Raw genomic sequence first — 576,716 nt, forward strand, 5'->3', positions numbered from 1 at the left:
CAGTTGAATGACTGGACATAACCTAATGGATAATGAGCAACATGATTGGCTTATGGTCAGTCCCTGCCTTCTAGGGAGAATGGAATTGGTTTCATTTCATATACATTTATGTAACACACACACACACACACACACACACACACACACACACACATTCACAAATAAAATATATGCATATAGGATCAAAGAAAACACTGTCATCAGAAACTTAATTCTCCCTATGTCCTGACACACAGTTCAAAAAGTTAAAGAGAACTATTTAAAATTACATAGTTTCTTGATGATGAATCTGGAATTAAGACTAATGTCTTCAGGGGCACCTGAGTGGCTCGTTTAGGCATCTGCCTTCAGCTCAGGTCACGATCCCAGGCCATTGAGCCCCGTGTTGGGCTCCCTACTCAGTGGGGAGTCTGCTTCTCCCTCTCCCTCTGCCTGCCGCTCCCCCTGCTCATGGTCTCTCTCTCTCTCTGTCAAATAGATAAATAAAATCTTCAAAAAAAAAAGAAGACTAATGCCTTAGGACTTTAAACTGATGCTATGCAAAACCTTCAAATCAATGTTCTGGTGATATAAAGTACAATAAGCCCGGTTAGTTTTTAGAAATAAGTAGTCACTTCTCGGTCTTTTGGCTAAGATCAAGTGTAGAAATGAATAAATCAAGCAATGCCAAATTAAATAGCAAAAATAAAAGAAAAACATGTATCATGTATCATTCCTAGTGTATCACTAGTGTATCCTGATATTCTCACTACTGCTTGGCTTACATATGGCTGTTGGAAATACTGCATTTATAATTATGGGTTAATTATGGCTATTTTACCCACTAATTTGGCTGATGGTTCTAATTTCAGGATTATTACCAGTGTGATACAATTTCTTTATGAAGCAAATCTTTTTCTCTGGTGTTTCCCTTCCCCATGTAGCAGCCTCAAAGGGTGCTTTCCTTCTTCTCTTGCTAATTATGGCTCTGCTCCAGCTTTCCTGTTTGAATTGTTTGAGCTTCTCTTTTTCATATTAAATCCCTGTGATCATATCTTTGCCTCAACTAGTCCCAAGTACTTACTCTAAGTGAGTAAATATACTTCTCAAGCATCATGCTTTAAATTACCATGCTTGTTTTGACAAATCATACAATATTTTATCAACTACTTTATAATTGCTAAACATATTTATGACTTTTTGGTACATATGACCCTTTTTTTGGTGAAACTGTTACCACTCATTCAAGAACTCTGGAAATCTTCAAAAGAGATTGCATTACATAGAAAATTTCCTAGGAAAAGTATTTTCCTATCTGGTGGGATTTGGTAATTTTTTCAAACCTTGAAAAGAAATGGGCCATAACCTAAAAAGTCAAGTAAGTTTAGTGGAAAACAGAGATTTAAGCAAAGGAAGAATAACCTCTTTTGAAGGTTTTCAGATTTCTTTAGTGGGTAGTAACAATTTCGCCCAAAAAAAGGATATTTACCAAAAAATCATAAATATGTTAAATTGTGTTTAACAATTATAAAGTGGTTGACATCCCATTGTATGATTTCCTGTGTCAAAACAAGCATGGTATTCAACATGATGTTTGAAAGGCATTTTTTCACTTAGAGTATTTAGGACAAGTTGAGGCAAGTTGCTTAACGTTTATAATACCTTATATCTTTGGAAAGGGAATGATAAAACCTAAGCAGCAGGTCTGTTGAATTCTATGAGGTAATAAATGCAAAATGCCAGCATATATCTTACGTATGATAGGTGCTCAATAAATAAACATTAGTCATAGAGATCAGCACGAGGACTACAGATCCAGGGAGAGATTCCCCAAAACATTCTTTTGGTTACTTGTAGAAACATGGTTACAACTTTTCCCATTCTCTTTTATCCCCTATAGTTTATACGAAAGGCGATGCTAGTCTTATATTTTTAATCTTCACAAAGCTGTGCTAACAGATTTTCTACACATCACATTTTGCTCTGATTTTTTTAATTCTTTGAAAATAGGATGAAAATATTGAATGAAAATTTCCATGATGCCATATTAAAAGCTTTAAGGGTTTTTAAATAAACATACCCCCCCTCCCCCCCAGTGATTACAAGGCTGCTACATGGATCTACTAAAAAGAAATCTATCCGGGGCACCTGGGTGGCTCAGTCAGTTGAGTGGCTGACTCTTGATTTCGGCTCAGGTCACAATCTCAGGGTACTGGGATCAAGCCCCAGGTTGGGCTCTGTGCTCAGCATGGAGTCTGCTTCTCTCCCTCTCTCATATAAATAAATAAACAAACAAACAAACAAATAAATCCTAAAAAAAGAAATCTGACGTTTTCTTCTTGGACAGGATTACTAGATGAGGTCTGGAAAGTATGACAGTTATGGCATAAAGGAACTTTTGCTGGACAGAGTGCTGGGTCTTTCTTGATGCTTTTGTGATGTGAAGCAGCAGCAAACGGGCCAGATTAAAAACGGGCTGAAATGACCAGGCCCCATGGATCCTGATTATCCATTATGGGAGCTGGTGGTTGGTGTGTTCTAAGAGACCAAGTGTACTCACATCTGTCTAGTTCTCATCTTTTTCATGATTATCATGAACATATGTGTAGTATGTTTACCAAATCGATAGATGACATTGCTATAAATAAAAAGTTGTCAATGGTACAATAAACACGGCACTAAAACAAAATAAAACAGACATGGTCCCTATGCTTATAAGTAACAAACTGGATGACAGAATTGGAGCTAAAAGGACCTCAGCACCCTGTAATGACATAATAAAATTTAAAAGGGATGAATGACCAGTCTGGCTTCTGGGGCAAAGATGTGGCTTAGCAACAAAACCTCTGGAAAAGACTCTATTTATTTATTTAAAAAAATTTTTAAAAAGATTTTATTTATTTGACAGAGAGGCAGTGAGAGAGGGAACACAAGCAGGGGGAATGAGAGAGGGAGAAGAAGGCTTCCCGCTGAGCAGGGAGCTCGATGCAGGGCTAGATCCCAGAACGCTGGGATCATAACCTGAGCCGAAGGCAGACGCTTAATGACTGAGCCACCCAAGCGCCCCTGGAAAAGACTTTAAGAATTGAGTCAACAATATGCTCAGTATATCCAACAGTGAAATTCAAATTCCAAAAAAGTGAAAATGATTTTAAGCTGCATTAATGGAGTACACACTCTAGAATAGTAACTTTTTTTCTCATCCCTAAATACTAATGAGAAATTATATGTACATTTCCACGAATCACTAACTATAGTAACTCCCAAAGCATGCTTCCCTAAGAGACGATGTCAGACTGTTCTTGGGGTTGGGAAAAGGGGAAGTATGTAGTTTGAACCATATCCTTGCCCTGGGGATTCTAATACATTGTCTTCCCTACATGTAGGTGGCTACCACTTACCCTCTCCCCACCCCTCTGTCATGATCTAGAGAAAGGGAATAGTTTTTTTATACCCTGAATATAATTTTTGGTTCTGGGCATAAGACTGATGCATCCCAAACATATCTGGTGTAAAGTAGGTGCTCAATAAATACTGAATGAATGGTGAAGGATATATGAAAATTGGAGCACTTTCAGAGGCCAGTGCCTGGCTGGCAAAAGTACTCAAAACCAAGTCCTCTGAGGAAATGTAGATGTCTATTAAGTGCAGGGAGAATGTGATGATTATTTTCAAAAGGCCAAAGACCTGCCACATGTAAGATGGCTTAGACTTACTCTGTTGCACAAAGCAGAACTAAGGCAGGAAGACAGATCTCAGTTCGATGTAAGGAAGAACTTTCTAATGGTCAGAACTGTTGGAAAGTGGATTGGGGCATCTCTAGGGGGAGTACCCTCATCCCCGCCACCGCAGTGAATTTTAACAGCGGTGCCCAATAACAGCAGTAATTTGTTTTCTAAAAAGAGTGAACTTTAAGAATGTATATTTAGAAAGAAATAAACTAGAGAAGACTCAAAGTTAGCTCCATAATGTTATTCTCACATGCTTACATTCCAGTCTACTTTTTGAGTGGAGGAAACCAGAGTAGTGTTGAAGCTAGTACATGGGAGTGTCTACAGGAAAGTGGGGCACGTGAGCACGTTCTGTGGTGAACCCTTGGGCTACAAGACCACTTCCTTAGTGTAGATTGTTTCCTTGGTAGCTGGGTGAGTGCCAGTGTTATAAAAAATTACTGTAAAGATGCCTTCGTACCCGTCCTATGATTTTTGTTATTTAAGTATATACATATTTATTTAGTTTCTGTATAAATACTAAGATAAGTTAACACTGCCCCAAAGGCACACATTTGAACAAGTCTGAAGGGCTGGTAAGGGACAGATTTCATACATAACACTGGGGTGCTGACTGCCGTGTCTGTCTCCTCTCTGTGCACATATCTCTATGTATATATACATTTTTAAATAAACTAAAAAAAACCTAATTATTTTTGATTAAAATGTTTGTAAAAAAGCCCATTACAGATTTGCTATTTTGGAAAAATTGATAAAATACATTATGGTTAAAGAACAGAATTTATACCAAAATGTTTAAAGTATTTTTTCATTCTTCCTTGATTTGTCTGGGAGTTGGCTTGGCAGACTGTGCAGCTATGAAATATTCATATTTGCTGAATAAACGAATGACTGAATTGTTGCTAATGTTCTCCCATATTTGGGGTAGTTACAGTGATCACAGCAGAGGAGAAATTAGAAGATTGTTGGCTGCCCCAATTTGCATATTTGTATACAAAGGGAAGAAGAGGTAATCATATCTCTTTTCTTCCTCAGGGAGACACAAATAAAGAAACATGAATAAATAAAATGAACTGGCTGTGTTGTCCTCAATTTCAGATTTACATCATTTCTTTTCTCTCTTTCCTATTCATTTCCCCTGTCTCCTAAAATACAGTTCACAGAAAAATGATACTTACTCTCTTTGTAAATGAAGGCAAGACTGACCAATATGAGAAAAGTCAAAAACTCCACTACATTTTTACATTGGAAATCATTAGCTAACAAACTTCTCTGAAACAAAAATAACCATGTATGTTCAGTTCTGTTGGTAAACACAGTTTAAGTCTGTTCAAATTCAGCAGAGGTAAGAAAGGCCTATCCTCTGCCTGTTAGTAGCCTATCCCTCACTTGGAAACTATCTAAGTATTCAAGAAGGAGGTCCGACTGGAGAGAGGGTTATCAATATTCACAAGTAAAGAGTAGGTGCCTATGGCCAAAGTTTGGAGAAAGTGCTTATGCAGAGAGATTTACCTTGAAGAAATGAGCCTGGGAAGTTAGATTTTCTTCTTGAAAAAGGACAATCACACTTATATTTGTCTACAACGTTAGTTTCTGAAGAGCTTCCTCCTACAGTCTCATTTTTTTTTTGTATGATATAATTCTAACATCTTTTCTAATTAAAAGTTTTTAAAAATAAATTTTATGTTCTATAAAGATGAATATGAACATAACTCTTATTACATGGAAATTAGTCTGTGAATGACATGGGAAGAAATTTACATTAGAGAATCAAATGGAAAATTCTTAGGAAATGAAAGTAAGCTAAGTGCCTAATTATCATTTAACTATCATATTTGTATTATTTCGTCTCATCACTGCATTTGACACTAGCAACCATTTGTCCCCTCCTACACATAGGACCAGAATCCCTGCCTCCTTTAGTTTTTGTCATATTGGATTCTCTTGGCTACAGCCTTCTCACTGCTCCTGTTCAGCCTTCTTCAATGACTCTTCTCCCTGAAATCATTCAACAAAATAAAGACATTTTCTAAGGTCCTGTCCTTAAAAATCCTTTTTCAGTTTTTGAACAAAACAGTTATTGAATATACCCTCTGTGTGCCAGAAACTATGTTGAGCTGCTAAGAATACAAAGAAGGAGAGCAGACATGGGTCTTGTTCTTAAGGAGTCTACAGACTGACGACATTGAAGAAAAAATTCAAAAAGAGTTAATTACTGGGGCGCCTGGGTGGCACAGCAGTTAAGCGTCTGCCTTCGGCTCAGGGCGTGATCCCGGCGTTATGGGATCGGGCCCCACATCAGGCTCCTCCACTATGAGCCTGCTTCTTCCTCTCCCACTCCCCCTGCTTGTGTTCCCTCTCTCGCTGGCTGTCTCTATCTCTGTCAAATAAATAAATAAACTCTTTAAAAAAAAAAGTGTTAATTACAAATTTTCCCAAGTGCTATGAATAAAAAATCCAGCACACTGTTATGAGAAATACAAGGGGACCTAACCTAGTGTGGAGGATGGAAGGCTCTCTGAGGCAGGGCTGTCTGCGCAGTGGTGAGCTGAAGAACATGCAGATGGCAAGGGAGGCACGGAGATCCTGCGGGGAAGAAGGTTGATATACCGATGGAAGCAGAAGGCCACCATTAGAGCTACAGCATAAGAAATGAGGGGAAGAGGAAGTCAGCCACATCAGATAAAGCCTCCAGGCAAGCTCCTATACTCCATGGCTTCAATTCTCAGTCCTGTGCCAAAGACTCCCTAGCACCAGTCCTAAGCTTCTGACGGTTGCTTGAATATTTACAAATGAATGTTTTCATGTCACTTCAAACTCAATTCATTATCTTTTATCTGGACCACTGCAATAGTTTCCTAACTTGTTAGCCAGATGCAAACTTATCTGCACTCATCACCGGAAAGCAGGGTGTCCTAAGTTCAAACCAGGAGCAGAGAAGCTAACTATGTGGATCTGTAAAAATCAGCTAGACTGCAATAGTTCAGTGCCCATGCGTTCTCAGACTTGAAGATTCCATTTGATTAGTACTGCTTTGAGTAACAGAGCAAAACAAAAAACAAAACCTCCCATATTCTTAAATATCAATATTTGATAAATACTGGAAATCGTGTAAATTAAAAATGAATCACTACAGTTATACATTAAAATACATGACAGCATCATTTTAGAAAGTGCATAATTTATTACATTTATGAGTTTATAATAAAATGGATACTTGGGAACTTAAAAAAATGGGTTAGGAGTAACAATTAGATGTAAAATTCTCAAATCATGGAACCTGAAATATTAAAATTCTAGCATTGTCTTAAAAATCTCTTTCTCATGATTAGGATAGTTTGAAAATTATTATGCTCTTCCAAGGGAAGAAAGGGGAATTGAAAAATAGACACGTTGATGAAGGCAATGAATTCTTCTCAGCTGGCTTTATTCTCCACTGAAGCTCAATATATGGTTATATTTTCTTTACTTACAGGAAGCTGCCACTGTTCTGGTTTCCAATAACCCTCATAACAGAATGGAAAATGCTTATGCAAAATGACACAAGCCTTAACCATTCTCTGCAGTTTTTCACCATTTCAATACACTTCTAGTCCAACAGCTTTCCCAATTCTAAAGGTCTGTGAGTGAACTATGAATATTTTTAAATATTTTCCAAATTCATCATGGAGGCTGCTTTTCTTCTCTGCACTGTAATCACACTGAGCTGCAATTAAAATAGACAATCAGTAAGTAGTTACTTTTTCTATGGACAATCTTACATTAATACAAAGTAATAATGCATCACAACTTAAAATTATTGAAAATAATCTTACTGGAGGGGTTCCTGTAAGAGGTCATTTTTGGTGTTCATGTCTGTTTTACTCGAGACTTTAAAATACCTGTATTGCGCTAGAGATATGCATGTCAAATATGACATTCCATAGCTCAGAGTGATATACAGTAAGTACTTAGAATGCCAAAACATATTTCACAGATGGATGAAAAACATCTAGATAAAAAGTTAACTAGAAAAGTGAGTAAAATACAAACTAAGCACAACACAAGGTTGGTAATAAGATGATGATAAATCATAGTAAGAAAGCTCTAATAGGTAAATAGTCTTCAAATTTCAATTGGAGTTGATATTATATATACAAAGTAAAAAAAACCCTAATAGTACAATAGAGTATACATTATAAAGAAGGCTTCTCACCACTTCCTTCATTCTATAGCCCTCTTTCTAGATATAACCACTATTTCCATTTTCTAAGTATATTTCTAGAAATAAATTCTAAATGAGAATAGATGCATACATTTCATCACCTCTTTTTATTTAAAAAATGATAAAGCATTATACACACTTTTCATCTTGTTTTTTTCCTTCTAAATGATCCACTTTACAAATGACTCCATGTGAGACCTACTTTATTCTCCTTAACAGCAGCAAACTTTCCCTGTATTGATACTCTATAATTTAACTGGTTTCCTATTGATGGGCATTTAGATGGCTTTTAATCTTTTAAGATTATAGACAATGCTGCAATTAGTATTTTGACATGCTTCCCTACACAGACTTGCCCAGGTGCAAGTATACCACCTGCAGAATAAATTCTTAGAATGACTGGGTCAAAGGTGATGTACATCACAATATTTTAAGAGATACTGCCACACTGGGCTCCAAAGAGACTGCACCAACAGACATTTATATCAGTGATGTGCGGAAGTGCCAGCATAATGTATTATCAAACTTACGATCTGACATGATCGTGAAATGGTGAAAAATGATATGTGATTGTGGTTTAAGCTTGTATTTGTCTTATGGGTGAGGATGAGCATCTTTTCAAATGTTTAAAAGTCATTTGTCTTTACTTTTCTGTAAATATTTTTTATTCTTTGTCTTTTGTACTGTTGCACTTTATTTGTTGACTTAGCCATTCTTTACATATATGTTAAGGATATTACTTTTGTCACATGTATTGCAGATATTTTTCTCAGATCGTCATTGACTATGACTTTAAAATACAGACATCTGAAATTTTACATGTTCACATTTATTAATTTCTTTTCATAGTTCCTAGGTTTTGTGTTCTTGCATAGGAAGGCTTCACCACACTGATTTTAGTGTCAAAAGAATACAGTATGGCTTTCAGTAGTTTAGGCTAATACACTTAGAACATACAACCATAGTCCAAAGATGGATGAAGAATGTACAGAAAAAGGTGATCAGAATAGCACATTCAGAGCACAGAGGACTCAGTATAATGCAGGCCTTGCATGTGATGCTGGACTGTACTGGACGTCTGATGTGCACAATAGAGGAAATCATAATCTTCTAACTCCACTCCTTTGTTTCATTAAGTATCAGGCCCTTAGTGAGATAGTCTTTCTAATAGCAGTTTCCAGTTTTTAGAGGAAGATGGGAAAATTAGAAAAAATTCAGAGAAAGCAAAGATAAAAAATTTTAAAAAACAGAATATATGTCTAATAAAGAAAGTTTATAACTTGGATTCATTTAAGATAGAAAAAAAAATTAACTCCAGGGAATAATTCCTTTTGTGGATGGGGAGAATGCTGAATGATTACTTTTCATCTTCAAATGAAAACAGGATGGAAGGAGAAAAGCTTAAGGAAAAAACGTAAAGTGGTTACTGACATAACATTAAACAAAAAAAGCTCACAAAGAGAAGAGTGAAATCCTTGTCATTAGAGAGTTTAAGAAACAGGAGAAAAACATCAGGGTTGGGCTGTTTAGGTCTAATTCTGTCAGGAAGGAGACTAAACGAGATGCCAACTGGATTATCTAAATAAGGTTCTGTAACTGTACTCTTTTTACTATAGAACTCAAGGTAGTTGATTTTAAGTAGGCATTTTCTTTACCATATTCCTTAAAAAAGGTACTTGAAGCTCTAAGGATTGTGATGTAGAGATTTAACTTCTTATATAACTAAGTATTTACTAACCACTTAATGATTACACTAAGTGCTTATATGTGTTAATTCCTCTGATTTCTTAGTAACTCTATAAGGGAAGTGTTGTTATTCTACATTAAACATGAAGACACTGAGGCTTAGAAAAGTTGAAACTGCCCCAGATCACATGGCTGCTGAATGGCACCAGGCTATGTGCCAGGTACCAAAACCTACACTTTTAAGATCCTGCCCAGTACACCTTGGCTCCTGTTAACTTATAATCTAAATGAATGAATGCTTTCTTGAATGATAAACTACTAAATCCATTAATTCATAATTTAATAAGAAATTAAATTTATTTGATAAAGCTATAATTACTTTCAAGAGGGAGGGGAATAGAAGGGCAAATTACTGGATTTTCTTTAAGTGCCATGCATTGTTCATATCAGAAGATTTCAAAAAAATCTGTAAATGTCACATACATAAACTGAATTCAGTGAGTATTTAGAGCTGTTGTACTATGTATGAAATACTATAATATCTATGCATAATATTAATTTTGATTGAAACAGTACATTTATAACCAAACATATTTAATAAGGTAGTAACATGGTTTCTTTGCCTGCCTATCTGTATCTGTTTCCAGCCTATCTTTATAATCGCTAGACGATCTCACATTGCTCCTAATAGGAGGGAGGGACTATTGCTCCCACTGTAGAATAAATTGCCCATTTCCTTTATGTGATCTGTGTATATTATGAGTAATTACCCCTTACTATTTTATTGATGTTCTGCATTTTCTACTCTATTTCCCATTGGACAACTTTTATACAGTATTTTAGAGTCATATGGTTATATACAAATGTGCATTAAATGAACTTAACCTATAAGCCATCTTTTTCCATTTAAAAACTACAATAAAAACAAAGTTAGTGCAATTTAAAATATTACATTCAAAGCAATGTTTTCTACTTCCTAATCTGTCAGTGATCATGCCTAAACAGAACAAAATTCTAGAGCAGTGCTGTCCAAAAGAACTTTTTGTGATCATAGAGTTCTATTTATGATGTCCAATATGAGGACCATAGTTACATATGGCTACTGAGCACTTGACAGCCAGCCAGTGTGGGGCACCTGGGTTGCTCATTCAGTTGGGCATCTGACTCTTGGTTTCGGCTCAGGTTATGATCTTGGGGTTGTGGGATCCAGCCCTGCACTGGGCTCTGCACTCAGCATGGAGTCTGCTTGAGATTCTCTCCTCCTCTGTATGCCCCTTCCCCTACTTGCATGTGCACTCTCTCTCTCTCAAATAAATAAATCTTTAAAAAAAAAAAAAAGAAATCCAGCTAGTGTAATGAGGATTTCAAATTTTAATTTACTTAATTTTAATAATTAATTTAAATTTACACTGATACTTATGGCCAGTGCTATCGTATTGGACAGCACAGTTGTAGATTTAGGTGTCAATTTAGAAGACTCGTGTTTATTTCTGTTTTTAAAGTTTACTTGTTCAACCTCAAATATTAAAGAGACTAATTTTAAATAGTTTAATCAAGTAAAAATAAAACTACTAGGTCTCTGGGAACTTTTGAGGAACTTTTCTTGTCTTTGATCTACTCAGACTATTCACTCTCTAGGGATCATGAGGAAGCTCCCTCCTACCTGCTGGGAAGCTGCAGCCGCTCTCTGCTCTGCCTGACTTAGGCGCCTTTGAAGCCTGTTGGCTTTTTCTTGATGCTCTAGAATTAGTTTTTCATTCTGTTATGGGGAAATATAAAACAAACAAGTTAGAAATCCACATGTGACACAGAAAGTTTTTGTGGAATAATCAATGAAAAATCTGAATATCACTTTACTCCTTATAAAAGGCAAAGATAATAAATCTCCAAATTAACATTTTTCCAAATTATGAACTTCAAAGTTCAAAACTGGTTTCATACTTTGACTACACTGTTTTCTTTCCTCCCTACATGTTACCAAAGAAAGTGATTTAAATCTAAAATCAAAGTGAATCAGAAGACCAAGATTTTAAATATTTGATATTAACCTTGAGATGCCAGAACACCACTTCAGAATCACCTGGAATATGACAACACAGACTGCTGGGCCTCCTGACCACAGCTTCAGTAGGATGGCATGAATTTTGAGAATCTGCACTCCTACCGAGTTCTTCAGTGGTGGTGATGTTGTTTGCTAGTGATTCAGAACTACTATGTGAGAGCAAGCTTCTAGGGAAATTTTGACATTGCCACTATTAAAGTGCAAAGAACAGAAAATATTCATTCTAGAAGTCTTGATCTTTAAGGGATAGACTTGTCTTAAATGATTTGTATGTTAAAGGTATTACTTAAAAGGGGGAAGAACTCTGTTTCCACATGTTCCCCAATGCATTTGTATACGTTAGAGGATATTAGGATCATCAACAGAGTTATTAGGCATTGGTATGAACTGAATTATGTCCCTAGAAAAGGATGTTGAAGTCTTAATCCCCAGTTCTTATGAATGTGACCTTATTTGGAAACAGGGTCTTTGCTATTAATTAAGGTAAGATGAGGTTTTAGGGTGGATCCTAATCCAAAATGCCTAGTACCTTCATAAAAAGGGGAAATTAGGACATAGAGACTGACATGGACAAAGGGAAAACCACATGAAGACACAGGGAAACCACCATCTACAAGCCAAGGAACACATGAGGCCACCAGAAGCTAGGAAAGAGGCATGGAACGGATTCTCCCTCAGAGGGAACCAATCTTGCTGACTTCTCGATTTGAACTTCTGGCCTCCAGAATTGTGAGACAAAAATTTCTGTTGTTTAAATCACCAAGTTTGTAATATTTTGTTAGACAAGCCCCAGGAAACTACACAGACATAATGAATATAAATCTGTCACAACATGCTGTCATGCAGACAAGTTCAAAGAAACTATCAATTATAAAATGTATTCGTCCTCTCCATACTTATTAGCCTGAAAAAAAAGTTTTTGTAAAACTAGAATTAGTATGTGGGTTTCTGGCACTTGTCTGAATTGAGAGAATAACACCAGTCTAATCAGGAATAGTAAGAAAAACACACTTTCTATGAAGAACTAGAGAGAGTTCTCAGGTCCTAACATGTAAGTGGTAACAGTGAATGTCAGCCTAGTAATATAAAATACTGAAATAACAATATACTGCTAAAATGAGCTGCTTGTATTTCCTATTGTGCCCAAAAGCAAAATTAAATTTTATGAAGAGAACTATACTGGCTGTTGCAATTTACCAAGATATTTAAATATGTAGTCTTAAATTTAAAAGGCACATCATTAACACTAGAAAAAACTTGGGAGGAAAATCCCATCATCTGTAATAATCACTTTCATAGGTACCATTAGACTACATACAATACGTATTTTTCTGTGTCACTATCATAATGGTTAAGGAACAGTTCTAGTTAGGTAAATCATAATATATGCAACAGTTCTTTTTCAATTGATCATTTTGGCTGCTCTTGATCTTCCCATATTACTAACATTATTGTGTTGAATATCTGCCTTTAAATTTTTTCATGTTTTAAATTATTTCCTTAAGTACAGATTCCTGGAAGTTTTGAAAACTACAATGAGTATTTTAATGGCTATTGTTTGTTTTCTAAATGGCTCATATCAATTTATAATGCTTTGAAACTTAAGAGTAATGATTTCATTATGGTTCTATAGATGGCCACAAAAATATAGCAGACCATATAGCCAATTAATGAAATTCCAACAAATACATTCAAAGTTAGAACATCAAATGAAGAACAGAGTTCTAGAAAGCTCTAATCATAATCTAGAAAATGTTAACGTTTTTTAAAGATTCAAAGAGAAAAATGATGAGCTCTTGCTGCATTTAGTTCTAAAGCATTAATCTGAAGGAGTATTTTAATATATTCCAGGAGGCAAAAGTAATTTCTACATATCTTATGTGTTGAATTAAAACAAAATAAGAGGAATGGGCTAAAAAATATAATCTTAGACATGCTTAGAAATGAAGGGGATTTTAACACATTTTCTGCAACATGGCACAAGTTATATTGGTGAAACTGAAATAAGAGCTCTACCTTTTGTCATTTACATATGATGAATCACTGACTTTCAAAGCTTTTATTCACATTATAAAATGTGGATTTTTAGGGTTATGGATGATTTCTCTGCAAGGAGTACTCACCTCTGTATGGTCATTTCCAAGTAGAGAATTAATTTGGAGTTGGCTCAGGTAAAATTCTATAACATGTGTATCAAGCTGCAGCAGAAAGTACTTCCCGGGAGAGTCATTATCTTACCTCAACTACCTTTTCATTTGCCATTTCCAGCTGAGAAAGCAGCTCTTGGGTATGAAGTTTCTGTCGACTCAGCTCACTCCTATTAATCAAGAGAGAGTCCCCCCCCAACACCAAGCCATTAATATCATTGTTCAAAAATCTAACAAAACAGAATCTTTTTTAGTAAGATATATGTTCATGTTTTAAACAAAAATACCTTCTTATGTGCAAAATAAAGTTTTTTTTAAATAGACCATATTTTAAAGGACTCATTTATTTATTCATAAAATGCACATGTATTCTGGAGATTAGCTGCACAACAATGTGAATACACTAGACACTACTGAACTGTACACTTAAAAATGATTAAGATGGTAAATCTCATGTGTATTTTATCACAACTATAAAAATGTTAAATTTTATGTATATTTTACCACACAGAAAAAGCAAAAAAATCCCACACACATATATTCTAAAAGCACTTAAGTGTTTTCAATATTATTATCTTGAGGAATTATTTGGCATTAAAATGAACATACATTCATATTAAACAGAAGTATTTGTTATTATAAAATCTCATAAGCTATTGTGATTCTTAGCTATAGTATACAGTTTTAAGATTCATATATAGTGCTTCTTAGAGGAACTCAATTTTTGGAAATTTAAGGTAATATTAATCACTCCAACATCATTTCAGTGTAGTATATTCAGAATTGGTATTTATGTTTTGGTTGTATATACACTATATTTTATACATTCATATCCTTTATACTTTAATAGCTGGATTTATCTTATGCAGAGAGCTGGTTGTCATCGTCTTCTTCTTTTCTTCTTCTTCCTCTCCTTCCTCTCCTTCTTCTTCTTTTTTCCCAACATAAGATTATCTTGCTTTTGGCCAAAGATAATTTAAAGAGTCTCAGATACAGAAAAAATATAGTCTTTTTTTTTTAAGATTTTACTTATTAATTTCTCAGCGAGAGAGCAAGAGAGAGAGCACAAGCAGGGGGAGCAGCAGGCAGAGGGAGAAGCAGACTTTCTGCTGAGGAGGAGCCCAAAGTGGGCCTCAATCTCAGGACCCTGGGATCATGACCTGAGCCGAAGGCAAACAATTAATCGACTGAGCCACCTGGGCATCCCAGAAACAATGCAGTCTTAAAAATAATTTTTAAAAAGATCAAATTTCTGGGGCACCTGGGTGGCTCAGTCGTTGAGCATCTGCCTTCGGCTCAGGTCATGATCCCGGAGTCCTGGGATCAAGCCCTGCATCAGGCTCCCTGCTCAGCAGGGAGTCTGCTTCTCCCTCTCCCCCTGCTTATGTTCCCTCTCCCGCTGTGTCTCTGTCAAATAAATAAAATCTTAAAAAAAATAAAATAAGATCAAATTTCTGAGTATTAAAATACTCAGTTAATTCAGGATTGGTTTTTGACTTTTGACTTTCTGCTTTTTTTTTTTTTTAGATTTTATTTATTTATTTGACAGAGAGAGACAGCCAGTGAGAGAGGGAACACAAGCAGGGGGAGTGGGAGAGGAAAAAACAGGCTCCTAGTGGAGAAGCCTGATGTGGGGGTTGATCCCAGAACGCTGGGATCACGCCCTGAGCCGAAGGCAGATGCTTAACGACTGCGCTACCCAGGTGCCCCTGACTTTCTGCTTCTTAAAGAAATCAACAGATTAACACTTCTAAAATAACTTCGGCTTTGAATTTTTTCCAGGTGAGCTGCACAGCCTAAAAACTTGGTAAGTCCCTTATGTGACCAATATGTGTATGAATAATTGTAAAATCAGCAAGCAATTTGTTATACACAGGAGAGAATATAAAATGTCATCCACAAATCAATTCCATAAATATTTACTGAACACTAGGTGCCAAGTACAAGGTATATGGTAGTAAACACGTAATTGTTGCCATGACAGAACGAAGAGGGAAATGGCTTCATCCACTGAGGACACTCTATGAGGACACTGAGTATCTATCACTGATTCTGTGACAGACAAACCCAAATGTTTTATATTCGCTTTCTTTTGGTGGTAATAATAATGTAGAATAAATTACTGTGCTTACTTTCAAGTACCTTGTGTAGCTTAAAATTACTGCTGCTCCTCAACATAACAAAACGAAGAAAGGCAAACTGGTGGAAGTGGCCAGTCTTCTAGACCAAATGTAATTAAAGGTAAAGTTATGTACATTAGTGCTAATGAGAAATAACCTTTGAGTACTACTGAAATTAAGATGATACAGTGATCGGGGCGTCTGGGTGGCCCAGTCGTTAAGCGTCTGCCTTTGGCTCAGGGCGTGATCCCAGGTTCCTGGGATCGAGCCCCGGGTCGGGCTCCCTGCTCCACTGGGAGCCTGCTTCTTCCTCTCTCACTCCCTCTGCTTGTGTTCCCTCTCTCGCTGGCTGTCTCTCTCTCTGTCAAATAAATAAATAAAAATCCTGAAAAAAAAAAAGATGATACAATGATCCTACTAATAAAGTTAGCCAACATTGAGTTTATGTAAGACCTTCTCAGAAAACACCTACTGCATAATTTGATACCTAAACTATTCACTTAGCCATGGCATTTTACATGATAGTAATAATTTCTGACAAGTACTATTAGATAGTAATAATTTTCCACAAAATTTAAGATCACAAAGATTCAAATGATTAACTTTCAGTTATTTTTAATCTGTGTAAATATGCTGTTGGGTATCAAGCTCCGTAACCCCCACTGGATGATGAGAAAGTTTGTTATTCATTTTTGTATCCTTAGGATCTAGTACTCAATAGAGCTTGGCAAGTAATAGCAAAGATGATGATGATGGTGATAATAACAGCAAGCACTTTCATAGTGCTTACTATGTGCCAGGCACTTCTGGGTGTTTTATTTAAATTATTTAGTTTTCATGATAACCCTCTGAGATCCCCAGTTTTACATATGAGAACATTTAAAAACAGAGAAATTTAAAAATAAAGTTAGGTCATGTAGCTAGTCCAGTTGTAGAGTCAGAATTCAAAAACTGAGACCTTTTGTTTCAAGACCTGTGCTCTTAACCACTCCCCTACATTGCAACATGGCAGGTGATAGCTAAATGTTAGTTGAATGAATAAGTGAAGAGTATATACGTGTGAGTTTGTGTATTAGATATTCTAGGAATATAAAAATTTACACATTCACTTAAAAACCTAACAAATTATATCTTTATTTTTGACTTCTTCCCTAAAGTTTCAGTCTTTTATTCAAAGTCAACATGCCTAATACTAAACTTTTTGCATTTCCTTGAAAACCTACTTCTCATCTTGCTACTCAATTTTTATATCAACAACATCTCTGCCCTCACTGCCTAGGTTAAACACCTCAAATCTATTTCTCACTTTCTCTTAAATGCAACATGTAGACTCTAAATAGACTCTTCCTTTGCAATGTCTCTTGCATCTGTTCTTCACTTCTATACAGTGTTACCACCAAAACTGAAGTTCTTTTTTTTAAAAAAGATTTTATTTATTCATTTATTTGAGAGAGAGAGAGGAGAGAGAATGCACAACAGTGGGGAGGGGGAGGCAGAGAGAATCTGGAGTGGGGCTCGATCTCATGGCTGCGAGATCATGACTTGAGCTGAAACCAAGAGTTGGACGCTTAGCTGACTGAGCCACTCAGGGGCCCCCCTCACAACTCAAGTTATTATAACTTAATTTTGAGATTTATTTCATTTTTTTAAAAGATTTTATTTATTTATTTTACAGAGACAGCCAGCAAGAGAGGGAACACAAGTAGGGGGAGTGGGAGAGGAAGAAGCAGGCTCCTAGCTGAGGAGCCTGACATGGGGCTCGATCCCAGAGCGCTGGGATCACGCCCTGAGCCGAAGGCAGACGCTTAACGACTGCGCCACCCAGGCGCCCCTTGAGATTTATTTCAAAAGCCAAATGCTCAGCTTTTCAATATCAAGTGAAAAAATTATGTAAAGTGTATCACAATGCACATAGAAATGCTCAATTAATACAGTGGTTTTCCATCTCTAACCCATACATCATGAATGTACTTCTCTAAGTCACTTTAATAATTTGCTTTGTTTATTAAACAATAACTTCCAGTGGCTTTCTGCCAATGGACAAAAGAATCCAAATTCCTGAGACTGGCATTCAACATCCTCCAAAATTTTGTGTAATATTTCTTTCCAACCTTATCTCCAATAGGAGCCTTCCACTTCGGTTAGGTTCTCACTATATCACACATTAACCATATATGTAACACCTTTAGGCTCATGTTTATGTCATTTTCTGTATCCTCGTTTTTAGATTTCCCTTTGAAATCCTGCCCACTCTTTAAGATTCCACCTTTGCCCCCCCCTTTTTTTTTAAAGATTTCATTCATTCACTCACTTATTCATTCATTTGAGAGAGAGAGAGAGAGAGGGCACACGTGCTAGTGTGCACCAGCATGGAAAGGGGCAGAGGGAGGGAGAGAGAGAGAACCTCAAGCAGACCTGGTGCAGAGCCTGATGCGGCTTGACTTCACGACCCTTATTGTGACCTGAGCCAAAACCAAGAATCGAATGCTCAACCAACTGAGACACCCAGGCACCCTCTTCCTCCTATACCTCCTTTCCAGTTCATTTTAACCCAGACAGTTCTCTTCTCAAATCAAAGTTTTGGTACCTATTTTATGTTCATTTAAGACATTTAAGCAATTCTCTATTATAATGCTAATCAGTCATTTATATGTGTGTGTAAGCATACCTAACATATATGTACACACACACTTCCTCAAGTATAGTGGAAACTTTTAAAAAGGGGATTGCTTTTAATTTCTATAGTATTTACCACAGTGCTTTACATATAGGGTATCAATAAACATTTGCTGATTTATGGTAAATTTCTACAGAAAACCTGGCAGTTAGAAAATTTTATTTCTTATTTGCTCAACAAACATTTACTGAGGAATATACCACAAAAGATATTTTAGATAAAGGTTATTTTTATTTATTTAGATTTATTTATATTCTAGTTCTTTCCACAAAGGATTTGAAGTGGCTAAGAAAAGGATATTTTTCAGTTAGGCATTTCCTTCAATCTCACTTCTGAATGAAATTTTAGAAGGTATTAAAGGGTGGAGAGAAAAGTGATTTTGCCAACTCTATCCCCTGAGACCTTCCTAGAGCCTGCCTGTCAGTCCTCTGCAACTCCTTATTTCTCTGTCAGGATATTTCCCATCAGGAATAAAGGAAAGATGCAGGAAGATGATCCAACTCTGTATTATCTATGAGAATTTTTCTCTTCATTACAGAACATGTATGAGTTCCCTGTATGAGTCCCTAAATCATTAGTGATTTAGGATAAACATAAAATAAGACTTTTCAGAGACTTTCACAGTGGTATTACACTTGAAACAATTGCTAACTAAAGCTATATAATCTCTTCACTGGAAGTCTTTAAAAACAGAAACATTCTTACTTATCAGGGATGATTTAAGTGTAGCCTGCCAGAAAGTAAAGAGATAGATGACATTTCGTTTCTCTATGACTTTATGGCACTTAAAGAATATTTTATTCTAATTAAAGAACTTAAAGGAAGCTGTGCTCATTTTCTCTATATAATTTCTAGCATGTTATACAATGTTATAAAGTTTAAGGTAAAATTATTATCTTCTACCAATTTTAATGTTAAGTGTATAGGAACGAGGAATTCCTTAAAATATCACCAGCGAATTGCTTAGCCCATCAGTGTCCTAAATATTTTTAGTTCAGTTATATAGTTCATGTTCACGTGACATAAAATTCCTAGTCATGCCTGCAAAATGTAATTTACAAATACAGTTGTAAAATATAATTGATTTACTGCTTTCCCTGTAAGCAAAATTTTACAAAATAATTTAGCAACAAAGTCATATATGCTATATCCGTTAAGAAAACATTAAATGCTTTAGTAAACAAAATATTACCATCAACACTGATAAGTCATCGAATTCATCAATCTGAGATGAAAGTAGGTCAAGAGTGAGAACCTAAGGCAAAGCTTCCTCGTCTGTGGTCAACAGATAGGCTTTAGGTATGCTCCTAAGCACCCTGAAATTATCTGCAAGATCTGGTGTGTTTGTCTTTTCCAGGAAGACAGTCCATAGATTTCCTGAGATTTTTAAGAGGTCTGAGGCCTAAGGAAGGACAAGGATTTTGTCTGGACTTTTCATCTGGAATATACAAAGTTTTTTTTAGATTTTTATTTTAAAGTATGAGCACACTGATTGGAGTGTTTCAATGTTGAATGTCTTTCTTACACAAACCACATCCATAATGTATCATCTACAATTTCCACTTTTGGCTTCATTAATGTGGTTCAAGCATTTAAAGGCACTTGGCAAGCAATCCAAATACAGAGTTTTCTAGATTTTTATAGTATTCCCTCTATTATTTCAGGGTTGTCTGTCCAAATGTACTTCAATAGCAAATTCTCCAAAGTATCCAATTCAGTTTTGAAAGAAATCATAACTTTCTCTGTCTGTACTCATATATCACTGGTATATTTATTTATGTATTTCCAAAACAAGTGTAACTGGCATAACCTAGTTTGGGAGCAAACATAGTGACACTTGTAAAGCAAGTGACAGACGACAATATTAGAATGGAGTAGACTAAGACATGGGCATGTAGAATGCTTTGGACACTGGTGAGTAGTCTTCGAACAGCAATTTAGTTCACTAGTTAATGTTGTTACATATATGATGAAGTGGATATCAGCCAAGAGAGTTTTCTACTGTACCTTAACTTTACCACTGTACCTTATTATTAGTTTGAGCTTGCAAAGTAGTTATTATTCTCATCTTCTAAGTAAAGGAGTCAAGACTCAGAAAAGTTATTCAATGTTCCTAAGGTCATGCAGTGATTGAGTGAAAAAATGGGGTTCATACCCAGGCTTTAATCAAAATCTTCTCTCAATTAAATCACACTGCCTCATAATTACAAAAGATATTAGTAAAGCATATCTGTGGCATCATATAATATCAAAATGAAGATTCTCTTAAAAAAATTAATTCTAAGTATGTGGCAAAATGGTCAGTAATTGCAAAGATTGTGATCTCAACTTTTTGTACAGCTTCAAAAGACTTGACTACTGAAAAAGGAAATTCATCCTAAGGTTTCAAATCTCATTCAGTTAACTAAAAATACCACAGGTTAAAGCAGACAGGTCAGCTTTAGATATATTAGAGCACTCTTCTTCATAGTACCAGGTTTTTTCCTTCCCTATCTGCACATTCCCCCTAGCGATCTCATCTATTCCATGACTGTAAAGGAACACTAATGAGCACCTCAAATCTAACCTGTCCAAAATGGAAACTACTTCTTATCTAGACCACCCCAAGTTTCCTCCTTTCCTGTACAAGGCCTCACCATCTACCCAGATGTTCAAGTCTAAGCTAAGGCATCATCTTTGACTCCTCCCTTGACTCATTCCCTGTATTTGACATCAAATAAATTTTGTCTTACCTCCCTAATAGATTTCATAACTGCCTACTTCTCTCCATTTCCACTGACCACACTCTGCTCTGAGCTACTATCATCTATTGCCTGGAATACTATAATAATCTAATATCTGGTCTCCCTGACTCCATTTTTGCCCCTTCTCTAAGTCCATTTTCCATACAATAGCTAAAGTGATCTTTTAAAGATCTAAAGATGTTTAAAATCCTTCAATGATTTCCCACTACTGTACACTGGTCTTTAGCTTAAAATAGTCTTACTTAAATATTTTACTTACAGTAAGTAAAAATATTTTACTTAAAATGCCCTATAAGATTCTCATGATCTGATCTATGCCTAGTTCCTTAACCTTATACCTTCTCTCTCTTCACTCACTATACTTTAATTACATGGGTTTACTTCTTCTTAATACTGGAGCTTTGTACTTGCTATTCTTCCATCTGCCTGGAATATTTTCCTGGCTTTCTTGTATAGTTGATTTATTTCTATCATTCAGGCCTCAGTTTAAATGCTAGCTTTTCTGGCCACTTTTTAAAAAATTGTGCAGCCCTTTCAGCTCCCACCCCTGTCACAGTTATTATAGCAACTCATTTGTTTTCTTCATACCATTTAAAACATCTAAAATTATCTTGTTTATGTTGGTTTACTTTTTTACTATTTGTCTCTCCCTATTAGAATGAAAGCTCTGAAAGAGGAGGGACTATGTTCACAAGGCTTAGAAAAGTGCCTGGAACACAGAGGGTGGTTTTTAGCTGAGGACAGTTTTAGCTAACTCCCCAGAATCAGTTAACTAGTACATTTTAATAACAACATTTCTAATATGCTATATTTTGCCTTTTCAAAGTTTTCACCACATATGTGCTCTCACAAGAAAACATATTAGATAATTCAGTGATTACATTTTCAAAGTAGCTACCAAGTGGTACCACAAATTTGGGAGATTCATACTAGGAAAATGAATGTGAGAAGGAGCCTTATGTACAAAAATCATGCATGGGAAGCTTATTAATAAGTTATTTGAAGAATAAACTCAAAGTTACAAAGTAATACGTGAATTTTCTTCACAACATCTAATTTTAAGTGCTGATCTTAGGATAAGATTGAGGAAATATAAAGTGCATTCATTCAACAAATACTGAAATGAATGCCTGTCACATTTGACATATTATGCTAGATGTTAGGGAGACAAGGAGGACCAAGACCTAGTTACTGCCACAGTGAAACTTATAAGGTACTATGAAAAGCTCCTACTTTATAATATAGGTTGTAAATGCTATAAAAAGTGCTATGGGAATGTAGAGGGATGATTAGGGATTAGAGCTGTCTCTCCAGAGCAAGTAAGCTTTTAAGCTGATATATGAAAGAGAAACAGAAGAGTAAGCAGGGTAAGGAAAAGAAGAGTGTTACAATCAAATCCATGGGTGGAGGCCAGGCAATAAGAAAGGGTAATAAATTTAGGGAACTGAAAGGAGTTCAGTATGTACACGGCACAGAGTGTTACTAGGAGCTGGTAGAGGGAGTAAAAGAGGAGAAGCTGGAAATACATATTGCAAAGCATCTTCTATGTCTTTACAGAAAGTTGAAACAGCCATCAACACTGGGGAGGCACTGAAGTATTTTTTTTTTAAGTAGTCTCTACACCCAGCGTGGAGCCCAATGCAGGGGTTGAAGTCATGACCCTGAGATCAATAGCTGAGCCGAAATCTAGTCAGACGCTTAACCGACTGAACAACCCAGGCATCCTGGCACTCAGTATTTTAAGAAGAGAAGTGACATGGTTAGACCTGAATATCAGAAAATCCTGCTGATTACAGCAAGAAAAAGTAGTAAGGAAATATGACTGTGGTAAATTTGAGGGTTACAGTAGTAATCCAGGTAAGCAGTGTTGATAGCCTGAACTACTGGAGGGAAATGGATAGATTCAAGAGATATTTAGGAGGTAGAATTAGTAGTAATTGGTTTAGGGGTGTGAGGAGAAGTTTAGGATGACATCTGCAGTTTTGTTTGAGCAACTGGGTAGATATTACCACTCATGGAATAGGAAATACAGGATAAAATAAAAAGTTGGGTTAGGGGTGAAATAATGGGTTTAGTTTTGAATATATTGATTTTGAGGTACCTATGGACATGCTCAGTAGAGAGTTGGAAATATACATTATTTAAAAAATGTCAGCACTAGAAGCTGTTTTATAATAATACTTAACCCTTTTAGAAATGGATACCTAACCCATGCTGAAAGGAAGAATTTCCACTCAAAATGTGCTTCAATTCTTAGCATCACTGGCATATATAACTGAAAAGCATGGTTATGAGTATAAAACAAAGTTTTCCCTACAATGCATGAGTTTCTCGGAACATCACAAAAACTTCAAATAAAAAAAGAGAAGTTATGGTTCTTTAAGGAATGGGAGCTTGAAATTTGGGCCAATATCTTAGGTGTTATCATCAATTACTGTAATTGCTCAGATCACTCTGTTATTATTGAGGCACAGTTTAAGATAAGAATAAGCCATGTATATTTTGGTTGGTGCAGCATAGGGGAAATTTCCTCAATGCCTGAAATCCTTTAGTGATGACTAAAGATTAAATCACATAAGGCTCTATTCTATATTATACAAGAGAATTAAAAACAAAAGGTGTACTATTCGTTTCTGGAAAATGATGGATCTGCCAGCTGCAGCAAGTGCTTTCTTTGAAACTCTCTTATGACAAATTAACATAGCATGTGCCAGATGTTTTTTTTCTGTTGAATTATACTGTAATATGCTTCAGTTACTTTTAGTAATTACGCATTTTGTAATCTGCCAGTACCTGCAGCTGCCTCTCATTCAATTAAAAAAAAAAAGTAGTTATGGCAGCCAAACATTACAGATATATAGCCAAGAATAATGTTTTAGAGACTGAAGAAAATTCCTTAGGCTCAAATCCTGTGTATTTGTGTGTATATATATATATGTGTGTGTATATATGTGTGTATACACACACACACACACACATACACACACATCAATAAAATTGTAGTGAATGAATATACAATATGTGGTATTTTCATAGAAAAACATTTTCTTCAGAAAATACCACATATTGTAAATTCATTCATTCGATATAATTTTATTGGTCAACTATATGCCAGGCAAGATGTTAACTCACATGTAAATGGAAGTTCAGTAAGTATCATAAAGAAGAATGAGCAGAACGGTATGGGAGTGTAGAAAAAGGAAAGACTTGGTCTGTCGGGGGAATTAAAAAATATCCCACAGAAAAAAATGATACTTGAGTTGGGTCTGAAAGGAAGAAAATTTTTTTCAGGTGGGAAAGGACATCGCTACAAAGAAATTGCATGTACAGACTACCTCTAGAATCATCTTTGATTCTTACCTTTTCCTTTTCCTTCATATTTCACATTCAATCCATCAGCACCTTCTATTACCTCTAAAAAAAATCTCCCAATGAATTCACCTTTCTCTTTCTTCTTAGTCTAAGCCACCATTATCTCTTAATAAGAACCTTGTGGTAGCCTTCTAAGTTTTCCCCCCAGCTTTATTACCCACTTTCATTTTCCACATAATAGCCTGAGTGATCTTTAAAAAAAAAAAAAATCAGATCAGGCAACGTTTTTCAAAACTGACCATTGGCCTTCATTCACATTTAAAACCCCTCAACGTGGCTAATAAAAACCTACAAGATCAGGTCCCTGTCTGCAGCAGAGACAATGTTCACCAAACATTCTGTTTGTTCCATATACATTTCCTAGACTCTTACAGATTGGGTCCATATGACTAGTTTGGCCAATGAAGGTAAAAGGAAATGATGTGTATTACTTCAGAGCTGAACTAATTAAGAGCCAGTGTTCTCCCATCCCTCTCTTTCCCTATTTCAGTGATTTCAGGAAACCACATGTTCAAGACGGTAGAATCTCTAACAGCAGAGTCTTTCTGCAAAACTGCCTGATATGTACAGTATGAGCAAGAAATAAAACCTCTGTTGTGTTAAGTCTATGAGATGTCAGTTTATTTGCTGTGGTGGCTGGAAATACTTAATATAATACATTTCCCAAATCTCTAACTATCGCCTTTATTTTGCATGCTGTTTCTTTTACTTCAAACATACCAAGTGTACTCCTATGTTGGGGGTCTTTGCACTAACTTCTCTCGCTTGGAATGCTCTTTCTCCTGATGTTTAAATGACAGGATCCTTTTTGTCATTAGATTATCTTAAGATTTATTTTCTCACAGGATCTTCCTTGTCTACCATTCTCAGCATCATCACATTAACTTATTTTAATTTTCTACATAGTACTTATCTGATTTTAAGCACACACACACTCAATAATTCCACTTTCCCATCAATAATCTACTATCTTCAAACAAAACAAAACAAAAAAACAGGGGGACCCTGGGCTTTGCTGTATCATCAGTACTTAAAGAACAATGCCATTCAGTAAATATACCACGAATGAGTGGAGTGTGGATGAGGAGCTGTAAAAGGGCTGGCTGAGCACACTGGGTTTACTGAAGTGGGAGTTCAGCGTGGCTGGAACACAAAGAACATGAAGGACAGAGGTAGACAGGCAGATTGCTGATAAGAAGGTGGAGAAAAGACTACAAAAAACCTATAGGCAGGGGCGCCTGGGTGGCACAGCGGTTAAGCGTCTGCCTTCGACTCAGGGCGTGATCCCGGCGTTATGGGATCGAGCCCCACATCAGGCTCCTCCCCTGTGAGCCTGCTTCTTCCTCTCCCACTCCCCCTGCTTGTGTTCCCTCTCTCGCTGGCTGTCTATCTCTGTCAAATAAAAACTTAAAAAAAAAAAAAAACCTATAGGCAACAGTAAAGCAGAAGTCTTTAAGTAGGCAGGGCCAGAATCATAACTGCTTTCAGGAAAATAATTCTGACAGCAGTATGAAGACTGAATAGAGCAGAATAAAACTGTTGGCGGAGAAACCAGAGTGAAGGAGGCTGCTTTAACAGTCATGATTAAAGATGTGAAAGATCCGACAGGTGGCAAGGACAAATATGTTACCACATGTTTACATATCTGGAAGTATTTCTTTGGACAGATTCCAGTACCTGGAATTGCCAAAGGGTATGTACAGTTGAAATCTGTTAGATACTGCCACATTACTTTATAAAAAGGATCTGCCAGTTTACACTCCCACCAATACTGTACACCTATTCCTGTTTCTTCATGTATTTGCAGACACTGAATAATCATATCTTACATATTTGTCAATTTGCTGGGTAAAATTATTGTTTAAATTTGCATTTCTTCAGTGAATAGTGTGGCTGAACCTTATTTGCTAAATTTAAAGGAGCTTTCTATTTCTGCTTTTGTTAAGCTGCCAGTTTACATACTTTGTCCATCTTTCTATTAGGTTGTTAATCTTTCTTCTTAATTATGGAATTCTTCATGAATTCTGCTTATTAGTCCTTTATTTTTTGTCATTTGTCTTTTATCTTTGTTTAGTACCTTTCTTCATGTAGAATTTTAATTTTTATGGTTAAATCAATTAATCAATATTTTCCTTTTTTGCATTCTGGGTTTTGTGTTTTAACTAGAAAGACCTTTCCTTTCCAAGATAATAAAAATAAACTTATTTCTTCTAATACCTTTTTTATTTAGCTTGTTAATCCACTTGGAATTTACCTTATATAAGGAATATAGAATATTCTAAATGATTTAAAATTTTTCCAACAGCAATTTTCACCATTGATTTGAAATGGCATATTATCATGAACAAAATTTCTAATTTTACATGGTTTTTGTTTTACTGTATTCTGTTCAAATTATCTATCCCTGTGTAAATACTACCAAAGAGCTCTACATATTTTGATATCTGGTAGGGTAACTCTCATCTCACTTTTTTCCTATAGAAGTTTTTGATTTAGGGGCACCTGGGTGGCTCAGTCAGTTAAGCATCTGCCTTTGGCTCAGCTCATGATCCCAGGGTCCAGGGATCGAGTCCCACATCAGGCTCCTGGGATCGAGTCCCACATCAGGCTCCCTGCTCAGCAGGAAGCCTACTTCTCCCTCTCCCTGCAGATCCCCCTGCTTGTGCTTTTTCTCTCTGTCAAATAATAAATAAAATCTAAAAAAAAAAAAGTTTTTTATTTAATCTATAAAAATAATAAGGTCTCATTCAAGTAAGATTACTACAGATATAGGACAGTTACAAATGTTATACATTAATAATAACTATTAAAATTATTTCCTTTTGTAAGCTCAAAATTCCATATTACATATATATCAAGATAAAAAAGAAACTAAGAGGGAATAATTATAGATGAATCAATAAAATTTTACAAATTAAAGCAAACTTCAAACTGAAAGAAGATACCACAGAGGAGCTCAGATTTTTAAAAAGCTTTTATACTGGTTTTTTGAGACTAAGATGAAAAACTTCCTTCTATGGGAAAATTATTTAATTATTTTCTGTTATATCCGTTACATTTAATTATGGCTATACTTACTTATGGTAAGATCTTAAGAAATCATAGGTACCTGGTAATTATATTTAATTGTCAGTCATCAGAAGGAACAAAGGTTTCCAAAGGCAGCACAATTAGTCTAGAGAGGACTCTAGGATCCTAAAGGTTTTGTGGCTATGCTGGTATTTGGTTTTGTCTCTCATACTTTTCTAACTGTAGTAAATAGGTGGACACATAATAAGCAAGAAAAATAGCCAACTTATAAGAATTTAATTGTTATGAAGTGGGAGGATAGAGGCAAACAGCCAAGTATTTTCAAGATTTGTTGAGTACAGACTAGCACCAAGTTTTTAAGGGGCACATTTTTAGGGAGAAAGCTTTGATCCTTAACATGGCACAATAATGACACACCAGAAAGCAGGATGCTGGGATCTAATCTCCAGAGCTCATTTTTGATAGCTAGTAATAAACACTTTTTATATGAATGGTAGAATGTATAAATTCATGGTATATACAGAGAAACTCTTACAAGGAGGGTCAGATGCATCAAATGAGCCATTTGCTTTTTAAGTACTGCTCTGTAGTTTATTTTGTAATTTATTATTAGTGAAAGACCTAATAGGTTGAAGACTTGGATTGTACCATTGGATCACTCTGAAAACAAAACCATTTCTAAGGGTAGCAAATGAATCCTTCCCCAAAGATACAGAAATACCATCTAGGAGTTAGACGTGTGCACTACTGGTACAACATAACACACATCAAATTGCTAATGCCCAATATGGATGCTACCGTAAACATGTCCAGTATAGATCACATTCATAACATATTTTTTTCATTAGAATAAGCATAAATTTTAATTTTCTACTTCAAAAATTATAAATTTATTGTGGTGTCCATATAATTCTCTATTACGATCAATAGGTTAGATGTGTCAGTGAAAATATTTTAGTAGCTACATTTCTATTGCAAAAAGATTGACTTGATTTCATATATACTCCTCAGTGTTATTTTTATCTCCAAAGAGGAGAGATACAATTTATATATATAAATCTTGCCTAAAATCTAGTGCTTTCTAAAACTAGTAATGTTTTCATAAATTATAAGTCTCATGCATTCTATCATGGTTTACTTTGAATACAATGATCTCTTAGCATTTATAAAGGCTATTCCCTAAGCCCAGTGTTCACTGTTTGCTTCCTAAACATTTTACATGCTAGGCATGGAGTCAACATCTTATATTTGTTATCATACGAATAGAGCCTTATAATAACGTATGGGGTTTATAGGTAAGTGGAAAGGATTGGGGCTGTGTGGGATTCAAATTCAGATTTGACTGACTCTTGAGTTAGTGCTCTTATCTCTAATGCTGTGCTGCCTCCTTATGCGCTAAAAACATATTGTTTCTCAACATTCTTAAATATATACTCCTTTTGTGAAAAGAAATAATCTTAATGCAAAATCTTGTGAAATTATTCCTATGTTGAAAATTAACATTTTAGTTTTGACATGTCTGAGCATACTAATACAATTTTAGTGACACAGTTTGAGACATGGAGAAAGTTTTTCTTAGTATATTCCAATGTAATTCTATTTCCAACTGTGTGGTTTAAACAATCAATACAGGAATATCAAGCAAAGGTTAACTATAACTATGAAAGCTAGATTTTCCTATGCAAAACCTTAAATATATGCAATGAAAACTTGTTAGGATATAATGCTTTCTCACATTTTTATAATTTTATAAAAATTATATAACCAGAAAGTTAACCATAATTATTCCTTTTTAAAAAGATGTTTAAAGAAATATGACTAATCTAAAAATTCAAAGCATGTAAAAAATGTAACCTATTTAGTTTTGATAATCGATTTACTTTTGAGCAATCTTTTTCAATCTATTCAACCTACCCCAAATGCCACAGAACAGGGGCTTTTAAAATTTATTACAAAACAGTGCTCTGTCACAAAAGCAGGAGAGGTGATGGCTAGAAGAATCTGTGGATTTTGTTTGTTTTTTGTTTTTTTTCTCCTGTCCTTAATAAGAGCATTCAAAGGATTCTTTCCATATATATTTATTTTGAGTTTATTAAAAACTGTTACACTGAACTAGAATGGCAGAATGAAAAGTAGTGATAATAACTAATATCCACTTGAACTTGAAAGGATAAGATCATGATAAGAATTGAAAAGGATGTTGAAAATATCTCAAGGACAGTCAAGAACTAGTAATTCAGGGACAGTAAGGAAATTAAAGAACAAAATCTGAGTATATTTCTAATTTTACAGTTTATGAGACACTTTGATATTTACACTTTTTCATAAATAACCCTAGAAACCTAACGTAGCTTTCATTCTTGTTGATAAAACTGAAGCTTGGAAAAATTGATTTATTCATAATCACACATTTGTGGGGCAGACCTTGGATCTGAATTTAGTATGTTAGCTTTTTACATACCCTAAGATCTTATGTCAGTCACTTACGTTTAGGAGAAAATTTTTTAGGTCTCTAAAAATGTATTTCGGTAGCTCATTGTTTAAGGACACTGATAAATATACAAGTCTAAGCTTATATTTTTCAAGATCTAAAAGGCTGTCGAATTAAAGAGTTATGCATAAAAGATGGAGACCACTCTAGGAGGCCATACATAGTCCTCTAAGATTCTACGTAAACCGGAAATAAAATGAACATAATGCCTTCAGTTATGTGCTGAACGGATGATTTGAAAAGTTCATATTCTGAAACATTACTTAAGAAGCTTTGAGAACAATTTAAGTTCTTAGTGATGCCATACAAATTGAGTTTGATATAAATTCAAATTCATAGAAATGGTAAAAGAAATAAAGAATTAATTCACTAAAAGTAGAGATCAAATTGCTAAAAACATGGTAGCAGAGTAAACTTCCATTAGTATAGATCTTTATAATCTGACTCCCCAAGTAGAACATAATGTCTCTGATGGCAGGGCAATATTTGCTCACTTTTTTTTACTGATGCTAAAAGCTATTTTAAAAAATATTGCATAATATAAGAAAAATAATCTTACCCATTTTCGGTGTCAAGTGATGGTATTATTCTCTTGATTTTGAAGGAAATAATTCTATTTCCTTTCTTTCCTTTTATCTAAGAGGTAAGAAAAAATCACTAAATTACTGGAAATTTGGTAGCTTTAACTTATTTAGGGTTTGGAAGGTTGTTTATCAAAACCTAGTTTTTGAGGCTGGACAGAGAAGAGGGTAAGGTGTGAAACTGAAAAAAATCCTAGTTATATTGACTGGATTCAAGGTACAACTGGCGTCAAGATACAAACTTTCTTGACTGGGTTAGGCAGGGCTCTGTGACCTAACTGAGCATATCTACTGAGCGTAACTGACCACGGCGCACTGGCACGGTGTGTGTGTGGGGGGGGAGTCTAAACAAATTTACAACCCAAAGTTTCATTTAGGCAGGAATGTTCCTTAGAAGATTGGTTGGTTAGTTTTAAATTGCTTATTCCATGAATTATTTCCATTTATTTCTCTCTTGAAGGCCACTTCATGTTACTATATTAAGCATTCCATTTTTTATGGAAAATTGTTTTAAAAAATTGTTTTTAACTGAGAATTCAACAGGAGGCAATACAGCAAATGGAGATGCAATCTACGGGACAAATGAAGAGTCTGGCTTTATATTGGCACAGGGACAGTTTATCTCATTACAGCATGGTATATGGGAAAAGATGCACACAGAAACATAAATGCAGGAGAAGTTCTCTTCTGATTGCTTCACTTTTCTCGGTGAAAGAGGAATTGAGGTTACCAAAAGAAAGTGATGGTAGGGTGGAGATGTAAAAGATCTGAAGAAGGACAAGAGGGTATGAAATAGTCGCCAAGGAGAATAGAATCTACAGCCTGACCGCCAGGCAGCATAAAGACCCTTTTTGTGATTGTGAATTTAGAGGGAGACCATGAGCATGACTATATGTTTTTGTCCAGACACTTTAAGCTGAATGGGTGAAGGTACAGGGAGGACAACAAACTGGATGTAACCAGAGCTTACTCGACAAAAGGAAGAAGAGGGAGTGTCAGGAGAGTTCAGGACGATTATCCCTGCTGACTCTAAAACTACACTCCCTTCTAAAATACAAATACTACCTATTCCCCTTTTCTGCCTTATCTTTTTCTTCAGCCCTTATTATCTACCACATTTTATATTTAATTTCTCTTGTTTACTGTCTCTATTAGAATAAAAACTCCATGAGGGCAAGGATTTTTGTCTGCTATTGTCTTATTTTAAAAGGTACGATTCCTTGCTGGATAATGGCAAAGCAGTTCCACTACCTACGAATGCCCTGTGGTTTAACGAAGAGAAATGACTGGCTGGTTTATTAGCTAGCAGCTATTTTGAAAGGACTCGGTGCTTTGGATATAATTTTGATCTTTAAAATTGGTAATATTAATTTCTTATTATAATAAAAGGACCTTAAGGTGATGGTGGTTTCTCTAAAATTTTTTTTCTTAAAATTTAATACTTTTTATTTTTTAAAGCATACGTAGTATGATTCCAATCTTATTAGATTCCCTCTCTACATACATTTATTCATTCACCCTTTCTTCTTCACCCTGCACCTAGGGACAGCCTTGAGAATATCAAGCAATATGGAATATCACCAATACCAAACATGATTATTTTTTTCTCCCTGAGATGTGAGTAGATTTGTTCTTTCTGCTTTGGATTTCTAGTAATTCCTTGAATTTTCATAATGCCAATGATCACTTATGACTAAAAGTATTATACTCTAAAATTTTTTCTTAAGCAGAAGAGAGTAATAAAAAGTGGGAAGTGATAAGAAATGCTACTGGGATACATGTAAGGGCCAGATGAGAAAATCCCTGTGGCCACCTTCTTCCTAATTGGGGGTAGTAGGGGGTGAGAGAGTAAAATGAATTAACAACATTTATAAGAGGCATCTCTGGCATAGAGTGTGGAAAATGGACTAGAGGGAAGACAAATTTAGGGTTCCAGAAATCAACTAGAAAGCTGTTGCAGGAATCCAGGTAAGAAATGAGGGTGGCCTGAACGAAGGTGCAGGTAGTGAGGATAAAGGCAAATGTCTTTGAAAAACATTAACGAGGCAGGACCAGCCACACTCAGCAACTGAAGGTGAAGGTACAGGAAAGGAGGTACAAGGAGAGGAGCCAGTGTGATCTCTGCTTGCCATTATTCTGTGGACCATATCCATGTTGTTTTCAAGATTCTGACTATTGGGAAGGCATAGGACTACTTCCCACAGTATCTGAATTTTAGCTAAAACACCATCAAAAGTCTATGAAAAAGAAATAATTTTCAGTGTTCAAAAGAATTAAGTTATGGTGGTGTGATGATAGGCAGCAGGACTGAGATTTTTTTGACACCAGACTAATTCCAGGAAGCTCATTTGAATCAGTCATACATGGAGCTACCTACTCTGCTTGCTCATAAAGCTGGCCTTACCTCCCAGAATTCAGGCTGAAGGGATTCTTCTTTGGTCTTGCACTACTGGCTAGCAGAAACTTCTTTAAAAAATTACATTTCAATAATTCAACTGAATCACCTACAGACATTTTACAGAATACTTATCAAGTGCCCAACACCTTGCTATGGATTTTATATTCACATAAACAGCTATGCTCATATATACATTCAACAAATATTATGTGACAATAACTACTGATGTATTGGTACCTGTGGATATACATGCAGAGTTCACAGAGATTTGTAATATATAACCAATGTGTACTTGAAATTTTAGAACAGGAGTTCAAACACGAGGTTAAATGTAAATAATCCTAGACATATTGTTTTGTGTAATGTTTTATTCTCTGAGAGTATGATCTTGATTATGAGCAGTACTAATTTTAAAAAACTTATTTCACTTGATCCTGGTGCCTATGTCTTGGACTATGTATTCCTTTATCATCAATAGTTTTTGTAATAATTATTAGAATGGGTAGCATTTTCAAAAGTTTATGAGATAAGAAAAAAGTTTCACTATAAGGCAGTGGTATAATTATGGGAATTTATGTTTCTTAGTCTCTTGAATAGTGGGGACACATACTTTATCTAGTGTTCCACAAAGTTCAAATGAATTTCAAAAACTAAAATTATGCATAAAGGATAAAAATTGGAAGGAGAATTTGTCCTAGAAAAGAAACAATTGAAAAAATCAATTAGCTTTCATTCATATATTCAATGCATATTTTCTGAGTATCTACTAGGGCTGGACACCCTTTTATGGTCTAGGGATATTGTGGGGAACACACGAGACAAGTTCCTTTATAGAGCTGATATTATTGTTAAGGGAGAAAGAAGATAAAAAGTGTAAAGAAATAAATATAAAACACAATTACTGTTAATGATGAATGCTATAAGGAGAAACAAAAGTGGGTAATGGGATGTAATAATTTAAGGGCAGGGCCTTGTCACTGAGTGGTCACTCAGATATTTTTTATACAAATTAAAGTGAGTTTTTAGGTATCTGCTTTTGTTTCTGGAAGTACCTGTATAAATCTGCAGACTGAAGTATTAGATACTTTAAGTTGCAATTCTGAACTTAGTTCTGAACTTCATGGAGTCATGAGATAGCCAAGATGCAAATAATCTTGCTGAACACTTTTGAAGGTGTACTAAAACCCCAAATCAGAGCAAATTTGGATATTTTCAGGTAAGTTTACTAATACAATAAAGTATATAAAATTTTAATGTGCTTATATTCTTGCGGAGTTTATATCATTTTAATAAATCTACATGTAATTTTTAATACAAAGATAATATTAAACCAAATTGACTTATTCATTACTTTTTTCCCCCCTGAGCACTATGGAAAAATCAAGTGTAATGAAACCCACAAAGAAGTGGCACTGCCTTTTTCTTAAGCCTGATGCAAAATATCTGCCAAGTGACAAAAGCTTTCTCTGAGTAGATTTACAGTTTCTAATCATCAAAGCATACTAACTGAAGAAAAAGCTATTATGTTAGAAAATGGGATGTTAAATCTTTACAGGACATCCTCAGTATGGGAAGTCTCTCCCTAAGCAGTTACAAATTGTGCTACATTTTTCAAGATGTTTTTAAGATCTCAGCTAACATGACAGGCGCTTTTTCATCTCTCATTTCAACACTGTGATATAAATAAATCATAGTTAGGCACTTCTGTCCTATTAAAATAATGTGTCCTTATATCCTAGGCTTATGATTCCATACTATTAGTTGCTTCAAGGTATAATATAGTTGTTTTTAAATGTCGTCTTGACTCAGTTTTGAGGCCCTAGCTAGAGGCCCATCAGTTTCCCTTCTTGTGCAGCTGATTAAATTCACACTCCCAACCACTTTGCTTATTGGGTTCTCATAATTGGGGCCACTATGCAGCTGCCTTAACTGACCCAGGGCCAGATATCAGACAACCAGAGCCCACTGAAATCATTCAAATTAGCCATTCCTAAAACTATTTACTCTGCCTCATTCCTTCCATGGAAATTACAAAAAAGGGACTTGGCCACTGTTCCCCCTACTTTCTCTGCCTTGTGACCAACCCTGGCGCTTGCCCTGAGTGGCCCTGTGTTTGCTCCCAGGGAACTGTGAATATAAGAAATTAGAGAACACTTTCCCGTGTCTCTCTCTTGATCTGTGGCTGGCCTCACTATATCTCAAAGTAATACAATTAAAACACAAAGGTACACAACATATTTTAGTTAAGAAATAGTATTAACATCAATTGCCAATGTTTTTAATTAGAGGTATTATGTTGTAAAAATGCAACATTGGTTCTCATGACCCTGATGCTAACTAATTCCCTGTAACAGTTCTAACTGATCTGCTTTGCAGCTACGGTCCATTTCAACTTCCAGGATAATATAACTGACCAGAGACACATGTAAACTCTGTATAAGACAAAAATTATCTAAAGATTTTCACCAGGTTTTCACCAAGACACATCAATCACTGTGCTAAATGAGGTGGATATTTTAAAGAGTATATGCTTGGATCCAGTAAAAGCACATGAAGCCATGCAGGTTAATCAATTCATAAAATACTCTACAACACTTTAAAAGCATTAAAGAAATGAAATATAGCAAAAAGTCCCAAGACAATTACTGAGTGGAAGTTTGTAATGAGAAAAATAAGCAGAACATTGGAACACCAAAGCTTCTTATGCCCTGGAAGGCATTTACAATACCCCACATTTAGGATCTGGTTCTGTTATCACTCAGATAAGGGGGTGTGGGACCACACCCAACATTTATCTGGGACTCCAAGGGGGTACTCCTTCAGGATAAAGGTGAACCATATCTTAATCCACATCCCTCCTTGCAAAGTCATAGGACTATAGTGAAACTACTTTGGTCATAAGCAAAATAGGAGAAGAAAAAACAAACAAACAAACAAACAAACAAACAAACAAACAAACATTCCTGTGAAGTTGTGGCCATAGACCAGCTATCTTACAGATTTACCTCAAGAACAAATACCTAGGGAAGGCCAGAAAGCCTACCTTCCATCATGTGCTCAAAACCAGAAGTGCTCTACGGCACCCAGAAGTAGCAAAGGCAAAGCCTCCCTATGTAAACCCCATAACAAAAATTTTCTAGGGCAATTACTAGCAAGTAGATAGAGAAACCAGACAACATGCATAGAACCAGCAGAAACAAACCTATTTGATACTGAATTTATCAGATGTAGACTTTCAAATAATGTTTACTATTTTAACAGAAAAGCAAGGCAAACTTGGAAATGTTAGCAAGAAACAGGAGGCTCTAAGAATGTAAAATGGCAGATATGACAAAGTTAAATAGAACTTCTAGTAACAAAAAAAACCTTAAGATAAAAACTCAGTGGACACATATAGCAGATTGAACACAAAAAGAGAACTTATAAAATATTAGATTTGAAGAAACTGTCAGAATACAGCACAGTGAAAAGAAAAAGATGGAAATAAAGAAAGACATAGGAAGGTAATATAAAAATCTAACATACCTTTGAGCAGAGTCCCAGAAGGATGGGAGAGAGGGACTTGTGCAGGGGCAACATTTGTTTTGTTTTTAAAATCAACCTTATTGAGGTACAATTATGGAAATAAAATGTAGTCATTTTGTGTATAGAGCTTGGTAAGGTTTGGCAAATGCATATACCCACATAACTACAATCACAGTTAATATACAGAATATGTCCCTCACCCCAAAATATTCCCTCATGACCCCATGCAGTCATTGTCCCACCCCCAGCCCTAGGCATTCACCATACTGTTGTCATTAGATTAGAAATGCCTTTTTTAGAATTTCATGTAAGTGTGATTGTACAGGGTGTGCACTCTTCTTTGGCTTTTCTTTCATCTCATTTTTGACAATCATTCATGTTGCATTTAACAGTGGTTTGTCCCTTTTATTGCTATGTGTTTAACCACACAACTCTTGATGGACATTTGGGTTGTTTGTCATTTATGGCTATTACAAATAAAGCACCTACAAATATTTGTACACAAGGTTTTTTTGTCTATGAATCTGTTTTCACTTCTCTTGGGTAAATATCTATGGGTACAACTGCATGGTCATATAGTAATACATACTTAACTATGTAGTAAACTGCCAAACTGTTACTATCATTATTGAAAGGTAAGATTTGTTTTTAATAATCTGAATACAAGTTCTTTGTCAGTTATACTAAATCTTTTAGTATAAATCTTTTCTCACAGTCTTGTTTTCATTTTCTTAAATGGTAACTTTTGAAGAATACAGGTTTTTAATACAATGTAGTCTATCAATTTTTTAAATGATTTGTTCTTCTTGTGTCCTATGTAAGAAATTTTGCTTACCACAGATTTTCTTCATGTTTCTTCTAGAAATTTTGTTGTCTTCCTTTTATATTTAGGACAATGATTCATTTCAAGTTACTTTTGTATATATATTGTATATAATGGTGTTGTAGGTAGCCTCTAAAATGGCCCCCCCCATTTCCCTACCTCCTGGTATTCAGAACCCCACACTCAAGTGGGGGGAAGGGGCCTATACTCGATGACTTGATTCTAATAATGGAAAAAGGTAAAAGTGATGGGGTGTCACTTTAAGATTAGGTTAAAAAAAGACCACAACCTTTGTCTTCCTTCTCTCCTTCCCTCCCTTTCTTTACTTCTTTCTTTCCCAGCTCTCACTTTGAGGGAAACGAGCTGCTATGCTGTGAGTACACATGTAGAGAGGCTCAGGAGGCAAGGAACTGACATCTGCCAACACCTCAGTTAACACCTGAGGCCTGCCATAGCTTTATCCTGAACTCAAGAGTGAATCCTCCCCTTTAAAGCCTTGAGATGACCGCAGTTTAATGACCGATCCTGAGTCAGAGGCATTCTGGTTCAGACATGCCTGGATTCCTGACCCACAGAAACTGTGAAATAATAAATGTTGTTCTAAGCCACTAAGTTTTGGAGTAATTTGTTATATAATAATCAATAATATAAAGACTTTTCATCAAATATAGAAAACTTTGGGCCATTATTTCTTAAAATACTCCTAAGTCCCACCCCCACCCTTCTTTATACTGCTTGACATTGTCCCTCTGATCACTGAGGCTCTCTGCTTATTTTTTTTTTCCTGCCTTTTTTTCTCACTATACTTCATTTTTGGATAGTTTTTTTTTCTTTTCTGTCTTCAAGTTCTTTGATCTGTTCTTCCGCAGTGTATAATTTGTTAACCACATTCAGTAAATTAAAAAATTACCAGTATTATAATTTACATGCCCAAATTTTCATTTGGTTCCTTTTTGTATACTCCATTTCTTCTCTCATCTTCTTCATGTGTTCCTTTAAATCATTGAGCATATTTATAATCATTAAAGTTCTTGTCCATTAATTGTGCCACCTCTGTCACTTCTGAATGTGTTTCTCTATGCACTGCTTTTTCTTCCTGGCTGTGGGTACCATTTTTGCTTATCTAGTAATAAAAGTGTTGGATTTGTTCTTGCAGGCAGTTACATTACTTGGGAACATGCTAGATGATTTTGAGGCTTGGTTTTAAGTCTTGTCAAGGTGAATTTAGAATACCTTTTTTTTCTGGGCTGGTTTAATTCTATTAATAAGGTGAAGTGATTCTTTACTGCATGCACTATGTATTAACAAGGATTCTCCACTCCAGCTGGGCAGAACTCTAATATCTCCCAGTCCTATATGAGCTCTTGATGTTTTTCAGCTTACAGCTCCCCTGTCACTGTCTGCCTGGCTTTTTTGAGTTTTATTCTATGTATGAGTGAGAAACACATTCAAAAGAACTACGCAGATTTCTGAAGCTCTTTCTCTGTGTAGTTCTATCTCCTCTGGTTCTCTGCCTTGCAAATTTCAGTTACTCAGGCATCAGACCTGGCAGTGGCTGAGATTATCTTCTCTGGACCATGGTTCTGAAAGGACCCTTAGGCAGAAAACCAAGATGATTCTACATTTTATCTTGTTTCTTGTCTCTCATGGATCAGAAAAACAATTGTTTCACACATTTTGTCCAGTTTTCTAGTTGTTTCTGGTGGGAAGTTAAGTCTGGCACCAGTTTCTCCATCATAGCAGGAAGTAGGAATTCCCAGAGGCCATACCTAAAGAGTTGATACCCGGCAATTTCCTGAACCAATACTACACTATACTATCAAAAGGCACAAAATATAACAAATGAAATGAAACCCATACTTAGATATATTACAGTGAAATTACAGAAAAACAAAACATTTTAATGGCCACAGGAAAAGAGATTACTTTCAAAGGAGTGACAAGTGAGATGGACAGATGATTTCTATATAGAAAAAACAGCAGTCAGAGGTTAACAGATTGTTGTTTTTAATTTTCTGCAAGAAAATACCTTCAACTTGGAATTCTGTCAGCAAGCAAAATATTGTTCAAATATGGACATAAAATAAATATATTTTACAAAAAGAATTGAGAATTCATCACCAGCCATATCCTCACTAAAGCAACTTCCAAAAGATATAATTTAGATATGAGGAAAGTAGTCCTACCTGGAATATTTGAGATATAAGAAGATATAAGAAGAAATGCATAACAAAGATGAAGGTAAACTATATGGGCTGATATAAATGAACTCTAAATATATAAAACAATTAGTAGGGTGAAATAAAACACTACAAAGCAGAATTTAAAATCTGGCAACAATAATATGTAAGTTGGGCAAAGGAAATAAATGGTGTTAATATGTTCCGAAGTTCTTGTATTATCTGGCAGGAGGATAAAGACTTTGATTAACTTTAGACTTTCCTATGGTAAATAATACTGCATAACTTCTAGGGTAACAACCAAAAGAATACAGAGTTATTTAATTTCCAAAGCTTAGGAGGAGAAGTGGAATGATTTAAAAAAAAAAAAAAAAACAACAACATCACCAAGTCAATAAAAAAGATGAGAAAGGAAAGAAAAAGAAAGCAAAGATGACAAAAATAGGAAGTACTAAAATAAAATACAGATAACAAATCTCAATATACTTTGGATTACACTGAATATAAATGAACTAAACGGTCTAAAACAGAACCATATACTGTTTCTAAGAGACAGATCTATGGAAAACAGAAGTAATTAACAAAAAGATAACTAAAATATCCCCATATGTTTAGAAATTTAAAAATTTCTAGAAGAGGGGCGCCTGGGTGGCACAGCGGTTAAGCGTCTGCCTTCGGCTCAGGGCGTGATCCCGGCGTTGTGGGATCGAGCCCCACATCAGGCTCCTCTGCTGTGAGCCTGCTTCTTCCTCTCCCACTCCCCCTGCTTGTGTTCCCTCTCTCGCTGGCTGTCTCTATCTCTGTTGAATAAATAAATAAAATCTTTAAAAAAAAAAAAAATTTCTAGAAGAAACATGAAGAAAATCTGTGGTAAGCAAAATTTCTTACATAGGACACAAGAACAAATCATGAAAAAATTGATAGACTGCATTGTATTAAAACCTATACTCTTCAGGGGCGCCTGGGTGGCACAGTCATTAAGTGTCTGCCTTCAGCTCAGGGCGTGATCCCAGAGTCCTGGGATCGAGCCCCACATCAGGCTACTCCACTGGGAGCCTGCTTCTTCCTCTCCCACTCCCCCTGCCTGTGTTCCCTCTTTCGCTGGCTGTCTCTCTGTCAAATAAATAAATAAAATCTTAAAAAAAAAAAAATAAAACCTATACTCTTCAAAAGTCACCATTTAAGAAAATGAAAGGTACAAATAATACCAGCATGAGTAATGCAAAAAGGGTTATTATTACAGATACTTCAGACGTCATATATTATGAACACATTGTGTCTAAAATACTTGAAAATTTAGAAGACATGGATATATTTAGAGAAAAATATAATTTACCAAAACTGTTTCAAAGAAGAAATAGAAAATTTGAAGAGTTCTATAACTGTTCAATGGAATCAACGATCAAAGATATTACCATAGAAATCCCAGAACACCATCACCACCACCACTACTCCAGGCCAAGAGAACTTCATTGGTGAGATCTACCAAATATTCAAAGAATAAACATTTCTAAAATACAAAGTTTATGAGAAAACAGAAAAAGCACCAGTTTCCAATTTCTTGAGGCTGGCGTAACTTAGATACTACAACTTAACAATGCAAATTCAAGAATGGAAAGTTTCAGGTCAATCTCTCTAGTGAACATAGATGAAAAAAATACTAAACAAAATACTAGCAAGCCAAATCCAGCAATACATAAGGAGAATGCATTCCAACTCTGTTGGTTTTATTACAGGAATGCAAACTTGGTATACTAGCAAAACTGATCTATAAAATTTATCCCACTAACAGATTAAAAAGAAAAAATAAAATGATTACCTCAAATAATACAGGAAAAGCTTTTATAAAATTCAATATTTATGATAAAAACTAAGTAAAATGAGAAGGAAACTTTCTGAATCTAACAGAAATTATCCCTCAACACAGAAAACATCATACACAAAGATGAAGATTGAAATCTGTTCCTTCTGAGATTGAAAAAAAGGAAAGAGTCCTTGACTATCACTCTGATTCTGCACTGTACTGGAGGTCTCGTCAACGTAATAGGTGAGAAAGGGAAATAAAATATATGATGACTGGAAATAAATAAAATTGTTAAATTCAGAGACAATATAATTATATATAACAAAATCCAACACATGCATTAATTTCTTAAATTATAGAAAACAAAATGTGCAGTTATGAACCAAAGTTGTAATAATACTGGCTTTTAGACTAATTGCTTTTTAAAAAATATATTAGTCTTTTAAATCAGGTAAAAAATAAAAAGTAGAGTTATATTTTGTTTCCTATATAATGTAGGAGACCAATGCATTTTGAAAAATTGTTTATGTTTTTGGACACAATGCATAAAGGCATAATTTTGTGATATCAACAACTGAAAGGAGTAGGGATAGAGCTATAAAGGATCAGAGTTTTTGTATGTTACTAAAGTTAAACTGGTATAAACCCAAATTAGAGTGTTATAACTTTAGGATGTTACATGTAATCCCCATAGTAATCACAAAGAAAACAGCTATAAAATATACACAAAAAGAAATGAGAAAGGAACTCAAAGGTTTCATTAAAGAAAATCAACTAAACATAAAAAGACAGTAATGCAAGAAATGAGAGACAAAAAAGCTGTGAAGTATACAGAAACAAAAAGGAAGTCCCTCCTTATCATCCTTAAAAGAGGAGATTCTGGAAGACACTACAACATGGATGAGCCTGGGGACTTTGTGTTGGATGAAATAAGGCAATCACAGGGGGACAAATACCATGTGGTTCTACCTACATGAGGTACTTGGAGTAGTCAAGGTCATGGAGACAAAGGTGAAGTGACGGTTTCCAGGGGCTAGGGGAGGGGGAAGAGGGCACTAGGGAGTTTAGTTTAATAGGTATGGAGTTTCCAATTTTCAAGATGAAAAAAAGTTCCAGAGAAGGATGAGTTGTGATGGTAACAAAGTGAATATACTTAACACCACTGAAATGTATACTTAGAAATGGCTAAGATGGTAAATGTTATATATATATTTTACCACAATTAAAAGAAAAAGTGGAATCAATCCAAAGGTCCATCAATTGGTGAGTGGATAAACAAAATGTGGTTTATATCCATTCCACAGACTCATCAATAAAAATATACTCAATACTGATCTATGATGCAATATGGATGAATTTTAAAAACATTATACTAAAGGCAAGAATCCAGATGTAAAAGAATACATAATGCATGATTCCATGTATAGGAAATGTCCAGAACAGGCAAATCTATAGAGTCAGCAAGTAGATTATTGACTGCCAGAAATAGGATGTTGGTACTGCCTGCAAATAAGCATGGGGGATTTTGTGGTTTGATGGAAATGTGCTGAAACCTGGTTGAAGTGATGTTTGCACAACTCTGTAAAATTACTATAAATCAGTGAATTGTATGCTTAACGGAGTGAGTTACACAGTATGCAAATTATACCACAATAGAGATGTTGAAAGGAAAAATCCAAAAAAATCTACAGCTTTTTGTACTGAGCAAGGTTAGTGGTTAAAAAAATCAGTATCAAAAAGCATTTCCATTTCTTTACACAAGCAAAGGTCAGTAAATAAAATCAGAGATATATTATTTATAATATCAAAAAAATATTGATTACTAAAAAATACCAACTAAATCTAACAAAGATGTGTAAGACTTGTACAAAGAAATTAATAAACCTTATTGAGAGATGTTAAAAAAGATGTAAACAAGTAGAGAGATTCATGTCCAAGAGATTGGAATCTTTAAAATTTTAAATTATGTTAACTTGCTTCAAATTTTCTTATAGATTCAATGTAATCCTAATCAAAATCTCATATTTCTTTATGGAACTTAAGAACACAATTTTATGAATATGAATTTATATAAATATGGAAATGTCCATGGCTAACTACAGATATTTTTGAAAAACTGAATAACAGGAGTGTTTTTATCAGATATCAAGTCACTTTTCTAATCTTGTATTTGTTTTCGAAAGTGTCTTCTAAAGTTATAATGAACACAGCACTATGGAACTGACACAGGATAGGCTGACAAACAAGTGAAACATAAGAAGCTCAGAAACACACACATATGGACACAAATTATGACAAAGGGGATACTGCAAAGTAGTGAAGAAATGACAATTTTGTCATTAAATGTTCCAGGGATGAATGGCTACCACTTGGAAAAAATAGACTTCTACCTTACCCTATACACAAAATCAATTCTGAATTAAATAAAGACTTAAAGAGAATATCTTTAGAGCTCAGGATAGAAAGGGCGTTCTTTTTTTTTTTTTTAATTTTTTTTAATTTTTACTTTTTAAAGATTTTATTTCTTTATTTGACGGAGAGAGAGACCGCCAGCGGGAGAGGGAACACAAGCAGGGGGAGTGGGAGAGGAAGAAGCAGGCTCCCAGTGGAGCAGGGAGCCCGACCTGGGGCTCGATCCCAGGACCCTGGGATCACACCCTGAGCCCAAGGCAGACGCTTAATGACTGAGCCACCCAGGCGCCCCAGAAAGGGAGTTCTTAAAATAAGACACACAAAGCAGTCATCATAAAACCAAAGAGATAAACATGACTCCATTAAAATTAAGAACTTCTGTTTATCGAAATAGAGGAGCAGGGGAGGAGAGAATGAGAGGAGATATTTGCAACACCTCAAAAAAACGTAAACAACTCAAAAGAGAAATGGTTAAAAGGCCTGAAGAAACACTTCACAAAATAAAAGTTCACAAGGCCAATAAACATATAAAAAGATGCTCAACTGTGATAGAAATAAGAGAGGTGCAAGTTAAAACTACAATCAGAAACCAGTAGTTATTAGAGTACTACAATTTAACACATCTGACTTCATTCACTGAGTAAAGATGAGGATTATCAAAAATTCTCATATACCCTACTACTTGCAAGACTGTAAATAGCTACAATTATTTTGGGAAACAGTGAGGCATTTTCTACTAAGGTTGAAAATATGCATGCATTACGACTTGACAATTCCAGTTTTAGGAATATGCTAGAAAAAGAAATGTCTAGGTGTATCAGGATAATATAGAGTAATAAAAATGAATTCCATTATCCAGAGTACTGCTAATGGGCATTTGCATTTCCATTTGGGGACAATTAGGAAAAATGCTGGTATGAGCATTCTTGCAGCAGCTATATGTATGATCTTAAAGCTGTAGTTTATTTTTGCCTGGTTTCTTTCCTTTCTTTCTTTCTTTCTTTCTTTCTTTCTTTCTTTCTTTCTTTCTTTCTTTCTTTTTCTTTCTTTCTTTCTTTCTTTCTTTCTTTCTTTCTTTCTTTCTTTCTTTCTTTCTTCCTTCCTTCCTTCTTTCTTTTCTTTCTTTCTTTCTTTCTTTCTTTCTTTCTTTCTTTCTTTCTTTCTTTCTTTTTCTTTCTTTCTTTCTTTCTTTCTTTCTTTCTTTCTTTCTTCCTTCCTTCTTTCTTTTCTTTCTTTCTTTCTTCCTTCCTTCCTTCCTTCCTTCCTTCCTTCCTTCCTTCCTTCCTTTCTTTCTTTCTTCCTCTTTCTTTCTTTTCCTCTTTTTCTCTCCCTCCCCTCCCTCCCTCCCTCCCTCCCTTCCTTCCTTCCTTCCTTCCTTCCTTCCTTCTTCCTTTCCCCCCTCCCCCAAATGGGCCACATTGAAAGCTTGAAGAGAAAGAGATTAGTAATTCAGCAATGAAGTGCATAATGAAACTCTTAAACAGATCAAGTGAAAAATCAACTCTGTGGAAATAGTATTCCATACATGCTTAAACAAGAACTCTCTTCTGTGGTATTTCTTTCTTAGATATCTGTATTCATTATTTTTTAATGTCAAGATTTGCTGCATCTTAAAAAAAGGAGATATAATTCATTATATAAACATTTGCTATTATAGAATTTATAAATTAGGAATTATTAAATATGTCATTTACTATTAATTTTTGGTTATATATCTTTATGTTCCAGCAAACATGTTCCTCCAAAATTGTTATTCACTGCCGAGCTTTGGATATTTTCTTCTGCAGGGTATTTCCCACCTTCAACTCTCACGCCAGATCAATGTTTATTCCTAAAATCTGGTATGTTTCTCAATAATTGAAAACTATGTTTTGGTTAATCAAAGAAGTCTTTCATTATCCTGAATTAGCTCACTGGGGAGAGTTTTACCAAAAGATAGATGACTTTCCAATCCAGTATCACCTTGTTAATATTATCAGTAGGTATTAAAGGAATTGAGTGATTATATCAAATAACCACAGCTACCCCTCACACCTGTCAGAATGGCTAAAATCAACAACACAAGAAACTGTAGGTGTTGACGAGAATGTGGAGAATAAAGAACACTCATGCACTGTTGGTGGAAAAGTAAACTAATGCAGTCGCCCTGGAAAACAGTTTGGAGGTTCCTCAGGAAGTAAAAAAAATAGAACTACCCTACAAATATGCATTTGCACTACTGGTCTTCCCCAAAGAATACAAAAACACTAATTCAAAGGGATACATGCACCCCTATGTTTATAGCAGCATCATTTATAATAGCCAAGATACAGAAGGAGCCCAAGTGTCCATCAGTTGATGAATGGATAAAGAAGATGTGGTATGTATGTGTACATATACATATACAATGGAATATTAATCAGCCATAAAAAAGAATGAAATCTTGCCATTTACAATGTCATGGATGGAGCTGGAGAGTATAATGCTAAGTGAAATAAGTCAGTCACAGAAAAACCATATGATTTCACTCATATGTGGAATTTAAGAAACAAACAAACAAGCAAAGGGAAAAAAGAGAGACAAACCAAGAAACAGACTTAATTATAGAGAACAAACTGATGGTTACCAGAGGGGAGTGGGGCATTGGGTTAAATAGGTGATGGCGATTAAGGAATGCACTTGTGATGAGCACTGGGTGATGTAAGGAATTGCTGAGTCACTATACTGTACACCTGAAACTAATATAATGCGGTATGTTAATGAACAGGAATTAAAATATAAACTTAAATAAAGTGCTAATTGACAGCTGCAAAAAACCCCACACCACAGCTACCAAAGTTTCATGTTTTCAGATTTATTTTGCATATTTTCACTAAAAAAGTATTTCACTCAATTTCTTTTTATGATTATAGCCCATCTGGTTTAATGTCACCAGTGTGTTCTCCATCTTCCTCTAAGGTGATTCAAGTCTACTCTTTTCTTTTTCATCTTCACTCTGTTTTGATCTTTTGTGTGTACCACATGTGGGGACATCTCTATTTTGTACTCTGCCTCAGTTTATATTTTGGAGGAAAAATAATTTTTGAGAATCACTGATTTGTCTATAATTGAAAACAACTATACAAATTTTCCTTCCCAGAGCACTTACTTTACAGGTTATTTTAAAAGCATGAATCAGAGCATTTAAGATGATTTCAGATGTAAGAATTTGATTTATAGGACATTTGTTGCATAAATTAAGGTGTTTTATTGGTCAAAAATATTTAATCCTATATATTAAAATATCAATGTACAGAATCTAAGATCTATAAAACTTAAAGTCTAGGATATCTATAATTTTTTAAGATGTTCTTTGATCTTCCTGAACTAATAAAATATCCTACCAAAAAATATGGATGATCTTACAACTCACACTTCTATGTAATAGTGGCACAACTCCGGGGAATCACGTAAAAATTCCTTGATAATAAAATGAGTATATAACTTGGGTGAATTATTTTTCAAAAAATCAAGTACTATTCCTGAAGTCACAAGTTGTAAAGGGCCTTAACAAGCTTTCTAGTCCAGATGAAGGCGATAGATAGGGTTGTGTAAAAACTATTTTGACAGACTCCAGGCAATTACATTCTACATTCTGTATACTTCCTTTTGGCAAAGTACTTTGCTTGATAATTCAGAGAATACAAACTAAAATAAAACACATTCACTATCAATAATCTACTGGGAGTAATTAGTTGGTGTGTGCAAATTACATATACAATATAGCAAAGCCTAAGACATCCAAGAAAATATTTTAGAGGTTTAGAGGTTTAGAGGATAGAGATTACAACAGTCAGAAATGAATAGGCACAATAAATGAAATGTTTGTGTGTATGTGTATATATGTGTATATGGGTATGTGTGCACACATAGATAACTTATACCATAAACAGCCTCCTGTCAGTTCAAGTCAGGTTTGCCACCAAAGTGTAGGCAGCTAACTTAGGAAAATTCTATTGTCAGAGTTTTTTCAAATCCAAAATTGCTGATAATGGATTACGGATCTTTATAAATTTTTTAAAGTCTAGAGTTTCCTCATGTGTAAAATGGAGAGTGTGATGGTTAATTTTATGTGTCAACTTGTCTGGGCCATGGTGCCCAGATGTTTAATCAAGCATTACTCTGGATGTTTCTGTAAGAATGTTTTAGATGAGATTTACATTTAAATCACTGGACTTTGAGTAAAGCAGAATGCCTTCCATAATGTGGGTGGACCTCATACAATTAGTTGATGGCCTAACAGAACAAAAAGCTTACTTCTCCCAAGCAAGAGGGAATTCTGCAAGAGACGGCCTTTGAACTTGAACAGTAACTATGGCTCTTCAGGTCTCCAGCCTGAATGTCTTTGGACTCAAACTGCAACTCCTTCTTGAGTCTCTAGCTTGTCAGTTTTCTCCCTCAGAAAAACTTTAAACTTGCTAAGCTCCACAAGCACATGAGCCAATTCCTTAAAATAAACCTTTTTACACTCACATACACACAGACACACACACACACAGACACACACACACACATACACACATCCTATTAGTTCTGTTTCTCTGGAGAACCCTAATACAGGGAATATTACAGCATTTACTTCATAAAGTTTTTGTGATCATTACATGAGTTTGTAAAGTGGCAAATAGTATATATTCAACAAGTTATAGCTATCATAAATGAAATCTTTAGACTGATGTTCATTTAAGTCTATTTTATATTGTATGGTTTCCTATTTCCTTATGTAAACATTGTGAACTGCTCAACATCATTTAATTAAGTTATGACAAACAGATGGTGGCAGCTTTGGACTACATCAACTTAGCTAAGCTGGAACTACATTTCCCAGCATTCCCTTCCCTGCCTGGTCCTGGGTCGGTGTTGATCATAAAACAAATTTGTGCAGCAGGCTCTGAAGGCTGGCAGGTCCCCTGGCACTGCGGCAACTCATACACACTGTTGCTAATATGTTAGGTCACTATGTTGGTGTGCAGCTCTACTTGGGTCCACAGCAATTCCATCTTCTGCCCCTTGGCAGATGTCCTCTTTCAGCCTCTTGAGTCATGTGCAGATGCAATGGTAAAGGGCATCAGCTTTCCCTGCAGGTCATCTATGGCAGTGTTGGAGATGATGAGATATAAATGAAAACAGAGTTCCAGTTTGTCTTTAGAGTTGCTTTCATTCATATCCAGGTTTTCTTCATGACTTCAAGCTAAGGTGGCCCATAGTGACTTTAGGCTTAATACCAGATGCAGAGACAACTGCACTGCACTGACTTCTCTACCAGTTCCTACAACTGTGTCAGACCTAATTCCCAAAATAAATCCCATATTCTATATGACTCAGAGTAGCTCTGTTTTTCTGAATAAACCAATACACATAGAAATTGGTTTCAATTCCATAAGTAGTCCCAGAGGAATATAACCTCAGGAATGAGTACTCTAAGTGGTTCTGGATTATCCGGAATTAGTTCTCTGCTTTGATTAGATTTAAAGGCCACTGGAAAAGGGTACACTCGTAATCCATGCTATGCAATGGCAAAACAGTTACTTAAATTATCAGCTATATATATGCCTATAAAGGATAAGTTTTTGAATGACCAAGTAGTTAAGGACACAAAACACTAGTGAATGAGGAGCATAATGGGACTTCTAGGTACACTGGACAACTTTGAAGATCACAATAAATAGCTCAGAGTTTTAAATTCTGAGCTCAGTGTCCAGGTTAGGGACTTGAAAGCTATCATGACCACCTTAAAAGAAACCCTATCTCCTCTGGTTGCAAAGCCAAGATTTCTGATAATCAAATGCAAAGTCTAATCCTGTATATGGCTAAATTATAACACAAACTGAATTCCTAAACTTGCAGGGTCTCTCCTTCCCTGAAAATTGAGATGGGAACACGTGTTCAGACAGACTTCAATGAAGCTGGGGCCTTGAATCCCTAAATTCCACCATGCCTCCTTTGCCAGTAGAAGCAGTCCTTCCACACTATTTGAAAAGCTAAGTATTCTCTGCCTAAAGAGTTTGTAACAGTCTCCTCTGAGGGAGTTGCTTTACAAGGAATAGGTGATTCCCTTCAGGATTTACCTCAGCATCATTCATTCATTCATTCACTACTTCTATATCTACAGCCTGAGTCAAGTCTGATAGGCTCTACGGAATGACCTACAAAACAAGACCTATAAGGAGGCAGAATACCCTAAAATCATTACACGATTCTGCCAATTGTATGTAGACAGAACCTGGGCACTATGTGAGAGAATGGATCCTAAGGGGCTGTATTACAGTGGAAGAAATAACAGATTGGGCCAAATTTTTCAATGTGGGCTTACAAAGCAGATATTCTGGATTCAGTGTGTTAGCTCAAGTATCTTGATTTGTTTGGTCAGTTGAACAAAATCTGGGTTCAAGGGTAACCTATACTGAATGATATTGAAATGTAAGAAAATACTTGTTATGGTATAAAGCAAGGTTTGTCACCTTTGGCACTTCTGACATCTTTGGCTGCAAAATCCTTTGTTGTGAGGGGCTATGCTGTGCATTACAGGATGTTTAGCAGCATCCCTGGCCTCTGTACACTAGATCCAGAATCATCCCTACATGTCTTTGGATATTTTCAAGACAAATGTTCCAGGGAGGGGAGAAGCACAAAGTAATCCCCATTTGAGAATCAGTAGTGTAGAGGAAGTTACCAAAGGCTGGGGGGAGATGGGAAGACAACGGTGAGGTTTTTTTATTTTTATTATTTTTATGTAAAAGCAGCTCATGCATCCTTCAACTCTGACCCTCAGGAGGATCCAGAGGATATTTTCTCCAGAAAGACTGTGAAATACAGTCATGAGAGTTGCTCCAGTATCCCTGCAGAGCTCTGTAGTGGTTATTCACTGTGGAACAGAAATGACAACTGCTACCATGGAACTGGGCTTCCTGAATTCAATGCTGATGATAGGATTCTTGATGACAAGGGTGCTGTAGCAGCCTTAAATCTCCAAAGAAAATGTGGTCATCATTACTAGAATGGGCAGCAGAGTTGAAGTAGTTGTCAGGAGAGTATGATCTGCAGAGATCTTTGGGATTTGCTAGTTTGATCACTGTGACCCTAGAACTGAAATAGATGTGTGTTCTATTACTTGATTTGGAGAAGTAGAAAAGCAAGCCTGACTTGAATCACTACAAGAAAGTGTCACAGCCCTATAACCGTTTCTCAAACTTGAGTCAGGTCACAGACTCAAAGCCTTTTAAATAAAGAAAGGAGCTGCAGGTTCCTTTAAAAGGAATCTGTTCTACATCCATATATACTTCCTCCTGGCCTTCCCCTAAGGGATCTGTGAAGAGTTAGCAGGGTGACCATGCAGTGGGGAACGAGAAATCCTGACATTTTCAGGATTACTGGACACTGTTGTTGAAAAAAATTCCTAGAGACCCCAAATAGCACTGTGGTCCACCAACCAGGAGAGGTTTATGCAGATCAGGTCATCAATGAAATCTTGGCTTAAGTCTCACAACAAGTGTGTCTATATTCCTATTCTGTGTTTATTTCCCTGGTTCTGGGATGCATAATCAGAACAGACACATTGAGCAACTAACGGGCAAAATCCCTACACTGGTTCCCTAACCAGTGAAGCAAGGCTATTATAGTAGTAAAGGCCACGTAGCATTTCATGAAGTATAGTGAGTAAAGGAAAAGCTTGATTTTCCCCTTTATCTTTTTTCAGAAAGATCTGGTTCCACAGCATCTTCCAAAGGTGACCAAAGGCTTTTTTTCTTTATTTAATATCACTCCGAAGTCATGGATTTTTAATATATTTGACATGTTTCAATTTACTGCAGATATTCTTTTTGATGTTCAAATTGTTCCCACATCAGCCAGAAGGGGCCTACTTAAGTTGGCTCCTGGGTCCTTTTGCCAATGACCCAAATAATCTTGATACCTTCCTCCCCTTTTGCTATATTAAAGTGTTTTCTAGGCTCACACTGTACTTTCCTATTCTAGATCTGTAATCAATCATTTCTCTAAAAAATCCTGGTTTCTTTTAGGAAAGAAACCATTGCAACCGAATACTAGTCACTCCCTCTAAAATCCCTTAAGTGAACAGAGCCAGGAAATACATGTTTTTAAGAGTGTAACACATCATGAGTTCCCATGATAATATTCCCAATTTCAATGTAGAAATACAAGTTTTTTTAAATTTGAGTTTCTTCCCTCTTATTATAAAAATCTTATTTAAAAATCTTATTATAAAAAATCCCTCTTAAAATAAAAAGTTTCAGAATAATAATAACACCAATATTATTTTTAATGATATAACTACTAAAAGCAGTTTATGGTTTTTTTACACTTTCTTTTATCCTTAGGATTTATCTCACTAGGGATATACAATCTAATTACTGTGTTTAATGTCACTTGAAATAATTTATCTGTGTAGTTAAGCCATCAACTTGTACACAATTAAGTTCATTTGTTTAATTTTACTTTCGATTTTTAGGTTTTTAAAAAAATTTTGATTTAATTTAAAAGATAATTATATGAACATTTATATAGTTTCAAACCCAAGCCTTGTCTGTAAGACAAGGTTCATTTATATAGTTTCAAACCCAAGCCTTGTCTGTAAGACAAGGTTCATTTATATAGTTTCAAACCCAAGCCTTGTCTGTAAGACAAGGTTCATTCAAAGAAGTCTAGCCTTTATCCTTTACTCCTTTCTCTCTCCTCATAGATAAAAATTTTAATTATTGTTTTGGTCACCTTTCTATTTTTAAGAAGAGAGTATGCACATATGTGTATGAATGTAGTATATGTATAGCATGCTTGTATATATATGTACACACACACACACACACACACACACACACACGTACACTTTCCCCTCTTTAAGGGCGTACCTACTGTAAAAAAATTTTTTTCACCTAATATATTTTGGATACTGCTCCATGTCCTAGGATTTTGTCTGGGATTACACTGAGTCTACAGATGGTTGGGGGGGGGGGGGAGGCGTTGTAAACAAATTTATAATATTGAGTATTCTGATCAATTAACCGGATCTCTATTTAGTTACGCCTCCTTAATCTTCCTGATATCATAGTTCTCATGTAGAAGTCTCACACATTGTTAGGTTTATTCCTGAGCATCTGATGCTTTTTGATGCATTGTAAATTTTACTAAAGTTTTGTTTTGAAATATTTGTTGTAGGTATGTAAAAATACAATTGATTTTTGTATATTTGCATATTATCTATTAATTATTTTGGACTTACTACATATACAGTCATGTTGTCTGTGAAGAATGACTGTTTTCTTCCTTCCTTTTTCGTCTGTATACCTCTTATTTCATTTTCCTGCTCAATGCATTGATAAGGACTTCTGATATAAATATTAATAAGAGTGGTAATAATGAACTTCTTTGTTATCTTCCCAATCTTCAAAGGAAAATTACTAACATTTTTTTTTGCCATTAAAAATGTTTGCTTTAGAATAGATACCTTTACAAAATAAGAGAAATTCTTTTTTTTTTTTAAGATTATTTATTTATTTGACAGAGAGACAGCCAGTGAGAGAGGGAACATAAGCAGGGGGAGTGGAAGAGGAAGAAGCAGGCTCCCAGAGAAGCAGGGAGCCCGATGTGGGGCTCGATCCCAGGACTCTGGGATCACGCCCTGAGCCGAAGGCAGACGCTTAACAACTGAGCCACCCAGGCACCCCAAAATAAAAGAAATTCTATTCCTTGTTTGTTAAGTTATTTTGAAATATAAGTGGATATCAAATTTTATCAAATGCCTTTTCTGTATCTATTGAGAAGATCTTATGATTTTTCTCTTTTAAAAAAGTTAATGTGATAAATTACATTAACTTATTTTCAATGGTTTTAATACTTTTGCATTCCTGGGATAAGGCCAAATTGGTAATAATTAATTTTGTTAGTTCTTTAATGTTCTTAGTAGATACTTTTTATAATTCATCTAACTTTTTTAGTTGTGGTGGAGGTTCAAATTACCTAGCTCACCATAAAACTGGAAACAGAAATTCTCTTCTTCTCTTGAATTCATTCTAAATACATTTTTACTCCAGCATTCTAACAAAACTGCTCTTATCATGGTTAACAAAGACCATCAAAGGGTGGCAAACTGAAAGGTCCATTCTCCGTTTTCACTTTACTCAACCAATCAGTAGCATTTTATAAAACAATGGTTAAGAGCATATTGTCTTTACTGGTCATTTGTTAGTTATGTGACTTTGAACAAGTTCCTTAACTCCCTCAGCCTCAGTTTCTCTATCTGTAAAATGTAAATGATAATGTTATCCACTTTGTAGGGTTGTTGTCAAGATTAATTAAGTACACATAAGTTGTTTAGAGCAACAAACATGTTATGTGCTAATAAGTAAATATCACCTATTATTATCACTTATACTTCTGAAAAAAATTTTTTTTAACCATTCTATCATGATTCTTATTTCTCTGGATATTCTTTCTCATTCTCTTTCAGTGGAATTTTCATCTCTCTGGACTTTAACTTTTGGAACTCAGTCCTCAGACAGCTTAATGTATTTGGACTTCCTTTCTACAAGTTCTTATCCCAGGACTTTAAAAATCACGTGTATGTTAATGATTGCCACATTTATGGCTACTGCTGAAATCTCTTCCCTGAACTCCAAACTTACAGACTCAGCTGACTAGTTGATATCCTGATTTAAATGTTTTCCAGGCAGCTCATATTTAACATAGCTCAAACTTTTTTTTTTAATGATCTCCAACCCTTTAAAACCTAATCTAAGTTACATTTTATATATCGATTATACAGTACTTGCCTACCTTCTCCCTTCTACCCTTGCCCCTCTACAGTCTATTCTTCAAACTGCAATCAAACTGATTTGTTGAACATTTAAGCCTGATCATATCACTTTGCTCAAAGCCTTCCACAGAATCCCATTGCATTCAGCATAAAAGCTCAAGTACTTTCTGGGCAGGGGTCAGCAAACCTTTTCTTCAAGGGCCACAGAGCAAATACTTAGGCTTTGCAAATCAATCAGATTCTGCTGCAACCACAAAACATGCTATGCCTACATGCAATGAGTATTAAGATTCTAAACTGCTGTGTCCAACAAAAATCAGTATATTTTTGGAATATGCATAAAATTTACAAAAATATACAGTATGAGTTTTGGTTTATAATGCTTAATATTTTTCATAGCAGTTCAATAAATATTTGCTTAATAAAAATATAAGATTTTTACAAGAAGATTATGGCAAGGACATTAAATGTTAAATAATTTATTCTAAAATAACTTAGAATACTAATAATTGGCTAGAATAACTAGAATACTAATAGTTTCATTGATAAAGAAAATCTAATCTTCTCATTAAGAAAGGAGTGAAAGCAAATTAACTGCCGAATAATAAATATAATCTTAGAGTTAAAAAAATAATTTATTCTGTAAAATGTATCAAACAATTAATAGTGGACTTACTTTAAATTACTGATTCTTATTTCTGCACTTTCAGTAAGTTTCTTTGTTTCTTCTTTCCACCTATTGGCTGCCTTCTGTTGAGTCACTAAGAGATGCCTCAGTTCAACAGTGGAATTTCGATTACTGTCTTCCAGCTCTCTCAGTTGAACTTCAAATCCATGTTTCCTTATTGAAAATTCATGTTCCATTGTACTGATCTGAGGAATAAAATGAACACAGTATCTGCTTTTTCTTTTCTGTTATTGTAGGAGATATACTGATCAATGATAATACACAAAAGAAATAATTGATTTTGTTGTTTGTGGCACAGAAATGTTTGGATGAGAAATTTACATAAAAATTAAGTTTACAATGTCTTCATCACAAATGAAGACTTATACTACATTAATTAAATACATGTAATTGTATATATTATATATAAATTTATAGTACAATATAAATTTAGCGAACCAGAATTATGATGGACAAATTTTTTGCAATACTTTCCTCAACACCTTAAAATGCCAGTAGAAAAAAAGTATACTATCCAATAGAAACTGCTCTTATTATCTACTTTAACTTCTGTTGCCAGAATCCATGGAAAATATTCATGCTTGCAGTAACTGAGAGTTTTTTACTCAAGCCATTAAAAAAAAGTTTACAGAGCTTCTACGACTTCTCCAAAGGCACCACCCTCTCGGACCTTGAGGTGTTCAACAACTCAAAATCTCAAGTCACTTCATACTAAATTTCAAATTGTTTTTCAAAGGGTTTTGTAAAATAAATCACACACAAGAAGCCCTTTACCTCTTCAGTTATGATATAAACAATTTTTTTTTTTTCAGGAAAAAAAGACTCTACTGATTTTCAGAATCTCATATGGAAATATCTTTCATTATTTCTAAGTAATTTATGTCATTATAGTAAAAATAATGCAGAATAAACATATAAGTAAATGCTCTTCAGATACTCTAGAAGCTTTCTTGACTGGGGATCAAGGAGAAAATGAAGCCCTAATGCTCTCTGGCATTCAATGTATGTAATGAATTGCATTCTCTTGCATGCATCTAGAATGAAACTACCTATTACCACCCTTGAGGCAATTGAGAAAAGAGTCACTAGAACAATTTCTTTGGTGTACTCTAGGGCCATCTTTATCTTACTAAAGAAATATTATAAAGAATGTCTTGTGGTATTTTAAAGTAATGTGTTTTAAAAATCATCACAGCTGGTATAACTTCTAATAATTTATTAAATATGGCTACTTTCAACCAGAAAGAATGAATCAGGGACTCAACTTTCTCAACACTAAGGAAAACCCAACAACAGCAAAATCCATGGTTTGTGGGTAAACTGCAAACACGCTGTTCTTACTACTTCTGCTTACATGCAATGTGTTTCCTAATTGCTTAAATTTTCTCAAATAGTACACAAGTAGAAATTTAAGACTTTATAAATACTGGCCCTGGGAAAACCACCTTGGATTTATTAATTCTGTATTGTATTAAAGCCTCCTGAGGCTCCTTGACTCCTGCTACTTTACTAATTTTTGTATTATTGGATTCTGCAAATTTAGATTTGAATATACTCCTTCTCCTTCTCTGCCTCAATCTCAACTTGGTCTGGAGGAGCCACAGTTGATATGTTAGGCGGAATTGTGTGTTTCTGTCTTTGTCTCTCTCGCATATATATTAAAAACTGCTATACGCATCTATACAGTTTTAGAAGTCAGCCTGCCTAGTTAACTCCCCATTTCCTCTTGGAAAATCTATTTGTAATTTGACAAGCCTTGTTCTGAGGTCCTTCATGATAACCTGGTCTCTGCCTACTTCTACAAGCTTGTGTTGTGCCACTATTCCCTTTTCTTTCTTTGTTTCTGTCACAGTGCCTTTTCATTCTTGGCTCATTTTCACATGTTGTTCCCTTTGCCTGGAATAGTCTTACCCCTCTTACTTATCTTAGTTATTTGTATTCAACTTTTAAAACTTAGCTCAATTACTGCTTCTATCTAGACAAAATCTGTATTTGTATTCAACTTTTAAAACTTAGCTCAATTACTGCTTCTATCTAGACAAAATCAGGGCTCTTACAGTGCCCTAAGTTCTTCCTAAAGTGCATTTATTAGTTTCTAAATATATGTTTGAAGTTTGCCCATCTCCATGCAAAAGTTATGTTTTTAGGGAGGGGGTTGGGTCAGGGGGACCATGTCTTCATTACATCTTCAGCACCTGAAACATAGTAAAGTTATAAAAACACTTGTGTAGACAGAGTGAATGATGGCTTTTTGGTATCAAAATTTGGTCTTTAAAAACACTCCAGATCCTTTAGCTGATAAAATTCCAATTGTTAAACTAGACAGGCCGGCAGTGATGTTGGAAGACTCTGGGCTACAACCAGGTCTCCTATAACAAAAATCCCACTGATGATTAAATTCAGTATATTGGTAGGAAGAAAGGATTTATGGTCTCCCTCCCTTTTTCCTTTGTGTTCTTCCTCTGCATAGAACCACTCACACAAATAGACTGAAATGCTAAAACTATCCATTTCCTAATTTTGTGTACTTATGAGGAGCATTTAGACACAAAGAAATGGAGAGCCCTGGCAGAAAGAACAGAGAAGTTAGAAAAGGGGAAAGCTAGGCCTGAAAGGAATGCAGTGGCCTTAAGATCAAATGAAAGTTTCCTATAATAAGTTGTAAGTTTCTCAGCCAACTGACCTCTCAATATCCAACTGTCTTGATCTTTTTGGCTCCTTTCAGTTTGTCTATGGAGGATCACACTCTTTTTCAAGGGGAAGAAAAGCAGTGAAGTGTAGCACTAGGTTCTTATGTTGGCAAAGAAGGAATCAGCTACAAAGCAGCAGTTATCTGACAGTGATCCTCCTTTATAAAATAGAATTTATAGCTATCTAGTTAGTTAAGAGGTTTTGCCCTTTATTTACCAATAATTCTTAAGCTAGATGCAGACTTGGCAACAGGGAGCAGTTTTGGTAGGATACGTGGGCTAGAAAAGCTTTCATTCATTCTTTTGTTCTCCAAAACATCAATTACTATCCTGAACTTATGTTAAAGACAGATAAAATGTAGTACCAGGTAGGGGGAAGTCATTGATTCCTCTCTTCCCCACTATAAAAACAAAACCCAAAAGCAGATGTATATTGGAAAATAATGGAAAATAAAAAAATTAAAAACAAATATAAGTTCTCTGTAATCTACAACTCAGAGATAACTACCCTCTACTTCTAGATAATTGTTTTTATTTATGAATTTTAGAATTTAGATTAGTGTATATAGAATTGCAATATATATATATAAATATATATTCTGACATTTTTCCTATTTTTTTAAAACTTAGAACACAGCAATATAAGAGCATTATAAATTATTTGGAAATAATTTTTAATCATGACTCAATAAAGTATTTTATAGATGTATGATTTCACTGTTCCTTTATTTCTAGATAGATTGTTTCTAATTTGTTATTATGAAAAACACTGCAATGAAATTTTAAAATTATGAAATATCCTAATTATTTTCTTATGAACAAATTTTAGACTCTATACCATTTTAAACTCTCAGCTGCACATTCACTCACACTGGTAACTATGCAGCTAATCAATAGTGAGTTTAAACTTTTAAAAAGTTGTATATTAGCAATTTGTTTCCTTAGTTTGTGAATTCTGTTCATGTCTCATGCATGTTTTTCTAATAGGTTACAAATATTCTTCTTTAATATCTTTCAAATATTATATATGAATGATTTTTTGTCTTTTGTCATATTTACTACAATTATTTCCCCCAGTTATTTCTTTTCTAAACACTTAAAAAATGGTTCTAAATATTTAAAAACTTTATATACTTAAATTTAATAATATATTCATTTGCAATTTCTTCTTTTTTGGTTTTGTTAGGAAAGTTCTTTTCCATCTATCAGTTATACATTTGCCTATATTTCCTAGTAATGTTTTATGCTGTCACTAGTAGCTTTTAGTTATTAATCCATATGAAATTTATACTATGAAATTTAAAATATAAGAGGAAGATATAACATTTTTTCACCAAAGTACACAGACTTATTTTATTATAGAAATGTTTTAGTACGAGAACTTTCAAGCATACACAAAATAGAATATTACAACGAATCCCTATATGCCTATCACCCAGCTTCCATAAGCATCAAAGTCAAAACTACTCTTGTTTTATTTACAATCCTGCTGACCTTCCTTTGCCAAGATTTATCTTTTGCTTACAATGAGCTACATAAGTCTTAGGGGTACAACCTCAAGTTTTACACATATACTGACATACCAGAGTCACCACCCTGATTTAGATACCTCCGGAGGCTCCCTCATATGCCCTTTTAATCATTACTCACCCTTTGAAAATGTAACTGCTATTCTGATCTCATCCTCATAGGTAATTATGCCTATTCTTCACTTTCATATAGTGAAATTAATAGACTATGAGCTTTTTTATCTGTGGCTTCTTTGTTCAACATTGGGTCTGTGAAACTCATCCATTATTACTTATAGACATAGTTCATTCTTTTTTATTCCTGTATCTATTTCATGATATGAATACACCACCATTTATTTATGTAATCTCATGTGGATGGACATTTGAGTTATTTTCAGTTTTTGACAGGATTAAAACTTCAATGAATATTCTTATGTGCATGTTTTCATGAATATAAGCACTCATATCTGTGGGTATGAAGCCACTATTACTTGGCATCATATGTAATATATGTCCAACTTTAAGACACTGCCAACTGGTTGCTTTACATCTTTGTCAACACTTGATGCTCTTAATTTTAGCCATTCTGGTAAGTATGCAGTGGTACCTCATTGTAATTTTAATTATATTTTGTTGATAAACAATGCAGTTGGACATTTTTTCATACATTCTCTTTTGTGAAATGCATATTTCAATTTTTTGCCCATTTTTGGAAATAGGGTGCTTGTTTTTTCCTTATTAATTGCTGTTTTATCATTATTAATTAGTAACAGTTTTTATATTCTAGATACTAGTCCTTGTTTGTGTTATATTACATTATGTATATACAAATGTATATTTATATATTATTGTATTATAAATGTGTATTATACATATATTATCTATCTTTTATGCATTACAAGTACTTCGTGTATTATAAATACTTTCTTTCACTTTCACTCTCTGAATGGTATCTTTTTTTTTTTGACAATTTAGATTGTGATTTTTAATAGGCAAAACTGGCAAACCGAGCCAGCATTGTACTTAATGGTGCCTTTTAACAGACTCAATAATATTAATTTAATGAAATCCAATTAGTCTTTATGTTATGATTATTTTTTTGTGTTCTCATTAAGAAATTCTTTCTTACCCAAGATCATGAAGATTTTCTCTTTGAAGCTCCATTGTTTTATATGTTGCATTTAGGTCTACCAGGCAGCTCAAATTAATTTAAATGTATGGTATGATATGGGGGTCAAGGCTTATTTTTAAAATATGGACCCAACTGATCTAGCATCATTTATTATAAAGATAATTCTTTCCATATGGAACTACAGTGGTGCTTTTTTATAAATGAAGTGATTATGAAAAACGGGTTTGTTCCTGGACTCTGTTTTGTTCCATTGATCATAATTATTATTATATTGATAGCACACTGTCTTAATTACTGTAGCTTTATATCAAGTCTTGAATCCCCACAGACTAAAGCATAAAGCAGAAACTTCTCTGTATGATATAAGGCTCTCTTTCAGAGTTCAAGTTTTTATAAATAACTACAGTGTTTGATGCTTGTAGTAGGAGGCATTCAGTAAATATGTGCTGATATGAATTAGATTGGAATGTGACTTCTTATAAGTATACAGCAACAAAAAACAAAGTGAAACATGAATACTGCCACCTCATATCCTTTCTATGAAACTGGAAGATATAGGTCTTTATCATAAAGAGTTAATGACAACTTTTATAAAAGTTGCATGGAATGGGGTAAGGGAAGCAACATGTTGAAGGTGATACCGGGGCTTCTTGAAACTCCCTTAAACAGCTTATCTTATTCTTATTGTCAAAGCATGTTAAACGTTAGAATGAGGAAGGGGGGAAGGAGAGTGAAAATAAAGGAGAAATTTTTTTTTCTTAAGGAGACTTTTATCCCTTGCCTTCCTCCTAGCATGGAAATTTTAGACTACCTATGAGAGGTTCTCAGAGCATACTGATGTAGCATCCTCTATAAAGCTAGTTTTAGAGTTCAACTTTTAAGAGGCTATTACAGAAGAGAGGGTGGCAGTCTATAAAGTTATCTAATCTATAGTTTTGCTAGCACTGCTTAAATTGCTTTGGCAGGAATATCAGTGTATTTCATGGTTGGACAGAATTTTGTGTGTGTGTGGATAGTGAAAGCAATCATTTTCAAATACGCTTGCCAGATTCTACACTACAAAAAAGACTGGTTAATACTCTGCATTATGATTTAGTGCTATTTGATGAAAAGGCCAAAAAAAAAAAAAGGTCTTAAAATGTTTTACTGGGTCTCTCTAAATATTTTTTTAGATACGCATTTAACTCTAACTACTCTTGCAAATACCTTTAATTTGGCTTTTTTTTGAGCCTCGAGAGCAATCTTTCTTAAATCCTCAGTCTCCTTCTGTAACTGTTCATTTTCTTGCTGAAGTTTCAGCCTTTGTTCACTGACAAATCCACAGTTCTCTCTCTCAGACTCCAATACGTTCTGAAGTTTCTGAATCATTTCTTGGCAACGTGATATCTCTTCTGAGGAACTGATTAAAAAAACAAAAGGAACCTTTAAACTTAATGATCTGTAATGAAAGTCGAGAAGTTATGTTTTATAGTACAGACTTTTGTCTTCTTTGTTCTGACCCATTTCTCTTCACTGTAGACTTAAACTATGTAGTTTCACAACATTGTATTATCCCAGGCAAATATAACCAATTTAACAATCTCAACTAATAAACTGAGCTGTTACCACTCACCTAGAAAATCTATTTTTTTTTTAAGATTTTATTTATTTATTTGACAGAGATAGAGACAGCCAGTGAGAGAGGGAACACAAGCAGGGGGAGTGGGAGAGGAAGAAGCAGGCTTCCAGCGGAGGAGCCTGACGTGGGGCTCGATCCCAGAACGCCGGGATCACGCCCTGAGCCGAAGGCAGACGCTTGACGACTGAGCCACCCAGGTGCCCCTCACCTAGAAAATCTATGTCAAACTTTTTTTTTTTTTTTCAAATTTTTGCTAACAGTGAGAATCACTGTGTAACAAGGACTTCGAGGGGATACACTGGTAAGGTAATAGTAAGGTAATGGTAAGGAAGGTGAAATAGGTAATGATCAAAATTCAATCAACTCCATAGGAAGACACATTAGTTGTCTATATTACTAAATTACAATAAGACCTATTTCATATTTTCCTGTTATATGACTTAAAAATTGGTTTTTAACAATAAACTTCCAGCTCCTGTTTTATCAGTTTAAATAGGTTATATTTCTTGAACTTTCTCAACAATGGATTACTGGGTGACAGAACCTTCAAACATGTATATTTGCTTCAATATATTGCTAATTTTTATTCCTATCTTTAAAAATTTCCATCTTTTCAATCCAGCTAATCAAATATTGTGAACATTATCTGGTCAACAGGTGTCAGAGGGAATACATAAGGTCCTTTATTTCCATAATACTTTGGCTCTTTTTTCCTATTTCAACTTTGGCTGATAAAGTTCCTAAAGAAATGATAGATCTAGGCAATGATCATCCAAGGATGATAAAATCAGAAAGATGCTAACATCAGAAATAATCGCATATTATGTGCCTCTAAACTGAAGTCCAAAATATTAACATTTATGAAGAATTCTTACAAAAAAATGTCAACTGGATCGGGTCAAGCCTCTTGATTTGATTACTAGTTTTTAGGAATTACATGGGAGAGAGAAACAAGGTAAATGGCATCACATATATGCATGCAGGCAGAGGAAACTAGAATACAAACAACCTTGGTTTCAACAAATTGTTAGAAAAAAATAGAGAATGGGGGCCTAACTAGAAATAAATATCTATTTACTCTCCCTTCTACATCCATTCATCTGTTGATTGACACTTAGGTTGCTTCTATATCTTGGCTACTGTGAATAATACTGCAATGAACATAGGAGTGTAGATATCTTTTTGAGACAGAGATTTTCCAGAAATGGATCACATGGTAGTTTTTAAAATCTTTTGAGGAACCTCCGTATACTGTTTTCCATAGTGGCTGTACCAATTTACATTCCCACCAATAATGTACAAGGGTTTCCTTTTCTCCATATCCTCACCAACACTGGTTATCTTTTGTCTTTTTTTGTTTGTGTGTTTGGATTTAACAGTTTATTATGATTTATGAGTGTCATTAAAAAAAAAACATCAGTACATTAAACCATGTAGAAATAAGTATGCAAAAAGCCTGCAAAACAAAATATACTTTAAACATGGTAAAGTAGAGGAATTATTTAAAATTTTGGATTTTCCAATCACTTGTTATTATGCTAATGGTAGTTTAGTAATCCTTAACTTCAGTTGAAGTAAACCTCCTAAATCTGGCTTCACTGCAGTTTCCAACTTCTATGTTATCTACTGTCATCTGCTCTTCAAAGTTTTCCTTTAGGGTTAATATGGCTGTGTGAATGGCATCTTCAAGTTCCAGGTCTTTGTTATTTTTCTGGAGGAGGCAAAGTGAGCTTCAGATGGATTGAACTGAAATAAATACAGTTGTCCCTCATTCCAACCACAAATTAGTAAAGAAACTCCAAATGGATGAACACCACCTGACTGAGCGTATTCTTGCATCACAGAAGCTACTCCCTATACCAGCTGAGCTGCTAGAATGGATCCTTGGTAAATGAGACAGTACCGCTGAGCTAGTTTTTGAGCTGTGTGCACAAGCACTCTGTAATCTGGGCCCATGCCAGTGTACACCAAGCCTGCATGCTCAGTAATTGCTTCCACTTTGTTGACACCTTGCTCATCATACAGAATGGAATTGTTTCTTCTCAGTTGCTAACATCACACTATTTGCAGCTTAAATTCCCACTGGAGGGGCTCTTCCAACTACAACAGTGAAAGCATATTCAATCTGGATAAGTTTACATTTGCTGAATGTAGTCAGCCAAAAGCTGTAACCGTGCTCTGCCATCTTTACCTGGAGTCTATCTTTTGTCTTTTTGAAAATAGCCATTCCAACAGGTGTGAGGTGAGACCTCAATGTGATTTTGATTTGCATTTCCCTGATGATCAGTGATGACGAGCACCTTTCGATATACCTGTTGGCCATTTGTATGTCTTCTGAGAAAAGTCTCTTCAGGTCCTTTTCCCATTTCTAAAGCAGTTTATCTATTTTGCTATTGAATTGCTCAGCTTCCTTATATATTCTGGATATTAACTCCTTATCAGATGTATCGTTTGCAAATATTTTCTTCTATGCTGTAGATGGTCTTTTCACTCTCTTTGCTATGCCGAAACTTCTTAGTTTGATGTAATTACACTTGTCTATTTTTACTTTAGTTACTTGTACTCATAGGGTCAGATCTGAAAATCACTGCCAAGACCAATGTCAAGAAGCTTTCCCCGTTTTCTTGCAGTAGTTTCACAGTTTCAGGATTTACATTTCAGTCTTGAATCCACTTTGAGTTGATTTTTGTATATGGTGTGAGATAAAGGTTCGATTTCAGTCTTCTGCATGTGGACATCCAGTTTTCCCAATACTATTTATTGAAAAGACTATCCTTTCCCCATTGTGTGTTCTTGGCACTCTTGTCAAAGATCAGCTGACCATAAATGCATGCATTTGTTTCTGGGCTCTCTATTCTGTTCCACTAATCTATATGTCTACTTTTATGCCTGTTGGACCATACTGTTTTGATTACTGAAGACTTGTAATATATTTTGAAATCCGGAATTGTGATGCATTCAGCTTGTTCTTAAGATTGCTTTGTCTATTCAAAGTCTTCTGAGGTTCATTATGAATTTTTTTTTAAAGATTTATTTATTTGACAGAAAGAGAGAGAGCACAAGCAGGGGGAGTGGCAGGAGAAGGAGAAGCAGGCTCCCTGCTGAGCAGGGAGCCAGACACAGGGCTCCTCGATCCCAGGACCCCAGGATCATGACCTCAGCTGAAGGCAGATGCTTAACTGACTGAGCCACCCAGGAACCCCCATTATGAATTTTAGGATTGATTTTTCTATTTTTGTGAAAAATGCCATTGGAAATTTGATAGGAACTTTATCGAATCTGAAGACTGCTTTGGGTAGTGTGGACATTTTAACAATATTATTTCATCCAATTCATTAAGATGATACCTTTACAATTATGTGACTTTCTTAATTTCTTTCACCACTGATTTTTAGCTTTCAGTGTAAAGTTTTTTTTTTCACTTCCTTGATTAAATTTATTCTAAGTATTTTATTCATTTTGAAATTACTGTGAATGGGATTGTTCATTTCTTTCTCAAAGTTTGTTAGTGTATAGAAATGCAACTGATTTTGGTATGTTGATTTTGCATCCTACAGCTTTACTGAATTTATGTATTAGATCTAATGACTTTTTTGGTGGGGTCTTCAGGGTTTTTTCAATGTATAGGATCATGTTGTCTGTAAACAGAGTCAATTTTACTTTTAATTTGGATGCATTTTCTTTCTTTTTCTTGTAACTGCTCTGACTAGCACTTCCATTACTATTTTGAAAGAAGTGGCAAGAGTGGGCACCACTGTCTTGTTCCTGATCTTTTTTTTTTTTTAAACAGTATATTCTTTTTTTTTTTTTAATATTTTATCTATTTATTTGACAGAGATAGAGACAGCCAGCGAGAGAGAGAACACAAGCAGGGGGAGTGGGAGAGGAAGAAGCAGGCTCATAGCGGAGGAGCCTGATGTGGGGCTCGATCCCAGAACGCTGGGATCAGGCCCTGAGCCGAAGGCAGATGCTTAACCGCTGTGCCACCCAGGTGCCCCTCTTGTTCCTGATCTTAAAGGAAAAGATTTTAGCTTTTCAACATTCAGTATGATGTTAATAGTGGGGCTTGCCATATATGGCCTTTAATATGTTGAGGTACATTTCTTCTCTAATTTGTTGAGAGTTGTTTTTATCATGAATAGATATTATATATTGTGAAATGCTTTTTCTGTATCTCTTGAGATGATCACGAGTTTTATCCTTCATTCTTCAATGTGGTATAGCCCATTTACTGATCTGCATATCTTGAACCATCCTTGTCTCCCAGGTATTAATTACACTTGACAACTGTGTATGATCCTTTTAATTTGGTCTGCTAGTATGTTTTTTGGAGTATTTTTGCATCTGTGTTCATCATGGATATTAGCCTGGAATTCTATTTTCTGATAGTGTCTTTGTCTTGTTTTGTTATCAGAGTAATGCTGGCCTCATAAAATGAATTTGGAAATGTTCTCTCTAATTTTTTGGAAGAGTTTGAGAAGGACTGGCATTTAAGTCTCCTTTAAATGTTTAGCAGAATTCACCACTGAAGCCATCTGGTTCTGGGCTTTTCCAAAACCCAAAGAGGTTTTTGATTATTGATTCAATCTCTTTACTAGTTTTCAGATTCAGTCTTGGAAGGTTGTATGTTTCCAGGAATTTATCCATTTCTTCAAGTTTATCCAATTTGTTGGTATGTAATTGTTCACAGTAGTCTCTTATGATTCCTTGTATTCATGTGGTATCAGTTGTAATGTCTCCCTTTTTTTATTTCTGATTTTGAGTCTTGAAACACACTTGAGAATGTGTATTATGCTGTGTTGGACAGAATGTCTATTAAGCCAATTTGGTATAAGCATTGTTCAAGGGTGCTGTTTTCTTACTGATTTTCTGTTCTGGATGACCTCTTGTTGAAAGTGAGCTACTAGTTTCCTACTATTACTGTATTGCTCTCTATTTTCCCCTTCAGCTCTGTTAATATTTGCTTTATATATTTAGGTGCTCTGATATTGAGTGCATATAGTTTTATGATTGTTATTTTCTTTTGATGAATTAATCCCTTTTTATCATTATATAATGATCATTTTTGTCTCATGACAATTTTTGACCTAAGTCTATTTGTCTGATATAAGATACCCCTGCTGTCTTTGGGTACCATTTGCATGGACTATCTTTTGCCATCTCTTCACTTTTAGCCAATGTGCTTCCTCAAATGTAAAGTGACTTTCTAGTAAGCACCATATGGCTGGATCTTATTTTCTAATCCATTTAGTCTATGTCTTTTGATCAGATAATTTTTTTTACCCAGTTACATTTTATTTTTTTATATAATAACTTTTTATTATGTTATGTTAGTCACCATACAATATGTCCTTAGTTTTTAATGTAGTGTTCCACGATTCGCTATTTGCGTATAACACCCAGTGCTCATTGCAATATGTGCCCTCCTTTATACCCATCACTGGCCTATCCCAATCCCCCACGCACCTCCCCTCTGAAATCCTCAGTTTGTTTTCCAGATTCCATTGTCTCTCATGCTTCATTCCCCCTTCTGTATACCCCCCTTCATTCTTCCCTTCCTTCTCCTACTGATCTTCCTGCTATTTCTTATGTTCCATAAATGAATGAAACCATATGATAATTGTCTTTCTCTGCTTGACTTATTTCACTTAGCATAACCTCCTCCAGTCCCATCCATGTTGCTGCAAATGATGGGTAATTGTTCTTTCTGATGGCTGAGTAATATTCCATTGTATATATGGACCACATCTTCTTAATCCAGTCATCTGTTGAGGGGCACTCAGCTCCTTCCACAATTAGCTATTGTGGACAATGCTGCTATGAACATTGGGGTGCATATGGTCCTTCTCTTCACTACATCTGCAGCTTTGGGGTAAATACCCAGTAGTGTAATTGCTGGATAATAGCGTAGCTCTATTTTTAACTTTTTAAGTGACCTCCACACTGTTTTCCAAAGTGGCTGTACCAACTTGCATTCCCACCAAGAGTGTAAGAGGGATCCCCTTTCTCCACATCCTCTCTGACATTTGTTGTTTCTTGCCTTGTCAATTTTTACCATTCTAATTGGTGTAAGGTGGTATCTCAATGTGGTTTTGATTTGAATTTCCCTGATGACTAATGATTTTGAACATTTTTTCATGTGTCTGTTAGCCAGTTGTATGTCTTCATTGGAAAAGTGTCTGTTCATAGCTTCTGCCCATTTTTTGATTTATTTGTTTCTCGTGTATTGAGTTTGAGAAGTTCTTTGTAGATCTTGGACACCAGTCTTTTATCTGTAGTGTTATTTGCAAATATCTTCTCCCATTCTGTGGGCTGCCTCTTAGTTTTTTTGACTGTTTCCTTGGCTGTGCAGAAGCTTTTTATCTTCATGAAGTCCCACAAGTTCATTTTATCTTTTGTTTCTCTTGCCTTTGGAGATGTGTCATGAAAAAAGTTGCTGTGGCCGATGTCAAAGAGGTTGTAGCCTATGTTCTCCTCTACGATTTTGGTAGATTCCTGTCTCACATTGAGGTCTTTCATCCATTTGGAGTTTATCTTTGCGTGTGGTGTGAGAGAGTGATCAAGTTTCATTCTTTTGTATATAGCTGTCTAATTTTCCCAGCACCATTTATTGAAGAGACTGTCTTTCTTCCACTGGATGTTTTTTCCTGCTTTGTCAAAGATTAGTTGCCCATAGAGCCAAGGGTCCATTTCTGGGTTCTCTATTCTGTTCCATTGGTCTATGTGTCTGTTTTTGTGCCAGTACCATGCTGTCTTAGTGATCACAGCTTTGTAGTATAGCTTGAAATCCGGCAACGTGATGCCCCTAGCTTTGTTTTTCCTTTTCAACAATTCCTTGGCGATTCAGGGCCTTTCCTGGTTCCACACAAGTTTAAGGGCTGTTTGTTCCAGTTCTTTGAAAAATGTTGTTGGTATTTTGATTGGGATGGCAATGAAAGTGTAGATTGCTCTGGGTAGCATAGACATTTTAACTATGTTTATTCTTCCAATCCATGAGCATGGGATATTTTTCCATCCTTTTGTGTCTTCTTCAATGTCTTTCAAGAGTGATTTGTAGTTTCTAGAATATAGGTCCTTTACGTCTCTGGTTAAGTTAATTCCGAGATAACGTATGATTTTTGGCACTATTGTAAGTGGAATGGATTCCCTAATTTCTCTTTCTTCAGTCTCATTGTTCATGTATAGAAATGCAACTGATTTCTGAGCATTGATTTTGTATCCCGCCACATTACTGAATTGTTCTATAAGTTCTAGTAGTTTGGGGGTGGAGTCTTTTGGGTTTTCTATATAGAGTATCATGTCATCTGTGGAGAGAGACAGTTTGACTTCTTCTTTGCCAATTTGGATACCTTTTATCCCTTTTTGTTGTCTGATTGCTGTTGCAAGGACTTCTAGTACTATGTTGAATAATAATGGCGAGAGTGGGCATCCTTGTCATGTTCCTGGTCTTAAGGGAAAGGCTTCCAGCTTTTCCCCATTGAGAATGATATTCGCTGTAGGCTTTTCATAGATGGTTTTTATGAAATTGAGGAATGTACCCTCTATCCCTACACTCTGAAGGGTTTTAATCAGGAAAGGATGCTGTATTTTGTCAAATGCTTTTTCTGCATCAATTGAGAGGCTCATATGGTTCTGGAGTCTTTTCTTGTTGATGTGATCTATCACACTGATCAATTTGCGAATGTTGAACCACCCTTGCATCCCAGGGATGAATCCCACTTGGTCTTGATGAATAATCCTTTTAATGTACTGTGGGATCCTATTAGCTAGGATCTTGTTGAGAATTTTGGCGTCCGTATTCATCAGGGAAATCGGTCTGTAATTCTTCTTTTTGATGGGGTCTTTGCCTGGTTTGGGGATCAAGGGAATACTGGCCTCATAGAATGAGTTTGGTAGTTTTCCTTCTGTTTCTATTTTCTGAAACAACTTCAGGAGAATAGGTATTATTTCTCCTTTGAATGTTTGGTAGAATTCCCCGGGGAATCCATCAGGCCCTGGACTCTTGTTTTTGGGGAGGTTTTGATCACTGCTTCAATCTCTTCATAATTAACCGGTCTGTTTAAATAATCAATTTCTTCCTGTTTCAGTCTTGGTAGTTTATAGGTTTCCAGGAAGGCATCCATTTCTTCCAGGTTGTTTAATTTATTGGCATAAAGCTGTTGATACAAGTTTCCAATGATCCTTCCTATTTCATTGGTGTTGGTCATGATCTCTCCCCTTTCGTTCATAATTTTATTAATTTGGGTCCTTTCTCTATTCTTTTGAATAAGTCTGGCCAGTGGCTTATCGATCTTATTTATTCTTCCAAAGAACAAGCTTCTAGTTTTGTTGATCTGCTCTACTGTGCTCCTGGTTTCTAATTCATTGATCTCTGCTCTAATCTTGATCAACTGCCTTCTGGTGCGTGGGTTAGGCTTGTTCTTCTGTTCCAGCTCCAGCTTCTTGAGGTAAGAATATAAAAACTGCATTTTAGATTCTTCTGTTCTTTTGAGCAAGGCTTGGATGGCTATGTATTTTCCCCTTAGGACTGCCTTTGCAGTGTCCCATAGGTTTTGGACCGATGTGTTTTCATTTTCTTTGGTCTCCAAAAATTGTTTAAACTGATTTTTAATTTCCTGGTTTACCCAGGCTTTCTTGAGCAGGATGGTTCTTAGTTTCCAAGTGTTTGAGTTTCTTCCAAATTTTTCCTTGTGATTGAGTTCCACTTTCAAAGCACTGTGGTCTAAGAATATGCAGGGAATAAACTCAGTCTTTTGGTATCAGTTGAGACCTGTTTTGTGACCCAGTATATGGTCTATTCTGGAGAAAGTTCCATGTGCATTCGAAAAGAATGAGTATTCTGTTGTTCTGGGGTGTAGTGTTCTATATATATCTATGAGGTCTATCTGGTCCAGTATGTCGTTCAAAGCTCTTGTTTCTTTGTTGATTTTCTGCTTAGGTGATTTGTCTATTGTTGAGAGTGGAGTGTTGGGGTACCCTACTATTAACATATTATTATCTATATGTCTCTTTATTCCGGTTAAGAGTTGGCTTGTGTATCTAGCTGCTCCCCTGTTGGGGGCATAGATATTTATAATTGTCATATCCATATGTTGGATACATCCTTTAAGAATAATATGGTGTCCTTCTGTATCTCTAACTACAGTCTTTAAAATCTAATCTGTCTGATATGAGAACTGCTACCCCAGCTTTCTTTTATGTCCATTGGCATGAAAAATGGTTTTCCATCCTTTCACTTTCAGTCTGGATGTATCTTTAGGTTCAAAATGAGTCTCTTGTAGACAGCAAATGGATGGGTCATGTCTTTTTATCCAAGCTGCAACCCTGTGGCATTTTATGGGAGCATTTAGATCATTCACATTGAGAGTGATTATTGAGAGATATGATTTTAATGATGTCATGTTGCCTGTGAAGTCTCTGTTTCTATAGATTGTAATATTTCTGTTGTGTATCCCTCTTGGGGTCTTTTTACTTTTATAGAACCCCCCCCCCTAATATTTCTTGTAGGGCTGGCTTGGTAGTCACATATTCTTTCAGTTTCTGCCAGTCTTAGAAGGTCTTTGTCTGTCCATCAATTCTGAATGACAGCCTTGCTGAACAAAGGATCCTCGGCTGCATGTTCTTCTCAGTTAGAGCTCTGAAAATACCTTGCCAACCTCTCCTGGCTTGCCAGGTTTCTGTAGACAGGTCTGACGTTATTCTGAAGTTCCTCCCTCTGTACGTAAGGATTTTCTTCCCCCTGACCGCTTTCAAGACTGTATCCTTGGATCTAATATTCGTGAATTGCACTATGATGTGGCGTGGTGTAGGTCTATTCTCATTGGTCTTGGGAGGGGTCCTGCCTCTTGGACACAAATGCTTGTTTCCTTTGCTAGATTAGGGAAGTTCTCAGCTACAATTTGTTCAAATATCTCTTCTAGACCTCTCTCTTTCTCCACCCCCTTGGGGATGCCGATGATTCTGACATTGGAAAGTTTCATTGAGTTAGTAATCTCCCGTAATCTACATTCTTGAGATTGGATTTTTTTGAGCCAAGTTTCTGTTTTTTCCTTCTCTTCCACCATCCCATCTTCCAATTCACTAATTCGTTCTTCTGCCTCATTTACCCTGGCCGTCAGAGCTTCTAGTTTAGACTGCATTCATAGCATTTTTAATTTCTGCCAGATTCACTCTCATTTCCGCCCTTAGAGATTCTATATTCTTGTTAATATTTTCGTTTATATTTTTTTCAAGGCTACACATCATCTTGACCATTGTTACTCTGAACTACATTTCTGACAATTTGGTTATATCCATATCCATTAGTTCTGTGGCAGAGGCTGCCGACTCTGTATCTTTTCTCTGTTGGGGGAGATTTCTCTTCCTCGTCATTCTGATGAGGAGAGGTTGCGGGGATGTACAGAGTCCAAATTATTGACCAGGACCTAGGCAATGTGCACTTGTTTCATAATGACCTTAGGGATGTGGGCTTCTTGATTTTTCAGCCTGCCTTCTGGGGGGAGGGGCCTGCCGCACTGATACTCAGGCAACCCTCTTTGGGTAGAGTTGCTGCGTCCCCTGAGAGGGGGGATGGGGATGGGCACAATGTGAACTGGTATTTCCGGGCTTTTGTTCTCTGGCAGCTTTCCCTGGCGGTTTTCTGTGACTCTTCTGAGAGTCAGAGCAGCATTGGCCGAATCTCAGCCTCTGTCTCAGAACAGAGAGATTGCAGTCCGCTCTCCACTGAGCTCTCCTGGCCACTTTTAACTCTGTTTCTATTGGTGCTGCTAAAAACCCCGCAGCGTTCGGGGTTATGTGTCCCATAGCCACTCTCCCAGCCCTCGCTTCCAGGGTTGGCACGTCTCTGTCCTTTGCGCTTCTAACACTGCAAGCTACCCCCGGTCTCGCGCGTGCGCTCCCAAGCTCCCTGTTTCAGTGTGGTTCGCGTGCACTCCGGAGAACCGGTTTTCAGTCTGGTTGTGCGCACGCTCCCTCCCAAGCTCCCGGATACAGTCTAGTTCAAGTGTGTGCTCTGGAGCTCTGGTTTTCAGTTTGGACATGCGTGTGCTCCTGAGCTCCCGGTTTCAGTCCAGTTTGAGTGTGTGCTCCGGAGCTCCGGTTTTCAGTCTGGTTGTGTGCATGTTCCTGGGCTCACAGTCTCAGTCTGCTTTCCTGTGGGTTCTGGTCCACAAGTCCGGCCCGCTCCCCAGTGCAGGTGGCTACTGCTTCCCAGCGCCTGTGCTTGGCAGCTCCTTCCCCCTTCTGTTTATCTTCCGATATCTGTGCGGGGATTCACGGCTCCCCGCTTCGCACCTCAATACTTAGCACTGGGGATGTTCGTTTGTAGAGATCCTGATGTATCTTCCTACGTCTCGGGCTGATTTCATGGGTGTTTAGAATGATCTAGTAGATGTCCAGCTCGATTCAGGGGACCAGCTGAAAAAAGGTCCCCTACTCTTCTGCCATCTTTTTCCGACCCCTCTGATTAGGTAATTTAATCCACTTAAAAGTAATTTTTTTTTTTTAAAGATTTTATTTATTTATTTGACAGAGATAGAGACAGCCAGTGAGAGAGGGAACACAAGCAGGGGGAGTGGGAGAGGAAGAAGCAGGCTCATAGCGGAGGAGCCTGATGTGGGGCTCGATCCCGTAACGCCGGGATCACGCCCTGAGCCGAAGGCAGATGCTTAACCGCTGTGCCACCCAGGCGCCCCCACTTAAAAGTAATTATTAACAGATAATAACTACTGTGATTTTGTTAACTGTTTTCTGTTTTGCAGAAACAGTTTATTCCTTTATTCCTATTTTAGTTGTGTTTTTTTGTGATTTGTTGAATTTTTATAGTAGTTGCTTTCATTCCTTTCTCTTTATCTTTTGTGTGTCTACATTGTTTTCTGATTAGCATGAGGCTCACATTTTTGTTACTGATGTTATACATATTTTTATATTGTATATCAATTAACACATTATTGTGCCTCTATTATTTTTAATACTCTTATCTTTTAACTTCTATATTAGAGTTAAAAGTGATTTATATACTACTACTATATTCAGAGTATTCTGAGTTTGACCATTACCTACTTTTACCAGTGAGTTTTACACTTTCATATATTTTTATGCTGCTAATTAGTATCCTTTCATTTCCACTAGAAAAACGCTTTAGCATTTCTTTTTTTTTTTTTTAAGATTTTATTTATTTATTTGACAGAGATAGAGACAGCCAGCGAGAGAGGGAACACAAGCAGGGGGAGTGGGAGAGGAAGAAGCAGGCTCATAGCGGAGGAGCCTGATGTGGGGCTCGATCCCGTAACGCCAGGATCACGCCCTGAGCCGAAGGCAGACGCTTAACCGCTGTGCCACCCAGGCGCCCCTAGCATTTCTTTTTTTTTTTTTTTTTTTAAAGATTTTATTTATTTATTCGACAGAGACAGAGACAGCCAGCGAGAGAGGGAACACAAGCAGGGGGAGTGGGAGAGGAAGAAGCAGGCTCATAGCGGAGGAGCCCGATGTGGGGCTCGATCCCATAATGCCAGGATCACGCCCTGAGCTGAAGGCAGACGCTTAACCGCTGTGCCACCCAGGCGCCCCGCCCCTAGCATTTCTTATACAGCAACTCTAATGGCGATGCACCAGCTTTTGAGCTTTGTCTTAGAAAATTCTTAATCTCTCCTTCATTTCTGATGAACAACCTTGCTGGGTATAGTATTCCTGGTTTGCAGTTTTTTTTCTTTCAGTACTTTGAATATATTATACCACTCTCTCTCTGCTACAAGGTTTCTTCTAAGAAATCCATTGATAGTTTTATAGGGGTTGTGGGGGAGTCCCTTGTAGGTGATGAATCACTTCCTGTTTTCAAAATTCTTTTATTTTTGGCAATTTGATTAGAATGTGTCTAAGTGAAGACCTCTTGATGTTGAGCTTATTTGTGATTCTTTGGGTGTCATGGATCTGGATGTCAACTCCCTCCCCAGATTTTGGAAGTATTCTATTATTATTTCTTTATAAACTTTCTGTTCCTTTTTCATTCTGTGCTCCTTCTATTTTCATAATGTGTATATTGGTTTACTTTAAGATGTTCTATAACTCCTGTAGGTTTTCTTCACTCTTTCATTCTTTCTTCTTCTAACTGGATGATTTCAAACCAGCTACCTTCAAGTTTGCTGATTTTCTTCTGCGTGATCAAGTCTGCTGCTGAAACTCTACAGAATTTTTCAGTTCAGTTCTTCAGCTCCAGGATTTCTGTTTGCTTCTTTTTAATGGTTTCTATTTCTTTGTTAAACTTCTCATTTTGTTCATGTATCATTTTTCTGATTTTATTTAGCTGAATAATGTTCTTTCATAGTCCACTGATTTTAAGACAACACTTAAAATTTTTGTCAAGCAGTTCATGGATCTCCATTTCTTTTGGGTCAGTTAGATAGCTTTATTAGTTTCCTTTGTTGTTGACATATTTGCCTGATTCTTTCTTGGTATCTGTGTATTTGAAGAAGCAGATTCCTCTTCCAGTCTTTACAGACTGATTTTGGCAGGTAGACTTTCTCCCACCAAGTCCTACAACTGATGGGGCTGCTTCTGGGATTGTGGTTGAGCAAGACTGAAACCATGTCATGTGTCTATTGCTAGGTTCATGGCTGGCAAGCATGTAATCAGGGGCACAGTCAGGTGCTGTGTCCCATGGGTTCCTAAGGGTCCTTCCTGTGATGTCACTGGGCTGGTCCATGGGTGGGTAGGACTGCTTTTGGACTGTGGTAGAGTGGGACTAAAGCTGGGTCACAAGACTGCCTCAGGGATTGCAGTCAGGTCTGAGGTCACTGGGTGTGTAACTAGAAGCATCTACAAGTGTGGCTTCTGCTGGGTCTTTTGGGTGGCTCCCTGGCCATGAAAGACTACCTCAAACTGTGGTAGAGAAGTGCTGGATCCATGTCTTGTGGTTTTTGTTACGTCTGCAGACAGGTGTGACTTCTGCTGGGCAACTATTAGTAAGTACTCCCATCAGTTCACTGGGCTGGTTCCTGAGGGGACAGAACCGCCTCCAGACCATAGGAGAGTGGAACTAGAGCCTAGATGCTGGGACGACAGTCAGCTCTGAGGCTGGCGGACCTGTTACCTGAAGTACCCACAGGGATGGCTTCTGCTGAGTCCCTTAGTGGAGGGGGCCAGGTATAGGACTGTGGACAAGTAGGGCTAGAGCCAAGACTATAGGGACATGGGGCTGCTCTGGTCCATAGACAGGACCATAGAGTGCACTGCCACTGGTGTGCAAGCTTCCCTCCCTGTTTTTGGGCTTCAACAGTGTTTTGTAATCTCCCACCTGGATCCCAAAGCTCTCACAAAGGCACTTTTGTCTAGGGATGCCTTTCATATATTTTTCTGTGGAGGGACATGGGCTGGGTACCTCCAATTCATTCCACTGTATTGCTGACATTATTAGTCTTTATTTTTAAAATATCTATTAAACATATTCTGTAACAGATTGAGATTTCATGCAATTCAAATTAAGTTTTACCGTATTAAGTAACACTCTGGGGGGAAAAGGTAGAAAATTATTCAGAAGGGATATGCCAGACTATAAATTTACCATTTTAATAGACAATGTAATAAATAAACATGATGGATTATTATAAAATATTCAGTAACAAAAAAAATGTTAAGAATAAACTGAGTATAAAAGCAATAATTATAAGGAAGCTACTGTAAAACCTGCATAGTTAGTATGAAAAAACCCAATCTTATGAGCATTCTTTTTTTTTTTTTTTTAAAAGATTTTATTTATTTATTCGACAGAGATAGAGACAGCCAGCGAGAGAGGGAACACAAGCAGGGGGAGTGGGAGAGGAAGAAGCAGGCTCATAGCGGAAGAGCCTGATGTGGGGCTCGATCCCAGATCGCCGGGATCACGCCCTGAGCTGAAGGCAGACGCTTAACCGCTGTACCACCCAGGCTCCCCGAGCATTCTATTTAACTGCCAGAATGGAGAAATCTAAAATAAAATGGTGTAATACTGTTAAATCTTTTCTTCCTGAGGAAATTAGTTTTCAGAAATAAGCTTAAAGGGCGCCTGGGTGGCTCAGTTGGTTAAGCGTCTGCCTTTGGCTCAGATCATGATCCCAGGGTCCTGGGATTGAGCCCGCATCGGGCTCCTTGCTCAGCAGGGGGCCTGATTATCCCTCTCTCTCTGACTGGTGCTCTCCCTGTTTGTACTCTCTCTCTGTAAAATAAATAAATAAAATCTTAAAAAAAAAAAAAAAGAAGCTTAAAAAAATCCTATTTGGTGCTAAAAAGTTTTTTTTTCAACATATATGAAAGTCCTATTTAAAAAAAGTAAAGAGTCTATCAGAAAGCATATGAATTCTGAAAACGTTAACAGAAAACAGAAAAGAATAACTTACTTTATTTCAAGTTGCTTTATTTTATTTTCTGTTGCCTTAAGTCTTAGTTGAAGATCATCTTTTGAACGCTCTGCAACCAGGCATCTTTGGTGCATTTCTTCCAGTTTTCTGTAATCACTTTCATTTACTCTGCCTTCACGGTAAATCTGTAAAAGATGATTATATGTATATTACCTTACAGAAGAAAACTGTCTTAAGAAATTACACAGTTTAGAAACTGAAATCAATGATAAATAAAACTTCATAATCATGTGTTCATCTGTTCCCATTGCCACATAGTAAGACATCAGTAATTTTGGTTATTTCATATTTATAAAATAAAATGCTGAAAACTGACATATAAAAATTGCTTATTTTTTGAAAGTATTCATGCTCACTGTAAACTATTTAAATAGTTTTAATATCTTATTTTTTAAATTTTTATTTATTTTATCCTTTCTTTTATTAACATGATGTATCATGTTGATTGATTTGCAAATATTGAACCACCAGGAATAAATCTCACTTGATCATGGTGAATGATTTTTTTAATGTATTGCTGGATTCAGTTTGCTAGTATTTTTATTGAGAATTTTTACACCCATGTTCAACAGGGATATGGGCCTGCAGTTCTTTTTAGTAGTATCTTTATGCTGGCCTCAGAGAGTGAATTTGGAAGGTTTCCTTCCTTCTCTGTTTTTTGGAATAGTTTGAGAATAGGTATTAACTCTTTAACTGTCTGGTAGAATATGTTTGTGAAGCCATTTGGTCCTGGGGATGGTTTTAATATTTTAAAAAGAAATGTAAGATAGCCGAAATAAAAAATACTCTAAATGTCACCAATTGGAGAAAGCTGTTTTGATTAAATTGTCTTGAACACCCTTCAAGACAATTCTATATTCAGGCATGCCTGGGTGGCTCAGTTGGTTAAGTGTCTGCCTTTGGCTCAGGTAATGATCTTGGCATCCTGGGATTGAGTCCCACTTTCGGCTCTCTGCTCAGCAGCAAGTCTGCTCATGCATGTTCTCTCTCTCAAATAAATAAAATCTTAAAAAAAAAAGACAATTCTGTATTCTGATATTAAAAAATACAGATATACGCTATGGTGCAATAAACAGAACTATCTGAAAGTGATTCTATAATCTTACTCTGGGTTAACTAGACCATAATCTAACTGAAATGGGGGTGCCTCTTTTCCCAAAAGGAGTGGGTGTACCCAAGCTCAGTTTCTTATGAGACTAGGCTTCCTACCACAACACAGGGGCTGTAACATCACAAGAACTGTAAAGTATCCAGGTGCTAAGCAGCTCACATTTTCAGACAAATTCTACCCATAGCTACCCTCTAAATCCAGACTGCCTGGCCAAGCAACCTGTATCTTCTCCCACTGAAGAGACTGTTTTGTCACTTCTGTTCTATAAAAAGGTAGAATATCAGCAAGTTAATGTCCCACTCTAAAATACAGACATATCTATATCTATATTATCTATATCTCTATATAGCAGTGCTTTGACTTCAGCACACTTGTCTGTGTGGGAGACAGTGGGACAGTGGGAGAATGAGGGACCTGTGCCTTTTTTTTACCTGTTGTCTTTAGTCTTGTTTTACATTTCCTCAATTAAGCCTATTATTTAATCTATGCCATATGATTTTAAAAATTCATCCCAGCCATGATGTACAACAGGTAGCAATCCAAATGGGATCGATCCCTATTCCATAACAGAAGGAACTCAGAAGGAACCAACCTCACAGGAGACTGGTGACCATAAAGGTTCTAGCTGGAACAAGACATACATACTTTTGCTATGTGCTGCTTTGTAAGTGACTCTTACTATCTGATGTCATGATCTTTTTATGTCAATAATACAGATACATCACATGCTTTTAATACTACATAGTTCTTCTTTGAAAATCAAATTCTGACTCTACCATTTAGTATTTGTTAGTGTGGGTAAGTTACTTAACCTCTATGAAAGTTTCTAATGCAACACTTAAAACACAGTATTATGCTGCATCAAGTTTCATTTCCCTTTTTCCCCCAAGGCATTTTAAAAGAGTGGGATATTTCCTGACTTTTCACATTATTTTTTCTCAAATATCATTGGGGTAATGTTTTCCTACTTAAGAAATAAAAATCTATACTTTTAAAAGGTTAAAATCAGAGTAATGTTACAATTTTCTGGTTATATATACTTGTTTTTATAGATGGCTTAAACCCAATAAAAGTTGTCATTAAATTTAAAAACAGAAGGGAGACCAAGTAAAATTTATTATTGGGATGAAGTTTAAACAAGAAAAATAGCTACTTCATAAAATTCATACTTTCAAGTAAAAAGTACAAATACTGTGGCCACTCTTATAAAGAAATGTATTCAGGCAATACTACTATTTAAGTGCGACTGTGAATATATTCCAAGTAAAAACACTTACAATGTAGGGGTTGCTAGTAGATAGTGTGATGAAAGCGAAGAGTAATAGTAAGGATTTGCAGTTGAGTTTTAGGTAGGTATTTTTTCTTTTTTACCTTTTCTAGTTCTTCTTCCATTGCTTTTTTCTCCCTAATGGCTCGTTCAATTTGGCTTTGCTTTTCAGCACACTCCTACAAATTCAATTCATATTGTAAATAAATATATTTGTAAAATCTTAAGAAAAAATGGATAAGTAAAATGATTTGCTCAAAACAATACTGTACTTACCCTATCAATACAGCAGGACCATACTGATTATTAAACAAAAACAAAAAACCTCCATCTTCAAAGAGCTACCTATCTCAGGAGTTCTAAGTAAACATGCTAAATTGGTGACAGAGGTTCAGGGATTCCAGAGAGAAAAAAATGAGACCCTTTTCTCATTTTGTTTTATTCATACACTCTTATCATGTAATTTAAAAGGTAACACAGAACTGGACAGTGACACAACACCCTGAGGATAACCTGTGGCCTAACATGCACACAGGTATATAAATTCTAAATCTTTTTTTTTTTTTTTTTTGCAAAACTTATAAAGAGCCAAGGAGTGCCTCGGTGGCTCAGCTGGTAAGCTTGTGACTCTTGATTTTGCCCTAGGTCATGATCTCAGGGTTGTGAGATCAAGTCCTGCATTGGGCTCTGTGTTCAGTGGGGAGTCTGCTCAAGATTCTCTCTCTCCCTCTCCCTCTGCCCTCTCCCCTCCTCCTTCCCCCCCGCTCACATTTTCTCTTGAAAAAAAAAAAGGAAAAAAGAAAAAAGAGCCAATGGACACAAGATCATAAAACATTTCTGCTCAAAAGGTTTTAATCAGTAAAACTGAGCAAGCGTATCAATCAGTTGTTAAAATTTAGTATTTTGCAACTAACAGTAAAACTGAAAACAACCATTATGATGACTGGTTCCTCATAGCTATTTGTTTTTATCTATTTATTTTTGAGAATGGGTGTGATTATTTTCTACTAATTGTAAATTATGCTTTGGATGAACCTCCTTACAGGCAGTACAGTATTCAATTATCTTTAGTGTAACTTTACAGAAGTATTCAATTATCTTTAGTGTAACTTTACAGAAGAACTGTATATCAGTATTTTTAAATTTTAAAATGAGCTTCTAAATTGTGAACCCAAATGAATTCTGATTATAATGAAGACCCTATGTTACTAATCAGATGTAATGAAGACCCTTAACCCTATGTTACTAATGAAGACCCTTAACCCTATGTTACTAATGAAGACCCTTAACCCTATGTTACTAATGAAGACCCTTAACTCTATGTTACTAATCAGATGCTTAATCTAAATTTATTATCTTTCATTAAAGCAGAATTGTTAGTATACAAAAAATGAAACCTTAATGTTCCATATAGGTTCATACAGTAAATTGCTAATCTATGAAAAGGCGGTTTTATGGTGTGAAATCTGGGATTTCTCCTATGTTCATAACTCATCTTGTGTGATTGTTAAAAGACTATTTTTAGAGGAGTTTTAGGTTAACAGCAAATTGAGAAGTTAGAGATTTCCGCTATTGCCCCCATATATGCAGAGCCCTCCCCCATTTTCAACATCCCCCACTGTAGTGGTACATTTATTAATACTAAGGAACCTACACTGATACATTATCACTCAAAGCCCATAGTTTACATTAGAGTTCACTCCTGGTGCTGTACATTTTATGGGTTTGGACAAATTTATAAAGACATATACTCACCGTTACAGTACCATACAGAGTAGTTTCACTGTTCTAAAAATCCTCTGTGCTTCACCTATGCTTATTCATCCCTCTCTCCTCCTAAACCCCTGATAATGTCTTTTTACTGTCTCCATAGTTTTGCCTTTCCCAGAATGTTAGTTGGAGTCAAACAGTATGTAGCCGCTTTAGACTAGCTTCTTCCACTTAGTAATATGCATTTTAGTTTCCTCCATCTCTTCTCATGGCTTGATAGTTCATTTGTTTTTAGTGCTGGATAATACTCCATTGTCTAGATGTACCAGTTTATCTGTCCATCCGCCTAACTAACGGACATCTTAGTTACTTCCAAGTTTTGGCAACTGTGAAGAAAGCTCCTATAAACATCCATGTTCAGGTTTTTGTGTGGATATAAGTTTTCAACTCCTTTGGGTAAATACAAAAGAGTGCACTTGTTGGACCATATGATAAAAGTATATTTAGTTATGTAAGAAACCATCAAAAGGCTTTCAAAAGTGACTATACCATTTTGCATTCCCACCAGCAATGAATGAGAATTCCTGTTGCTCCACATCTTTCCCAGAATTTGGTGGTGTCAGCGTTCTGGATTTTGGCCATTGTAATAGGTATATCTGGTACATATTTGGTGTAATGAGTAGCAGTTCATTATTGTTTTAGTTTGCATTTCCCTGGTGAAATATGATGTGTAGCATTTTTCATATGCTTATATGCCATCTGTATACCTTCTTTGGTGGGGTGTCTGTTAAGATCTCTGGTCCACTTTTTAATTGAGTTGCTTTCTTACTGTTGAGTTTTAGGAGTTCTTTGTATATTTTGTATAACAGTCCTTTATCAGCTGTGCCTTTTGCAAATATTTTCTCCCAGTCTGTGGTTTGAATTTTCATTCTCTTGACAGTGTCTTTCACAGAGAAATTTTTCATTTTAATGAAGTCCAACTCAATTGCTTCTTTCATGGGTCATGCCTTTGACGTTGTATCCAAAAATTCATTGCCTAACCCAAGATCATCCAGATTTTCTTCTACTTACCTTCTAAGAATTTTATAGTTTGGGGTTTTACATTTAGGTCTGTGACCCATTTTGAATTAATTTTTCTGGAGGGTGTAAGGTCTGTGTCTATATTCATTCTTTTACATGTGAATGTCTAATTTTCCTATCACCATTTGTTAAAAAGACTGTCTTTGCACCGTTGTATTGCCTTTGCATCTCTGTCAATGATCAGCTGACTGCATTTATGTGGGTCTATATTTTATTCCATTCTAGATTCTGTATTTTATTCCATTGATGTATTTGTCTATTTTTTCACCAGTATCACAGTAGCTTGATTATTATAGCTTTATAGTAATTCTTGAAATCTGGTAGTGTCAGTCCTCTGATTTTGTTCTTCTTCAATATTGTGTTGGCTATTTTGGGTCTTTTGTTTCTCCAGATAAGCTTTATTTACTTATTTTAAAATTATCATTATTTTTTGAATTTTTATTTAAATTCTAATTAGTAACATACAGTGCAATATTGGATTCAGGAGAATTCAGTGATTTATCACTTACATACAACACCCAGTGCTCAACATAACAAGCACCTTCCTTAATCCCCATCACCCATTTAGCCCATTCTTCACCCACCTCCCTCCATTGGCCCTCAGTTTGTTCTCTATTGGTTTTTTTTTCAAGATTTTATTTATTTGAGGGGCGCCTGGGTAGCGCAGTCGTTAAAGCGTCGGCCTTCGGCTCAGGGCGTGATCCCGGCGTACCGGGATCGAGTCCCACATCGGGCTCCTCCGCTATGAGCCTGCTTCTTCCTCTCCCACTCCCCCTGCTGTGTTCCCTCTCTCACTGGCTGTCTCTCTGTTAAATAAATAAATAAAATCTTTAAAAAAAAAAAAAAGATTTTATTTATTTGAAAAAGAGTCTGCATGCGTGTGCTCATGAGCGGGGGAGGGGGAGGCAGAGGGAGAAGCAGACTCCCCACCGAGTGGGAAGCCTGACCCAGGACTCAATTGCAGGACCCTGGGATCATGACCTGAGCTGAAAGCAGACGCTTAACCAACTAAGCCACCCAGGTGCCCTGTTCCCTACTGTTAAGAGTCTCTTATGGCTTGTTTTCCTCTCTCTCTTTTTCCTCCCTTCCCATATGTTCATTTGTTTTGTTTCTTAAATTCCACATATGAGTGAGATCACATGGTATTTGTCTTTCTCTGACTTATTTTGCTTAGTATAATACACTCTACCTTCATCCACGTTGTTGCAAAAGGCATGATTTCATTCTTTTTGATGGCTGAGTAATATTCCAGTGTGTGTGTGTGTGTGTGTGTGTGTGTGTGTGTGTACATATCTATATACACACACACAACCACCTCTTCCTTATCCATTCATTAGTAAAAGGACATTTGAACTCTTTCCATAGTTTGGCTATTATTGATAATGCTGCTATAAACATTGAGGTGTATGTACCCATTCAAATTTGTATTTTTCTATCCTTTGAGTAAATACCTAGTAGTGCAACTGCTGGATCATAGCATAGTTCTATTTTTAACATTTTGAGCAACCTCCATATTGTTTTCCACAGCGGCTGCACCAGTTTGCATTCCCACCAACAATGCAAGAGTGTTCTCCTTTCTCTGCATCCTCACCAACACTTGCCGTTTCTTGTGCTGTTAATTTTAGGCATTATGACAGGTGTGAGGTGGGATCTCATCATGGTTTTGATTTGTATTTCCCCGAAAATGAGTGATGCTGAGCATCTTTTCATGTGTCTGTTAGCCATCTGGATGTCTTCTTTGGAAAAGTGTCTATTCATATCTTCTGCCCATTTCTTAACTGGATTATTTGTTTTTTGGGTGTTGAGTTTGGTTAAGTTCTTTATAGATTTTGGATACTATCCTTTTTCTCCAGATAAACTTTAGAATCAGTCTGTCAATATCCACAAAATAACTTGCTGGGATTTTGACTAGGATTGCACTCAAATCTGTAGATTAGGCTGGGAAGAACTGACATTTTGATTTTGAGTCTTTTATCCATGAACATGGACTATCTCTTCATTTATTTACTTCTTTGATATCTTCCATCAGAGTTTTCCTGATATAGATTTTGTTAGATATATAACTAATTTTTTTGTGTACTAAGGTAAATAGCATTGTGTTTTTAATATAAAATTCCATTTGTTTATTGCTGGTATATGGGAAAACAATCGACTTTTGTAAATTAACCCTGTATCCTGCAACCTTGTATGCTATAATTGCTTCTTTGTTCCACGGTTTGTTTTGTTCCTTTTTTGGCTTGTTTTCTACATAGACAATCATGTCATCTGCAAAAGAATTTCTTCCTTCCCAATCTGTACTACTTTTATTTCCTTTTTTAGTCAAATTGCATTAGCTAGTACTTCCAGCTTGATGTCGAAAAGCAGTCATGAGAGGGCACATGATTGCCTTGTTCCTGATCCTACCGGGAAAGCATTTGGTTTCACAGCTGTAGGCTTTTTGCAGATAGATATTCTTTATCAAGTTGAGGAAGTTCCCCTCTGTGTCTAGTTTACTGGGAGTTTTTATCATGAATGGGGGTTGGATTTTGTCAAATGCTTTTTCTGCAGCTACTGATATGATTCCCATGATTTTTAATGTAGATATTAATAAAAAGTTTGGATCACACTTCTGAATCTGGTGAATGCTTATAAAGAAAAGTACATGATAAATACACTATGCATCTCTCTCCACCCAATCCACCATTTCACTGATAAATGATGACTGAAAGAGTATTGGCTTAACCTCAGATAACAAAGTCAAAATGAGACAGAAAAGTTGAAATCTTTATAGAGAAATATATTAATTCTATTAAAAATTCACTGTAATATTAAAGCAAACATTCAAAATTACTATTATTAAAAAGCTTTCATGGATATTTGCTACTAATCACCACCAATATTCCTACCTTTTGGGAAAGATAGGACCAAATGCTCCTAAATATTTTTTCAAGTATTCATGGAGTATATTCAAAATCATACCCTACAGTCCACCATAAAGAAAATCATAACAAAATTAAGAATCAATATCCTATAAATTATAGTCTGTGGCATCTATTTAACTGGATTAGAAAACAATTATAAAAAGATATCTAAATACCTATGGACGTGGAGATACAAAACTAAAAAAAATTTTTTTTTAAATTCACTGATCTAAAAAAGATCATAATGAACTTTTCATTTAACTTGTATAAAATTAATAACCAATCTTCTTACTCATTTGCTGTAGATTAACAGCAATCTCTGCTAGTTGGCAGAATTAAAACCTTGAATATTCCTTGGAAAACAGTGTGGAGGTCCCTTAAAAAGTTAAAAATTGAGCCACCTTATGATCCAGCAATTGCACTACTGGGTATTTACCCCAAAGATACAGACGTAGTGAAGAGAAGGGCCATATGCACCCCAATGTTCATAGCAGCATTGTCCACAATAGCTAAATTGTGGAAGGAGCCGAGATGCCCTTCAACAGATGACTGGATTAAGAAGATGTGGTCCATATATACAATGGAATATTACTCAGTCATCAGAAAGAACGATTACCCAACATTTGCAGCAACATGGACGGGACTGGAGGAGATTATGCTAAGTGAAATAAGTCAAGCAGAGAAAGACAATTATCATATAGTTTCATTCATTTATGGAACATAAGAAATAGCAGGAAGATCGGTAGGAGAAGGAAGGGAAGAATGAAGGGGGGTAAACAGAAGGAGGAATGAACCATAAGAGACTATGAACTCTGGGAAACAAACTGAGGGCTTCAGAGGGGAGAGGGCTGGGGGATGGGGATAGGCTGGTGATGGGTATTAAGGAGGGCACACACTGCATGGTGCGCTGGGTTTTATACGCAAATAGTGAATCATGGAACACTACATCAAAAACTAAGGATATACTGTATGGTGACTAACATAACATAATAAAAAATTATTTAAAAAACAAAACAAAACAAAAAACCTTGAGTATTCTTAAAAGAAACCATACCCTGTAGGAGAAAGTAAAAGCTGTGCTGCTTTCCAAAGGGAGATATGTAGCTAGACTGGTTCTGGCCTTTTCTTAAACCTATCAAGAACTCTGCACACTAACCTAAAACACAAGTTTTTCTCCTTCCTACAAGCATAACTTAGCTTTGGGTTAGCTAAAGTGTGTTTAACTTTTCTCCTTGACTTCATCTTTATAGTATACGTGGTAAAATTGGTACTTAAGAATATAAATCAATACCTGATGTCAGGTTATTATGTCTCAAACCATAATCTGAGTTTTTGAGTTCCCTGAGAAAATCTGCTTTTTAAAGTATTTGAACATGTCTTCCTTTCAGACATATTTCTCAATGCCAAATATTTAAAACACTTTTCAATTAATCAGTACAGTTTTCCCCATGGAATCAACATGACATAAGATAGTATTTAATATCTTTAGAAAAATCCACTTAGCTATGGATTACAATTGTTTTATTATAAATCGTAAGAAATACCTTTTGTAATAAACTGAAATAAATTTTTTTTGCTCTAAAGTGAGTTTATATAACTCTGGTTGTGGTTGTTAAGAGTTATTATTTTTAAAATCTCTGCAGATCTTATCCAACACACATTCTTTTGGGAAAAGAGAGAAATAATGTTCTCATCCTTCCAGAGTTTACAAGCCATTAAATGATGCTGGACTAGGGTAGGACCTTCATTTTCTAGCTGTGAATCTGTTGATGGTTAAATCAGTCCATGTAAGAGAACAAGCAAAACAGTAAGGTGACAGAAGAGGAAGAAAAACTGAAAAACAACAAATAATTAGACATGACTAATTGGCCACACGGCATCCCATTGATTTTACTTAATGTTCCTTCATCCTTAAAACAGATGACATTAAACAAACAAAAAGTAACACTGTTTCTTGTTCTATTATTCTCAGGATGTATACACAAAGACAAAAGTCTCAACATGTACATTACAGAGTTTGCAGAATGTGGAAAATGTTCTCCTTTCAGAGTTGTTTAAATACCAGTCAATAAATATTTATTAAAAAACATACTGTGAAAACACTGTGGTAGGCAATGGGGAAAATAAAAAGATGCATAAGACTCTTCTACTTTGAGGTATTTACAATCCAATTGGAAAGGTAAGATTCTCATAAAGAAAGAGAAAGGGAGAAGGAAGGAGGGAGATAGGAGACAGGGAGAGACAACTAATATAACGCAATATATTTATTACAAGACCTAGTTCATTGCTAAGTTTTGTAGTCAAGATTAAAAGCGATACAGAGATTCAGAAAATATAAGAGTTTGTAAAGTGGAAAATATCTTTCTAATGTCTGAAAATTCTTCTTTTATTCCCCTGTAAGCAAGGCTATTAAATTCCATTTCTTATGGAATTTACATATTGTTAAATTTACATATTTAATTTACCTCTAGACACACAAGTACTCTTTTCCTTTCTCCTCTATTTATCCTTCAGTACTCATTTCTTTTGGGAAGCTTCTCTTTTTTCTTTCCCATTATCATATACACTTTTTCTTTCTCCCTTGTCTCCCAGATGAACCCTGCATATGGTAGCAGCTGCATATGGGTGCTTCAATAGCACCCTGTGCGTTCTTTGTCAAAAAAAGTAATTGTAGCAAAATGTGATAAATGCCATCCATCTTTCCTGCTAGACCATAAGTTTCAAGATTGCAGGTAACACATTTATTTTTATTTTTATTCTTCTCTAAGCATCTAGCATAATTCCTGGCTTAATAAGTATCTTCTGAATGAACAAGAATACCCATTACAAGATATATTAAAATGTATCCTGGCCTTTAAAATAATCAATATGCAGAAGAAAATATTAATACTATCTTCCAACATACCATTTGAAGGGCTGAAAGTTCTTCTGTTAGTCGAGAAATCTGTATATTACACTGTTTTCTTGTGCTTGCAACCTGTAAATTAAGACATTTATAAATTGTTTAGGTTCTCAAAACATGATTAATGCCCAATAAAAATGTTTAGGATAATAATTTTGATAAAAAATAAAATTGTAACTTTTAGGTCATAAAAAATAAATAAGCACATGGTATATTAAAGAGTCAAGACTTAACCATGATAGTGGAGGGAGAGTGAATTTCTATTAAAATTTACCATATTAGGAGTGAAAACTGGGAAAATTTCAAAATATTTACTAATCTCCTCAAAAGAAAATAACTAAAGTCATTACGGGTTAACATAAATAACATTTTTTTAATGAAAAGTAATTGTATTTTCCAAAATTGAAAATTTTTTAGAATGGTATTATTTTACATTTTTGCAAATTTCCTTAATGTCTGGCTCATTAGAAGACAGCTAAGATTCTCATATCTATTTCTATGTTCAACCTATTCTGTTGTTGCATATCATCAGCCTCTGGCAAACAACACTGTACACTCATGAGAGAATGAGAATGAAAAAAGCAAACAATAAACTATAAGTATGAAAGTTAGGTTTGACCTTGCAGACCCTCTGAACAACACTTTTTGAGAACTCCTGCCATAGAGCAAGTCAAGAGAAAAACTGAATTACACACTAAAAACGTAACTAATAACTTTTAAGGCACTTTTGTTTTATAAACAGAAGAATATTTTTATATGGCACATATTTCAGTACTAAGTACATTACTTTGTGGGGAAAACTCATTTCAATTAACATTTAAATTACATCAGAAACAGTATGGTTTATGTATACAGAATATTTTGAAGAATTAGTTACATCTAATCGGGATGGCTCCTATGACAACGTATTTTTCTAACAACTCCTCATGCTTTTTAAAAAGACCACAAGGAATACTGATACTGATGCTATGTCACCAGTAAACACTCATGAGCCAAAGATTTTTGGAAATTTTCTAGGATCTTATAAAATAGATTATTTCTAAAACACGAGGTAAGCCTTCTTAAGAACATTTATAACATTGACATTTTATTACTTGACATATATTTTATTTGGTTAATTAATATCAGTTACCTTTCTGAAGACCCGACAAATATTTGTGGGTCCCTCTGAGCTCTATTTTAGATTTTAATTTGGTGAAAACTTTGCCTATGAATAATTATATGAAGAATCAATCCATCCTATTTATGGGTCAGTGATACTCACACTTAGCCTTTACTAAGGTCTGATGTGTGAGGAACTGTTTAGAGTGCTTATTTAAGTGTTATTATCTCATTAATTCTCACCAAGAATCTGATTAAGTAGTTATTACCCTCATTATAGATGAGGAAGATTAAGGCACAGAGAAATTACGTCATGAAGGTTTTCAAAATATAAAAATTTTAGTTCCTATGAGTGCAGTCATGTCTGTCTGTCTCTCACATAATTTTTTAAAAGTGTTCTGAAAGTATCTAGAAATTGGGGTGCCTGAGTGGCTCAGTTGTTAAGTGTCTGCCTTCAGCTCAGGGTGTGATCCCAGGGTCCTGGGATCAAGCCCCGCATCAGGCCCCCTGCTCCGCTGGGAGCCTGCTTTTTCCTCTCCCATTCCCACTGCTTGTGTTCCCTCTCTCGCTGGCTGTCTTTCTCTCTCTGTCAAATAAATAAAATCTTAAAAAAAAAAGGTTCTAGAAATGACGCAGTTAGCATAAGGGTTTATGACCACAGTAGTAAATATATTTTGAAATATTTTTACACTGATGCTGATAATTCAGTAAATTGAACTATTCATACTTACTAAAAAGACTGTGTAGGACTACTGAAACTGACGGTATATCATCAGTAAAATCCTATGCTGCAAAGGTCATAGAAAATATTTTGAGGTTAGTATCTGATAAAACAATGTAAATCTTGTTATGTGAGCAAATACACATATTTGAGAGGCAGTTTAACGTCGCTGGGGTTCAGAAGCCTGTATGGCAACTAAAATCACCTCTCTTAACCTAACCTCACTTTCTTTATGTAAACATTTTCTTCGATAATTTATGGATAGTAAGGGTATTTATAAACCAAATAGTAAGGTAAATTAACAAGAGACAGAAAGAGAAAAGGCCAATAATAGTGCAAATAGTGCCTAACTGGATGAATATAATATTGATTACAAATTTTCAGTCATGATTTAAAATCAAAAGAAAATCAAAATCAAAATATAATGTTATTTTCACAAATTAAGTTTTACTTTTGAAAGAGATCTGAGAAAAAGCTATTTCTTTATTTTAAAGAAATAAGCTACTATCATATTTTGTTTAGTTTTACAGCCAGAACATAAATATGTGACGATTCATTACATTTACTCTGTTAATAAAAAGATACTTCTAAAGTCATCAGACATAAGTAACCCCCAATTCAACAGATTAATTCTACGTATTTGGAGAACATGTCAAATTATGATAAGTGGGGCAACTATCACCAATATGGGTGAAAAATTTCATATAAAAACATTAAAAATATATTTAAAAATAAAAATGTATATAAGGAGGATATACTACATGCTCTATAAGATATTATATATATAATTTATATATATACTTAATGAAAATAATTCCTACTCTTTGAAATTCCACACATTGCAGAATTATAATATGTAGAAAGAGAAACATTTCTCATTATTCTATCTTCTAGGCTTAGCACTATTTGAAGGTTGATGTATATACCTCCAGAATTTTTTGTTTCACAGATAGCTACACCACATCATTAATAATTTGCAATTAAATGAAAATTCAGAGGACAATGCTAAAAATAGTACTTATCTCTAGGTAGTGGAATTGTAAGTGATTTGTAAGGTATTTGTTTTTTGGGTGTTGAGTCTGGTATGTTCTTTATAGGTTTTTTTTTTTTTAAAGATTTTATTTATTTATTTGACAGAGAGAGAGAGACAGCCAGCGAGAGAGGGAACACAAGCAGGGGGAGTGGGAGAGGAAGAAGCAGGCTTCCAGCAGAGGAGCCTGATGTGGGGCTCGATCCCATAACACCGGGATCACGCCCTGAGCCGAAGGCAGACGCTTAACAACTGAGCCACCCAGGCGCCCCTGTTCTTTATAGGTTTTGGATACTAGCTCTTTATCTGATATGTCACTTGCAAATATCTTATCCCATGCCATAGGTTGCCTTTTAGTTTTGTTGATTGTTTCCCTTGCTGTGCAAAAGCTTTTTCTCCTGGCGAAGTCCCAATAGTTCATTTTTGCTTTTCTTTCCCTTGCCTTTGGAAACATGTCTAGTAAGAAGTTGCTGCAGCTGAGGTTAAAGAGGTTGCTGCCTGCGTTCTCATCTAGGATTTTGATGGATTCCTGTCTCACGTTTAGGTCTTTCATCCATTTTGAGTTTATTTTTTGCATATGGTATAAGAAAGTGGTCTAGTTTCATTCTTCTGCATGTGACTGTCCAGTTTTCCCAATACCATTTGTTGAAGAGACTGTCTTTTTTCTATTGGATATTCTTTCCTGCTTTGTCGATTAGCTGACCACAGAGTTGAGGGTCCATTTCTGGGGTCTCTATTGATCTATGTATCTGTTTTTTACCCGTACCATACAATCTTGATGATTATAGACATGTAATACAGCTTGAAGTATGGAATTGTGACACCTCCAGCTTTGTTTTTCTTTTTCAACATGATCTTGGCTATTCGGGGTCTTTTCTAGTTCCATACAAATTTTAGGATTGTGTTCCAGCTCTGAAAAATGATGATGGTATTTTGATAGGGATTGCATTGAATGTGCAGAGTGCTTTGGGTAGCACACACATTTTAACAATATTTGTTCTTCCAATTCAGGAGCATGGGATGTTATTCCATTTCTTTGTGTCTTCCTCAATTTATTTCGTAAGTGTTCTACAGTTTTCGATTACAGGTCCTTTACCTCTTTGGTTAGGTTTATTCCTAGGTATTTTATGGCTTTTGGTGCAATTGTAAATGGGATCGCTTGCTTGATTTCTGCTTCCTTGTTAGTGTACTGAAATGCAACTGACTTCTCTGCATTGATTTTATATCCCGTGACTTTGCTGAATTCCTGTACCAGTTCTAGCAATTTTTTGGTGGAGTCTTGGGTTTTCTACATAGAGAATCACGTAATCTGCGATGAATTAGAGTTTGACTTCTTTGCTGATTTGGATGCTTTTTATTTCTTTTTGTTGTCTGATTGCTGAGGCTAGGACTTCCAGTACTATGTTGAACAACAGTGGTGAGAGTAGACATCCCTGTCATGTTCCTGATCTTAGGGGAAAAGTTCTCAGTTTTCTCTGTTGAGGATATTTGCTGTGGGTCTTTCATACATGGCAGAGGGTTTTTATCAAGAAAAGATGCTGTATTTTGTTAAATGCTTTTTCTGCATCTATTGAGAGGATCATATGGTTCTTGTCCTTTCTTTTATTAATGTGGTGTATCATACTGATTGATTTGTGGATGTTGAACTATCCCTGCAGTCCATGAATAAATCTCACTTGGTCATTGTGAATAATCTTTTCAATGTACTGTTGGATCCTATTAGCTAGTGTCTTGGTGAGAATTTTTGCATCCCAGTCATCAGGGATATCAGTGTGTAACTATCCTTTTTAGTGGGGTCTCTGTCTGGTTTTGGGATCAAGGTAATGGTGGCCTCATAGAAGGAGTTTGGAAGTTTTCTTTTCATTTCTATTTTTTGAAACAGCTTCAAAAGAATAGATATTAAATCTTATTTAAATGTTTGGTAGAATTCCTCTTGGAAGCCCTCTGGCCCTGGACTTTTGTTTTTTGGGAGATTTTTGACTACTGCTTCAATTTCTTTGCTGGTTATGTGTTCAGGTTTTCTATTTCTTCCTGTTTCAGTTTTGGTAGTTTACATGTTTCTAGGAATGCATCCACTTCTTCCACATTGCCTAAGTTGTTGCCATATAATTGCTCATAATAACTTCTTCAGTGTTGGTTGTGATCTCTCCTCTTTCATTCGTGATTTCATTTATTTAGGTCCTTTCTCTTTTCTTTTTGATAAGTCTGGCTAGGGGGTTATCAATCTTATTAATTCTTTCAAAGAACCAGCTCCTAGTTTTGGCGATCTGTTCTACAGGTTTTTTTTTTTTTTTTTAATTTCTGTATCATTGGTTTCTGTTCTAATCTTTATTATTTCTCTTCTTCTGCTGAATTTGGTCTTTATTTCCTATTCTTTCTAGCTCTTTTAGGTATAAGGTTAGGTTTTATATCTGAGACTTATCTTGTTTTTTGAGGAAGGCCTGTATTGCTATATACTTTTCTCTTAGGAGTGCCTTTGCTGCATCCTAAAGCTTCTGGACTGTTATGTTTTCATTTTCATTTGCTTCCATGTATTTAATCATTCTTTAACTTCCTAGTTGACCCATTCATTCCATAGTAGGATGTTCTTTAACCTCCATGTCTTTGTGGTCCTTCCAAGTTTTTTCTTGTGGTTGACTTCAAGTTTTATAGCATTGTGGTCTGAAAACATGCATTGTATCATTTCAGTCTTTTTGTACTGGTTGAGACCAGATTTGTGGCCCAATATGATCTTTTCTGGAGAATGTTCCAAGTGCACTTGAGAATACTGTGTATTCTGCTGCTTTAGGATGAAATGCTCTGAATGTATCTGATCCAGTGTGTCATTCAGAGCCTTTTCCTTGTTGATATTTAGATGATCTGTCCATTGCTGTAAGTGGGGTGTTAAAGTCCCCCATTATTATTGTATTATTATCAATGAGTTTCTTTAATTTGGTTATTAATTGGTTTATATATTTGGCTGCACCCACGTTAGGGGCATAAATATTTACAATTGTAGATATTCTTGTTGGATAGACCCTTTTATTATGATATAGTGTCTTCCTACATCTCTTATTATAGCCTTTGGTTTAAAATCCAGTTTTTCTGATATAAGGATGGCTACTCCAGCTTTTGATATTCATTAGCATGATAAATGGTTCTTCACCCCTTCACTTTCAATCTGGAGGTGTCTGAGTCTCTTGTAAGCAGCATATGGATGGGTCTTGATTTTTAATCCATTCTGATACCCTATGTCTTTTGATTGGAGCATTTAGTCCATTTAAATTCAGAGTAATTATTGAAAGATATGAATTTAGTGCCATTGTAGTACTTGCAAATTTGCTATTCCTGTAGATTGTCTCTGTTCCTTTCTGGTCTTTGTTACTTTTGGGCTTTCTGCTCAAAGGATCCCTTTTAATATTTCTTGCAGGGCTGGTTTAGTGTTCACAGATTCTTTCAGTTGTTGTTTATCCTGAAAACTCTTTATCTCTCCTCCTAATCTCAACGACAGCTTTGCTGGATAAAGTATTCTTGGCTGCATAATTTTCTCATTTAGCACACTGAATATATCATGCCGGTCCTTTCTGGCCAGCCAGGTCTCCGCGGACACATCTGCTGCCAGCCTTATGTATCTACCCTTGTAGGTTAAGAACCTCTTGTCCTGAACTGCTTTCAGGATTTTCTCTTTATCTTTGAAATTTGCAAGCTTCGCTATAGTATGTCCAGCTGTTGACTTATTTTTGTTGATTTTGAGGGCAGTTCTCTGTGCCTCCTGAACTTGAATGCCTGTTTTCTTCCCCAGATTAGGGGTGTTCTCAGCTATAATTTGTTCAAATAAGCTTTCTGCCCCCTTCTCCTGCTCATCTTCTGGGACCCCTATAATATGGAAATTATTTCACTTTATGGAATTGTCAAGTTCCCTAAGTCTCCCTTCGTGATCTAGTAGTTTTTTCTCTCTTTTCAGCTTCCTTATTTTCCATCATTTTATCTTCTATATCAATGATTTGCTCTTCTGCTTTGTTCATCCTCATTTTTATGGCCTCTACTTAGGACTTCATCTTGCTAATAGCATTTTTAATTTTGGCCAGGCTGGATTTTAGTTCTTTTATCTCTACAGTAAGGGATTCTGTAGTGTGCTCTATGCCTTCTTCAAGCCCAGCTAGTATCTTTATAATCATTGTTTTAAATTCTAGTTCAGATATCTTACTTATATCCATATTGATTACATCTCTGGCAGTGAGTACTACACCTCCTGTTCTTTATTTTGGGGTGAATTTCCATCTTGTCATTTTATTCAGGAAGGAAAAGAAAGAGAAAAAGCAGTAACAACAACAATAGAACAAAACAAAGCCAAAAACTAGATCCTGGGTGTGTTCTGGTTTGCTTGTTAAAAGAAACTAGATCCCAAAACAAGAACAAAAAACTTAGATATATAAAAAAATAAAATACAATGAAAGGAAACAAAAGATTTTATATATATATATTATATATATATGAATGAAATGTATATATAAATAAAAATTAAAAAATAACTTAAAAAATTGAAAAAATAAGTAACTGAGAAAAACAATACTGAACAACTAAAGAATAAAAATAGAAAGAATGCTATATACTGTTTTTCCCAAGAGCTGAAGCTTTGCAGCCCTCTAGGATTAGTAAACTTGGTGAGAGCCAACTGTTTGTGCTGGTCTTCTGGGGCAGGGGCCTATTGCACTGATTCTCAGGTGGACATGCCCTATTGCAAATGTGCGTCCCATGCACAGAGGCAGGGCTCAGTGTAAGGCTCCACTAGGTGGAGCTATTTTGTTCCCTGAAGGCTTAGAGCAACCATGGATGGGATGCGTGCCTCACTATCTAGCCCTGGAGGTGAAAGTTTGCACCCCCACCCTTCAGTGAGCCCTCAAAGAAAAGCAATCAATCCCTCTTCATCTTCCCAGTTTCTGTCAGACCTCTGTGTTCACCTGGCCTGTAACTGAGCATTTTTATCTCGGGCACGCGGCTGAATTCCAAAACTCCAAATTTTATGCACTCCTGGGGCATGAACCCACGCTGTTCCTCCTGGGGGGGAGGGTGGGTCTTGCCACGCTTCTGTCTTTTGCTGGACCCTTCCCAGGAAAGTGGTCGCAAGACCGTGCAGCAGTTCACAGTTTATGGAAACACAGAGCAGAAAGCAAACACCTATACTCGCTGTTTTGCAGCCAGTTTCCCCACTCCTATGCCTGGGAACTCTGCCCCACTCACGTTATCACCTGTTCTTCCTGTGACCCCAGGGATCCTGAGAGCATGCTGTTATCCCTGGGATTCTGTGCTGCTTCACCACCTGAGTACCTTTAAGCCAGGGACAACGCCCACTTTAGCAGACTTCTAAAATTCTGATTTTGCTTTCCTCTGCTTATAATACTTTGCAGTAGCCTCCTTAAGCAGGTTGCCTTCCCTCCCCCATATCCTCAGCTACATAACCCTGGATTCAAATCTCCGCACCTCCTACCTTCCAAACAGTGGTGGTTTTTCTACTTGTAGACTTCCAGCATTTCTTCTCTCAGATCTCCGATTGATTTCTTAGGTATTCAGAATGATTTGATAACTATCTAGCTGTATTCAAGGGATGAGACAAACTGAAGGTCCCCCTACTCCTCCTCTGAGAGAAAGAATCTTAACCAGGCTTCACTCCCAAGGCACAGCCTGTCACAGGGATTGATTTAACAAACCCGAGATCACAACTTGAGCTGAAATCAAGAGTTTGACGTTTAACCAACCAAGCCACCAGGCGCCCCAACGTGAATTTATTTTAGGATCAGAAAATCAGAGGGTTTCTTTCTTTCTTTCTTTCTTTCTTTCTTTCTTTCTTTCTTTCTTTCTTTCCTTCTTTCTTTTTTTTTAAAGATTTTATTTATTTATTTGACAGAGAGAGACAGCCAGCTAGAGAGGGAACACAAGCAGGGGGAGTGGGAGAGGAAGAAGCGGCTCCTAGCAGAGAAGCCTGATGTAGGGCTCGATCCCAGAATGCTGGGATCACGCCCTGAGCCGAAAGCAGATGCTTAACGACTGCGCCACCCAGGCGCCCCAGTTAGAGGGTTTCTTATATCGTGAATACCTTCATAAAACATTTTTATCACTAAAAGTCACAAAATTTATTAAAGATTTTAAAGATATGCCATCAAAAATATTTCAAATTACAGCCAAAGATAACAGTATTCTTAATCCTAAGAATAGGATAAGGATTCCTACAGAAATGATATACAAATTAATAATTAAAAAAAAAAAAACCAAGGTTTTAGTTTGAATTCTGCTTCAAATTAGAAATTTTATCTTAGGAAATCACCTAATTTCAGCCTGTGACAAAGTAACAGATTTCAAAGGAACACTTTTTTTTTTTTTAAAGATTTATTTATTTGACAGGGACAGCCAGCAGAGAGGGAACACAAGCAGGGGGAGTGGGAGAGGAAGAAGCAGGCTCCTAGCGGAGGAGCCTGATGTGGGGCTCGATCCCAGAACGCTGGGATCACACCCTGAGCCGAAGGCAGATGTTTAACGACTGCGCCACCCAGGCGCCCCCTAAGGAACACTTTTGCATCAAGAAACATCATACAGAGAACTTGTACGAATGAAAACTCTACCACTTAGTTGCTTGGGAGGAAAGCAAGCACATTATCTTTACTTTTTTAACTGATGAAACTTTTTAAAACAAGTTTACTTCAATCTAACTAGGAGAGAAATAATACTGCCCATAGAAAAAATACAGGTTAAGAAAAGAATTAATACCTTTATTTTATCCAGTAATGGAATATATAGTGTATCCAACTATCTTATAGGAACTCATTTTAAAGGAAAGGATTATTAGTTTTCAATCCTTTGTGTTAACCATTTCATAGATAGTCTTTATGAATATATAGGAAAGCACTTTAATGTAAATATTACAGTAAAAATGGAAACAGTAGTTTTGCAAATTCATGTCTCTGACACAAATATTAAATAAAAATATTATTGGAAAAGTGGCTGATTCCATATCTGAGGCAGGGAAACTACAAGATGAGAGAGGAACATCATTTATGCAAAAAAGCTACAGAGACAATATGAGAAGAAAAAAATATGGTAATGGATTATAACAGAAGAATAAAGATGAATGAAACCATCATGATATTAAAAAAGAGGGGGAAGCGCTTCTTTACTGAGAAATGACAGCTAATAAATGTATAAAAAGGATAGAATATGATCATTTGTAATCACTCCTTGTAATATTTATCTCAGGCAAGGATTATCAATGGATGCTAAGACCACTAGATGAAATTTTTGGTAGAAAGTATACCTGTACAGTCTTCAAGTATTTTCCTCAGTGATTTCTAAAGTATACAAATGGAGAGTTCTGGTCTTACCACATTAACCATGTGGTCAAGCTGAGTTTCAACCAATGCACAACCTTATATTATAGCTTCCTGATGTGATCAAGTGGGGGATATACATATCACTCTACCAGAAATGACCTAAATCTAATCAAGAAGAAATGGTCACATGAATCCAGATATGGAATATTCTGGATTGTACAAAGGATTCTTTGTCATACACAGAGGAAAGCAGAGGGCTGGGTTAAATTGAGGGAAACTACAGAGACATAGCAGTCAAACTCAATGATACATAAATTTGGATTGGATCCTGGATTTAAAAAACCAAAAAGCTAATAAAGATATTTTAGGGAAATTAAAGTGTAGATTAAAATAATTTTGATTTTTTTTTAAGGTATGGTAATAGTGGTGTGGTTGTGTAGTAAAATGTCCTTTCTCAGGAGGAAAACATGCCAAAATATTTAGGAGTGAAGTGTCATAATGCCTGCAGTCAATGTCCAAATGTTTGGCAAAAGAGTGCGTGTATGTATTTAAAGAGATGGAATGGGTGTGGCAAGACATTAAGAATTATCTGGGTAAGGGGAAAACAGGTGTTCACTGTACAGCTTTTAACCTTTTTATGGGTTTGAAAATTTCTAAAAACAAAAGAATACAAAATTAATGGGAAACAATTTCTTACAGTGCTTGAAAGGAGAGCTCAAGAATCAACAGACTTGTATTTACATCTAGTTCTGCTACTTCCTAGAGGTAGAACCCTAAAGCAAGTTACTTATTTTAGTTTACTTAATCTTTAAAATGGGTTTTTGTTTTTTTCCTCCACAATTCACTTTACGCTTTCAAACTTTACCACACCACTTATGAACTGATTCATATCCATACCAGAAGAAAAGGCAAATAGATGTTATGTCTTGTCCCTTTATATGAAAGTAAACTTACATTTCCCAGTTTTAATTTGCATAAGCCTCACAATTCAAACCAAAAATCAATTCATTAGTTTAACACAAAAATCAGATTTAGTCTTGATAACAAAATTGAAAATACCACCACAATTCACAAACTGTGCAAGTGCCAGCATGATGTGATCAAAACAATGCTGGACTCAGTATAGCAGGAGAAGGTACGAGTCTAAATTCTGGCTTTAACTGGGTGGCTCAGTCGGTTAAGCATCTGCCTTCGGCTCAGGTCATGATCCTGGAGTCCTGGGATCGAGCCTCACGTTGGGCTCCATGCTCAGTGGGGAGTCTGCTTCTTCCCTTTCCCTTTGCCCCTCCCCCTGCTCTTTCTCTCTCTCTCTGTCTCCCTCACTCTCTATCTCTCTCAAATAAATAAATAAGATCTTTAAAAAAATAAACTCTGGCCTTAATTGGTATATAACTTTGAGTGAGTCAACAACCGCTTATGGTTTCAGTCTCTTTACCAATAAAAAAAGAGGTTAAACCAGCTTTCTCCTGTCCTAAGCTCCTCTAAGATTCTGCAAGCCAACAGTAGGTTTTCTTCTCTTGCATCTTATGCATTCTAAGTTTTTTTTTTGAGGATTCTTAAAAATTTTACACTTCAGGTGTGTTAATCTTCATTATATTCCTAGCCTAAACCCTTCTCCTCCTCCCCAACTTCCTCTGTCTCCACCTCAGCCCCACTCTAGCTCAAATGGTAGGGGTATCCTGAGATGATTTTTATTTGAAATTTAGCACAATTGGTTCAGTTAGCTGATAGTTAATTAGCTAGTTCCATTAGGTAAAAGCTTAGGTAGTATTTAGTCTTAGGTTGTGAAATTCTGTGAACTTTTGAATTTTAAATAATTTTAAAGTTTAAAGACTCCTTACTTCCTTCCTGGTTCTTATGGCAGCATCTTGCAGAAGCCGAGAGATCGTTTCTTTCATTTTTTCTATATCTTTTTCTTTTTGCTTCTCCTCAAGTAGAGCCTTCAGAAAAATAATCATTTGATGTTATTATAAATCACATCATTATTAATAAAGTAACAGTAAATGGTTAAAAACCTCTCTACTAATCACTTTGTTGAAAACAAAATCTTATTCTAAACTTCTGGGACATCTCCACTTGGAATCTTGCCTAAGTTATGAATGATACTTATTTTCCCTAACCTTCTCACCTGACCTTGTCCTAAAAATTTATTATTTTACTCTGGTATTTATTTCGGCCAGGCACATCACTCTTCTAACCTCCCAGCTAGAAATCTTAAGAGTTATTTTTCTTTTTTCCTTTACTCTCTATACAAAATAAGTCATCAAATCTAGGTATTAAAGTCTTGGAAAAAAAAACTCTTGGACTTCCCTTTCTTTCCATTATTTGGTATTATTCAAATTACATCCCTTGCCACCTAACTCCTTGATGTTTCTATTTATCCAATCATTTTCATCTCCCAACTAAAAAATACTCCTATAATCCTAGTTCTGTTGTCAGTCATACCCCATTTCTCTGCTTCCCTCTGGAGTAAAACTCCTGTAAAGTCTGTGCTTGCTCATCTCCAATACTTTTTCTCTCTTACACCAACTCCAATCAGGCTTTCACCATCTAGAGTCTCCATTAATAACCAACCCATGAGTCAATTTTGAATAACTATCTTATTTGATTTGTCAGCAGCACTTGAGATGACTGATTACTCTCTTTTCCCGTTTTACTTTGCTTATTTGGCTTTTAGCACACCACAGTATTGGTTTTCCTCCTAATTCACCGATCATTCCTTTTTAGTCTACATTGCTGTTTCTTCCTCTTCTCCTGAACCTCTTTAAAAATTGCACTACCTGGGGAGCCTGGGTGACTCAGTCAGTTAAGCGTCTGCCTTCAGCTCAGGTCATGATCCCACGTCCTAGGATCGAGCCCTGCAGCCCTGCGTTGCCTTGTTGCTCGGGCTCCCTGCTCAGTGGGGAGTCTGCTTCTCACTCTTCCTCTCCCTCTGTCCCTCCGCACTGCTCGTGTTCTCTCATCCTGTCTCAAATAAATAAATAAAATCTTAAAAAAAAACCCTGCACTACCCTTCAGAGGGGAGATGGGGGGGGGGTGGATGAAACAGGTGATGGGATTAAGAAGTGCATGTGACATGATGAGCACTGGTGATGTATGGAATTGCTGAATCACTGTACTACACACCTGAAACGAATATAATGCTGTATGTTAACTATACTGGAATTAAAATAAAAGCTGAATTAAAAAAATAAAAATTGTACTACCCAAGACTTAAGCCCTTAGTCCTTTATCTCCATCTGTCCTTTGAGGTTCTAATCCGGTTTCATGGTTTTAAATATCATTTATATGCTGACGACTCCCAAATTTACATTTCTAGACCAACTATCCTTCTGAATTGGGTGTTATATGCAACTGATAAATTACTGAACACTACATTGGAAACTAATGATGTACGACACTATATGTTGGTTAACTGAATTTAAATAAAAAATTAAAAAAACCACACACAAATTATCTTTCTGAGCCTGGAACTGCTCCAATTTTAGGCCTTACTGAATCTCTTTTTTTATCATTACATAATAAGTGGCCCTGTGTTCTGATTCCACTACCTTCTAAAGATACCACATTCCCATCTGTCTTTTTTAAATTGTTTAACAAATTTCCTCCTGCTTAAATAGGTAAGCTAGTGAGAATTAACAGCTGGTTTTTTTTTTATTCAAGTAGAATTATTAGCGTGTTACATTAATTTCAGGTGTATAATATAATGATTCAACAGTTCTTTTTTTAAAATTATTTTTTATGTATTTATTTTAAGTAGGCTCCATGCCCAACGTGGGGCTTGAAGTCATGACCCTGTCACATGCTCTACCGACTGAGCCAGCCAGGCACCCATGATTCAACAGTTCTATACATTACTCAGTGCTCATCCTAAGTGTACTCTTAACCCCTTCACCTATTTCACCCATCTCCCCATCCACCTGCCCTCCCTCGACTATCAGTTTGTTCTCCATATTAAGAATCTGTCTCTTTTTGTTCTTTTCTTCAGTTTCTTAAATTCTACATGAGTAAAATCACATGGTATCTGATTTATTTCACTTGGTATTATACCCTCTAGGTCATCCACGTTGTTGCAAATGGCAAGACTTCATTCTTTTTACGACTGAGTAATGTTCCATTGTGTATATATATACACCACATCTTTCATATATGGATAGGCACTGGTTGCCTCCATATCCTGGCTATTGTAAATTATACACTAACAGCTGTTTTGATGTAACAATGTTGTGGGAGAGAATGGGACAATGAGGAAATAGGGAAGCAACATAAAAGAACCTTAATAGGCTGTGTTTCATGTCTGTTTGTACGATTAGTGGAGAGAATCTTTGACTTTTTGGAACTAGCAACTGAAGGTGGGACTCCTGTAACAATTAAAGAATGGGTCAGGAGGGAGCTTAATACTGTAGCCACAAACAGCCTCTTTAAGGGTCCATTGACTTGGTACCTGAGTGAGAAGATTTAAGGGATAGGCAATGAATATCATTACTTCTCTGTCCATTGTGCTTACACAAAATGTTCATCTTTAGTGACCTGATATTAACAATGCTCATGTGACTAGGCTTCAAAGGGGAAAGATAAACAATTTTGTCTTGCTCTGAACTGTTCTTGGAGTAAACTCTAAGGAAAAAAGGAAACATAAATAAAGCAAGTATTTCCTTTCTACTCCAATATATTTCCCAGTAATTATGCATAGGTTAGGTATTTGATAAATATTGTTTAAATGAAGTAATGATTTAATGATCTCTAAAGGAAGCAACAACATTAAAAACAAATCTATCCACTTGGTGACTTCTATGAACTATATACCATTTATATGGAAGTAATAAAAGAAAAAAACTATAATATGTGATAGCATAGGAATCACAATTGTTAGAGGGTTAGAAAAAGAACAGTGACATGAAGGTTCCAGTTAATAAATCTTTACAGCTAAATTTAATTCCTGTCAATTAAGCTTCTACTCCATTAGAGCAATTATGTAGGTGATGAAGGGGAAAAAAAGATGAGAAAGATTAATCTGATTCAAACTGAATAAAATAGAGGGTATACTGCAGTAAAGTGCCACAGGAGATTTTTTAAAGTATGAGACTATAGAGGATGAAGATTACTTACATAAGGATTGGAGACATAAAATCTGATATGAAAGCTTTGGGAAAGGGTCGACATTTTATCATATTTTGTTTTATTTTATTTTTTAGTAATCTCTACATCCAGTGTGGGGTTTAAACTCATGACCCAGAGATCTAGGGTCGCATGCTCTTCCCAACTGAGTCATCCAGGTCCCCCTATTTTATCATGTTTTATGATTAAGTCTTACCATGAAGAATATAGTATGTCTGTTAATGGAGAGCACAGCAGTTATCATTTTCTTGTGTTCATTCTGTAATTACTGACTCCCTTATTATTAGGTCATAAGGGGGAATGTTCAGTATTATATTATTTGTAAACATGTTTACTAGTTTTCTTACCTGATTTTTTTGAAGGTTAGCTTCTTCTAAGAGCTGCATGCTATTTCTGGCTCTTACAATAGCTTCATATTGTTCATTTTCTAATTCATTGCACTTTGCTTGTAATTCTCTGGTCTGTTTTTCCAAATGTGTTTTTTGTGCTCTTAATTGGGTGGTTTCTTGGATTGCTACACAGAGTCTAAAAGTAAATAATTACATTGCAAAAGTTAAATATTTTTACAGGGAAGAAGGAAAATAGGAGATTTACTGAGCATCTATTATAGAACAAACACTATTCTGGTTACTTTCACATGTATTTTCTATTTTCTCATTTGATCTGCACAAAAGTTTTATAAAGTAGGTTTCATTATTTCCATTTTAAAGAACAACAGACCCAGAGAGGTGAAGCATTTGATTAAGGCCATATGGCTAATGAGCTGTGGGGCTGAGGCTGAGCCTAGATATTCTGACTCTAATTATATTACACTTTCTACAGTATCACAGTGTATTAGTTACATAATAATGTTTTAAAGCAACTCCTTAAAGAATGAGTTATTCTATTTATATAGTCTTTTAAAAATTTTCCTTTTTTGATTAGCTTCCTTTACCCACTCTCTACCCAGGTAACCCATGTTAATTTGCTAACGTGTATCTTTGAATATTTTTCTCTATGTTCATAAAATCGTATACACATATATACACATGTACATACATAAGTATACAAAGTATATATACATTGGTCCATAGGTTTTGTGTTTTTTTTAAGATTTTATTTATTTATTTGACAGAGAGAGAAAGCCAGCGAGAGAGGGAACACAAGCAGGGGGAGTGGGAGAGGAAGAAGCAGGCTCCCAGCGGAAGAGCCTGACGTGGGGCTCAATCCCAGAACGCTGGGATCGCCCTGAGCTGAAGGCAGACGCTTAACGACTGCGCCACCCAGGAGCCCCTGGTCCATAGTTTTTAAACATAATTTGTGTTATAAAAATGAAAATCATAATATATACCCTTTTCTACACTTGCTTTTCTCCTTCAATATATAAATCCCCTCAAGGAATACATCCAAAAGCACTTTCTTTTCCTAGTCTGATGGATGGAACTTCATTTCATTGTTAAGTTGTATTTCCCTGATTACTGGAGAGTTTAAGCATATTTTTAGTTTGTTAGCCATGTGAACTGTCCTCTTTGAATTTCCTTTTCATATCCTCTGCCAATTTTTTTTTTTAAGATTTTATTTATTTATTTGACAGAGATAGAGACAGCCAGCGAGAGAGGGAACACAAGCAGGGGGAGTGGGAGAGGAAGAAGCAGGCTCACAGCAGAGGAGCCTGATGTGGGGCTCGATCCCATAACGCCGGGATCACGCCCTGAGCCGAAGGCAGAAGCCCAACGACTGCGCCACCCAGGCGCCCCTCTGCCAATTTTTCTGACGGGTTATTTGCTTGTTCCTTTATATGAACTCTTTGAATATTAAGATATAAGGCCTCGGGCTGTTCTATATGCTACAAATATTTTCCCCAAATCTATTGTTTTGGTTGTTGTTGCCTCCTGACTCTGTTTAGGAAATCTTTACTACACTAAAAATGTTCAATTTAATAATAGCTAAATTTGACATTTAATACAGCTAAATTTTTCAGCGTGTAGGACTGCATTTTTTATAAAGACTATTTCCCTCTTCCATAGATTGTTAATGTAATTTCTTAGATTTCCTCAAAAGATTGCTATGCTTTTAATATTTTTACTGGTAAATCTTAAATGCATCTGGAGTTTACTTCTGAATATGCTATAAGAGAGAAGTCCAATTTAACTTTCTTCCAGATTGATGGTCAGTTGTATGAATACTATTAGTAACTGATGAATTGAAATAATCCCTTTAACATACCTAAAATATGCAAATATAACGATTTACTTATGGATTATCATGTTTCATTGACCTATGCATCTATTCTATACTCAAATCACATCAATATGGCTTTATAATAGGTTCTGATACACTATAGTAAGACAACTCTTCTCTTACATTTCATATGTTTCTTTGTTATTTTCAGGCATTTCTTTTTTCTAAGTGGTGGCAGGAGAAGCATTCTCTATTCTCTCCCCACTCCCACTACCCACACAGAAGAACTGGGAGGAAACTTGCCTGCTCCAGCACACCTCATACTCTCCCAGTTTTGGGAAATGAGAGAACTCAGCCTACCTTTTATGTCTCTATTTTTAAAATATTTTTGTTGTTGCTGTTGTTTGGTATATCTGCTTCAACCTGAATGAAGTGAGTTAAGGTCTGCCACCATTTTAGTCAGGGTTCTTAGTTGCCAGTAGTAGAAGCCAACTCTAATTTAGGTGGAAAAAGGGTTTATCAAAAGGATATTGGTAAGTTCACAGACTTACTGGGAGAGCTGGAAAATCAAGTTTGAATCTTTGTAGCAAGGGACATGCTCAAAACTTCACCACAGAATTAGCTGATTCTCTCATGAAGAGCTCTAATCTGGGGAATGCCCCAAACATAGAAGGGAGATGAGATACAGATGGCCCAAAATAATGACCATAACTATATTTTTATCAAAACCACCTTTTCATCAAATTTCCTAGCTTTTGCATCACATATTTAACTATCCCATTACTTGCTGTACTTAGGTTTATTAATGTTGTATCTTTTTCAAAATGGTGCCATTTTTCATTACATAAGGTCCCTCTTTATTCTGTTTACTGCTTTTTACCATGAAACCAGACCTTGTGTAATACTGACTGTCACTCCTTCTTTTTGTTTATAGGTGCTAATGTGCTCCACTAAAACCTTTATTTTAAATTTAAAACTAATTCTCTTCATCTTCCCTTCCTTGAGATCTATGTTCTAGTTCATCTACTCTGTTTTAGGTGTTTTCTAATATAACACATTATTGGGCCTTACTTTATACTTTTTTAGACTTATTTATTTATTTTTAGAGAGAGAAAGAGAGACAGAAAGGGAGGGAGGGAGGGAGGGAGGGAGAGAGAGAGAGAGAGAATCTCAAGCAGACTCCCTGCTGAGCACAGAGCCTGACTTGGGGCTCAGTCTCATGACCTATGAGATCATGACCTGAGCCAAAATATATGACATTATTCAATCTATTTTACTATAGTTAAAGCATTTGTGGAAGAAAATGAAGCAGTCTTTACCTCTCTCAAAGAAGCACAGGACATACTGCACTTTATTAGTATTAGTTTGCCATTTGTTTTACCATGGCCTCTTTGGGGCCAGGCAGAGCAGGTGACTCATGAAGGGCATGTACTAACTTCATCTCTCAAGAACAAGCTTTGTTTAGGACTGTGTGAATTCCAATCCTCAGTCAAGGTTCCTTGACACTCACATCCAGGCTTCATACCCACGCATGTCAGAAAAAGCCTTGCAACTAAATGTTTCACATGCATTCAACAGTCTAGCAGTCCCACCAACCACTTGGCTCAGAAAAGTCAAGACTGATGTTAGAAGTGGAGTGGAGTTACAGTAAAGCAGATTCAGATCATCAGCTTCATAATTTTATAACATAAAAGGCATATTACTACTATTCTTATTCTCATAAAGGCACTTCTACATGCCCTATAGCCAAATCTTATAAGAATCCTGTCAACTTGCTAAATTGGGTCAAGTTCTCTCTCTGTAATAATGGCAACAACAAGGATAACAGCAAAAACTTGTAATAACATTCTTTGTGCTAGGTGCTTTATGTTAAAGAAAACATAATCCTCAATATCTTCAGCAATGCTGTGAGATAGGTTATATCATTAATCTATGAGGTAGGATATAAACTTATAGAAGATAAGAAATAGGTTATATCATTAGATGGAGAAAGAGAAGTACAGAGAGGGTAAGCAACATGCCCAAGGTTATTTATCTAGCTACTGGTGAAGCCAGAGTTTGAACTCAGTCTGGGTCCAGAGTCCATGTTCCTAATAAATATACTATACTGCCAAACACAAACTTCCACTTAAATGATACAGATTCAGCCCACAGATCTATGTAACTATAACTACACAGCAAGGGGCTGTCATTTCAAGTAAAGTTGGGGGTAAGAAGGCATACTAAAACCCAGGGTTATGAATGAAAGTCTGAATATTGAACGTCATTGCTCCCGGACTCTTTCTTCAACTTTGGAATACACTCAGGCTTGTGCACTTTTACTCCTACGCCACAGCAGAAGACTGATGAATCCTACCCTGGGGAAACTAGCCCAAGAAAGATTCTGATATATGGGGACTGCCCAAGGAAAATGCTAACTTACTGCCTAAACATAATACAGTAAAGTCTGCCAGACCACAATCCGCCTATGCACACTTAGCCTCCTATCTGCTTTTTGGTGTCTTACTCTTTTTTTTTTTTTTAACTGAGATATATTTGACATATAACATATATTAGTTTCAAGTGTACAACATAATGATTTGGTATTTGTATACGATGTAAAATGGTCATCACAATAAATCTAGTTACTATACATCACCACATACAGCTACAATTCTTTTTCTTATGATAAGAATGTTTAAGATCTATTCTCTTAGCAACTTTCAAATATACAGTACAGTACTGTAAACTATAGTCACCATTTAATACATTACATCCTATGACTTACGTCTTTTATAACTGGAAATTCATAACTTTTGACCACCTTCACCCATTTCACCCACCTCCCCCCCCCCCCCAATCCACCAGTCTGTTCTCTACTTACGAGCTCGTTTTTAAGATATGGAATAATTCATGAATTTGCCTGTGGGCCATGCTAATTTTCTCTGCGTTCCAATTTTTTTTTTTTAAAGATTTTATTTATTTATTCGACAGAGATAGAGAAAGCCAGCGAGAGAGGGTACACAAGCAGGGGGAGTGGGAGAGGAAGAAGCAGGCTCATAGCAGAAGAGCCTGATGTGGGGCTCGATCCTATAACGCCAGGATCACGCCCTGAGCCGAAGGCAGACGCTTAACCACTGTGCCACCCAGGCGCCCCTCTGCGTTCCAATTTTTAGTATATGTGCTGCTGAAATAAGTACTTTGTTGTCTTACTCTTAAATATCAATGGATAGAAAGGATCACCAAACACCAAGAAAGACAGATGGGCACATAGAAAAAAAAGGAATGTAGAGAGAGCAAAGACAATGATAGCAGAAGAAAGCCTTATAAAATATATATTTCATATAATGAACCAAGATACAACATCTATTAAATAAGAATAAGCTACTACAGAAAAAGAAACAGAATTAAGAAATGGCTCTTTAAAATAAAATTAGGATAGCTAAAATAAAATATTCAATAGATGGTTAATTAGAAGAAAATTTAAGGAAACCTCCAAGAAAGGAGAAAATAAATGAAGGAATGAAAAACAAGAAAGAAAAGATAGGAAAATTAGGGAATTGATCCGTAAGGTCCAATACCTAACTAATATTAAGTTCAAGAAAAAAGAACAGAGAAAAAAATGAAGAAAACTATCAAATGAAAAAGATCTATAAAAAATTCCTTGAACTGAAGGACATGAGTTTCTAGACTGAAATGTCCCCAGTAAGATGAATGAAAAAGGATTCTCACTGCATGTACACACTGTGCAATTTTAGAACACTGATTGTGGTGGTGGTGGGTGGATGACCCTAAAAGTCTCCAGAGGGAAAAGAGGAGTCACATATAAACAATTGTAATTTTGAATGACATAAATTTTTCCTATAGCTAGAGGCTAGACAATTTGAGGAAAATATCAACATTCTAAGGAAAAATGATTTAAAACCTTGGATTTCCAAACTATGATTCATTATTGAACAGAACTATTAAACATCTTTGAAAGTAGGATAAAGATATTTCTAAATAAGCAACATCTTAAAAAATGTGTCCCATGTGTCCTCAGAAAGCTGACGGAGAATGGTATCCATTAAAATGAGAGGATCAACAAAGAAAGCAGCAGCCATGGGGATGCAAAAGACACAGGCTCCAATACAGAATGGCAAGAAGGAAATCCCAGGACCACAGTGAATTCAAGTTTTAAAATGAGAGCCTGCATCAGTCCTAGCGAATGGTTTGAGGCAGGGGATGGAGGACACCAATGGATTTCTTCAAGAAAAGGATGTAATTACAATGACCTCATGTGGTTGACCAGATTGAGAGGCATTTTAGAGGTTCGATAGAGTACTTAGCTATGAATTAGTATGAAGTACACAGAAAACTTGCTATGTGAAGAAATGAGGTAATCAACAAAAACCTATTGTTCATTACAGTGCTTGTGGTACTATTGATTTTGAAACAATGCTTATATATTTTTCCTTTGATATAAAGTAAAAATGGATAAAGCCAATTTATCCAATTTATAACTATTTAACAAACAAAACTTGCCTTATAGACCTGATACAATAATTAAATAATTTTATTTGGTCAACAGCAATATTAAAAAATATTCAGATTAATTTGCAAACATTTCATAATAAATCAAGGAGCTATAACTGTGGAAAAGATTTAAGACTTTTAGTCATTGTAACACTGAAGACTGTTTTATTTGTGACAGTTTATTATAGACCTTTGTTTCTACCTTTTTCTATTTCGTTAAGACCTTTAAAACAATTAAAATCCAAAACCATAAATTATCATTTATTATTGTAAGTAGACTAGTTTTAAAATAATAAACTTGGCGCTGGGTCCCCTACATATTCTTCTCTCATTTAATCCTAAAAAAACTGCAACTAAGTGAGATTGTTTAACTTCTTTAAGATATAAAGACAGAATCTACTAGAACCAGAAATCAAAGCAATTCTTCCTCTAAATCTCAAAATCTTTCTACTCCAATTTATAGTTCTGTGTCTAGATAGCCTCACCTTGAGAATATCAAATTAATCTTCACAAAATATTAATTTCATCATGCAGTCTTGGATAAAGAATTTGTAATACATCACATGAAATCCAAATTTGACTAATTTTATTTCCAAGGTCCTCCATATTTTATCCAACCATATTCACCAATTTCCAATGCATGACTTTCCAAAAGACCATATTTCAACATCTTTAATTAAAAAATTTATGTATTCTATTATGCTTAGGAGTACGGACAGCAAACAAAAAGCTGAACAATGATTAGAATGAAATTCACTTTTTACCAGTCACCTAAGACTTCTTAGTCCTATTTGCATATTCTTATTTTAAAAGAAACACCAAATTTTAAAATATGAAGAGGTAGTTTAAACCAATTCCACTCATTTAACTTCTGCCTTATTTAGCTGAGCATATACAAACCAGCAGAATTTTTCCCAGAAAGAACTGTCATTCTCTGGAGGAAATTCTCAGGATCCATGAATCATCTAAAAAGGGGGAGAGGGGTACCCTTTCTTTGAAAGACAGCAGGAAATAACTTATACATCTTAGGTGTTTATGACATTTGAAAGGATCACGAATAATAATTTTAAAAATAATAATAATTTTAATAATGGCAATAACGAGCATTTTTATTGAGGCCACAATGTCTCTGATTTTGTGGAACAGAGATGACCATTAAAAACAAAACTTTTCTGACAGTTCCATTAAATAGGATACATTTACACCTAAAACAGAGTGGCTGAATGTTGCTTAGAAACAGATCTCAAGTACATTAATAACTCTTTCTCTTTTATAAAAATACAAGACTTTTTAAACTTTAAAGTATATAACCCTTTTTTAAATCAAGATAGTAACAATATTAGTTTAATAGCTCTAAAAGGCAGCCAATGTAAAAATTTTCTTTTCGGAGGTGGCTAGTTGCATACTGGACATTAAAAAATATCCTTAGATTTTCTTATACATGCAGTGATCTCTTCTTAGAGAGCTATTTGTTTAGGTTGTATTATAGCCTCATACTAAAAGCAAAAATAATTAAAACAACAATAACAAAAATCCCCAAACTCTCAATACTAAAAGGACAAAAAGCACTGCTGAATGAAAAAAACGACTTGATTCTTTATGATTCAGTACTATTAGAATCAAAAGGAATTAAAATTCACTATTCAAAAGTTTACTGATTTAAGTCTCTAGCATTTATTTTCATAGCATAGAATAGCTACTAAGATAATAGAAATGAAAATCTACAACCACAGACTTTTTCTCTAAGGTTAACTCAAAGAAGTTCAGGAAAGCAGTAGTACAATCAAATCAATCAATAAACTACTGAAAAGTTTAGAAAAATGAAAAACAAACGCCTAAAACCCTAGCACTTAAAAATCACAACTCTTTTCATCGGAATTTCAAGTTAGTAGTTAAAATCAATTAGTTCTCAACTGCCATGAGGAAAGAAATTATTTTTATTAATACTTGGAAACAGAAGGTCAAACATACTAATTTTTTTTTCTCAACAAACAATAAATTACCTTTGGATCTATGACTAGAAGTGAGATACCAATTTTTAATGTGCTCAGATCAGCAGACTATTTCTGAGTGTAAGAGATTCCAATCACACAGAGTAGATTTCTTGGCTATCAATCACGAAATGAATTTATGGGCTATGGTCACTGTATCTTTAATAGATTACAAATGACAATTTTCAAGTCTTTTAAGGGAACATTCAACAAGGACTAGGGAATAACAAAAACAACAAAAGATTTTATAGTGCACATTTACATTAAGATAGCAATTAAAGACAACCTACAGAATATATTTAAAAAGTAGTCCAGACCTTCAAAGATAACTGAAAATTATTGCTCCAGAAGACTCCAGAGAAAAGACCTATAATGATTTCTTGAGTATTTTTTTCTCTTGTGTACCTACTTAGTAAGATAGTTTCTCTGTTTAATTTTTAACCAACTTTTTTTTTTTTTTTTTGTTCTGCGTCATTTTTTATTTTAATATATCTTGGAGAATGTATATCATTGTTTCCTTTATTTTTTTATTTTTATTTTTTTTAATGATTTTTTATTATATTATGTTAGTCACCATACAGTACATCGTTTTTCTGCTTTAAGATGGAAAGAACATTTCTGATTTGGGGATTGACTAAACGTGACTATGATTGCTTTGGGGAAAAGGTAGACAGAAATGATCTTTGAATACAGACGTAGTGAAGAGAAGGGCCATATGCACCCCAATGTTCATAGCAGCAATGTCCACAATAGCTAAATCGTGGAAGGAGCCGAGATGCCCTTCAACAGATGACTGGATCAAGAAGTTGTGGTCCATATATACAATGGAATATTACTCAGCTATCAGAAAGAACGAGTTCTCAACATTTGCTACAACATGGACGGCACTGGAGGAGATAACGCTAAGGGAAATAAGTCAGGCAGAGAAAGACAACTATCATATGATTTCTCTCATCTATGGAACATAAGAACTAGGATGATCGGTAGGGGAAGAAAGGGATAAAGAAAGGGGGGGTAATCAGAAGGGGGAATGAAACATGAGAGACTATGGACTATGAGAAACAAACTGAGGGCCTCAGAGGGGAGGGGGGGTGGGGGAATGGGATAGGCCGGTGATGGGTAGTAAGGAGGGCACGTATTGCATGGTGCACTGGGTGTTATACACAACTAATGAATCATTGAGCCTTACATTGGAAACCGGGGATGTACTGTATGGTGACTAACATAATATAATAAAAAAATCAAAAAAAAAAAAAAAAAAGAAATGATCTTTGAATATACATTCAAAATATATCAATGTTTTGAATATGACTTTTTAAATAAATAATCTCCAATAAATCAGATTTAAAACCTATGATTATAGTTTGTTTAGCAGTTATAAAATGCACATTCTAGAAAATATCATAAACTGAAACTCCAATGTGGAAAACCTTTTGAAGCTTATAGAGAAAGATAGATATATTTACAATTTACCTTGTTTCTAATTGTTTTATACTAGATTGTAACTGCTGTAAACGCCTATCTGATGCTTCCTCTCTTCCTTGGGCAGACAACATATCCTCCTCCTAGAAAATAAAGAAACTGAAAGCTTGAGTATGTGAAAATACAATACATCATTATACAACATAGAGAAAAGAATTCACTCTATAAAGTTATTATACTTCTAGAATTTAATGTTAAGTTTAAAGGAGGGATACCAATAGAGCGTTATCTAATCATGTCCTTAAAAATTGATCTAGATGTCTGAAAGCTGTCCATGAAATCTGTTTCACTAAAAAAAATTCTGTAGCACAGTATTTATGGTATGACTCATTTTACATTAAAAAATTTAAAAGTATATGCATATATATACATAGAAAAAAGGTCTTTTAAGCTATAAACAATCTGTTAACAGTGATTATTTTTTAGGGATTGGACTGCAAGGTAATCTTGCATTATCTCTATTATATATTTTGTATATACGTTGTGCTTCTCTTTATATTTTTCTATATTATTTGCATTTTTATAAATAGCATGCACTACTTTTATAACTAGAAAAGTAATAAAGTTGAATTTTCAAACAACTAAAAAGGAAAATAAACAAGCAATAACAGTTTGGAAATAAATCATGCATATATTAAAAAAGGGGAAGAGAACCTCATTATAATTTTGTATTAGAAAAACAATAATCAAAAGTCATTGTATATAAATTTCTACCAGTATTTCGAACTATTTCTGTAGTGCAAATCTAACAAAACAAAGCAGGGATTTGTATGCAGATAATCTGCTTTAGAATATGCTCTTTTAACTTGGTAATACAGCATCCCATTATAATCATAGGATATTTCTTTTCTGACCTAGCAATGCTTTGAAATAAATAGGTCTGATTTGTACCATCTTTAGAAAAAATCCTTTCTATCCTTTCTTGCCTTCTGTTATGTTAAATATTTTTTACATACCATTTTAATTCTATTGACTTTTAGCTATATCTCTTTGAATTATTTTTTAGTAGTTGCTCTAGAGATTATAATATGTATCTTTAACTCATCCCAATTTATTTAGAGTTAATACTTAGTTCAGAGGAAACATTGGAACCTTGCAGCAATGTATTTATCTCCATGTACCATCCTAGTCTTGAGTGCCATTGTTATATTACATCTGCATACTTTATAAATCCAACACATAGGTAGAGATCACTGAACTCTACCTCTGAAACTAATAATACGTGATATGTTAACTAATTGAATTTGAATTAAAAAAAAAATAAATCCATCACATACACTGCTCAATTCTGCTTTAAAGCAGTTGTATATTTTAAGGTATTAGAGAAAAAAATGTATAAAAGTTATTTCATTTACAATTATTGTTGCTCTTAATTCCTTCCAATATCTGAGTCACCATCTGGTGTCCTTTCCTTTTAGCCACTTAAAGTATTTCTTTTGGCATTCTTTGAAGAACAGCTCTGCTAGTAACAAATTCAGTTTTGTTTATCTGAAAAAGCCTTTATTTTACCTTCATTTTTGAAGTACAGTTTCACTGGACATAGAATTCTTAGTAAGCATTTTTTCCCTTCAGCACTTCAGGTATACTATTTCAATGTTTTCTGCTTCCACGTTTCTTGTAAGAAGTCAGCCATTACTCTTATCACTGTTCCCCTTTTCATGCCATTTTCCTGTTGCTGCATTCAAGTTTTCACTTTATAACTGGCTGTCAGTATTGTCATGATGTGTAGAAGTAATTTTCTTTGTGTTTATCCTACCTGTTTTCCACCACATTTTGGAAGTTTCCAGCCATTATTTCTTTAAACATCTTTTCTGTCCCTCTCCCTTCTGCAATTCCAGTTACACTCCTGTTGGCTTGCTTCGTATTTTCCCACAGATCTCTGAAGTCTTGTTCATTTTTCTTCCATCTTTTATTCTAAAGATTTTTATTTACTTATTTGACGAGAGAGAGAGAGAAAGAGGGAGAGGGAGAGACAGCACAAGCTGGGGGAGTGGCAGGCAGAGGGACAGGGAGAAACAGACTCCCTGCTGAGCAAGAAGCCTGATGCAGAGCAAGGTCCCAGGACCCTAGGATCATGACCTGAGCTGAAATCAAGAGCCAGCCGCTTAACCGACTGAGCCACCCAGGTGCCCCACATTTTTCTTCCATCTTTTAAACTCTGTTTTTTGGATAGGAAAATTTCTGTTGATCTGTCTTCAAGTTCATTGCTTATTTCTTCTGCTTTTTCCGATCTATTATTGAACCCATCTAGTTAAATTTTTATTTTGGTTGCTGTACTTTTAAATTCCAGAATTTCTATTTTTAAAACTATTTTCTATTTCTCAGTTAAAATTCTCTATCTGCTCCATCACTGAAGCCTTATTTTACTCTAACTTAAATACACATTTTCTTTAATTCCTTGAACATATTTATAACCGCTTATTTGAAGCCTTTGCCTCTTAAATCCAAGAGCTGGGTCTGCTGACAGTGAATTTCTATGGACTGCTTCCCCTACCCCAGCCCCATAAGTCACACTTTCCTGTCTAGAAAGCTTTGGTTGAAAACTGGATAATATAGGTAATGCATTGCAGTTACTTTGGATTCTGTTTTGTTTTTGAGGATTATTGGCTTTTCTGTTCAAGGAGGCAATTATCTTGCCTCAATTCAAACTCTGGAATGTTTCTCCTATAGTATGCAGCAGCTGTCATCTATAATCAGTTCTTATTTCTTTCCACGGTTGCTTTTTTAGCTAGGCTTCCTGGAAATCCTCCTGTGCCTATATACTTCAAGGATCAGTCAAGTTTGGGCAGGGGTAGGGCTCATCCTCTTCATGATTTTGTTGCTCTTAGAGAGTCCCCTGTAATTTCAAGCTGCTCTGCCTGCTTTGGGCTCTGTCCTCTGATACTTCAAACATTAAGGCTTCAGCTTTCTGTTGCTTGAACAGCACACATTTCAGGAATGCAATCAATTATAAGAAGCAGTAAACTCAAATATATAATATAGCTCTATCTTTCAAGAGTAGTTTTCTTTCAGGTCCTTGCCTACTTTTTTACTGAACTCCCTCTCCTACCCCCATATGCATACTTTGGCTGTCCATCATGGATCTGGTCAGAGTTTATACTCAGAATTTAGGTTTCTTTCTGTTTTTTTTTTTTTGTTGTTGTTGTTCTCTTGCTGCCAATATTTCTTTAAATTTTCAACTGCTTTTCCGACGTTAAACTTTGATCTTGGCCATTTAAGTCCATGTAAAGCTGCTGTTTTCTGAAGCCACAGCTACGGCAGCTGGCGAGAACTCTCAAGTCAGAAATTCAAAAACTTACAATTCTTACCTCTTTCAGTGTCTTCCTGTTTTCGGGTGTGTCCCAGTGTTTTAAAGAATGTATCCAAGTTTTATAACTGCTATCTATGGGAAGTTTTATATAAGCCTTTCAGGAATCCAACATTATTAGAAATCTATAATCAACTTTCACATATTAGGAAATAAGGCTTAGAAAACACAGCTAGTAAGTACCACAGGTAGAATTTTTAATAATTACATCCACCTAAATCTGAAGCCTGACCTTTCCTTGACACCTTCCTGAAATGTCCCTATTACACATAAAAACCAGAGTCTCTTATGCCAATAAGTATTTCCATAAATAACACAAAATATAGTATTAAATGCTTCTTTTCATCTGTGTATTACCAATTAAACTTGGTCTTGCCTTAATATGTCTTCCAGTAATGATGTATTTAGGAATGATTACAATGTTTTACTGACTCAGGATAAAATGAATGGAAGTAAAGTTATTTCCAAAACTATAATTTAGCTTCCTAACTTCATATTTTATATTGAGAGAGCAATACAATGATTTTTAATTTGTTTTCCAGCAACCCTCTTTAACACCTAATCCAAAATAGTTTAATAAGAAGACTCCAGTTGTCTTAGAAATAGGAAAATACCTTCTTTCGCATTTGTCCTTGAAGATCTTCAGTCGCATTAGTTAACTCTTCCACTTTTGCTGCTGCAACTCTCAGATCTAACTTGGCTTGCCTAAAATAGAAAGTAAATTAATAAACACTTTTCGTAGACCATAAAGAATTTAAAAAGCTAGAAAACAAATATAAATTTGGTAAAATCAGTAGTAACTCTTATGTACCTAAAAATGGATCTAAGGGGTAGATACTGAAAGATTGCTTTATTACTGATAAAACGCACGTGGAAGAGAGTAAAGAGGAAAAATATAGGTGAAGGCCAGGGGTATAAAGTGGGAGTCATTAATACTTTATTTGGACGAATTACTATCATACTCAGATGATTCATATTTCATGAAAAAGCATTTTATCATCTTAGTAAATTACCTAACAAGAATGGCAGTGCTAAGTAGAATATAGTTATGTTTATAACTTCCTGAATTTATAGAGTTAAAGAAGTATTACTGATTGGCTTTTCTATGAAAATGAACCAAAGCTTCAATGCCTTGATCATTCCTTAAACACCAGAAGTATGTATTATATAACCACTTAACATAATGAATTCAAACTTTTTCTCAAGGATAGTAGTTACTTTTTTAGAAATTGTAGTTGCAAAGGACAAAAATAACAAGTTTTTAAATGTTCCATTAGTATCAAATAAGTTTCAATATCTTCTTGACTCCCCATAGAAAAAGATTTTAGAATAGTAAGACTTTCTGAAACAGAAAAAAAGATTTTTAATATCCTACCAATTAAGAATTAAGTATGAATACAAAACACTTGGATTATGTATAAAACATACACTTTTAGGAGCAAAGCTACTTTAGTGGAAGGACTGCCCATATTTATTTCTTAATTATATTTTATGTAGGTATTATAAATCAATCGCTTTACTGTTGTTGGACTTAAAAAATTATTTGATGAGAAATTCACAATACATGTTAACTGATTTACTTTTGGCTCTCTAACAATATTTATAAATTGTATTACTGATTAGCATAAAACAATAGGAAATAAAAATCTAACCGTAACTAAAATGTATCCGATAATTATTAGGTAACAGAAACTGTCCTAAATGCTTTGCAGTCATCTCACTTATACAATCAACTTTCTCTGTGAATTAAGTACTATTAAGACTATTCCACCAAACTGAAGTCAAGAGAGTGAGGTTGACAGAGATTTACCAACTTGCCCAAGGATTCACAAATTAAGTGAAGAAATTGGTATTTAAACAGAGTCTTCTATGATACCGTCTAAAAAAAAAAAAGTTCCAATAATATAAAATTAAGCACTTTAGGAAAATCCTTTATTTTGAATAAATCCAATTTATAAAAATCTGAATTTATCAGACATAAAGTAGACTTTTTTCTACTTGCAAAATGGTTCACCAAACAAAACTAAAACCAAAACCCACCTTATACCAACGTATTAAAATCTCCTTCAAGGTTAGAGATAATTTCAGGACTGCAATTACTATATGAATCAAATAAATGAACCTACCATGTATAACATTCTGTATGTTTTAAAGGGAAAAACTTAAGGAGTAAGATATTTAAGTAGTAATAATAAAATTGAGTAAACTATAAAGAAGCATAAACCCACACTGATTTTGTTTTCTTGCCTTCAGATAGGGGCAATAATGCTTGTTCTACTTATCTCATGGGGTTGCCGAACAAGTAAAAATACATACTGTATATTAAAGTGCACTATAAGCTGCAAACAAATGTAAGGCCACAGCATGATTAAGCAAAAAAATTTTCAGTCAGAGACACAATCAGAATAGGGTACAATATGGAAAACCCCGGAGTCAGGAACCTAGTTCTGTCACTAACCACTAATGTGGCCTACTTCAATTCACATGACCACAAGTGTCTCAGCTATCTTATGTCCAACAACAGGGAGGTGGATTAGACAACCTGCAAACACCAAAACCCTACAACAGATGGTCCCCTGATTTCTGATTTTCCTAATGAGTCTACTTTTAAATAGTCTTTCAATTGTGTATTCCATTTCCACTTCACAGCCCAACCTTTGGTCTCATCATTACTTCCCAGGACTATTCTAATAGTTTCCAAACTGAAGTCTTCACTGTGGGTCTCTTCCTTAATTCAATTTCTATAATGCTTCTTATCTGCAAATGAGGGTCATCTACTGGTAAAAATTCTTGTTTAATAACATTTTCTGGGTTCTCTACTTCTTTGGGAACACAATCAACATTCCTCTGCATGGCATGTAAGGCTAGTCCTCATCTGGCCTCAAGGAGTCTCATCTCTTACAAATTCCCTTCATGTTAATTTATGTTCAAGTATAACAGCACTAAAACTCACTGTCTCTTAAAACAGATCCTTGTCTATTTTTTCACATGTCTGACTGGACTAAACTTCTTCCTTTTTGTTCTGATATATTCCTCAAAAATCTTCAAGACTTAGCTCAAAAGACTCCTCATCTCCAGTCTTCCCTAACTTCTCTTAGACCTTATAATGCCAGTCTGTATAATATATAATACTTTGTACATTAACACATACTCCCTTGTGGAATTGTGGGTTTATAAAAAAAATTATGGACTATAAGATCATTAAAGGCAAGAATCACACTTTATTAATTTTAAATCTTCAGGTGATAACACAGTACTTGGCATATGGTAGACATGTAAATATGTCATGAATCAATGAAAAGCATAAAAGGAAAGGAGATAAAGAGTAACAGGTACAACCTATATCTTGATATTTTACTTTAGATCCTGCATATCCAATCTGATATTCATGTGTGTATGTGTGTGTGTGTGTGTGTATAACAAATATATAAACATATAAACTATATATAAAAATATATATTGAATATATATATGTTTATTCTTACCTTGTTCCACAATACAGAAATGAACTAGGTACTTCTTTCTACTTCTGGCAGGAAACACTAAAAAATATTCTAGAATAAAAGTTGTAAGGTCTGTCTTTTGGACCTTACTCCACCACCACAAAAGCCATGTGAACTGGGCCAATCACATAACCTTTCTGAATCTCAGAACTGTAGCTGTAAAATAGAGATTAAGAACAATTTTCCTGCATAGCTCACAAAATTAACATAAAGTTTAAATAAGTTAATGCATATTAAAGCACTTTTATAAATTTTATTGTATTTTATACAAATGCAAACTATTATCATAATTTTAGCCTTTTTAAGAATTTAAATTCTCAAGAACTGTGTGGTAGAGCTAGATTACAGCTAAGAAAGCTTGGGATGTTTGAATTTCTAGCCTTAACTCTTCGCCAAAAAATGAAAAGTAGTATTTATGATGTGCTGCTTAAAGTCTGAATCTCACCTGGTAACCCCCAAACAGTATTTGTCTCCTGATGGTTTTCACCTGGTACTTGTTAGACAACAGGGATGGACTATGTGAGCAGAGGGGCAAAAAAAGACACCTCTTGGTAACTGAATCTGGAGACAAAGCATGTCTTTATCTAAAGACCCTAGGGGTGCTTGTGGCTGAAAGTCACCTGCACCCCCATACCTGTTTATGCTCTTTTTTTAAAACTGCATTAAATTAAAAATTAAATAAATAAATAAAATAAAAGCCTTATGTGAATGTGCTCTGCAGAAACTTGTCAGTCCTTCCAAATATTCAAACTTGTGAAACCTTTAAAGAAATCAACAAAAACAATACTAATTTTACTTTCTGAAGGAAGTTTAATAATTATATGTTTATACTATTTTACATGCAAATGTCTTAGATATATGTCTGCTTATGGACATAATTTTATAAAAGTCAAAAATAGTTCTGTTTTCAAAAAAACACATTTGATAAAAATAAGAATAACTAAATATTAACTTTAATGTTATAACTACTCATATATTTATTTTTTGCTCCAAAGGAATATTTTTTAAATGCGCAATATTTCATTTTCACCTTGTCAAACAATTTAAAATTTCTGGGATCTGATTAGCAGAGAGGAACACAGCTGTGGAGTAAGACCCTAGGCTTGTCTCGTCCCACAAACACAACTAGATAACTATCAAATCATCCTAAATACCCCAGAAATTGACCTGAAGACTGACAGAAGAAACTTCACAACTAAAGGGAGAGAAGAGGCCACAATGAAAAAGGTAGGAAGGTGCAGAGACGAGGTTTAGAGGAGAAATGGATCATGGGTGCTGTAGAGGGGAAGGGGCTGTGACCAAGGAGAAGGACAAGAGAGTGGGGAGTACGCGGAGGAACACAAAAGGAGAACATTTCTCCAAAGCTATTGGCTTAGAAAATGAAAGGGGCTGAATTTTGTGTGTTCTTGGAACCAGCAGGGCTTAAAGCACTGGAGTTTTAGAGGTCAGGGGGCTTGACTGGGATAGAGCCTAGAGGGCACCGTGCTGTTCCTAGAGAGAAGGCAGGCAAACAACTGGGAGCAGACAGCATGGAAACAGTGATCTGCAGAATGCATGGGGCACACATTGGGGAGATTATTTGCTCTTCTCAGAGTGTGTCCCTGAGAGTCAGCATTCACCAAGACACCTCTCTGAAAACACAGGAGTTGGCTGATGCCATTTCCCTCCCCCACCCTTCAACATAAATACAGTGTCACCTGTGGGGAGCAGCACAGTGTGAATATTGGCTGCCTAAGTTGCTTACACCAAACCCCACCCCTCTGAGCTCTGGTGGGACTGCCCTTATTAGTCAAGCTTGTCTCTGTTTCAGCGTAGTGAGCCCCTACTCCAAAAGACCAGCACAGACCCCTGCCCACATCACATCTCCAGACCGGAAGGTTCTATAGGGCCTCAGTTCTGGTGAAGGTGGTGTCAGGTCTCATTTCACAGGAAGACCACAGCACACCTCATTAAAACTCGCTACATTCAGTCATGGACCAAATACTTCCCACAGTAGGCTAGGAGAGCATCTGCAGATGACTGGCCTGAAGGACAGTGCAGCCAAAACACAACAGCAGAGCATACTCAGTACACACTGGAGACATTCCCTGAAGTGCCAGACCCTGGGTATTACATGATCTCTTCTTCATAAGGCCAGGATTTTCAGAAGAAGGAGACATAATTGGCTTTTCTAACACAAATAAGAAGGCAGAGATTAGATAAAATGCTAAGATGGAGGAATTTATCCCAAATGAAAGGAAAGGATAAGACCATGGGCAGATATCTAAGCAAAACAGATATAAGTAACATGTCTGATAAAGAATTTAAAGCAACAATCCTAAGGATACATAGCAGGCTTGAGAAAAATAGAAGATATCAATGAGACACTTACCTCAGAGATAAAAGAGTTAAAAAAGAATACATCAGAGATGAAGAATACAATAAATGAGATTGGAAACAGGTGATGCAATGAACATCAGGTTGGAAGACACAGAGTAATGAATTGGTGATCTAGAAGACAAAGTAATGGAAAATAATGAAGCTGAATAAAAGAGAGGAAGAATTCTGCAACACGAGAACAGACTTAGAGGACTCAGCAACTCCATCAAATGTAATAACATTCATATTATAGGAGTCCAAGAAGAAGAGAGAGAGAGAAGGTGGCAGAAAATTTATTTCAAGAATAGCAGAAAACTTCCCTAATTGAGGGAAGGAAACAGACATCCAGATATAGGAGGCAGAGAGAACTCTCATAAAAATCAACAAAAGCAGGCCAACACCAAGACATACTGTTATTAAATTTGCAAAATATAGTGATAAAGGAAAAAAAAATCTTAAAAGCAAAAAGACAAAAGAAGTCCTTAGCTTGTAAGAGAAAACTCGTAAGGCTAGTGGGAGGTTTCTCAACAGAAACAGCAAACCAGAAGAGAGTGGCATGATATAGTCAGAGCGCTGAATGGGAAAAAACTGCAGCCAGGAATACTCTATCCAGCAAGGCTAACATTCAGAATAGGAGAGAGAGAGTTTCCCAGACAAATAAAAACTAAAGGAATTCATGACCACTAAACCAGCCATGCAAGAAATATCAAAGGGGACTGTTGGAGTGCAAAGGAGAGACAAAAGTGACAAAGACAAGAAAGGATCAGAGGAAATCATCAGAATAGTGACAAAACAAGTGATAAAATGGCAATAAATACATATCTATCAGTAATCGCTTTGAATGTAAATGGACTAAATGCTCCAATCAAAAGACAGAGGGTGTCAAATGGGGAAAAAAAAAAACAAAACACCCTTCTACATGTTGCCCACAAGAGACTCATTTTAGACATAAAGATACCTGCAGATTGAAAGTGCGGGGGTGGAAAACCAACTATCATCCAAATGGATGTCAAAAGAAAGCCAGAGTAGCAATACTTATATTGCATAAACTAGTCTTTAAAACAAACATAAAGGAACTACTTGATAGTAACACAATAATAGTAGGGGACTTTAATACCCCACTTACATTAATGGACAAATCATCTAAACAGAAAATAAACAATAGCTTTGAATGACACACTGGACGAGATGGGCTTAACAGATACATTCAGAACATTCCATCCTAAAACAGCAGAATACACATTCTTTTCAAGTGCACATGGAACAATCTCCAGAATAGATCACATATTAGGTCACAAAACAGGCCTCAACAAGTACTTGATTGAAATATTTGAAAATTATTTAAAGACTGAAATAATACCATGCACCTTTTCTGACCACAACACTATGAAATGAGAAATCAAACACAAGAAAAAATCTGGAAAGACCACATACTTGGAGGTTAAATAACATGCTACTAAACAATGAATGGGTCAACCAGAAAGTCAAAGGAGAAATAAAAAAAATAAATGGGAACAAATGAAAATGGAAACGCAATGGTCCAAAACTTTTGGATGAAACAAATGCAGTCCTAAAAGGGAAATATGTAGCACTAGAGGCCTACCTCAAGAAGCAAGAAATATCTTGCTTCTTAAATAAATCTCAAATAAATAATCCAACCTTACACCTGAAGGAGATAGAAAAAGAACAACAAATGAAGCCTAAAGTCAGCAGAAGGAAGTAATTAAGATGAAAGCAGAAATACATGGTATAGAAACTGAAAAAACAATAGAACAGATCAATGAAACCGAGAGTTGGTTTTTGAAAAAAATGAATAAATTGGTGAACCTCTAGCCAGACTTACCAAAAGAGAACCCAAATAAATAAAATCACAAATGAGAGAGGAGAATTAACTACCAACACCACAGAAATCCAAACAATTATAAGAGAATATTATAAAAAAGTATATGCCAACAAATTGGACAATGGATAAATTTCTAGGGACACACAAACTACCAAAACTGAAACAGGAAGAAATAGAAAACCTGAAAACTGAAAACCAGCAAAGAAATTCAATCAGTAATCAAAAACTCCCAAAAAACAAAAGCCCAGGACCAGATGGCTTCACAGGGGAATTCTATCAAACATTCAAAGAAAAATTAATACCTATACTTCTGAAATTGTCACAAAAAATAGAAAAGGAAGGAAACCTTCCAAATTCATTCTATGAGGCCAGAATTACCCTGGTACCAAACCCAAATAAAGACTCCACTAAAAAAAGAACTACCAGCCAATAAGCCTTGTGAACATGGATGCAAGAATTCTCAATAAAATACAACAACCTGAATCTGACAATACATTAAAAAAATCATTCACCATGATCAAGTGGGATTTACTCCTGTGTGGCAAGAATGGTTCAATATTTGCAATATCAATCAATGTGATACATCACATCAACAAGAGAAAAGATAAGAGCCACATGATCCTTTCAATAGATTCAGAAAAAACATCTGACAAAGGACAACATCCATTCATTACAAAAACTCTCAACAAAATAGGTTTAGAGGGAACATACCTCAACATAATAAAGGCCATCTATGAAAAACCCACAGCTATTATCATCCTCAATGGGGAAAAACTAAGAGCTTTTCCTCTATGGTTAGGAATAAGACAGGGATGTCTACTCTCACCACTGTTATTTAACATAGTACTGGAAGTCCTAGCCTCAGCAATCAGACGACACGAAGAAATAAACAGCATCCAAATTGGCAAGGAAGAAGTCAAACTTTCACTATTCACAGACAACATTTTATGTAAAAAACCTGGAAGACTCCACCAAAAAATTGCTAGAACTGATACATGAATTCCAAAAAGTTGCAGGATACAAATGAACATACAGAAATCTATTGGATTTCTATACACCAATAATGGAGAAAGAGAAAGAGAAATTAAGGAGCCAATCCCATTCATAATTCCATCAAAAACAGTAAGATGCCTAGGAATAAACCTAACCAAAGAGGTGAAAGACCTGTACTCTGAAAACTATAAAACACCAATTGATGAAAGAAAGTGAAGAGAACACAAAGAAAAGGAAAGACATTCCATGCTCATGGACTGGAAGAACAAATATTGTTAAAATGTCTGTATTACCCAAAGCAATCTACACATGTGATACAATCCCTATCAAAATACCACTAGCATTTTTCACAGAGCTAGAACAAACGATCCTAAAATTCATACAGAACCGCAAAAGACCTTGAATAGGCAAAGAAACCTCAGAAAAGTAGAGCAAAGCTGGAGGCATCACAATTCTGGACTTCAAATTACATTATAAAGCTGTAGTGATCCAAACAGTATGGTACTAACACAAAAATAGACACAGATCAATAGAACAGAAAACTGAGAAATGAACCCACAAGTATATGGTCAATTAATCTTTGACAAAGCAGGAAAGAATGGAAAAAAGACAAATGGTGTTGGGAAAACTGGACAGCAACATGCAAAAGAATGAAACTGGATCACTTTCTCACACCAAACACAAAAATAAATAAAATTTCTAGGATTTTTCATTAATGTAATTTTTGTTATTTGTAATAGTAAAGAGATTTGAATTAAACCTGTAAAAAATATCTTTGCTCTGTTAAGCAAAATATAACCAAGTATAAAAGATACAATATAGTACTATACTTAAATTATAGCATCAACTTGGACAGAAATCAAAATGTCTTAATTATTAATACATATTTTTTGAGATTTAACATCATACACAGTAAGTCTATTTTGAGATAAATTTTTATACATTTCTTTTGTAGTCTTATATCAACAGAGTTCTAGAAATGTTTATATTTCTTTCACACAATGAAAAATGGTACAGTTCTGAAAGAAATAAAACCCAGTTTTTACTGATATGATACATATTCTAAATTTTTACTTTTTATTTCAAGTTTTTATTTAAATTCAGTTAACATATAGTGTAATATTACTCTCAGTAGTAGAAGTTAGTGATTCATCACTTACATATTACACCCAGTGTTATCACAAGTGCCCTCCTTAATACCTGTCACCCATTTAGCCCATCCCCTTGCCCACCTCCGCTCTAGAGAAATACTCAGTTTGTTCTCTATAATGAAGAGTCTGTTTTATGGTTTCTCTCTTTTTTTTCTCCCCATGTTCATCTGTTTTGTTTCTTAAACTCCACATGAGTGAAATCATATGGTATTTGTCTTTGCTTATTTTGCTTAGCGTAGTACATCCTAGCTCCACTGACATGATTGCAAATGACAAGACTTTCATTTTTTTTCATGGCTAACATATTCCTGTGTGTGTGTAGGTGTGTGTGTGTGTGTGTGTGTGTGCGTGTGTGTGTACATCACAAATTCTTTATCCATTCATCAGCTGATGGACATTTGGGCTCCTTCCATAATGTGGCTATTGCTGAACATTCTAATTTTTTCTTTTATTTTAAAGATTTTATTTATTTGAGAGAAAGAGAGAGCACAAAGGGAGAGGGAGAAGCAGACTCCCCACAGAGCAGGGAGCCTGATGCGGAGCTCAATCCCAGGACCCTGAGACCATGATAAGCCACTGGCCAGACTTATTCAAAAGAATAGAGAAAGGACCCAAATTAATAAAATTATGAACGAAAGGGGAGAGATCACGACCAACACCAATGAAATAGGAAGGATCATTGGAAACTTGTATCAACAGCTTTATGCCAATAAATTAAACAACCTGGAAGAAATGGATGCCTTCCTGGAAACCTATAAACTACCAAGACTGAAACAGGAAGAAATTGATTATTTAAACAGACCGGTTAATTATGAAGAGATTGAAGCAGTGATCAAAACCTCCCCAAAAACAAGAGTCCAGGGCCTGATGGATTCCCCGGGGAATTCTACCAAACATTCAAAGGAGAAATAATACCTATTCTCCTGAAGTTGTTTCAGAAAATAGAAACAGAAGGAAAACTACCAAACTCATTCTATGAGGCCAGTATTCCCTTGATCCCCAAACCAGGCAAAGACCCCATCAAAAAGGAGAATTACAGACCGATTTCCCTGATGAATACGGACGCCAAAATTCCCAACAAGATCCTAGCTAATAGGATCCCACAGTACATTAAAAGGATTATTCATCAAGACCAAGTGGGATTCATCCCTGGGATGCAAGGTGGTTCAACATTCGCAAATTGATCAGTGTGATAGATCACATCAACAAGAAAAGACTCCAGAACCATATGAGCCTCTCAATTGATGCAGAAAAAGCATTTGACAAAATACAGCATCCTTTCCTGATTAAAACCCTTCAGAGTGTAGGGATAGAGGGTACATTCCTCAATTTCATAAAAACCATCTATGAAAGGCCTACAGCGAATATCATTCTCAATGGGGAAAAGCTGGAAGCCTTTCTCTTAGGACCAGGAACACGACAAGGATGCCCACTCTCGCCATTATTATTCAACATAGTACTAGAAGTCCTTGCAACAGCAATCAGACAACAAAAAGGGATAAAAGGTATCCAAATTGGCATAGAAGAAGTCAAACTGTCTCTCTCCGCAGATGACATGATACTCTATATAGAAAACCCGAAAGACTCCACCCCCAAACTACTAGAACTTATAGAACAATTCAGTAATGTGGCGGGATACAAAATCAATGCTCAGAAATCAGTTGCATTTCTATACATGAACAATGAGACTGAAGAAAGAGAAATTAGGGAATCCATTCCACTTACAATAGTGCCAAAAATCATACGTTATCTCGGAATTAACTTAACCGGAGACATAAAGGACCTATATTCTAGAAACTACAAATCACTCTTGAAAGACATTGAAGAAGACACAAAAGGATGGAAAAATATCCCATGCTCATGGATTGGAAGAATAAACATAGTTAAAATGTCTATGCTACCCAGAGCAATCTACACTTTCAGTGCCATCCCAATCAGAATACCAACGACATTTTTCAAAGAACTGGAATAAACAGCCCTTAAACTTGTGTGGAACCAGGAAAGGCCCTGAATTGCCAAGGAATTGTTGAAAAGGAAAAACAAAGCTAGGGGCATCACGTTGCCGGATTTCAAGCTATACTACAAAGCTGTGATCACTAAGACAGCATGGTACTGGCACAAAAACAGACACATAGACCAATGGAACAGAAGAGAGAACCCAGAAATGGACCCTTGGCTCTATGGGCAACTAATCTTTGACAAAGCAGGAAAAAACATCCAGTGGAAGAAAGACAGTCTCTTCAATAAATGGTGCTGGGAAAATTGGACAGCTATATGCAAAAGAATGAAACTTGATCACTCTCTCACACCACACACAAAGATAAACTCCAAATGGATGAAAGACCTCAATGTGAGACAGGAATCCATCAAAACCCTAGAGGAGAACATAGGCTGCAACCTCTTTGACATCGGCCACAGCAACTTTTTTCATGACACATCTCCAAAGGCAAGAGAAACAAAAGATAAAATGAACTTGTGGGACTTCATGAAGATAAAAAGCTTCTGCACAGCCAAGGAAACAGTCAAAAAAACTAAGAGGCAGCCCACAGAATGGGAGAAGATATTTGCAAATAACACTACAGATAAAAGACTGGTGTCCAAGATCTACAAAGAACTTCTCAAACTCAATACACGAGAAACAAATAATCAAATCAAAAAATGGGCAGAAGCTATGAACAGACACTCTTCCAATGACGACATACAACTGGCTAACAGACACATGAAAAAATGTTCAAAATCATTAGTCATCAGGGAAATTCAAATCAAAACCACATTGAGATACCACCTTACACCAATTAGAATGGCAAAAATTGACAAGGCAAGAAACAACAAATGTTGGAGAGGATGTGGAGAAAGGGGATCCCTCTTACACTCTTGGTGGGAATGCAAGTTGGTACAGCCACCTTGGAAAACAGCGTGGAGGTCCCTTAAAAAGTTAAAAATAGAGCTACCCTATGATCCAGCGATTGCACTACTGGGTATTTACCCGAAAGATACAGATTTAGTGAAGAGAAGGGCCATATGCACCCCAATGTTCATAGCAGCATTGTCCTCAATAGCTAAATTGTGGAAGGAGCCGAGATGTCCTTCAACAGACGAATGGATTAAGAAGATGTGGTCCATATATACAATGGAATATTACTCAGCCATCAGAAAGAATGATTACCCAACATTTGCAGCAACATGGACGGGACTGGAGGAGATTATGCTAAGTGAAATAAGTCAAGCAGAGGAAGACTATTATCATATGGTTTTACTCATTTATGGAACATAAGAAATAGGAAGATCAGTAGGAGAAGGAAGGGAAGAATGAAGAGGGGGTAAACAGAAGGGGGAATGAACCATGAGAGACTGTGGACTCTGGGAAACAAACTGAGGGCTTCAGAGGGAAGGTGGGTGGGGGATTGGGATAGGCTGGTGATGGGTATTAAGGAGGGCACATATCGCATGGTGCACTGGGTGTTATACGCTAATAATGAATCATAGAACATTGCATTAAAAAATGGGGGTGTACTGTATGGTGACTAATATAACAAAATAAAAATTATTAAAAAAAAGAATTCATGTACTGAGCTATTAAAGTTTTAAAAGAGGTTCTACAGTCTAAAAATAGTTCATTTGTGTATAATTTTTACACAACTGCTGAATTTTACGTTAGAATATAATTTTCTATCCTACCGGTTGTTATCTATATTTCCTGTGTATAAAAGTGAGCTTTTTGCAACCATATGTGCATAGTCTGTATCTGAGTCTTATTTCAGAATGTTGGGGGAGAAGGGGGTAGGGAGGGTAGTACCTGGCATCTCTCTTTTTCAGAATCACTATAGCTGATTCTGATATACAGCCATTGTCTTAGATTTTACAGAATAACGACATAATCAACATGTTTATTTTGCAAAAAATATTGTAAACAATGATTACAAATATAGTTTTAGATTCTTACAACTTTAAATATGATAATCTGGATTATCTGATAATTTGAAAACTGATAATCTGGAGAATATCTTAATTTTCTGTTATTATATAGGTTTATGCAATGGACATGTTCAAAAATTCTTACCACACCCCTGTCACGTATCAGACACAAAGGATGTGTTGCAAGGTGGTACAAAGCACAGTAAAATAGGTGAGATACATTAATTTTTAGAAGGGCCGCAAAGCACAGTTCTTCAAGCATCACCAAAGATTAAAAGAAAGTATTATTATTCAGAGTAGGTAGTATATATGCATTTAGTTCAAAAAATACTGAAGCAGGAGGTATTTAAAATGAGAATTGGCAGAGAAATGGTGAATCTCACAAGCAGAGACAAAGGGAAAGCTTCAAGAAGGAATAAAATAAGTACAAGCATGAAGGTAGGAAAGTGTAGGATTTGCTTAGAAAAGATGGGAAATAAGACTGGAAAGGTGATGGGAGGTTACAGTGTGGCTCAATTAACAAGTGATCTGTATTAATTTAAATCAATGGGGGAGTTGCTCAAATAATGGGATCAGAGCTGTACTTTTGGAATTTAAATCTGGCATTTGTACATCAAAAACTAATGATATACTATATGCTGGCTAATTGAACATAAAAAAAAAATCTGGCATTTGTGAAACAGGATGGACTAGAATGATGGTTTTGTGTGTTTCTTTAACCAATAGATCATAATAAATGAGCCAGAGGCAGGAAAGATCTAAACTAGAGTGATGGAGACAATAAGCAAGCAGTTTCACTGGGTAAGATGGCATAGATTTTACCAAGATAGACTCTAAGAGATTCCATCCATTCATTCTTTGAGCAAATATTTATTGAATGCTTACAATATGCCAGACACTGTGAATACAGTCAGGACATGTTGAGCTTCAAGTGTTGGTGACTTTTTCAGTTTTTTTTTTTTTTTTTAAACTGTATTCCTGGAGCCCTAGACTTATTTCATTGAGCACCTAATGTAGACTGTACTAAGCACTATTGTCAGCACTGGTGATGCAGTAGTAAGCAATGGAGATAAAACCCCTGTCCTCATAAAGTTTACATTTAGTAGAAGGAGACAAGACAACATATATGCAAAAAAATAAATGACGTAATTTCAGAAAGTGATAATGCTATGAAGCACATGGTATAGAACAATGAGAGAAAGACCTGGATCATCAGGGACAGCCTATCTAAGCAAGGATATTTGACCTAAGATCTTAAGGACAATGAGGTCAACTTAGGAATATCCAGGGAGAGTTAAAAAACAGAGAGAATTAACAATAAATGCAAATAGTATAAAAAAGGTACTTTAAGAAATTACAATTAGTTGGGATGTAATACAGAAAAAAAAGTGGGGGATGAAATCAGGGAGGAAGGCAGAGAGGTCAGATCATTTAAGTACCTTTGGACATAGTAAGAATTTTGGAATTCGTTCCAACTGCAATGAAAATCCACTGAGTGTTAAAACAGGTTAGTGATGTGATTCGTTTTATGCTTTAAGGAGACTACTTGGGCTGGTGGTGTGTAGCAAATGATTTTACAGTGGGATAAGAGTGAAAGCAGAGAGACCAGATAGAAGACAAATACAAGCAAGAGACAGTGACGGCTTGAACAGATAGGAGAGAGGTAATGATTGGATTTGTGATAATCTTGATATACAGCCAACAAGATTTGAATGTGGGGGGGTAAAGCAAAAGAGAAGTATCAAGCAAAATTCCTAGGTTTGATGACTGTATTAATTAGAAGATGGGGAAGATCTGCATTCCTGACCTCAATCATAGCAGTTCCACGGTTATCAGTTTTATATATTGGGGTTCTATTTATAAGATTTTTTAAAGGGTTCTACTGCTAAAAAAAAAAAAAAAAAAAGTCTGAAAACCCTTGCTCTAGCAATTCAAGTACAGAGCTCAACAAAGTAATCACAGCCAGAGGCACATAGTTGGGAAACGGTATTATTGAGATTAAAGTTTAAGTTGGGTAGGATAAATGTGATCATCTAAGGAGGGGGGAAAAGTGCATAATATAGCTAGAAATTTAAGAAATGTGTACTTTCAGTAGGTAGACTAAAGAAGTGTAAAAAGCTAAGGAATAAAAGAAATGGCCACAAAGGTCAGAGAGTAAATCAGGCCACAAACACAAAAGGCAGTAGAGAAATGTTCGAGAAGGACAGGAAAATCATCAACCAAAGAGAATGGAAGATTTTGTTTTCAGGCAAAAAAGGTAAAAAGGTACCAGTAAACTTGAGGAAAAGAAAAGAGAGGTGGGACTAAATCCAAGTTGAAAGAAATTCCAAAGAATGGCTATAGGAGATACAGATTCTTCTTCCAAGCAATTTCAAAAAAGGGAAAGGAGAAAATATAGTAATCTGAAGAAACATCAGGTGACATCTATATACTGGAGGTCTTGGAAGAACCCCACAAGAGAGAGACTAAGAGATACTGCTTTGTATATATTATACAAGCTACTTACATAGGTTGGATAGTAGAGTAGAATGGAGGAGAACATAGATAGTAAAAGTATAGTACATTGCAAAACTGCACAGAAGCTCATTTTATTTCTATTATAAAGATGGGGAAACTAAAGTTCATTCAGTTAAACAACCTGCCCAAGTCAACAGAAAATAAAAAATAAGAATACAAATGTAGAGCTGTTTGACTTCAAAGCCTACGCTCTTTAAACTTTACACCACACAGAAGCACATTCTTAGTTTAGGTGTGCAAATGTAGTGTATTTGCAAAATATAAAATACCAATAAGACACATATTTTGAAGTAAAACAGTAATCCCCTATTAGAGGTAAAAGTTCCAAACAATGAAGTTCTGAATTTGTTTCTACTCTTGACCAATATGTTCTAGAAGTAAATCTAATATTCTTTATGCTCCTTAAAGATGAAGAGGAAAAGACAGAAACATTTTTGAGTAGGGGGTAACCGTAAGTACCCCCACTTTTTTTTAGAGGGGGGAGGGCCTGGGGGAGAGGGAGAGAGCAGGCTTAAGCAGGCTTCACACCCAGCACAGAACCCAGCTTGGGTCTTGATCTCACAACCCTGAGATCATGACCTGAGCCAAAACTGAGTTGGGAGCTTAACTGACTGAGCCACCCAGGCGCCCCTGTAAGTAACCCCTTAAGTAACATTGAAGCAAAACAGTATGATGGGATAGGAAAATGCCAACAAAGCCCTTTTCTTAATACATGCTTTCTATGCTCAGAAAACTAGCTGCCAACACGTGGCAATTCTTACGACCTAAGCACATCTGCGCAGGGCCATTTCTCACATGGGATAGTTTCCAAGAAACACTATGAATCAAAAGTGGAGATCAATGAATTCCAGATTTCCACAGCATTTTTATAATAAAAGATACAATATTATTCAAATTTGAACATGAAACATCTGAGATAAATCTGTTATCTCAGCTAAAATAAAACTATTACCTGGCAAAGGTACATATGTATATGTCTAAAATATATAAAAACTATTGGCACATTTTTGAAGAAAAAAGTACGCATCTGTAAAAAAAATAATGATGAACACAATGAATATACACAGTGATTTATGTAACTTAAACTTTGTTGCACTAAACATAATAAAATTGTATCAAAAATTACATTCCTATCACATCAGCTCTTATGCTTTTCAATAAAACCATTTAATTATAAGTCATTTTACCATCACATTTTAAAGATTTCCTGGATTTTATGTCATCTTTAAATAGAACATTAAACATAAAAAGATACTTAAATGTGTCTATCATGCATTTAAACTTAGAGATGATTAGCAACAAAAACAGATTTAAAAGTCAATACAGCTTAAAGCCTGGATCCACGATGGGAAACACTGAAAAATCTCTTCATTTAGTCTGCAAAGCTACTATTAGTTATATTAAAAATTTTTTTTTCAGTTGTGCTTTAGAAATCAAAGCAGAGACATACATTATTCCACAACTGAAGAATTTAACATACAGTTTTCTAAATAATTAGTCTAAGAAAACAGTTGTGCCTCCAAAAGACCAAGGGTAAACTACACGAATAAAAAACCCACAGAAATTTAGTTTTGCCCCTCCAATGGGATGCAACTTACTTAATTAACTGACTCAAAAAATATTTTTTAAGCACTTGCCATGTGTCTAGTGTTAGATAAAGATAAAAATGGCTAAATTAGGAGCTTATAAACTAGCAAAGAGAGATCAATTTGTAAAGAATTATGTACACTAAAGTGTGAAAAATGTTGTGACAGGTATGTGCAGTCTATAGCTGAAGCACAAAGGTAAGCATGCTTGGTTCCTACCCAAGGAGGAAGAAACCATAAAGATTTGGAAAAAGATTTTTAGAAAATGTGACACTTGAGTCAAACCTCAAAAACTGAGAGGACATTTATCAGCAAAGGGCATTTCAGGCACCCTGAACAATGTGAGCAAAAGTAGGGAGTTATGAGATAGCATGACTTACTTGGGAAACTGAAAATAGTTCAGGAAATTGAGGTGAGGACTGACAAAATATAGAGTTAAGTCGCCAGGGGTCAAGTCATAGAAGGCTTTAATATCATTTTGAGTAATATGAATTAAATCCTATAGGCATTTAGTAGCCATCAAAGAAGAAAGACATGATCAGATTTTCTTTTAGAAAGATAATTTTGATGACTATGAAAAAAAGATTGGGAGGGGTAAGTTAATTTGGAGGTTACTGCAGCATTGATGGACTGAGTAAAACAGTAACAACATAGTGATACAAAAGTGGAGGATCTGAGAAGCATTTAGAGGGTAGAGCTAGGACAGCAAAGGATTTCGGATGCTTCCTGGTTTTCTGAAGCAGGAACTGGATGGTATCATCCACAAACATAAAAATATTTAGGATATATGGTAAGAAGCTCAGTTTAGTACCTCTGACTTAAGTGAGTGAAATAACAAAAAGAACTTCAAGCTAGAATATTTGAATGGGATCTCATCCTTAGAAATTGTTGAATCCACAAAAGATGTATGAAATGAGTCCAATTACAACAATTGAGGCTATATCATTCAGAAACTTACTAAGGACTGTTTCTACACTCTGAGCAGACATGTATATGTTTAAATTTTCAATAAATATAAAATAAGGTGATTGAAAAGTTACAGATTCTTTATATGAAGATAATATCTGTATCTGCTAATGAGATAATTCCTTAGTGGCTAAATTTTTTTTTCATAAATATTCTGATGATGCCAATCTGATGAAAGGTTAATATGGATCCCTAAGCAAGTGCTTTAGTCAATCTTTACAGTTGTGTCCTTTTATAAGTTATTCCTGAGGCATGCCTGGGTGGCTCAGTTGGTTAAGCAGCTGGCTCTTGATTCCAGTTCAAGTCATGATCTCAGGGTCCTGGGATATAGCACCCTGCATCGGGCTCCACACTCAGTGGGAAGTCTGCTTCTCTTTTTCTCCCAACTCTGCTCCCTCTGCTCCTAACCCTGCTCGCACTCTCTCTCTCTCAAATAATCTTTAAAACAAAAAACAAAATGAAACAAAAATAAGTTATTCCTGAGCTACAAATGACAATCCTTTCCTTCAAAGACATTATAAGGCAGGGGCGTCTGGGTGGCTCAGCTGGTTGAGCCTCTGACTCTTGGTTTTGGCTCAGGTCATGATCTCAGGATTGTGAGGTCGAGCCCTCAGTGCAGAGTCTGCTTGAGATTCTTTCCACCTCCCTCTTGCTCCCCTCTCTGCTCCTTCCCCAGCTCATGCTCACTTGCTCTCTCTCTAAAGTAAAAAAAAAAAATTTGTAAGGCAGATGTACAATCTGAGCACATGACTTGAAAAATAATCATTTCCATAAGTCAGCTAAATATACATTATAGACAAATATATATGGCAAAAAAACAATGAAAGAGAAATAGCATAAAATCTCATCTTGACGTGAATAAATGCTGAGTATACCCACATGAAAAGATAAAAATCTGGTGTAATGAATTGAGAGAAGTCTTCTTGGAGAAGGCAGGTTTTAACCAGATTTTCAAAGTTATAAGTTTTCTAAGAAACAGAATAATGATCAAAGGCAAAAGGAAGAAACCAAAGTTTTTCTATGAGGAACAGTAAAATGACTATTTTGAGCAGTTTGTACTAACTGGAAGGTTGGGGCGGGGGCAGGTGAATGAAGGTTCTTAAAAACTAGGCTAAAGAGAGATGCCCTTCAATAGATGACTGGATTAAGAAGATATGGTCCATATATACAATGGAATATTACTCAGCCATCACAAAGAATGATTTCTCAACATTTGCTGCAACATGGATGGGACTGGAGGAGATAATGCTAAGTGAAATAAGTCAAGCAGAGAAAGACTATTATCATATGGTTTCACTCATTTATGGAACATAAGCAGGAAGATCGGTAGGAGAAGAAAGGGAAGAAGAAAGGAGGAGTAAACAGAAGGGGGAATGAACCATGAGAGACTATGGACTCTGGGAAACAAACTGAGGGCTTCAGAGGGGAGGAGGGTGGGGGAATGGGATAGGCTGGTGATGCATAGTAAGGAGGGCACGTATTCCATGGTGCACTGGGTGTTATACGCAAGTAATGAATCATGGAACTTTACATCAAAAACTAGGGATGTACTGTATGGTGAGTAACATAATAAAAAATAGTTATATATAAAAAAAAAGAAACTAGGCTAAAGAGTTTTATCTGCTATGACACAGCATCACCAGAAACTCCTGAAAATGAAAATGATAAAAGCTTTCATTGTAAGTTCCCATGATTCTAATTTTTTTTTTGTACTATAAAACCAGGCAGCAAATGAAACTAATTGTTTTTAGTACAAGTATAAACTTAAACAAATCTAGTATTTAAAGAGTTTTCAATTTAGTTATTCTTGGCATAGTTATAGGGGCATCTCAAAACCTAAATTCTGGTAATGTCAATATACCCCATCATTCAGAATCTGTCAAGCTTGAAAGCAACACCCTCTTCTCTAAAAGAAGCATCTGCTTATCCTTATGTTTCCTCAAATCTGTGGCAGGAAAAGCAAGCATAGTTTTATGTATACAACCATGAACTGCTTAATGTTAAGCTACAGAATACTGTCAGTAAATATTATGGCAAAATTGCTCATGGACAATTAAACACTTAAAACCTTTCAGGCTTTAGAAAACCACAACTAGCTTTACTGATCTCTAACCTTAATTAAAAATCATTAGGCCCAAATGTCCAAAAACCAAATGAAACTTCCATGCAGATGTTAAAACTCAATGTAACCACTCATGATCCTTTAATAATTAATTCTCATTCTTGACTTTCTTACTGCTGTGAATACTGTCAGAAAGCCAGGTTTAGAAACTCACCAGATTAGCAATTACAAGATATGAGTTCTAATTTCATGAATTTGTTGTGCAACTTCAGACAAGACAATTTCTGAGACTTTTGTTCAGCTTGTTTTCTTCTATAAAATTGGGCAGTTAAACTAAGATGATCATGAAGATAGCTTTAGCAATAAAATTCTGAAATTCTTCCCCTGTCCTTTAGCCTGATATCACCAAGTTCTGCCCATTTTTCTTTTTTTTTTTGTTTTTTTAAAGATTTTATTTATTTATTTGACAGAGGTAGAAACAGCCAGAGAGAGAGGGAACACAAGCAGGGGGAGTGGGAGAAGAAGAAGCAGGCTCATAGTGGAGGAGCCTGATGTGGGGCTCGATCCCATAACACCGGGATCACGCCCTGAGCCGAAGGCAGACGCTTAACCGCTGTACCACCCAGGCGCCCCTGCCCATTTTTCTTATACGGAATCTTTTACATGCATTTTAAATTTCTATTTCTATTATCATCATATGACTGTAGGTCTTTATGAATCAATTTCCTTACTCATCTTCCTTCCAGAATCTCCACACCCTGATTTATTCTATATACACTGTAAGTCATATTCTTTTTTCTTCCACTCTTTCTGAACTTTGAGTGCAGAGTAGAGTTAATCACACCACTCTTTCCATGACCCATTATCACTATTAGCTGTGAAAGACTGCTCTCATTTGTTTCTTTTATTTTCCTGTTCATTCCCAATTCCTCTCTCATTCCCCTTCATTTTGTAGGTTCACATTAAAATGTGATATATTCTTGGACATATACACATACTGGTAAAATATATATTGTTATTTGCATGCATGTGTTTTGTTTTTTGGGTTTTTTTTTGAGATTTTATTTATTTGACAGAGAGCGAGCACAAGCAGGGGGAGTGGCAGAGGGAGAAGGACAAGCAGTCTCCCCGCTGAGCAGGGAGCCCAATGTGGGGCTCGATCCCAGGACCCTAGGATCATGACCTGAGCCAAAGGCAGACACTTGACCGACTGAGCCACCCAGGCGCCCTGTATGCATGTGTTTTTATGCTATAGATCCATATCTCTTTTTACTTTAATATAAACCTTGTTTTTTAGATTTATCTATGTTGTTATAACTATACCTTTACATGTAAATACATGTTTCTAAATGATGCTCAGTATTCCACAGGTTGCAAACACCACATTTTACCTATTCATTTCCTCAGTGACACTTAGGCTGCCTCCAAGGCCACACACCTCTACAAAGACAGACAATCACTAACCTGAAGTTAGGGTATGTCAGTCCTAGTAATTTTTAAATTTTATTCTTTTATAATATATATACACATACTATATATATATATATTTTACTGTATACCCTGATATGTATATAAAGAAGTATATATCCACAACCAATATACACTACTGTTTAAAATATTTAAAATGTATATAAAGATTTTTTATTTATTTGAGAGAGTGGTGAGTGAGAGAGCCCAAGCAGGGGGGAGAGGCAGAGGGAGAGAGAGAAGCAGACTCCCTGCTGAGCAGGGAGCCTGATGCGGGACTTGATCCCAGGACTCTGGGATCATGACCTGAGCTGAAGGCAGAGGCTTAACTGACTGAGCCACCCAGGTGCCCTATTTAAAATGTATATAAACTGCATCATACTGTATTGTAATTTCCTTTTGTACACTGTTATTATACTCCACATATTTCTGATACTGATAATTGGTATCACAATTATCACATTATTTCAGTAGTAGTATTTAGAAATAGTATCACATTATTTTAACTTGCATTTCCTGATTGCTATGACTTTTGAAATGTTCATATCCTTTGCCCAATTTTTTATGGACTTTTACTTATTATTATTAATGCTTAGTTAATGTATCCTCAACGCTAATGCACTGTTAATTATATGCACTGCAAATGTCTTCTCACAGACTATGGGTTGCCTTTTCATTTGACATACTGATTTTTGAAATAGAAGCTTTACATTTTAACATATTCAAATATATCAATCTTTTCCTTTTTGGCCTGCATTTAAATTTTGATTAAGAAACACTTCCCTAGCAAAGTGTTCAAGACAGACTGTTTGATATTTCAAAAGAATATCTATAGTTTTGCTTTTTACATTTAGATAGTTAATCCATAAAACCATATAAATACTTAAATGTGAAAAGCAAAACTTTACAGTTTTTTTTCATGGATAGCAACCATTCCTCAACTGATTGTTTCCCTACTGATTTATAATGCCACCTCTGTCATATACTAAATTTCTATTTACTCTTTATTCTGTTCTATTTTGTCAAACTCATGCTCTTGCAAATAACATTGCATTTTATTCTTCTACAGAATGATCTTGGTAAATGGCACTTTCCTATTTAATGATGTTAGGATTAGATCACCAAGTTTCTCTCTCTCAGACAAATATATATACACAGAAACTACAGGGGTTTTAGCACAAATTACACTGAGATTATTTTTAAAGATCTAGGAAGACTTATTCTCATTAGGGAATTTAATCTTTCCACCCAAGAAAAGTTGACCACTGAACAACATGGGGGTTAGGAGCACCAACCCCCCATGTAGTCAAAAATCCACATATAACTTTTGACACCCCCAAACTTAACTACTAATAGCCTACTGTTGACCAGAAGCCTTACCAATAACATTTACAGTTGATTAACCCCTATTTTTTATGTTATACATATTATATACTATATTCTTATAATAAAGTAAGTTAGAGAAAAAAAAAGTTAAAAAAATCCTAAAGAAGAGAAAATACATTTACAATACTGTATGTATTTATTGATAAAATCTGCATATAAATGGACCCATGAAGTTCAAAACTGTGTTGTTCAGGAGCCAACTGTACTTACCTATTCCAGTCTCATGGCTTTAAACACTATTCTTATGTTGATCATCGAACACCTCATATCTTGAGTCCAGATCTCTGTTGAACTGCTTGCTAATGGTTATCAGCATTAGGATTTCCAGTAGTTATTGCCAACTCAGTATGGCCCAAACCACTGCCTCCCCCACCAAATCTGGCCACCTATACACAGACTTCTCAGTTCATTTTCAGTTACTTGTGGAAAAAGAAAATCAAGTCACGCCTGATGACTCAATCTCTCTGTTACTTCCATCCAATCCATCAGTAAATCCTCTTAAATCTACCATATAAAACATTAAAAAAAATATCCAGAATCTGACCACATCTTAACCATCTCTCACTGTTACACCACAGTCCCAGTCAACATGATTTTTTGCCTAGGTTACTACAATAGTTTCCTCACTGGTCTCCTTGCTTCCATTTTTGCCTCATTATAGTCTATTTTCAATATGGGAGTCAGAATGATCAATCTATTAAAATATAAGTCAGATCATGTCAACCTCCTATTAAAAACCATTCCTAAAAAACCAACAAAAAGCCATTCCTATTTCACCCACAACAAAAAACCAAAATCCTCACAATAGTCTATAAGGCCCCATATGACCTTGTCTTCCACTCTCCATAATATTTCTGACTTCACCTCTTAGCTCTCCTCCTTGTTTACTCTGTTCCAATATAGTCTATATACTAGTGAGAGAGAGAGAGTGTAAAAAATGGCCCCAAATTCTTCCCACTCTACATCCACATCTTTGTAACATGATGTTGAAAATCTTCCCATCAAGAGGGGTATCTATTTCCTTATCCTTTGAATTTGGGTTGACCTGGTAACTGGCTCTGCCATCAGTAATTAACAAATATGACTCAAGAGAGGCTTCAAAAGTATTTGTACGTTGGGATTTGCTCTCTTACTATCTTTGGGAACCCTACCATGACCAAGTGAAGAAGACTTTCCTTGTTGTACTGGTACAGAAACCGCCAATTGACAGACAGGTTTATCATTCACTGCTAACTACTACACTGTTAGCAGACCAACCATCTGACTAGAGACACATAGGCAAGTCCAGTAGATACAGCCCAATAAGCCCAGACCAGAAAACTGTTCTATTGTCCCCCATATCATAAACAAAATGGGTTATTGTTTTGAGTCACAAAGTATTGGAATGGTTTGCTACTCAGCAATAGATCACAGAGACATCCAGCTTCCTTGCTGTCCCTTAGGCACGTTTCCAACTATGCAATAGCAAGTTCTATACTTGGAACACTCTTTCCCTGCATTGTATGGATAATCTGTTCACATCCTTCAAGTCTTTGTTCAAATCTCAACTGCTCAATGAGATTTATTCTGAATACTCTATTTAAAGTTGCAAGCCCATCACTACCCCCCCATAGTAGCAGTATCTTTTTTATTTATAGTAGGTCCTTGGGACCAACCACATCTGAGTTTATGCCAATGCAGTGACTCAAGGTAGAATCCTAGATAGTTTCAGAATGGGAGCTGGGCCATGCTGGAAAAAGCAACCATGTAATTAGACAGTTGGGGCTTTGAGCCATGTGATATAGGCCCAACTTCCTGACCTCCACGGAGGGGAGGGAGACTGGAGATTGAATTCAATCTAGTGGCCAATAATTCAATCAGTCATAATACTTAAATTTCAGAAGTAGAGTCAAAGTTTCGTTCTATGATGCAGTCATTTCAGAAATATCATTAAAAAGCAAATTCATTTACATTTAACATGTATTATACGCACATAATAAAAATCCAATAAAATCTCTGAACACTAAGGCTTAGGTGAGCCTCCTAGTTGGTAAACACAGTGACGTGCCAGGAGGGTGATGCACCCTGGCTCCACGGGCAGAGGACATGAAGGTTCAAATTTTGAGACTTCCCTAGATCTCACCCAATGGGTCTCATCTTTTGGCTGGTTCTGATGTGTGACCTTTTAATAAAACTTCAATCATAAGTATAGTGCCTTCCTGAGTTCCCTGAGCCATTCTAGAGAATTAGTGAGCCTGCATGGTTAGTGGAACATTGCATTTATAGCCAATTGGTCAGGTGTGTGGGTGGCCTGGGGAATCCCTGAGCTTGTGTCCTAGGGAGGGTAGTCTTGTTGGGGATTATGCTATTAATTTGTGGAGTGTGGACTAACTATGGTTAGTGCCAGAATAGTACTACAACTTGTTATACTTTTATACTATCTAGAGTTTTCTATAATGGACTTATATTACTTTTATAATTAAAAAAAAAAAACACTTCCATCTTGAAAAAAAGAATAAAATCTTGCAATTAAATAAACCATTACTATTTTAAATTGTAAAATCAGTAACATCTAAAGAAATAAGGAGGACCAAATAAGAGCCCACAAGTAGAAATGTCTAGAGGAAAAGAAAGTAAATTTATTTAAATTAAAAAGTTGACGAATGCAATAAAATAAAAATTTAAAAGTGGTGCATAAAACTGTGTAAAATAAATTCTTTTTTAAAAAAAGCAAAAATGTTTTGTGGGGCAAAATACATGATGGTCTAAAAAATAAATAGAAAGGTTCATTTAACAAACACATTTTTTAATAAAATGTTGATTTATAGTACAATTTAAAGGTATTTCTAAAGGACTGCATCATAGAGCAAAACCCTATTATGACTATACTTGTGAATTTTAAGTATTATGAATAAGGAGAACAAAAAGTGAAAAAGTTTTTCCTGTGAAGTCTATTAATGCAATGATTATTAAACCACTGGGCCACAATAAATATGTATAGTATTAAGTTGCCTGATTTTTAAAAACCGTCTCTTGGCTTTGTCTTTTTCCATCTCACTTCCCTACTCCTCTACTGGTGCTCCCTGGTATTACATCTAAATAAACTACATGATTTGACACCCCTTTCTCAGGATCTGCTTATTGAGAAATACAAAGATCTGTGCAGAAAAAATATTTCTAAGAGAACTGATTTTCCTCCATAAGCACTGGTTTTACCTTCATGGAACATCCTTTTACATTTATATTATAGTTGTCTCCTCCTAACTGTCTTGACTTCAGTCTTTTCCGGTACTAACAGATCATACATACAGAAAGCTATTGACAGAAGCTTAAAGAGGAAGAAAAAAAAAGCTCATGGAAAAATTATGGCATCATCACTTACTCTGAAGAAAGATAATTATTAATAAAATAACAAAATTCATTTTTGAAAATACCTAAGTTGTTTTCGAAGTTGCTCAATTTCCACATTTTGTTCAGTTACTGTTTTCAGAAAGTGCTCGTTAGTCTGCCACAAGAAAAAAAAATAGAAATATTCAGTATTAGAACATTTAAAACTACATCTTTAAAGATTAACTGTAGGGCATATAAGTAGAAAAAAACAAAGTCATGATAATGACTCATTTCAAGAGTTTTTGATGGTAAAATACAACCTTGGCCATTTTTCCTTGCCTTTACTTTACTACTTTAGTGGACACCTGCTCCACTTCAAACTACCTGCTTCTGCTTTTTGATGTCTTATGGTTTTCCTTGGCCATTTGAATCTCCTTTGTTTACCTAAATGCACAGAAGATAACAGGTGCTATAGAATTCATGCCCCCAGCCTGCTCTGGAAGAGCTGGATAACAATGATTGAAGAGAACTGATGTGTAAGTATCTCAAACTCCTCCTGTGCCCCATGGTGGTAAGTCTGAGCCTGTTCTACACTGGCTTCCAAAGTGCCCTGGCAGGATTAAGTGTCAGTTACCCAAGGTATTAATTTGCATGATTGTTAGAAACCCTTTGGCTGCCTTCTTTTAGCTTCCCAGTTCTCACTTCCCCATTCCCCTACTGGTACTCCCTGGTATTATCTCCTAAATAAATGACATGCTTTAGAATCCTTTTCTCGGGGTTAGTCTGAGAAGGAACCTAAAGGAAGATATGAAGCAGTCTTCCAAGTGTAGAAAAAATTTCTCTAAGGGAATTGATTTTCTTCTCTAAGTGATGATTTTACCATGAAGGCACAAATTCCTTATCCTTATCATCTTTATCTATATGCCTTATGGGCAAAGTCATATAGACTATAGTTACCTCCTAATCGATAAGTCTTGATTTCAGTTTTTTCCCATCCCAACAGATCACACATATATATATATCTCCAACTGCCTCTCCCGGAAGCAGTTTTCATTGTGCTTCTCTCATACTCTACCCAATCTTACTGACTTCATATTTTTAATACACTATTTTATTTCCCTCCGGAATCGGAATTCCATTCTGCCATCATCCATTCATTTTAAGACAGAAATAACTGTTTCCTTTCCTCACTTTATATGCACTTTTACAATGCACATTGCATTATATTCAAACACTAAATTTAAAGTACATAGCTACAAAACGAGTCAATTTTTGAAGACCACCTTCTCCCAGAATTTCCAGTGACTGGCACGTGATTTAATACATTCTAAATACTTATACCTTTAAGGAATAAATGAATGAATGTCTCCACTGAAACATGAAAGACAGTGTGAAGACTGCATCTTTATTTTTGGGAAGCAGACTACTGCAGACCAGAATTTAGTGTTCACAGACCACGATTTAAGAGACCAACTATCACATGCAGGGAAAGAAGGTCAGAATAATGAGAGGTAGGTAAATTATACCATATCAGAATAGTTGAAAAAAAATTTGGTGCAACACTGGGCATGAATCAGGAAAGACGTAATGGTTACATGCAAATAAACTGAAGGGTTGATTTGAAGAAGTGAGCTTATTCTGTTACTCCAAAAGATAAAACCATATATCAATGGGAGGAAATTTAACAAGATTTTAGCTTTCTTTTTTTTTTTTTTAAGATTTTATTTATTTATTTGACAGAGAGAGAGAGCGAGCGCATAAGTGGGGGCCAGGGGCAGAGCGAGAAGCAGACTCCCTTCTGAGCAGAAAGCTTGACACAGAGCTATATCCCAGGACTCTGAAATCATGACCTGAGCCAAAGGCAGACGATTAACTGACTGAGCCACCCAGGTGCCCCAGATTTTAGTTTTCTAATAATCAGAATTCAAAGGAACAGACTCTTTGAGGAAGTGATAAATCTCTTTCAGGGAATAGTTAAAGCAGAGGCTAGATGATCATCTAACTGAAAAGCATTAATGAAAGGATGCCTATATCATTTAAGGAAATAGATGACCTTTAATATGGTTTCAAATTCTCCTGTGAAACTATCTCAATGACTTCAGTCCAAACCTATTCACAACTCTGAATTCTTCTATGTCTGTTAATGTACTGTTAATGTTTTATTATATATACTGTCTTGGCACTAACATAATTAATGCGTGTGTTTTTTACCATTTGGGAGCACCTTAAATTAAGGTAAATGATGTAGAGTAATTAGGAGAAGTATAAATTGGAATTGTGAATTTTAGAAAGCTAGTGTTTTGGGAACTAACTTGTTAGCAAGCCTAGTGAGATCAACAACTGCATCTGAATATGGTGTTCTCTGTCACTACAAAGAAAATTATATATTAGTATTCTAGAATTTAGAGATTCATAAAGGTCCAGGGAAGCATCCCCTTCAATCACTGATCATGATTATTTCATATGTCATCCCTGTTTTACCAAGTAGGATAGGAGGTTGTGGATAGATACACACTTCTCTTCCAACTAGAGAATCTTTAACAGTGAAAGGAATAATATGCAATTAGAAAATATTTTTGAGTAATTTTACAGAGATGAACAAATCTCAAAAAAAAAAATGATTTCAGTGAAGAGAATCTCTAGGAAATGTGAATTCCCATTTTATCTATAGTCATAGTAAATAAAGTTGTACTTTCATGTACCATTCACATCAGGGGATTCTACCTCCCGTATGTTATAAATGTGTATTGGTCATGAAGGATATTTACTTCTTGTGTACTCATCAAATGATTTTACCTATTCATTTAATCAGCTTATTCATGGAATCAGAAAACTTTTTAATGAGTACTTTTCTTCAAGTTTGATTTTGACTCAAACTTGCTCCTGTGACTATTCTCTGAATGCTCTTTGAGACATACGAGATCTTTACAATCACTTAACTAAGTCCCTTCATATTTAGCAGTCTTGTTTGATACCCAGTAAGTACATTAAAAAAATGCTTAAGTTTTAAAATTTCTCTTACCATTCCTTTATCTTAACCACCAGGACAGTCTCTTTTTTGTTCTTTATAACATGACTCTTTCATCCATCTTGTCACTTTTTTATCTGTTTTATTGTACCCATCACTTCCTATTCTTTATTTTGGCTAAAATCTATTAATTCTTGTGCCTTAGGAATTTTTAATGTATTTCCTATGAATTCTCAAATATTCATTCCCATGACTTCCAACAGAATGATTTGGGGTTGCTTATAACAAAATAGGGGCTCTGTGGTATAAGATACCAAAAGATTTATATAATTCCTGCAATTCTAAGAGATAAACTGAAAGAACAAATAACTGTGATGTGAGGTTAAACTATTAATTTCATGTAGAAATATGCTTTCTTAATTATGGATATCAGTCATTTTGTTCTGGAGTACTTTAAAACTATTTAAAATGTCTAAGAAGTATATTATCAAAAATTTTAAGTGATTAGAAGTAACAGAAGGGAAATTTATTTAATAATTTTTATATGATTAAAGGAGAAAATTTTGAAAAGCAGAAAAAATTGGATAACTTACTTTTGATAGCACAATTCCACTCTTAAACAAAGACATTTTCATTAGGTACATACAAGAATTAGCAGAGTAACTAAGCAAAATGAAGAAAGGAAAGAGAGGAATTACCTGGGATGTCATAATTGTATTACTCAACAATGAGGTAAAATAAAATTCCAAAAAGAAAGGAAAAGAAGAGAAAAAGAAAAGTGAGAAGAGAAAAAAGGTAAAGAGCAGAAATAGGAAGGCAAATTATTACATTTCTTTTAGAAAAAAGTTAAAGGGAAATTTAGATGTACCAATTAATACTGGTGGCCAATCAACTAACAAATGATCCTTAATGTCCTATTATTTTTAAGAAACTGGGCTATTCATTTAACAGTTCCACAATTCTTATTATATACCTACCAGCATGATAAATGAAATATTAAGAATAAAGCATGAGTCCTACTCTTGAGAAGCTCACAATCTAGATTACTATCAAGAGATCCTACTACGAACCCTAAGATTACTATTAGATTAGGTGTATTTTAGAAAGATGTTAGCTTTAGATCTCCAGTAAGTATTGTAAACAATGTCATGCTATTGAATGTGAAAGAAAAAGACAGATAAAGAGAAAAGAGTACTGCCTACTTATTTTCATTTCATATAACATGGGTTTTTTTTGTTATTGATTTTCATCAGCATAAATATTAAAATCACAATTTTCAGTTTATATCAACAAGTACACTAAATGGATATTTTCACTTACCATTTCTATGTTCTCATTAGTTACATGAAGTTGCTTGGTCAGTTTTTGAAAATTGGTCAATTGATCCTACAGTAGGAAGGTAGAGGTGTACATGAATAGCATTCTGTTTATAACCCACATGTAAAATTCAAGTCTAAAATCAAGTCTGAAATCTTTATGAAATGAATGGATGAAATTCATTCAAATGAATGAAATGAATGAAATTTAGACTGAAATCAAGTCTAAAATCATTATGTCTAAGTCTAGATGAGCTGAGTTGTCTTCTGCTATTGTGTGAACAGTTGAGAAATAAGATAAAAATTTTTTTTAAATGACTACAAAATTAAGTAAGATGACAATGCAGAAACAAGTGTGGCTATTTATATTTTATATAAGGCCATTATTTCTAGAATTCACTCTATCAGTAAATAGACATGCTGGAGAGACATTGTACAATATTGAAAAACTACATTCAAACCTACTCAAAAACTACAACATAAACCCTGGCACAGGAATTGTTTCTCTCTCCCCTTCTTAAAGTTTCATGGCTTGAAAGCCCAAGTTTCAGATTGTGTGATTATCTGTTATAATACTATTAAACACTGTATGTGCAGGTGACACAAAGCTGGAAGGGGCTATTAATACGTTGGATGACAGAAATAAGGACAAAGTATTATTTGTAAAGGCTTGTACAAAAAAACCTAACTGCATAGCTACAATAAAGGAACAAAAGTGAAAAAAGTACCACAGGACTCAGCTGACTGACCTAAATGAGGAAACAGCCTCAAAGAACTTACTTATATTAGAAACAGTTTCTAGATCTCACAGGTAAAAGCCCTTTCTTCTGATAAAATGCCGTGTGTGTGTGTGTGTGTGTGTGTGTGTGTGTATTTTTTAAAAATAATTTTCAACTTGAGTGTAGTTGACATACTATGTTACATTAGCTTTTTGTGTGTGTGTGTGTGTTTTATAGCTGTTTATTACCTTAATTTAAATACACACTCATATTATAAATTTACCATTTCATTCGAAGTGTCCTTTTAATCTTTAATTATAATTTTAGGGATAAGTATTTCTATTGAGTAGGTAACAGTTTTTATCTAAAGCAGAAAAGAGTATTCACTAATTCCTATGCATCTTTTAGACAGAAAACCTGTTTAAAAACATTATATATTTCTCTATACTTGTTCTGAGAGTGAGTCCATCTACCAACTCGGGCTTTTTTTGTCAAGGACTACCCAAGTTTGATTTTGATATTTAAAGTTGACAACGCTTTTCTCTTCTCTTCGCTTATCTCTCTTCTCTTTTATGACATTATATACCTGCTTGCAGAACAAGAACTCAAAACATCATTCCTCCTTCAAGATGAAAAATGTCTGAAAAACCCCTGAGTAACTTCTTCTAAAAGCTAATCAGAGCTGTAACTCTCCCTGTAGATAGACTACTTTTTGCAAGGCCTTTCAATGAGAGAAATGGCAGACACCAGAAATGTAAATTAAGACCAGTTTTGCAAGTGTTCTTCTAGAATCTGGAGTATCACCATTTTACCCATGGTGAAACCATCAGAGGGAGGTTAAGTAATTTCATTTTATTACAGTGTGAACCCAGGCCAGTCTGACTTCTAAGACTGTGGTAGTTCCACTATCCCATAATATAGTATACACTACTAGAAATGTTGATCAGAATACATAGCTAAAATAAATTGAGAATTTATTAGGTCAGGTACTGTTCCATTTACTTTGCCTCTACCTCTCAACAAACTTCAGGGAGCTCTCTATGGATTTATGAGGTTATACGTCTCTGAACTCAGTCAAACGTGGCTATTAATTAAATGCCCTTCAAGTTGTGTTTGTAAAAAATCAATTGACCTTTTTCCTTTTTTCAGAAAACAACAGGTTTCTGGCCTTGGACCAAGATGTTCTTTTACAAAAATGAGTAAATATCTAGATCTTGCTCAACTTCAAATTATTTTTTTTATTATAATAATATATTTTTATTATATTATGTTAGTCACCATACAGTACATCCCTGGTTTCTGATGTAAAGTTCGATGATTCATTAGTTGTGTATAACACCCAGTGCACCATGCAATACGTGCCCTCCTTACTACCCATCACCAGCCTATCCCATTCCCCCACCTCCTCCCCTCTGAAGTCCTCAGTTTGCTTCTCAGAGTCCATAGTCTCTCATGCTTCATTCCCCCTTCTGATTACCCCCCCTTTCTTTATCCCTTTCTTCTCCTACCGATCTTCCTATTAGCTTTAAGTGTACAACCAACATTCAACTTCTCTATACATTATGCTATGACTCACTGCAAGTATAGCTACTATCTGTCACCATACAATGCTATTACAATATCATTGACTATATTCCCTATATTGTGCCTCTTATTCCCATGACTTATTCATTTGATATCTGGAAGCCTGTATCTCCTACTTACTCCCCTTTACCCATTTTGTCCATTCTCCCCATTCCCCCTCCCTTAGAGGTAAAGGTCTTGCTCAGACTACATATGGATTATTTCCAAAACAGGGCATATATAGAAAAATCACTTTGTAAACTGTAAAGGATCATGTAAGTATTATTATGACTCCTTTAGGTAGAATTTCCAATTATAATAGTAACATCCATAAACTGGAATTTGAAAAGTCCATAAATGAGAATTGAAGAAAGGTGTGATAACCAATGTATTTAAACATCTGCCTTCTCAAAACCCATAGAAAAGCAATAAGAATTGGAATACTCCTTAGTTTTCAATGTTCCCAGCAGAAAAAGAACCAATGCAAGGATCATGGAGGCAGATCGTTCAATGGAATGGATGGTAGTCCGAGATAATAAGTTCTTGTCAACAGAGGTATACAGCAAAAGCTTAGATGTCTACTTTGAAAGAATATAAAAATCATTCTAGCTTTAGATAGAAAGAATGCCTTAATAACCATTAAGATCTCTTCCAATTGTAAAATTCTATTCTGATTAATTTATGCTAAATACAGTTGACATCTATTTTAGAGGTAACTTTAAGGGTATTAACATTTTCACTTTACATGGTGGTGTCACTATATTTGAGCAGGTTTCTTCATTGGCCATAATCTAATGAATAGTTCCTATCATAAGCCAGGAAATAAAAGATATAAAAGCTTTGGGGATCTATTTATACAGGATCATCATATAGCTGCTTCTTAGAACTAAACACAGTTTTCACTGATAATCACATTATAAAACCTAATGTGTACTAGGCATTGCTTCAACTGTCCCAGAAATTTCTAACCAGCAAAGATCAATTTAACATAAATAACACAGTAGACACTTAGGCATTCCTCTTCAAAACAGAGTTTCTCAAGAATGAAGATATACATGAAAACTGATATACAAGAAAAACCATGAAATCCAAGATTACCTTTTGTTTTTGACTTTCAACTACATGAACCTGGACCTCAGTCATATGTTCCTGGTAAAGTCTCTGAAGTCTGTCCAACTCCTGAGAAACAGTCTGCCAGAGTTCCACAGCCTGAGTTTTTTCCTATAAAACAAAAAGAATCAAGAATTCATTAATTAGCAGGCTATTACACAGTACAAATGAATCATATTCTTTTACAGAATGAATTCTTGTATATAAATTCACAAAATAAAAATGGAATTTGTGTAAAGATGGTATAGTTGTAATATTTCTGATGATATGCACCTGTATTAAATACAATTCAGAGAAGGGGAGCCTGGGTGGCTCAGCTGATGAAGTGTCTGACCTTTGATTTTGGCTCAGGCCATGATCTCAGGGTTGTGAGACAGAGCCCCTCATTGGGCTCTGCACTGAGCATGGCACCTGCTTAAGATTCTCTCTCTCCTTCTCCCCTTCCTCTTCCTCACTCTCCCTCTCTAAAAAACCCCAAAAAACAAAACCAAATAAAACAAAAATACATTTCAGAGAATAAACCTAAAGATGAAAATCCCCTTGTTGAAATTTTCTTTTTATTCAGATTCCATAGCTAAAATTTAACTCTTAAATCAGAGACATGGATTTAAAGCACTATCTTTGTTCCATAAGAAAATGCAAGCCTTAGAAATTACTAAAGAAAGGGGGGCCTGGGTGGTGCAGTCATTAAGCATCTGCCTTCGGCTCAGGGCTTGATCCAGTGTTCTGGGATCGAGCCCCACATCAGGCTCCTCCGCTGGAAGCCTGCTTCTTCCTCTCCCACTCCCCCTGCTTGTGTTCCCTCTCTCGCTGGCTGTTTCTCTCTGTCAAATTAATAAAATAAAATCTTTAAAAAAAATTACTAAAGAAGAAAACTGCCCCTGATAAAGTACAAGATTTTTTTCAGATTGTAAAAGTAATAAATGTTGTAGAAAGTTGGGAAAATGCAGCAAAACAGAAAGCAAGAATTACCTATAATTTTACCACCTGATAGTAAATATTGCTAGCATCTGGGTATAACCATCTTTATAAATTTTGGATGTATTCATGTTTTTAAATGTGATTTTGGAAGAGAATTTTGTATTTCTGTCCTTTTAACAAAATTGGGAATCATACAGTGTACTGTTTATACTGTACGATTTTCACTTGGCATTTTATAATCAGCATTTTCTCAAGTCAGTAACTATTCTTTCAATATAGCAAGTCTCAAAGTGTGATATAGCGACCCTTAAGTCAAAATTATATCCATTATAATATGAAGACATTATTTGCCTTTTTCACTCTCATCTTCTCATGAGTGTACGCTGAAGTTCTCCAAAGTTTATATGATATGATGTCATCTCTCTGATGGGTATAATGTGGAATGTGTTCTTATGCTCCCATTTGTTTTTAAAAATGTCTGTTTTAATCTATAATATGATAAATATTGATAGATACAGAACCCACAAAAAAAGAGTTCTTTGAGGTCCATGATAATTTTTAGCATCCTGGAGAGAGGGGTCCTGAAACCAAAAAGGGTAAGAAATGCTAACCTAGTAGGAGGCATTATTCTCTTTTTATTCTCTAAAAAGAGAAGTGAAACAGGTTTTGGCCATTTGCTGAGGGTTCCTCAACAAGTTGTTGACAGAATCAGGAGGAAACCTTTACCTCTTTGATTCTAAAGCCCAAACTTTTAAAGATTTATTAATTTATTTTAAAGAGAGAGAGGTGGAGAGGGGCAGAGGGAGAGAGAATCTTAAGCAGGCTTCCTACTCAGCACGGAGCCCACTGTAGGACTTGACACAGGGCTCAATCCCACCACACTGAGACCATGACCCTAGCCAAAAAAAAAGAGTTGGATGCCCAACTGACTGTGCCACCCGGTGCCCCAAAAGCCCAAACTTTTAAATCCCAGGTCAGAACTAGTCCACCCTGTTTTAGTAAGAAGGTAACAAGGTGTAGTGAAAAGATAAGCATTTTAAGAAGATAATGAGAATACATTTAAAGTAAGCAGAGGTTCATAAATTTTAAGGAAAACTATTACTGAAGTATAATATGCATTCAGAAAACACACAAATCATGAATTTTCACAAAGTGATTGCCCCTATGTAACCAGCGCTCAGTTCAAGAAAGAGAATGTTATTACTAGTGCCTAGAAGCCTGATACCCCTCTCTTCAAGATAACTATTCCCCCAAAATAACTATCATCCTGGTTTCCACATCATCGATTAGCTTTGCTTAAAATTTACATAGTTTAAAATTTGTAGACAAACAGAATCTGGAGCCATAAGACTTGGATTCAATCCTGATTTCTGGCTGAATGATCCTGGATAATTCATTTCACTTCCTTAAGAACATTTTCTTTTCAGTAAAATCATGAGAAAGACATGTCATAACCTCAAAAGGTTGCAGTTTTACAAACCTGCCTCATGATAAGAATCATCTGGACAGTTATTAGAAAACCAAGATTGTCTAAAGCAGTGGTTCTTGTAGGACTAAACCATCAGCATTACCTTAGAACCTGTTAGAAACACAAATTACTGAGCCCAGACTTCTTGAATCAGAACCCTGGGAAAGGGAAATAATAATCTCGATTCCAAAAAGCCCTTGGGAGATTATAATGCACAAAAAAACTGAGAGCCAATGTACTAATATAAATTTTTTAAATGGTATAACTCGTCATTTGAAAAACTACAATTTAAAAGATTCCATATTGTTGGAGTTTTAAACTATTTCCAATTTTCATTATCATATATAATAGTATAATGAACATATTCACCAATTTTCACATACAGTTTCTTAGGACAGATTCCTAGAATCTATGTGATTTCCTAATCTAATTAATTGGTCAAAGGATATAAACATTTCTAAGGCTCTTATTGCCAAACTGCCCGCCAGAAAGATTTTTACAAATCACACTATCACAACAGAACAAAATACTCCAAACTAAAAATATTAAGTTAGGTACTTAATACTGTAGTAGTGTTATCAGCTCCCAAGGCCATTACATTTGCTTTACCTAGCACTTTTCGCACTCAATTTTAATTCTTTACCTTGCTGTTTAGTAACGATGATGATAAAAAAATAGGTAAATTTATTAACTTTCATGTGTGTTAGGCACTACATTAAGTGCTTTATGGGAATTTTTGAATTACCATAAGAGCTACATAAGAGAAGAATTATTATAATCTCCATATATAAACGAAGGTAAGGTACAAAGACATTTCCCAAGATCACAGAGCTAGAAAATAGAATAGAGAACAAACTCAAGAAGTTTGACGAGAGGTTTTTTTTTTTTTTTTAATAAAAGCCTGTTTTCCACAAAAGCAGGAACCAACACTCCCCACTGTATCCTCAACGATTAGCACACTGCTTGATATATAATAGACATCTAATTAATACTTGTGAAATAAATGAAGATATCTGAAGAGTCAAACTCTTTATGCTTATTACTTTGATAAAGCATAATAAAAAATTATTGTTTTTTACTATAAATTGTATGTAACTTAGTTTTTGTCTCTTTGGTTTGGATTCAATTAGTCTTCATGCATAACACAAAGGTCTTTCAATTTAGTGATGGATATCAAAGCAATTTTATGTTTTATCACACCTTAAAAACAAAATACATAAACATATATGCATAATAAGCAGAATATTTGACCCTACTGTTCTGATACTATTGAGTTAACACTTTCTATTATTTATACTTCATAAAATTGCCTAAACTCTCATTCAGTTAAAATTTTATATTTATTTAAAAAGTACATTATAGATTTTGTGGGAAATTGTATTTATAACCAATCAATCAGCCTTTTCCTTTCTGACCACTCAGACTCAGACATCATATCTTCTCAAGAAGTGACTGATCCAAAACGTAGCAAAAAAAATAGGACCATCTTCAGAAAAATAGTATGAGGTGGAGCAAGATGTGGAAGGAGAAAGGCAAAGAGAGGGTAAGACAGGAGGACAAAAAGATATGGAATGAGAGTACAAGTTTGGTTTAAAAAGAAAAACAGAATAAGTGATTTTGAAGTTTTAATAAAATTTAACATTGGAAATTATAGCAACAAAAGTTCTGCAGAGAGAGTCTTTTTAGAGACAGGGTTCTGCTTTTGTTTTTTTTTGAAACTACAAATCTTATCTAGTTTTCATTCCACTTCCTTTTAAAAAAATTTTTTTTTCAGTTTTATTGAGGTATGAATGACAAATAATCATTGTATATATTTAAGGTATATAAAAGAGGGTTCTTTTACATAGGGTCTATCACAATCTTTTTCCAGAGTACCAAGAATTGCATATTGTACACTAGCTTTTGATAGCCTCTTAGAAAGCCTTCATAAGCTTAAATTAATTTCCATTTATTTTTATATAAACATTTATAAATTCTTCCTGATAATATTAGTTTGAACAGAGCTCAAACTAGAACAGGAAAGTTGGAAAAGTTTGAAAGAGCATGCTTTCTCATTATTTTTTTCCTCTATTACCGTTTCAAATTCCTTCCCTTTACACATGAAAAAATAAAATCAGCGTTAAATACATGCTCCTTTATCATGGTAAATATAGCCTGTTTAAATTCAGTTTAATTTAGTCAGTTAAATGATCACTTTCATTAAGTATAAGAATTCCAAAACCAAATTTCTAGGTTATAAAAAAATGATTTTTCATAGATAATTATAAAATCAAAATTGCAATAAAGAATTTGTAATCTCCATTTATAAATGAAGAAACTGAGGCACACAGCTAGAAAGTAGAACAGAAATTCAAATCCATACAAGATAGGAGATGCCTAGGATATAAAACTGTAAATTAAAATAAAATTCCCTTATGTAGAATCACAAATTTCCGTGTTGAAAACAGGATATATATAACATAGCTTCCCAAATATTTCAATTACTATGAGGGAGGAAAAAAGGAGAAAAAGTAATTTGGAGAAGTATAATTTTTGAAAAATAGAATTCTATAATCTTTGAAAATTGAGGAAAACACTGTATCAGAAGAAAACACAGAAAAATGAAAAATATAAATTTAGGTGAGTGGATACTTATTTTTGTCTTTAAAATTTTTCTTGGGCATTGAAATATATTTTTTACAAGATTTATTATTTATTTTAGAGAGAGAAAAAGAGTGTGCACACGCATGCATGTGAACCAGCTGGGGGAGGGGCAGTGGGAGAGGGAGAGAGAGGATCTCAAGCAGACTCTCCACTGAGCACTGAGCCAGATGCAGGGCTCAATCTCACGACCCTGAGATCATGACCTGAGCCGAAATCGAGAGTCAGATGCCCAAGTCACTGACCGCACAGGCACTCCTGGTATTAAAATATTTTTCTAAAAAATATTTAATTAATTTATTTGATAGAGAGAGACACAGTGAGAGAGGGAACACAAGCAGGGGGAGTGGGAGAGGGAGAAGCAGGCTTCCCACTGAGCAGGAAGCCCAATGTGGGGCTCAATCCCAGGACCCTGGGATCATGACCTGAGCAGAAGGCAGGCGCTTAATGACTGAGCCACCCAGGCACCCCTAAAATATTTTTATAAGACACAAAAATCATGTCAAAAGATTTATGATTCAGTTAAAATATACATTTGGTAGCTACATTTTTAACAACCAGGGAGGGTATATATTATGAATTTTGTTACCTCTTAACTATTCTTGTAAATTGTAGAAAATCAGTAAGTATAATTTTACTATTCTGTTATTAGCATTCATAAATAATGATTAACACAGATTTTAAAAATTCTGTTTATTCAGAATATAGTTTTAAAAACTTTATAGCACTCACTTGATTGGCTAGTTGTAATTGTTCTCGTAGATTGGTGACTGTTTCATCATCTGTATATATATCATTTCCCATGTCTACGCCAAAGGGAAGGGTCTCCAGTTGCTTTTCAACAGCATCTTTTAATTCGCTGTGCAACCTTTAGAAAAAAGAGTTAACACAGTAATCATATAAATTCATTTTACCAACAGTAATCATTGTTTCAAGGTAAACAAACATTTGGGTCAAAAAACATTCCTTAAAAAAATTCTTTACACAGGGGCGCCTGGGTGGCACAGCGGTTAGGCATCTGCCTTCGGCTCAGGGCGTGATCCCAGAGTTCTGGGATCGAGCCCCACGTCAGGCTCTTCCTCTACGAGCCTGCTTCTTCCTCTCCCACTCCCCCTGCTTGTGCTCCCTCTCTCGCTGGCTGTCTCTCTCTCTGTCGAATAAATAAATAAAATCTTTAAAAAAAAAAAAAAATTCTTTACACAAAAATAAATTTTAAGTAGACCTCAAAAATTAAATTGTTAACCACCATTAAATACTGTGCTATGAAAATAAAAATACAACAATTTCAAATGCATTAAATTTGTCAGAATTAATTTAAGAATAATTCAGTCTGTCCTAAGGAGATTTTAGGTATTCAAGAAAGTAAAATTCAGATATTACACTCTATTAATTTATGAAACAGGCCATTCAGAAAAAAAATGTAAATGTAACAGTGGTTTCATCTAGTCAATTAAAAGGAAATGGGATATATGATTTCTCTCATCTATGGAATATAAGAACTAGGATGATTGGTAGGGGAAGAAAGGGATGGGGGGGTAATCAGACAGGGGAATGAAACATGAGAGACTATGGACTATGAGAAACAAACTGAGGGCCTCAGAGGGGAGGGGAGTGGGGGAATGGGATAGACCGGTGATGGGTAGTAAGGAGGGCACGTATTGCATGGTGCACTGGGTGTTATACGCAACTAATGAATCATCGAACTTTACATCGGAAACTGGGGATGTACTGTACGGTGACTAACATAATATAATAAAAAAGCATTAAAAAAAAAGGAAATGGGATATAAAATATTGTAGAGTTATTTATTTTCTTCATCATGTTTCCCAAAACTCAGGTAACATTTTACTAAATCCAGTTAATAAACAGAGTAGAATAAAATTGTTGCTGGTTATAAAATCAAGATGATTAGCGGCTTTATTTTTCAGCATATTTTACGTAAGCTTGACCAAAACTCTGAATGCCTTAAATTCAATATTAATCTGAACATTAAATTACAGATATTTTATATTTTAAAACAGCTACCAAAAGAAAGCTATAGAAAGGTACATCTAAAAAAACTAAGTTTTACTTTAAAATGATACAAACCTAAAAGGAAAAATATTTTTGTAATATTAGAAAAACTTGAAAAACTTTAATGCATAAATTGTAAGCAGAAAATGTTATTTATGATAAACACACCTCAAGGTAGTTTCCCAAAGAAACGGTACCCATGTATTTAAAATAAAGAGAATTACCTACTGATATTAAAAATCTCCTTTGAAACTAGGAAAAAATCAATCTTAATTTTTAGAATATATTTACAGAAAACAAAGTTCATCAAACACAATGGAACTCATAGGATAATAAACTTTAGAAACAACAAAAAAATTAATTACTCCCTAAGGAAAGGCCAGAGGCTGCTAATTATTCCCTAGTTAAGAATTTTATCAATAATACAAACATTCATATTTTAAAATATTTCTAGTATTTTTATTTTTTTGTATTTATTAAGTTTTTAATTCTAATTCCAATATAGTTAACACACAGTGTTATATTAGTTTCAGCAATTCAACAATTCTACACATTACTTAGTGCTCATCACAAGTGCACTCCTTAATCCCCATCATCTATTTCACCCATTCCCCCAACCACCTCCCCCTGGCAACCATCAGTTTGTTCTCTATATAGGTCTTTTCTCCACCCCCTCGGGGATGCCGATGATTCTAACATTGGATCTTTTCATTGAGTCAGTAATCTCCCGTAACCTACATTCGTGGGCTTGGATTTTTTTAAGAGCAGCTTCTGTTTTGGTTTTTTCCTCTATTAACCCATCCTCCAATTCACTAACCCGTTCCTCTGCTTCTGTGACCCTGGCCGTCAGAGCCTCTAGTTTTGCCTGCATTTGGCTCATAGAATTTTTAATTTCTGTCAGATTCGCTCTCATTTCTGTCCTTAGGGATTCTATATTCTCAGTAACCTTTTCGTTAATAGTTTTTTCAATTCTACTCATCATTTTGACCATCGTTACTCTGAATTCCATTTCTGATACTTTGGTTACATCCATATCCATTATTTCTGTGGCAGAGGCCACAGACTCACTGTCTTTTTTTTGCTGGGGGGGGCTTCTCCTTTTTGTCATTCTGATGAGGAGAGGTTGCGGGGTTGTCCAGAGCCCAAATTATTGACTGGGTCCCAGGCTGTGCCCCTTGTTTTTTAGGGATCTTAGGGATGTGGGCTTCTTCTTTAAAGATTTTATTTATTTATTTATGTGGCAGCCAACCAGCGAGAGAGGGAACAGAAGCAGGGGAGTGGGAGAGGAAGAAGCAGGCTCCCAGCGGAGGAGCCCGATGAGGGACTCCTTTCCGGAACGCCGGGATCATGCCCTAAGCCGAAGGCAGGCGCTCAATGACTGCACCACCCAGGCGCCTCGGGTTGTGGGCTTCTTGATTTTTCAGCCTGCCTTCTGGGGGAGGGGCCTGCCGTGCCGATACTCAGGCAACCCTGTTTGGGTAGAGTCTCCGTGTCCCCTGCGAGGGGGGATGGGGATGGGCACTCTGAGCCAGTATTTCCAGGCTTTTGTTCTCTGGCGGCTTTCCATGGCTGTTTGCTGTGCCTCTTCTGAGAGTCAGAGCAGCAGCGGCCGAATTTCAGCCTCTGTCACAGAACAGAGGGATCGCGGACCGTTCTCTACTAATGTTCTGGCCACTTTAACTCTGTTACTGTTGGTGCTGCTCAACCCTGCAGCGTCCCGGGATGTGCGCCCCACACCCAGCGTCCCAGCCCTCACTTCCAGGGCAGGTGCGTCTCTGTCCTTTGTGTTTCTAACACCGCCAGCCGCCAGCCGCCCCGTGCGCGCTCTGGAAGCTCCCGGTCTCAGTCTGGATCCAGTGAGCGCACCGGGATTCCGGTGTTCCGCGAGATGCCTGGTGGCGCGCGCACCCGGCTCACGGTCTCAGTCTGCTGTTTTGCGGGTGCCATCCGTGAGCCCCGCCCGCTCTCTTGTGACTACCGCTTCCCGGCACCTGAACGTGGCGGCTCCCTCCCCTTCCATTTATCTTCCGATATCTGTGCATAGTTTGATGGCTTCCCGCTTTGTACCTCAATACTCAGCGCTGGAGATGTTCATTTGTAGAGATCCAGATGCGTCTTCCTGCATCTCAGGCTGGTTCCGTGGTTGTTTAGGCTGGTCTGGTACCTATCCAGCTCGACTCAGGGGGACCGGCTGAAAAAGGTGTCTCCTACTCCTCCGCCATCTTAACTCCTCCACCTGTTCTCTATATAGGTCTGTTTCTTGGTTTGTCTCTCTCTTTTCTTCCCCCACTTTGTTCATCTGTTTTGTTTCTTAAATTCCACACATGAATGAAATCGTACAGTATTTGTCTTTCTCCAACTAACTTATTTCACTTAGCATTATACTCTAACTCCATCCATGTCATTGCAAATGGCAAGATTTCATTCTTTTTTTATGGCTGAATAATATTCCATTGTATGTATGTACACATACACAACTTCTTTACCCACTCATCTATTGATGGACCCTTGGGCTGCTTCCATAATTTGGCTATTGTAAATAATGCTGCAATAAATATATGGGTGCATATATTTTTTCAAATCAGTGTTTCTATGGGTAAATACCCAGTAGTATGATTGCTGGATTGTAGGGTAGTTTTTTACTTTTTTGAGGAACTTCCATACTGTTTTCTATAGTGGCTACACCAGTTTACATTCCCATCAACACTGCACAAGGGTTCCTTTTTCTCCACATCCTTGCCAACACTTTTGGTTTCTTGTGTTTCTGATTTTAACCATTCTGACAGGTGTAAGGTAATATCTAACTGTGGTTTTGAAATGATTTCCCTGATAAGGAGTGATGTTGAACCTGTTGAGCATCTATATGTCTTCTTTGGAGAAATATCTGTTTGTGTCTTCTGCCCATTTTTAAATTGGATTATTTGGTTTTTTGGTGTTGAGTTATATAAATTCTTTATACATTTTGAATACTAACTGCTTAGGAGATATGTCATTTACAAATTTCTTCTTCCATTCTGTAAGTTGCCTTTTAGTTTTGTTGATTGTTTCCTTTGCTACGCACAAGCTATTTATTTTGATGTAGTCTCAGTGTTTTATTTTTGCTTTTGTTTCCCTTGCCTCAGGGGACCTATCTAAAAAAAATGTTGCTTTAGCTGATGTCAGAGACATTTCTGCCTATGCTCTCTTCTAGGATTTTTATGGTTTCAGGTCTCACATTTAGGTCTTTCACCCATTTTGGATTAATTTTTGTGCATGGTGTAAGAAAATGGTCCAGTTTCATTCTTTTGCATGTAGCTGACCAGTTTCCCCACACCGTTTGTTGAAGAGACTGTCTTTTTCCCATTGCATATCTTACCTCTTTTGTCAAAGATTGACTATATAATCATGGGTTTGTTTAAATATTTCTAGTATTTTAAAAAATATTTACTTTATAATATAAAACATAATAAGAGTTTTAAAAAAGCCATCCCAAGTCCCAGAGAAAAACCATCATTAATGGTGTGGTATATTTTCTAGCAGAATTTTTGCTCTCCATTAAAAATAGACAGATACACCACACTGTTAATATTTTATAACTGCCTTTAAAACGGTATTACTGAAACATATGCATTCTTTCAGATTATAAAATATTTTCCTATAAATACTTCAATGATGGCATAATATTCCATTATTTCCATTATACAGATATTTGCATCATAAGTCAACTCAGGTAAACCCCCTACAGTAATTTTAAATGAAATAAAAAATAGTAAAATTAATATTCACTTAGTACACTAAAAAATTAGAAACATCGAGAATTAAACGTTTTATTTCTTTGTAAAAAAAAAACTCATCCCTTATAATCAACAGTACAGTTGTAAACAAAAGTAAGACAGTTATTAGTATTTTTACAAAAATTTTTAAAGGCCACAGAAAAATCATAATCTTCACCCATTGATTATTAAGATCACTTTCCGGAGTTTCAGCTTGCATGGTCATTTTTATAGTCCTGCACTATGATACATAGCAAGGACTGCCTACGTATAGCTTATTTTTGTTTTAGTATCTCTGGTCCACAGAGATGGGGTATCCAATCTTGCAGTTTACAGTGCCTTCTGTCTCTTGCCCAACGTGCCCAGATTCCCCAGGTGTTTTATAATTTCGGGTTTAGTTTACTGACTTTTTTCTAACCTGTTTTGCAAATTCTTAGAAATCACTGATTTTTAGATTTTCTTTCCTAATATATACAGTTAAGACTTTGAATTTCCCTCTAAGAATGGACTTAGCTGCACCTATAAGCTTTGTTGCTTTATTTTCATTATCAACCAGTTAAAAGTATGCTCTAATTTCTCACTGTTAATCCTCTGACCTTTAAGTAATATTTAGAAGCTGCTTAACTAAAGAACAGTTGGGGATTTTCTAGTTACCTTTAAAAAAACTGATTTCTAGTATAATTTTCACTGTCATCAAAGAACATAAGCAGAGTAATTTTGATACTTTAAAAATTCCTCAGTTACTTTTTTGAACTGGTTAATTGTGGAAATGTTATATGTGTACTTAGAATGAATATGTATTCTGAAGGTTTTGGGTATTAGTATTCAATATATGTCCCTTACAGATTCGTTAACTGCATTGTTCAAATATTTTTTTTTTTCTGATTTTTTCGATTACTAAGAGCCACTTGTTTTTATTTCCTGCTATTATGGTTTTTCTCTGGGGTTTGGGGTGCCTTTTTTAAAATTCTTGTCATAGGGACGCCTGGGTGGCTTAGTCGGTTACACATCTGCCTTTGGCTCAGGTCATGATCCCAGGGTCTGGGACTGAGTCCCACATTCAGCTCCTTGCTCAGCAGGAAGCCTGATTCTCCCTTCTGCCTGCTTCTCCTTCTGACTGCTTCTCCCTCTGCTTGTGCTCGAGCTCTCTCTTTCTAATAAAATCTTTAAAAAAATTCTTGTTAAAGTATTGGTCATTTTTCTCTTATGATAGAAAATTCTATCAGAAAAAGTAAATATTTAAAAAAATTGTATAGCATATTTAAAAATAACCTTTTGTTATTGATACTTTTAAGTACTTTTAAAAAATTTAATTGGTCTGTCTTGCTACTCAGTGCTATAATCGAATTTTTTGATTCTAGAAGAACAGAAAAAGTGAAAAATTTCCATTCTGAGCCTTTGTTATTGAGTACTTACAAATTTAAAACTGTCACATCTTTTGGGAAAATTGAATCTTTTATCATTATGAAATATTGCTTTTATCTCTAATAATCTGTTCTGCATTAAAGTCTACTGTGTCCGATATTATCAGCTTTCTTTTGGTTAGCACTTGCATGGTATATCTATTTTCCATCCTTTTATTTGCATCCATTCTATATTACATTTTAGTAATCTCTCTGGTAAGTACGTAGGTTTCTTTTTTTAATCTCCTCTGATACATGACTTTTAATTGTAGCATGTAATACACTGAAATTTAATATAATTACTGATATATTTGGGTTTATATCTACTACCTTAGTATTTGTTTCTATATGCCCTGCCTATTATGATTTTCTCTCCTTTCATGCTTTCTTTTGATTACTTTTTTTAATGTGTTCACTTTAGGTGACTTTTTAAAAAATAAGACTTAATTTTTGAGCAGTTTTAGGTTTACAGCAAAAATGAGCAGAAAGTAGAGAGATTCCCCAATAAAGCCCTTGGCCCCCCTCAGCATAACCCCCCCCCCCCCACCAGAGTGGTATATTTTGTTGCTACTGATAAACCTACACTGACACAATTACCCAAAGTCTATAGTTGCTACTGATAAACCTACACTGACATAATTACCCAAAGTCTATCCATTAGGATTCACTCTCAGCTTTATACATCCTACAATGACATGTATCAGTCACTAGTGTCTTACAGAATAGTTTCACTGTCCTAAAAATCTTATGTGCTCTGCCTTTTCATCCTTTCTACTCTCACCCCTTCCCCCCAGCCCCTGGCAACTACTGATCATTTTATTGTCTCTACAGTTTTTTTTTTTTTTTTAAAGATTCTTTATTTGAGAGAAGGAGTGTGTGTGTGTGCGCACGTGTGTGCAAGCATGGTCGGGGGAGGAGCAGAAGGCAAGGGAGAGACAGTCTTAGGCAGACTGTGGGGCTTGAATTCACGACTCCAAGATCATGACCTGAACCAAAGTTAAGACTTGGATGCCCAACTGACTGCGCCACCCAGGCGACCCTTGTCTCCATAGTTTTGCCTTTTCCAGAATGTCACAATCTGTAGCCTTTTCAGATTTGCTTCTTTCACTTAGCAGTTTCTTTTTAGGGGCCCTCCATATCTGCTGCTGGCTTGATAGTTAATTCCTTTTTATTGCTGAATAATATACCATAGTTTGGATATACCACAGTTTATTTATCCATTCACGTACAGAAGGACATCTTGGTTGTTTCCAAACTTTGGCAATTGTGAATAAAGCTGCCATAAACATTCATGTGCAGGTTTTTGTGTAGACATAAGTTGTCAAGTCCTTTAGGTAAATATCAAGGAGTATGACCACTATTGTTACGGTAGTAAGTTTCATTTTTTAAGAAATGACCGAACTGTCTTCCTAGGTGACTGTACATTTTGTTTTCCCACCAGCAATGAGTGAGGGTTCCTGTTGTTCTATATGTTTTTTTATTAGTCTATTTTTCTATGTATTAGCTTGCAAGTTATATGATTCTTTACTTTCAGTGCCTACCCTGGAGATTATAACATGCATACAGAACTAGCAAAACTCTAAATTAAGTAAGTATTCTATTTCTTTTGGGTAAAGCTGGAAGCTGAGAATATTTTAACTCTATTTACCCTTTTCCCAAGTTTATGATATTGCTGCCTTGTATTTTAATTCTCCACAGATAATTAGAGACAATTAGAGATTCTCTACAGATATTTTAGAGACATTATTATTATTTCAGAATAGTTGATCTTCATTAAACTTTCTCCCATAGTTACCCTTTCCTTTCTTTTTGTAGAACATCCTTCTAAGATTTTAATTTTGCTAATGATAATTTTCTCAATTTCTTTTCATCTAAAAATGTACTTATATGACTTCTAGAAAAATGTTTCACTATATAATTTTAAGTTAATAGTTTTTCTTTCAGCTTTGAAGATATTCCACTGTTTCCTGATTTCCATCATTTCTGTTGAGAAGTTCACTTATGTCTTAACTGCTGTTTCTTTGAAGATAATTTTTCGGCTTTAAACATTTTTAAAAATTGTCTTTGATTTTGTATTTGATCTTATAATAATGTATCTATAGTTTTTGTACTATCCTGCTTATGATACATGGTGTTTCTTTAATTTGTGGATTGATGTCTCTCTGCCCTCTCTTTCTGGGACTTAAGTTATATGAATTTTAGCTCTTTTCACTATTTCCCTTGTGTCTCCTACATTATTTCCTGTATTTTTTTCTTTCCTTTTGTCTCTCTGATCTTCATTCGGAATATCTTTTTCAGACTTGGACTGCATTCCATTAATTCTCTCTTTAGTTATATCTTATTTCATTACTGTATTTTTTTTTTTTTTTTCAGTTTCAGAATTTCAGTTTGGTCTTTTTTTAGCATACCCTGTTCTCTTATCAACATTCTCAAAATTGCCTTTTTTCATTGAACATATTAAGCAGAGTTATTTTAAAGACCAATCCTGTGGATTTTTTCTATTGCCTATTATTTCTTATCATTTTTTAAAACTCTGCTGTCTTTAAAATATGAGCCAGATATTACATGTAAAAAAATATTTGGAGAAAGTTTGAGGCCTAGCAATAATGTTATCTTCTTCTAAAATGGTCTTTTTTTTTTTCCCCAGGTGGCTAGGTGCATTATCAATCTCTGATCACCTTGTATCTATATCTGAGATACAGATAATTCCAAGCTATGTTTCAGATCTTTTTAGGACTAGTATATTTTGGGGGTCACTCTTACTCCTAGACTATCCCAATCCAATGCCTGGAAAGTTCCTGAGCCACTCACCCTCAAATCTGATGGGCCCTGACTTTCAATTTTAATCTCTCTAGCCCTATGAATTTGTTTCAAGCTCAGTTTTTCAACCTCTCTTCACCTCTTCCAGGATAGGGAGATGAGCCTAGGGGAAGGCAGCTCCAAAGGCAGGCTCATATCCCTGGATTTCATTATTTTCCCGGTCTTGCCCTATAATTCCCCACTGAGTCCAATTCATTTAAATACATGTGATTGTTGTCAAAATTTTGTCTCAATTTTCTAGTTTTTGTCTAGAATTTCTAGTTTTTCTCAGAAGTCTGATTACCTAGTCTTGATATCATTGTAAACTAAACTCTCTAGTTCACTTATTTTCAACTTTATTTTTCAATTAATTAAAAATGTTCTAAGTGGGGGGGGGGGGCGCCTGGGTGACACAGCGGTTAAGCATCTGCCTTCGTCTCAGGGCGTGATCCTGGCGTTATGGGATCAAGCCCCATGTCAGGCTCCTCTGCTGTGAGCCTGCTTCTTCCTCTCCCACTCCCCCTGCTTGTGTTCCCTCTCTTGCTGGCTGTCTCGATATGTCAAATAAATAAATAAAATCTTTAAAAAAAAATGTTCTAAGTGGGGCGCCTGGGTGGCTCGGTCGTTAAGCGTTTGCCTTTGGCTCAGGGCGTGATCCCAGGGTCCTGGGATCGAGCCCCGCATGGGGCTCCCTGCTCTGCCGGGAGCTGGCTTCTTCCTCTCCCACTCCCCCTGCTTGTGTTCCCTCTCTCACTGGCTGTCTCTCTCTCTCTCTGTCAAATAAATAAATAAATAAATAAATAAATAAATAAATAAAATCTTTTAAAAAAATTAAAAAAATAAATAAAAATGTTCTAAGTACCAGTCTGGCTACATCTCGCTAGTTTGATATGTTGTTTATTTTAAAACGTGTTTAATTTTAGTTTTCAATTCCTTTTCATCTCAGGAGTTAGCTAGAAATGTAGTTAAAAAATTATTTGTGCCTGGTTTTCTTGCCCTTGTTTTCTTTGAAACATAACTGTAATAATAAATTTGTAAATACTGATTAAATGAATTTTATCTAATTCTCCAAAGATATTAGCAGTATAATTGAGAAAATAAAGCCATTTAATTACTGCAAAGATTTAAGGAATTAATCTTTTTCAAAGCATCATTTTTTTATGTATTGTTAGCAAATCTTGAAGATTAGACATCAATAATTTAATCACGTTCAACAAATATCTGAAGAGGTATTATATACAAGATAGTAAGACTTCTGGTTCTAGTTGTACTTATTCAAATATATAATAATTAAGTCAAAATATAAGATCCTTAGGGCCACCTGGGTGGCTCAGTCGGTTAAGCATCTGCCTTCTGCTCATGTCATGATCCCAGGGTCCTGGGATTAAGCCCCACATCGGGCTCCCTGCTCAGCAGAGAGCCTGCTTCTCCCTCTCCCCCTGCTACTCCCCCTCTGCTGCTCTCCCCACCTCTCTGTCAAATAAATGAATAAAATCTTAAAAAAAAAAAATGTAAGAGCCTTGGTAAAATAAAGAAAGTTCCATCATTTTGATGGCTTGATAGTAAGAAGAGAAATCACATAAAGCTTTGTGGAGGCAGACAGTGTTATGCTTATTATTTTTTTAATAACATTTTTATTTATTTATTTATCAGAGAGAGAGCGCATGCACACAAGCAGGGGGAGGGACAGACAGAGGGAGAAGCAGGCTCCCAACCGTGCAAGGAGCCCAATGCGGGACTTCATCCCAGGACCCTGGGATCATGACCTGAGCCGAAGGCAGACGTTTAACCAACTGAGCCACCCAGGCAGCCTTATCTTTATTATTAATAACTAATAGCATTAATTTTTTTCTGCTGTCACCACTGATTAGTTGATCTCTATTTTCTAGTGCAACTTCTAGAAAAAGTCAGTCTTACTGGTTTAGCTAATTGCAAAACTGATTTGTTAAGAGAACTGATACATAGGCCACACTTAGGGAGCTAGACAATCAGGAAGCAAATATACCAAATGCTGGTTCCAAGATCACACCTTTTTGTATGAGACCCTGGGATTAGGATATTACTGTCAGAGAGTTATTGCCTGCAGGAACATCTGGCCTTAGCTTCGATAGAAGTGGCTGCCCAGAATTATTAGCTCCAGAGCTACACTACACTTGTTAGATTCATAGCCACAGATATAGATCCTTAGATACTGCTTCTCCTCCTACTTATCTCCTAATTTAGGTCTCTTATAAGTACCTATCATTAGCAGAACCTAATTCATATCCTGAGCTAGTTTTTAGTTTTCCAGCCTCTGTAGTACAGGAAGGCATATTAAAAAGAGGCTGGAACAGTCAATCTACATCATAGCTGCATGAACCTGTTATTATGATCACACAATTTAATTAAATATGACCCAAAGTGGTAAAATTAAAGTATAAAAGAGTTTTCCCCCCATGAAACCTAAACTGAAAATAAAAGGCTCAATAAAGATGAGTCATTAAATAACTACTGTTGAATTAGAGGTAAATAAAGTAATTACAAAAAGTCACAAAAATTATAAAATCACAGCAGATCAAAAGGAGATCAAAAGGATCTCTAAGTTTTTACTCTTCAAAGAAACTGAAACTGGAAATTATAAACAGTGAATTATATGGTTTATGCATAAAAGATAGAGACTATCCAATGGTGTTAGGTATAAAGCGGTAAGTAAGAATACACGACGGCCTTGCTCGCAGGAAGGACACACTCTTCTAGATAAGACAAAAAAAATAAGCAGGCAAATAAATAATTTCAAGTAGTAACAGGTGCCATAAATAAAACTGTATTACAGAGAAAAGAAACGGGAAGAGGGTGGAAACACCTAGATAATGTGGTCAGGGAATGCTTTCCTGATAAAAGATCTGAACAAAGGGACGAAGACAGTTCTGTGTGGGTCTGGAGAAGAGTATTCTAGGCAGAAGAATTAGGTGAGGTCTTCAGGGGGAAACTGGTTTGTCAGGTTTAAGGAAGCCAAAGAAGAAGGCTGGCATTACTAGAGACTAATAATCAAAGGGAACTGTGGTTAAGAGTGTATGTATACACACATAAATAAAGAAAATAAACTCAGATATAAACAGAAACATAGAGAAATCAGGGTAACTCTGGCTTTATATGAGATTTGAAACAAATTTAAAACTTATATTAGGATTTTGGCAGATTTTTGGGGATGGTCTTCCTCACACCTTAAGTAGCACAAGAACAGCAGTGTTTACCACAGACAATATATCAATGAATGAGTGTGGCTGTGAGTCAATAAACTTTTATTTACAAAAAGAGGTGGCAGGCCAAATTTGGTCCCCAGGCTGTAGTTTATGATAATCTCTGACAGATGCAATTAAGTCTATCAATTAGTATATTTTGGCTGTAAGTAACAAAATGCCTAACAAAAAATAAGGATGGTCATTTTTTAAAAAGATTGATTGATTGACTGATTTGAGATAGAGAGAGCAAGCAAGAGTATACACACTATGGGGGGGGAGGGCAAAGGGAGAGAGGGACAAGCAGACTCCCCACTGAGCAAGGAGCCCAAAATGCTCAGTCCCAGGATGCTGAGATCATGACCTGAGCTAAAATTAAGAATCGGATGTTTCACCGATTGAGCCACCCAGGATGTATGGTCATTTTTGTCTGTTTTATCACTGATGTATTCACTTGAATAGTGCCTGGTACTTACTAAGTACTCAATAAATATTTATAAGTGAATGACTGAATAAATATTTTATTACCTCATCTAATATTAAATCGGAAGGGTAAGTGGCTCCAGATGTTTCAACAGTTCTATAATGTAATAAGGACCAAAGGTTTTCTCATCTTTCCCTTCTTTCAATCTTGATATCTACTCCCATGGATAGGAAATGGCTATACTAACTTCACATATCACTTTCTAAAATGACAAGAAGCTGGAAGGAGGTAAAGCTTTCTTCTTGCCTGCCTCTTTTTTTTTTTTTTTTTTTTTTTAATCAGGTTGAAAATTCTTTACCAGAAGCTCTACAACAGACTTTCTCTTACACTTACTTCACTGGCTAAAAGTAGGGTCCCGTGTTCATTCTTAGACCAATCCCTGGCAAAAAGATATTCAAACTAGTTTAAATAAAAGACTTATCACTTAAAATTGTGGAAGCAGCTCATCTCCCCTGAGCACATTGACACTGGAACAAAATCAGAGCTGAATGAAAGAAATAAAAATGGCTCTTATGGAGGCAACAAAGGATGTCTTCTATAGCCCGAATAATAATGTAACAAACAACAAAAATTAGTATTTAGTGCCAGAAAGTGCTGTACATATAATCCTGCATTTAATTATCTTACCTAATTTCCTTCCTCTGGTAAGTTTTGACGAGAAAAGATGGTATTACAGAAAAAAAAAAGTACCAAACAAAATATAAAACACTATATTCTCAACATAAGCTAATTTCAAAAAAATTTCAAGGAGCAGACTTAAAAATGGGAGGAAGGAAAGTATTTTTTCACCTCTTCCTTAGCCTGATTTAAAATGACTTCATTATTTCCTATATGTAGTCAATTCCCACATTATATCCACTCATATAAAAATGTAAATATTAAAATGTTTCCAAAACCCAATAGGGTAGAACTGCATACTACTATATAATCCATGTCACTGCTAGCTTCCATTATTCAGAACTCACCATGTAAACATATTAAAGATATTTTCCTTAAAAATTATAAACTCTCTTGATTTTGCAGTTCTTAACTGCAACACATAAAGGTAGGATCTTGCCCTAAAAACACAGTAAGCAGAATTCACTTTAAAACCTGAGAACATTTTCAAGTTACTAAAAGTGCCTTTTTTTAATAAGCTCAGAATCCATTTTTTCCCACTTTCCTATTGTACTAGGAATAAATACATTCATGAGACATGACCACATTACTGTTAAATAGGTGAAGGCAGATTTTTAAAAGACTGGCTTAAAAAGACCTGGACATGAAAGGAAGTAAGTATGTGGAATCAAATATAGGAAACAAAATGATTATCACAACCATATAATAACTTTTCTATCCCCATTACATTAAAATACAAGCTTAATCTACATATATTGGTGATTCAAAAATCTTAGCAATGTTCTTTACTAGGAATAGCATAGCTTATTAAATAACTTTTTTGAGGAAGAACAGTAAATCATAAAAAGTTAACATTAGAAAAATTTCCATGGGGGAAAAAGAAATAAAAATTGAAAATCCAATTAAAAGATTTATTTTACACTTCAGCCAACATTAGTAGCTTAAACATATGAAGCTTTCAGAAATTAGAGAAGAGGAGAAATAGTGAAACGTATTTTTTAAAATGGAAGGGAGAAGATGACAAAATAGTCAAAAGCAAGACATACAAATTCCATGGGAGTTCTGGATTATTCTAAAGAACAACATGCATTACACTAAAATAAATTAACAAAAAAAGGAAACTGCTATATAACACAGCAAAATGCATACACAGAATGCTAGCTTTAAAAGAGCCCATGTTTTAAATGAATTTAGAACTAAAAAAATTTATTTTACCTTTTGGTCTAGTTACAGAAGTCATCAACAAAAGATATATCAGATTTCAGCCCAGTTGCATGATCTTTAAAAGTTAAAGTTAAGAAACTTGAAATAGAATAAAACTTTAAACATTTTTAGCCGAAAATAGGAGATCTCTATGATCACAGGTTGAGAGAGGATTTGTTAGAGACACAAAGAATAACAACTATAAGAAAAAAGATGGATTCAACTACCTTAAGATTAGAAACAAAATAGAAAACTCTTTTCATGAAATATATCATAACCTAGGAACAGATATATGAAACACCTATTGTCTAGCTAGTTGTATGGTACTCTAGCAACATTATTCATTCCCATCCCTTTTCATCTTCCAGCCTCTACCACAGTGGCTGGAAGTCTAAAAATTTATTTCCAGAGGTCCTTGTTGCTGGAGTTGTGGGTGGGATTAAAGTTTCACCAGTGAGAAGCACTTGAGGGGGATATGGAAAACAGAAGTGAGCTGAGAATATTTTTCTATTGGTATGACAGATAGCAAGCAAAATTGGATAGACATGAGGGTCTCTTACAGAGAATACCCTGTGCCTTGCTTTCCAATGGCAAGTCTCCAGCTTTATGGAAATGATGCTGTATGAGTAGCAACAGAGATGGTGGCAGTGCCGTAAATTCCTGACCTCAAGATCACAGCCCCTAAGTTATGATCCTAAAACCAAGGATCTAGTAGTGCATATATGTAAGTGACTAAATCCCTTCCTCTCTGAAATTTCTACAATGGTTACTGTTTACAGTATTATTATTGCATTGACACAGATCGGCACACCAACAAATATTCAGAATACAGAGTATATAAAGTACTTTGACAATTTAATAAGGAAAAGGTAAATAAAAAATGGGAAAAAGAAATGAACAAGCATTTAATGAGAAAAGAAAATCACATGGGTAAATAAACATATTAAAAATGGTTAACCATATTAGTATTCAGGGAAATGTTAAATTATAACCACAATGAAAAACCATTTAAGACTCAAAATAACAAAAATTAAGAAACCTGGTAAGACTAAGTGCTGATAAAAACATACAGATCAGTAAGAACTCATAAACATCACAGGTGGGAATGTAAATTGGTACAGCCACTTTGGAAATTAAGTTGGCATTATATTGTAAAACTGAATATTTACATAATCTATGACCCAGCAAGATTATCCCTTGAAACTCCTGTACTTGTTTGTGCATGATACTGAGTAGAAAAAAAAGTCCCAGAAGACTAAATGATACTATCTTTATATAATTTATAAATATACAAAACTGAATAATATATTGTTAGGGATACACACACCTATTAAAAAGTTTACAAAGGGAATGATAAACACAAAATTCAAGAAAGGGTTAATATCTGGAAGATGGCAGGAGAGGAATAGAATAGGGAAGGAAAACATGGGTAGATGTACCAGTATTGGTAAGCTTTTTAGCTCTTAACTGGATGGTGGGTTGACAGTTTTTGTTTTATCAGTATGTTTCATAACATACATGATTAAAATAACTATACTATTAATGATTGCTAATATTTATAAAGTGTTTATTATGTGCCCTATTTCCCCTTACGGTCAGCCCTAGGAAATAAGTTATTATTTCTAACTCATAGATGAGAAAACTAAAGCACAAAGAGGTTAAGTAATTGTCTAAGGCCGCACAGCTACTAAGTAATGGACCTAGGAATCAAACAGGAAATCAGGCTCCAGAGTCTGCAGTCATAACCAGTATACTATATGAATGAAATATCAAATAACAACAATAAAAGTTACCTAGGATAACAATAAAAGAATCAACAGTTAATTGATCTACCTTTCATTTTCCTTGACGACATTTTCAAGTTGTAGTTTCATCTCGCCCATCTGTTTCTGAAAGATTAAAATATGGAATACATTTTGCAGACAGGTCTCTATTAATCCTAATCCATTCCTATGCAAGCAGTCAGATTATATGGCACTAGGCTACTGATAAGAAACAATTCTTTTTTTTTTTTTAAAGATTTTATTTATTTGACAGAGAGAGAGACAGCCAGCAAGAGAGAGAACACAAGCAGGGGGAGTGGGAGAGGAAGAAGCAGGCTCCCAGCGGCAGAGCCTGATACGGGGCTTGATCCCAGAACGCTGGATCACGCCCTGAGGTGAAGGCAGACGCTTAACAGCTGTGCCACCCAGGAGCCCCAAGAAACGATTCTTTACTTCTAATAAGCACTAGTAAATACGGATATTTCAATGATACACAGAACGTAATAAAACATTCATTTTGAAACAAATACAAAGAAAATATTTATATGACACACTGAGAAATATTTACAAATGCAATCCTATGATTTATAGATATTTATAAAAAAACAGATGAGAGATATTCCTCAGTATGTCACTATGAAAAATACCAGACGATCCCCATACACTGAATGTATTCTTAATTCACTTTAGTTTAGTTGAAGCCCATATAAGGGCTTGTATTTGAAAAAGTAAAATGTTAATGGTGAAAAAGAAAATAGAGATCTTCTTTAGAAATAATTCACTCAGTCTCCTATTTGCCACCTGCATTAACTGTCTAAACTTTCCATACAATACACGGTTGCTATGGTAAACCTACATTGTCACTAACATATACTTTAATAGGAAAAATGGAGAAAAAAAAGAATCACTAATTAAAACACAAATGAGAATAAAATATATATTATAAAGAGAATGAACTTGGTATGATTAATTCTCTCTGAGGAGATAAAGGTATTGTAAAATTTCAACAGGAAAGGAAAGGCATTTCAAGTAGGGAGAAATATGTGTAAAAGCAAAGAGGCAAAAAATATTAGAACACAGGAATGGTTGTCAGCTCTCATGAGAGTAAATGGGCAAGGGGAGAGCAGGAAGGAGGCCATGTAAAATTGCACTTAAAACAAAACTGCAATCAACTCATGATATGTCCATTAGTCTTGATTGGGTATCGTAGGCTAAAGAAGAGGAGCCAAGCCTGGAGTGAACCTGGCAAGGGAAGGGTGGAATAGGCAATGCTCCAAGCCCTTCTGCCTCCCTTTCAACCAGAGAAGCTGGTGGCAGCTTAGTCTAGGAAATCAGTAACAGCCAACTCTAAATACAAAGCTGGCTTTGGGAAAGGTGAACCTTTCCCAGGTCCTTGCTGTGAACGAATCACAATTAAACCAAAATGAACGAATTCACTTTCAGATAATTGAGAAGTAACTATACATTGAGGATGTGGTGAAAGAAAACTGAAAGGCAGACAGCAGGTCTTGAATGCCATGCTAACTAAGAGGTCTGGATTTTATTGTAGAATTATCCTGATTCTTATCATTAAAAAAAAAAACTTATCTTAAAAGTTGCAAAATCTTGCAAGATCTTTAAAAGTTGCAAAAATGCTGGTGTATCTTAAAAAATATTTATTCAAATTACTCAAATAATTAGAATATATATACAATAGCCAGGTTTAAAAGGTGAATCATTATGGTCACACTAAAGATTCTTAACTGTAAAATACTTCAAAATATTTAATAGTTGGAAGGAAACAAAACCTTAGCAGTACCCTCATATTATCAAATTTTCCCTTATTTACATTTTTTGAAGAAAATTTTTCATATAGAGAACTATAGCGATACTTTTCTTGCTTTCAAGATAAACTATTTTTTTATTGGGTCAATAAATCCTAAGAACTAGTTCTAATCAGTAATATCTATGTGAGCAACTGTTCTTAGGTGTGTCTGTCAGCATCTTTTTTTGCACTCTAAAAGTAGCAACTACTCTTGTTATAGACCCTTGGGCTGGCTTTCTGCTACAGTTTTCTCTCTCTTGTAATTAATGCAATAATCACAGATTGAGAATGCTAAATGAGAAAATGAAGTTAAACACCTTAGTAAAATAGCTGATTAAAGAGATATATAAATCAGATAGATTAAAAAAAATTAAAAATTTAAAAGTTTAATTCACGATAACTAGTTATCCCATTTTATAACAATCAAACCACATGTCATTATAGCAATTCTGAGTGAATTCAGCAGAAAGTTTAAACTCACTAGCTGTAAAATAAAAGCAAAATGCCATTTGTGCAGAAGAGAGCTTTCTGTTGCTCTTTAATTGTCAATTAGAAAGATTAAAAGACATTACTATGGTTGGGTTCAAACTTAAATGACGACAGGCTTAGAAAAAAAAAAGCACATAGTAAAGACTAGGAAAACACCTAACTAACTTACAATAAAACAGGAACTGCAATTTAAAGAAATGCTTGTTTTTGAAATTTGGGTCTATAGGATCACTTTGTAATTTTATATATTAGAGGATTAATCCTGGAAATGAAAGTATAAATAATTTCAAATGCAATGGAAAACCTAATTTACTTTTAAAAGATGTAAGTATTATGTGTTCTTTTAATAAAATACTTTTAGTCAATCCATTAATTTATAAATAGGAGATTGTTAAGCTAGATCTAATCATCTTGTTCTAATAAGCCCTGGTTTTTATTCATCCATCAAAAATTGAGGGTTTATTATGCAATAGACTTCGAAGCATATGGTAGGATCTCTTGCTGTCCCTGCCTGAAGACAAGACAGAGATATAAATAGAGCTCTTAGTGTTTGCCACATTTACAGCTCCCTTCTGAGGAAATCAGTCTTAAGGTGTTTTTTTTATATATAATGTTGCTATACTTTCTTTCATTTGCATTAAATTAAGTCAACCTTGCTACCCAACTGAACTGATATAGGGATTGGTATCTAAACCAAACACAATGAGGAGCATATTCAAACTCTAAGAAAAGAATTTTATCACCTTCTGGTGGGCTTAGCTTGAGACATATAGCATCTCTCTAACAAATGCTTCTTTTGTATGGTTATCCAACAATCAGAAAGGCCAAAGTTTGGGAGGAAAATGTAAAAAACATTTTAAAATCAAAGAAACAGATTATAAATATTAGGTATATTCTAAAAATGTCAATCATTGAAACTCAGACTGTATCCTGAACAATGTTGTGCTATTATTCTAGTTATTGATAAGCCTGTTATATATCCTAATCTTAGAAATTCTAGGATATAGAAGTGTCCTCAGTTTCTTCACTCTGTTCACTCCTAAGATAAACCTTCATTACTAAGAGGATTTCAGACAAAAGCTGCCATAGCTTAAGTCTATATTAGAAATTGATCAAATCCATCTAAAATCTGATGGACATAATGTTTGAAACTGGGTGAAAAATCCATTCTCCAAATAATGGGAAATTCAGGTAGAATGAGGATGAAGAGAAAGGTCTAAAAGTATGAGATGGTTTTGGGTCTCCCTGGGGGAAAAACAAAGATATAAGCATATAATAATGAGTTTTTAGAACTTTAGGCATCTAAGAGATCTTCCTGGGAGATATCAGGAGCAAGGAAACACTGGATTAAAAAAACAAAACTGAAGATAATCTTTAAACATACACACACACTCTCTCTTTCTCTCTCTCTCACAGACAGCCAAGAATTGATGAGTTAAAGCTAAATATTTTATTCTTCATCAATGTTTTTGAAAAGAGTGTATTTTCTGTTTTTTATTGAATATTATAAAAAGCTTGATAACTATGATTTCATACCTGATAATACTTCAGCTGCCCAGTTAGCTCTTCTAGATGCTTATCATACTCAATAATAAGAGGAGCTAAAAAGCTAAAGAAAAAATACATAATTTAAAAAATGGCATATTGTTTAATATAGGTTAATGTATAATATGTAAATTAAATTTGAACATAACATTTTTATGTTAAATGTATCCACAGCAATCAATACTTTGCCTTTTTCCTGTTTTCAATCTTAGCTCAATTAGTATATCTCCAGATACTGTCAAATATTGAGGGAGGGAAGGTAATGAAGGAGTTCATGAAGAAAACAACTGCCAGTTGATCCTTGGGCTGAACCTGGGCAATTGGAGGCTACTCACACCTGCCCCTGTTCTTGGAATATATGTTCTGCTTGCCTTCCCCACTCCCAGAAGCAGCTGCAAGGATACAGACTTAAGATAGTAATGTGATACTGAAGCTATCTATACTGGGTATGTAAGTGAATCCAGTTAAGGCTTCCTGCATATGTGACTGAAACAAGTTAAAGCTTCTATATAAACTTTAAAGATTATAGCAGGCAGATGAGGACATCTAGTTGTCTTGCATCCTCCCAAGACAAGCCTCATAAATAGGTTCTATTGCTTAATAAATCTGCCACTCCCCAATCTGGAGTGGTCTGCCTCTTCCTTCAGTCTCTCTTAGCCCTCCACATTTGAGGGCGGTTTCTAGAAGCTCCAGAGGAGGTTACGAATAAGAGGAAGATAAAATCACCCCAGTTGAGGCTACTCTTATAGATTACAATGCTGGCTTTTTTTCTCCCTTGCATACTCAACATTTAAATCTAATTATATCAGACTATGAAATAAACAATCCTAATACTAAAGGAATCATTTCAATAATAATAAGCATACTTAAGAAAATAATATTTTTCTGGTAACTCAACCTTACCTTTGATCAACTATTGTGTTTTCTAATGTGTCATCTCCATCTCCTTTGAAGCCAGCTTTCTATAACAGAGAATATTGCATCTTAAAATGTTTTCTCACATCATCCAAGCCCAAAATTGGCAGTAGTTTAAAATTAAATACAATTAAAAATTTTATAACCTTAGAAAATCTAATGCAATTTAAAAATACAAAGAGAAACAAGTAATCATCTAAATTGATGTTGAAAGTTTATTTGCTAAATTTTAACATCCATGCATAATAAAAACTCTTGGCAAACTTGAAATAGGAAGAATTTTCTCAACTTGATAAAGAATATCTACCAGAAACCTACATCAATTACTATCTTTCATGGTAAAACATCAAAAGCACTGCATTAAATGCAGTATAAGTCTGCTCACTATTACTGATAACTTCAACACTGTACTAGAGGTTCTAGTCCTTGGAACCAGGGTAGAGAGTTCAAAATTTAAAGGTTGAAAAGAAGACACAACACTATTATTATTTACAGACATTTGACCATTTACCTAGACCATATACCTATGTATAAACTACCAATTATTAGGTCTAATAATAGAATACACTAAGTTATCAGATAAAAGATTAACAGAACAGTTTTCCCAAATGCCAGCAACAGTTTGAAAATGTAAAAGGAAATAATACCCTATTCACTACTGTAACAAAGGGTAGTACTTGAGAATAAAAAAACATAAAAAAAAGTTGCAATAACTTAACTGAAAAATCAACTTTACTGAAGAACATAAAAGAAGATATAAATAAACGGTACTATATCATTCATGATATGTGAACGGTCAATACTGTAAATATATTAATTCTTTAAAATTCACTGCAATTCCAAAAAAAAATTCCAATAGGCTAATTTATCAAACTTTATCTTAAACAGATTTTACAGTTCCTATGAATGAATAAATGTACAACAATAGCCATGCTAGCCTGCCCACCCCCCAAAAGGGGGGGAGGGAAAAGAGAAAAGAGAAAAGACTTGCCCTACTACATATCAAAACATTGTTAATGCTAGAGTAATTAAAACACTATGGCACAGACACAATAACAAACAGAAGAGTATAGGAAATCCAGAAATAAGATTTAAAAATTTATAGAAACATGGTATATAAAAGAAGTGGAATTATAACTGAATAGACAAAATATTGCTTTTAAGTAACAGTGTTAGGTAACAAAATAAAATTAGATTCCACCAGTACCAAATGGAAAAATAAATTACAGATAAAGATCCAAATGTTTTAAAAAATATTTAACAATTATTGAAAGAAAACACATTTTTGACCTTGGGATAGAGAAAGCTTTCTTAAGTTCCAAAAATGCGGAGACTTTTGTTTGTTTTATTTATCAATATACCAAGCAGTGAATAATACTTCCACTCAAAATACATTTTCTAGCTGGAAGACACCAGCAGTAAAATCTATGAACACAAAGACTGAGTATCTTACAACATCCAAATTTAAAGCTTCTATGCAGCTGAAAGTACCATAAGCAAAGTTAAAAGGCCAGCAACATTCATAGCATGACCAAAAACTTACTATCTAGTATGAATAAATACTCAAACACATGGAAATGTACATGTTCAGTGCAGCTTTTACTGTAATAATAGATAAAATGTCCATCAATAGGCTAAATGAAAGTAATACAACAGGATCTCATAAGTAGTTCAAGGAATTAACAAGGTATCACTATGGACATCACAAAAGCAAATAGGTTACTTCTAGAAGTTATTCATATAGGGAAAACCAGACATCGTTCCTACATAATACACATTAATAAATTCCAGATTGATTAAAGACTTAAATATGAAAAGCACATTTATGCAGTGAAGGACTTAAGATGCAATAAAACATTGACACATTTGACTATATTAAAACTTTTCCACTCTTATAAAGCATATAACAAGATAAATGAAAACCCACAAATTGAGAACTTTTCACATGTGTCAGTGAACAAAGAGTATTAACAGGCAAAATAAAGAGGAAATCTGAGATCAGACAAATAAAAGCAAGCACAACCTTATTAATAATTAGGGAAATATAAATAAAACAACAGTGAGATATGATTTTACACCAATCACACTGACCAAAACGTCTGACACCACCACCAATGGCTCAGAAGAATGTTATACAAGGAGCACTCTGATACACCATAATGGGAATGAAAACTAGTGCAACCACCTCTGACAATTTCTAGCAAACCTGAAGATGAGAAAACTCCAATTGTAGGTATACATTCTAAAAAACCTCTCAGATGTATATATGGAGACATGTTTAACAATGTGCTTAAACATTACTGCAAAATGTAAGAATTGGACAAAATCTAAATGTCCTTCAATAGGAGAATGGGTAACTTGTGGTCTAATAATACAGTGGAATGTAGTGGACAGCAGTTATAATGCATGAACTTGTAATATGTGTATCAAATTCTTAAAAATAATGTTGAGCAAAAAAAAAGCAAGTTTGCAGTCAGATACATACAGTATGACATCATTTATAAAAGCTTTTAAACTTGCCAAACGATACAATAAGATGATTTCAGATATGAACATATATAGTAAAAGTATTGGAGAATGTATACTATCGAAAAACACTAATGATTATCACTAGGAAGGGATAGAAGGAAATGGACAAGAGGTACAGAGTTTTTGCGATGTTTTATTTCTTAAAAAAAAAAAGGACTGGAAATAAACATGGCAAAAAGTTAAAAATGCATACAATTGTGTGGTAGCTACACAGATATTAGTTTTAGCATCTTCCGCACTTTGATGTATGTTTGAGATAAATTTAAATAAAGGAATAATATATGCAAAGTGTTTAGCATAATGTCTGACATGTAGAAAACTCTTAATAAATCTTTGTTCTTTATTTTTTTTTTTAATTTCTTTTTTCTTAATATGGGGGAAAATCTATTGGCTAACCAAGGTATGTGTTATGAGCATTCAACCAACATGGAAAGGCTTAGTTCTCAAAATATACAGCCTCAACAGACATGTTGACATGGATCCAGGACTGTAAGATGAATTAGACAAAAAAGGTAACCTTCCAGAGAGAATCCTGATAGATTAAAGAATAAATGCATTCAGTAGTCAATATAATTTCAGAGAAGGATTTACTTAATTCTCTTAGACTATTAAACATAGTTATTAAATTATTTAAATAATTAATGGACAAGTGATATTTTAACTTTCAACTGTTTAAAAGTTAAACATCTTGGGATAACTTAGTTCAAACCTTAAAAATATTATTTCTCAAATTTCTTAGGAATTTTTATAAAAATCAAGTCAACTACCAATGTTATGACTAATAGTTGGGAGATGGATGGCATTCTACAAAATAATTCAAGCCTTCATTAACCTCCCACCCATCAATTATAAGTTTCCTAATTGTTATTCTTATTATGTTTCACTCTACTTTATCACTCTTCTAAACAACATTTAGTAATTGCCTAGTGTTTACTAAATTAAATCCAAACTCCTCAACTTAACCATTTAAGGCACTCTACAATGTAGATACAAACAACCTACCCTTCCTAATGTTGTTTTCCATTACTTCTCTCGTATATGTCAAACACAGTATAAAAAATGAAGTATATTTTACTCCCTAAATACAACCCCCACTTTCTCACCTCCTTTTGCTTCTCATCATGCCATTGGGTCCAACTGCAATGCTCTCCACTACCCTTTCTTTTAGCTCCCACTGAAGTTCTTTAGAAATCTTACCTACTTTTCAGTACCCATCAGACATGTTGCATCCTTCAGGAAACTTTCCCTGATCTCTCCAAGGAAAATGATCTCCTTTTTCCCTGATACCTGCATTTGGCTTTAAGATTAAGATATGAATAATATGCTTTATACCTAGTTATTTAACATTTGTCTCAACCCATATTTTTATTAGTCTTTAGGTTCCTGTGAAATGGTAATTTATTATATACATTTTCATATTACTAAAGCTCATTGCATAGTGCTTTACATAGAGGAGGTGCTCAATATATACTAAACTGAATTCTATAAAGACACTGCACTGAAACTGTTTTCTAATGATAGTTGCTAAGGAAATACTAATATAAGAATAAATGACCAATATCCAAATAATAAAAATTACATGATTATATATTGCATGGTGCACTGGGTGTTATACGCAAATAATGAATCATAGAACATTACATCAAAAACTAAGGATACACTGTAAGGTGACTAACATAATAAATTCTTACAAAAAATTACATGATTATAGAGATAAACATAATAAATCAAAACATAAGAAAAATATTCAAAACAATAAAAATATAGATTCAGCAAACCTTTCCCACTTGCTAGCACGCAAAACTTTTAGAATAAAAGACCGTGTGACTTCATGATTCAAGACCTAGTGGAAAAAATCAAGTTGGGAGAATAAGATTGAAATTGACTATAAAAGCATTTATATAGGGTCACCTGACTGGCTCACTTGGTAGAGTGTGTGACTCCTGATCTCGGGGTTGAGCCCGATGCTGGGTGTAGAGATACTTAAATAAAATCTTTTTAAAAAAGCATTTATATATATATGTATTTATACATTTATATATATTTATGTTTATATATTTTAATTGAAATAAAATTGACATACAACATCATATTAGCTTAGGTGTACAACACTAACAATCCTATCCATTAAGCTATGCTCATCAAAAAAAAATAAAAGCATTTATAAATATTCCTTTTATATTCTCTAAAACAAAATTTAAACAAACTATACTAAATAAACATATGGAGAATTTTATATATCTTGAATAATGGATACTCTACAATTAATTTCTATTTATTTTGATCCCAAAATGACTTCCTGAGATGATGGTGAGAGTGTATCACAGAAAGAATGTCAATACACGTCTCCAAACACAAGAAAACAAAAGCAAAAATGAACTTCTGGGACTTCATTAAGATAAAAAGCTTCTACACAGCAAAGGAAACAGTCAAAAAAACTAAGAGGCAATCCACGGAATGGGAGAAGATATTTGCAAATGACACTACAGGTAAAAGGCTGGTATCCAAGATCTATAAGGAACTTCTCAAACTCAATACATGGGAAACAAATAATCAAATCAAAAAATGGGCAGAAGATATGAACAGACACTTTTCCAATGAAGACATACAAATGGCTAACAGACACATAAAAAATTTTCAAAATCATTAGCCATCAGGGAAATTCAAATCAAAGCCACACTGAGATACCACCTTACGCCAGTTAGAATGGCAAAAATTGACAAGGCAGGAAACAACAAATGTTGGAGAGGATGTGGAGAAAGGGCATCCCTCTTACACTGTTGGTGGGAATGCAAATTGGCACAACCACTTTGGAAAACAGTGTGGAGGTCCCTTAAAAAGTTAAAAATTGAGCTACCCTATGATCCAGCCATTGCACTACTGGGTATTTACCCCAAAGATACAGACGTAGTAAAGAGAAGGGCCATATGCACCCCAATGTTCATAGCATCATTGTCCACAAAAGCTAAATTGTGGAAGGAGCCGAGATGCCCTTCAACAGACGAATGGATTAAGAAGATGTGGTCCATATATACAATGGAATATTACTCAGCCATCAGAAAGAATGATTACACAACATCTGCAGCAACGTGGACGGGACTGGAGGAGATTATGCTAAGTGAAATAAGTCAAGCAGAGAAAGACAATTATCATATGGTTTCACTCATTTGTGGAACATAAGGAATAGCAGGGAGATCATTAGGAGAAGGAAGGGAAAAATGAAGCGGGCATGGTAAACAGGGGGAAATGAACCACAAGAGACTATGGACTCTGAGAGACAAACTGAGGGTTTTAGAGGGGAGGGAGGTGGGAAGATGGGCTAGCCTGGTGAAGTGTATTAAGGAGGGCATGTATTGCATGGAGCACTGGGTGTTATATGCAAACAATGAATCATGGAACACTACATCAAAAACTAATGAGGTACTGTATGGTGACTAACATATCATAATAAAAAAATAAGAAAGAAAAAAGAAAGAATGTCAATAATATTGGATTATAGTTGGGCAGACAAATATTCTGGATACTCCTCTTCCTCTGAGGAAAATATACACTAAGTATTCTAATTGTAATTCTGAATGTTTAATTTTATGCCTCTTACCTTACTCTATATCACTGGCTATGAAATATGTTAATGGCGTCCTATCTGCCATCGTTTGGAAGAAAATATAGGCTGACTAGCATTTTGTGAAAGTGTTGTTGCACATTTTAGAGCATTGTAGCAAATCATTCATATCATGACGAGATGGATTTTCATCATTTATCAATGAAGGTCGATGTAGAGTGTAAGAAATTGCTAAGCTCTTACAATTAGACTTTCTTTCAAGTGCTAAATCATTTTCTTTCTTTTTCTTTCTTTCTTTTCTTTTCTTTTTTTTTTTTTTTTAGAGAGAGAGAATGTGCTTGTGACAGGGGAGGGGCAAAGGGAGGAGGAGAGAGAATCTTAAGCAGGTTCCATGCTCAGCACAGAGCCTGACACAGGGCTAGTTCTCATGGCCCTGAGATCATGATGTGAGCTGACATCAAGAGTCAGACGCTTAACCAACTGAGCCACCCAGGCGCCCCAAATCACTGATTTTCTAGTATCATCATGGGATGAGGTAAAATCAATCCTTCAAGGTTTTAAACCGAGTAATTCATCAGATGGAGAGTCTTGAACTGCACTGCTCAATTCAATAGCCACAAGCCACATGCATTTATTTAAATTTAAATAGTTTGCTATATTTTATCTATTGAGTCTTATATTCTTTACTCATGATCAACAGGAGTGGCCCTCCTGTTCCTGTCAATGTATTTTCAAATAACTATTATTTGATTATAGTTGGGACCAGGTCCTATATATTATACAAGCAAGTCAAATTCTTTCCTGCCTCAGGGCCTCTTTTGGTCCACTTGTCTAGCTCATTCTTTCAACTTTCAGTGCCAACTTAAATACTACTGTGGTAGAGAGACCTACTCTGACCTTTCTACCAAAAATATGTCTCAGGCGAAATCACCACTATTACACTACGTACATGTTAATCTCTATGTCGGGACACTGTCTTTTTTCTTCATATGATATAGCAATTTTAATTACTTAATTATTCACCCGTATCTCTTTCAGTGAAGTAGGCTCCTTTGTCTATCTTAATCATAGCTCTGTCCCCAAAGCTTACCCAGCACTGGCATGCACTCAAGATTTGCTGAATTAATAAACTAACGTTTGTTGAATCAATCAGTACATTTGCACTATGATTGTCTTTCCCTTCCAGAACCAGCTTATACCTTCTTCGCACTATGCTTTTACATTTATTCCTTCCCTCTTTCCAGTTTATGTGTTCCATTTCTTTCTCAGCAGACTAGATCTCAATTTAACTTTAAATTTGGGTTCAAGTAGAATGAGTAGAAACAGTCCCAAGCTAGAAGAGGAAGATATTTTTAGGAGAGTTTTCAGAGAAAATAAACTTATTTTTAATATTCCATCTTGTCCCTCCAGGAAGTTTGAAGGGAACAAAACACTAACCAGTACACACATGTACTGATATGGCATAGATTATAAAGAGGAATTAACTAGCCTGCATGTGAGAAAAGACAGGTATTTAAGAAAAAAAAAGGTAGGAACAAATAATTTGGAAAAGAGGGAGAGTTTCCACCATCTTGACTAAAATCTTTCAATATTTGTCATGCAGTGCCCACTACTACACTCTGAGAGAAATGCCACTTGAGATATTTTTTATTTATATAGAAAACATAGAATGATCAAAGAAAGACAACTAAATTTCACAAGGGATCTTTCAAGAAACTAGTTGTTATTTAAAGTATCTTTAGAAGGTTCATATAATTATAAGAAGTTTTTTTTTTTTTTTTTTTAAAAGATGAATGGGTGCACCTGGCTGGTGTAGTTGATTAAGCTTCCAACTTTTGATTTTGGCTCAGATCATGATCTTAGGGTTGTGAGATCCAGCCCTACATTGGGCTCCCCACTCAGCACAGAGGCTGCTTAAGACTCTCTCCATCCCCCTTTGCCCCTCACCCCTGTGCATGTGCGTGCACTCTCTCTCTAAAAATAAATGAATAAATCTTTAAAATAAATAAAAAAAAGATAAATGAATTATTAAAGTATAATGAACCAAATATGTTAAATATACAAGCTACTTTACACACGGGAAAAATCCAACTTTCAGTTTAAATCCATACAATTTATGTATCATTAGTTATTATAAATCTATCATGTATTTTCCTAAGAAACAATACTATACAAAAAAATCTTAAGGCAATTCACAAAACTTTCTTTGATCCATGGGAAGCCTAAATGATCATTACATAGTGATAAACAAAAGAATTTTAACTATCACTTATAATACAGTTTCTATAGAAAATCAAGTTTGAAATTCCAACTTAAAATATAATAAATAAATATCAAATTCTGGCAGCCTTATTTTTCTAATATTAGAAAAGTTTCATAAAGTATGTTCATTTAACACAAATCCTGGCAATTTGCCTAGTGTGAGGAAGGAAGAGGGCATTTCATTGGGATAGAACTAAAAAGCATGAACTGTTTGTATTTCACAAGCTGATCATGACTTTTTCATCTCCATTTTCACTGTACGTGGCACATAGAGCTCAAATGATGTTGGAAGATAAGTAGGTAGGAGGAAAGTAAAGGTAGGATATAATTGTTTTATTCATTCAACAAATATTTATTGAGCATCTACTAACAAGAACTGTTTTAGGCACCTGGGAACATAGCTGAACAAAAAGGGCAAACATAAATTTATGAAGGATTTCTGTTGCTAGTGGCAATCACTAAAGTTAGTGACAAGAGATCTCAGCCAGTGCTCCTGGGTTTCACATAACCTTTGATAATAGTTTCCTCCTACTTCTATGTCTTCCTTTACTACAAACAGAAAAAAGTAAAAATAAAAAAAATTCCTCTTGAACATTTTTTCAGAAATCAGAACAATGTTTCTGGGGTGAAGAACCAAAGAATGTACTACATATGGCCAAGGATATGGACCTTACTGCTAGAAAGCAGATTAATCTCTCTCTTTCTCTCTCATACTCTCATTTCACCTCCTTTCTCACTACTGCAAACTATGCAGTGAAAGGCAAGACCCATGGGAACTGATATTTTGAGACAGCAACATGTTCTGAAGAGACAGTGAACTGCAGAAGACTCTTAGGCAGAAAAAATACACTACTACCAAAAATAAGAGATAGGAATCAAGATTTGATTGTATGACTATAATAGTACCCGTAAAAGAAGAGCATGTACCTTTAGAGAATTAAAGGAGCTATAATTTCACAAGAGAGTACACTATTAAATAAGAGAAGACTTGACCTTACTTGGTATGTTACCATGAGGCTTTAATTAATTATCACAATGTACAAGGCAGGTGCATCTAAAGGGCTATGTACAATCATTGTTTTATCTGGTAAAACCACCTTTCATAATCAAGTCAGCCATAGTGTACAGTAGATATGATATAATACTGTGCCCAGAGATCTCCTCGGGCTTTAAAATCACTCTTTTGTTTGAATCCTCCTTTTAGGCATATTCTGTAAGATATTAAGCAAAAGAAAAAGAACCTAAGAATCTGAACAAAATTTAGAGGCTGTTGTATTATAAAAGATTCTCTCTCACCTAAATGATAACAGTTCTTAGTTAAGTATGAGTAACAAAATAACGTAAGAAAAACAATATTATGATTAACATAGTGGATGGATAGTTTTAAGACCCGCTGTTATGATTAACATAGTGGATGGATAGTTTTAAGACCCGCTGAACTCAGTCTGGTCTTTGTAAATAAAAACAGAGCAGCAGGCTATATATGTTGCGAATACACTAAAGAAAGTATCTATAAGGATAAGTATTGTCAAGTCAACAAGAGAAACTATTCCTTTTTAATTTCTTAAAAACAACTTCCTTTTTAATACCTTAAAAACAATTTTTTTAAGAGAGAGTGCACATGAGTGGGGGTTGGGGGGGAAGAGCAGATAAAGTAGAGGGAGAGGAAAAGAGAGAATCCCAAGCAGGCTTCATGCTTAGCACGGAGCAATGCAGGGCTCGATCTCACAACTCTGAAATCGTGATCTGAGCCAAAATCAAAAGTCAGACACTTAACCCACTGAGTCACCCAGGTGCCCCAAAACAGTAATGTTTTGGTTACAAGATTCATTGATGTCAAAAGCAAAACACGTCCTTATTAATTCAATAGGGAGCTATCATTAATATAGGAGCTACTGTTTTTCTTTTAATATTGCGTAACTCAGAGTCCATCAATATATATACCTTATTGCTCAAAAAATTTTTTTTAACAGAATATTTAAATAAGAACATGCACCCAAGGAAAGAAATATTAAAAACAGTGTTGTATATTGTTTATTGTTTTGATTTAGTTTTTACTTGCCATAATTTATGAGAATTTCAAGTTAAAGCTTACTACAAAATGTACCTGAAGAAATGATTTTAGGAGGTTTCAAAATGTCAATGAATTCTCATTTTAGAACTCACATTTTAACATCATACATAACACCTAAGCTCCAACTCAGAAAATAAGGCAATTTCTATGGTCAAAGAACTACTTTCATTAAGCAAAAACAAGCATTCCCCTGTAACAATCCCAGTTGTAAGCAAATTTCAAAATGCTGCAGGCAACTTCACATGAGAATAATCCTAAATAGAATTTATTTATATAAATGTATTTACAACCAAATTTGAACCTAGTTTGTTAGACCTTAACTAATTTACATACCTGCACCGATGAATATTTAGAAAAATTTTCCATTTGATACCGTCTAAGAACTTCATATAGTTGTTGATCTGAAAGAAAGAAAAAAAACAATCTGTAGTTCACTGGCTAATGCTCAATATTTAAAAACTATAAACAAGGTAGTTATCTGATATATCCAATGCAAAACTGCTAGTCTTTACTGCTTCTCAAAATGAATCATCAATTTCAACACATGTTTTTGGAATTTAAGAAAAGGCCCTTCTATACACGAAGCCAACTATCTACTGCTAGTGGGAAAAAGAAGAGCTGCAAAGAACTAATTTTTCTGATTTCTTAAGTTTTAATTCTTTGTTTTCCTGGTTTACTCTGCAGGTTAGCAGAAGTAAAACAAGACTCTCCACTTTTTTTTTTTTTTTAATTCCTCCTACTAGAAGTAAAAAGAACTGAAAAGATAAAACTATAGCCATATTTATTCCAATAGTGAAAACTGGCTGAAATTCAGTTCCAGGACAAACCTCCACACAGAAGAGAAACAGACAAAGATTCCGAATTATACAGGGGTGAGTAAGAGGTAATAGAAATGAAGAACTAGAATAAAGCCAAGTGCTCTCAGTAAGCATAAGATGATTGATATTTTTATTCACATCAAGAAAACATACAATAGAACACAGTAAATGTACAAAACTTATTATTTCAAGATCACATGGATCATTTAAAACTGATAATTTGCTAGCAGTAGAGTAAATCTCAACTTTCAAGAAGACTGAAAGCCAAAGACAGCATGTTACCTGACAACTGCACAATAAGCTTGAATCAAAAACCAAAAAGTAAAGGGAAAATTTTCATACATTCTGAAGTTCAGAAATTACTTTTTAATAACCCATGGGTCATAGGAGGAATTACAAAACAAATTTGGATGTATTCTGAACTGATTGACACTGAAAATGTTAATACCTCAGAAATTGCTCAAAAAAAAATCTATAGCTTTAATTGCATATACTAGGAAAAAAAGCCTTAAGTCAATGACTTAAAGTAAGAAGAAAAGTAAATTATACCAAAAGACCATCAAATGAAGGAAATAATAAAGATAAGCCCACCCCAAAGAAACTGAAAATAAACACACAAAAAAGACCAACAAATACAATCATGCATAAAAGCATCTGATGAATTAAAATATATGATAAAGCCCCAGAAATGTAAGAACAGAAGTTAATTTCCTTAATATAACAATGGATTCCTACATAACTGCACAGCGAACATCATACTTAAGGATGAGAATGTTGAAAACTTTCCCTTGGAAATTGGGAATGACATAAGGACAAATTCTCTTAACATTTATTCATACTCTACTGGAGGTCTAAGTTTATGCAATAAGGCAAGTAAGAAATAAAAGGTATAAAGACTGAAAAGAAAAAAAAAACCCACTATCCATTATCCATAGTTAATTGTGTATAGACATAGGTAAATCCCAGAGAACACACAGATAAATTCTTAGAATAATGACCTTTAGCATGGTTGTTGGATACAAGATCAATATACAAAAAATAATTACATTTCTATATACTGACAACAAAGTTAGAATAAAAGATATCATAATACCATACAAAAAACCAAAGTCTAGGAATAAATCAAAAAGACTTAAACAAAAGATGTGTAAGACTGTGTACAGAAAACTATGAAACATTCAGGAGAGAAATTAAAGACCAAATAAGTGGAGAGAGATACTCATGGTTTACAGGATTGAAGACATCAGTTCTCCCCAAGTTGATCTATAGGTAGACTAAATGCAAACTCAATTATCATTCCAAAAGATGATACTGCAGAAATTTAATAGCTGATTCTAAAATATAGGTGGAAACATAACAAGCTTAGCTAAGACATTCTTGCAAAGGTAGAATGGTGGAGGACTTGCTTTACCAGATATCAAGATTAATTATAAAGGTACAGTCATTTAGACAGTGTGATAGTTGTATAAAAATAAACAAAATTGACCAGTGGAAGAGAATAAAGAATACAAAGTTAAATTTATGTTCATTTAGAATATCTGAATTATGATTGAAGGGTCACTCCAGAGCAGTGAGGGGGAAAGAATAATCTTTTTAAAATTGGTTCTGGGTCAATTGGATATCCTCATAAAAAAGAAAACATTATCCATAAAAATCAATTCTAGGTGAAATGAAGATCTAACTGTGAAGGCCAAAACAAATTCTAGACAAGAATAGAATAATCTTTATAATCTTAGGGTAGGGAAAGATTTTTTAATCAGAACACAAAAAGCACTAACCATAAGTGAAAAAAACCTGATAAATTGAACCACATTAAAATTAAGAACTTTTGTTCAACAAAGAGACTTTTTTTTTTTTTTAAAGATTTTATTTATTTATTTGACAGAGAGAGAGAAAGCCAGCGAGAGAGGGAACACAAGCAGGGGGAGTGGGAGAGGAAGAAGCAGGCTCCCAGCGGAGGAGTCTGATGTGGGGCTCGATCCCAGAATGCTGGGATCAGGCCTGGGCTGAATGCAGACACTTAATGACTGAGCCACCCAGGCGCCCCAACAAAGAGACTTTTAAGAGTAAAAATATAAGACATAAACATGGAGAAGGTATTTCCAACACATATAATAGACAATGGGCGTGTATCTAGAATATACAAAAAAACTGTCAATTAAAAGGCAGACAATCCTATAGAAAAGTGGTAAGACGACATGAGAGGACACTTCACAAAAAGGTTACCCAGGGGGCTAATAAACATGGGAAAACTGCTCATTAGGCATCAGGAAAATACAAATTAAAATTACAATAAAGAGCTAAAGTTATAGAACATTGGTGACAATGTAAAATAATGAAAACTCTCCTACACTACTGGTGGGAAAGTAAATTAGTACAACTTTAAAATTAAGCATATACCTAATTCCTAAGAATATACATAACCAAAATGTGTGCACTTGAGCACCAAGGGCCATGACAAAAAATGTTGATAACAGCATTAATCTCAGTGGCCTCCAAACTGGAAACTGCAATTATCCATCAAAAGAAGAACAGTTAAATGTGATAAATTTAAAACTGGAATATTTTATAGAAACAAAAATGAACAAACTACCTCTACATACAAAAATATGGATAAATTTCAAAGACATAATGTTAAAGAAGCCAAAACAAAAGAATACACGGTTTATAATTCCATTTATATAAAGCTCAAACACAGGCAAAACTATAGTGTAAAATTGAAGACTTTAGTTATCTTCAATTACTTTTGAGGAGGAGGGAGAGATTATGATTACAAGGGGCTTCTGAGGTCCTGGAAATGTTCTATTTTTTGATCTGAGTTGTGGTTATTTGAGTTTTGAACCTTGTAATTATTCACTTAGCTTTATATTTGTTTTCTTTACTTTTCTACAGTTGTAGAAAACTACATACTTTTCTACGTATGTTATACATAACATATATACATAAAGAAATACATACTAACTATAAGAGTTTAAAAATGCATATATAATATGCACACACATAGTGTATACATTCTATGTTTGGAACTTCAGATAATAGTTTCTTCCTTGAAAGTACACACAATTCAGTGGTGAAATATGACAAATATATGTGATTCTGATAAAGAAGTAATCATAGAGTACTGATAACATAAATGGTTTTTAACTTTTTATTGAGCTTAAAAGAAATTATCCACGTTTTTATTGTTACAGAACTTTTAAGATAGTTACTTGACACATAGCACTAAAATTTTACCACATATAGGATCTGGTTTCTGCCTATTACTCTTCTTCCCTATGAGTCTCAAGAGGAGGATGGAGTTATGGCCATGAATATAATGATTTCAATGCAAACCACCTTTTCCCCCCCATGTGATATGGTTTTCAAATACGAAATAACACTAAATCTGAGTTCACAGTGATTAATATAAGTTCAGAAGTCAATGGTGGGGGAGCCTGGGTGGCTCAGTCGGTTAAGCATCTGCCTTCGGCTGAGGTCATCAGGCTCCCTGCTCCACGGGGAGTCTGCTTTTCCCCCTCCCTCTCTTGCTCCCCCACTCATGCTCTCTGTCAAATAAATAAATAAAATCTTAAAAAAAAAAAAAAAAGAAGTCAAATGTGGATTACTGAGCAAAACACATTCAATCTCCAGAGACTGACTTTAATCTGGAGAAAATGTTACTATAACTAAATTTCTCCTATTTCATTCATTGATTGATTCATTCATTCATTGATTCAACAAGTACTTATTATATTACTGTTTAATTTGCATTTTCTGGGTTACTGATGAGACTGACATTTTTCTTTTTTTTAGTAGTTCTTCAAATTTTATTTTTTATAAATGGCCTGATCATATTCTTTAACCGTTTTTCTAATAGTATGAATTTATTTTTTTGAAAGATCAAAATTTTGGATGCTAATCAATTCTCAGTTACATTTATTATAAATATATTCTCCCTTTCTGTAGCTGGGGGAGTCTTTTATTGATGATGCCTTTTGTAATATCCAAGTTTTTATCTCTAATGTACTCTTCATATATTTTTTCTTCTAGTCAAAATGTTTATATATATTGAAGAAGTCTTCCCCTATCCTGAGATCATAAAGATACCCTCTTAAATTTTTTTCTGAAAGTTTAAAGAGAATTTACTTCCTCAATCAACTTGCAGATGATTTTTCTATATATGTGGGAAAGGTATCTTTATTATTTTTTCCTTCCTTCCTTTCCTTCCTATTGGCTAAATATCCTTTTCCCACTGATTTGTATTGCTGTTCTTTCAGATAACAAGTTTCATGTACGTGTCTTTTTCTAGCTCTTCCACTAGATTTTTATTTTTTTATTTTTGAGAGAAAGAGAGAGAAAGAGTGTGCTAGTGGGGGGGGGGAAGAGGGGCAGAGGGTAAAAGAGAATCTTTTTTTTTTTTTTTTTAAGATTTTATTTATTTGACAGAGACAGCCAGCGAGAGAGGGAACACAAGCAGGGGGAGTGGGAGAGGAAGAAGCAGGCTCCTAGAGGAGGAGCCTGATGTGGGGCTTGATCGCGGAACGTTGGGATCACGCCCTGAGCTGAAGGCAGACGCTTAACGACTGCTCCACCCAGGCGCCCCGGAGAGAGAGAATCTTAAGCAGACTACACACCCAGCATGGAGCCCTGAGATCAAGACCTGAGAGCTGAAATCAAAAGCTGGACGCCTAACCAACTGAACCACCCAGGCACCCCTCTTTCACTAGATTTTAGAATCATGTTGTCAAAACTAAGTTTGGGAATGCATTAAGTCTAACCATTAATCTGTGGAAGAACTGACATATTTAATATATTCAGTGTTCTAATCCACAAATTTAACATGTTAATGGTTTCTCCATTAACCTAGGTCTTCTTTATTGTATTCAATAATTTTTTAATGCTAACTATCTTTGTATTACTGGGATGAACCCAATATGAAGACAATTGTATGTACACATACATGTACATATATACACACACACATTCATTGCTGGATTTATTAATATTTTATGTAGGATTTTTTTTTAAGAGAGGGAGGGATGGGATAGGGGGGAGGAGAAGAAAGAATCTTAAGCAGGCTCCACACCCAGTGTAGAGACTGACCCAGGGCTCAAATTCACAAACCTGAGATCATGACCTGAGCCAAAAACAAGAGTTAGACACTTAACCCACTGAGGTGCCCTTTTATGTAGGATTTTAGTTTCTACGTGCTTAAGTAAAACAGGCCTATAATTTTTTTTTTCTTGCAAGTCTCTTTGCTGGGTAGAAGTTAAGAATACAGGCACTGGACGTAGACAGCCTGGGTTCAAATCCCAGCTCAGTCACTTTTTAGTTAGGAGTTAACCTTGAGTTTGTGGTGGTACTTATCCAGAGAGCAGAGTTTTTTATCTATGGTTATTGAGCAGTTGGGTGTGAGAACTATCAAGGCAAACTGAACAACTGATCAAGGGATGAAGTATTACTGAGTATATGCTACTCAAAAAGCAGGAGTATAATCATATTAAGATTACTGATAAGAGAGGCAGATGAATTAATGGGCAATGATTACAGGCTGTATAAGAAAGCAGCAAAAACAGGCGCCTGGGTGGCTCAGTTGGTTCCGTTGGTTTTGGCTCAGGTCATGACCTCAGGGTTGTCGGACAGAGCCCCATGTCAGGCTCCATGCTCAGTGGGGAATCTGCTTGAGATTCTCTCCCTCTGCCCCTCCCCCAACTTGTGCAAATGCTCTCCCTCTCTCTCTCTCAAATGAATAAATAAATCTTTTAAAAAGAGAAAGTAGTAAAAACAAACTGGGAAAGAGTTGAGGAAAATGAAGAGTTCAAAGAATAGAAGTCTTGATGAAGCCAAAGAAGAGTTACAGTGGGAGTAAGAAACTTGTGTTTAAGATTTAAAAAGGAGGGTAACTTGAATAGGACTTCTGCTTATGTCCAAGATGAAGTACAAGGACCACCTTCCCACTCAACACAACCAAAAGCAAATATATAAATAAATGAAATAATGGTTTGCAAGACAATAGACAATGATGATGAGAGATGCAAAACAAATGAGGTAAACCCTATGATTGCTCCAGCTTACTGACTTGAGAGACTTTCCAGGCCATGGCACAAAGAGGGAATAATGCAGGCCTCAGAGACTGGCAGATTCTCTGAGTTAAGGATGTGGAGACCAAGTGAACTAGAACTGGCAAGACAAAGTATGAGAGACAAAGCTGCACAGAGAGAGAACTCTGGATATATGAAATCTGTGGAGAGTTTCTGTAAACAACAGTACAAAAAAACCCCAAAACAAAAACAACAGTACACAACAGACTACTGAGTAGCACTTTATCTATTAAAGAAATTAAGTTTATAGTTTAAAATCTTTCCACAAAGAAAACTCTAGGTCCAATTGACTTTACTGGTAAGTTCTACCAAACATTTAAGGAAGAAATAAATAATGTCAATTCTACATAAACTTTTCCAGAAAATTGAAGAAAACAAAATATTTTCCGACTAATTCTATGAGGCAAGCATTGCCTAATACCAAAACCAGGCAAAGATATTAGAACGGGGAAAAAAGGCGTTATGGACATAGAAAATTAAAATTTTATATAAACTTTTAAAAAATCAAATCTAACAATATCTAAAAGATAATACATGAATAAGAGAAGTTTATCCCAAAAAAGAGAGGTAAGGCAGGCTTAAAATATGAAGATTAATCAATGTAAGTCACCCTATTAACAAACTAAAAATGAAAAAAAATTCGAACCTCTCAATAAATGCAGAAAAAGTATTTGAAAAAAAATTCAACATCCATTCTGATAAACTCTCAGAGGACTAGGAATAAAAAGGAATATTCTCAACATTTTAAAAACAGCTACAAAAAAATCTACAGTTAGTATCATACTTAATTTTGAAAGACAGATGTTTGTACCCTAAGATCAGGAAGAAGACAAGGATGTCCACTCCAACCACTTGTGTTCAACACTGTATTGGAAGTTCTAGCCAGTACAATAAAGAAAATGAAATGAAAGGCATCCAAATTGGAAAGGAGGAAGTGAAACTGTATTGACAGATGAAAAGACAGTCTAAGGAGAAAATCTGATGAACTCTAAAAACAACCTATTAGAATAAGTGAGTTTAAAAAGGTTGCAGGTACAATGTGCCAAAAATAGATGTATTTCTATATATTAGCAATAATTCAAAAATCAAAAGTAAAAGAATAATACCATTTACAATAGTATCAAAAACAGAATACATAGGGATCAATCTATTAAAAGATGTGCAAAACCTATATATTAAAAATCACAAAATACTGCCAAAAGAAATAAAAGAATAGATACATCAATGGAGAGAATATACCTTTTCATTGTTAAGAGGACTCAATATCATTACATATGAATTCTACACATACTGATTAATAGATTCAATGCAATGCCTCTCAAACTCTCAGCATCTTTTTGAAGAAATTGACAAGCTGATTCTAAAATTCATATAGAAGTTCAATGTACCTAGGATAGCCAAAATAACTGAAAAAGAACAAATATGAAAGGCTAACATCATTTGATTCTATGACTTACTCTAAAGCTGCAATAATCAAAACACTGGAATACTGGTGCTCAAACAGATAAACAAATCAATGGAATAGAATAGAGTCCAAAAATGGATGAAAACAAGTAAGGACAAATGATTTTTTTTTAAAGATTTTATTTATTTATTCAACAGAGATACAGACAGCCAGAGAGAGAGGGAACACAAGCAGGGGGAGTGGGAGAGGAAGAAGCAGGCTCATAGCAGAAGAGCCTGATGTGGGGCTCGATCCCATAACGCCAGGATCACGCCCTGAGCTGAAGGCAGACGCTCAACCGCTGTGCCACCCAGGCGCCCCAAATGATTTTTTTAAAGATTTTATTTATTTGAGAGAGAGAGTGTATGCAAGCACAAGCAGGGGGAACGGCAGAGGAAGAAGAAACAGGTTCCCCGATGCGCAGGGAGCCTGAAGTGGGGCTTGATCCACTTGATCCCCACCACTCAAGATGGTGGCCAGTCAGTCTTCCTTACCGGGTGGCAGATATTCCCACTTCAAACCTGAGAAATAATTCTAATGCTATAGTATCATTGTAGTGCATTAATAATTTTAGATAATATAGATAGTGCACTTGACATGTACTAGAAACCATGCTTTATTTACATCATCTCATTTAATCCTTATAAACCCATGAGGGTTAGTGTGCTGTTCTTCCCATTTTACAAATGAGAAAACTGAGGCACAGAGGAGCTAAGTAACTTGCCAAAGGTCAAAGACCTGAAAAGAGATAAAGCCAGGATATGAACCTAGACAGACTGAATAGAGGTTGAGTTCTTAACCACTTGTTTATAAAGCTTCCAAAATGGAACTTACCACTTATTCCTACCTTCCCTCAGTTGCCCTCTACCTCATTCTCTTAAATTCCCTAATCAACGATCTCACTGTACTACCTCAGTTCACTTACTACCTGTATGATAATAGTCACCCAACTGCACTCTGCTATAATGCATATTCCTCATAACAGCCATACTAGGCTTTCCAAATCACAATTTGATCATGCTACTCTCAAGTGAATTCCATTCAGTGGTTCCTATAACCTGTGCAATGATCCAAACTCAACACACAGCAGACAAGGCCCTTCACTATCCAGCCCCATTCTTCCCTTTCTGCCCTGCTTGCTACTTGCCTATATAAACCACATTCCATACAAGCCAACCTTTTTGCAAGTCTTTAACAGAACTTATTCCTAATCCCCTCAACGCTACATATACTATTCTATTTGGGATACCTACACAGTTTTTTATCTAGTAAATTCATATTAGTACTTCAAGTTTTGGCCCAAATGGCATCTTCCTTGACCACAGTTAATAATAATACTTACTAGTTAATATTTATTCAGGATATTTGTTTAGTGTCAGACACTGTTATAAATCCTTTACAAATTTTAATACTCATTTAATCATTCCAACAACCCTATGAGGAAACTGAGGCAAAAGAGTTAACACTTGCTGCCACTTTAGTGTATGGAATTTATATATTTCCTTCCTCAAATTAAATTCTTGGAGAGTAGAACTGACCTCCTCACTTTTGCAGCAGCTAAACCTGTATAGAGCCTTGCACATAACTGAAACAGGAGTTCAATAAACATCTCTACAAATGGCCAAAACTGTGCCAACAGGTTCTAATGGCAGACTTGGAAACTCTTCCTGGCCATTAGCCCTCTAATTTCTCCGGAGCATGCGAAAAGCGTAACAACGATGTTTAGTGTCTAGTAGAGTGCCATGTAAGCTAAAGGAACCTTACAAGGATTTACCTACCAACGGTTCTGCTTAAGTATATACACATCCTCACACATACTACCAAGCTTTTTGTAAAGCTAACTTAAGTTTTTACAAATTTCCATGCACCAAACAGGCATTCGAAAAATAATAGTTGGTCAGCAATGACGACATTAAACCTTACATGTAAAAATTCTCAATAAAGGAATATGGAGCTTACTTTGATGTCTCAAAGTCGTTTTCTGTGGCCATTTCGATATCATTTTAGTTTGGAGCTTTCACCACCTTCATTTTCTTAAAAAAAAAAAAAAACCACACAACAATAACAACACACACACACACACACACACACACACAAAAAAAAAAAAAAAAAAAAAAAACAACCCCCCCACCCCCAACCACCAACGAAAAACCCCAGAGCTCGCTGTGCGGGAAAACAAAACTAAAGCAACGCTCCGGGGGTTGTCAAGCACTAGAGCGGTGTAATCAGCATCCTACTCACGCGGCGTCGAGAGCCCCGCCGCGCCTTCTTCTCCCGAGTCCCAGCCTAGCCCCTCGCTCAGGCAACGGACTTCAGATTTCAGTTCTGCTGGGGACCCTCCAAGTGAATTCTGTTCCACGTTCACCCGAATCCCGGCCGGTAAAACGGGGACGCGGGTGGCTTCAGGCGTCCCGCAGGTCACTTGGGGTCCTGTCGGGCCACTTAGGAGACAGCCGAAGGAGCCCGCAAGAAGCCGGATGGCGGCGTCCTTGGAGGAACGTTTGGGGTGGGGGGGATGACTCCAGGACGGCGGGGAAACCCGGGGCCAGCAGCGGAAGTCCACTCGGCCCGCCCTGCGACTTTGAAACCGGTGCCCCGGACCGCTCCTTGGAGACGGTAACGCCAGCTGCGTCATCACGTGGACGTCCACGTTTACGTCATCGCGCTTCCCGGAGTCCTTACACGCCATTGGCTATCTGTCAAGCTATGGGCGGAGCTATGAGAACCCGGATAACAGCGGGTTGAGCCACTAGCGAGGCAGCGGGTAAGCTCTCTGACGCGAGCTTTCCTGTGGTGAAGCTGGGTGGTTGTCGTGTGTGTGTTTTTAAAGAAAACTCCCAAGATGTAAACGTATGTAGGGCATCAAATACATATTTTAAATGCTCCCAGGATCTTTGATACCTAGCACTTCTGGACTGGGAGAACCTGCTGGCTAAAAGGAGTGGGTGGAAAGTAAGCAGATTTCTGCGACTGGAGGCGGAACGCAGAATGGCAGCTTCAGAGCCCACCACCAAGGCTGACCTCTGGAGGATTTTTGAGTATGGACTTGATTTCCAGAAGCTAAGTACGATCCTTCCCCTTTGGGTCTTTAGAGGAAGGAAACAGTCGTTTAAATATTTAACTATGTGTCAATAAGACATATAGTTAGGGGTACTCCAAAGATCCTGCAAATTCAGCAGTTATTTCTTTAGAGATAACTTTGCTTCCTCAAAGAAGAAAAATTTTGTAAGAAAAAAATTAAGCAAAACTTTATGTTTGGGGGTAAATGACAATTTCCAGTAATAAAAATTAATTTTGTCTGGATTTAAGCCTTATCTTAATATTGGAGGAAATTTCAACACTAGCAATAAAAATGTTAACTTGAAACTAGCCACTAGTTTTAGTGCTTTTTTAATAGATTGTGTGTTTTTATTGAAGTAATTTCACTAAACAGACATGTCAAGAGGTAGCTGCATTTGGCTTTCTCTTTAACAATTTAAGTTTTATTGTCCTGTACTCATAATGTTATATAAACGAAGTGATGTTAGCAGAATGTATTAAGAAATTTTTAAAATGTGTCCAACTGTGTCCAGTTAGGTATTTGAAGTCCTGAAGTTTTCTCCATACTCACTACTAAGAGGATGAGGTGGTCCCTTCCTCTAAAGACTGGCAATTAAATATGGAGGTATATCTAATAACCATTAAAAAGTTTAGCTTTGTGGCAGTGAAAATTGAACTTGATCTGGTTTTTGGTGGCCATAAAGTTAATACAAAAAACTTATTGGAAGGAGAAATTGAGTGGGCAAACTTCAACTCTTTTTTGAAGATCAGTGTATGACTTTCTTCATGAACTCCTCACTGACTCCCCAAGGACTTGTGTTTAAGTTCTCCTACTGTATCTGTATATTGTCATATTGTAGTTTAATTTGGCACCAAACAGTTATAAACTTAATTCTACATTTACACTAGAAGTTGATAAGATATATTAGTGTTGGTGAAAGCAAAGAGTACCTTCTGGATAGAAATGATAATTGGTCTTAGCATTGTGTAAATTAAATATCAGAAGTTGGAATTTTTATTTCTGTACTTGAACTATTTGGCATATAAGCTTTATCCTTAAGCATTCCCTCTAGTGTTGCTTGCTTTTAAAGTTTCCCTTGTGTCCTCTACCAACTTCCCCCAAGGAAGGTGCTTCTTTAATAGTTCATGCTTCTTCCTCCAGTCTCTATCATATTGCTTTGCAGTTTGCCTCCAGGTTCCATCAGAGTGCCTGGAACTCAGTGAGGGTTCAGTAAATAGCTGATGAAGGAATTAATTTAAAGAATTCAGTGAATGTGCTTGGAAAGTATCCATTAGTTAATTGAGTACAAGGAATGAGAAGTGAGAGAAAAATTACTTAGTATGTTTTTAACCATTCTTTAGCCCCAATTTCATGTTTTTATGTTCAATATATTTCTTTAATAAAGAAAACCCTTGAAAATGGATAGCTTTTACAAATATTAAGTAATATATTAAATTGACATTGAGCACCCAGTACTATGTGGAAAGCATCATGAAGAATATAAAGTTGGAAATTTAAGCTAGGGTCAAAACCATATGAAACATTTTCTGATATAATTAAATGCCATAAAAAGATTTTTAAAAAAGCTCTTAATAATTATGTTTATTTTAGGTACGCCTGGCTGGCTCAGTCAGTTGTGTCCTATTCTTGATTTCAGCTCAGGTCATGATCCAGGGCCCTGGGATCAAGCCCCACATGGGGTTCTGTGCTCAGCGTGGAGTCTGCTTGTCCCTCTCCCTCTGCTTTCCCCCTGTTTGCGCTCTCTCTCTCTCTCAAATAAATAAATAAATAAATAAAATCTTAAAAAAAAAATTACGTTTATTTTAGCCAGCAAGGAAGGATGGCCTAGAAATTGGGAGCTCTCTTTTTAAGTTTGTCTTTTTTATTATTATAATTTTTGTAATAAAAACATGATATGAAATCTACTCTCAAATTTTTAAGTGTACAGTACAGTAATCTTAACTATATGCACATTGTTCTACAACAGATCTCTAGAATTCTTCCATCTTGCCTGACTGAAACTCTGTATCTATTGAACAATAACTCCTTTATTTCCCTCTCCCACCAAAAGTGATTTTTAGAAAACGAAACTAACAGTTTTGGTAAAACAATACAAAAGCTATTTCCCCCCAAAGAAGTTTTTAAAAGTATGTTATAAGCAAAATGTATGTAGGCTGAACCATGTGAAATTGTGATTTTCTGCAATTTCATACAGTGTAGTTTAATACTTTACCTGAAAATATTTGAATAATGGCTGCCCACTAATGTAATATCTGCTCTTGCAGATCACGGGAAAATGGTGGTGACTTTACTTAAACATGTAGAATATGCACAGTATTCTCAGAGTAACTATGAAGTTCAGGTGTAGTGACTCCTTGCTGAATTAAGCCCACAGATCCTATAGACATTTTGTTAACTCTCAGCAACCAAAATACAGAATGATTCTATTATTTGGAAATATTGTAATTCTGTAAATTATTACCTTTTCTTGAGAAGTTTGAAAGTTTATGTATGGTTCTGTTATGAATTTACATTTAATCCTGTATAGAAACAATAAATTCATACTGTCTGGGTAAAAGAGACACTAAATGAAGAAAAATAGGTTGATAAGTGCTGGAAGTGCTAGGATGAGTAAGACTGAACCAACCAGAACCATGTGGTACATCTCCAGGACACTTAACCGTATCTTACGATCTCAAGGATCAGTTAGACTATTCTGCCTTGCAGTCTAGTTTTTTATAGGAAAAGCACTTAAGAAACATGCAATTTTAATGATTCCAAACAGAGAAATATTTTCTTTTTTTAAATTATTTTTTTTTAAGATTTTATTTATTTATTTGAGAGAGAGAGAGAGAGCATGAGCCCGGTGAGGGGCAGACGGAGAAACACTCTCCACAGAGCAGGGAGCCCAGTGCAGGACTCCATCCCAGGACCCTGGGATCATGACCTGAACCGAAGGCAGACGCTTAACTGACTGAGCCCCCCAGGCACCCAAGAAATATTTTCTTTCAGCAAAACTGTGTATACTTTAATAATAACAGCTAATCTTTTCTGAGTGTTTACTACATACATGCTAGGCACTGTGCTAAATATATATATACATATAGATACATTATATATATGTATCTCCACTTATAAAATCCTTTTTACAGTAATTTGCTGATGATCATAGTTGGAAAGTGCCTGAATTGAAATTTGAATCTAGGCATTCCAATGTCACAATCTTTGACCACTATGTATATGCCTCCCAGTAGTGTAATATCATTTACATTTAGGGTAATATTATTTACAGCCAGTGTAATATAATTAATTTACAGTTTTTGCTTATATTGCCAGATAGCCTTTAGTTACATTAATTATTGCTGTATGTGTTCTGTTGTAATCTTATGATTTACAGTTCATTTTCAGATTGTTACACGGTATTTGTATTACTGAATTACCCTTCCTTCTCCTTCTAGAAAAGCACTCAAACTTCAGTGGAGTGATTAAAAGTTCAGATATTCTCTGGCGGTCCTTCTACATTTTTCTTTCCTGCAAAAACTGGGAAAGTCAGCTTCGGTCTTCCAAGCCCTGCCCCAGGATGTGTAGGCAGCTGGGTGGAGCCTAAAACTGAGCCCTCTCCAGTCACCCCAGCAGAAAGCAGCGAGCTGACTGTTAAGAAGGAAAAAAGCTTCCCGGTCTGTGTTCTCTTCTTGTGTTTTCTTTTTGTTATGCATTGTTTCCTCTGTCATTACTTGCACCTTGGCCAAGTCTTATTAGCTTTTTCCTCTGGTAACTTATTTTTCAGCTGCTTCTTCTGCTGGTACAGTTTACTCCCACTTTCTGGCTGACTTCCTCATTTCTCCGTATTTTAAGTAAGTGGGCAGGGGGCAGGTAGAAGAATGTAAACTGAAAAATAATTATTGTCGGAAACTAAAGAACATTTCGTGAATAGAGGAATTTGGAAATTTTCCTTGTAAGACGTTCTGTTGAGAAAACATCTTTTCCATAACTTCCTTTTAACCTTGTGGAACATTTTTCGTCTCCTAGGCACTCAGTGCTCTGCGGTTCTGTGTTTGCTTTCTCTTCATTTCCTTCTAAAGCCCTTTCCATAGTACAGACAAGCATGAAAATAATTTAAAAATTGTGACTTTCTTTGATGAAAGAGTGATTTGAAGAATAGAGGTTAAAATGTGGAAAAACACATATTAACAATAAACATTTTTTTAAGAAAGTCTAAACAGCCAACATCAAAATTGTATTAACAGGCTGGTGATCACTTTGAATGAATATATTTCTTCAATAATATTCCCAGTATTCGTTCTGACATTTAAGATATGTTCAGCATATATAATATAGAGAAGAAGTATATCACATGCTCTGAGACATCCAGCCATAAAATGGACTTTAAAAAATATTTTTAAAATTTTTCATTTATTTCTTAATAGGAATGTGTGTCTATCATAGTATAAAATACAGGTTTTTGTTTTTTTTTTAAGTAATAACAGTTGAAAGTAAGCCTCCCTTGCTCTCTTGACTCAAGCAGATAATTCTCTCAAAGGAGGTAACTACTGCCACCACTGGTTTCTTGTATATGCTTCCTGAGATAGTATATGCATTCACAAGCATATATGCAAGTAGTCTTTTTTAATAAAATAAATTCATACTTTTTGCACCTTGCTTTTTTTCACTTAACGTATTTTAGATATATAGAGAGAGCTGCTTCACTCTTTTTTAGCAGCTGCATAGTATTTCATTGCATGATATAGGTTAAATTCCTTACCAGTCCTCTACTGATGTGTATTTAAATTGCTTATGATATTTTGTAATTGTAGACAGTGTTGCAGTGAATATCTTTATACTTATATCATTTTGAATATGTGCAGGTGTAATAACTCCTAGAACTGGAATTATTGAGTCAAAGGATATAAAGATAGATTTTTGTTTTGATAGATTTTGAGGGATTGCTCTTCACAGAGACAGTACCAGTTATGCCCCAACAATAATATGTGATTGTTTTGCAGTGTCCTCATTATCACAGCATGTTTTCAAGCTTTCCAATTGGCGAAAATACTAATTTTTTCTTTAATTTGCATTTCCATCATAAGTGAGGTTGAACATTTTGCATTTACTTTCTGTCAACTGTTTTTCCCCCTTTTTTCCATTGGGATATTGATCTTTTTCCTTACTGCTTTCTAGGAGCCCTTTAACATTTAAGAAGTTAGTTATTTGTCTGAAATACAAGTTGGAGATATTTTTTTTTACGAATTATCTTTTGATTTTGTAATGATGGGCTTTTTTTGGTGGGTGTAGGCAGACTTCTGTTTTCAGTTTTGTTATTTTTATGCAGCCAAATGTATTGCTCTTTTCTTTTGTGTCTTTTGGGTTTGGGGTTATATTTTAAAAAGCTTTTTCTACTATAAGATCATCTTTAGAAATCCATTTTTTCTTTTTTAATATGGTTTTTATGTGTAAATATTTTATTCATTCAAAACTTAGTTTGGTGTAGGGATCCAATCTTATTAAATTGGAATACAAAATGAACTGATTGATAATACACCTAGTTGGTTTAGCTACATGAGCCCTAGTTGGTAAGCTACATGAAAATCATCCCTAACACCCCATAGGCTTATACTTAATTTCCCTAACACCTGGTATGGCACCCAAAACAAGTATAAACCTTTGATAAACTAAATTGAAAGGAAGTTTCTAGATATATTACCTTAGTTACTTACCATTGTTTTGGTTGAAAGAGAATGGTACCATGAACACAGCTCATTTCTTTTGCACGAAACCTTAGAATCATGAAATTTTGGATCCAGAGACTAGGATGATTATTCACTTGACAAATAAATAATAAGTGCCTATTACTTACAGGCATTCTAGTTGGGAATGGGGAGACAATAAATGTCATGTGATGTAATGCTGTGAATCAAAACAGAGCAATGTATGGGCAGTAGAGAATGACAGGAAGTAGAGCAGGGGATGCACACTAGCACAGGTCACAAAGGACATTGACAGTTGAATTGTCTTTACTTCATATGAGCACATGTGCAAACAAAAAAAATTGAGAGATAGTGAGAATTAAGCTTCAGGAGACAGTTCTAAGTATCCCCGGGGAAGTTGAAAGGAGAATCAGTTGTTTCTGTCTGGATCTGGGTTATCTTTAGATTACATTGTAAGCTAGTGGGCAGGACTATACTTTTTAGGCTATTTTTGTTATAAATTTTATGCACGCTTGGATTAGCATGAATGTTCTTTAAGCAAATTAACAAATTTGTCATTCTAATAGGAAACTAAAGCCATTTTATGCAATTAAAGCCACAATTACATTCTACCCTTAGGCATGTCAGCCATGGCACTCCTCCCTGCTGATGGAAGTCTAGTCAATATTTTTTGCAGTAATTTCAAACACTGCTCAAAAAAATCAGGGAAAAGGGCGAGTCGAAAGTCTTGAGGTACCACTACTTTATACTCTCAACAAGGGTAGTTCTGCTTTTATATTTAATTTTTTCTTAACAGGTAAGATTACATTTTGAATTAATTTAAAACTATAAATTACACTTCACTGTGACCACAAGACCCTCCAAGTGTGCCACTTTTAGGATCAAATCACTGGATATGGTTTAATTCCATTTAGACGTAGGGATGATTGCTTGGAAGAGCTAGGAGTTGGAAATTCCTTGCTGGAAACCCACTGATTAGGATAGGGATCCTTTTAATGTGTGTGGAATTTTTGTAGATATGGAGGTTCTGTGGAGAATGAGTGAATCTGCCACTATCATCTTGATTTATTCTTATTTCTTCCTATATGCTTCAAGATGATGCTTATTAGTACCAAAATTTGGGATAGAAGTTTATCCATTTATATATGAAGAATGTGCCTTGATATTTCGACTAAAGAAAAATCAGTTTTTATTGAGGTATTTTATTCCATATAAATCAGTACTAAATTCTACAAAAAATCAATCAATTTATATGGTCTTATCACTCATTGAGCTTATTTTAATAATGAAGACTATAAGTGGCTGAATATATCCTCTTCTCAAATACTATTAGTTGCAAATGGGTTGTAACACCAGAATTATTTATTAAAATTTTTGAGGTTATCAATTAAAATTTGTTAGCATGTAGTGAAAATTAGGAAGAGCTACATACTTTAGAAAAAGGTTTTCAGAGATCTTGGATTCCTGTGTGCCACAGATCCAAATATATAATTTTGGATCTCCCAATGATTGGTACCTAGTAGGTACTCAGTATCTATTCATTGAAATAAATTTATCCAAAACTTAACAACTTTATTATTTGCAGTAAAAATAACATAAGAAGCAAGGAAATGCATTCAAAGACTAAGGGAAATTAAAATCTGGAAAGAGCATCATTACTAATCAAGATTATCTTCTGAACATGACATAAGGATCTAGTGTTTGGGGAATCTACCACTCTTAAAATAAGGTTTGCATCTCCTTGCAGATCTCTCTTTATCTGGGAAAACATGGCTTACATTTAGTTCAGTTTCATGATTTGCCAATCATGTGACCTTGGACAAATCTGTTTCTTCATTTGTAATGAGGATAGAAATAGTTCCTCTGCAAGTTTTTTTTCTGTGTGTGTGTGTGTGAAATTAAATGAGATAATGTTTATAAAATGCCTGATCCATAGTGTTTAATAAAAAAATGTAATTGTATTAATATAATGCTATGTATGCCCATTTAATCCTCAGAGAAAAAATCTAAAATCAAATACTGCTTGTATCAAATGTATTTAGTCTATTTCAAAGTTTAAATGATAAATTCTGTTCCCATTTTTCAATTAGAGAGAGGGACTAACCAAACATGTGGTCATTTAACACGTGAAATTTCAACAATGGAAGCAGCTAAGAAAATCTATACCCTGAGACCAAGGAAGACAATATTAAACTCTACTAACCTTGAAATGGTTGGAGCACCCACTGCCTAAAGCAACTCCCACCCTAAAAAGAAAGGGTTTTAACCAAAGAAACAAGTGTTAGCGGCAGTGCTTCTGCAGATTTATAGTTATTTTTTTTACCAGATTGAATTTTATTATAAAGATTTTGATTCCCAAAGGATCCAATAATTCACACACCTGCACATTTTAGAAGAAAAGACAAAAGATGGCATAGAAGCTCATAGTGTTTATAGTCATTAAATATATGAACAGTTTCTTTGGTGGACTTAATTACAGTTTTTAAAAATGATTTTGATATACTCTTTACAAGGTAACTTGAGCTGGATCTAGACTTAGTTCTAAAGCTTTTAGGATCCAATTACCTATTTTACAAAGAACTCCTGTCCATGGTTTGCTGTAACACAAATGGCCTATTGACTCTCAGAACTGTGTTCTTGTCACTCTGCTGCCTTCCTGCCTGCTATTTGGCATTGAAATTTTCATTTCATTTCCAACTAAAGGAAACATTTGTATATTGTTAAAAAGTTTGTCTTAATTTTTTTCCTTTAGAGTCTTCAGATGGATTTTAAAATTGAACACACTTGGAATGGTTTTCCAGTAAACCATGAGCCAGTGTTTGTCAGGCTGAATCCAAGTGTTGGAGGAGTGATGATGAAAGTTAGTGCTCCATTTTTCAATGATCCTCCAGCCCCACTTGGAGAACCAGGAAAACCTTTCAATGAACTGTGGGATTATGAAGGTAAGTGGAAATACTGTATTTTATTGCAAACATAAATCTCTTTATAATAACCTCTCCTAGAACTATTATTATATCTTGCTGTAAGAAAGTAAGTACTCTTCTGAGCAACTGACATGCTCAGTTTCTTCCATTCTCTACCAATCTCTCATTCTAACTTTTTCACCATCACCTATGTGACTTCAGCTATATAACTAAACAGTGAAAAATGGCAATTACAAATCCAGATTTTAAAATTGCTGCCATATTTCTTTCCTTTACTTCTGATACCTATTTTAAGAAGAGTTCAGCATTTCTTTTTTGTCTCTAAGTATCTTCAAATTGCCACTTTAACCTTGTAAACCTTCTTTGTGGAAGTTTGGGGATGCTTTACTTATTATAGAAATACTATTAACTTTAATACGAAATGTAGTTTTTATTTTATACTGGCAATTAATCTCACATGTCAAATGAAGGCTAATGGACATGCCATAAAATTACATTGTGCCAGGTTTGGTATATGATCCCCTTCTAATGTATTGTAATTAAGCTACCAAATTTATCTTTCTGAAATACCCTTTAAGATTCTATTCCTCAAACTTATCCCTGAGATAAAGTTCAAACCCTTCCTATAAACTTTCAGAGTACTCATGAATTGGGCTATCCAATTCAATCAAAAGCTCTTTTTAAATATAACGATGTTACATTAGTTTCAGGTGTACGACATAGTGATTTGACAAGTCTATACATTATGCTATGCTCACCGCGAACGTAGCTACCATCAGTCTCCATATAGCACTGTTACAGTACCATTGACTATATTCCCTATGCTGTGGCTTTTATCCCTGTGACTTATTCATTCCATGACCAGAAGACTGTATCTCCCACTCTCCTTCATCCGTGTTGCCCATCCCCCTACTCTCTTCATCCCCCACCATTCCCACCCCTGGCAACCATCAGTTTGTTCCCTGTATTTATGGGTCTGTTTCCAACTTTCGTTTACTCATTTGTTTTGTTTTCTAGATTCCACATGTAAGTGGAATCGTATGTTAACAAAAAGCTCTTGACTTCTGAAAGGCTAATGGTCTTACTATCCATGCATATTCTCACCCATGTACATTTTCTCATTCTATTCCCCCCCAATGCACTTAGTTCAAGGTCTAATATAGGTTTCATTTCTTTAGAAAAACCTTTGATAATTCCTGTAGTCCATACTAACATCTGTATAGCATGCATTTGTCAGTGTTAATTTATCATATGTAAAATGTATGTTATCTTTTACTGATACAAAGCTTGTATATATCAGCTACCTACTGGTGTAGACACTAATGTGATTTATCTACTAGAGATACTACAGACACCAAACTCAAGAAATCCTAAACTCAGCTCATCCACTTCTCTCATAAACTTGCCTCTTTCCCCAATTGCCAATCACTGTAATACATCAATTCACTAAATAGAGAAATATGAGATCTTTCCAAGATACCCTTTTCTCTCACTTTCCATATTTGGATTTATTTAGAGTCCTGTCAGCTTCACCTCCTAAAATTTTCTCTAATTTAGTATCTCCTCTTCATCCATACCATCACTACTATAGGTTAGGCCTTTATGATCTTTTACCCAGGCTAGTCAAAGCATCCTTAATAGTTGGTTTCCCTTAGGTCCATCCTTCACTTAGAAGCCAGAGTGATCTATCTAAAATGAAAATTCAAACTCATAATTCAGATCCTTACAAACCTTCTCAGGCTCTCTGTCCTCATAGGATACTTTCACCCTTCTTATTATGATCTCTATATAAGATTTTCCATGACTTAGCCATTATTCTCTTTGCAGCATTACTTCTTTGTGCATTGAAATGTTTGCCTAGGAAGACTGAACTGCTTGTAGTTCTTTAAGGACGATATTTCCTAATCATGTACATTTGATTATACTTCTCTCTCAACCTGGAATGTCCTTTCCATCATTCTTCCCCCAAATCCAACTCATCTTTCAGGGTGGAACTTAGCACCCTCTCTAGGAATCCTTCACTAAACCACTTTTTTGAGCTAAGTGTCTATTTTCTTTTTTCATGTATAGCAGCAACCTCCTTCCCTTTTGATATTTTTATTAAGAGTATCCACTTTCAGGGCACCTGGGTGGCTCAGTTGGTTAAGTGTCTGCCTTTGGCTCTGGTCATGATCCCAGGATCCTGGGATCGAGTCCTGTATCGGGCTCCCTACTCAGTGGGAGTCTGCTTCTCCCTGTCCCCCCTCCCCTCTCGTGCTCTCTCTCACTATCTCTCTCTCTCATAAATAAATAAAATCTTTATTAAAAAAAGAAAGACTATCCACTTTCATGTCCGATTAGATTGTAAGCTAATTAAGGTACTCCCAGAATTTGATACAGTGTTTAATACAGAGAAGATGCAAAAATGATCTTAAGATGATTATGCAAAATAATAATTAGAAGATGTGTTAGAGTTCTCTGGAGAAACAGGGCTGAGAGGGAGAGGGAGAGAGAGGAAAAGAAAGAAAGAGTGTGTATGTATGTGTGTAGAGAAAGAGAAAGATTAAGAAATTGACTTATGCAGTTTTGGAGGCTGGCAATTAAATAATCCGCAGGGTAGAGCAGTAGACTGGAGACCTAGGGAAGAGCTGATACTCCAATTTGAGTCTGATGGTGTGGTGGCAGAATTCCTTCATGGTCAGGGGAGGTCTGTCTTTTTTTCTGTTAAGGCCTTCAATTGATTGGATGAGACTCAGCCACATTATGGAGGGTAATCTGCTTTACTAAAAGTCTGCTGTTTTAAATGTTAAATCTCATCCATAAAATACCTTCGCAGAAACATCTAGAATAATGTTTGAACAGGTATCTGGGTACTGTGCTTAAAGTTGACACACAAAATTAAGCCTCATGGAAACATTCTAATTCATTTAGGTAAAAGACTTAGAAAGGGACAGGACTCTGAATTGTTGATGGAACTGTATCTGTATCTTAGATATTTTATTATAAAAATAACACATGGAAAACTGGAAACAACATAAATGTCTATCATAAAGGATTATGTGAATAAATTATAACATTCTATAGGAGAATACTATGCAGTAATTTAAAAGCATTGGGTTTTTATATGCTGGAAAATTTTTTTGTGAAAAAGGAAAGTTGTAGGCAAGTATGATTCCATATTTATTTTTAAAAATCCATGCAGGTAAAATAGGTTGTAGAAGGACAGAAAAGGTCTGACAGGTTTTAGAGCAAAGTGTGAAGAAAAGGACTTTGACTTTTTACTTCATATGTGTTTGTATTGTTATAATCATTTATAAGAAATATATATTACTTTCATAATTAAATAATTTTTAAAATACAACATGCTCAGAAAACTCCAGGAAGTTGTAAAGAGAAGAAAAATCACCTACCTGTATTTCTTCTATCAGAGATAACCAGTCATTTTTTGTGTGTGTATGCATACTTTGCAGACATCTAGACATAGGCACATATGCATATTCTTATTCCGTGTACATTTAGTTATTTTTCTGCAGCCTGCTTATCAAATATCATGGATATCTTACCATATCAAAAGAGATTTAACTGTATATTTGATTGTAATGACTGCGTTATAGTCTATTGCATGGAATGTATAAATTCCATAATTTATTTAACAGCTCTCCTGTATAATAGGAGTTTTATCATAGGAGATAACCATGTAGATCATTCCCAATTTTTGAGCAATACTTTGATGAATAGCATTATACTTACTTTTCCCAATTGTCTGATTATTTCATTAAGATAAATTCTTAGAAGAAGATAACTGGTTCAAAGTCTGTGTAATAACATTCATTTCTTTAAGAACCTCACCCAACACTAGGCTTTATTAATATTTCTAACAGGACAATCTGATATGGGAAAAATTGATGATATATTTTCTATGTATTTCTTCTTCCAAGCAATGTGTATTTATTTGCTTTTCCCCTTTTCCTATGAGGATAGAATTATGGTTAAAAATAATGAGTTACCATATGATAGCATGGAGGACATTAGGAGAAGGAAGGGAAAAATGAAAGGGGGGAAATGAGAAGGGGAGAAGAACCAGGAGAGACTGTGGACTCCGGGAAACAAACTGAGGGTTTCAGAGGGGAGAGGGTGGGGGATGGGTTAGCCCGGTGATGGGTATTAAGGAGGGCACGTATTGCAATGAGCACCGGGTGTTATATGCAAACAGTGAAATCATGGAACACTACATCAAAAACTAATGATGTACTGTATGATAACTAACATAATAAAATTTAAAAAATGAGTTAATTCATTTTATATTCTAAAAAATTATTTATTATTGAAGTAAAATTGAATTTCTTGGTATGTCTTATCTCTGTTTTCAAAAGTTGTGGAAGCATTTTTCTTGAATGACATAACCGAACAGTATTTAGAAGTTGAACTTTGTCCGTAAGTATAAAATTTTTTCTCACTATTACATAATTTGAATACAGTTAATTTCTAGTTATAAATTATATGGTTCATGGTAAAATCTCAACCAAAAGGAAGAATGCTAATCTGATTGTATATAATTCTTTATTTTCAAGTAAACATAAAACATATTTTATAAATGCTTGAAAGTATTACAATGATATGGGGCGCCTGGGTGGCTCAGTCGTTAAGCATCTGCCTTCGTGGCTCAGGGTGTGATCCCAGGGTTCTGGGATTGAGCCCCACATCAGGCTCCCCCACTGGGAGCCTGCTTCTTCCTCTCCCACTCCCCCTCCCTGTGTTCCCTCTCTCGCTGGCTGTCTCTCTCTCTCTGTCAAATAAATAAATAAAATCTTAAAAAAAAAAGAAAGTATTACATTGATATTATTTTCAATTCACTAATGTGGCTGGTTTTCTAATAAATTGAAAGATTTTTTGTTAAATGAAAAATCATTATAAATAACAGAAACTTTCTCTTACTCTTCTGAAATTTGCATCATTATGTATTGGCTATTCAGAAATAAAGGGAGATACAGATACAATGAATTGAACTAGTTTCTTTTAGAGAATTTCTTTTTTTTTTTTTTTGAAAGATTTTATTTATTTATGTGACAGAGAGACAGCCAGCGAGAGAGGGAACACAGCAGGGGAGTGGGAGAGGAAGAAGCAGGCTCCCAGCGGAGAAGCCCGATGTGGGATGTGGGACTCAATCCCAGAACACCAGGATCACGCCCTGAGCTGAAGGCAGACGCTTAACGACTGCGCTACCCAGGCGCCCCTCTTTTAGGGAATTTCTTAAACAACTAGATTAAACTTGAATTTTATGTATTATATAATTATATATTTATGTATTCTTTCCTTTATTCATCATTCATTTATTGAGTGTATACTATGTCACTTTGTATTCAGTGTCAGGGATAAAAATTAAATCACACTGTTTTTTTTAGATTTAATAAAGATATTAACCTTGGACTCTTGTTCAAATTTAAACAGTCCTTTGGGAACCCTCTTTACCTTGTTGGCAGTTTTTTCCTATATGTCTGAAAAAGTAAATTTATGCCTACCTATCATCTACATGATAACAAATTTTAAATTAGTAAAATATTGATTAATGAAATATTTCTTTGTATTGCCATTATTCATTTTAAGTGACCTTTAACTACCTCTCAGTATCTAATATCCAGTAGCCTCTGTCCCTTTGTAGGGTGGGCAGAGTCCCAAACAGTTGATTTAAATGAGATTTTAGATATCATTTTCTTTTCCCTTAGTTTGATTTCTTGCTAATTCTAATGTGAAAAACATAGCTGTTCACAATTATATTTTTGAGAATAATCATATATCTTTGTGTGTTACCTTTTAACTAACATGCCAGAATCTTTTATTGCAAAATATGATTTAACTGTAAGAAAACTTCAGCTGTTGTATGATTATTTTCATCATACAGGTGAGAAAGCTAAGGCAAATAGGTTTATAACTTATCTAGAAAGCAGTTAAGAACTTGGATATGCTAGAATTCTAGTTTTATCCTTAGTTTTAATTTTATTAGATGATAATATCAGTTTGTTTTCACGAGTGATGACTTAGTAGTAGATGGATAGAATAATTAGATTCTCTTTTATTTTAAAATAATATGATAACCATTATGTATAAAATTAATAATTACAAAATATATTTTTAAGTTAAATTATTAGTAAGTTAAAAAATCCATAGAGTAGTTTGGTTTCATATATTACGGGACAGTTAATAATCAAGAATCATGGTTTTGCTTCAGGCAATCAACTCCTGTGACAGTTAATTAACTTCTGGGAAAGCAACATGAAGAATATTGTTGTTTTAATTTGCAAGGACTTTTATTCCTCTTAGGATATTCTTAAAGTTGCATAGTAATAATAAAAATAAGCAGAGAACTTGTAAATAATACTTGTCTTCTGTTGGAATAGTTTATTGAAGGGAAATCCTCCCTGAAAAGCTCACAACATACCATCTGAGGAGATATATCTAGTCTTTTCCACTGACAGTAAATTTGCTTCATCTAACTACTTGAAAATCCTTTGTTTCTTACTGACCTGGCTAATCCCAATTATGCTCTCTTAATAGAATTACATCTGAGGATATATTTTGTTTATCTTTGAAAATGTGTCATCAGTGTCTGAAACTAATGGTAAAAAGCAGGAAAATACAAGAGGCAGGCAGGTCGAGGACAGTTGTGCAAGAGCATAGATACAAATTAAAATCTTCAGCCTGTTCACTTGTATTAGACAATCTGTGTTTTTATTTCTACCTTCCTAATGAGCTTCAAGATAGTTTTCTTACAGAAATAACCTTTAGTAAAGTTGTTGGATTCAGACTTAGAAATTGGTTCCAGCTTCCCTTAGGGTACTTTAGTTTTCGAAATGGGTTTTATTATGCGCACCAAGTATCCCCCCACCCCTTTTTCATACTGTGTACCATCTAACCAGTTGAAGTATTTTATATAATTTCTTATTTACAGACTATAAAAAGCAGTTTGGACATGTGTAAGCTTTATGCATTTGACTGCAGTTGTCTGAAAAATGATAAACAGAGATATTTCTAAGTAACTGAACACACTGGTTCTCCCTGTAATTATCCAATATACATATTGCATCTTTTAATTATTTGGAAATTTAGTTATAAGGACATATTGAATAAATGAAGGAAAGTAAAGAAAATAACATTTGTTTCTTTCAAACACTCATGACAAATTTTAATTTTGACAGTCATGGACAACATTTGGTGCTCTTACTCTCTGGAAGAAGAAATGTGTGGAAAGTAAGTAAATAAAAATATTAGATAAAATCCTTAAATGTAATCTTTAAGATATATATGTCATATGCAAAAGATATATATATCTTATAAAGTGTTTAAAGTATAAATCTGAATTTACCTTTTGTGTTTCACATGTTTCTGTAGCAAGAACTTGCTCTGTCATACAAAGTGTCTAGAGGGGAGAAAAAGTGGGAAGGCAGAGCTTATCTTCCTTGGAGTTATTTTCCACCAAATGTGACAAGATTCAATTCATTTGCAATTCATGGATCAAAAGATAAAAGAAACTATGAAGCACTTTACCCAGTACCTCAACATGAACTGCAACAAGGACAAAAACCTGATTTGTAAGTAGAAAATAAATGAAGATAGGTTCCAACTCTGAGTTTTTGGAAACTAATTTTGGGTAGAACAGTAGTAACATTTTTGACTCCAAGAAAACATGTGTACGAATACCTAGTAGAGTCATGTGTTCCCTGATGGTCCTAAATACTTGACAGCCTGACTTTGGAGAGACATAGTCTCTCTTACTGCTGTCAGTAGAGCGCTTATATTTCCATAGTGGTATGAGAAAAGTCTTGCTTAGTGAGTATTGCAACAGCAAGTATCAAAGTATGGTTGCACATTCATTTATGATCCCTTTCAGAGTTAAATGGCCAGAGAGATCTGTGTTTTCTGATATGAGTAAAGGGTTAATAAATTCTTTCTTGTTGTTTTGAGAATGTGACCTTCAGTTAACTCTCTAGCTCTCTTCCCCTGGTAACCTCATAAGGATAAAAATGTCAACTGTATTTCTAGGCAACTTTGCCTGTCATAATAATGACCCTTAATTGGTAAATTGATTCTGATCTGAGAGGAATTATGAATAAACTCTGAATACCCCTAATAGGGGGCACATGGCTTTGGGATTTCCTTTTAGCAGTCTTGTTTCCCATGGGGATGCTAGAAACTGTGCCTGTGGAGTTATTATTACAAGAGATATTGGCTCCTGTGGGGCAGCAAGCATGTAAGCTAAGGTATCTCCTACACTTTCTCATTTTGAGTCTTAGCTCTTTGCACCTGAAGCTGTCACTTAAGGAGACTGTGGCTCCTGGCCAGCCTTATAAGTGCTTCATGGACTGCTATAAACACTATAAAGGCAGATGCTGCACTGAGGCAAGCTAAGATTCCTGGTCTGTATCTCTCTGGGTATACTTGGTGTGGCCGAGTCTGGTGAGATTGTATGTTTAGAAGAGCCTAACAGAGATATCCTGGTGGGCTTTGTACCATGGTAGACTGACTTTCCTGCCTTTTTACCCTTAGAAAGTGCTATACTGTCTTCCTTCTCCCTGTTAACTTTCTCCTTCCTGTCATGCTCTTCCTTCAGTCACTTTGCCTTTATCTTCTCTAGCCTATTCCTTTATTCCGTTGACACACATTTCCCTTCGCTTTTGTCCCCAGTCCTGACCCCTTTTCTTATCCTCCCCTGTTGCCTTTCTCTTCTTGCTGCCTCTTATCCATCTCCGTTATTTCTCTAACCTCTTTTTTTATTTTAATTTTGAAAAATTGAAGTGTAGTTAATACACAATGTTACATTAGTTGCAGGTGTACAACATGATTCAAAAATCTTTTTTTTTTTTTATGTTATGTGAGTCACCATACAGTACATCATTAGTTTTTGATGTAGCATTCCATGATTCATTGTTTGCATATAACACCCAGTGCTCATTGCAATACATGCCCTCCTTAATACCCATCACTGGGGTAGCCCATCCCCCCACTCTAAAACCCTCAGTTTGTTTCCCAGAGTCCATAGTCTCCCATGGTTTGTCTCCCCTTCTGATATCCCCCCTTCATGTTTCCCCTTCCTTCTCCTAATGATCTCCCTGCTATTCCTTATGTTTCACAAATAAGTGAAACCATATGATAATTGTCTTTATCTGCTTGACTTATTTCACTTACCATAATCTCCTCCAGTTCCATCCATGTTGATGCAATTGTTGGGTAATCATCCTTTCTGATGGCTGAGTAATATTCCATTGTATATATGGACCACATCTTCTTTTGAAGGGCATCTGTTGAAGGGCATCTCGGCTCCTTCCACAGTTTGGCTATTGTGGACAATGCTGCTATGAACATTGGGGTGCATATGGCCCTTCTTTTCACTACATCTGTATCTTTGGGGTAAATACCTGGTAGTGCAATGGCTGGATCATAGGGTAGCTCTATTTTTAACTTTTTGAGGAAACTCCACACTGTTTTCCAAAATGGCTGTACCAACTTGGATTCCTACCAACAGTATAAGAGGGTTCCCCTTTTTCCACATCCTTTCCAACATTTGTTGTTTCTTGCCTTGTCAGTTTTTGCCATTCTAACTGACGTAAGGTGGTATCTCAATGTGGTTTTGAACTGAATTTCACTGATGCTAATGATGTTGAACATTTTTTCATATGTCTGTTAGCCATTCGTATGTCTTCATTGGAAAAGTGTCTGTTCATATCTTCTGCCCATTTTTTGATTTGATTATTTATTTTTTGGGCGTTGAATTTGAAAAATTCTTTATAGATTTTGGATACCAGCCTTTTACCTGTGGTGTCATTTGCAAATATCTTCTCCCGTTCCGTGGGTTGCCTCTTTGTTTTGTTGACTGTTTCCTTTGCTGTGCAGAAGCTTTTTTATCTTGATGAAGTCTCAAAAGTTAATTTTTGCTTTTGTTTCCCTTGCCTTTGGAGATGTGTCATGAAAGAAGTTGCTGTGGCCAATGTTGAAGACGTTACTGTCTATGTTCTCCTCTATGATTTTGATGGGTTCCTGTCTCACATCGAGGTCTTTTATCCATTTAGAGTTTATCTTTATGTATGGTGTGAGAGAATGATCGAGTTTCATTCTTCTGTATATACCTGTCCAATTTTCCTAGCGCCATTTATTGAAGAGACTGTCTTTTTTCCATTGGATGTTTTTCCCTGCTTTGTTGAAGATTAGTTGACCATGATTCAGCAAATCTATATATTATGCTATGCTCACAACTGTAGCTACCATCAGTCTCTGTACAAAGAATGCTATTATAATACTATTGACTATATTCCCTAGATTGTACTTTTTATCCCTGTGACTTACTCATTTCGTAACTGGAAGTTTCCTTAACTTCTTAATTCTGGATTGACAGTGTGACTCTAAACCAGGTTCAGCGTGGTTCAGCCTGGCTGGGGGTGCAGAATGGGACAGGAATCCAGATGATTCACTCAGGGCCCTCATATCAATATGGCTTGTTTCTCTGGCTTTTCACCAGCTAATGCCTTCCTGTATTCAGGCTCCTCATTTACAAGTTATTGGGGACTTACCCTAGATAAAAGTGTGAGTATACCATTGGTCAAGGTAGAGTCAGGGCAGAATGATTTCCTGCACAGCTGAGATCCACTGTAACATGTTAGTTAAGCCTTTGTCTCCTCATTAAGCCAGACTACTTAAATGGTTTTCCTAGAAAGAAAAGAAGTAGAATTAAATCTCTTTTACATTCACCTCTATTGCCTGGTAAAGTAGTCTATCTCTAAGTTATGGAAGTGAAACTTTAAAACCGTTATCTATATGGCATATAAAGTATATCAAAATTTAATGTAAAAACATCTCTAAGAGTTTAATATTTGTTTAAGGCTAGATAGAATGAGTCAGGTTTTTGAGGGTTGATTTTTATTTCTTCCCTCAGTTATGAGGGAGCTTTTCTAGAATTAAGAAGAGGATGTTTTGAGATGTGGGTGAATTTCAGAGCTAAGTGTTTAATAGCAAGAGTGAGAAAGTTGTACAGGTAGAATACATCTTACCTTTGGTATTTTTAAAATAGAAGGTGTTCTGTCACAAATGTGGTAAAATAAATAGCCCTTCAGGACAACTATTTCACAAATGCTTAATTCATTTTTATTCCCACCTCCTTTTTCTTTATGTTTAGCCATCGTCTGGAATACTTCAAGCCTTTCAGTTTTAATACACTGCTTGGAGAAGAATGGAAACAACCAGAATCAGAGCTGTGGTTAATAGAGAAACCTGATGTATAGGAGTATAGTAGATGACCATATCAGTCGTTTCTTCTCTATATCTTTTAAGGTAAACCAATTATAATCTCTTTTAATCACGATACCACCAGCACACTTCAAGAACAACTATTTTCATAGAGGTCAGTGAAAATATAGTATCTTTGCAGCAAGTTGTATATGAGTTAACAAGAAAATAGAAAGTTTGTAGATGACTTTATCTAGAAAGTGAAAATGTTTCTCAGAGTCATTGAGTCTAGGAGCCATCACGTCAATCAGTTCTATCTGCCTTGCATTACCATCACCCCAGATATCCCTGACTCTGTCAACCAACACCATTATTTCTCTTCCCACTTCCCTAAACCTCAGTGAGCCTGAAACTGGAACATCTCTTTTGTGCATTTTCAGTAGAACAGGAGATCCACATCTGTTAAGGCATCATTAAGATATATATGTATTTAACGAGCTGTTTTTCCTGTCTTGTGACTATTTTTAGTCTGTAGAAGGAAATGGAATGAAGTAGTCTTGAATTTGGGGAACAGATTCTATTTTCATTTACAGACAAATGACATTTTCTTAGTGCTGTTAAGCCAGATGCCAAAATATCTTCACTTTACTTTGTAAACATCGAACACTCCTGGTCTAGAATTTTTCAAATTTTGTGTTGTGATATAGTTCAGAGTTTAAAGCCAACTAGTAGATCATCTATGAACTTCTCCACCAAACCTGGTCCTTCACTAGCATTCTTAATTCAGAGATTAGCAGTCTTGCAGAAGAACTTTTTTTTTTTTTAAGAACTTTGATTACTTGTACAGAATACCTAGTTGTCTACCCAACAATATACTTTATCCTCTTCTTTTTTACTAACAGAACTTGAATTTTTAGGGTCACTGATCAAAAACATTTTTCCAGATTATTTTGCAGATAGAAAAGACATGATAGAACAGTTCAGGTTAATGAGATGTAAGTATACAGTGTTAGGTGGAGCTTCAAGAAAAGATGTTTTAAAGATGAAAGATTCCGCTGCCAGATTCCGCTGCCATGTACCTTTTACCTTTAGTCCTTTTCCCTCCGCCTTCCTTTTTCCTGAATTGCATAATTGAAACCCGAGGTAACACACTAGCTATATTGTATCAATGAGGAGACAATCCAGGGTCAGCTGAGCAGCAAGACAAAGGAGCCTGGGTTCTAAACAGTGCAATAGAGTAATGTATCATATCTGGACTGCCTACCTATCAACTTCTTTATATAAGACAAATAAGCTGCCTAATTTGTTATCCCAAATTGATCTATAGATTCAATACAATCCCAGTTAAAAATCCCAGAAGGCTTTTTTGGGGTATAAATTGACAAACTTACTCAAATTTTATACAGAAATGCAAAGGACCTCAAAATAGCCAAAATAATTTTGAAAAAGAACAAAGTTGGAGAACTTTACGATCTGACTTCAAAACTTACTATTAAGCTTCAGTAATGAAGACAGTGTGACCGTGGCGTAGATTTAGACAAATACATCAATGTATGGAGAATGGAGAAACAAGAAAGAGAACAATATGCAGTCTGTTGATTTTTGACAAAGGTGCCGATGTATTTAGAAAGGGAAAGGATAATCTTTTTAACAAATAGTATCGAAATAACTATAAATATCATGAAAACAAAAACAAAACCTTGACCCCTACTTATCAGCCTAGAGAAAAATTAAATGTAACTGGTGAAATGAAAAAGTTCTAGGAGTAGTCTTTATAATCCAGGGTAGAGAAACATTTTTTTCAAATAGGACATGAAAAGCACTAACATAAAAGAAAGAGAAAGAGAAACTGGACTTCATCAAAATCAAAACTTTCTGTTCATCAAAAGCTTCCATTAAGAAAGTGAAGAAGCAAGCCACAGATTGGAATAAAATATTCAAAATATCCGTATCTGACAATTAACTCTTACCCGGAATATATGAAGAACTCCTATAAACCAGTAATAGAAGGAGGAGCCAGTTAAGGACACTTCACAGTGTCCTTATACAAAAGGCCAGTAAGTATATACAAAGTCAACATCACTTATCATCAAGGAAATGTAAATTAAAACCACAACAAGATACCACTAAATGACTAAAATTACAAAATATACACACTGGTTAAATGATTAAAATGAAACAAGACTGACAATATCAAGCAATAATGAGAATGTAGAGTACCTACAACTTTCATACACTATGGATGAAATATCTGGTACAACCACTTTGGAAAACTGGAAATTTCTAAAGCTAAATACCTACTCTGTGTTTCAGCGGTTTCATTCTTAGATATATACTCCAGAGAAATGAATGTTTATGGCGGTTTTATTCATAACACAAAACTATAAACAAGTTTCTATCCACAGGAGAATGGATAGACAAACTGCAATATAGTCAGACAGTGGAATACTGCTTATAAAATGAATGGACTACATTTATATATAGTGCATGCAATAACCTACATGAATCTCAAAGAATACATTGAGCAAAATAAACCAGATACAACATTCTGTATAACTATTTATATGAAGGCCAGTTATAGGCCAAACTAGGCTATAGTGATGCATCTTAGAACGGTGATTCTCTGGATGAGGACAGGGGATTCAAACTGGCTAGAAAAGGGACATGAAGGAATTTGGGAGGGGTAGTTGAAATGTTTTATATCTTGATCTGTTATACAGCTGCATACATTTGTCAACATTCTGGAATCAAGCAGTATATTTAAGATTTGTGATTTTACTATATGTAAATCATACCTTAATAAAATATTGTTATAAAATAAGCTGTAAATTAAATGGAGTTAACTTCTGTATATTGTTCCATTGAACAGTCACTAGTGCTAGTTAAATGTAGCTTATTAACTAAATTTTTAATTTATTAAGTATTTTTTCTATCTGAAAAGAGAGCTGGTGTAAGATAAATACTGACTTTTACAAAAGACCTTACATGTCTTTTATTATTATGGTGTTAGTGTTAGGGATCCTAGATAAATTCAAAAAATAATTTAAAAATTGAAAATAGCAACTAACTAATTTAATATGGCAACGATATGCCGGTTTTGGATAGGAAAGCCATATTTAAAGTAATCTACAGTGACTTATAAAATACCTGAAGCAATTTTATAAATGCATATAAAGCTCTCCAAAAAAAGAGAGAGATATTTAGTGTGTCCTGATTTGAGAAGTGAATCAATTATTCTGAATCACAGGTTCAGATATAAAACATAACTGTTTATAATATGGGGAAAAGTAAAGCACAAATATTTTAGATATAACCGTAAAAATATTGAATTTGCATGTTGTGGTTTGTGAACTTTCTAAAACCCAGTAGGGATCCTCTTTTTATCTGTTTAGGTGTCTTTAGAATATCTCTTAACTTTTTTTTCATCTAGATAAGAAATATTTTCCTTCTTCCAATACCATGCAAGCAAAAGCCCTTATATAACCATTTTCTTTTGAAAGGAGCATGCAGTTCAACCACAGAATTTGGAAAATCTGTCCATTAGTAACATAAAAACAGTGCACCCTATAGAAAGTTAGTATTTGAGAGTGGTGTTTGTAATCACTATTTCAAATTTGCTTTTCAACTTCAGGACCATGAAAGAATACTCATTCCTTTGTCTAATATATGTATAAATGCATTTCCTGGCTGTGTTCTGAATTGTTCACTACAGTATCATGCAGATTCTCTCTTCTCACCACCTAAATAGATTACACAGTGCATACATTTATTCAGGTGTTTTCTCATGCTTCTTCACAGCTCCAGTAAAGTGTAAGTCACAGTCCAGGGGGAAATACCGTCGTCCCTCCCACCCCTATCTGCAGTTTTGCTTTCAGTGGTTTCAGTTATCTGTAGTTAACTGCAGTCCAAAAATGTTAAATGGAAAATTCCAGGAAGAAACAATTCATAAGTTTCAAATTGCACACTATTTTGAGTATCCTGATGAAGTCTTGCACTGTCCTGAATCATCTCTTTGTGCAGTGCGTCCACGCTGTATATGTGCTACCCGCCCGTTAGTCACTTAGCCGTCTGGGTTATCAGATCAGCTGTCACAGTATGGCAGTGCTTGTGTTCAAATAATCTTTATTTTACTTAATAATGGCCCCCAGATTCAAGGGTGATGATACTGGCAATTCAGAGATGCCAAAGAAAGCTGGAAAGTGCTTCCTTGAAGTGAAGAGTTGAAAGTTCTCAACTAAATAGGGAAAGGAAAAAAAAATCATATGCTGAGCTTGCTGAGATCTATAGTAAGAACAAATCTTCTATCTGTGAAATTGTGAAGAAGGAAGAAAGAAATTTGTGCTGTTTTTATTGTTATTGATCTCTCACTGTTCCTAATTTATAAATTAAACTTTATCGTAGGCATGAATATAGAGTAAAAAGCATAGTATATAGAGGGCTTGGTACTAACCATGGTTTTAGACATTCACTGGGGGTCTGGGTCATATCCCCTGCAGATAAGGTGGTGGGGAGGGCTACTATATACATTGCATTTTTAGCCAGCAACTACTTTTTTTGTGGTAAAAAAAATTTACCACAGAAAAAATATTTAAGTTTTGCTCCTCCTTTTCCTCGTTTTTAAAACATTAGGCTTTGGGGGCAGAAGATAATAAATATAATTAATCCGATATTTAAAAAGAAAAAAGGTTACAAATGGGGAAGCAATGATGGGAAGCCCTCAACTCTTTTAGTCATGCTTCAAAGCCCAAGGATCATCTTCTCTTTCCCATTTAAATTTCCATAGTTTTTAACATTGCTCTATTAGAGCTCTTATCCTACTGTCTATTGGAAAGTTCTTCTCGTCCTCTAAACCTAACATTTTTACTCCAGCAACCAGTTGTACTCCGTGAACTCACAGCACCTTGTCTTAGCTGCACTGTGTACCCCTTGTTTCCTGCACCAGGGCTTTGCTGTTGCCTCAGCTGTGTGGAACCCATGCAAGAACCCCCTTACCCATCCTCACACATAGACTATCCTGGATATGTGAGGGAACTAATACCCCATGGGGCAACTCTTGAACAAGGAGAATGGGGGGCAGTAGTTAAATACTCCTCTCTTTTGTTCTTCAAGTTGGCAATTTTGAGGTCCCTTCCACACAGCTCCTCAGAGGGTCACTAAAGGAATCACACTCCAGTTGCCAACTGATAGCAGCTGCAATGGCCAACTAATAACACATGTCATATTGCCTTTTCCTCATTTCCTGTTTTGCTCTTCCTACCTCCCTACTCCTGTTTGTAATTACTTTACCAAAATCAGCCTATGTGCAAGCTCTTGCTCCAGGCCTGTTTTATGGGGAACCCAGGCCAAGTCAATTTTTACCTGAAGTGTCTCTAGAAGTAGTCCATCAGGATGGTAATCAGGTACTGTATCATTCTTGGGGCAATTAGTGTTAGGGACGCCTCTGGTGGTGGTGATGAACCTGGTGTAACATCACAGTTATAAAGACTTTCTCCAGAGGTAGACTGGCTTGAGGAGCAGATGAAGGTCAAACATCAGTATAAGTGATAGGTAGCACTTGTCTTGCAGACAGTGGTAATAACAAGGACTGTGAAGTTGACGGCTTTTCTTTTTTAAATAACTCTGACATTGAAATAATTTTATTTGGTATTTCTCCATTAATTAAAAAAAAAAAACGGTTTGGAATTTGGAACGGATTCTGGGAAGATGGTGGAATAGGAAGAACCAGGAATCTCTGTCCCCATCTAGACAACAATTGCACTGGCAGAATGTCTGATACAACATTTTTTTTTTTTAATTCTGAAGTCTGTAAAATGTGGAATTGTGGAGTTGATTGCTTTTTGATAAAGTTTTTGGGAGATTCGAGAAGAAACTAGGCAACTACAAGCTCAAGGTATACTGCAAGTATCAGAAAAATGCACCTCAGTATTTGAAAAGCCCTATTTACAGCATCTGGAACACAAAAAATGTGGAAATTCAAACTCAGGGTTTAATAATGAGAATAGCTATGCTACTGAATACCGAGCCTTGACAGGTCTCCTATTTTGAAATGAGGGGTCTCTTACAGAAAGAGCGGGATCCTGAAACCTGGGATGGGGACCATTGTGTGAATGAGCCTGTTCTGGTATATCTTGAACCCCAGATTTTCCTTCACTCACTGGGCTGGCAGAAGCAGCTCCCCTTACTCTTGTTGGAGGCAATCATCTACAACTTGCCTTGACACTTCTCCCCAAAACCTCACCTGAAACAGGTACCTCATAAATAATACTTGTTCTCAAAATATGCCATCTCCTCGCCAGACTTAAAATGAGGGTCAGATTGCAAAACTTCCCAAGGGGGGTGGAAATAATAAGAACATGGAGTGAGAAGTATTGTGCACCCTGAAAGGATACAGGACCTGGAACAAGGGGAGCACATGTGTATCTAGAAAAGTCACTATCTGTGGCTGGAAAGGGAAAAAGTTTATTGACATGGGATGTTAAACTTGGGGCTTAAATCTTGACATGGACACCTGGAACTTGTCTTAATATGCTACCAAGCTAATTCTTGAAATTGGATAAAACGGTGACTTGTACTACATGAAGCAGAAATGCTAAAATTGGCTTGGTGGAGTATTGAGGAAAGGTCAAAGGCTTGGAGAGATGATAATGTCATGATGTTAGACTGTAAATGTATAGTGTTATATGAGACCAGAGAACCCACCATTTGACTGTTTTACCTCGAGGAAAATAGAATAGGGGAGCACTATCATTCTATTATAGCACTATCATTCTATTACTATAATGAGCAGCAAGGCTGGAGTGGCAGTCAGAGTGCATTAACATCAGATATCCATGACTTTAGCTAATAGTCCCAGGTGTACCTAAGAGTGATATGGGTAGCTAGCCATCTTGACTTATAAACCAGAAAAAAAAATTGAGAGCTGGTGAGCAGTAGGCTATTTTCAGCTCTTGGAATAGATCATTTTGGTTTGTCACCCTTTTTGTAGATCTAATCCAGTTTTCAAACCCAGAGCCTATTGACTGAAAGAAAAGCTGGGTCCCCTTAATGAAATAACCAGAAATGTTACCCTAAGAATATATGATAAATATTCTCCTAATTCCTCCCCATAGAGAAATGTGGACATTTAACTAGAATAACTCTAGTCTGAAGAAGGTGACTACTAAGATGTTTGGGATTGCTGAATACAGTAAATTTAGTGACTGAGTTGACATTGATAGGGACCTGAATTGCCATTATGGCCTTCTATTAGAATGGGACACCTGGGGACCAGGTGATCAAAGGAATCTTAGCTAAGAACATTTCATATAAGTTCAATAGGTCCACCCCCCCACCCTGAGGTCATTCCTAGGAGCAAGAGAGGATTTGGCAGCAGTTTTAGCCATGGTGCAATTGGCCCTGTCACCCACTAGATCTGATAACGCTAAAGGTTTCTGTGGTGAATAAGGATGTAGGATAGAGGCTCCGGAAAGCCCCAATAGGAGAGATATAGTGTAGACTCTTTAGGCTTCTGGAGCAATGCGATGCCTTCTTAGCTAAGAATATTTGAAAAGAAGTTCCTGTCATGTCCCTGGCTTCTAGTAAAGAATGAGTACCTGAGCGTGGAACATAAAAGTGACTATGACCAGAGCTATCTATCATGAGATAGGTATTATCAAATATACCAAGTCGTAAGGTCAAGAGAGCACAACAACAGTCCATCATATGATGGAAGTACTACTTTCAGGATCCTGTCTGACAAGGTCCAGAGGGCACAAAATAAGTTGCATGAATAGATGTCCCAGAGCTCTATGTCACCTACTTCTATTGCATGGATGACTTTCCCTCAACTTACACTTGACTTCATGGGAAGATTTCCACAACCAAATAACAGAGGAGGGAAAAAGATAAGCTTAATGGGTTATCTTGGTATGTTGGTACTAGCTGAAAGTGAACTGTTTCCATACTACAGATCCATTCAGGAAAGGCCCCAGATGACAGCGATGAAGCGGAAGCCTAGTGAGCAGTCATGAGCAATCTACTTTGTCATTTACTTGTGTTGTGGAGAAATGTCCTTAAGTACACATATTTAAGGATCCCTGGCAAATGGTTTGGCTAGTTGGTCAGGATAAGATTTGAAGTTGGGAGGCAAGGAAGTTTGGGAAACAGGTATGTGGATGGATTTACAGTAATGGGCATAAGGCACAAGGATCTTTATGTTTCACATTAATTCCTACCAGAGCAGTGACTTCATTAGGTTAATTTGTACTTAATGGATTTTTGGACTTAAGTCCTAGAGGTAGTATTTGCATGTTAAGATGAGTATATCTGCATAATGAATCTTCTAATTGAAGATTTATATGGGCAGCATATTTTTTTGTTAAATCTTCCTTCCTGGGCACTGTCTGATCATTTCTTACCCTAATTTTGCTCTTGTAGAGCAAATTTATAAATTGACAATCAGAAGCATTTATCACCAACTATCATTTTTCATATAAGGAATAGTAAAAAGTTATCACTAGAGCTAAGATTACACGTGTGTGAAGAATATAGGAAACCAGAAATTATTAATCTATGAAAAGTGAGGGGTATCTGTACAAATCTCACCTTATGTGGTATACTCACTGAGAAGATGAATGTTCAAGCCACTTCTTATTAATAAACTACTTGCCAAGAGAAACACATTCTTCCACAGGCCCCTCTGGGTATTATGTATTACAGCAGTGTCACACCTGAAAATTTGTCATTGTCACAGGTGTATTTTGGTGGTGGGCTAGTGGCTAATGTGAATGCAGACCTCTTAGGATTTGTCATGATTAGGGAATGAATCATAGTGTAGGAGAACATTAAAGAGGCAGAAAATGGAGGCTGCATTTATAATAAATGCTTTTATTAACTTGTTTTTTGTCAAAGATCAAAAGACAAGCTTCAGGAGATCTGAAAACTTTGGCAACCAAATCACACCCTTGAGTAACTTGCAATAACTATAATAACCTTTTATCTGTACATATCAGAAACTGAAGTCATTTAGCAGTAATTTATTCTAAATAATCTTGTAGACTACTTGTGTAGAAAACCTAAAAAATGGTGAATGTTTGCTTTCCTGTCCTTAATATTTTACTGTTTGCCATAGTGACAATGTATCTTTCTCCTTTCTGAGAGGACCATCTTCTTTCAAAAATAATGAAGTAATTTATATCGATGACTTTTCAAACTGCAGGTTGCAAACCTCTTGGGGAGTGGATTGTGGAATCTGTATAGTGGGTTGTAACACACAAATAATTAAATAGAATTGAAGATATCAGAGTGCCTCACATTTATTACATGTATACATTGTTTCAAGAGTTTTGTTCTTATTTTGAATCTAGTCACAAATGTTCAAGATCCATCAATTTAGAGTGTTTACAGAAACCAGTTTTAAATGCTTTGGTTTTTCACAGTATTATCTTTTGGGTCACTAGTCAATATCCAAAATATTTTCAATGATTAATGACTGGAGAAAATTTGGAGGGAACCTTACACTTAAACATGCCTCCAGTGCAGCTTAAAAACTAAGGAAAGAAAGACAGCCTGCTACTTTACTTTTCAAACATGCCTCCAGTGCAGCTTAAAAACTAAGGAAAGAAAGACAGCCTGCTACTTTACTTTTCAAACATGCCTCCAGTGCAGCTTAAAAACTAAGGAAAGAAAGACAGCCTGCTACTTTACTTTACTTGAAAATAAAAACAGATATATGGATGGATGGATGGATGGATGGATGGATGGATGGATGGATGGATAGACAGATAATAGATAGAACTTGCGTATATAGAGCCTCAAATTGTAAATTTTTTCATTGGAAGTGGTTCATTTTCACAGTATATAGCTCCCTTTCTAATCTATAAATTAAGAAGTTTTGGTTTACCAGTAAAACTAAGTTTAGCTCAAACCAGCTTAAACAGTAAGATATGACAGGCTTTTTGCCATTTGATGTAGAGGTTGATAATCACACTCTGTCATCAGGTTTCTAGACCCATTTATATTGGGGTTTTCTTGCTCTGTCATCTTCCAGGTCATCTTCGACTAAAGACAGCTTCTTTTTGCATATGAAATGACTGTGGGTGTTACAGGTCTCAAAATGACAAACCACAAAGTCCAGTGCAAGAGAAAATAGTCTGATTTTTGCCACTATCCTAGACATTTCCCTCATAGTTTAGAAAATTCTGCAGTCTGGGGGCACCTGGGTGGCTTAGTTGGTTAAGCGTCTGCCTTTGGCTCAGGTCATGATCCTAGGGTCCTGGGATTGAGCCCCATGTCAGGCTCCCTGCTCAGCGGAGAGCCTTCTTCTCTCTCCTGCTTGTGCTTTCTCTTGCTCCTTCTCTCTAGGTCTCTCTCTCAAAGAAAATTCTGCGGCCTGGGTTTTGATAATTGTATTCCCATGCTTTCATCTACTTCCTGTATTTTCTGTGAATTACATCTAGAAGCTTAATTACAATCAGGTTCAATTTTTGGTAAGAATATCTCATAGATGGTGTTGTATTCTTCTGTCAGGAGATGCATAATGACTGGTTGCCTCCATTTTGTGATATTAGGAGCCACTGATGACCATTGCCTGAATTCATAAATTCATTAGGGCTTGTAAAATGTTGATAATCCAATTTTGTCATTTCTACATGTTTCTTAGCTGGAATATTTCTATTAAAAAAATGATCCCAATTCAACTATTTGGATACCAAGAAACACTGTTTTTACAGGATAAATGCTTGATTCTTTTTATTTAGCAGTTTTATGAATAATTGGTTCTATGGCAATCTCCAAAGATGACCAATGAGATTTTTTAAATTATCTCTCAGACTTCCAGGGAAGATGGTGGAGTAGGATGATCCTGGGCTCACCTGTCCCACAGATATAACTACATAGCACCCACATCAGTGTAAATAAACAAGAAAACAACCTGAAGACTGGCAGAACAGACTCTCCACAGTTAGATGTAGAGAAAGGACACATCAAAGAGGGTGGGAGGGGCAGGGATACAGTTGGGAGCCAAACAGATCTGTAGGACTGTCCACAGAAGGAAGGGACACCATGGGCACAGAGAGGGGAGAGGAGCAAACCCCACTCCATTCACCTCAGGCATGGGGACCTGCACTGGGAAGATGAATCCCCATAACATTTGACTTTGAAAACCAGAGAGGCCTGGCTTCATGAGTTTTTAAATCAATGGGGCTTAATACTTGGAACTTTAAAAATCAGCAGGTTCCATTCTGGGAGACCTGGAGGCCAATAGGAAACAGTCCCCATCACCTTTTTTTTTTTTTTTCTTTTTTGAAGATTTAATTTATTTATTTAAGAGAGAGAGAGAGAACTCCAGTGAGGATGGTGGGGAGGCAAAGGGAGAGGGAGAAGCTGAGCCCCCACCCTTAAAGAGACAACACAACAAACAGCTCCGCTGAGATACAGAAAACAAACAAACAAAAAACCCAGCAGTTTGAAAAATACCTGGGGTATATGGGAAGATTTATTTAATAACCTCAGAGCATGTATTAGAGGGGCAGGGGACTTTAGGAGACTTCTCCAAGAGCAAAGGAGCTGGCATGTGCCATTTCCCTCCCCTGACCCCCAGTCCCCACATGGACACCTGCAGGAATCAGTGCACTGAAAACACTCTCTACCTAGCTTTTTAACAGCACATCCTGTTCCATGTGTTTCTTCAGATCTGCTACCTCCAAACCAACCAGCCTTGGCATGAGTTTTCCCAGGTACCTTCAGGTCCCCTCCCACAGCAGACCTATGCAGACCTTGCTGTCACTGATCCCCCAACCCCTTGTTTTCCTGCAGACACACCCTCCAACATGCCCTTGGCAAGAATCCATTCAAAGTGAGGCCACGAGCCTGGCAGTGTTCAAGCAGCCCCAACAGGAGCCAATCCCACGCCAAAGCAACTCTTGCCCCAGGAAGAGGTGAAGATACCCACACACACCAGTCTGACTGTGGCTTCAGCAGTGGGTTGGGGGCAGACATGTGGTCTGATTGCAGACCCCGCCCACCAATGAAAGCTTCTCAGAGGACAACACAGGGAGAGTGCCCTGCAGTTTGGTGCTACTGCAGTTCTGAAAAATACCTGATCTGACTCAACTCAAGCCCAAGGCAGCCCCTGACTGGCCCACTAACAACACAGGGTCCAAACACTGCCTGTAACAGGCAAAGAGAGCCATTGCAGACAAGTGGACTAAAGGCAAACCTGGCTTAGTCACAGTAGCAAGGTGCATGCAGCACATATAGGAGATATCTTTGAAGTGCCAGGTTTTGGTGAACAGAGGACGTTGTGCTACAGGACACTACAGGACCTCTTTTTCATAGGCCACTGCTTTCAAGAGCAGGAGACATAGCTGACTTTCCTAACACATAGAAACAGACACAGACAATTAGATAAAATGACAAGACTAAGGAATATATCCCAAATGAAAGAATAGAACAAAATCACCACAAGATAGCTAAGCAAAACAGAGATAAATATTATGCCTGATAGAGAATTTAAAGTAATGGTCATAAAAATACTCACTGGACTTGAGAAAAGAGTGGAGGACTTCAGAGAGACCCTTAACAAAGAGATAAAAAATATAAAAAAGAACCAATCAGAAAAGAAGAACTCAATAACTGAAATTAAAAGTACACAAGAGGGAATAAATAGTACAGTAAAGAAAATAGAAGAACAACTCAGTGACCTGGAGGACAGAGTAATGGAAAGCAATCAAGTTGAACAGGAGAGAGAAAAAATAGTAAAAAATGGAAATAGAGTAAGGGAACAAAACAATACCATCAAGCATAATAATATTTGCATTATAGGGATGCCAGAGGAGAAGAGAGAAAAAAGGGGGCAGAAAATTTATTTGAAAAAGTAATAGCTGAAAATTTCCCAAATCTAGGGAAAGAAACAGATATCCAGATCCAGGAGGCACAGAGAGCCCCCAATAAAATCAGCCCAAGGAGGTCCAAGCCAAGACACATAGCAATTAAAATGACAAAATTACATACAAGAGAAACCCCATAAAGCTGTCAACTGATTTTTCAGCAGACACTTTGCAGGCCAGAAGGGACTGGCATGATATATTTGAAGTGCTGACAGAACAAAAACATGCAACCAAGAATACTCTATCCAGCAAGATTATCATTCAGAAGAGAAGGAGAGATAAAGAGTTTCCCAGACAAATATAAATTAAAGGAGTTTATCACCATTAAACCAGCCTAAAAAGAAATGTTAAAGATGGCTCTGTAAGTGGAAAGGAAAGATCACAAGCAAGAGTAAGAAAAGTAAGAAGCTCAAAAGCAGTAAAATTAAGTGTATCTATAAAAATCAATTAAGGGATTCACAAAATAAAAGGACATAAAGTATGACTACATATACCTAAAACATTGGAAAGAGAAGAGTAAGAATTTGGTGCTTTTAGCATGGGCTCAAACTTAAGTGACCATCAACTTAATATAGACTGCTATTTGCGTAAGATGTTGTATAATCAAAAACCTATAATAAGTATGCAAAAAATAAGGAGAAAGGAAGCAAGTATGTCAGTAAAGAAAGCCAGCAAACTGTGAGAGAAGAGAGCAAGAGAAGAGAGGAACAGAACTACAAAAAACAACCATAAAACAACAAAATGGCAGTAAGTATTTACCTACTAATAATTACTTTGAATATAAATGGACTAAATGCTCCAAATAAAAAACACAAGTTGATTGAATGGAGTAAAAAAGCAAGACCCATCTATATACTGTCTACAAGAGACTCATTTCAGACCTGAAGACACATGCAGATTGAAAGTAAAGGGATGAAAAAGCATTTATCATGTAAATGGAAATGAAAGGAAAGCCAGAGTAGTGATATGTATATTGCATAAAATAGACTTTGAAACAAAGACTGTAACAAGAGACAAAGGAGGACGCTACATAATCATAAATGGAAAAAACACTATATAATAATAAAGGGGACAATTCAACAAGAAGATACAAGAATTGTAAATATTTATTCATCCAGTGGGGGAGCACACAAATACATAAAGCCAATAATAACAACCATAAAGAAGGTAACTGATAGTACTACAATAATAGTAGGGAACTTTAACACCCTATTTACTTCAATGGCTAGATCATCCAAACAGAAAATCAACAAGGAAACAGTAGCTTTGGATGACACATTGGACCAGATGGACCTAACAGATATAGTCTGAACATTTAATCCAAAACAACAGAATACACATTCTTTTCAAGTATACATGGAACATTCTCCAGGATCATATATTAGGCCACAAAACAAGTTTCAACAAATTCAAAAAGATCAAAATCATAGCATGCATCTGTTGCATTTTTATACACTAATAATGAATAATGAAGTAGCTGAAAGAGAAATTAAGAAAACAGTGCCATTTACAATTGTACCAAAAATAATAAAATATGTAGGAATAAACTTAACCAAGGAGGTGAAAAACCTGTACTCTGTAAATTATAAAACATTGATGGAAGAAATTGAAGATAGCACAAACAAATGGAAAGATATTCCATGCTCATGGATTAGGAGAACAAATAACGTTGAAATATCCATACTACCCAAAGCAATCTACATATTTAATGCAAATCTTATCAAAATACCAACAACATTTTTCAGAGGACTAGAACAAATAATCCTTAAATTTGAGTGTAATCATGGAAGGTTAGCCAAAGCAATCTTGAGAAAGAAAAAGTTTAGGGTATCACAATCCTATACTTCAAACTATACTACAAAGCTATAGGAATCAAAACAGTATGGAACTGGCGCACACACACACACACACACACACACACACACACACACACAGATCAATAGAGCAGAAGAGAGCCCAGAAATAAATCCACACTTATATAGTCAACGAATCTACAACCAAGGAGGCAAGAATATGCAATGGGAAAAATTCTCTTCAACAAATAGTGTTGGGAATACTGGACAGCTACTTGCCAAAGAACGATACTGGATCCACTTTCTTACACCATACACAAAAATAAATTCAAAATGGATCAAGGACCTAAACATGAGACCTGAAACCATAAAAATCTCAGAAGAGAGTATAGCAGTAATTTCTCTGACATTGGCTGTAACAACATTTCTCTAGATATGCCCACTGAGGCAAGGGAAACAAAAGCAAAAATAAACTATTGGGACTATATTAAAATAAAAAAGCTTCTGCACAGTAAACAAGAAAACTAAGATGATCCATGGAATGAGACAAGATATTTGCAAATGGCATATCTGATAATCTCCAAAATATGTAAAGAACTCAACACCCAGGATCCCAAATAATCCAATTAAAAATGGGCAGATGACATGAACAGACATTTCTCCAAAGAAGATATGCAGATGGCTAAAATATACCTGAAAAGATGATCAGTATCACTCATCATCAGGGAAGTGTAAATCAAAACAATAGTAAGATGTTGCCTTACATCTGTCAGATTGACGAAAAGAAACAACAAGTGTTGTTGAGGACATGGAGCAAAAGGAACCCTGTGCACTGTTGGTGGGAATGGAAACTGGGTACACCACTGTGGAAAACAGCATGGAGTTTCCTCAAAAAATTAAAAATAGAATTACATTATGATCCAGTAATTCCACTGTTGGGTATTTACCCAAAGAATATGAAAACACTAATTCAAAAAGATGTATTCTTCCTTATGTTTATTGTAGCATTATTTATGATAGCCAATTTATGGAAGCAACCCAAGTGTCCATCCATAGTTGAATGGATAAAGAAAATGTGATATTTCATATATATATATTACTCAGCCTATGAAAAAGAATGGAATCTTGCCATTTTTAGCAGCATGGATGGATCTAGAGAGTATTATGCTAAGTGAAATAAGTCAGTTGGAGAAAGACAAATACCATATGATTTCACTAATGTGGATTTTTTTTTCATATGTGAAATTTAAGGAACAAAACAAATGAACAAAGGGAAAAAGAGACAAACTGAAAAGCAGACTCTTAACTATAGAGAACAAACATGGTTACCAGAGGGGAGGTGGTGGTGGGGTGAAATAGGTGAAAGGGATTAACAGTATGCTTATCATGAGGAGCACTGAATAATGCATAGAATTGTTGAAACACTGTATTGTACACGTGAAACCAATATAACAGTATATGTTAATTATACTGAAATTTTAAAAAATCTCTCTGAACTCATGGATTTAAAAATAGTTTAGTATATCTATCCATTGCAAATTTCTCATTAATGGTCAGTGTTTTCCATCTTTGGCCAATGGGAATCTCTTTACGGTGGCTTCTAAATCTTTTGACATGACTTTAATTAATAGTCTTTAATAGCTTATTTACTTCCTGGTATGGCAAGATGCTCCAGGTTCATCTTGCACATTGCCTGCTATAGATATAGAGCTAGCCATTTCTCCAGATAGTCTTGTCTCTCTTAGTGGCAAATGATATTTACATTCCACTTATTTGGACATTAAGGGTGTCCATTGCAAATGGGCTGTTTTGGGCTTTTTTTTGGCCTTTTATTTTAAAAATATTTTATTTTATGTATCTATTTATTAGAGAGAGAGAGAGCATAGTGGGGGCCGGGGGAGGGGGTCAGAGTAAGAGGGAGGAGCAGGCTCCCCCCCTGAGCAGGGAGCCTGACTTGGAGCTTGATCCCAGGACCTTGGGATCATGACCTGAGCCAAAGGCAGAGGCTTAGACGACTGAACCACCCGGGCACCCTTTTATTTTATTTTATTTTATTTTATTTTATTTTATTGTGTTTTATTTTATTTATTTTATTATTTTATTTTATTTTATTTATTTTATTATTTTATTTTATTTTATTTTATTTTATTTTATTTTATTTTATTTTATTTTATTTTATTTTATTGACAGAGAGAGAGAGCAAGAGAGCCAGCATGAGCAGTGGGGAGTGGCAGAGGGAGACAGAATCTTAAGCAGGCTCCCCACTGAGCAGGAAGCCCGACTCAGGGCTCAGTCCCAGGACCCTGGGGTCATGATCTGAGCCGAAGGCAGACACTTAGCTGACTGAGCCACCCAGGCACACCTCTAGGCCTTTTAAAGAGCAAATACATCATGACTTTGTATTGATACTTCCTATTTAATATTTGTTCCCCTTCTAACCCAAATATGTTTTCAGTGTTTTTAACATAATTTCTCATTTGCTTTTTCCTACAATATGCATCATAGACTCTGAACAAAATAATACTGTCAGCAACAATATTACTAAGAAGGGTTTAAAGGGTGTATTATTTTTGTTTTTGCTATTGTTTTTGACCTTAGAGTATATCCCACCAAGGAAAGATAGCAAATTTCTGTATTTAAAGTCAGTTGAAAGTAGTTTCTGTCATTGTATTATGCCACCAAACTCAATATACAGTTAGGTTCATTGGTTTCATTCCCCTTTCACTTTTGGGGCATTTTTACAATAGTTTAAAATATTTGTGAGTTTCCAAATTTAAATCTACAAATGAAGATATACCCAGAAAAGTCTGGCTTCTATTCTGGTTCCCTCTACCATATAACCTCCCTCTCTCTATAGATTACCATTAACAAAATTTATAGTTTATGTTACCATTTTTCAATATAAGCAAATATGTATAGTCATATTCTCTTCTTCCAACTTAGATATAAATTTAGCATACTGTAGCTAACAGAAAAGATTGCACTGTCAAAGTAGACTTACATAAATAAACAGTCTTACCCAGATTTACTAATATGTTCAAGGATATAAACAGTCAAAAGACTCAGGCAAATCAGAGAAAAATCTAGTCTATCCTTTGTGGCTACCTTGGCCCTTCCTTTCTGCACTGGACATCTTCTCTGGCCAGTAATAGGTGAGGAATTTAAATGAGGTTTATGAATGATCTCACATAATAAGAGAGGGGTTAAGTTATGAAATATCCATTTTGTATTTAGATTGGTAAAGGGTTTATGTGATATTTTCCCAGGAGCAATGCCTTATAAATCCATAGGTTCTAGGAACAGTCTTGCTAAGAGAATTCCACAGTTAAGAACACTCCTGCTAGCAAATAATCTTTAGCCAACAGAAGTCAGTTATCAGCCTGTTTACAAGATTAGATGGGGACACCTATCTTTTTTTCTTTCCCAGAAAATGTTCTCTTGGTAATCAGAGAGAAATACATCACAGACCAGCAGCTGCTGTGTAGAGAATTCCCTTTACAAAATACCTTAATGATGACCATACAGCTTCATAGACCTTTTAATTTCTTTTACCAACTCAGTTACTTTTTTCCTCCTTTTATCCACAGTTATTTGAACCCTTTTATAATACGTCAATGGAAGCATTTAGCTTCAGTGTATATTTCTTCTAAGGCCAAATTTACTGCCTTCTCTGACTAATCAGTTTTTGTAAGTATTACATCTTTTGGGATATTTAATTCGGCTTCCCAGCATATTTTCTCATGTTGGCAAATCATTGTTTACATATAACTTGCTTTTTACTTAATTGTATAAATAAACTTAAAAATCCTTTGTTACACCATACAGATGTAGAATTGTGGTTAAAATAATGTTTGTCATAACAGATCAGTTAATATTACAGATTATTCTATTTCTTCCCAAAGAAGTGATTTCTCATATACTGCATTCCCCATTATAAGGGTGGTCCCTAGAGTCCATTGTTCAATAAATTCTGGACCCCATTTGGTTTGTTCCAGATGTTATAGTACAGGTTTTTAGAGATGCCCTGCTAGGGATGACACAGGTTGCTACTGTATCTGAACATGCATACCTACCAGATAGGTAACTTAGGAATTGGATTAAGGCATCTACTTTAGTGTTCCAATCTCCCCTCTAAGTTGGAAACTGGATGTTTTGTTTTGTTTTGTTTTGGTTTGTTGTGAACATCCATATGACCTGCTTTAATTCTCCTTAATTCTCACAGAAATTTACTTAATCGAGTGTCACATAAGGGTATTCTCTATTGTTTAGTGATCCAGGACCCATTTGCTGTTGACTACAACCCTGAGTCTGTAAAAATGCTTCTGAGACCAGGAGCCTAATTCTTCTCACACTACTAAATTAGCAGTTCTCAACTCTGCCAAATTTTCACACTTTTCTGTTCCATCTCTCCTCAATTATTTTTTACTATCAGTAAGGCACATAGTTGGCAGTTTCCAAACAGTAACGCGGTCTTCAAGCCAGGAACCCCTATCAGTGAACTAGTCAATTGCTTTATCAGAGTGATATGGGAAATGGAAATTCTTAAAGGGCTCTCTCATTGGATGGATGAGCAGCTTGCTTATGTATTCAGTGCACTCCCCCTGAACTTCCCACTTTAGGGCACTCTACCATATAGCTACTCTGGGTCACTGACATCATACAAGACATGATTGATATTTAGCCTCAGAATTATCTAATACCCTTCTGTGGTCTGAGGCTACTGACTAAATACCCAGTAACAAGCTAGCAAATGTCTTTCAAATGGACTTTAATAAACCACTGCCACAGTTAGTTTTCAAATCCAAATCCAAGAGGTCTTTGTGGAGTAGCACTATTTGATTTCTTCTGAAGGCTTCCCAGCTGCAAATATCCTAGGAGGTGGATATTCTTACATAATCAGTTGGATCATGAGGTCTTAGTGGGTTTCCCTGTGCCATCAACCTCTGTAAATCTTTTAATGCTTGTTTCTTCTCAGGACCCCACTTGGAATAAGACTTATTTTTAATGACTTTGAGATAGTGGCTAACAGTATTCTTAATAGGAGCAATGTGATTTTGCCAAAACACAGATAGCCCTCCCAGCTGTGAATTCCTTGCTTGTTGGAAGGGTCTGTTGAAAGACACTAACTTATTTCTCACAGTTTAAGGAATATCTCTGGTTGCTCTAGGAATTTCTCAGATTGGGCTGGACTTGAATTTTAGCTGGATTTATCAGCCATCCTCTATTTGTCATAAAAATGACTACAGTTTTTTCACTCCTCTTGACTTTCCTTTGAGGAGTCAGTTAGCATGATAGCATCTATGTAGTGTACTTATTTGCTTTTAATGGGTAAGTCCAAATACTGACTCACTAGACTGTGGTAATATGTCAGGAAATTTACATATTGCTATGGCAGTACAGTAAATTTATACTGATTTCCATTACACATTTACACAAAAAGGCATACTGTGTCTGGCAGGATTCTGAACTCGGGGTTGAAAAGAAGGCATTATTTTTTAGATGCATACCAGGCCCCTTTGGCCTGTTGTACTTCCTATATAGTCTTCACCATATTAGATGTAACTGAAGCAATCTATGGAACTACTTTGTTTGATCTTTGACAGTCTATTGTTTACCTTTAGGAACATTCTGGAAACTTCTGTGTTTTCTTTTTTTTGTTGTTGTTTTTTAAGTAAGCTCTAGGCCCAACTGGGGCTTAAACTCCTGACCCCAAGATCAAGAATTACATGCTCTACCAACTAAGCCATCCAGGCATCACTTGGAACTTTCTCTTTTATATGGTAGCTAGGACTGCTGAAAAAGGGAATTAATGGGAATCAAAACTGCTTCCTCAGCCATTTCCTTAATTAGAAGTGTGATCTGCTGTTGCCCTCCTAGAATTTTGTATTGCTTAATGTTTACTACTGAGGAGGATTCAACCAATTCCTGAGGTGCTCAGCATGGCCAATTAAAGTTGGGTAAAGTGTGAACTTAGTCAATATCCCTCATAAAAAGGGCAAAGGCAGCATGACCCATGTTTTCAGCTATAGGACCTAACACCAAAGGGGGCTATATTTTAGTCAATAACCATCTCTATTTTATATTTGAATTATTACACTGCTTATATGATATTTTCCAAGGATCCATACCCCATAAATCCAAGTCTGGGTTTGTTTGATTGTTTGTTTGTTTATCACAATCAATCTTAAGCTAACCAAATACATCCTGCTAAAAGCATTCCATAGGTAAGGAATCTCTTGCTAGCACATATTTTGCCAGATTTGTCATGATTTGATTTATAAGGAGATTTGACTTGATCATTCTTTTTTTTTCTTTTAAAGATTTTATTTATTTATTTGAGAGAGAGAGCAACTAAGAAGCTAGAGCACAAGCAGGGCGGGGGGAGGGGGTGGAGCAGAGGGAGAGAAAGAAGCAGACTCCCATCGAGCAGGGAGCGCGATGCTGGGCTTGATCCCAGAACCCTGGGATCATGACTTGAGCCAAAGGCAGACGATTAACCAACTGAGCCACCCCAGGCACCCCTGGATCACTTTCTTTTCACCTAGACATCCCCATGTAAAAGAAGAAATAGTTTGCTGTTTTACAAAGACTTTTGTATTTTTGCCAATATATCTTTGAAATAAATTACTTGGAAAGGTATTTTCTGAGTCTAAAAGCAAATGCCTGTACAGTTTTGCTAGTACAAAATTATACTCCATGGGGAAATTTGCATTTCCACCATCAAAGTATGATAGTTTCTGTTATCCCGCAGCATCTTCAACAGAGTATGTTATCTCACTTTCAAGATTTTGCTGTCCTGATGGGTGAGAAATGGTATGTTAGATAATTTGCATTAACCTTATGTTTGTTAGATATCATTTGTGCATATGTCAGAATTTGACAGTGTTGCTCATTCCCTTCTAGATATCCCTCATTTGTCTTGGGGATATCACTTTCTCACTTCACCTTCTAATTCTTCTTGGCTAGTTCCTTCTCTTTGCAAACTTTAAAAATGGAATTTGCCAAGACTCAATCTTTAGAACTCTTCTTTCTATATATTCCCTCTCTTATTCACCTCAATCAATATCATGATTTAAAATACAATATATGTGCTAATGATTCCCACAACTATATCTTCATCCTCTTAACGTGTTCCTGAATATATACACCTCTTGACATTGCCATTAAGTTGTCTGATGAGCATTTTATATTTACATGCCCCAAACTGAACTCTTTTCAGCCACTATTCTTCATATTCCTCAAGTTTATCTTATTTTAAATGGCAAGCCTTTTGTAGTTCAGGACAAAAACTTTTTCTTGCTTGACCCAAATCTAGTCCATTTTTCTAGTCTCCGCTTTTGAAATGTATCCAGAATCTCACAACTTCTTAACACCTTCATTACTACCACTCTGGCCGAAACCACTACCATCTTCCCTGGATTATTGCAACCTTGGGTTATTGTAGTAGTTTCTGAACTGATCTCCCTGCTTCTGCCCTTGCTCTGCTCCCCTGCCACCACCTAAGTATATTCTCTACACAGAAGTCAGAATGTACTTTTTAAAAGCAACATTATCTGGGTGAGATTTACATAAAATAAAATGTACTCATTATGTATTTATTTATTTATTTTTAAAGTTTATTTTTTTAAAGATTTTGTTTATTTGAGAAAGGGAGGGAGCAAGCAAGAGAGCATGAGTGAGAGAGAAAGTGCACAAGCAGGGGGTAGGGTCAGAGAGAGATGGAGAAGCAGGGTCCCCACTGAGCAGGGAGCCCCAACACAGGGCTCCATCCCAGGGCCCTAGGATCATGAGCTGAGCCAAAGACAGATGCTTAATGGACTGAGCCACCCAGGTGCCCCTAAAATGTACTCTTTTAAATGTGCAATTTGATCACTGGAAAATATCCCCTGTGCCTGTCTATAGTCAATCCCTGCTTCCATCCTCAAACCCAAGCAACAGCTAATCTATTTTTTTGTCCCCACAGTTTTTCCTTTCCTAGTAATTTTATATATTTATAATCGTACATTATGATCCTAGGTTTTTGTGTCTGGCATGTCACTGGCATAATGTTTTTTGAAATTTATCCATGTGTTGCATGTATCAATAGTTTGTTCCTTTTTATTGGTCAGTACTATTCCATCATATGGATATACAATTTATTTATTGATTCACCTGTTGATGGACATTCAGGTTGCTTCAAATTTCTGGCTATTTTGTGTAATGCTGCTACGAACATTTGTATACAAGTATTTTTGCAAACATAAGCTTTTATTTCTCTTCAGTAAATGTCTAACAGAACTGGATTATATGGTATCAGTATATTTAGCTTCTAAAAAATGATAAATTATTTGCAAAGTGGTTTTACCATTTTATAGTAACAACATGCTTGAGGATTCTTGTTCTACATTCCTACCAACCTTGATATTGTCACTCTTTAAATTTTAGACCTTCAAGTGTGGGTGTGCTGGTTTCTCAATATTGTTTTAATTTGTATTTCTTGACTGACCAATAATTCTGTGTGCCTCTTGGCCATTCGTATATTTTCTTTTGTCAAGTGTCTGTCCAAATATTTTGCCCATTTCTGTCTTTTTAAAATTGAGCTGTTTTTAAAAAAATATATTCTGGATATAAGTCCCTAGACAAATTTACAGATTGCTAATATTTTCTCCCAGTCTATGGCTTGGCTTGCCTTTTAATTTTCTTAAATGTGTCATTCAAAGAGTAGATGTCTTGTAATATCTATTCTTTGAATTCATAATACAATCTACTGCTAGAATACATTCTTTTAGTCTTCTATCCACAATACAATATTTTTGTTTTTGCTTGAATTAGTCAACTATATGTTATAAAAATTTGAAAATGAGAAAACTAAGTTTGTTTTGTATGTCTGCCTACATATTTACTATTTCTAGTGCTCTTCATTCCTTTGAAATCCACGTTTCTTTTTTATCTGGTATCATTTTCTTCTGCCTAAAGAACTTCCTTTAACATTTACTAGAGTATAGGTATGCTGTGAGGAATTCACTCAGAATTTTGTCTGAAAAGTCTTTATTTTAATTTTTTAAAGATAGTTTCACTGGGCATGGAATTCTAGGTTGGCTTTTTCTTTCAGTATGATAAAGATGTAATTCCATTGCCTTCTTGTTAGTGTTGTTTTTGATGAAGTATGCTATCTTTTTATCTTTTTTCTTTTGTTTGTAATGTGTCTTTTTAAATTAATTCACTCAATTTTGTGATTTTCCTTTTATCACTGGGTTTTTGGAATTTGTTTATGATTTGCCAGGGTGTGGATTTCTTGGTATTCATCTTAATTGGGGTTTTGTTGAGCTTCTTAGATCTCTGAGTTTAATAAAATGTGGAAAACTTTTAGCCATTAATTTTTAGAATACTTTTCCTGTGCCTTCCTCTTCTCGATCAAGACTGCTTGTTTTAGTCACATGGCTTGTTGAGATTCTATTCATTTTCTCCCCCCAGTCTTTTTGCTCTATGCCTTTATTTTGGAGAGTTACTATTATTGTGTTTTCACATTCACTGAAACTGTCATTTGCAGTGTCAGATCTGCTATCAGTCCTATCAAGTTAAATTTTCATTCCAGGTATGGTAGTAGGTACCTACTGTTGCATATAAAATGACTCCCAAAATTAGCATCTTAAGGCAATATTTATTATCTGACCATTCCTGTGGGTTAGGAATTAGGAAATGTCTTAACTGGTTGGTTCTCACTCAAGGTCTCTTATGAGATTATGCTCAAGCTACTGATTGGGCCTGCAGTTTCATCAGAAGCCTTGACTGGAGAAGGATTTGTTTCCAAGCCCATTCAGCTGGCTGTTGACACTCAGTTCTGTACCCTCTGGGCCTCTCCACAGGGTGCTTCCTGACAGGGCTGCTGACTTCCCCCAGAACAAGCAATCTAAGAGAGTAGGAGAGCAAGTGTGTGCATCTAAAACAGAAGTTGCAGTCTTTTATAACCTACTATCAGAAGTGATATCCTATTACTCTGCCGGATTGATCCTTATGAGACTATTTAAAACTCTCTCTGTTTTGAGTTCTGGAAATTGCTTCCAGGCCAAAAGCAAGAAGTAGTTATGGGCTCACTTTGTTTTCCTTTCTTGTGCTGCATGTTGTCTAATATATGACAATAGTGGCTCCCTATATCTTATCTAGTTTTTCTAGTTGTTTATGGCAGGTCTTATAGCAAGTCCCATATACAAGTCCCATAGCAATTACTTTTTCGTAGGTAGAAGCAGAAGTTCAAGAGACTGTTTTTATAATGTTAGATCATGCCACACCTTTGCTCAACAATGCCAATGGCTTGTCATCTCAATCATTGGCCTCAATCATTTATCTTTCAGACCTCACGTGTAACTAGTTTTCCTCTCGTAATCTCCATTCCAACTTCATCAAGTCCATTGCTCCCCAGACAGACCTAGGAGAGTCCTGCTGCAAGGTCTTTGCTCTTGTTAACTCTGTCTAGAACACATATTTCCCAGATGCCAATGGGACTAATTTTCTCAATTGAATTTAAATCTCTACTTAAATGTTATCACATAGGCTTTCTCTGATTTTATCGTATAAATAGCAATTTCTTTCTTGTTCATTCTTTATTTTATATACTATGATTTATTTTTATTAATAACACCTATTACCACCTGGCATCATAAATATTCATTTGTTTATGGTATGTATATTCCCCTCACTAGACTATAAGCTCCAAGTGAGATTGTCCCCAGAACCATTCTCGACACACAGTAGGAACTGGACACATATTTATTGAATAATTGAATATGTAGCAGATATGAATTTTACTTTTATAACATGGGTAAAGAAATATTACAGTTTTAAAAATTTACCTGCAACAGATAATCTATTTCCAGACTGCACTTGCCTGCTGGCAGGAAACTCAGTACTAATCATGGTTCAAAGGTCTTTTTACCTTTTCTGGGATGTTTTAAGAACTCTAAGAGTTTTACTATTGCAGAATATTTATGGAAGGGTCTGATGTTCTTCTATCTACATTGGTTACAATAAATATTATGATAGTAGAAACCAATATGCTTCCTGGAACTAATGACTCTACTGCTTGCTATTCAAGCTTGAACATAGAAATCTTTTATTTTCTTTGTGGTCAGCCTCTTTGAATTTCCATCCCACCCAGTCAAAGGTTCTGTCCCAAGGATCTGCATAGGAGTAGGGCATGGATCTCCACCTCCATACAAAATATTCTAATTTCCCTAAACCTCTGTCTGTAGTTTTCATTCAGAAAATACTCCAAACCCTCTGTCCTCCTACAAGTTGACCATTTAAATGCTTCTGAACCTATTCTTGTCTCCTTTTATACACACATACACACACACACACACACACACGTATGCACACACACGCACATATACATATACACACGTAAAATTGGAGGTGTTCATTGAATTTCAGATTTCTGGGAACTTCTCCTACAATGCAAGAGTGAAGAAATTCAGAACTCTACCACATTCCATGGCTATATTCTGGTTAGTGGGGAAGGAAATTACAACACGTTCTTGCTTAGTTTCCTCTCACAGAGTGGACAAATTAAATCTGTGTCCTAGTAGAGTAATTGGCTCACACATGAAATGAATGAATGAAAGAAAGAATGACTGAGTGAATGAATGCAAATCTTTTCCTTATAACATACATACATCCTATCCAACTTTCAGTGTTATGTTGCTAGTAAAATATCTTTCCAAAAACTTCATAAAACCTTTTCTCTGCATGCTTTTCTTATTGTGCTTTATTACTTTTACATTTGTCTTATCTATTCAGTTATCTCCCCAACTAAAGTGTGAGCTTCTTGGAGACATGGCTTGTGCCTAATTTGCCTTTTCCTCACTACACTATAAGCAGAATGTTTTGTATCCGGTAAGTCCTAGAAATAATTTTGGATAAATGAAAATAATTTAGTTAATGAAGATCTAGTTCCAATATTAGTTTAGAAGATGTAACAAATGTCATATGAAACGTTAAAGGCTGATTACTACTTAAGAGTTGCTAAAAATCTTTTCTCTAGACTTATACAATGAGTCAATAAATAGTTTCCCTCCATTAAGAATATTCTTGGGTATTTTAAAAGAAAAAACAACTTTTAAAAAAAGTAAGCATTGCTTGTAATGACTATAAGTGTCCCTATCAGAGTTAGTCTATGTGGTATTGGTCTTGCCACCTTTTCCTGACAATATATTTGCCACACTGATTTGTCACCATTATCAATAAATAAGTACAACCATTATCAATAAATAAATACAACTGAGGATAGTAAATATTATTGGTCATAAACTTTCTAATAAATATGAAATCTAATGTCATAAGCTTGATAAGTTATATTAAGATATAAACAATGTCCAAAATGCATTTTTGTTTTAAGTTAAAGAGAGAGAGAGAGAGAGAGAACTCGGGGGTAGGGGCAAAGGGAAAGGGAGAGAGAGAATCTTAAGCAGGATCCACTTCCAGTTTGGAACCCAACTGAGGGCTCAGTCTTACTACCCTGAGATCATGACCTGAGCTGAAATCAAGAGTTGGATGCTTAAGCATCCCTTTTTGTTTTAGTTTTTAAAAGTGAAGGCAATCCTGATCCTAACTCTTGTTGTGGCATGCTGTGGAGGCCCTGCATGCTGCTCCAAAAAAGTATTTGACTCATTTTTGTCATTTTTCAATCCTGCAGGGAAGTTACTATTTGTTAGGGAGGGTCATAGTTCTTCCTGTCTTATGAAGAAGTTTGCTTGAGTATTTTTTTTTACTTTTTCACCATGTGCTTGAAATAAAACTGGTGCAGTAAAATTTCTACTAGATATTATAGAGAAATGAGATATTGGTTATACTGGTAAATGTAGTATAAATAAATAAATGTAGCATAAATGTAGTATAAATAAAACTAATAATTAGAAATTATTAGAAATTACTAGAAATTATAAATTACTCTAATTATTAGAGTTTCAGATAAATGAGGTTTTATTATGAAAGCATTACATTTAACTCATAGAATTGGGGTAAACTTTTTCAGGAGCACTTGTAGAAACATCTAAAAGAATTTCATTTCAAAAGATGAGAAAGAAAGCTGTATGCCAAAGGCCCTTTTGCTAGTGAGTGGTTAGCAGAACAATTTAGAACTGTTAAAGAATTTTCAGCATCAAACCTAATGTTTCATGGGACATACAGATTGGTGTGGGTAAATCAAAGAGGTTTGATGTTCTGTAAAAAATTCTACATTAAAGTCCAATAGATTGAGTCAAAACTGGAGCACATCTATATCTTAGGATTTTATTTAAAACAATGTGTAGGTTCAGAAAGAAAAAGCAAGTATGTGACATGCAAAGAAAAATCTTTCACTTAGAAGCCCCAAATATTTTAAGGTTATCTTGTTTTTTGTTTGTTTGTTTGTAATCTTGGGTGTACCTCAGAAATATTTTGCATGTTAAAGATGATCAATTAATGATTACAAGTTGGCTTCAGAAAAATATACAAGAGTGAGTGGATATAATAACTCAGATACATTTGTGTGCAAATTATAACAGTCCTTTCTTCCTCCTTAATTACAAAGAATAGAGTTTCAAATCTTGGATAGGCATTTAGTATTGAATGTTTTCTATCCAAATATAATATGTCTCTGTTCTCTAAATATGTTTTTACAAATTTTTTTTTTAACCATATTGTAGCCTCACTCCAACTCAGATTACACAGGGACAGAAAAATTGGTTGGGTGCTTTGGAATGACTTTTTTCCATTCTCTGATCTTAGGGCTTCATTGCATTGCAGCCAATCCTACTATACTCATATTTGCTTTTGAGGTTGAGGATGTTAAGGCAGGGTTTCTTTGTTCTTGAAAATTAGGAAACAAAAAGTTAGTCCTTTAATAAAATATATTGAATTTGAAATAATTATGATATTCACTAATACATTTCTCATATGTAGTCTTAATATATTTTTAAATGTTGACAAACTCTTAATTTATTCATTTTTAAGGTTTTATTTTTAAGTAATCTCCACGCCCAAAGTGGGGCTCAAACCCACAACCCCAAGATCAAGTGTTGCACACTCCACCTACAGAGCCCCAACAAACTCTTAATTTATATTACCATTCTAAATTGTGACCACGTTACGTGGCTCACTTAAATAGGGGAAGGAGAAAAACTTGTTGTCTTGGAGAACATTTTTTCCATTTCTCTATAACCCACATTTAACTTCTAAAACATTAATTACATTTGCAGTGAGGCAAACAGAGTCTTAGAAGGGCAGTTAAACCTCATGTATTAGGGATAAGCTGGTGGCCTTTGAGAATGCACAGAATGTACAATTATGCTGTGCATTACATGTTATTTTTCATTAATGCCTTTGAAGGAACTCTAACAATGCAGAATAGCTGATTGTGCCTCCTTTAAACTTTCTCACTTTCCCCACCCTGCACGTCATAAAGTATTTCACTGACAATTATTGCAGAAGTATTTTGACTGATAATTCCAATGGGATAGGTCAATTTCAGTGGCTCTTAATTATATCTCTTGAAGCTTATAACAGCACAGGAGCCCTGTGCCTACAGTTGAGGAATAATGAATTCTAAATAGTTATCTAAAACTTGGTCCAGAAATATAACTATATACCCAAACAAATTCATCCCAATTTAGTACAGGGTGTGATATATACATTTATATATGTATCAGAAGTCTTTGTTAAGATGTGCAAATACACATATGAATTTAAGTGACTTTGACAGTTACCCTAGCTTAACATTATCAATTTGCTAGACTTATTTTTTATAATATTTTTAATATACTTTTTATATACTTTTTATACTTTTTAAAAATATACTTGTAACTTAAACCTTGGATGTTGGATTCTCAGTAGTTCCTGAAATGGCATTTAGAACCATTTGATCATGGTGTTTTTCTGGGACATTGTTTCTTACTGCTTTTTGCCACTAGATGGAAGAAGTAGGTTAACAAAATGATATTTTTGGTGCTTCATTCAATTCTACCCAGAAACAACCACAAGACTGTGTTTAAAATAATGCAGTCTCAGCATTCTTTCATTTATGTATTTTTACTACATATTTTTTTCATATGCATACTGGGTTTAAGATTTTTTAAATTTTTTTATTGGTTAATTTTCTTTTTATTATCTTAAATATTAGAATTTTCAAAAGTAACCAAAAAAGAAAATAATTGCCAGCTGGAAGAGGAGAGATAAGAATTATGTAAAGATATTGGTAACAGGTGTGCCACAAAATAATTCTTCACATGCATTATTGCCCAAGGAAGTACACACCCACATAAACATCAAACCTCAGTCATTTAATTATTCTTTTGTGCCACAGATGCTTACTGAGCAATTGGCACATTGAAGACACTGGGCTAGGTGCTTAGAAACACACAAGGGATGACTTAGGTATAGCAACTGTTTATAAGATTTTTACATTCTACAAGAGAGCTAATCAAAGAGGTAACCCATATTCATTTATGCATACATTTTGAATAAGGCAGAAATGGATAAATATTAGAACTATAGATGCAATATTTTGGACATACAGGGTGGATAGAAAGGCTGGGGTTTGGAGTATCACTTTAATCTGATGAGATCAAGGATCACTTCCTGAAAAACGGGAATTAAATTAGATCCTTGAAGTGGGAGAGGCAGACTATGACATTGCAGTGATAGAATCAGAATGAGCAAAGGCACAGAGGCAAGAAATAACTTAAAAAATGTTTAAAAATGAAAGGACAGTACGTTTTAAAAAGCAATTTAAAAGTTTGCATAGGTAAGACATTGTAATTTGTATTTTTTAAGCAGATGATAAGTACAGAAAGTATCCTCACTAGCTAAAGTATCATGTAGGTGAGAAGAGTGAACATTCTGGAAAAGTGAAGTTTTCAGTTTAGAAACAGAAGACCACTCAAGATGAAATAAACTGGAAATAGGGATACTAGCAAACATCTGATGGCAGTGTTTTATCAAACATAGGCTAACTGTGCATGTGGGTCTGTAAATTGATGGGAAGACTTCATCATAATAGAATGATAATAGAATAGAAGCTGACTTCTGAAGGCAGCTTCCTGTGGCTTCCATTCTTCACCACTCTAACATATGCTAGAAAGGAGACTAATGTGGTAAACAGTGTCATTTGACTCCCAAGAAGTTATTTCGATATTTAACTTTTAAAACAGAATATAGTACCACACACATTTATACCTAGTAGTCTACTGATGTGAATGATCAAAGAATTCTATTCCAGCCACTGAAGGCAATGAGCTTGAACCTTGGTATTATGAGTGGCTATAAAATTATCCAGCTTTTAAATCCAACCACAGAATTTGATTTTATGACCTCCTATGGAACTGTAGCTACAGGTTAACTAAAGGTTATGAAGTAATATTTCCTTTTTATAGTTCTGATTTCACTGCCTTGTAATTTCAAAGATCACCTTGTTCTACAGTGGGACAAACTTTATGGTATTATAATTTTGTATAGTTCAGTGTGGGTCTTGTAACCTTTTTCCTGAATTCGTATTATATATTACTCATATAATATTATTTGTATCTAGTTCATCACTATTTTAGTTGCTAGAAATGTATGTAGGAGACCCTTATATAATTTTAAGCCTTATTTCCCTATTTGTTCTATGTATTGCTTACAGATAAGGCTTAATTAAAACTTAAAATTAACTATTGTTTTATATCTTAATGGGAATAAAAATGCTGTTCATTAAGTCCTACTTAAATTTGATGTATGTATGATAATACATAGGATTACTAGATTACCTAGAATACATATATGTATTTTTATGTATTTATAATTGCAAATAAATAAATTCAGATTATAAATAGCTCACCATTTTATTCTATAAAGCAACTTTGTATCAATAGCACATATATGCCAATTTTCCTGAATTCAAAATACTAATCCCAGTGTTTGTAATACAAATAAATTATTAGCCATGTTTAGATTTCATTAGATAAAGCTAATAATTTTATTTTGCTGACACTTCATACACTGTATAAAATAAGCTGATCTTTCTAGAGTGAGAGTGACACTAGTTTGATTTTATAATTTCTCTGCTCATCTATAATTAAAATCTTAAAAAAGTAACTCAGTACTAGTGTTAGACATGAAAAAATATAATTTCAAATGTATTTATCAGAAAGATAAAAAATGGCTATAGAAGCCTACATAAATTGTTGTTTTTTTCCAAAGGGCTGTGTCTACATAGGCAAGGTAGAGAACAGAAGTACTTATTTGAAAAAAGCTGGACATAAATTGTATGCTTTATAATTGAAGAAATGTTATAGCAAGGAGTTTTTAGCTTAGTTACCAGACTGTGTATTTACATTGATTCTATCGACTCAACATAATTGCATAACTATAACTCTTTGCCCTTGTAGATGCAAGTAGAAAATCTAGAAATAAAATTCTCTAATTTGTTATAGCTCAGCCCTAACTTTAATGCAGCTTGGTTTCCAGTTATTACCACTTGAAAATTGTTGGTGATTTTCCTACAAAAACTTTTTAAAAAGAAAACTATCAACAGGACGGCAGCACAGGAAGATCCTGAACTCACCTCCTTCCACAGACGTGCCAAATCTACAACTACATATGGGACAATTCCCTCAGAAAAAGAACTGAAAACTAGCTGAACAGATCTTCTACAACAAAAGATAAAAGGGCTTCTTTGAGACAGTTATGAGAGGCAGAGATATGGTCTTGCCAAAATCCCCACCCCTAGTGCTGTGACCCACAATTGGGAGGGATCTCACAAGTCCAGAGCTTTTTTTTTGAGGAGTGAGTGGTGTGTGTGCCCCACACCAGGCACCCTAACCTTTGGGACCTGCACTGGAGACACAAGCCCCTAAAATGTCTGGCTTTGAAAACCAATGGGGCTAATGTCCAGAAGACTGTAGGGAACTGAGATACTCCTTTTAAAAGGCTCATATGTGGATTCACTTGAACCAGGACCCAGGATCAAAGTAGCAGTTTGAAAAGTACCTAGACTATATTCGAAGGAGATTCATTTGCTAATATTAAAGCATCTGCCAGAGGGGCAGGGGACAGCTGGGATTCTTCAATGATGGAGGCACTAGTTGGTGCCATTTTTGCTTTCTCTGACTCCTTTGCTAGCACGGGTGGTCACAAGCAGTCACAGCGCCCTCCTGCTGCCTCGATAAGGTTATCAGATGCACACAGTAAAAGCGCTCTACCACTGCCTTGCTAAAGCCAACAGGTGTGCCCCATCACCCCCAGTGCTCTTTCACTGCTTAGCTGAAGCCAGAGGGTGTGCCCCTGACTCAACACTCTCCCAGTTGCTAAAGTCAGTAGTTGCACACAGTCCAAGGGATGCCCCTTGGTCACCTGACCCTGATGGTCAGGAGGACCTGGGCCTGGACCCTACAGGACTGTAGCAATCAAAAAGACAGTTCCCAGCAGGCCACCACCCCCAGGGCACTACACAGACAGCAGAGTGAAACACACACCCCCAGTCTTCCTGTGACAAAGGCCTATTTACTTGGTCTAGAGCTTCAGTCTGAGAGATAGGCTTTAGGTTTGCCATATATCTAGAGGGTATGGAGAAGCTTTCAGGGAACCTAGACAGGGAGACATCATCTTTTCATTCTCTTTTGCCCTCCCTATAGCACGCAGGTGCCTCCTAGGAGCTTATATAATAGTTTGAAACCCAGATTTTTGCAACTGTTGGCCAGGGGACACCTCCATATCTCCTAGTCTAGAGGTGAGCAAGGTTTAAAATTGTGATCCTACAGGACTATATGTATCTGCATACCTTAAAAGTTGTTGCTTGAAGACCTGGCTTCCAAGCAGCCCAAAAGTAGGTGCTGACTGAGATTCCACCCTTTAGAACACTGACATATATTGGCACACACTCAACAACTGGGATTTATCAAGAATAAATCAGGCTACTTGGGTAATCACAAAAGTTGGAGAGACAACCAAAAGCTAGGGCAAGGTTGAATGATCAGGTTCATCTCCTATGAAAGACCACTCCTTTAAGACTGGGAGAGGTAGCTGTTATACCTAATACATGGAAACACATAGTCAAGCAAAATGAGGAAACAGAGGAATATGTTCCAAATGAAAGAAAAAGATAAAACTTCAGAAAAAGACTAATGAAAAAGAGATAAGTATTCTACCCAATAAAGAGTTCAAAGTAAAGGTCAAAAGATGCTCACTGAACTCAGGAGAAGAATAGGTGAACACAGTGAGAACTCAACAAAGAGACAGAAAATATAAGAAAATACCAAACAGAAGTCACAGAGCTGAAAAATATAGTAACTGAAGTGAAAAATACACTAGAGTGGTTCAATAGAAGACTGCATGAAACAAAAGAACAGATCAGCAATCTAGAAGACAGGTAGTGGAACTCATCCAAAACGAGCAGCAATAAGAAAAAAAGAATTTTAAAAAATGAAGGTAGCTTAAGAGACTGATAGGAAAACATCAAGCAGAATAACATTTGCATTATGGTGTCCCAGAATGCAAAAAGAGAGAGAGAGAGAAAGGGGCAGAAAACTTATTTGAAGAAACGATGGCTGAAACTTCACTAATCTGGAGAAGGAAACAGACATCCAGGTTCAGGAATCACAGGGGGTTCTATATAAGATGGACCCAAAGAGATCTATACCAAGACACATCTTACCTAAAAATGTCAAGAATTAAAGACTCTTTTTTTTTAAAGATTTTATTTATTTATTTGACAGAGATGGAGACAGCCAGCGAGTGAGGGAACACAAGCAGGGGGAGTGGGAGAGGAAGAAGCAGGGTCCAGCGGCCGGGATCACGCCCTGAGCTGAAGGCAGATGCTTAACGACTGAGCCACCCAGGCGCTCCAAAGATAAAGACGCTTAAAAGCAGCAAGAGAAAAACACTGTGTTACATTCAAAAGCTCCCCCATGAGATTTTCAGCAGAAACTCTTCAAGCCAGAAGAGAGTGGCATGATATATTCAAAGTGTTGGAAAAAAAAAAAAATCCAACCAAAAATACTCTACCTGGCAAGATTATCATTCAGAAATGAAGGAAACAAAGAATTTTTCCAGAGAAGCAAAAGAGTTTAAACAAAATCTATACTAAAAGGCAAAGAAAGGCATTACATAATGATAAAGGGATCAATCCAACATGAGGATTTAACATTGGGAGCCTGGTAAGATGTTGAAGTAGGAGAATCCTAAACTCACCTCATCTCACAGGAACACCTAGATAACAGCTGGAGTTTATGGGAAGATTTATTTACTAATCTCAGAATATGCACTGGAGGGGCAGGGATCTTCAGGAGACTTCTCCCAGAACAAAAGAGCCAATGGGCACTATTTATATCACAAAATACAAGGATGCAAACTATCACATCATTTACATAAAATGGGGGTGGGGTGGGATGGGGAGGAGAGTGTAAAATTTAGTGCCTTTAGAATGGGTTCAAATGTTAAGAGTGACCTTCAACTTAATACAGAGCGCTATATGCATCGGATGTTATATATAAACCTAATGGTAATCACAAATCAAAAACCTATAATAGATATGCAAAAAATAGAAAGGAATCCAAGCACATCACTAAAGAAAGCCATTAAATCACAAGGGAAGAGAGCGAGAAAAGAAAGGAACAGAAAAGAACTACAAAAACCACCATAAGAAAAACAAAATGGCAATAAGTATATACCTATCATTAATTATTTTGAATATAAATTGACTAAATGCTCTAATCAAAAGACAGGGTGACTGAATGGATAGAAAAACAAGACCCATCTATATGCAGCCTACAAGGGACTCATTTCATAAGTAAAGAGACATGCAGATAGGAAGTGAAAGGATGGAAAAACCTTTATCATGCAAATGGAAGCAGAAAGCAAGCTGGGGTAGCAATATTTATATTGGACAAAATAGGCTGTAAAAGACTGTATCAAGAGACAAGGACACTACATAATCATAAAGGGAACAAATCAACAAGAAAATATAGCGATTGTAAATATTTACGTACCTGACATAAAGCAACTACTTATAGAAATAAAGGAAGAAATCAATAATAACACAATGATAGTAGGGGACACCCCACTTACATCAATGGATAGATCATCTGGACAGAAAATCAACAAAGAAACAGTGTCTTTAAATGACATATTGAACCCGATGGACTTACAGATACGGTCTGAACATTTCATCCTAAAACAGCAGAATACACATTCTTTTTAATTGCCCCTGGAACATTCTCCAGAATAAGTCACATGTTAGTTCACAAAATAAGTCTCAACAAATTGAAAAAGATTGAAATTATACCATGTGTCTTTTCTGATCACAATGGTATGAAACTAGAAATCAATCACAAGAAAAAATCTGGAAAAAACCCATAAATACATGCAAATTAAATAACATGCTACTAAACAATGAATGGGTCAACCAAGAAGTCAAAGAAGAAATAAAAAAAATACATGGAGTCAAATGAAAATGAAAACACAATGGTTCAAAATCTTTGGGATGCAGCAAAAGCTGTTCTAAGAGAGAATATAGCAATAAAGGCCTACCTTATGAAGCAAGAAAAACCTTGAAGAAACAACCTAATCTTACGCCTAAGGAGCTAGAAAAAGAAGAACAAATGAAGCCCAGAGCCAGTAGAAGGAAGGAAATAATAAAAATTAGAGTAGAAATAAATGAATAGAAACTAAAAAAAACCTAATAGAACAGACTAATGAAACCAGGAGCACTAAATTTAATTTGGATCTGACTCCGAAAGAAAGGCAACAAAAGCAAAATAACTAAGTGGGATTACATCAAACTAAAAATGTTCTGCACAACCAAGGAAACCAACAAAATGAACAATCTACTGAATGGGAGAAGATATTTGCAAATCATATATTCGATAAGAGGTTAATATCCAAAATATATCAAGAGCTCCTACAACTCAATAGCAAAAAATGAGATAGTCCAATTAAAACATGAGCAGAGACACTAAGTAAACATTTTCCTGAAGAAGACATAAAGACACATGAAAAAATCCCCAACTTCACTAATTACCAGGGAAATGGAAATCAAAACCACAATGAGATATTACCTCACATGCTAGAATGGCTAGTATCGAAAAGACAAGAAATAACAAGTATTGATGAAGATGTGGAGAAAATGGAGCCCATGTGTATTGTTGGTGGGAATGTAAATTGGTACAGCTACTATGGAAAACAGTATGCAGTTTCCTCAAAAAAATTAAAAATAGAACTACCATATGATCCAGCAATTCCACTTCTGGATATTTATTTGAAGAAAATGAAAAAAACTAATTCAAAGATATGTGCTCCCCTATGTTCATTGCAGCATTATTTTCAATAGCATTATTTTCAAGATATGTAAGCAACTTAAATGTCCCTGGGTGGATGAATGGATAAAGAAACTGTGGTGTATGTATACAATGCAATACAACTCATCCATAAAAAAGAATGAAATTTTTCCAACTGCAACAACATGAGTGAACCATGAGGGCATTATGTTAAGGGAAATAAGTCAGACAGAGACAAATAATGTATGATTTTACTTATATGTGGAATGTAAAAAAAAAAAAAACCCAAAATAAATGAATAAAGAAAGCAAACCTCATAGATACAGAGAACAGATTAGTGGTTGTGAGAGGGGAAAGGAGTTGGGCGTGGGAGAAATGCGTAAACGGGGTCAAGAGGTACACACTTCCAGATGTAAAATAAATGAATCATCATGGGGATGTAATGTACAGCATGGTTATTATAGTCAATAATATTGCACCGCATATGTGAAAGTTGCCAAGAGAACTCCTCTTAAAAGTTCTCATCACAAGGATAGAAAAGAAGAATTTTTTTTTCTTTGTATGGTGAAGGATGGTAACCAGCCTGATTGTGATGATCACTTCACATGAATACAAATCTCGAATGATTCTGTTGTACGTCTGAAACTAATATAGTATTATATCAATTTAAAAAAATGAAAAATTTAATTTCAATTTTAAAAAATGAAAGAAAATCAATAAAAGTTTATATATGTAAACAAGACATGTCTGTTAAGAGTGATATCTGTTCTTTTATTGACTTTATAAGTTTACTTACTCCAGTTTAGAAAAATTCAGTGTTGCATTTCAGGAGTCATAGCATTTTTGGCCAAATAATGTCTCTGTTACTATAGGTGATGTATTATTCCTTTGTGGAAATTTGATTTAAGAAACTAAAACTAAAACTTCATCAGGCCAAATTCTGTTCTATGTAGTGCTGGAATCAAATGGGAATTTCACAAGTTTAATAGAAAGCTGTCTTTAAGCAGTTGAGTATTTGTTAAACATCAGGTATTTTAGAAGGGGGTTGACATCATAATTGCACTAGCAATTGAGCATAAGGATATCTCAAAACTGCCACATATGGTGTTGTGAGGTTTCTGTTTTTTCATTTAAGTTTTCTTTATATACTAAGTGTGTTTAGTAAAATAAATACCTCATTTAAGAGGTTTCATACCAGAGAACATTTGAATACTAGAATTAAAAATAGGTGCTTTCTGGGGTGCCTGGGTAGGGCAGGCGTTGGGCGTCTGCCTTCGGCTCAGGGTGTGATCCCGGCGTTCTGGGATTGAGTCCCACATCGGGCTCCTCCACTGGGAGCCTGCTTCTTCCTCTCCCACTCCCCTGCTGTGTTTCCTCTCTCGCTGGCTGTCTCTCTGTCACATAAATAAATAAAATCTTTTAAAAAAAAATAGGTGCTTTCTGTCCATGCATATTAATTTTATTTTGGTCTATAAGTTTTCTTGTTGGCATTTGATATTTCTAAACTATATAACAAAATAACTAAAATTTCCTACAAAATTAAGATTATTTGACATTTTAAATTTTTACTAAAGGTGATAGTTTTACTGGAATTTGCAAGTTGCTGGAAACATGCCTTTGACCATTTTGAGATATTAGAACATGATCTATTTGTAAAGAAAGGGGAAAAAAACCCTCAACATAATACGTTTTAAAATTGTTCCAACTCTTTTTCTATGCAAAAGTAGCTCAGGCTAGACATAATTTGAGAATATTTAGGAGCAAAAGAACAATAATACCATTGAATGTATGGAGTTTTAAACTTTTGTGCAAATAAATTTCTTATGCTTTTATGATGGGATAGTTTTCTAAATGGCCGTTTAAACCTATAGCATTCAGTGCTTACAGTAATTTATTCTTGGCTCTAAATTTTGCTTTCTTTCCTTCAGTCAGAATAACTTTGGTTAATTTTCTTTATATAATGAGAAAGGAGTAATTGAGAAGGCATGAGTGTATCTAGCACGGGGACATTCAGGAAGTATTATGTTGCAGAGAGGGAATAAAGAGTTCCATTGTTACTGAATTGAGTTCAATTCTTTAAGATTCTTTTCTCTTCAGACATTTCAAAAGAATCATTTGAAATAAAGACTATAACTTTGAAAATGAAAGCTTACCAATGTAGTTAGGGAAAGTTGGGATAAGAAAATAAATTTTAGATAAGACTTCAAAATTTCTTAGAGTATGTTTATTCTTCTATACATCCTCCAAAATGATTCTTCTAAAACATAAACCTTGTCAGTAAATTCTCTGCTTAAAACCCTGCAGTGGTTCCACGTGGTTTCAGCATAAACTCTGATGTTAGCTCCTGGGATCTGCACCCGGTTCTACCAGCATTACCAGTATTCAACATGCTCTATGCTTTTGTTCTTGCAATTTTTTTCCATTTATAATACACTGGTTTCCTTTCCTCTTCTGTTCCTACACATCTGTAACTGTAACTTCTGTCAAGTCTTTGAGATACTCCCCACTCTTCCAGTTCCCACTATCAGAACTAGAGGCTCCTGCTCTGTGTTCTCAAACTTCTATTAAAGCACCTTTCGGTTTTCTCATGTATTGTTTATAGATCTCTTTTCCACTAGATCGTGAGTCACCTGAAGGCAAGGGAAATGTCTTGTTTTTGTAGTTTTAACATGTAGCACAGAAAAGGCAGTTGGTGGTTACACAAGAAATGTTTGTTTTATTAACTGATTAACACTTAATAAACATTTAGTGTATACCTAGGTAAGAACAACATTCAAATAGATTTGGGGGAAATACATAGAAATCAGCGCCTAGCACGGAATGTGAACAGTAAATGCTAACCAATTGATGTCATTGTCTTCAGCTTTTGGGAAACTTGAAATTAAAGTAGGCAAAATAAACACTCCAAACACGCTATCCAAAAGAGTTATATTCAGCATACGTATTTTCCTTTCTTGTGAAGCTCAGGTCCCAGGAGGCATTTTTTGACTGCTACAACTTCATATTTATCTCCATATTTCTGTCTTTTCTGCACAATCCAGTCTGGTTCCAAATCTACTCTTCCTTGAACTTATTCATTAATTTGTAGATGTACATTTTGTCTTTCTTTCTGATTATAAAGATTATATGTTCTTTTAGGGCAGGGATTGCATCTTCGATTTCTTTGAAGTTTCTCTGTAGGACCTAGTGAGAAGCCGCACACATAGTTTGTCCTCGAAAACGTTTGTGGAATGAATAAAAGCAAATTCACATTGTTAAACATTGTAAATACTACATAAATAAATGTACCTTTGTATTAAGTCACAAAAAAGCAATTCCTCAAAATATTTTTGTGCAAATTTTGCTATGGGTGAATACCATACAAAAACGTTTTATTGCAGTTAATAGGATTCTTTAAAATGTAATGGGGTGTTGATTGCCTTGAGGATATTAGTAAAAAAATGTTATTTAGGTTTAATTTGATAAAGACCTGGGGAGCAAGAAACACATTGCTTTCTTCACTTATATCATGGTATTTGCTCTTCTGTCTCTTTTTGACGTTTGGAATATAGAGTTACTACAAGGGACAACTTACCAATATTGCATAGGCCTGTGACAAGTTTAAACTTAGGATTCAAAGCCTACTGATAGAAGTGAATGCTTTCTTTGATGATCCCCCATCACCACCAGGGTAAGCAGATCAGCCTCTTGATGGACTCTGGGAATTTGAAGGTGAAAAATTTTTTATTTTGAGTACCAAAGCTGAGAGAAATAGAGATCACATATTATTATATATGGCAAAGCTGTCTTACAGTATCTATTACTCATCTCAGAGTTTCCAAATACCTCATGCTACTTAACCTAAGTATCTGAAAATTCACTGACATGGTTAAGCTGGGGTCAAAAATTGTGTGACCTGGAATTAAGATTTTGGAGTGAACAGTCTATATCTCATAGGTACTTGAGAAAATTATCTATGAAACAGTAATAATTAGCAACGCTTGTGAAAATGTTAGTCCAAGTAATAAATATAATTATTTTATTTCAGGTGTTGAGTGGTATTTGTAAATCATGCATCTTTGAATTTAAATTGACAGTATTCTGCAGGTTCTAGGAACTATAAGTTAAAGCCATACCCCCTTTTTTATTTTATGGTAGTGTTGTGATACTTCCAAAAAATTTAGCTATATATTTTGAGAAAGATTTTTCATCCATATATTTTATGTTGTTGTAGTTTATAGACTTAATTGAATAGTTTAGAAAAAATAAGGTGACTTTTTCACAGAATCATAATATATTGGAACTATGTCTGTGAGGGATCCAGTAGTCTAGCTTCTTTATACATACCTGTGGCTACATCTAGAGCCTCTTGACTCCAAATACAGCACCTTCCAATACATGCTGTTGTTCTGCTAAAGAAAAATCCATTTCTTAAGCTACTAAAATTTGATGAGTAGAAATTCTTTCTCTTAAATCTCTCTTGAAACCATATTTACAACTTTGTTATAGACATGAAAACCTGAATATATTTTTCCTCACCCCAGATTTTCACACCTAAATCTGAAGTTGTCATACAAAATCACTTTTATTTCTGACTTTCCAGTTTCTGTTATTTTCCAAGTTATCACCCTTGAGATCCTGGTGTCATCATTGACCTTTTCACCCTCCCTGTCCCAGTAGTTATCAAATCCTGTTGATTCTTCTTTGGGGATGTCCCTTGAATATGTCCCTTCATTTCCATCCTCAACATTACTTCTCAAGGACCATCTAAACTATTATAATATGCTTTCAGATAGTGTTCCTGCTGCCAGCATCTCTCTGATCCTGCTTATCCCACACACAAGACGTGGCTGGTGGTCCTAAAACACCACTTTTTTATTTTCAAAAAGATTAGTAGCTCCATTTTGCTTGCAATGGTAAGCCCCAAATTGTTAGATTGCTATTCAAAATCTTTAATTGGCTGCTCTCAAACCGTATTCAATTCCTGTCTTCCAGAAACCTCTGCCTCCATGAAGCAAGTCTGTCATTTTAACTTAAATGATTTGGAGCTTTGAACACATAGAATTTTCCTTTCTCTCTGCTTACCCTAATTCTCCCTTTCAGCCTGACTAAAACATCACCTCCTCTGTGAAGCCTTCTAGGATAATCCAGTTCATGGTGATCACTCTGTCTTTTGAACTTCTGTAATATATATTAACTCCACCATTCATTTAGAAATTTATTATGTACTGCTTTGTGACCTTTATGCATCTCGGTATTGAATTTTCTCTTATAATTTACACTGCTGTTTAAACTCAGGTCCTGTCTTATTTCCCTTATTATGTTTAAAACTCCTTAGAGGCAGGAATATATATTTTCTGTCCTCTGAGTGGATTTACTATAAAGCTAATAAAGTTTATGCTTCAGGGCCCCTTGCATGGGTTCCTTCTAAGGTCCTATGTCTAATTTTATATTTCTTTTTTCCAGACAGGGTCCTCCCAATTGGATAAGCTTCTGCCCCACAAACCCTGGATCCAACCCTGAATAGAAATGATAGTTAACGGTTCATATTCATTGTGTGCTTATGTTGAGGCACTGTATTGCCATAGTATTTGTGTTTAGCTACAGACAGAAAGAACTCCTGTCCTCCATCCCACCCAAACCACAATATAATTAATTACATTAATTTTCCAATTTATAATAATAACAAATACAGAAATCTAGGAGAAGCAAGCACACACAAAGCAGGAGAAAATATAGGATCTCTCTGAACAGTTTCCTTTGCCCCCCACCCCAAGTCCTGGTAAAGACAAAGTTCCAGCAGGCCTCAGTCATAGAGCTGAATAATTTGTTATGCCATAGTTCTTTTATGGTTGGGATTAATGTTATCATTCAAAAATAATCTTATACGAGCAATAATGTATCCTTAACCAGAAATATTTGGAGATTTCTGAATCCTCCTGATTCTCAAGTTGTTCTCAGCATCAGAGGGTCATAGACTCATTTGGTAGGGTGGGGAAATGGAGGCACCTCAGTGCACAGAATGCTCCAAGCAGAATCTTTGTCTCCAGTTTGACAGCATTCTGGCAAGTACTTTACAAATATTGTTCCATATAATCCTCACAGCAATCCTGTGAGATAGATATGGTTACTATCATCATTTTACAAAATTGGAAGCAGAGGCTCAGAGAAGTTCATTATCTTGCCTAAGATCACATAATACATAAATAATGGAGCTGGTACTCAAAGCCAGATCTGATTTGATTTGATTTGATTTGATTTTTTTTATCTTATTTTTTAAAAAAGATTTTGACAGAGAGAGAGAGACAGTAAGAAAGGGAACACAAACAGGGGGAGTGCGAGAGGGAGAAGCAGGCTACCCTCTGAGCAGGGAGCCCGATGCAAGGCTCCATCCTAGGACCCTGGAATCATCACCTGAGCCAAAGGCAGACACTTAACAACTGAGCCACCCAGGCGACTCTAGGTCTGGTTTTAGAACTAGAATTTTAAAAATTTCTTAGTAAAGTGATTATAGTAGACAGATTTGCTTGTTATTATCTTTTTTAAAAAATTCTTTTTGAAATCTTCTTTTCATTTACTTATATCCTTCAGGTCTGTTCATTGATATTAGTTTTGAAAAATATGCTGGGGGGGGGCGTGGGGGAAAGATTCCAGTGAGAAAAGTTTAGAAAGCGTTGCAAACTCTATTTGTCCCTTGGAGAGTCACTATAAATATTAGCATACTAGTAACTCCAAAATCCTTCAGAAGAGAAATCTGTTTTATATTATTAACCCAAAATATCACAAACATATTTCCCCACTGTACTTTTTTATTTTGCATAACAGTGATATCGATAGCAATGGCAACTGCCACTTATTGAGTATTTACTATGTGCCAGACACTATTCTAAATACTTCATGCATTAGTCCTATGATCCAGATATTATTTTATCTTTATTTCATAGATTAGGAAACGGAGGCATAAGGCAGTTAAGAAATTTGCCCAAGATCACATAAGTGAAGTAGGCATAATTTGAACTCAACTACTATTCTAAGCTGGCTCCCACATTTAATATTTACCATCTACAAAAGTTCTGTGGAATTAGTGTTTCAGTGAAATCACTCTGGGAAACAATTGGAACAGGATATATATATATATATATATATATATATATATATATATATATATAATTTATATATATGTAAATTTGGAATAAAATATTTTGTATGGACAACAGATAAATTGCTTTAACATTTAATAGTCACAAGGTTGTGAGAATAGTACATTGAATTTTCTAATAGTTTGCAGTAATATTGAATATAAAACTTTTATTTTTTAAGGTCTAGATTTCCCTTCTTTAGAATGTGACTTTTTATAAATGTTTACTTTCTTGATTTTTTTCTGGATTAAATTTCTCAGTACGATGATTGTTTTTTATTTGCAATTGTTGAATCATTTTTGTTTGTTTTCTGCAAAAAGCTTTATTGTTTCCATTTGGTCCCCAGCTTGGGAGAGGACCTCAGAGTGGTTAAAAAGCTACCTAGTGGCTGCCTGGAGAGGCTCAGGCAGAAGCCCTGACAGGAGGGGGATGCCAGTCAGGCCCATCAAGGGCCAGTGGGTTCTGGAGGCTCCTTGCATTCTTGAAGATGAGCTTTTCCAGGAGACACTGGCCCCTCCTCATCTAGGAAGTGGTTCTCCAGGAAGTCACAGAGATGCAGGTCTGGAATGCTGGGCATGCAGATACAAAACAGCCTGGTTCAGGGTCTTCTCTAGACCATGGCAGCTTCTATGGCATCCAGGGTTTTACCTCACTCATCCTGGGACAACTTCTGCATATTTTAGAAGAGGGCACAGCTGCTGAGCTGGTTTTGCATCAAGAGATGTTGGTGCCCTTGAGCTTCTCAGCCAAGTCCAGCCAAGTCTCTGAGAAGCCACCATGCCTTCGAGGGCCACATTGTCATGGTCAAAATAGAAGCCTAGAGAGAAGTAGGAGTAGGAGGCTTGAAGATGCATGTTGATCAGGCAGTTGAGGGCAGCCTCCACCCTGGAAGAGTAATTATGAATGTGGGCGCTCATGGTTGATTGGCAATAAGGAGCTATGCTCAAAATATGATGTTGGCTTATTGCCAGAGGCAGAGGATAGCTGAGAAGATGGTTCCAAAAGTTGCTACTGGAAAAGAAGTTGGAGGGTGGTCTGAGGCTGAAAGAAGGGGCATTCTTGGGTCTCTTTGCTTCAAACACTGTTGAAGCAAGAGACAGATTCATGGAACGCTAGGTGCACTGCCTTGAAACATTGTTTTGTTTTGTTTTTGTAAAGCAAGAGGGAAAAGTACCTCGAGGTAGAACTCTGCTGATAAATTCTCTTTTCATGCATACTAAGCTGCTTGCTGCTTTAGGGTAGCTTTCCAAATAGTTTTTAAAAAATCATTAAACTCTCAAACATTCTGTTTGGTTTGCAAAATATGGATGAGTCTCACCCATATGTATTATTGTAGACATTGTACAAAGTTAGAACCATTAAAGAAACTATGCAATTCCTCCGAAATGCAAAATCACACAGGTGACAAAGATTATGGTATTTCCTAAGGCTGACCAACTTCCTGATTTAAATTCATCAGGACTGGTAACTTCATGAAACTAGTCTCAAAGATCTGAACACTGTAGAGAGCTTCCAGGTAGTCACGATACCCAGTGTCTTTTAGTATATTATTATTGGAATATTAATTCAACTTCACTAAATAAGTTCTGTACCTCCCCCATGCTTTATAGACTTTAAATCAACAAGCAAACAGAGTTTAGAAGATAATTTCCTAATGAGATGAACTTTGAGCTCCAAAGCTTTTGTTTTAAGCTTTAAAATTGTAAAATTTAAAGCAATCAATTCAGTTGTGTCCAGGGCATCACTCATTTCTACACAAAGTCCGTATAAAGGTATATGGATTCTCCTGGTCCTAATTTTGCTGGACAAACAGTATTGATATCTGTAAAGATGTTCAGTCAAGGAGTATGGTATAGAGATGCATTGCATGGCTATAGCCTTAAAGAAAAAAATTCTTAATTAGTCATTTTGGATAGTTAAATACAATTTTACCATGCTGAAAAAGAACTTAACGCGTTCAGTCTTTTTGAATCACTTCACATTCTGCCTGTTGGAAATGCTACACTGGACTTTTCTGTATGATAGCCAGTCATCTAAGGATGTTCGTTACCTCCTCAAATAAACCTCATCCACAGATTCCCGTATCTTTCAGTGAAGTTTTTCCTTAAAGTGCTTATTTATGCTGTGCTCTTATTCCAAGGCTTGTTTTGTAATTTCTTAGATGCAATAAATTAGCAAATTCAGTTTGATGTAGCTGAGTCATGAACCTATAATTTTTCTAAAAAGATCACAAATTTTGTGTATTTTTCTCCTTTGGATGATAAAAGATAATTCTATACATTATAAAATACTTAGGATAGAATAAAAGATACGTACATAAATAAAAGTCATCTGTAATATTACTACCCAGATAAAGTCACAGTTCACCTTTGGATGTATAACCGAGCATCCCAATCAATGGATGAAAATGGCCAGCAGATTTTTTTGAGCTTACAATGTGTTTTTACAATTTACAAGACTCAGAATGCCTCTCATGGTTATAGTGCATGCCTGGTCCTCTGCGTATTTGAGCATGCGATCTCTAGAATCACAGTGCAGCATTTAAAAAAAAACAAACACAACATTATCATATTGTTGTAGAAAATAACCAGAAGCAATCAGCATTAGATTTCTAGATTTCTTTCAGTCTCAAGTCCCAGTCAGATAATTTGCTTTCCACCACATTCCTCTTCCTTAGAGGAAAAAGGGGAAGTGGCAGAAGGAACCACCATACTATTCTTGGATTTGGCACTACTAGCATTGCTAAAATGCTTCATCAGTTTGGATGTGTACGCCTAAACTTTTGTGCATCTATCAAGCAGTTCTGATCCTCATTTCTTTCATTGAAGCAAACTGTGAGGTGATAAAATGAGCCCATCTAATAAGGCATTTTTTTTTTCTTTTTTCAGTGAGGCATTTTAAGGCACCTTATTGTTTTAGATAACAAGAGCAACAATAATGACTAGCATTAACATAATGCTTACATTGTGCCAAATGTCATTCTAAACACTTTTCACATTTCAAACCCTTTAGCCACATCATAATCCACTTTACAGATGAGGCAGCGTACCTCTTTTGGATAACTTGACCAAGGTCTCACACCTCGAATGTGGAAGAGTCTAAATTTGAATCCTGGCAGTCTGGCTTCAGAGTCCATGCTCTTTAATACCTGTGCTATACTGCCTCTGTAATAACTTAATAATAATTATATTAACTTGAATTGCTAGTATAATTTCTTAAAAATGAATCAGTTCTTCATTTTTATTGTGTGGGCATTTACATCTCAAAGAGAATAATTTCAATGAGTAAAACCCAAATGTTTTGTGGACAAAACATTAAAAATATGAAACAAAAAAATAGTTCCCAAAGTTGAAAATCTTGACTATTCATAAGACTTGAAATATTTTTACTTATAAACTTACACTGTACCTCTATATATTTTGTAACTAAGCAAAATTGAAAGTCTCCTGTATTCCTCAGAATTCTTTTATTTGTAAGTGGAAGAAGTAAAACTAAAGGAAATGTGAACAGAAAGAGAGAATTGCTGCCTCAGGAACTTAAGAAGATGAGGATTAGCTGGCCTGCTTCAGTTTGCCTCAATCCAAAGATTAGAGTGATGGAAACTGGTATTTTTCTCTTCTTCTTTTCTCACATCCCCATGTCTAACCCTCCCCCCAGTTCATCTCTACATCTCTTCTATATCTCTGTATCTTTCTTAATTCTTTCCTCCCGTAGAGAAGGGCTTCTTTTATGAGGTGGTGGTGAGGGAGATGACTTAGGCAGTTGAAAATTCGCAATAATCCTAAATTAGCCACTATAAAGGAAATAGATTTCTTCTTCCCACTTCAGTATGTAAGGAGGCTGTGATACTATAATTGGCAACTTGTGCCTAAATCACACAGTGAGAAGGGTAAAGAGGAGTTCTTCAAAGGCTAGAAGGCTTTTGAAAAAAAGGGAGAAGGAAAATGTGATAAGGAGAAGTAACTTGTGTCCATTATATCTCCACATCTCCAGTACAGTCATTGTATAATTCTTAAATGTAAATCTTGGTGTGTTATTTAAATTCATTATGTTTTCTTTTTTCTTTTCCATCTGCAACCCTGGCTTTTGGCAGATTTTCTGGAATACTGAAAAACAAATGTGCATAAGCCATTTTGCCATACACCAAGAACTAAAATAAGTTGTTGGGATATAAGAGTGAAATTATTAATATTTTAATTTGTTCTGAGGGGGTGCCTGGGTGGCACAGCGGTTAAGTGTCTGCCTTTGGCTCAGGGCATGATCCCGGCATTGTGGGATCGAGCCCCACATCAGGCTCTTCCACTATGAGCCTGCTTCTTCCTCTCCCACTCCCCCTGCTTGTGTTCCCTCTCTCGCTGGCTGTCCCTATCTCTGTCGAATAAATAAATAAAATCTTTAAAAAAAAATAAAAATAAATAAAAGCATTTGTCTTGTGTAGCCCTGAGATTAATAAGAAAATCAAGAGTTTATCATTTTGAGTTTTTCAAGTCCTTAAGTGTTAAGACTTCTCTGAGTAGCTAACAGGTATGTTTAATTAACTCACCACATTTATTGCCAATTTAAAGATTTTATTTAGATTATATAGAGAAGTAGGCATTTTACTGTAAGTAGTTTTTTAAAATTACTACATATTTTTATTAATTTCAAATTTTTAAAATTATTGTTCACTTAGCCAATATATAGTACATCATTAGTTTGTAAGTAGTTTTAAAAAAGTATTTTAGGGGCGCCTGGGTGGCACAGCGGTTGAGCGTCTGCCTTCGGCTCAGGGCGTGATCCCGGCGTTCTGGGATCGAGCCCCACATCAGGCTCCTCCGCTATGAGCCTGCTTCTTCCTCTCCCACTCCCCCTGCCTGTGTTCCCTCTCTCGCTGGCTGTCTGTATCTCTGTCGAATAAATAAATAAAATCTTAAAAAAAAAAAAAGTATTTTAATTAGTTAACATACAGTGTTATATTAGTTTTAAGTGTAAGAATAGAGTGATTCAACACTTTCATACAACACCCGGGGCTCATCACAGCAAGTGCACTTCTTAATTCCTATCACCTATTTAACCCATCCCTCCACTCACTTCCTCTCTGGTGACCATCAGTTTGTTCTGTTTAATTAAGAGTCTGTTTCTTGGTTTGTCTCTCTCTCTTTTTTCCCTTTGCTCATTTGTTTTCTTTCTTAAATTCCACATATCAGGGGTGCCTGTGTGGCTCTGTCGGTTGAGTGTCCAATTCTTAATTTCAGTTCAGGTTACCATCTCAGGATTGAGAAATTGAGTCCTCCATCAGGCTTGCGCTCAGCTCAGAGTTTACTTGAGGTTCTGTCTCTCCTTGTCCCTCTGCCCCTGCCCCTGCTCACACTCTCTCTCCTTCTCTCTTTCTCAAATAAATAAATAAATAAATAAAATCTTAAAATTCCACACATCAATGAAATCACAGGGTATTTGTCTTTCTGTGACTGACTTATTTCACTTAGCATTATCCTGTCTAGCTCCAGCCATGTTGTTGCAAATGGCAAGATTTCATTCTTTTTTAGGGCTGAGTAATATATATATATATATATATATATATATATATATATATATATCACTTCTTCTTTATCCACTCATCAGTCAGTGGACACTTGGACTGCTTCCATAATCTGCTATTTAAAATAATGCTGCAGTAAGCATAGGAGTGCTGTATACCTTTGAATTAGTGTTTTTGTATTCTTTGGGTAAATACCCCATAGTGCAATTGCTGGATCATGTAGGGTAGTTCTATTTTTAACTATTGGAGGAAACTCTATACTGTTTTCCACAGTGACTGCACCAATTTGTATTCCCACCAACAGTGCAAGAGGGTTCCTTTTTCTTCATACCCTCCCCAACACCTGTTGTTTCTTGTGTTGTTGATTTTTACTGTAAGTAGTTATTGCCTGTATAGCAGTCCTTATCTTTCTAAGACAGCATCCTGGAAGGAATTAGATTATCTTGATATGTTAGAAGTTACGCTTTAGTTAATTTACTTTTTTAAGATTTATTTGAGAGAGAGAGAGAGAAAGAGAGTGCGGGGGTGGGACAGAGGGAAAAGGAAAGGGATAGGACCTCAAGCCAACTACCCACTAAGCACGGAGTCCAATGCAGGGGCTTGATCTCACGACCCCGAGATCAAGACCTGAGCCAAAACCAACAGTTGGACCCCCAACTGACTGAGCCATCCAGGCACCCCTTCATTTAATCTTAATAGAGTATTTTTTCCATGTAGTTAGTTTTTAATTCTTGAAATTAATGTCTGTAGTAAAGAAAATGAAATCATTTTAAATATGTGTTGATTACTGATTCATTTATTTAAAACACTTTTTTTTTTGGAGTGCTTACTATGTTCCAGGTGCTCTTTTAGGCAGTAGAGCTACAGTAATGAAAAAAATAGGCAAAAATCCTTCCTTCATGGAACTTTTATCCAATGAATTATAGTACGTAGATTATAATATGAATGGTTGTATTATTGACATTATTTTATAGATACTATGTGATTGACTTATAAATAACATTTATTGAGGATTTACCAGGCAATGCTAATCACATTGCATATTATTATCTTATTTGGTTTTAACCTGGGAAGAAAGCGTTTTGTTATGTTTTGTTTTGTTTTTAAAGATTTTATTTATTTGACAGAGAGAGACACAGCAAGAGAGGGAACACAAGCAGGGGAAGTGGGAGAGGGAGAAGCAGTCTTTCCACTGAGCAGGGAGCCTGATGCGGGGCTCGATCCCAGGACCCTGGGATCATGACCTGAGCCAAAGGCAGACCCTTAACAACTGAGCCACCCAGACGCCCCAGAAAGCATTGTTATTTTGCCCATTTTATAGGTGAGGAAACTGCAGTGTAAGAAACTGAAGTATACTAAGTGGCAGAGCAGGAATTCAAACCCAGACTCATTCAACCCAGAAGCCTGCACTCTTAACAATAGGCTTATATCATTTCCAGTGCCCAGAGCAGGTATAGAGTAGGGCCTCAATAAACAATATTTGAATGAAAGTATTTCTGATGCCCACTTGTAACAATGGTATTGTGTTAGGCAGTAGAGACAGTGCAAAGATGAGCATGATATAGTCATTTATGTTATTTGCTTTAATTAAACTTATTAATAAATTGGAGGGAGCCATTAACTAAGATGTTTGTAAGGTGACAGAATCTAGGGGAGATATAAATATAAGTATGGCAAAAGTCAACAGGTATCATGTTATAAATTAGGATAGTAAGTTACTCTGTGATTGTAACATGAATCAATCAAGCAGTCTAAAACTGCTACCATAAATGAGGAATGAAAGGTATTTTGAATTCCAGTAAAATTAATCTCAAAACCATGAGATATAATTTTATATCAATACTCTGAATCTGGAGCTTGCCCTCTAGATTTTCAAACATATTTGTTTGAAAGATGTTGTGATTATTTTTTGCTTTTTTAGAAAGGGAAGAACATGTGAACTTGGTATTATAAAGCAGTTTTTTTCCTGGTTACTCAGATGTATCTCCCAGTAATCTATTTCTTGGTTGTAAGTTAAAATTATCTTTTCTTTACTCCTTCCTCTTCTTTGCCTCATCCTGTCCTGCTTCCCATTTCCTCATCTTCCTCCCAACTTTCCTTTTCCTACCTGATATAGAATTACAGAATGTTAGGCTGGAAGAAACTTTAAGGGCCATCTATTCAAAACTTTTGTTCAGTTCAAAAATCCCTCCTTCTATTTTTTTGGCAGAGGACATTATCTAACCTTTGAAAAACAGATCTTGGGGCTCCTGGGTGGCTCAGTCAGCTAAGCATCTGACTCTCTGTTTTGGTTTAAGTTGTGGTCTCAGGATCATAGGATTGGGCCCTGCATCAGGCTCTCCACTTAGCATAGAATCTGCTTGAGATTCTTTCTCCCTCGTCCTTTGCTCCTTCCTTGCTTGCACAGTCTTTTTCTCTCTCTCAAATAAATAAAATCTTAAAAAAAAAAAAGTAAATCTAGTATTGGAAGTACAGTAGCTTCTAATTAGAAAGAATGCCATTGTTAGAAAGCGATTTTCTATATTTAATTGAAACTCACTTCTATATATTTTCAAGATGTTGTTCCTAGTTTTGCCTTTTGGATTAACAAAAACAAGTTTTATTTTTGATCTATATGATAAGTTTGGCCAAAACCTAGCCACAGGGCCACATTTAGCTGCAGGGGAAGCCAAGAAATGTCCCCTCCAGCCAGGCAGTCATTAGGTAAACCTAATGGTATCTATTATGAAAAGGTAGCAGGGAAGAATAGATACTGATGGACAATCATCAGTAATACTGCATGTAGAAAACAGGAAAACAAATAAAACAAAATCATGTTCTGTATTCTTTTATGTGATGGTTAGTCAGGTGTGGCCACAAGAGGAGACACAGAAGAAGCTCAGGAAAACGAAGTTTATTATATGCATAGGTCCTAGAAACAGAGGCGTGACATGCCACAAAGGACCACATGGGAAAACACTAGCATCTGTGAGGAGGCAGAAGGGACAAGAGCTAGGGGAGCACCTAGGCCACTGCCTTTATTGGGGTTTCTGAGAGAAAGGCAAGGCAGGACAAGGAAAACACTTTAGGATTGGTTAGTCTGAATATTTTTGGTGAGCTCTAAGCTTTAAAAGAGGTCCCTAGTTGCCTGGTACCTGGCCCCGGGATGGTTAAGGCAGAGGAATATTTCCTCTTGAGTTGAATGGCCAGATAGAAGAGGAATGGCTTTGAATTGATTAGTGTATGTATAAAGGACAAGCTCCCAGGTGGGCCTTTTGCTATATCTCTAAGAATTGGATAGCCCAGGGGGCCAATCTCTCTCCAAACAGAAATGATTTTTTAAAGATGTTAAAACATAATAATATATAGAAAATAAAATATGTAAATAGTATATATCACTGTAAGAAATTTAAAATTTGAAGTCAAACAGTGTTAATTGAGTGACATTTTTTGCTCATTATTACAAATGAACTAAGCATGTTAATAATTAAGTTTAAAGAAATAAAAATTTTAAAAAATGTATGGAAACAAACGAAAATGAAACACAGCAGTGCAGAACCTTTGGGATGCAGCAAACTTGGTTCTAAGCGGGAAGTATATAGCAAAACAGGCCTCTCTCAAGAAACAGGAAAAGTCCCAAATACACAATCTAACCTTACCTAAAGGAGCTGTAAAATGAAAAACAAATAAAGCCTAAATCCAGCAAGAGAAGAGAAATAAAAAAGATTAGAACATAAATCAATGACATAGAACTCAAATGAACAGTAGAACAGATCAACGGAACTCGGAACTGGTTCTTTGAAAGAATTAGTAAGATTGATAAAGCCCTAGCCAGACTTAACAAAAAGAAAAGAGAAAGGACCCAAATAAAATCATGAATGAAAGAGGAGAGATCCCGACCAACACCGAAGAAATGCAAAGAATTACAAGAGAATATTATCATCAATTACATGTCAACAAATTAGGCAATCTGGAGGAAATGTATACATGCCTAGAAACATATAAACTACCAAAACTGAAACAGGAAGAAATAGAAAATCTGAGCAGACCCATAACCAGCAAAGAAATTGAATCAGTAATCAAAAATCTCCCAACAAACAAGAATCCAGGGCCAGGTGGCTTCCCAGGGGAATTCTACCAAACATTTAAAGAAGAATTAATACCTATTCTTCCGAAGCTGTTTCAAAAAACAGAAATGGAAAGAAATTTCCAAACTCTTTCTATGAGGCCAGCATTACCTTAATCCCAAAACCAGACAAAGGCCTCACCAAAAAGAAGAATTACAGACCAACATCCCTGATAAAGATGGATGCAAAAATTCTCACCAAGATACTGGCTAATAGGATTATTCACAACCAGGTGGGATTTATTCCTGGGATATAAGGGTGATAACCACAAGTCAATCAAGGGTGATAAGCCACATTAATAAAAGAAAGGACAAGAACCATATGATCCTCTCAATTGATGCAGGAAGAGCATTTGACAAAATACAGCCTCCTTTCTTGTTAAAAAAAAAAAACTCTCTGCCGTGTAGGGATAGAAGGAACATACCTCAATACCATAAAAACCATATATGAAAAACCCACAGTAAATATCATTCTCAATGGGGAAAAACTGAGAGCTTTCCCCTAAGGTCAGAAACATGACAGGCATGTCCATTATCACAACTCTTGTTCAACATAGTACAGGAAGTTTCAACCTCAGCAATCAGACAACAAAAAGAAATTAAAAAAAAAAAACCATCAAGATCAGCAAGGAAGAAGTCAAACTTTCACTCTTCACAGATAACATGATACTCTACATAGAAAACCAGAAGACTTCACCAAAAAATTGCTAGAACTGATAGAGGAATTCAGCAATGTCACAGGAAATAAAATCAATGCACAGAAGTCAGTCGCATTTCTATACACAAACAATGAGGTAGAAAAAAAAAATCAAGGAATCAATCCCGTTTACAATTGCTCCAAAACCCATTAGATGCCTAGGAATAAACCTAACCAAAGAGGTAAAAGATCTGTACTATGAAAACTACAGAACATTTATGAGAGAAATTGCGGAAGTCACAAAGAAATGGAAAAACATTCCACGTTCATGGATCGGAAGAACAGATGTTGAAATATCAATACTCCCAAAAGCAATCTACACATTCAATGCAATCCTTATCAAAATACAAACAGCATTTTTCATAGAGCTGGAACAAACAATTGTGAAATTTGTATGGAACCAGAAAAGACCCCAAATAGCCAAACTAATGTTGAAAAAGAAGACCAAAGCTGGAGGCATCACAATTCCAGACTTTAAGCTGTATTACAAAGCTGTAATCATCAAGGCAGTATGGTACTGCCACAAAAACAGACACATAGATCAATGGAACAGAATAAGGAGCCTAGATATGGACCCTCAACTAATTTTTGACAAAGCAGGAGAGAATATCCAATGGAAAAAAGACAGTCTCTTCAACAAATGGTGTTGGGAAAATTGGACAGCCATATGCTGAAGAATGAAACTGGATCACTTTCTTACTGCATACATAAAAATAAACAAAAAGATGAAAGGATCAGATATAGGATGAAAGACCCAAATATGAGACAGGAATCCATCAAAATCCTAGATGAGAACACAGCCAGCAACTTCTTTGACCTTGGATGAGGCAACTTCTTGCTAAACACATCTCCAAAGGCAAGGAAAACAAAAACAAAAATGAACTATTGGGATTTCATCAAGATCATAACTTTTGCCCTGCAAAAGAAACAGTTTACAAAACTAAAAGGCAACATACATAATGAGAGAAGATATTTGCAAATGTCTTATCAGATAAAGGGCTGGTATCTAAAATCTATAAAGAACTTATCAAATTCAACACCCCCAAAACAAAAAAATCCAGTTAAGAAATGTGCAGAAGACATGAACAGACATTTGTCCAAAGAATGCATACAAATGGCTAAAAGACACATGAAAAATGCTTAACCTCACTCATCATCAAGGAAATACAAATCAAAACCACAATGAGATACCACCTCACATGGGTCAGAATGGCTAAAATTAACAGCTCAGGAAAGAACAGATGGTGAGGATTTGGAGAAAGGGGAACCCTCTTACGCTGTTGGTGGGAATGCAAACTGGTATAGCCACCTTGGAAGACAGTATGGAGGTTCCTCAAAAAGTTAAAAATAGAGCTACCCTGGGGCGCCTGGGTGGCACAGCGGTTAAGCATCTGCCTTCGGCTCAGGGCGTGATCCCGGCGTTCTGGGATCGAGCCCCACGTCAGGCTCTTCCGCTATGAGCCTGCTTCTTCCTCTCCCATTCCCCCTGCTTGTGTTCCCTCTCTCGCTGGCTGTCTCTATCTCTGTCGAATAAATAAATAAATAAATCTTTAAAAAAAAAAAAAAGAAAAAAAAATAGAGCTACCCTATGACCCAGCAATTGCACTATTAGGTATTTATCCTAAGGATTCAAAAATAGTGATTTAAAGGGGCACATGTACCCAATGTTCATAGCATCAATGTCCGCAATAGCCAAAATATGGAAGGAGCCCGGAAGTCCATCAACTGATGAATGGATAAAGAAGATATGGTGTGTATATCCAATGGAATATTTCTCAGCCATCCAAAAGAATTAAATCTTGCCATTTGCAACAGCGTGGATGGAACTAGAGGCTATTATGCTAAACAAAATAAGTCAGTCAGAGAAAGACAAATATCATGATTTCACTTGTATGTGGAATTTAAGAAACAAAACAGATGAACATAGGGGAAGGGTAGGAAAAATAAGGTGAAAACAGAGAGGGACAAAAACCATGAGAGACTCTTAACTATAGGAGACAAACTGAGGGTTGCTGGAGGGGAGACGTGTGGAGTGATGGGGTAACTGGGTGATGGGCATTAAGGAGGGCACTTGATGGAATGAGCACTGGGTTTTATATGCAACTGATGAATCACAAAATTCTACCCCTGAAACTAACAATACACTATATGTTAATTAAATTGAATTTAAATTTAAAAAAATTTTTAAAAGAAATAAAATTAAAATTCTGTAATTTAATTAGCTTATGTTACCAACTTTGAACACTACTAATTTAATTTTTAATATAAAAAACATCATGGCTGGGAATCTGAATTCCTTTGGGGGGATCTGAATTCTTAAGAAATACTTCCAAGATATTCATTCCTTAAGATATTTGATGAGACAAGTTTAGTTTCTTTCTTTTTTTTAAAAATAATAATTTTTTATTATGTTAGCCACCATACAGTACATCCCTAGTTTTCGATGTAATGTTCCATGATTCATTACTTGTGTATAACACCCAGTGCACCATGCAATACATGCCCTTGTAAATATGACATTAGGCAAGTATGTACTTAATGCAGACTTTGGTTGAAATGCACACATCTCTTATGTGAATGGCAATAATTGACTGGGTTGCACAGATGCTGGTACATTGCCATCTCTGACTATTTTGTGAGTGGAATACTTGAGCGTATCATGTACAATATGTTGAACATTATTAACATGAATCCAAACAGCTGGTCCTAAAATTGATATTCTTTTATCTGGCAATTTACTTCCTCTGTTAATAGAAATAGAGCTGAAAATTTAGATGAAGTTTAGATTTATGGGTAATGTTTAGCTTTTTAATAGTAGGTTTTTTAGCAGTTGAAGAAATTTATGTAATCTACACAAGTGGGAAAAAAAATCCTCTTCCTTTTAACTATGTCAATGCAAATACTCTGTGTCCCACCACCATTTGTTCATAGCTCCAATCAGTGAAGTAGCCTACAGTTTTCTGAGAATGAGCAACTGGAAAATCATGAATAAGATTAGAGAAAAATGAAAATTGGATGCCATTTTAATTTGAAAATGACTGAATTGCTGGCCTACTTTCAACTTTATCATTATGATTCTGTTTTTGTGCACTTAGGCATGGACAGCACCTAGTCCTACTGCTTTCCAGAGGAGTACTTTCTAGTGAGTACTACAAATTTTTGCTGAATCAAACCAACCTTTGTTTTAATATCACTGTATTTTTAAAGGCAGGTTTAAATGTTTTTAGAAATGTGAATATTTATATACTTGTTTAATCTTTATTTCCTTCTCTGAAATTATGGGAAAGGGAACAAAATAAGGAAGTTCAAGGGCTTGAGTAGGGCTGATATGCCTGAGGTTAATTTTTTTTTTTTTTTTTTTTGTAATGAATCACTGGTTTGGGTGGTTTATGGGTAGGTCATTAGTAAGGCTTGTTGTTTTATATGTGCCCTTGCACATTGGATTTAATAATGATAGAATTTCTTCTGGGGATAGAATTTCTACTCAGATCCCTAACAGGAGCAGCAGAGAACAGTGTGTACTTAGTTGGAAAATCTTATATAAACTGAGAACACTTTCAACAGTGAAGAAGCATAATTTATTTTTTAAAGTGAAATATTTCCAAACCACTGAAAAGCACATAAAATAATCACACTCACCACCTAGATTTAACCTTTATCACCTGGAGTTGACAGATATTGAAAAGTAAATCATTATAAACAGACCCAGTGTCCGTCTCTTATGCCTTTCCCTTCCCTCATTCCTTTCCTCTTCTTACCTTTTCCAGTTTTTTCAATTTTCTCTTTTCTAAGTTGGTCTATATCATTTCCATATATTTTCTTGCTTTTTAAACATGTGCATATCCATAAAACTGTTATATTTTGTATATTTTAAAACTTTATGAAGTGATATATTCTTTTTAATAAATTGGGAAGAGCTGTTAACTAAGATGTTTTTGTGAATAGCAGATACACACACACAGGGCAAAAGCCAAATATTTTGCAATGGTTCACTCATTTTGTGTGTGTGTGTGTTCACTCATTTTATTTTTTTATTTTTAAAGATTTTATTTATTTATTTATTTATTTATTTATTTATTTATTTATTTATTGGAGAGAGTGTGTGTGTGTGTTCACTCATTTTATTTTTTTATTTTTAAAGATTTTATTTATTTATTTATTTATTTATTTATTTATTTATTTATTTATGGGAGAGAGAGACAGAGACAGAGACAGAGTGCATGCCCTTGGAAAGGAGAAACAGAAGGAGAGGGACAAGTAGACTCAGTACTGAGTATCGAGCCCGACACAGGGCTCAATCTCAAAACCCCGAAGATTATGACCTGAACCGAAATCAAGTCAGATGCCTAACTGACTGAGCCACCTAAGCGCACCTGTGTTCACACATTTTAATTGCTGCTTTTCATTCCAATACATAAAATTCCTATGTTCCTCAACTAGTGGACAAATTGTTTCCATGGATTTAAAAAAATTATTATTTAAAAAAACTATTTGTAAAATGCACATGGTTTAAAAATCAACTGAAGGGCTTATAGGAGTAAATACAGTATTTCTTTGTCCCACTATTCTTCACTCCAGCCTTATTCCCACATACAACTGCTTTCAGGAATTTTAATGGCCCTTCCTGGTTTCCATATGTAAAGTACTTGGGCGGTGTCTTGGTGGGTTCTTTTTAAGCATTAAGACACAAGAGTATGATGTATCTCTTTTTTCTACTAAGAAATGCATTAAGATGTAAATTCTCTGCTGTTAAGGCTATCTCAGTCAAAGAGTGTGTGATAAGAAGGCCAAGATTAGAGATTTGCTATATATGTTGGCCATTTATTATTTGCGTGTTCCATGACTATAGATAGACAACAATCCTCACTTTTGTCAGCTTTTCACATGTGTAGTCTGTTGGTTTCAAGCTTTTCAGGAAATACGGAAGCAAGGAAAAAACCAGATGCCTATTATAAAGCTGCTGACAGTGGTAAAAAATAGAGGATTTAGGAGCTGAAATAATGACCCATCTGTAAGAATCATAACAAACTATTGGGGAGTTCTTTTCCAACTCTAGCAACAAAATTCTCAGCAAGGGACCACCAGTAGAAATATCATTGGAATTTATAAAGGGTTGCATATTCTTTTAGGAAGGTGTGTTTTACTTTGTTTTGTTATTTAAGTTTTGGAACAAGGGGAAATAACAAAGAAGTGACTCAACGTCTATTGGCTATTTTGTTTAAGAAAAAGTTATGGAAGGCTTTTTTGAATTGGAGGACATTTGCATTAATATTATGTTGTAAAATATTTCCAAGACTATTACTTCAAAGTGGTAGTAAGTAGAAAAATTTATAAGGGCTATGTATTGGTGATAAAAAAGAAATAGGTAGGAAGGAAGATAATAGTTTTTTTCCAATGCTAAAAGAATAATTTATTTTCTGCCATTTATTTCCCTCTGAACCATTAGAGATATAGCCCTATTTAAAAAAAAAATACTTTATTGTGGTAAGGACAAAAAGAGATCTACCATCCTATTTAAAGTTTACGTTATTGTTGATTGTAGGTGCAATGTTGTATATAGCCAATTTCTAGAGCTAATTCATCTTCCTAAACTGAAACTTTATGCCTGTTGATTAGTAACTCTCTATTTTACATTCCTCTAGACGCTGGCAAACACCATTCCACTCTGATTCTATATGAATTTGACTGTTTTAGATATTTCATATAAGTGGAATCATACAGGACTTGTCTTTCTTGGACTGGCTTATTATTTCACTTAGCATAGTGTCTTGATTCATCCATGTTGTTGCATATTGCAGAATTTCCTTCTTTTTAAAAATCTGAGTAATATTCCATTGTATTCATATGCCGTATTTTCTTTATTCATTCGTGGAGGGTAATAAGAGAAGTAGCAAGACATACTAAAGATTGACTTATCTATTGAAAATCATATATCAGTACTGCTTATAGAAATTTCTGTGATGTTGGAAAATGTTCTATGTATGCTCTGTCCAAAACAGGAGCCACTAGCCACATGTGGCTTTTGAGTACTTAAAATGTGGCTATTGCAACTGGGAAAATAAATTTTAGCTATTATTTCATTTTAATTAATTTAAATTTAAGTTTAAATTGCCAGGTTTGGCTAATGGCTACAATATTGGACAGTGAAGTTCTAGAGAAAGTATCACATATAGGCATAGAGTTTTCTTTTTCCTTTTAAATATAGTTGTGTTGGTCAATTTTTAATGGGTTTGAGAAGATACAAATAGAACTAGTATTTCAATTGTGAAAGTAGAAAGAGTAAAGTTATAAAAGGAATGTAATAAAGAACAAATATATGCATTGTCTGAGAACTACTTAACAGAAAACATGCTGCTGGTTTAATACCATTAAATTACATATGCGTGTGTTTATGTATATAAAAATAAAAAAATTAACATAGTCACACTAAGCTACAGAATATGAAGATATGCTACTAACTTAATACCATTAAATAGTGTGTATATATACTTATAGATACATGATATGTATTATATTGGATAAGAAATAATATATGTACTAAAGTCAGCTCTAGAAGATGTATCATAATATTGATGAAAATTAAGGAGTAATTTCAAATTGTGATCTCATGCATGTTCATGCTATCTACCAGTAAATATGCATTCAGAGTAATTTCAGAGTAAATAGAGAAAAGAACAGAGAGAATGATAGAGGGAAAGTACCATTAAAACAACTCAAGGGTCTCTTGGGAGACAGGATGCTGCTTGGTAAAATTGTGAAGAGAGGCTAGAAAAAGGAACAAAACATTTCTTGAATTCTATCCTTTTGGAGTATTTTGCATAGGATGAACCAGAATTGACAGATGCCTGCTTTCAGTAATGAGAATTCGTTCTGTGCAGTGTTCCAATAAAGAAAATGTATTAACAGATGATTGATATAAAGTAAGACTAGAAAAGGATTGAAATAGAATTTTCCACAAGGTAGATGATGAACATTGGAATTAAATTGATGTGGGTTCAAACTCCAGCTTCGTTGCTTACTTGTGTGACTTTGGATTAGTGACCTAATCTTTCCAACACTGTTTCCTTGTCAATGGGTTAGAGTGAATAAAAATATTCATTTTAAAGGGCTTTGGAAATGATGAAATGAGATAATGAATGTCAAGCACTATACAAAATGTTTGATACATAAAGTAAGCCCTCAAAATCTAGTTAATATTAACTATTGATGAAAATATTTATAAATTAGAAGAACCAGAATTTCCTGTTTCAGAGCATTGCAAATGCCATGTGGTACATTTCAGTATGGTCCTGAAAATATGACTTAGAAAATGCTTATGAAAAAGAGATGCTATCCAAATACAGATGGATGGAGGTATGGATAATTCCTAAGAGGAAAGTGTGAAATTTATGAATTTGAAGTTAAGGAGATTATTAAAGAAGATGTGAAAATTTGATTGTAATTTAAAATCTAAGGAGGAAGATGATTAAAATGGAGAAAATGCTCCTTAAAAAAATGAAGGTTTATGGAGTGGGAACAAAGCTTGTGTTGATGGGAAGTAGAAATGGAGAAGTTGCTTTGTGGTAGAATGCTCAAATGCTCTTAGGCTTTCTGGGAACAAGGCAAAGATAAAATCATCCATCATGATCACTGGGGTCCTACATGCAAAGGGATAAACTCCATCAAAGACTTATCTGAAGGCTTTTTACTCATTATTATATCCCAGTCATGAAAGAAGAAACTTTCAAGAAGTGGCAAGAAATCAGAAATCAATGAGATACTTATATATGCTGTACATCTATTATTTAGAAAGCCTTCTTCTGATCCATCTCTGAAGTGTTCTCCTTAACCTTTTCCTGTTTGATTTCTAGAAGGAAAATTCTACACTTGCAGCTCCTTTTTTCTCAAATGTGTTTATTTCTTAAACTCTTTTTTGGGTAATTACCTGTTGAAGTTATCTTGGTCAGTAGAATGTAATGAATCTTCTTATTCTTCTTGATTTCTATGTAGCATGTGACATTGCTGATAATTCCTTTCTTCTTGAGATTCTTTTCAGGATTTTCTTATTTCTCCTCTGATTTGCTCTTTTTGATCTCATTCTTTTCTTTTCTCCCGGTCTTCCCAATAATGTCTTCTCTTTGTTTTTGCTGTCAAGTCTCTTGTCTTTACATTCTCCACTATGGCCATCTGATCCTCTTTCACGCCGTCAACCTTCCCCCCCCCCCCTTTTTTTTCAGATCTCTTCAACATCTATGTATCTGGGCCTAAGTAATCTCTAGAACTTTAGTCCTACATTCCTAATAATGTTTACTGGATATCTGTACCTGGATGTGCTGCCAGCAACTCAAACTTAGTATTTCTGAAACTAACCTATCAGTTCCCAGATTTGGCTTGTGTCTTCCCTATATCTAAAATGGCACCGTTATTTTTTAAGTCAGGCAGACAAGAAACTTCTGCTACCTTTGTTCCATCTCCCATGCCCCTCATATATAACCAGTCACTATGTTTTGTAACTTTTCAGAGTTTTGCCATAGATCAGTCTGTGAAGCAGTGTGAATGACCACTGCATGTTATTACTACATAGTGAACCAAACTTAGCAAATAGTAATTAGAAGATTCATTAGAACTTTAGGCATTCCCCGGTAGTAGGTCTGTCACACAAGTGCATGAGTATTGGAAATAAAGCCTGGCTGGATTGTTAAAATAGGAAGCAATTAAACATGGAGAGAGGAAAGAGCCATGGCCTAGGCAATTGGGCATTCACATTATATGCAACCTCTTGACAACTGCAGTGTTTGAGCTGTGTCTCTCAGACTAGGTTCTCCTCTGTGTAGCTTTGTTAGAGTTCTGTGAATAGTAATACCTCTAAAAACATCTTTGACTCTCCTAACAGACTTCAGTGCTATTTGGACATACATGGGATAAGAAAAAAACATTTAGTTAAAAATTAAGATTTGATTTCTTTAATTTGCCTTTTTTTTTTTTACTGCTATCAGACATTTGAAAAATGGAATAGAAAGGAAGTGATTTGAAGAACAAACTGAGTCTTGTGAGAGGCCCAGAATAATGTGTAGAGTTGTGTTGTATTTTGTCACTTTCCTGCTTTTTATAACTAGAAGCTACATTTTGTCAGCCGATTTCCTAAAACCACACTTCCTGGTATCTGAAGGTCAAGTTCTTGTCATTTGTTTTTTTTTAACTCCCTCCTCCCCAGTGGATTGATAACAATATAGTAAGGCCTGTTTGTGCGTATCCTTTTTTTTTAAGTAAAGCAAATGGATTTTTGTATCTTGCCTTAATGACAAGTTTGCAAATTGCCAATCTTTGCTCTTTTCTCTCCCTCCCAATTTTTCATGGTGGTAATTAAGGACTGTAAATTTCACTTTATCATTTGTGTTAGAAATAGTAGCATAAATCATAGTAATAGCACCGTTTATTTCAGTAATGCCAGCTTGCCTGCAAATCACTTGTAAATTGGTTCCATGGATGTACCTCTATCAAATTAATCAAAAAACCACCTGCATACATTTCCTGAGCTTCATTCAAAGGCTTAGTAACAGTGAGGAAGAAAGACCATTACTGACCTTTCTATTTTTATTTATTCATAAGTTCTGAATGGCTCACGCATATGTTTTCATTTTGAACCCTGGCTAACATCTAATTGAACATTTTATGTATTGCTTTAAAAAAAGAAAACACAGGTTGGGATTCGGTCCCAAATAATATGCCTGCCAGATGGTCCTACTGTGGTCCATACACAGTAATAATAATATTTGGTTGGACACAAGATTTTATACTATTTAAGAATCTGTGAGAAGTAATGCTTTTGTGCTAAAAAAAGATTTTTCAAGTGAGCATAACAGTTTTCAGTATTAGGAAGTTAAGAAACAGTCAATTATGTTTGTCTCCTTGTACCCAAGAAGGTGATTGATTCAATGTATCATTTTGAATATGAAGGAGAAGAGAGAATCATTCCTTATGTGTTTTCCTTATGTGTCTGTCTGTTCATGCTCCCTGAAAGAATAAGACAACTCTAGTCCATGTGAGCTTGGCCCCGGTGCACTATTTTTATAACATGTTGAGTTCTATTCTGCATATGGTATGTCCTTTGGGAGAATTCCTGATGTATAGTACTCATGTCCAGCTTACCTCTTACTTATTGGTCCTACCCTAAGAGGAGAAGGGAATTTAAATTTAGTAATAGCTTACTCATAGTCTTACCCTAAATCAAACATGAAAAAAAAACCCAGATTATTTATTTTAATTTTACATTTGAAACTACAAAAATGAGACAAAATCAAGTTCTAGGGCTCAAATAATAAAAATATAATAATAAACACAATATATAACTTTATATTTTTATGTATACTTTCCCCTACTTCTGTTTCTGATATATAAACTTGGTTTTGAGAAATCATTATCTGTATGTGTATTCAATATTTTAGTGAGTTTTATACATTGTAGAGCTTTCAAATTTAGCATAAGAAATCAGAAATAAGTATGGGGGCTTAACACTGTGCTTTTACATCTAATTAAGAAGATAATGACAAGTTTCCTTTAAATTCTTAATAGCTATATCTACTTTTAGTTTTTGTATGTTCTCCACTATATTCTTTGTACTATTTACTAGTCTCTATCAAAGATTTCACATTTGGAAAATTGGAATAATAGTCTTTTAAGCATTTACTCACTATTCTTTCTTTTCCTCTCCCTGGATGAACTTAATAGGCAATAACTTACTCTGAAGAGTTCCTTTTATTAGAAAAAGAAGAGACAAGAGCAACAGATTGCCTTGAATTTTGCTATTCTCTAAAAAAATTAGTCTAATATTTTATCTTGATGTAGCAAAATCAGAGCGTTCCACAGTGAGTTTGATACATTTTGAAATGCTGTTAAATAATTGTTTTACTAACCATTTTATAATTTGGTCCTAAGTATATATGCAGTAATTCTCATGGGGAAAAAGCTTTGGAAAACAATGGATTTAATAGTCAGGATATTAAGTACAGGTTTTAGAGAGTGACAATTCTGGTCATTATGCACTCTTTCATGGACGTACTTGTGTTTAAAAGCTAGTGTTTAAAGTGTTTAAAAACTAGTGTTTAAAAACATTGGAAAGGACACCCAGAGAATGTTTAAGAAGCTAGTGTTCAAAAACATTGGAAAGGACACCCAGAGAATGAATAAATATTGGTTTATATATAGATCCATATATGAATAAATATATTGTAAATGTATTTGTAAATATATATAAGATTATTGACTTGTCTAGTAATATAGTAACAAAGATAAAAGCAATAAAACTAAAGGTTGAAAGCCATCACATTTCATTTGACAATAAACCTGTGATTAACTGATAATCAAGTTCTCAAAGATGGTAGACTAAATGATCTTTCTATTCCTTTCACCTCTATTCTCTTCTAAAATAAATCATTTCTAGACTGTCAACAAGCATGAGAAATTTCTAGCTAAAGACCTTTCTTTCTCAAAGGCCCTGAAAAGAAGGGCTTAGAGTGAAAAGTGCCATAACTGCAATAGTAAGTGTATTCTACCAAGAATAAAGAAAAATTGCAAAGCCTGACAGTGAGGAATACAGAGAGGAATTCAAGTGACTAAACCTCAAATAAAGGATTATCCTTGTTTGTGAGGAATCTATTTCAGTAAGAAATCGATCTAGGAACCGCTGCATACAAAAGCAGCTGGGCAGTTTTTTGAGCTAAGGGAAGCTGGGCTGAGACCAGCAATCCTATCAGGGCAGTGATGGGCCAACAGGTCTTCAGCCCCAGCAACAGACATCTGTCATGCATTTTTTGTAGTTATTAGGCCCTGAATCTATTTATTCAGAGAGCAGCTGTCCTAAACTACACTCATACTGTCATTAAAGTAAATTTGGGACTATGTTTTTTATAGCTCTATTACCTTTACCATTTTATTTTCTATTTTGTAAAAAAGGGAAAAATGAAAACTGAGAACTGTGAGTATATTGTTTGCTAAGGGGATGCCAGCTGGATTAAAATCCCAGTAGTGGAGGTTACAGAAACAAAGTGATGGGATTAACACTGTTGTCTATTTAAGTGTCAAATAGAGTTAAGTGTTTCGCTGAATTCTTAAAATGTTTTGCCTCTGTTATACTGTAGTATTTAGCATAATCAACACTGAAAACCGGAGCACAATTTCATCTTAGTATGTAGAAAAAAGTATGTATACTTGAGTAGCAAGCAAATTGCTCCTGAAAGTGGTTTGTTAAAAATGGGTTTGATTAGTGAAAACAGAATTAGTTATTTAAGTATACTTATTAGGCAGAAATGAATTCATTCATTTATTCTTTCATTCATTCATCAAACTTTCACTGAGTACATTTTATGGGCCTGGCTCTGTGTTAGGGCCATAGGATACTGAGTCAAATAATACGTCACCTCTGCTTTCTTGGAGCTTTCACTTCAATGACGTGTATTTACTTTTTCAAATGTTTTGTTAATTTAGTTAACATTGAATTTCTTACAAGTTTCATGTGAATTTTTTAGTATATGTTTTCTTTATATCTACTTTAATTATCTCTGCTTCTATTTTGGAAAACAAAAACCAAAGAAAAAGCAAAATAAAAAAATAAACACAAATCCATGCTACTACACTGGGAATCTACAAAATAAGGAAACTTCCTTTGCTCTGAAAGGAAGAAAAAAATCCTTCTGTATGTTTTCTTCTAGGTGGTTTTTTGGATTAGAAGTTTTTTTGAGAGACTTGTGCCACCTGCAAAATCTGCCACAATGTTAACAAACAAATACATTTCACATTTTTAGCATGTAGGCACGTAATTCTATAGGACATTATTATACAGGTTTCAATAAGAAGAATTTGATCTCTAAATGATAGCTATTACAGTCCTTCCCAAATTGTAAATGTTATAGTTTGAAGAAAGAAGATAGGCTATTAAAATACATTGAAGTCATCAATGTCAACTTTCAACCTTTCTGGCTTTGATATACCTGTATTTAATATTATAAGTTCTACTCTGGTTAAATACTCTTGGCATTATGTATGTGGCTTGATAAGTATGAGGTTTATAGACTGATTCATTTATTCAACAAATATTTTGCGAGCACTTACCATGGATATGGAATTGTTCTTGTGGCTGGGATTATAACCATGAATAAGACAGTCAAAAATTTCAAAGAGCTCACATTCTAGGGAAAATCTAGACTAACAAAAAATGCAGGTGGGCAAAATCCTAATGATTCTGTCCTACAAAATGAACTATTTGTCTTCAGGAAATGGTTTGTCTTTTTTTTTTCTTTGTTCGTTTGTTTTTGAATTCCACATGTGAGTGAAATCATATGGTATTTGTCTTTCTCTGATGGTCTTATTTCACTTAACATTATGCTCTCTAGCTCCATCCATGTCATTGCAAATGACAAGATTTCATTCTCTTTTATGGCTAAGTAATATTCTGTTGTATACATATAGTACATCTTCTTCATCCATTCATCAATCAGTGGGCATGAGCTGCTTCCATAATTTGGCTATTGTAAATAATGCTGCAATAAACAAAGGGGTGCATGTATCCCTTTGAATTTGTGTTTTTGTATTCTTTGGGTAGGTACCCAGGAGTGTGATTGCTGGATTGTAGGGTAGTTCTATTTTTAACTATTGGAGGAAACTCCATACTGGTTTCCACAATGGCTGCACCAGTGTGCATTCCCACTAACAGTGCAAGAGGGTTCCTTTTTCTCTACCTCCTTGCCAACACCTGTTGTTTCTTGTGTTGTTGATTTTAGCCATTCTGACCTGTGTGAGATGATTTTGCATTGTAGTTTTGATTTGCATTTCCCAGGTGATAGGTCATGACCATGTTTTCTTGTGTCTCTTGGCCATCTGGATGTCTTCTTTAGAGAAATGTCTGTTCTGTCTTCTGCCCATTTTTAATTGGATTATTTGTTTTTAGGGTGTTGTGTTTTATAAGTTTTTTTTTTAAACAATTTTATTTATTTCAGAGGGAAAGAGAACGAGAACTGGGGGAGGGACAGAGGGAGAGGGATATAATCTCAAGCAGACTCTGTGCTGAGCATGGAACCCGATGTGGGGCTCAATCTCACCACCCTGAGATCATACCCTGAGCTGAAACCAACTGAGCCACCCAGACGCCCCTAAGTTTTTTATATATTTTGGACATTAACTCTTTATCAGATATGTCTTTTGCAAATATCTTCTCCCATTCTGTAGGTTGCTCTTTAGTTTTGTTGACTGTTTCCTTTGCTGTGTAGAAGCTTTTTATTTTGACATAGTCCCAATAGTTTATTTTTGCTTTTGTGTCCCTTGCCTTAGGGGACCTGTCTAGAAAATATTATTATGGCTGATGTCAAAGAAATTACTGCCTGTGCTCTTATCTAGGATTTTTATGGTTTCAGGTCTCACATTTAGGTTTTAATCCATTTTGAATTTTTGTGTATGCTGTAAGAAAATGGTCCAGTTTCATTCTTTTGCATTTTGCTGTTCAGCTTTCCCAGCACCATTTGTTGAAGAGATTTTTTTGTATTGGACATTCTTTCCTGCTTTGTTGAAGAGCAATTGACCACATAGTTATGGGCTCATTTCTGGGTTTTCTATTCTGTTCTTTTGATCTCTGTGTCTGTTTTTGTGTCAGTACTATATTGTTTTAATCACTACAGCTTTGTAATATAACTTAAAGTCCAGAATTGTGATGCCTCCAGCTTTGCTTTTCTTTTTCAAGATTGCTTTTGCTATTTAGGGCCTTTTGTGATTCCATACAAATTTTAAGATTGTTTGTTCTAGTTCTGTGGAAAATGCTATTAGTATTTTGATAGGGATTACATTAAATGGGTAGATTGCTGTGGGTGGTATAGACATTTTAACAATACTTGTTCTTCCAGTCCACGGGCATGGAATGTCTTTCCATTTCTTTTGTCATCTTCAATTTCTTTCATCAGTGTTTAATAGTTTTCAGAGTACAGGTCTTCCACTTCTTTGGTTAGGTTTATTCCTAGGTATCACATTGTTTTTGGTGCAATTGTAAATGAGATTGATTCCTTACTTTCCCTCTCTGCTGCTTCATTATTGGCATATAGAAATGCAATAGACTTCTGTATGTTGATTTTGTATCTGTGACTTCACTGAATTCATTCAGCAGTTCTGACAGTTTTTTGGTGGAGTTTTTTGGGTTTTCTTTATAGAGTATCATGTCATCTGCAAATAATGAAAGTTTTGCTTCCTTACTGATTTGGATGCCTTTTATTTCTTTTTGTTGTCTGATGGCTGTGGCTAGGACTTCCAGGACTATGTTGAATAAAAGTGGTGAGAATAGACAACTTTTTCTTGTTCCTGACTGTAGGGGTAAGGATCTCAGCTTTTCCCCAATGAGGATGATGTTGGCTGTGGGTTTTTCAGAGATGGCCTTTATTGTGTTGAGGTATGTTCCCTCTACACCTACTTTGTTGAGGGCTTTTATCATGAGTAGCTGTTGTCCTTTGTTAAGTGCTTTTTCTGCATCTATTGAAAGGATCAAATGGCTCTTATCCTTCCTCTTGTTGATGTGATGTATCATGTTGATTGATTGAACCACCCTGGCAACCCAGGAATAAATTCCACTTGATCGTGGTGAATGATTTTTTTTGATGTGTTGTTGGATTCAGATAGCTAGAATTTTTTTGAGGATTTTTGCATCTATATTTATCAGAGATATTGGCCTGTGGTTCTTGCGCTCTCTCTCTCTTTTGCAGTGTCTTTATCTGGGTTTGGTGTCAGAGTAATGCTGGCCTCATAGAATGAATTAGGAAATTTTCCTTCCTGTTGCATTTTTGGGAATATTTTGAGAAGAATAGGTATTGACTTTCCTTTAAAAGTTTGGTAGAATTTGCCTATGAAGTCATCTGGTCCTGGACTTTTGTTTGTTAGAGTTTTCTGATTACTGATTCAATTTCTTTGCTGGTAGTTGGTCTGTTCAATTTATCTCTTTCTTCCTGTTCCAGTTCTGGTAGGTTATATGCTTCCAGGAATTTATCATTTCTTCTTGTTGTCCAATTTGTTGACATACCATTTTTTGTAATATCCTCTTATAATTATTTTTCTGTGGTGTTTGTGGTTATTTCTTTTCTCTCATCTGTGATTTTATTTATATGGGACCTCTCTCTTTTTTTCTTGATAAGTCTGGCTAGAGGTTTATCAACGTTACTAATTTTTTCAAAGAACCAGCTCCTGGTTTCATTGATCTGTTTTATTGTGTCTTTAGATTCCATATCTCTTATTTCTCTTCTAATCTTTATTATTTCCTTCCTTCTGCTGGTTTTGGGGTTTGCTTGTTGTCCTTTTTCTAGGTCTTTTAGGTGTAAGGTTAGGTTGTTTATTTGAGATTTTTCTTGTTTCTTGAGGAAGGCCTGTATTGCTTGCTATAAACGTCCCTCTTAGAATTCCTTTTGCTGTGTCCCATAGATTTTGAACAAATTTTCATTTGTTTCCATACACTTTTTAAATTTCCTTCCTGGATTTCCTGGTTGATTTCATAGCGTGTTATTTAACCTATATGTATCTGTGGTGTTTCCAGATTTTTTTCTTGTGGTTGACTTCTAGTTTCATGTAGCATTGTGGTCAGAAAAGATACATGGTGTTATTTCAGTCTTTTTGTATTTGTTGGGTCCTGTTTTGTGGGCTAATATGTGATCTGTTCTGGATAATGTTCCATGTGTACTTGAAAAGAATGCATGTTCTGCTGTTTTAGGATAGTATGCTCTGAATATATCTGTTAAAACCATCTGGTCAGTGTGTCATTCAAAGCCATTTTTTCTTTGTTGATTTTCTGTCTGGATGTAAGTGGGGTGTTAAAGTCCCTTACTATTATTGTATTATAATTAGTTAATTCCTTTATATTTGTTATTAACTGTTTTATGTATTTAGGTGCTCCCATGTTGGGTGCATAAATATTTACAATTGTTATATCTTCTGGTTGGATTGTCCCCTTTGTTTTTATAGTGTCCTATTTTGTCTGTTGTTACACTCTTTGTTTTAAAATCTATTTTGTCTGATATAAGTATTGTTTATTCTGGTTTTCTTTTGATATCCATTTGCATGATAAACATTTGTCCATTCCCTCACTTTCAATCTGCAGGCAATTTTAGGTCTAAAATGAGTCTCTTGTAGGCAGCACATAGATGGGTCTTGTTTTTATCCATCCTGTTATCCTATGTCTTTTGATTGCAGTGTTTAATCCACTTACATTCAAAGTAGTTATTGATAGATATGTATTTATTGCCAATTTATTACTTGTTGTTTTGGTTGTTTCTGAAGATTTTCTCTGATCCTTTCTTGTTTTTCTCTCTTTCATGGTTTTCTGGTTTTCTTTAGTGATATATTTAGATTTCTTTCTCTTTATTCTTTCCATTTTATTAGCATTTTTTGATATATGGTTACCATTAAGTTTATATATAAGATCTGCATATAGTAGTCTATATTAAGTTGAAGGTCATTTAAGCTGAACCTATTCCTTACTTTTCTCCTCCCCAAGTTTTAGGTATATGGTATTATATTTTACATCCTTTTATTTTGTGAGGTCCTTTACTGATTTTTTTTTAAGATTTTATTTATTTATTTATTTATCAGAGAGAGAAAGAGCACAAGCAGAGAGAGCTGCAGGCACAGAGGCAGAGGAGGAAGCAGGCTCTCCATCAAGCAAGGAGGCTGATGTGGGATGTGATCCCAGGACTCCAAGATCATGACTTGAGCTGAAGGCAGAACCTTAACTGACTGAGCCACCGAGGTGTCCCTCCTTGACTGATTTTTTTAGAAATATTCATTTCTATTGCTTTTGTGTTTTCTGCCTTCACATTGTTATTTTTGGTCTCTCCTTTCCACTCGAAGAGTCCTCTTTAATATTTCTTGCAGGGCTGGTTTAGTGGTCATGAACTCCCTTTGTTTTTGTTTGTCTTGGAAACTCTTTATTTGTCCTTCTATTCTGAATGACAGACTTGCTGGATAGAGTATTCTTGGCTGCAGGTTTTTCCCATTAAGCTACTTCTTTCTGGTTTGGAAAGTTTCCACTGAAAAATCTGCTGACTTATGGGCTATCTTTTGTATGTAACTGTCTTCTTTTGTCTTGTTGCTTTCAACATTCTTTCAGTATCACTATATTTTACTATTTTAATCACAATATTTCTTGCTGTGGACCTGCTTTTGTTGATTTTGTTGGGGGTTCTCTGTGCCTCCTGGATCTGGATATCTTTTTCCTTCCCCAGATTAGGGAAGTTTTCAGGAATTATTTCTTCAAATAAATTCTCTCCCCTCTTTTTTTTCTCTTCTTCTTCTGGGACTCCTAAAATACAAATATTATTACATTTGATAGAGACTCTGAATTCCCTAAGTCATTGTACATAATTCTTTTCTCTCTCTCTTTTTTTTTTTTCAGCTTGATTACTTTCCATTACTCTGTCTTCTAGGTCATTAATTCATTCCTTTGCTTTTTCCAGCCTGCTGTCCATTCCATCAAGCATGTTTCTCCTTTTGCTCATTGAGCTCTTTATCTCTGCTATGTTAATCCTTACCTCTGTGTTAATGGTCTCATTAATGTCCTCCATTCTTTTCTCAAGTCCAGTGAGTATCCTTATGATCATTACTTTAAATTCTCCATCAGACACGTTACTCATATCTGCTTTGCTTAGATTTCCAGCTGTGGTCTTGTCCTGTTCTTTCATTTGGGACAAATTCTTCTGTCTTCTCATTTTGTCTAAGTCTCTGTGCCTGTTTTCTCTGTTAGGAAACTCAGCTACATCTCCTGTTCTTGAGGATAATGACTTTATGATGAAGAGGTCTTGTAGTGGCCTGTATTGTAGTGTTGCTTATTCCCCAGAGGCTGACACTTCTGGGAGTGTCTTTAATGTGTGCTGTGTGTGCTCTGCTGTTGTGTCCTGGCTGCTTTATCCTTCAGACCATTCATATGCAGAGGTTCTCTTTTCCTGTTGTGGTTAGTATTTGGTCCCTGGCTTGAATGTGGCACTCAGGTCTGCCTGTGAAATGAGACCTGTCACTACTGCCATGGGACTGAGGCCTTGCAAAACTACCAGGTGGGGAGATGCAGTGTTGGCAGGATTTGGGCTGGTCTTCTTGAGAAGGGGTCCCACCATGCTGAGAGTGAGGCAAGTATGACTGGGAAGGGTGGTTCCACCAGAGCACAGAGGGTTGGGGCTTGGTGTAAGCAAGCAAGTGTGGGCACTCTGCTGGTTTCCACAGGTGGTCCTATACTTATGATGAGGGGTGGGGGAAGGGAAATTGAGCCTGGCAGTTCCTTTTTTCCCTCAGGGGTCTCTCTCTGTGAATGCTGCCTCTCTGGGACATGCTCCAAGTTGAGCAACTAATCTCTCCACTCTGTGCTCCACGCGCTCTTCAGATTGTTGTTTCCACACTCTATGTCCATGGGCTGTTTGCCCTGCCTTCTCTCCAATGTCCTCTGGGCTCTCCCGGAGCCAAGCATGCTGGCCTTTAAAATTCCAGTCTTTAAATCCCACTGGTTGCAAGAACTCATGAAATTTGAATACTCTTGCTTTTCAAGCTAATTGCTTTGGGGATTTGTTTTCCCCATGCACTCACCTGTGTGCTAGTCTGTCTCTGGCCTTTCTCTGTTTCCACAGCATCCTCCCTACCACTGCAGCCACAATCCATTTCTCTCCAAATCTGTGTCTCTGCACTTCCTACCTTCTTCCATGTGGTCTCTTTTCTACCTTTAGTTGTGGATTTTGTTCTGCCAGTCTTCAGATGGATTTCTGGGGTATTTAGGATGATATGAAAGTCATGTAGTTGTATTTGTGGGTCTGGGTGAGCCGAAGGTCCTCCGACTCCACTACCATCTTCTCCCTATCTCCAGGAATTTGTGTTTTCATAAGTAACTTGGATGAGTTTATCATTACAAAATATTTTGGAATGATCACTTTAATCAATTTCATTTGGATATAATTGATCTGAGCTGGGTATGTAATAAGAACCATGTGGCTGAAAATTCACAGTGGGAAGCTGAAGTAAGCACACTATGATGACACCTTCTATTATATGTGGCTGATTGATAGAAGATTATTGTGATCTTAATCAGCCAAATTGATGATCAAAATGATTTTCTGGGGGATCATTGAAGAGCTTGACTTATGTTTTTGCTGGAATGAAAATCCAACCTACATAAAAGGAAACAGTGTGTAGATGCCTCAGTTACAGCTAAAGCTTTTCTCAAAAAAGCAACTGTGCTTAAATAAGCACTTATTTGAAATTATAGAATTACTCATCATAACCTTAGAAGATATTGAAATATTTTTGAGGGCCTGATTTTAACTTGCCTTCTGGACCATGCTTAATTTTTACTTGGAAAAAATTAAACCATTGTGCAATTCAGTAGGAGAAACTGGAGTAGAGTTTGAGAAGGCAGGCAGCAAGCTGATGATGTTTTGTGAAACAAGGGAGCTCCCTTTTATGATAATACATAAATGGCACATTGGTTCCTTCCTGTAGCTACTAGAGGGAATATTTTACCTCACCACTCAGAGAAAAATATAAAGAATTTAGCAGCAGAATATACAAGTGTTGGGAGGTAGAGGAAGAGGTGGGGTGAGGAGCATAGAAACAGTTACTTAAATCTGTGACTAGTACACTTACAATTTTTCTTAGGATTTTGCCTCCTGCCTAATATAACAGGAAGGTCACTTGATGGAGTCGCTTTGGGAAGCAAGAAGGATGATACTGTGAACAATTAAGGGTATTAAATCAACCACAGTTAAAGGGTTGCCTATGAATAGGTACTTCAGTGATACTCATTTACTCATTCTTTATTTTGCCTGTTGCTCATTAGTCATTCAACAAATGTTAAGTTTGCTAGACAATGGGGCCATGCTAGTGTACAAGGTAGACATCATCTTTGACCTCTTAAAATTATATTCTTCTCAGGCAGAAGGAAATAGCATATGATGAATAAAAAGCTTATTCAAGTAGATAATGATTTACAGCTATAATCTGAGTTCTGAACATTAATCAGTTTTTCTGCAGTGCTTTTAGCAAATAAAAAATGGCATCCTGTTCTTCTCTTGGTAGATGGGAAAAGGAATTTAAGATGCTTGTCTTAGGTATCTGCTAATACTCAAGAGTCTCTTCTATGAATGTAGCTAGAATATAAGATCCGTGAGGACAAGGACTTTGTTTTGTTGATTACTTTTGCCCAGTTTGAAAAGTGTCTACTGCATGGTAAGCACTTAATAAATTCTTCTTGAATGACAGTCCAGAACTTGATAAAGTCAGGAATTAATGTAAGTTTCTTGTTACAGAAGCAAGTGAAATGAGAAGAATAATGGTATTATATTTAGATCTTAACACTTGTTAGACCTTGATAGGCTCAGAGCTTTATAAAAATACCCTTTTGTAAAAACTGCTTTTGGAAAAATAACATCATAAACAATTAGTGCTTGGCCTTTATGATACACTTACCATCTTAAAACAAATCAATAAATTCTAGCCCAAAAAACCCAAGTTCTAGTCATAATGAAGAGCTCTTATGAATTCCTGTTTTGAAAGGAGATCAAGCAAGTTATTCAAGTTTCTCCTGGCAGCAGGATAATATAGAGAATTCAGATTATTTGAAGATAGACGCTTTATTTAGAAAGTTCTCTTAAAAAATTCTAGGAGGGAGACAATTTTTGGAAGCTTTATGGAGTTACACCAGAGTGAGCTCCAGAGCTTCCCTAGATGAAATTCCTCACATGCTTTCATCTTTGGATGCAGAATAGATGGCTAGGGAAAATGACTATAATCAATGGGCTGTGCTTATCAGAGACCATAGATTTTAGTTTATGGGTCTCTTCATAGAAGTGCTCCACTGTTCTGTTGCAAAACATTGTTATATTAGTTTCTTGAACAGTTTTTTTACAATTAAGTTGTCTTGATCTCTGAGGGACTGCAGTTGGAAGAGCAAAGAAGGTAATTTGGCTTTTGATCACCACAGTTTTCCAAGTGGGTAATTCTTAGAATGGGATTGTCAATGATTCTGGTTGACTTCAGTTAATATTAGATTCTTCATTAGGGTTGACAGGATCTGCTTTGGGAACAGGGGAAGAAAGTCTATGGGGAGACAGTCTGAATAGGAAAGGAATCCAATATTCTCTGTTTGGCACATGGATGATTTCCAAAACCTATCCCTTTTATGCCTTATCCCAGTTAGAAGATTATAGTTAATAAGCATTAATAAGGAGATGAACAGTTTAAAAAGGTAGACATTGATATCAGCAAAAAAATTTAGCAAAATATAAACAAATGATAAAATTAGAAAATAATTGTTGGTGATTGAATGAAAAAGACCAATATAATAAATATGATCAGCTTCTGAAATCATGAGAAAGATTAAAATGGCTAACTCAAGCAGGTAGCGGCATATAAGTAAGGTCAGGTTCCTTGAGCTAAGGTGGCTGCTTAACAGGTCTCTAGAGTCTGGGTTTGCCTGCTGGGAATCAACACAGACATTAACAACTACAATAAAGTTTGGGCTAATGAGCAAACAGCAGCTTTAGTTGCTTTCCTTAGAGCTCCAAGCCTTAAGAACCAATGCTTAGCACAGCAGTATCATTACGCCTTTCAAAAAGTAGCCATTTGCACAAGTTGAATCTGGCATTTTTTTGTGTTTTATAGCAGACTATAAATACTTTTAACTTTTTATAAATAATAAAGCTATGAATGGCATTACTAATGGATTTTCAGCCTAGGAACCATGACTGACAACTTGCCTTATAAACCAATTATGTAATTTTTGTTTAGTTTAAACCTTGGTTTTATTTGTTTACACAACAAATTTGCCAACTTAAAATTATACCATTTTGATCATATCTCCTAACTATGAAAAAAACTGTTGAGCTTACATTTAAAGTCAACATTACCTGGAACCAGTAGAATGGGATTGCATTTCTTCATTGGGAATATTTGCCACCTGATATTGATGAAAATAATTCATATACAATTCATGGATTGGGGATTAGACAAATTTATGAAGTTGTTTATTCAATACTATATGAAGAAGTTGAGGACTAACGGGCCTAATTTATGAGTAGGCAACAGTAATTTGATTACGTATTTCCTTTTGGCTTTTAGCTTTAATGGGTTGTGAGAGGGAGATAAGAGCTTTAACAACTCCTTTTTTGTGTTTTTTGTGTGTGTGTGTTTTTTTTTTTTTTTTAATATCCAAGAAAGATCTTTGTTGTGTTTCTGGTAATGAGAATAAGAGGCTGTGTTCATAAATGAGATTTTTACCAAATTTCTTCTAAAACATTTTCTGTATGTACTATATGAGCTAATAGGAAGTGAGAAATGCCAAGGGACAATTGTAAATTAGAAAAGCTTTTTAAAATGTAGAATTAAATCTACCATGTAGTCTTTCTTGGATATTTATATTATTTTCTCAACTTTTTATAACTCAAAAAATCCAAATATAGTTTACCTTTTGCAAGTATTCCCTATGTGTTACATTTTATGAACATTTGAGGTTTCGGTTTGATAACCTGCTCATTTCAGATACTGTGCAGTTTTTTGGAAGATACTTTAAACATTCATAATTTTTTCACAGTGCCTTAAGTTAAAAAAGTCTATAAAATTATAAATATATAAGTATGTATACATTATATATACATATAGGTTTTGTATTCTTTATAGCACAGGTGAATTATTTTCAGTATATTTGTTTGAATTATGTTTTATACTTTTATACTTTAAAAACTCTATTATTTAGATAAATTCCTACCTAATTTGAAATGAATCTATATAGCAGTCAGTTTGGATCAATTTCCTCCAGGCTGTGCTAGGCACTATACAAGACTGCATGATTTCTATTTGCTTTTAAGAATAGTATTAGTGAGGCAAGAAGGCAGAAGAGTAGGGAAACTTGTTTCATCTGCTCCTTTGAATTCAGCTGGATATCTATCAAACCATTCAGGACACCCATGAATTCAGCCTGATATGTAAGAAAATATATCTGGAACTCTACAAGTAGAAAAGTGACTGCTTTTTTGCAAGGTAGGAGTTGTGGAGACGTGAATCTGTGGGGAGATGTCAGAAGATAAATGGAGGAGGGAGGGAGCCTCCATAAACTGGCTACTGGAAAGTGATATGGCCCTGGAGGGCAAACTCTGAACACTTAGAAATCTGCTCCAGTGAGAGACATCCCTGTCTGAAAGGGGCTTAGATGAAAAGGACAGAATTCTAGATGAGTCAGTGTGGTCTCAGGATTGCAGGAGTCACAGAAGGATTGGGGGTGCCTGAGTTGGTAAAGTGTCCAAGCAGTGGAGCAGGGAAACTACTTAAGGTCAGTGAGCCCAGGAGAGGACCCTTAGGTTGAGTCACCGTAAACCAAGAGCTGGGCCGGTTGGGTGACTGTTCTCCACCTGAACACACTGAAAAGGACAGGAACACACAGGCCATCTGCCATCCCTCAGGAGGGGTGAAATGGGTGTACCCACGACCAGGCAACAGCTCTCAGGGTGGTGGCTCCAGAAAGGACAGTAGGGTGACAGTAGTCCCCCAGGAGCGGCAGAGTGGGTATGTGCACAAACCTGTGACTGCCCTCAGCTCCAGCGCACACAAAAGGCAGTGATGCCAGACCCTCGGCATCCCCCCGGGAGGATTGTAGAGGGCACATATCGCAGGAGTCTGAGGAGTTTCGCACACACGAAAGTGAAGACTGTTTGCCCCACAGGGTTTATTGGGGGGGGGGGAGCATGAACTTTCGGCTCTGGGGCTGGAGATCGGGGCAGGGCCATTTTTATTGCAACCCTAAAGAGGTGTGGAAAGCCTCCAGGGAACAAAACCCACATAGAGGATGAGCTTACACTGAGCCCGGCCCCCTGGCAAGGGGTGGTGCAATTCCAATGGGCAAAGACACCTGAGAAGCAGCACAGCAGGCCCCTCCCCCAGAAGACTGACTGAAAGAGTAGGTGGACAACTAGTTTATGGATCCCATAAGGTTGTAAAACTCCAGCACCAGGGGAAAATAGTATATTGAGCTCAAGGTTTTTTTCTCATGATTTGTTTATCTTTCAGTCTAAAATTTTCCATTTCTTTTTTTCTTCTTTTTTCCCATTTCAACTAGTCTCTTATTTAACCGTTTTTAAGTTGCTTTTTATTTTTTTAATTTATTTTTTATTTTTAAATTTTTTAACTCTTTAAAAAGATTTTATGTATTCGTTTATCAGAGAGAGAGAGAGAGAGCACACAAGCAGCGGGAGTGGCAGGTAGAGGGAGAAGTGGGCTTCCCATTGAATAAGGAGCCAGACATGGGACTTGATCCCAGAACCCTGGGATCATGACCTGAGCTGAAGGCAGATGCTCAACCTACTGAGCACCCAGGAGTCCCTTAAGTCTCTTTTTAATTTTTATTTTTTACCTCTATATTTTATAGACATGTGCTTCATTTTTGTCCTTTTTTTCCCTCTATTTAATTTTATTTTTGTATATAGATAAGTTTTGCTTTCTTTGCAATTTTGGGATTTAGTGTCTTCTAACACACAGACCAGAATAAACTCAGGAACAAGTGGATCACTTGCTTTGTCCTCCCCTTCCCCCCGCCGCCTTTTCCCCCCGCCGCCTTTTCCCCCCGCCGCCTTTTCCCCCCTCTTTTTCTTTTTGTTCTGTTTTGCTTTGTTCTTGTTTGCTTTCCTGTTTTGGTTTTTGACTACTTCGTATTTGTCTGGTGTGTATTTTGCTTGGGTCATGGTTGCTATTTTGGATTCTGCTCACTTGCTCACCCATTCTTCTCTGGGCAAAATGACTAGAAGGAGGAATTCACAACAAAAGAAAGAACCAGAGGTAGTGTTCACTGCCACAGATATAATTGATATGGATATAAGGAAGATGTCAGAGATGGAATTCAGGATAGCAATTATAGCTGGGCTTGAAAAAAACATAAAATATAGTAGAGAATCTCTAAGTGCAGAAATAAGTCTAATCAGGCCGAACTTAAAAATGCTATAACTGAGATGCAGTCTAAATTGGATGCTCTAACAGCTAGGGTGAATGAAGCAGAAGAGAGAGTAAGTGATCTAGAAAACAGGCTGATGGAAAGGAAGGAAGTTGAGGAAAAGAGAAAAACAACCCAGAGCCCATTAGAAAGGCTTCAAGAAATTAATGATGCCCTGAAATGAACCAATGTCAGAATTATTGGTGTGCCTGAGGAGGAAGAGAGAGAGAGAGAGGGCCATAAAGTATATTAGAGCAAATCATAGCTGAGAAATTCCCTAATCTGGGGAAGGAAACAAGCATTCATGTCCAAGAAACAGAGAGGACCCCTCCCAAAATCAATAAAAGTAGATCAATACCCCAAAATATAATAGTGAAGCTTGCAAATTTTAGAGAAAAAGAGAGAATCCTGATAGCAGCTTGAGACAAGGGCTCCTCACTTACAGAGGGAGGAACATCAGATTAACATCAGACCTAACCACAGAAACCTGGCAGGCCAGAATAAGCTGGAATGATATATTAAAGGTACTAAATGAGAAGAACATTCAGCCAAGAATACTTTATCCAGCAAGACTGTCATTGAGAAAGGAAGGAGGGATAAACAGCTTCTAGGACAGATAGAAACAAAAGAATATGTGACTACCAAGCCAGCCCTGTAAGAAATATTAAGGGGGATCCTGTAAGCAATCAGGAAGTCCACGAGTAACATAGACCAGAAGGGAAAAGAGACAATCTACAGAAACAAGGACTTTATAGGCAATAAGATGGCACCAAGTTCATATCTTTCAATAGTTACTCTGAATATAAATGGGCTAAATGTCCCAATCAAAAGACACAGGGTATCAGATTGGATAAAAAAGCAAGACCCATCCATATGCTGTCTAAAAAAGACTCATTTTAAACCTAAAGACACCTCCAGACTGAAAGTGAGGAGGTGGAGAACTGTTTACCATGCTAATGGACCTCCAAAGAAAGCTGGGGTAGCAATCCTTATATGAGCCGAATTAGACTTTAAAACCAAAGACTGTAGTAAGAGATGAAGAGGGACACTATATCATACTTGAAGGGTCTATCCAACAAGAAGATGTAACAATAGTACATATTTATGCCCCCAACATGGGAGCAGCCAGTTATATAAACCAATTAATAACCAAAGTAAAGAAATAGTAGGGGAGGTCAACACCCCAATCACAGCAATGGACAGATCATCTAAGCAGAAGATCAACAAAGAAACAAGGGCTTTGAATGACACACTGGACCAGATGGACTTCACAGATATATACAGAACATTCTGTCCTAAAAGAAGAGTACTCATTCTTCTTGAGTGCACATGGAACTTTCTCCAGAATAGATTACATACTGGGTCACAAATCAGGTCTCAACCAATACCAAAAGATTGAGATTATTCCCTGCATATTTTCAGACCACAATGTTTTGAAACTTGAACTCAATCACAAGAGGAAATTTGGAAGGAACTCAAGCCCTTGGAGACTAAAGAGCATCCTGCTAAAGAATGAATGGGTCAACCAGGAAACTAAAGATTTTTAAAAATTCATGGAAACTAATGAGAATGAAAACACATCTGTTCAAAACCTTTTGGACATAGCAAAGGTGGTCCTAAGAGGGAAGTACATTGTAATACAAGTCTCTCTCAAAAAACAAAAGCAAAAATGAACTATTGGGACTTCATCAAGGTAAAAATCTTCTGCACAGCAAAGGAAACAGTGAACAAAATTGAAAGTCAACCTACAAAATGGGAGAAGATATGTGCAAAATGACACATCAGATAAAGGGCTGGTATCCAAGATCTATAAAGAACTTATCAAACTCAATACCCAAAAAACAAATAATCCAATCAAGAAATGGGCAGAAGACATGAACAGACATTTCTCCAAAGATGAAACAACAAATGTTGGCAAGGACGTGGAGAAAGGGGAACACTCTTACACTGTTGATGAGAATGCAAGCTGGTACATCCTCTGTGGAAAACAGTATGGAGGTCCCTCAAAGAGTTAAAAATAGTGCAATTGACCTAGCACTTGCACTACTGGGTATTTACCCAAAAGATATAGATGTAGTGAAACAAAGAGGTACTTGCACCCCAATGTTCATGGCAGCAATGTTCACAATAGCCAAACTGTGAAAGGAGCCGAGATGTCCTTCAACAGATGAATGGATAAAGAAGATGTGGTTCATATACACAATGGAATATTACTCAGCCATCAGAAAGGATGAATACGTACCATTTATATCAATGTGATGGAACTGAAGGGTATTATGGTAAGTGAAATAAGTCAATCAGAGAAAGACAATTATATGGTTTCATGCATATGTGGAATATAAGAAATAGCACAGAAGATCATAAGGGAAGGGAGGGAAAACTGAATGGGAAGAAATCAGAGAGGGAGACAAACCATGAGAGACTCTTAACTCTGGGAAAAAAAAAACTGAGGGTTTCAGAGGGGAGATGGTTGGGGGGATGGGATAACTGGATGATGGGCATTAAGGAGGGTAGGTGATGTGATGAGCACTGGGTGCTATATATAACTGATGAATCATTGAACACTACATCAGAAACTAATGATTTACTATATGTCGACTAATTTAAATAAAAATAATTATATCAATATTCCACATTTGTATGTCCTTATCAGTGAATAATTATTATATAAAAAAAGAATAGTAGTAGTAACATGCTGCTGGTAATAAAAACTTGTGCGCTTTGATAATCTATAGTTAAAGCTCATCTTATAAGACTATTGCATGAATGAAAGTATTTAGTTTACAGTACTCTGTGTGAATTGAGTCTGTGCATTTTGTAGTAATCAGGGACTCACAGAAATTATCAATAAGACATGACAGGTTACCTTTATTTTTACATAGTGAACCTTAGATTTGGACCATCTTGAATATCTTAAAATATGAATTCAACGACCTGCTGATACACACTCTTTAAGGTGTTATTTGAATTAAGAATATATATATGACATTACCTATCTGTCAATCTGTCTATCATTAGCATAGAAAGAACGGTTTCTCACTCTTCAATGAATATTGTAGCAAGGTTTGTATACTTACACATAAGAAAGATTGCATATGTATGTAAAAAATATGTAACACATAATGCTAATATAAATATAATTTAAAAATAATGTAACATTAATACACAGTTTCTAAGCACATATGTTTTTCTTGGTTTTAATGAATAAATAAAAACATGGCTGTGTATTGAATACTTCAAATTTGAATTTTTTATTTCTATGTGACCTGAAGCCATTACCTTGAGTATTTTAAACCTTTCAATCTGAAGTGGATTATGGGAGACAACTGGGGCCATCCAGATTCAAAGTTGTGGAGGGAGCTTTGCTGTGATCCTTCTGACAACACAGGTTATAACTCATCAAGAAAAGCACTTAACAAATAGAACTCCACAAACCACATTTTGGCTTCAGCTGATGGCTGAAGTAAAATCTTTGTCTGGTACCACTGTAAATGTTCCAACAACATGCCCAAAATAAATCATTTAATTGAACACGACTTTTACTCTTTATGTTTTACTATGTAATGATTCTTTTTAATAAACGGTAAGAGAAAATAATTGTTGAGTGCTTCTTCCCTACCAATTCATCCTTTCTGGCAAGTTTTCTCTTCCCTGAAATAGATCTTTGGAAAATCAGAAAATAGAATGCAATGTTTCTCTTAAAATGCCTGTGATATATTGCATAGTGCTGAGACCTGATGTAGAAAAATGAGCTGCTGCAAATTTTGCCCTAGGGACATGTCAGTACTGTGCAAATACGTAGAGGTGAATAATATAGCTTGTTCTCAATATTACAGTTTAACATATCATCTAATTATTAAATATAGCAATTTTCTTGGTAGGGATGGCATGCAGGTTGTCTGTTAGAATGAATGCTCACTTAACCTGAGAGACCCTGAACAATATTGGTTTAGGGGACTGGAGTAAGTCCACTAGGCATTATATGATTATATCATTGGGCAGTTGTAGGATTCAGAAAAGTCTTGTATGTTAAAGATACATCTAGTCTTCTTTTTTCAGCTACCAAAATTTTAACTGACTTTCTGAGGAACCAGTTCATTTATGGTGGCAACATTAGTTGATTTTTGAGGCTATTAATTTAAATATAGAGTATTTCTTTTGACATTAGCCTTGAATTAGGGTGGCCAGAAAGAGGAAAACAGGGTAATAGCACCAAACAGTAGCCATTCATAACTGTTGGGAAAAATTCTTATATTGCCCTGGAAAGAAATGCAATCTGATTCTGAGAAATTTGTTCTCTTGTCTGCCTCTCTGAAAACAGTTTAGATTATTTATAAATCAAATTCTTCTTTACTTAAAACGTGTCCTAAATAACAGTGTAGTTCTAATCTTGTGGCAACATCATAATCAGTTCTGGAGACTGCAAAACTGAATATTCTTAACAAAATGAATAAGCAGTGACAATGGCAAACTAACAAACAAAAACCTCAAGAGAATTTATTGAATAACAACTTGACTTGGATACCTATATGAAGTACTCAAGTCCTGGAAGAATGAATAAAAAAATAAATAAACCATTATTTCTGAGCACTTATGGTAAGCCAGTTCTGTTATAAATCTTAAAATTACCAACACTTCAGATTTAAGTTTGAAAACAGACTATAATTTAAATACGTGGTGCAGTGAAATTTAAATGTGATATCATCCCCTCCAGACTATCAGCATTCCTAGTTGGAATGAAAACAGCATATTCTTTTTTTTTAAAATATTTTTTATTATATTATGTTAGTCACCATACAGTACATCCCTGGTTTTTGGTGTAAAGTTTGATGATTCATTAGTTGCGTATAACACCCAGTGCACCATGCAATACGTGCCCTCCCTACTACCCATCACCAGCCTATCCCATTCCCCCACCCCCCTCCCCTCTGAAGCCCTCAGTTAAAAACAGCATATTCTTATGTTCTGATTCATCAAAGTCCAGTTTTCAGGTATTTTGATGATGAAATCTGTCTGGCGAGAGGCCATCAATTTCATGCAGAGGTTTCTCTGTAGGGCTGCCTTGGCATATACTTCTGTAAATGGGAGTTTGGGAACTTTAAATGAAAGAGTGTGTAAAGTTTTCTTTGCTGAGTGTTATTAACTGAGGGACTCTGGATTAATTTAGCAGCCAGGTCTGTTCTTTCAGCCATAAGCCATGCTGTCAGAGAAACTTAATTACACTTTAAGTGGGATGCAAATGAGTTGTGACACTACATCATTTCACATGAAAGGTTCATTACTTACATTAACTTGCACAATGCTTGCTCCTAAACCTAGTCCTCATTACAATATTTCTGGGATTTTTTTTTAACATAGCTAAATGCAACTAGGGTTTTAACTTTTAATAGCCTGTTTCTTTCTTAATATTTAAGACTACAAGTGTTCACTTTATTAAATGATTATGAATTGAACTACTGGGTGCATGATTGTATTAAGACTGGCAGGAAAAAATGTTCTACCACGTTCTACTCAATATGTATATGTTCTGCTCAATAGCACATTCTTAGTACCAGAATATTTTCTAAAGTAACCTTATATGAATAACTTCTTTAGTATTGCTATACATGGCTTAAAACAGGAAATTTAAGAAGTTTTAAAATCAGAAGTTTAAGGACTCTCATCCTAGGGTTTAATAGATTTTTTTCTGACCATCAGTTGGGTGAGAAATATATAAATGTAAACATATAATATGATTCATGTTGGTCGGTCACAACCTTGAGTGATAGGGATAAATAAGTCATGATTATCTGACAAGGTGTTAGGAAAAGTACAAAAATATATTTGGTCCCATTTTGAAGAAATAGTTAAATGGTCCTGAATTCTAAGGGGAGAGAGAGTTCACTTTAGATTTATCCCTCAATTCTCTGATGGGGTGATAAGAGAGTTTTAGGGAAAATTAGTTGTTTTTCTTAACATAATCAGCATGATCAGTCACCATAATCAATCAAGAGTGTCTGATACTTGTTCTCAAGGATATAGATAAAAGGAAAAACAATAGTGAACTTTCGTTTGACACTTATTATGCACTTTATTTCTATTAGCTCATTTAATATACACACAAAAACCCCTATGAGGCAGGTACTCTATCCCCATCTTACAAATGACAAAACTGAGAAAGAGAGTGGCTAATCTTGCCCAAAATTTCATGAGTATGAGAACCAGGATTCAAGCCTACTCAGTCTATTTTCAAAGCCCATGCTTTTCACCACTAGGACATGCTGCCTAAATTATACAAGGCATTTTTCTATTTATTAAATATAATAGAAAAATTTTAAAAATAAGTGAATGGTGAGATCTAAGAAAATCATAGTGGAGAACAGATCTTTATTCTGTAATTTGATGTAATGTATGTTTAGTGCTATCATACTATCTCTGTTTATTAAAATAAGCTCCTAGAGATTAGAGTCAAATCTTTATTGTATTATAATATACCAACCACTAAATGCTCTTTTAAGTCATAAGTCTGCCTTTTTTCCCCCAATGAGTAGCTCATTATATTTATTAAAAATAGACTTTGATATCAATCTGGAGTAAATTTGGAAAGGTGAAATATATTCTCCAATTGCAAAATTAGAAAATAAGTTGAAATCATATAATGCACTGAGCTGCTCTACTACAATTTAATATACTGAAATTGTAGTTTATTAACTAGTACTTTGCTGTTTGAAAGAATTATATTATTGTTTAAAAAATCCAAATTTATCTCCTCATATCATAATATGAACATCTATCTTTTAAATTTTAGAAAATCTGCTCCTAAATTGAGGATAACATGTGTGCAATGAAATTTGTATTCCTTATTTTGCCGGTCATCAATTCATTGCCACTCAGCTTCAAACCCATCCTTCACTGCCTGGTCTGTGATGATGGAGCTGGATGGATCCTATAATCCTTCCTCATTTTCAACACGGGTAGTGTTAAGCCAAGACAAACAGAGGGCAGTGGAGAGACATTGTAGGAGGAAAGAGTTTCTCCTCCTGTTTTAGTGTTTTATTTGCTTCTACTGCATCTTATCATTTCTCATTTTCAGCAAGCATAGTGTTAAGCTAAGACAATAGAGGGCAGTGTTGAGACAATGTAGGAGGAAAGTTTCTCTTCCTGTGTCTAGTGTTTTCTGTTTGTCTTTTATTTGCTTCTCCTGCATAGCTTCCATGCATGGAGGGAGGGGAGCACCCAGTTGCACTCCACCTTAGCTGTGCTCCCAGAAGACCCAGTTCCTTGGTGAACTTGCATTCCTGGCTCTAACTGGGTGACTGCCTCACTGCCAACACAAAAGCTATTCCCTCTGACTGAAATATACTTGAAAATGTATATGAAGTTGGTGAAGAATATTAGCGTATTAGAGATAGAAGAAACCTTAGGAGTCATTAGTCTAAACCTTCCTTTTTGTAGGAATCCAGAGAGGTTTATTCCGGGTATTGTCACAACTTTCATGTAGCATGTAACACTTTTATTTATTTGTTTGTTTATTTATTATTTATTTCATGTAACACTTTTAAATCTCCCTTTGCAGGGTTTATATTTAAAACAATAATGACACCTTTATAATAATGTAAAGCAATCAATTTGAATTGCAAAGGAGCTTTTATTTATTTTGAAATATTAAGTATTTATTGACTTTCAACAAATTCTCAAAGTGTTTCATGAAACATAAAATAAAAAAAGATACTTTTATTTTCTAAGCTAAAACAAAATTTAGAATGCCAATGAAGCAATAAACCATGATGGAATGTGATAAAGACTACAGAGTTGTGCAGAAAGAAGACTGGAGATCAATTTGGGGCAATAAAGAGTGCTTTCATGAAGATGACAGTCTTACAAGTAGGGCCTTGAAGGATGTGTAGGTTTTAGAGTTAGACTTGAGGAGTGGGGAATAAGAGCATCTGGATAGTTTAAAACATGGCAAAAGCTCAGAGGCAGAAAAATGTTTCACATATGGATGGAAAATGCCTTCCAGGTTTTTTGTTTTTTGTTTTTACTGTGGCATAGGCTAGGTATGGGGGAGTATTGGGAAAATTTGGCAAAATAACTAAACTGACAGTTTGAATTCTTACAGATCATGACACATAGCATTCCAATACAGATCAAGAAAATGTAAGATGAGTTGAGCAAATGAGTTAATCATAATTTATATTAATATAAATTCAAATACATTAATAAATTACATGAGTTAAGTAGCAGAGCTTTAGAAGAATTTAGAAGAATTTTAGAAAAATAACCAAATTCTTCATCAATGACTTCCGAAAAAAGAGCTTTAAAAATAGCTAAGAAAGAGCTAAAACCATTTTGAATGTGACATTAGTATAAGGTTTCCTCACTGAATCATATGTGACAGATTTTGGTTTCATTTTTAGTAATCCTAAAATTATCTTCTTTATCATTGAATTGAATATTAAACATAATATCCAATATTGACTTATATTAAAACAGCTTAAAGAGCTTTGTTTTCTGGATAGTAGGGATTATATAGCCAGAACAGCCTTCAGTTTTTAGAAACCTGGAAATACTAGATAAAACATAACCATTCATTTAAATGCTCATAAGAAAATTTGGAAAATCCCAAGGGAGATAAATGATGTGGAAACAAAACCCCAGGACAAAAGTTGCTGTGGCTACCTATGGAAGTGGGAGTGGGTTGGTTTCATCTCTGTCACAAGAACTGGAATTTAATGGCCCTGTGGGGACAGAAAATGATGCTGTAGATCTATATGAGTTAGCGGGTTGAAAATGAGATAGAAAATAAAATGAAAAACTACTGAAGAGTTGCAACACCAGTGAATAGGTAAAGAGTGAACTGGAAAAATATCCATCCACTAGAACAGAGAGCCAGTTTAACAACTTAACTGTTTTAGTCTGAACTGGGAGTTGGGGGAGCAGAATTTTTCTTGGAGAATTTATGAATAAGGGCCCACCTTCACATTCATTGGAGCTCAACTTTACACTGTTTAGGTGGTTTATACATTTAGTTTTTTGTTATTATATAAATTCCAGTTAACATACAGTGTAATATTAGTTTCAGGTGTACAGTATAGTGATTCAACACTTCCATACACCTGGTGCTCATCACAAGTGCACTCCTTAATTCCCATCACCTATTTCACCCATCCCCCACCCATCTGCCCTCTTGTAACCATCAGTTTGCTCTCTACAGTTAAAAGTCTGTTTCTTGGTTTGCTTCTCTCTTTTTTTCTCCTTTGCTTGTTCATTTTGTTTCTTAAGTTTGACATATGAGTGAAATCATATGGTATTTGTCTTTCTCTGACTGGCTTATTTCACTTAGCCTAATACTCTCTAGCTCCATCCATGTCATTGCCAATGGCAAGATTTCATTCTTTTTTGTGGTTGAGTATTACTCCATTGTGTGTATATACCACAACTTCTTTATCCAGTCATCAGTTGATGGACACTTGGGCTGTTTCCATAATTTGGCTATTGTAGATAATGCTGCTATAAACATTATGGTATATGCATCCCCCTGAATTAATATTTTTACATCCTTTGTTTAATACCTAGTAGTGCAATTGCTAGATTATAGGGTAGTTCTATTTTTAACTTTTTGAGGAAACTCCATACTGTTTTCCAGAGTGTCCACACCAGTTTGCATTCCCACCAACAGTGCACAAGGGTTTCTCCTTGCTCTACATCCTCAACAATACCTGTTGTTTCTTGTGTAGTTGATTTTAGCCATTCTGACAGGTGTGAGGTGTTACCTCATTGTAGTTTTCATTTGCATTTCCCTGATGATGAGTGATGTTGAGCATCTTTTCATGTGTCTCTTGGCCATCTGGACGTTTTCTTTGGAAAAATGTCTGTTCATGTCTTCTGTCCATTTTTATTTATTTATTTATTTTTTTAAATGATTTTTTATTATATTATGTTAGTCACCATACAGTACATCCCCGGTTTCCAATGTAAGGCTCGATGATTCATTAGTTGTGTATAACACCCAGTGCACCATGCAATATGTGCCCTCCTTACTACCCATCACTGGTCTATCCCATTCCCCCACCCCCCTCCCCTCTGAGGCCCTCAGTTTGTTTCTCATAGTCCATAGTCTCTCATGTTTCATTCCCCCTTCTGATTACCCCCGCTTTCTTTATCCCTTTCTTCCCCTACCGATCATCCTAGTTCCTATGTTCCATAGATGAGAGAAATCATATGATAGTTGTCTTTCTCTGCTTGACTTACTTCACTTAGCATTATCTCCTCCAGTGCCGTCCATGTTGTAGCAAATGTTGAGAACTCGTTCTTTCTGATAGCTGAGTAATATTCCATTGTATATATGGACCACAACTTCTTAATCCAGTCATCTGTTGAAGGGCATCTTGGCTCCTTCCACGATTTAGCTATTGTGGACATTGCTGCTATGAACATTGGGGTGCATATGGCCCTTCTCTTCACTACGTCTGTATCTTTGGGGTAAACACCCAGTAGTGCAATGGCTGGATCATAGGGTAGCTCAATTTTTAACTTTTTAAGGGACCTCCACACTGTTTTCCAGAGTGGCTGTACCAACTTGCATTCCCACCAACAATGTAGGAGGGATCCCCTTTCTCCACATCCTCTACAACAATTGTTTCTTGCCTTGTCAATTTTTGCCATTCTAACTGGCGTAAGGTGGTATCTCAGTGTGGTTTTGATTTGAATTTCCTTGATGGCTAATGATTTTGAACATTTTTTCATGTGTCTGTTAGCCATTTGTATGTTTTCATTGGAAAAGTGTCTGTTCATATCTTCTGCCCATTTTTTGATTTGTTTATTTGTTTCTCGTGTATTGAGTTTGAGAAGTTCTTTGTAGATCTTGGATACCAGTCCTTTATCTGTAGTGTCATTTGCAAATATATTCTCCCATTCCGTGGGCTGCCTCTTAGTTTTTCTGACTGTTTCCTTGGCTGTGCAGAAACTTTTAATCTTAATGAAGTCCCATAAATTCATTTTATCTTTTGTTTCTCTTGTCTTTGGGGATGTGTCATGAAAAAGGTTGCTTTGGCCGATGTCGTAGAGGTTGCTGCCTATGTTCTCCTCTAGGATTTTGATGGATACCTGTCTCACATCGAGGTCTTTCATCCATTTGGAGTTTATCTTTGTGTATGGTGTGAGATAGTGGTCAAGTTTCATTCTTTTGCATGTAGCTGTCCAATTTTCCCAGCACCATTTATTGAAGAGACTGTCTTTTTCCCACTTTATCCTGTTTTTTCCTGCTTTATCAAATATTAGTTGCCCAAAGAGCTGAGGGTCCATTTCTGGGCTCTCTATTCTGTTCCATTGGTCTATGTGTCTGTTTTTGTGCCAGTACCATGCTGTCTTTGTGATCACAGCTTTGTAGTACAGCTCGAAATCTGGCATTGTGATGCCCCCAGCTTTGTTTTTCCTTTTCAACAGTTCCTTGGCGATTCGGAGCCTTTTCTGTTTCCATACAAATTTAAGGACTATTTGTTCCAGTTCTTTGAAAAATGTCATTGCTATTTTGATCAGGATAGCATTGAAAGTGTAGATTGCACTGGGTAGCATGGACATTTTAACTATGTTAATTCTTCCGATCCATGAGCATGGAATATCTTTCCATCTTTTTATGTCTTCCTCAATGTCTTTCAAGAGTGATTTATGGTTTCTAGAATATAGGTCCTTTACGTCTCTGGTTAAGTTAATTCCAAGGTAACGTATGGTTTTTGGTGCTATTGTAAATGGGATGGATTCCCTAATTTCTCTTTCTTCGGTCTCGTTATTCGTGTATAGAAATGCAACTGATTTCTGAGCATTGATTTTGTATCCTGCCACGTTACTGAATTGCTCTATAACTTCTAATAGTTTGGAAGTGGATTCTTTTGGGTTTTCCATATAGAGGATCATGTCATCTGCGAAGAGAGACATTTTGACTTCTTCTTTGCCGATTTGAATACCTTTGATCCCTTTTTGTCGTCTGATTGCTGTTGCAAGGACTTCTAGTACTATGTTGAATAATAGTGGCGAGAGTGGGCATCCTTGTCGAGTTCCTGATCTTAAGGGAAAGGCTTCCAGCTTTTCCCCATTGAGAATAATATTTGCAGTAAGCTTTTCATAGATGGCTTTTATGAGATTGAGAAATGTACTTTCTATTCCTACACTCTGAAGGGTTTTAATCAGGAAAGGATGCTGTATTTTGTCAAATGCTTTTTCTGCATCAATCGAGAGGATCATATGGTTCCTGAGTCTTTTCTTGTTGATATGATGTATCACGCTGATTGATTTGCGAATATTGAACCACGCTTGCATCCCAGGTATGAATCCCACTTGATCGTGATGGATAATCCTTTTAATGTACTGTTGGATTCTATTAGCAAGTATCTTGTTGAGGATTTTGGCGTCCATATTCATTAGGGAGATCGGTCTGTAATTCTCCTTTTTGAGGGGGTCTTTGCCTGGTTTGGGGATCAAGGTAATACTGGCCTCATAGAATGAGTTTGGTAGCTTTCATTCTGTTTCTATTTTTTGAAATAGCTTTAGGAGAATAGGTATTATTTCTTCTTTGAATGTTTGGTAGAATTCCCCAGGAAAACCGTCCAGGCCTGGAGTTTTGTTATTTGGAAGGTTGTTTATCACTGACTCAATTTCTTCATAATTAATTGGCCTGTTTAAGAAATCAATTTCTTCCTGTTTCAATCTTGGTAGTTTATAGGTTTCCAGGAAGGATTCCATCTCTTCCAGATTGCTTAGTTTATTGGCATATAGCTGTTGATAAAAATTTCTAATAATCCTTCCAATTTCAATGGTGTTTGTCATGACCTCTCCTTTTTCATTCATAATTTTAATAGTCTGGGTCCTTTCTCTTTTCTTTTGGATAAGTGTTGCCAGTGGTCTGTCAATTTTATTGATGCTCTCAAAGAACCAGCTTCTAGTCCTGTTGATCTGCTCTACTGTACTTCTGGTTTCTGCTTGATTGATTTCAGCTCTAATTTTGGTCAACTGCTTCCTCATGAGTGGATTAGGCCTGTTCCTCTGTTGCTGTTCCAGCTTCTTGAGGTGAGAATATAAAAACTGCATTTTAGATTTTTCTATTCTTTTGAGTGAGACTTGGATGGCTATGTATTTCCCCCTTAGGACTGCCTTTGCAGTATCCCATAGGTTTTGGACTGTTGTATTTTCATTCTCATTGGTCTCCATAAATTGTTTAATTTGAGTTTTGATTTCCTGGTTTATCGAGTCATTCCTGAGCAGGATGGTTCTTAGTCTCCAAGTGTTTGAGTTTCTTCCAAATTTTTCCTTGTGGTTGAGTTCCAATTTCAGAGCGTTGTGGTCTGAGAATATGCAGGGGATAATTTCAATCTTTTGGTATCAGTTGAGACCTGTTTTGTGTCCCAGAACATGGTCTATTCTTGAGAATGTTCCATGGGCATTAGAATAGAATGAGTATTCTTTGGTTCTGGGGTGTAGTGTTCTATCTATATCTATGAGGTCCAACTCGTCGAGTATGGCATTCAAAGCCTTTGATTCTTTGCTTAGTTTTTGCCAGGGTGTTCTGTCTATTTCTGATAGTGGAGTGTTGAGGTCCCCTACTATTAATGTATTTTTATTTATATGTCTCTTTATTCTGGTTAAGAGTTGGCTTGTGTATCTTGCTGCTCCCCTGTTGGGGGCATATATATTTATAATTGTCATATCCACTTGTTGAATACTTCCTTTAAGAATAATATAGTGCCCTTCTGTGTCTCTAACTATAGTCTGTAGTTTAAAATCCAATTTATCTGATATGAGAATTGCTACCCCAGCTTTCTTTTGAGGTCCATTTGCGTGAAAGATGGTACTCCATCCCCTTACTCTCAGTCTGAATGCATCTTTGGGTTCGAAATGAGTCTCTTGTAGACAGCAAATGGATGGGTCATTTCTTTTTATCCAATCTGCAACCCTGTGGCGTTTTATGGGAGCATTTAAGCCATTCACATTAAGACTGAGTACTGAGAGATATGATTTTAATGATGCCATGTTGCCAGTAAAGTCTTTGTTTGTATTGGCTGTGACTTTCTGTTCTGTATCACTCTTGGGGCCTTTTTACTTTTATAGAACCCCCCCTTAATATCTCCTGTAGGGCTGGTTTCGTGGTTACGAAATTGGTTAGTGACTGGCGATTCTGAAATGTCTTTATTTATCCATCAATTCTGAATGACAGCCTTGCTGGATAAAGGATTCTTGGCTGCATGTTTTTCTCTGAAAGAGCTTTAAATATGCTCCCCAAACCCTTTCTCTCATTCCAGGTTTTCAGAGTACAGGTCTTCCACTTCTTTGGTTAGGTTTATTCCTAGGTATCTTATTGTTTTTGGTGCAATTGTAAATGAGATTGATTCCTTACTTTCCCTCTCTGCTGCTTCATTATTGGCATATAGAAATGCAATAGACTTCTGTATGTTGATTTTGTATCTGTGACTTCACTGAATTCATTCAGCAGTTCTGACAGTTTTTTGGTGGAGTTTTTTGGGTTTTCTTTATAGAGTATCATGTCATCTGCAAATAATGAAAGTTTTGCTTCCTTACTGATTTGGATGCCTTTTATTTCTTTTTGTTGTCTGATGGCTGTGGCTAGGACTTCCAGGACTATGTTGAATAAAAGTGGTGAGAGTAGACAACTTTTTCTTGTTCCTGACTGTAGGGGTAAGGATCTCAGCTTTTCCCCAATGAGGATGATGTTAGCTGTGGGTTTTTCAGAGATGGCCTTTATTGTGTTGAGGTATGTTCCCTCTACACCTACTTTGTTGAGGGCTTTTATCATGAGTAGCTGTTGTCCTTTGTTAAGTGCTTTTTCTGCATCTATTGAAAGGATCAAATGGCTCTTATCCTTCCTCTTGTTGATGTGATGTATCATGTTGATTGATTGAACCACCCTGGCAACCCAGGAATAAATTCCACTTGATCGTGGTGAATGATTTTTTTTGATGTGTTGTTGGATTCAGATAGCTAGAATTTTTTTGAGGATTTTTGCATCTATATTTATCAGAGATATTGGCCTGTGGTTCTTGCGCTCTCTCTCTCTTTTGCAGTGTCTTTATCTGGGTTTGGTGTCAGAGTAATGCTGGCCTCATAGAATGAATTAGGAAATTTTCCTTCCTGTTGCATTTTTGGGAATATTTTGAGAAGAATAGGTATTGACTTTCCTTTAAAAGTTTGGTAGAATTTGCCTATGAAGTCATCTGGTCCTGGACTTTTGTTTGTTAGAGTTTTCTGATTACTGATTCAATTTCTTTGCTGGTAGTTGGTCTGTTCAATTTATCTCTTTCTTCCTGTTCCAGTTCTGGTAGGTTATATGCTTCCAGGAATTTATCATTTCTTCTTGTTGTCCAATTTGTTGACATACCATTTTTTGTAATATCCTCTTATAATTATTTTTCTGTGGTGTTTGTGGTTATTTCTTTTCTCTCATCTGTGATTTTATTTATATGGGACCTCTCTCTTTTTTTCTTGATAAGTCTGGCTAGAGGTTTATCAACGTTACTAATTTTTTCAAAGAACCAGCTCCTGGTTTCATTGATCTGTTTTATTGTGTCTTTAGATTCCATATCTCTTATTTCTGTTCTAATCTTTATTATTTCCTTCCTTCTGCTGGTTTTGGGGTTTGCTTGTTGTCCTTTTTCTAGGTCTTTTAGGTGTAAGGTTAGGTTGTTTATTTGAGATTTTTCTTGTTTCTTGAGGAAGGCCTGTATTGCTTGCTATAAACGTCCCTCTTAGATCTGCTTTTGCTGTGTCCCGTAGATTTTGAACAAATTTTCATTTGTTTCCATATATTTTTAAAATTTCCTTCCTGGATTTCCTGGTTGATTTCATAGCAAGTTGTTTAACCTATATGTATCTGTGGTGTTTCCAGATTTTTTTCTTGTGGTTGACTTCTAGTTCCATGTAGCATTGTGGTCAGAAAAGATACATGGTGTTATTTCAGTCTTTTTGTATTTGTTGGGTCCTATTTTGTGGGCTAGTATGTGATCTATTCTGGAGAATGTTCCATATGCACTTACAAAGAATGTGCATACAGTGATTGTTTCCTTGTTGATTTTCTGTTTAGATGATCTATCCATTGATGTAAGTGGGATGTTACAGTCCCCTATTATTATGTTATCATCAGTTAGTTCCTTCATGTTTGTTATTAATTGTTTTATATAAACAGTATAAAATATATTTTTGAGTGCTCCCATGTTGGATGCATAAATATTTACAATTGTTTTATCTTCTTGTTGGATTGCCTTCTTTATGATTATGTAATGTCCTTGTTTGCCTCTTTTTACAATTTGTTTGAAGTCTTATTTGTCCAGTATAAGTATTGATACTCCAGCTTTCTGTTGACATCCATTTGTGTGACAAATATTTTTCCACCCTATCACTTTCAATTTGCAGGTCTAAATGGTCTAAAATGGCCTTTAGGTCTTTAGGTCTAAATGAGTCTTTCATAGGTAGCGCATATATAGGTCTTTTTAAAAAATTTTATTCATTCTGACTTTGTATGTCTTTTAATTAGCATGTTTAGTCTATTAACATTTGAAGGAGTTATTGATAGATATGTATTTATTGCCATTTTATTTTTTGTTTTGTTGTTTCTGGAGATTTTCTCTGATTCTTATCTTTGTCACTTTTGGTTTCTCTTTCACACTCAAAGAATCCCCTTTAATATTTTTGCAGGCCTGGATTAGTGATCATGAACTCCTTCAGTTTTTGTTTGTCTGGGAAACAGACAAACTGTTGTTCTGAATGATACAGACAAACCGTTATTCTGAATGAACAGACAGATTGCTGTTCTGAAACAGACAAACTGTTATAGTGAATGATAGCCTTGCTGGATAGAGTATTCTTATCTGCAGATTTTTCACATTCATCCCCTCGAATATATCATGCCACTTCCTTCTGTCTTGTTAAATTTCTGTTGAGAAATCTCCAGCTAGGATTATGGGTTTTCCCTTGTAAGCTAAGTACTTCTTTTGTCTTTTTGCTTTTAATTTTTTATCTTTATCACTATATTTTGCAAATTTAATTACAGTATGTCTTGGTGTTGGCCTGCTTTTGTTGATTTTGATGGGAGTTCTCTGTGCCTCCTATATCTGGGTATCTGTTTCCTTCCTTCAATTAGGGAAGTTTTCTGCTATTATTTCTTGAAATAAATTTTCTGCCCCTTTTCTCTCTCTTCTGTTATTTATACATTTTGCTTAGATACCTGGCCATGACCTTATCTTTTACTTTCATTTGGGATAAATTCCTCCATCTTGGTATTTTGTCTAAGTCTCTGTTTTCTCTGTATTCAAAAAGCCAATTATATCTCCTGCTCATGAAAGTACTGGCCTTATGAAGAAGAAGTCATGTAGTGCTCAGGCCATGTAGACACTCAGGGAGTGTCTCTGGTGTGTGTTGAGTGTGCACTGCTGTTGTGTTTTGGCTGCTCTGTCCTTCAGATCAGTCATCTGCAAAGGCTCTCCTTTCCTGCTGTGGGTAGTGGTTGGTCTCTGGCCTGAATGTGGTGGGCTTAACTAGGTGTGCTTCGGTCTGCTTGTGAAATGTGACCTGACACCACTTCCACAACAACTGAGACCCCATAGAACTCTCTGGTCTAGAGATGTGTTGTGGGCAGGGGTCTGTGCTGATCTTCTGGGGGAAAGGCCTGCTGTGCTGTTGCTAAGGCAACCTTGACTGGGAAAGGCAGTTCCCCTAGAGCACAGGGGGGTGGGGCTTGGTGTAAGTAAGTTAGACAGCCATTATAGGTACTGCATTGCTTCCTGCAGGTGGCTCTGTGTTTATCCTGAGGGGGAGGAAAGGAAAATGACACCAGCCAGCAATTCTGTTTTCAGAGAGGTGTCTCTGAATGCTGCCTCTCAGAGAAGTGCTTTGAGAAGAGCAAATAATCTACCCCTGTATGCCCCTGCTCTCTTCAGATCACTGTTGACTTGCTATCTGCCCCCAGGTTGTTTGCTGGCCTTCTCTCCAGGAGCAGCGCAGTTCACTCTGGGCTATATCCCAGCGGAAAAAAAAATCTGCTGACCTTTTAAACTCTAGGCTTTAAGCCGGGCTGGTTGCAAGAACTCAAAAAATTCAACCCCTCTTGTTTCTCAGGCCAATGGCTTTGGCGAAACATTCTCCTTGTATGTTCCCCCGTGTAATCCTCTCTATCTTTTTCTCTCTCTTGTCTTTCTCCACCACCGTGGGTCCCTCCCCTCTGCAGCAGCCAGGATCCCTTTCTTCCTTAAACCAATACTCCACACTTCCTACCTTGTTTGATGTGGGCTCTTCTCTCCCTTTAGTTGTGGAGTTTGTTCTGTCAGTCTTCAGGTCTATTTCTGGGGTATTTAGAATGATTTGATAGTTACCTAGTTGTGTTCATGGGACAAGACAAGCCTAGTGTCCTCCTACTCTGCTGCCATCTTCCAACAGGTCTCCCAGTGGTTTATACAATTAGAAATTAACCCAAAACATAATTTCAGCTGGTAATATCTCTGGGAACACAGGGATGAAGGACCGCAAATAATCCTAGAGACCAGGCTTCATAGAGTTTAGAGCATTTTAGTAATGTGTAGTAGTGTGTGTGTGTGTGTGTGTGTGTGTGTGTGTGTGTGTGTGTTTGAAGGAGGGTAGAGACACAGATTAACTCCAGACTTTCTTATGTCAATTGCTTAGTCATAGGAAAACAAAAATGAATCCATAGATTATAACATAAATCAATTCTAGGTGCATTAAAGATCCAAACATGAAACGTAAAACTAAACTGCTTTCAGAAGAAAATACAGAAAAAATCATTTTGGATCTAATGGGTAGATTTCTTAAACAGGACCCAGTAAAATTGATTAACTTAAATACAAAATTTTCTGTGTATCATAAGGCACTGTAAACATTTTTGGTAAGAGTATAGATTAATACAGCTACATTGAAGAGCAATTGGAGACACAAACTTGGAGTTGTGCATAACCTTAGAACTCAGTAATTCCATTCCTACACGTATAATCTAGAGACACTTCCTTACATATATACAGGAAATATATATAAGAATGTTTATTGAAAATTGTTTTAAAAATTGGAAACAAATGTCTATCCATAAGTGAATAAATGAATAAATCTTGTTACATTAATTTTTTAAGAATAAAACAATTAAAATTATGAGTTAATAGCCAAATTACCAAAATAGATAATCTAAAAAATATAATCTTGTTTATATGTAGTATAAGCATGGTATACTACTATTTTATAAATAATAGAAACATGCAAGATGAGTTTATATAGTAAAATTATAAGAACGTGATTGGTAATGATAAGCAACAAATTTAGGATAACGGCTGTTTTGAGAGAGGGAGGATGATGAATAGGATATTTCTTAAGTTGGGTATGTTAAAAATGACTAAAGAAAACAACTTAGGTGATACAAACAAATTTTATTTAATGTTTCATGAAACAGAAAGTCTCCATTTAGAGAACTGCTAAATAGGTGAAAGGCAGGAAGCTTTTATAAGATAAAGAATAAAGAACAGGAAGAGGGGCACCTGGGTGGCTCAGTTGGTTAAGCCTCTGCCTTTGGCTAAGGTCATGATCTCGGGGTCCTGGGATTGAGCCCCATGTTGGGCTCTTTGCTCTGCAGGGAGCTTGCTCCTCTCTTTCCCTCTGCTTGCCACTCCCCCCGCTTGTGTGCTCTCTCTCTCTCTGCCAAATAAATAAATAAAATCTTAAAAAAGAAAAAAAAAAGAACAAACCAGAGACAAACAGACAATGTCTGACTAGCTGTGGCCACATAGTCAACCTTGTTTGGGGTGCTAAGGAACAAGAAAATAAGTATAAAGCTCAGAGTTGGCTTTGTGTTTAGGGATTGGCAGACTGGACATACTGTATTTCTGATCAAGCAGAACATTTATAGGGACATGAAAGCTATCTGAGTTTGTTTTGCTGGTGTCTAACCTAGGCAGGAGTGGCTCCATCTCAGAAAGGTGGTAGATGTTTGTTATACCTATGTCTTTCAATATGGCTTAAAGATTTCATAATAAAACAACTAAGACAGCTTTTTAATATCATAATTTTAATATCAAAATAAAAAATTATCACACTGGTCTGCACACAACAAATTTCCCCAATATTCCTTATGTGTGTGATTTTTAAATCTATGTAAATCAAAAGATTAATATTTAAAATAAGCATAAAAATTTTAAAAATATAGATAAAATCTTGGCATATTTTAAACAGATAATATCATAGATTAATATCCCATAGAAATTATAATATTTTGAAAACAAAAACAAAGATCTTTGGAGTTATAAGGATTTTAGAATTAATGTCTCTTAGTTTTTTCACTATATTTTTTGACAGATGATAAAGCCCTAGATGCACAAAGATTAAGTAGTTTATTCAAACCATGAGGAAAATAGTCAGAATCCAATTCTTTTGTTCTCTAATCTAAGGTTGAGATATCAATACTTTATGACTTCCCTTTTGCTAGATTATATGTTTTAAAATAAAAAGCAACCTGAAACTATACTGATTGTTATCTTTAATAACACATTCTTCCTTAAAAATTTCCCCCATTTCATGTATGGATAGTTCTAAATTTTAGTATGTAACAAAATTACAGAGGGCAATCAATATTGAAAAATGCACTAGAGTGGCAGTGTTTAGTCTCCAGAACTTTAATTTTGTACATCTACTGAACACAGACAACAATGGCTCATTAACCATGAAATCTGGGCAATTTGTCAAAAAGATATCAGTGTTGCAAGGCACCATTTGACTCAGTATTCTAGTACTCCCTGCCAACTCCCTACCTGAAAACTAAATAAGAATCTGCCACTCTAGCAGTGACCTGAAGTATGGGTCTTTCTCTCCATTGGAGAAGAACATTAGGAGGAAAGGTTCTTAAATGTTTTGTTCTTATTTCAGAACCTCAGCAAAACCACTTGTCTGATAGTTTTCTGATCGATTACCATAAAACCGACAATCTCACCTCCCTTGAGGGCAAGGGAAATGCATGCTAGGATTTCAGTCCTGAAAAATGGCACATAGATAATCATCACAGTCCCGCTGTCAGTCTTTAATTTGCTTCCTGCATCCTTCAATGTTTGGGAATTCTATTTTAAGGTAATTTTCTCTTTTAGCAAGAGGACCAGGCCCTGCACACAGTGGTTTTTCCTCAAACAAGGTTTTAGGAAGCAGAATTTGGGGGAAATATAAGTAGGATTTTCCTAAGGTTTTGGTTGCTTTGAGACAAGGCTACTAAAAGTCTGCCTAAAAGCTGTTTTGGCCTGTGGTAAGGCAAACCTCCATTTGTGGTATAGCATTAACGAAGTGTGTACTCTAGAGCTGTGGATGTTGTTGTTGGCTTTGTTTTTTTAAAATGATGGCTCAAATGTTTACAGCCTCGTACATGCACTAAGATGAAAAATCAGTGAAGTTGGAGAAAATAAAGCAATGTTTTAAAACAGTTTGGGAGAAAAGAAAGTATCCCAATAAATCACTTGTCATTGTGGATAATAGAATACTGAATCATCTTCTATCAACTAGAATAAAGGTTAAAACACTGCTTGCTCTCTAAACTCTGTGATCTCGCTGGCATATTCAACAGTGAATTCCATCATTATTGCCTTTTGGTAATGGAAACACTTCTCTTTCCTGTGATTGTTTATAATTCCTGAAAACTCTTTGGGATTGTCAACTGCTTTAATAAGTAATAACTCCTCTGCTGAACGTGTTGAGTGGTAGCAATAATAAGAAGAGAGAAGGAAATTTCTTTTTCAGCAAGAATAAAGAACATTCTGCTGACAGAATGTTTCTCAAATTATTTAAAGTATTTTTCATTAAAAAAAAAGGAGTTTCAAAAAGAAAGGTTGTCTTGCTCTGAAAGATGATAGGATTAAAACGCAAGGGTATAGCATTGAAAACTTAATTTCAAAACCTTGAGGTATTCCACTTAGACCATGATCAGCAGCAATCTATCACTCAGTCCAACCATTAGTCCTCCTGAGGTTCATGCCCTGACTGATCACCTCTTAATCTCTTTTGCATCACTCTCATCCTCTTTTTGAAAACTTTGAAGAGTTTATTTAAATAAAAATTGTGCATGCACATTATTTAAGGAGTTGAAATATGCTGCCAGGTTTACTATAAAAAACAATAGTCTCCAGACATGCTTCCCGCCGTTCCCTCCACCCCAGAGGAACTCCTCAGTTGATTATTTAACCCCTTGTGTATTAATATTATAGTTTGTTAGATAGTTAGGGATTGCATGATTATAACCATGTAAATCCTCTTCAAAGAGTTGTGTCAGTAGTAAAGTATATTTACATTAACTTTCCTATGCAATTTATGGCTTTCCTGGAAAAAAATAGTTGTCTTATTTATTGATTTTGCTCTTCTATATACCTTTCATTAATGAAACCTCAAAATCTCTGCAGTTGTATAAATCACCTCTCTAGATGTTCAGTTGTATCAGTGTTTCTATCAGATTAATTTTTTTGGAATCATCTCTCCCAGAGCTTGTTCCAGTCTGGGCTGTTTTCCCTCCATATCTGGGGTACAGTTGACATTCTGGGATATATCATTATGCTGGGGATCCCTTCACATTCTCTCCTTGGTCTGATCTATTTTTTTCTATCCTAGGTCTTCCTCATGGTTGGTTTGCTCTCTTATTTTGTAGAGTATGTCTTTGAACATCTTTCACGGGAAGCATAGTTTGTAACTTTACATGTGTAGATATGTTTTTATCCTACCCTGAAATATCAATTATGTCTTTCAAATTTTATCAAGGTAAAATTCATATATAATATTGCACAAGTCCTAAATATACAGTTTGATGACTTTTATATATTAATGTGCTTGTATACACCCAAATGAAGATATAGAACACTTCCATTAGTCAAAAAGTTTTCTTAGTGCCCCATGCTAGTCAGTACCCACTCTTCAGGAGTTACCATTATTCTGACTACTATAATATAGATTAATTTTGCCTTCTTGAATGTCATAAAAATGGAATCATATAGTATGTAATTTTTGCATTTATGTTTTTTCACTCCATATATTTTTGAGATTCATCCATATAATTGTGTTTAACAATAATTTTTCATTTTTTAGCTACTTAATATTACATTGTATGGATAGGTCACAAAATATATTTTCTTTTGGAAGCTTTTTAAAATGATACTTTACGTTTAACATTTAGGTCTATGATCTACTTAGAATTAATTTTTGAATATGATGTGAGGAATGGACTAAGGTTCACTTTTTTCCATATGGACACCCAATCTTTAGCATCCTTTATTGAGAAAAACATTGTGTTCCCCACTGAATTTTATTTAAATAAAATTTTTAAAAAATTTTAAAAATTAAAAAAAAATCCCCACTGCAGTGAAACTTTGAGTAAATCAGATGACTGTATATGTGTGGGTATCTTTCTGGACTCTGTTCTGTTCTATTGATCTATTTACCTATCCTTGAACCATTAACATAGGCTTGATTGCTGTAGATGCATTGTAAGTATTGATATCTAAAAGTATAAATCCTCCAGCTTAATTCTTCAAGGTCATCTTGCCTCTTCAAGATTCTCTGCATCTTCATATAAATTTTAAAATCAACTAGTCAATGTACACCAAAAAAAAAAAAAAAAAGCCTCCAAAACAAAAAAACAAAAATAAAATATAAAAAGCCAGGGATTATAACTGGGATTGAATCAAATCTATAGATTATTTTGGGCAAGATTTAATATTATAGCAATATTGATTCTTCTAATCCACAAACATGTTATTCCACTTATTTAGATGTTTTTTACTTTCTCTCATCAGTGTTTATAGGTTCCATTATAATGATTTTGTACAAATTCTGTTGGCTCTGTTATAAATTTGTTGGATTTACTCCTAGGTATTTCATATTTTTTGATGCTTTTGGAAATGGTATTTAAAAGAATTTCATTTGCCAATTATTTGTTGCTAGTAAATAAAATCCAATTAATCTGTGTATGCTGAACTTATGGTCAGTGAACTTGTTCAATGTACTTATTGATCAAAATAGTTTGTAGATTATTTTGGATTTTACACATATATAAAAATTTCACTGCAGATAATGACAGTTTTACTTCTTTCATTCTAATATTTATATCTTTTATGTGTTTTCTTAGCCTTATAGTATTAGTTTAGATCTCTTCAACAGTGCTGAGTAGAGTGGTGATAGCGGGCATTCCTCTTGCTCTACTCTTTCTTAGGGCAATGTGTTTAATATTTCACCATTAATTATAATATTATCTGTAATTTTTTCCTTGGTGACCTTTATTGGATTGAGAAATTTCTTTTTTATTGCCAGTTTGCTGAGAGTTTTTATCATGAATAGATGTTGAATTTTATCAATTACATTTTCTTAGTCTATTGATATATTGTTTTTCTTTTTTATTTTGTTGATGTGGTAATTTACATTGATTGTATTTCAAATGTTAAATCAATCCTGCATTCTGGGAATAAACCCTACTTGCTGTTGATGTCTTATCCTGTTAATATGTTGCTGGATTTGATTTGCTAATCTTTCATTTAGCTCTTTTTAATCTATGAGAAATATTGGCCTGTAATTTTCATTTCTTGTTGTATCTTTGTTAGATTTCGGTATCAAGGTTACACTAACTTGACACTTGAATAATGGTTTAGTTGGTTATGGAATATTAGGTTGGAAATAATTTCCTTCCAATGTTTTCTAATGTCCAATGTGTTCTTGGGAAGAATTATATCATAATTTATATTGTAGCCTATAGGATCTTCATATGTTTCTGATATTCTATAATTTAATTATACTGTACTTATTGTGTCTCCGTTTTCATTACTGTGCTGGGAACAAAGTGTATTTTTAATTTTCCACCTCAAATCCTTCAGTTCTGGGAAATTTTCATGAATTATTTCATCAGTAGTTTAGTAGGCTGAATAATACTCTCCAACACCATCCCTCTTTCCTGTCAAGATGTCCATATCCTAATCCCTAGAACCTGTGACTCTTACCTTATATGCCAAAAAGATGTGGTCAAGTTAATTATCTTTGCAAATGTAGTCAAGTTAATTATCTTGAGATAGGAAGATTATTATGAATTATTTGGGCTTGATATAATTTTAATAGTTCTTATAAGAGGTATGTAGAAGGAGTTAGAGTCATAGAGAAGGCCATGTGATGACAGAAGCAGAGATTAATGTGCTTTGAGGATGGAGGAAGGGAACCTCATGAGAAAGTATAGAAGTGGTTGCTATGGGCTAGGAAAGGCATGGAAATGACTCCTTATTAGAGCCTCCAGAAGGAACCAGTCCTACCAACATCTTGACATTAGCCAAGTGAAACTGATTTTAATCTTCTGGCCTCTAGTAGTGTGAAAGAATGAATTTGTGTTTTTTTTTAAGCCATCAAGTTTGTGATACTTTGTTACAGTAGCCATAGGACACTAATACAAATGTTTTTCTTCTTTTTCTTTTCTCTGTTCTCAGTTTGTGGAATTCCTGTTTTCTTATAGCTTCTTGACCACACTGGGAATTTTCTTGACTTTATTTAGTCTCTTTATCTTTTTGCCCAACTTTCTAGAATATTTCCTAACTTTCTCTTCACACTTATATTTTTGATTTTTCATTTCCACTATCAGAGTTCTAATTTTCTAGGAAATTGCTTCTCTTTTTGTTTTCAGAATATTCTTTTTAAAAATGGTATTCTGTTGGAAGGAAGGAGTTAAGATGGTGGAGGAGTAGGGGGACCCTGAGCTTGTCTCATCCCTTGAACAAGGCTAGTTATCAAATCATTCTGAACACCCAAGAAATCAGAGTTCTGAGAGAACAAAATCTGCAAGTCTGTAAGTAGAAAAGCGATCACCTTTTGGAAGCTAGGAGCTGTGTAAGTTCACTTGGGGGAGGCATACCTGTGGACACTGCAGTGGGGAGGGAGACTGCTTATGGAGGCTACCACAAAGTACTAGAAGTGGTGGAGTTCAAAATCTGAACTTTTGTAAGTTTGCTACTCTCTGGGACCTTTCTGGCTTAAAGGTGTTGAGGTGGCGAAGAGGGGTGGAATCCCAGGAGTGACAGAGTGGTCTGAGGATCCCCTGGGCAGCAGGAAAACAGGTGGCACCAAGGTCCTGCGCTGTTCCTAGGTATAAGAACAGGAAGCCAGATGAGAGTGCCAGGTCTTAATGCTGGCTTTCTGCTATGAACTGCAAACTGCCTCGTTGTGGTGCGTCACTTCCCTGGAACTGGCCAGCAAGCATGGCGAGACTCTCCCCCAGAGGAACAGTGCAGGTACATGCCATAGGAGTCACTGAAAATTGGAATTTTGAAATCCAGTCACGCTTGAGATTAAAAGGCTCAGATAGGGCAGGGTGAACATAGGGTTCAAATGGAAACCGGGGACACAAATAGGGTGGTTGATTGCTTTTCTGTGAGAGCTCACTGAAGAGCAGGGGCCACAAGCTTCCAGCTCCAAGGCTAGAGAGCTGGGTGCACACATATTCATCCTGCCCATCAGTGCTAAAAGTCTTCAGGGAATAAAACAGTGCCACCTAGTGAAGGCCTCAGCTGATACAACATGCCTCACCCTTTTGTGCCCTGGAGTCCCATCTCCACGGAAACAACTCAGCAGAGAATTGGTGTAGCAGGCTCCTCCCCCAGAAGACCAGAACAAATATCTAGCTCAAATCAAGTTTATCGATCATAGGGTGCTGCAAAGCTTCAGCTCTTGGGAAAATGGGATCTAGCTTCCTTTTTACTTTTATTCTTTATTTTTATTATTTTTTTTCATTTATTTTCTTTTATTTTCTAATTCCTTTTTTAAATTTTTTATTAATTTAAAATTTTTATTTTTACATATGTACTTTATATATATATATATATATAATTTTTTTTGTTTACTTTCATTTTATTTTGCTTTACTTTATTATTATTTTTTTAATTTTGGGATCTAGATTCTTTTAAAAAGCAGATCAAAGCACATCCAGGATCCAGTTTTTTTGGTATTCTTGTTTTTTGTTTTTGTTTTTCTCATTTTTTTTTCTTTTTCTTTGGTTTTGGCTTTGGTTTTTTGTTTGTTTGTTTATTTGCTGTTTTTTCTCTTTCTTCTTTTCTTTTCTGGACAATATGACAAGATGACAAGGCAGAGAAATTCATCCCAAAAAAGAACATGAGGTGGCCAGGGAGTTAATCAATACAGATATGAGTAAGACGTCTGAAATAGAATTTATTTTTTTTATTTTTTTTAAAGATTTTATTTATTTATTTGAGAGAGAGAGACAGCCAGTGAGAGAGGGAACACAAGCAGGGGGAGTGGGAGAGGAAGAAGCAGGCTCCTAGCGGAGAAGCCTGATGTGGGGCTTGATCCCAGAACACCGGGATCATGCCTTGAGCTTTAGGCAGACTCTTAATGACTGTGCCACCCAGGCACCCCTGAAATAGAATTTAAAACAATTATAAAGATACTAGCTGGGCTTGAACAAAAAAGCATTGAAGACACTAGAGAATCCCTTTCTCCAGAGATAAAAGAACTAAAATCTAGTCAGACTGAAATTAAAAATGCTATTACTGAGATGCAAACATAAATGAAGGCCATAAAAATGAAGATGGATGAATCAGAAGAGTGAATCAGTGATATAGAAGATAAAACTATGGAAAATATGAAGCTGAAAAGAAGAGAGGAAGAAAACAACTAGATCATGAAGGTAGACTTAGGGAATTCAATGAGTCCATAAAGCAAAATAGTATCTTTATCATAGGAGTCACAGAAGAAGAAGAAGAGCAGGAAAAAAGGGGCAAGAGGCTTTTTTGAACAAATTATAGCTGAGAAGTTTCCTAATCTGGGGTAGGAAATAGGCATTCAAGTCCAGGAGGCACAGAGAACTCCCCTCAAAATCAACAAAAACAAATCAACATAATGACATATTACAGTGTAACTTGCAAAATACAAAGATAAAGAGAGCATTCTGAAAGCAGCTAGGGAGGAAAAGGTCCTTAACCTACAAGGGTAGCAGGAAACTTGTCCACAGAGACTTGGCAGTCCAGAAAAGCATGGCATGACATATTCAACATACTAAGTGGGAAAAATATGCAGCCAAGATTACTTTATCCAGCAAGTCTATCATTCATAATAGGAGAGATAAAGAGTTACCAAGACAAAAAAAATCAAAGGAATTTGTGAACACTAAGCCAGCTCTGCAAGAAATATTAAAGGGGACACTTTGAGCAGGAAAGAGAGGCCAAAAGTATCAAAGACTAGAAAGGAACAGAGACAATCTACAGGAACAGAGACAATCTACCTGGTACAGGTAATACAATGGCACTAAATTCTTATCTTTCAATAATTACTCTGAATGTAAATGGACTAAATGCTCCAATCAAAAGACATAGGGTATCAGAGTGGATACCACTCTGTTCATTCATCATACTAATGGACATCAAAAGAAAGCTGAAATAGCCATCGTTATATCAGATAAACTAGATTTAAACCGAAGAGATGAAGAAGGACATTATAACATAATAAAGGGGTCTATCCAACAACAGTAAACATTTATGCCCCTATTTCCCCTATATATTTGGGAAAAACCAAATATATAAATCAATTAATAACAAACTTAAAGAGATTTATAGATAATAATACAGTAATAGTAGGGGACTTTAACACCCCACTCAGAGCAATGGTCAGATCATCTAAGCAGAAGATCAACAAGGAAACAACGGCTTTAAATGACACACTGGACCAGATGGATTTAACAGATACATTCAGAGCATTTCATCCTAAAGCAGCAGAATACACATTCTCTTTGAGTGCACATGGAACATTCTCCAGAATAGATCACATACTGGGTCACAAATCAGGACCCAACCAGTACAAAAAGATTAAAATCATACTATACATATTTTCAGACCACAGTGGTATGAAACTTAAAGTCAACCACAAGAAAAAATTTGGAAGGACTACAAATATATGGAGGTTAAAGAATAGCCTACTAAAGAATGAATGGGTCATCTAGGAAATTAAATAAGAATTTAAAAAATACATGAAGGCAAATGAAAATGAAAACAGGATAGTCTGAAACCTTTGGGATGCAGCAAAGGCAGTTCTAAGAGGGAAGTAGAAAGCTTATCTCAAGAAGCAAGAAAAGTCTCAAATTCAAAACCTAACCTTACACCTAAAGGAGCTGGAAAAAGAACAGAAAACAAAGCCTAAATCCAGCAGGAGAAGGGAAATAATAAAGATTAGAGCAGAAATCAATAATATAGAAATTTAAAAAAACCCAGTTGAACAGATCAACAAAAGTAGGAGCTGATTCTTTGAAAGAATTAATAAGATTGATAATCCCCTGGCCAGACTTGTCAAAAAGAGAAAGAACCCAAATAAATAAAATCATGAATGAAAGAGGGAGATCACAACTAACACTGAAGAAATACAATTATAAGGGAATATTATGAACAAGTATATGCCAACAAATTAGGCAATGTGGAAGGAATGGATATATTCTTAGAAACATGTAAACACCAAAACTGATCCAGGAAGAAATAGAAAACCTGAACAAACACATAACCAACAAAGAAATTGAATCTGTAATCAAAAATTTACCAACACACAAGAGTCCGGGGCCAGATGGCTTCCCAGGGGAATTCTACAAAATAGTTAAAGAAGAATTAATACCTATTCTTCTGAAACTGTTCCAAAAAATAGAAAGAGAAGGAAAACTTCCAAACTCATTCTGTGAGGGTAGCATTACCTTGCTCCCCAAACCAGACAAAGACCACACCAAAAAGGATAATTACACACTGATACCCCCGATGAACATGGAAGCAAAAATTCTCACCAAGATACTAGCTAATAAGATTCAACAGTACATTAAAAAGATTATTCACCATGACCAAGTGGGATTTATTCCTGGGCTGCAGGGTGGTTCAATGTCTGCAAATCAATCAATATGATACACCACATTAATAAAAGAAAGAATAAGAACCATATGATCCTCTCAATTGATGCAGAAAAAGGATTTGACAAAGTACAGCATCCTTTCGTAATAAAAACTCTCTGCCATGTAGGGATAGAAGGAACATACCTGAATACCATAAAAACCATAGATGCAAAACCTAGAGTGAATATCATCCTCAGTGGGGAAAACTGAGACCTTTTCCCTAAAGTTAGGAACATGACAGGGATGTCCACTCTCACCACTATTGTTCAACATAGTACTAGAAGTCATAATGTCAGCAATCAAACAACAAAAAGAGATAAAAAGCATCCAGATCAGCAAGGAAGAAGTCAAACTTTCACTCTTCGTAGATGACATGATTCTCTATATAGAAAACCCAAAGACTCCACCAAAAAAATTGCTAGAACTGATAGGGAATTCAGCAGTGTCACAGCATATGAAATCAATGCACAGAATTCAGTCACATTTCTATACAGTAACAATGGGGCAGAAGAAAGAAATCAAGGAATCAATCCCATTTACAATTGCTCCAAAACCCATAAGATGCCTAGGAATAAACTTAACTGAAGAGGTAAAAGATCTGTACTCTGAAAACTATAGAACACTTATGAAAGAAATTGCAGAAGTCACAAGAAATGGCAAAATATTCCATGTTCATGGATCAGAACAACAAATACTGTTGAGACGTCAATACTTCTTCAAGCAGTCTATACATTCAATGCAATCCTTATCAAAATACCAACAGCATTTTTCATAGAGCTGGAACAAACAATTGTGAAATTTGTATGGAACAGAAAAGACCCCAAATAGCCAAACTAATGCTGAAAAACAAAACCAAAGCTGGAGGCATCACAATTCCAGACGTGAAACTGTATTACAAAACTGTAATCATCAAGACAGTATGGTACTGCCACAAAAACAGACACATAGATCAATGGAACAGAATAGAGAGCCCAGAAATGGAACCTTAACTCTATGGTCAACTAATCCTCGACAAAGCAGGGAAGAATATCCAACGGAAAAAAGACAGTTTCTTCAACAAATGGTGCTGGGAAAATTGAACAGCCTCATGCAGAAGAATGAAACTGGACCACTTTGTTACACCATACACAAAAATAATTTCAAAATGGATAAATGACCTAAATGTGAGACCTGAAACCATAAAAATCCTAGAGGAGAACACAGGCAGAAACCTCTTTGGCTTTGTCTGCAGAAATTTCTTACTACGCAAGTAATGAATCATGGAACATTACATCAAAAACTAGGGATGTACTGTATGGTGACTAACATAACATAATAAAAAATTATTATAAAAAAATTTCTTACTAGCCATGTCTCCAGGGGCAAGGGGAACAAAACAAGAATGAACTGTTGGGATTTCATCTCGATAAAAAGTTCTGCACAGCAAAGAAAACAATCAACAAAATTAAAAGGCAACCTATGGAATGGGACAAGATATTTGCAAATGATATATCTGATAAAGGGCTAGTATCCAAAATCTATAAAGAACTTATCAAAGTCAACACCCAAAAAACAAAAAATCCAGTCAAGGAATGGGCAGAAGACATGAAGAGACATTTCTCTAGGGAAGACATACAAATGGCTAACAGACACATGAAAAAATGTTCAACATCACTCACCATCAGGGAAATAAAAATTTAAACCACAGTGAGATACCACCTCACACTGGTCAGAATGGCTTAAATTAACAACTCAGGGAACAACAGATGTTAGTGAGGATGCAGAGAAAGGGGGGCCCTCTTACACTGTTGATGGGAATGCAAACTTGTGCAGCCCACTATGAAAAACAGTATAGAAGTTTCTCAAAAAGTTAAAAATAGAGCTGTCTTAGACCCAGCATTTGCACTACTAGGTATTTATCCTAAGGACACAAAAATAATGATTTGAAGGGAACATGTACCCCAATATTTATAGCATTAATGTCCAAAATAGTCAAAATATGGAAGGAGCCCAGATGTCTATCCACTGATAAATGAATAAAGAAGATGTGCTATGGATACAATGGATATACTCAGCCATCAAAAAGTATGAAATCTTGCTATTTGTAACAATATGGATGGAACTAGAATGTATTATGCTAACGAAATCCGAGAAAGACAGTTGGAGAAAGACAAATACCATATGACTCCACTCATATGTGGAATTTAAGAAACAAAACTGATGAACATAGGGGAAGGGAGGGAAAAAATAGGATAAGGTCAAAATGAGAGGAAAGCAAACCATAAGAGATTCTTAAATATAGGAAACAAACTGAGGGTTGCTGGAGGGGAGGCGGATGGTAGGGGAGGGGAGGCGGATGGTAGGGGATGGGGTAATTGGTTGATAGACCTTAAGAAGGGCACTTGATATAATAAGCACTGGGTGTGTATGCAACTGATGCAACACTAAATTCTACCCCTGAAAACAATAATATACCATATGTTAACTACCTTGCATATAAATAATATCTAAAAATAGTGAAAAAATAGTATTTTGTTCTTATTCATGTTTGCAGTATTTTAGTAATTTTCTACCTAAGTATGTTAATAGCAATTTTCTTTGGATCTCCCCCCCCCCCGGAAAATCAGTCCCCTCCAACTTTTATTTAACTGTTTTGATTGCTGTATTTCATAGTAAAAATTCTCTTTTGTTGTTTGGTAATACTTGGTTGTCTGCTCATTCTTAGAAGAGTTGACAGCTAAAAAAGTTTATGGAAGCACTGAACCTGTGGGTAGAGATTTACTCCAACTTTGTAAAGTATATGGTGCTGCCAGTTCTTACTGAGCCTTTTGGGCTGACTCACATAAATTGGCTTAGGTTTTGGGCACCCTCAATACTGGATAAGATTCTAGTGGTGTTTTTCCCCCCAGCTTGTGAAATTATTTACCATTTGTCTAAATAATTATCACTTTCCTAAATTGTATGCTCTTCTTGTCACACTTCTGTTCTGCCTGTCCTTATGAGCTATACTTATAAATAAAAATATCTGTATTCTTATTTTAGTGTCATTTGGATGGACTGAAAGTAGATGAATGTGTTCAATCTGCCATTTTGGCCATAAGTACTATGACTTCCATTCTTTAGCTTAATCCTTAACATTGATGCTCTTCAGGTGCCGTCCTAATTGGCTTTCCCTTTTTACTCTACATACCATTGTTTCTCAATTTTATCCCTTCCTATGACTTCAGCTATCATCAGTAGACCAATGACTTTCAACTTTGTATCTATTTCCTACTTCTTTCCTGAATTTTCAGAGCTTTACTTCTAGTAGGAGGTTCTCAACCAGTAGTTGGATCTACATTTCTCTCAAATGAAATGTTTTCAAAATTAACCTGATGATTTCTCCACAATGTTATTGTACCTTTTCTACATGCAAACTTGCTGTTCTTTTAGTGTTTCCTTTTTTTATTGGCTTCACTAATGATCTAAGATCTAAAACTTGAGTCATCCTTAACTTTCTTTTTTCCCTTACTACCTATATCCAGGTAGTTACCAAGTCGTAGCAAATTTGCTTTCTAAATCTTTCACTACACTTCACTCATCCCCCTCACATTATCAGTTGTCCTGCCTTACTTCAGGTTTTCAACATCAATTATATAGACTGTCATAGTAACCTAATTGATACCTTCCTCTGATCTCTCTAAACCTACAATCTATTGATATAAAGTAATCATTTAACAAACATTTATTGCGTACCTGTATCTGTGCCAGGTATGGTATGCCCTAGAGATACCACTGGCAAAAAGATCTGGTTACTCCTTGTGTTAGTAGAGAAATTAATTTACTGGGGAAATATCACATTAATGGGAAATTACAAAAAGACATGTTAAGTGTTATGATAGGAAATGTAACACAGGGTACTAGAGAACCATATAGGGGAACAATCTAACCTATACTTGAGGACAACTGGAGAGACTTCCTAGGAGAAGGTCATGTATATAGAGACCATAAAATTAGAGAATATGTTCCATACAAAAGACATAGTCCCTGCCAAAGGCTCTGAAGTTATGGGCAACATTTGATGGACTAAAAGAAATTCAATATGGTTGAGGTGGAGAGTGAGAAGAAAGTGGAATGAAGTAAAGTTGGAGAAGTAATCAAGAGCCAGATCATTCAGCACCTTCTAAATCAATTTCAGGAGACTGGGAATTTCTTCTAAGAAAAGCAGGAGACAAACAGGAAGTTTTATGATTTATTTTGCATTTTCAAAAAAATTATCTTTCCGTGGGGAATGGATTGAAATTAATCAATTTGAAGAGGGAGACCAGTTGTAACAATTCAGGTGGGAGACAGTGATGGCCTGAAATAGGGTGAGGGAAGTGGAGAATGAGAAAAGTAGTTAGCCTTGTAGGGTTTAAGAGGTAGGTTTGGGAAGATAAAAGAGTGAAAGGAATTACAAACCACAGAAACGTCAGGTTTGAGGGGCGCTTGGCTGGCTCAGTGAGTTGAGCATCCAGTTCTTGGTTTTGGCTCAAGTCATGATCTCAGGGTCCTCAGATTGAGCCCCATGTCCAGTTGTGTTCAGGGTGGAGTCTGCTTGAAATTTTCTCTCTCCCTCTACCCCTACCCCGACTAAAATTAATTAACTAACTAACTAAATAAATCTTAAAAGAAAAAAAAAAGAAATGGCAGGTTTGAAGTAATGGTTCAGTGATGAGGTAAATTTTGACTATGCTGAATTTGACGTACTATGGGACATCCAACTGCTGAAATACAGAAATCTGATTATACATACTCAGACGTCTACACACTCCATAGTTCCTTACTATGTTCAACATTAAAACCAAACCCCTTTACATGGTACACAGAGTCCTTTCTGTTCTTACCCCAGTACTTCTGTCTGGCTTCATCTCTTAATAATAACTTCTAACTTCTTCAGTTACTTATTCATACACTTTTATGCCTATCTGTCTTTAAACATACAGTTGCACGTTTGACCCACACCACATCAATACTTTCATGAAATTTAGCTTTGTTATTTCTGGCAACACAAATCCCCCACACCAAGTATTTGTGAGTATTGTAGACCTCTCTCCTAAATTGTCGAATTCTTCTTCCTCTATTATGCAAAGCAGTTAAACTCCACGTTTTACTCAAACTTGCCAGTCCAATCGCATCAAGGACTTTCATTTTACAGCCTCTTCTTAGGAGGAAGCTGTTATTATATATGCCAAGACCAAAAAATTCAAAACCCAAAACTTTCATATTTCTACTTTAGTACTCATTACATTGTAGTATGATTATTTTTAAAAAGTTCTCTTTCCCTTCTTAGGCTATAAACAAAAAGCCTGTCATTTTCATCTTTCTCTCCACAATTCTAAACACAGTGGCAAGCACATAGTAGGTACTAAGAAATGTTTGTTAAATGGCAGGATTGGGTTCTTTATTATCTGAAAAGATAATATTAGCTAAGTTTCAAAAGTATATTCATGGCAATTGGTTTGGTATAAATTAAGAATAGTGGTAAATACATCTTGATATACTTATATCCCTCCCTTCTCCCTTGACCTTACAGATTGATCCAGTAGTGATCACGTTAAGCTGTTCATTGCATCTTTGTCACAAAGTCTGTGCTAATATCATTCTCCTCTAGACATATAAATAGAAGCTGAGAAGGATTTAAATCAATAAAGCTAACAAATAAATAACAAGCTGGAGAAGTGGAACCTGTCACTAAAGTACATGTGAGGTGAAGGGCATATTGACAGTTCCTGGTAACTAAGTGGATTGAGTATTGATAGCAGAAGTCATTATGAAATGAACACTTACTTGAGATCATGTTTACATAAAATTGTTAAAGCAAGTAAGTATTATAAATACCATGATAGCACTGTCCTTGAACCTGTTAGGCCAGGGTTTTATAGTATACTGCAATTACTGACTGCAAATATAATTCGTTTAATGCATATTTTAAAGTTTGAAATGCACTTGCTGACTTCACACAACAGTAGTCCCCTAATGACAGAAACTTTGCCTGTATTTCAGAAGAAAATTTCAAGACAGACCATGCATAAAGTGGTATGGTGAAAAATGATAATACAAAGAGAACCAGATTTCCCCTGTGGCTTAGGTACACCTTGACTTTAAATTTAAAACTATTGGAAGTTGCATTCACTTTTTAAGGCCATACATTCAGTAATCTCAAGAGGTGTCTCATGATTTCTATCCATGGAAGACTCTAAGTTCTAAGAGGATACATATGAATAAGAAAAGTGAAGCAAATATTAGTTTACATTTTTGAAGTTAAGGTATTAATGTCACACTGAAATTCTCTGATATTTCAGATAGTGTGTGTATATCTTTCTTTCAGAATAAAGGGTACATACTTAGTAAGCAATAGCCATGCTGCAGGTAAATAGATGATATGTGCCTGGGAATCATTATAGTCTATGACACAGAAAACTGTAGAAATACCAGGCATGCTTTACAATATACTTGCAACGTCTACATTTTCTCTTCTTGAAATTTGGTCTGTAAGAGGAACAGAACAATCTTAAGCCACAGCATCCCTCCCCAATCCCTCATCAGTGTTTAGGTAATACTTTGCACATTTCAAGCATGCTGACTAAATGAATGAATAAGAATTTTAAAAACTAGCAGTTTACAATGCCTGTGTTTTCGTAAGTGCCTTAAAACAAATGCTTTGTGTTTTGTCAAAACCAGTAAATTTACCACAAACAGAAGTGATGACATAAGTATTGTATCTTCTCTCTTTTCACTGGTCCTAAAGCATCAAAAAGCCAGTGAAGGAATGGCTTTTCCCCAAAATTTAGAGAAGTTTTAGTATAGGCTGAGATGAGTTGGAGAATTTATTGTGGTGTTACATTTCAGTGTAATGTTAAGCTAAAGTCAAGAAAGCAAATTTTGCCATAATAAAATTTTCTCAAATGAAAATCAACAACCTCTTAACTTACTTTTTAAGAAGTCTTAAGACTGAAAAGATAAATTATACCACAGCATAATGGCTTATTAATTTAGAGAATTAGTAAAATCACCATCCTTATTTGTCATTCATTCCTGAAGATTACAAATCTAAACAGGTTCAAACTAAAATGAGTCTATGCAGAGGAAAAACGATTATTGATGGCAATGAGAAAAATAATGTAGTCATATACACACCTATCCATTTAATCAACTGGTTCTCTATCTTTTGTTTTCTTCTTTTTATCTGAATAAATAGAACTAAGCAGCTGATTTATTGGTTGGCTACTGCTAATCCTTCAAATTTTGTTTACTTTGGCCAGTAACATTTCTATATTGCCTTTTGACTAGTCTCTAAATAATAGTAATACAGTAATGAATATCCAACTTTCAAATTATGGTATAGTTTTTAAAAATCCTATATTGCAGAGAGAAAAAGAGAGAAGGAAAAGAGTCAATAGGCAGTTTAAATGATAAGCTGACTTTGTATAACAATGGCCACCAGAAAAATATCTCAAAAATATGGAAATTGGCCAATGCAGCAAACCTATCATTTATCATACAATGAGAAAGCAGAGTAGGAGGGAATAGTAATTTCATTCTAATGCTTCTCTAACTCAAAAGCCATATTCCATTAAGAAAAGTTTGTAGGTATTCACAATATTCATTCTCCTTGAAATTAACAAACTCTTTAATCCTTAAACTTTTTAATTTTCTCTGTTCTAGTTCATCACTTTTGTGGTTGTGATCCAGCAAAAGCCCAGAGTAAACATTTCTTCCAAAATATTTATCTGCAGTCCTACCACAGTGGAAAACAGAGCAAGCTGGTAGACTACAGGAGCCAGAAGCCTTACTGGTTTTCTGGAGCAATTCAAATAATCCTCTCCACTGCTTGAAACAATACTTACCTATAGTGCCATACTCTCAATTAAACTGAATGGCTATAATTTAGGATTATTTCTCCTTCAAAGATCCTAACTAAGTCTTTTATATTTCAATAATATGATTCAGTCATTTTGTACAATCCTCATGTTGTCAGCGTTGCTGCAGTGCAATGTTGCATGCTGATTAATATTCATAAAAGTCTCCAGGTTTAGGATTAGAAGTAGAAAATCACATGAAACTATAGCTTCTCAAGGTGGGTGATAAAGGGTAAATAGAATTATGATTTTACTTCCTGTGTGTAGGAGGTGGAGATCAGAAGAGCAAATATCCATGAAGTTCAAAGCAACTGCCTAGGAAGCATAGCAAATGAAAACAGTTAAGATGGTGGTCTGAAAAGGATCATGTTTCATAAACATAGATAGGAATTTAGATGGTTAACGCCAGGCTGATGGGCTTTGTGAAGAGAATAGAAATTGGCGGGAAGTAATAGATTTTGGCTAAAAATCAGTGTAAGAATCTTAAAAGATAATCTGTATATAACTGAAATGTGTCCAAGTCAAGTAAAACACATCAGCAATTTCATTTTGGTGGTAACTCAGATTTTCACATAAAACGAGTGTAACTTTTTTCTCAGTTTTCTTGTTTATTTTTTGGTCTCTAGCATTTTGTTTTGTTTTGTTTTTTGACTTTGAATAGAAAAAAGACCTGATCCATCTTCATAGAAAAAAAAAAAAAAAGAGCAGTGATGAGCTCAGCAAAGAACCTTAATCTCTTATCCAAATGAGGTCTTACCAAACTCAAGGAGTCTGACTTGACTGCTTTCTAGAAAGAATGCATTCAAAGATAAATTTCCAAAGAAAAAGAAAATCTTTGTTTCAGTTGTTTCATGACAATTAAACCCAGCAGAACTAAGGCAGGTACCAGAAAGTTAAGAATCTAGTTGATTGTTCAATATTGGTGTGCAAAGGTCACTAACATGTGAGACAAAGAAGACACTGATAGCTGCATAATCTTGGAGGGTGGAAGAAAAAGTTTGGTCAGAAGAAAAAGTTTGGTCAGAATTACAGAGGTCAATTATCTGGACTGAGATAAACTCATCAGACATTATAGCCTCATCTGTAGCTAGTGGGCATTACTGCTACACAGAATAGTAAACTCTTCTCCCCCTCCCCCAAGTTGGTGCTCAGTATCTCTACATCCTCTTTTATTACTTCCTCATAGCATTAATCTTCATTAAGTACCCTCTACACTTACTTGCTCATTTTACTGACTTGCTTATTTATTGACTTTCTCTGCTTTCTAGGATGTAAGTTTAATGAGGGCAAGGAGTTTATCTTATCATTGTTGCATTTCCTGTACATGGTGGGTGAATGTTGAATAAGTGAATCAATTATATTTGGCTTAGTGAGATGTTTAGAATGCAGCTCAAATGTATCTTTTGAAAAATAAATATGATTTTAATAGTTATTCTGCATAAATAGATATAAGAATATATAGTCGGTGGTTAGGTGATACCTAAAAATAATATTCAAGTATGAAAACTCAAAGTTATTTTAGTAAAGCATATCAAAGTGAGTTGCAAATAGGCAGGGATATAGGCTGTGACACATTTTAAACTATTTTGGCACAGAAAATAACAAATGCTATTTCTAAACAAATAGCTCCAATTATAAATTATACTGAACAGTGTTTTACTTTTGGGCAGAGCCCATGAATTATGAAGACTAAGGAAATACACCTGAGAAATGAAGTTCATTTATCTGCTTTGGCTCTGTTTTTAGCAAAAAAGAACCACAATGGTGGTTTGGTTACCTCATTCAACTTGATTTAGGTATGTGAAATGAATATCTCAGAAATCTGTTTGAAGAGAAAATGTATAGCTTTTTTCAGTTCTCTTTACCGTAATGAATCAGGGCCATGGTTATTGTAAGAGTGCAAAATGGAACATGAATAGCAATTTTTTTTTAAAGATTTTATTTATTCGACAGAGACAGAGACAGCCAGTGAGAGAGGGAACACAGGCAGGGGGAGTGGGAGAGGAAGAAGCAGGCTCATAGCGGAGGAGCCTGATGTGGGGCTCGATCCCATAACGCCGGGATCACGCCCTGAGCCGAAGGCAGACGCTCCGCTGTGCCACCCAGGCGCCCCAGAATAGCAATTTTTTAAACAGAAGTTTTTCTCTAGAAAGCTAATTGTGAGTTCTATAAAATTTAAGAAAAGTGGTTATTCTTGATCAAACCATTTTGAGGTGTAGTTCAGAAGATAATTATACCATATTATTAAGCATGCCAATTAAAAGGTATAAATTTAAAGCAGTTTTTCTATGGGATGAAAATATGTAACAGTGTTTGGAAATCCTCCCAGTAACAAATTGTAAATAAGTGGGAGGCAAGCTACAGCCCTAGGCAAATTATTTATTCTATTTTATAGACAGGTGAGTGAAGCACTGAAGTGTTAAACTACAAATCATTACTGTAGTCATAAATACAATTCAACTGGTTTGATTTTCTAAGAAATTTATAAATATTTCAAAAGAGTAATTCCTCCAGGATGTCTGATACTTCCTGCCAGCTACTTGAGGGTCATTGGGATGGGTTAGTTACCAAGAAACATGGCAAGATGGCACTGGAGAGAGTGATCTATATCTGAGGAGAAGATTCCTATGGCTATTCCATACAAATTGTATCAGCTGACAGGAGGGGTAAATGTGGGGGGAAAAGTAGGCAAAGCAAGAGGTCAGGAGTTGGAGAAATACACTGTCAATTTGGAAAGAAGTGATGCAAAGGAAGAGTGAGGTGATGAAGTCTAGGAAGTTGGTTGCTAATAGGCTGAAGTTCTTACAGATTATTCTTAAAGATGCTGATCTCATGGTGCATGGATAGGTGGTGAATGAAATATGGGTACAAATTATAGATACTGGATTTTTTTAATTAAAGATTTCATTTATTTGACAGAGAGACAGTGAGAGAGGGAACACAAGCAGGGGGAGTGGGAGAGGGAGAAGCAGGTTTCCTTCTGAGCAGGGAGCCTGATGCGGAGCCTGATCCCAGGATCCTGGGATCATGACCTGAGCTGAAGGCAGACGCTTAACTGACTGAACCACCCAGGCGCCCCTAGATATTGGATTTTGAAAGGCTGTGATTGAATGAGACCTTTTGGGGTCTTGAGAGGGTGTGAGTAAATCTTGCATGTACAAGGAATATAAAAAATTATGCCAGAAGGTGGACTATAGAACAAATCCTTTGTAGTTTCTTCTTCCAGAGGTGGAATACATTTCCCCATCCCTTTTTGGCCTGGCCTTGTGTCTTTCTTTGACTGACATATGTGGTGGAGGTAATACTAAGTGAATTTCAAAGCCTAGGACTCAAGAGGCCTTACAGTTTTTGTCTTCACCCTTGGAACGCTGCCTGGACTCTGACACATCAGAAAGCTGTCTAACTTATTAAAACATGAGGGGCCATGTGGAAGAGAACCAGAGCATCCCAGTTGATAGCCAGTACCTACTACCAGATGCCTGAACAGGACTATCTTGGATCTTTCACGCTTGTTGATCTACAGCTAAATATAGCAAATGAAGGAGCCCAGTCGAAACCAGCAGAAAATCTGCCTAGATAGCCCATGGATTCCTAAGGAATAATAAAATCATTGCTGTTTTAAGTTCTAAAGCAATACTTAAACAGTTGGGTCACATTGAGTTTATCCATTCTTTTGTTTATTTGTCCATCCATCCATCCCATATTTCTTGAATGTCTATACTCTACAAGTTACTGGGGACACAAAAGATTCAGATAGTTGTATTACTTCTTTTCTTCTCTGCTTATGTTGCACTTTTTTATGTTGCACAATTAGAACTCTCTAGGTAGTAAGTGAGGTGAGAAGGAATATATCAGAAAATTTCTGTTGTAAAGGTCTGAGACTAGACCTTGATGGTGAGAAGATGGAAAAGTTAGCATTTCCAAGATGCAGTTTTCTGTTCCCCAGAGACTTAAGTTCCTTTTTGGGGAAGACTGATTCTTTGTTCTGAAGGGAAAAGTAGGGGGGAAGAGTGCTTAATTATATGGTAGGATCATCTTTTGAACTACACCTAAGGAACAACCACTTTTGATCAAGAACAAACACTTTTCTTAAATTTGACAGAACTCACTTACGATTAGCTTTCTAGAGAATAACTTCTGTTTAAAAAAATCCACAAAAAATCCCACCCCAAAACCCCAAGCCCACCAAAATCTAAAAAACAAACCAACAAAAAACCCCCAAAACACTATAATAGGTCTTTTAGTTGTAGGAAGTAAATAATTATCCATCAATTGTTTTGGAAAGAGACTTTGAAATAATTTAAATGAGGGTATTCTAAACTAAAAAGATAAATGTTCTGTTTAAAGTTACATAAGTTGGGTATATATTTTATATGTATTAGGTTTTTGAAGATTCTTTGAGTTTTAAGGGGTAGAAGGTTGAAGATAGAAGTGTTTCTTTCTTTAAGTATAAATTTAGAAAGCACCCTAAATAGATATTGCTGGTTGGTCCTGGAATGCATGCTCTTTAAGCAACTGCTGATAGATTAAGTAGAAATTCTGAAGACTGCAGGAAGAGTGCACAAGCCTGTCTCCCCTGTGACTGGAGGGAGTCCTGTTAAAAGGGAATGGATTGGGCAGGCTCCATGTGACCAAATGAGAGCAGATTGCTAGAGTCTCCTCATAGAAGTTATTGGGCACAATTGAACAACGAGAATTGGAGGAAAACACTGTGTTTTTAAGGAATTGCCCAGTTGATAATCATGGACCAAATCCTTCCCTTGTGTAGAGTTATTGATATTTTCCCCTACAGAAAGTGGATATTTACTCTCCAAAAAGTCTGGGAAAGCAAATAGGAATTTAGAAGGTTGGTATAAGGCTGAAGTAGATGGGAATTCTCTTCCTGTTGACTGGACCGACCCTCTGGGTAGTGTAGACAAACTTGAAGATACTCCCATTATGGGAAGTATTTCCAAAGCAACTCAGGAGAAGCCGTGGAATTTACCCTTGTGCTATCCCCTAACTTCTAATAAATATTTCAAAAAGGTGCACTTTTAGTTGAACGATGGGAATTAAGAATGGGTTCTGCGCTCATGATCTTTGTCGTTTCCTATCTCTAAGAACCCAGGTAAACCACTTTTCTTCCATGAACCTCAGTTTTCTTGTTTTTCAAAATAAAGATAATGTATGACTTAGGGATATTGCATGGATCAAATGGAATAATTTGTTCCAAAAATGGTCTGAAACTCCAAAGAACCATGAAAATAAAAGGAATTATAATAAACCTCTTATTAGATACAGTTTTTACAAATCTTCCTGATTCTGACCCAGACTTTTCTGAAATCACATCTTATGCAGTATAAGATTATATTGAAAATAAATTCCATGAGTCAGTAGTCAGAATCAGATGTTCTATAACAACACTAGTCTAATACAACTTCAAACTTTAAATAGCTCAGAAAACTGAGAATAGAGAATTGTAAAACAGTGGTAGAACTCTGTACTTCTCTACAATCAAAGTTCTTTTGGGGAAAAATGAGAGAATTCTTAAATAAAGTACTGCAGGCAAATAAATACTTTCTGGTCAGGTTTTTGTTGTTTTTGTTTTCTTCTTCTAAGAATCTATTATTAGCAGCAGAAGAACACAAAGATATCCTTTTTTTTTCTTAAAATAAGTGGCCAAACTCTCAGATTAATTGGATGACACTCAATTGACACATGTGCTGTCACTCTTACAAGGAACATGGAAAGTCTGAGTTCTGTTAGCTTTTGATTAGTAATGACTCACATTGGGGATACATCATTAGAGAACCTAATTTACTGAGAGAACCAATTAAGTAAATATGTCTTTCCTCCTTGTCTTAGCCTGTTTAGGCTGCTTTAACAAAAACCACAGAGTAGGGTGTTTATAAACAACAGAAATTTATTTCTCACAGTTCTAGAGGCTGGAAGTCTTAAGATCAGAGTGCCAGCATGGTGGGACTCTGGTGAAAGCCCTTTTCTGGGTTATAGACTGCTGTCTTCTTACTGTGTTCTCACATGCTGAAAGGGACAAGCTAGCTCTTTGGGGTCTCTTTCACAAAGGCACTAATCCCAATCATGAGAACTCCGCCCTCCTGACATAATCATCTCAAAAGGCCCCTCCTCTTAATACAATTATCTTGGGGGTTAAGATTCAAACCTATGAATTTTTAGGGGGGGATATGAACAATCAGACCATAGTACCCCTATTGTAGAATTTTCACAATAGTATTTGTGTTTGCATAATTCGAAGAAAATTGAAAATAATCTCCCCAAAATAGCAAAAATACACCTTTATGAATAATGAAAGTTGGTATATCTGTTTAGTTATTCTTTCCTTGTCCAAAGAACTGTTTTAATTTGCACTTTCAGTATTTATGAAAATATAGGAAATACAATAAGGAGTTATATTCTTTTAAAAAAATACACCAGAATACTTGAAAAAGAGAAAAATCGAAAGAAAAAATTTTAAAAGAGACAGATAAAATATCAATTAAAGTAGAATAGGAAGATGTTATCAGGAACATATAAAGATGTTAGTTATTGCACATTTGTTTCTGAGATTCCCTAGGAATTGACCCCCTCCCCGCCAAAGTGAGGGAATGGAGGAATTTAATGTAAACAGAGTAAACAGAGAGCCTGGAGAAGCTAGAGGAATAGCTAGATAATGCATTCCCTAGAAACTCTCTGAGACATCTTGGGTCTTTCGAGTCAACTTTGGCACCTATATTTGTGACTTCTCTTAGGAGAAGTTGAAGAGTTAAACTTCTGGGCTTCTTATTAATGTAATAGCTACCCAAAGTGCAGGAAGCAAATTTATAATAAGGTGTGAGAGTTTAGATTTGCATTCTTCTGTTGAGGTACGTCGTATTTCCTCATAGAACGGGGTCTGTAGAGTGAGGTAGAGTGTAAAAAGAAAAAGTTCTGAATCTTGTTAAACACATATAAAATTTTGTTTTATGTCATAGAGCATTGAATAAATGATAACAGTATTTTTAATCACAGGACCTGTGTTACCAGTTTGTTTTACTAACCATAAAAATACTTCAATAAATTTTTAAAGTCAATTATTGAGTAGAACTGCAATGAAATGATATAATTGTTGTTAACTATATCCCTAACAGCTTAATGATTTTACTTGTTTGGGATTGTTTTGAATTTTCCTTTTAAACAATTATACAATTTTAGTTTTAAACTTAAGCACCCATAAATATATGTTAAATAAATAAATAAATAAAAGTAAGAGTAAAATGGCAGGATCAGCTGCTACTTTTAAAATATATTTCTAAGTTTGATAATTAATATGTTTATTGTAAATGTTCAAATAATAGAGACATATATGAAGAAACAATTATAAGTTTCTCCTTCTTCCTTTAATCCTATCTCCCCAATAAAACCCATATTAACATTTGGTGGGTATCCTGGTATTCTTCCATATTTTTTCTAATTGTGCATGTATATGTGAATATATATATGCATACATACACACATTTATAGAGGTTTTTCTGTATAACATAATATGATCATATTATACATATTGCCCTACAACTTGCATTTTCTTTTCACTTACTATGTCTTAGATTTTCAGGGCAGTATAAAAACTCAACTCCTCTTTAATAACTGTAGGATATCTGTCATGTGGATGTACCTTAGTGTACTTATTGTAACTTTATTGATAGCCATTCAGGTTGTTTCCAGCTACTTTGATGTTACAAACAATGCTGCAGTAAACATTTTCCTACACACATTCTTTCATGTTTGTGATTTTGTTTCAATAGGATGAATTTCTAGAAGTAGAATCGCTGAGTCAAAGACTATGCACATTTAATATTTTAACAGAGACTGCCAGATACTTTCCCAAAAAGAAGCAATTCAAACTCCCATCATCAGTGTATGAGACTGCCTGGGCTTCACATCCTCATTAGCCCTGGAAATACCAGTCTTAAATGTTTGCTACAATAATGGATGAAAATGGTATCTGGTTATTTTACTTTGCATTTTTCTTATTACTGTGAAGTTAAGTGAGCATTCGTGTTGTGGTGACTTGCAATTCTTCTTTTTTAAATTGCCTTTATATTTTCTTTGCTCACTTTTCTATGGCAGGATTTGTTGTTTTGCCTATTAATCAGTAGAAGCATTTTGTATTTTAGGAATACAACTATTTGTCAGTCATGAGTTTTGTACATATTTTATTTTAGAATGTGGTTTGTTTCTTGATTTTGTTTATTGTGTTTTATGCCAAGCAGAATTCTTTTTGCTGTACTATTACCCCCCCCCCCACATTTAATTATCTTCTCTATGGCTTCTGGGTTTCCTTTATTGCTTAAGAATTTTCCCATCTTGTGGTTTTATAGATAATCTCCTATTTACAAAAAAATATTTTTGTTTGTTTTTTTTTTCTTTAGAAAGAGAGAGTATGCACTAGTCAGGGTGGTGGGGAGGTGGGAGGGAGAGGGAGACTCTTAAGCAGGCTCCACACCCAGAGGACAGCCTGGACACAGGGTTTGATCTCAAGATCCTGAGATCATGACCTTAGCCCAAATCAAGGGTTGGTTACTTAACTGACTGAGCCACCCAGGCACCTCTTAAAAATATTTTTGTAGTTTTATTTTTAGGTTTAGACTATTAACCCACCTAAAGTTTATTTTTATATGAAATGAAGGTCTGCCTTTATTTTCTTCTATTTCTTATATTTTTTCCATATACATTCCACATATTTATACAAATATTCTCTTTTCCCATAAATTGAAATATTTTTCTTATGTATTTTAAATTCTTATATATACTTGTATCTGTTTTTGGATTTTCTCATCTGTTTAAATTATCTATTTGGCTATTCCTATGCCACTATTATACTGATTTGATTAGCCTAGTTTAATAATTTAAATGTCTCATAGGCACAATTTCACTATCCCTCCCCCCAAATATATTGGCAACAATCACATATTGATTCTTCCATGTCAACTTCAAAATATTTTTCCTGTTCTTTAAGAAACCCAGTGGTAATGATATTGAATTTATGTAATTATTGGGGAAAGTGCCATTATTATGGCATAGTTTTGCCTCTCCCTTCCTCTCCTTAGCCTTGGGAGGATAATTTGTTCCTGAAAAATCCCTCAGGGATGAGTCCTTCTAAATCTTAAATTCCATAGAAATTTTTGGTTCTTCAACATTTAACTGACAGAGAATTTCTCAAATTTATGTAATTGAACTAAAGCAAAACAGCAGTGATAAAGACAAAGGAATAAAACAATGTGAGTAATGCACAAGATCGTCACTACTGTAACTAGCAAGCTGTGAGTACTTGGAGGGAAGAATGGAAGGAATATAAGCCAACCATATCACTGTGAAGGTCACAGCATGCTGGTGCTCATCTCCAGGTGTTTGACTCTAAGTGCGTCCGAATAATTGCAGAGATACCTCATTAACTGAAATAGAGTGTAAGATGAAACAACTCATTAAGTCACATTCTTGTAACTTGAATAGGCTTTCCAAGAACCTGGTAGACCTCTGTAAACCTTTTCAGCTTTTGTTGTATATCCTTACCTAACATCTAGTACATTTCTTCTACACTGTAGGTTAGTAAAAAAGTGTTAGCTAACATTGTGACTTGATTCATTCAGGAGAAAAAGTTAAATGAACGAATTTCTGGAAAACTGGCAGCAATTCTTTTGCTTCCACAATTTCTCTTGCACCAGCCATACTGTAGGAGACAATGTTCCTGAATCCACATTTATTTTTGGCACTGTCAACTGTCTTCTAAACTTCCTATTAAGATCTATTGTAATCCCTATTTTTGAAAGGATAATCTACTTTATATAACAGGTTTAGTTCGGTACATGTTCATGATTGCGTCTGAGTTCTATTTGGCATGCTATCTTCACCAGGATTTATTTATTTATTATTTATTTATTTCCTTCCTTCCTTCCTTCCTTTCTTCCTTCCTTCCTTCCTTCCTTCCTTCCTTCCTTCCTTCCTTCCTTCTTTCTTTCTTAGATTTATTTATTTATTTTGAGAGGGAAGGGGAGGGGCAGAAGGAGAGAGAGAATCTTGAGCAGACTCCTGCCGAGCATGGAGCCTGGGGCTCCATCTCATGACCCCCCAGATCATGGCCCCAGCCAAAATCAAGAGTTGGATGCTCAACCAACTGAGCTAAACAGGTGCCCCCCCCCCGCCCTTTTAAAAGATTTGTTTAAGGATTTTCTGGTTTCTTTCTTTTTTTTTTTTTTAAAGATTTTATTTATTTATTCGACAGAGATAGAGACAGCCAGCGAGAGAGGGAACACAAGCAGGGGGAGTGGAAGAGGAAGAAGCAGGCTCATAGCAGAGGAGCCTGATGTGGGGCTCGATCCCGTAACGCCGGGATCATGCCCTGAGCTGAAGGCAGACGCTTAACCGCTGTGCCACCCAGGCGCCCCCTGGATTTTCTGGTTTCTAAGCATATTTTTTGCACAGAAAAAAACTTCAGGACTTGGGCATCTCCCATATGAAATGTCCATTTACAGTATTGAGCAAATTTGAAAGGTTATGGGGTACGAAGAAGTTGTTCATTATAGTTTTAATGACCTTGAGGATATCACTGAAATAGGCTGACTGGAGGTTGGAAGGAAATATAGAGAGAAAAGTCCTCTTGTCAAGAAACTAACAGTGGGGAAATGTACAAATAGACAGGCAATTTTAATTCAATGTGATACAAGTAACTGAGAAGTAGCATTGACTGCCACAGGCACATAAGTTCATCCAGCTGATTATTTTGCGAATCAAGATTATTTTGAGGATCAAGAGAATTAGAGGTTTTGTGATCAGAGATGAGCGAGTTTCCAGTAATTCAAAAGGAACTGATTTCTAGATGGTTTAGAGAAAATATATTCTAAATATATTCTAAAGGACTGTAGGTAAAATACATTCAAAAGGAACCTCCAAAGATTACTTGGTGGAGAAAGCTTGCTCCTATCTCTTTTTTTGCTTTCTTTGCGCAGATTTCCCTTATGTGGCTCCAGCTGGACTTCCTAATCTGCTTAGCAGAAATCTGGAGAGGAGAGGGGCAGTAAGGAGTATAGGCAGGAAGGAATTGGTTATAATCTGTTAGCCTCACTATTGATCTGGCCAGAGATGCCATCCATGGTGCTACCTACTAGAGTCCAGTCATTACCTGAATCACAAGTAACCCTGTGAATACATGGTGCCCTGTTCTTATAAAGTATTTTGTTTTCTCTACTAGGCTAAGCCTTCCTATGCCTGGGCTAACTACCTTGGATTAATGTCAAGTTTCTGGTGCTCCACCTAGCCCACGTGGAGAAATCATGTTTTTCCTACAGTTTTAACTTTTCGTCTCTACAATACCGGCAGTTTAAATATGCATATTAGTTTAGTTTGGTATATAACTGCATTTGTGGCACAGTTTTGAGAGTCTGAGAATTTTGGAGAGAAGTCACTTTCAACTCAGTGAAGATAACATCTAACTTTGTACAGCTCTTTTACATTTATAGACATTTTATATATACATTATCTTCTTTAATCCTAACAAGTCCATGAAATTATTGAATAAAGAAAAAATATAAACTGATATTATAGTATACAGAAGGCAAAATAGCCAGAAAGGAAAATTGAAAAAAGTATTTTCTGGGTTGAATATCACTTTTGCATCATTAGTTTTTGAGGAGGTTATAGGGTATGTGGGGATATTTTGGTATCTTGTGGATATACGTTACAAATCCTGAAAATCAGCACATGAATTCATTGGGCACACAGTTTGGGGGTGTGCCGGTGTATATTTTATAGACACATTACTCACAGTTTAGCAGTGCACATGTGTTACTAAAAAGGTTCTGTTATACAACTGATATACTAAAGAGTTTCCTTTTCTTATGCCTACTTAAATCAGAATTAAGATACCCGTTGTCTTGCTATAATAAATGGGACAGCTGGCGTATTAGAATTATGGTGCTCTGCTTCTTCTTGTGTCTTATGCTTAAAGGGATGGAAGCTAATTATCAGACTAGGACAAGGACTGGAATCTTCCCTCATTTATTCTACATGGATCCACTTATGGAAGCACTTATGGAAGCCAGTACAGTTGGTAGAGCTGCAGGAAGAGCTATATTCTGGGCAGATGACAGCCAAGAGTCTGATTACATTTAGACTAAGTTATAATGAAAGGAGCCATCTTAATCCATACCTTGTCCAAACTAAAGACAAGGGGCAAAAAAAAAAAAAAAAAAAAAAAAAAAAGTGTGAACCTTAGGAATGTTCATTTTCCTAGTCCATTTGTGGGGTGATGTGGACCATTTTGTTTATAAAGTAAATTTGACTTTGGTGTTTATGGAAAAACAAGCATGTATAGTTTTAGAATTTATGAGCTATCAGTCTTTTATTCTTCAAAAAATTCTGAAGCTGTCTGGTAAAGTCTAATTGGTTTCCCTTTCAGGTATTCTTTGATTCTTTGGCACAGTGGAGTCACTGCTTCCTTTAATACATTCCTATTGTATATTGTTTGTGCATCTCTTACCTAATTCTGCCTGGTTTATTTCCTGAGTCAAGGCCTCTGTTCTACAGAGGAATCTTTAATTGGCTGACTCATTCTTTCTGTTGATTTTTTCTTATGATAGCTTATTTTTTAAAAGAGATTTTATTTATTTGAGAGAGTGAGCGAGAGAGAGAGAGAGTGCACGAGTGGGGGGAGGGGCATAGGAAGAGGGAGAAGCAGACTTCCCACTGAGCAGGGAGCCCAATGTGGGGCTCAATCCCAGGACCCTGGGATCATGACCTGAGCTGAAGGCAGACGTTTAATCAACTGAGCCACCCAGGTGCCCCTGATAGTTTATTTTTTTATCCCTTATTCTTTTCAAGTAAATTGAGTCAATTATTAGATATTTTTCAATATTTTAAAAAAGGATCAGAAAAACTATTAGCATTAACTTGTACCACTCCATTTATTTTCATATTGACAGTGGCTTAATTTCCGTAGAGAAGCCTGCTTATGAGCTATCTTTTTTTTCTTTGAAGTTTTAGCAGGTTGCTTCAAAATGATGCCAGTTGTCTCAAGGATTAGAAAACTTTATTTTAGAAGATTTATAAGCTATCATCAACGAATAACCTTTAGTGACTTATTTATTATGTTCAGTTCAGTTCAAACATTTAAAGATTATCGTGTTGCACATTTTGTTAGGAACTAAGGTTTTAGGTAAAGAAGACACAGTCCTTGGTGTAAGAGATACTATAATCCAACAGGTGGAAAAAATGATATAAATTCTGATCTTGAGCATGGATTGCCTAGACTTTACATGTTAAGAATTCCTTAACTAGGGGTACCTGGGTGGCTCAGTCTCCTAAGCATCTGCCTTTGGCTCAGGTCATGATCCCAGGGTTCTGGGATCGAGCTCTGCATCAGGCTCCCCTTGTCAGTGAGGAGCCTGCTTCTCCCTCTCCCTCTGCCTACTGCTCCCCCTACTTGTGCTCTCTCTCTCTGTCAAATAAATAAATAAAAATCTAAAAAAAAAAAAAAAGAATTCCTTAACTAAAGACAAATACCATATGATTTCACTTTTTGTGGAATTTAAGAAATGAAACAAATGAACAAAGAAAAAGACAAACCAAAAACAGACTCTTAACTATAGAGAACAAACTGACAATTACCAGAAGGGAGGTGGGTGGGGGGATGGGTGAAACAGGTGAAGGGGATTAAGAATACACTTATCTTAATGAGCACTGAGTAATGTATAGAATTGTTGAATCACTATATTGTACACTTGAAACTAATGTAACACTGTATGTTAACTATACTGGAATTTAAAAAAATAAAATAATTCTTTGACTATATATAAAAGGTCAATTCTGTTCTATTGGGCATCTAGGATATGTCTTTTATCAGAGTATCTAAGGATTGGTGTATGATCTTTTGTTAAAAGATGAAATGCCTGGTCATAAATGCATTATTTTATCTTAAGTGTAGATATGTTTTGTTCATATATCAGATGTTATAGACTAAAGAGTTGTGCAATATTATATTATATATTTTTGATCAAACATAAATAATCAGGGTCAGAGCAGGCACTCTTTCTTCCCCAAGTTATTCAGTCATGTCCCTAGTGTTCACTACACTGCTATTGTGAACAGTCTGCACCTTGTTATAGATGACATTGAATCTCAGTGCACTTGTAGCGTGTTCACGGCTGAGAAGTACCTTGAGCTTTCCCTGAGGGCTATAAGAACTGTTTATCTTTTCTTTATGTGCCAGCCAAGGGGGCCTGTTTGGGCAGTAACCACCCTACAGGCAGAAGTTTAACAAATTAAAAAGCCTTAGAAACACCCCTTTCCCCAATTTAGGATGTTTTCTAGGGAAAACACAAATCCCTGCCCTGCCTTCAGCTTTTTTATTGCCTTCTTTTATGGTCACTAGCAAATGGAATCTCAGTGCGTGCTGTCTCCTTTAGAGAACTTGTTCATTAAAAAATGGATTTGAATTTATAGTAATTCAATATATTCAGTGCAGACGAATTTGCCATTAATTCTTTGGATTGTTACAGCAATAAAGGTATTCATGACAAACTATTTTTCTATTATCTTTAACGGTGTGGAAATTAGACGTGCTATTTTAATGGGATTTCTTCTGAATTTGGGGTTTTGCTAATGAAACTCTCACTTTAAAGTGTGATTTTATTTCCAAATAAATAACCAATAGATATTGTATCAGTGATCTAATAACCATTGATAGCTGCAAATATTTTGAATTTTTGAAAGTTTTTCTATTAAAGATGCTTTCACATACAGTCGCTTTGGAAAATCCCAAGACATTTTTCTAGGACTATAACAACTATCCCGTTTGGGCTGTTCTTGTCATCACAGTTTCCTGGAGATGGCAGCAAAGTACACAGAAGCAAGGGAGCCAACCATAACACATAAACAAGTGGTGAGATTAATGGAGCTGCGCAGTTCGGATGACTGCCGAGATGCATCGGCCTCTTCTGCTCTCAGATGACAGGGCAGGTAAATAGAGAGCTGATGTATGTGTTAATTTGATTTTTAATTATGTTGGATAGCTTCCAAAAAATCCTGTACAAACAGCTAGTTTTATTTTTTTCTTCACCTGCGGTCAGGTCCCTAGCTCTCTTGTCTCTCTGCCTGTTTGTTGCCCCTTTTCCTTTATGGTAAAAGTATTCAGAGATCTCCACAGCAAACATTTTTTGAAGCCTTTATTTTATGTACCAATCTACAACATTTGTTATCCTTACTCCATTTTCCTATAGCTATTTCTAATCATGTAGCACATTGCATTTCAATCCCTCTGGGAAGTGAGATTTTTAGAATCTATAATGGAATGATTAACTGGCAAGGCGATGCACAGGCTAATAACAGATTGCAAAGGACATCATATTAGACATTGTAAAAACCCTCTTTATTCCAAAGTATACATCCAATAATGTCCCAGCAGACATGAGTAATGAGCATTGTACCCAGAATAACAGGGACCCTATCGTTTTGGAATTTGTGCAGAAATGTTATTAAAATGAAAGAGAGAACTTCTTTCTACTGAATTGTAACTGTGGGTTTCAATGCTAAACTTGTTTGTCAAAATGCTATTGCCCGGAATCAGTGAAAAGCTTATATAAGACCAAAATATTTCACAAGTTGTTTGAGTACTATAAGAAATTTTGCTTTGGAGGAAGCTTGATGAAAGATCTTAACATTTAAAGATCCAGTGTCTTTCAGCTAAAATGGATAGCTATCTTTTGAGAGTATTTTTGAAGTAAAATTTACTTTTAAGATGGGACAAAAAAGAACACCCTTGATGATGAGTAAAAATTCCTAATGTCAGATCTTGAACATAAAAAAATAGAAGGATATTTACTTTCTCAGACAATAGATAAATAGGATGAATTGATTAAATTGCTGTTTTTGGTCAGACTGTTTACTTAGTAATGAGAACTTGGTGCAATGAGAACTTACTTTTTAACTAGAAATATACCAGAAATGTTTTTCTGTACTTATATGCCATAAAAACTTCTGAAGCACTCATTAACATTTAAATAATTGATGGGCTAAATACAAATGATTTCCATCTATTTACTTGAGGGAGACAACTGGTGATAAGGTAAAGGAGCACTAAAAAGAAAGGCCTAGAGTCTTGGCTTCAAATTTGGGTGCTATGTTTTTTGTGCAGTCATTTAACCCAAAGATGCTTTTTGTTGGGTGAGAACTTGTCTACATACTATCTGAACTTTCTTGCACCTTATATTTCTTTATCATGGTGCAATCAAGCAATCTTAACTAACAGACTTGAATAGATGCAGAAACCTGAACATAAAATGGTAAAATAGACATATTTAAGGGTGCACATAGTCCTAATATAAAAGATGAGTTATTTAAAAAAATTAATGAGTATTAGTAACTTCTTTCCCTATTCTTACTTTAGGGGAGAAAGTCTCAGGAAAGACCTTTTGAAAGGCTCAAATTTTCCTTTTCTCACTCTAGAGATCCCTTTCCTTCAGAATTTTTGAGAAGGAGGTAGGTAGAAGGAAAGCGTTTAATGGAGAGGCAAAAGTGGCCAAGTTTAAAGGTGATAGGGGTGGGGAATGTTGAAAGTCCTTAAGACTAAGAGCAGTGTTGGGAGTTTGTGACCCCACTTGTTTAAGTCCCATATGCTAACTGACTGCGCCACTGGAGCGTCCTTTTTTTTTTTTTTTTTTTGCGATCCCACTTGTATATCACATCTTGGGTGGGGGCTGCTGCAGATTCTTTCAATAGTAATAATGGGAACAACAGCTCTTCTTTATTGCATAATTGCCAAGTACCACTCTACAGACAGTAGGGTGCTTTATGATAATTAACAAATTTAATGTTCATAATAATCCTTTGTGGTAGATTCTGGTCCTGGTGTATTCTAATAATTTTACAGATATGAGGTACAGACAAGTTAAATAACTTGCTCAAGTCAAAAAAGTAAGTTGATTTGATTATGGTGGTCTCAGCCTGTATTCTTAATGACTGGACATTTGCACTGTGTCCTCCTGAAGGTCATCTGTGTCTCTCTGTGAATAAGTCTGTGGTCAGAGGAGTACCAGCTCTTCACAGCAGCATGAATGGAAAGAGGAAGCAACTGCAATGTTTAGAATTACTACAGACTAAGGACCAGGTCCTTCCATGGTTGTATAGTATAATGTAAGCCCATGTTCCTAATATCCAGCAGAGAGGAAAATAACCCTGACTGAGAAACTATCCTGCCAGTCAGGTAGATGGGAGCCTGTAGCAGAATATGTCCAAGATGTATATCCAACTAGCATCTGAACATCTTTAATTGGCTGTCTAATAGGCATTTCAAGCTAAATGTGTCCAAAACTGGGCTCTTGAATTTCCCTTTGAGATATTGTGATTTATAATAAGAAATATATATTGGTCTTTGTCCCCATTTCTGGCACGGAGTTCCTAAAACCCTTGGAAATTTCCAAGTGATGAGAGAGATACAGGTCTTCTGAATGAGGTGACTTTTGGAATATACCTAAGGGGTGGGGTGTGTCTGTGTGCTGGATGCCAGGACAATCAACTTTGTGATTAGAAGGGAACTTTCAGGCCCCCCACGCCCCGAGTGAGGAGACGGGGCGTGGAGATTGAGTTAAATTGCCAATGGTAAATGCTTAAATCAATCAGACCTATGTAATGGAGCTTCCTTAAAACTCAAAAGGACAGGGTTCAGAGAGCTTGTGGGTAGTGAACACTTGGAGATTTGGGGAAAGTGGTGTGCCTGGAGAAGGTATGAAACTTCTTGCCCCTTCCCACGTACCTCACCTATGCATCTCTTACATCTGGCTGTTTCTGAATTATATCCTTTTATAATAAACTGGTAATCTAATAAGAAAAATGTTTCTTTGAGTTCAACAAAGTAATTGGACCCAAGGAAGGAGAGAGTCGTAGGAACGTCTGATTTATAACCAGTTAGCAACAAGTACAGGTAACAATCTGGGCTTGCAACTGGTGTCTGAAGATGGGAACAGTCTTGTAGGACAGAGCCCTTAGCCAGTGGAATCTGATGCTATCTCCAGGTAGATAGTGTCAGAATTGAGATACATTATAGGACACCCAACCGATGTCCTGAGAATTGCTTGGTGGTGTGTGGGGAAGAACTTCTCCCCACCACCAACATAAACTGGAATTGATGATCAGGATACTTTCAGCCCTCAAGTTGGTTCTTCCTATAGTCTTTTCCATCTCAGTTGCGACAACTCCATTTTTCCAGTACTTCAGCCCAAAACCTCGAAGTAATCCTTGACTCATCTCTTTCTCTTATAACCCAGATCTGCTTTTTCAGCAAATCCTTTTGACTCTCTTCTTCAAAATCTGACCATTTCTCACTGTGCCTACTGATACCAACCTGGTCCAAGCCACCATCATTTCTGGATTATTGCAGTAGCTTTAGACTAGTTCCCTGATTCTGCCCTTACTTTCCTTTAGCTTGTGTTCAATGTAGAGAACAAACTGGCCTTGTTGAGGATAGGTCAGATTATGTGATCCCTCTGTTCAGAATATTTTAATGCCTTCCCATTTCATTCAGAAAAGGTTTTAGTCATGACCTACGAACCGTATAGCATCTGGCTCCTCATTTTCTCTCTGATTTTATTCCTACCACTCTCAATTTTTTCTCTCAGCTCCCACCATACCAGCCTTCTTACTTCTACCTTGCAGTCCTAGGGCTTTTGAACTTGCTATCCCCTTTGTACGGAATGCTTTGAATGGAATGCTCTTCTTCTGGATACTGTGTATGACTAATTGATCTCACTTCCTTCCCATTTTAACTAAAAGTCTCCTTTTCAGTGAGGCCTTTCCCAGCTACCTTGCCCAAAATCTAATCTCCTCATACCCTCAACAATTCACATCCTTTCCAGTGCTTTATTTTTCCCATTGGAACATAACACTATCTAACATATCTTTGATTTATTTATCATGTCCATTGTCTATGTTCCTCACTAGAATGTTAGCTTTCCATGAAGATAAGGGTTATTGTCTTTTTCGATCACTGATTCATACCTAGTTCAGTGCCTGGTACAAAGTAGGTACTCAATAAATGGTTTCTGAATTTATGAATTTATAGAAACAGAAGAATGTAATATGACTTGTACCTTAGGGATATGTACAAAATTCATACTAAAACTTTTACCTACTTTTACCAGCAGGTTGATAATTAAATAAATTGGTGATGTAGTCTGACAATTAAGTTTCCAAGGCATTTAAAATATGTGATGTAAAAATAAGGAGGGTTTGTCATCTGATCTTGTCAGTTTGTCCTAGGATGCAGAAGACGACATAGGATACTCTCTCTGTATTGCTATTATTTATTTATGTTTTTGTTTATTTATATCCATCTGAGCTGGTGACCAGTTAGGTGATGATCCATTGATTATCTTAGTTACTCTGTCGTTTATGCTGATGTATTTCATTTCCACATGTTCACTGGGTAGATGAGACTAATAGCTAAGGGACTGTTAACATTGCTTTGGTGTGGATCTCTCCAGGAATATTTATCCAGGATTATTGTTTATCTTCCTACTCAGGAACTCTTTTTCTGTTGTGTAGTTATATATCCTTATTTCATTCCTGACACATATATGAATAACTTTTAGGGTTCAAAAGGAAACACTAAGGTACAAAAACTCATAACAGTAGCTGCCCCCAAGGAAGCTATATTATTTCTGGCTTAACTTTGTTCAGCTCATTAACTCTGCATTCAGTGAGAAAAGGGAAAGTTTGGGATTGCCATGGATTCAAACCTTTCCAGGAGGGGGAATCAATGAACAATGGAAAGGACCTCACAGAAAGAGAGGGATGTCAAAAGATAGAAGTCTGAGAGCAGGAGAGTCAGAAGCTTCGATGGTCAGGAAGAACGACCTAAGGGTTATGTCAGTGCGAGAAGGTAGGTAGGAGATAATAATTAAATTGAATAGCGCATTTTAGTTTAATTTAGAAACACATACCTGGGTGTATATTCTCTTGGTTCTGATTTTCATGATGGAAACACCCATCCATTGACTAGGCAGGTGAAAACTGGAAGAGTAGCAAACAGCTCTGTGACTTAAACATGCAGCAGGAAATTTCTGACATTTTTTAGCTCTATAAAAATTGAATTAATAAAAATAACAATTGACTTCTCTTCAGAAACTGTTGATTTAGAGAAAAAATGTAAGTTAAAAGAAGTGGAGGCAAAGGATCCCTCCACCTCTGATTTAATACTATACTTTGTGGTATGCAGAATAATGGCCCCTAAAGATGTCTACATTCTAATCCCCAGAACCTGTGATCATGTTACCTTCTATGGCAAAAGGGTCTTTGCTGATGTGATTAAGTCAAGGACCTTAAGAGAGGGACATTATCCTGGATTATCTGGATGGGCCCTATGTAATCCCAAGGGTCCTTGTATGCATGAAGCAAGATAATTGGAGATGCAGAGGTTGGAGTGATGTGGCCATGAGTCAAGGAAACAAATTCTTTCCTAGAACTTGAGAAGGAATACAGCTGTATTGACCCATTTTAGACTTCTGACCTCCATGACTAAGATAATGAATTTGTATTGTTTTAAACCACTAATATTGTTGTAATGTGTTGACAGCAGCAATAGGAAACTAATACAGGCTCTGAAAGCAGAGCTTTAGAATTGAATTGTTGGGTGATTGAATCAAGATAATTTCCTAATTTTATTTTTGTTTTCCTTCCAAGGCTTTCATAGACATAATAAAGTAAATACTATAGCTCTTCTGATAAGTGATACCAAGTAGCTGTGGCACCAATAGTTATCTGGATTTACAAAATACATTTTACTCCTAGAAAAAACCGAATATATTAGATATGTTTTGAATGACCATATAGTCTTCGTTCAATGGATATCTACTTAACCTCTGTCCAAGTGGCTGATTGATGAATAAATAAGTAGTATAACCTGCCAATTAAGTTTCCAAGGAATTTAAAATACATGAAGTAAAAAGAGACAGAGTAGGCTTCTTTTAAGTCTTGCGATTTTCAGAATGTTTAAAGCACCAATCTTTCAGGCCTCACTCTTGTGATAAAGAGTATAACAAAACCAGGAAAAGTGGAGCTGTTTGAATCCATTTTTGAGTCAGAGACTAGAAGAAGAATGGACAAACAGTATGAAACCTTTGTACTATTTTTACAAGTCATTCTCATTAAAGTCTGAAGACTGTAAAGCTATTGGGCTCCTTCTAGGATAATGTCCCCCCTACTGTTATATTTCTTCCAATGAAACCCATCTGTGAGCTTTTTCAGGATGTTCATGACATGCATTTAAATTGCCTGTTGTGTTCCAGAAACCTCTTCTTCCTGCAAACAAGTGGTGACCTCTCTGCTCTATGTTCATTTAAGGGACAGACACTGTACATCATCCCAGGCAGGCAGCCAAATGATGGCCACATCCTGTTCAATGCAAAAATACACATTTTCATTAAACCATGATAATTAGAAAAAGTAGCATAGAGGAATATGAGTAATTCCATCAGTAATTACAGCAATTATACCCTTAATTGCCATGCCACCTCCAGTGTCACATTATATATATGTACTGGCGTTTTACAGAGAAAACACTCGTATGTTTTATATTAAAGATGTACCTGATTACATCAGGTATTTCTAGTGGTTAAAAGGTAATCGAGGTAGTATTGTTTCATCCTTGCAATGATCAAAGCAAAGTGCACTGTATTGTCATCATCACTGTCATTATTGAGTGCTTTTTCAAGACACAAATTTCTCTGTATTCAAGAAACAGAGGAATAAAAGCCAGTATACTAGAAACAATCATTTCATACAGTTTTCTCCCCAGAATGGTGAAAAACAGTTTCTCAGATTTCCCAAGAAAGAGAAAAATACCTATTTGATGTTTCTTCACTTCTGTTCCTGGAGCATATGGTTAGAGTTAGCCTATTAAAATTTCTAAATATTTACCTCTGGATTTGACTTTCCAGTCTCCCATTTCTCTGCTAGTGTATTAGAAACAAATCTTTATGTTCACCTGGTGTTATTGCAGTAGAAAAGCCAGTCAAGGCCACATTGCTTTCAATTGCCCACTGAGCTGATACCTCTTCCTCAGCCTGTAGCCTAGGTGTATAAATGGTAAGTAAGAGACTTGAAGTTCATCTGTGCTCTTGCTCAGCTCTTAGGAATGGCTTTGGGTTTGGCTCCCTTGCTGCCATGCTTGCTGGTAAATGTCAGCCCTCAGAGAGATGTGATACAGTTCGTCACTGTGAGGAAGAAGACAGAGCTGAACTGCATAGGGAAGAAAACTTGTTTTACATCCACCAAGGCAGAATGTCAAAGCGTTTGCCTTTTCAATTCAACATTTTGTATTTAATTGGGATGACTTTATAATCTCACAATAAAAGACACTCCCTTGTTCACATTTATTTGTTCACGTTAACCTATTCTCACCCCACTGAGTGGTCTCAAATTGCCTCAGTGGCAGCAACTTCTGGAGTGCCATGCCCAAACTGCCAGCCACGCATGGGAAGAATGTGCTTTACTGTTCTGTAGACCTGGGGCTTAACTTTATGCAGCAATATTACTGGTAGAACAGGTGAAGTTATGTGCATTCACAAATATGTAGTTGATTTACATTAAAGCCTGAGACTGTATCAGTTTATACTTCAGTTGCCCTGCGGGATCTCAGAAGTTCGAGGCAGAGAGAATTACAACGTACAATTGAGACCAGCCTCTTGGGGGTGTATCTTTTATCCAATGTACAGATCCCTCCCAGGCACCTTGTAAGTCCTTCCCTGAAGGTGAATATAGATGCAACGTGTTGCTTTCTCCCTGATTACTTACTTTGCTTGTGACTGTTTTCATTAGGGCATTCTTAACATGGCTAACTTTCAACTGTGTTCTTGGAGATAACATCTCACTTTTGAGTTTTTGGGAACGCAAACATCCTGCAGGTTCCTTCTCTTTATTTTGTCTGCTCTTCTCCAATTATTTTGGTAATCTCTGCTGTTTACTTGTGGTACATCCTGATCAAATGACTGAAACTCTCCTTGTCTCAGTTTCCTCATTGGTAAAAACAAGGAGAACAATACTTGTTTTATAGAGTCATTTTAGAACTTAATAAATTAAAATTCTTTAAGTACTTAAATGATGTCTGACATATAGTTAGTGCTCAATAAATCTTAGCTACCTTTATCATCATGATTAATATTACCCTGAATTCATTAAACTTTCACATTCTCTTTTCTTAAACTCTTCACCAGTTAGATACAATATATCTTTTTCTAATCAAGTTCTCATTAATCTTTATCTTTTAACTTGTGATCCTAAGTAAGTTAATCTCTCTGAGCTCTAGATTCCTCATCTGTAAAGTGGGGGTGATGATAAAAAATGTACCTTCATATGGTTATCATGAGGATAAAATGAGCAAAATCTATTAAATGTGCTCACCTAAAGAGGTTCCTACCATAAAGCAAGGGTTCAATGAGTATTTAATAATATTATCTAATGATATTATTATGATATTTTTATTACACTCTATGTTTTGGGGCATGGGCAATATAGAAGTGATTCTGTGTATTTTCTATGTGAGTATTTCTCTTTCCTTTTCCTTTTTATTGAGATAAATTTTACATGCAGTAAAATGCATGGATCTTAAAGTACAGGTCAATGAATTTAGACAAATGTGACCAACATTTGTCCATGTGACCAACCAACCAAACAAGGTGCAGAACATTCTCACCATTCCAGAAAGTTCTACTGAGCCTTCTTCCAGGCAGTTTGATCCCCAGTAGGCAGTCATTGCTTTGATTTTTAGCGCCATAGATTAGTTTTGTCTGGTTTGAACTTCATTTCTGTGACAGAATAATAGAGTATGTACTCTTTTGTGTCTGGTTTCTTTCACTTGACATGATGTTTTTGAGGTTCACTTATGTTGTTTCATGTATCAGTAGTTCATTTTTTAAACATTAAATGCTGATTGTATTATATGATATATACCACATTTTGTTTATCCAATTTTTTGTGGATGGTATGTATGTGTGTTGTTTTACACTTTGGCTATTATTAAGAAAGCTTTCCATCAAAGTCTTTGTGTGGACATATTTTCATTTCTCTTTAGGTAAATACCTAAGGATGGAAGAGATCACAGGGTACGTGTATGTTTGTCTTAAGATACTGCCATACAGTTTTCCAATATGGTTATACCATTTTATACTCTACTACCAATTTATGAGAGTCTTTTTAATTTTAGTTATTCTAGTGAGTAGGAAGTGGCACCTTACTCTGGATTTGATTTGCAGTTCCCTGATGACTGATGATGTTGGGCATCCTTTCATGTGTTTATTGGCCATTCCATGTCTTCTTTGTGAAGTGTGAATCCTGTATCTTCTTGTGAAGTGTGAATTCAAAACTTTTTTGCATTTTTTAAGTCTGGTTTTTGTCTTTTTATCATTGAGTTCTTTATATATTTAGGATATAAGTCCTTTGTCAGATAAGAGTATTACAAATATAGTCTCCCAGTTGGTACCTTCCTTTTTCCCTTTCTTAGCAGTGTTTTTGGATGAGTTTTGAATTTTAATAAAGTTAGTACTTCATGGTTAGTATTTTTTGTGTTCCCTAAGAAATCTTTTTCTATACCAAGTCATAGAAATATTCTTCTGTTTTTTTCTTCTAAAGCCTTTAGAATTTTAGCTTTAAGTTCAAGTCTATATCCATCTCAAATCACATTCATGCATGATGTGAAGAAGGGGTCAAAGTTCCTTTCTCCTCTTTTTCATACATTTATCCAGTTGTTCCAGTGCTATTTGTTGAAAAGACTTTCCTTTCTCCATTGATTTGCCTTGGATTTTTGTCTAAAACATACTTAACGGTATATGTATATTTTTGAACATTCTGTCTCATTAACCTATTTATCCATCGTTATTTCAATACCACAATACCTTCATTTTTGATACTGTCGTAAAGGGTATTGATTTTTATTTTTTTATTTTTATTTTTTTAGTGGTATTGAATTTTAAATTACCTTTTCCAATTGTTTGCTACTAGTATATAGAAATACATTTTTTTGTATATTGATCTTGTATCTTTACTTTACTGAACTTACTTATTAGTTCCAGTAGTAGATTTTCTGCAAATTCCTTAAGATTTTCTACATTCACAGTCATTAGTATGCAAATAAAATCAGTTTGTTCTTATCTAACCTTGATGCCGTTCTCCATTCAATTCAACTGATGATTTTTATGATGAACAACTCAGTTTACCTGAGAAAAGGAAATGTTGAATATCTGATTGTTTCTATTGTTTATTAATCTAAAGAGTTTTGGGAGGCATGCCTGACTAGGATGTACTACAGAAATCATATTCAGGAATATTATACCAAAAGAAAAATTATAAGGTATGAAAATCTAAAAGGATGAGTTCTGTTGAAGCTGCTCTTAACTGGCTACCTACCCAGGGTGTTTGTGAGTAACCATTTGTTCTGTGGACAACTGCGAGTAGAGATATCTTACTAGTCTGATTTCCAGTGTTAGGATTTCACATTACTATAAAACTTTGTTGAACTTCACAGCTTTATATATCATTAGGACTCCCTGTCTTTCAACAGGTGTTATTAACCTAATTTCAGACTGAAGAAAATGTGGCAGACTGAAGAAAATTTGGCAAAACATACTGAAATAAATTAGCAGCACTGCAAAGAAGACAATTGATAAGAATTTTTGTCTTGGGCCAATCCCTCTTTTATCAGATACTATAGTTTATCTAAATTTATCTAAACAATGACTCTTCCCCACAGAAAAAGGAAATTAAAACTTTAAATCAACCCATCATATTTTCTGCAGTGGAGAAGGCTCCAGTGGAGAAAGTCCCTTGGATGCTCTTTCATTACCTTAGGCAAATAAGCAGCAGGGGCTTCTGTGTAAATATGCAAATGCACATGCTGAATTAAGGCGTATTGTTTGCTCAGTTAATATGTGCTTTGGAAGAGGCATTATTTGCTTATAAAGCTCTGAAATCCCTTTGTAGATACATCATCTTGGGCTGACAGCTTTGAGAGGTGGAAGTTGATGGAGTACTTACTCTAGCAGCCCTGCTTGAAGTGCCTTTGGCACGGCTTTGGGGGAGGGGGTTGCTGATGGGTGATGCTTCTTTCTGTCACTCCAGCAATGGCACAACCAGAAATAGCAGACAGCATGTGAAGAGACGACGATAGAGTATAAAGGAAACACGGAATGAAAATTACCCAGAATATGGCAGGACTTCTCCCTGAATAATTGAGAACTGGCTGAACAGTCACAGAGAGGCACTGAGTGGGCGTCTTTCTATTGGTGTTCCTACAGGAATTACTTCTGATAGTCAACAGAGAGGGAGTATGTGAAGAGAAGCTCTATTGCTTACCGTATGTCCCTACCCAGCTCACAGTTTCTAAATGAATGACAAGGAATAGAGAGCTGTTGGTTTTTTGCTGAATTAAGGCCATCCGTCTATTTTAGGTACAGATAATTAGAGATAATGAGAATTCCCTTCCTCCTGTCTTCTAGAAGTTGGCATGCTGAAATCTGGGCTCGTGGCCTTGTATTTGGAAGTCCAGCAGGTGTATTCTGAGTCCTTCCAAGTAAAGAAGTGTGACCTCAGAATAACACTGCATATATGCAACCCAGGTTAATGATCTCAAAGTAGTCAAAAACTTGGCCCTCACAGTTCAATGTCATCTTGACCTAAGTTAGGAGCACTTGATTTTCTTTTAATGACAGGAGACTTTAAATCAAGTAGTGCTTGGACAAAAGCGCTATTGCAGGTTGTCTCCTGTGAATGTGTATCTTATGGCTGATGGCTCCATTAAGTGAGTGGTGCAAACATATTCTTTAGTCAAGCTTCCTTTTACTCTGCCTCTGGTGAATGCTCAAGAATATAGAGGTTATTGTAACAAGACAGAAGTAGTAAAAATAAAAAGTTAAGGGGAAAAAGAGTGAGCTTACTTACTTTGATGGATTTGCTAAGAGAAATATATCCAACTTCGGCATTTTTTTTTTCCTGGCCAATTTGTTTGAGAGGAAGGTATGGAATCAAAAGTTTTGAAAAGTGTGACACACCAAGTGAATTCATAAGCCAACTTTCTCTACGAAACAAAGCTCAAAGGCACAAAAGCACAAAGCAAGGTTTCTGTGCCTGCCACAAACTCACTCCCTTGAAGTTGTCCTGTTGCTTTTATAAGCTAAATTGCAGCATAGCCAATGGGCAGATAGAAGCAGGTGAGGTCCCACCATGGACATATTCCATCTGTAGACCATTAGGAGTCTGCTCTAGCTGCCCTGTGTCGTTCTCATTAAACACTAATCAAAAGGCTGGGGCTCATCTTTTTTGCAGTGCTTCCTATTTCTTTTAATGCACCTGCAAATAAAATGAAATGGGCTTAATGGACTGAGGCTTTGACTGATTCTCTTAGCTCTGCTGCATGGTCACTAGTTGCTTCTCTTGGTAATTTACAGGGTTTCCTGCTGTATGATAAAACACAGGTGCTCCAGCTGTCATCCAGAGCAATGATTTATTAGCTTTAGTGGTACCACAGACCTCAGGCAGCAGGCACTAAATCAAGAGAATATATACTGAAATAATATGTTTTCCAATGATGACCCATGGAGACTCTTTAGCTGTTCATGCCCTTTACTCACGTCTGTTGGTTTTGCCATTTCTCCTCATTATTTTAAAGCCCACAGGATTCACTTCCTGTCTTAATTTCTCACCTGCCAGGACAGTCTCACCACCAGCTTTATTGCTATAGATTTCTAGTTGATCCCTCACACCACCAAAGAGTTCCAGCTAATGAGTAGGAGAAAGGGAACCTTAGGGGCTTTTTCAGGCCTTAGGGACACTCAGAATTCCTATTCCAGGCTCTACTTTGAAATGGTTGTCATACAATAAAGCTCACATTGTCCTTAAAAAAAAAAAAAACCCTGCTTTGAGGTTAAATATGTCTGGACATTCATTTGGAACATTTCATCTACTGAATATTTCTTCATGGAAATTTGTTAAGAGGTTCTGCCTTCCTATTTTTGTGACAGTGACTATCAATCAAAGTGACTTCTTGTTGATTATCAGAGAGCCCTATGAACAGATCAGGGAAATCTTTAATTACTATTAAATGCCTGCCAAACATGGGCGCAGGGAAGAATTACTCAGTCAATCAAAGCAGAAGACTGGTGTGGACTCTGAATTTTAATGAGAGGACATATTAGAGATGTAAAGGGAGTCCTAATAGGTAAGAAAGTGAATACAGGGAGCAAAATGTCCAAAATAATACTGTAAACTAAAAGAAGCAGTACTAGAATAGAAAAGTCAATGTGTGAAATATTAAGAAAGATAACAAAAATGTACATTAATTATACACAGCAGATAAAGGAATCCAGAACTTTGTCTTAAATAGGGTAAAATAGGGCAATCCAAAGCTTCAGCCAAAGCCACGGGAGGCAGTGGTTATTGCCTTGCATGTGTAGTGTGGGATGACAGGTGCAGGGTGTATATGACAGTGCAGTGGATGTTGGGAGGTATGAGAACATTTATGACAGAGGATCCTGCGACTTGCCAACACCAAAGTGAAGTAGCCATGTGGTAAAGATGGTGAGGGTGGTGACCATAGGAGATTTCTGAGTACCCTCAAAGGCAACAGCTACCCAATTTATTAAAAAAAAGTTTCAGAACTTTCAACAACTGATGAGGCAGGGCCCTGACCCTTCAGAATAGCTACAAGCCATGCCCTGGAACAGGCTCCTGGATGCCTAATGCCTCCTCAGTGACTGTGTCATGGGGAGGAATCCTGGGAGAGGGCTGGGCAGCCAGGGCTGTGAGGAGCTCTTGGGAGTTTCAGGGCAGTGACTTCCTACATTAAGAACATATTTCTTTTTTCTTTAAAAATTTTTATTTCAGTGTAATTAACATAAAGTGTGTTTCAGGTGTACAGTATAGTGATTCAACGGTTTTATACTTTACTCAGTGCTCAGAACAAACCTTAGTTTGTTCTCTATATTGAAGAGTCTGTTTTTTGGTTTGTCTCTTTTTCCTTTGTTCATTTGTTTTGTTTCTTAAGTTCCACATATGAGTGAAATCATGATATTTTTCTTTCTCTGACTGACTTATTTCACTTAGCATTATACACCCTAGATCCATCCATGTAGTTGCAAATGGCAAGATTTCATTCTTTTTAAATGGCAAAGTAATATTCCATTGTATACATTCCATTCCATTGTGTATATACATACAAACATACATATATACCACATCTTCTTTATTCATTTATTTCTATCGATGGACACTTGGACAGCTTCCATATCTTGGCTATTATAAATAATGCTGCAATAAACATAAGTATGCATATATTTTTTCAAATTAGTGTCTTCACATAATTTGGGTAAATGCCTAGTACTGGAATTACTGGATCATATGGTAATTCTATACATTTCCATACACTGGAAGTTCCTCAAAAAATTAGCCACTGTTTTCCACAGTAGCTGTACCAGTTTGCATTCCTAGCAACAGTAAATGAAGCTTCCTTTTTCTCCATGTCTTTGCTAACACCTGTTGTTTCTTGAGTTTTTTATTTTAGCCATTCTGACAAGTGTGAGGTGGTATTATATTATGGCTTTGATATGCATTTCCCTGGTGATTAGTGATGTTGAGCATCTTTTCATGTGTCTGTTGGCCATCTGTATGTCTTCTTTAGAAAAATGTCTGTTCATATCTTCTGCCCATTTTTTAATTGGATATTTGGGATTTGTTTGGTTTTGAGTTTTGTAAGTTCTTTATATATTTTGGATACTAACCCTTTATTGGATATGTCATTTGCAAATATCTCTCATTCAGTAGATTGTCTTTTACTTTTGTTGTTTCTTGTACCATGCAGAAGCTTTTTATTTTGACACAGTTCCAATAGTTTATTTTTGCTGTTGTTTCCCTTGTCTCAGAAGACATATCTAGAAAAATGTTGCTATGATCTATGTCAGAGAAATTATTGCTTGTGCTCTCTTCTAGGATTTTTATGGTTTCAGGTGTCACATTTAGGTCTTTAATCCATTTTGAATTTATGTTTGTGTATGGTATAAGAAAGTGGTCCAGTTCCATTCTTTTGCATGTTGCTGTCCAGTTTTCCCAACACCATCTTTTGAAGAAACTGTTTTTTCCCATTGCATATTCTTGCCTCTTTGGTCAAAGATTAATTGACCATATAATCATAGCTTTATTTCTGGACTCCCTATTTTGTTCTATTGATTTGTCTATTGGGTCAGTACCATACTATTTTGCTTACTACAGCTTTGTAGTATATCTGAAAATCTGTAGTTGTGATACCTCAGTTTTGTTCTTTTTTCAAGATTGCTTTGGCTATTTGGGGTCTTTTGTGATTCCATAGAAATTTTAGGATTATTTATTCTAGTTCTGTGAAAAATGCTGTTGGAATTTTGATAGGGATTGCACTGAATCTGTAGATTGCTTTGGGTAGTACGGACATTTTAACAATATTTGTTTCCAGTCCATGAACATCTTTCCATTTGTTTGTGTCATCTCCAATTCCTTAGAATCTCAGGAGTGTTTGATTATGACCACTGTTAGTATTTTTTGTTTTTTATGATCACTGTTATTGACATATGACTGGGACAGTTTAGTTTTGGTAAATATCAGTGATCCCCCAGGAAGCTGCAGAAAATTTTCTTAGACTACTATTTTGAATTACTGGTCCTTTGAGAAAGAGACAAATAGATAGTAAAGTATAATGTTGGTATTTACGAATAGTATATTCAATTAAATAAAAAGAGAAAATTTCAGAATTCAGCATTAAACAGGTTATGTTGTTAGAATCAATATTCAGTTTCTGCTACTTTTGTGCATAAAGGCACAAATACATCATAATTCAGCACATGCCCATGAATCGGTTTTCTCACTCACTTTGCCCTCTCCTCACTCTGTGGAACTTCTGGTCCTACTCTGTCTGTGCAGGGCTTCAGCCATCTACCTTCCTTTGCTCTGTGATATCTATGCCTTCTGTTTTTGGCCTGCCTACTTGGTTTCTGACCTGTATTTGTCTGATCTCTGGGAGCTGCGAGGCTCTGCTTTCTCTGTGTCTACCTGATTCCTAATTCATTGCTCTTGCCTGCCCTCTGATGTGCAGTCTTGCTGGACTCTGCCTGCCTTATGGCTAACTCACTGTTCAGCTCATAACTCCTCAATGTGGATGAATTCCTGGTTTGTCCAGGTTCAGCTTCACCACCCTAACTCTGCATTCCTATCATAGTCCACCATTCTAGTGTTAATGCCTAGGATTCAAGACCACTTCTTTTTGCTTTCACATATTAAGGAAGAGAATATATAATATAAATACAACTTTACTAACCCCACAAAGGTATGAGCACATTTTGGGATGAAGGGCAAGTCACACAAAAGTTAATAACTCACAGGAGCACTTTCAAGTAGTTCCTTTAGTTAAGCATAGACTTGAGATGCATCAATATGATTCTTTGTGGTTTCCGTTTTTTAAGATTTTTCCTAACTCTTGGGAGCGTTGTCCTTTTAAAATAAATTTCATTCTAATTTCTCCTGAAATCTCAGGATGACTGCTTTCTTTAGATAGTATTATTCCCAGTTCCTGGAGAAGTCATGTTGGAACCCTACCAAAATGGTTCTTTGAATCCATCTGACTCATACCTCAGTCAATGCTATTTACATTCTGCTCACAAGAAAATCTCCAAAGAGTCAGTGTCCCCTCTGCATTCTTCAGCAACCCGAGGTTCAGCCTCAAATTCTACTTATACATCCTGTGTCTTCTCAGTTCTAATTTCATCTCTTTTTGAACTCACAAATCCTTAAAGGCTCTAAGTCTCCATATAATTTTGGTCATAGAATTATAAACTTCCTAGATAAGGTGGAGTTTCAAAATCTCCAGGCATTCTCACTAATTAAAAACCTTCACTTGTTTCCCACGCCACATACTCTTTGTTAGGATGTTACTAAACTTATTTTCTTCATCTCTAATTTGACAACAACAGCAGCAACAATAACAACAACAACAATAATAATGTCAAACATGTACTGAGCAGTCAGTAAACACTAACTTTTATGTTTACATTTGTTGTCTCCATGATTATTTTTTAAGGAGATGTGCTAAATCTAAAAACAGTGTTTGTTTTTGCATAACATATGTCTTTTCCTTGAGTTAAGTGGTTCATTCAACGTGAATTATATACATGACATAAAAAATTACAGAGAGGGGAAAACTTAAAAATTAAAACATAAAACTATTATAAATAAGGTATTGCATATAGACAGTAATTGTGTACAGACCATTATTGTTAATTTTAGGTATGTAAAATACTATATTTTTAAAAAGATTTTATTTACTGATTTGAGAGAGAGAGGGAGAGAGAGAAAACACCAACAGCGGGAAGAGCAGAGGGAGAGGAACAAGCCGACCCCCTACTGAGCAGGGAGCCTGATGCGCAGGGCTTGATTCCAGGACCCTGAGATCATGACCTGAATTGAAGTCAGATGCTTAGCCAACTGAACCACCCAGGCGCCCTAGATGTGTAAAATACTATTGTTATCCTATTTGTTTATGTGCATTTTTAAATGAATATAAGGGTTTTTATGGGTTCCCTCATAATTTCAGTCCCCTAACTACAGTTTCTTTAAGGCTTAATATTTAATTCATTAAAAGGTAGAATATCTCTGACAGCTCAGGGAGGCCCACGCCTTTCATTCCTTGGACTTGTTGTTTAGGATCTTAGCATACTCTGGAAGTGAATTTTCCAGCCACGGGGATTTTCAGGGTCACTCAATGTAATTCAAAGACCTGAGTCTGTGACTGAGGTGGTAGGGACAGCAGAGTCTAGACTGGGGGGTTAGAGGAACGGCGCCTGGTTAGGGGATCAGGCTTTAGCTGCTATGTTCAGGTCCTTCTGTTATTGATCCCAGAGGAAAACTGGGTAAAAGCCAAGGCAGATGTCAAGTCAGGCAGGTATTTAAATGACACACATAATGAAACTGAAGTAGAGTGACTGTAGCTCAGGGGGCTAGATTCATTCCAAGCTGACCCTTCTTTACCAGGAAGGGGGCAGCACCCTATATCCAGATGCTCACTTAGACTGGTGCTCAGTGGTTGCAAGTCTCTGCAGAACGGAGCAAAGTTATTCAGAGATGGAGTTCAATCTTCTGTTTAGTGTCTTGGACAAGTATTTTCTCTGTGCTTTAATTTCTTACCCTATATAATGAAAATAACCAAACGTATCTCATATGAAATTGAATTTGGTTAACACTGCAATTAAATTTGATAATGTATGAAAAATACATAGGACAGTGACTGGCACATAGTAAGTACTCAATAAAAGGCAGATACTATTTTTATTGTTGTTGTTGCCATTGTTATTGTTATTTTTATTGTTATTTAAGGCTGAAGCTGAGGACCCAGCAGAGGCAAGCAAGAAGCTGTACACGATGACTTTTAGGAGTGAGGTTTTGCCACTTGTGCTCTCTAGAAAAATTCATTCCAGTGGTATTTTAGCTGTTGAAAGTAGAAATTCCCTAAGGGTAAACAATGCCCTTATCAATATCTTCTCAGAGAGGAAATGTTTACCTTAGATTTACTTCCTAAAAACTTAATGATGTTGGCAAAGGATATATAAAGTGAAGATGTTACATAAAATGCTTCTGGTCTTTTAAGTCAACAAAAACCAGTTACATTCTGGCCTATTTGAGCCTGGACCCATACTGGAAGAGTTCTACCTGGCAGCTATAAGAGCTGAGCATTGTAGAACAAGTGGGGTTAAGTACAATAAACTTCAAGTTTTAGTTTATAGTAAACTTTAAGTTTAAATTCCTTTAGTAACTGCTGCCCATATGTAATTTTCTTCTCTTTTATTTAATGTTAAGATATTGAGATAATGGGGTATGGTACATAAGTTCTGTAAGAAACCGAGTGTTCCCTCAAAAACCTTACACTCTTGTAGGAAGAGAAGATATATACAATGTACCAGAAAAAAAATTTACTCCTACCTTCCACCCACCAGTATGGCTGCAGATGAAGTGGTGGGCATAAATAGAAGACTTTTGCAAGGAATAGAGAAGTCCAGTGGAATATTTTGTTAGGCTATAGACAAAGGACATTGGGACAACCATTAAAATTATTCTTACTGTTGTATTTATTGTTATTTAGGACAGTAGCAGGAGGGCCAAGCAGAGACAAGCAAGAAACTGGTATAATGTGACTTTCAGAGTGAGGACCTAGTCCATGCTATTTCACCCATGGCAAATATATAGCAGGGAGAAAGCAAGGAAGGGTGACTGTGAGGGCAATCATGTCCAGGCAGACTCTTTGCTGACTCTGTCTCCCGCTTTAAAAATCTGGACAGGAATTAGCCACACAGAATCAGGAGCATGGGGTTTTGGGAGACAGTGCTTAGTAGCTGCCCAGCAGTTAGTCCACGAGAGCTTATAGGCAGCAGGCATTAGGAGAGACCTGGAAAATCCTGCTGTGTGGTATGAAACATTTGAGGTGAATCATTTTGCTTTTCTTTCTGTGAATCCATAAATAAAATGGGCATTACTCACTACTGGTGTTTCTGGTGTTGGATATTTTGGGGGGGAGTTTTCAGGGTAGAGAAGGAATACTGAATCTGGCCTCAGGTGAACATGAAATGTAAATAGAGGCTGCCCAAAGGATCCCGGGACACATTTGGATTAGAATTAAATAACCATAATAAAGCATAAGACTGATAAGTGTCATAAAAGAAGTAAAAAGAAATATTGTCAGAGGTCTGAGAAGTGGAAAGTTACCACTAGCCTAGAATACAGAGAGGAGTGAAAAAGGAGGAAAGCTTTGCAAAAGAGTCAATTGGATTGGGCTTTGGGATATGGTGTGGTGGACACTGGCTAACCCCCTACCATCCACTCTATTTCTGATGATTTGTGTAAACTGACTGTGGCCATTCCATGCCTGTTGTCAGGGATTAGTTCAGAGATGGATAGGCCCATGCTAATTTAGACCAATAAGGCAGATAAAATGCATTGGGGCTTTGGGAAAGAAGCAACTCTCTTTCTGATATTGGATGGGAACAAGGAAACGTTTATCTTCTTCTGCTACTGGCAGTACTCTTGCTACCACAAGGAAAGCCAGTCTTCCCATGAAGCTGCAATGAAGAAGAACAGACTGGAAGGAGAGAAAGAGCCTGTCTTCCTGCTGACAATGATACAGAACCGTAAGATTTGAATATGTGGAGTTACAGAAATTCTGTAGAAATGTGAGCAAAAGCATGAAGGTGAGAAAGTTTAAAATATGTGTGAAGAACATCCAAGAGTTCTACACCAACAATTCTCTCCACATTCACTGGCCCTGTCTATCCAGGATCTGAAAACAGTGTACAATTTTTGTTGTTTTTATTTTTTAATTTTTATTTATTTTTTAAAAAGATTTTATTTATTTATTTGACAGAGATAGAGACAGCCAACAAGAGAGGGAACACAAGCAGGGGAAGTGGGAGAGGAAGAAGCAGACTTCCAGCAGAGGAGCCTGATGGGGGCTCGATCCCAGAACACCGGGATCATGCCCTGAGCAGAAGGCAGACGCTTAACGACTGAGCCACCCAGGCACCCCCAATTTTTGTTGTTTTTAAAAAAGTAGTTAGTTGTTTTCACTTCAAGAGTGCATTTATTATTGCTTTTGAGCATTATACATTTGAACATGGTAGAAAAATCAATTTTTTGGTGGTTGATCACTTTCCTTAATGGCTACTTTTTAAAAGATTTATTTATTTGAGAGAGAGAGAGCATGAGAGCGGGAGAATGGAGGGAGAGGGAGAGAGAGAATCTCAAGCAGACTCTGCACTGAGCGCCCCTGTATAATTTGGGGCTCCATCTCATGACCCTGAGATCAAGACCTGAGCCAAAATCAAGAGTTGGAGGTTTAACCAATTGAGCCACCAGTGCCCCAATGGTTACTTAATTTTGATGTGTTTTAAGAAATTGCTGTAGCAATAGTTGTGTTTGAATTTCCATCACATTCTCTAGGTCTACCACTTTCTGCCACAGCGAGGTGTTGTGGGGAGCGCTTTGGAGAGAATTACCTGTGGCTTTGAATCCCAACGTTTGGTTGTGATTTTTAAGTGCCTTTTCTTCTACTGTACCTTAAGAAACTTCTTTGTTAAATGAAATCCTGTTCATGTTTTATGTTACTGTAGTCCCTGGAATCAAGACTTGACCTACTATTTTAGGTCTTTACTGAAACAATGGTTCCTTGTCCGAGTTTTCAGAGAGAGATGGCTCTGAGAAAAAAGTTTATTATGTCACAGGAAAGGAGATTGTTACTTTGGTACTCTGACCAAAGTGTTCTTCCTTATTAAAATTTACATAATAAAAAATATTAACCACTTTTGGGTGGTTATGTAATTTTTTCTTATTTCTTATTCTTGTTTTACTGAATGATTTTCAGCTGGCCAGAATGTAAGTTCAATGAACAGAGGAAATTTTGGGGAGTTCTGTTTGCTGTCATATAACTAACACCCAGAAGAGCTCTCCATAAATGTTTGCTATATGAATGAGTCTATTAGTCAGCACTATTATATACTGCATGATTCTTTCATGTTGAGAAGAATGATTTCTTCATCACTAAATTTTATTTTGTTAATTGAATTTAATTGTTGTTTATTAGAAGTTTATTTTCTAGATGACTAACAATTATATGAAGTGTTTCAAATTAAACTATGTAGGCTTTTGTTTATTAAATTTTAAGATAAATTTAGATTTTGAAAACAACACTATAATCCATACGTAAGGAATATCTTCTTTGTTAAGAAAACACAGGTGAATAGCTTGGCTTAGGTAATAATGTCCATTTTGATGAGCTTATTACTCTTTGATGTTTTAGTGTAGAACAAAATAAAATGAGAAAAAATTTTTAATTTTGCCTCCCGTGCTTAATCTATGTATACTTAATCTTATTGGCTGCTGTTGTCACCCTGATAATCAGATTCAAAAGCATCAAAGATGAGGAAAACATCAATCTAGCAAAATGAAGACTCTCCTTTACCTGTCCCACCAACTGAAAAAAAAAATAAAACAAGAAAAATAACTTATTCCCCAATGGCAAGTTAACTGAAACTAAAATATTTGAAATAATAAATGTCTCCAGATACCTAGATTTACACATTGTTTGCCTTGCTATAAATAAATGGTTGCTATAAGTAAGAGCGGGCATAAATGACTGTGACTGCACTGTATGTATAAGGAAGGCATATGTCTTGATGGGAAACAAGGGACAAGGAACATAATGAGATTCGACTGAGAGGGATTTGGGACTTAACTCCTCTTCACGTTGGAGTGAAACCAGATTCATAGCAGTAGAAGGACTCCATAAACATAATTCACTGAAATGAGAGGGTGATAAAAGGCCTTTTTTCTTGCCTTTTGCAGGGATAAATTACAGCCGAAGCTACAGAAATGTTCCTTTCCAGCTTCAGATTAAGTGTGCTTGTATAATAAACATTTCCGTAACATTCGGCTTCTTTAACCTAGACAGCTCAATTAGAGCTGTACGATAAAATACAACTTCCATGCACTTTGTGAACACTTAATGTGACTGAGGGCCTGTTAGCAAGAAATCTCACAGAAAATAGGTCTTGTCAAGTGTTTAAGGAAATTGAATTGGCATTGTGTTTAACAAATATATATATGTATATATTTACATTCTTTTAGAGTCTATGTAATCTAATTATACTGATGTATTTTTGACTCTTTTCTATGTGAAAATCTCTTATTCATTATGTCTCCTCTTTGCTGGAACACTCTGGGGAGACTTGGGATATTGTTATAAGTAGGCATAGATGTTTAAAGGAGTTGGGAACTTTGAAGACTCGCACAGAATATGGAGAAAGCCTTAATTCAAATCTTGAAATTGTCATGAATGGAAGTTAAAACCAGCGATCCCCTTTACTTGGAATTGTATTGCTTGATGAATTTGCATATTTCTTTTCTGGAGCAAGGTAAATATCCCTTGCAGGACTGCTTGTGAAGAAGACCTCAGATGGATGAGTGGTCTGCAAGTAGCGCTGTGTGCTGGAGACAAAATTTGACAATCTGCCCCACTCACTCATCTGCACATTAGCTTTAGAAGCCCAGACTGTAACTTGGTTTTGTGTGGCACCATTATTGTGTCATAAACATTGTCATGAATGGGGCACCTGGGTGGCTCAGTTGGTTAAATGTCTGACTCTTGATTTCAGCTCAGGTCATGATCTCAGGGTTGTGAGATTGAGCCCCGTGTCAGGCTCCCCGCTTGTCATGGCATCTGCTTGAGATTCTCTCTCTCCCTCTGCCCCTCCTCCTGCTTGTGGTGTCTCTCTCTCTAATAAATAAAATCTTAAAAAAATAATGTCACGATTATCTATCAAATAAAGCTTCAATTTTTTTTTAGACTGGTTTTTAAGGACCTCCTAGACTAGCCTTACTGTAATTTACCGCACTTTCTATTCAGATTTTTGTTTGCTTATTTGTGTAAAATCCCTGTTCCAGGACAGTGTATTTCATGTGATTCATCTACTTAATTGGAACTTACTTTCTACCACACTACTTCATGCTTCCAACTTTCAGGACAAAGCACAGACTTTATTATGTCTTGTTTTCCCACCTTTCTCTGGTCATTCTCTCTGTGTATGCTAGCAGCTGTGGCTGTGCTTCTTTAGTTGTTTAAAGTCCTTTTGCTGCTCCCTCGCAGGTGGACCCTTTGTGTGAATCCTTCACTGGTTCCCCAGCCAGGAAGAGCGTCCCCTCGAACTCCTTTATTGCTTCATTTTTACTTCTCTTCTGACACATCAATTTCTACTTGTATTATTGTTATTTTTGTGTCTGTCTCCTCTCCCTTGAGGGCAGAGCAGGTGATGGATTCCCTGTCATGCTTGGGACTAGTGCTGTGTGTTCAATTCTTATTTTTTCATTTATATTGAATGTATTTATAAACAGATCCTGCTTTCTGAGAATACCAACAATAGTTTTTTGAATATACAGAAATACCATGTATACATATAATTTAAGTACCTATAATAATGTTGTGAGGAAGACCTGAACTGTGATGAATAGAATACCAAATACATTTCCACTTGTAGAGGAAAAGGATCATAGTGTCTTGCTGAAAAATTTGTTACTTCTAGCTTAAAAGAAAAATCTTACAGACTAACAGAGAGAGAAAGTTAGGAGAACATCAAAAGGTAAAAAGATTAATTTTTAATGTTACATGATGTCTCTCGAAGGAGATAATTCAGATGTCAGTTGCACTTTTTCTTTACTAGATTGGTTTATCATCATGGTGAGGAGAATATGGGAGAAAGTGCCTGAACTTTTCAAAAGGCTTGTTTACCAGCATTCTGATCACACAAGATAAGTGGGACTTTGGGGAATTCTTTATTTGCACTTCTAATTGTTTCCTTACATTTGTCCATAAAAAATCATTCAGAAAATTGCAGCGGATTTAAGGAGATAAAATAAGGCCTCAGATGGCTGTTAGTAATACAAATAACTCAAAGCATTTTTGCAAATTGCATGTCAGCCACAATTAACAGTATGATGTTTATTTTGGTGTGGATGGATACCCTCGGTAAGCAGTCTCTCCAAATATATCAACAATTCCTTTTATAATGTCATCGTAATTGAAGCATCTTGCCTTGCATAGACAGATGGGTGCACTGCCAGTGTTGACCATTTATTCCAGTATAGCCTGGGAACACCAGCTCCACCTTGTCCTGTGAGCAATGGCTACCTCCTTGGTGAAGGGATCCATGCAAGCATTGGAGCTTGGATCGCAGTCACCATACAGTAAGAATTCTGCCAGATTTCAGCAATTTTGGCATTGCCTAATTTACATGCAGTGTGATGTGGGACAAATTTGAACAAATACTGATTGGTGAGAAGCAGATGAGTGTCATGATCACCATTTTTAGTGTTTCTTTTTCTCACTTAGTATAAAGATGGTCTACCCTTTTGAGAAGAAGTAAATAAGATATGGAAATGTTGGTCTGCTGTGTGAGTAGCAAGAGAAATATTTTCTTTTCTGCTGCAGAACATTTTCTGGTGCTTGTCAAAATTTCTTGTGTGCTCTGTGACTCTATCCTCATACACCATGGCAGCACTCGCTTTGTGGTAGCACTGAGCTTTCACTTGTTATCAATAAAAACAATATTTGGAGACTTATTGGGATGGATTTAAAAGCCAGTCAGTGAGGCTGTTAATTAATCTGCTAGCCCTTTCCTCTTGCCCTGCCATTGCAACGATCACCATAAACTATGCCCGAACCAGCACAACCCTTTTCTGATGAGGTATGGCTTAATGATAATGATTTTATCTCTTCTAAGGATGTTTTGTGTCCATACTCAATCATCTTGATGGCATTGTTTTACCATAAACATCAAATGTCACTATATTGGGAACATTATGTAACAATTAACGACATTTTAACTTGTCTGACAATTATGGAGACATAGTGCTGCCATGGAAATGGACTGCTTCACAGCTATATTAAAGATGCTGGGTGGAATATCTTTTCTGTGTAGTACTTATAAACAGAGATGCTGCTTTTATCAGTTAAGAGGGTATTTGACTGCAAATAATAGAAAACCCTATTACAGTATTTGAATACATTCTGTTATTCTTAGCACGTATAATGACAAGAATTTTGGTTGCAAGCTGATTGCAGCACCTCCAGAATCTGTCTGGGTCCCAGGCAGAAAGAAGGAAGGAAGAAACAGAGACAACCAGTCAGTAAATCATTAACTTCCCAGAGTTCTCAATTCATACCTTATTAAGCATTTAGAGATCCTTAGCTGTAGTGGAATCTGGGGAATCCTGCACTGAGTCAGATCTTGATTCTGCATCAGATGGAGAGAGGATAATAATTCTGATTCAATTAATAATATCAGTCATACTCCTTAAATGTGATTTTAAAATAAGAGAGTTGAGAGGCACCTGGGTGGGTCCGTTGGTGAAGCCTCCAATCCTTGATTTTAGCTCAGGTTATGATCTCAGGGTTGTGAGACTGAGCCCCTTCTGGCTCTGCACTCAGCATGGTCTGCCTGAGATTCTCTCTCTCTCCCTCTTCTTCTCCCCTTCCACTGTGTGCACATGTTTGCTCCCTCTCTCTCTTTCAAATAAATAGATAAACCTTTAAAATAAAAGAGTTGAATACGATTGAGAGCTTTTCTATATTGTAAAATCTTACTTTGCTGGACTGAATATTCCTGGAGAGTGGGTTGGGTTGGGAAGAGTTGGAGAGAACTGGAATACTGCAACAGATTGAACGCTTTTAGTTCCCAGGTTGCTTTGGCTTAGAAGCCAAGGAAATAGACAAAAAAGTCCTCTGGTGACTGAAATATAATTCCTTATTTTCATCTTCCTTTTTTATGCACTCTAACCTTATCCTTGATATAGAGAAGCTTGTAAAAATTGTCACTCATTTGTTCATGACCTGCCCTATGAAGACAAATATTTTGAGAAGATAGATAGTGTTCGGGTAAGAAAAGCCTGTGTGAGAAAGGAAAGGAAAGGAGAATGTAAAGAAAAAACCATAAGATGCTGGCAAATATGATCTGCCAGAAAATTGATGTTTGTAAATCTTTGCCTGATTTTATTTTCAATATTTATGATTTTACTGAGATTACGGAGTCCTTGACATTTAAGTTATATCGTCAGTAATTTCCAAGGGAAAGGCAGGTAAGTGATCAATTGCTTTAAGCAAAAGTCATTCATTGGTACCCACCAGATTCTCATAGTTAATTTTATATGCTGACAATTATATAAATTAATCCAGTAAATCCAACAAAGGCTACCAAGATTTGTGTGGATTTGTCGTGAACATTAAGATGTCATCAGCATACATGATAATTTATACTGCCTACAATTAGCGGTAATCCTTCCTGTCTCCTGTGAGAATCTAATAACAAGAGCTAATGGCTGTAATGCTAAAACAAACAGCAGAGGATCTGTGCAACATCTCTTCTTTGTAGCTTTTGGAAATGGTCTGGTGTGCATAGAATATTTTCATGGTGCACATTTTCTTTTTTTGGAAGAATATCAACTGCTTATTCCTATTCCAAATCAAAGTGTTTCAATACAGCATAGAACATATTGTTTCATTAGGTGAATTGTTCAATAAAATGGTAATTAGGGTTTGCATGGTAAATATTTAGAAGGTTCACATTTCCTCAAATAAATCCATAACTGTAATGTTGACAATAGTTTAAGCCACTATTAACTAAATTACTAGTTTTGTCATTATAACATGGGGGTAACAATAGTGACACAGCTACCACTAGCTATTACAGGCCTTTGTATGAAATTAAAAAAGATTTTCCAAGGTAGATGGAACTCGTGGCATACAGACTGGCAGGCAAAACTTGGGCTACTTTTTGGTCCCTGACTTGCCCCTTCAGCTAGGTACCCTTGTGCAGAGCACAACCTGTATTTGATGTGAACATACCCTGACACTAAAATTCTACTTAATAACTATAAATGGAATACCTCTAGAAGAGTTTCTATTAGGTGCCAACACATCTGAATAACCACACTGAATAGACAATATTATATAGCAAAAATCAATTAATTATATGTTCATTTGCTATGTAAAACCATACGGATGTTTTGATGTTAAAAAGGCTATGTAAGGGGGTGCCTGGGTGGCTCAGCTGGTTAAACATCTGCCTTCGGCTCGGGTCGTGATCCCAGGACCCTGGGATCAAGCCCCACATTGAGATCTTTGCTCAGCATGGAGCCTGCTTCTCCCTCTCCATCTGCCTGCTGCTCCCCCTGCTTGTGCTCTCTCTCTATCAAATAAAAATATAAAATCTTTTTTTTAAAGAAAGGCTATGTAAGTTCTTTTTCTTTTCTTTTTTTTAACTATATATAAAATATTAATTCCTTATCAGTTATATGCCAGGAACTTTCTATATACATAATTGCATTTATTATGAACAATAGCCTTATTTTATCAATAATTAAACCTGAGCTTAAGAAAGTGTGTAGGAAAGGGCTAACCAGCAGGCCCAGGCTGCTGAAACTCTGCACATTCCCTACATCTTCTGGCAGTTGTCTCCTGGGTGATGACCTCTGAGCATTTGGAGAATCCTACCTGCTACAAATGTTGTTGTAGGCCTGTGGCCCTAGGCCACACCAGATAGTTTGTGCAAACAGCGTGATTTTGGTGAATACCTGTTTTGTGTGCCTGGAGATTTGTACAACTCTATATCACTTTGACTGAGAGGTTGTGGTCTAAGTAGCTGAAGATAGTCAAGTAGGTATTGCATCCTCTGTGACTGATTTCCAATGAAATCTTTGGATACCAAGGCTTGGGTGAATTTCCCTAGTTAGGAACACTTAACATGTTTTGCCACACATTGTTGCTGGGAGAATTAAGTACTGTCCTTGTGACTCCACTGGGGAGAGGACAAATGGAAGTTTCTCTTGTACTACTACTTATGCACATTTCCCTTTGCTGATTCTAGTCAATACTCTTTCCTTATAATAAACCATATGTGAGTATAACAGCTTTCTGAGTTCTGTGAGTCCTTCAGGAAATCACTGAGCCTGAGAGTGTTCTTGGAGATCCCTGCACAGGAGGTTATGTGACTTGCCTTGGTTTTGCAGATAATTGTGACAGATCAAGGATTTGAAAAGACTCTTTTGGCTCTGAATTAAATGCTCTATTTGTGTTGATTATCTGTTGGAAACTCAATAGTGCCCCTTTTCTGTGCTTTCCCTTCTATCCTTCAGTGAGGAGAATTTCTGCAATATAGAAGGTAGATGAGAAAAAGATACCATATTTTTATTTCTCTGACAGTGGCAGGAAAATGCATGGGCTTCAGCAGACATGAAAATTTTCAGTGACCTTCAGGCTTTTTTTCTACAAGTCACTTGTCTTTGTGATGGAAGTGTATAAAATTACTATTTGTGGTTTGCTATAGTTTCTGCAACTTCCTAACTTTCTCAAAACTAATAGTAAATCTTAAATATAGTGGTGACCTTCCCTGACATTCATTCTTTCAACATTTCCAATGGTTTAATAGTCATTTATTTACTTGCATTAAATCCATTCCTATTTGAAATACCTAGATTATATCTGTTTTCCTAACTGAATATTGAGAGGGTATTTGGTACCAGAAACTAAACCACAAGCAAGGATTGTAGTCACTGAGAGATCAGAGACAAACTAGATGATCTTTGATTGCCCTGACTTTTTTCCTGAAGACAAATTGTGTATCATGTGGCAGGAAGAGGAAATCCAAGCAGAGTATGACAGTTTCACTGGGTTGAGAGACAGAAATCGGAATTAAGTAGGCTGAAGCAACTGGAATTTGTGAAGCAGTGTTCCAGAGAGGAAGGAGCTATATACAGAAAGAGCTCCAGAATTCCATACAAGGATTTTCTTGAATCTGCCTTAATATCAAGTCTTTCCATATACAGAAGTGAGACTCTATGATGCTGGACAATGAAAACCACTTGGGATCTCTAGCTGAATACTTCGGAGTTCACATAGGGCCTGAAGAGATTATGGTCTGATAAATGACAGTGGAGAGATTATACTGAACATTTAATTTTTCTTTTCATTCATGTGGCTATTAGGTGGGTTGTGCAACAAATTGAAATTTGTAAAAAACTAGTCGGTGTTCACCCTGTAGATGTGCAACCCTAGAACAGTTACAGGGAACTTTGTAGATGTGGCTGAGCTCTCCTCATTTTGCTCCTCTAAGTTTTCCCACTGCCATAAAAAATGGATGAAGGACCTGAACAGACATTTCTTCAAAGAAGACATACCTACAGATAGACAATAGATACATGAGAAAGGTGCTCCACATCACTACTTATCAGGGAAATGCAAATCAAAACTGATGTGCTATCACCTCACACCTGTTAGAATGGTTATTATAAAAAACAAAAGGTAAGTGTTACTGAGAATGCAGAGTAAAGGAAACCCTTGTACACTGTTGGTGGGAATGTAAATTAATATAGTCATTATGGAAAACAATGTGGAGTTTCCTCAAAAAATTAAAAATAGAACTACTGTTTGATCGAGCATCCCAATACTGTGTATATATCCTTAGGAAATGAAATCTAGATCTCAAAAAGATGCCTGCACTCCCATGTTCATTGCAGCACTGTTCACAATAGCCAATATATGGAAAAACCTGAATGTCCATTGACAGATGAATGGATAAAGAAAATGTACATACAATGGAATATTATTCAGCCTTCAAAAAAGAGAAAATCATGCCATTTACAATAACACAGATGAACACACATTTCCATTATGCTAAGTGGAATACACCAGACACAGAAAAACAAATACTGCATAATCTCACTTGTATGTGGAATGTAAAATGGTCAAACTCATAGAAGCAGAGGGTAGAATGGTGGTTTTCAGGGACTGTGGGGAGAGAAAAATGGGGAAATATTAGTCAAAGCCTACAAAATTTTGTTGTACAAGATAAATAAGTCCCAGAAATCTACTGTATAACATAGTGTCCATAGTTAGCAATACTATGTTGCTTAAAAATTTGCTAAGAGGGTAGATTTTATGTTAAGTGTTATCACAAAATAATAATAATAACAACAACATTATTAAATAAGAGGGTAGGAGGAAACTTTTGTAGGTGATGAATAGGTTTATGGCATAGATTGTGGTGAGGGTTTCATGTGTTATGCATATCTACAAAATCATCAAGTTGTAAATACTAATTATATAAAACTTTTTGTCTAATTTTTTTAAGAGAAAAGAATTTTAAAACAATTATAGATGCATGCAAGGATTAAAAGAAAGTGTAAACATAATTATGAAAGAAGTGGAAGTTATATAAAATAAGCAAATGGTTATATAAAATAAGCAAATTCTTAGAGCTAAGAATACAGTATCAGGAGTTAAAAAAAAAATCCTGCGGGGGGGGGGGGGGGCTTAAGAGGATACCAGACACTGCAAAAGTAAAGATCAAATGAATTTGAAGATGTAACAACAGAAATAAAACAATCCAAACTGAAGCATGGAAAGTATAAAGTTGAAAAAAAATGAACAGATCCTAGTGGTCTCTGAGACAACACAAAGCAGTATAAGATATTGTAATTGGATTCGAGTAATGGAGCAGAAAAAGTATTTAAAGAAACAATAAAAAATATTTTAAAGATTTATTTATTTATTTTAGAGAGATAGAGTGCATGCAGCAGGGAGAGGCAGAGAGAGTCTCAAGAAGACTCCATGCTGAGAGTGGAGCTGGACATGGGCTTGATCTCATGACCCCGAGATCATGACCTGAGCAGAAACCAAAAGTGAGATGCTCAACCAACTGCACCACCCAGGCACCCCCCCCCCAATTTTTTAAAAAATATTTGATCAAAACTGTAAGTCCACATACCCAAGAAACGCAATGAACACAGCGTTTAAAGAAAAAAAAAGAGGAAAAGAGAAAATAAGAAAACTATCCCATAAAGCACATAATAGTAAAATTTCTGGAAAACTGATAAAAAGAAAATCTTAAAAGCACCTAGAGGACAAAGGACTTATTAACATGCAAGGAAAGAAAGCTAAAAATGGCCAGTTACTTTTTATTTGAAGCACACATGCCAGAAAACTGAAGTGACTTCTTTCAACTGTTGAAAGGAAAAAAGAAATTTTTTTCTATCACAAAGTGTCTTTATTTTTTTTATTTCCAATTTTTAAAAAATATTTTATTTTTTATTTATTTCACAGAGAGAGCAAGAGAGCATAAACAGGGGCAACAGTAGAGGGAGAGGGAGAAGCAGGCTCGCTGAGCAGGGAGCCTGATGTGGGGCTCATTCTGAGGACCCTGGGATCATGACCTGAGTCGAAGACAGATGCTTAATGACTGAGCCACCCAGGTGCCCCACAAAATAGTCTTTAAAAATTCCTTTAAGAAAGGAATTCTGTTATAGCAGGCCAACTATACAAAAATAGTTAAATCCTTTATAAAATATATAAGAATTTTTTCTTGTTTTCTAATTTTTCTAAAAGATAATTGAGGGGCGGCTGGGTGTTTCAGTCAGTTGAGCATCCAACTTTTGATTTCAGCTCAGGTCATGATCTCAGAGTTGTGAGATTGAGCCCCATGTCAGACTCCATGCTCACCGGGAGTCTGCTTGAGATTCACTCTCTCCCTCTGCCCCTCCTCCCTGCTCTCTCTTGTTCTCAAATAAATAAAATCTTTAAAAAAATAAAAGATAATTGATTACTCAAGGAAAAGGTATAATAATTGTATTATGACATTTATAAAGTATTTAGAAATCAAGTATGACTAAAATAGCTTAAAAAATGAGTGGAGGAGAATGAATCCTATATAATAATCTTGTATGGTAATTTTACCTAATTGACAGTAGTTAGACTAACATTTTAGTTAGATTGATCAAGAAAATAAAGAGAGAAAATACAAATTATCAATAACAGAAGTGAAATTGAAAGAGTGGCCATCATTACAGATTCTATAGAATATAAAAGTACAATAAGGGGTTGTTATGAATATCCTTATGCCAATAAATTAAATAATCAACAAATTCAGTGAAAAAACACAAGTACTAAATTGTTTCAGGAAGAAGTAGAAAACCTAAATAGTCCTATACCTATTAAAAATTGAATTCATAGTTAAAGTATTTTCCACAAAGAAAACCCAAGACTTAAATGGCTTTGAGGGAAATTCTGTCAAATTTCTTTTGGAGAAGAAATGAAACAAATTTTGGATTAATTTTTTTCAGAAAATAAAAGAGGAAACACCTCCCAGTTTATGATACCAATATTAATGTGGTACAAAAACTAAAGAAGTATATTATAAAAAACTAAAATTAAGGATTGGTATCTCCCATGAATATAGATACAGAAATGCCCAGCAAAATAATAGGCAAATTGAATCCAGCAATATAAAGGAGTTGATAATAAGTCATGAACAATTAGAATTTATCTCAGGAAAATAATGGCTTAAAACAAATCAATCAGTGTATTTCATGACGTTAACATAGTAAAGGAGAAAACACATATGATCATCTTGATAGATGCAGAGAAGTAATTTGACATAGTTTCACCATCATACATGATAGAGTCCCACCAACTAAGGAACTACTGGGGACTTCCATAATGCTTAATAATAAAAGACTGAATGCTTTCCCACTGATAAACAGGGACATGTCAAGGAGGTCCACTCTTGACATCACTTTTATATAAAGTAGTAGAGAATCTAGCCAATGTATTAAAATTAGAAAAAATAAAACCATATAGATTGGAAAAGACTAAACCTTTTCATATTCACAGTTGACATAATAATGAACTATAAAATTTAAAATATCTATAGAAAAGCTGCTAGAATAATTATGTGAATTTAACAAGGTCTCAATGTACAAGATACAATTTGTAAAAGTGTTTTTATATATTTGTAACAAAAAATTGGACACGGGAATTAAAAATATCCTCTACAATAGTATCAAAATATGAATATCTAGGGATAAGTTTAACAAAATATGTGCAAAGGCTTGTATACTGAAAACTACAAGACAAGGATGGCCACTTTTACCATTGCTATTCAACATTGTAGTGGAAGTTCTAACCAGAGCAATTAGACAAGAAAAATAAATAAAAGGAAACCAAAGTGAAAAGAACAAACATATATTTATTAACAGATAATATGATCCTATATTTAGAAAATCCTAAGTAATACACGAAAATACTATTAGAACTAAAATAGTTTCAACAAAGTTGTAGGGCACTAGATCAATACACAAAAATCAGTAGCATTTCCATATACTAGCAATGAACAGTCCTAGAAGGAACCTGAGAAAATGATTCCATTTACAATTGCATTATAAAAATAAAATAATTAGGAATGAATTTAACCAAAGAGATGCAAGACTTATATTCTGAAAATTTCAAAACATTGCTGAAATAAACTAATTAAGGCCTTTAAAAAGTGGAAAGGCAGCCTTTGTTTATGGATTAGAAGACTTCATATTATCAAAATTGGAATATTCCCTAAGGCAATCTATAGATTCAATCCAATCCCTATCAAAATCTCAGTGGCCTTTTCTTCAGAAATGGAAAGCTAATCCTAAAATTTGTATGGAATGCAGCACCTCTAATGGCTTTTTTTTTTTGATAATCTGATGCAAAAATACCTCAGTTCTCTCATCCCACATCATTGTCTTGATGGTCTGCTACATCTAATGCTGATTAGATCTGGAAAACAGGAAATAGGAAATAACAAATATCTCAGAAACTCTCATAAAGTTTCAAGGAAACTGCATGTGGTTGAAGGTTCTAGAGTTTTAGTAGTCTGGGAATATTGATGTATCCCATTCAAAGTGAAAGACAAATTGTTGCATCTGTGTCCTCCAATAAGAAAAAAAAAGACTACCCTTTGGACTCAGGAGGTAAAATATACCATGTCTGAATAACCATTCTTTAAAGATTTATTTATTTATTTATTTATTTATTTATTTATTTATTTGAGAGAGAGAGTGTGTGTGCACATGCTTGGGGCGGGGGGCAGGTAGAGAGAGAGGGAGAGAGAGAATCCCAAGCAGACTCCCTACTGAGCAAGGAGCCTGACATGGGGCTGGATCCCTTGACCCTGAGATCATGATCTGAGCCAAAATCAAGAGCTGGACACTTACCCAACTGAGCCACCCAGGCGGCCCTGAATAACCATTTTTTGAGTGACTCATTAGGGTGCTGGTTTTGAGTGGGGCCAATACCAAAAAAAAGGCTTTAGAAATGCTTCAAGGTACTATGTGAGCTGTTCCACTACTTTAACCTCGTGACCTTGTGGATCCAATTGTGTTAAAGTGTCTGCAGCAGTTGTATATGCTCTATGGGAGCCTTTGCAGTTCCCAGGAGAATTGCACCACAGATCCTTAAGGTTTTGAAGCAAAGCTATACCCTTTTCACAAATAATAACTCTCTTTTTGAGACAAATATTGGTTTGATATTGGGCCTTGACCATACAACAAGTAACATGTAACCTAAGCTTCCTGTTATAAACTGGGTGTTACCTGAACCATCAAGCAATAATGGGATGAGCAACAACATTCTCTCATCAGGTGAAAGTTCATTTATATCCTTTCGGACTCTAGCAGCCTTAAAGACATTTGAGTGTCAAGAGCAAGCGCTTAAACTCTCCATAGCACTTACTCCTCTTGCCTTGATATCTCTCACTCAACACACCCTGTGCCTCATGGGGTGAATCCTCACTTAGAAAGAAAAAAAATCAGTCCTGGTTTGTAGATGGTTTTGTATAATATGCAGGCAAGAAGCCAGAATTCAATGCTTAGCATTACAGTCTAACTTAGGAGTGGTTCAGAAGGACAATGGGGAATGAAAATCCTTCTGGGGGGCAGAATATCAAGCAGTATGTCTTGTCATCCTCTTTATCTAGAAAGACATATGGACAGAAAAAAAGATCTACGTGGATTCAAGGTAAATAGCAAACCATTTATTCAAATGGTCAAGGGCCTGGAAACAACGCATTTGGGAAATCAGTGACAAGGGGCATGGGGAAGAAACACATCATTGGAAATTCGGAATGTATGCAGAGTGTTGAGGATATTTGTGACTCACATGAAGGCTCACCAAAGCACACGCACTACAGTGGGCTTTCAGTAATCAGGTGAATGAGATGACCTGCTCTTTGGACCAGTAAGCTTCTTTTCCTTTTCAATGCTAGTGCTTTCTTAATGGAATCAAGAATAAAAATGTACATATGACATGGAAGGAGAGTATGCATGCTCAAAGTAGAGGTTCTTCTCACTGAGACTGATCTGGCCACTTGTACTGCTAAGTGCATAGTATGTCAAAAGGCAGAAACCAGTGTTAAGTCCCAACTACGACACACATTCCATGGGAATAGGCTAGCCCTTCTTTCATCATTGAGGGATCAATGTTTTATCCTTGTTGAAATTTTGTAATGTCTACAACGCTTTTGGTGTTACCATGCATGGAGATAGGGTATATACATTCAACCAGTGACTAGTGAATGATGCAGTTTTCCCCATGGCCAGAACACATGGATGTAGGAATCAAGGTGTGAAAGTAGGACTGCCTCCCTTTGCTACATATTTGGATTGTGTTAGTTGAGAGGATTTAGTTCCCAAGGGAGAAATGTTTCCCACAGAGAACACAACACTGATTCCACTGACCTGGAATTAGAGATTTCCCTAGCCACTTTGGGATCCTCATGCAATCAACTAACAAGCAAAGAAGGCTGTCACAACATTGACTTGATAGCAAATTCTGATAAAGAGTACTATGTGGCAGCCTACCAAATAAACATTTCAACTGTTCTTTTTTTTTTTAAGATTTTATTTATTTATTTGACAGAGAGAGACAGCCAGTGAGAGAGGGAACAGAAGCAGGGGGAGTGGGAGAGGAAGAAGCAGGCTCCCAGCGGAGCAGGGAGCCTGATGCGGGGCTTGATCCCAGGACCCTGGGAACATGCCCTGAGCTGAAGGCAGATGCTTAACAACTGAGCCACCCAGGCACCCCTGTTCTGGGTTTTTAAATCATAAGATGACTGAAACCTTTACTCCTGAAGTGTAGGAGTAAAAATTATACAAGCACAAAAAAATACAGAAATACATAATTACAAAATACATTGTGTCATAAGAAGAACATAGCAGGGAAATCAAATTGAGATCAAGAGATCAGGGAAAGACTCTGAAAAAGTAAAAATCTAAGATGGAATGTTGATGATATGCTTGGGACTAACATGGGGAAGAGTAGAGGAGAGAGCATTCTCGGCAGAATGAAACACTGTGGAGAGTTTCTCTTGCAGAATTATATGATAACTGATGTAAATAATGTGAGCACCAGGCTGTCAGTGAGAGTAGATGGGGCTGGAGAAGTAGGCAAAAGCCAGGGAATGCAGGGAATTGTACATAATGGTAAGGAGTTTGGAACTCTTTTATTAGCTATGAGAAGACATGGAGGGGGTAAAGTAAAGGGATGACAAGAAGAAATTTATGTTTTATAAAGATATTTGCTGCTGAGAAGGAAGGTTGAATTAAAGGTGATAGAATAGATAAGAATGTGATCGATTATGAGGTTATTGCTGTAATCCAATTAAAAGATAATACAGAGAAGATGGAGGAAAAGGACAAATGGATGGATCAGCAATATGTATACAGGTGGAATAAACAAGACATGGTGGTGGACTGTGCATTGGAAATGATGAAGAGGAAGGAAAAGGTTAGTTCCCAGGCTTATGGTCCGAAAAATTGGATAAATGGAGGAATCATTTACTGAGATACAGCAACAGGAATTCAAGCAGGTTTTGTATTGGGTTAGCTTTTGGACATGAAAATTTTGATATGCTTGGTGAGGTATCAAGTAGAGATACCTGGAAAACATTTGGATTTATGAATTCTGCTCTAATTTATTGATTGTGGGTCACCGGCAGAAATGATTTTTGAATCCCTGAGAAGAGGTTAGCTAAAGAGACAAAAAGAAAAGACGGTAAGTGGACCTAGGACAGAGCCTTGCAGAATTCTAACACTGGGAAGAGGGGAAGAAGTGAGCAAAGGACAATTGGAGTGAACACTTTTGCTAACTGAATAATACTTCTGTTTATATAACTTATCTTAGTAAATCATAGTTAAATAGCACATACTATCATTAATTATCATAGTTTTATAATATATACTTGTACAAAACATACTACTGTTGATTCAGACTAATATACTGTACGTGGTAATTATTCTTACCAGTATAATTGTTCCTTTAAGAATTAAGCATTCTGATTTAGAGTCAGAAACTTGAGTTCGAAGTCTTTCACTACCATTAGTACTTAGTGATCTTGCAAGTTGACCGACCTCTTTATTTTTTTAAATTTATTTTTATTTTTATTTATTTGAAGAGATAGAGACAGCCAGCGAGAGAGGGAACACAAGCAGGGGGAGTGGGAGAGGAAGAAGCAGGCTCATAGCAGAGGAGCCTGATGTGGGGCTCGATCCCATAACGCCGGGATCACGCCCTGAGCCGAAGGCAGACGCTCAATGACTGCACCACACAGGTGCCCCCAACTAACCTCTTTAAACCTCAGTTTCACTGCATTAAAATAAGTTAATACTAATACCCTATCTAAGGATTAGAAGAGTTAATATCGAATATGTATAAATCATGTTGATAGGTACACAACAAATACTTTAGAATGTTCTATTATTATTATGTTGTTGTTGTTACTGTTATCCTTGGAATCTTGTGGTTGCTCCACTTTCTCCTCTATTCCCAGGGAATCGCTCTATTGTTGTATTTCTCTCGACTGACATCTTTTGTCTGGACTTCCACAGTAGCAGGTTCATCATATCCCTGCTTTCTTTTTATTTTCTATACAGCAACCTTCTTAAAATATACATTAAATCCCCTTGTTTGAGCATTTTCAGTGACTTCCATTTTCGCTTAAATGCCTGAGAAACCTTCCATCTCTTCTTTTTAATCATTCATTTACTTATTTTTCTGTCTGTCCACTCAAATGTGAGCTCAAATAGGACAGGAATCTTCTTTGTTATGTACAGTGCTGTATCTTCGGGTCTAGCACAATGCCTGGCACATAGTAGGAGCTTAATAAATACCTTTTGAAAGGACAAGGATTGTTTGGTTAATCACTGCATTGTTAGCATCTAGTACACTGGCCAACATATAGTAACTACTCAACATATATTTGCTGAATGAAAAATGCATGAATAATTGAATGTATAGTTAATCAAAAAAGATTCTCCAGTCTTAGCATCTCCAATAGCTAAGACTACATCTTTTGTCACAAAATATGAATATATTGGCACTTTAGAAAATAAAAAATAACACCAGAAGTACTTAACATCGTTGTGTCAAATACATAAAATATGAAATCACCATGTTCTAACTATGAATGCTCCGACAACAGAGTAAATTTTTGTTCGTCACTGTATTCCAGCTCCTGGCACACAATCATATATATAATTTCCCTCTTCAGCTGATCTGTAAATAAAGAGGAAATGTAATTATTATAATGCAACTTTAGAGATTTCTTCCAAAATTGCCTTTGAACTAGTTGCTTCTGAAACATTAGGAAACATTTCTGAGCAGTGTGTTTTCTTCCTTCTCACCTGTGACTGTCATTCAAATAATGTGATTTTCCCACAGCCTGGATAAACCAAAAAGGGGAGTTAATCAAAGAGCTCTCCGCTGGAACATTTGACTTGATACACATATTTCTACACCTAATGGGGATTAGGTTATTTTAAAAATAAGTTGCTGGTGTGAAAGGCAAGGTTCAAATGAAAAAACACACATGATTTAGACCTAGATTAAGTCCCTTACCAGTTCATACTTCTTGATGTCTATTGAGACTATTGTAATCCAGGTTTCTGGGTTTGATTTAATAGAAGGCAAAAATCTTGTGGTGAGAATTGATACGATGCTCCTCTCAGGTGTAGTTTCTTTCCTCTCAAAGCTAAATTTAGATGTACTCTGGTATTTCTTTGACTTAAAAGGCTTGAATGTGTTAAAACTTTATAGTTACTACTGGGATTTTAGGATTTTCTGAGATTTAAGTCTCTGATTCTAGACACCATGTCTAAGAATTTTTTTCCTTGTTAGGAGAACACCTAGTCCTAGACCTCCTTATAGTGACAGGTGTGTTCTGGAGATTAATGATAATGTTTAAAAAATACAGAGTTCTATAGATGAAATATGCTTCTTTGGTTCAAAACATTAGTGGTCCAGCTGAGTCTTTTCAGTTATAAAAATTGAATCAAATGTGTTTACCAAAACAGTGCTTCCAGTGCAAATGCTACCCACATATTTTTATATATCTAACATATGCATAACTTATTAAAATAACTTACAGATGCAGTTGGATGAAAATGACGCACTTGAAACTTAATAACATTTAATTTACCAAGTACTTTATCACTGTCCTGGCAGAAAAGGCCTCAAATTCTGTTTGGTAGAGTTAGCAAAAGAATTGTAATAATAGAACTGAATCCTGTAGATAATTTAGCCCTTTCATATCACCCTGTCCTCCTGGTGGAAATTGCATCCTTCCTTGGCAATTTTTTTTACTTGACTTTAAGACCAATCTATATGATAATAACCACCTGAAGTCTTCAACTTGACATACGCTTTCTGTACCTCACCTGTGATCTTTTAATTTATTACTGCTGGTGTTTTCTGCATTGATTTGATATTTCAAATGTACCACAAAAAGTTGTGTTTCTTTAGACTGAAAATCAAGAGTCACTTTTTTTTTTTGATGTTGAGCAAAGCATCATGTATGCAAACAGGGAAGTTATTAGCATCTTACAGATTACAAATTAGGCACAGCTGGAGACAATTTCTTCAGGCTAATACAGAGAAGCGGTAATTTACTAATGGTTCTGGAGTTTGTCCATTGAATAGGTTTGGAATAAAATGTTCTAGAATCATTTTGTTCATATTCTATGTGTTACCTTTAAGATCAAGTAGGAGATTTTTATGGTCTGAAGGAACTCAACTAACTTTTAGAGCATGAAATATTTTAGGTTGGGGAAGTCAGGCTCTATAAGGAATATTTTGATGGACATTTTGGTCATTAAATGAAGAAAAAAATTTTGAATAAATATGAAAAGAATGTAAATATACACTAAACAAGAAAAAAAAGTACTTAACAAAGAATTTGTCATCTATTATGGAAATAAGCCCAAAAGAGAAATAAAAATCTCATTTCAGTTATTTGAAAGATAGCCCATAGTTGATTTGCATTAGATGTTGATTTAATAAGGTCTTCTTTGGTTAACTTTTAATAAAATGTTTGTATTGTACATGTAAAATTATTTATCTCATTGAATATTATCATACTTATTAGTATTATTAAATATTTATTGATTTTTCTTGCATAATTCTTGCCACATAATCATTAAACAAAAATTCTTCAATTCATTAAATCATATTGAAGAAAATTAATTTTTAATATAGAAAGATAGCACTAAGGTATATTTGAACTAAATGCAAACACTACATCTAAAATTAAGGTCTGGCTAGTCTGTTTATTTTAGACCACATGCTTTTGAGAACAGTTGTATTTTGGATCCAAATGTTGCCTACTTTTTTCTATTACTTTAGTCTTATAAGTCAACTTAACTCGTGTATGGAGAATGAATTTAGGAGCTTGAGTTAGAAATTCCTGGATGCATGGCCATAGAACCTGACTTAATAGTTGTAGGAGTTGGTAAAACCTCACGGTGGGAGACCCCTCAGAAATCTAACGTACTTTCCTTCCCTGGGATTTCTCAGAGTGTCTTCCAGAGAAGTGCCAAGTCCTCTTGAGTTGTTCCAGAAAAAAAAAAAAAGTTTCTATATCCGAATAAGTTTGGGCAATGCTGCTTGCCATAGCTCTCTACCAGTATGTCACAATGCATGTTAACATATTAAAGCTCCCAGCACCAAAAAATATATCTATATGTATTTAACACAACATTTCTTTTTTTTTTTTTAAAGATTTTATTTATTTATGTGACAGAGAGACAGCCAGCGAGAGAGGGAACACAGCAGGGGGAGTGGGAGAGGAAGAAGCAGGCTCACAGCGGAAGAGCCTGATGTGGGACTCGATCCCGGATCACGCCCTGAGCCGAAGGCAGACGCTTTAACGACTGCGCTACCCAGGCGCCCCTAACACAACATTTCTTAAAATACACTTGACCCTGAGCGTCTTTTTTCAGATAAATCCTGTTAATATAGTAAGGCTCTAAGATTTTGGACATTAGAAGAAGTTGGAAATGGTGCCCTTGAGGGAGGAAAAGAAACAAAACAGGAATCAATGGGGGTGATGGAGACCAGCTTCACAATTTGTCAAGTGGTCATCTGTGATTTCATAACTATTGACAAGTACCATATGTAAATGTTAGGGATCTCTTTTGGTGCAGAGGCTACTATCCATAGTGATTCAGAAATAAACTTTATTTGACCCAAGGGGCAAAGATGGTTAGGATGGTTTAATTTGTAACAAATAGAATCTAAATAGAGATAAAAACAGTAAAGAAAACTCATAAAATCACAACACTGTAAGAGGCCTTTGAAAGATTCTGTTTTATTTCTATTCCATTTGAAAAGTTCTTCATTTAAAACAAAGCATATCCAATTACTTTGTTGATAAATTTTCATGACTGTTATGCCATTAAATTCTTTATAATATCAAATCCAAATCCCTTCTCATAACTTGAGCCTGTTTCCTCATGTCTTGCCTTTGTGTGCATATCGGTTTACTGTCGCTTAATGGAATTTTGTCATCTTTTATCTGAATTCTTTAACTAAGCCCTTCTTGTCCTCAGAAAGAGGGATTTAACATTTGTTCTGAAGCTAGATTTCTGCCACGGAGAAAATGGCAGCTATATCTTCTTCATTTCTGACTGGAGTGTTTTCAGAGTCTCCCACACAAAACAAGCGACAAGTATACATAAGTGTCTATTTGCTGGGAAGAGGACAAAAGAAGTTTTCAGTAACACATTTAAGAAAGAGCTGGGATTTCTCTATATTTGGCACCTGGAAATACAAAAGCAGTTTATATGAGGATAAGTTAGTGACTTAATAACCACCCAGGCAAATAAAGTTAGGCAGCATGTGGATTTTTCAATTCTCTTTCAAGTCAAGTCTGTGGCGAAAAAGAGGGACTTTGTTGGTGTCAGGTGGCGCTTCAAGGACAGGAAAAGCACCTTGGAAACAGGCGCAGGTGCTCAGAAGGGATTCTGGATGGAGACTCTGCTCCCAGAGTGCTTTTGAACACCACGAAGAATGCATTCATCTACCTTCAGTTCAATAATTAATGTCACTATTCCTACAGCTACTCTTAGAATAACAAATACAGGCAACTCAAGACTTTAAAGAGATTTCAGTTAAGATTCTTCATTTTATGGCATATTTTAGGCGTGATATTATTATGTGTTATAGTGACACAAAGTAGAGATAGTTTTTTCAAATTTAGGGGAATTCTTATGACCTCCACAAAAGAAGAGACAGTGGACTATTTGACAGAATACTTTATTCAATTTTTATTTGTCGTAAAAGAAGAGCAAAATGTTTAAATGATTGGCATAGAACTATGGAACTGAACTCTAATTGGAAGCTAGATGGTTATTTGCACTTGACATGGAAGGTGACTTTGTCTTCAGAACTCTGGAGCTGTTTCATGCAGAGCTTGGTGCTCTCTAAGGGGATTTCAGTCCAGAATGTCACCTGAATTCTAAGGAAATTTTGAAATTGAAGCAACTTCATGGAGAAAAGAAAACACACACACACACACACACACACACACACACACACAGTCCCACCCCCACCCCACTGCCCATGCATAGGCTCTGAAGAACATCCTGTTGTGGTTGCTGTCATGGAGAGGAAAACTGTCCTCTGCTATTTTTCTTTGGAGTTCTATTTCTGCGAATCTCTGGCTCAATGGTGGCTGTTTTTAACCAGCATCTAGCATGTGCTTTCCTTTGTATATAGAGGACATTTTACTTTGTATATAAAGGGTATTTTATGGTATGTGTTGGACATGATATTCCTACCACATCAAATTTTCTATCATATTATCAGATTTATTTTCCATATTTCATATATGAAAATTAATTTTAACACTATAATTATTTTTGTAACCTGATTATTTATTTATCCTCCTATTCCTTTGGTGCACAGGGTATTAGTTCTGAAAGAGGCCTTTGAGATCATGTGCTCTGAACTCTCTTTTTTCCCCAGTGTGGTATATTTATTTGCCTCAGGACATGTCTACTGGCTGTATTTGTTGTAATACCAGTGTGATAGCTTATTAAAAGAGTGGCAGTTAGAATATGGGCAATCTGAAATCGTACGTGATCACAAACTGTTGGAATGCCTATTCTGAACTTAAGAAACAATTTCAAAATTAACTGATTTGAATACTCAAGCAGTCTAGGTGCATGGTAAGTTCTCATTCAGTATTTGTAGACTGAATGAATTAATAATAGATGTTGAATAATAGCCAATTTAAATCATGATTTTTGTGAACTTGTTTGTTTTATTTAACATTCTAGATCATCCTTGACCCATTTATTTTTTTCTGCATAAATTAATAAACTCACTTTCTGCATAAATACATAAATGTAATCTCTTTTGCATGGAGACAGAGTCTTTTCTTGATTCAAAGAAATTATTTCTCAAATGTTCAGTATACCTGTGCTGGTCCATTCAGCAAGGCATATCCATTTATAAATACAGAAATCAGCCTTCTCTGAGTTGGGAGATAATATCCCTTACACATTAGGAAGTGTCTCTTTGTAAATGGAAAGATAAAAAGTATCCCAAATACCAGCTAGATCTTCTTTGATATTTAAAATGTTGTCTAGGTTTATATCACCATTTTTATCTCCAAAAATATAATAAGAAAAACAAGTTTTACTCAGAAGTTTATGTATTTCGTTCAAAAAAGTTTATAAAAGCATTTTTTCCTGTTAAGCAATTATAGTTTAACACTAATACGATACAGTCACCAGTAGGAGAACAATGACATCTATGAGTTAGACAGGCTCTTTGGTGGTTAGCAATTAGATGATACAAAAAATGGAAAAGTTTATTTTACTTCTATTTGCATATGCGTCCTATATATCCATCAGAACTACAGCATGTATTATTTAAATAAAATCTAGCAGAACTGATAGAAGTATAGAGGTGGAATAATTTATCTTTGTTAGTGTCTTTATGAGGACATTTACACATGCAGTAATAGAGATGGATAATTAAAGGTGTATTGATTTCAATAATACTTTAATGGAATGTAATTGATCTTTTAAACTTTATATCAGTCCTGATTCTCAAAATCTTCATTCTAAGTATCAAGATTGTTCATTAAATAACCCACTTCTATTCCTCCTTGCTTTTAAATTTTAAAAATGCCATAATTAACTTCTTTCTCCAAACTGCCTTTATTGTCTCTCAGACCCCTTCTTTATGACATCCTCAGCATCATCAATTTCAAAACTGAGATGCACCATCTTGTGTTTAATTTGCTATTACTCAGTTGGTTATGAATACTATTACCGTCTTTAAGTCCTTTATGCCTTACTCTGCTGTTCTCTCTCATTTTCACATAAACTGGTATGTGAGCTGAAATGGATCCTGTTATGTGGAAAGAGTCAATTAATTCACACTTTGATCTAATAAGATAGGCTCTCTCCTGGATAGGATTTGTGGGCATGACAGTAAAGTCTCTCACTCTATCCCAATAGAATCCTCCCAGTTCAACAAGCTGTTAGGCATTTGGAAATCTTTCCTGATTTTCTATATATGGCTTCCCAGCATAGCTTTCCAAGCTTCCCTGGTGTAAATTATCCTTTTTTAAAATCTAAAATATGCTTGAGGTATTTCTGAATTTTTTTCTTCAATATAGACAATGTTTAATTGACTATGGAACTGTAGTTCAAATGCATTCTCCTGAATTGTCATCAGGTGTCTAAAACAGCAGGCAGTAAACTATCTTCTTTTCAGCTAAGCACCTATTAAATCTACTGGCTGTATTTGTTGTAATACCAGCCAGTTGGAATGAAGCCATTCCAGACTGACTTATCAATCATGTATACTACAATTTTGACCGACCTACTCTTTCCATGTAGTAATCTCATTGCAGTTTGCTTTTTAAAATTAGCCAACACATCTATGTTTAACCCTTAAGTTCCTTGAGCCTCCCTGGTATACTCAGCAGACATATGAAACAACACAGTTCCTAATTTGTAGACAGATTATATTCTAAAAGGTCATTTGTCAATTAGCTTAAAATAATGGCACTCATTTCCCCCCAAAACAATGCTATTCTTGTTGTTTAGTTTCCTTTGGTTGTCTTCAAATTTTTATCCTTATTATTTATCATAACACATTCCGGGCACATGGTAGGTGTTAAATAAAATTTGTGGTATGAATGAATGTAATGTCACTACTGTAAAACCTAATCACAATGTAGAAAAACCATTCACATGAGAAAACACCTTCTGAGTTCCACTTTGGAATAATGCCAGCTACAAACCTTTCTATAATACACTGGAGTAAGAACTCTTTACCAATTTCCCCCACTTGTGAATAGACACTTCTCTGGTCTGTCTTCCTGGGAGCCCTTTTAAGTCTTGCATAGCTTGCTCTCCCTTTCTTTTCTTCTGCTTGTTCCATGAATTGGCTTCCTGTTTCCCTGCCCTGTATTAGTTTCACATATTTTATTTAATCTACTATTCCTGAAATAAGGGAATATTTCTTGAGGGGTTTTCTTCTTTGTTTTTTATTCCTTCCTTATGTGAATAACAAGAAAGTATATTATACCAAATATTTTAAAAGAAAACAACACAACCTCCCTACCCCCAAATTCCTTTTTATATTTACTCATTTTATTTCTTTTTCTGATTGCTCATAATAAGGAAGTAGGGTGTTTTTTTTTTTAAGACATGGAGAGTCTTTTTTAAAAAGATTTTATTTATTTATTTGACAGAGAGAAACACAGCCAGTGAGAGAGGGAACACAAGCAGGGGGAGTGGGAGAGGAAATAGCAGGCTCCCAGTGGAGGAGCCTGATGCGGGACTTGATTCCAGAACGCTGGGATCACGCCCTGAGCCGAAGGCGGATGCTCAACGACTGAGCCACCCAGGCATCCCAGGAAGTAGGGTTTTATGTAAAATCTTTTTTTTTTTGAGTTTTATGTAAATTCTATTAGACAAAGGTATTTTTACTCGTAAAGGGCAATGAAAATATTTTTCTATTTAGAGTATTTGTGGTTAGGCTCTCTTGGGCCAGCTTCCAACAATAGAAGGATGGACTAAAGCTTCATGGGTCTTAAGCAAATTTATCACTTAATTTTGGCCAAATCGATGCTGATTAAAAACCACTCTGAGGGGTGCCTGGGCGGCTCCATCAGTTAAGCCTCCAACTCTCAATTTCCGCTGGGTCATGATCTCAGCATCATGGATTCTGATCTGTGTGGGACTCTGCTTGTCTCTCTCCCCCAGTGCTCTCTTTTTCAAATAAATAAATAAAAATCTTAAAAAAAAAAGCACTCAGAAACTCAGTGACAGGTAACGATAAACAGTTATCTCTTGCTCCTGCATCTGAGATTTGGCTAGGACTCAGCTGATGGAGATGTGGCTTGGCAACAAGCTGGCGGTGAGGTTTAGGTCTGTTCTAGATATCTCTCATTCTTCTGGGATTAGTGGGCTTCTCAGGCATTTTCTTCTCATGTCTGTGGCAGAATTTAAGGATAAATCTGGCTGTATAAGCACATATTAAACCTCTTCTTATTTATATCTCATTGGCTAAAGAAAGTCACATGACCCTGCTCCAAGTCAAAAGCCAGGAAGTAAACTCCCCATCTTGCAGGAAGAACTGCAAAGTCGCAAAGGGTAGATACAAGGAAAGGTGTAGGACTGAGAACAGCAATGCATTTTACCACCTAGGACGAGATGGAGAACATGTGCATGCCCCAGGGAAGCTAATAATTTGGTACCTTTTAAAACCAGTGTTCTTTAGCATGTTGCTGTTCAGTTTTCCTGACACCCATTTGCTGACAAGACTGTCTTTTTCCCATTGTATATTCTTGCCTCTTTGTCATAGATTAATTGACCATAAAAGCATGGGTTTATTTCTGGACTCTGGCAAGGGAAACAAAAGCAAAATTAAACAATTGGGACTATGCCAAAATGAAGTTTCTGCACAGTGAAAGAAATCATCAACAAAACAAAAAGGCAAGCCACTGAATGGGAGAAGATGTTTTCAAATCATATATTCAATAAGGGCTTAATATCCAAAACATATCAGGGACTAATACAACTCAACACCAAAAAAAAAAAATGCAATTAAAAAATAGGCAGAAGATCTGAGTAGATGTTTTTCTGAAGAAGACATTTAGATGGCCAACAGACACCCGAAAAGATGGTCAACATCACTCATCATCAGAGAGATGAAAGTTAGAGCCACAGTGAGATATCACTTTACACCTGTCAGAATGGCTAAAACAAAAAAGATAAGAAATGACAAATGGTGGTGGATGTGGAGAAAAAGGAAACCTCATCTACCGTTGGTGGGAATGCAAATTAGTGCAACCACTGTAGAAAACAGTATGGCGGGTCCTCAAAAAGTTAAAAAATGGAATTACCATATGATCCAGTAATTCCACTACTGTTTTTTTCTTACCCAAGGTAAATGAAAACACTAATTCAAAAAGATATATGCACCTCTATGTTTATTGCAGCATTATTTGCAATAGCCAAGATTTGGAAGCAACAGAAGTGTCCACTGATAGGTGAATAGAAAAAGAAGATATGTGTGTGTGTGTGTGTGTGTGTGTAAGGTGTGTGTGTATATGTGTATATATATGTGCATACATACTATGGAATATTACTCAGCCATAAGAATGAAATCTTGCCATTTTCAACAACATGGATGGACCTACAGTGTGTAATGCTAAGGGACTAAATGTAGTAAGTCAGAGACACAAGTAACAATGTCCTTTCAGTAGTTTAGTATTTAGTGAAGGTGGACAGAAAATGAATATCTCATGGAATAAATTGTGCAGAGAAACATTTACTCAGTAATTTACTTTTGCTTGCCTAATATTTTTGGGGAAAAAAGAAAAATAGTGTAATAGTTAAGAGTGCAAATTCTGAGCCATTTTGGCTGGATTTAAATACCACTCTGCTTTTAGTAGCTGTGTGACATAGGCCAAACATTTAACCTCAAGTTAGTTATAAACATTATTAATATGCTGCTGTTATCTCTTCAACTTTCTTTTCTATATAGCAAATCAGACAACTTCTTAGAAGACAAAGAATTTAAAATTTAGGCAATAAAATAAATTACATTTCAATAAATGTACATCACTCAGTTTTTGGAATTTCAGCCAGTTACAACTGACTTTATCTGCCCGCAATGGCAAATGCTCATTAAAAATTATTCAGTAGAACTCTATCTGCAGTAGAGAGGGGCATTTACTTGAGGGCATAAGCTTATTATAAAAGATGAATTTAAAATTTGATCATTTATTCCAATATTATTTTAATACCTTCATAGGTTGGCCCCTCATGGCCATTGTCATGACTTTGCCTTTATTCCTACTCTGGTTCTCTGGTCTCAGACAAGGGCAGAGAGCTAAACTGGTTTAAAGAACTGAGCAGTCAGGGAGGATAATGCTAATTGGTGAGAGGTTTTCAAACATCACTGGTCATAGCAGAACATGTATTCTATTGAGTTGGAAAGGATATATTTATAAGCTGTTTGGAATGGGAGGTGGGATTGCAAAAGGCATTTGAATAATGAAGCTAAATTATTCTGTAAGAAAAAAAGTGTAGTTAATGTAGGGACTTCAATTTTTTGTGTGTGAGGTAGAAAATTTGGGAGGGTTGAATTGTTGGGGACAATAGAAGAAGGTGACCATGTTCTCAATGGAAAGCAGAGGAGGACCAAAGTGGCTGCAATATTCTTGCCTCTAAAAGCTGATTAAATATTTAGTTTTTGTTGAAAGCAATGCTAATTTTTAAGCCTTTTTAAGTCATCTATTTGTCTTTGTTTCTTATATGTGGTTGACTTACTTTTCCCCTTTTCATGTCAGTCTTGCTAAAGTGATCTTGGACCAATGGGAAAATTAAGATATGGAAATGGGGGGGTTGCTTATCAAGTACTTATTAAATAACTATTATGTACTAGACATTCTTCTAGAAACTAAAGGGAAAAAAATAAACAGTTTCAGTTTAATAGTGGAGCTTACATGTAAACCAATTATTTCCATATAATCTGAAAAATTTATCATTTACTGAAGACTTCGCACCTGGTTAAAATACTCATTTCTACTATAAATCCTTCCATCATTTTAGTAATAACCACTTAGACAATCCACCCATACTCTGGCCAGCTGCCTTGACTTTCATTTCCAATGGTCTTGCCGTTCTCATCACCCACTTCAGAGTCATACCCTAAATCTTGTCTTCAGCAATATCGGACCACCAGCAAAATATTAATTTCAAACATCCTATATGAAACCATCACTTCCTATCTTTTAGCTCACTTTCTCTTATTCCCATTTCATTTGTTCTTGACCCTATTAGGACCTTTAATCCACTGACCCTCTCCCACTTCCACACCACTTTTTTAAGGTTCATTTCTTCCTGCTGTCACCCACCTATGTCCTCACTTCTCTCCTTGTCTATTTTAGAGACAGTAGTCTTTTGTCACTCCCTTTGCATACACCCTCAACTCCCCTGCTTTTTCCTTACCTGGCAAAACTCTACTGTACTTAAATATAACTGCTGTATTTCATGACTCGAATCAAATAGCTGAATGTGGCTTAAAGAAACATCCAAAAATCTTACTAGTCTCTTCAGATTTATGATGACAAATTTCAAGTGAGCAGTCAGTCCTGCAGGGCTGTCCTACTAGATTTCTCTAGGAAGTTTGTTTTCCTTCTCTCTGAGGTAATGAATTTACACTTAATTCTTTTTAAACTTCTAGTATTTCTGATCTTATCCTTATTCTCAGCTGATGACAGAAGTGCTCAGAACTGCTTCCAGTTTCCATCTACATCTTTACTCTTTTCTGCTTTCCCTCTAGTTCCTACAGATCAACTGTCCTTGCTTCTCCCCACGGCCAGCTCCTTCATTTGTGCTCCATTCCCTCTTTTTTTCTGGCATTCTCTGCCACTGCAAATATCCCATCTCTTGTCTGCTTTATCAGTTTTTTTTCTAGTGAATCATTCCTATCAGCTTGTAAATATGGTGTCATAGTTTCCAACTTAAAGGGAAAATCCTTCCTTTATTTTAGTTTCCCTTTATACTAACATTTTATTCCTCTGCTCCTTTTGACAGTAAAAGTCTTTGAAAAAGTTGCCTCAACTTTCTGTGTCCATTTCTTCTCATTTCATTCTTTGAAAAAAATGTACTCTCATCACTCTTTTCTTTCTGCCCCTCCACTGAAACTTCTCTTGTCAGCAGCTATCCCTGACATTTAGCTTACCAAAATCAGGGTCAGTTATCTGTGTTCATCTCATTCAACCTCTCAGCAGCATTGCAACCCTTTACTAGGCTTCCATGGGACTAGATATCAAAGTTTTCTCTCTGTTTCACTGGTTGCATCTTCTCAGCTTTCTTTATTGACTTCTCCATTTTCCAATTTCTTGGCCTTACTTTTCTGACTATATATTCCCTTTAGATGATCCCATCCAATCTCTTGTCATTTAATACAACTATAGACTGATGACCCATTTATAACTCAAGCTCCCATTTCTCCTGTGAGTTTCAAGCTTGTATATTCACTATTCATTTGACTCCTCTTTGATGTCTATTAGGTGCCTCAAGTATGGCATGTCAAAAACAGAACTCTTGATATTTTGCTAGCCTCCTTGCTTGTCTCCAGTTGTTTTCTTTTCAATTAATGTTTCTACACTTCCCCAGTTGCTCAGGCCTAGAAGTCCCTCCTCTTCCCCCATATCTAATCATTTAAAAAGCCTTGTTGTCACTTGCTTACTCTAAAAATCTGTCTCAACCCAGCACTTCTTTCTACCTGCACTGCTGACACCTTGTCCAAGCCACCTTCTTATCTTTTTTGGATGATTGGAATCTTCTCCTGTCTTGTTTCTCTGCCTCTACTCTTGCCCTGGTGCCATCCATTGTCCATAAAGCAATTAATATCTTTTCAAAATATTTTTTAAATTTATTTTTTATTTTTTAAAAGATTTTATTTATTTATTTGAGAGAGAAAGAGAGAGGGAGAGCATGAGCATGAGAGGGGTGAAGGACAGAGGGAGAAGCAGACTCCCCATTGATCAGAGAGCCTGATATGGGGCTTGATCCTGAGACACTGGGATCATGACCTGACCAAAGGCAGATGGTTAACCAACTGAGCCACCCAGGCACCCCAAGATATTTTCAAAATATTAACAGGACCATGTCATTCTCCTGCATAAAATCCTTCGGCATTGTAGGACACCTGGATGGCTCAGTCAGAAGAGAATTTGACTCTTGATCTTGGCGTTGTGAGTTCAAGCCCCACATTGGGTGCATAGATTACATAAATAAATAAAACTTAAAAAAATTCTTTAGTATTGTGGGTATGGTTTATACAGATGACACAGAACTTGGTGTTGGTCTTGGTCTATTTCCGAAGTTTGATGGAAGAGTATATATTTATGTTTTAAATTGTAATTATACGTTCAGTGTATGTACACTGATTTTTATGAATCTGCTTTTAATAAGTGTTTTTTTAATCAAATATCGTTAACTTGAAGAAGAGGATTTCTGTTTTATATCTGTATTTTCACCTTGACTGGGAAAAAGGCATTTCCTCATCTAATCATTTGATCAATCTCTTTGAAAATAGCTATATAATATTTCATTGTATGCATGTGCCATGACTGAAACTTTTCCTGTTGTTGAGTATTTTGGCTGTTTCTACATCTTACTATAAAAAATAAGAATGTTATAAATGTCTGTGCAAATTATAGAGCAAAATATGTAATCAGTGAGTCAAAGATTATATACATTTTAAAGCCTTTCATTAAATATCTCTGGGGCTTAGTTTAGACACCTTGTATAAAAGGATTGGTTCAAGGCTGAAGGATCCATATGAGAAGAGAACATTGTGGGCTACTCCATATCATCCTCTAACCTAGATTTTTCTTACTGTTTTCCTGAATTCTCCCCACTTCTGTACCAGTGCTCCTTAAGGAGAAGGTTATCATGTGATGAACAGTATTTCAAAGACTTTTATAGGATTCTGGGAGCAAGAGGGGCTCTCCTTGATAACCTCATTACACTGGTAATGTAAGGTAACTGTTGAGGCATGGAAGAGAGAAGTAGGGTGGTCATGCATTGAATCAGTAACAGGAGCATTATCAGTTTAGATTAGGATTAGCATTGGGGGTCCAGGAAGCTGCATGTCGTGATTAGTGCCTGTTACCTGCAAGGAAGATTATATAGAACTGGGACCATTGAGGCTAAGTTGATCTATGCAGTGAAAGGCCTCTCTGGGTAGGGCAGGGGAGAGAAGAGAGGAGAGCTAAATTGGAAAGGGCCATGGGAGAGATAAAGGGACAGTTGATCATGTTTGGGAAGTTGAAGGAGCCTGAAGAAAGAAGATTATACATTTTTCTGTTCTATTGTAAATGTTTCCAAGATTGCTTTAATTGTTTTTTAGTTCTTGGACAAATATTTATTTGGATAACACTCCATGCTGTGGCTTGCTTTTAGGCAGAGAGTGAGTTGGCCTGGATTAATGTGGGTTACCATTATGATTAGGAATATTTATTCTTTAGACTCTGAGTGGGGCAGAAATTCAAGCCGTGGCAATTTTGTTATTGTCTTTGGGACTTACTTCTATCTCCGGGTTGATGTGATCTAGGGAAACATGGTTATACTCATAATTGCTGAAATTTTCTAAGTGTTAGAAGAGGTATGGATATCATATAGATAAAATGATATGTCCTGTGTTTTCAATTTACATTCTATTACAAGCCACACTATTTTTTAAATTGGACATTTTGTGCATTTTGATGAATGTATGTATTTATCTTTGAAGGCCAAGACAAATAACAGTGATTTTATAACTGATTTTAATTAAAAGTCAGCTACTAGCCCAGCAATCAGAATTATGATCTACTTGACCAGGGAAAATTCTAAAAGCTTGAGAGAAAGCTTAAAGGGCATATTAAAAAAATCACAATAAACAGTCTATGACCCAAACACTTTATTATTTTAGTGATGATTACAATTAATTGTAATTATTTTTAAGAAAATAAGTATCTTGAAAAAGGCTTATTTAACTTGACTTCATGGGAATAAGACTTTCTTTTTACGTAGGAATGCAGATTTATTAAATAATGACATAATGCCTCATGGTTTCATAGCAAATTAACAATTAAAAGTGGGAATTTTTGAATTTCTTGAATATATCCTGTTTATTATGCCTCAGATACATTATATATGTATCTGAAATGATGTGATGCAAATAAACCTAAGGCATGATTAGAGTTTTAAGTCCAAATTGCAGACCAGGGTGACTTGTTTTTTCTAAGATGCAAATAAAGAGAGCATGCCCTTGCAACCTCCATCACCTTGTGTATCCAAACAGTCCAAATGAGTTGTGATGAGTCTGCTTTTAATATCTTAGAACAACTGGTTTCTGAACTGTCACAATTGGAGATTTTATGGTGTCACTTAATGTGAAATATAACATGAAGGGATTTCAGGGGAAACTTGTCTGTTTGTGGATATGACAGCAGGCCTAGCTCAGCTGTGCAATAGGTGAAGGCCTGGGGCCTTGGTGGTCCACCTTGTCATGTAGCACTTGTCTCTTTCCCTCTCAGAAATTCATTCTCCTGAATTCCTATTTTGTTAACTCAATTGGTATTTATTATTGCTTTAAATTCTGTTTGGAAGGAGAGAGAATATTAAACATATCCATTTGTTTAAAAAATATACATGAGATTTTTTGGAGGATACTACTGAAATAAGGTGTCTGGGCCAGCCAGCAAGGAATGAACAAATTAATTGGGAGACAACCTATAGAAATATGAAACAGTCATATAACAAAATAAAGTTCTACATTTTTGAGTAGGAAAATGAATGTGGTATGTGAATGCTATTTTTGGGATCCAGATGTGGGAGAATGTGTTCTGTTATGAAGTAGTTAGGAAAGGTGGTATTAGAGTTGAGTGCTAAAGATTGGGCAGGATTTCTGTCAGAAGCGAGAAAGGGGAGTGGTTTTGTAGAGATGGGAAAGATACATGTGTGCAGAGCTAATAAGGCAGGAGTCTCTTCCTCCTGAATGCACAGTAACAACAGCAGCTCATGTTATAAATATGTTTATGTTAATGTGCTTCTGAAATGATTTTAAGGTAGATGTTGTTATGCCATTGAGTTTGTTTTCTTATCCAGTAGTAATCTTAAAGGGGGAAATGTCATGCCATAAAGAAGGGGAGACAGCCAAAATAATGTGAATAGCAGTTTCCTGGCAGTTAGGAGGTCTGACTTTTAGTTCCTGTGCTGTTGCTTCTTACAGTTTTGTTAAAGTGACCTATGAAGTGCCATTTTATTTCTCCTGATTTGTAAGATGAAATTGTTGAGCAGGATGCTTTTGAGGTCCCTTCAAACTCTGGGATTCCATGAGTTGGTACTATAGGAGGCTAGGAAAGGGGTTCTGGACAGAAGGACCTTTAGGTACCTTTTAGTTCATGCTGTTCAAGTGACCTCTTACTATGTGTGATAGAGATAGAACTGTTGATCTTACACTCTAGAAAGATAGTGGATGACCTGTGGGCCATTGCGTTTTGCCCTTCCAGACTAACTAGACCGTTAAGTTTAGAAGGCTGATGTAAGATTTCCCTTTTGGTTACTCTACAAGAAGAATGAGGTTACTTTTACTCTTTTATAAGAGAACCCTTTGAGAATAAAATGGCTTTAATGTTTCATGGGGTCAGACAATTTTGAACAGCCCAGAGTGCATTATTCTTATCATGGCTTAGCAGGTGTCCCTGAGTCTGAAGACTATCTAAATATTTAATGTGAAACTCTCGAGGACTTGCCTGTCTTTTCCTCTTGGACTAGTTGCATCCTTAGTATTTATTAAGAAATATACATGTATTCAGATTTATAAAACTTCATTATCTAAATTTGGTTCTATTGTCAGCATCAACTAACATTTATTGAGTACCCACTGTTTCTCTGACATTGTATTAAGCATTAGGGATTTTGCATATTAAGATCTTTTCTTCTCAAGGACTCTGAAATCACCTTTTTAAGGTTAGAAATAGGAACTGAAACTGTGGGATAGTAGTAACATCCAGTGACACAATAGGTCATCACAAGGCTTATGTTCTTCTATCATCATTTGATACACTGTATTTATCTCTATATATATAATTATTGTATTATATTTTCAATTTCTTCTCCTGTTATTTAAATGTGGCAGCTGTAACTAATTTGGATATCAACCACCTGCTGTGTTGTGCCCATCTCTATAAAACTTTATTCTACAATCTGGAATATATCTAAAAATATTCAGAAGTAAATACATCATCATTAACCTGTCATATACAGTGACAATCTCACAGAAATAAAAAAATGAAAGCAAACTGAATGAATTGTGAGGTAGGAGTTCTAAATTAGCCCCTAATTCAACATCTGACCTAGAAGGACTGCTTGGAGGCAGGACAGCATCATGAAGCTGGGAGTAATTTCTCTTTCATTTGTCTTTGTGTTGTCCCACAAGTGTGGTGTTGTGAAGAAATTGTTTCCAGTCAGGTTAGGAGCTTCCATCAGGGCAAACATACAGGATTCTGTTCCTTCCTCAATGGAAGGTATAGTGCGGAAATGAATGAGTCAAATATCAAATATTCTGTGTATATACGAGATGTGACTATATAATACCAAGACTATCTTTAAAACCAATTATAGAATTTTGCAAATGACTTTAATAAAATTATTCTTCTGTGGGTCAATGATGAGTATTCCACCAGCTAAATCCGATTGCTTTTTATTTTCTATAGTTTTTATCTTTATTGAAATTACTCTTTTTGAGGTTTTCAACACTGTTGGCTATTCTTCCTTTTTTAAAGTAAAAATTCCCTCTTTGTTAAAACAAACCCTGCTACTTATTTAAAACATTATAAAATAAACTTAAAAATATAAAAAAGGAAACTGACCCATAATGTTACTACTCAGAGACAGAGCCACTGTTAAGAACATAGTTTGTAGCCCAGTTTTTTTTTCAACCGTGTATAGTGTTAAAAAATGGGATCATACCATAAATGCTGTTTTTAAACTAATTTTCTTGTTTCACAATATGTTATGTACACTTTTCCATGTTATCAAATATTTGTAATAGGTATAACTTGAACAGCCATAAATCAGATCTGTGCAAAAATGAAAGTGTTTCATAACTGCACGTGCTTTCCTTGATTCTAAGCTCTCTCTCTCTCTCTTTTTGGCTCAGCAACAAAAAATGTAGTGAGTCTTCAAGTTATTCTTGTCTTTTCCAATTTAAGATTCAGACTCTCTGGCAGTCAAATTCAAGTACTACAATCTCAGGTATTGCTCAGAGTTTGTTCTCCAAATCTCTTTCTTGTCTCAAGAGTTTTTCCTTTCCTTGTTCTTTCTCACTCTAATTCAGGTGCTTGTGTTCATCTGAGGTGTCAGGGAAGGATAGGGATTCTGTGAAAGTTAAGTACAGAATAGGTGGTGGGCAGGATATGCATCCCATTCACAACTTCACTCTCTGCAGCTTCTTGTCACTTCTGTCTTTGCCTCGTTGGTTCCTGGCATTGGGGATGCTTGCTGCAACTACAGCCCAGGGTCAGCAGGTACGGAAGGTCCCTACTGGTTCTTGTCCTTTTGTTGTCTCTGTATAGCTGCTGCTGATTCTTTTGGTATTGATGGACGTGCTGGGGTCTCAGAGTACATGATAGCTACTAAAGGTGCCTGTCTGGGTTCCTGTGAGGCTTCAGAAGCATCATGGCTGTTACTTCCCCCTCCCATCTCAGATTTGTCTTGCTTAAGACTTATGCTGTTTGGGGGTCCCCTTAATTCCTAGGCAGTCTTTTACGGTGGAGACTGGTGAGTTTGCTGTTGCTTCCAGCCAACTTCTAACCAACCAACTTGCTCTGGGTTCACAGAATTCCACACTTTTTCATCTTGTACTTTTCTGCCACCTCTTGGGATTAGCGTCTTTGTTCTCTAATTTCATGGGGGGAAAGTACTAGGGAGTGGGGCCAGGATGAAGGGAGAAGGACAATGTAGTCACCATATAGTTGTCAAATGTTGATTTCCATTTTTTTCATCCAGTGTTCTTCATCTGGCCCTTCCTCCTCCCATTTTCTCTTGTCTTGAAAAGAAACTTGTAAAACAGTTTATTCTCTTTGTGATACCAGAGCAATGGGGCAAAGTTGGACACTGAGGTAGGAACCCCTCTGAATTTAGCCTTCTCAGATATCTACAGTGGGGATGGATCAGCAAAAATAAAAAAAAGAGAATCTGTCTGTGTTTCAGTAGCAACAAAGAAGATTTTTGGTGATCTATTTGGCATAATTTTAATTACTGCAAGTTGCTGCATGGTGTTCTGTGTATGTGCCATCATTTATTTTATAAATTCTTCTTTTTCATGTACTATGCCCCACCCACATTTTTTATCATAAAAAATAAATTATTTAACTGGTTTTTAATTAAAGCACTAGAAGTCATGTTTCCCTCTATTTTTAAAATTATCTTCTTTCTAACTTCAAAAATCTCTGCTTTTTAAAAGTCCTTTCTTGTTCTTTTCTCATCTGATCACAAAACTGGTTCTTGGTCTTCCTCTACTTTCTTTTCTTTGTGGTCTCTCTTTTGGAAGAGATCCTATCCAGACTTATGGCTCAATTCTCACTTCTAGTCATATGACTCCTGAATTTTTGTCTCTAGTCCTTAGCTGCTCTCTTAAGAACTAGTCACATTTACAAGTATTTGCTAAACATCTTTACCTGAGGGTCTCTCTGGCACCTTTAATTCAAAATATTAGGATTGAATTTAAGTCTTTGATATTGTTGTTTGATAAACAATGGCATTTTGCTAACAACATGACATGGAGGAATGATTGGTATCTAGGTGTGTAACTAGTGAACCTAGTAAAAGACAAGGGCTGTGTGACCTGGGACATTTTAACATTGTTTTGATTTCACTATTTTGATCCAGTAGATTTTTTTCTATTTTAACAATGCCAAACAGTACACAGGGAACTAAATGATTAAAGGATAAAAATTAGATTAGCAGCTGAATAGTTCAATACTGGGAAATGGAGTAACCTTGGAGTTATCTGAGAGAACTATAATAATTTAAAAAATCACACCATTAAATCCTTAGCATCTAAAATAATGTCTAGTACATAAGAGGTAATCAATAGATACTTTTTACTTAATAAATGAATGTGCAAAACTTAAAACTGATGATAGCTGAAAATGAATATTTATTTTTGACAAACAAATGATTGTCTTAGTCCATTCAGTCTGTATCAACAAAAACACCATGAATGGGGTAACTTATAAATATCAAAAATTTATTTCTCATATTTGCAGAAGCTGGGAAGTCCAAAATCAAGCTGCCAGCATGTCTGGGTTCTGGTGAGAGCTCTCGTCCTTGTTGGTTCATAGCCAGTGAATTCTTGCTGTGTTTTCACATGGTGGAAGGGACAAGGGAGCTCTCTAGGGCCTCTTTTATAAGGCATTAATTTCATTTATGAGGGCTCTGCCCTCATGACCTACTTTGCAAATGCCCTAAGTCCTAATACCATTAGGATTTCAACATATGAATTTTGGGAGAACACAAACATTCAAATCCTAGCATTCTACTTGTGGATCCTCAAAATTCATATCCTTCTTACATGCAAAATACATTCATTCCATCCTAATAGCTTCAAAAGTCTAAACAATTTCCAGCATCAACTCAAAAGTCTAAAGTCCAAAGTCTCATTTAAATGTCATGTAAATTAGATATGAGTGAGACTCATGGTAGTTTCAGAGAATTCCTCCCCAGCTCTGAACCTGTGAGAAAGTTGTGTTTCCAAAATACATTGGTGGAACAGGCGTAGCGTAAACACTCCCATTCCAAAAGAGAGAAATAGGAAAGAAATAGGTGACACGTCCTGAGCAAGTTTCAAACCCAACAGGGCAAATAACATGAAATCTTAAGAACTGATAACAATCTTTGACTGGATGCTCTGCCCACCAGGCCTACTAGGGCAGGAGTCCCATTTTCTGAACACATTGGGGCACCCCGGCTCCCAAGGCTTTGTTAAGCAAAGCCCATGTGGCAGTTCTCATAGGTTGGAGTTTTGTGTGTGCAGCTCTCCTGGGTTATAGTCACACACCAGGGTTGGGGGGCAGCCCTAAATAGTTTCCAAATGCTGATTTCCATTTTTTTTATTCTACTGTTCCATGACTCTTTTGGGCATTTCCCTAGCAGTGGCTTTCTGCTGAGGCCTCACCCTTACTTTGGACTTCTGTCTAGGTCATGTGCCTACAGGTCTGGGTAGCTTCATCCTTCAAAATCTAGGTTCTTGGTAGAGGTAGGGCCCCCTCATGGCTTTGAGTGGGGTTTGCCTGGCCTGTGGAAACCCAGGCAATGACCTCCTCCTTTTGAAACTGAGGAGGCAGCCCTGATGGTCTCTGAAATCCCTTTGGGGATCTTTTCAATAAGGAATATTGTGTGTTCACAGCTAAATAGCTCTATGGCCCCATCTTGTAAAATCTAAGAAGTCTGACAATCTTCCTTCTTTCCTTTCTGTCTCCTTTTCTTTCCCTTCAGCTGGCTGTTTTTCTCCCCAGATGGCTGATTAAGTCTGTGGTTCACAGCCATACTAATCTTATCAAAGGTTGGTTTGATCACAGCCTCAGTGTTCTCTTCTGAATACGTTTTCTCATTTTTGCAATAGGAATAGACTGAGAGTTTTCTGAATTTTTAAAAAAGATTTTATTATTTGTTTTAGAGAGACATAGAGAGAAAGCATGAGGGGCAGAGGGGAAGGGAGAGAGAATCTCAAGAAGACTCCGTGCTCAGCAGGGATCCCATGCAGGGCTTGATCCCACGACCCTGAGGTCATGACCTGAGCTGAAACCAAGCATCAGATGGTCATCCGACTCTGCCACCCAGGTGCCCCAAATTTTTTGAATTTTTAAGTTCTGCTTCCCTTTGGGTTAATAATTTTGTCTTAAAGTCATTTCTCTCATCTCATAATTTGCTATAAGCATTCAAGAGAAGCCAAGCTGCACCATCAATACTTTGCTTAGAAAGAGCTTCAGTCAAATATCCAATTTCATTGTTCACAAGTTCTACTTTCCACAAAACACTAGGACATAAACATAATTCAGCTAAGTTCTTTGCCACTTTGTAACAAGGATCACCTTTCTTCCAGTTACCAATATATGTGCCTCATTACTGTCTGAGACCTCATCAGAATGGCCTTTATTGTCCATATTGCTACAAACATTCTGTTTGAATAACTTTGTTATTCTCCAAGAGACTAGGGCTTTTCCCACTGCTCTCTTCTTCTGGGCCCTTACCAGATTTTCCTCTAACTGTCTGTTCACAGCAATGTGATATGCCAGCATGGTCAGGTTCTTGTGAAGACCCTCTCATGGGTCTTTCATGGAAGAGAGCATCTGAGATCAAGTGTAGGATCATATCAAAGAAGTGGGAGGCTAAGGCATTGGAAGGCTCATTTACATGGATATTAAGATCACAGGAATTATAGGCATAATGTAAAATATGACAGGAAGTCAGGAGCAAAAATGTTCAAGGAAGGAGAGGAGTGACTGTAACTAGTTGAGATTCAGATGTATTCTGATTATGGAATACAGAGCTGAGTATTCCTAAAGTGGAGGAGGATGAATGGTCTGAAAGAATGAGGAGCATGAAAGACATTTACTTCATTGCCAGTACTATGAGAAAGAAAAACAGTCCCTACTTGAGAGGGTTACTGGGGAAGTAGTATCCATGTTTCCTTCAGATTGAAAATCAAGGGGAATTTGGAGATAGAAGGCTAGAGGGATTTGACAGCGGCTGACTGTGAATTCCAGAGGACACAATGGAAGGTTCAGGACTTGAATAGATGAGGTCAGAAAAAGGACTGTGACAGGCCATGGAGAGATTAGAATGCAGAGATACATAAAGTGGTGAATGGCATGGAAACATCAGTACTGATGATCTCAAATGAGGCCAGGCAATTTTTTAAGAAACTATGTTGGAGAATGGGGAGGTTGGAGGACCTGTCAAATTCTGAGTATTTTCTGTTTTTACTAACGGAGCTGTGATGATGGGTGAGATGCATACTTGCTGTGATCAGATGGTTCTCAGAGGCTTTCTCGTGATTTCTGCTGATATGACAGGTATGGAGTCCAGGAAAGAGGACTCTACTGGATTTTATGAAAACCCCTCATGATTAGGCAAAAACTCATGTTTTTACAAAACTTTTTAAATGATTTTAAAACATCATACTGATAAAGGTGATCTGCTGTCTCCTCAAGGACCTCCCCAGTAGGCTATAGGAGAAGCAATATAACTGCTTGAATTTAACTATTTAAGAAGGCTATTAAAATTTCACTGGTTCCAATAAAAATGAGATATAGTATCTGTAATGAATATTTGTTGAAGATGATGGCAATTTATGTTGAAAATTATGTAAGAAGCAACATTTGTGGTTCTTGTGTCTTTATCTATAACATTATGGTTATTTTTTCACCATGGGTTGGCACACTATATTAAGGAGGTATTATTGTCTTCATTTTATAGATGAAGAGTCTGGTTCAGAAAGTTAATTAAGTTAAAGTCAAGATTTGAACCTAACTTTGTTTTGGCCCAGGCCCTTACAACTGGGCATGTGCTCATGCTTCTACAGCGTTTTCATATAAATTACCTCATTTGCATATATAAAGGTTTAGTTTAGTTTTACTGATGCTCCTCAAAGCTCCCCAGAATGTCACAATTCATTTCAGCCAACAAAACTTGCTTTAAGTGTATGTTAGAGTTATATCTTACTGATCCTTGGAATTCACATGTCTTTCTTGTTCTGTAAATAAGAGGTTAAAGGAGCACAAACTCTTGTCCACTAGAAATCTCATGGTTGTCCTAGGAAAACAAACTGCCATGAAAAATTGATAAAATTGAACAGAGAACAAACTGGTGTTTGCTAGAGGGGAGGGAGTGGGAGGATGGGCAACAATGAGTGAAGGGGAGTAGGAGGTACAGGCTTCCAGTTATGAGTGAATAAGTCATAGGGATGAAACATACAGCATAGGAAATATAGTCAATGGTAGTATAATAGTGTTGTATGGTGACAGATGATAGCTACACTTGTGAGCATAGTATAACATATAGACTTGTCAGGTTACTATGTTAAATACCTGAAACTAATGTAACATTGTATATCAGCTGTATATCAATTAAAAAAAAAGAACTTGAAATAAAGAATATAGTAAACAAGTAAACAAACCTCTTTGGATTTTTGGCATGATTTTTCCTTAGGTCTACCTTGATTTTTTTGAGACTAAACATTTCATATTTGATATGAAAGAATACACACAATATACATAAAAACTATGTAAGCAAATTCGTAAAACCAAACCAGCCTACTCCCCCAACCCTGAATTGGATATTGCTGAAGCTTCCTGAGGGCTCTTCCCAAGTCCGTCCTCCTGCCTTCCACACAAAGGAAAACATTCTGAGTTGCTGTTTATCATTTTCTTGCTTTAAGACAATGCCTCCCTAGAAAATATATTGTTATTTTTCATGTCTTTGAACATTACGAAAATGGTATTATATAGTGTTTGGCTTTATGCATCCTGTGTTTTTTCCTGTATTATCTTTCTTAGACTTTCTTCTTCCACTTGACAGTTTGTTTCAAACTATATTATACAATATAGTATATAGTATATGGGCATATATATTAGTATAACATATAAATAATGAATATATATATAATGAATATATAAATAATGGATAAAATGAGAGTCGTGGATAATTTGCCTTATACTTTCTTATTTACTTACTTATTTTTCTATTTTCTATTTCTCCCAGTTTTATTGAAACTGGGTTGACAAAATTGTATATATTTAAAGCATACAATGTGATGATTTGATATATGTGCATATTGTGATAAATTAATCCTCATACTTATTTTTAAAAGGAATATTTCTAATGTTTCTCCATTTAGATTGATTTTTGGTCAAATGACTCTTAATTGAACTAAATTCCTTCTTCTTCTAAGAGTGTATTTAAAAAAATATGAACAGGTTTGAAATTTACCAAATCATTTTCTGTGTCTATTAAAAAGACAATATGTTTTTTTCTTTTAATAAGTAAGTGTGGTATCTTACATTTTCTAATGTCAAACTTTCTCCCCATTCTTGGAAAAAAACTAATTTGGTCTCAATGTATTATTTTTTAAGTACTATAGCATTCAGTTTTCTAATACTCTGTTTGATTTTTCTTCTATATTCATTTGTGAAGTTGGACTAAAATTTTTCTTTCTCTTTGTCTGGTTTTGGTAATAGGGTTATGCTAACCTTACAAATGAGTCATCTAAGTGTTACCTCTTTTTCTATTCTCTGAAAGAGTTAATAACATTTCAGAATAATTTGTTCCTTGAAAATTTAATAATATTCATTGGTTAAACTGTTTGGGCCTGCCAGTTTCTTTGTATGAAAAAATTTAACTCCTGATTCTCTTTCTTTATAATTATAGAAGTAGTAAGGCTTTTTCTTTATTCTGGAATAAAGTCATTTTATGGGAGTTTTCAGATTTGTTGACATAAATTTTTTATTGTGTTCTTGTTAGCCATTTCATTTCTGCCTGAGATAAGTCTTCCTTTTCATTTCTAATATTGTTTTTTTGTGGTTTTTAAAAATGTTATCAATCATGTCCCTGAAGTTTCTGTATTTTAGTAGTCTTTTCAAAAGATTAATTTTAAACTTTCTATGTTGAAATAAACTTACATTTTCAAAAAACTAGCAATAATAATACAGAAAACATTTGCTTTATTATTTATCACTATACACCCATGACACACACACATACACAGATACACACAATTTATTTTTTCTGAACCATTTGAAGAAAGGTTACATACATCGCACCTATTTAATTCTTAATGTATTTGTATAACTTTTCTAGGAACAAGGGTATTCTGCTCCACGACCATAGTACAATTATTCAATTCAGGAGATTTGATATAATACTTTAATCTTTACTCCACATACCACCTGTAGAACTTTAAAATTTGACTCATATTTTTTTATCAATAATTTATATTTTGTTCTTTTAAAAAACTGATCATTGTTGATTATTCATTTTTAAAAACAGCTTTATTGAGGTATGATTTGCATACTATAAAATTCACCCAATGTGAACATGCAGTTTGAATGATTTTTAGGAAATTATATTGTTGTGCAATGTTCATCATGATCCGGTTTTAAAACACTGCCATCAACTCAATAAGTTCCTTCATATCCATCTGGAGTAGGTCTCCACTTCCATATCTACCTCCAGGCAATCACTGTCCTAATTTGTCCCTATGGTTTTGCCTCTTCTAGAAATTTCTTAAAAGTGGAATCATACGATGAGTGGTCTATTGTATCTGACTTCTTTAGTGTAGCATGTTTTTGAGGTTTATCTATCTTGTTGCATGTATCAGTAATTCCCTTTTATTGCTGAGTAAGAGTCCGTTGTTTCAATATACCATATTTTTTTTAATACAGTCATCAGTTGATGAATATTTGGAGTTGTTCCCAGTTTTTGGTTATTATTAATAATGGTCCTATGAATATTCGTGTACAAGCCTTTGCGTGGGTATATGTTTTCATTTCTCTTTGGTAGATAGCTAGGTGTGGCACTTCAGGTCCAATGTTAAGTTTATGTTTAACCTTTTAAGAAACTGCCAAACATTTTTCCAAAAAGATTGTATTATTTTACTTTCCCACTGGCAATGTATAAGGATTTCAGTTCTTCCACATCCTTTCCAATATTTGGTATTGTGAGTCTATTAAACTTTAGGTATTCTAGTGGGTATTCAGTGGTATCCCATTATGGTTTAAATTTGCATTTCTCTAATGACTAATTATGTTGACCATCTTTTCATGTTCTTATTCATCATTCTTTTTTTTTTTTTTTTGGTGAAATGTCCATTTAATTCTTCTCCCCTCCCATTTTAAATAACTGGGCTGTTCACCTTTTATTACTGAGTACTATGAGTTCTTCTTTTATTCTAGATCTATATCACCAGATATATTGTTTGTACATATTTTCTCATGGTCTGTGGCAAGGTTTTTCTCTTTCTTAATAATTTCTTTATTTTTAAAGATTTTATTTATTTATTTGACAGAGAGAGAGAGACAGCCAGTGAGAGAGGGAACACAAGCAGGGGGAGTGGGAGAGGAAGAAGCAGGCTCCCAGCAGAGGAGCCTGATGCGGGGCTCGATCCCAGGACCCCGGGATCACGCCCTGAGCTGAAGGCAGACGCTTAACAACTGAGCCACCCAGGCGCCCCTCTTAATAATTTCTTTTGAAGAGAAAAAGCTTTTAATATTGATGAAGCCTAATTTATCAACTTTTTCTTCTCTAGATAATGCCTTTAATATCATATCTAAGAAATCTTCATCTAATCCAAGCAAAAAATTCTGGTAGAAAATTCTAGAAGTTTTTAAATTGTAGCTCTTTTTTTTTTAAGATTTTATTTATTTATTTGACAGAGATAGAGACAGCCAGCGAGAGAAGGAACACAAGCAGGGGGAGTTGGAGAGGAAGAAGCAGGCTCATAGCAGAGGAGCCTGATGTGGGGCTCGGTCCCATAACGCCGGGATCACGCCCTGAGCCGAAGGCAGACGCCTAACCTCTGTGCCACCAAGGCGCCCCTAAATTGTAGCTCTTAAATGAAAATGCATAATCTATTTCAAGTTAACATTTGTGTGTGGTGAGAGGTAAAAGTTAATTTTTTTTATATGCCTCAAATTATCCCAGTACCATTTGTTGAATACACTATCCTTTTCATCATTTGTTATCTTCACTGAAAATCAATTGACCATAAATGTGAGGATTATTTCTGGACTCTCTTTTTTGTTCCTTTGATCTGTATAGCTGTATTTATGCCAGTACCACACTGTTTTGATAACTTAACTCATTTTTCATTCCATGTTTTGTGTCTTTAAATATTCTATCCTTTATATTTTTACATAATTTATATTACTTATCAGATATTCCAATATCCGAAGTCCTTGTTTGTCCAAGGAAATTTTTTGTTGTTTTGCCAATTCTAATTCATAGTGCTTGTTTCCTTGTGGGTTTAGTGGTATTTGTGAACTCATATTTGGCTGAATTTCATCTGTGAGAATCCTGAGGGCCTTAGTTGGGAATTCCTTCATCCACAGATATTTGCATATGTTTCAGGGCTGTGATATGAACCTGAGACCGGGGTTGGGACTAGGGTGGGGCAAGGGAAGCTATCTAGGGTACAAAATTTAAGGAGGCGCTTACTCTCAGAGTCATGCAAGGGTGCCCTCTTAAATTTGTACCGTAGGTGACTCTCTCACCTCACTCTAGCCCTGGCCCTGCCAGAGACTGCTTTAATCCATTTGAAACATCTTCATTTACTGTGGGGGTCAGGTTCACCTTTCTTCTCATGACAGTGACACCAAGACTCAGTCTCCTAAGACTTATTTAATCCTCTGGCAGGTTCTTGGCTCAATGCAGGAGTCTCAGGTTTGTTCCCCTCCCAAGCAAGCGGCCCCAAAGTTCAGTTTCTTGATGTCAGTGACAAATAAAAATTTATATTCTTTGGAAACTTGGTTTTTGAATTTGTTTATACTCATCATTTCCTTTAGGCCAATGTTCTTTTTGTTCATTGTTTATTTTAGTTTCTCCTTATTTTATAAACCATTAATGCATTGAAAAGTATTATTTAATTTTAATTATTTAATTTTTTAATAATTATTATTTTAAAAGTATTATTTGATTTTAATTATTTAATTTTAATTTTATTATGTGAGGAGCCCTCAAAATATGTAGCTTCTTGTATGTTTGAGATAGTGACACCTAATTTCTTTAAAGACCATTAGTTTTGTGTTTCATTTAACTAGAAAATATACCTTAACATTTTAAAAAGCATTTTTTAAAGAATGATTAATAGATGAAAAATGTAGACAACAGGCTAAGTGATAAATATTTGCCAACTGATTTGGTTTGACCTTACATAATAGAGTAATTTTTATTTTGACTCATTCATCAGTCCTCAAAATAGTACTGTTAAATGCTTGGTTATTTTCTCCCTTGTCTGTGATTAAGCCCCTGCTAAGCAGGTGAGCCGAACCTTGTTTTAAGAATTCTTGATTTGCTTTCCTAAGGTGTTTTGCTTATAAGCAGGGTTTCTGGTTGTGGTATATGTTCTGAAGCTTAAGAAAAATGAAATATGAAACCTTATAAGGTATAACAGAGAAGGTAGAAATTGAACAATTTTACACTAAACCTATGGTGAATAAATACTCTAATTATTAAATGTTCTACTTCAATGATAGGAATGAGAAGCAGTTGATTTAATTAAGAAACTTAAGTATTTGTTAGAATATCTAAACTTTTGTTGGAGACTAACAGGAAGAAGAAACTTAAAATGATCTTTTGTCATTTAAAGAGGAGAAGCAGGATCAATTGGCCTGAGTTTTAGTTCCATCTAATAAAAATGTGGGCTCTCTCTGGGCCCCCCAGTGTCCTTCCCTATAAACATATATAAGCATTGGACCAGAAGGTTTTAAAGGTGACCAGCTGGGGATAGTATGTACAGTCTGTTCATGGGCATCATGAAGCAGTATTCATAGCTGGAGCCAGACAGGGCTGGTTAGAATCAAAGTTCTGCCACTACTAGTTAAGTGAGCTTGGATTAGTTACCTAGTATGGCTAGTCGAAACTTAACATAAGAAAATGGAGATAATAACATAATAACAGTGTTACCTCAGTAAGTTGTTTTGAGGATTGAGTAAATTGAATTCATATTTCATGCAAAGTGCTTAGTAGAGTGGTTGGTACAGAGTAGATGTTGAATAAATGTAGTCAGTGTTACTGTTGTTCTATACCTGGTTCAGGGAATTTATGCTAAGTTATTGTAGGCATGGATCTTCACGCCCCTTTGATGTAATGCTATGTATCTTAGAATTGAATGAGAGAAATAAGATACTTTATAAAAAATGTTCCCAGTAGCTGAATTTTGAATGTTTCATTAATGATGTTATGTTGCAACCACCATATTGAGGAGTAATTTCTGTAGTTTGATTCCAGTGGCACTATCTGGCATTAGAACTAAGCTGATCAATTTGTCATAATTCAGAAGGAAAACAAACATTCTGGTCAGTGTTGTTTCCTTATGTAGGCATAGCTAGATGCTAATTTTAAGTGATTGAGATAACTAGCTCTATTCTAATCACTTCCCTCATCTTGTTATTTAAATGAAAAATTACCATACATCTCATTATACTGTGTTCCTGGTTTATTGAAGGCCTGTGACCTGTACAATGTGAATGTTGGCCTTCTGTTCATTTCCCAACACCACTCAGTGGCTGGCATAGAATAATTGGTGAAGCATAGTTACTTATGTTCATTTCAGATCTCCATGAAACTTGATAGAAACATTCCAGAAAAATGTTATGACAGGAAAAGGTTTAGAATACTGATTTTAATATCTCTGGGACTTGGAGTGAGAGTGGTTTTTCCCTAAAGAGGTAGAGAAATGTTAAAAAGATTTATATGCATTTAATGTATACATTTATATAAAAAGATTTATAACATATATTCATATGTATGAATCATATACATTATATAGTATAATAAATATATATTATATGTACTTATAAAATATATAATAAAATATATAATATATTTATATATATAAAACCTATCCATACTGCATGAAGCTGTTTTTGGAACAGTTTGAAGCTATCAGAAGACTCGTGTGATTGTCAGGTAATTGACTTCACTTGTGGGCCAGTCCAAATTGCATTAATTGAGTTGATCACAAATAATAGTCTCAAGCACCACTACATCATGTGAATAATTACCTCAGGTACACAATACTATAATTAAGACTCTAGTTCTAAATCATACTTATCCAATTTGTTCTTGCTTGCTAAGCCAGGCATCTCAAGTGGCTTAAACTTAGCCGCTAACACTGTAGGTTTTACTGCAGGATTGAGAGGAGGAAACATCCTGTCGGCCTGTAGAATGACTACATAGTCTTTCAAGATAGGCAGATCAAGCACCTTAGTGAGGTGCAGAATGGTGCATCAACAGGGTGCAAAACAATGTTGTGACTGAGCAGTCTCTAAAGCCAATTCCTAAAAAGTACCACAGACTTCCATTTTCACCCCAAATTGTGATGGCTTTAAAAATACCTAGTGGATTTTACACATTTTCATGTACAGATCTCAGTGTTTTGTCTCAATTAAAAGAGTAAAACCTGCAGAGAGGTGTGCTCCCTGATCTTTAGGGTGGGAGTTCTCTTGTCCTATCTCTGTTTGTGTCCATAGGTCACACCACATGCCTCCACCTGCATGTGGTGGACTAGAAAGTACCCTGAATTCCAGTCAGAGGAGCTGGGGTTATTACTGAGCTCCCTTACTGACCAGCTAAGTGAGGTGGTGGACAATTTAACCCTTTTGAGTTTTGGTTCCCTTTGTGGAAAAGGAGAGTATTAGGATTGTTTTTAAAAAATGGGATAATTGGGACTAGCATGAAGACAGTACAAAATAATGAAGGTAAAATGCCCTATACAAATAATATTTTTAAATTACTGTATAATTTTATCTCTTTGTCTAACTAATCTACTTCCCTACCCTCTACCAAGCATTCCTCCCCTTGACTTGGCTCTGCCACCCCAGCCTTGTTTTTGGGGGGCCATCCCAAGATTCACTTCTCATTCTTAGTTTTTCCCTTCAACCTGACTGATCCTACTCTGGCCCCCATGTTCACCAGCTGGCTCTTGGTTTCTTACTCTGGAAGGCTTATTGTTCAACTTATAAATATCTTTTTATGTTTTTATTTAGCCCTGGCCTTGTTAGGCCACAATCGTAACATCCTCCCAACTGATGATCTCTTAGGTGATAACCTTAGGTGTCCCTTAACAACCTTAACTACTTGCTCAGCATTCCGAGAAAAATCAATCTTTCTGAGGACTTTCCCTCTTAATGGACCACCTGTATTGGAATTACCTGGGGACTAACAGAGAGGCATACCTCCGTGTCCTATCCAGACCTACTGTGGCTCAGATTCTTGTGGGCTGTTAGTTTTTTCATAAAGGCTCTTGATTAGGTTGAGAATGTTCCCTTCCATTTTTAGTTTATTAAGAATTCTTTTTGTGAATGAGTATTATATTTGTTGGACTCAATTGGCAAATATTTTGTTAAGGATATTTGCATCCATTTTAATAAAGGATATTGGGTTGTGGTTTTCCTTTGTTATGATGTCTTCATCAAAATAATAATGGCCTAAGAAAATGAATGAGACTTTCTCCTTGTCTATTTGTTGAATGATATTGTGTTGAATTGGTAGTATTTCTTCCTTAAATGTTTGGTAGCATTCATTTGGGCCTGATGCTTTCTTTAAAGCAGGATTTTTTAGGTGGGTATGCAAAGTGGTGCAACTACTAAGGATAACAGTATGGAGGTTTCTCAAAAAAATTAAAAATAGAACTACCATATTGTCTAGTAATTCCACTACTGGGTATTTATCCAAAGAATGTGAAAACACTAATTCAAAAAGATATATGCACCTCTTTATTACAGCATTATTTACAATAGCCAAATTATGGAAGCAGCCCAAATTTCTGTCAATAGATGAATGGATAAAGAAATATATATATATATATGTGTGTGTGTGTGTGTGTGTGTGTATATTTTCTTTATCCATTATATGTATACACACACACACACACACACACACACAATGGAATATTACTAAGTCATAAAAAGAATGAAATATTTCCATTTGCAACAATGTGGATGGATCTAGAGAGTATAATGCTAAGTGAAATAAATCAAAGACAAATACCATGATTTCACTCATATGTAGAATTTAAGAAACAAAACAAATGAACAGAGAAAAAAAGAGACAAACCAAAAAATAAACTCTTAACTATAAGAGAACAAACTGATGGTTACCAGAAGGGAAGGGGGTGTGGGATTGGTGAAATAGATGAAGGGGATTAAGAATACACTTATAAACACTAAGTAATGTATGGAATTGTTGAATCACTATATTATGCACTTGAAACTAATATAACACTGTATATTAACTCTGCTGGAATTAAAATTGAAAAAAAAAGGATTTTAAAAGTTACTAATTCAATTTCTTTACTGATATAGGCCCATTTAAAATTTTTATTAATAGTATGTAATTTATTTTATTTTTTATTTTTATTTTTGAGATAGAGAGAGCAGGGGTGGGGCAGAGGGGCAGAGGAAGAGGGAGAGAAAATCTTAAGCAGGCTCCATACTCAGTGTGGAGCCCAACGTGGGGCTCCATCTCATGATCCTGAGATCTTGACCTGAGCCAAAATCAAGAGTTGGATGTTTAACTGACTGAGCCACCCGGGTCCCCCACTAGTACATAATTCAGCAACATGTAACATTAGTTACTAACATTAGTAGCATCAGTCTTTCAAGGAATCTGTCAATTTTATTTAGATTATCAGACTTATTCATGAAATGTAAAGTTCTCATAATCGTTCTGATTTTTGTAATCGGTAGTGATGTTGTCTTTCTCACTCTAGACATTGCTAATTTGAATCTTTTTTTGTTATTGTTCATCTAGCTAAATGCTTATTCATTTTATTAATATTTAAAATATCTAGCTTTTAGTTTCATTGATTTTTTTTTCTGCTTGTCTTTTTTTTTTATTACTGATTACCATTCTGATTACCAATTTTTATTATTACTTTCTTCCAGTTAATTTGGGTTTAATCTAATCTCTCTGCTTTTTTTTTTTTTTTTTTAGCTTCCTCAGGTAGAAACTTTGATAATTGGTTTGAGGCCTTTCTTCTTTTTAAGTATAGATGTTTAGTACTATAAAGTTTTCTTTGGGTACTGACTTAGATACATCTTACAAATCTTGATATGTGTGTTTTCAAGTCATTCAGTTTAAAGTATTTTCTTATTTTCCTTGTGATTTCTTCTTTAACCCATAGGTGACTCAGAAGTACATTGCTTAATTTCCACACGTTTGGAGTTTTCTCAGGTTTCTTTCTGTGATTGATTTCAAATTAAATTCCATTTTGGTCAGAAGACACATGCTGTATTATTTCAGTGCTTTTAAATTATCAAGCCTTGTTTATTACCAGAATATGATTTATCCTGGTGAATATCCTATCAGCGCTTGAAAAGAATGTGTTTTCTGCTGTTGTCATGTAGCATATTCTATAGATGTAGATTAGGTCAAGTTGTTTGGTGGTGCTTTTTCAATTCTTTTACATCCTTTGTATATCCAAGATGTGTGTGGGTTGAGGAATCCATTCAAAGGCACAACATATTTACCAATCTCTTCAGTCTTTAATACTTGCTAGACTTTCCAGAGGTATCCTGCATTCATGCTTAGTGTAGAAGTTATCTAGGGATATTTTGGGGAGTTTATTATCTCAGCACTTCTAAGACTTTTTCACTTACAAAATCTCTCAGAATTTTGGCTCATCTCTTGCCTCCTTTGAACTGCGTCTACCACATCTGACAAATAAAGTGTGTGTTTCTGCAGTGTGGGCTAGGTGGGAATAGAATGGTACCTGGCAAGAAGGCCACCAACTCACAGTTGAGTAATAGTTTTCCATGGGCAACAATTCTGAGGCTGTTTCTTGCCTTTGGTTGTTTTCTAGTTCCCTGAAATTGCCATTTCTAATTTTTTCCCATGTTAGTACTAACTTGTTTTCTGTAGAATGGAAATACGGTCTTGTTATGTCACCATTATTAGTAGATCTCTACTCCTTTTCTTAGAAACATTCTTTTTTCTTTTCTGCTATGACCCTGAGTGTCTTGCTGCCTTTCTGTGTATTCTTTAAGTTTCCTTTAAATGTTTAGAATGTCTTGGCATTTAGGATAAACAACTTTTAAAAAAATGCATAGATTTCTTTTCTCTTCTTCACATATTCCTCTAGGTACTCATTGATTTCCACAGCTTTAATTGCCACTACATGCTACTTCTAGATTTATATCTCCAGCCTAGACTTTTCTTTTGAGCTTCAGACCCTTATGTTTATCAACTTATTCTTTATCTTCACTTAGCTCTTTTATTTGCACCTCAAAAGCAAGTCTAGAATTCAGTATTTTCTCTCTAACCTCCTTCTTCCAGGATTCTTTATCTTACTAATACTGCTATCATCCACCATTGTTCTTGGTATGTCCTTAGCATATCCATTCCTCTCTCTATACGTCCATAAATAATCCGTTGCCAGTTTCATCTCCTAAATATTTCTTGAATATGACCACTTCTTTTCATTTCCATTGTCATTGTATGAATCTAAACCATCATCCCTTCCATGAACTACTTAAGAGCATCCTTATTTTTCTCTCTAGACATCTGGATCATCTTCTAAAGATATAAATCTTACTATCATTCATCTCTGAAAACATTTCTATATCTTTCTTATGCCTTTAGAATAAAAAGCAAAACACTCAACAAGCTCTATATGACCCTACATAATCTGATCCTTCCTGGCCACTTCAAGCTTATGTCACAACACTCTCTGTGTCACTTTCTGCCATTCAGTCTTTAAGGATCCTTTTTAAGTTCCTCACACACACACCTTTCCCGACTCCTTAAGACTACCCTATTATATGCTTTCATGTACACTGTATCTCTTCATGGCTTCTATTACATTTATTATGTAGTTGTTTAATGTTTTATCTGCTAATCCATAAGCTCCATACCCAAAAATTGGTCTCTTTTGTTCACCACTGTATCAACAATATCTTATGGAATACCTAATATAAATTAAGCTCTCAATAAAATTTGTTTAATGAACAAATGCAAAGGAATACAATTTTGTATTTATTGGTCTTATTGAATTTATGTATTGCTTCTGATTCACTGTATGGCTACTGAGGTTGGAGAATCACAGAGTTAAACCATCAGGCTAATCCAAAGATTATAAATGTAAAATAGGATAAAACTTTACAGAAATGTCTTTCATCTAAACCTTACCCTGTTTGCAGACAGTTCTCTCTCCACCTGGCTAAGCTCCTCACCTTTTCCTTATCTCTTTCTGATATTTTATGACTCTTAGCTGAGGTTGAGTAGGAAATGATTGGAATACTGGAAGTAACTCCCACTATTTGGAAACGTCTGCCAAGTATTTCTTAACATTTTTCCTTAAAGTCTTTGTTCTGTTCAGACACAATGTAATTTTTAGTTCATTTCAAATGGAATTTTCTCCCTTTAAGGCTCAGTATATGTTATTATCTACTAAATAGTTAAAATGTGCAGGCTCTGACACCAGCAAATCCCACTTACTTGCTGTGTGACCTTTAGCAAGCTTCTGAACTTTCTACAGTATTCTCACCTATAAGATGTGTAAATGATAGCACCTACCACATAGAGTATAAAGTGATAAGAAGAATGTTTGATGCTTATTAAATACTTAATATACACATTAGCGTATATCTAGTATCTGGCTCTCTAGTTTCTCTTGCCATATACCACACTTTTCCTCCCAAACTGTGGAACTAATTGCCACTTTAACTGTACAGAATCAGAAATCGTGGAAGACAGGAATCCATATCTTGGTCCCTCAGATTGTACATTTCTTGAAAGTAGGGACCATGTCTTATCACAATGCAATATATAAAAAAACCTCAGCAAATATTTGTTGATGGGCTTTCTTAAAAAATATCTTTCTTTCTTCCTTCTTTCCATTCAAACTATCTCTCCTTCAATTAGTTTAGCTTAGTGTATTTGTTCTATTCCATCAGAAACCCCCAAATTAGTTTGCATTAATGGTAGAAGTCATACCTGTTTAATAGCACTAATTAAGGCAGTAAGTTACCATTAATAAACAAGGAAAACATGGAATAAACTGACTCTTTAAAATCTTTAAAATCTTCTGAGTGTTGGGCCCTGGTGAAAGTCCACTTATTAAAATGTTTAAAATATCAAGGACTGTGAGACTGCCTTGGTATCAAAGCAAGGCCAAACAAAACAAAAAGAAACATGGAAAAAAGATGTCAGCTTCAAATAGAGTAACCAGCTGCTGTGGATACCTTTCAATCAGTCGGAGTTATGAACCAATCGCACAGTGTAAAGTTGAATAGAGGTGAGCAAAAATTAGGTCAATTGACTGAACTATTTTAACAGGCTAGTCAGAGTGCAAAAAGCAGGAGGAGGAGGAGGAGAAGGAGGGGGAGGAGGAGGTGAAGGAGGGGAAGGGAGGAGGTGAAGGAGGGAAGATGGGGAGGAAAGGGAAGAGGAAGAGGAAGGAGAGAAGGAGAAGGGGGAAGAGGGGAAGAAGGGAACGAAGGGGAAGAGGAGGAGAAGGGGGAGAACTTAACTTGGTGTACTGGCATCTGTTGGATAGGAAGCTGAAGTCCAGTGTGCCTTTTTGTCATCAAGGTGATTCACATTCGATGAATCTGAAGGAAATGTTCTGTCTCTCTCTAACTGGTTGCTGTTATAGATAGGACCTACCTTACTTTTATTGACACTTTTCACTCCTGTCATCAGCTGGAAGCATAGCTGAGGCTGGAAAGAGGCATAATAAAGAGGATTTGCTTGGTTCTCTGTGGTCTTCTCATCTTTAGTTCTCCATGGGAGAGCAGTGCTGATTGAGAAAGAAAGGGGCATTAGGAGTCAAAGAAAGAGACACTACCATCTGTCAGAATCACATCTCGTAGACTATTAATCAGGGTCAAGAGCTCATGAGAGACAAGAACAGTTCCCCACCTTCTGTTTCCCTCTATACGGTATTTATCATGTTTTCTTTCTGAATTAAGAAAAAAAATTCCCCTTTTCCCTTGTAATTCAAATCTGAAAAGTTACTTTTATTTTTCAGTTTTTCTTAAACTCTATTTCCATGACTTACGTGAGCTGCATGTGTGTGCGTGCATGTGTGTGTTTAATTCTACATCCCTCTCCCCATGGCCATTCAATTTTCTCTTCCACTCTATTTAAATATATTCCCAGAGAATGTGATAAGGCTGGTCAAAAGTAGGTACTTGTAATCGCTAACTTCAAGTAAATCATGGAAGATTAACTTTATCTTTCTATAAAAGATGGAATAGTGTGTGAAATGGGCAATTTGAATATTTTCAGGAAAGAGGATTCTTGCCTTACTTGATTGCTTTAAACCAATTGGAGAGATAAAAAAACATTGAACACTTGCTCCCCCCAGCTCTTCTCCTACCAGGCACTCTCTCCTTTATAGAACTCACATTGACAACATAATGAACGCACAGCACAGCTGTCAAAGGAAATGTTTGAGCACTTGTGAAATTACAGGCTGCTGCAGAAATGACTTAAGCATGCCATTACCTCTTGCTGCATTTAGAACAAATAAGCCACCTGCCCTTTAGGTATTATCTGATCTGTTTGAATAGACTGCTATATAGACCCACATAGAAGACTCCAAACATTCTCTCCTACATTTCTGCTCAAAGAACTGCAGCTTCAGCATCTCACACTTCCTTTTCTCAGTGCTTTCCTCATCAACTCAGCCTTGGCATACATTATATAAACAGTCACACTGTGTTAAAGGAAGTCTCATTTTTGTGATTGCAGTTACCTAGCCCTGGGCTGCTGTATCTGCAAGCTATGCTAGTCTGACTTCAAACCTGTGTATCCTCTTGCCTCTAAAGCAAATTATTTGATCATGAATCCACATCGTAACTAAAATCCCTTTCCTTTAAGACATGGATTGAGTTTCAGAGTTGTTTTTTGATTGCATCATCAATCTAAAATGGATAAATTAAGATACCATGGCTGCATTTCCATAGCTATAATCTCCTCAGCAAGGAAGAACCTTTTAGGTTTGTGCCCTCAGGAGCACCACTCTTGCCTTTTTATACTCTTGGCCAACACCCTGGCTCAGGGGCACTTAGTGGTTCCTGCACCAGTCAGGACCCTGGCGAGACATCAGTGGCATACTGAAAGTGAGAATGTGAATAAAGAGTTTATTTGCTAAGGTATGGGCATAATGTGGGGAAACCATGGTACTTCAGGGCTCTTGGGTGGCCACAGTTATCACCTTAGGACTGAAGGGATAAGGAGAGAGACTAGCTCCCAGGTCCTTAGGGCATGGACGGGTTGATTATGGAGTAGGCCCCTGACAGGAGCTCTGACCTTATATCAGGACAGGTCACAGCCTGGCCAAGTTAACCTTGTAGGGGGGAAAGTTGAGGATATAGACACTTCAAGCTCACTCTCCTGCTTCCCCCAGACCTCCTGTGGGTCTTCATCACTGGCTGAACATAATAGGAATCCAGAGGGGAAGGGAGATGCTGATGTAGTCAGTCTTTGAGGTAAGAGAGCAGGTAGAGAATCTTGGAAAGTGGCTTTGAAGAATTGGAGGCTACCTAGCTCACTTTCTGAGGAGAGTAAATACCTAATGCTTCTAATGACTTTTAATGATTTATTTCTTAGTCACCTCCCCCAATTCCCATTTATCCTTTAACTGGCAGCCAATGTATTATTCGTAAAGTATAGCTGATTTTATTACATCCTAACTGAAAGACCTGTGATGGCTCACTCCATAGGACATAAAGCCCAAATTCTTATTCATGGAATTCAAAGCCATACAAATACCCTTTCCAACCAACTTTTGAGCCTTTGCTAGCCACCTATCTTCTACCCCAATTTATTTCTTTAGCCTGGTAATGTCCTAAACTTTCTCCCACCCCATTCCTTCATTCACTCTCTTCCCCTCATCCAGAGCTCTCTTAACGCTTGATAACTTCTTCCTTTTTCTTTAAGACAAACCACAAATATCACAGTTCTATGAAGCTGCCTTCTTTCATCCTTCTCAGAAACAATCTTTCTCTCCAATATGCTGCAATGGCATTTTGCTTTTTTGTTTTCCATATAATATTTAATACATTCTGTTTTATGATTAATTGTGAATATGTTTGCTCATGTGTCTCAGTAGACTATGAACTATATGATACTCACTTTGGGACCCTGGGTCTGATTAGAAAGGATCCTCATTCACATGGATAAAATTGGACTGGGTCTGGGTATACCAGAAGTGACCAGAGGTAGGTGGAATTCATGGGTGAATCCAAGTCATGTCTGAGTACGTACATAGAGAGAAGGGCTAGAGGTACAATGTGAGTCTGGTAAGTGAATGAAGTTCTGAATACAGGGTAAAAAAAGCCAAGAGGTAATCAGTTCTGAAAGCAGTGGGTGTTAGGGTGGGAATAATGTAAATGTAAATGATTACAATTCCCTGACTATGAACAGAGCTATAATGGCAAGAACTATACCTGGGATTCTGGTCATCTGGAGCATCATCTCTCTGGCTGGCCGTAACGAAGGGTTGGGTTAGTCCATGACTATTAGTATTTTGAAGGCAGGGGCCATGTTTTATTCATTTTTGTTATTATCTTTCTCTCCTCCCTCTACACCCCTGTAACATAGTGTCTGGATCTTAGCAGGTGCACTAAATATGTTTGTTGAATTGACTGGAAATCAGCAGATTTTATTTATATAAAAATATTTTATGGAATGTGAAAAGATGTGTGTACATAATAATGATACTTTAAGAACAGTTAAAAGATAGCCTGCTGTAAATATTTTTCAAAAGTGCATCTTTGTATTTGTAGTGTAGGTTGTTGTACCCACCTCAGGTAAACTTGCCTTCAATAATGTCTGCATAATTGGGCTCCATTGGGTACCTGAGCCCATCAAGTGCTTATGTGGAGTCTGAGTAATCTAGGATGAGGCAGAGATAAGGGAATTTGACCACTGTAGTCCTGAACATGTTGATGATGTAGGAAATCTTTACCCATTTCTCAGATGTCTTCACTGATGGCATGTTGGAGTGGTTTGGGGGAATAAGAATTGCGTAGTTCACTGAATCAGAATTGCCTGGGGTGGGTTCAGATGAAAATGTCAGTTTCTGAGCCCCAAGCTGTGCTCTTGAATCAGAATTTAAGATGATTTCTGTGAACACTGAAGCTAAGAATCTTTGCCCTGGATCACTGAAGTCACATTAAAATCACTTGAAGAGATATAAAAGATATTGGGATACCCTACTCTTTCCTCTCTCCTTTCTAGCGAGTCTAATTTTAAGGGTCTGGAGTAGAATTTCTAGCATCAGCAAACCTCAAGCTGTCTTCAGTAACAGCAGATCTTATATGGGCTTTGGAATCCTACCACGCTGATTGATAGGTTAGAAACAGATCACCCTAACTTCACGGAGACATAAAGGACAGACTAGGTAATGTGCTAAGGAGAGCAAACAGGATGGTAGGAAACTATCAAAGCCTAATCACTAAGGGTGAAGGCTCTTGATTCTGAAGCCTGGGTCACCATAATGCCTCTGGCACTTGTGCCGGCAGGCATCTCTGTGTGTCTTCTGAGGATCATAATAATGCATACTCAGAGTGTTTTCTAAGAATTCAAATAAGTTGATATAAGTAACTTAATATAAGTAAAGTATTCAAACAGAGTCTGTCTGTGACATTGTAATTTATGAAGAATATATATTTGTTCATTCAGATGACCAAAATATACCTTTCATATATATTTGGTCTTTGTTCACAGTTCCTGCTCAAAGCAACCAAAACCCTTACAATTTCCTGTTGAGGGTGATAAATGTGTCTTTTGTTATGTGATTGAGGTGACTTTTGGAAGCATCTGAGGTTGGGGGCTGATTGCCAAGAGAATAAGCCAGGTGATTAGAGGGTTGCAACTTCCAGTCCTATCTTTCCACCTTTGGGGAGGGGAAAGAGGCTGGAGGTTGAATCAGTTGCCAATGGCCAATGATTTAATCAATCATGCCTATGTAATGAAGCCTCCATAAAATCCCAAAGGTCTGGGTTCTGAGAGCTTCTGGGTTGGTGAATATGTGGAGATTTGGAGAGAATGGCTCATTTTGAGAGAGAGCAGGAAAGCTCTGGGCCCTTCCCGTTTACTTTGTCCTATGCATCTCTATCATTAGGCTGTCCCTGAACTATATATATTCTTCTATAACATACAGTGATCCAGTAAGTAAAATGTTTCTCTGAGTTCTTGAGCCACTATAACAAATTAATTGAACTTGAGGAGGAGGTCCAGGGAACCACTGATTTATGGCCAGCTGGTCAGAAGTACAGGCGATAGAGGCACCTGGGTGGCTCAGTCATTAAGTGTCTGCCTTTGGCTCAGGTCATGATCCCAAGGTCCTGGGATCGAGCCCCGAATTGGGCTCCCTGCTCAGTGGGAAGCCTGCTTCTCCCTCTCACACTGCTCCTGCTTGTGTTCCCTCTCTCTCTGTCTCTCTCTGTCAAATAAATAAATAAAATCTTAAAAAAAAAAAAAGAAGTAGTATAGGCGATAACCTGGGCTTCCAACTGGCATCTAGAGTGTGTGTGTGTGTGTGGGTGGGGGGGGCAGACTTGTAGGACTGAAAGCTTAATTTGTGGAATCTGATGCTATCTCTGAATACATCAGAACTGAGCTGAGTTCTGACACCTTGCGTGTTGCTTGTTGGTACAATGGGCAGCTCTTTCCCATCATGTTGGAAACTGAGTGCTCAGAATATCAATTTATTGTCATACCATAAGGACTCAATAAATGTTAGCTATTGTTATTATCATCAGTAATTACAGGAAAAAATTATGGCTTCCAAATTATGGTTTCCAAAATGGTGACAGAAAGATCTGTTACAATAAAAGGGTGTCAAAGAACTAGAGGGTGTGCCTATTTTGTGAGACTTAGTGACCAGAATTAGGAACAAGGAGCAAAGGTAGCTGGGATTTTGATTAGGATCATTATGTGGAGCGTTTTAACAACTAAATTCTCTAAACTAAGGAGTGAATGACTGTGTAAGGTAATGAATTATCAGTCTCTGAAAATATTCCAAACAAGTTGGTTGACCATTTAATTTGGAACTTTGTAGAAAGAAATTCATATAAAGGGTAGCAATTTGAACTATAAATACAGTTGATAAACCCTGAAAGCACTTTGTAAACTCTAAAAGCACCAAAATCCAATTAGTTATTATTACTGCCATAATTACTTCTAACAGCTAACTCTTAGAGTCCAGAATCCTGTGGCTTTATCTTAATTTTTGGAAATCATTTTTGTCACTCTTCTCCAAATCTTGTTGGAGGAAGCAGTTAAGAGTAATCACTAAAGGATAAAGATGCATAGATTGTTTTAAGGCTTTTGTTTATCATGAAATGTAACTATGGCCAGGTTTGAACAGAAGTAAAATGATGCTGCATAGACATATGCCAAAGGATGCTCAGAAAGTTTATTCTGTTAGGATTAACATTTTTAAAACTAATGATGTATTTTAAACATGAAATTTAAAGAACAGAACTCATTTATATGGCAATAAATCACTTTATCAGAGCACTGGAGATTTTAATTAAATAATGTGTTAGATGCAGCACTCCTTGAGCCCCAGCTATTAGACGTAGTTATGGCTTTCACCACAGTTTCTTTATCTCAAGTCCCAAATACAAGCAGAATTGCATTAGACTTCTAGCATTTGCTTGAAAGAATATATAAAGGGAAAAATTAAATGGGAATTGAGTTCAGTGTGTGTGTGTGTGTGTGTGTGTGTGTGTGTGTGCATGCATATGCATGTGTGTAATTTTATGAATATATTATTGCTGTGGATAGAACTGTATTCTCTCCAAATAGGCATACTGAAGCCCTAAGTCCCAATGTGATAGTATTTGGAGATGAGGCCTTTGGGAGGTAATTAGGGTTAGATGGTGTCATAAGGTTGGGGAGAGGGTGCTTGTGTGGGATTAAGGGCTTGTTGGTTTGTAAATCGACCCCTCCACACAGAGGACAAGGAGAGACCAAAGAAAGAGGCAGACCATCCAGACTGAAAGGTAGCAGTTTTAATAAGCAAGGGAACTTATCTATGAGGTTTATCTTGCCATAAGACAAGGCCACAAGCTTGCCTTAGGCACCCACCCACCAAGAATCTTAACAGTTTACGTAGGGGCCTTAATTAGATTTAATTATGTACTCAGTTAAGATGGTCTCAGCAGCATATTATTTTCTCAAAGTTGCATATTTGAAGCTGGTTCCTACTGTGGGAATGGCAGGCAGAACATATATGTGGAACATACATTCCAAGGACAGGGGAGAGGGTGGGGTCACCTGGTGGTCATATCCTCTCAGTGATCTCATCTAACAGTGTCCTTTTAAGAAGAGGAAGAGAGAAATCTCTTGTTCTCTTTCTACATGTTGCCTACAAAAAACAAGTCATGTGAGCACACAGGGAAGTGATGGCCACTTATAAGCCCAGAGAAGAGGCCTCGGAATGAAACCTACCTTGCCAACAACTGGATCTTGGACTTCTAGCCTCCAGACTATGAGAAATAAATTTCTGTTGTTTAAGCCACCCCCATCTATGGTATTTTATTATGGCAGCCCAAGCTGACTAAAACAATTGTCAAATGGTTTACAGATTACAAAGTAGTATGTGTTCATTTATTCATTCAGTAATCTTTAGTTGAGTACCTAGCATGCATGAGGCTCTGAAGGATAGAAAGATGGATAAACCACACTTTCTGTCCTTCCAAAATTTATAATGGTAGATGAATAATGTAAATCAGAATAGAGTAGGGGCACCTGGGTGGCTCGGTTGGTCGAGTTTCTGGCTCTTGGTTTTGGCTCAGGTCGTGAACTGATGGTCATGGGATCATGCCCTGCATGGGGCTCTGCACTCAGTGTGGAACCTGCTTCTGATTCTCTCTTCTTCTCTCTCAAATAAATAAATAAAATCTTTAAGAAAAAAAAGGCAGAATAGAATAAGTGAGGAATTGAGGAAGCTATACCTGATTTAATCCTGGCTAAGGGATGGTTTTCCTGGAGACTGCCATATTAGACAAAAGGAAGAATAAGATTTTTTAAAGGTAGAGAAAATGAGGAGAGGCTATTGCAGAGTGACAGTAAAGGCATAGAGGACCGAAAATGTGTAAGCCTGTTAGAAAACTAGTATAAAGAGGAATGTATATCTGTGATCTAAACTGAGAAGACTCATGTATTTCCACAACCTGACTAGCAAGCTCTCACAGTTTAGTGAGAAGTTGAGTGGTAAAGAAATAAAATAATAATTTTCTGGAGTGAACCTGATCTTTTGGGAAACTGATAAAATATTATTAATGTAGCATTAAATTTTCTTTTAATTTAAAGATTTACTATGTCTCAAAAAATCCAACTTCTTAATGTCAGGAAGACTTAGGCTTGCTTCAAACTCACATTTGTGTCTTTACAAGTAAAATTTAATTATAAAGAGTGAGCTGCAAATCCTAATAATAAGGTAGCTATAATATATTAGGTGGCTCTTCTGGGTGAAATATTTGTGGAGGACGAATGAAGCAAATTATCTAAGGAACTTCAGTTGGGAAGATTGAAATGCTGATATTGCAACTAGTGGCAGAGTGGAGGTAAGGGTAAGGGAGAGTTAGAGATATTTTGTAAGAACAGAGGGAAGTTCAATCAAACATTTCTCATGCTGTCATACCGACTTCTGCCGAGTCAGTTATCCCGTTCCCTGTATTCCCAAAGCAGTTCATCATTCTGATGATGCACTTTCCATATTGTTGTCTGTCTGTTTGCCTTGTTTGATTCTCCAGCTAGTACATGAGCACCTCCAGGTTGGAACAGTGGCAGTTATTCTGTAGTTCCAGGGCCTAACGTGGGGCCTGGCAGATATTATTTACTTATTTACATATTTACTGAATGGTGGATAAATTGATGATATAGCATAGCTGAAATTTTGCAAAAAGAAAGTCAATAATAAAGGATTATTGAATAGAATTTGAGAGTGGAAGTGGCTAATTTTGGGACTTAAGCAATTGAAGAGTGTGGATAAAGGCTGCAGATAAACATTAGATTGATTTAGTATTTTTCAAGGGAGGGAATACCTGCTGAGGAAAGGAGGAAGAATCATTAGTAATGAACTGTTCTGATGGTCTAAATAATGGAATGAGCAGGATGAAAAAGACAGGCACACAATGAGCATCAAAACTGGTGTTTGATTAAATACAATAGAAAATCATATTTAAAGTGTAACTTTACAGCATCAAGGCTGATTTCCATAAACTACACTGGAAAACATTATTATTAACTCAAGGAAACTTAAGACACAATTTTCTAATAAACTTGTCATTTTCTTGAGGATTCATATCTGAGGATCAGAAGGTGCTCTGAAAGTAAGGACCAGTAAAGAAGAAGCCAGGAAGTGCTTACTTAGCTACCACTGACTTGTTTTATGAGGGGCTACTGGGGACTCATTCCCATCTGTATGTATATTGCAATCCTTTAAGGGTACTGATAGACTGAAGTTTTATTCCAATGAAAGGGCTTGTTCTGCAAAGTGACTGGCTTTATTCCATCAGCTCCTGCAGCATCATATCCCATGCTGAAAACAATCTGCTATGTCAGTTGCCATTTTCCAATTATTTCCTAGCACCTTTTTCCTCTGTATCTGTTGAGACAAAATCAAAATTTAAAAAACATGTAGAATTCATAGCTCATAGTAAAATAGACTGTAAAATGTTGAAAACTTGAAGCTTTTATCTGTCCTGTCAGGAAAAACTCTCCAATTCTAATTTGAATTAGGCCAGAGATGCACAGAATAATTTGAGTAGCTGCTGGTTAATGAGCTGTGGTTTACAGGTTGGGCCTCTGCATGCTTCCCCTGGAGTACATTGCATGCTAAGTAATCCACTCTCATTATAACCTCAGCCCAAGGAGCAGCCCATTTGGAGGCCATGTAGTGATGTGATGTTATATATCACAAAAATTAGAGAGAGGGAACAAGAACTGGTAGGTCATCTTGACTCTCCCCTGCTGAGACAGGCTTGTTTCCCACACTGTATCCTTGAGTGCTTTTGTCCAGTCTGGTTTTAAATGACCCGAACAATGGAGCTCAAACCTCTTCCCTTGAGAGGCCATTTGGCAGTCTAATAGGCTTTGCTGTTAGCACACTCTTCCTTGATGTTCAGCCTAAGTTTTCCTTTGCTCAATTTCATCTCATTACTGCTATTATTCCGCTTTTGTGCACCCCAAACAATTCCTCTCTCTCTTTCATGTTTAGTCTTTCCTCGTGCTAGTAAATGTTTTCCCCATACCTCTTAGTCATTGCCTGGCTACAGAATGTTTGCTACAGTCTTTTAAAACTTTCTACTCTTCCTCCATTCACGTTTGTAACTCCCCTCTGAGTTCTTCCCTTTTTGATCAAAACTCTCCTGATTTGTCAGGGCTGGGAACAGTATACTGTATTTCATGCTAGATGATGCTCCTAAGGGCAACACTAGGGCATTCTTCCCCTGCTCCATGACAGATGTGTTTGTGTTCACAGCCTAAAATTGCATTGCTTCTCTTTGCTGCCAAGACACACTAAGAAAGTTGAGGCCTGATGTACTATTAGGGCTCACACTCCGTTGAGCTAGAGAGAAGAGTTACTCACCTGGCAGTGGTGATTGGGCATGTGCATTTGGCCATTTTTCTTTTCAAAAGTCTGCTTTAGGCTCTTGGCTTGATTAAAGTTTGATTAAAGACTGAAGAGAAAAACAAATTGCCCAAATAACAACATTAAAAATAATAATACCTTGTCCTCTGAAGCAAAGCATTTGTTTTTTTTTTTCTTTTTTTACCCTATAATTGTAATGTGATGATGGTCAAGTGAATAAGCTCTAACTTTACCTGTTCTCCTTCATAAAAGGAATGAAACACAGGGTGTTACAAAAGATAGTTTTTTTTTCTTAAGAGCATTATAGTTTCCCAGTTTGAAGGGATTAGTAAATGAGAGAAAAATAGAAATGAGAAGTTATTAAACCTCAACTTCCTTTTGCTCCTCAGAGATGAATTCACATATATGTGGAGGCCAGACTCTAACTGAGAAGAGCCTCTGAAATATTTTGCTTCAATTATAGTTCATGAAATGCAAATATATGTTCAATAAAATAATACTTACTATAACATGATTTGACAGATACTGTGTGGATGTATTAGCTGTCTGTATTATTTACTCCAATAATCCTAGTATAATGAAGCAAGAACTATTATTTATTGCTATTCATAATTCTACTTGTTCGCCTAGAAGTACAGTCAACCTCATTTGCTTAGTATGAGTCAACTGATTTTTGGGTTTACATCTAGGTTGGTTCCTATACAGCCTGTAATGATGTGGCATCACTTGAAACACTGGTCAGGAGAAATCTTGTACTTTTTTCCCCCCGCTGATTTAACTTCGCTTACTATGCAGACAGGTGAATGTTGGGATGGGGCTACAAGCCTCTGCAGAACTATGCTATAGTAAGAATTGCTACAACCCAGGAAGTTTGACTAATAGTAAAAGCTTCCATCCATGTGCCAGGATACATTTTTTGGTTTGTAGTAAAAATATTTATTCATAATATGATTAACATGTGACCCTGGATTATCTTCTATGTAGCATTTGACCAATCGTATGATATTGAGGTTCATGGGTTCCGTGCTGGTTGCTTTTGGCTTTGTGGGAAAAGGCTAAGCTTTAAGCTTGGCCCACAGAGAAATTCAAATTTCTTGTTAGAGACAGGACTATCCATGGAAAATTAGAAAACTATCAATGGTAGTAAATCTAATGTTCTATAAATTCATGCTATTATATGTGAAATAATATAGGAGGGCCTGAAAGTGTAATGGTGAGGACAGTGAGAGTTCTTGGGATACAGGCCTAATAGCTATAATGAGCATTTACTGAATGCTTGCTTGCTTTCAGGAATAGTGCTAAGTACTACATATGGGTTATCTCTTTTAATCTTTACTTTAAAAAGTCTCACATTTTTACTTATGAGTCTCAGAGAGATTGAAGAACTTGACTATCACACAGGTATTAAGTAGTGGACTTAAAATTCATACTCTGGGCTTTTTAAATGCAGAGCTTATGGTATTAATTACTCTAAAAGAAGGATTTGAACTTAGCCTGGAGGTGTGGATATTAGTAACAGTTTGATTTGAACTTAGGCTGGAGGTGTGGATATTAGTAACCGTTTGAGTGAGGATTTTATGAAATTGGCATCTGACCAAGAAATCTCATAATACTTATGAGTTCTTTCTCAAGCCCACAGCTACTTCTTTGCTTATGAGATTCCCAGGGAGAGATGTACACAAGAAATGGCACATAGTAAATGAAGTACCACTCTGCCAGCAATGTAGGGCTCTGCAAATGGCCCAGCATAAATGTAGATCTTTCTCTATCTGTTTCCAAATCTTAACCCCACCTGGACACAAAGAATGTCAGATTCCCTGACAACATTTATGGCAAGAAGGACAAAGATGGCTAGGTTTATCCAAGGATACAGATTCTGGCTCAGGCTAATGCTGAGGAGTATGGGGCATTGGAAACTATCAGAGAGAGAAACTACACCAACATACATGACCCACTAATGCCCTATCACCCTAAACACTATGGTTCAATTATATCCATGGAAAATGATTCCACTCAGATTAATATTCAAGAGAGAGAAGAGGTGAAAAGCTCATTACACTCATGATAATAAAGAAGAGAAGGAACCAGACATCCCATGATAGGGGAGAAGTGTGACTATCAACTACATTAGAGATGGGAGAGTCTTTGGTTTTTTGAATATACAGATTTTGATCGGCCACTGAGTCATCTGAATGGGGGTATATGGATGAGTGGACCTACGTAAGTGAAGAGCCAGGGCTTGAGGTGAAGGTTTGGAAGTCATTTGAATTGAGATGTCAAGAAAGAGCAGAGGGCAAATAGACTCAATCTTCAAGAGAACTCACTAGAAAGAGGTCATTAGTAGATTATTATTATTTGTATGGAAGAGAGGTAAGGGAAAGCAAAATGGTGAACTGAGCATGAGTTACAGTAATGCTTATCACTACCTGATATTCTTGTTTGTTTGCTTATCTATTGAACAGTTTATTGCCTGTCACCTCCAGCTAGAATGTAAGATTCAGTAGGATGGAGGCCATGATCAAAGGGAAATATTTCCACTGGAATATAAGCTCTATGACACTTTGTCTCTTTTGTTCTTTGGTAGATTCCCAATACCCAAACAGTGCCTATCTCACTGTAAATGCTCAATAAATATTTGTTTAATAAATGAATAACTTAATGAATTAGTTCCTATTGTCTACAATAATGCTTAGCACACAGTGGGTGCTCTAACACCCACATTCATTATTTAATAAACTAATGATAATAGATAAATAAGGTGGTGATAAGACTCAGCAGAAGTTAAATGGCATATATTTGTAGTAGGTGAAGGTAGCATGTTCTGTATCTTCCTTTAGAAGTACTTGGTGGCCAAAAGTAATGGAACAATATTATTAATAAGAAAAAGAAAATTAACATCTTTTGTGACTCCACTATATTTTAAGGTTTATTCTAAGTGCTTTCTGTATTGCAACTTGTTTAATTCTCACAGCAGCCACATGGTGAGCACCATTATCATCCTCATTGTACCAGGAAGAAACTGGAGCATAGAGAGTTTAGCAGAAAAGATGGTCGAGATGAATCAGGATTTGAAATTATAACTATTGTAACAGATTGGGGTGACAAATTCTAGTATGCTGGTGAAGACAACATTAAAATGGCTTCCTCTGAAGTTCAATATAATGTGGAGCCCAGTGTAATCAGGAGATGAGCATTCAGAACTAGGTGAGAAAGAGGAATGATGAATGGCTTGGTGAAAATAATGGAATCATAATATCAGAGTCAAACGTATCTTAGAGATCATTTAGCAGAATTCCCTTATCTTACAAAAACACTTTGACTAACCTTTAACTGAAATTTTGCATTTCCTCGAATTAAGAAGGTAGTCACAAGTCACAGTATTATAATAATATCTATAATTTTGTTACCTACAGAAATCACAGATATTTTCATATACTTATTACCATAGCAGATATTTTGAAGTATCATTTATAATCATCACTACCCCAAAATTAGTCTTTTTTGGACCTACCAGTAAACCATTTTATGCATTGAATTAATAAAGAGGCATAGATATTATTATATCGTAATTCTGTTTTTCAAATATTTGATAACTGTATTTCAATGTAATTGGCTTTTTTGTATTCCTATTATTTTATTTTATACATATAAATGCATTCTTCTGAGAAGGGTTTCACAGGCTTTGTCAGACTGTCAAAGGGTCTCTGGTCTAAAATGATTACCTCTGAGAAAAAAAATGGAGACCTAGACGTCTTATGGTACCAAAGACATTACAGCTAATTAGTGTCACATCTGAAGCCAGAACACAGATCTCCTAATTCTAATTCAGTGAGACTCTCATCACTACCATACTGGTACATTTTGGTATGGAGGAGAATGAGAATGCTTTCAGGAATGGAGGAGTTCTGGAGTTGTAATGGACTGAATGTGTGCCCCCAAAATTCACATATTGAAGTCCTAACCCCTAATGCGATAGTATTAGGGAGTGGGGTCTTTGGTTAATAATTAGGTCATGACGGTCATGCCCTCATAAATTAGATTAGTGTACTTATGAAAGAGACACGAGAGCTCCTTTGCTCTTTCTGTCTATGGAGACCCAGGAAGAAGATAGCTGACTGTGAACTAGGAAGAGGGTTCTCACCAGACTCTGAATCTACCATTGCCTTGATCTTGGACTTTCTAGGCTCCAAAACTATGAGAAATAAATGTTTGATCTTTTTTTAATAATAATATTTTTTATGATATTATCTTAGTTACCATACAGTACATCCTGTTTTTTTTTTAAAGGTTTTATTTATTTATTCATTCGACAGAGGTAGAGACAGCCAGCGAGAGAGGGAGCACAAGCAGGGGGAGTGGGAGAGGAAGAAGCAGGCTCATAGCAGAGGAGCCTGATGTGGGGCTCGATCCCACAATGCCGGGATCACGCCCTGAGCTGAAGGCAGACGCTTAACCGCTGTGCCACCCAGGCGCCCCAGTACATCCCTGGTTTTTGATGTAAAGTTCCATGATTCATTAGTTGCGTATAACACCCAGTGCACCATGCAATACGTGCCCTCCTTACTACCCATCACCAGTCTATCCCATTCCCCCAACCCCCTCCCCTCTGAAGCCCTCAGTTTGTTTCTCAGAGTCCATAGTCTCTCATGCTTCATTCCCCCTTCTTCGTACCCACCCCTTTCTTTATCCCTTTCTTCTCCTACGGCTGTTCCTACTTGTTATGTTCCATAGATGAGTGAAACCATATGATAATTGTCTTTCTCTGCTTGACTTATTTCACTTAGCATTATCTCCTCCAGTGCCGTCCATGTTGCAGCAAATGTTGAGAAATCATTCTTTTTGATAGCTGAGTAATATTCTGTTGTATATCGACCACATCTTCTTAATCCAGTCATCTGTTAAAGGGCATCTCGGCTCCTTCCACGATTCAGCTATTGTGGACAAAGCTGCTATGAACATTGGGGTGCATATGGCCCTTCTCTTCACTACATCTGTATCTTTGGGGTAAATACCCAGTAGTGCAATGGCTGGATCATAGGGTAGCTCAATTTTTAACTTTTTAAGGGACCTCCACACTGTTTTCCAGAGTGGCTGTACCAACTTGCATTCCCACCAACAATGTAGGAGGGATCCCCTTTCTCCACATCCTCTCCAGCAATTGTTGTTTCTTGCCATGTCAATTTTTGCCATTCTAACTGGCGTAAGGTGGTATCTCAGTGTGGTTTTGATTTGAATTTCCCTGATGGCTAATGATTTTGAACATTTTTTCATGTGTCTGTTAGCCATTTGTATGTCTTCATTGGAAAAGTGTCTGTTCATATCTTCTGCCCATTTTATGATTTGTTTATTTGTTTCTCGCATATTGAGTTTGAGAAGTTCTTTGTAGATCTTGGATACCAGTCTTTTATCTGTAGCGTCATTTGCAAATATATTCTCCCATTCTGTGGGCTGCCTCTTAGTTTTTTTGACTGTTTCCTTGGCTTTGCAGAAGCTTCGTATCTTGATGAAGTCCCACAAGTTCATTTTTTCTTTTGTTTCTCTTGCCTTTGGAGATGTGTCATGAAAAAGGTTGCTTTGGCCGATGTCGTAGAGGTTGCTGCCTATGTTCTCCTCTAGAATTTTGATGGATTCCTGTCTCACATCGAGGTCTTTCATCCATTTGGAGTTTATCTTTGTGTATGGTGTGAGAGAGTGGTCAAGTTTCATTCTTTTGCATGTAGCTGTCCAATTTTCCCAGCACCATTTTTTGAAGAGACTGTCTTTTTTCCACTGGATGTTTTTTTCCTGCTTTATCAAAGATTAGTTGCCCAAAGAGCCGAGGGTCCATTTCTGGGTTCTCTATTCTGTTCCATTGCTCTATGTGTCTGTTTTTGTGCCAGCACCATGCTGTCTTTGTGATCACAGCTTTGTGGTACAGCTTGAAATCTGGCAATGTGATGCCCCCAGCTTTGTTTTTCCTTTTCAACAATTCCTTGGTGATTCGGGGCTTTTTCTGGTTCCACACAAATTTAAGGGCTGTTTGTTCCAGTTCTTTGAAAAATGTCATTGGTATTTTGATCGGGATAGCATTGAAAGTGTAGATTGCTCTGTGTAGCATGGACATTTTAATTATGTTAATTCTTCTGATCCATGAGCATGGAATATTTTTCCATCTTTTTGTGTCTTCTTCAACGTCTTTCAAGAGTTATTTGTAGTTTCTAGAATATAGATCCTTTACGTCTCTGGTTAAGTTAATTCCGAGATAACGTATGATTTTGGTGCTATTGTAAATGGAATGGATTCCCTAATTTCTCTTTCTTCAGTCTCATTGTTCGTGTATAGAAATGCAACTGATTTCTGAGCATTGATTTTGTATCCCGCCACATTACTGAAGTGCTCTATAACTTCTAGTACTTTGGGGGTGGATTCTTTTGGGTTTTCCATATAGAGTATCATGTCATCTGCAAAGAGAGATAGTTTGACTTCTTCTTTGCCAATTTGGATACCTTTTATCCCCTTTTGTTGTCTGATTGCTGTTGCAAGGACTTCTAGTACTATGTTGAATAATAGTGGCGAGAGTGGGCATCCTTGTCGTGTTCCTGATCTTAAGGGAAAGGCTTCCAGTTTTCCCCCATTGAGAATGATATTTGCTGTAGGCTTTTTATAGATGGTTTTTATGAGATTGAGGAATGTACCCTCTATCCCTATACTCTGAAGGGTTTTAATCAGAAAAGGATGCTGTATTTTGTCAAATGTTTTTTCTGCATCAATCGAGAGGATCATATGATTCTTGACTTTTTTCTTGTTGATATAATCTATCACACTGATAGATTTGGAATGTTGAACCACCCTTGCATCCCAGGGATGAATCCCACTTGGTCTTGATGGATAATCCTTTTAATGTACTGTTGGATCCTATTAGCTAGGATCTTGTTGAGAATTTTGGTGTCCATATTCATCAGGGATATCAGTCTGTAATTTTCCTTTTTGATGGGGTCTTTTCCTGGTTTGGGGATCAAGGTAATATTGGCCTCATAGAATGAGTTTGGTAGCTTTCCTTCTGTTTCTATTTTTTGAAACAGCTTTAGGAGAATAGGTATTATTTCTCCTTTGAATGTTTGGTAGAATTCCCCGGGGAATCCATCAGGCCCTGGAGTTTTGTTTTTTGGAAGGTTTTTAATCACTGCTTTAATCTCTTCATAATTAATTGGTCTGTTTAAAAAATCAATTTCTTCCTGTTTCAATCTTGGTAGTTTATAGGTTTCCAGGAAGGCCTCCATCTCTTCCAGGTTGCTTAATTTATTGGCATAAAGCTGTTGATAAAAGTTTCTAATGATCCTTCCTATTTCATTGGTGTTGGTTGTGACCTCTCCTTTTTCATTCATAATTTTATTAATTTGGGTCCTTTCTCTATTCTTTTGGATAAGCCTTGCCAGTGGCTTATCTATTTTATTTATTTTTTCAAAGAACCAGCTTCTAGTTCTGTTGATCTGCTGTACTGTGCTCCTGGTTTCTAATTCTTTGATCTCTGCTCTAATCTTGATCAACTGCTTTCTCGTGTGTGAATTAGGCCTGTTCTTCTGTTGCTGTTCTAGCTTCTTGAGGTGAGAATATAAAAACTGCATTTTAGATTTTTCTATTCTTTTGAGTGAGACTTGGATGGCTATGTATTTTTCCCTCAGGACTGCCTTTGCAGTGTCCCATAGGTTTTGGACCATTGTGTTTTCATTCTTATTGGTCTCCATAAATTGTTTAAATTGATTTTTGATTTCCTGGTTTATCGAATCATTTTTGAGCAGGATGGTTCTTAGTTTCCAAATGTTTGAGTTTCTTCCAAATTTTTCCTTGTGATTGAGTTCCAATTTCAAAGCTTTGTGGTCTGAGAATACGCAGGGAATAATTTCAGTCTTTTGGTATCGGTTGTGACCTGTTTTGTGACCCAGAACATGATCTATTCTGGAGAATGTTCCATGTACATTAGAATAGAATGAGTATTCTGTTGTTCTGGGGTGTAGTGTTCTATAAATATCTATGAGGTCCATCTGGTCTAGTATGGCATTCAAAGCTCTTGGTTCTTTGTTGATTTTCTGCTTTAGTGATCTATCTATTGCTGATAGTGAAGTGCTGAGGTCTGCTACTATTAACGTATTTTTATCTATATGTCTCTTTATTCTGGTTAAGAGTTGGCTTGTGTATCTTGCTGCTCCCCTGTTGGGGGCATAGATATTTATAATTGTCATATCCACTTGTTGGATACATCCTTTAAGAATAACATGGTGCCCTTCTGTATCTCTAACTATAGTCTTTAGTTTAAAATCCAATCTGTCTGATATAAGAATTGCTACCCCAGCTTTCTTTTGAGGTCCATTGGCATGAAAGATGGTTTTCCATCCCTTTACTTTCAGTCTGGATGTATCTTTAGGTTCAAAATGAGTCTCTTGTAGACAGCAAATGGATGGGTCATGTCTTTTTATCCAATCTGCAAGCCTGTGGTTTTATGGGCACATTTAGGCCATTGACATTGAGAGTGATTATTGAGAGATATGATTTTAATGATGTCATGTTGCCTGTAAAGCCTTTGTTTCTATAGATTGTAACTTTCTGTTTTATATCCGTCCTGGGGCCTTTTTACTTTTATAGAACTCCCCTTAATATCTCCTGTAGGGCTGGTTTCGTGGTTACGATGTTGGTCAGTGACTGGCGATTCTGGAAGGTCCTTATCTCTCCATCAATTCTGAATGACAGCCTTGATGGATAAAGGATCCTTGGCTGCATGTTTTTCTCTGAAAGAGCTTTAAAAATGCCCCCCCCCCCCCAACCCTTTCTCTCATTCCATGTCTGTGTAGACAGGTCTGACTTAATTCTGATACCTTTGCCTTGGTACGTGAGAAATTTCTTTGCCCTGGCCGCTTTCACTACTGTATCCTTGGATCTAATATTTGCGAATTGCACTATGACATGACGTGGCATAGGTTTGTCATGGTTGAGCTTGGGAGGGGTCCTCTCTGCCTCTTGGACACGAATGCTTATTTCCTTTGCTAGATTAGGGAAGTTTTCAGCTATAATTTGTTCAAATATCTCTTCTAGACCTCTGTTTTTCTCCACCCCCTCAGGGATGCCGATGATTCTGATATTGGAATGTTTCATTGAGTCAGTAATCTCCCGTAACCTACATTCTTGAGGTTGGATTTTTTTGAGCCAAGTTTCTGTTTTAGCTTTCTCTTCTAGCAACCCATCCTCCAATTTGCTGATTCATCTTTCTGCCTCATTTACCCTGGCCGTCAGAGCATCTAGTTTTGACTACATTTGATTCATAACATTTTCTGCCAGATTCGCTCTCATTTCTGCCCTTAGAGATTCTATATTCTCTTTAATATTTTTGTTAATATTTTTTTCAAGTCTATACATCATCTTGACCATTGTTACTCTGAACTCCATTTCTGATAATTTGGTTATATCCATATCCATCAGTTCTGTGGCAGAGGCCACAGACTCATTGTCTTTTCTTTGCTGGGGGGGGATTTCTCCTTCTCATCATTCTGATGAGGAGAGGTTGTGGGGTTGTCCAGAGCCCAAATTATTGACCAGGACCCATGCAGTGTGCCCTTGTTTTATAGGGACCTTAGGGACGTGGGCTTCTTGATTTTTCATCCTGCCTTCTAGGAGAGGGGCCTGCTGCATTGATACTCAGGCCACCCTGTTTGGGTAGAGTCTCCCTGTCCCCTGCGAGGGGGGATGGGGATGGGCACACTGTGAGCAGGTATTTCCAGGCTTTTGTTCTCTGGCGGCTTTCCCTGGCGGTTTGCTGTGCCTCTTTTGAGAGTCAGAGCAGCGGTGGCCGAATCCCAGCCTCTGTCTCAGAACAGAGAGATCACAGTCCGCTCTCCACTGAGCTCTTCTGGCCACTTTAACTCTGTTCCTGTTGGTGCTGCTAAACCCTACAGCATCCCGGGATGTGCGCCCCACAGCCGGCATCCCAGCCCTGCCTTCCAGGGCCGCACATCTCTGTTCTTTGTGTTTCTAACACCTCCGGCCACCAGCCACCAGCCACCAGTCGCCCCCGTGCGCTCCGGGGCTCCATTTCAGTGTGGTTCACGTGCACTCCAGAGTTCTGGTTTTCAGACTGGTTGTGGGCATTCCCAGGCTCACGTCTCAGTCTGTTCTCTCGTGGGTGCCGGTCCCTGAGTCAGCCCGCTCCCCAGTGCAGGTGGCTACCGCTTTCCGGCGCCCGAGCGCAGAGGTTCCCTCCCCCTTCCATTTACCTTCCGATATCTGTGCGCGGATTCACGGCTCCCTGCTTCGTACCTCAATACTCAGTGCTAGAGATGTTCATTTATAGAGATCCAGATGTATCTTCCTGCGTCTCAGGCTGATTCCGTAGGTGTTCAGGATGGTCTGGTACCTATCCAGCTTGACTCAGGGGACCAGCTGAAAAAGGGGACCCCTACTCCTCCACCATCTTAACTCCTCCCCCTGAATGTTTGTTCTTTAAACCACCCAGTCTATGGTATTTTTGTATAGCAGCCCAAGCAGAATAAGACAGAGGGCATATGGAATGGTTACAGATGGGCAATTTCCTATTTCATCTCCTTCAGCTCTCTTTTACACACATGTTGAGTAAAGAGAAAGTAAACCCTTCAGTTTAGTGTAGTGGAGAGAATTTTGTGAGCAGCCTCTATTTGGGAAATTTATGCATAATATTTGATGAATTATATTTCTTTTATTTCGTTATTAATTCCCAACTTATCTGCTCAACCTCACCAAAGCTTGAGTCAAAACCCAGTCTGTCTTTGATTCTGACATTTCTTCCTGCTGTGTTGTGCTTTTGTAAATCTATCACACTTTTCCAGAGATGTTTTAATACTATAACTTTCCCACTTTGGATACTATTTCCATGGAAGGCTTTCCAATCTTCTTTTTCTTCCTGGAGAGGAAGTACCTGGATATTTCAAGGGAAAATGAATTGGGCGATAGGAACCAAGGAAGTGCTAGAAGAAGAGAGGGAGAAAGGAGAGAGTTATTGGGGACATGGGTCTGGAATGCAAAAGGAATTCAATAGGGTACAACTGAAGGATCTAGCTGATAAGGTTTAGGTGGTATTAGGTTTAGGATATAGTGGCATAGTTAAAAGATTTTCTCAGGAAAGTTTTTGTGAAGAATGGTGAAGGGAGATGCTTTGAGGAGCACTTTAATGAATAGGTGAGCATGATGGAAAGGTCAGGCGTCCTGAAGGAAGATGAGAGGAAGGAATTAATCTTGACCGGGGTTTCTACCATGTGGCAGAGATGTATACACTTTACATATTATCTCATCTAATCTTTAGGTGTAGGATGGTTGTGATCCCTATTTCACATAAGAGGAAAATTATATGCCTAAAATCAAATGACTTGTCTAGTGTTACAGGGTTGGGAATTGAGATTTCAACTCAAGTTTAATTTGTACCAAATCCCTTGTGTTTTTATGTGTGCCTTGATGCTTCCCAAAGAATAAGGAAGCATTGAGAGGTCTAGGAAATAGGACAAAGTGAGAAGATCTGTAAGGGAATGCATGCATAGACTGGTAATACAGTCTGGGAAGTCTGCCCAAGAAAAGGGCGGAGAGAGAATTAGAGGTTTTGTTACTTTTCCTTTCAGGTGTCTGTTATTGACTATTCCTCCATGTGAGATATGGTTTCTTTTGGAATGAGAATGACTACATTTCTGTATTACAGTAACACAATATAACAGCCCTCTAAATAGTTTGCTAATAAAACAACAATGCATTGCACAATGTGTTTGCTTCTGGAGATTTTTATTGTAGTATTCTGCTAAGAGTGAACTTTGTTTGAACTGCAATGAGCAAACTATTTGGGAAACATATATATATATATATATATATATATATATATATATATATATATGGCATAAGAATAAACTCTCTTAACTGCCAATTGGCAATATCACATAAGCCTGAAGAAAGATTGTCTCATTGCTAAGGATGGTATGTAGCCTTTGAACAGACCAGGTCTGAAAGAGAAAGGTGTCATTCCATTGAAACAGAAGATACTGGCTGGAAATACTTGAAAAATTCTAGACGTTGAGGGACATCTTGGTGGCTCAGTCAGTTAAGCATCCGACTCTTGATTTTGGCTCAGGTTATGATCTCAGAGTCATGAGCTCAAGCCCCGTGTGGCTCATGCTGGTCATGGAGCCTGCTGAAGATTCTCTCCATCTCCCTCTACCACTGCTCACCCCCTCCCCACCCTGGCTCACACGCACTCTTTCTCTCTAAAAAATGAAATAAAATAAAATAAGAAATTAAAATAAAAATTAAATGTTGAGTATTTCTAGAGGATACATATCCATTTGCCATTTCTCTAAAAGCAAACATTAAAAAAGTAGCTCTGAGATTTTTCTCTCATCTGATTAATCTTACAGAAAAATAGCATACTTCCCAAGTTAGAGTCTAATATATCTGTCATACTATATCAAGAAATCAAATTTCCTTAAAAACAAAAAGCCAGAAATTGTGTGTTTTTTTATATTTCACTTTTCTTTTGTAGTCAACAGTTAAAAGTTAAGGAAATAGAAATTAAAACCTTGAGAATGAAAAGTTTGTATGAGTCAATAAGTCCAGTTTGTCAAAAATGCTTATCAGTTTTCATTCATTCAATAAGCACAGTAAATATAATCAGTAAAAATTTTAGTCATGCAAAGGGTTTTTGTACATGTCTATGTGAAATGAGAACCAACAATTTAATTCTGTTAAGTGATCTTCTTAAGTTTACCTGTGTGTGTGTGTGTGTGTGTGTGTGTGTGTGTGACTTCTCTTTCCCTCAAATATCTCAAAGCAAGGTATTTTTTCTCCCCATTAGGTGCTCTGGGCAAATCTAAATATCACTTGTGCTATAGTAAAACAGATTTTCCGTTTTTATTTCTTCTTGGATGAACATTTGGCTTTTCTGTTCATTCATCTTTCTTATTTGTTTGTTTGTATGTGTCAAATAACTAAAGGTATAGAAAAACGATATTTTCTGCTCTTTGCAATTTTTCTGGGATGCCAGGTTCTGTGAGAGTCCGGGCTTATTAATGTACCTGACTTTTTCAGCATTTATCACAAATGTAAATGAACAGTCTATGGTGTAGCCTGTTTTCAGGATTGCTCTGATGATCACGTTGCTATGGTGATAACAGAGCATACAGGTTCATGAGATAGTATTAGTAATGCAGTAGCTTGAAACTTAATCAGTGCACTGCGACTTCTCCCTCATATTTCAATATCACTTCGGCAAATTGAATTCCAGGCAGTTGTCAGTCCAATGTATTCCCTGTGGTTTCTCCTCTGCAAAATTGCCTCTTTATTCTATACACTGATGATCATGGAGTAATTGAAATCTGCAGCTGTTTGTCATGCTATTTATACAACTCTGTCTTATAGCCAGCAACCTTTGTATGGTGTGCACTGCAGGTAACAATTAGATCAAGAAACCTTTTTTTGGTTGAACAAGTGAATGATTGTTTTCCCCCAATACTCCCGATTTCGGATACTTTATGTGATACCTTGTTTTGTGAGGGAAAGTTCAGTCAAGGTTTAATCACAGTCTATTAGGGCAGCATGCAGGGCGGGGCTTTGCATTCTTTGCTTCCAATGACTATGAGACAACTGGAGTGTTGAGAACAAGGGCTCACTCCTCAGGGAAGGTGCCCCCCGATCCCTGACAATCTGCTCTCCAGCCGTGTCAGAAACAGGACCTTCCAGCTTCTAGTGGCCTTGAAACATTTGCAACAATAGATGTGAAAACACAATTCAGTGTGGAAAAGAAGGCAACGATCTGGGCATGTGGCATGGCCGGGTCATGGAATAATGCTTTCTCTTTAGGCTGCTTTGTAACTCGGGAACTTAAGCCTTTTGCTCTTTCCCAGTGAACTATTCCATTATCAAGTCTCCCTATAGCCCTTTTGGGGTTGTTTAGAGGGTCACTATCTGATTTTTTTTTTTTTCCCTGAATGTGAACTCCAAGGGAACATAAGCAGAGCTTTATTCGGAGCCCAGCAGGCAGAAAGTGTCCCTTCTCCTTGTAATGTGTGCTGAAAGAAGATGGAAGCTGTGGCCTTCCCCATCCAGCTGAAGGTAAATGGTTTCATGTTATATGTTCCCCTCACCAAAAAGGTGGGAATGGGGGATTTTCTGTTTTTATAAAATGAATTAAAGAAATGACTGGAGTAAAATCAGATGTTTAGAGATTGGAAGGGATTTGGTGTTTCCTGTCTCTCCATGACCCATCAATAGTCTTCTCCAGTACATTCTGTCCTTTTCCTAGCATTGACTGAGGACCACAATTTCTTGCTTTTTCTGCTAAGCCTCTTCCCTGCTGTGTGCATTCTTCTCTTCTCCTCCCTCCAGCTCTGGACACTCCTCCCCAGGGCTATTATGGTATTCAGACACTGACATTGTCTAGGGGTTCTTTGTACAGTTTAGAAGTTACTGAAGGTCAGTCTGTGAACAATCGTTTTATAGTTGTTGTGGAATACCAAGTGGGTATAGAAAAGAAAGTTGCCAGAGAACTCTTAATAGAATAATCAGAACAAACATGGATTGCTTCTGTACCTCGTATAGCTAATGCAAATACGAGAGCTGAGTTTTGCACTATTTTAAAATATCGGAGATTTTTTCCCTGAAATTTATCAAGAAAGTTGTCCAGCAATTGACAGTGTTCTGATTTAGCTAGCTATCACCGTCCAGCCAGCATGTATACCATATACTGACCTCTTCACAATACATGACTTTATATGTTCATGGAAATCCAATGACAAAGCTGAAGATTACTGGCTACTGGGGGACTGATGGTAGCCAGTGATCTTGGGCATCTGTGTTAAGCATCACTTAGATTTATCCTTTCTTTATTTTCCTAAACTCTTCATAAATACCTCCCACCCCCAATCCCTTTCAATGACACTTTAGTTCAAATGCCAATGAAACAAATTTCAAGGGCAGCGTTGTAACTAAGGCAGAGGGCACAACAATTTAGAGGATACCCAAATTTAAAATAATGTTTAAAAAGATTGTTACATTTACATGTTTACAGCATGTGCACTCCTTCAGCATATAGGAACAACTAATCTTAATACCTACTTAGCAAGAAAGATTGGCTAAAACAGGAGGCTACCAGATGGCTCAGCATTGTTAATTAATGCCCCTCTGGGAGCTGCATCATGAATCACAAAGTTGAGGGCAAACTTTAAGGCTCCAGGTGGCAAAATTAAAAGAAGAGATTGTTTCAATTTTTAATTTTTTTAAAAGGAAAAGAATGAATACTAAAATGCGAAGTGGAAACACTCTTGCTATATACTCGTTGTTACTCGGTTATCCAGAATTTGCTATAACCTGACTTGCTGTAAAAACCCCCAAGTTGTTTAAATATGTCATGCCATGGGTTTTTTCTTTCTTTTGAATTTTTTCATTTTGAATTATTTTCTTTTCTTGCTTTCTTTCTTGTGCTAGGATTATCTTGTTACAACAAAATTACATGCTGATGATACTAGGAAATCTGTACAGTTATCACCCTGGGTTTATGGGTTTTTTGTTTTCGGGGACCCCAAATAATCCTTTTCATACCATAGAAAGAATCATGTTGAATTATGCTCAAAAGTAGCCCTCCAAGATTGAGACTTTCATAGGTTCCAATCTGAAGGGGATCCGGTATTTCTTAATTACTCCACATGTATCCTCAGGAGTGCTGGGAAGTCTGCCTGAACTGGGCCTCTTTAGCCCACTCCTTGGAACTCTTAGAGGAAATCTCATTATCCTTTCCCTTTAGGAACTGACTAGACCAGGAGTAAATAAATTAATTCCCTAGCCCACCTTGGGTCCCAGAGTCATTGAATTGATTTAAATGTATGCATACTCTTAAAATTATTCTCAGTGGCCTTGTGGGTGTGTATGAAAACATTGCCTGCCTGTGGATTTTCATTCCTTGTGGGTCCAGATCACATTTCTCTGAGCCCCTGTCCATTCCACCCACATGGAACTCGCCCCCTCTCAAAGTTCCCCAGGCTATTTTTGGGAGACCCTGAATGGGTGCCTCATGCATGTCCACAATCCAATATGCTCTTGTATTCCCAGGTCATGGGGACTCCGAAAGCCTCACCTTGGTTACTGCTAAGAGTATTCACTTTTTGTGTCTTTGGATGGTCCCAAAGCTCCAGTCCTCAGAAGAGTGGAGTTGAGGAGAATTTCTTTTCAGCTCTATGGTATATTTGGTCATTTAGGCTCTAAGGCAGCTCTATTTGTACCAAAATTTAATTATTAATTACAACTCTTGAGTGCTTGTTATGTATTATTGCTTTGTTTGTTTTCTTTTAGTCTTACAAAAGCTTTAATAAATAGTTTCATCAGTGCCAAGCCCTCCACCCTTCACCAACTTCTCAGCTTCTCATGAAATTCATCTGTCAGTCATCTCTACTCACCCCATAGATATTCAGATCTTCTTCAAACTGATGGGAGGAACTTTCAACACTCCATCTCCTAAAATGACCCAATCTTCCTGATGTGATTATCTTCTCCCCAAAACAATCTATTTTGTTTTTCCTTTTTTGAACTCTCTTCTATGCTCACTAGGCCAGGTAGTATTTTCTTCTTCAGACTAAAGTAACCTGAAAACCTCAAGTCCAGAATATGTGCTTTGCTTTGTGTTTTGCACAATTAAAAAGCTTTGTAGAGTGAATAGTTCTTAAGAAATGCCTGTTCAAAAGGTAAATTCAGACTTCTTGCAGAATAGAGAACTGCTTGAACATTTGATTTTCAGTTTTTCTGGGTTCTACCTTCCCTATCAGAGACACAAAGACCTCTGGGCCAAGTTTAAGTCATAGCTTGAGCTCTCAGAAATCTGTGCTTCCCCATCCCTTAGCAGGATCTGGAAGAAAGTTGCATCTCTCAAGCATATATCCAAGGAATGGGATCTTAGTCTTGAGATGTAGAAAGATCAAGGTATCTCTACTTTTCTTATTTGTGTGTGTGTGTGTGTGTGTGTGTGTGTGTACGCTTGCACTTATGTTTTTCAGGTAAGTCAGGGACAATGCCATCACTGGGCAAATGAAGCTGATTTCATGGCAGCACAAAAGAGGGCAGACTTTGCATACTGGTCATGAAGTTATATAAAATAGATTGAAAATCCCATTTAAACTCCTGGGACATTTGGTTTCACCACTGGAACTAAGATGCAATATGTGGGCTTGTGTGACACTGGCATTCACTCATTCACTCACCCATTCATTCACTGAATACATGTCTTATACTATGTACCAGGCATTTGTGAGGATAGTCAAGAACAAAATGGTAAAAAAAATTCCTGTTCTCACGGAGCTTACAGTCTAGTCAGACAATAAACAGAATACATAAGTATGTAATGTATCATCTAATGATAAGTGCTAAGGAGAACAATAACGCAGGGATGGGAATATGTAGTGCTGTAGTGGAGATGGGTTGCAATTTTAAATGGGTGATCATAAGGGCCACACCTGAGCGAAGATCTAAAGAAGGTGAACCATGAAACTATCTGAGGGAAGAAAGCAGGTGGAGGGACAGTAAAGGTGGAGGCTGTGATGCGGGAGTGCGTCTGGCATGAAGAAGAGGCCAATGTGACTGGTGCTGGGTGAGGGTGGATGGAAGGTTCGTGGGAGAGAAGACAAGAAAGGTCCCTATGGGGTGAGGTCATGGAGGGCTTCCAGAGGACTTCCCGCTTTTACTGTGAGGGAGGTGGAAAGCAACTGGAAGAATAGAGTTGCATTTCCTGAGGTGGGGAGGCTGTAGGAGAGGCAGATTTGGGGTGGGGAGTGGGGAACAGGAGCTTGGATTTGGCCATATTAAGCTTGAGGACTCTGTTAGACCTCCAGGTAAAGCTGCTGAACAGGCAGTTATAGACACAAATCTGGCACCCAGGGGAGATAGCAGGGTTGAAGACATAAAATGACATCTCCAGCACGATGATGTTTAGAGCCATGAGGTCAGAAGAGATTTATTAGGGCAGCACTAAGGCCCACCTGGAGTCAGTGTTGACTAATTTGAAGTGAGACCAGCAGCATGGCTGAATGTCTACCTCCAGCTGTGCTCACCTGCCAGCATGTAGGCCCAGAGTTCACAGAGTTAGATTTAACCAAGGCTGTAGTTTTACCAGGACAGTAAGATAAAGCAAGAGGGAACAAAGGAGGAGAGACTGTGCAGAGAACTGATTATAATAATGAATCATAGGATTTATTTCGTGTGGAGGGAAATAAAGGGATGGATTCAAGGAAAAGTGGATCAATGGGTTATATGTCCTGGTGGTGTAGAAGAAGAATTGTAGGAGCTGGGGTTCTCTGAGGAATACGCTGGAAAGAAAAGAGGGGGAGAATTGAGGATCTGGGTGCTTTAACAGAGGCTATGGAAGTGTTGGAGTTATTTGTAATGACCGAAGTTATGGCTATCATTTCAGGGTGGGCCATGACCCGTGTCACCTATTGTGAAATAGGTTTAGCGGGTCAAGATCAGCATTATTAAAATAAAATAGGGTAGAATGGAAAATATTAGAGTGTGTTAGAAGTAATAAGGACAAGCATTGTTTTGTGGCATGTTTTTTCAATTATATATATTATAGAATACATAAATTCATATAAATTATGTATATAAACAGGTCTGTTTGTATCGGATCACAGTACAAAATGCATTTCTTAATTTAGAGCAAGGTCAAGAAGCTTAGAAAACTCTGTAGGGTTTGTTCATGGGAATGAGTGGCTGCAGATAAGATTATTGGAGGTGTTCTTATGTCTTGAACAGCCTAGAAAAAGCCAACTAATTCCTCAGCCTCTGGTATATAGTGAAAGTTAATATGCCACCATGCCCAAACCAATGCACACTTATGAGAGACTCAGGTCAAATTTGAGTATTCTTCACAATTAAATACCATTAAAGCTATTCTTTTCTTTTTCTGTCCCTTACAAGTATGGATTCCTTTAAATACTAGATAAAAAGTTAGCCCTATTATGATCCTATTTCCAAATAAGGTCACACTCTGAGGTACTGGTGTTAGGTCTTTAACATAACTTTTGAGGGGACATAATTCAACTCCTAACAGTGAGCATTTGGGAAGCCATGAGGGGCTCTAGCTGACAGAAACCTAGTGTGGAGGACTGGGAGCTTCCATGGCTGGTGTGTTATTGGCAGGACCTAGAGAGCACTTAGTTGGATGCATAGATGACCCATAAGTCAACTTCATTATGGATGCTTCTGTTTTGAATCTCACAGTTATACTGGGTGGAAATAAAGAAGTAGGAACATTTAATACATAAAGGAATCATATTCACATCTATAAAACTTTCATTTAAACCACGCTGAAATGGTATCATTTCTTCTCTAAGGATCTAACCATATCACCATCAGAATGAACTGCAATTTCAAGGAAAGATGGCTTCAGTGTGAATTAGGCAAAGGGTGAGGTGTGTTACATAACACCTGGTGAATTACAGGATGCGGTGCACAAAGACTGCTGATGGTCAGCCGGAGTCTACTCTCCACATGCAGCTCCTCAGCAATGGGCAGGAGAGTGTGAGCCTCTAGGAGCAGGGGTGAGCTTTGAAGCAAATTGCTTTTTCTACAAATGTTCTTTTCTTTCCAAGCTCACTTCAGTGCAGATGTGTCTCCTGAATAAGTAAATTTCAAGGACCAATTTATAATCTTGGATTCATTCTGTGGACTCTGTGCTAGTCAGTGTCAGCAGCAAATTTGGGGACTAGAAGGCACCAAGGATTATGGTTCAGACTGGGGAGTAGGGGGATTAACATTAAATCAGCTTTTCTTCTTCATTGGCTTCTTAGAGAAATGTTCTTTCATATAAAAGGACCCCTGATGTCCCAGTTTATTTCTTTCTCATCCTTTGATAGGTAAAATATTAAACTGAATTAAAATTAGGAATAATATCATATGCTTATATTCTATCGTTATTTTAGCAAGCTTCATAAAAAGTTGAACGTGTGCAGGGGAAAAAATTAAAACAGTGAAAAAGGCATGTACTGAAAAGTAAGTTTCCTCCCCCCAACAGCATATTCTTGTTTTATCTTCATAAGATGTTCCTTTTAGTGTTGTCTTCATTTGTAAAGTTGCCACTCCTGCCTCCTTGTCAGTAGAATTGGTGTGATGAGTTGCTCTTCCAGCACAAGAAAATGGTTTCCTGATAATCAGACTCTCCTTTCAGTGGCCAATGTCAAGGATTTAAAAGGTGGTGGTCAGGAAGAGGAGCAGCATCCGTGATCTGGTCACCTCTGGCATCTGCATGTTGTACTTCGACATTCTGGGAGAACCAAGTGCAGGAAAGCTCTCCCAAACTGAAATCAGAATAAAGAATCATCTGGGGAATGAGATTATCTTTTCTCATTAGAAAAAAGGAAGAACGGGCTTGAGAGGTTGTCCTTATTTGGATGGAACTTAGAAGCTAGTGAAATAGGTAGGCCTCATTTGAATGCCACCCAGGTGCTTCAATCCTCCTGGGAAAATTTGGTAGTTTTCCCAAGAAAGGGTCAGGCCTGCTCAGGAAATTCTAAATCACATCAATTATTCCTATGCAACCCCAGATTCCAGTTTCTGGCTTAAAACCTTGAAACTTGTTAGGAGTCTTTTGCTCTTGCTGTGTGGACCCCAACGAAAAGGTATTATAAAAGGTTATTGCAGCCATAAAAGCTCTGTGGATTGAGAGGGAAGAAAATGCAAGTAGACATTATAAAAGATTACTTTTTTTGTGCTGCTAATGATCACTTTTGGTTTTGGTTTTCCTGAACGCTTAAGAAAGAAAGAGAGCGCACAGGAAAGGAATTTGTTGCAAAAGAATAATTGTCCAGTATATTACACAGCACAGTGGGGTTATAATGAGTATGAGAAAGTGCAATATCTAACCAACCCTTAGAGTTACAGTAATAGTTTGATTCAACTTCTCAGACTAATGCTGAGCAACCAGATACTTTTGCCCAAAGGATCAGACTACAATTGTTTTGAAAGTTTCTTGGGGGAAATGCAATTAGTGACAAGATTTAATAAAGCCAAAACAACTGAATGTGATGAAATGAGCCCCTATTCTTTTGTTCTTTCTATGTAATGTAAGAAAATAGCAAGAAAACGATTACATTATAACTAAATGAATTAAACAAAGCTCCAAAACATAAATTAGAATTTAACTATGCCATTAAAAACTAATTTAATTTGCAAGCCATCATTACTAGATAATAAAGACCCACTGCAAAATGTACAACAGTATCTTGTGAACATGTAAAAAAAAACAAGTAATAAATCTCATTGAGCAGATGAGTTTCTGTTACATTAGCAGATAAAAATGCTGAATGGATGTTTCAGTATATAATGAAAACTAGCAAGTAATGGAACAATTGGTTTCCTTTTTTTCGAGGGAGGGGGGAGCCATAAATGGTTTTATAGTTAAAGGAAGGCCTGAGGGAACGTTAGAGAAGCACACAGAGTGTATGGATTTGGTGTAATGAAACCTGCTCTCAAACCAAGACAAAGAAAAGGCATTTAAATATTTGTCAATATATGAAATATAGTGTAGTCTACTGCATTCAAGTGCCAACAGTATCTTGTTTTAGCTAATTGAAAATCTGATGGCAAATGCAGCCTTTTCCCTATAGTGTATCTTATTAAATTGTGCTGGAAAAAACAAGGTATACATAAAAAATTCAAGAGATGCGAATAAAAAATGTGTTTCTCTTGGGGTTATTATTTTAAAACTTACTTAGAAAATATCATTAACATTTCCTTATCTGATTATAATACAATGAAAATGAGTTTCAGAAAACTCATTTTATTGGAAATGAGTTTTAAATGTATATTCTCTAATAAAACAGCTAATAAGCAGTGTCCCGGGCCCCCCCCCCCCCCCCCCCCCCCCCCCCCCCCCGCCTCCCCACCTGTACTGAATTGCCAGCAGCGCCCAGGCGGAGCCTGCAGGTAGAATCTAGCGCTCATTTACTGACAGTCATCATAGACTACTGCCAGAAGATGGCAGTATAACCTTGTTTTTTTTCAGTCGGGCTGTGCCGGCATTTGAAATTATCATAACAATTTTTATGGCATCGCAGCTTTAATATAGGGTGGAAAAGAAAACTTCTGTATATCTCCTGCTTGTGTCATTTCCTTTGAGGTTCAGTGACTGTGCAGTGATCTGCCTTTGAAGGACCTGACTGATTCTTCCACATCATGATGCTCTCATGCAGGTTTTTACAAAAGGTCATGTGCTAATCTATTGTGATAATAATTTTACTAAATTTCTTAGTGATTTGATACAGTTGGACATGCTCATTGTTAGAGACTGAATGTTTGTGTCTTCTCCCCCACTCATATGTTTACGTCCTAACCCTCAGTGTGAAGAGATTAGGAGGTAAGGCCTTTGGGAAGTAATTAGGTTCACAAAGGTACAGCCCCCATGATGGAACTAATGCCCTTATGAGAAGAGAAGGAGACACCAGAGTTTGTCTCTTTACCATGTGAAGATGTAGCAAGAGGATGGTTATCTGCGCTTTGATCTTGGACTTCCAGCCTCTATAAATGAGAAATAAGTGTCTGTGGTTGAAGCCACCCAGTCTCTGGTATTTTGTTATAGCAGCCCAGACTGACTGAGACACTCATTCATGTTTTATATTCTGTTGTGGAATCTTAATATTGAAAAGGGTTAATGTCTAGCTTAAATATTACCTCACCTGTGCTGCGGTCCTTAAATTACTACTCACTAGATTGTAAGCTTCTCAAGGACAAGTATGACAGTTTCGTTCTTGAAGCCCTGACACTTCACCCAGTGTTGGGCATTTTGTTCTTACTCAAAATAATTTGCTGAACTGACTCAAGTCTAGTCTGAAGGCTCACAAGAAATAAGTTTACTCCAAACTATTGCTCCATTTTACAGAGCTACTAAAAGAAGTATTTAAGGAGAAGCCAGGAATTTTTGCCTTCCAAAATGAAGCAAAAGACCCCTAACTTTATTTTCCTGAGCATAAAGAAACTTTACTGATCATAGTAATAAATAGAAAATGGTATATTGAGTTTCATTGCCCAACTCAGAAATGGGGCTACTTTCTAACATAGGAACTTTCTTACAGTTCATTACCAAGAATGAAAAAATTTTAAATCTAATGAAATGGCAGGGGAGACAGAATGTCAATGCTAAGGTGAAATGAACCTTTAAATGCAGAATTATCAATAAACGTATTATTGATTTGGGGAGAGTAGTCATAGATACAGTCATTTATTTATGAAACCACTTACTTTTGGTAAATGATTTATTGCAGAAGGAGTGAGAAAAGACTATGTTTCATTTCAAAATGCTGGATGCAAAGAGATGAAATAATTGTCCAAATGACCCTTTCACCAACTACATTTCCTTTATTTATATTACTTTTAATGCCATTGAGTTCTTTATTATATCATGTACTAAGTGACATCTTAAAATTTCTAAGTTGAAAGACACCATCTATAAACTATTATGAATATGGAAACATTTACTGAGCCCCTGGGACTTTCAGCTGGATAACATTTCCCCCACAGCTCAAGTTTACTTGTCTTCACGACGAGATTTACTGGTTTCATATGGCAAAGAGGCGTGTCAGTACTGCGTGTCTCCCATTCCTCATGGCAACAGCATCTTGCTAGCACCAATTCCAGGACCCTCTTGTCTTTAGAGGGGAAGGATTCTTCCTGGTAGAGGATTTTCCTGTCAACACTGGGGCAGACCGTGTGGATTACAGGGCCCAGGGTGCACGTGCTCTGCTTGGGCTGTGATTACTTAGTACTCAGGCGGCGCACTCATTCACACGCTCCTAGGTTTTAGCCTTGGCAGGTCTTCTTTCGACATAATTCATTTAAATGTAATTCATAAAAGGAAAGGAAGAGGCTGCTGAATTTGAAACAGACTTTGCCTAGTCCTTCTGCATTTGAAAGTGTTCTTGCAATTTATTTTTAGTGATTTAGATTAATACAGGCCCAGTGAACAGTTAAAGCTTTGTAAAACCTTGTTATATAGGGAGGAAAACTGAGGTACCTAAGGAGTTTTGTATATCGGTGATCCGTTTGTTGTAGAAATGAGGATGATAATCAGCTACTTTATCTCTGTTCCCCCCCGCCAGGATCAAATAAAAAATGGAAATTAAAATATGCTTTGAATATGACTGTTCCCATTATAATTGATATTATTATTGTTATTGGTGGTGAGTACAGACCTTGGGAGGAGATAAATCACATTCGAGGTCATTGGGCTAATGATTTGAGGAGCAGTGATTCTAGTCAGTTGCAACTCACGTCATTATGACACTAATGGGACAATATTCCCTGATTCCTTTGCCTTTTACTGAGAAACAAAGTGGATCATACTTCAGTAAAAACCAGACTGGTAGGACCATCTCCAGAGATCCTCTCCCATGACTGCTGATCTCTGTTCAGGAAGGGGTGGACGGGCGGGGGAGGTATACTGTGTTGGAAATAATTTTCTCTTGTTCTGACCTTCTTAGTGGCAAAGGTCCTCAGCAGGGAGTGGCTGTTAATCTAGAGGCTCCCGCTTACTTTATTCACCACGCTAATTTACACTAAAGAAGACAACTTGGCATTCATTTGTTCCGAATCGGGGAATTCTGCATTCAGGTGGTGGTATTTAGCAGCGGGTTCTGCTGTTTCGTCTTCATCCTGGTGGTACACTGGTATTGCTTCTCACAGAGTTAAATTGTAGTAGGGAAATACGAAAAGAAAGCGCAAAGATGCTGTCTTGTATGGAACATAATGCACAGTTATAACAAACAGAGCTTGATAAAATACCAGCAGCAGGGAGCACAGTTATTTATTGCTTCAAGAGAAAATCAAGCAAAATAGCTACAAATTGTTTAAAATATGTTCTCCCCCAACGCCCCGCCCCATCTTTCTTGAGTTTCAGTCTCTTTGGCTCTGAAACAGAAAAGACCTTTGTTATTTTCTAAGCCAAGATCTGCCTTCCTTGGTGTGCAGTGCCTATCTTGGCTTCATGTGAAGGCATGAGTTTAAAGCAAACGCTAAGAACAATTACCTCCAAACCATTACAAAACATGTGCAAAAAGCTAAGTGTGCGTCTCCTGGTGGATTTACTTCCAGGGGTCTTGACGTGGGAGCCATTGCTTCAGAGCTAGCTCATTATAAAGTCATATCACGTTCCTGCTTTCCACTGAGAGGATCCTGGGGATGCCCTCTCTCATTTCATGGACAAATTAAAGAGTTAGGTGAATTGAGTACTGAGCTGAGGGTAAAAACCTTTGGGAAAAGTGCCAGGCTGTGTGGAGAACCTCTAAATTCTGTCTTCCCCGAAATGCTGTAGTGGATTTCCATCATTTCTGATTCATACTGCTTCATTACATCATTATACGAAACAGTGACAAACTTACGCACGACCCCCTGGCAGAGAGCTATGCATTTTATGGATCATCTAAAAATAGTCCATGCTTCGCTGCCATGACTGACTTCAAAGATCTCTAGTAACTAAGAGGAAGGTTGCCTCCACTAGGCTCAAGGTGTGATCATAAATGTTGTGAGAGTATGTGGAAATGCCCATGTTCAAGGCAGCAGGTGACCGCACTTTATCATTGAGACACGTATTATTTTGATAACGTGTTCTACAATCTTCACTTTGTTCTTCTCATAAGAATATAAGGTCAATTAGAGTATAATTGAAAATAAAGAATAAAGTGAAATCTAGTTAATGATAGGGACTGACAATGTATGGGGGACTAGTAAAATAATTGAACATAAAATGTATATGCCTACAGGCTTCTGGGGATTATCTTAGTAAACAGAGCATGCTGCTGAGATCAAATATTTGCAAATAGTCCTCAAATAAATGTTAAGAAGTAAAAAAGCAAAGATCTAGACGTACTACTCCAAGTCCAATTTAGAGACCAGCTGCTGTAAAATATTCTGGGTTAGAACCACCAAACCAAGCTAAGAAGTGGGGACAAACCTTTGAGGTACAGATGCTGCTATTTAACAAAATCAGTCATGCAAAACATTGGTTTGTTTAGCTTTCCTAAATAGAAACAGGATAAAATATTTTGCAGAAATGAATGAGTAAGAATGTGGTGATAATCCTTATCAAAACATCTAGAATGATTACCTAAATGAACACAGTTAGTGAATGGCAGAGGAGTGAAGGCAAGTGCAGAAACTATGACTCAGCTAAAGCCAATTATGAGATTTCTGAACAACATTTTTTCCACGTGAGTTAATTGGTTGGCTGTCTTACCAATCTGGACAACTACTATGCTTCGGGATCAGCCAGGAATATAACGTCTTTTTCTGGTGTTTATATTTGTCAGTTTAGATTGTTGATATGTGTTGGGTTAGTGAGTTCCATTCTGTTATTATATGATTGTCCACAGAGTATTATTTGATTAACTCCACAAGAATTGATTAAATATATCCTTGGGATTTCTGGGGTTACAAAAATGGTTAAGACTTGCTTCTTGTTCTCAAGGAGTTTACAGCTTAGTAGAGATACAAGGAAGGGGGTTTATAAATAATGAATAATTCAAAGACATGCATAATGAGTGCCAAAAGTTAGATCCACTCTGCTTTGGGCAGCTCCATTTAAAACTGGGATCCGGGGACTGGATGCTCAGCCACATGCCAGCGGTTTGACCAAAGCAGGTTGCATGACTTTTCTCAGCTATATATTAGAATAGATATTATAATATTTTTGTGAGTATCAATATATAAAAATACATGAAAAAATGCTCTAGGAAATGTACCTTGCTACCTTCTAGACTGCAAGCAGGATTAAGATAAGGGTGATGTTGCATCTGGTTGAGGGATTTTACTAAGAGGAGTATTTAGTCAGCAACCTTGAATGAAAAGTTAGGTTTCAAAAGCTGGAGGTAGGTGGGGACATTTCAGTTTAAAGGGACAAAGCTATACAAAGCAAAATAAGAATGAGATTAAAAAAAAACCACTGTGGGGGCGCCTGGGTGGCACAGCGGTTAAGCGTCTGCCTTCGGTTCAGGGCGTGATCCCGGCGTTATGGGTTCGAGCCCCACATCAGGCTCCTCCACTATGAGCCTGCTTCTTCCTCTCCCACTCCCCCTGCTTGTGTTCCCTCTCTCGCTGGCTGTCTCTATCTCTGTCACATAAATAAATAAAATCTTAAAAAAAAAAAAAACCACTGTGGTAAAATAATGCCACATAAATTTACTGTTTAACCATTTAAGTGTACAGTTCAGTGGCATTAAGTACATTCTCATTATTGTGTAAATATCACCACCATGTAGCTCTTTTTTTCAGCCATCTTTTGCATCTTGCAAAGATGAGATTCTGTATTCATCAAATAATAACTCCTTGTTGAAGAAGGTCAACAAGAGGACATGAGGACTGGTCAACCCCCGGGCTGGATCCAGGCTTTTTACCCCTTCCCCTGTCCTTGGAATGTACATCTACCCACCACTCCCACTGTAGGAACCATTTTCAGGGGTGAAACCTTGAGAGAGCAATGGGTTGTTGAGACCATCTGTTTGTACACATGACCAAACCCTCTTAAGGCCTCCATAAAAATTTTTATGATACTGACAAGTGACTGCAGAGATTTACTTATTGCATGGCTGCTCAAGGCAAGTCTCAAAGAGAGGTGTAAGTTCTCTCTTTGCCTTTCGTGCAAGGGGGCCCGTTTCAGATTTCACCCCAAAAGTTCCTGAGGTTGCAAACCAACTTTCTTCATTCCCTCTTCCTTTCAATCCCTGGCAACCACCCTTCTGCTTTCTGTCTCTATGAATTTGACTATGTACCTCAAGTAAGTAGAATCATAGAGTATTTGCCCTTTTGTGACTGGCTTATTTCAGTTACGTTAATGTCTTCAAGGTGCATTCATGTTGGAGCATCTGTCAGAATTTCCTACTTTTTTAAGGTTGATTAATATTCCATTGCATGTATGTAGCACATTGTGCTTATCCATTTATCTGTTGATGAACACTTGGGGTGCTTGCTCTGTTTGACTATTGTGAATAATGCTGCTATGAACAGGGGTGTACAAATCTCTCTCAGAGACCCTTCTTTTGGGTATACACCTAGAAGTGAAATTGTCAGATTATATGGTAATTCTTTTTTAAAAAATTGTATTTATCTATTTATTGAGAGAGAGAGAGAGAGAGAGCAGGGGGAGGGGCAAAGGAAGGGGGAGAGAGAATCTCAAACAGACCCCTCACTGAGCACAGAGCCTGATGCAGGGCTTGATCTCACCACCCTGAGATCATGACCTGAGCAGAAATCAAAAGTCAAACACTTAACCAACTGAGCCACCCAGGTGCCCCTACGGTAATTCTGTTTAAGTGTTTGGGGGACCATGCTGGTTTCCATAGTGGCTGCACTATTTACATTTCCACCAGCAGGGCACGAGGGTCCCAACTAGTTTACATCCTCGAGAACACTCGTTATCTTCTGTTTTTTTTTTTTTTTCATTTTGATAACAGACATCCTAAATGGATGTGAAGTAGTATCTAATTGTAGTTTTGATTTGCATTTCCCTAATTATTAGTGATGTGCTTATCTCATGGGCTTATCGGCTTTTTGTGCATCTTCTTTGAAGAAATGGGTATTCAAGTCTTTTGTCCATTTTTTTGGACCAGTTTGTTTCTGTGTTGTTGAGTTGAAGGAGTTCTTTATATATTCTGGATATAAGCCCTTACCAGGTATATAATTTGCAAATATTTCTCCCATTCCATAGTTGCCTTTCACTCTGTTGATAGTGTCCTTTAATGCACAAACTTAGAATTTTGATGTAATCCAATTACCTATTTTTCTTTTGTTGCCTGTGCTTTTAGGGTCATATCCAAAAAACCATCATTCCTAAAAAACATCATCATGAAGTTTTTCCTCTGTTCTAAGAGTTTTATAGTGTTAGCTCTTAATATTTAAGTCTTTGTCCCATTACGATTTAATTTTTGAATATGATATAAGGTAAAGATCCAATTTCACTCCTTTGCATGTGAGTACCTATTTTTGCAGCACTGTTTATTGTTGAAAAGACCATTTTTTCCCCTAATGAATTAAATGTTTTTGAAGGAGGGAACATGCATTCAGTAGTTAAGGATTAGTCAAACAATAAGCCGAAGAGTTTGTTTGTGGTCATATTCTAGACTGAATGTAGGGCTCAGTAGTTTGGGCTTAATTTAGTAGAGACTAAGGTGTCACTGCTTAGGGCTGAAGTTTAGGAAAACAAATCTGTTGGCTAGCACAGGGTGGGTTAGAGTGGGAGGGAGTGTGCAGTATAAGTGTGTTTGGAGGCAAAAGAGAATATTGTAGAAATGTTTTGTTTTCTTTGTTAACACTATTATATGGTATAGAAACTCTCGGAAATGTTATTGACTGGTACTTTCACATTTTTATGATCTATAAAGCACTGTTAATGAATTTTGCACTTTGAATTTTTTTTTTCTCATGAAAGATTTGACAGCTCATCGTTTAGAGCTTGAAACGTAACAGAGTGGCATAAAGAAAAAAAATGTAAATCACCATTAATCCCACAATCCAGATGTTATTGCTGTTAATATTGGCTGCCCACAAGCCTAATTTTATAAACATATGCATTTTACATAACTAAGAATACTATTGAATGTGAAATTTTGCATATTTTCTTTCACTTGGCACTGTTCCTGTGAGCACTTTTCCCTGCCATTTTGATGAGTTTTAAAGTGTGTTTAAGTAACAGGTATTGCAAAAGAAGGCAGAAGAACTGGTTTTAATCTCTGCAATAGCACAGACTTGCTCTGTAACCTTTACCCAGATGTCCACCCAATCACAACCTCACTTTCACTGCCTGCAAAATTGGATAATATTGGCTACCTATTCCCCAAGGGCGTGATGAAGAGCAATGAGGTAATGCTTTGGAATTGCTTTTTCTCCCCTGTAAGAAAGGTGCTACACATGTACAGATTATTATATCACATTGGGCCCTTGCTGAGCTACCAGTGGAACACTTTCTTACCTTCTCTACCATCAGTCCTTGCATCCTATCTCTCTGAGCTTATGGGCCTGCTTTCTATATGGAGTGCTTATCACATTGTGTTTCTGCAGCTACAGAAAATATTTGTGGCTTTGAAAGCAGTCATTCTTGATGATTTGATTAGCGCATTATGAACACACAGACAATATCGGGAGCATCCACTAGGATCTCAGTATTCCAACTTCATGTATTCCTCTAGTTATAATTCTCATTGTTCTAACTCTGAGGTGGCTGCTGCCTCTGCTGACAGTGTTTCCATCTGTGTGAATAAGTGTGACTGTGTGACCCGCTGTCCTTGCCACACTCCCTAACTGTGTCGTTTGTCTGCTCATTGCAGGGCCAGCATGTGTTAACGTACCTTCTTTTTTTCTACATAATGGAGTAGGCAAGGTGATTGTTTCATGTCTTTCTTCTGATTATAGGATCCCAGGTTTATCTATCACATCTGCCCACGAACCCTGCCTATAATGAGTGAGAGAGCTCTCAGGAGCAAATTCATGGAGCAAATTTCTTTGGGAAAGTTGACTGCATTATTCATTTTGTGAGACCAAGATTTTTGTGTTCTCTGCAAACTTCTTTTCACCCTGAATCCACCCACTGCTCAGTTTTCCACAGATGGGAACTGAATGATGTCTCTGTAGTCTTCATGAAATTAAAAGGCAGTAGATAGAGAGCGACCTTCTCCTTACAGCTTCTTACATTGAGAATTTACAGTTGACAGCATCTTTGGAATCACTTTAAATAGCCCTTTAAACAGCCATCCTTTAAACCACCCATGGTGAAGGAATCACATACGTGCATTTTAAAGATGAGTGCACATAGGTGTGAAGTACCTAAGTCTTGCCCCATGTAATTGGCTGAGTCTGGATGCTAACCCAGGACTCCCCAGTGCAGCCCAGCTCTCCACTCATTACAGAGAGAGAAGAGGAAAATGATTTTCCAAGTGGAGCAATAAGAAATAAGAAATCAGGGGCGCCTGGGTGGCACAGCGGTTAGGCGTCTGCCTTCGGCTCAGGGCGTGATCCCGGCGTTAAGGGATCGAGCCCCGCATCGGGCTCCTCCGCTATGAGCCTGCTTCTTTCTTCCTCTCCCACTCCCCCTGCTTGTGTTCCCTCTCTCGCTGGCTGTCTCTATCTCTGTCGAATAAATAAATAAAATCTTAAAAAAAAAAAAAAAAAAAAAAAAAAAAGAAATAAGAAATCAAAATAAGAATTTAGGATAGCGGTATTTTAATCTAGCACTTTTGTCTTTACTCTAGTCCGTGTGATGTTAGTCAGCAGAGACTTACCTTTTTGGCTTATATATTGTACAGAATCCGAAATAGCACTCTGGACAGTCAGCAAAGGCTCAAGGTCTTATTCTGTTCTCCAGATCAAACGGTGAACTGTTTGTTTTGCCACAGAGGCCTTTAAATATCACAGCCATGTGGACAAAGCCTCCAGCATCTAGAGAAATCTGCCCAAGTATCAGGAATATTTGAAAGAACGTTTCTGAATAGCAGTCTTTGTGCTTTATTTTTGTTACACTTCATCTGTGCATTTTGAAATTCATTCCCAGCCCATTTTTATCAATCCTGCTGCCTCTTGGATGAGGAAGGGAGTGCATCTTTTATCTCCATTTTACAGATTTACAGACTGAGTGATGGGCTGCTGAGAGAGGTTTTTTGGCTTTCTGACTTACAGGATCTTATAATGAGAGCAGGGGTCCTCTTGTGCTCTTCTGCTCCATGTTAAGTTTGCTTTCTCACCTGGAGAGGGCATTTTCATCCTTGATTTTTGGATAATAGTTTCAAGTTTTATTTGCACCACCAGACCTGTAAATTCTTTTGTTCTTTAGAAGGCTTAGTCTGGGTGACATCTCTCTCTTTCTTTTTCTGGAAGGTGGGGGAGTGGGGGTGGGAGATAATCTAATAGAAAGACCTGCACCAAAATGAATCATTTTCTTTGCTTTTAATTCTGCTTAGTTTATTATATGCTGAAGGCTTAGATTTAGGTTTAAAAGAACTGGCAATAATATCTATGATAGTATCATTTACAATTGGTAATACAATACCTAACTTATTTATATCTCCTAGTACTGGTTATAAACATATAAATATAGATAAGCCAATCTTAGAAAATTAATTGGAAATCAGAAAATATATTCACCAAGGTTTTTTTTTTTTTTTTTTTGAACTATGCTCAGGGGAACTAAGGATAAGTCTCTATTTTCGATGTACAGAGCTATAGGCAATTAGTATTATAAATTGGTTCTTGCAGCCATTATGCTATAGAATGTGGTTTTGTCTATGCTTTCTTTAAAAAAAATCATAACAGGAACTGTGTAATGTGCTTAATGAGTCAACCAGCAGAGAGGTTCTATCTGCTAGTTCCATGCCTTGTTCAGTAAATGCATGCTGAAGGGATGAATAAATGAGTGGATGAGTATATAAACTGAGTTGATAAAGAAAACTAATAGAAATAAAGTAGACATTGGAGGGCAATTCATGTGATACTTGTTAGGAGATCAATAGGAACAGCCACCAAGACTCTAGTAACTAACCTAAGGAAAGTTGGTTGGAAAAGTTATAAACTAGGAGGTGACATTTTAGAGTCAATTTCCAGTGAAGGAAGATAATCTGGAGAAATGACAAGGGCATTGAGCCTAGCAGGCCAGGTACAACTCTCCTAGATTCATTTATTTAATCAACAAATATGTATTGACTATCTATCCTGTGTGAGGTATAGTGCTAGGGCTGAGGCTACAAAAGTCAATCCAGTTATGGCTTCTGTCTTAAGCACAATTCAAATGGAGGATGCAGACTAGAAATCCAATGATATCAATGTAATATTATTTATTCCATTATTATGTATTAGTATTATTTAGAAATATCTATAAGATTTGTCAAAATACATAAAAAAGGAGTGGTCACTTTTGCTTGGCAGAATTACAGAGTTTTATAGAGAAAGGAACAAGAAAAAGTTTAGTTTTGTGTAGGAACAGCACCTCAAAGTGAAGGATGCATTCGAAAACATGGAATACTGGGGGAGGGAAGGAGTGAGTGTCTCCTTGGATTAGAAGTAGAGGCTATGTTGTGTGCATGACTGTCTGAGGACCACTGTGTCAATAAAAGGATTTTAATGTATCTTCCAGCCTTGAGACTTTATAGTAGTTAAAAAATTATTGCTGGCCACAAGGGACTTAGAATTCTTCATTAATTTCCAAAATGCTATTAAGCATTTACTATTCACCAGGCTCTGTTCTAGGTGCTGGTGATACAGTAGTAAGCAACATAGAAAAAGTCCCTGCTCTTATGGAGCTTATATAGAAAGGAAAATAGATCACAAGCAAAGGAACAACAAACAATGTCAGATAGTGATAATCACTATGAAGTATAAAAGTGAATGGTGTGGGTTACATATGAAAATCATGGAAGGTCTCTACAGTAAGTTGATATTTGAGCAATATTATATGGCAGAGGAGACCAGACATATATATATATATAAGCACCACAGAATAAGATAGTATGTGATAAATACTGAAAAGGATACAATATAATTTAAAGAAACAGATGAACATTTATTATGTTAATATGTCAGACAACACTCACTATATGCCTAAAAGGTATTATCTGTAGCAATTTATAGTTGAAAGAACTGAGAATCAGAGACGTTAGGTAACTTTTCCAATGACATATAACCTGGTTTCAAACTCAGATTTGTCTGAATCCATAGCTTGTGCTCTGCCCCATTCAAATGACTGTGAGAGCCTTCTTCTTCTGGCATGGATATGGAAGCTTGAAGGATGATTTCTTGATAGAGGAGGATGGAGGTGCAATTCAAAGGATGGGTGGGAATTTGATGTGTGATAGAGGAGGATGGAGGTGCAATTCAAAGGATGGGTGGGAATTTGATATGTGAAAACGAGAAAATGAATGGGAATGGAACACCCAAGGCAAATAAAGCAAAAAGGGAGCATGTGGGATATGTCTAAAAGCAAGTTGGTTGAAGCCCAGGCTGAGTGGACCCACAGGAAGAGAGAAGACTAGGAGGATCAGATTTCAGAACAGAACAAAAAAGGGAACAAACGTGCAGGACCTGGAAAGCCCTCTGGAAGGGTATGTTTTTTATTTAGTAGGCCATGGGGAATCACCAAAGGTGTTTCTCATGAGAGAGCTGCTTAGCCATAGGGTGGATAAACCTTTTAGGGGGCTCTTATAATTCTCTATTTCTCTGAATATTTTAATAACTCACCAGACTGAGCAGCTTATTGTTAATGGGTATTATCCACACTTGCTCACTGTAAGATTAGATCTAACATTAACCTGATGCAATGTGGTATTAGGTTAAGGTACTTGCACATAGCTTTGCATGAAAAATTTCAAATGTGCCAATTCTCAATTGATTCCTTGAGAAACAGCATTGTCCCAGATGTCACATTGTTAGATGGATGTAGTGTATTGGATGAACTCCATCTGGCTGATCCAGTCTCCAACAAATTGACGAGATGCTGACAGGATGAGGAGGTAGAGGCTAGAAGTGCTGGCATTACAGTAAGAGGTCAGGGAGGTGTTATTCATAATAGAAGAAAGAGCACAACTAAATTCACCTTTGCTCCCAGCTGGAGAGCAGATTACATTCTTTACAGCAATGTGATGACTCAAACCACCTGCAGTGGAGGGAAAATAGGCCGGGTGAATTCTTTAAGGAAGAGCTCAATGGTATCATAAGAAACCGATATATGCCAACATGGTGCCATGCAGGGTCAGACTCCTAGTGTCCTTCAGGCATTTTTGGTGGCCTATTATGTAATCTGCCCTCTTGTGCTTTCTATCTGTATTTTTTCCACTTGTGTATTGTACATCCCAGTCTTTGTATATCAAGCTGCTGAATGCCAAAGGTGACAGCCAAAATGTGTTTGAAAATCATCTTTCAGTTATATTTTTCATTCAGAGACATGGTTTCACAATAAATCCCAATGCAAGGGTTCAATCTATGAATGGGCTTGGAGAGAGGTCTGTACTCTTGAACTTGTTTGCAGATTTTTGTATTTAGATGCATTTTCAAGGGCGCAGTCATGAAACAAAAAGATTCTGTTACCTTGTTAAAGTCAGACCCTTACTTCTCTTGGAATTTCTCTCTCCCTCCCTCCCTCCCTCCTTCCCTCCCTCCTTTCCTTCCTTCCTTCCTTCCTTCCTTCCTTCCTTCCTTCCTTCCTTGCTTTTCTCCTTCCTTCCCTCTCCCTCCCTCCATCCCCTCACCTTGCCTTCCTGCCTTCCTCCTTTCTTCCTGTTCTTTCAACTTGCTAATCATCTTAGTAATTACTTTCTAGCCAACTTCTCAATCTTCTGTATCTCTTCTCTCAAGGAAGTTTTTATCTCTCCTTTTCCCCCACGGGCATAGAGAGGAAAGGTTAGGAACCAATGGCAAGGGGTGAATGGGAAGAAATGAGAATAAGTAAGTAAGAGTTACAGGAAGTTAGCCATGGGTTAGATTTGGGCACCAAAAAAGTTGTTATTACTTCTTTTCTCCCACACTTCTCATTCTTACCTTTTATTGGCAATGGTAGTTATAGCGTTTACAAAACAAAATCAAAAAGGTAAATGATAATCAGAAGAGATTGTGAAGGCCTAAATACTGCTCCATACAAAATGAACAAAGGATGGAGGGACACCACATAGTAGATTTATTATTTAGGGTTTGAAATGGAAAGTTTTCTTAATGACATAAAGGTTAGTATTTCAAGTGGGTCAAAGAGATGATGTTTGAAACAAATCTGAAGTAACTAATGAATAGAAGGCAGAAACTGAGTATGATGAAGACATGGGGAAAAGGGACTCTACTAATTTGGGTGTAAATATCACAATATGTGTTACACTTTTGTTTAAAAAAAGATTTTATTATTTATTTATTATTTTATTTATTTATTTATTTATTTATTTATTTATTTGAGACAGAGAGAGTGAGAACAAGTGGGGGGGGGAGGGAGAGGAACAAGTAGACTTCACACTCAGAGTGGGACTTGATCTCATGACCCTGAGATCATGACCTGAACTAAAACCAAGAATTGGATGCTTAAGTGACTGAGCCATCCAGGCACCCAAAATATGTGTTACTTTTGGAAAATATCAATAGGGGTGTCTGATGGCTCAGTCAGTTAAGCGTCCAACTCTTGGCTTCGGCTTAGGTCATGATCTCCCCATCATGAGATCGAGCCCCGTGTGGGCTCTATGCTCAGTGTGGAGTCTGCTTAAGATTCTCTTTCCCTCTCCTTCTGCCCACCCCACTCTCTCTCAAAAAATTTTTCTTTTTCTCAGAATGTACACAAAGTCAAAAGTCCTTTAGAATTGTGTTCTAATTTCATGGGCCATCAGGAATCGCAGGGTCTTTCTCTGTTTGCAATGTAAATTAATATTATTGAAAATTGATATTATTTGTATATTAGAATTGCTACAAATGAAAAAAAAAAAAAAGAGAGAGAGAACTAGTTAGGATTAAACAGACCTGGTTTTGAATCCTGGCTTTGACAATTGCTATTGCTGTGCTATGAACTACCTGCTTAAGCTCTCTGGGTCTTAATTTCTTTTATGTGAAATAAGACAAATAACATCTAATCCATAGAGTTAGTGTAAAGTTGAAGTTGAATGATTTGTACTTGGCTTATGATAGATGTTCAAGAAATGTTTGCTTATACTATAAAGACAGACCAAAGCAAAACAACACAAACATTTTAAAATTAGTAAAGTAATCCATCTTTTGTATAATTTGGTATTTTTCTCTATAATCCAGAATTTTGACCTTATCCATGAGTTTTGACAGTAATTATGTATCATGGTATGATGTTTCCTTTTCAACTCAGCAAGTAAGTGGTTTCAGACTGTTTCAGTGCTGCTTTAGCTATTATTGTTTTTTTTTTTTTCAATTTTCCCCTCGTTCGACTACCAAAGAGGAAATAGTCAAAAGGAAGTGAATCACAGCCCCAAAGTGTCTACTCTCTGGTCCCCTTTTTCTTTCACTCACCCTCCTGCCTGCCACATGGTGCGAGTTCAAAAAATATTTGTTGTTGTTCTTATTACTGTCATTACTCCACTCTTCTGTGCAGCAAAAGCAGGAAGATGAGAAATATCTAAGTAATGGTATGGAACTCTAGAGAGGGTTGAAGTCCCTATGTCTGCTTTTCCTCTAATTAGAATGAAGTGTTTCTCCTGACACTCAAATGGGGGAGTGAAGCTACCCCTCCCTTTTCTTCCTCTGATGTGGGTTATTTTTTATGCAATAGATTGTTCATTCATTAAACACTTCACACTTGGTTCCCCTTAGCTGGACCCCTACACATATTTTAAAAGAAAGCATTAGATAATAGCTTCTATTAAAACTGCTTCAATCATACTTTTCTTAAAGGGCCATTATCCATTAAACAGAACCAAATATTTTGAGCAGAAATTTAAATAAGATTTTTTAATAGAGATTTTAACTTTCTTATTAGTAGCTGAAAAATATGTGCAACTTTAGATACCCAAACACCTCAGGAATTACTGTAAGACAATTCTGATAATGAGACAGTTCTGAAGAAACAGCTCTTCAAATAAGAGGGATTCCCAGAGACATGTACAGGGCTGGTGCACCTGTCAGTCACAGCCATGGGTATCAGCGGCTGGCTGACACAAGTTCATCCATCCTTTCTCTCCTACCTCCTGTTTATTTAATTTTTATTTTGACACCTTTGGCTCTTCTTTAATTGCCTGAATCCTTCTCTGTGGAAATAAAAACATTCAAGGTTGCCATCTACTTCTTAGCTGAGACTTTTTTTTCTTTCAGCTTTTGTTTGTAATTGTAAATTTGAGAAAGGTAGAGATCTTCTGCTCCATTATACTTTCTGTCAGTGGAAATATTTTCCAGGGTGTTGCATATCAATTGTATACAAAGTCATAACTTTTTCATTTTGAGGAGTTAATCTAGCTTGCCTGACTCGATACTCAAATTTTTTATGGTTTGTCTTATTTTTCTCAAGGGTAGAGATGTAGTATTCCCCAATACTATCAATGTTTTCTGTCATTTGGCCCTTTTCATGGAATTATATCCAACGCTATGAGTGTTCTGTTCCCAAATATTTGGAAAAATAAAAGTTAGCTCTACAATGAACTCTTGGGGGAAACAATTTGATAACTATGGCCCATCGAAGGTTCAGTTTATTTTTCCTGTTTACTTACCTTCAGATTAACTTTGTTTAGACTTTCCTACAATTGAATAGCAGAAAGTACTTGTCAGCTCATAATTCTAGCTTACCTAAGTCATTGTTAGTTTTATTGTTTTCCTACCTTGTATTGGAGAAATTTCTCCACTTTGTATCATCAGCACATTTCATCACCTTACTGTATTTTCTTTCCTTTAGGTCAGCAAAGTAACTAAAACCAATACTAATGCTGATCTTTATGACATGCCACAAGTCACTTCCCTCCATTTGGCACAGCTGCCACTTACAAGCACCTTTGGCTTCAATATCCTATCCAGGTCATTATCCACTTCAGCGACTTGTTTCTCCTGGTTCACTGTGTGTCTTCCCGTAGTCCACATTGCTCAAAGGAGAGGAGGCTTCCTTTGAAAGAGACTCTCATGTCGAGAATCACAGATTCTTTTTAAATTGAATAGAAGTGCCTTGGAGGAAGCAGTGATCATACAATAGCATGTTACTTCTCAAGGGAAAAAAAAAAAAGCTCAGTTATATTTCAATAGGAAGGTGGATAACAACTGGACAAAATTCAGGAATGGGAGACAAATGACATAAATATTAAACTAGTCCCTGATTTACTCTTTGCCACTGGTGACACCAGTGGCATTTATTTAAACATTTATTGAATGTTTATTTGTTTAATTGTATCTTTATACTGGAATCCTCATTAATATTGTGTTAGGTTGCTGTACAATATCAATGCAATAATAATGCATTGAGAACAGGGGTGCTAGGTGACTCAGTCGGTTAAGTATCAGACTATTGATTTCGGCTCAGGTCATGATCTCAGGATTGTGAGATAGAACCTTGTGTTGGCTCACACTCTGGGTGTAGAGCCTGCTTAAGATTTCCTCTCTCCCTCTCCCTCGGACCCTCTCCCCCTCTAAAAAAATAAATTAAAAAAAGAATGCATTGAGGGGCGCCTGGGTGGCACAGCGGTTAAGCGTCTGCCTTCGGCTCAGGGCGTGATTCCGGCGTTGTGGGATCGAGCCCCACATCAGGCTCTTCCGCTATGAGCCTGCTTCTTCCTCTCCCACTCCCCCTGCTCATGTTCCCTCTCTCGCTGGCTGTCTCTATCTCTGTCAAATAAATAAATAAAATCTTTAAAAAAAAAAAAAGAATGCATTGAGAACATTATCTATAAAGAGAGATTTAGTGCTTACCATCAGAAAGTGAAAGAGAATAACTGCATTCCTCCCTTAGAAATGGGATTTTCACAGACCTTCTCATAAAATATTACTATGTCTAAGATCCTGGAAAAACATGATTATTTAATTTAGATCCAGAATTATAATTACAATTCTGAATCTCACTCAAGAGCTCAATTAATTCTCATACAGGTCATAATTAACGAACAGAAACTTAAAGAAGTTGCTTACATTATTACCTTTTTTCTACTGCTGTAAATATTTCTAAAGAGTTAAAGAATAAAAAACCCAAGATTTCCAGGAACTTTCCCCTATCCCATGTTACTGATAATATTGTGGGTTTTCAATACTGTGTGCTCTAGAGTTCATGATTTTTTAAATTCACTCTACTGTGATATTTTCAGTGTGGCTTATGATATATAGAACCTGGCATACTTCATTTTGCTATAAAGAATGATGTCCATTGTGCAAAATTATTATCATGTCTATAAATTGCCACTTTGCTCTGATTTCATCAAAATCAGAGGGTTGGATGACTAATTACTTCTGTATTTTTAAAAAAATCACAGTTGATGCAATTTCAGCCTGAAATTATTTAGCTGGCAGATAATTTTGTAGCATGTGCAAAATATTGGCTAAGTCAAATTCTTAGGTTAATTCTGAAGGAAAAAAGGACATCACATAATTCCTGAAGGCAGTGAATTAGAAACACAAACAAAACAGGTGACTGAGGGATCAGAAGAGGGTGAAGAAGAAAGAAAGGTAATATTTATGTGACTTGTAGGCGTATCACACTGTACTTTCTCCCTTTGGTTACATACAGGCTAGATTAGGGTCTGTCTACATCTAATCATTTTAGCTGTTGTTTTAATGAATGTCAAATTACCACAGTCTCCTAAGATTTCAGTTAGGAAGACCTTCTGATGAGTCTTTTACCTTGTTTTCTTTCAATGCAGTTGGAATTATAATGAAGAAATTAAATCATTCTTCACAGACAATAGGAATACAGTCCCAAAAGCTTTTTATGATTTGATGTCCTCTTGGCAACAGCATTAACTGGGTTTCAAATTTGTGTTTAATATTTTGGAAGATTGCCTTTTCAGGATAAAAAATAAGGTTCTGAAATAACGATGTCCTTAAAGTGAATACAGATCCCCATATCTTTGCATTACTCAATAATTTATGACTCAATCAAATAGAAATACCCAGGCACAATGATACCTTTGTTTACAATTAAGAAAGAGCTAAAAGATAGTTTATGTTTACATAAAAAATATTCATTGAGTGACTGTTCTGTTGCAGGGATTGTGTTAAGTGCCAAGTATATGTTTGAACAGGACAAGTATACCTGCTTTTATAAAGCTTGTGTTATAGAGGGGTTATAATTATAGCTGTAGTGAATATAATTATATATTCAGAAATACAGACAAGCCATTGGTTAATGGTGTGGGAAATCTGTGAGAGGGAATTAGGTATAAGGCTCCATGGGAGTACCAAGGAAGGGAATGACTCAACCTGGATTTGGGATTCAGGGGAGGCCCCCTGCAGTAAGTGGCAAATAAGCTGAAACTTGAAGGGAGACTAGGAAGAGAATAGTGCTCTAGCAATGAATAAGTGAAAAGGTTAAGAGACTATGACTCAGTAAGACCCAGTGATTGTGATAATGGTAATGGTGTTGTTGGTAGAGAAAGGGGAAGCTAAAGTGTTGGACAAGATCTATGCATACTGAAAGACATGTTAGGGAAACTGAATTTTATTCTAATGCAATGGACTGATACAACAAAGTTTAAAGGGGAAGATGGCATAATCAGGTTTATTTTGAAAGATCAGTCAAATTGTTAAGCAATATGCAGCAAGAAGCTGAGTTTTCAGTATCTCAAGTCATAGGGAATGCAATACATATATAAGTTTATGCGTAGATTTCAATACAAGTGGACCTCTGTTTTTAGCAGGAAGTCAGTCTAGATTCTTTGACAGATCTGGCTGAAAAACAACTGAAAATCTCCTGCATTATTATGTCATTGGCATTCTGGCAAGCAATTAAGAAACTCTCAGAGGCAAAACATAAGTGAAAGAGAACTCAGAAAACTGGAGGAATGAGACTAGCTTTCTCTGAGAGTATTTGCCAATCCATGTGGCCTGATCTTTACTTTTCATGTCTCTATAGGGCATGGAAAATGGGAGAAAAAGAGTAGGACCTTCTAAATTTGGGAATTTAAAAAAGAGACCCCATATAAAAATGGGAACTTAAAGCCCTGTGCCCTTAAGGTAAAGACGAAGTAAAAACTAGAAATAATACTCCTTGCCTTGCCACTCTTATCACAGCAAGAGAAATAATTTCTTTCAACGTTTGACATTGATTTGAGAGAAAAAAGGTCTCTTTAGAATTTTCTAGCTGCAGGACAGTCTGCAGGTAGATTTGAAGTGATGTGAGATTGGTGTGCTTTAGGATTGTGGAAGACGTAAATTCAAATCCTTTTGGAAGAATCTGTCTTCAACTTAATTCTCAAAAATTACCACAAATATCCTAAGGAATATGAGCTCACAGCTAAAATCCCCAAATACACAAAGAAACAAAACAAGAAAGTGAGGACTATCAGAAAATGGTAGTATCAAGACTAGCAGAAGGTAATATCAAGTTCAAAAAGCCTTCAGATATTGGTAGTATTAGATAAAGTACAGAAAATGGACACATTTAGTGTTTTTATAGAAATAAAATCTATTTTAAATGAATAAGGAGCAAGCTAATAAGAAATGACCATGCAGATAAGAAAATAAGCATGTTTAAAAATGGAAAATGCATTTTTAATTAAAAACTCAATGAACAGGTTAACAGAAGATTGGAAACAGCATGAGAGAAAATTAGTGAATTGGAAGACATACCTGAAGAAATTACACAGAATGTGACAAAGAGATGAGAAATAGGAGAGGTTAAAAGTATATAATACAGAATGAGAAGGTATATAACACAGAATGAGAAGGTGTGGTATATACCTAGTCAAAGTTCCAGAAGGAGAGGACACAGAGAGACACAATGGGAGAGATAAAATATTTCAAGAAAAACTGGCTATAAATTTCCCAGAATTGACAAGAGATACTAACATTCAGATCATAGAAGGCTAGTGAATTTATCCAAGAAGGGTGAATAAAAGAAAATTTGTATTAAATTCATCATCATAAAATTGCAGAATCAAAAATAAGAATATGTTTTTTTCATAATGAAATAATTTGACTTTAATTTGAATGTAATAACTTATTACATATTCACATTTTTTCTTTCTTTTTAATGAGGAGGTAAGCTAATTATGTATCTCCCAGTCCCCTTCACCCATTTTGCTCATCCTCCCATTTCTCTCCCCTCTGGCAACCATCAGTTTGTTCTATGTATTTATAGGTCTGATTCTATTTTTTTGTTTATCCATTTAGTTTTTAGATTCTACATGTAAGTGAAATCATATGGTATTTTTCTTTCTCAGCCTGACTTATTTCTCTTAGCATAGTACTTTCAAGGTCTATCCATGTTGTCTCAAATGGCAGGATCTCATCCTTTTCATGACTTCATAATATTCCATTGTGTGTGTGTGTGTGTGTGTGTGTGTGTGTACCACATCTTCCTTGTCTATATATCAAAGGATACTGAGGTTGCTTCCATAACTGGCTATTGTTAATAACGCTACAATAAGCATAGGGGTTCATATATCTTTTCAAATTAGTGTTTTTGTCTCCTTTGGGTAAGTACCCAGTAGTGGAATTATTGGATCATATAGTATTTATATTTTTAATTTTTTGAGGAAACTATATACTGTTTTCCATAGTGGCTGTACCAGTTTACATTCCCACAAACAGTGTACCAGAGTTCCTTTTCCTCCACATCCTTGCCAACACTTGTTATTTCTTCTCTTTCTGATTTTAGCCGTTCTGATAGATGTAAGGTGACCTCATTGTGGTTTTGGTTTGCATTTTTCTGATGATTAGTGACGTTGAACATCTTAGGTGTCTATTGGCCACATGTATGTCTTCTTTGGAAAAATGTCTATTCATGTCCTCTGCCTATCTTTTAATTCGATTATTTGGTTTTTTTGTGTTGGGTTGTATGAGTTCTTTATAAATTTTGGATATTAATCCATTATCGGATATATCATTTGCACATATCTTCTCCCATTCAGTAGGTTGCATTTTTTTGTTGATGGCTTCCTTTACTGTGCAAAAGTTTTTATTCTGTTGTAGTCCCAATAGTTTATTTTTGCTTTTGTTTCCTTTGCCTTAGAAGACATGTGTAGAAAAATGTTGCTACGTCCAATGTCAGAGGATTTATTGCTTGTGTTCTCTTCTAGAATTTTTATGGTTTCAGATCTCACATTTAGGTATTTAATCCATTTTGAGTTTATTTTATTTTTTTTTTGTATGGAGTAAGAAAATGGTCCCATTTCATTCTTTTACATGTATCTGTCCATTTTCCCAGCACCATTTTTTGAAGAGACATTCTTTTCCCCATTGTATATTCTTGCCTCCTTTGTTGAAGATAAATTGGCCGTATAGTTGTGGGTTTATTTCTGGGCTGTCTATTCTGTTCTATTGATCTCTGTGTCTGTTTTTGTGCCAGTACCATACTGTTTTGATTACTACAGCTTTGTAGTATATCTTGAAATCTGGAATTGTGATACCCCAGTTTTGTTCTTCTTTTTCAAGATTGCTTTGGCTATTCAGGATCTTTTGTGGTTCCATAGAAATTTTAGGATTATTTGTTCTAGTTCTGTGAAAAGCGTTGTTGGTATTTTGATAGGAATTGCACTGAATCTGTAGATTGCTTTGAGTAGTAGGGACATTTTAATGATATCAATTCTTTTTATCCATGAACATGGAATAATCTTTCCATTTGTTTTGTCATCTTCAATTTTTTTCATCAATGTTTTGTAGTTTTTAGAGTACTGGTTTTTGGTCTCCTTGGTAAAGTTTATTCCTAGGTATTTTGTTCTTTTCGGTGCACTTATGAATGGAATTGTTTTCTTACACAAGAATTTTTCTTAAATTCTTAATAAATACTGCTTTTTGAGTCAAAGCCACAAATTGCATTTTAATTAACCACTAAATAATGATACTACATGTAAAGATTGCTATTGTAATTCACAAAACATCCTTTCCCCAAGACTGCTGAGAAGAGAAAGAAGCTACTTTCTTTTCCAAGGGAGAGAATACTTTTAAGAGATGTAGTTTTGTTCCTTGTATACTACATTATATTTCTAAATTAAACCTACATTTAAATTAAACAATTGTATGTCCAAAACAATTAATAACATAGCATAATAATTCCTGTCTTCTCACTGTATCTGGCCTGAATATTAATAGAAACATTAACCCCCTTATTTGCTTGGCCTCCCACCCCCATAAGCTCTATATGTGTAATAATGTCTCCAAATTTGGTTTCTTTTTAAATAGCTGTAGTTATTCTTGTTTTCACAATTTTCTAGACTATTTTAATATATATTAAATATCTTCACAACTTCATTCAGAGAAATGGCAAATTTTTTAAGAGGAAATTTTTATTTATTATTTTTAATTAATTAATTAATTTTAAAAAAGATTTTATGTATTTATTTGTCAGAGAGAGAGAGAAGAAGCAGGGAAAGCTGTAGGCAGAGGGAGAAGCAGGCTCCCTGCTGAGCAAGGAGCCCGACATGGGACTCAATTCCAGGACCCGGGATCATGACATGAGCCGAAGGCAGATGCTTACTTGACTGAGCCACCCAGGTATCCCTAAGAGGAAATTAAAAAAAAAAAAAAAAAAAATTCTGTAAGACAAGTTATGCTGTTAGGGGGAAATGTCATAAAGATGTGGAAAGAAATAGACATACCGATTTTGGATCCAGAGGTCTAAGGAAAACCCCCATGTGATCCTCTGAATGTCAGAATAAACTCATTTCATTCAATTACATGGGTATCACACCAACTCGTGTGTACCTGTCAGTAATTCCAAAGCATCTTGCTAGAAGGGAACCACTTTTCGTGAACTCCCACATCCATTTGTCCCCACCAAGTCCATGCATTTTTAGAACAAAGAGTGAGTAAAGGTGACCTCTGCACACCAAATGAATAGGAAAATTACTGGCAATGCAGGATGATAATTAAAATCATTTCCCTGCTTGCTGAATTGATAGCTGGCTACTATCATTTCTCCCTGTAGATGGCAGTGGTACTCTTTCATTCTAGACTATTTTGCCCTTTTTCTTTTCTTTTCTTTCTTTTTTTTTTTTTTTTTAAATCTCTTCTCTCTCACTCTCCTGGCTAGTTGTTCTCAGCTCTGCTGGGTGATGATTTAAACAACACTTTGATGCAGTAGGATGTTGGTGTTCACAAATCAGGTCTATCCTTTTCTTTTTTCTAAACAGATAATATACTGCTTTTTCAAAGTCAATTAACACTTAGGGCAAATGAAATGGGGAAAGCAAAAGGTCACTTACTAAAGGGTTGCCTTGAAACCTTTTGGTATTTTTCAGGTTTCATCCAGGAATTACAAATAATTGGAAAAAGAAAGGAAATAATAATTAGTTCATTTTGGTTCTTGATCACACCCAATAAGATAGCTTAATAAGGCTTTTCTGCTCTATTTCCTAGTGATGACTGTGGTGTGCTCAGAGTATTGGCTAATAATTTCTATGTGTCTTGCCGTCACCAAGGCAATGGGATGCTTTGGGGACAATTTATGTGTTGGGAGAAGGCTGATGGAAAGAATCAGTAACATTTCTGGATTGCGATGTGGTTGAGTTATGTTTTATAAAAGAAATTTGTCCAGATTGTGGCATGGCAGGAGATAGGGAGGTGATCGTCAGAATGGCAAAAAATCATAGGACTCTGTTTTACAATAGCATCAGCATCAAATCCTACTCCAAAACAATGCTAAGTGAGCTAAAGTTCAAGAGTTAGGGAAAGAAGGCTGCATAAACACGGAGTTGGTCGATGTTCTGACCGCAGATGCCCTTGGCAATTATTGCTTGAATATCAAGATTGTTCCCAAATGAGCATCTCAGATATAACAGCTCAAAGTTTGCATAACTTACTTGAATTTCATTTAGAAAGCAGGTCTGGACACCCCCAAATAATAAGCAAATATTAAAAACTATAACCCAAACATATTGCAAATTAAATTATTAACAAATTGACTTTCAAGTTGACTGCTGGCAATGTGCCAGATTGGGTAGCAGGATTTGGAGCTGTGCTCTGCTCACACTTCTCGCATCACACCTCATAGTTACAGCTGCAGTCAAAGTTCTTTTCTGTCCTTTTATTTCAATAAAGGCCTTCACTTGGTTTAATAACCTTTTCCTTCTTGAATAAGGAGTTTCTGTTTGCAATCACATGAATAGAAAAAGACCTGCTCCAGAAACTCTGGGAGATTATTTCATGCCTAGCTACAAAAATAAGGTTTTGAAAGAGCAGAAGGGATAGAATAACTACATAATGAGCAAATTCTTGTGAGGTAAATTATTGTTCGGGATTTTTAAACTGATCTTTTAAAAAAGCAAATAGTAATAATAATAATAATAATAATAATAATAATAATTACAATCCTGCAAATACTGTTGCCTAGTGTGAGACAACAACTCCAGCTTTGCTGGAAACACCACTGGGTGCCTGCACTTTGTTCTCCTCCCACTGTGCAGCCTGAAACATTCTAAACCTGGGAAAAGACCTGCCTTCACCCAACAGCAATGTCTCCTTGCTTTGAGTCTGCGTATATTTCCACCTCTACAGGGATAGACACAATAATGTGATCCTTTTCACCTATGTGGGTCAGAATAATGTTTGAGGCTTCAGGTAAATTATAAGCTAGCAGAAGAGTTGATCCAAACTATGCGGTTTCATCATTGAGAAATGTTTCTGTTGGGGTGTGGGTGTCTTCTGAACTTCCTTGGTCAAAACCAGCAATTGGGTAATTGAAATTAATTGGAGGAGCAAAGGAGAGTGTGAGTGCAAGCCTGTGTTCACAGGTCAGAGTTTCTCCTTCTAGTTCTAATATTCCCATTAGAATCTTCTGCTTCACTAAGCCTGGACCCGTAACCTTCTTCACTAAGTCTTTTCACATCTAATAGGACCAACTTGATTCCCATTCTTGAAACTGTGATGATGACAAATATCTTCTTTTGCATTCAGCTGAAGATTTTAGCTGTATTTTGGGAGAGAGGTTTAAACTCCGAGCTGATTAGAGCAGTTAGGAAGGTGTCTGGTAGGAGGGAGGGGGGTGGGGAAGAAGTGATTTCTCTACCATCTTCAGAATCTCTGGGTAAGGAAAGTGGTAGTTGATCTGAGGGCAGCAGCTTACTGTGCTCTTGACCTATTCTTGGTCTCCCTGCTCTCTCCCTCTCCTGCTGTCATGAAGAACTTCTGTGCCTGTCTTCCCCTCATCTCCCACATCAGCACATTCAGTACACGAGACACAAGATTGTCACCAGAAACAGACTGGGCCTCCCCTTGTCAAAAGGACCATCAGCACCTGACCCCCCTCTTCCCAAGCGACTCAGTCTCTGGCAGGTGTTACAAGCTAAATTGAGTTTTGTGGCAGCTGCTCCTGGAAGCTCCGAGACAGCGTGGCGCTCCTGGCATGAGGGGAACAATGAGGAAGCTGCCCATCACGGTCCTGTGCCAGTGCCTGCTCCTCCCTCTGGAGAACGTGGCTGCTTGCAAAGAAAAGTTGTTTTATCCTACATGAAAAGAACTGTTTTTTGTTTCTTGTTTATCCAGTGTTCACCGTTTAAAAATAATACAACGTCTTAGTTAAGGGGTAAACTTAGGAAACATTACTCCTACTTGCATTTTTCTCTAGGTGCCAACACACCTCAGCAAGCTTTCAGACAACAGTCACCTAGCAACAGTTTTTTCATACATTAAATGATTTTAAACTCTCACATTTTCCTCCATGAGAGCTATATATTTCACCTTTTGTCTCCCTCTTACAGCTCAAGGAAAGAGCAACCAAGAAAGAGAACAGTCTATTCAGTTTCATCATAAAATACCAGTTTTAAACTATTGCTTTTAAATGTGTATGTTTTCTGTAATCGTTTGCTAATCCATTTGTGACCTTTTATTTAAGTGGTCAGGTATTAGTTGGGATTAGGTTCCACTGCAAGTGACAGAAATACCAAAATATTGCAAGTTTAAGCAGATAGAAATGGAAATGCAGGCAGTCCTGGGCTGGTCTGGCAGTGCCAGTCTCCCTGAGGATCCAGGTTCATTAGTTCTGACTTGCCTGCCAACCTCTACATGCAATGTCAATTTCTTTGTCTGATGTGGCTGTTGGAGGACCAGTCATTGTATCTTCATTTCAGATATCAGGAAGAAGAAAAGAGAAATAAAAGGTCATATTCCCTCACTTTAAGATTACTTCCCAGGAGTCTGGAAGATTGTGCCTACATTCCATTGGCCAGAACTTAGTCCTGTCTCATATAACTTCCAGGCAGCCTTTATTTTGTGCCTTCGTGTGATCAACCGATGTTCAGGGATTCTGTCGCTGAGAAAAAGGGGAAGATGAATATTAAAGAACACCTAATAGTCACTGCTTCAGGTCAAATATTAAAATTTAGATAAACTGCAGAATTTATATTTAATTACTAGCTCTTTTGTTCTTCAAGAAAGAGAAATACTTTCTTCTTTTCTCCTGAGAGGAATAGATGGCAGAAATGAAGATGTAAACATGATCTAAGTTGCAATTGTTACCAGGTTTTGAAGACATTCTAGTGGATTACACAGAGGCTTAAACAATATTGGAACAAGACTGCACAGATAACAATATTGGAACTTGATTGTGCTATTTGTTACTGTAAGAAGGTCCACCTTGGTGTCCATTCAAGGGCATTTTCATTAAATATCTTACTAAAAGAATTTCCTATGAGTTGTGTGTCACAGAAGAGAGACAAGGTTATAGAGTACCAAGCATTAAAAGAAAACTTACTGAGATTGAGAAATGTGTGCTGAAAAATATCTGGGTTTATGGAAATACTGAACACTTTTAATAATACATTTGGGTTTAAAGACAGGAAGGATTTACATGGTATGTGGCTTGGCATTTAGGTCTTTACAAGCTGCCTGTTTCCTGAGCCAACACTGACCACCCTTTCATTAGTAGAATACTTACGCTTGGTTAGATCTACACAATTAAAACACATACTAGTATATGGATGCCTGTTCCTCACCCTGGAGGTGCCGATTAATTGGTCTTGAGTGGGTCCAAACACTGGTAATTTTTTAGAAGTTCTCCAGATAATTCTGGCCCTCAACTAGTCTTGAGGACTAGTAAATAAGATGCCTCCAAATCAGACTCCTATGAATCCCTGCAATAATCTCTTAGGGAGTAACTTCAACCTGAATATTAAGGCCATGGATAACTTTCTCATCTTAGAAAGTTGTTCAGTCCATACATTAAGTGATTTATCATTGAAGTTTGTATTTTTGGGACCGGTCACTTAATCTTTATGTGGCTTCCTTTCTTTACCTGAAAAATGGGATTTCCTTATCTGAAATGGGGTTTGTTTGATGATTAAATGAATGATTTAGGTAGAATGAACTGCATGGCATAACAGAAGAGCTATTAAAATATTTTTTATTATTCCATAGTTATATTTTATAGTATGTCTTTATGATTGATAAGACAGATGTCATTAGTATACTTTAGTAATTAAATAATTATGGGTAGGTTAAATACCTTACTCTGGATAATTTGATTAATCATATTGGTTGATGCCTCCAGTGTGGAAATCCTGACTCCTCTAGACCCTATGAGAATATAAAATGTAGATATAATATCCAGTGCAGTTAAGGGTATAGAAGGGACAAAGTAGAAATATAAGTGGTATATTTGCAGCAGAAATTGCATATTGATCACTAAATCTATTTTCTCCATGTCCCATTTTTGAATATAATAGGAGGCTTCTAAATTTTCCTTGCAGTTACTGTGGTCAGATGACTTAGTTTTTGCAGTTGGAATGTGAGTTAAAATGACCTGTGTCACTCTTGGGTCTGGACCTTGATTTATTGGGTATGCTTTCCAATTCCCATTTGATGGAACCTGCACATGGCTGAGTCCCAGCTTTGACTATGTAGAAGATAATGTCCTAAGGAATGGTGGAGCAACAAAATAGAAGAAATCTGTATTACAAATGGCAGTCCTGATGTGAGCTGCGCTAGGTGTTTGTACAAGGGATAAATGAATTTTTTTTTTAAGTGCCTGAATTGTTGAATTTCTTTCATAGGAATGCATGGCCTTCACCCCGAGCCCCAGATTAGTTGCAGATTCTACAATAATTCTGCAGAACACTGGTTTTCAAAGTGAGGTTCCCGGGGTAGCAATGTCAACAGCAGGACCTGTAAATTAGTTAGAAATGCAAAAACTAATGATGTACTGTATGTTGGCTAATTGAACATAATAATAAAAAAAAATGCAAAAAGTCAGGTCCTACTCCAGACCTTCTAAGTCAGAAACTTGGTAGTGGGGCTCAGTAGTCAGTGTTTGAACACAATTTTCAGGTTATTTTGAAACAGACTTAAGTTTGAGAACCACGTCTATGTAGGGAGAGGAGTTTAGGAAAGGGTAAGAGGGTAGAGGAAACATGCTAGAAGTGCTTCAAGAGAATGCGCTTTGGAAATAGAATGCCGAGGTTTGAATCCTGGCTTTGCTACTTACTCTGGGTGACCTTAGGCAAGTCAGCTTCTCTGTTTCTTAGTTTATTTATCTGTAGAATGGCGATAATAATTGTACAATATTCATAGGATTTTTCGAGGGTTAAGTGAGTCAATATGCATAACGCATTTAGAACAGTGCCTGGCATATAATGAATATTAACTATAATTATTTAAAGCAATAAAATTGAAGAGTGGAGAATTGATCTATATGAGAAAAGGTGTAGAGGTGGGTCAGAGAACCTGTCTATGGAAAACAATGGGTCTAAGATTCATTAAATAATTGAATACATATTTATTCCTTTGCTTCAATACTTCAAGAATGTAACTCAACAATTCCTTTTTTGTGGAGCTTTTCCTAATACTGACTTGAATCTGTCTCCCTATTGTATTCCTAACTCTCCAAACTGACATAGAGTAAATCTGATTCTTCTTCTACATCAACAATCATTCTTTTGCAGTGATAGTGGCAGTGATTACTCCAGGGGAATCAGTCTATTTGTAATAATAATGATCCAGCCTCATTGTTTTAAAAATACTTCAACATAATAACTACAACTTCTGACTCTCGTAGCCACTCCACACTCAGTCAGCTTTATAATCATTTCCTTTTCTTCAGATCTCAAAGCCTGGCTGGTTATCCAAGTATGTCCCAAAGACTGGAGCCTTTGGGGTCTCTAAGCTAGATTTTAGCATTGAGGTTCTGGGGAGGAAAGGCCACATTCCCTCTAATGTCTTGGAAGAGTATGTAACAGAGTCATTATCCTGTAAGGACCACCTTGCATAGATCTTTATGTCCTAACTTTATCCTCTTATAGACATCTATCATGTCAAAGCCAAGCCCCCATTGTGGACTCATTTCCTTTCATTATCATGGGTTTCTATTGCACAACACAATTATAACTATACTATAAGCAGGTCATAGGGTACTATATCAATCATCATTTACAGGTCTTGTTTAGCTCCCAGAAGTAGCATAAATCATCTTGTCTCTTCCTTCATATCACACCCAAGTCTTAGTTGGTCTCTTTCCATTTCAAGATGTCTCCCATCCCTCCCCAAAATAATAATAATAATAATAATAATAATAATAATAATAATAATGCCCCTTCCCTTGACTTCTGTATCCTTCCTTCAGCTACTATTTCTCCGAAGAGTTTTTTGTAATGCTGTCTCTATTCCCTCATCTCTCATTCTTTCTAATACATTAAAAAAATATTTATTGAACATTAGCTCTATGCAAGATACTGTATTAGATGCTGTAATAAGTAAAAAAGGGAAAGACACACTAGATATGAAAGGCTTTAAACATGGGTTTACTGACCCCTAATTCCAACCTAGATTCCACTGTCTTAAAATTATCTAATATCTATAATTCCAGCCAATTTCTAGTCAATTTCAAAATGTGGTATTCAGTTATTCCCACATTCATCAGAAGACATACCAGTTGGTCAGAGTCACAAAGCACAAGGCATTTAACTGCTTATCTGTCTGATTTTAATGTTCTGTAAAAGCTGTTTTTTATCAGAAAATCTGGGCTTTTACATCAAGTGATGATTTGACATTAATGCATATACTTCAGAAGTAATCAAAGAACTGAGGTTTTCTATCAAAGTACCTGATTGCACTTTAAACATTATTTTTCTATGGTATGGAATGTACTGAGAGCACTTCTGTATTCCATCTCATTCTATATATAGTAAGTAGTAAGTTCAGGCTTACAAGCACAGTAAACTAATTACAGAAGAGAAATTCCGATGTTTGGTATGAAGCACAATTTATTATTGCTGCTGGGAGGACATATATTTCAACATTAAGAAGGCCTTGCCAGTTTATTTTAGACTAAAACATCAGCAAATGTACACAGAAGAGACCACAGGATTTTCATTTCCTAAGCAAAACTTAGTCAAATATTAGAATCTTTGCTCTGCTCTGATATTGCTTTTAGAAACAGGAGAGACTGTTTTCCTATGAGATTCTTGCTTTTTCTTATTAGAAGCTCAACATCTGTTCCTCTGCAGCTGAAAGAGAGTGTGGCTAAGGAAAAAAGAGAGAGAGAGAAGAAAAGAAAATGCAACAATAACTTCAAATCTCAGCAATTAGAATGTAGGCCTCTGTGACTTGGCATCCTTAGAACTATTCTGAAATAGGGTGAGAGAAAAGAGAGGTTTAGGTTGGATATCAGAAAAAATCCAGAAGAGCGACACATCTTTGAAAGAAATAGAATTCTCCTGAGTAGAGGACATACTTGGAATCAGATTAAACCAAGCATAGAAAAATATATTGAAGAAGTACTCTTGACTGGTAGGAAAATGCATATTATGACCTCAAAATGACTTTCCCATTATTAATATGAGGATTTCTAAGTAATATTTAGAAATCTAAAAATCTGTTTAGTTTGAGATGCATATAACTAGTTTGAGAAAAATTTGGGTACTTACTGTAAAAGTTCACTGTTGTTCATTTTTGTTTGTTTGTTTGTTTGTTTTGCTATTAAAAACTATATACACACACAAATCAAATGTATTTTTAATCATTCTCTTTCTCTGCCTCTGAGTGTGCTTGAACCATGATGAATATAATGAGCTGTTATTTGTAATACAAAATGTGGAGTGAAAACTAAATGTCTTTGTGGAGAAGAAATTCTTTCAACCTAAGTTATGGCTTCCTTCTAGAAATGAACTATCATTACAAATGATGAGAAAACTATCAATTAATTATCTAACTACATGCAGCCATACATGCGGTACTGAGCAGACAGATTTACACTGTTATAGCTAACTGTCCTCTTGGCAAATGTTGGTAACTGAAAGCTGCTTCTTTTTTTTTTTTTTTCCTAGAAAAGAGAAATTTAGGTGAAATTCACTAATGTTTGGTAGGAAGCCCAGTTGCCTCTGTGCTGATTTGTTCTGATTTATGACTTTGAGGAATAACAGTGCAAGTTCCTGAGTTTGGTTAATGCAGGCTTTTTCAATTAATTTTGGATTTTAGACACAGTGTAATTCTGTATTAATAACTCAGTGTTACCGGTCAAAATACATATCTCTTTCTGACCCCTGCTAGTTTGCAAAATGGAGCATGCAGAGGATTATTACTTCTTTGCACATTCTCAGCTGGACTCGAGGGTCCTTAAAACATTGCTTCTGCTAACCAGTCTTAGGTTTACCACCTCTGTTTACTATTGCTTGTAGCTCAGTTCCTTCCAGAATGGGAGTAATCATCCAGGGATCTTGGGTTCAGTCTGGCCTCTGCTTCTTGAATGGTTTCCTTTACTGCCTATTTAAATTCTAACCCCATCTTATGGTTCATTCCAAAAGCCACCTTCACCGCAAACCCTATCTTGATCCTAATGACTGTAAGCCATCTAGTCTGCTTTGTCTCCCTTCCCTGCCATTGTTTATAGCCTCCTTGACCTTAGTGTAGTCTGACTTTTATATTTACATGAGTCTTCCCTTTCTCTCCCAACAGATTATATTTGAGGTAGAGATTGGGTCTTATTTATTATTATTTCCTGTGGCACCTGCTGCAGTGCTATATATGGACATTGTCTGACATTAAATAACATTAAATAACCCTCAAATAACAAGGAGCACAGGCTTTCTTTCAGGCACTGGGTGGGCATTGTGAAAGCCTATGAACTATTACTGTCAAAAATGATCAAACTGGTGGGTAGTTTAAGACTTATGACAAGATAACTATTTTATGAGAAATAATTCATGAGAAGTCAAATGAAAGATAATGAACACCATAGGTATTTGCAAAATGGGAAAAAAAATATTGTGCATATGGTAGGGTGGGGTGTGGAGTAGGCAGTGAATGTCAAAGAAAACTTCAAGGAGAAAATTCCAGCTAGACTACGAGGGATACTAGGGACAAAGATAGGGATTGATGGAGGTGCCAGAATTCCATGCAGAAAAGATTAAAGGAGCAAAAGATCAAGCTGGATGACTGAGTATATTCAAAGATCTTATGGGCTTGGGGATAAGCTTTTAAATGGTCCTCAATGACAGTCAGAAATCATTGCAAAGGAATGTATTAGGAAAATCCATCTGGTGTTTGTGTATAAGAGTTTCCAAGGGAGCTGAGGCTTGTCACATTAATATGGTCTCCATAAGGTGCTGTCCTTTTAACATACATACAGGGTAGTTCTCCATGTAAAGGATAACAATTATTGACATTTATACAGTACAAATGTTCACAAAGGATTCATTGCTTTTACAAGAGGTTTAAACATAAAATTCTTTGGAGAACAGCAAGCACTTCTGGTGAGCATAAAATTATTTTTATTCAACTTTTACAAAACTCTTTCAGAAACTTAACTAGAATGTAACACAAGGCACAGCTGTCTGCTATGTTAGTATGCCAATGTATTTCTGGTTTATAAGGAGTAGTATTGTGAACAAAAGCTCCTGCACTATTTCATTTAGATTTTAAGTCCTCCTCAGAGTCCTGACCTTTGAAGATCTCAAAAGTGAATATTCTAAGCTGCATAGAAGTAGGCAAGACAAAGTGTAGAAACTTAAGAGCTCATAGATTTTTTTCTTGAAATGCTGCAATGACTTCTTAACTTCCTTGAGATATATGAGATTCACAAGGCCCACTCAGCCATCTGTTTTGCTTGATTTCAGACCATTTCCATCTTTTCCACGGACACAGAGGCAAATAATGTATGTGCATATTATGCATGTGTGTGCATTAGCAAGCACACATATACATACACAGTTTAGGTTGTGTTCTCCATATCAAGTTTCGGAAGTTGTTCTTTTCTTGGGGTTTGATGTACCTGGTTATTTAACAGTAACAGTTACTATAAAGTTACTGTTATTTTTAAAATACAGAAACTTTTTAAAATCTTTTTTTTCCTTTTAACAGAAAAAAGGTAGCATGGATGATTATAGCAAACTTTGGAAGCCAGTGTTACTAAGTGTCCCTTTCATGGTAGCAGGATTAGTTAGTTTTTATTTTTATACAGTATTCAGAAGCTTTTGGTGGATGTTATTGAAAGAATTTTTGTTAAGAATTATGAGATTTATGTACAAATATGTATTATGAGAGTGTTATGGTTTGAATTCTGCTCCCTCAAAACATTTGTTGAACTCCTAATATCTAGTATTCAGAAATATGACCAAATTTCCTATTTGGAAACAGTTTTTGTGCATGTAATCAAGTTAAGATGTGGTCATTAGGGTATCTTATGAGAAGAGGAGATGAGACAGATAGAGCTACACAGGGAGGAGAAGGCCATGTAAAGACACAGAGAGAGTGCCATGTTAAATCGGAGGCAGAAATCAAAGTGATGGTATCTATAAGCCAAAGAATGCTAAGGGTTGCCAGTAAATGTCAGAAGAATATTTTCTTCCCCAGATCCTTCAGAGAGATCATGGATTTGCTAACACCTCAATTTTGGACTTCTAGCCTCTAGAGCTGTGAGAGAACAAATTTCTGTTGTTTTAAGCCATTCCAGTTTGTAGTACTTTGGTATGGCCACCCTAGGGAACCTAATACAGAGAGTGATATACAGTTCAGCTCTGAAAGTAAATGAATCTAAGAATGTCAGAGTGACAGTATTTTCTATACTCATAACAGTTGAGAACAACACAAGTAACCCGTCCTCTCGAGGACCACACACACCACTAATTCTGTTTTGCAGTGGTCTAAAGTCTAAAGAAGAATTGTCAAACAAAATAACAATAATAGTTAACATTGAGCATTTATTAATTACCAGGTCTTTTTCTAAGCACTTTATATGTTTCATCTGGTTTAATCCTACAAATACCTGTATGATATAGATACTATCGTTATCCCCTTTACAGATGAGGAAATTATAGTACAGAGAGGTTAAGCAAGTTGCCCAAAGATACAGAACTGAGAGCTATGGCTTGAACACTCACAGTTTAGCTCCCTCCTACCAACTGTCCACTTCCTTTTTAGTCTTTCCAGAATTTCAAAGCATCGTGGTTTTTTTGGAGCAGTGGAATTAGAAAGAAGAAAATTAATGTTTAGAGAAACCCTTTCTAAGTGAGTAACATACTCAAATGTGTTATCCTACTTTATTACTTACTTCTCATAACAACTCTTAAAGAAAGTTACTATTCGTATAGCTTACAGATAAAGAAATGTGTCCTATAATTTGAAAGTGGTGCCAGGATTTGCCAGAACCTAATTAATGGCCTTTGTTCAGTGCCTACTCTGTGTAGGGAATTTATATATGTCCCTTTTGATCTTTACACAGGTAGTTGTCTTTGGGAGTCATGAGAATGAGAAATGAACAGAGAATCTTTAGTAGGTTTCAGCCTGTGGAAGGCAGGCTAACTCTGTTGCTGTGCTATACTGTACCTGCTCATGGGATGAGTAAGATCTAGATTAATCCATTACGTGGAACTTGCTTTGATTAAGAGTGAGGTTGTGAAAACACTGAGAAAAAAAGGGCATTGGCTTAGGGTCATGCTATCTTCACAGATGGGTGGGAAGCTGTCCAAAGCAGGGAAAATATGTTATTGGGAAGGAGACATGACATATGAGGTTGAGCTCTATGGCTGTGGAGAAGATCGTTCTTGTCAACACCTCTGGAACTGAATGTTTGATCCTGAGGTAGAAATCATTGGCTTTTGTAAGTCCCTTCATACATCTTGGTCAGATTGTCCATTGTCTGAGCCAGATGGAAGCTGCCCATGCACGACTTCCACGATGTCTAGCCAGTATTCATGACTATAAAATTTCCCAATTTCTGTGAGTTTGATTGGCTTCTGCCTATGTTTAAATTACCCCTGGTCCCCCTGGGTGTATGGCTGTTGAAAGAGGTTCCTGGTATCAATGACAGGTAAAACTCCCATTTTTCAGATACGGATCTGAGACTTAGGTCTAGTATCTTGTCTGAGGTTAGAGAGAGAATAAATGACAGAGTTTGGATTTGAAGTTATGTCTATTGATTATTATATATATCAGAGTATAGCAACATACTCTTTTGCTTGTATCATTATTTTTCTCTCTTGCTTGTATAGTTTTTCATTTCAGCAGTTTCTTCTGTTATTCAAACTTTATGTGAAGCTGTTCCAGCAAGCTTGTGTAAAGGAGAATAGCATTAGATGTTGGCCAGTCTATATTTAGGAAGTACTTTTGATGCCACTTATCCTTAAACTATTGCAGAATTTTTCTAAACATTCTCTAGTCCTTAACTTTCCTTCTTTTACAGAAAATTGTCAGGAAAAAAATTATTAAAATAGATCAGATCACAAAAACCTGTAGTGGCTCACCATTACCAATAATAATTGTTCCTGACTTCTGTGCCCATGAGACTCAGGTTTGGAATGTTTTAAAATATGCAGATGTTCATGTTTCACCCTGGACAGATGTTCTTAAGCTGAGTACTGAGCAGATAGGTTATATATGTGCATGTAATTTTTTTATTATAAGAAATCAAATTTATATGTCTGTGATCATCTCCCCATCTCCTACAAACGGCAATAACAACAAACAAAACACCCAGTAACAAAGGGCATAACATGAAAATCAGAAGTCCACATTTCACCCTCAAATCCATTTCTAGGCCTCAGAAGCAACTTCTTCCTGGTGCAACTTTTGTTCCTTTTATGACTGGCTCTCTAATGCTAGATAATGGCTATCATAAGAAAATGCTTTATGGTTGAATCTGACTTACATCAAAGGTTGCCACACACTCATTATAGAATGAGGACCAAACTCGAGCTGACATTCAAAGTACTTCATAATCTTATTCTTTAACTACATCTTTCTCGGGTCTGATGTTCCATGCATAGGTATTTTCATGATCCTGGTGTCTTTTCTCACATTGTTCTCTCAGCCTGGTATGTTCTAACCTCCAGTCTCTGCCTATTATTATTATTATTATTATTATTATCCTTCATGCACTCACTTCAAATGCATCCTCTATGTAAGTGTCATCTAATCGATTTTTTATTGTTTTTTTCCTCTCATTTTCTTGATGCATCCAGAGCACTGATTTTATTCTACGCAGACATATTCAATGACATTGCACGCCATGCTCGTTTAACTCACCAGACTTGAACTGCAGACCTTTCGAAGGGAGAAAGAGAGAAAGAGCAAGAGATGGTGAGTAGAAATCTGTTATTCTGCAGTTAGAGTCAGTTCTTCTATTTATGATGTTGGCCATTGTGAAGCTTTTAAAGTAAAATGTAACTCTACTCAATTTTCACATTGCTTGCTTACTTTAGACCCCCATCCCCTACGAAGGTACTAATCCTCTTCAATTAGTTGTTTGTATGTGACAATGCAACTTTATCCATATTTGACTACTTGCATACATTATACTACAATGCTTTTTAAGCACATTTTTCCTCTATTTCTTATGACTTCATAAGGGAAGTAACTGCTAAGTATATCTTAGTGATTAAAGTTCCAGGCTCTAGAGTTAGTCAGCTTGGGTTTGAATCTCAGCTTCACTGCATCATTGGATAGAATAACACGTATTCTAGTTTATCCAGGACAGCCCCTTTTTATACCTACTGTCCTAGCATCCTATCCAGTTAGTGCCTCCTTTCATTCTGAAAAATGTTCTGGTTTAGGTGATAAACCATATAATCACTTCACTTTGGAGTGACTTACTTAGTCTCTTTAAGCCTCAGATTTTTGTCTATAAAATGTAGAAAGTGATAATATCTACCAAAAGGCTTGTTTCTAAAACATGAGGAACAGAATTTTGTACGTAGTAAATTTTCAGTAAGTATTAGCCATATGTATTGTTTTATTTTCACGTGGAGTGTGTGTCTAAGTCAGAGTAGAACTTTTTCACCATTATTCAGGACTGTAGCTTACCTATACAATTTCCCTTCTTCACACTATTCTACTTTCAACTCTCAGAAAATTGTCGTGATATACAATTTTGAACAAGACATTTCATTGCCTTATGGCAAAAGTTGTCATTATATTTGCATATATATAGAAACACCTATCTATCTATCTATCTATCTATCTATCTATCTATCTATCATCTATCTCTCAACACACATACAAACATAAGTTTTGTAAGGTTTTAGTGTGACTACCCCTCACCCCCTTAGATAGGGTGTCTTCATGCACAACAGAATGCAACTTCACAGGGTGGTCTGCAATATTCAAGTAATCTGAAGAATAGGGATAATAAGACATAATCTTTTATACTTTTATGAGCTCAATGTTTAAATTTTTTTAAAAGCTTAATGGACTGAAGAAGTCAGAAATCAAAATTACTTAAACCTAATGACATATCAACTAGTTTTTGTTTTAATAAGATTGGGGTCAGAAAGCAGATTTTAGGGACATCCTGTAAATAATACAAGACAGAGAAAAGGACAGTGAGTAATTAGGCCACAAATTCATTGACATAAAATTTCATACGATATAATGTAGATTTAGAAACTATTTATTAGACTTCAGTACGTGGTTGCGAATCTGAGCTGTAAGAAATGAAGCTCACTGAAATAAATAACTACCGAGATCAGAACAAATGGTCTTTGCTTTATAAACCTTGCTCTGTATGCCTCCAGAATTGAGGTAGAAACTACCTAGAATGCAGTCTCATTCCTAAGCCTCTGAGAAGCATGTCATTACTCTTTCCACTTTGAGAGAGGAGCCTGTCAATCAAGCAAGCTTATTTTGCAGGTCCTGGAGGGGAGGAATACACATTAAGTTTTACTCTCTCTTATTCTTGGTAACACTTTATCTCAAGTGCCCATTAACCAGCACACTCTATAACTCGGCCTGAATTATGATGAAAGCACTCTCGTGGGAATCCAAGGCATCTGCCATCAACCAGCCGCTGCCATTAGTTTACAAGAGTGATCCTCTGATCACACCCCAACATAGGTGAAGGGCCCCTGTCCAGAAGCTACAGAGCCTATCCTAATGAAGGATCAGAGAAAATTCCTTTGTTTTCTGGTGCTCTCAAACCACCTGTACTACCTTAAGAAGTCAGTGGGCTTCATTTCTTCTTTTTATAATGACATATGTGACACCTCATCCTAGGATTCAGATCTTAATTTTTTAGTTCCTTTTTTCATGTCATGATAAAAAATTCTGGGGAATATATAGTGTCAGCTTTCTTTCAGATTCATCATTTCAATATTTTCATCTGCTACAACTGTTTAATTAGGAAAGGCTCCTTTTGGTAGGCTCCTTTTGTATAACTTTAATGAAACTGAAGAGCATGAAATGTGGTTTCCCTGCTTTTAAATGAAGCTACTTTTATAGAAATAAGATGAGAAATGGAGAAATTGTTGAAGTCACAGTGCATGAAATTAAGGGAGCCCAAACTGTATTGGCAATAGTGCTTTTTTTTCTTCTTCTTCTTCTTCTCTTAAGTTGATGTTTTGAGGACCGAGGTTGTGGTTGCTAACAAACAGGGCTGATGCTGTTTTCTCTTTTATTTTTTTTTTTCAAGTTCATAGACTTCTGACAGACATGCCTTTAAGGATTCAATTTGTTGTTGTTTAGGAAAATTGTATGAAGCAAACTATTTACAATAGAGGGTTGTTTTCAAGTAACACAAAAGCAAATTAACAATGGCATCTAGTTATGAGATAAAACCTGAAGTTGTGCTGGATTTCGTGTAAAGCAGGATTCAGTGTGTAGCATTGAAACAGAATAATTAAAGAACATTTCAAGCAACTTGTGCTATAATCATAGGGCATGTACTTAGAATGCCCCACCAAACTGCTAAGGGATTAGTTATGTGGGTATTCTAGTCATCATCTAATTTTCTATCATACTATTCTGTCTCTACAAATACAAAGGGAAGAGATGAAGCAACACTTTTCTCATACATTAATCAATATAACAACCACTTTGAAAATTCAAGTACTGAATTCAGGGGATCTGCATTGCTTCACTATACAATCTAGACTAATTTGATAACAGGCATTTTTTGGGGGGGCAGATTTTAGAAGTGGTTTTAAGTGCCAATTTCATATTATGAAGATATTGAGTAAGATTTTCCTGGTGACCCAGAATAGCTGATCAGTATTCTTAGAACAAAGAGCCATTAAGTACCCTCAAATTCAAAGAGAGAACCTCTAAGAGCCAGCAACAATTGGGGTCAGAAAACTCCATCAGAGATTATTAGCTCAAGAACTCTGATCTTTACTCCAGCACCCTCTCATTCTCATCCCAAACTATGTAAAGGACAACTGAGGAGGCAAAGAGAACAAGAGAACCTCATGGGCTCAAGTTTAAGGGCTGCAAAATTTCCCTCTTCTCCCTATGGGATAGCTAGGTGTTCGTCAGTTTTTACTCCATCATCTTGTAATGTGGAGGAGTCAGGCATTGAGGGAGTTGGGAGATATGACCAGAGATAGCTTCCTCTTCCAGAACACTGAGAAATGAAGAGAATCTCAAGGGCCTTCTGGTAAACTCTGAAAAACAACCCCTCAGTCAGGACTTGGGCTTCTGACATTCAGTGGGCATAGATGGCCATTCAGGGTTAGCAGGAGGGAAGAGAAGGAAGAGGCTGCGGTTATAAACAGTTTGTCAAGAGAACTTGGCATCTCCTTTCCATCTTTCCCCTAACCTTCTCAAACTCCAAACAAATCAAAACCACAGTGAGATATTACCTATGTCTGTCAGAATGTCTAAAATCAAAAAGACAAGGAATAACAAGTGTTGGTGAGGATGTGGAGAAAAGGGAACACTCACGCACTATTTGTGGTAATGTAAATTGGTATAACCACTATGGAAAACAGTATGGAAGTTCCTTAAAAAATTAAAAATAGAACTACCAATAATTCCACTCCTGGGTATTTACACAAAGAAAACGCTAATTTGAAATAATATATGCAACCCTATGTTTACTGCAACATTATTTGCAATAGCCAAGATATGAAAGCAACCCAGTGTCCATCAATAGATGAATAGATAAAGATGTGGTATGCATATGCGTGCACACACACACACACACACACACACACACACACACACACACAGAGGAATATTATGCAGCCATTAAAAAGATGAGATCTTGCCATCTATGACAATGTAGATGGACCTAGAGGGTATTATGCTAAGTGAAATAAGTCAGACTAAGGAAGACAAATGCCATATAATTTTTATCATATGTGGAATATAAAAAAACAAGACAAATGAATAAACAAACAAAAAGCAGAATCAGATCTATAAATATGGAGAACAAACTGATGGTTGCCAGAGGGAGAGGGGTTAGGGGAAGGGCAAAATGAGTGAAGGAGAGTGGGAGATACAGGCTTCCAGTTATGAAATGAAAGTCACAGGAATAAAATGTAAGTAACATTGTAGAGAATATAGTCGATGACACTGGATCAGCATTGTATGGTGACAGATGGTAGCTACTCTTGGGTGACCATAGCATAACTTACAAACTTGTTGAATCACTATGTTGTACACCTGAAATTAATGTAACTCAAATGCTAACTGTACTCAAAAAATAAAAAAATAATAGTGCAAAGTAACTAAGGATTTTATAGTTGTCTGTCTAGAATGATTAACTTTCTATTTTAGCTGTAGGTAATAGACTATCCTTCTTATCCCTTTGTCTCAGGTTGGGCTTTTTGAGAACAGACTCTGTGGTGGAGATTTGTGTGTGAGAAGCTTATTGGAGAGTGCCATTGGATTAGCACTTAGAAGGGAGTGAAGGAAGCCAGACTGAATATAGGGGGAGGTCAAACTGTGATGCAGTCATGGCAAAGACTGCAGTGGCTCCCTAGAGTTGTCCTGAACTGGAACCAGGGGGATGAGCTCTTATAACTGTCTACAGAGACCAGTCCTGGATGAAGGATGCCCTCAGGAAGGAGATGTGACTTGACTCAGCTGAGAGCAGGCTCTTGAATGTCCTTGATTCAGTCCTGGGTGGGGTGGGTGGGTGGGGGATCTTGGTGTGCGTCATTGCACCCACCACACTGACCTTTTTCCATGTAAAGAAATACTTTTAAAACTTTAAAATTTTTTCAGCTATATTGGGCTCCTCATAATAAATAGTTGCAAGTTTCAACTCAGTGAAATTAAATCACCCAGAGTGAGAAAGTCATTTATATTCCATGATATCCCAACAGCCTATTCTTATTTGGCAGTCTCAGGCTCTGAACCAACAACAACATCTGCTGGCAATTTATTCTCTATTATCTTCTGCCTACTACTTAACCTACTGGATCAAGCAGTTCTATGTTCACTGTTCCCTATCCACCTGTAAGTTGGAGTGCTCACTTGTAAAAGTTTAAATGTAGCTTTAGAAAAAATTTTAAACCCCGTTTGGAAATCTTTATAAAGATTTCAAGTATATAATAATCATTTTCTCTAATCCATTGCTGTCTTTGGCCATTTTTTAATTTATTTCTTTATGATTTCAGCCTGATTGACTTTCTGAAGGCTTAGGAAGGGCAAACAGTACAAAAGGCCTGATGAAACAAAATGGAGGGGTGCTGAATGATGGTGCATGCTGTTGATGTTTTGCTTTTCTGGAACTCATAGAGATTACTGACCTCAGAGCCTTATTTACTGTTCTTACCCATTCATCAGAGGCTCCCGTCTTCTACCTGAGACTCTTTCTTCTATTGTCCACTATGGAATTGAATGTAGCACACAACTTCTCCCATCTTCTCTCTAATCTAGGGAAAGATTGTGTGCTTGCAATGTAAGAGTTGCACAATAAATACATATTATTTTGTTGGATGAGATCATATTACTCTAACAATGAAAGCAAGCAGACAGGGTCCATGAAATTAAACACAAGAGGACAATAAGGTATTTCCACAATAGTGTTTTCATAGTAGTTATCTGTAGTCTTCATTAAGGTGTAAAATAGATCTCAGTCTGATTTTTTTATTCCATTTAATTTCTTTTTTTTGTTTTTTTTTTTAAGGTTTTATTTATTTACTTGGGAGAGCGAGCAAGAGCATGAGCAGAGGGAGGGGCAGAGGGAGAGGGACCAGCAGACTCCTGCCGAGCAGGGAGCCCGATACAGGGCTTGATCCCAGGACCCCAAGATCATGACCTGGGCCAAGGTCAGATGCTCAACGAACTGAGTCACCCAGGCACCCCCATCCATTTAATTTCTTAGTTTTCTATGAATTGGTGGTTTCCTTTATTTCTGGAGGAGACTCCCTGAAATTGTCCTACCTTAGGCAAGAAAGCCCCATAGTCCCTAAGAAGGGACAGAAATGTGAATGATACATTAGTTGTAACAAAGGCTAAGCTGTTGCAATGGAGGGAAATCAGAAATAAAATGGCTTAAGTAAGATGGAGTTTACTTTTAGATAATACCTCAACCAGTTCGGGCCAGGGTGATAAGGGATAGCTATACCTCATGAAGGACAAAGTCCTCTAGGAACCCATATTTTTTTCTGTCTTGTTCTGCCATATTCACTATTCTCTAGATTGTCGTTCTAATTGGCCAGGGCCCAGCTAGGATCTGGGATGCTAACATGGCTGTGTTCCAGTTTATTGGAAGTGGAAAAGTCCAGAGCAGGAGATTTCCTTTTAATAAAGAGACAATGAAGTTTCAAAATGTAAACCTTTTTTTTCTGCTCATATTCCATGGAGGTAGGAAAATGTCATTTCTAGTTGGATGGCCATGAAAGTATATGAGGGCAGATTTTGAGGGATAGCTAGCAATCTGCCACTGTGACCCCCTGAATATTCTTATATACATTTTTTACCATCTTCTTGTGTCCCAAGAGAGACAGTCCAAAGTCCCATCCGTTACTGCATCAGATCAAACTTTAGGAACTCTGTCTGATGATGGATAGTTTTCTTTAATAGGTCTAGATGGAATTCTTCATGATCTAGTGACTATAAACCAATAAGCAAATTATCAGCCTAAAATATGATAACTACAGTTCAAAATCCCATTCATAAAACAGAAGAATTGGAAACATAGCAGTCCTTAGTTATTATAAACACTTCCTGCCTGAGCAGAAAGTAGAGTATGGTCTGTAGTTAGCCTATCTGCCCACCCTGTTTCTGCTTTGTGGGAGAGTTCCCTTGTCCATTTTCCCCTGTGGATCCCATCTTTATCCTTTTAAGAGTCTCACTTGTCAGTTTTTCTCTATCTGAAGTAGATAGTGAAAAGTAAAATTTTTGTAGTCTGCTCTGGCTGAACTGGGCCAGAGGCCTCTCATACTTGTGGTTTCTTTGGTAATACAATTTCCTAAAAAAACTTACGCCTTCAATCTATTTTCCTCCAGCCATTAATGCTGGCAAATAACTGTAAATGATTCTTTTTTTTTTCTAGACATCATTCTTATGCCTGCTGATTTTCTTTTATTTGCTGGCATCTCTTCTCAGTCCACCCCCCAGTTTTTTCAGTTGGGCTTGGTTTGGAAGACAACACTCTTTAACTGATTTCTATAACCGTTTGCATCTTATGCCAAGACATCTTTATGGGAGGTGTTTGAGAGAGGCTCCAGGTAACAGACTTATGTTCTGCTGTTCTCAGGTGTAGAACCAATCCAGTCTGTGTCTCTAATCCTCTGAGTCCCCAATTCCTGGATTCTTAAATATAGATACAGATTTCAGACTGCAGGCAAAGAGTGTCTCAGTTGGCAGATGTGTAGCTCTTTCCATGTCTGCTTTCAAACTGGCAAATTCTTGCCTGAGTTTATCTCTTTCTTAGGTATCTTATTAAAAGTGGCGAGGCACCACTAATCCCACCACTTCCTCTAGAATTTATAGGCCCCTTGGGCATGTAGCCTGCTTTCTGAGTTAACACAGGTGAAAGTTTTGCTAAACGCTTTAAGTTACCAGACTCAACATGGGATATGGAAGACCAGCAGGCAATATCTAGTTCTTCCCTGCCCACTACCTAATTTCTAAATCAGTTTAGAAATATATTTTAGGTTTTGTTACTTAGTATCCTGTTTCCAGGTGCTAATTTCTGAATCAAGCTAAGCCAAAGTAAAGGTTATGTTGCTATAGCAAAGAAATTCCAAAACAGGACTTGAATAGGAAATATTAGTCTGGCTGGTCCAGTCTCTTAGGGTGGTTCTGCTTCTCAACATCACTGATAGGTCTGGATTTCTTCTATTTTTTTTGTTCTACCCACCTATACAAATGCCTGTTTTTGTGGAAGAGGAGAATGTGTTTGGGGGAAAAATTAGTAGTTTGCCAAAATTGTTAGCAAGTAGGCCCCAAATGTTCCAAGATTAATCAATATCTTAGAAATCACTGCACTGTGCCATCCATCGCATTGTCTTCCTGTTTTACAAAGAGTAGGAATCTAAAGCCATTCTCCATACATACCTTTTGACTGAAATCATGAAGTTGAAATCGTCCATTGTTTCTCACTTAGAGGTAGTCCAGCCTTCCTAGGGGGCATTCGTGGTGATGTTTGGTAGGTGAAATGTCTGAGGATGACCGTTAGCATTAAATACCCAAAAGGCCTGAATTATGGGTGAGGGTTATGACCTCAAAATTCAGCATTGCCCGACCCAAAATGTGTAAAAAACTAAATTTCCTAATCCACAGCCCTCATTTTCAGGTCATTAGTTCAGGATTGAGATAAGAATATAGATTTTCTGACTCTCTGTTAGGCTCATTTTCTAAAATCCAATCCCTGAAGAATAGTCTTGAGGGAAATTACACTTTTTTTTTTTTTTTAATGTGCTCTTGGCTTCCACCTGTTCTATAACAGCAGCAACTTACCTGCATAATTCTGTCTTTTCTTACCATATTTGAAGAGCGAAAAAATCTGTTAAAAATAGAATGACAGTTGTAGGGGAAGGAAATAAAAATCTAAATACAGTATCTCTATATGCATATATAAATAGGAATATAAACAGACAAATATAGACTATGACTATAAAGCAGTTAAACTTTATTTTGGTATGAAATTTGTAGAATCAATCTCACTGCTTTATATTCAGGCTTATATATATGAAGGTGCTGTGCTTTCCCTACTTAAATAAAGGTTCTGGAGGGAAGTGTGGAGGCATCAGGTTGGGAGTGACTGAATCCATGGCCCCAGGCAGAAGGCTGTGGACCAGGTGTTAGGACAGACGCTTGGTGTCGAGGAGGCTGGGACCAAGAAACCAAGGGAAGGAGAAGAAGCAAGGGAGAAAGCTTGAATCAGGGAAATGACAGGGACCCATGCAGAAGGGAGCCAGCAGCAGACTTGTTATATAGGCAAGTGTCAGGGAAATGAGCCAGGAGGCACCAGGAAAAGGAGGTCTCAACACTGAATGACACAATAAAGCCTGGGTGTATATGTTTCCTGCCGCAAACCACATTATCAGCAACAACAAAATAAAGTAGAAGCACAAGATAGTAATACCAACAATAATAATAAATTCCCTAAAAGGATTCCCTGAGAAAGTCACCATGTTGCCTGGAAGGGAAAATGAAATAAGAAGCAGTAAATATGGCATTTTGACTAGAGGCACAAAAGTTAGATACAAATTGCAACATTTTTATCTTAGAATGTCGAGGATACTGAACAGCACATTGTGACTGCAGGTTTCACAGTGGCCCCTGAGGAGGGACAATATACCATTTGGCTCAGGATCTTTTTTCCTTCTTTTTCACGTGTTGTTCAAACAGTGAAAAAAAATCTGTTAAGCATATAGATGACAGGTTTTGGAGAAGAAAATGTAAAATTACATACATTAGGCATATGTACATAAATAGGACTAGAACCACAGAAAGAGGGAAGAAGACATAATAAGAAGGCTGTGCCCCTGACAGCAGTCTGCATTGGGGGTGTATACAAAGATGCATCCTTTTTTATAGGTCCCTGAGCTGTTTATTTTTATTTGGATATTGCTGAGAGGGTTGAGAATGTGTGAACTTGCTCACTCTTTTTAGAGTCTGAGACTGTCAGGTTCTGGAGCTCCTCTGAGTTCCCCACAATGTGCTGACTTTAAATAGTTTAATATATGTTTTTTTAAAAAGTGTTAGTAACTTATTATTTGCCTCCTTAAAAACCTGTCCCATTTTTACTGCTGTATAGTTGCTACAATGGGCATTTTCAAATCTGGGACCAGGGAAGGTCACCTGAATGGACTTTTTTTTATCTACTCCTTTCTCAGAACCCGAGCACCGTCAGACTTCTGCCTTTTCTCTGTCAATGGTCCTCTCTCATTCCCACGCACACAGCATTTTACTTTCCTTCCTTCTTTCTTTTCTTTTCTTTTTTTTTTTTTTTTAAATAGCTTTAGTTAACTACTTACTTGGTGGGTGTGTTTGAAAGATGAGCTGGCTAGCCGCTCACCAGCCCACGTACCAAACTTCTCGGCTTGGCTGTTCTCAAATCCAGAATTCAAGCCTTTAGAGTGGGAAGAAACGGGAGATCCGTAATGCAAGATCATTCTTTTTCTTTCCCTCCATTGCTAAAATCTCTTGCTACCATGAACTGCAGAGCCACAGTTGACTCATGACAGTGAGGGTGGTGATCATACCATGTCACTGAAATCATGTCCATCTCATTCTTGAGGCTTCTATGCCACAACTGCTTAGGCCATCTAGATGTTTCTTTGTCTTCCTCTGGCTGGTTTCCAGGCTTCACGGTGGACAGTGATCTCCCTGGCTGCTGAGAGAGAATCAAAGGAGAGGATGTCAGACAGTTAGCGCTTTAAAGGAATTAAGGACCATCTGCTTCACTTCCTCTTTTGCAGACTGCAAGGAGAAATCTGGTGAAATGCTAGCTGGGGAAGCTAAGAAAGTCAGAGTTAGTCCTGGAACTCAGGTCTCCTTCCGGGCTGTTTCCACCAGGCCATGTATATTTCCTTGCCATTGGCAAGAGACCGCACAATGGTATCCAAGTATTTGCTCTATAAATAGACACTTCTTGGGGTGCTCTATTCTTTATGTTCTATATAATAACATTGTTGCTAGCAGCAATTTCCTGCCACAGCACAGTTCGCAAACAGAAGAATGAAAAATCCCTATCCCATCCTTTTCTTTTCCTGTTTTGTGACTTTCACCAAGGAAGACCTGGATCGAATCTAAAAAAAAGAAAAAAAAAAAAAAAAAAAGGAGGGATGTTTGAATCCCTCTTCTTTGCCCTGTGTAATTTTTGTATTTTGGGGGAAAAAAATCCTGTTCCAATTTCCAGAGAAGACAGTGGATTCCTCTGCCCCCGTTGGAAATCTCCTCTTTTTCTTCATCCAGTATCCTCTCAGATTTAATCTTGAAGTGCAAAATATTGTTGGACTGCCTTGGCTATTAGATGGAGTAGCTACACGCCACTGTAAGTGGAGTCACGGACATTGTTCCTCACAGATGGTTGTGTCCCTTTCTCTTTGTGACAGTGTCTCAGCTAAAACACTTTCAGGTGTGTGTTTCCAGATGGGTGCTTGGGCTTGTGACTGCCATCTGGTGTCAAGAGCAACATCTGCATTGATATCTTCTGGATAATAAGTACCTGAAAAGCATTTGTTAGGGGTTTGTGGGAACCCTAGAGATCTGGATCTGCAGTCATAACGTGATATGCTCTTTATTTGTCCATGTATTTGTGCTTTTTTCATTCAGCAGATACTTAGCTCAGACTGTGAACTAGGTGCTGGGGTTATGCACCGAATGAGACACAATCCCTGCTCTCCATGAGCACAGAGTCCAGTTGGGGAGATGGATAAAAATGAGAATTACTACATAACCAGGTGTGATAATCACTCTGAAAAATGCGTACTGGAAGAATCATAGAGGAAGTGCAAAGAGATTGCCTTTCACTTGCTCTCTGAGGGCAGAGAAATCTTCTGGGCTTGAGTGAATGTTTAAGGATAGATAGGCATAGGCCAGGTAGTTAGGGAAGGAAAGAAGCCCCAGGCAGAAGAGAGAGCATGCGTAGCAGGGCAGAAAAGTGAGAACACATGTCCTCTTAGGAAACTGCAATATTTCGGTATGGCAAAGGGGGACTACCTAAGAGATAAGACTAGAAAAGCAGAGGAAGCCCAGATCTCAGCCAGCCTTCGCAGCCAAACCTGGACTTTGTCCTTTCCTGTGAATTTAATGGAAACTATTAAAGCCTATTGTAATCACATTTCTGGACTGGAAAACTGACTAGGAAATAGTGTGGGCTTGGGGTGAGACTGAAGGCAGAGAGATGGGTTAAGAATCAGCTTTGTAGTTTACACAGAAATGTTGGTGGCTTGAACCAATGCTGTACAGAGGGGTCCCAGTGCTGTTGTCATGTTAGAATTGATAGTACTTGGTAACTGCCGAATGTGGAGAAAGCAACAGACTGGAATGCTATTCAGCAACTGAATTGGAGCTACCTTCTGTGATAAGAAGCACGGGTCAGGTTATCTGATGGGGGTGAGGTTGGGGTTGAGGAACACAGAGTGAAATGCCTGTAGTGCATGCAGGAGGATCTGTCTAGGAGGCAGAGGGGGCACATATGTGTGTAACTCAGCAGACATATTAGCTCAGAGATATACGCTTGTTGGTCATTGGCAAATGTTTGGTAGCTGAAAATCTACAGATGGCAGGGGAACCAGAAATAGAAACTAAATAAAATACTGGGTATGAGTCAGGCTTCCTGGATTCAAATCCTGGGTCTACCACTTAGGAGCTGTGTTAACTCTGGGCAAGTCATCTTATCTCTCTAAACCTTGGTTTCCTATGTAAAATAGGAATAATCATAGTAAGCACCTCATTCATATGAAGTCCTTAGTCTAGTGCCTGGCACATTGTAAATGCCAATCAATATTGGCTACAGTTATTGATGTTGTTAAATTGAGTCTAAGGTGGGAACTGAAAAGAAGATTGCAGATGAGGGATACTAAACATTTTGGAGAGAAATAGAGTGAGAGGAATAGCTGCAGAGCTGGGGGTAAGCCATGAACAACTGAGGATGGGAACACATTTTGGCAGTGGCCAGTAGTGTCACATATTACTGTGAGCTCAAGAAACAGTAGGTTTGGAAAATAGTGTGATACTTTTCAAAGAAAAACATATTAGAGTGTAGAAACAGAAGGCAGACCCTCGTGGATTTAAAAGTAAATGGAAGAAGAGATGATAGAGACTGGAGTATGGAATATTGTTTTAGTAAGTGCGGCTATAAAAGTTAAGAGAATTTCAGCATCCAGAGGAGGTTTTGAAGAAGAGAGAGGGCTTTTGCAAAGTTGGAGGAATCGGGCATGTTCAGAAACTGAAGGAAAAGAAATAGATGCAGGATGATGAGACCCAGGTTAAAACTCAATGTTGATCTCTCTTCCTATGCCAGATAAAGTTGAGGTATGCCCTCAAGTCCAAGGTCAAGGGAGAAAAGAGGAAGAGAAGCAACTTTAGCTGATTTCCAGGCTTTGTGCAAGGTGCTTTCCATTCAATCCCTTATTGAATCTTCATGGAGACTGGGCAAGAGAGTTGCCTATTAATATCTCTTTTCTACCCAAAGAAATGAAGACTTACAGAGAGTAGATAATTCACACAAGGTCACAAATAAAAGTTGGGATTTGACCATGCTCTGTTGCTTTCAAAGCTTGTATTGTATCTCTTGTGCGATTTAGTGGTTTCATTTACATGACAGATTGTTGGAGAATGCATACTTATTATGATGGATGGTTGTAGCAGATAGTATCAGCACTTGCTCACATCGCCTTGGTTCCCTTTGCTATTTTGCCACACACTGGCTCTCATTGCTTGCTTTCTCTTCAGCCAGCATCTGAACCTCTTGAAAATCTGTTCTTACACTATATTTTCCTATGCAGAGAGCAGGAAATTCCTGGAAAATTAGGTTCTCCACTGCCACTCCATTCTCTTTGCCCTTAAGCAATGCTTGCTGGATGCCAGGGTATAATACTCAGCATTCTGGTCCCTGATATAAAAACTCTGAGGTATGACCTTATAACGCCACCAGATTTCCTCCAGGAAATTCCAGTAGTTACCCTCTATGGTATGCAGTGTGATATCATGTCTTTACTTTTGTAAGTTTCCTATTGTTGTAACAAATCACAATTTTAGTGACTTAAAATAACAAAAACATACAATTTTATAGTTCTGCAGGAGTCTTGTCTGCAGAAGTCCTAGGCTAACAGGTATTGACAGGATTGTGTTCCTTTTTGTAGGAGTTATGGGAGAATCCTTTTCCCTGCAGAACTTCAGTTCCATGTGGTTGAGGTCCCATTTCCTTGTGGGCTATCTGCCCTTAGCTCCTAGGCCTCTCTCTGGTCCTTGTACATAGCCCCCAAAGTCTAAGCGGCAGCACAGGAGGACATCGACCCCTGCTCGTGCTGCCATCTGCCTGACCCGCTCTTCTGCCACTCCCTTTCACATTTAAGGACTCTCATAATTAGATTGGGTCCTTTCATATAATCCAGGATAATCTCCCTATTTTATGACCAGCTGATTAATAACCTTAATTCAATCTACAACCTTACTTCTTCTGCCTTGGAAGGCAATACATTCAGAAATTCTGGGTATTAGGAAGCAGACATCTTTTTTGAGGGGGGCCATTATTCTGCCTACCACAACCTCCTCTCCTTGTGGATCCATTTTCCTTCTCCCCCTACTGTTTTTTTTTTGTGTGTGTGTGGAAACACTTCCTTAAAAATCATTTTCCCCAGAAACTTTGTCTCGGCATCTGCTTTTGGGGACTTCAACCTAAAACAATGATGCATGTTCAGAATTCAAGAATTGTTTTGGTTCGTGAATTGGGAATGGCCAGTGGGGAGTGTAGGCCAGCACACCAAGTATAAGCAGACAGCAACCATTACTGTGGCTGTGTTTGTACTTGCTGGGCTCATTGGCTTTCTTGCAGTCAGACAGGAAGAACAGGGAAGACCTTGCTAATGAGATTCTCCCCGCTCACCTGAAATCCTCAGCACCTCATCAGCGTGGCACCCTCAGCAGCCTTGCCTACCAGCGAGTCTCTGTGCACGACATTTATAAATATAAGCGTGTGGTTCTGCCACAACTGTCAAAGGCAACAGCTCGTTAGTTAGCAACAGATAGCGGCCAAGGCTGGCCCAGCCCTGATGCTACGTGGTGAGGCATAGAAAATGAACATGCCACCCAGTTCAGGGTCAATATGCAAAACAGGAAAGGGAAAAATGGAAGCTTGACAGCCTGTCACAATGATTATTAGCTGTCTCCCAGAGTCCTCTGGGCCCCAAGCTCCATGTATGCATTTAGCCAGTCAGCGTTCTGTAACAACTCTTTCTCTCGCACTCCTCTCGCTGTGTGCATCACTTGGGTCTGTTTCATCATGTGCCAAATGCCTTGTCCTTTAGATACACAGGTGCTCCAGTTATACCCAGCGCGGCACGGTCCCCAGGGATGGAGGTACATATACGTAAACCCAGGACCTCTTCTGATGTGTTAGCCAGGTTGATCGCAGGCTTTGCTAGGTAATGAAAGGGGGAAGGGGCTCAACCAGAGCACACCCCGCTGAAGCGAGTTTACACCTGGTCCTTGAAAATACCACTTCAGAAAGCATTAGGTGGGAGGCCATGACTGAAGGAGGCCTCAGTGTTAATGGTTGTGATATGTGCCCCAGGCTTACTTTGCCTTTGCCTTTACTCCCTTTCTTTCACCAACTTAGAGCTCCAATTTATGCTTCCACCTCCCTATACCACATAATCCTCACTCCCTGAAATTTACACCTACATTCCAGACTCCACATGACAGCATGCTCATAATGCTACCCGTGAAAAGGCTTTTATGAGCTTGAATTTTATACTTCTCAACATTTTTTACCACAACTTTCAGAATATACATTCTTAATGTCTCAACAAAGGGGAGCAGATTAAAAAGAAAAATACCATAAAATAATTCAGTGAAGACCTAATAAAAGATGCAATCAATCAAGTGAGTGACAGTAGCAGTTTCTTTTAACATCAAATCTAACGGTTTCTTTTTCTAGTACAAAAGTGCTCCATTAACAGTGTGAGTCTTTTATTTAGGTAATTCACACGAGTGGTTGCCAGATGTAGTTTATTTTCAGGAGGGCACACTTATAGAAGCAGCACACTGAGCCGAGACAGCGTTATCTCCATCTAACGTACTCTCTGATGACCTTTCAGAGTGAAAATAGCAATGAAATCTGAAAACCAAAACCCTCAAAATCAGGCCCAAGTAGCACTTCACATTTAAAATGATGGTTGGATGTCAGGGCTGGCCTATAGAGAATTGTGGAGTGATTCTTTGCCTCCTCGTCTATCCCTAATGCACAGCCGTGGTTGGTTTGCCGGGGCCTCCACCGGCACTGGGCACTGCCCCAGCCACTGGCCCTGTCAGCCAGGCCTGCTCAGGCTTCCCATCTGTTCTGACTCCTTCTTTTCAATCAAAACTCACCTGTTTGAGCCCCTTTCCCCTAAATGCTTCTTTTCTATGAGGTACTCCAATCAATGAATGTTCACTAATATATTCACTTTGTACAGTGATTAATGAGTGTCTGCTCTGAGTGTCCATTACTCAAGAAACCTTCTGAAGATGATGCTTTGACGCAGAGAAGTGGCTACAATGGTGTCAAGTAGGAGGTGAAATAAATGGGCTTGGTTTCAGAGAGACTTGGGTTGGAATCCAGGCTTGTCGTGCATAACCTAGTGCCTTTGGATACGTTAAATGTGTCCTAAAGACTTATGTCCTATTTTGATGGCAATGTGGAAGATAGTGCCTAAATTGTATTTCTTCTTTCAAAAATACACATTGAGTGTCTATTTTTAGTGCTTAAATGAGAAGAGGTAGATTGAAATACTTAATGTGATGTCTGTCTAAGAGTAATTTCCCTAAAAAGTTATCAAAGAGATGATGAAAATTTCTTGGAAGATGGTTTTGAGTTGTGTAACCTTTGTTCTCTTTCAAACTTATCATAAGTCAGCTGCTTACTCCACTGACCAAAGTGGGGGATGTAGGGCTGGCTTTGGGTGACATAAATCTAAAATGCTTCAGAAGATGTTTGGGGACATTGAGATCTGATTGTAGTGAAACACAGCAGACAGTCTTACTTCAGGAAAAGTCCATCTGTGGTTGACAAGATAAGCAAATGTCTTAAATTAAAGATGACTTCTTATCAGTGGATGAATGAATGGCTTCTTAGGTTAATAAATCTGTGGACACGAAGATTTAGGGATAGCAATTCTGTTCTAGGTATAAGGCAACTAGAGTGTTTTTTTTTTTAACTTACTTTTTAATTTAAAGTAGGGTTTAAGTCTTGGGTATGTCATCACCCAGTTACATACTCTAAGAAAAATTATTTAAACTTCTTATGCCTTAATTTCTTTATTTGTAAAGTGTTTGGGATGTAGCATGTTATCTCTAAGATTATTTCTGGGTCTAGAATTCTCTGCAGACTGTGTTCTCATAACTTCCTTAAACATCTCAGTGTAGGAGCTGCCATTGCACATACTATATTTGGATTGAAGCTTGATCAAACCCTTGCAAGCCCTTCAACTTCTTTCCACATTTCATTTGGCTGATTTTTCTCCCTTTTTTCTCTCTTAACCTTCTCTCATTCTCTCTCTTAAATCTCTTGCTTTGGGCAGGTCAAGCTATGAATAGAATTTACTTTATAGAGGGCTTGCTAGGCAATTGCATCCTTGAGGGATTCAATAAACCACTTTGTTAGTATAAAGACAAAGAGAAATTTAGACAAATGAGTGGGATGCATTACAAGAATGGGAAAGAAGGGTTTCTAAACAATCGACAATTCTGGGATGAGGACAAAATATCATTGTCCTGAAGGTAAGCAGAAAGAAGAGGAGCAAAGCAGAGCCATGTGGCTTGTTCAATAGGACAGAATAAGAGTAATGGCTAATATTTACTGAATTTTCACTTTGTAGAAGGAACTGGGTTAAGTTCTTTACTAAAACCTTAGAAGAAGATACTTTTAATAATCTGACAAAGATGAGGAAACTGAGGTCCAGAAAATATAATTTTATTACCCAAATTCACCCAGTGAAGAAGTGGCGTAGTTGGCAAATACAGTAATGTCATTTGCATTCAAAGCCAGGGATGTTGCCATTATAGTCTAAGGTTTTCTAGGACCTGAAAATGAGTTTGGATGGAAATGAGGTATGAACCCTGCATGGTATGCACCTGACTGACAGACAGGTGCTGAGCAAATCAAGAAGAAACCAAGTTGAGTCAGATTGGGAAGGATATTACTACACGTGCTTTGGGCTGGGTCGGGGGTGGGGGGTGGGAATGAAGGAGATTGCTTTACCTGCTGTTTATATTAGAATAAAGGGAAACATAGGATATTCTCTATTAATATCCACAGGTTTTCTGAGATCAGTCACCAATAGCATGGAGAAACACAAGGTAAAACTTTTAAAGTGAGAAAGTGTGTGTGTGTGTGTGTGTGTGTGTGCACATGTGTGCGTGTGTGTATGTGTGTATTTGCTGAAGTGTTATTTGGATGACTCACTGAAAAGGTAGGTTAATGTATTCACTGAATTTTTCAGTTGTTTAAAGAATAATCTGCTCTCTTGCCTTATGCCAGACTAAAAGGGCTTTCCAAATAGTCACATAAAAAAATAAAATAAAATATACCAAACGGTGTTGTCCTTGAACCTCTCTCATACACTTGTTTAAAATTAATATACTTGAGTAGAATAATCCACCTATTTGTGGCACCCAGTGGCTTAGAGCTATATATAATACATATTAATAAAGTAGGAGAATGTGGTTCCTGCCACACTCGTTTTGTTTTCGTTCTCCTGACGGGGCTCTTGCTGTCAGAGGCTTCTTCTCAGATAATGAAAGGCAACACAAGGCATACACATTCATTCCTTCTTCCCCTCAATCCCCTGTCCTGTCATCTGTGAGCAACAGAACCCTCCATTAGTGTTCATTTTAATAAGCCAATTTCTTTGGGTTTATAATTGACAACTTTTAAATTAGTGGGGATGCATGTCAGTTTTTCAAAGGGGGTATCTACATGTTACTCTTTCACAGTTAGGTTTTGATTTAGCAAGGTCTTTACTAATTTTAAGAGAATGCAGCAGGGCACTTTTTCTCTGCCTCCTTATTTTGGTAATGTCTGGTTGTTAATGGAATGATATGTTTTATCAGGACACACCTAGATAAATGTCAACAATATCAACAAGGAATTGGGCCAAAGCTGATTCCTCTGGCACTTATACATAGATTTCTTCTCTCATGATAGTTCTGCCCTGTATGTATGTCCTATTTCTGTGATTTATGGATGCATATCGAGAAGACTTTATAAAGTTGTGTGTGTGTGTCTCTGTGTGTGTGTTTGATTCATGTTTTCATTTTCCATTCCATTTAAATAGTTTAGAAATGTTCAGAAATTAAAAAACAGAACTTGGTATTAAGTTTGGGCAAAAGTTGCAGGGAAAAACAGAAGGGCGGGGCAAACGTTGGGAAAAAACAGGTTTGGTTAATGAAGACAATCCATTTTCAACTGGGGACTCAATAAGAAGGTAAGTCACATAAATGCTGTTTGCTGGGGCACTTCTGACTGTCTAAGTTCTTTCTGTAGATTTGAGGGTAGGTAGTGGGAGTGCTGAAGTTTGCCTTTGTCCTCTTCAGTCACTGTGGCATTTTGGTATCCCAAAAATGCTTCTGGAGCATTTGACCATCATATCATTATACCACACCTGCTATCACTGGTGGACCCTCCAAATGGCTTTGTCCACAGCTTCTACATCTTGTGCAGAAGGCTTTTGAGTTAGATGTTGAGACTGAACAGTGGGGATGGTAAATAGCATTGTAAACCCCCTTTTTGAAAGCTCAGCTACAGCAAGTAAGGGCAAGCCAGATGCTCTAACAAATAGAGCAAAAGTCTGAAAGCTCAAAAGAAGTTCATTTCTCTTTCATATTAATAGTCCAGGTAGGTGTTCCTAATTTTATGCTTCTTTTAGAATCATCCCGTAAAACCAACTTCATGTGTGGTTGTGAAAGATAACCTATATTAAAATTGTGAAAGATAAACTATATTAAAAAATGATTTCTCTAGAAATGGGCATTTAAGAATTGGAAGGGATCTCACAGATCTTTGAGTCCTGGAGGAGCAATGAGTGAGTGTAACTAAAAAAAATGTGGCTGGCAACTGAAGAATCACTCTGAGATTAGAATAAATTTTTTATTGGTTTTTAAGTTCACATTTTCTTGCTTGGAATATAATCCTTGTTACTGTGGTAATTTTTGAAAATGAGTGAAAAAGCATGTGTGTGTTGGTATTTAGCTAGATGAGTGATACTCCTGTATCTCCCTGTCATGGAGATGACCAACTGTTGAAAAGATTTTGTCAATGAATTTATTTCTTATTGAAATCCCAATCTTCTGGGCTCTTCTGTGGTTCCTCCTGGCTGTGTAGCTTAGAGGAAGTAGAAAGGATTATGTTTTGTCAGGAAAGAAAGCCAGCATAACATTTCAACTCAATACTAACAACTTAACACTTCAACAGTGTCATTCAGCCTTCACTATGAACTTTAATTAACTTAAACTTCACTGAAATCTGACTTGTATTATTTGGCACTTGTTTATGGTTAATTATTTTGCTCTCCAGACCTATATTGTTGAAATATCAAATGCATATTTGTAAGTAATATTGGCAACTTTTCTTCTTTCATGACTGCTAATAGTTTCTCCCATGATAAGAAAGCCACCTCTTGCTATTCTTAAAGAAAGCTATCATTTCTTCCAAAGAAGGACTAGGACTGAGTGTTATTACAGAACCTGACTAAAAACTTTGGCAGGAAAAAGTGTGTGAAAAGCAGAAAACAAAACACTGCATCTCCCACCATAGGCTTTCACACTGCTCCCACAGAGCTACTGACCTCCTCCTGAAACTGATCAATTTTATCTGTAAAATAGGTAAAAAAATGTATCCCAGCAAGATAAACTCTAAGCTGTTCCTGAGTTAAAAAAGGCAACAAGAAGGTGTAAGCAAGGCTTGTATTTGAAGGGGCAGAAACACATGCGATAGTATCCAGGGACAAAGCTGGACTCCAACATGGGTTGAATGCCAATGTTTGACCTGTTGAAAAAGCACTTAATATTGTTGTCTATATAAAGAGAGTTTATGTTTACAAGGCCGTCTGACAAGCTGAATCTTTTCTCTCTATAATCCTATCAACATCTCCGTGGCAGTAAATAATTCAAGTCAACAAATATTTATTGAACAACTATTATGAGCAAATCACTGTGTAAGATTGTCTAAGGTTTAAGAAAATAAGCACAACATAAACCATGGTAAAAGAAATTAGACATTTAACAAGAATAAGACAGGTAAGCAAATAACAGTATAACAAGCCATAATATGTCATTTGATTCTATACAAGTATATACTGATGGAATTGAAAGGACTTAGCAAAAAAATATTTTAAACAGTTAATTAAACATCAACTCCAAAAGGGCAAAGGCTGTGTTTTATGTTCTGTTTAATATTAAACACTCAACACAGATGACATATTTCATAGGTTTTTCAAATCACTGAGGTTGTATCCATTGGATGTTCATTAGCAACTGTTATACCAAGAAATCACTGGGGGGAAAAAACCATCTTATGTATAAAGATGGATTTGCCTCAGTGAAGAATGTAACTGATCATTTACTTTCCACCTTTAGTTCTAGGGCAATTTTAGATACTTAAAATATCTTTAAAGGATTATAAGAGAGTCACTTCTGTTTAGGGATCTTGATGATGTCCTTATGAAGATTACAGTGAACTGAATTCCAGGTGCAAATGTGGAGTCAAATTGGAATTCTTGGGTCCTTTCAAAGGATAGTAAAGAAAGGACCTTTCAAAGGTCCTTTCAAAGGATAGTAATATCCCAGAATTGGGTGGGTCTTTAAAAAGTGGCAAGAGTTGGGTATTCACATCCCAATATTAGCCTGATTGCAATTAGAGATACTAGTGCACGAGGATCCTAAGAATCTTTGCCAGGCTTTTGGAACCATGGGTATTTGGGTTACTTCTGTTTTTCCAGTTACTCTACTGGTTCTTCCCCATGTAATTTATATTTTTAGTTCTTCTGAATAAATCTCTAAACTATCTATCTATCTATCTATCTATCTATCTATCTATCTATCATCTATCTATCTCAGGAGGCACCAGGGCTGGGCTTTATGAAATACCCAGTACTAGGCTCTAGTACTGCAGTTCTGAGGCTGTAAGTTATTTGAGTGCAAGAACTGGACTTTATATTGTATTAACATGCTCAACAGCATACTTCAATAAATATTCATGTTGACTCAAAATGTCAAAGGTAGGGACACTTCTGCTTTATGTATCAAGTCTAAGGAATGACAACACTTTGCTCCAGTTTTTAATTGAACTTCTTATTCATTTATTTTTATTTTTGTTGGTCAAACAGCCAGGAGACGTTATGCGTCTGAAGGAATCACTGTATTGCATTAGACAAACTCTGGAATATGTGTGAGTCTATTTTCCTCACACACTATGTCCTACCAAGCTAGTGAGAAAAGGAGACTGAGCAATACTATAACATGGCATTGAGTTCAAATTATAGAATTCAAACTTAAAATATTAAAATATATGTGAGGCTGAATCAGGCTGTGCTTATAGCTTGCTAATAAATCACATTTTCCACTTGCTGCTCTGATGTTAAGAACCAGCAACTGGGAACTAGAGGCATAAAAGAATAGGCTTGGAATGAATTTTAAGGAATAATCTAGTTCATTTTTCTGCTGTTGGCAGATTTTGGCTGAACTCTTCTTTGTGGGGGGGAGAGTCTCTCCTATTTGAAAATATCTGCTGGGAAGGAAATTCTAGCATTCCCTATAATGCCATTATGATCTGTGAAAACAACTTGTTTCCTTCAAAAATAAATGGTTTTCTCAGGTTTTTTTTTTTTTTTTTTTTTTTTTGTTTGTTTCTGGCAATGCCCATTTCAGGAATAATAAATTCCAGCATAAGTGCCACTTTTTAAAAAGGTTTTGGAAGAATATATTAGATGGAGAGAAATATGTATTTAATAGTGAAGAAAAAGTTTTTTTCTTGCAGATCAAGGTTAATTCTAATAAGAAAATAGAAAGTCCATTACTAATGCCTTTGCACTAAAGCTCACTTCCTCTTGAGTGAACCTGAAGTATGTTCTTGCATATCAATGTTGTACCAAAGGCTTTCATTATCTCTGTGGTTTTGTTTATTCAAATGTTTTCCCCACATGTGATTTCTTCATGTATAAACTAAATAGATGCAAATACATGTCTTTTACGAAGTCCATAAATCTTTTTTTAATGAAGGTGCCCTTCAGTGCAACAGGCCTACTTGGGGAATGTTTAAAGATGGGTTTACTATCATTAATGTGTTTTCATTTTACTTTTAATCAGAAATGGCAAAGTGCAGATCAAACAGAAACAAAAATTTCTCCTTTTTGTTATTATTCAAGGGCTCTTTCTCTTCTAGTGTTCCAGGTAGCTGATTGTTCTCAGCACAGCAGGATTTAGGCCTATGTGCAGAAAGGGTTAGAATCACCCCATTTTGGTGACCCAGGAAAACTGCCTGAGTTAAGCAGAGAAAAAAATTGTTATTTGGTTAGTTGGTTGTATAATTTAAATCATTAACCACATAAGCACGGCAATGTGCTGTGACTAAAAAGCAAATAATAACTCACTCCTGTCAAAAAAATGTAGTTTTTTTTTAAGCTGTGAAATTAACTATCAATTCATATGCAATCCCGGATAAAAAATGGTGGTAAACCAGATGCACTGGTGCATGAGAATGGAAGTAATTGTTTGTGGTTTTCATGAGAAGATTGCCAGTTTGCAGCATTTAAATTACACACAAACTGCTTTTTACATCTCTAATTGTAGCTCTGTTGTTTTCAGGGAGGGTTGAATTGACATTGACAAACATAGACTTAGAAAGAATATAAAGACATGAAAACAGCACTAAATTTGCCCCAAAAATGATTCAGTGAATAATGCTGCAGTGTTCTATTTATTCCTTGATATGCCAGAATTTCCTTTTTTCCCCTAAGGAGCAATGCTGACTTTGGTAAGTTAATGAGAAGTAGTAACTGCAGAGATGTTGAGTAAATCAAGCACAGGACTTTGGTGAATTATTGTATGCCTGCTCTTTTATTTTTTAAGAATTACTTAAATTTAATGCAATCCTTCACCTGCTCCTTCTCTTTAACTCTTCAAATTCTCCATTTACTTTAAGCCTTTAATTCACCTGTACCAGCTTTTCTCCGTTCAAATCTTGCTATAGTAACATTTTAGCTCTGGGGAAGGGTAAAAACAGGGTTCTATTAATATTCTACTCATGGCTTTTTGCTTTAATCTCTGACTTTTCTGTAAAATAAGGCCACTAACCTCTTGAGCCTAACGAATGAAAAGCTGGCTTATCAGAGAAACGAAACAATGAAACAAAGAGGTAATTTAGATTTTGAATCTGTAAAGCCAATTGAGTGTGTGGTGTTAATTCTAGTGTACAAACAACTGCGACAACAACAAAAAACAATTTCTAGATCTACAATTCAGTATTGGTTTATTGTGAAAAATATATTTTTTTCTTAAAGGGTCATACTGAGTTAAAAATACAGTTATGAAGATAAACAAAAGCTTAGCAAGAGGGAATTCAAAGTACAATACGTTGGGGAAAAGCAGGGAAACAAATGAAAAAAAAAAAACCTTCCGCATTTGGGCAATACTACATAGAAAACTGCCCACATTTTGCTTGGCACAGCCTTCTGAAAGTTCATGCAGTGAGAATAATTAGCAAAGGCCATTTACGTGTGCACTTGCGGAAGAGCTGGGCCCCGTGCACACTTGCAGAGGACTGTGCTGGGTGAAGAGTCATCCTTTACCTTTACAACGCTAAGGTAAGCAAGGAGCCCTTTGTCCCATAATGTTCATAAGCTCCGAAGGAAGTAGAGGTATGGGACTCTGACAGAGCAAGCTGACACAGCAGTGTAAAGATTCACTCAGGTTCAAGAGGAGGGAACACAGATCCCATTTGGTGATGGAGGAATGTCAATGTCAATTATAAAGCCATATGGGATGTGATATAGACTGTTACAGCCTTCTATGAAAAATACCTTCTGCTGCCGTGGCTTAGTGTATCTAGAGTACTCTAGATCAGTAGAGGACATGGTAGATTTTAACAGTTCCCAAAGAAAGACAACCAAGAGCTAAAAACTGTTAATGTTTTATTTTATTTTATTTTTATTTATTTATTTTTAAAGATTTTATTTATTTATTTGACAGAGATAGAGACAGCCAGAGAGAGAGGGAACACAAGCAGGGGGAGTGGGAGAGGAAGAAGCAGGCTCATAGCGGAGGAGCCTGACGTGGGGCTCAATCCCATAACACCGGGATCACGAAAAAACTGTTAATGTTTTATAATAAACTTCTTGGCTATTTTGGATAAAGTGACATTCTCCTGAAATAAAGAGAAACTTTCATCAAAACTGACTTTCAATTTCACAGACATGTAATTAATTTGTCTTGTAATGTAATAGAGATATTACACATTGTCATGATTTATATCTACCAATTTTATCTCAAGATGCTTTGTTATATTTTTCTACTTTTCCTAGTATTCTCATTTAAACTAATACTTTTTGATATCCAGGATGGGAGAATATCCTCAAACTTTTAAGTAAAATTCTTAGGCTAGAAAGTGATATTCCTGTTTTAGATATTTAATTTTAATGTCTATATGATGACTACATAAATGATTAAACTGTATTATACTGAATATTGAAATTCTCTCAGTGGATGAAAAGTAACTATTTCTCTCTCTCTCTCTTTTTCTGTTATCAGTTAGGTTGTTTTAGGCTGCAATTCCTCATAATGGCTTCACCAATGTGGATCGCTATTATCTTACTAATAAGAATTCAGGAAACAGGACTTCTCAAGGTGTCCTAGGTCAGGGCTCTGGCTCTGCTTCTCCGGGGTGCCCTTAGCTCTGCCTCCTCAGTGTGCTGACTTTATGCCCAGCCAGGGAGCAGCATTTCTACTAGGCTACAGATGTTCTAGGCTTTATTATCTACAGGCAACAATGAAAAGCACAAAGAGCTGATCTCTTCTGAAGTTTTCTTCTTATGAAAGAAAAACTTTTTCCAAGAAGACCTCTCCCTCATATCTCTTCGACTAGATCTGAGTTACATGCCCACCTCAAACAACTACTGGTGAAAGAATAGGATCAGCTTGAGGGATTTCTACTAAAGAATATTTAACTTTGAGAGCTGGGTTAGGGTCACGTTTCCTAAATCAAGCATTGGCAAACTATAGCTGTGGGTCAAATCCAAGCTTTTACCTGTTTTTGTAAATAAAGTTTTATTGGGTTGTGGCCATGCACATTCATTAACCTATTGTCTATGGCTGCTTTTCACACTAAAACTGTCAAGTTGAGTAGTTGGACTAGATACCATGTTATCTGCAAAGACAAAAATGTTCACTATCTGTCCCTTTGGAGAAAAAGTTTGCTAATTCTTACTGTAAATCATAGAACAAAATTGGGGATCTGTCATCGAGGGTTGTTGGGGTTAATGTCGAGCATGAACTCAGCCATAATACCTGGCTTGCTAAAATGTAACACAGAAACCACTAAGGGCAGGGAAGATTTCGGAGAAGGGCGTAGGCCTTTGGAATGCCTAGGCCTATGTGACCACTCTGCCGTGGGAATGCCTCGGGGAGTTGCCTTTCTGAAGCTTTCCTAGCCCAAAGTCACCAAGCGATCTAAGAGATATAGACATTGTCCCTTAGGCTATGTTTAGCAGAACTGGTAGAACACGACGCCCAAAGTAGCATATCGTATCTTTTCCCGTAAACAGATCCTCCCAGTTTCAATAAGACCAGTTGTCACACAACATGTGCTTGAGCAACAGTGATAAGGATTTGTGATTATCTTGAAGGACCAATGAAAGCAGGAGCAGAGAAGAACAAAGGGGCTTCACCTCTGAGCATTGACCCCATTGCCTTCTCTATTTCACAGCAAAATTTGAAGTAATCTTTCATCCATTGGTACAGGGGTTGCTGGCCATTCCTGGCAGAGAGTAAAGAGAGGATAGGATATTCAATAGAAAACAGGTTCTACTAAATTTCCTACTTGAATTTTCCAAAAAACACCTCCTGCTAATTTTCACAAACCTCATAGACATTACTACATTTATACTTTGATATTTTATGCTGATATTTTATGTCAGTGGTCCTGTTAGTTTAATAAGTTTATTATGCTGCTGTATGTAATTCTTTATGCTCTGAATTTCAGGACATAATTTACTGTAATAGGTTAAGATTGTACTCTTTCCCTTTACTTGATAGAGTAGCCAAAAAGTCCTACTGACTTCTAATTCTATTAGTAATCAAATCACATGCTCCATTGGCCCAAATGTACAGAATGAATTAACTAGAATGAAACTTCACAAAGGACCTATTCTATTTAAATATTAATATGTATTTTTTTCAGATTTTATTCATTCATTCATTCATTCATTCATTCATTCATTTTAAGTAGGCTCTATACCCAGCATGGAGCCCAACATGGAGCTTGAACTCACAACCCTAAGATCAAGACCTGAGCTGAGACCAAGAGTTGGACATTTAACCTACTGAGCCACCCAGGTGCCCCTTTCAGATTTTATTTTTAAAGCAGTTTTAGGTTACAATAAAATTGAGAGGAATATAGAGATTTCCCATATACCCCTTGCTCCCATGCATGCATAGCTTCCCCCATTATCAACATCACTCACCAGAATAGTACATTTTAAATCCAGGATTAACCTACCTTGATATATCATAATCATCCAAAGTCCATTATTTACCCAAGAGCTCACTCACTTTTGGTGTTGTACATTCAGTGGGTTTGGACAAGTATATAATGGCATATATCCATTACTATTATAGCATACAGAATATCTTCACTGTTATAAAAATCCTCCTTGTTCTGCCTATTCATCTCCTCCAGTTATCTTTCTGTTATTGATTTTAATTTAATTCTTTTGAATTCTGAGAACAGATATATAATTTCTGTTCTTTTAAATTTGTTAAGCTGTGTTTTATGGCTCAGACTGGGTAAATGTGCTTTTTATTTTTATTCATAGGTCAATTTCGATCTAAGCAGAGTCCAATGCAGATGAGTTATAACTATTTCCTGAGAAAGCCTGAGTGCCTGGGGGCACCTGGTGTCCGCTGTTGGGGTGTGTGGGTGGTGGGAGCATTGATTAAGGCATATGTTCTAATTTGAACTTTTTAGAAAAAAGAATGTGAAACCTACCTTCTATCCAAGAATGAACTAGTTGTAAGCAATCTAGAAAACTTACTAGGTAATATTACCTTGAACACATTGGTCTAAAAGTTTAATTATGGGAAACAATATTAGTTGCTGGAAGATAATTCAGTCTAGTTATATATTCCCCAGGAATCAAAATATTTAAAATTGCATTCTTCACTTAAGTCTGGAATATTTGAGAAATATATGCATGGGTCATATTATTTTGACTTCTCTTAGAGGTGTTGTTACCAAAGAATTCTTTGGCATTATGCCCTCCTTTGGTACTAAAAAAATGTGCAAATCTCTATAGCACAAATTAGACGGCTGTTGTTAAAAATAATGTCAACTCTATCACTCATATTTGTATGAATTTCAGCATGAAATTCAGCATGAAAATGATATCTCTCCTCAGTAACTGAAGTGTTTTTAAATGTATGGTTGATAAGGTTTTTTTTTTTTTTGTATCCTATTTTCATATATAATTATATGTAGACTTCAAGTAAAACATGTCAGACCAACAGGGGACCTCTGTTTGAAACAGAGGTAGCAGCTGAATCACCCACTCCACCTGTTCAGGTTCTGATGAGCTTGACTGGAATCTACCCACAGACCTATTGCATTTTCACTTGGCTTCACACACCAAGAAGCCTAGAGTCAAATTTGTAGTCCAGCTTTATGTTGTCTAACTTACACTGCTTGACCTGATGATTCTAACCTTGCTGTACCTTTCCTCTGAATTCTATATCCTTACCAATAAGAGCAATAATAGTTTATTGTGTAAGAAAAACATTTATTTCTGGAAAATGCTTCCAGTCCTTTTTAGAAATGGTAAGGTATAATTCGATAATTATAAATATTTCTAGGTTTGTGACCAAGAATTTTACCAACAATCTATAATAAGCTCATTAGATACTTGTTTTATGCAGTGTAATGAGCCTGTCACATTCTTCCTGTAATATTCTAAACTACAAGTAAACACACAGATTAACACCTATATTTTAAAGATGTTTGCTGGCCTCCCTGTCACCTGAAGGCACAGCTGATAAAAGGTGAGAATTGTAGGTGGAGGCTGTACCTTATGAAACTCGTTCCTGTTTCTTACATGAAGTTTTATCTTTTCACCTTTGAGATTGAAAAATTGTATTCATTCTGGCTCCCTTCATTCTCCTGAAGCTAGCTGAAATCCTAGCTGGCAACATGCTCCACCATTTCCTCTATTAGCTTTTATCACAACAGAGCAGCAGACCTTTCCATGGACTTTCTCACAAACTCTCTGGGAGTTGGGATTTTGCTCTGGCTCTTAGAGCCTCTCAACTTTTGTGAAAGCGTTCAGAACCTGTAACATGCAAACCACCAGACACAAAGTCTGACACTCTTCTATGTGGCATTTTTATAATGCTTACATCTGTAAAAACCCAGATTTCTTTGGAATCAATTGAAAATATGAAATATTTTTAAAGACTTTTTTTTTTTTTTTTTAAGAAAAGTGATCTACAGGTATCTTAGCAAATCCAACCATCTTTGGTACAGACATGGGGCAAAGTTCATATAAAGTGTCTGAGTGATAGTTGGAATGGGAAATAAAATGTGTGTGATGGTGGTTGCTACCTCACTGGCATCCTTTCCTTCTGTGAGATACCCTCTTTTACCTTTATTTTTATTTTATTTTATTTTATTTTATTTTATTTTATTTTATTTTATTTATTTGACAGAGAGAGAGAGAGAAAGAGAGAGAGAGACAGAGCACAAGCAGGGGGAGCTGCAGAAGGAGAGGGAGAAGCAGACTTCTCCAGCTGAGCAGGGAGTCCAATGCTGGGCTCGATCCCAGGCCCCCAGAATCATGACCCGAGCCAAAGGCAGATTCTTAACCCACTGAGCCACCCAGGTGCCCCTCTTTTGCTTTTATAATCAGGAGTTCCAGTGTGGGTTCAGGAATTGTTTCTATGTATTGGTAGCATTACCTCCCCTTCTGCTTCTAGTTCAGGTGGCTTAAACATTTCTGGGTGGGTAAATGAAATAATGAAAGTAGGCTCTTCATTCTTAGATTTGATATTCTCTCTAATAGAGTGACTGTATTCACAGAGTGACAGTTAATAGATTGAACCTGGACAGATAGATAATATGAAGGATAATAGAATCCAGATCACTTTCATTTCAACATACTCTCAGAATAGCTACACTATTTGAATAGAAAATAGTGGTGGGATTAGCTTCTTTAATAGGGACAGTGATAAACCGGACAGTATCTAAAGAACAGAGTTTAGGATGAGGAAAATATTATGGAAAAATACTATATGAGAAAGAGGAAAAAGAAGTAACCCTTTTTACCCAGAGAACAGGTAAAGTAGATATGTATATGGGCTGTGTGTGTGTGTGCACGGGTGTGTGTATAGTGTGTATTGATATGCAGGGCTGATGAAGAGAGAATTTTGAGGGCTCTTATATAGAAATAGAAAAGATTAGATACAAACCCTATTTGTGGCTTCAGAGGCTGCAATATATATAAGGAGTTTTCTTTAGAAATTAGTTGATAGCAAATCACTACTTGGAAAAGCGTGATTTTCTGTCATTGGATTTCAGTCCCTGGCAATTTCCCAATAATTATTAGACCCTTTTCAGAGGTGCTGTAGGAGGCATCCTGCATACAGGTTGCCTTAGAGAACTCAAGCTAAAAGTCCCTCCAACTCTGAGCCAACATAATTCTCTAATTTTAGTGTAGACTGACATACTTTTTCCTGATTTCACCTGGCCAGAGTTGGGCAGGTTCTAAAATAGGCATGACAGTGATGCTCTGCCTAGTGTGTTCTTAGATATTGTTATAAAAGTGTGTCTTCTCTTTGACTTCTTGGTGGTCAGAGGGGTTTCAGGCAGCTGAAAGCTTCTTTCTTTCATTAGAGAAGAGCTAAACATTCCTACCTGTGGCACCTCTTCAGGATGGCAGGTCATGTTGTTCTTTCTGTGACTGATTCTTGCAGTAGCCAACTTTTCCCATTATGGGCTTCATAGCAGCTTCCTTGCTTCTGTAGAGAATTGCCTATTTCCTTATTCATCTAAGTCACTTCCACTGAAATTGTTAAGGAGATAGAGAAGACAAGATCTGATACATTCTACATGTGAATATTATTATCAGTTGCTTGGAAAGGTTAGAAATTTCCTTCTCTCTCTTATAGTTTATCACATCACACCTTGCTGCCACATTGCATGTTTCCTAAGGAATACATGCCTACAGGCACACTCCAGGAAGGTATAAGGGATAATGCACTACTCAGGTATTAGTACCTGGGCCTGAAAGGAGGAGGGAGGAAGGCGGAGGCGGTTATTACCACCTGGAAGGAAAGTCTCTTGTAGCGATAGCCATCTTGAGAGGAGCTTTGACCTTAGGTTGAAGCTAAAATCCAGTATGAGGCAACCCAACAAGGAACCAGGAGAACAAATACCTGACTCAATGATCTGATCTCTCTTTCTTCCCTCCTGTAGGCACTCCCCCCCACACACACCCATTTTATATATTGTAGTCTCTGAAGCTACAAGTAGAGTTTGCATTTAATGAAAACTCTTCTGCTTCTTCCATATGATAGCCCTCAACATTCTTCCTTTGATGCGGTTTTTTATCCTCAGGCTCCTGGAGCCTGGTGAAGCATGAATCCAAAGGGGAAAATGGCAGGTTTCTGGCACCCAACATTTGCCTGCTCCGGCAGCATGGGCGGAACTTTGGGGAGGCCTTAATTAAACAACTTTGATTCTTCTCCTTGAATGCCTAGAACAGACTGGTTTGGACCCCTTTCCCCTTGAATCTGTTGTTTTACGTGCTTTCTGAGATAGTATCCCATGTGTAATATGAAGGGAAAGAACTGGGAGAAAGAAGATAACTTTGTTTTTTACCCTTCTCTCACCAAAAGGTCTGTTCTCCAGCATGGTGGCCCTGAGTGGCACCTTTTGTTACCTTGCTGATCTCTTTCAGCAATAGGTTCACTTTCCCTGGGGGTAAAGTAGAAGGCTATCTTTAGTTTCTCCTTAGACTTTGGATTGAAGACTGTCAGGGAGCAGAACCCACAGCCATCCTGAAATTCTCAGGGAAACCTATTATTCTGAGACTGTACTAAGAAAATAAACCTGAAAACAGTACTAGAACATGAACTTTCATCTACTTCTACTGACTTTATTGTCATATTGTCTCTTTAGGAGGTGAGTCCATCTTCTTCCTTTTGTATTCTTTTTAGGAAATACTCATTTTGAAGAGGTATCGGTTAACATTACTAGCTCTGTTTGATATTATAGCCTGTGTTTGATATTTGCTTCTTTCTTACATGTTACCGAGTGAGAAATCAGAATATTCAACCCAGCAAACCCAAGATTTTGGTCTATAATGTCAAATATACTGCCATGTTGAAAGTCATATGACAATTTTAAAAGTGGAAGTCTTTAGCTTATTTATTTATTTATTTATTTATTTATTTATTTATTTATTTATTTATATCTGAGAGAAACCATGACTGTTTTTGAGGACTTGATGGGAATTAGTTGTTTAATAAACAAAATAAAGGTAGTAGACTGGAAAAGGTTTTGATAAAAATACATTACAGGTAGCATAAGAACGCATAAGCACCCACTCTCTTCTCTTTTTCTGTTAGCCCTGCTCAGTATAACTAGAAAAAATAATGTTCTAAGGATGGCATTAATATTCTCTTGGTCTTGGTAAAATTAGATGAAGTAATAAAAATTTGCCTACATTAATGTGTATATTATTAATACAAAATTAGAAGTTGAAAGATATTGTACCCTGCAACATGATACAGGAAAAATAATTATACTGATTTTATATTTTAAAAAAGATTTAAATAGGTCTTTGGCAAGCTGTTTTTCTTCTTTTTAAGCGAGATCTGGGGCTGGCAAACTTTTGTGTAAATGGCTGGATAGTAAATATTTTAGACTTTGCAGGCCAGATGGCCTTTGTCACAAACTCAATTCTGTCATTGTAGCTCAAAGGCCACCATATACAGTACATAAATAAGTAGGCATGGCTGTGTCCCACTTATACTTTATTTACAAAAATAAAGGCATGGGCTGGACTTGGCGTACAAATTGTAATTTGTGGACACTTGAACTAGTTCTAAACATTTTTTTTTTTTTTTGGTCTACCATTTCTGAAGTTTTATATACTAATGGCCTGGGTAAAATTGGATAAAAATTAGATATTTTATTAAATTTGAGTTATGAGACATTTCACAAGAATTCAGAATGTTAGGAGATCATCACATCCCTAGCAGTCACCATGTTGAGAGAATGACACTCTGGTAGGTACTATGCATTTAAAAGATATCCTGTAACAACTGATCATTTCATGGTTTCAAAACAAAACCTTAAGTGTTCTTATCACACACAACACGCACAGAGACACACTAATAATAATGAGGAGGAGTGAATGAGGAAATTTTTGGTAGTGACAGAAGTGTTTATGACATAGATTATGGTGATGGTGATGTTTTCACAGGCATATATTTATCTCCAAACTCACCACATTGTATACATTAAATAGGTACAGCTTCTTGTATGTCAATAATACCTGAATAAACTGGTTGAAAAAAAAGGACCTGGGGACTTATTCCAGGTAAGAAAAAAACAACCAAAACCCTAAATATGCTCTTAGCAAAAAATGTATCAATGTGACCCAACCATTGAGTACATGAAAATATAACTTTCATCTTATTTGAAATGGATCCATCAAAGAACCATGAAACTGTACTAAATATTAATAGGGGAATTTTTTTTTCTAATTTCAGAAGAATGGATTTAAGTCAATCATGAGTGGAAAAGCAAACTATGATTTTTCTTCAGTTACTTAGTGTCTCCATTTTTTTCTTGCTTTTGTCAATGCTCTTCGGCCAAAGACCATCCAGAATACATCTATGGTTGAACAATTACTAATTGAAGGTAGAGACAACAGATGTCATAGGAATTGACCAAGATAACTTAAAACAGGCTTCTTCCTGACTATAGGCCCCTGACTTCCCTTTCCTTAAAACATTTAGTTTAGAAAACTTACTATCATAAATTTTATAAGTTCTTTCTGTCCTTTCAATATAAATCTTCTCCTAGCCTCTTGCCAGTTTTATAACAGAAATGTGTTTCTCCAGGACATGGAAGCTCTTCCTCTGAATGGAATTATCAAGGAAGATTGTGTCCCTGTCTCCTGGTGTCTTTGGGAGCGTCTTCAGTAAGCACCAGTTAGTAAACACAGATGGTCTAATCACATTGATCATCCTCTTAGTTAATGTTTTCTAGTACTTTTCCACTAGCTTGACCTGGGCTGTGAACTTACCCACTTTTTGTTTTAGTGAAGCTGAGTTGAATCTCTCTTCCCTATAGCAATAGTCTTGAATAAAATCTCCCTTGCGAATTTAACTCCATTGCTGCAATTTCTTTCTTTCTTTCCCTCCCTCTTTCTTTCTTTCTTCTTTTATTTTTTATACAGTAATAATAGAACTGACTGAAGTCAGTCTGCTTTTTTTTTTTTAAGTTTTTAATCTCCCAGTGCTCATCATGATGAGTTCACTCCTTAATCCTCATCACCTATATAACCCATGTCCCCACCCAACTCTCTTCTGGTAACCATCAATTTGTTCTCTATAGTCTGTTTCTTGATTTCTCTCTCGCTCTTTTTGTCCCTTTGCTTGTTTGTTTTATTTCTTAAATTCCACATATGATTGAAATAATTTGGTATTTGTCTTTTTCTGAGTAACTTATTTCACTTAACATTATACTCTCCAGCTCCATCCATGTCATTGCAAATGGCAAGATTTCATTCTTTTTTTTTTTTTTAAGATTTTATTTATTTGACAGAGAGAGACAGCCAGCGAGAGAGGGAACACAAGCAGGGGGAGTGCGAGAGGAAGAAGCAGGCTTCTAGCGGAGGAGCCTGATGTGGGACTCGATCCCAGAACGCTGGGATCACACCCTGAGCCGAAGGCAGACGCTTAACGACTGTGCCACCCAGGCGCCCCAAGATTTCATTCTTTTTTATGCCTGAGTAATTCCACTATATATATGTACCACATCTTCTTTATCTATTCATAAATCAGTGGACACTTGGGCTGCTTCCAAATTTGGCTATTGTGAATAATGCTGCAATAAATACGGGGGTGGCTGTATCCCTTTAAATTACTGTTTTTGTATTCTTTGGCTATGTACCCAATAGAGCAATTGCTAGATTGGAGGGTAGTTCTATTTTTAACTATTTGAGGAAGCTCTATACTGTGTTCCAGAGTGTCTGCACCAGTTTGCACTCCCACAACCAGTGCAAAGAGTATTACTTTTCCTTCACATCTTCACCAAACACCTTTGTTTCTTGTGTTGTTGATTTTTGCAATTCTGACAGGTGTGAGGTGATTTCTTATTGTAGTTTTGAGTTACATTTCCCAGATGATAAGTGATGATGAGCATCTTTTCATATGTCTGTTGGCCATCTGTTTCTCTTCTTTAGAGAAATGTTTGTTCATGTCTTCTGCCCATTTTTTAATTGGATTATTTGTTTTTAGGGTGTTGAGTTTTAAAAATTCTTTATAGATCTTGAATGCTAACCTTTTATCTGATATGTCCTTTGCAACATCTTTTCCCATTTTGTAGGTTGCCCTTTCGTTAATTGTTTCCTTTGCTGTTCAGAGCTTTTTATTGTGATGTAGACTCAATAGTTTGTTTTTGCTTTTGTTTTTGTTGTTTTTGCTTTTATTTCCCTTGCCTCAGGGGACCTGTCTAGAAAAAAAGTTACTATGACTGATGTCAGAGAAATTAATGCCTGTGCTTTTTTCTAGGATTTTTATGGTTTCAGGTCTCACATTAGGTCTTTAATCCATTTTGAATTAATTTTTGTGTATGGTGTGAGAAAGTGGTCCAGTTTCATTCTTTTGCGTGTTGCTGTTCAATATGTATTTCCTAATCCATTTATTGAAGAGAGTGTCTTTTTCCAATTGGATATTCATTCCTTTGTCAGAGGTTAATTACCATATAATTGTGGGCTTATTTCTGGATTTTCTCTTCTGTTCTGTTGATCTCTGTGTCTATTTTTGTGCCAGTACCATACTGTTCTGATTACTACAGCTTTTTAACATAACTTGAAGTCCAGAATTGTGTTGCCTCCAGCTTTGCTTTCCTTTTTCAAGATTCCTTGGGTTATTTGGGGTCTTTTGTGGTTCAGTACAAATTTTAGGATTATTTGTTCTAGCCTTGAGAAAAATGCTGTTGGTATTTTGATAAGGATTACATTAAATGCGTAGATTGCTTTGGGTAGTATAGACATTTTAACAATATTTGTTCTTCTAATCCATGAGCATAAAATGACTCTCCATGTCTTTGTGTCATCTTCATTTTTTTTTCATCAGTGTTTCACAGTTTTCAGAGTACAGGTCTTTGGTTAGGTTTATTCTTAGGTATCTTACTATTTTGGGTGGGATTGTTTTCTTAATTTCTTTTTCTGCTGCTTTATTATTGGTGTATAGAAATGCAATATATTTCTATACATTAATTTTGTATCCAGTGCAATTTTTCTTTGCTAAGTGTGGATATCTCAATAAGGGGGAGTAGGACTTAATAGGTTTTGGTTGCATAATTTTGGAGAGGCTTTTAGGAAGTAGGAGCTCACTCTGTCAGAAAGCAGGGAAATTTAGAATGAGTATCTCAGTGAATCTTATTTATAGGGTGGGCAGACTAGCATGAGGACACAGCTGTAGCTGGTAAAGAAGTAGCAGTCAATCATTTAATGAGAAGGGATATTTTGTGTTTTGGGGGTTGCACAGTGACTTTGCTTTTGCCTCAGTTTATCATGGTCTTAGAGTGACCTTATCTGATGTTGGTGTTTTTTGAGGCTGTTTAAATCTAACAAGAGAACGAAATGACCTAATTATGAGTATCAGAGAAGCTTGTAATAATATTGAGGCCTGAGTTTCTAAACAGCTCCCAGATGTGGAGAGCCACTTTTTTTCTTTTTCACTTTGTTACAAAGAAAAGAAATATTGCTGGTATGAATGTGAAGATTTTAAAATCTTAGGACAAAATAATGGTTTTGGAATTCATAGCTTCAGAAGACCAGAAGGGTCTATTCAGACACATAAACACAAACATACACATTTTCTCAATCTTTCTCTTTTATTTTCATAATAGCAATAGTATCTGATTCCTATGGTCTTGACGAACTCGGAAAAAGCCTACCTTAAGTAGTGGTGTGAGTAAAATGCTCTTAAGTAGTTACAAGATCCAGGGCTATTTTATTTATGCTTATCATATAGTCTAGATGAGTCGCTGTGCTTTGAGGTTGATAACTAGCAAATTTAGGATTCATTTTATGTTATAATGAAGGTCCTTTAATAAATAAATATCCTATGATCTCATCTATTTTTGTTGAATTATACAATCATTCTAATGAACAAGGTCTTTGCTGGAGGTGAGATGAAACCCTCCTGGATGAATAATATGCCACAGCCTACACTGTGAGCTGACCATATTGAACCTTCAAGGCCCATTTTTGTTTGATGAGAATTTATTTGGTCAACTCACTTCAACAGGCTCACTTTGATCTTGGTGGAAATTTCTCCCTAGTCTATTGGATCTTCCATTCATTGTGTAAAGGACACCTGGTATCTAAGTGAATTAGGTTTAAAAGAATAAGATTTACTTACTCATCCAAAAGTATTTATTGAGCATCTCCTATATATAACAGTAATATATAACATATATATTACTAAATACTGGTAAACTGGTAAACCAAAACAGACTCTCATAGATCTTAGCATTTGTGGAGACAGACAATGAACAAACAAATCAATAAATAATATGGCAAGTATTATGAATGAAAACAAAGGCCTGGGAATAATACATGGAAAGGGAGGATCATAGAATCAGTTATTCTGAAGAGCTAAGTTTAAGCTGAGATCTTAAAGTTGAGAAAAATTATGCAAAGATGGAAGTGAAGAACTAGTTCCTTTTTTTTACTCTCCTTCATAGTTGATCCATCAACATAGATTTAACTAATAGCCTGATGCCATTGTTTTGTTTTATTTATACAATATTTGCTTGTTTGGCTGGATCTGTAACCCTCATTAAATTTTGTTCTTTTACATTTATACTTACACTCTTTATTAATATACTTGCTGTTACAGTGTGATGGGTAATGTCTCACATAGATACTGCCTTTAAGTTGTGGAGTCAGGATATTTAACCTATCTTACTTCTGGAATTCAGTTAGTTTTCTATGGTGTTAAGGACAGTTTTCGTTTCATCGGTGTTTCTGACAGTGAGAAGTACCAGCTTGAATTTGTAGGTTTGATATATAGGTTAACTTCCAACAGCTTATCACATTTTTATATAGATCAATACAGCTAGGGAAAACACGAAACCATGGTTCCCGGTCGGTTTAAATCTTTTTGTCATTTCCAATGTCCTGTTGACAAGTTTAGAAGATGTCTATTGAAAGGGGGAGGAGGGACAATAAAGAGAGAGGGAAAAAGAGAGGAGAAATCTTCTCTTTTTTTTTTTGTCTCCTCCAGTCTTTATAAGTAGCATGAACATATTTTATTTCCTCTGATTCTAAATCTTGGTATCAGTTAGGATTCTCCCTCTCCCTCACTTTGCATATCCAAATAGTCAATTTGTTCACTCAACCTGTTTTTGCTCTCACTTTTTTTTCTATCTTGGTGTCTCTATTTTGAGTAGATATTACTGTAGTCTATGCTGTCCAATAGGATAGTAATTAGCTATAGGTGGTGATTTAAATTTTAATTCAATAAAAAAATTAAAAATTCAGTTCCTCAGTTGTACTAGCTACATTTTAAGTTCTTAAAAGCAACATGTGGCTTGTGGCTACCATATTGGTAGAACATTTCCATCTTTGCAGAAAGTTCTATTGGAGAGTGCTGCCCCAGACTTATGATAGCATCTCTGCTTATGAAATTGTGTGGTTCTCAAGGAAAGTCAATCCTATCTTATCCTATTTCTTGCTGCCAAAATTTATCTTTTTTAAAAGGGCTGATCTAGCTATTTTGCCTCCTTGATCAAAAATCTTTAATGGGTTTCTCATTAACTTCAGAATTAAATTCAAACTCCTGATCCTTATATTCATAATGCTCTAAGATCTAATCCTGTTTTCCACTCATACAACTAGCAAATATTATTTTAAAATGATGATATTATTTTGGGCAAAGGGGCTAGTGAAACTGATATTCTTACATGCTGCTGATAAATTGGCATCTTTCTAGAAATAAATATGGCAAATGTTACAAGATGCATAAAAGGAGTATATCATTTATTCTGCTAATTTCATTTCTGGTAATCTGATCTTTAGGAATAAACTAGAGATGTAGTCAAAGATATGTACAGAAAGGTATTCATCACACCTTAATATGTGGGAAAAGTTGGAAATACTGTAGATTCTCAACCATTAGGAAAATGCTTAAATCGATTACACTGGATCTGCAAGATTGAGCCTCAACTTTCTAGTCTTGATAACAAAAATATATTTATAGCTTCCTTTCTTGCCACCCCACTCATTTGTCTCTACTTCTCTATTTAGTTACATCAAATACTCTTTTACTAAACCTTCATTTGTGTGTGTGTGTGTAAGCTGCTCTGTTTAGAATGTTTTCTCAGCCCAGATCACCAAATGTCTACTGATGCTTTAAAACCAGCTCAGAATTCACCTACTTCATGAATTCTTCTTGGACTTTCTCCACCAGATATGCTACTTCTTTTCTGCATATTCCCATGACACTTGTATAACATTTATAATATTGGATTTGCAATCCATAACTTACCCATTCATCTCTCCCACTCTCTCACAAAACACATATCACAAAGGCTGGAATAGTGTTTTTTAAAAATTTATCATTGTCTTTTTAACATGTGACACAGTACCCATTTTTGGTCCTAAATAGTGTTCTGAAGTAAATGAATGCAGGGAAAATAAATATAACTGGAATCATTAATACCCAGAGGAGTTTAGTGAACACTGTAAGGTACCTCCTCTTCCTCCTCTTTTTTATGATCAAGTTGGGGAAATTGATGTGGGAAAAGAAGAGACAACCATAGAAATGAACTGGAGGAATGTCAAAGGTTTAATTTTGTATTATTGTTAATGTTAATCCTCCTCAGGCTGTGTAAACTTTGTTCAGTTAAGCAAATATGCCAGAAGACAAAGATTTTATATTTGCTGGGAAATTCACAGTTGCAAATGCCTGTGTGTTTTCACTGTTCTTAGGAACCTTAGCAAATAACTAACAGATTTGCATTTTCCTTCCACCTAGAGTGAAAGGTCTCTAGGTCCCTTACTGAACAATGACATTAAATAAATACTTAGAATATAGGCACAGAGATGGTAGAAGGGATTTGGGTTGATCTTTGGTTTTGAAATAGATTACTCACAGATACTGTAGCCCGGTAAAGAGAATAAAACTAAAATTACATTTATAATTATATTTGTACTCACTCCATATGCACTGTTAACATAAGGTTTTATAAATCATGACTTCTATATATCAGGCAGGTCATGTAATTTTGTAACAAATATTCAACTCAGAATGAAGCAAACTCGTGTAATGGAAAAAAAAAAAAAGAGAAAGAATCCTGATACATAACCAGTGGTAGCTTAAAAAATTACATTGAAAAATTCATGCATAGTATTTTACCACCAAATCACCCAATTTTATAGCATATATTTAGGAAACAGGAACACTAAATTCATCAAACTTATCTAATTTTGGATGCTTCATAAATAAATAATGAAAGAAAGTTGAGAAATCCAAATCTCCTTTCCACATATTTATTTATATAAACTTATATATTTCAAGAATTTACGTAATAATGTATGTGGGGAAAGGCTCTGCAGGGATTTTTGTCATCGATCTTTGTCAAAGCACTTTGACTTTAGCCAAATTTATGAATTCTGTTTTACATATGGTTTAAAAGAGATAGCAAGATGGTGATTTCCTAAAAGTGACAAATCAAGATACTGGAAACTTGAATGGAAAAAAATTCTTGATTTCCACTTGAAAAGAGGACATTTGAATATCAGCATTACTAGAAGCTATGAGTGTTATCAATAAGAATGGTACAGAGAGGGAGATGGTAAGGTCTTTGGGGTCCTGGGGTGATACATAGATGTGAGCAGAGTTTAATGAAAAGATGGCCTGACTGTTTATAATCTTTGCTCCATGGAACAAATATTTATTTGTCTATTTCTAATTTCTTATTAGTTTTTAGTTATTTAATTGTTTTAAGTTATGCTTGTAATAAAATGTAAGGATACAATTTCTGATCTATTTTATTCCTTAAAATAAATTACCCAGTCTTGGAGTATTGAAGCTATTTCATTTGTGTTCCCAAATAACAGGCATCTGTTCACACATGGTGACAGCAGTATTTGAAAGATGATGAAAAAACTCTTGACTAGATTCTTAAAAGTCCAGTGACCTAAGTAAATCCAGGCTCAAATACAGGGGAGTAAGAATGTCACCACCACAGGTGGCCATAGAAGCCTTTTCCCAGTTAAGGCAGGAAGTTGAAGAGTAGGGAGCCTTTGAGATTCCCTTCACATGGGAGCATGCAGGCCCCATGGGTTGTTCTGCTGGAGAATGCATCCATGTGGCTGGAAAAAAACTGCCATAGAATTTGTCTTCAGTAAGTTGAGTCACTGTACTCACTGGATCACGATTCTCCCAGAGGCATAGTGATTCTCTGAAGGAGACCACTGAGCAAGTTGGAGAGTTCTCAGAGCATTTCAGAATTTTCTAGTAGAATTTGTGTTGTATAGTCTTGGCCCACTTTAGAAAATAATACAGTGTATTTTTGCTTCTAAATACATTTGATTTTCATTACATTTTCTCAGTCTGGATCCCGGAACTAGGTGACAATTTACCTCAGCAAGTGTCCTCTATTTCCTTTTATTCATTGCTTTTTTGGAAAGAGACAGAATCACTTTGCTGACAAAGTAATTTCTAAAACTTATCTAACCTGCATTTGCTGATGCAACCAGGTTATTCTTTTCACTAACTATTTCTCCAAATTTTGTTTTTGGCATTAAATTGTTTCTTTTCTATAGCCTTCATCAAGTCTGCATAGTTTATGTTATATATATTATCTCCTGATGATCTGTTTGTTTTCTTTGATCAAGAAATGAAATTCTTTGTGGTCCCCTTGTCTGGTCCTTTACGTTTACACTAAATGTCTTCTTCTTTGCTATTTATATATCTAAAATGAGAGATTTCTCACTCTCTATAGATACAAACCATCTTCCAAGAAGTCTAGCTTCATTAGTTAAAGCAAACAAAGAGCCCTCATTTGTTCAAATATGGCTCACTACCCTGTCAATTTCTCAATTTGACCCTACAGTAGCTTCAGGAAACATTTTCACTCAGGTTTCTTAGGCTTTTTTTCTTTTTTTTTTTTAATCTGGGAAAGAAAAAAAGTTAAAAGTTCTCAGTTTTGAATATAACTTTATTACATGTACAGGACAGAACATCATTACACATCTTGGGTTAATTGGTCAAGCACACATAGGGAATTCAGACAAATGGTCCTTTAGCCCAGTGTTAACAAGGATGGGGGAAGTGGGAGTCTATGTGGAAGTTCCAGAATGCCCTCTCCATTCTTGAGAATTGCCCTTAATTCCAAAGAGTTGAGGGTACTTTAGTCTCAGGGCTGAGGTCTTCCCAGTGGCTTTTCATGGAAGGGGGTGGGGGAGGTGTGGAAACCCATTTAATTCTTTAAAATAGTTCTCTCTTTTCCAGCCTTCTGTGGTACTGGTTGTTCATGACTTAAATTTAACTGTTTTCTCTATGGATGAGCCTAGGGCCATGGGGGACGAGTTTGGATCACGATGATTAAGTATCTAGAAGACAATTAGAACATTCATACTGCAAGATTGCTTACTTTCCAACAGATCCCCATATATGAATTAAACATCTTTCTCATTATTACTATTTGACCAGTTCTGCCACCTTAACTTTGATTTTGATACATGCTCAGCTTCAAAAAGGAAGATGGGGAGAAAAAGGAATCCTATTAATAACACCTTCCTTCTGTGGAAAAACCTTTTGAGTCCTTGAAAGTAAGACTGTCCATTTTCATGTTAATGTGTAGAAAAGCCTGCTGAATTGAGTAATCATGGATAAATTTAAGGGGTATATGACATCACTTCCTTGCTTAAAACCTTCTACTGGTTTCCTGTCACACAAACAATGAAATCTAGTCTTTATGATAATCTGTGTAACCAAACAGGATTATTTCCCCAACTTCCTCTCCAGTCTCATTTCTTACCACATTTCCTTGAACATTCTCTGGCTCTATTAGCACAGTTGCCATTTCTTGAGTATATGTAGTGTGATCCTGTCTCAGAGTCTCTGTACTTGCTAGTCCCTTCTGCTCAGAACAATTTTCTTCCAAATGTTTACCTTGTATCTCTAGTGAACTGCTACCTCCTAGAAGGGGCATTCCTGACTAAGACAGCATGCTCATGCAAGTTTTATTTCCTTATAGTCCTTATGATCAGCTGAGGTTATGTTACATAAACCATCAGTATAGGGACTTTAATGTATATGTATTGTCCTATTCCCCAGTGCCTAGAGCAATGCCTGGCTCATAGGAATTAGTAAATATTAACTAATTTTGATTTTATTAATGAGTCGCTATATTGACTACTATTGTACCTCATAAATGGGCTATGGTTATCATTGGTACTGCCTTAGCAATGCTTTGGTCCTAAGAATGATGATGGAATGATGATTTAGATACCTAAGAAGGATATGAAGAGTACATTTTATTAATGCATGGTTCTTATGGTCCAAGATGATAGATAATATTAAGGCAAATATGACACACAGCCTTAATTCACTCAGGAAATAAATAAATATGACACATCTTTAATATGTTATAATCTATGATCCATTGGAATCAGTTAGCATTGATCTTTTGTCTTTGGTAACTATCATCTGAAACATGGGTGACATACCATGATGACAGCTTTCTTTACCTCCTCCAGTCAGGAATGAGTAATTCTTGGGATGAGTATTTTTCCATCCTAGAATAATGTTATAGTGGAAAAAAGAGGCTCCCTGCTTTCACTCATTCTGACCACCAACCAAATTTAAGAGTTAGTTACCATGGAAAGTGTTCCAATTATTGAGGATCAAATAGTTTAAGACTATTGCATATCACAGTCAAATGGATCCACAAATAGTGAAACTTAGTAACATTTAATTAAAAATTGACTGAAACTTCTGTGATAGCAAGCTTATAAAGCTGGTACATGGATTTTCCACTCCATGCATATAGAATGATTTCCCTTCATGTTGTTGCAGGTTCACAGGCCCATTAACATCTACTTTGGGGTGAGGGGAAAAGAAGGCAGGCAGGGGTAGCTGCTGTAAATATAATATTCCCAAACAGAAAGGAATGTTTTCATATCCATCTAAAGTGCTAGGGATTGGAGACTGGATACTGCTTTGTCAAGATTGACCTCCTCTGCATTATTATGCTTGCAGAATCTTTTTCTTTGGCTTGAGTTGCAGTACCACATAACCTTTCTGGCACCATAGCCATGCTTGGTAGCCAATAGAAAAGGAAAACTGCCTTATACCACCCAATTTCCCATGGGTTCATTTTATTTATTTATTTATTTATTTATTTATTTATTTATTTATTTATTTTTAAAGATTTTTATTTATTTATTTAACAGAGAACGAGAGCACAAGCAGGGAGAGCTGCAGGCAGAGGGAAAAGCAGGCTCCCCCCCGAGCAAGGAGTCAGATGTGGGGCTCAGTCCCAGGACCCTGGGATCATGACCTGAACTGAAGGCAAATGCTTAAGTGAGTGAGCCACCCAGGCACCCCTTCCATGGGTTTAAACACAGCAAAATTTCTTTGGGATTCTGATACAAAATTAATTTAGTTAAATGGAAGTTACAAATGCTATGATTGACTTGAGAAGAAATATTGTAACTCTTATTCCTTTCCATTGTAATTTCTTTTTTGATCGTGAACTTCATCTCAATAACAACATTAAACTGCCACCTGTAGGTTTCAATTAGATCCCAATTTTGACTAATAAGTGAGGCTTTTTATATATTTGAGTAAAAAAAATCCCACCTTATTTCAGTAAATTACCAGCTGCCCTGCATCTCCACAGGTCCAGCTTTGTTTTGGTTTCATTCCTTTAGTTGCAACTGTAATCCATATTCTTAAAGTTAGGAGCACAAAGCCTGCAATTAGCTCATTTGTGGATTTGGTCATTATGCTCAAATTATACATTAATTTTACTTGAATTACTTGGAGCTAAGTAACAAAAAATACTGCCTCTATATGTGCTGCCTTAAAGGTTATTGAATTCAATTGTATTAAGATAATTGTTTTAAAATAACATTTATATTGAACTTTACAGATATGTAGTTCTTAAATTATTGAAACTGGTTACTTGAATCATAGAAATGCCATCCCAACTAGATCTTCTCGCCTCCAGGCTTTCTTTTCTCTCTTTCTCTCTCTCATTCATTAGCTCATCACCAAAATTGTTTCTCTAAGTCACAGATTGGCTTACGTGGCTTCCTGTTCGGAAATTTGGAATGATAACTTCCAACTTACAGAATTGAGTTCAAACCCCTTTGATTAGTTGTCAAGGCTATTTATAATGTCAAATTAACGTATCTTTTTAACCTTATCTCCTGCATGCACTTGGCTTCTCCCACACCTACCTTTTACACACTGATCTTAACCAATAAGCCATAATTTTCTAGTCATGCACACACTTCCATATCTCTAGAATTGTGCTCATACTTTCTTCTCTGACATGAGCTTCCTCCCCTTCTTCATTTGGTTAAAGCCAACTAGATCAGTATGTCACCCTTCTGTGCAGCTTATCCTCTACTCTTTTCTTTATCTCAGAGAGAAGTTATGATTGTCTTCTTTAATATTCAGCATAGAGGGGAGTGTTGCTAAAAAGTAAGTAATAATAAAGTAAATTTCTTACCCCTGGACCAGGTAAGCTCTTCAGCCTGTAGGTTTTTTTAGAGTATTCTATTTATTTTAAGCTGAAAAACTTTCATCAGATGAGTTGTATGCAAAATCTGTGCTCTGTTGTTTATGTTTACAGAACATGTCCAAGAGGCTTTGTTCAAGTTGTCTGTCGACTCTTAGCCCTGTGAATCACATAAACTACAATGCCTACCAGTTCATAGAGAGGTCATTCACGCAGAATACTCAGGACCCATTGCTAGGCTGAGTGTGGTTGGATTTTCCTGGAAAAGGACCATAGCTGTTGCTCTGGTCTGACAGACACATTCCCACCTGCCCATCTGCCAGTGTGGAGGAAGTTAGGTGTGGTATGTGCTATGATAGAGGAAGCAACAAGAGACAGCGGGATGGTTTTAGAGGGTTAGGGAAGGCTTCCAGAAGTAAGGATCATTAACTTGAGACTTGAAGTAGGACTCAGTTTAGCAGTCAGTAAAAACTCTGGGCAACAGGAGGGAGTGACTCTCAGAAAGATGAAGATAACCTGGATGTAAAAGACAACAGAGAAGCAAAAGTGATTCGGTATAGCTGGAGCTGTCCGTGTCTGTGCGTGTGCGTAGCTGCATACATACAGGTGCATGTGTGACGGCGGCTTCCCCTGGAGACAGAACACAGAAGAGGCTAGATGTTCTAAGGAAGCTCAGTTCAGTAGTCAAATGCTTTTTTTTTTTAATAAAAGTAGCTTTTAAATATTACTGTTTTCCTCACCTAGTCACTGTTAGCGTTCTTTCAGACAACACTAATGAGTGCCTACTATGTGCAAGACAGTGTACTAAGTGTTGTGGGGAACAAAAAGCATTTTGTGATCTTATAATAATATAAAATAAAACCTGCATACAAATAATTATAATACAAGGTAGCAAGTGATAAGTGCCATATGAGAGATAAAAATAAAATGTTAAGGGAGTTCAGAGGAGGCAGAATTCACACATTTATGTGTGGCTGACCTATTTTTACTAACACTATGATAATCTTAGCTATGCAGCTCATCTCAACTGTGGTGATGTTAATTTTGCAACTATGTTGACCTTCTGTAGGGGACAGTCTTTATAAAAACATCCTATTTATAATACAAACTTGGTCCAAGTACCGAGTGTCTGTAGGCTGACAGACCAATGGCGTCAAAGCTGGAGAGTTACAGTGGGTTTAAGTTCTAGAGGAGTAAAGGTAAGAAATGGAGGCTTAACATTAACCAAATTCGGGGGCTGTACAGAGCCAGGGTAGGGTTTTAATTGTTGGTAATGGGCAAAGGGAAAATTTAATTATTAAAATTATTATTAATGTACAAACAGTGGGGTTTTTTCCTCAGTACAGTTGCTAATGCTCTGCCTGTGGAGGAAACAGTATGTGAAAAGACATCCTTCCCTTTACCATAAGACACCTTCTATACACTCCCTCTGGGCAAACACCACCAAACTAGAGGGTCTATACTCCATCAATCGACTGGTGCGCATAGTTGGTGGTAGTCAGCTTACAGTTTCTCCGGCTTGGGCAGGTTCAATGATGCCAGTTGGTGAGCTCAGATTTGCCAGGTCAGTTAAATGGATGTTATGGTATATCAGATAGAGAGATTAGAATTAGTTCTTCTGCTCTGAATCTGGCTTTGTGCTCACTGAATCGTTATCATTTCTTCTAAATTCTGCTGAACTTGCCTGGCCTCTGAGACTGGATTTCACACCCTTCCATCTTTAAGCAATGGTGCTGTCTTGTAAACAGGAAAAAATTATTACTTTTAATCTCCTGGAATAATAGTGGTCAAAACCAACATCTAGTACTTAAATCTGAGCCCTCAATAAACATTTATAAAAGGCAAATATAGCAAATGCAACATAGTGGAAAAGCTTCAGACTTAGAGCTGGAATCCCAATTCAGTTGCTTAGTAATTATGTCACTAGGGCAGATCGGTGAATTTCTGTCTCTGCTTAATCATCTGCAAAATGCATCGTTCTGAGATTAAATGTGAAATATAAGCAAACATAGGCTTAAAATGCTGTATAAGGTAAGGCATTATTTATTGAAGATCAATGACTCTTTGGTATTGAGAAAAGCTTTTGCTTCCCCCCACAATCTTACATGCATGGACCTTTATTATAGCCATTCGATCTGTAGATCAAAGTGAAGATGTCATTCTTCTGGACTTGTAGTTGGAGGCACTTCTATAGAGTAGGGTAGATGTGATTTTATCTACCTTTTTGAGGGTATATACTTGGAAGCTTGTTAAAGAAGTGGTCCTCTTGTTAAATCTAGTCAGCTGAAAAGGAGCCATGTATTCCTTTTTTTTTTTAAAGATTATTTATTTATTTATTTATTTATTTATTTATTTGACAGAGAGAGAGACAGCCAGTGAGAGAGGGAACACAAGCAGGGGGAGTGGGAGAGGAAGAAACAGGCTTATAGCGGAAGAGCCTGATGTGGGGCTCGATCCCGTAACGCTGGGATCACGCCCTGAGCTGAAGGCAGACGCTTTAACCACTGTGCCACCCAGGCGCCCCCCATGTATTCCTTTTCTAAGTGGCATATTATTTCATCAAATTCATTTTCATGCATTTCAGGTAGAACATGAACATTTCAGAAAAAAAAAAAAAGAAAAGAAAAGGGACAGGATAGTAATTACAACCAAACTTTCCTTGTGCTGACAGCAACCAACTCATTTATTAAGTCAATGTAGTCAAGTAACACAGCAACATCACACTTGATTGAAATCTTGGCCAAGTCTGACAGATGTTCTCTACTCATTGTCAATCTCAAGTATGTTTTAATGAGTTTCAAGTGGCTGGTGCTCCCCTCTGCAGATGCCACTGTTGCAGAGATTGTGAACAGATTCTTCAGGGCAATGGGTTTTGTATTTAATAAGTGGTGCATGGTAGGTGACAGGTAGAAATCATCACTGAAAATGCAATTGCAGCTCTGGAAACAGCCTCTCTGTCTGTGGTTGAGCCTCCTTCAAATCAGTTAAATTCAGAATAGTGCCCAAAGCTAGTCTGTGTGTACATAGCATCTCTGATCTTAAAAGTTGATAAGAGCATTTCAAAACCTCAATCTCTTTGAAGATCTAAGATTCCCACTGTAGGAGACTCACTAAAGCCATAACATTTTAAAATTTGCTTTGACATATATATATTTACCATTATTCTTTAATGAAATTGCAGTGTCTAAAAGTGAGAAAGAGAGAGAGAAAGCTTACAAAGTAATTCCTATTTACTTGTTTATATTTCAGATAGGTTCAGTATAAGGTTTTAGATGCTTCTTTAAAAAACAGTTTTCAGAGAAATAGTTTGATATTTCTACTGGTTTATAGATCTGTTCTTTTCACTTAAAAAATTATTACTTGTGTAGAGAAAAACCATGAGGATAATATTTTCTTTGGTCCATCTCTATCTCAAAGAAAATAGTTTATATATTCTGTAAACCATGCCATAAAAATAAATATTGCTTAGTTGCCTTAGTGTATTAGGTTTTTTCCCCCACACCTGGATAAATCTACTTCCTGTTGCTGGTCTAGCTCTCCAGTTTAAACATAATAGTTTATTTCTTTCTTTCCTTTTTCTTTTTTATACATCGGATATAAACCTTTTAATGAACTAAAGTGTTTTTACATAGTGGTCTGAGTTGAACAACAATTCCCAAGAAATTTCTTTGGTCTTATGATGCAGAAATTAAGAGCAAAGAAACTCTTGAGAAAAGTGTAAACATCGATATATGTCAGAGGAGATGTGTTGAAGTCCTAATTTCATTTATCCAACACATTGTCTAAAATAAATGAAACTTGCAAATATTAAAGGAGTGCTTTGTCAGACTTTGATATTAACAACTTTTCGTGCTTCATGCTTGATTTAAAACCCAAAGGCTGTCAGAAAGCCAGATGGCAAGTAAGGGCATCTCTGATACATTACTGTTTAGCTACGGCAAGGCAGACAAGGATTTCCTTGCTTCTGAGGAAGTGTGGGGTAGAGTAGAACACTGCTGTCCCAAATATATACTGGGGTGTGATAATGGTGAGAGTTCCTGTGAAAAGATGGTTTCTTTTAAAATATTTATTATTATCTGTTAGGTTTCTATAACTCACGTTTTGAGAGTCTGACTGTGGCATATAGCAGTTAGTTTGTGCCAGAGAGAAAATGAGTAGTGAGAGAAATCTCTGGGCTGAAAGGCAGTGTGTGACAGACATAGTGGAATCTGAAAGAGCTGCTTGTTAGTTAGAAATTAGTCATTGGCTGGCCCCAGTGTGGGCGAGTGGTAACTTTAGATTATTCATTCTCATCTTTGTTTGGGTAGCCTTGCCCTTCTCTCAAGCACGGCAGGCCCTCTGGGTAGTTGTCGATGGCACTGCCAAAAGTATACAACATTTAAACGGAACACCAAGTGAGAAAAGGATTCTTTGCAGCTTGGAAAGGCAACCAGTAAGATGGGTATGAAGTCTGGGAAGGGATCTTTCTTCTCTCCCAAAGAGAAGGGCGGGAACAGGTGAGGTCTCTTACTGTAGACTGATTACCAGGTACAAAGATGGTGGGTTGATTGAAGGTGTGTAAACAGACCACAGAATCTGTTAATCTAGAAGGGCATATTTGAATATGCTCATTCGAATGTAAAGCTGAAAGGTGGCTAGATCAACGTGATATTTAAAGTTCTTGTTTACCAAAGTGGCATTCCAGTGTCCCTGGCATTCTTATAAATTATGGGAAGGATACATGGACTGGAAAATTCAACCTCTGAAAAAGTGCTGCTTCGAAGCTGTAAAAAGCCACTAACTGCTTTAGCTGATTACATGGCAGACGCTTTAGACAGCCAATCTCTCAGCAGGCATCCCTGCCGCACGTTTTCCTATTTATTTTTGTTGAAACTCTACCATGAATTTTAAGCTAAAAGAAAAAATAAACATGCAGGCATTTGTTTAAGAACCTGGAACCTCTCTGATAACGCTATGTGAGCTGAGGAGCACCGGTGTGCTGGTTTGTTGTATGCAACCAGCTGTAACCACTTCAGCTGGAGAGCACTTTATATTCTTCTTCTTTAAGGCAGTAATTGGTAAGTATATTTTCTGCCTGTAATCAATAGCTTTTATATTCAATGTAATATTTCTCTTTGTTTAGAAATATTACATTGAATATAAAAGCTATTGATCCCAGGGAGCAAATGTCTTTTCCGCATACCACTCTCCATGACCAAATAATACCAAAATTCTGTAGCACTACCAATATGACAAATGCCTCTCTTATTAATTGGCCCTTCAATCTTTAAGAACCAAGGAAGGAAAGAAATTTCTTTACTGAATCTCCAATGAAACCATGACTTATATATAAAAATAATGTCATGGATGCGAAGTCAACCAGAAAGTATGATTTGACAAATTTTTCTAGAAGTAGTGATGAGTTTTCATGTGTGTGTGTTTATTCATATATATATTTGTTATATGTGTGTGTGTGTGTGTGTGTGTGTATATATATATATATATATATATATATATATATATATATATATATATATATATACATGCTTATTGATTCTGCTTGAATCACATGTCCCTGGTCTTCTCCATGACTGTTATAAATTGAACTTCCCCATTGCATCTATATCTATACCTGTATACTCTGTCATATATATCCACACTCACACATATGTATACACACATATGAACACACATACATATATTTATACCGATTTCTAGTCTCTTATCACTTGATCTTCACGTGACTAAGGGTAAAGATTTCCAAAGTTCTTATCAGCAATATGGCCTCCGAGCTGAGCTATTTTAAACCTATGTGAAGATGCTTCCTGTTATCTAAACCAAGGAAACAGTCAAAAAAAACTAAGAGCCCACGGAATGGGAGAAGATATTTGCAAATGACACTACAGATAAAAGACTGGTATCCAAGATCTACAAAGAACTTCTCAAACTCAATACACAAGAAACAAATAATCAAATCAAAAAATGGGCAGAAGATACGAACAGACACTTTTCCAATGAAGACATACAAACGGCTAACAGACACATGAAAAAATGTTCAAAATCATTAGCCATCAGGGAAATTCAAGTCAAAGCCACACTGAGATACCACCTTATGCCAGTTAGAATGGCAAAAATTGACATGACAAGAAACAACAAATGTTGGAGAGGATGTGGAGAAAGGGGATCCCTCTTACACTGTTGTTGGAAATGCAAGTTGGTACAGCCACTTTGGAAAACAGTGTGGAGGTCCCTTAAAAAGTTAAAAATTGAGCTCCCCTATGATCCAGCCATTGCACTACTGGGTATTTACCCCAACTCACTACAGACGTAGTGAAGAGAAGGGCCATATGCACCCCAATGTTCATAGCAGCAATGTCCACAATAGCTAAATCATGGAAGGAGCCGAGATGCCCTTCAACAGATGACTGGATTAAGAAGTTGTGGTCCATATATACAATGGAATATTACTCAGCCATCGGAAAGAACAATTACCCAGCATTTGCAACAACATGGACGGGACTGGAGGAGATTATGCTAAGTGAAATAAGTCAAGCAGAGAAAGACAATTATTATATGGTTTCACTCATTTATGGAACATGAAAAATAACAGGAAGATCAGTAGAAGAAGGAAGGGAAGAATGAAGGAGGGGTAAACAGAAGGGGGAATGAACCATGAAAGACTATGGACTCTGGGAAACAAACTGAGGGCTTTAGAGGGGAGGCGGGTGGGGGACTGGGATAGGCCAGTGATGGATATTAAGGAGGGCACATATTGCATTGTGCACTGGGTGTTATACGCAAATAATGGATCATGGAACACTACATCAAAAACTAAAGATATACTGTATGGTGACTAACATAACATAATAAAAAATTATTATTAAAAAAATAAACCATGGCAGAAATGTGTTTTCATAAAAGAGGCAATCTTTTTCTGATTTGCACAACAATGTTCTATGGGTTAGCAGTGGGTGACCTTGCTTACAACATGATCTATGAATTTAGCTGATGAATTAGACACTGATGTATTAGTATTTTTCATATAGATTCATAAAATTTGTAATTTGTAAAAGCTGGTAACTTGTGGATGATCAAATCAGAAAAAGTGGATTATTTTCAAATGAGAAAATACTGCTAAGATGTGAAACTTTGTCAATTGTGGCTAAGCCAGAAAGGGGTGGAATTCAGACATCACCAAGGAGAGATGGAGTATCCAAGAATCTTTGAGTCAGAAATTTACAATATAATGTAGCCAATCTTACATTATAGATTCCATCAGGATACTGGCCACTGTATAAATAAATGAGGAATCAGTATAGAAATTTTTTCTTTGGATATGATATTTTAGAAAGATATTCTGAAATACAAATATGTAGGAGTGAGGTAGGTTAGAATGGGGATTCCCCCCCCCCATATGAATAGATAGATCAAATAGTGCATTCTTTTAAGTGGATTTATGCCAACAATATTTAATCTCTGGCCTTTAGTCTTATTATACAGAATAGCGTAAAATTTAAACAGATAGCCTCAATTTTATATTTCGATTTACATATGGAGTCCAGAAATAAATGAAGGTCCTCATAAACTGCGAATCGCTTATTGGTGATGAGCTGGCCATCTTGAAAATTTCCCCATGAACAGGATCTTTATTTCTGGGTCCACAGTCTCAAAGGTAGGTTCAGTGGAATCACTAGTGCCTGAACAAGAAGAGACATCAAATAACCTCCACCACTGAAAGCAGGTCCCTTTAGAAGGGGCTGCAGAGGAGAGAAGACAGCTCTCAGAATTTACTTGGCATATGAATAGAAGAATTCGGGTTCCAAAAGAGACCACCTGTTACCCTTTATAGGTGCTAAGAAATACCAAAATTAAAAGTGCAAGAAAAATGATACTCTAAATAGGGAAGGGAAAAGAATGGTGATGAACTTTCAGAATAGACAAGTAGACTGCACTGGTTGCTATTAAAAAATACATATCCACAGGCAGAGAAACATTCACCCAAATTGTACAAGGATGCTATAGTGCTCTACGGTAATGCTTTTAACTTATAATGAGGCATTGTTAAAAATATTCCTTTTTTTTGTGCATATGTCTATAGGTCTGTGGGTTCACTCATCAGAACATGCACTGCTTTCTCTCGCGCACGTGTGTGTGTGTGTGTGTGTGTGTGTGTGTGTGTTGGAGGGAAATTCATTTCTTTCATAATGTTTCATTCCCTAGGGAAAGCCATAGAAGGAGAGTTGTTTGTTTTATGAAAGAGTATTTTATACAGTATTAAATCCAGGAGTTTATTATTTTGGGGACAGACTCACATTTCACGGCAAGACCAGTATGCACCTTAGTCTATTCTGTCCTTTTCCTGGCAGAAACATCCTGTAGGGATCTCCAAATAGCAATTCCCTTAAGTCATAGTATCAGAAAGTATCTTATTCTCAGCAGAGAGGCATTTTTTTCCCCCAAACATGCTCTGAGCTATAAGATTCAACTGTAAATCTTAACTCTCCCTATGCTCATGGATGGTTTGTTGATACTGTGTGGAAGCACAAAGTAGAAAGTTATACATTACAGTTGTTTTAAAATGTTACACTTTAAAAAGGGGTTTTGTTTTGCATAGTTTAGAACACATACCTATTCATGGATCCAGGTACTAATACTGAATAATAAATCACAAATTCCCCTATTCCAATGTAATAATCCTACAAACATTATTTGGACCAGCAGAATAGAAAGAAAATCAACACGCAAATTAACTAATGAACTGGTTGAATCCACGACAATTCATAATTCCTCGTGTAGACATAATCTGGCATGGATATACAGGTCACAGGACAAACTTTGTAACTACCACCCTCATCACAAATACTATAACAGTGCCTTACATTTCTGGACTTTTCAGGTTTTATGCTTCTTAATCTAATCCAAAGGCAATTGTTAATTGATTAGAGTATGCAAAAAAAAAAAAAAACAAAACCCAGCTTTTGCAAGCATTTAATTTAATCCACATGGCCAGTGTTAGGTAAAAGAGAATGTTTTAGAAAAAAGTGGAAATTTCTATTTGGATAAACATATTCCTTCTGATACTTGAATCTGAAAGCTTTCTTAGTTGCAATATAACTGTCTATGATCACTTGAATGGTCACCCCTGAGGATGAAACATACTTAGCATATTAGCAGTACCTCAAAGGAAGACTCCACTCTTCCTTTTCTGCTCTGTAGAAAATGGAGTTCTAAGTCATCAGGCTAAATGAGTCCACATGCTATGGGCTCACTCCTAATGTTTCCCACTCTATGACTCTTGTCTAAAGCTAGTGACCTGCTTTGCATCTGAATATATATAGCCAATTTACATATACTGATGTTAGAAATGAGAATTAATGGTTTTTATAAGCACGGTTGAGAGAACATTCCATCTAAAATGCTGAAAACTCTGGTTTAATATATGAAAATAAAGCAGCCAAAGAAAGATTTTTTTTTATATGTTCTAGGCTTCATGCTGCAGCCTTTCATATGAAAGGTGAGATGACAGACAGCAGATGGATTTATCTTTTTACTTAGCTGCAAAACTACAAATCAGTTTCATATAAACAGATCTCTCAGACAAATATAGCTTGACAGTAATTCTATAAGATTCATCAAATCAAGGAAAGTGATTATGTCTGATGACATGAAATAACGTAAAAGTAGGATATATCACATTATTTCAATATATTAGACTTCACAATCCATTAAATATAATCTTTTTAATGAAAAATCTTTTCTGTGTACCAATGACTTTAGTACTCATTTACTCTTTGGAATGATAAATAATTCTTATACCTTTCATATTTTTTACCCAGAATAATCTGAAAGCATTACTAAAATAGTTTTCAGGTTACAGTGTTTTTAAATTTTTAGAAACATCAGAGGTCAGGGTAAGTTTTTAAATATATTTTTATTTTACTTATTAGACTAACATTTGTACATTGAAACTGCATACAGGGTTTAGGTAATTAAATTTCTTATAAGAGAAGCAATAAGACATGATGTGCATAAAGCACTTAATCAATTGTAGTTTAAAGCCTCTTTTACTTCTCTGTAATATTTGGAGGCAGACCCAAACCAATTCCAGAACAGTGATGGTGAGAGATTCTGTACATTAGAGCAAGGCTCTCAGGCTGCACTTAATTCTGGTATAATGACATCTGGCCAACATTCTAAGATGAAATTTTCAATAAATGCTGGCAACTAACACAATTCATTATGGTTTCTCCTGATAAAGGATGTGGGCAAAAATTGCTTTGGCTCTAAAAAAGCTTTCACTTCATTATGAGACCGGATCAATCACCATCAGCAGAAGACACTCGTTGGGCTACTTCTTTTGCAGCTGTTATGCACTTTGTTATCAGGGCCTGTTGAAGGCACTAAGAAATTGTTTCTATTAGGCAGGCATTATTGCTGGACTCCTCTAAGCTAAATTTGCTTTTAAGTGTATTTCTTTAGTAAAGAGATGGAACAATCAGTTTGAGCTGAGATCAGTGTGAGATCACCTGCTTATCCCTATAAAAGCAATGCCATTTAGATGGCATTATATTTGTATTTCTGCACAAAAAGAAATGAAAATATATTTTCCCACTAAACTGAGAAATGGAAGTCAAGTTTCTCAGTGATCACTATGCATTTGAAACAAATGGAGAGGTTAAATTTCATATCTAGCACTTCTCTTTTTAACACCCCTCCTCATAAGGAACATTTAAATGCTGTTATAGGTTGAGGTTGTAGTATAAAGTAGAGCTTGAAACCATATCTACCTGCTTCATCATTTAACATCTTTTTTTTTAATCGATTTTGTGTCTATGTTACTGGGATCACATAACAAAAGAATTAGATAAAACTTGAAATAAAGTTTTTCAGACGTTGAAATGGGTTTTTAATAACCATCTCTCCAAAGACAATCTGATGTATAAGCATTATTTTGCATTTTACACTTGTGATAAACACTATATGTTGTAGCAGCTTCCTTTGGACAAGCCATATTTAAATTTTTACTGCTTTCCTTCCTCCTGAGCCTTCTAGGAAAAAAATTGCAGAATGTTATGTTACCCAGAGTATCAATTAATCCCTTCAGTCAGGTTCCGTTTATTAGCAAAGAAAAATTCAAAAGGTCGCCTACCATTTCATAGATAGTTTATTTTGAATGTGCCTAACGAAAAGCATATAAATTAGAATATATGACTATGTGCAAGGGTTCTCACACGTTAAAGAAGTGTGAATTATTGCAAATGAAAAAGATATCTGAGAATAAGCATGCTGCAGTGATTGAGAGTAGAAACTAAAAAATTCCAAAATAGAACTTCTGAACCATCCCCAAATATCCAGCATAACATTTTGCTCTGCTCTATCTCCACCAGCAAAAGAAGAGCAGCGATTTACCACCACTTTTCAAGTTGCTTAGTGTTTCATAATTGCTAAGGCACCAAAGCATTATTGGATAGGGCTTACCATTATTCAACCTTCTTTAAACTGCTTGAATCAATAGTAAATAATTGGCTAGAAAATATAGCTGGAAAACTTTTTGAAAGTGGATAATTCTCAACTGTCCTGTAATACCATGCAGGAGTCTTGTCAGAAAGGATATTTTGATAAATTGGTAGCATTTATGAGTTTCTCTAAGGGCCCTAAATGAGATAGCATTTTAATGTTTGGTATAGATAAATGCCAATTTCACTGTCATCTCTATCAGGTCTTGAGAAACATTAATTGATGTGGTTAATGAAATGTTCTAAAGATCAGGTAAATGGTTAAAAAAGAAAAAAGAGTAGGTTCAGAGTTCACATGTTTGTACTAATCAAGGTAACATCATCTGCTATAGCAAATGAATCCTAAGATGTTTTAATGGCTCGAAAAATTATGGGTAGCTCCAGTTTGCTGAAGTGCATTTCTTCATACTGTCATTCCAAGATTCAGGCTAAGAGACAGCCATCTTCAGCTTGAAGCTTCGACGTTGTTGTGGTTATTAATACCCAGCAATTAGTAGGGAAAAGAATGTGGTTGTTTTAAATGGGCTGGAATTGTGAAGTTTACTTCCACTCATATTTTGTTAGTTAGCCCTCAGTCATGTGGTAACAGCATTATAAGAGAGTCTGGAACTGTAGTCTAGATGTGTGTCCAGGAAGAAGAGGCAAACCAGTCACGACCGGCCACCGGCCCATTCTTCTCATTTCCATCTTTCCCCTCCATTTTGCTTATCTTTGGAGAATTACACATTACATCACAAACTCTAAATACCACCTAGTCTGATTCAGCCAATGTTTAGATATTTTCAGCAGTAGTATTGAAATCTTAAAAATATTTATTTATACTTACATATTAATATAAGGACCCTTGTTAAAATTGATACATTATGCAGAATCTCAGTTTGGAAACCATGCAAAATCAGACCTGTTTTGGTTGAAGTAGGGGTAGGACCCCTAGTCTCTCCCATTCAGCTTGCCCTAACCTTATTTCCCACCCCATGCCAGACCTTAAAGAATCTCTAAGAGGCAGGGCTGAATCAGCTGTTCCACTTTAATATCACCAAAAGTCATATGTTAACAGTCATTTTTTGTGTGTTTAATCCATAATTTAGCTGCCACTATGTCTCCAAGTTTTCTAGCCTATTTGGGTCATTCTGTTGTGTGATGTTTGAATGAAAATGATTCAGTCCCTTATCCATCTCAACTTCATCTGTAGATACTAATCAATATTTCCAAAGAATCTCAGACCAAATCCACTTCTAATCACTTCTTATTCCAATTTGTTGAATCTGATGAATTCAGAATTGATCTTCTTCATTCAAAATCTTTTTCATTTCCATCTTTCTGTTCTGAGTTGATCCAAGTGGGCAATATAGCTCCTACACCACAATTTTCATCTTGAAATTTACAAAAGACAATTGTGTGAACAGACTTTTGCTGAAGATGGGGGGTCATTCAAGAAGGAGGCTGCATGTTTCATTAAAGCACAATAGATAGACAATTTATTCTGATCATTAACCATCCCCATGCTTAAATATGGCACACCACCTCCAGGAAATTCCCACTGGCTCTTTCTCCTCCTCACGTCCATCTCTTGCTATTATGCTGGGCCTTCTTCCCTACTTCTCACATCTCTTCTGTTTCTCCAGGTTCCTGGGACTGCTGTTGCCCTTTCTTTATAGGTCAGCTGGTGAAAACTCGATTTTTGCCTTTCTTTATTTTGCAGTTTTCTTTGTTTCATTTGAAATCTATTCTAGTCATGCCAAGGAAATTATCTGCTCATATATAAAATAGCCTCTTAAGGCTATTATTTGCTAAGCAACACATTTCTTTACTTAAAGAATTTTTCCACCAGCTTTTAAAATAAAGCTCCCCACCCCCTAAACTGAGGTTTCTACAAAAGGAAGCTTATATGTGTAGGCTCTTCTCTTTTGGAACTCGTGGCTAAAGAAAGATATCTTGGAATGAACACACAAGTGAGACCTGTATACAGAGACAGAGAAGTTAAGACCATAAAGTCCATGTCTGGATCTCAATAGAGACAATGAATATATATGGGTATCATCTTCCACACTGTAATACCTCTTTTCTTTACCTTCTTTGTGTATATGATCTCTTGGGTTTAAAACTTTCTTTGCATTATTGTACCCTTTGAATGAATAGTGCACTGTAAATAGAGGGGTGGGTTGCTCCTCAAATATATGCTAAGCAGAAATCTTGACCAGGCTCTTTAAAAAGAAAAACTCTTTCTGATATATAACACTTATGATTTTTTATGATCTCACTATGCTCACATTTCTTACTCTATTATCACTCTCTGGGCTCTCCGTCTGATTTCCATAATGTATGTTCATAGTGCATATGTTTATTACAACAGATTGCTAAGTTAACTTATCATGGCTTTTCTGCACTTATATTTTCTACCAATTTAAAATTTTAAGAGACACCCAGGCAAATTTGACAGTTACCTAATAAAGCTGAAATTCTGTCTACGAATGGAGTACCCTGGGACTCTGACTGCCTTTGGCTCTATGAATGCATGCTGTATGCTAGTGTTGCATTGATGAGAATGAGTCTGCCTGCAGTGAACCCTGGGCATGCTCTGGGCCGTGAAACTTAAGGGGAGTGAGGGACGGTGTAATCATTGTGAGAGCAGCTTAGGTACAATCGATCGATGCTCATGACACCAACAATGAACCTCTCTCTAGAGGGGCATATTGCAGTTGTGAAGTCAAGCAAGTATAAGTGTGATGGGGTGGAACTTCAATTTTTCTCCAAGTAAAGAAACTAGTCCAGAGGTCACAGCTGATGAATGATCAACTGCTCCATTCTTTGGGGTGTCTGCAAAGATGAGCTAGTATTTACAAAAACCTATTGATAATTCCATAAAAGGTCTCTCTTAATTCTAAACATATGCCTTCTCTTTGGCTATTAGAGAATGGAAATTGATTTAAAAGAAACCTGGCCAGGTGCAATCAAATATTGGGAACAACTGCACTCAGAAATCTCTCTTGAAAGTGAAATGCTGATGGTCCAAAGGGTTTCGGGCAGAAGGGACCTTTAGAAGTTCCACATTGTAGCTTCTTCCATAGTGCTTGAATGAGTGCTGATAGTCATTTCAACTCATAGGTGGAACAGCTCAGTGATGAGGAGCTTACTTTCTTGCAAGGCCATTATAATTTTATTTACTTGGAAATTGTACTGGGCTAAAATTTGTCTTCCTATTACTTAGAGTTTTAGTCTTAGTTCTGACATTCAGAGCTACCACACAGTTCCTTCTAATCTTTCTTCTGAAATCTTTCAAATATTTGAATGTAGCTTTTAAGTTCCTGTTATGCTTTTACATTTCCAGTCTTTAATAATTCTTAAGATCCTCGGGGTGCCTGGGTGGCACAGCGGTTAAGCGTCTGCCTTTGGCTCAGGGTGTGATCCCGGCATTATTGGATCGAGCCCCACATCAGGCTCCTCCGCTGTGAGCCTGCTTCTTCCTCTCCCACTCCCCCTGCTTGTGTTCCCTCTCTCGCTGGCTGTCTCTATCTCTGTCGATAAATAAATAAAATCTTTTTAAAAAATAATAATTCTTAAGATCCTCGAATGATATAATTTATAGAACCTTAATTATTTTTGTTGATATCTTCCGGATTATTCCAGAGTGTAATATCTTTTAAAAATGTAGAGCCCAGGACAAAATGCAGTATTCTGAATTTGGAGGGAAAAATTCACAGTACAATGATAGTATACCTTTCCTTGAAATTTATCTACAACTCAAGGTAACATTTTTAGCAGCCACATCTCGTTATCATTTTATGACAGGCATCTTTTGAAATAAGAACTACTCTCATATTATGTTTCTCTCATTGTAAAGTTGACTTTTTGAGCCATTAGTCAGTCTTTATATCTATTTCCATCAAGTTGCACATTGTTAGATACAATCAACTCTTCTAACTCAACAAGATTTAAAAAAAATTTTTTTTGTCAATTACTGTCAATAAATGGATCTATCCCTTAAGTGAGAATCACCTATGCAGTTAATAAAAATGCCTATCCACTTAGTAAAAATTCCTTGTGTGACTTAATCAGATCACTGATAAAAACTGGAAAGGGCAGGGTGAAGTATATGTCTCAGCTGGCACTCTATCTTGAGGCTATCAATATATTAATTTAATGTTTGTATATAGTTCATGTAGCTCTTAATCCCCTGGATTCTACTATAATCCAGCCTCTAATTCTCCTAGAGGATCACAGAAAAATTGGTCATATTTCTTTCTGGAACTCATCTACTTTATGTAGATTATTCTTTTCAAATGTAGGAATTCTGCAAAGGAAATGAAATTGTCATGATTTGTTCTCAGTGGAGCCAATGTAGCTGCTAGTAATTAGTTTAATTTGAAAAATGCCCACAAAATACCCATTTAAAAGTTCGTTTTCAAAATTTTGCAGAGATGAATCAAAGGAAGCATGGAGGGTGGTAGGGATCAGGACACTTAGCAGAAAGGGTCACGAGTGTTAGAGCTACATAAAGGACTCCATTCTAACTCTCACTTGTAGGATAAGATTAACATCCATCTTGTGTCTTAGCTTGGGCTGCTATAACAAATTATTATGGGCTGGGTGGCTTAAACACTTGTGTTCTAGAGGCTGGGAAGTACAAGTTTAAGGTGCCAACAGATCTGGTGTCTGGTGAGTGTCTGTTTTTCGGTTTGCAGATTGCTGTCTTCTTGCATCCTCATACGGTGGAGAGCAGAGACAGAGCAAGCTCTCTCTTCTCTTCTTATAAGGGCACTAATCCCATTCATGAGGGCTCTACCCTCATAACCTAATTACTTCTCAAAGGCTTCATCTCCTAATAAATTCACATTGGGGGCTAGGATTTCCATGTATGAATTTTGGGGGACACAAATATTCAGTCCATAACATCTTGTCTCAATAAGATTGGTTCTGGAAGGAAGCCTGACCCTGATGGATTCATTGCTGAGTTCTCCCTTGAGGAGCAGAGTATAACAGAAAGCCAGAGCAGGGAGCAGGGAGATGGTGGCAAAGACTGATACAGTATAGCATGCTATAATTTCCAAAGTCTGCTTTCTCTCACTTTTGAAAACTGGGGAGATTTTTGACTATGTTCAGTTTTTCTGAATCTTATCCCATTGTCTAGATATTTGCCAATAGCCATGCCACAATTCACATGGATGTTCTTTCACTGCCCTTGCATACGTTTCATTTGTGCTTGTGATTTAAAGGTAATTTAAAGCAACTTGGCTTTCTCTTAACATTTCCTTGTCTACTTTATTTTTTTTTAAAAGATTTTATTTATTTGTGAGAGAGAGAGCATGAGCAGGGGGAGGGACAAAGGGAGAGGGAGAAGTAGACCCCTACCACAGAGCAAGGCGCCGGACACAGGCTTGATCCCAGGACCCTGGGATCATGACCTGAGCCAAAGGCAGACGCTTAACCAACCAAGCCACCCAGGCACCCATCCTTGTCTACTTTAACTCCGTCCCCTGGTAACCAAGTCTCTTCTATCATTTCCATGAGGATCATTCATTTTATTAAAGAAGTGGTAGTAAAATGGAAATTGAACAGCTTTGTTTTTTCTCTGCCTGTGTTTATCATTGTATCATGTATCTCCTACTCTGAGGCTGTACCATCTCTTTTTCCAAGCACTTAAATAAAGCAAATGTTCATTGTGTGCTAAGTATGTAGTGGATATGGGGCTAAGTGTTTTATTTTTATGTTATTTTATTCAGTCTTTAAAAAACAATGTAGAAGTATTGTTATTCTCATTTTACAAATGCAGAAACCAGGGGTGCCTGGCTGGCTCAGTCGGTTAAACACCTGACTCAGGTCAATATCTCAAGGTCCTGGGATGGAGCCCCTCCTCTGGCTCCAAGCTCAGCAGGGAGTCTGCTGGAAGATTCTCTCTTCCTTTCCCTCTGTGCCTTCCCCCACTCTTTCCCTCAAGTAAATAAATAAAAAAAAATCAAAACAAATACAGAAGCCATAAACAGGAAATATTAGGTAAATTTGCCAAGGCCATACAGCTAAAGAAGCAACAAAGCCAGGATTAAAATCAGGTCTGTCTGTCTTAAAAATCATGTTCCCATAAGCAATATATTCTGTAAAGTCATTTTAGAATTTTTAGCATTTTATTTTAAAGCCTTAGTGTAGGACTTTTGCCATCTTAATTATATTCTTCTTAATCTTTTCCTCCCAGGTTTATGATGTGTTTTGTCTGTTTCTGGCTATGAGAGTTTCCTTCCATTTTTAAAAACATCTTTTAAAAATCCAAACTCACTGCATTGGTCTATCTATAGCTACACTGATTTCTTTCGATAATTCCCTGTGTTCCTTTATTTAGATTGTATTTTCAGGATGATTCTTAAAAACAGCTCATTCCTCTTGAGCTACATATCTAAACTTTCAGAACTGATATCCTTTGTAAATGAGTTTAGGTCATCAAGGCAAACCCATACCCATCTGGAGCCAATCCCACGGGTCATCAACAAGGGGCTGCATGGGAGTGGAGGGCATCCTAAAGGCATCAAATAAGTAATGCAGGACCTGTGACCAGCCATTGCAAAGATTGCAGATTGAATTTATTATAGTCACATAAAGTGTAGCACACATCTACACATACTTGTCACTCAAAATCACCCATGTAAATTGGTGACAGTATTGGTTCAACTGTCATCTGCAAGGGTGACACTATTGTTGTGAAATGATAATTATCTGGCTAATTCTGATCCTTAATAGTGTTAGTGAGGGGAGAATAGTTTAGAGGGGGTAACACATTGTACTTTACTTTTTAGATTAGAGGCTTGAATTGGTTGTTGCCAGATTATTACTTAGGCCTCATTTTCAGACTTTTCTAGTCATGTTACCTAGACAAAATTTAGGTTCCTTGAAAATTGAACCATTTAAAAAAACGTTTTGTAAATTAAAAAAATACATGAATTTGCCACTCTTTAGAACATAGCATGACTCTCAGAATTATTATTTTTTCACTTATATTAAGGTTTTCTAATGAGAAAAGAACAGTTTAGCAAATACAATCAATAGGTACACTAATTTCCTACTCTAATGTCTTTGTTTATATTTAAAGGTAGAGTTTTTGACCTCCCTCTCTTTTAAATAGATTCAACAGTTAATAAGTAGATGTAAACGTATAATTTTAGAATTTTTCCACAATTGTCCTCACGGTAACTCTTTGGGAGCTCCACATATCTAGAGAGAGCTTTTGCAAATACTGAAATATGTGTAGCACTTTAATTCCTTCATATCCAAGTGTCCACTCTATGTATAAAATGTGACTTGAGACACAGAAACAGAACTAAGTGAAGCTCCTGCTTAGGATGGGCACTTGACCATCTGGCTCTGAGCTGTGAAATAGGAATAGTGATACTATTTACTTCACACAGTTTGGTGAGGAGTAGAGGAGAACTCCTTACAGATGATAAAACTATGAAGACATTAGTTCTCTAAAATTTGGCCTTGGAATCTGAGCACACCTGATTGCCACTTTAGTCCCATGGAAATTGTACTGTATCTATTTCAGAGCCTACATCCAGTTTCCGCAAATCCCTTGCTCTGATATATCAGTAGAGAACATCATTTTCCCAAGTCAGGTATAGAAAATCATCCACAAAGAAGCTTCTCATTGAAAGATTGTGTCTCCTATGTAAATCAGTGCATCTTGTTCATTAACACAACTCAGGATAATCAGGCCACAGAGCCAAGAATGTGTTGGAAGAGGTCCAGAATGTCCCAAATCCAGATAGATGGAAGCAGATTGGAATATGTCTGGAAACCAGAGTCTGCCTACCAAATACTACCTGCTTTTCCTGCAGTCACTGATTAGGAAAAAAATAGACTCTGTCCCCCACCCCACCTCAAAGAACTCTCAGATGAAGTCAAACAGAATCTTCTTCCCTTGCTTTGTATAGATCATAGAAAAACTCTCAAATAACCAATGCTGCATGCAATTATTTTCTCTTACCCTCTGTTCTTCCAAATGACACCACTTGGCAGGAGGTTTTGCCACTTTCAGAAGGTTCAGGGCCTGAGTGGGTAGCAGGCTGCCTCAGTGGAGATTTATCATGTAGAATAATTCATTGAGCCATATGTTCCAATGAATATATACAGAATGTTGTAAATACTTCCACTGAATTTCTCATTTGCTACCAGAGGGAATCCATCTTTCACATTTTCCAGCAGAACACTTGACTGCAGATGTTAGAAAATATTTTGCTTTAAGTTTTGTTCTGACTGTTCCCTCTGGTATGATTTACCTGGTTTTTATTTTCTGCTAAAGTCTAAGCTCTGTGTGAATATTTCATTTAGAAATGCCATAAGCACTCTTGGGTATTCTCTGGCTGATTATTTCCACCAGAATAATCTCTCCTGGCATTTGCCTATCGTAATGGAGTGACAGTGTCTCATATACCACCTGTTTAGGCACTTGTTCCCATGCAGTGCGTGAAAGTATTTGATTTTAACCCTGAATTCAAGCAGTGTAACAAAGTGTTCTTCTGTCAGAGGTCTTTGATATAGATTTGGTCTTGTTCAGAGTCCAGTCCAGGTGCCCCTTCTACCTCCACCTTCCAGATTAAGCCCGTGGTCCTTCCCTCTGAGTGACATTAACATCAGTTGTTTCAGCTAGATCTCAACTTGGTCAGCTGAGATCTAACTAAGTGTCTATAAATTTTGTTTAGTGACCAGGAGGAAAGGGAGTTAATATTGGGGTGTGGGTCCTTTTAAATGAGTTTGTCTTAGACAGGATTCGGAATTTTGGAGGCAAGCATAATAAAACATAGTCTGGAACTGGGAAAAGATAAAATTAAGAAGGAAGTAGAAAAAAACAAGGAATAATTGTGTCTGCCTTTATTTTGTAGGGGATCCTGAGGATAGTTTGTGAGCCAGTGAAGATTGTTTCCTTTTGCTTTTTCCATATGTGTTTATAGTTAGTTGCCAAAGTATGAATTTGGATGTCAAGACTATTTTGAGGCCTTAAAATGAAGAATTGTACTTATTACTTGGTTGTCTTCCTAGTACCCATTATTCTAATCTCCCCCTTTCCAACCTGCTTCATCCATCAAATGCTGCTCCATGTTCCATTCAGGATAGAAGAGGAAAAATAGAGAAAGATAAAAGGGAATAAAAAAATAAGAGGGTAAACTGGTAATGAATGCCACAGAGAAAGTGAGCCAGTTATCTTTTTTATCATTTTTATTATAGGATCTCAGAGATCTCTTAAAACCTATTGACCTTCTTTGAATTCCAGGAGCTGCCAGTGCTTTGGAGAAGATTGGGTTCATATTCTAAATGAAGAGAAGGGAGACAGTGGAGGTGGAGCGTAAATTGGTTCTGGTCGAAAAGTTATCAACTTACATGTGAAACATAATTTAGGTAATTGATTATTCATACTTCATTTCTATCTGTGAATATGTGGTGAGACCTAAACAAGAGAATTAGGAACTAAATCGCTCTCAAGTACGTATCAGTTGTAATTTTCTAATACAGTTAATAAAACATACCTTTTAATTTTTCACTCTCCCTGCTTTCTTCAGTTGTCTAATAAAGGAGAATTCCCTCTCATTCTTTTGTCCCCTGCAGTGATCTGTTAATAACCCAGGCAAAAAAAAAAAAAAAAAAAAAACTTGCCATTGGTTTACTACAATTGTGTGAAAGAAGCTAGTGACAGCAGACACAGCTGCTACCAAAAAAGACAGTTTGTTGGCTGCCTGACAGCTGTTGACTGTTTGAGTGTTTAAGTACCAAGGCCCTGAATGCCCTGCAGTAATCCTATAGAAATATTGGAAACTCTCCAAGTTTAAGGCACCAAGGATGTGACTGTCATGCCTGCTTGTGTCTTCTTTTATCAAATGTAGTTTTATCTTATCAAGTTAATGTCATTTCTGAGGCAGAAAAGAATGTACCTTCTAGAAAACCAAATTCAAAATGGCACCTGGCTCTCTGGTACCATGATTGTCTATAAAGTTGTAATTAATGATACAAGATCAGGAACCTGGAATTCATTTTTAAAATCCTGTTGCTGTGATCACTTACCAGTTATAAATGTGCTTTCGTCTTCATCTTGAAAATGCCCAGTGTTCTGCAGAGTAAAAATCAAATAAAACCATTGTAAAACTTGTTTTACTTCAGAATTTCACAAATCTTTGGTATAGAAACGTTAGATTATCAAATAAGAAAATTTATAGTTTGTCACATTATGAGGAAAATAAGAAAAGATGAGATTCTGCTTTAGAATTGAGACCTAAAATTAAGGAATTTGTAGATATGTCCACAACTCTTTCTGGACATTAATATTGAGTATGTTTCTATAATGTGCATTTCTATAATGTAAGTGTGGTTTGCCAAACCGTTGTCATTAGGTTAGGAGTAAAATCTTTTAGCCGGGAATTGCTAATATAGTATCTTTGTCCTGATTCTGCATCATCCTTTAGTTTCTTGCTGCATCTCAAGCTGAATCAGGCTTTTTCATGTTGTGCTGGTCTCATTCTTGTAGAGAAGAGTGCTATACTAATTGAAAAGAATTTTTAGTTTATTTGCATGCAATTGGTTAATGTTCGGTCTCCAGGACACATCAACTTCTCCTGCACTAGCTATTTCTGTGTCTATTTGTTATCACACATAATTGCACGATGCTGGAGAGACAGTTCTTTATGTGTCTTCAAAATGCATGTAAATGCCTCCAGAAAAAAAAAAAATGTTTACAGCAGCTGCAATGGGAGGGATTTTTTTTTTTTCAGCCTCCCTGATGTTAGGAGAAAATAAGAATAACTTCTGATTAGACTTCTACCTGGGACACTTGACTTCATTACTCAAAAGATTTGCCTTTCTGATTGTTTCCCACAATCAAACATCACACCACCTCTCCATGTAGGACCTGGAGTTAAGGGATGTTTTCTTGATGCAATTCAAGATTTTGGTGCATAATTTAATCCCTGTTGCATGTGAGTTACATGGAGTACTATATCAAGCATTGTTGGGTAGCCCAAGAGCTGATTCTTGAAGCATTATTAGGATTTAAAGAAGTTGTAGTATTAAAAGAGGAATTATAAGCCCATGAAATCTTACCAGTAAAATCTCATAGGAGATGACTATGGGAGATGATTGTCAAATGGTGAGCAATCTGTGTTAGCTGGAGTAGAGGTACTTGACAGTGTTGGAAAGAGAAAGGGATAGGTTGCTGAGTGGCCCTGTGCCATGAAGAACTTGATTTTGGATTTCTTTCAGTAAATTGGGGATCCATTCAGTGCCATGTTAAGAAGATTCACTTGGTAGCACTATAAACAATGGACTTGAAAGGACGCCAGCCTATCCCTGCTCCAGAGAAGGAGCTATCTGTTAGAGGCATCTGTAAATTGTGTGAGAGATACTAGTAGTCTACGGTAAGATGATGACACTAGGAATAAAAAGTAAGGGATAAGTATAAGAGGAAATAGGGAGGTCTCATTTAAAAAGTGATCATTTACCTGTATCCACACAGTCTCCAGCATCAGTGATGGAGAATTTAAATGTAAACCTGAAGTTTTCCATGTATGTGATTGTGGTGGAGTTATTTTCCAAAAACAGGACAGAGAACAGCGTGAAGATCTAAGGACAGAGAGAGATAAGTTTGCTTTTAAAATGCATTGTATTTGAAGTTCCAAGGAAAACATCTAGATGGAAATGTCAAGCAGGCAGCTGGAACTGTTTGTCTAGGGCTTGGGAGAGAGAACAGAGTTGGAGATGCAGATTTGGAAGTGGACAGTGTGGGGGTGAATGAGATTTCCAGGGAGGGAAACAGTATTCCTGTACATATGAGCTATTCATTGGTTTTGATGGTTATTTAAAGGGCACATTTTATAGGATTAAGTCACTTTTGTTGGCCAGTGCCTCATTAAGTGACACACTGGGAAGCACATGAAGAGTATGGGAAAGAGGAAGGGAATATATGGACACCTTTTACTGATGGAACCAAATATATATAAAGTTCCAAATATAGAACCAATACGTATAAAGACCTCACCAAATTATTAGAGAATGGTATCCACAGTTTTCTTGGCATTTTTTGTTCGTTTGTTTTTCTGCTTGCTTGCTTCTTTTTGTATTGTATTTGGTTTTAAGATGTAGAGGATTCTGCTTGCACTGTTATTTAAACAATTTTTTTTTTGGTTCTTCTACACAAACTCCTCAAAATACTTGTTTTTAATGATTACATAGATCTGGATTATATTTAACTGCTATACGTCATGAATTAAAAACATTTTAGTAGTGTAAACTGAATTGCAATACAGAGTTCATATTTTGGAATTACTGTTTAATTTTTTCATGTGAGTATAGATAATTTTTGGAAATTTAAAAGATAAATAGACTATGGAGTATTTGATAACTGCCTAATATTCACTCCATTTAATAATTTAAATCCCTAAATTGTTGAAAAACATAAGATATGTTATAAAAGAAACTTTCAGTTATTCAGAAATTAATGTTTTCTTTAAAAATGCTTTGTTATTTTTCTTCAGCTTTATTGAAGTATGACTGACAAATAAAATGTGTATATTTAAAGTATACAGCATGATAATTTGATATACATATGTTATGAAATGATTGCCACAATCAGGTTAATTAACATATTCATCACTTCACATAGTTACCGCTTCTTATTTTTTGTGGTGCAAATGCTTAAGATCTACACTCCTGGCAGATTTCAAGTATACAGTACGGTATTATTAGCTATAGTCACCATACTGTTCATTAAATCTGCAGAATTTATTCTTCTTGTTGACTGAAGACTTGTATCCTTTGACCATTATCTGCCATTTCCTCCATCCCTCAGTCCCTGCTAATCACAATTCTATTCTCTATTCCTGTGAGTTTGACTTTTTTTTTTTTTTTCAGTTGCCACATATACAGAGGTCATACAGTATTTGTCTTTCTCTGGCTTACTTCACTTAGCATAATGTCCTCTGGTTCATCCGTGATTTTACAAATGGCAGGATTTCCTTCTTACACTGAAAAATATTCCCGTGTGTGTGTGTGTGTGTGTGTGTGTGTGTGTACACCACATCTTCTTTGTCCGTTTATGCGTCAGCACTTAGGTTATTTCCATATCTTGGATGTTGTGAATAATGTTGCAGTGAACATGGCAGTGTAGATATTTCTTCAAGATACTGATTTCCTTTTCTTTGGATATATACCCAGAAGTGGGATTGCTGGATCATATGGTAGCTATATTTTTAATTTTTGGAGAAACCACCATACTGTTTTCTTTAGTGGCTGCACCAATTTACATTCCCACCAACTGTGTACAGGGTTCTCTTTTCTCCACATCCTTGCCAGCACTTGTTACTTCTTGTCTTTTTGATAAAAACCATCTTAATATGTGTTAGGTGATAATGATTTGTTTATTTTTAATTTAAGACCATGTCGAGGCTTGATTTAAGGAAATGAATCTAATATTCCATATTTTCTTATTTCAGGAGAGGCCGACCTGTGCAAGACACACTTTTTAAAATAACTGACTTTGCAGAGCTACTCAGTATAAAAGTAAAATTCTGTCTAAACTTTTCCAGTTAAATAGCAGGCATTAAATACAGCCAGATTGGCATTTCTGTATTTAGCCACTAATCTAAATTGGGATATGTGAGGCTTCATAAAATGGTAAAAACCAAAGAAAACAAAATAAACAAACAGAAAAACTTTCTTACCCCCAAACTTAATAATTTTTGACACTTTTTAAAAATTACCAAGCTTTTGGAAATTAATGCTTTTGCTCATTTTCTCCCCTAAGCAAGTGCATTTGGGATGAACATTTGTGTTCTGTGCTGAATAAAAACCAAACACAAAGTTGATGTATAGCACTCTTAAATAAGAGTGCGGAGTTATGCTTCTGTAATCCCACTGCTGGGTGTCTGTTCTTGTCTGTTGGCATATGCTTAGCAACCCACTTATATTTAGGTGGTAGTTGTATGTAACATCCTCAAGGAAAGTTTTGATTGCTACTAAGAGGAAGGAATGGTAATTGTGTAAGTGACAATCTTTTTAAAGGGTCGGAATTGAGTTACATACTGTAAGGTATTAGGGGTTGTGACATATTGATGTTAACCACTTATGTTAGTAATATTATGCCTCCTGGCTTGGTTGATTTGCACTCCATCCTTATTAGTTTCTTCTCAGCTTTCCATTCTAAGCTATGGTACAAATGGGAAGTTGCTTTTAAAAAGACTTATAGCACAATACCATGCTTTCCACCCATGATTCAATCTGTGAATATATACAAAGGCTATCAAAGAGCTTCACAAATAGGCTTTTGCAAGAAAAGCCCTATTTTGAGGGGGATTACTGTCAGGAAATCTCACTAAATACTGGTAGTCTCCACACTCACTAAATACTGGTAGTCTCCACACTTTTATTTTTCTGCTGTAATATCTGTAATTAAAAATTCTCAAACATTTTAAAAATAATAATTATTCAGAGGTATTAAGAATAGTATCATTAATCCAAATACTGTTTCACATGATAATTTTAGTTTTATTGTTACATTTTTAATCTAAACTATTTTGTCATTTGTCCTAATGCATAGATGAAAATAAGCTCAACAATTATATAAATTACCAAATGTCTATATTTTTATTCTTTATTATCCTTTGTGAAGGAGGGAAAACATATATTTGCATCTTCAGAAATCATTCAGGATTCAATATAATGAATACAGACTTTTTCATTATTTAATGGAAATCCTTTCCATTTTCTGTACTTTTGAAAGGGACTAAGTAGAAAATACAATATTACACATTAGGAACTTTACTAATAATATATTTACTCATGCCGCATTGTTGACTTGCCAATATTTAAAATAATACTATGCTCTACCACTTTTGAATTAATGATGCCTGTAGTAAAGTATAAAAGGCAAGAATTTACCACCTTATAATGCAGTATTATTAATTTTTCAAGTTCTCTTTGCTATTAATAACATCAGCATTAATCCTGAAATAAATTAAATAGTAACTTTTCAGTTATTTGAATTACCAACATAAACTATTGGGTTTGTGGCAAAAAGTTATACTTCATACCTCTCACTTGCTATTTAAATTTAAAATGCCTTTGGCCATTGCCCTAGTGTGAAAGCAGAATATGAGACCTAAAGCAGAGCCCAGCATGTAGGTAGTTTATTCAGGAAGTGACTTCACAGAGGAAGAGGCAGGGGCAGGAAGAGTGAAACAGGGAAGGAGGAACAGCACAGGATGATTATGGGCTTGGCCACAGCGAGGGGTGACATTGCTTTTATCTCATGGGACTTTCTGAGGAGCCTATGACATGAGACTCAGCACTCTCTGTCGAAGTATTCAAAGGGGAAAACATTGATCTATTGGTTCCCATTCCCCATTGGTCAAGGGTGAGGTCATGGACAGAAGTTAATTCCTTTGCATTTCTGGATAAGACATGCATGAGTGCTAGCGAGTTCTCTTGGGTCTTTCTGAATCTTGGGATTATAAGGGCCTCAGAGCAGAAATAAGGAGGTATGGTACACCAGGTGGGTGCTGTCATGTTGCACTCATAGGGAGCAGGTAGAGGCCTGCTTAGAACTGATGTCTAAGGCAGATGCTGGAGTAAGAGGTAAAGCCAATAGGATTTAAAAGGGCAGGGGCTGGGTGGGAGTGGGGGTTGGGTGGGAGTGATATAGCTGTTTAGATGTTATAACTAATATTATGACTTCAATTTTTGCCATTCTAACTGGCATAAGGTGGTATCTCAGTGTGATTTTGATTTGAATTTCCCTGATGGCTAATGATTTTGAACATTTTTTCATGTGTCTGTTAGCCATTTGTATGTCTTCATTGGAAAAGTGTCTGTTCATATCTTCTGCCCATTTTATGATTTGTTTATTTGTTTCTTGTGTATTGAGTTTGAGAAGTTCTTTGTAGATCTTGGATACCAGTCTTTTATCTGTAGTGTCATTTGCAAATATATTCTCCCATTCTGTGGGCTGCCTCTTAGTTTTCTTGACTGTTTCCTTGGCTGTGCAGAAGCTTTTTATCTTGATGAAGTCCCACAAGTTCATTTTACCTTTTGTTTCTCTTGCCTTTGGAGATGTGTCATGAAAAAAGTTGCTGTGGCCTATGTCAAAGAGTTGCAGCCTATGTTCTCCTCTGTGATTTTGATGGATTCCTGTCTCACATCGAGGTCTTTCATCCATTTAGAGTTTATCTTTGTGTATGGTGTGAGAGAGTGGTCAAGTTTCATTCTTTTGCATATAGTTGTCCAATTTCCCCAGCACCATTTATTGAAGAGACTGTCTTTTTTTCCACTGGATGTCTTTTCCTGCTTTGTCAAAGATTGACAAGGCAAGAAACAACAAATGTTGAAGAGGATGTGGAGAAAGGGGATCCCTCTTACACTGTTGGTGGGAATGCAAGTTGGTACAGCCACTTTGGAAAACAGTGTGGAGGTCCCTTAAAAAGTTAAAAATTGAGCTCCCCTATGATCCAGCCATTGCACTACTGGGTATTTACCCCAACTCACTACAGACGTAGTGAAGAGAAGGGCCATATGCACCCCAATGTCCATAGCAGCATTGTCCACAATAGCTAAATTGTGGAAGGAGCTAAGATGCCCTTCAACAGATGAATGGATTAAGAAGATGTGGTCCATATATACAACTGAATATTACTCAGCCATCAGAAAGAATGATTACCCCACATTTGCAGCAACATGGACGGGACTGGAGGAGATTATGCTAAGTGAAATAAGTCAAGCAGAGAAAGACAATTATTATATGGTTTCACTCATTTATGGAACATAAGGAATAGCAGGGAGATCAGTAGGAGAAGGAAGGGAAGAATGAAGGGGGCGGTAAGCAGAAGGGGGGAATGAACCACAAGAGACTATGGACTCTGGGAAACAAAATAAGGGCTTCAGAGGGGATGGGGATAGGGGATTGGGATAGGCTGGTGATGGGTATTAAGGAGGGCACATATTGCATGGAGCACTGGGTGTTATACGCAAACAATGAATCATGGAACACTACATCAAAAACTAAGGATGTACTGTATGGTGACATAACATAATAAAAACTTTTTTAAATAAAGCTTCTGGGTTGTAGGAAAAAAACTAATATTATGACTTCATAACCTGCTGAGTTGCATACATAAAAATCTAATAAAGATGTACATGTGAACCATTTCATTGTATTTGCATGTTCTCTCTGTTGTCTCTTCCCTAAAGATGGGCAATTTCTGTCCTGACTATCCTCCTCTTGTTTATGGCACTGGCCTAGCTGTTAATCTGGGTATCATCATGGTCTTTCTCCTTTAGTCCCTATATCTAACTATTCACCAAGTCTTGATGGTTTAAAGTACAAAATATTACTCAATTTTATCCTTTTCTTGCAATCTCTACTAATATGGTTCTTGTTAGTGGCTGATTATTTGGGGCATCTTTCTTTTTTGTTTATGATGGTCTTGAGCAATTAACCATATAAAATAATTTATACCCTCTTAGCAAGCCTTGACAATTCACCGTGATTAGTGGGGAAAGTAACATTGCTTGTGGAGATTTCATTGAAAAGATGATTATTAGAATATGAAACAATATATTGGGTTATGGGGGATCAGAAAGGAAATGTGAAATGAAATAAAGGGCATGGAAGGTGATTCTTATCACAACATTTCATGAGATTTGCAAAGTTATACATTTCATATTTAACTGCTCCAGTGAAACCCGGGTCCATATATTTTCTATGTGTGAAGTTTGCATTTCAATGTATTGCTTATAAAACATTCAAACAGAAGGCAAATAACTTTGAAGACTAAGATATTCAGAGCATATGAAGAGATCAATGTGAAAATTATAGTATTTGTCAACTGTATTATGAATAAATCAGATGGAAATGTGTGCAACATTCTTAAGAAAAATTCTGCATATATCATTGGAAGTAAGAATAATGCCCATTTTATAGGGTTATTCTGAAGATTAAATGAGTTAATACATGCAAAGTACTTCACACAAGTTTTGGTACATAGTACATGTTCAATAAGTTATTATTATTATACCATTTTTCCTATTTTAGCTGAATATTTAAGATTTTCCAAGTTCAAATTCGTTGGTCAAGAACATAAATACATGTGACTCTTGAAAAGATTTTTCTCTTTCCTTCAAATATGTAATTTGTTTAAAGTAGTCCTTTGCCCTGTGTGTGTGTATATTCATGTGTATGTGTGTTGTGTGTGCATGTGTGTGGCAAGGGGGTGTTTATAGAAATATCTACTATTTAATTAACAAAACTATAGAAGAATTGTTTCTACTTTTTGTATTTCAGAACCTCAAATTGTTAGCTACAGTAATTGGTCATCCTAATGACCAAATCATGAAATAAGATTCTTGATTGGAGGCATAGAAATTCTTTTTTTCTTCTGTATCTTTTTAAATTGTTATATTGTATACCTTATTGTTATAAGGAATTCTCTTTGTATTTTCTAATTTATTGATATAATTATTTTCTGATTAAATGTAATGCTGGTTGAACCAGTAATAGGTGAACTCCAAAAACAGCCTCATTAACATTTTGTTGAAAAAATTTTGTGGTAGTTGTAGTAGAAAGAAAGCAACTGTTCAACTCATTGTCTGGGCAGTTGTTTTCCTGAAGAAGACCAAGAACCCACTTGCCCACCAGGACATGACTTACATCATCAATTCTATTTAAGGTGAGTTGTTTTCAGTTTCTTCTGGCTAGAGGACTTCGAGGTAGAGGGGTCATAATTACTCTATTGCTGAGTACCACTTCTGCAGTCTTTTCATTGGCACAAGAATCTAATACAATGGAGATGTCAATCAGTGCATGTCTTAGTCCAAAATACTTTCCTTGAAAACCAGATAACAACAAACACTTCAGTCTAGCCAGCTTTTCTACTTACCAGCAGACTGCAAAGGGTGATCACCAAGGGTTTTGTAAATGAAAAGCCTTACACTCTTATTGCATCCAGGCAGGGGATAATTCTGAAGTGGAATTTTGCAGAAACCATATGAAACATAACAAAAGATTGTAAGATGCCACACAGGTAACTCCAGGGAGCACAATGTGTCACTCACCATTGACTGTATCACCTCCTGCCTGTCCATTCAATACATGAGTCCAAACAAATAAATTCTTGGTTCTCTAAAAGAAAGAGGTTTCTTTTTCTTCTCCAATGTATAAAGTATCAGTAAAGAAATGAGTAGTAACTAAGAGAAAAATATAAAGTAAAATTATCATTAGTACATTTTTGATAATGACACTAACTTTAAAACTTTCAATAATAATTTGGAGCACTTCAGGGCAGTGTGGCCTCACAGTGGTGACTGGTGAGTCCTCACATAGGTCTTATTACTGTTAACAGGAATCGTGAGTGTTATTCCATTCAAAGTATTTTGACAATTTATTCCACAGAGTCTTGCACATTGTGGAAACAGAAGGTCATTGGTAACACAGAATTAGAAATGAAAGTTAACATGAAAAAAAATCCATATTTTGATAGGGAAGCAACTTGGGAACAACATAATATCCTAGGCTGCAGAAAATGTGAATAATCAAATGGATCCTTGATCGCTTAAATTTCTCAGTCTTGAGCATTATCAGATTGCATTTGATATTGCCCACCAGAGTGTGGTTTAGGCCCCATAGAGGAAAAACAAGCAAAGAGTAGCATTAACATGCTGTTTTTGAGATGCAGGATGAAGTAAAAATTCATTAAAAACCAAAAAAAAAAAAAACCCCAAAAAACTAAAGATAGCAAAAAGAAAAACACTGCTAATTTCAATTTTAGGTTGTTTTAGATTTCTCATAAAACACTTCAAGCTTTAACCAAGACTTAAAAAGAAATCTTCAACTATATTATTTACTATATCAATATTTAATTTTGAGTACTTTTATTCAAATATTGGACTCTTAAAAACCAGGGATGTACTGTATGGTGACTAACATAATATAATAAAAAAAATATTAAAACAACAAAAACAACAACAAAAAAAAACAAATATTGGACTCTTTCTCCTGTAAATTATCAAATGTTCTCTATGCAATCCTTACATTTCTATATAAGGGCTCTTATTATCTCCTGAATTAATGGGTT

The 576,716-nt window shown here is 36.2% G+C and overlaps 2 protein-coding genes and 1 pseudogene across 17 annotated transcripts; 1 reads left to right on the plus strand and 2 right to left on the minus strand.

Moving 5' to 3' along the window:
- Window positions 1-6,874: 6,874 nt before the first annotated feature.
- On the minus strand, window positions 6,875-200,610 carry SCLT1 (sodium channel and clathrin linker 1). Of its 4 annotated transcripts, XM_048212355.2 has the most exons (22): window positions 200,233-200,606; window positions 199,951-200,024; window positions 189,983-190,050; window positions 179,211-179,269; window positions 178,299-178,371; window positions 174,540-174,595; window positions 157,949-158,084; window positions 152,176-152,298; window positions 148,800-148,865; window positions 144,616-144,686; window positions 118,070-118,160; window positions 114,140-114,231; window positions 104,369-104,546; window positions 100,745-100,843; window positions 88,754-88,825; window positions 80,263-80,337; window positions 77,760-77,905; window positions 61,980-62,172; window positions 55,429-55,625; window positions 13,901-13,979; window positions 11,264-11,359; window positions 6,875-7,416 (listed from the first exon to the last, which is right to left on the minus strand). In XM_048212355.2, the coding sequence occupies exons 2-22, from the start codon at window positions 199,991-199,993 to the stop codon at window positions 7,354-7,356; spliced, it is 2,076 nt and encodes a 691-aa protein (XP_048068312.1). In that variant the 5' UTR covers window positions 199,994-200,024; window positions 200,233-200,606; the 3' UTR covers window positions 6,875-7,353. The 4 variants fall into 4 exon arrangements, with proteins under 4 accessions (XP_048068312.1, XP_026355119.2, XP_057166049.1 ...); XM_026499334.4 differs by lacking the exon at window positions 199,951-200,024 and having other exon boundaries at window positions 200,233-200,610; XM_057310066.1 differs by lacking the exon at window positions 148,800-148,865.
- LOC113255667 (proteasome subunit alpha type-2-like) lies at window positions 63,936-64,786 on the minus strand (annotated as a pseudogene).
- Window positions 200,233-353,796, plus strand: CUNH4orf33 (chromosome unknown C4orf33 homolog). Of its 13 annotated transcripts, XR_008958627.1 has the most exons (9): window positions 200,725-201,055; window positions 204,490-204,708; window positions 209,489-209,678; window positions 214,013-214,073; window positions 216,833-216,884; window positions 217,026-217,225; window positions 220,801-220,955; window positions 278,305-278,351; window positions 353,757-353,796. XR_008958627.1 is itself a non-coding variant. In XM_026499343.4 (8 exons), exons 3-7 carry the CDS (start codon window positions 209,498-209,500, stop codon window positions 220,904-220,906), a joined length of 600 nt encoding a protein of 199 aa, XP_026355128.1. In that variant the 5' UTR covers window positions 200,725-201,055; window positions 204,490-204,708; window positions 209,489-209,497; the 3' UTR covers window positions 220,907-220,955; window positions 232,644-235,836. The 13 variants fall into 13 exon arrangements, 12 of the variants coding, with proteins under 12 accessions (XP_057166057.1, XP_048068316.1, XP_057166055.1 ...); XM_026499343.4 differs by lacking the exons at window positions 278,305-278,351; window positions 353,757-353,796 and adding an exon at window positions 232,644-235,836; XM_026499341.4 differs by lacking the exons at window positions 278,305-278,351; window positions 353,757-353,796 and adding an exon at window positions 228,799-230,130.
- The last annotated feature ends 222,920 nt before the right edge of the window (window positions 353,797-576,716 follow it).

The sequence above is a fragment of the Ursus arctos genome, unplaced genomic scaffold (genome assembly GCF_023065955.2).
Source record: "Ursus arctos isolate Adak ecotype North America unplaced genomic scaffold, UrsArc2.0 scaffold_11, whole genome shotgun sequence".
NCBI lineage: Eukaryota > Metazoa > Chordata > Mammalia > Carnivora > Ursidae > Ursus > Ursus arctos.

Bases quoted from the DNA above. Each gene is read 5' to 3' on its own strand.
- SCLT1 (XM_048212355.2), bottom strand. From the start codon at position 199,993: ATGATATCGAAATGGCCACAGAAAACGACTTTGAGACATCAAA. The intron at 152,299-157,948 runs GTGAGTGCTATA...TTTGTTTTATAG, and splicing joins AATTACAACTAGCCAATCAA to GAAAAAACTCAGGCTGTGGA. The intron at 7,417-11,263 runs GTAGGAGGGAGC...TTTTAATTGCAG, and splicing joins CGGCTGCAGCTTCCCAGCAG to CTCAGTGTGATTACAGTGCA.
- CUNH4orf33 (XM_057310069.1), top strand. From the start codon at position 209,498: ATGGATTTTAAAATTGAACACACTTGGAATGGTTTTCCAGTAAACCAT. The intron at 214,074-216,832 runs GTAAGTATAAAA...TAATTTTGACAG, and splicing joins TTAGAAGTTGAACTTTGTCC to TCATGGACAACATTTGGTGC. The intron at 216,885-217,025 runs GTAAGTAAATAA...ATGTTTCTGTAG, and splicing joins GAAGAAGAAATGTGTGGAAA to CAAGAACTTGCTCTGTCATA.